The sequence below is a fragment of the Hermetia illucens genome, chromosome 3 (assembly GCF_905115235.1).
Source record: "Hermetia illucens chromosome 3, iHerIll2.2.curated.20191125, whole genome shotgun sequence".
NCBI classification, from domain to species: domain Eukaryota; kingdom Metazoa; phylum Arthropoda; class Insecta; order Diptera; family Stratiomyidae; genus Hermetia; species Hermetia illucens.
In genome coordinates, this window is record NC_051851.1 from 41,295,026 (window position 1) to 41,769,692 (window position 474,667).

Here is a 474,667-nt window from a genome sequence, read left to right on the forward strand (position 1 = left end):
TCACAATTTTGGATAATATGTCCATTCCGATTAAAAAGTCATACGACTTCCCTAGTAAATCCCTCTTATACCATTTGATTCTACCTTTTGGATCAAAGTTAAATTCTGTCGGAATATTTGTAATTACTCGTTCAACGCTTTCCGTGGTTGTATGATTTATAGTCTGCAAACGGATGTTAGTCTTATCGAAGATTTTAAACTTGCTACAATCTACTCTAGCAGAGTTCACAATGCTCATTGTTGAACCTGTATCTATCAAGCACTTGTACAATTTATTATCAATGGTAAGATTAGCAAAGATTTTGTTTCCGAGGCCTAATTCAGAAAAAACTCTGGTTCAATATTATGAACCTCCTCGTTTACTGAATTAGACCCGGGTGATGGGTCATTTCTATTTTGGTTTGATCTTCTATGGGTCACGGTACCTATCTCCATAGGTTCAGGTGGTCGTCGACTAACCTGGTCAGAACGATTCCAGGAATGTTGTCTATGTTGAGTAGAATTATTATTACTTCTAAACCCAGAATCTCGGAAGTTATTTAGTCGAGAATTTTGTCGATCTTGCCAAAAATGTCCCGAGCTACGTCTGTATTGATTTGATTCTACCCTATTTGGTCTACCAAAATTTGAATTGTATTGTCCATGATTACCGGATTGTTTCTGTCTATTGTCCTGTTTGTTATGGTGTTTTCTATAGTCCTGACTGTTATAATTCTTTCTTTCCTGATATAGTGTTTCTCGGTCTAAATTATCTTGATCGTAGCCCACGTACGAGTATAAAATTTCTTTTACTTCATGTAAATCAAACAAATTTTTTATATCACGTGACAAATTACCACTAACTATTTGCTTAATTCTATTCACTAATAACGCGTAGAAAGTTTGGCGAGTTTCCGCTGTATTCGATTCATAAGTGGCGAATGTATTGATTTCTTCTATAATATATTCAATTTTAGAGTTAAGATCGGAAATAGAACTTACTTTGAGTTGCGTTATTCTTCTCGAAAGGTCCTTGTAGTTCGTAGATGGTCGAAAATGTTGTTTGAGTAAATTTCTAGCCGACTCCCAGTTTTCCGGACGATTATTTAACAAAAGTTCCTTTGCCGCTCCTGTAATTTTTATGTTATAAATTGCCTGCCAGGCTTCTTCCCGTGATTCCTCATCGATAGCACTAAGATGACCACCAACGGTTGTTAAAAACTGCGTTAGCTGCTTCCTGTCTCCCGAAAACTCTTTTATGTAGGCAATTTGTTTTATTATTGTTTCTGTTCGATTTGGCCGTTGCAGATTAGCTAAATTCTCCAAAGCTGCTATCAATCGTTGCGCTAATACGTTATCCATTTCGGCTTGAAGGATGCGTCGATGGTAAATAGCTAGTCTGTCTCTACGTTGAGTTTTGAGGTGAGTCTATTTCACTGCACTTTTATATTAGATTTTTTTTTTATTATTGCTAGGATTCCAAACCAGCCTCAGAATGTGTTTTAAGACGGATTTATGCTTGTTACTCCGCCTCCTAGCTTTGTATTTATTTTAGTTAATATATATATATTTTTTTTTTTAATTGATTAAACGAATCGCGACGCTCGATTTTTTTAGTTAAAACAACTTCGTTTCTAAAAAATTGCGCCGGTTCTTGAACGAATTTAAAGCACGTAACTTCGTGTATCACTGGATCCTGCTCGATGCATGGATCCTACCGACTGCGCCACTAAAATTAATAACACTGGAGGTTAATATTTTATTGATCTCTATGATCCTAATACTAGTACAGTTCCAGCTAGACTAATTATTTCTAATACTTAATGCTATCTTAACACCTACGATGCTCGCTCCATTGTTTACTTTTCCCATGATCTATTGTTTTGTGCATCTGTTATGCAGATGCACCTGCAATATTGTTATGCTGTTAACTTCAATAATGTTTATGATTCTATTAAAATGATTCATGTTGTAGTGACCGCGGCTGCGCGACGGGAGCGGAATTTCATTCGGCTCTTTCTTAATCAATTTGCTTAAACAATGCATTTAATAGTGTGCAATTGCCTTAAAGTTCGCCGCAGATTGCACATTATTCAATGTATTCAAGCGAATTGATCTTGACAGGAGGGGAATGATTTGCCGCATCCGCAGGCGCATGCGCATGTTGCCGCAACATTGCCGAGTGAGAAAGGCTATGTAGCGGGAATAGAAGCGGTGCACGAACAAAGCACAGCGAAAATGTTGCTGGGTGGAACGGGTTTTGGCTAAAGAATCGAGGGGGAAACGGAATTGATTTTGGAAGAAAAGGGGGATTTGGTTTTGGAGGTTGAGTGGAAGAAGGAGGAAAAAGCAGCAGCGAGTTTTTCTTGGGCGAGAGAATCTAGGAGGAGAAAAGGAATTTTGATAAAAGAGAGTTTTGGTTGGAGAGCTGCAGGACAGCGGTTCGAAGAGCTTCTTGGTGGAGGTGGAAGTTTTTGGAGCTTGAGGAGGTCTGGTGGACTTAGCGAAGGAAGGTGCAGGAGTACTGAGGGGGAAAAGAAAAGGAGGAAGAGGAAAGATAAGAGTGAGGACGGAGGAAAAAGAAGAGGATGATTCATCCTAAAGTGTAAAGATTTTCGCGAGCAAAATAAAAGAATCCGACCGAGAAAACTAACACCGCATCGTGCTAACTGAAGTGTAGTTTAAACGAAGATTCCGAGATTAGATTCAAATCGTTTAATCGTTAATACCTGAATAATGTACAGAGTTTTAAGGCAGAAAGAAGAAAAACAGTTGAAATAGACGAAATCGCCACGGAAAGAAATTAATATCTAATTGCAGAAATCTAGTGTCGAAATTTGCGCGTTGTGTATAAACAATCCCTCATAAAAGCATGAGGAACGAAATCTTAGAGAAGAAGTGAACTAACGTTAGTTTTGTGTTGTAGGACTATATATATTTTTTAGTTTATAAATAATTTGAATTTAAAGACAAAAAAAAGAAATAGGTACCCGAAGGATCGGTCCGAGCTCGGAGTGACATTTGGGTAAGTGATTGTTTATTTTCTTTTCTTTTCTTTTTTTTTTGTATGATTTTTTAGTTTATTTCCCTTCTCTTTGGTAAATATTACACTTTGGTTATTTATTGTTTTTTCTCTTATTTTATTTTCATTTTCTTTTTCATAAATTTACATTTTAGTTAACTTTATTTTAATTTCTTTTTCTTTTTGGTTGTAATAATTTTTTTTTTCCTTTGTATTATGTTCATAAGCTTGAAAAAGTACATTAATGTGTGAATAATCAAAGGTAGTTTGAGGACTTCCTCCCCTTAGTTCCTCCTTACTCCCGCGGGATTCTTACATAAGGGACATCCTCTAATAGAATAACTGGCCGGAGGATGTCGAGGAAGGGTGGGAACCTCATCGGCCGCGCCTCGTTCAAGATCTGAGGCGGAAGGGACGGCAATCGGGAAGGTGATCCGTCGTGGATTTTCCACTACTTGATCGCGGCACTCGGGTCCGGAGACAAACGGCTCCACGCGCGCGGTCGAGCCGTTTTTTTTTTATTATTTTTATTTTCCAATTTAGCTCGCGTTCTGGTTTTATTCGATAGGCCATCGCGAATTCTTACGTAAAATTCGATTTTAAAATCCGGTGCGGACCCACGCACCGGTAAAGACACGTTGTTTTTTAGTAATGAAGCGTGAGGGATCAAAGCGCTCAAAGGACCCCCCCACATTCCCGAGCCTGGCTAGCACAGAGGCGTGCAAGAACGTGTCGACCGAGAGCTTTGATAGAGCTGCAATCTTCGTGGGCGGACCTTCACGGTCAAATTTTGCCAAATTGTTTAGTTTTTTTGGGATAGCTCTGCCCTCTAGGTCGTTATCGGCCACTCAAGGGATCGACTTGATCTCCTATCTCCACAAATATCATTACAAATGGCGCCCAACGTGGGGCACAACATTTCCTGGATTCAGGCATAATTTATTATTTACAGGTTTCCTGAATCAAGTGGAAGATAGCCTATTCCGGCTCACAACTTCGTTTGGTGGTGTCGGATAGAGAATCAATAGATTCTCAATATTGTTCCCGGCTAGGCTCCACGTACACTTGTCTTCAGATTTCTAGTTTTAGGTTTCACGCCTTTTTCCCCGGAAGCAAGTGTTCCTAAGCCTCAATTTCCTTTCCCACCTTGTAACGTAGAGTTTCCTGCCCTATCCTTGGTAGAATACCATAAGAGCTAGTCGTTTGTTGTGTTTGTCTTGAGACTTAACGTCTCGTAGGTGATTGCCTCCCAGAAGTCTCTGGATCTACGGGCCTTTGCGGCTATAAGCTGAAAGGTATTGCCGTCCGAGCTTCTGAGGAGTGTCCTTCCCTACCTTAATGTGAAACGACTATCTCTTCGTTTCGGAATTTTAAAGAAAATTAAATATTCTTTCTTCTTTGTAGGGATGAAGTGACGGGTGAGATGGATCCTTGATGGAATACGGAGGTAGTCGGCTATATGCTGTACCGTTCCGTCCTCAATGATTCATCTTCACTTTGTTCTCTGACTCCAGACGAAGAAGATTGAATTCTCGCGTTCCCTTTTTGCTTGTGTTCTTTTATTTAATGTTCTGCGACGGGGAGCAACTCGATTGTTGTCTCTTCATGGGAAACACTGTGTGTGGAAGTTCTGCACACAGTTGAGAAAATTTATGAGGTTGGGATGGCATGTTAGTCATCCGAGAATTCTGCGGGAGTTGAATATGGAGTGAACATTTGGAGAGGGAGGAGTCCTCGTAATATATTTCTTTTTTCTTTCTTCTTTTTCATTGTTTCCTTTCTTTTGCCTTGTTTTTTTTTCGCTTTTCTTTTTCTTTTCGATTAATTAGATTATTTTAACTTTTCCTTTTTTTTTTAACTTCTTTTATATACTTCGGTTTTTTTTCTTTTCGGTTTTGCAACTTATAATTTCGCTTCTTTTGTTTTTCTTTATTTTTTCTCTTGGGCTTCCTTTTGGTGGTTTCCAATTTTATTTTTTTTTAAATTTCTTTAACGATATGTCACATCAACGAGATCACGGGTCTCGCGACCTTTATCGTCTTCCTTCCACGTTACCTCCAGGTCAATGGAGCTCAGCTGAGCTTGACCTGCCAGCACGCCGTGACGACTGACGGTGGCATGAGGCGGCGAGGAGAGATCCTGTGGGTTGGGTTGATCCTTCCACGCGGGATGCTAGGGCGACGGACGCTTCACGAGTAGAAGGATTGGTTCGAGAGCAATTTGTTCCGCTTCGAGACTCGAACCCGAACACGCACTCAGTGCATCAGGCAGCTCAACATCAGCCTGCTTCAACTCGTGCAGTGCATTTTGAAGACAGACGTGACTATGGACATAATAAAGACAATTTTTACATACATGACCATAGACGTGACATTGATTTTTACGGACTTGACGAGAGGTCCGGATCCGAGAACTTTCACCGACATGAGGACAGATCCGGACCAGACTATATGTACGATTTTACTGACTCTGACGAGGACGGTTCGCCGTATGGATGTCAGGCACGACCGCTTAGTACCATGTCAGCGGATCGTGTGTATTCAATTTTGGCATCCTGGGACTTGGTTTTTGATGGCACATCGAAGACTTTACCCATCAACCAATTCTTGTTCCGCGTGGAGGCTTTGACTAACACAGCCTTACAGGGGGATTTTGGCCTGCTGTGTACTTATGTACACACCCTTTTCAGAGACAGAGCAGCAGATTGGTACTGGGACTACCACCAGTCTGTCGGACGAATCGAGTGGACCTCTTTTCGTGAGGCTCTTCGCCATGAGTTTAAGGATTCTCTAGATGACTGGGATATCCTTGAACTGATGCGAGACCGCATGCAAGGTCCATCCGAAGATTTCGATAGTTATTATAAAGCTGTGCGTTCGCTAGCCAATAGGCTAGAAAACTCCTTAACGGAAAAGAAGTTGGTAGAGTTGCTACGTCGTGGGCTGAGACCCGACGTTCAGAGGCAACTTCTCTATTGTCCGGCTAGCACGGTTCGCGAGCTGCGTAAGTTAGTGCAGCAGAGCGAAATTTTAGAGGAGCGTCTCTCAAGCAGGCTCTCTCACCAATTGCACAGCTACTCTGCTGAATCTGAAGGGGGTGTTGACATAAAGAACATCTCAGGAAATCCTCAGTCTGAGATACAAGATCGTGATTTGGACTTGGTCTGCTGGAATTGTCGGCAGATTGGACATTTGTTTGAGGACTGTTGGGAGGATCCCAAAGTCTTTTGTTTCGGTTGCGGGCGCCCGAACACTCGTAAGCCCGTATGTCCAAATTGTCGAGTTCCGGAGCCCAGCCCCAGTCATCAGGGCGTTCCTGCATTGGACGCACGTGACTGCGCAGGCGTTGCGACAACGTCTTCCACAGTAACTCCAAAAGTTACCGTGTTGAAGCGGTCCGACAAAATAGATATGACATTCCCGGATTTGACCCCACCACCAATTATTTCAAGGAAACCGATGCTTTCGGTTCTGAGGCCGTTGCACGTAAGACTGCAACAATATCAAGCGGCCAGAGAACGGATCTTTGGAGTAGCAGAGATGGCGACGAAAAAACCGAAGCGTTCAACTCTTCGCTTACGCCACTATTGGATGCGAATAATGCGCAACCGTCGTCTTTACTACTCTGCCATTCTCACAAGTCGGCCCATTAATGATATTCGCCCGTATGCGGATGTCACAGTCTTGGGTGAGCGTGTTTCAGGACTGATTGATACCGGAGCCACTGTAAGTTGCTTAGCTTCGGATTTCGCCCGGAAAATTATTAACGACGGTCGGTACAAGTGGGAGAGATTACGCATCGATCTCAGGACAGCTGACGGGACTAGCCACTCGACAGTAGGCAGAGTGTCAGCTGACATCACGTTTCGTGATCGGACGGAATCGATGTCGTTCCTCCTTATCCCGTCGTTAACGCAAAATCTTTACCTTGGAGCTGATTTTGTGCGCAAGTTCGATCTCGCACAGGACTTATTTGTACCTTCCATTTGTTCTATCGAAAATGTTGAGAACGTCAATCAACACCAGTTGACGACACACCAGCGAGCAAGGCTCGAGGCTGTCATTGGCAGTTTTCCATCTTTCGAGTCGGAGGGCTTAGGACGTACAAGTCTCACGACACACGTCATCGATGTCGGCGGTAACAAACCGATTAAACAGAGACACTTCTCAGTCTCTCCCGCCATCGAAAAGCTCCTCTACGAAGAGATTGATAGGATGCTGGCTTTGGGAGTCATCGAAGAATCGCAAAGCGCCTGGTCTTCGCCAGTTACCCTTGTGGTAAAACCTGGTAAAGTGCGACTTTGCCTTGATGCACGTAAAGTGAATAGTGTAACAGTGAAGGACGCTTATCCTTTACCTCTCATCGAGGGGATTTTCAGTCGTCTCCCGAAGGCTAGATTCATTACGAGTCTAGATCTGAAGGATGCGTTCTGGCAAATTCCTCTGGATGAGGCGTCCAAGGATAAGACTGCCTTCACCGTCCCAGGTCGGCCACTCTATCAGTTTGTGACCATGCCGTTTGGGCTCTGCAATGCACCTCAAACCATGCAGCGACTGATGGATAAGGTCATCCCTGCTCACTTACGTCATCAAGTCTTTGTATATTTAGATGACTTGCTACTTATTACAGAGACCTTCGATCAGCACCTGCTGCTCTTAAGCGAAGTGGCTCTCTGTATGAGACGCGCTGGCTTGACATTGAACATCCGGAAGAGCAAGTTTGTCATGAAGGAAGTTCGATACTTGGGGCACATCATCGGTAACGGGACGATTTGTAGCGATCCCGACAAGGTACACGCCATCAAAGATTTTCCGCGGCCGAAAACCGTCAGGCAACTGCGGCGGTTTCTTGGGATGTGTGGGTGGTATCAGCGATTTGTGCCAAATTACGCTTCGCTGACTGCACCGTTGACAGACATGCTTCAGAAGAAGCGTCAGTTTTGCTGGTCTGAGGAAGCTATCTCGGCCTTCGACGCTCTGAAAACGAGTCTCTCCTCGGCTCCAGTTCTGCACAGCCCCGACTTCTCCAAGCCTTTCGCCATACATTGTGACGCAAGTCAACATGGCATAGGAGCGGTGCTGATGCAGAAGACAGAGGAGGGACATGAAGTTCCTATAGCGTATATGTCGAAGAAGCTTACACAGCCTCAGCGAAACTACACTGTTACTGAGCAGGAATGTCTGGCAGCGGTGGAGGCAGTGCGCAAATTCCGAGCGTATGTCGAAGGCACAACATTCGAAGTGGTAACTGACCACGCTTCGCTCAAATGGCTGATGAACCAGTCCGACCTTCACGGCAGACTGGCCAGATGGGCACTGAAGCTTCAAGGATTCTCGTTCATCATTAAACACAGAAAGGGATCACAACATCTGGTCCCGGATTCTCTATCTCGCATGTATTCACCAGCGGAGGTGGATGCTTTGGAGAGAAATGGGAACAACGCAGACGTGGATTTTAATTCACCACATTTTCGGTCTGCGAACTATTTGCAGTTAATAGAGCGTATTAGGGAGAATTCCAACAAACTCCCTGATCTGCAGGTATGCGATGGGTTGGTATACAAACGAACCAATCATGCTTCAGGAGATGAGATGCAGGAACAACAGGCTTGGAAGCTTTGGATTCCGGAGGAGCTGACGATGGAGGTGATCACCCGTGCCCATGATCATCCTTTGAGTGCACATGGGGGGGTTGGTAAAACCTTGGGTAGACTGCGGTTGTGGTTTTATTGGCCTAAAATGGTTTCACAGGTCAAGGACTATATCCGTAATTGTGAAACGTGCAAGACGTCAAAAGCTCCCAACCAAACGCTCCAACCTCTAATGGGAAAAGCGCTCATCTCCGATCGGGTATTTCAACGTTTGTATATCGATTTGATCGGCCCATACCCCAGATCTCGCGCCGGAAATATCGGAGCAATAGTCGTTCTCGATTCTCTCTCAAAGTTTTCATTTGTGGAGCCGATTAAACGGTTTACTGCAAACGTGCTGACCGAATACTTGGAGAAGAGAATCTTTCATGTGTTTGGAATCCCTGAGTCGATCACATCTGATAATGGGGTACAGTTCAAATCCGTGGCTTTCAACGATCTTCTGAACCAGTATGGCATTCAACACATTTACACCGCTTTATACTCCCCGCAGGCAAACGCCTCGGAGCGAGTGAATCGCTCACTGTTGGCTGCTATACGCGCTTATATCGGTCCTGATCAAAGAGATTGGGATAACAAGTTGTCATCCATCAACTGTGCCTTGCGTTCAGCGAAACACGTCTCGATAGGGACATCACCCTATCACGTCGTTTTTGGGCAAAGCATGGTCACCCATGGGAGTACCTACGCCCTCTTACGACGCCTGAACGCCTTGCCTGATGCTACCTTGGAGATCTGTTCTCAGGATAAACTTGCTATTCTGAGAGCAGAGGTTCAAGGGCGAATCCTCCAGGCAAGAGAGACCCAGGAAAGGGGTTACAACTTGCGATCCCGAGCTCGTGAATTTCAGGTCGGAGATATCGTGTATAAGCGGCTCTTCAACTTAAGCAGTGCAGCAAAACGATATAATGCCAAATTGGATCAGAAGTTCGTGAAGGCGAAGGTCATCGGTCGAGTCGGAACGGTTCAATACGAGCTGGAGGACATGGAGGGTCGTAACCTGGGCATCGCTCACGCGAAGGACCTCAAGGCCTAATGTGGGATTGGATCTCGGTCTACCTTTCCTTGTAACCGCCAACACCCAGCCGCTATCAGCAGTGAGGCCCTCACTGGTCTTCAGCTTTCTTTCCTCGAGCGGGTCTCGAAAACCCAGCTGCCCTGTAGTGACCGCGGCTGCGCGACGGGAGCGGAATTTCATTCGGCTCTTTCTTAATCAATTTGCTTAAACAATGCATTTAATAGTGTGCAATTGCCTTAAAGTTCGCCGCAGATTGCACATTATTCAATGTATTCAAGCGAATTGATCTTGACAGGAGGGGAATGATTTGCCGCATCCGCAGGCGCATGCGCATGTTGCCGCAACATTGCCGAGTGAGAAAGGCTATGTAGCGGGAATAGAAGCGGTGCACGAACAAAGCACAGCGAAAATGTTGCTGGGTGGAACGGGTTTTGGCTAAAGAATCGAGGGGGAAACGGAATTGATTTTGGAAGAAAAGGGGGATTTGGTTTTGGAGGTTGAGTGGAAGAAGGAGGAAAAAGCAGCAGCGAGTTTTTCTTGGGCGAGAGAATCTAGGAGGAGAAAAGGAATTTTGATAAAAGAGGAGTTTTGGTTGGAGAGCTGCAGGACAGCGGTTCGAAGAGCTTCTTGGTGGAGGTGGAAGTTTTTGGAGCTTGAGGAGGTCTGGTGGACTTAGCGAAGGAAGGTGCAGGAGTACTGAGGGGGAAAAGAAAAGGAGGAAGAGGAAAGATAAGAGTGAGGACGGAGGAAAAAGAAGAGGATGATTCATCCTAAAGTGTAAAGATTTTCGCGAGCAAAATAAAAGAATCCGACCGAGAAAACTAACACCGCATCGTGCTAACTGAAGTGTAGTTTAAACGAAGATTCCGAGATTAGATTCAAATCGTTTAATCGTTAATACCTGAATAATGTACAGAGTTTTAAGGCAGAAAGAAGAAAAACAGTTGAAATAGACGAAATCGCCACGGAAAGAAATTAATATCTAATTGCAGAAATCTAGTGTCGAAATTTGCGCGTTGTGTATAAACAATCCCTCATAAAAGCATGAGGAACGAAATCTTAGAGAAGAAGTGAACTAACGTTAGTTTTGTGTTGTAGGACTATATATATTTTTTAGTTTATAAATAATTTGAATTTAAAGACAAAAAAAAGAAATAGGTACCCGAAGGATCGGTCCGAGCTCGGAGTGACATTTGGGTAAGTGATTGTTTATTTTCTTTTCTTTTCTTTTTTTTTGTATGATTTTTTAGTTTATTTCCCTTCTCTTTGGTAAATATTACACTTTGGTTATTTATTGTTTTTTCTCTTATTTTATTTTCATTTTCTTTTTCATAAATTTACATTTTAGTTAACTTTATTTTAATTTCTTTTTCTTTTTGGTTGTAATAATTTTTTTTTTCCTTTGTATTATGTTCATAAGCTTGAAAAAGTACATTAATGTGTGAATAATCAAAGGTAGTTTGAGGACTTCCTCCCCTTAGTTCCTCCTTACTCCCGCGGGATTCTTACATAAGGGACATCCTCTAATAGAATAACTGGCCGGAGGATGTCGAGGAAGGGTGGGAACCTCATCGGCCGCGCCTCGTTCAAGATCTGAGGCGGAAGGGACGGCAATCGGGAAGGTGATCCGTCGTGGATTTTCCACTACTTGATCGCGGCACTCGGGTCCGGAGACAAACGGCTCCACGCGCGCGGTCGAGCCGTTTTTTTTTTATTATTTTTATTTTCCAATTTAGCTCGCGTACTGGTTTTATTCGATAGGCCATCGCGAATTCTTACGTAAAATTCGATTTTAAAATCCGGTGCGGACCCACGCACCGGTAAAGACACGTTGTTTTTTAGTAATGAAGCGTGAGGGATCAAAGCGCTCAAAGGACCCCCCCACATTCCCGAGCCTGGCTAGCACAGAGGCGTGCAAGAACGTGTCGACCGAGAGCTTTGATAGAGCTGCAATCTTCGTGGGCGGACCTTCACGGTCAAATTTTGCCAAATTGTTTAGTTTTTTTGGGATAGCTCTGCCCTCTAGGTCGTTATCGGCCACTCAAGGGATCGACTTGATCTCCTATCTCCACAAATATCATTACAATGTTTACAATGTTTGGCTTAATAATTCTCATGGGAATTAACTGTGAATGGAAGATAAGCTTGGCGACCCAAGCGGATATTTAACCTGCTGCCAGCAAAAATTTGATGGAGACTCGGGGAAGTTGCCTAATTACGTAATTAGGAATTTCGTCAGGTCCGGCTGATTTTTTACCGTTTAGGTTTAGTTGTGATAAACTCAGGAATTGTTGCGAATCCGTTGGTTTTACCGAGGAGTTCGTTTGGGAGAATGTGACTAATCTATTTGAATGCCTAGAGACAAAGTCGGCGATAGTTGTTTCAACCATCGACACTATTGCCGGGTTACTTTGAGGCGGAGGGGTATTGAGCTGAGACTCAAATGATTCCGCAAGGACTTGCGCCTTTTTGGCGTCTCCGCAGATTGGTTCCTTGTTCCTGGTAAGAACGAAATTACGGGACTTATTTTTCCCCGCTAGCCTATTTATATGTTGAAACATATCTGGCCCGGGCTTAATATCTGCGAGATTACGGGTTAATTCTTTATTGCGGAATTGCGCCACCATTTCCCGGATAATTGTACTCAGGCAATTAATCCGGGAGAGCAATGCTTTGTATTCAGCATTAACTTTATTTCCATTTTTATGGAAGTTGCGCTTGAGGTTCCTGCGCCAAATCTGTCTGACCTTCATATGTAGCATGATATCATGCGGGAGTTTGTTGTATACAAACTCATAGACTTTGATAAGCCTGGTATTTCTGCGTGTAGCAGTATTGATGGCGTCCGTGGCCAAAATGATTGCTTCGTCGATTTCTTTGTCCGACAGATTGCGATCTGTAGTGAGTTTCTTCAAGTTCAGCCTTGGTGCTAAATCTGACTTGAATTTGTCCCAATCAGTGTGGGCGAATGATCTGATGGTTATCTTAACTCGCTTCTGCAGTTGTGAAGTTGAGGCCATTTTGAGTTCAACTGCAAAATGGTCGGACATGCCTGGCAAAGTTTTACAGGAAGTTACCTGAAAACTTTGCTTGGTTTCATCAGACAGCAGGAAAAAGTCAATGATGGATTGACTAGCGGGTCTTGTCGGCGAATCCGGCGAGACCACCTCAAGGTTGGCTGGCGTGAAAGGGTCGTGGATCCAGTTATACAGGGTTTTCCCATTTAAATTTTCTGCCTTATCACCCCAGGATTTGTGCCGTGAGTTGAAGTCGCCACCGAAGATAAGATATTTTGATTTTAACTGGAGATCGCCCAAGACTTTTAAGTCATGGCCCAATTGCTCACTTGAAATAAACGGAAACTACCAAAATCCGTTTATTATCGATAGTTTTAACTATTGCCGCTGCAGCGGAACAGACTAGTAAGCCCTCGATGACGACTTCCTCAAAATGGTAGTCTTTTTTGACTAAAAGGGCAGCGCCCGTGCTGCTGTTATGCCGAATAGTGGTATATCCGGTGAAATTGACATTATGTCTGTGGTTTAGGTAGGTCTCCGAAACGCAAAATATGTCTGCTTTTAGAGTATCAACCAACGCTTGGGCAGTGGCACGTTGGGCGTGTGAGACCAGGGACGCGGAGTTAAATGTGACTATATTTAACTCCATAAGTTCATCAGTGGTTGGATTGCGGCAATCTGCCGCTGCTCATTTGTTTGGGCGGAAGCGAGGCTTTCGACCAAGTTCTTGAAGGCCAGTTGGTTGCCTTGTGGAGCTTGAGGTGCAGCTCTAGGAAGAGTATTCCTAGCTGCTTGGGCGTACGATACACCTGGCCGGGACAAGCTTTGTGACATCTGTGTCACCGTTTGCTTGGTCCTCGCCGTTTCTGCATTTTTTCTCGCCCTGCCAGCTTCCCTTCTGGCAACCATATCTTTGTATGCCGGGCGTCCGCGGTAGTTGGCAGGATGTCCGGTCTGGCCGCAATTGCAGCAATGCGGCGCCTCCGCCGATGGTGTGGGGCATTCCCCGCGGACGTGTTTTTTTGCGCACTTCACGCACCTGTGCACAATTGAACAGTTAGGGGCAATGTGGCCGAAGTTCTGGCAGTTGTAGCACTGCACTTCTTCAATTGGCTTGACTTTCTCAAGCGAAATCTTCTGGTGAAGTATATACTTAATTTTTAGTAGAGCAGAAGGTCTAAATGTGGCCCCCCCTTTTGTTTTTCGAGCATGAAAAGAAAAATGAAGATCGGCATGTCAAGTTTCATGTGCTATGCATTTCAATATTCTCCTGGTCATTGATTCGTAAGGAAAAAACATGATAAAATTCCATATATTTTTAACAAAATCGTATATTTCGACGTATCCAAAATTTTGGTTTTGATGTAAAGTGTGGGTAATATGGCACCCAGGGGGCGATATTGGAAGTATGAAAAATTCTTTAAAAAATATTCTCCAAAACTTAACAATTAAGTAAAAAATAAACAATAAATTACCTTCTTTTCTTAAAATTAAGTAAATCCATTAATAAAAAAATAATAATGAACATAATAAAAACGAAATCAAGATAAAATACATATAAAATAAAGTTATCGGCAAAAATCGCAAATATAATAATCTCCTTCGTTTCCCGCACAAACGCAATGAGCCCAAAAATTGCATCCCTGGCATTGAATCCACTCCTCCCCTTGTTGGTCATTTGAATACCTTCCATCACAAAATAAGCATTCTGCATCTAAGCTCGTTGGTATTTTATCATTTGAAGGTCCTTCGTCGAAGCTGTCGGATTGTGTGTCTAAATGATTTTCATCTGAGACAGTGGTTTTCCCTCCACGGCTACGACTTTGGATATTGTCAGGATTCTGATTTCCATCTGAAGCACTTGATGTACCTGCCAGGTGTGTTCTACGAGTATATGCAGAAGAAGTGAGTACTTTTGGTGTGGTACGTTTTCGCCCTCGATTCGAAGTTTTATTTTTAGGTTTTGGTATTGGTTGAATAATTTGTGGTGAAACTATGATGTTTAACTGATGATGCAACAACTCATCTCTTTGCGATGCAGTCAAATTTTCCTGTGTGTTGCTCCCTGGGCGGTTTTCGGAAGTGTTTTCATCGTTATAAACTTGAGCTTCTGCTAAAAAATCTGCGTCAGAAAAAATCTGCGGATTAAAGGGGTAGATTCCGGTGACGCGAAATCCATTTGCAGCGATTTCTCCTGTTGAGCTTCGTAGATAGGCTCGACCAAACAATTCGGCGATATCGTAGGGTTTAAGCAACCGATCGGAATGCAAGAAGAAATTTCGGATTTCTTCACTATAATAGGTTTTTAGTGCCCCCATAAAGGTTTTATCCAGGGGCTGCAATTTATGCGTGGTGTGAGGTGGAAGAGTAATTATTGTTACATAGTTCTCATGAGCTAACTCCAGAAGTTCAATGTTACGAGTGTGGCTGTAATGCCCGTCGAGTATTAACAGTACAGGCGACTCCTTAGTTGGATTTGTTTTAGAAAGAAAATGACGAAACCAATCGGTGAATAAATTCGTTTGAATCCAGCCGGATGGGTGGACTTTGCCGATAGCACCATGCGGAGCTCCTTTCATAAGTATATCGGAATAATTTTTTCTGGGGAGAATCATCATGGGTGGTATAAAAAACCCGGAAACATTCATACAGCAAACCACGGTCATCAATGATCCTCGTTCCGCAGCAGTTAAAGCACCTATTTGTTTTTTGCCTTTCTTCCCAATTATTTGAGGAACTTTAGATTGAACGATTGTCAGCCCGGTCTCGTCAACGTTGAAAATGCGATCAGGAGGGTATCGAATTTTTTCCATTTCCGCCTTCAAAATCTCAAAAAATTCCTTTACTGCCTTACGGTTAAAGCCTTGAACACGGGCAAAAGATGTTCCTAATGGTTTCCTTAAAGAAAGTTCGTGTTTGTGTCTTCGTAGAAAAAGGTCTAACCACGAACGCCCTGCTATTTCCTTTGTAAAATTGTTGGGTATGTTATTTTTCAAAGCTAACTGATAGGCCATTCGCCGGACATCTATTCGTGTTAGACCATAGCATTTCGCTTCCATTAGAAGAATATGCTCCACGAGTTTCTTTTCTATATTAGGTGGAAGTACAGTTTTCCTGCCTAGCGGTTTTTCAACAATTTTTTCAGACTCTCCTAGATCGTGCACCAACCTTCTTAATGTAGTCCTCGGTACGCCAAACATTTTTACGGCTTTTTTGTAACCCATCGTCTTACTCCTGACTGCATCTATAGCTTTTTTCATTTGTTCCGGGTCCCATGTTTTCCTCTTTTTGGCTACGGTTAACATAATGCTGTTCCGGGGCATCTATAGGAAACAATACAGCAATCTTTAATACTTTTGTGTTTCAAACATCGATTATGGCCCCCGGAGGCCATAATCGAAACCGAACGGGGGGCCATATTAGACTTATGCAATCACAGAAAAAAAAAGCAAAAAATAAATCGAAAAGTAAGCCGTGCTTCAGCATTACCTTGATATGTAATACTGCTGAACCTGTAAAAACTTTTTAGCACAAAACACCATTTAAACATGCCACATTTACAGGAATACCGACAACAAATATCTTCTTGGAAGAAAGTTAGAAGAACACAAAGAACAGAAACTAGAATTTGTCTCTACCATTTGTCATTTAAATGACATATGGATACATGAAAAAACAGCTGTTAAGATTGTGGTTGTTGCACAGTGGCGTTTTTATCTGTGGCTGTTTTGTGTCGCGTAGAATCGTAGGGGGCCAAAATACCAGCAGGGGCCAAATTTAGACCTTCTCCTCTACTTCACTGAGCTCTTGGGAGGGCTCGAAGGTGGCTACGAATAGTCCCGATTGTGACCTCATCGGGAGTGCCGGGTTCTGGCTGTGCAGAAGCTTATCTGCACGCGTAATTAAGTTGGCCACGGTTTTCAATTTTAATTGCGGGTAATCTTCATTGAGTTCCTGCAATATGTCTGCTGGATCTGTCTCCCTGTGGAGACCGCGAATAACAAGCGACTTGGTTCTTAGGGTCGGTGGGGTGCTGGTGGTGGCGTGAACCCCTTTCTCTCTTATGAGAGCGAAAATTGCAGCAAGGTCTTCAACCGTCTCGGCGAAGATGAGGGTCTTGTCAGCCCTCGTGTTCTTCAGGGTTGCTTTCAACCCTTTTTCCTTCAGAAGTTTCAGGAACTGCGGTACATTTAGTCTGTACCCAGTTATCGGGGGAATTCTCAGTTTCTTAGGGGTGGCTGCTTGGGGAGAGGATTTTGGGGTGGTTGGTGGGGCACTTACAGTGATAGCACTAACCTTAGTCCTATTTGATGCCTTCTTTTTTCGGACGACGAAATTGAAGGGGTCTCCTTCCTCCTCCTCGATGATGACCTCCGGGCACATGCCGTCATCTTCTTCGCTTTGCTGCTCCTGTCGTTGCTGCTGCTGCTGTTGTCGCTGCTGCTTCCTCTGTTCCTGCTGTGGTTGTCGCTGTTGCTTAATTAGCTGCTGCTGTTGCTCTTCTTGCTGATGGACCGGCTGCCTCCCGGCCATGTTGGCTGCTTTCATCTCAGCCATCTCCTGCTGCAGCTCCTTGATGAGCGCCAACTGGCACTCCAACTGCTGGGTCATGTCGGCCTTCTCTTGTTCGAGCTCCGCAATCCTGATGAGCAGGCTCGAATCTGCGTCCATCTTGATTGTGGGGCCCGTTGCTCCCTCTTCCTCCGGCGAAATTTCGTCCGGCAGAATCAATTTCGTTCTCTTGGCGGACATCCTGTCCCCAAGCCCGTCCTGCGTGGCTGTTGCACTTCCTTTGATATTTTACTGAAACGATAAAATGACACTGGTAATTTTGTTTACTGAGAATACAGTACCTCAATAATATTGAGATGCACTGTATTAATGATAACTGAACGATACTTCCTTGAGTATCTGCTTCTCACTCCAATTTCAATGATTCGCTGTTCGTCTTTCTCTGTTTCCACTGTACTATTAATTTCACCACTTTGTTTTCTTCTCTTCAACACGTCTGCTCGCTTCGATAGCTCGGAGCGAACTCAACTCATTTTAAGTTTAAGTTTAAGTTTTTTATTGATCATAGTGTCTTACGCTAATACATGATGGATTAATTCTAGCTTAAATATTAAGCTTAACTAACTTAACTTTATTTCAATGGGTGGCTATTACAATTGTTTGGCCTACCCGACCTTCTGTGTAAATTTTTACTTTAATTGTATTAATTTTAATACATAAATCTTCACAATTATTTTGACTGATCTGCATTATTTCAAAGACTGCGCTTGCACTAAAAGCGCCAACTCATTTTAACATTTCTAAGTCCCTTTATACAGTTACATTTCATGTGTATTGTGTCTGTTATTCATGGATGCTGATGCATGTGTTTGGAGAAAAATGTAAAATAAGAACCCGGTGTATAATATTGTTTAAATATGTCTCGAGTAAGTTCCCGTAAAACAATAGATTAGGAAGTGTTGTATGAGGAAGCTCGATAAAAATAAAATGATTGCTTTTGAGAAACCAGTCTATGAATAAACATGGCGATAATTAGATTTATTTTTTGGTGTGTACAGTGTTCGTATTCTATGTTTAATGTAGTTTTGATACCTTTTATTTGTTGTATACTTTTGTGGCGTGGACGCTACAGTACCCCCTTGCCAGTGTTGTAGTGTGAAACTGTGTACATATTATGCAAAAATGGTCTACTATATTATGAATAACCAGCTTGATAACGATCTACAAAACGAACTCGTCGACCAGACCGACGTGGTTCATTCGGTAGGTCATCATTAACTGGGTTGCGCTGTTGATCTTGACCCTGTGGTGGTGTTTCGTCGATGGCTGGCGGAGGTGCTTGTGGTTGCTCCACGGCGGGTTGTACTGTTGCTGGCAGGTTTAGTGCGAAACCTTGATCGCCGCTACCCTCGGCAAAAATATAGGCCGGTTTCAATCTATCAATGGAGACTGTTACGTCTCGGCCTCGTATTTTTACGACGAAATTTTTATCCTTACGACGGACGACAGTATAAGGGCCATCGTACGGCATTTTTAAGGCGGACTTGACCGCGTCGTGGCGTACGAAAACGTGTGTTGCGGTTTCCAGGTCTTTGAAGATAAAAGGTGTCCTATAGCCATGACGTACCGTTTGTACCGGTCGTAACTTATCAAAATGCCGACGAAACTCCGTAATGAAAGCGGTCTGGTCAGTCGTTGCATCAGTCGTGTCAGACCAAAATTCTCCAGGTAGTCGGAGCGTTGTGCCGTAAACGAGCTCGGCCGATGTTGCCAGTAGATCTTCGCACCAGGCCGCGCGGATGCCCAAAAGTACCGTTGGTAGTACTCTGGTCCATGAGTCGTTTGCGTGGCAACGTATCGCTGCTTTCAGCTGCCGATGAAGTCTCTCGACCATTCCGTTCGCCTGTGGGTGGTAAGTCGTCGTGTGGGTGTGTTTCGTCCCGGTCACACGATTGAGCGCTTTGAACAGGTCCGATTCAAACTGGCGTCCTTGGTCCGTGGTCAGGCGTGCCGGACTGCCAAAACGGCAAATCCAACCCTTGTAGAAAAAACGGGCAACAGTCTCGGAAAAAGCCTCGGGCCAGTGTGAGAAACGGTCGACGCACGTCAGACAATATCGGTTACCCTCAGAATAAGGTAACACGACAATATCAATATGCACGTGCTCGTGATGATGGCATGGCAAACTCAGCTGGTGTCGTATGTACGTGTCGACTGACCTTTGACTGCTGACATGGTTGGCAGGCCTGCGTCCAAGCTTTGCAGTCGGCTTTGATGTTAGGCCATACGAAGCGTTGCGTGACGAGTTTAACGGTGTTACGCACTCCAGGGTGTGCGAGCCCGTGCACCGTTGAAAAGGCAGACCTGCGAAACTTGGGCGTGACGTAGGGCCTAGGTCGACCTGTTGAGGTATCGCAGTACACCTTGACGCCGGTGCCTGGTACTTCCAGTTGCCCCAACTTGAGGTTCGTATCTCCTTTTAACATTTTTAGCAACTCGGCGACCCGCTTCTGAGCATCGGTAAGCATCGCGTAATCTATGTGCGAGGTGACGGTCTCGATCCGCGATAATGCGTCTGCCACGACGTTGTCTTCGCCGCTCAAGTGTTGTATATCCGTGGTGAATTGACTGATGTAATCAAGGTGCCGCGCTTGCCGTGGTGTCGCGCTCTCCGATTCCCGTTGAAAAGCGTATACGAGCGGTTTATGGTCTGTAAATACCGTAAATACGCGCGCCTCCAACATATGTTTAAAATGCTTCACTGCCCGGTATATAGCTAAAAGTTCGCGATCGTATGCACTATAGATTCTCTCGGCTGGACTGAATTTTTTTGAGTAAAAACAGAGAGGTTCACACTTGCCATCGTACCTTTGTTGTAAGGTGGCCCCGACGGCTACATCAGATGCGTCGCAATGCAGCTCGAGTTTGGCGCCAGTACGTGGGTGTGCCAGAATCGCAGCATTTGCAAGGTCGTTCTTGGCCTTTTCAAATGCGCGACGAGTGTCAAGAGTCCAATTGATTGGTGCCTTTCCCTTGATGTTGCCTTGAAGCAGTTCGTTGAGCGGTGCTTGTGTCTCAGCTGTTTTAGGCAGGCACCTACGGTAGAAATTGAGCATGCCGATGAATCGACGCAACTCTTTTGTCGTTTTGGGCTCCGGAAAGTCTCGGATGGCGGTGACTTTCTCCGAAAGCGGTGTAATGCCTGCACTTGACACTTCGTAGCCGAGAAAGTTCACTTTGTCTCTGCCAAATTCGCACTTAACTGGATTCACGATGACACCATATTGCCTGAAGCGCTCGAACACCTGTTTAAGGTGTTCCCGGTGTTCGTCCGCGGATGTAGATGCAACGAGAACATCGTCTATGTAACCGTAGGCAAAATCCAGACCGCGCAGTACCTCGTCCATAAAACGTTGGAATGTGTGAGCTGCATTTCGTAAGCCAAAACTCATGAATGGGAATTCAAATAGACCAAAAGGTGCGGTTATGGCTGTTTTGGCTATGTCTTCTTCGGCGACGGGCAGCTGGTTGTATGCTTTGACCAGGTCAATTTTTGAATAGATCCTGGTCCCCTCAAGCTGTTGTGAAAAGTCGTGTATATGTTTTACCGGATAGCAGTCCGGTATGGTTCGTGCATTCAACCCTCTGTAGTCGCCACATGGTCGCCAGTCGCCGCTGCTTTTTGGGACCATATGTAGTGGGGCCGCCCAGCTGCTTGATGAAGGGCGCGCTGTTCCGACCTTAACCATTGCCTCGAAGTGCTTTTTGGCCAAAACTAAGCGTTCAGGCGCTAAGCGCCGAGGTTTACTTGCCACTGGTGGTCCCGGCGTGGTTAATATATGGTGCCGCGTGTGGTGACGTATCTTCGGAGGTCGTCCGTCGGGGCGAGTGATATCCGGATACTGGGACAGGAGCTGATGGTACAGAGACTCGCCGGAGATGACTTTGACGCTCGGCGTCGAGCACTGTATAATTCGACCGCGCGAGGTCAACATGGTCTCTTTGTCGATCAGCTGTTTGCCTTGTAGGTCTACAAGGAGCCCGTAGGGCGCCAAGAAGTCGGCTCCGAGGATCGGACGGTCTACATCAGCGATGACGAAACTCCAAGTAAAATCGCGCCGCAGCCGAAGGTTGAGCGTACGCGTTTCTATACCATAAGTATGTATGGTCGTGCCGTTTGCCGCTGAGAGTTCGTATCCAGAGCGCCGCAGGGAACGACGAACTTCCTTGCGTGGTAGCACGCACAGATCGGCACCAGAGTCGACCAAGTAAGCGCACCTTCCGTAGTCGTCGGAGATGAAAAGGCGGCAGGATGATGTGGACGGATCGCTCGTCGTCATTAGCGAGGTCCGTTTGCGTTTCCCGCGAAGTCACAGGGTTTTTGGCACTTTTTGGCCTTTTCTCCGAAGGTGTTGTGATACCAGCACTGACCTGGTATGATTGACCGTGAACGCGAACGAGGACGGGAGCTGGAGCGGAATCTTGACCGGCTCGACCGATGCGTTCCGTCGCTCGGCATGTACGCCCGGTCAACTTTAGTGTTGAGTGCGGCCATTTCAGCTGTGAGTTTGGCAATGGCAATCTCCCAACCTGCTGGTTTCGCGCGCACACTGTTTACCTGTGCACCTGATGTGGCGTCGCCGATAGCATCGGCAAGTTCGGCTTGTTTGACGAGTGACTCGTTCTTCTACGTCGTGAGAATGCCTTGCATCGACGCCGGCAGTCTGCTCATCCAGAGAGTACGCACAAAATCATCGCCGACGGCGCTGCCGGCGAGGTGTTGTAGGTGCCGTAAAAATTGACTAGGTTTACGGTCACCTATCTCTTCGCGCTCCAGGAGTTGTCGCAGCTGTTGCTCCTGCGAAGAACCGAGCCGTGCGATCAGCGCCTCCTTAAAAGCGGTGTAAGGCTTTTCGGCCGGCGGCTTAAGGATAATGTCATTTACCTCGAGCGAGTTATGTGTCTGATAAACACGTCGAGTAAAAAAAATTAATGAAACAGAATTTTGTTCAGAAAAAGAACCGTTTATTCCCGTGCTAAAAAGACTAGTGTCTTTCATTTCATTCTTTACAATATTTTATAGCATGATTATGCTGATTTTGATAATGCACATCCGGCATGTGCTACATAGAGTTTGTTAGCCGGAATGAATGTATTTTATTTCATTACTGTTAAAGTGCAATATTGCTTTTATTAGGTGCATTTGGTGTATTTGATTACATTTGAATTTAGGTGCATTTGGTGTATTTGATTACATTTGAATTTAGGTGCATTTGGTGTATTTGATTACATTTGATTGTGGGAAATTAGGTGTCTATGCGATTTGTTATGGGGACATAACTAGCGCGTACTTAGGATCGAGAGCAGCTACTGCAATACTGTAGCGTTCCGATTCGCAGATGATCTTGTGCGTTTGAAACACTTGCTCACTTACCGCGAACCAAACTTGCGGCTCTCTCGGTATGAATTTCGGCAAAACAATACGCGTTGAGTAACGCTCACTCTGGAGCGATTGCTGATCTCTTTCCGGCATTTTACACGGAGAACATCTGTTTATATATACCGTAAAATTTGTCGCACCACACTTCACCGTTGTTTTTTGTATCACGTCGGGCTCACCACTTTGGGAGGTATGGTACGATAAATAAGTAAAATTCTACACTTTTATGCTACAAGAACTACCCACTGGAACTTATATTAAGACTATAAGCACACGAGTTTAATTTTATTATAAAAATGATAACAGGATCGGGATTTTACAGAGTGTGAGGATAATCGCGAGATATCAAATTAGGAACTTGGCGCGCTCGACGAATTGATGTGCTCGATCTCGGTGTAGTAGTAAAACTGAACTCATTTTAACATTTCTAAGTCCCTTTATACAGTTATATTTCATGTGTATTGTAAGTGTCTGTTATTCATGGATGCTGATGCATGTGTTTGGAGAAAAATGTAAAATAAGAACCCGGTGTATAATATTGTTTAAATATGTCTCGAGCAAGTTCCCGTAAAACAATAGATTAGGAAGTGTATGCATACAGTATGTCAAGTAATTCTTTGCAAACGGAAAATAACTAGAAATATTTCTGTTTGACAGATGGTAAAAAGCAAAATAATACATTTTTTGGTAATTTCTTAAAGTGTAATGTTTTATTGGAATATTAGCTAATACTTTACAAATAAAAGAACATAAAACTTGTTTCGAGTAAAGATTGAAAGCGTTACAAATAAAAAACTACATTTCTTTCAGTGTCAAATAATTTTTTGCAAAATACATTATTGAATAAAAAAGTGAATAAAAAAAGCAATTAAATTAATATTTTTCATTCTTAATATTTAGTATGGAAACCCTTAGCGTCAAGCACAGCCTGCAGTCTCCTTTTCATAGAGGATATCAATTTTTTGACATCGTATTCGTTTGGTATATTTTCCCATTCCTCCTGAATAAAGGCTTTTAACTGCTCTTTTGACTTCGGACTTCTCCTTGCAACTCTTTTTTTAAGATGAGCCCATAAATTTTTGATTGGGTCCAAGTCCGCGCTGTATGCTGATGTATCGATAACTTTCGCACAATTATAAAGCGCCCAAGATCTACACAAATACGACTTATGTTTAGGGTCGTTGTCTTGGTATAGTTTGAAATTTAATTTATTACGATTACTAGGATCGATAAAACCAAATTTTGTGGCACTTTGAACCAATTCTGTTTTCAGAATATCTAAATAATACTCTTTATCCATTGTTTCGTCAATAAATCTTAATATGCCTACTCCTTTTGATGAAATGCATCCCCAAACCGTGACCGACAATTTCCCGAATTTTACTGTTGGTATAATATTTTTATAACATAAAGCTTCAAGAGGCTTCCTCCAGACTCTACTTGGGCCATCATTGTAATAGAGCATAATTTTAGTCTCATCGCAAAAAATAACGTCATCCCAGTATTCGATGGGGTATAAAACATGCTCTTTTGCAAATGAAAATCTTTTATTTATATTAAATGTTGATAACAGCGGTTTTTTCCTGGCTACTCTCGAAGAATATTTATGTTCTAAGAGTACTTTTCTCACTGTTTCATGTGAGATTTGAACTCCACAATCCTTTTCTAGTTCAACAGCCAACGATCTTGTGGAAGTGTAAGGATTTTCATCGATTTTTCTTACCTCTCTAGGAGTAAGCTTATTCGGCCTTCCTTGTGAGCAACGTAAATGTATCTTATCTTCTTTTTCAGCGCGATTTATTATATTGTAAACGGTTCTCAATTTAACTGAAAACGTTTCCGCAAGCTCCTTTGCAATTTTTCCTTTACAATAATGAAAATACACTAACTGAATAATATTGTCGTGTTCTGCTTCCAGGCATTTTGACTTTAAAAAATTTTCAACGAACAATCAAACAAAATCCAACCGATTGCAAACGGATTTCACTTTGAATGCAGCAACATAAACATATCAATGCGATACCGAATAGTACCATCTATAATAGAATTCTAGAGAATTCTGTCGCTATATGCATGCGTGTACGTATGACAGTGTGTTTTGCAAAGAATTTTTTGACAGTGGAAAATGTGATCACGATTACTTTTGGCGTATTTACATTGCCTTTTGAAATGAAGTATATGTGTTTATTGTGTAAGTAGGTGATTGCCAAACTAACCAACAATTTCCCTTTTTTAAACTTTAAGAATTTTACCATTTATTCATTTTATTTCATATCGAAGTGAAATCTATATAACTGTTTTTTCTTTGCAAAGATTTTCTTGACATACTGTATATTGTATGAGGAAGCTCGATAAAAATAAAATGATTGCTTTTGAGAAACCAGTCTATGAATAAATATGGCGATAATTCGATTTATTTTTTGGTGTGTACAGTGTTCGTATTCTATGTTTAATGTAGTTTTGATACCTTTTATTTGTTGTATACTTTTGTGGCGTGGACGCTACAGTTCCATGCCAGTGACTACTTTAAAAACGCTCACTTTAGTCCGCGTAGCAAGATTTGGTCGGAATTGTTTAACAGTTGCGACCATTGCTTGGAAGAACATATCAATTTCATTTTCATTTTACGGAGTTCCTGGGTATGTCACAAGATCTTCAAGCCATCTCTTTAAATGCTTCCTGTCTTCCTTTCTTTCCAGCAAATATTTTTGGAGAACAGAACTCTCTTTCCTTTGTTTGGGACTTGGACGCTGAAATTCAAGTTCGGATCTTTCTTCGTGTGGGGATGGGGGGGAATTTACACGTTGAGTAAACTGAGATGATGTATGGGGAGATAAGTGCTGGGACGTCTGCTCGATTGGAGCATCCTCCTCATATTCATTTCCAATGCCTTGTTGTGGAGTTTCAGATGAAGCTCCAGCGTTGGATGGAGCCAAAACGTTCGTAAAACCGGTTCTTTCATCCTCCACAGTATCTAAAAACTGCAACCGCTGTCAGTACTGAGCTCTTTTCTTGTTAGCAGCTTTCCTGGTTGTACCTTTTTCTTCTTTTTTCTCCCTTTTGCAGTGATCCCTCATACTTCTCCACCGTTTCTTGCACTCACTTCCTACAAAAGATAAAATACCATCATTATAACTCCGATAAAATACTTTACAACATTACTACAAAGTATAATAAATCTATTTCATGTTTCTGGCTACAGGAGAATCATACAGATCACTAGCATTTGGGTACCGCATCTCCCCCTCTGCTATATGTATCATCGTTCCTATATTGTTGGCAGCACTACAGAAGAAGCTGGTGCCACTTTTTTACCGCCTGCCGACCAAATAGACTGGGAACAGAAAGCCAAAGAATTTTGGAAACACTGGGGTTTCCTCAACTGTGTAGCTGCCATAGGGCAAGCACGTGAGAATTGTAGCACCTGGTTACTCAGGAAGTCTATACTTGAATTATAAGGGATATTTTTCTGTAGTCGTTCTTGCTATGGTCGATGCAAACTATATCTGTAATCTTGCTGCCTCATGTAGTAGTTGGCGATGATGCTTTCAGTTTAAGCAAGCATATGATGAAGCCATATTCGAGACCACAAGTGCTCCAAGATGCAAACAAAAGAGCCTACAATTACTGTCACAGCGAAGCCCGGAGGATTTCCGAAAATGCGTTTGGCATCATGAGCCAAATTTTCAGAATTTTTTTCACTCCGATTTGAAACCGGAAATTGTTTAATCACTCATCGTTGTGTTCGGTTGCTTACACAATATGTTGAGGGATGAGTATTTATCGAACAGTACTTTGCCCACCGAGGAACCTTGGAGGATTTCCCTTCCAGAAACCTAATTAATCTAAGAGGCACAGGTGGTTTCGTTCAAGCTGAAGGATTCCAAGTGAGAAGCCGTTTCACTGACTACTTGAGTACACACAGAAACATCCTATGAAAACAATTTTCGAATGTTGCGGATGCGGACGGGTAGATGGCGCGGAACTCTCCACTCATTTTAGAACTCGCCACGGGAGTGGAGAATTAGCGGCGAGAAAGTACCGTTGGTTGGGACAGAAAGGACCGCATGGAAATAAGCCGGTCTCTTCTGCCTCCAACCGCGGCGAGTAACACTCGTGAATTAAATCAAAGTTTGAAACGTTGTTTTATTTGACAATTTGACTTTTCAACGAAGTTAAGAGTTTTTCGTGCTAATTGATAAGTGAATAATTATTCATATAAAAGTTTCTATTTGTGCATAATTGCCTTAATCATTATTTTTGTTCTACGGTTCCCTTTGTTGTACAAAACTAAATTGGTGACCCCGACGTGATGCCGGACATTTGGAACTGCGCTTCCAAATGTACGAACCACAGCTCCGGGTTCCGTCGCCAAAACGCGTCCTTGCTGTCGAACGACATCTTGAGTAACAAAAAGTAGGAGTTTGCAATGAACACGCGGTGAGTTTGCTCCGACACGGCAGGCCGCACCCACAAATGACCGCACGAACAAAGTGGAGAACACAACCGAAGCAGACGCTCGCTAGCGCAGACCGAAAATAAATAACTCGCCAAGAAAATGGAGAATCCGCGATGAGATAACACCTTGACGCCGTCTCTTGCAGCGGATATTACTTTTATTATTGCAAATTATTCTAAAATTTAATAATTAGTAAACAATAAAATTTAACAAAATTTAAAATTTCCGTTGTTGAAATCAGCTGGTTGTCGTTGTGAATGCTGCTGCCGCTGTTGTTGCACTTGCTGCTGCTGCTGTTGTTGCACTTGCTGCTGCTGCTGCAATTGTTGTTGTTGTGCTCGCTGCTGCTGCTGCTTTTCGGACCCGACCCGCTTCAACTACGCGGTGGTCGGCTTGGACAAAGAGTCGATTCTTCTGGTGTTCGACGTAGTGAAGTCGGCATCATATATGGAGCTCAAGAGCGAGTTGACCAGGCCCCTGTCGGCAAGCGAGTCGGCAAAATTAGACCACTTGCTGGCGGGTTTAACGTTAGGTTTCGTCTGGGGGCGGAGTGATGTGGCGGGGCAGGATCCGCAGCATTCGAAATTTATTTCGAATGTTGCGGATGCGGACGGGTAGATGGCGCGGAACTCTCCACTCATTTTAGAACTCGCCACGGGAGTGGAGAATTAGCGGCGAGAAAGTGCCGTTGGTTGGGACAGAAAGGACCGCATGGAAATAAGCCGGTCTCTTCTGTCTCCAACCGCGGCGAGTAACACTCGTGAATTAAATCAAAGTTTGAAACGTTTTATTATTATCATATTTGTTTTATTTGACAATTTGACTTTTCAACGAAATTAAGAGTTTTTCGAGCTAATTGATAAGTGAATAATTATTCATATAAAAGTTTCTATTTGTGCATAATTGAAATAATAATTTATTATATGCCTTAATCATTATTTTTGTTCTACGGTTCCCTTTGTTGTACAAAACTAAAAGTTGATTATTTCTTTAAAAGATTCATAATCCAAATTCTTTTATTAGAAGAAAAGCTTTGTAATTTTAATTATTATTTCAAGTTATATTTTTGGACAATTCAACCACGCACCTGATGAAGATTATTTTAAAATCGAAAACGTTCGTGGTTATAAATTCTAAATTAAATTCAGAATTCAAATGACTCTATTGGTCTTATTATATTAACTAAAATTAAAAAGAGTCCCAAAAAATATTATTAATTATAATTATGTTTAATAAAATTAATGAAATAATTGTGTTTTTGAATGAAAACATATCTTCTTTCTTCAATGCTCTTCCTATTTCATTCCACAGCAGGTCTTTCTTTGTCATGTTTTTGAATTCAGGATGTTTAAGGTCATATAATATATCTTCCTTTTGGACGAACTCAACTAACAATTCGTCCTCGTCGGCCGAAAACCTCACTGATGGCACTTTCCCGCTTTGGGACATCTTAAAAACCTCGGAAATCAAAAATTGGAGCAACACAAACGGAAATCAAGGCAATCGCGGCGGGGTACTGCGCTGTACTGACTCCTCCTCGACCAGTCGGGCCAGTCGCGTCAACGCAACACGTTCTGCGCTGATGTGATGCACTGTCTAGGAAATCACCCTAACTAACTTCAAGGGAATGAGTGGTCGACGTTGAACGCCCTGCGTATCACAAAAAAAACTGTCGCTAGGAAAACAAGCCTTTAAGGTCTTTTATTGCATATTCTGGGACGTGTTCTATTATACGTTCAATGTATTTAACAATGTTTCCATTCTTTGTGGATTTTCAATTTATCGGTATTGTTGTATACAGAATAATCCAAAAGGTCTTCCCATTGACGGTTGATGTTTTTGATTTTTACTGTGCTTGAAGTGGTGTTTAGGATTTTAACTAGTGGGTTTTGAGGGTAAATAATTGATCCTGCTAAGAATATTCCGGGTTGTGTTTCTTGTCCGGGTAGAAACAATTTCTGCTATTGTTTGTATTGCAAATTTTTTGGTTAATTTCACTGCAGTTTCGCCCTCTGCGACTTTTTCTGATATAAAGGTTCTTGTCAATTGTTCTGACAAGTCCTCTATTTCATTTGGAAAATCAGTTAATTTGGTCCCTGTTTACAACTTTTAAGTTTTGAAAGAACGGCGTCAGACGATATTTTTATAGAGAACTTTACTCTAAGTTTGTCGGTTAGTTCGGTTATTGTGTTTAATATCTCGGATACTGCGATTTTGCCTTTGCCGGTTATCCGGGTTTTCACAAATTTAAGTAGAATATCTCTGTGTTTTACTGTTGACTTCGTTTAATAGTGAAATTGACTCAATGATGGATTCTGTTTCCTCCGGGCTTCCCTCAAAGTATTTGACTAAGGCTGTGGCTGTTTTAATGTCGAAAGTCATGTTCCTTAATTATTGTTTGTCTAATAGTGAAAGTATTACAGCAGATAGTTCCTGTATTTCCTTGTAAACTCCTTTTATTAGAGTTGTTGTTTTAACGTCGGTTCGTATATTCTGTACGGTTTGTTCAATTAATTCGCGTAAAGTTTTTTCACTATAAGGACGATTTATACTTTTCCGTAGATTTATTAGTGTAATTTTTAGTTTCTCTTTTAGAGATTCTAATTTATCAATTTAAAAAAAGCAAAGAATAACATTTTCAGACATTTCAGTTAGTTGCCATACTGAGATATTTCCTTTTTAGTCCTCCTTTAGTTTATAATTTTGTGATGTTGCCAGTCCATTGGTAGTTCCTCTGATCCCAGCCTCTTTACCTTACCTTCTCTCTAACGAGTTTTATGAAAAGCCGGAGCATATTCTTCGTCCTCCTTTAGCGCTGACAGGTATGTTAGTTGATTGTCGTTTCGTTCGTTTCCTATACTCCTCTATTGTAAGGCGTCGAGGTCCCGCAAGTTTGTCATCAACCGCAGTTGTCGGGGTTGATTCTGACGGCTTCCAGTGCGGTGGTTGCTCTCCAATTCTGTACAGCGTTATGCTTCCGGTGTTTCGCTCTGGTTTTTTGAGCAACCGCCAGGCTTTCTGGTAAAGCTGCTCGAACTTTTTTCCAATGTCGTTCATTTGCAGTCAGTTTTAGAGACACGACCTCGATCTTCAAACTCACACAATAGTGGAAACGACAGTAGGCAGCAGTGTAAGAAGTCTTTACACTGTCACGGTCGTCATGTGATGTTGCCAGTCCACTGATAGTTCCTCTGATCCCAGCCTCTTTACCTTACCTTCTCTCTAACGAGTTTTATGGAAAGCCGGAGCAGCTAAAGTGCCAAACTCCAGGCTAACCGACTTTGGGAGCAGCAATTGCTTAACCTCCACAAGAATTTAAACACGTAGTGTGATTTTGAGAGCAGCAATTGCTTGGACTCCACAAGAATTAAACACGTCGTGATTACCTTTGAACGTTTGTTGATTGTTTTATCCATATTGTGGTACCAACCGTTTCTCAAGATTAATGACATACTAAAATTATTTTGAAAGAATTCATTTATTTGTTATACTAGTACTAATTGGGGAAAATTTTTTTTTTGTTTTTTGTTTTTTGTTTTTTTTTACATGATTTGACTTATTTATGTTGTTATTTTTTTTCTGTGTACATTTCTTTTAAGTAATTGATCTGTTTTTTTACGATGGTCATCAGATGTTTGTACTTAGTCTTCTCCTCCGGTGTGGCTGCAATCTGCTGTAGACGTTTGGAGTTTGCAAACTGTCGCTGGAATTCTTTTCTCTGTCCTCCTTTAGGGCTGACAGGTAAGTTGATTGATTGTTGGCCTTCTTGTTGTTTGGTCCGTCTTCTATATTTCTCTAGTGTTAGACGTCGAGGTCACGCAAGTTTGTCGTAAACCGCGGTTGTCGGGGTTGACTCTGATGGATTTCCGTGCGGTGGTTGCGCTCCAATTGGATATAATGTTGCGCTCCTGGTTTTTTGAACAGACGCCAAGTTTTCTTTTGAAGCTGGTCGAGCTTTCTGCCAATATCGTTCATTAGCAGTTTGTAAATGTTTAGCAGCTATGGAGGCACGACCTCGAGCTTAAGATTCACACAATAGTGGAAACGGCAGTAGGCAGCAGTGTAAATGGTCTTTACACTGTCATGGTCGCCATATGATGTTACCAGTCCTTAGGCTGTGAATAATCCAATGGTAGTTCTTCTAGCCTTCCTGGCAGGGTCGCTATATTGAAGGAAATAGTCTCCCTTTTTAGCCGGGGCAGCAATAAGTCCAACTCCTGGCTAAAGTCCTATAGGAAGCAGCGAAATGCCTTAACTCCACTATGTGTATGCGGAAAGTCGGAGCAGCTAAGGTACCGAACTCCAGGCCAACCAATTGTCTATTCCATAGTCTTTTTGGTTTCTTCAAGTTTCCTTCAGTAGTCTGCATTCTAGACTCGCTTCTAAAGTTTCACATATGCCACGTACTTGCATATGCTAACAAACATGTGGATTATCTCTAGTTTTATGATGCATTAGTATGTTTGTTTATTTTACCTAAATGCAAATCTTATGATTAAGGTGTTGAAGTTTGAGGTCAGTTGATTTGTTATCTTTATTTGGATCACAAATGATGAATGTACTTTTAGATACATATGAATGAATGTGCAATTGGAAATGACAATAAATATGTAATAAGTAATGAGTAAGTTTTACAGTATTTTACACTTTCGTGTGAAATTTTATCAAGAAGTACACCTTTTTGTAATTTCTTTCATTTTGTTCGGATGTGTTTAAAACTCCTGAATAATAATTCATCTCCCTTGATTTTCAATTTCTCTATTTCCAGACTAAATTCGCTTACGATGTTTGCTCTCATTGTGTAGATCCTTCTTAATATTTCTGTTGGTTCCATTTCAGGTCGGATTCGAAGCTTTAGTTTCTCCTTGATGACGTCCCAATTGTCTGTTTCTCGAATATTAATGGTGGATTCCGTCGCTTCGTCAGTTATTTTCTCGAAGAAAATTGTCCCTATTGCTATTTTGCGGGTTCCAAAGTTAGTAATCCCGTTGAGGTAATGTTCCTTGGTATTGAGGAATGCGTTTATTTTTATTTCGCTGTTTCCTGAAAAAATTGCTATATATTCTTTTAAAACCTTTGCCCTTCCACTATGTATTTGTGCCTGATTTTGCGCATTGTGTTGTTGACGTAACTGTTCAAATGCTGCTGCTATCTGTTCCTCCTTCTGTTACAGTTGCTGCTGTAATCTTGCGATTTGTTGGTCCATATTCTCTGGTATTATCCGTCTCTCTTTATGGACACTCTTCCTTTGTATCTTTCTCCGTAGATTATCCATTTCTATGCAATTTTCAACAAACAATTCTATTTTTAGTCAGCTTACCTGGTTTCTGCTGCTTTTAGTTCAATTAAGTTGATCACTTTCAGTTACTGTTTCTAGTCACTTTCACTTAAAGGAGATTGTTTCTTGTTTGTGTTTCTTATTTTTGTCTGTTTTTTTATATATACTAGCTGACCCGGCAGACTTCGTACTGCCTCAATCGATAAATAAAAGACCTAAACTTTTGCATAAAATAATTTTAAAACAAACAAAACGAATCCGTATTTAATAAAAAAGCATATTGTGAATGAAGCATGAAGTTTTATTATTATTTTCGACACATCATGTTGCTTAATTACAAAATAGAGTTTTCCTGAGATACTGGCTATTTATAAGGTTTAAATTTGATATTGACAGACACACACTGCTATGAACTGCATCATGTTAATCAATTTAAAGCTTTCTCATAAACTATAATATATTTTTTGTTTTGTTTCGTGGTGCGTAAATAAACAAAGAAGACGGTTTTCCGACACGCGAATACGCGATGTATAATTGTCCATGCGCGAAACAGAGAAACTCCAAGTTGATTCCACAAACTTCTAACGACTGTCCTTGCGATTTATTTATGGTCATCGCAAAGGCCAGACGTAGTGAAAATTGTAAGCGTTTAAAATCGAATGGTAAATCCGTTGGAATCATCGGTATCCGCGGGATCCTCTCCTTTGTATTTTCCTTTTATGATTGTTGCCTCAATGACGTTATTCATCAGCTTTTTCACAACCAGTCTTGTTCCATTGCACAGTCGAGGTTGATTAATGTTACGCAGCATCATGACAACTGACCCTATTTTTAACTGCAAATTGTGAGGTGGTAATCCAGATAATTCCAGTGAATTTAAAAACTCCGTGGGATAGTTGACTACGTCATCCTGGTTCATAACGGTGTCGACTGATTTGAAGGAAACCAATTGTCCTGGAAGAAAATTCTGAATGGTCGCATTGAGATCCTCGACATCTTTATTTTTCGCCGCCAATATTGCTCGTTCACCCAGCCAATTATGGTTATTGAAGTTTTGCGCTATATCTGGGAAAACACGACCCATAAGCTCCTCTTTTGGGTTGTGTGATGTGACAGAAATCTGTGGGTAACGTGATGAATCCATTCGAGGTGTCCACTGCAACTTTATTATTTCCAATGCCTAACAACTGCTTCGCAAACACATTCGCAGTTTCATCTTGTTGCAAAAATACTCGCACGTTAGTTGTTAATTGGAGTGTCTTTACATACTGCCACAAATTCGATGATTGTAGGCATGCATTTAGTTCATCAGCAACAGTTGATCGGGGAATAACTGGAAGAGTCTGACGAAAATCACCTGACAACAGAATCATGGCCCCACCAAAAAGAGTTTGGTTGTCACGAAGATCTTTCAACGTCCTCTCCAGTGCCTCCAGTGACCTCTTATGGGCCATTGTGCATTCATCCCAAACAATCAATTTGCATACCTGTAGGATCTTGGTCATTGCACTACTTTTGGCGATGTTGCAAATTGGTGTTTCGGTGGTTCGCATGTTTAATGGTAATTTCAAGGCAGAATGTGCAGTTCGCCCGCCTTCTAGCAGAGTCAAAAGCCAAAAGCAATGAAGTTAAGAACGGTTTTCCGGTTTCTCCGGGAGCATCAAGGAAATAAATTCCACCAGATCCACTGTTCACAGCTTCTATCAAGGTGTTGTACGCAATTTTTTGTTGTTGATTTAATTGTGAAACATTTGTACGAACTGTTTCGGCCAATGCTTCAATATCGTTCTCTTTGCAACTCGTGGTTTAATGCATCGTGTATATGACGATTTGGTGCTGTCATTCCCAAACACAGCAATACTTTATTTGCCATCAATAAACACATATCTTCTATCATGATCAATGTCTCATTGTAAATTTCTGTAGTCATTTGTAGTGTAGGATTCAAAGTTTGTCATGTCATCTCTATACTTAACCCACAAATCTTTTGGATTCATAACATTCATCGTTATTTGGATGTACTGTGTAGATGCGACCCAGAGCTTCTGAAGAAAATACATTTGGACGTCCTTCAACTGGTGTTCCTTCTTTTCGACGTTGAAACGATTTCGATGATGCATTCCAGGTGTAATATCAGTTTGATCGACTGTGTAGAAACTTGTTAATGTTGTGCCGCTCTGTCTGCCGCGTTCGATTCATTAAAATAAACTCGTTTACCATTCCTTCTAAATGGACTACTGTAGGGTGTCTTTCATGGATTGCAAATGAAAAGATACGCCAAATTGCTTCGTTGCTACTTACACAGCGACCCATCTGGTACTGTGATATTTCATCATTGGTTACAGCGAAGACAGCCATATCGCTACCTTTTTTAACATATTTACATATGTACTTTATCGACTTCACAGAGTTACAATATTCTACATTGATGTGAGTCTCAAAAGCTTTGGACAATATTGGCGAGTATGGCACAATCCAACGATTGTCTACATCAACATTTTGGCCTCTTACCTTCGCAACTATCGATCGCCCATTATCCGCAACTGATCGCCGACGATACAATGGGTGTCCATCATTTCCCGTTATGGTTTTAGCAGGCAGGTCTCTTGGTTATTGCTTGGAACACGACCATACCTGGTGAATTGTAGTTGAAAAGTCCGCAAGGTCCATGTATCATGTGTTTGGTAACTACTGCATGCAATTTTGGGTCAACTGTTTCATCTGGAATTTCAGCTGAAATTATGGAATCAATCTCATCTGGCCTTATTTTATCCACTAACCAGACTAATATGTGTGCATGTGGCAAACCGCGCTTTTGTCATTCTACAGAATACATCCAACAACGGACTCGGCCATATACGCAATGCTTTATTAAGAAATTCATGAGAGATTTTAATTTTTGTTTAAAAACTCTTGCAGTTATGTCATGTCTATTAACCGGTGTTTGGCTATGTAGCAATTCCCTCTTGATTTCGAACCATTTAGGGTTACATGTGAATGTAACAAATAAGTCTGAGCGGCCATAATGCCTAACATATGACATAGCATCCTGAGCATATTCATGCATGTGGCGTGGGCTTCCTATATAAGTGGCTGGCAAAATTGTCATTCTTCCCACATTATTCACATTGCCATCCGCATTTATAGCATCACGGAGATGAATGTATTCCTCTGATCGTAGCTGTCGTTGGTTCAAACGGATGTATGTCAATCGTTCAGTCTCAATTTTGACATACAACTGCTAACTGATGGAAAAGTCTTTGACACATCAAAATATGATTTACTTCACCTTGACGGATCATGAGTCTGTATGAATAGAAATTCATAGCACCAACTTTCTTGTTGGTTTCAGCACCTGGAATCAAAAATGATAAATGTTTAATTTGTTACTTAGATGAATTGAATTAAAAAATATTATTTAATCTTGTTCAATTTATTTACCTGTTACTCCATTTACCATTTTGATATTAAAATGGTATCCATCTTCCCCTGCCAAAACATCAAAGGATATTATAATGCATCATAACTCCTGTGTGTTTCAGATACAGGTTTTAAATCACTATTCCGACGATGAAGCACAATATCTCTAGATTGTAAAGTTTCTCCCACAATAACAACAGCCACTTCGTCAATGGTAGGTGAATTAAACCTCCTTGTGTGTTCACCGGCAGGTGTTTTGTCAGCTCGAATGATAATATTATGGCTATCAGATGGCATCCGATCCAATGCTATTTTAAACATGTTTACTAAATTGTTATTCTGATGAAGAAACATTTGTAATTCATGGACAATGGTTCTCTTCATTGTTGGATTGTGAGCACAACGATTATCAACTTCCGCATCTGAATTGCGCATAAAATAAATTTGTAAAAATTGATAATCTGCATCAGGTACTGGTAACAGTGTCCCCAATAAGTGGTAAATTTGTCCTTGTATCTGTAATTTTTAAAAATTTGTCGATTAATTATTTCCGATACATACATTTTAGTACATATTGAATATTATAAAAAAATATTCTGGTATATAATACCTTGAAAGTGGGCATGAAATTGTCCTGTATAATATGTGTAGCGCCAAATGATGTCATCTGAAAACAACTTATATTTCTGAATGTTGGCCAGGAAGTGCTTAGAATTATTTCCAATCCCAGAGCTAAAGGTCGTAAAGGATCTGGTGGTGGGAGCAATTGTGGCAATTTTACTTTGCCTCCAACACAACATAATCCAGTAGATTCATGAGTGTATTTTAACGCCTTACAATATTTACAAATTATTTTCATTTCCCCAATTGTTACCGATTTGTCGGCACTATAATCAATTGTCGGATCATAGTGGAATGCAGCTCGTTCAAGAACCATAGGAGCATTCCGTCTGCGGATTCGATCAATTTCATTATGTCGTGATTGCTGTTGTTGTGTTTGATGTGCCCGAACTCGTTGCATTCTAAGCCTATCTACTGTCTCTCTCTGGTCATCAGTGCGGTTAGCACGTGAAGTAGCTCTTCACACATTTGATTGACTGCGATGACCTAAGTCAGGTCGTTTTCTCCTCGGCATCGTAAATTGTAAATAATCAAAGTGAGAAAGTTTTTCGCTCATTTAGCAGTAAAGTGTGACAATCGCAAAATATAAAAAAAATGAGCACATTTCCTGGAATGTCACTATCACAAAGGATCGCCAAAGTAAAGAAAGTTCTCGCGCACTCATAGATATCGTAACACAATATCGTAATACATCTTTCCGTGTTCTAAAGTGCAACAGGATGGATCGACATATTAGTTGGTTGTCAAATCTAATGTCAAATATTATCGTTGCGTTCAGAAATTTAATTTGTAACAAAACTTAATATCTAGTCTAGGTCTAGGTAGTCTAGTTTGGTCTTGAAATACAGGGTGCGGCAGCATAACTTCCTTTTTTAAAATGCGCGCCACTCAGTTAGTTGATGTCATAGCGGAGCGCTAGTGGTCTCGTTCAAGAGGGGATACTGTAAAGTTTTGTCCCGACACGGTTCAGTGGCCATCATGCGTTGGAATAGTGAGGAGCGTGCCTTTGCCGTTGAGGTTTACTTTTCAAGCGGATGTTCGGTTATTGCAACACAGCGTGCATTTCGGAATCGCTTTAATTTGGCCCCGTTGGCTCCCGTCCCAGATCGCAAATCAATTGTTACATGGGTCACTACATTCAGACAAACTACAAGTGCGACAAAAGGAAGAACTGGAGTCCCTCGGCCCATTAGATCACCTGAGAACATTGAAGCAGTGAGAGCGTCAATGTTGCGATCGCCACCGCGTTTTGCGCGCAAACACGCATCTGCCCTTGGACTATCCGATCGTTCTGTGAGAAGAATTCTTCGTGATGATCTTCATTTTCATCCCTATAAGATGGCGATAGTGGAGGAACTTTCAGAACGTGACTTCAATTCTCGGATGAACGCGTGTGAGCTTCTTCTTGATGTCGTTCCCGAGGGTGCTATTGTTTTTTTTTAGCGATGAAGCCCATTTTCATTTGTGTGGGTCGGTTAACGAACAAAACATGCGCTACTGGGCTGACACCAACCCTCGAGAATTGCATCAAAAGCCTTTGCATTCACCCAAAGTCACAGTGTGGTGTGGAATTTCCTCAGCTGGAATTATTGGTTCCTGGTTTTTTGAGGAAAATGAGGTTACAGTGACAGTGAATTCTGACCGCTATGTAAACATGCTACAGAATTTTTTTTTCCCACGGCTAGAAAATTTGGATTTGGGGGACATTTGGTTCCAACAAGACGGTGCAACAGCACACACTTCAAGAGCATCGATGGCTGTTTTGAGGGAACACTTTCCAGAGTGCCTTATCTCAATAGAGGCGATTTGGAATGGCCGGGACGCTCTCCCGATCTGTCCCCTTGTAATTTTTTTCTGTAGGGTTTTTTGAAATTTTTTGAAAACCGTCCAAGAACCCTACAAGATTTGAAGACCAACATCCAAGAAGAAATTGCCAACATAACACCTGCTATGCTAACAAGAGTCATGACAAACGCCAGAAATCGGTTTACGCAATATATGGAGAATGGGGGACGTCACCTAACAGATTTGATCTTCAAAACAATGTAAATAAAAACTTTACACATGTACCTACATTATAAAAAATAAATAAATATTTTCCGATGTATACAATAGTTTTTATTGAGTTTTGAAAAAAGGAAGTTATGCTGCCGCACCCTGTATTTATGGAAATTCAGAGAAGGTTTAAACGGTGAGAAACAAAAATACTAAAAACAGAAATTCTATTTTCCAATGCAACATGTTCTGAGCTGTGAAACATTTCATGTCTTTTGTCTTTTTAGAAATAAAAATATTGTCACTTGGTTGTAATATGAGGTCCGGTGAACACAGTGAGTGATTGAACTTTATTGTTATCAATAAAGTTCAAATTGACTCGAAATTTTATTTAGAAAAAAACGTTTATTTGGGAAGAAGAAAAGTGCTGTTTTTAGGGTTTTACCGACAATTATTCGTATTTTTCTCACCTTTTAAACCTTCCCTAGATCTCCACGGACATTTCAAAACCAAGATAAGATAAATCCGTTCAGCCGTTCTCGAGTTTTAGCGAGACTAACGAACAGCAATTGATTTTTATATATAAGAAAGATATATTTTTCTTTAAGAGTCTGGGTGCCTGGCAGCCTCACCACTCATTTAAAGAACTTAAGACCTTACTTATGTTCTTCGAAAAATTTAGGTTTTAAGTTAAAAAGGATTTGGGTTATCCTTCGCGGCGTCCCGAATCACGATTTATTAACTTTCGCGTGTCCATTTGTATTGTAGGTATATTTATTTTGTATTGTAGGTGTCTATTTGTATTGTAGGTATTGTAGGTATATGTATAGGGTGTCAACCCTCAATCATAAACTCTGTGACCCCCAAAACAATCGAAACATAATCTGTTTGTTTTTATAAATTCATTGCGTTGACCTCCATTTATTTTTGCGAATTTAGGGCACTTGGTTAAATAATGAAATTGTTTGCGCTTCAAGCATTTTGTTTTGCGTTCTTTTGTTTGAACAGAAGCGGCTACTTTCCTTCCTACATTGAAATTCATTCTTTTTTAAGTTTAAAAAATGTTATCCTTGGCATTTTCGTGTTCGCCAGTATTTGGTCTTAACATTCTTTTCTAGATTCGTGATCTAGTTTGCTATTTAAAACGAAACCAGTTAGTAGGTCGAACCTATCGACATCCAACGATCAACGAGACCAGAAGGTTGTATGTTCAAATAACGTCAGGATCACCACTTTGGTTGTTTACGATACTTCCAATTCAGTTGAAATATTTTCTATTACGACGGTGCCACAAAAATTGCCTTCCAGATACGGATAATGATAGCCGCAATAAGAACTGGTATAGTACTAAGAATTTGTATTGTCGAAGTAATTAAGAAACAGCCGAAGGCACATTTGCATGTAAGCAGGAAAATGCATTAAGTGCACTATTTTATAAGAGTATAGCCCAAGGCAAGATCTTGTTAGTATAAATAGGAAAAAGAGAGCAGCAAATTAAATCTTGATTTTGATTCAATGATGACATGGGAGCTCCCTGAACTTTATTTGGTAACATCTGTATGTTTTGAATGGTAATCGGGTTTACTTCATCCACTTCCTTTAATCTAGATAAGAAATCTGCATGAATATTTTCTTTCCCTTTTATATAACTCAGATTAATGGTGTATTCTCCTAGTTTGAGAATCTATCGTTGTAGACGTGGGATTATGTTTTTCCCTTTGAATTTTTGATAGAGCCATTTGAAGGGCTGATGATCCCTTCATATACATACGGTCTCAAATAATTCAAGGCCCACACAATAGCTGTGTTCATTTCTCTACTTCTTCTACTTCTACTGATGTAGCATATAGGATGCTTATTTTGGCTAACTACAGCCATAGTTACTTGCGTATGTAGTGATCACATACATACTTGCGTATGTAGTGATTACGAATTTCTTTTCAAAATCCGGGTGTCTGAGTACTGGAGAAGTAGTTAGAATAATGTTAGGTAGTTGTTTAGGATATGCGGGATCCTAAGTCCACATCCACTTGATGGTGGATCGGACTAAATGAGGAGCAACTTACTCCCACGTTTTCTAGTCCATGGATCCCTAGTTTGGAGCATAGCACCCCAAACATTAAAAATCAAAAAATGACTGACGGTTTCGTCCAGGGCAGAGGCAACTCATCAGACGCTGCCTCACCTCTGCCCTGGGAGCAGCGTGACCGAAAGTGCCAACAGGTGGAAAAACGCTTGGACGTTTGGAGCATAACACCCCAAGCAACTACCTAGCTTTAGCCTTAGTCAAGCTTAGACTAAAACAACTGGCGTTTTAGTCCAATATAATTCGCAATCTTGTCGTGTTTTTGCGATGATAAAAGGGAGCGTTTTTCCACCTGTTGGCACTTTCGGTCACGCACCGTTCGCGTTTGTTACCTTGTTGTATTTTGTGGTAGCTTAGTGGTAACCGGAACTGAAAACCGGACGACTGCGTCACTTATGTTGTCTCTTCCTCAATAGCGAGAAAAAAAAACAACTGAGTTAGTAGAATACTTTTTATTCCGTAATAGGGTTACAAATTATATTCGCTCTTTCTATTCGCAGAGTATTTCTACAACTAACTTATCTCTAGAACAATTGTTCTTAAATACTATTTCTAACACACTATAATGGTGGAAAGAAATGTGAAAAAATAATTGAATTTCCTCGGCTATTCCGTATCATACTAATGAAAAGCGTAAATACGTGACCCGTGCGATCGGCGGACACTAGAAAATCAGGATTAAAATAGATTCCTTGGATACGCTCTGCAGCTTTTTTTATCTGAGTTGTCAATTGAAATGAAAAAATATAGTCAATGTTCTGTAAAAATTGCTAAAATATAGATGTGTCCACAAATTTTATTTCATCCATCGAATTTTCAAAGACAGTGTTTAGGTTGATTGGTTAGCAATTTTTAGTTTTAGAAATAAAACACAAATATATTAATTAAATATACTTTAGTGACGAAAATTAATCTAAATTAATTAATTAATGATTAGTAAAGAAAAGAAAAATAAGTATGTCATTAAAATTGTCTTCTTTTGAATCTACAAAGATTTTGCATTATTACATAAAGTCCTTAGGTTATGACCAATAAGAAAATGTAGAAGTAAAAAGAAATAAGCCAAAAATAAATATAAATTTATGTATAGAAATATATATTCTGAAAGTATAATATATACTGATGTACAGTTTTAATTTTAAACTTAGCAATAAGTTCCATAAATTATATACATTTATTGTTATTGACAATTTTTCATTATAAACGAAATATATTATATTTTATATTTAATTATTGTTATTAAAAGAAATTTTGTTATAAATGGAAACAGATTTTATTATTATAAATTTTAATTTTTTTATTGACTCATAAAATTTTTCATTTCATTTTAACAAGATATTTTTTGATTTTAAGCTTTTATAACAAAAGCTTGAAGATATGAAGATATGAAGAATGAGAAAAACCATGGAAACCCCTAGAAAAAGGTCAAATCAATATATATTAGTTCTAAGTTAAAATTCCGTGGATTGAAAATTCTGGGAAATGGAGAAAAATTCGTGGCTGCCAGGACGCTAAATAAATTTAAACTACAAAAAATGATTAGATTCTAAAGTTAATATTGATAGTTAATTTAGCAAGAGGTAAGTGAGTATTTTTCATGGCAGTATGAGTATTAATTCATTAATTAGTTAATTTCATAAATTGTTTCGAAATCATATCCCTATTTTTTCATCATCAGATGATGAGTACCACTTTTGTCTTCAATTTTTTGAAAATTATATGCTTTAGTTGTCCTCTCTATGAAAAATATAAGTATTTGAATTTTTGCAAGTAAGTATTTACATTTTTACTTTAAATTACATATCCATTGGCAACTTTCAGTCTTTTTCTGAATTTCCAAGGAGTTTTTTTTTTTAATTTCGTCTGAAGAAAATGTATGTGCATAATTTGGATATTTAAAAAAAAAAGGTGAAACGATTTTACGCCCGCTTTGTTTCAGTTAGATTATTTGAAGAATGTGTGATTTTAACCACGGTATGAAAAATAAACACGTTGAGAGCAATTGTAAACGAAGCTATAGATAATACAGACATTCTTCGCTATTCAGACTCTTTATCTCACCTGCAAGGATAGTTAGTATTAAATATTTTTTACATACATTTTGCATATAAATTGGACGTGAATTTAAACAAGTGCTGGCCATTGAAAGTAAAAAATAATGGCCCAAACAAGTCGGAATACGAGAAGCTCGGCGGTTCGTCTTTATTGATTTATTTATTTAATTTAAGGGACAACAAACGGAGTAAACTCCAATTACTCATTGTCCTCAGGAGGAGGAGAAAGCAATGATTTTATCCTATGCTTAAAACTACTTAAAGTAGAGAAGTTGAAAGGACCAAGCTGTTGTGCGTTGTAATTTTGTGCAAATCCTAGGAATCGGGAATGAAAGTAGACTTCCAGCTCTGCGAAGGGGACGTTGAAAATGTCTGCGTTACGTGTGTCATAAGACGCAGGACGGCAAGTGATGTCGTTAGCGGTGGAGAAGTCCATCAGACCCGAGGAAAGTTTAAAAAATATGCATCCAGATAGGATCTACGCTTTTGCAATAAGGGAAGGTTCAGAAAGCGGTGGCGGGAGTGGTAGTTTACACGAGGGAAGCTTTTCTTAAAGAAGAGGGAATGGGTGAATTTACGTTGCACATTTGCAAGGGCAAGACAATCACAGTTACGGGAGGGTGACCAGATCACGGAGCAGTACTCGAGGGTATTTCTCACGAGGGAATTGAAAAGAGCTATGGAAGGTTGGGTGGAGTCAAAATCGGAGGAGGAGCGACAATTTTGCTGCTTGATTGGTGACTTCGAGGCAATGGGTGTCATAGTGGAGCTTACTGTCGAAAGTGATTCTGAGGATTTGAGTGGAATTTAAGCAGGATAAGGAATGTCCGTTAATAGAGTAGGAGAAAGAAGTGGGTGAGGATTTTAGGAAAAAGCACATAGAGTGACACTTTCTGACGTTTAGCGCTAAACCATTAGTTGAGCTCCATTGGACCAGAGTGTCTAGGTCATATTGAAGGGAAACACAGTCCATATATATATAGCGGAAAACAGCTTCAGGTCGTCGGCATAGAGCAAACAGGGACAAGTAAAGCGGAAGGAGAGTTTGGATAGAAGTATCTTGAAGTATCAGTGTCGAAGGCTTTGCCGAAATGTAAAGTATCTGGGTGTAATCCTGCATCCAACGCTAAATTGGAGATTGAACATAGAACTGAGGGTTAAGAAGGCCTGTATACCCGCCTATGCCTGCAAGAGAACCTTTGTAAAGAAATGGGGTCTCCGGCCGAGGATGGTTCTCTGGATGTACACCGCTGTAGTGCGTCCGATCCTAACGTACGGCTTTATTGTATGGTGGCAGGCTTTGAAGAAAAAATGCAATAGGATGAAGCTTAATAGGATTCAAAGAACTCCGTGTGCACGTGCTACTGGGGCTCTGCAGATGCTCTGAAGATCGGAGCCGGCTGGACTCTGCTTCCCGATCGTAGGAGTTTGTGGCATCAAAACGGCGCACCAAAGCACTAATTGGGCTTCTCGGAGCGGCCACTGATACCTACCTACCCACCTAACATGCATGCCTTTAGTAAAACACCATTAAATGTATTTTATAACGAAACATTTTTTTATTTAAAAAACGATCTGATATATATGTATACGTCATAAATTAATAACATCTAACATGATATTTGTTCCTAGATTGTGCTTATAAATTCATGAATATATTGAGGGCTTCAAATAAAAAGATAATTCTTTTGCTTTCAATATTTGTGTTCATATACATACACATGGTAAATTGATTCATATTATGCATTTCAGAACATCGTACAAAAACTATTGATTGTAAATATACTACATACATGAAAAACGGAAAGTATAAAAAATTAAATAACACAATTGAAATTTTCCTGTAAATAAGTTACTTGTCATTCCATTTATTTTACAAATCTAATACATACACGCTTCTCTACAATGAGAAATTCACTTTTCATTTTTCACTTATGAGTAATAGTAGTAATGATAATTATCATTGATTATATTTGATATTTATTATTTTGTTGTTTCGTCGAGGGGAGAAAACTAAATTAGCCAAAACTGAGCTGACGATGATTGAAAAATTTAGTCGCATGCAAAATAAAAGTTTAGTGAAATTCCATATTTTCGTATAACAGATAACCTATCTCATTATTACATTCTTGTATGGCTCATTGTATGATCATTTGTGTGTGTTTAACATCCTCATTGCATGTACATATATGCCTCAATGCTTCTTTCATACTTTCTAAATTGGTTGGTTGTATTTATAATTTAATTTAATTTTTTACAAGTTTTTCATTTCGCTTCGTAAAATATTTGACTAGATACTTAAGGGAAATATACATAGCTTTTATCGGTTTTTGCCGTTATTGTTACTTCAGTTTCTGAATCTTTGTGCATCTAAATGCAATATATAACGTTTGTATTTCTAACACTTTGTTTTCCTTTTTGCTAATTTTAACATATATTTTCCTAGTTAGGTTTATTATTAGATTCATTTCGTTTATACATATAAAAATAACGAGTAGAAAAAGGACCATAGTACTGAAAACTTGAAAAGAAAGTGTACATTTTTCAGTGATTTATAGTTGAAATTTGAGACGGTTGCATATGGTGTTCGTGCTTAGATGAATTTTTGTTTTGTTTTATTCGGTTTCTGAATATTCAGTCTATTTATGTAACAAAAATTAGTAATGTCAATGTATTCACTTCATTCATTATTTAGGTTTAATTTGAATTTAATCCGTTTTTATTCCGAAACCAGAATAAGGCCAAAAATCTCTTGACAGTGTAGCTTAGTACGATGGTAATAGTGATAATTTACGAACGATAAAGTGATTAATGATGGAGTCAACTTTTTTCAAATACAGTAGGAAGAAAAAAAACTCAGGTATCCAAAAATGAATTTGGCGAATGAAAACTAATAAATTTGCTGATTGAATTTGAATTATTTTTTTTTACTCTGTTTACTTCGGTGATGGGAGTATCATGCACAAATTAATAGTAATTCCAATTATAGTTTCTTCAGTCCCTTCAAGAAGTAGCTCCAGTTTTATTATTTTTTTCTTTGTAATAGTAAGCTCCGAAGATAAAGCTCCAAGAATGCAGTGAATCTATCACTGATAAACTGTTGAATGAGCTAAGGAAACCCAATATTTTCAATACAAAGCATCAGTCTCAAAACATACAATATCTTCCATTTTTATGAGAAGTGACCGCTTGATATTTGAAAAACATTATTCTGAAGTAGCCTTTCGGGTTACATGCGAGAGCACACTATTAGTTATGGATTTTGCGACCTTCTTTTAACAAAACGGTGCACTTCACCATTATTGGGAAATAATCGTTATCTAAGGTTGAATTCAGCGGGCAAGTATGAACTGGTAATTGTCTTCAATTTCAACTGAGCACGCACCTAAAAAGGCAATTTGTAATCAATCCAAAATTGCAGCTGCTAGGCGTCCTTGACATAATAGCACTAAACCTAGCCTACCTGAAAAACATTATTATTGACATGATGCAATGATACAAAGTCGGATGGTGATTCTACGTTAGTTTTGGAAAGAACGCACGCTGCTTACCGAGCAATGCAGGATTTCTAAAGAAAACAGGTATGCATAGAGGTTTATTACGAATTCCGTGCAGCTAAAAGCGGCTTTATAGAAAGAAACAAGTCGGGAAACCGGAAGCTCGGCGCTTCAGGTATGAAACGTTTTGTTTGCTTCTTATTTGTACGCAGCCCGTAATGTATATGCATCTGGCATGTCAGATTGCTCACTATAGTGTGATATTGATATTTAGTACTTTGGGTTGCAGTAACATCCTTTATACTATAATTTATATTACTGCAAATTTTTATAATTTTAGGATAAAGTTAAGGGGGGTTTCTAGTCAATTTCCCCCAAAACCAAAACGGCTGTCATCGAAAAGTACTAATCGAGACCTTTCATTTGATATCCAACATGACTATATTCGGTGATAAAAAAATTGTATACACCCCTTTTGTATCTCTTAATCACAATGTAAAAAGATGTAACTCGGTGCATGTCTGGAGGTTCACAGTTCCCACCTTTTTAACAAATTTCGTGTCAATCCGTAAAACCGTTTCTGAGAAAAGTGCGTGTGACAGACAGACAGATAGGCATATATTGAATCGCTTTTAATAAGGTTTTGTTCTACAAACAAAACTTTAAAAAGAGGCCTGGGAAAACCAACAGGTCTGTGATTTCAATAGGTACAAGAAGCAGCTACACTATTTGCGCAATTTTTACCAACAAGTCATCAAAATTAAAGCTCTACACCTCAGTGCTCATCTTATCCAGGCAAAGAGGATTAGTCCAGAACTGAGCGATTTTAATATCTCGGGTCAATGATATCAACTAATGGAAAACTCCTTCACGCATTAGCGCAACCTGGATGAAGTGGCATTCCGCAACTGGTGTTCTTTATAATCCACGTATCAACGAGCATCTTAAATCAAAAATTTACCACAATGTCGTCTGCCCTGTCACCATCTATGGTTGTGAATGTTGACCGACTATAGAAGACAATAAATGGCGTTCTGCAGTAATGGAGACGAATATGTCATGTTGGACTAGTGGCCTGACACGCCTTGATCAGATCCGAAATGAGGAAACATTTTGAGAAAGGCGGCTTCAATGGGATCGCACCAGCGACCAAAGATCAACAGCAAATGCAAATGGTTGAATTCAGCTAGCATACGCTAGTATCGGCGCCCTATACATAACAATGTTTTATTTTGGAATACCCGCGAAACTGACTAGTACTGAAAAACTTACGGATTCTGGTGGATCAGAAAGAATGTCGACGGTGTGCCAATACTCTATCCACTTTATCGTAGGTGAAAATTTAGTTAGCCGGCACAGTCAAACAGTTAGGAATGTACGCCAACTCCAAATTACAGTGCTCCAACACTATCAGCAGAGTTCCCGAAGATTCCTCTAGTGTTGTAGGGATATATTAGGAAATACTTAATATCTGTGCGACAACAGGTTCACACATACCCAGGATAAAGCCTATTTTGATGCATACATGAATCTGCTGGTAGGATTTGTTGCTTGTGTATGATTGAACAACGAGAACTCTACGGTTCGGGTGTAGAATTCACCCCTCGTTTTTTAGAATACATACTCTGTCAATATCATCGAGTGAGAAGTATAACCCCAGACACAGGCAATTGTGAACATGTTAATATTAACTCTTTGGAACGAGATGGCTGGTCAAGAAACTTAATGATAAGATTGACCGTGTTTCTTAGAAAAATGACTTGCTGCTGGCTATGGGATGGGATGGGCGGGGGGATGCTATCTTCCCGCAAGCGCCTTTATCACTTTTATGATGTCGATTAACTTTTTCACTGGGCCATGAAACTTGACCAAACGACTTTTCAAAGGAGAGAAGGAGGGTTCGACCACAAAATTAAGGTCCTTAGTTTAGCAGGTTCTCGTATTTTTCTAACCTGCCTTAAAGCATTGGAGCAGCGCGGGGGAAATTATCTCCACCGTTGCTGGAAGCCTTGAAGCTTCCATTAATTGACATTGTTTCGGTGGTTTAATAACTTTTGTTAGGCCATGCTAAAGTAGGGATCTCGTCAAAGTTAAACCACGTCACTATATCAAACTGCTGTGTTAGCTGCTGGGTTAGCCCTTCTGATTCGAAAACGATATTGGTATTTGATGAAATAACGGCCCTGATAATATAGAATCGTCGAATAATAAACAGTGAACTGTCAGATGAAGTAATCCACAATCAGAAACTATTTAAAAATCCGATTTCAATTGAAAGTTCGGCCTTTAGGAGGATCTCAGCGAAATTTGAGTCGGAGTTGCTGACAGACGAGCTCAGAAAGCTTTGTTTAGAGATCAAAAATATATTGGAGACTATGAACAGCGATCTTAACGATGCTTAGTCTGAAGTATATGAACGTAACTCAGGAATCAAATTTGAGCCAACACAATAGAAGCATGCAACAAACGCGAAACGCAAAAGAAGCAAGGTATGTCTACAGCAATATCTTTTTCTCGGTAAAGATTCGTGACACTATAAGACGCAACCGACCGAATATGTGAGAAAGTGGCAGTTAGCAAGCTGATTATGATAACATGCCAGCTCATTTTTCACGCATGAGTCTCCCAGCGACTTTTGGCTTCTCCTCAAGCTGACAAAGAAATGGGAAACGGAAGGACTCTAGTAGGATCCTCTTCAATAAAAAGTGTGACTACTCTCTCTATTTCACATGAGGCTATACAAGCGAGGCAAGCAAGATATAAATCTAAATAAGTACATCGGGGTTAGCATAATGGATTTATTGAGTCTTAGCGTATGAAAATACCCTCCGCCTCTATTTTTTTTAACTCTATCACTTTAAAGGTGAAAATAGTGTCCGATTGGCTTCGAAATTCGAGTAGATAGGCATTTAATTTATTGTGGTTGTTGAAGGGTAATACGAGTCTGGAATGCAATAGTGCGCCATAGTTTTTGTCGTGCACTACAATTTTGATGAAATATGACAGGCTTCAGACCAATTAATGCAACGAATAAAATCTAATTTTTTAACGTTTGAGTAATCAACGTATATACCCCAGTATGTATGATCTTGTATACACGAGCAACCAGGTTGCCAACCAAGTTACAAGTTGCACTCAAATAACTGCAACGGTTGCAAGAATATGAAAAAAAAAATTGATATTTGTGGGCGGAGCCTTTATTTACAACCTAAGGAATGGAGTCAATGAGGTGTGTAGGGTCCTTTGCAAGGACTACAGTCTGCAGAAAGAAGATATGGCTCATACTCCCGGTTCAGGGCGTTGGCAGGTCTTGAAAAAAGAATTACGAAAGCGAAACGTCAGGCACCGTGATCCACATCCTGCAAGCAAACATGCACAGGAGTCCAACTGCTTACGACCTAATGGATCAGATGGTGCAAGAAAGAAGAGCTGACTAGCTGCTTCTCAGTGAGCAGTGCTGAGATAGGAGCTCACCATCATAATATGCCGATATATCTGGCACTGATGCAATCTGGGCGAGAGATACGGTTAACTGGCGAGTACGGGCCTATGGTCGAGGAGACAGCTTCGTTTGGGTTAGTTGTGCGGAAGTGACATTTTTAAGCGTTTACCGCACAGCGAATGAATCTGTGCAAGCTTTTCCGAATGGGTTCGCCGTCTTGGAAGACGAGATGAGAAACAAGAAAGGGGAATTTTAGTCAGAGGAGAGTTTAACCCCAGAGCCCTGAAATTGAGAATGTTTCAACCCAGATTCCCGAGGTACATAGATTTTGGAGATACCTGTCAGGAAAGGACTTATTGTTCTAAATACCGGTGGCCCTCGGACATTCCGACGCCCTAGTTACGAGGGCACTATACTCGATTTAACTTTTGTTATGGAGTCCTTAGAGTCAGCTGTCAAACGATGGAAGGTACTGGAAGATTTCGCTTCCAGTGATCATCAGTACATTTCCTTTGAAGTGACAAACGACCCTTCTCAGTTTTCTACAGTCTCAAGAGGGCTAAATCAGCGACAAGACGCAAGTGCAGACACGGGAACTGCAACTAGTTCATTTAACGATGAGCTTATCAACACAGCTTGGACGTAAGGAACGAACTGCCTCACGCTTTGGCGGATTACTCAGCGTGCAAGAGACCAAGACGACTGGCTCTTGGATTTGCAGAGTACAAGCGTGAGGACAAGGAATTCCGCCACGAAATCAACAGGCAGAAAACACGCTGCTGGCAGGAACTAATCAATGACGTCAACGGAGAGCCATGGGGCTGGTATAAGCTGGTTACCAAAAACCTCGGTGCTATCGGTCTATGAAGCAGCGAAAGTGGGAGAAATCGTGCAGCCCAATTTCCTGGCCAACCTATCCAAACTGACGTTGTTCATGAAGTAGTGAGTACTGAGGAATGCCTACTTTTCACTGCAAACGAACTAGAGTCGTCACTGTCGGCGATTGGTGCCCCTTGTGACGCTAGACGTAAGAAACGCCTTCAATTCTGCAAAGTGGTGCCACATGTTTGAGGCATTGGAAAATCGTTTCCATACTCCAGGTTACTTATTGCGGATTTTGAGCGACCATTTAACCGACCAGGGTAGGACACCGCAAAATGAAGGTAACCTTGGGGTCGACTCAGGGAGATCCCTGATATATAATATTAATCATCTTTGGTCCGGACCTTTGAAACACTTCATATGATAGTCTTCTACAACTCGAGATTCCTGATGAATCGCATCCGGTCGGATATGCGGATGATATTGCGGCACTGGTTACCACATGCACAGTTGAGCAACACTGGGAATGTCGATGCGGTGAGTAAGGAAATGAATGGCTGAATATGAATTCTGTTTAGCTTTGGAAAAAACCGAAGTCGTTGTGCTGACCAACCAGAGGCTTGCAGCAGTCCTCCCTATTCAGGTTGTTGAAACCATAGTCTTGTCGAAGCCGCGGTGAAGTACCTCGACATCATGATAGACACGAAAATGAGTTTCTTCGAGCAGATTCGCAACATAGCAGGCAATGCTGCTGCTAGAATATTTGCAATTTGCTGATGTCCAATGTTGCAGGTTCATTATCCAGAAGACGTTACCTGCTGATGAACGCGGTTCAGTTCACCCTCCTTTACGGTTCCGAAGTATGAGCTGACTTCATCAGTAAGGAAGTGTACCGTAAGCGCCTAGTGCAAACATAAAGACGGAGGGTACGCCGAACCAGCAGTAATGATGTTAGCAGGATTTATTCCGATTGTTCTCAAAACTGCCGAGCTGAGGCTTACATACCTCAGAAAAGGTCAGGGAAATAAGGAAGCTGTCACTTGTAAAGAGGGAGCTCGTGCCCCCTGCGCATGGCAGCAATTTCGGAAAAGAGAATCGATAGGTACGCGCATTTCATAAAAGATTCGCGCCCATGGTTCAATCGAAAGCATAGTGATGTTGGCTATGACCTAACCTAGCTGCTCAACGGGTACCCACACAAAATCGGGAAATCTCTGTCGCTAGACTGTATCTATTGCAAAGATGTGATGGATTGATGCTTGCTTGCTGTTCTACAAAAGATGGGAGTGCCATCGCCTGTCGGTGGAAGGGAGTCTTGCGTCCCCGGACACCATAATTGAGGACATGACGAAGAACGAGGACATATAGAGTCGAGAGGCACCTTACACTCAAAACATTCTTACAATAGATAGGAGAAATGCCAGGGTAGCTAAGGTTCCCTGAATTCACGAGGCTTTTCTTCGATGTTGAATAGGCCTGACCTGAGGTAATGTGATAAACGGTTCCGGTTTATAGTCCTAGACGCTCCAGTGGGTGTTTTAGCCGGTAGTCTGTATGAGACAGGAGTCCGGTACTTTATGCGTAAGTGCATTTTATTTTCCGACGCAAAAAAAGAGTAGCAACATGGTAGCGATCAACGAAAGAAAAATGGCATGGTTCGGCAGAAGAATAAAGTCGATGCCATGACTCACACACTTTTGCTTATGGGTGACCTTACACGACCAGTATTTGACCAGTCTAGCGTCAGTCTGAATGACAAAATAATTGCAAACTGATCGTCTAAGATATATAAGGCATTGACTGATGAACATTTAAATTTTGGAATAAAATCTGTCAGTTTGGCTGGACTGATGATAAGTTGAGGGCAGGACAGTTGTCATTGCATTGTTAATCGAAACATGACTTCCGAATGATCCGGATCTTGAAGTGCATGCAACAAAAAATGGTTTTTTTTCTTCTTTTTCATTTTTGGTGGATTGAATTATGGTAGACTGATGAAATACTGATGGTGTACGGTCAGCCTATGACGTATCCTAGACAATCAGTACTTCATCAGACTCTTTTATTCAGAATAACTGACTGATGGACTCGTGAATATTAAAATTTTTAAATTAAATCTGTCAATCAGTTTAACCGTGTTGTTTCCACCAAGTCACTAAGACCTACCCTACACGATCAGTATTTCATTAGTCTGCCATAAGTCAATCCATCACAAATGAACAGGTGAACAACTGATGGACTGAGCTGTTTATTTGTTAATTTTTAATGGATTGATCTATGGCAGACTAATGAAACAGCCATCGTGTAGGGTAGGTCTAAGAAGCTTTTTGATTCTTTTTGGATATTGTCAAGTGATCACTTAAATATAAAACAAGGCTGCCATTATCAATATTGTTTTACCATAGATTTTATAAATTTTCAGATGGGAAGCAACTTTTGTGGAATTAAAGTGCAGGATATATCTTCAAGCACCATCCTGGATGTATGAAAATATGTATGCCGATGTTTTCTAAGATTGATATGGGGATTATGAAAGAAATTAAATGCCTTTGATGACCATAAAAGATTTGAAATTATGGCAAAAATTTACAAGAATCTGCAAAAAAAAAAACGATGTGAAGAGAAAGTTTGCACCTGCAAATGCAAATAGTGAAAATCTCGAGATTGACATTTAATTGAGAGATTGCCATCAAATAATTGGGTCGGGGTATGAAAATTAAGGCAGAGTTGAGAGCGAGAGAGGTGATGCTGGTGGATGCTGAGACTCCTTTGGAATGACTTTGGGTGTGAAGCCTTAACGAAAGTCATTTCATACGGTGCAGATTAAGATCGCCCCCTAGCCTTGGTTGTGATTCGGTTGGATGAAGTTTAAAGAAGGGTGGTATTGTATTTATTTGTGTGTGAATCATTTGAGATTCTATGACCATACAAGATTCTGTAACCATACAAGAAAGAGATACTTGACTACTATCGTCAGTAGGAAGAGCAACACCTCGTAGAAAACAATAGAAAATAGAAATGACATTTTTATAGTTCTAAAGGCAGTGAGCAAGATAGAAGTGGGTTGGTTAGATAGAACAATATGGTGCAAAGAAGAGTGAATTACAGAACACTTGAATTTATCATTTTTCTGGTGATCTGGTTAAAACAGTGAATTTTCAAAATTACAAACTGCAGCTTATGGAAAATTTACTCGGCTTTGATATATCACTATTTTTAATTATTTATTGTACCTTGAATATTAGCAAAATAGTTGAATTTGAAATTCAAAAGTAAATATTAGGAATTTTTAGTTTTCTCTGAATTAAACCGTAAAAATTGTAATTCGGTTGTCATTTTCGCGGCAAATCCTTTGCGTTTTTTTCAATATATGCAGTATCATCATATCCTCCCATCATCTCAAATTTCAACAATCTTTACAGTGTATTTCTCCTATTATTCATGAAACGAAGAAAGGGTACTAGTTTGTTTCTTAGTTTCTTGCAACAAAAACAAGTGCATTTAGACTTCTTGAATACCATAGTCTTACGCTCTAAATCTTTTTGTTACAATTGTGTTTTCTCTCAGCTTTCATTCCATCTAAACTCACTTACACCGAGACTTAAATCTACATAAGCCGATAGTTTCATTCATATTTTTTTGTTTGTTTTTAAATTTCAATAATTCATAAGAGCTATTCTTATGCCGAACAATTTCTTATCCTTTCTACAATGTTTGCTTCATTTTCTTTGTTTTTGTCTTTTTTTTTTGTTAAATTCAATTTTAAACGTATGATTTCAACTCTAATATTTGCTCTTGTTTAAAATAAAACCATAAACAACTGAACAGTCAATAATATAATGATTATAATAGTTAAGTAGCTAATACACGATTTTCCTTACATTTGCCTTTCATCTAAAAAGTATTTATTAATTATAATTATTAGTTTCATTTAACTAGCAACATTTTTTTTATTATTATTTTTCATTCTTTGTGTTTCTTCCTCATTTTATTCCTTTCTCTTCAATAGTTAATATTATTTATATTATCATTTACTTTGACTTAAAAAAATACTTTTAGGGACTAAATGTACAGCACCACTTATAAATGTTTCTTATACACATTTGGTTTACATTTTTATTTATTTTGGATGATTTACTTCAGTTGGTTTTTTGTTTTTTATTTTCTTTCGATTTCTAATATCATTTCTTAGGATACAGATCAATTGAGAATGTTATTATGTTTTTTAGAGTGTGATTTTTTTAGATTTCAAAAAGATTAAAGTTGAAGAGAGTACATATTTCCTTACATTTTTCCTTTAGAAATAAAAACGGGGGAAAAGATTGGTAGATATGAACAAGCACTTAAGGATTTCATTCTTTTATTTGCGATTGTTTTGCCCGAATCAAGTTCAGCCCACCTTGATTGGGCCGGAAAAGTTGATTTTGCTTTTAAGTTAAATATTAAAGATATACACTATAGATACTTAGCTTACGTTGCTAGGTGATGAGATCAGTACGGCTGAATAGAGAGAGCGAGAAAAGAGTAATGAAAGAACGGTTTTATAAAGTACACAACAATCTGCCGATCTTTGATTCTCTTCTATCTGCATTGTTTGCACTCGTAACTATTGAGCTTGAAATAGGTCTGGAAAGCCTACTGGAGCCTAGAAGCGTACCGCTATCGAATTGCGAAGAGGTGTTATTTCATTCCGTTTGTATCACAAGACAGCGATGATTATTTTCAGTTTGTCTTTAAAGCTTTTTAATTATAGTCGACAAATCTTTAGGCTACTTTGCTCATTCGAATGTAAGCTTAAAACAGTAAACACAGGAACTAACAAGTGAATTTTTATTAGCTCTCACTGAATCATATCCTACATCTACAGAGTCTCAGGGACCATTCGAAAGTACGAAAACTCGATCACATTCGACAACGTTTCACCTAAACCTAATGTAGGTTTACATGTGCGTCTAGAAAGCAAACAATAGTAGCAAATGTTCTCAATTCAAAAAGAAACTAGGCGAATTAAGCTCCGGAAAACCTACTCACAGGAGAACAACTTTTTAAGAAGAAAGAAAGAAGGAAAATAAGGTTAAAATCAGAGAGTTAAGGTTGCCCCTATTTCCTATCAAGACTTTCACGCTTTCGTAACTTTCGTAAGTATTCCAGACTATACTAAGTTCAACAGCTCACACATACCACTCCTTGATATCTTTAGAATCACGTTTCTTAGGCTTAGGTTGCACTAGACCAGCAGGTTGGCATTTATCGCTTCCGTTCATCATTGAACCGTTCATGTTCAGAGATGCTCCGTATCCAGCCATACCGCTCATACTACCCGAGTTCGCCCCGCTTCCGTTCGAAATTTGATGACGACTGTGATGATATGAACTATTTGTACCGGTATTACCAAGAAGCGCTGCATTTGGTCCCTGCCCATAACCTGCTCCTTTGTCTGGTTCAGCTTTGTAGGATCGCTCGCCAGTAGATTTGAGCCAAAGTACCAGAAGTATTACAAGGATAACCGCAATTAGAACTCCAGCCACAATACCTATAATCATTGCAGTTCGCTCCTCTTCTATTGAGCTGATTCGTCCACCTCGATTTTTAGGTCTGTGATTTGGATTGTACGGAGGTGAAGGAGGAGGTGTTCTGGAGTAAACGTTTGGGATTTCGTTTTCAGGCTCTGCTGGATTTGGTTGTTGATATTCGGTTGTTGATGTTCTCTCTACTTCAGGGATAGCTGCTGTTTCATAATCCGTTGGTTCATGTTCAACCGAGGTGGTTTGAACATGGGTTGTAGTTGTATAAGAAGTAGTTCCACTAGTAGTTGTCGTTGTTGACCCTGTTGTCGAACGGCTTCCAGACGTGGTGAGGGGTGTTGTATTGTGTGAAGTCCTTGTTGTTTCAGTTTCAGCTTTTGTTGTTCCTGTTGTCTGGTGTTGAGTTGTTGATGTCGAATCGGTCCGCTTTTCTCCTTCGGATGTTGTAGAGGACGTGATTTCTACAGCCGATTCTGTATGGAAGAAAGTATGATTTTGGATGAGCACTGAATATGAAATTTATTTATTTTTATTGTGGGCATTAATAGGCTGGATATTCACTTCTTGAGTTTGAAATGCCACCTTTTTACGCTGCGCTTTATAGTTCTGAATATGTGTGATGTGTAAAAGGTTATTTTTAGTAAACTCGAGTTTTTGGAGTACTTTTCGATAACATTCAACAACAATTCGACAATATCTCCCCTCCCTGCCTACGTTCCTACCCAACTTGGTTCACAACGGAAATTTTTATTAACATTCGCTTGAAACATACACTGCGGAAGAAGTTTCGAGCTTCTAAGAATGATGACGACCTTGCTCACTTTAATATACGCCCTACTGTGAAGTCAATGGCCAGAAAAGCGCGTAAATGGTACTTATTGAGCGTCGAAGTCGCCCTTGCCCGCGGTAACTTAAAACCCTTTTGGTCTCAAGCTCGCAATTCTCGTAATCCCACTCAATCTCTCCCTTTTTCAATCAGCTTCGCTGACTCCATTGCCAACTCTCCACAACAATCCTGCGACCTACTCTGCACCTACTTCTCTTCAGTAAAAATAAAACTAGGTAGCTTTCTTCTACTACAATATATTTTAATAGTTAGTAAATACGTATTTCGAGAGCTACTACTGAGTAGCTTAAGTACTGAGGAAGAAAGTAAGTAGCTCTCGAAATACGTATTTACTAACTATTAAAATATATTGTAGTAGGAGAAAGCTACCTAGTTTTATTTTTATTTAGAAGAACTACAAGCATCGGAACGATAACTATTCTCTTCAGTGTTTTCTCCCTCGAGCCCTCCGCCCTCTACATCTCTCATAACTGCAGACTGCTCCGAATCTCTGGCCATTTCTCTCCTTACGCCTTCCTTGGTTGAGTTACTCATTGGTAATCTTGATCCCAATTTCGGACCTGGCCCCGATGTGCTTCCTAACCTCTTCCTCCTTAATTGTAGAAAACACATTTCCCTTCCCGAGTATAATCTACAACAAAAGTCTAGACGAATGCTACTTTCCCCGTCTCTGGAAAAAGGCCCTTACCATCCCTATCCTCAAGAGCGGAGACCCTTCTCTTGCTGTGAACTACCGCCCCAGATAGGTCAACCACTGGTTGACTACGTACTTTGGTCACCTCGTTACCAAAGAGCAGCATGGTTTCGTGAGACATAGATCTACGGCTTCAAACCTTCTGGTCTTTACCAACTTTGTTGCTAAATGCTTGAATTCACGACAAGAGGTACATGCTATTTATACAGATTTCTCCAAAGCCTTTGATAACGTTGACCATAACGTTCTCACCTCTAAACTTTCATTACTAGACTTCCCTCCCTCAGTCATCTCCCGGCTTTCCTCCTATCTCTCATACCGTTCCTGCAAAGTTTCTTTTCATGGTTACTCATCTCGTTCCTTCTCTCCTTCGTCTGGTGTTCCCCAGGGCTCTATACTTGGCCCGCTACTCTTCCTGTTTTTATCAATGACCTCGCCTCCATCCTCACCTGCCCGTATTTGTTTTACACAGACGACCTTAAATTGTTTGCCTCTGTTTCGTCTCCGTTGGACTGTGCTCTCTAACAGTCCAACCTTGATAATTTAGTTGGTTGGTGTTCGGTCAACAAGCTAGCACTGAATGTCAACAAATGCCACTGGATGTGCTATTCGCTTAAACCCTCCCCAACATCTTTTTCCTATTCTCTCAGTGCACAGCCCCTTTCAATACTGACCTCCTACAAAGACCTGGGTGTAATATTCGACGACAAACTTCGTTTCAATTCCCACTTCGCTGACATCACCAATAGAGCTTTCAAAATGTTTGGTTTTATCCTACGTTCCTCCTCCGGCTTTACCTCAATCCAGCCCTCCTTAACACTTTTCAATTCCCTTGTCAGAAACATCCTTGAATATTGCTGTGTAGTCTGGTCCCCCCTCGGCGTTGGGGGCTGCCGCGCTCTTGAAGTTGTACCTCCTCCCCTCCCCCTCCCAACGCCGTATCTTCCTTGACATGTGTACTCTTTTCAAACTCTGCAATTGTCTGATGGACTGCTCCGCCAACTCGGATATTACCTTCCGTGTCGCCTCGTCTCATAGCACACGTAGTGCGGACATTTTTGATGTACCCTCCACAGAGCTTGAGATTTACTTCCACTCCCCGATCCCGAGGCTATGCCGGTCCTACAACACCCTACAGCTTGGGTCCTTTGACTTAACGAGAGGAATAGTCTAGTAGTCGATTGAAGAAGAAGCCATCCTTTATAACATTAGAGTGCAGGACTGGCAATGTATGCTGTTCTCGCAACAATTAAGTCAGAGTGTTTGGGTGGTTCGTCGGTGGCTTTGAAAAGAATCTGATCTGAACCTGCGTTAGAAGAAAATGTGTCTCGAAGAAAATATGAAATATTGCCTGCAAAAGTCTTGTCAACCGGGCACGTGGCCTGCCTGGGGCTCTGATAGGAACAACCATCGTTGGCGCAATATTTCAACTTGAATCTAGTCATCGAAATATTTTAAAGTACTTCACTTCAAGGCCGTTTTGGTGCATTAGCAGGTAATGTAGTTATAATTGCGTCCGTTCGGGATTATTACCCTGATTCGATTGAGGTAATGATTCACAGCTTAGTTAACTATTATTCGTTATGTGACTCCTACTAAAGAAAAAAAAACCCTTCTTCAGCAGTAAGGGAAGAATAAACCTCAGACTTAAGACTCAGATATTAAATGGAGCATCTTATCGGGGCCTCAAGCAGTCGAGGAGGAGCTATAAGAAAACTGTGGATGGATTGGCGACAACCAGCTCTAAGATTGTAAAAATTACGAACAAACATATCAAACTGGTGCATAATATTTTGCTTATTAGCCCTTTTAATTTTTGTACAATAGCCTGTGAAAAAGGAAGAGGTTAGTTTTACTACCGCCACCCTGAAAATGATCTAGTGTAAACTCTTTATATTGCCCTCTTTTCTTTCAGACACCATGGGTGGTAGAGAGTAATATACAATGCGCTTCTCTCGTTCATTGAGGAAGTCCTGCAGATTGGCAGTATGGGTTCTGATGAGCTCATCCTATGGCTAATGTTATGAATATCGGAAATTTTGCTTGACATGCGATAGCCTTCGGTAAACACGGCGAAATAGACATCAAAGTGGGTTTCATTTTGCCACCTTGGGTTGAATAGGACAAATTGGTAATTTAGTAAAATCGTGCAATTTCACACAACTGGTTTGCTTTTTTTTTGGTAGTAGAGTAGGTGAATGCGTTTGCGCATAGGATGTTGGACTTGAAGATTACGCCGTCGGACTAACAACCAAATACCTCTTTGTCATCAGAGAACTAGCCTGACACCGTTCGACACATTACTTCCCGCTCTCCCGCTTTGGGAGCCCTCAAGTCAAGGGGAGGAAGGGAGTTGTTAGTTTAGGGAACCCCTTGCCATCCGACCCTTCCGCGGCGCGCGTTCAATCTTCTTTGCAATAAGAAGGGCCCGAACATAATACGACTCCAGCTGCCAGCGCTCCTTAGCATCTCTTTGACAATGTTGCCTGAAGGGAACTAAGCTGTGTCTGCAGAAAGCTGCTGACGAAAACCGTCCCACCTTTCACAAGAGAAAAAGATGTGTTCAGTGTCGTCTGCCACTCCTTTGCAGAACACAATCAGAAGATCGCGCTTTCCCAATTTCGTGCAGGTAAGACTGAAACCCTCCATGCCCATTTAGAAGTTGGGTAAGGAAGTAAGCAATCTAACCGTGCGATCGGTTCAGTCACGGATCTAAATCTTGAACAAGGCGTTTACGATGCACTTCCTTGTCAAGGGCATTAGCCCATATTTCCGCGCCATAGAGCAGAATGGATTGCGTTGTTCCCATTAGAAGACGTCTCCTAGTAGATATAGGGCACATTCACCGACTGAAGGCCCAGACTCCAGCTGCAGCCCTGCCCGCTGCTGCTTTGATTTGCTCGAAGAAGTTCATTTTACTAAGGTGTTTAACCATTGGTTTTGACTCAAGCTTACCCGTCTGCTCGGCGCCTGTTCAACAGTGCGCCCGGCAACAAGTGCCGGAACGTCGTCTGCATAACCGACCAGGCGCGATTCTTCGGGCATATCGAGTCTCAGCAGACTATCGTAGGAAGCGTTCTAAAGGTGTGGCCATAGGATGAATCCCTGTGCTAGTCCCGATGTCATTTCCCTCCTCCTCTTGCCCTCTAGCGTCTCATAGAGCAGGGAGCGGTCGTTCAGATAATCCCTCAATATCCGCAAGAGAAAGCTTAGCACGTGGAATGAGTTTTCTAATGTGCCTAGCATATCTGTCCATCTTAAAATTGAAGGCATTTCTGACACTAAGTGTTATCAGGAGCGAAATTCGTCCGAGTTATCTGTCGAGATCGGCGGCTGTGTGGCTCGGCTCGATGAGCCGCATCCACGACCTTTCTAACAGCATCCATCGTGGATCTCAATGTTCTGAACCTGAACTGCCTTGGTGATAAGTCCCCGGTAGCGCGGATCGTTTCAACGAGTCTATTCCTGATCAGCACTTTCCCGTCATTCGCGGTTCGCTCTTCACAGAGAGGCTTTTTCAAGGCTACTACCGAGGACGCAGATATACTGTCAGGCACTTCGAGCACGCCACTCCCCGTATCGTAAGCGACCTTTTAAAGGTCACTGACGACCTCTGAGGTCTGAGCTCGACTGGTTGAGAATCACCTTTAGGAGGAACACATAGGGAACGCGATGAATGTCGGTATGAGTACCTTAAGGTTTCGCATTAGAACATGCTTCATGAAACGTAATATACAAAAAAGTGGTTAGTCTTTGTTGATCGGAGGAGATAACCGAGATTGACTTCGCTAATATGCTGACGATGTTTGTAGTGTGAAAAAGTTGAGGATGTGGAGCTATATGTAAGTGGATCATCATTGATACCATCAAATTCTATCTAGGAATAATTAAATTGGACCTCAAACGGTCTACTGGCTGAATGTCAGCCTATGGTTTCACGACATGCGATTTAAATTTGTTTCTTCATTGTCAATAAATTTCTGTCAACCTTAAAGTCGTACAATCGTAAATTCTTTTTAATAATTACATAATGATCTGCATTTTAAAACAGTAGCCTTCAAAGCATTTTTTTACAATGTGTATCCCAATGCTATATGCATCCCCACCTTAGCGTGCAATTGAATGTATTTTGGAAAATGGGTTTGATTCTTAGGCTCGAACAATCAGCTGGTCGGGGGAAGTTTTCGGACCGGTGTGAGAGTGGCATAAATCTATCTTTCAAAAATTTAATGATGTTTTTTTGCTTTTCAAAACTGTAATTGGTATTGAGTATCGTAATTAAGTCGATCTTTTATTCTAATTTCACAAAAATGATCGCGTTTAGAGGAGCTGTTAGACCTGGTCCAACTGAATTTTCGCCACATTCCGAGCGAAACTTGAAAATTTGAAAATCTGGATTGAATCATGGTGTCTGTGGTAGGATGACTTTGAATGTCGAGTGGTATGGGGAACATAGTGTGAAAGAGTGCAAATGCTTGCTCTTCCCATTCGCAGGAATTACTTCGGAACTTCTCATATGACGTTTTATTAGGAAATTCGTTTCAGCGTTTGAGCGAGCGAAGTTATCGTCGATGTAATTTTCCTGCGAAATGTTCATTGCAAGGAATTTGTATTTTTGAAGCTGGGGATGGGCTTAAGTATAATGCGAGTCGTATAGGTATTTCTTTTATTTGGGTCGTGTATGTAAGTACAATCATGCAGACTCGATTAGTGTCTTATGAACCGCTACCGTAGGCTTGATTAAAAAAGTATCGGAAACTGGCTCCATGTGCATTTTATCTTATCTATCTGGATATATTTTTGTATTCTGGTACTGCTAAGATGCGGCTGAAAGTAAGGATATTAGCTTAAAGGCACACGCGTGACCGCCGCAGTGTTAACAAGGGACGAAAAATATGCTGATTGACAAATGCTGTCACCAACAAGCATAGAAGAAACAGTCCGTGCAATCCACCGGTTAAGAAATCATAAGCCACCAGGAGCCGATGGAATTACAGCCGAATTGGTTAAGTATGGAGGCGACCAATTACACCAAGCGGTTCATCAACTTATGATCAAATTATGGGACACCGAATCAATGCCTGACGACTGGCAACGGAGCCAAGGGCCGAGGGAATTGGGCCGTTAGATGGACAGATATGCTAGGCACATTAGGAAAGTCATTCCACGTGCCAACCTATCTCTTGTGGATCTTGACGGATTATCTGAAAGACCGTTCCCTGCTCTATGAGACGTTAGAGGGCCAGAAGAGGATGGAAATCACGTCGGGAGTAGCATAGGGATTCATCCTAGGGCCAGACCTCTGGAACACTTCCTAATATAGTCTGCTGGAACTCAATATGCCCGAAGAGTCTCGCCTGGTCGATTATGCAGACGACGTGCGGCATTTGTTGCCGGAAGTACCGTTGAACAGGCGCAAGCAGGTTTGGCATATTGATGCGACATGTAAGTGGATGGATGACTGCTCACGGTTTCAGCCTTGCGCTGGCAAAAACCGAAGTAATCATCTTGACCAGAACGGGAATCCCGACCCTGCGTCCCATATCGATCGGCGAGTTGACTATGGAGTCAAAACGGTTAAATAATATAATAATAATGGTTGGCGCAACAATCCATATTTGATCAGGGCCTTGAAGTACGTTAAAGCAATTTATTCAAGACCGTAACGGTACACTACAGCACATTGTAGGAAGCAATGTGGTTAGCATTGCGCTCGCCTGAGATTATTACGAAAATTTAGACCCGTGTTTGAACCGAACGCACTGTGAGATTAATTACTTCCTTACCCAACTTCTAAGTGGGAATGGAGGTTTTCAGTCTTACCTTTACAGGATTGGGAAGCTCGAATCATGTTGCGCATTATGTTCAGGTTTTTCTTATTGCGAAGATGACTCAATTTGACCGGTGGAGGGATCGGATGGTAAGGGTTTTCCTGAACTAACAACTCCCTTCCTCCCCTCCCCTCCCGTTGGCGAAAGGGACTCCCCGACTTGAAGGCTCCCAAAGCCGGGAGAGAAGGAGGGGTAGCATGAAGTAATTGTCAAACGGTTCCAGGCTACTTCCCTGATGACAGAGAGTAGTTGGTAGTAGTAGTAGTTGGTAGTCCAATAGTGTACTGTTGCAGGAGTCCAACACTCTGTGCGTAAACGCATTCACCTACTCTACTCCCACAAAAAAAAAGAAAAATCGGGTTTGTCAAGAACATCGTCCCTTCTGCATTGCATTACTGAGTCTAGTGGAGGCGTCGGACCGCATGGAACAAAATTTCATACGGTATGCATTGCCACTCTATACTGGGTTAAATTGATCTACTGTAAGCCGAAGAGTGAAATTGTATATCAAAACCGCTTCGTGTCTCCGTCGGTTTTAATCAAGGAAGAACCCTCTTTCCAATTCTCTTTGTTCTGGTTATGCACACTGCCACAAAAAACATCCAACGTCTAGGCTTCATAGCAAAATTGATCTCGAATGACTTATCCAATGATGAATGGTCGCTGCATGCAACAAGGCATGAGACTGAATCTAAATAAGACAGAATTTCTGAGGACCAACCCCAATGAAAAAGACATTGTCAGTGACAGTGGCTTGTCGGCGTTGGCTGAGTCTTGATTAACAATCTCACCGCAGTGGATACGAAGATGCTGCGTCAGCTCACTGGCACAACATGGTATGATTGCATTCGAAATAAGGATGTCCGTAGTTGATAAGGAGTTGCACCCATCATGAAGAAATTGTAAGATGATACTCTCGCCTTCCAGCCTTTAAGACTACACTTTTCCTTTCCACATTCAGATACAAAGTCCTTGATATTCTAGAATTCCATTTGCTATTCAAGTTTTCATAAATCCGCTTCATTTCCAACAGTCTCCCTCAAACTCATCCGTCTCTCTGTAAACAACACATTTTCAACTTGCCCGAATAGTCAAGACACCAATTCAAAATCATTGGAAAAAAATCCTTTTGAGATGAAAAGTTCAATGGGAGTCCTTTAGAGTTTAGTAGTCAATTTCGGTGCATGATTGTTACTAAATAATAAATTAAAATCACTTCCTTGAGCGAAGGACGACACGCGCCGTTCGCACTGACATTTTGGCAACATCTAAGCGTACCGAAAGCTATTTCAAATTAGGAAAATGTCGAAAGGAAATCAAATTCAATCCAGGATGGGTTATGATCCATTGTATGCAAATGAACACGTTATTCAACTCATTTCTAATTTAGTAAGATGGAATATGTATATTGAGAAATAGACACTGACTTAAGTTGTAGATACGAGTACATGAGAAGTGCTTTATTTTTGCGTGTAAGAACCAAGAGATTGTGTAATACATAATGCATTTGTAGATTCCATCCGACATCATTATTAATATTACATCAATTTATACATATTTCGAGCAGTTGAAAATGTTCACATTTCTGTGTTTCCACAAATATATTGAATAAGGAACCGAGAATGGAGTACACGTGAACATGTTAAATTTGAAAAACATGTATGATGTGTGCAAATGTTGCTTGTTCGTCTACGAATAGATATTATACATATGAATATAATCTGATGAGGGTAATTGGGATTCGGTATAACGGCAGAATTGGTAATCTATGTATAACTACTACCCAGCGATCGCGCCTCGAAAGCAATGGAAGCGATTTGTTATCTCCAACTACTCTCTAGAAAAAGCATATTCACTGAAGTACTTAAAACGAGCAATCTTCGGAATTTCCTTTAAGGGTGACGAAAATGGATAGAAATCTGCAAATTCCGGATACGCTACGACCACAATGATCGCTTTCTCCAGCTTGAATGAGAATTCAGGGGATCCACTCTCTAGAAAGCATTCTTCTTCTGCTTGCGACACTATGCTTTTGTATCTCCCCTTCGGACACCACCATGTCGTGGTGGAGGAACCAGTCGTAATTTACTACTATATTAAGGGTGCCTAAAACAAAAAAGTCGCGACCGAGGCATGGATTTTTGAGGCCTCACGAGATTCATATACCCTCAGTAGAAAGCGTGCACCCAATGTTTCCTGCGCGGTCAGCTCGAAAGGAGAGTTCAGTAACTTCCTTGATGAGAGAAACTGGAAATCTGACTACGGTCGACCTGTCGACGACACAGTTGTCTAATCATTCCATAAAACGGGAGGGGAAGGCTCGGTAGAAGGCAACTTCTGTCGCAAGTGGGAAGGGGCTAAATGCCGAATCTTACCTGTCAGAGTCTTTTCTTCCGCCTCTACCCAGAAGAGCAGAAGAAAGGGAAGCAGGTGATGTGGACCCAACTGGGCTAATACCGGTATCTAGAAAGGGATCCATGCCGCTCGGACACCAGATGGTTGTGGTATCGGTTATAATATTCATCGTTATATAGGCTAAACTTCTTCATATAGAGGAACAAAAATTCTTTGGATCTTCAGAGCCAGCCCGTAGCATTCACGAAATAAATCAGCTCTCCCACCCTGTAGCTAGAAATCTCTCTGAGATCCCCAAAGAATGGTTTACCCAGCAGCCTGACTCTAGCCAGAGCTGAGCAATCGCAGAGAAAGTGTATGAGGGTTTTCCTTCCTTCTCCGCAGCTTCGGCAATGCGAATTGTAGGGTATGCCAAGCCTAGCGGCATGGTCCCCTATGGGCTCCGCGCCCCGTGCAGACCGCAGTAATCTGGAATGCATTTGCACGCGCTTATGTTATAAGCGGGCCAAATTCTTCTTGATTCGGCACAGCTTGTAAGCCTTCGCCATCTTAGGTTCGCGGCTGCTAGATAGTGCGAGTAGACTCGGCCCCCGACAGCCGCCAGCGGAACACCGACTGTATTCGTCGAAGGACTGCCAAGAGCAGAGCCTTGCCTGGCCAATCCGTCAGCCCACTCATTCCCCTTTTTGTTCCTATGCCCGGGTACCCAGAGGAGAGTGACCTTGAGTGTGCCGCTCAGGCGGTTTAGCGCATTTCTGCACTGCCCCACCAGCCTGGAAGATTTCGCCGCTGAGTACAAGGCCTTGATGGCCGCTTGGCTGTCGGTCAGAATGGCTATGTTACGCCTGGGGGTGGAATATCGCTCCAGCCATCGACAGAATTCCAATATCGCCAGTACTTCCGCCTGGAATACACTGACAAAGCCTGGGAACCATACGACTTGGATACACTGTGTGTAGTCGAGAAAACCCCCGCGACGACTCCACAGGCCATCTTTGATCCGTCTGTAAGGAATAATGTGTCATGATCTTGCACCACGCCGCCGGTCTTCCACTTTGCCCTAATTGGAAGGTCCACACCAAAGTTTCTCGGCATAGTCCGTGGGGGATGCCCAGATTTCCCGAGGTATTTCATCTAGGACGTTGCTATGGGCGTAGGACTTCACTGCCCAGCATCCGGACTCACGTAGTCTGACGGCACTGCACGCTGCAACGTATTTAATGTGGAGGTCTAGGGGGAGGAGATGCAGGAGTACATTGAGAGCATCTGCCGGACACGACTCAGAGCCCCAGTAGAACCTGCATACGTGGTTCTTTGAATCGTATTAAGCTTCACCCTATTGTATTTTTTCTCCAAAGCGTGCCACCATACAATAGAGCCGTATGTTAGGATCGGACGCACTACAGTGGTGTACATCCAGAGAACCATCCTCGGCCGGGCACCCCATTTATTTGCAAAGGTTCTCTTGCAGGCATAGGAGGTTATACAGGCCTTCTTAACCCTCAGTTCTATGTTCAATTTCCAATTTAGCTTTGGATCCAGGATTACAGCCAGATACTTTACATTAGAGGAAAGAACCAATCTTGGTTCATTCAGCGGTGGTAGATGGAATTCAGGTATCCTTGGCTTGGTGGTGAATAGCATCATTTGCGTTTTGGTTGGGTTTATGCTGAGTCCGCATCTTGCGGCCCACAGGCGTACCAGCATAGAAAGTCCTGTGAGTCTGTTCCTCAACCTTTGGTTTTACAGATGGAGGCCGCAACGCTGAAAGACGATTACGGGGGGGGGGGGCATTTGACTCAAGGCCTTTCCAAAAGCTTTGTGGTGCCATCAGAGAGCATAGTGTCGATGATGATTTAGTTAAGTAGATCTATGCTATGTTAACACAACTGTGCTGAAGTAGGGGTTGTTCGCTATCTAGGTGTACTTTCGTTGCTTCTGTGGAGGTGTTGATCGGCGTGGCTGCGCTGGTTGTCGGAACAGTGTGTGGAAATACACAACGCGTCGCTGATTTGATTGACAGTCGGTGTCTCAGGTATGGACTTTCAGTAAATGCTAATAAATCCGCAGTGGTTTTATTCACAAAAAGGGAGGAAAGTGAATGGTCCTTGTTTTCGAGAGATGACACAGACAGGAAGTTTCTTCGGAACAAACATGTAGAGGTAAAGATGAAAGGAGTTCTCATAGTCTATGAGCTGTGTGAAGCTTTGTTTTTACATGTGGAAATATGTTGCTATTATTAGACCGATGTTCGCTTATAGTGTGGGAGGTTATGGTGAGAAGCAAAGTTTTTACAGTAAACTAGCTGCATTGCAAAGAACTACCTATGTGTCTGGGTTTTATCAGTGCCATAGACACAACATCATTATTTACTCAATTTGCAACCCTTGGATATATATACATTCAAGCAGCTCATAGATTATATCTATGGGGAAACAACGGAAGTGAGTTTTTGGGAGAGCTTAATCTAGTTCTAACAATGCCTTCTGATTCTCGGGTTCCTATGCATTTACATATTGGAATAGTACGTTTCCCCTAGGTTGACACCCACACCGTGCATTTTCATACTAGCAAGGCAGCTATTCTCATAAGGTGGGGACCACTTTAACTTCATTGTGTACTATATAATGGGATTTGTCTATGATTAAAATACTATCCTGAGTGACTAAGATGAGTAGCTATCGCATGACCTAAAAAAGTTTGCGAAATTCACCGTGAAGGTCCGCCCACAAAATACTGAAGCGCCGAAGTGTTCCGTCGACACACCTTTATGCTGCTGAGGGAGGGGGTCTTTTGAAAACCTTTGCCTCTTACGTATCATTTTAAGAAAACTTCACGAATGAAATAAAATTTTGTTTGGGAATGGGTTGTCCTGAGCTAGCCATCCATTTAATAGCAGGCCGCACTAGTTTGGCAAGAGCAGGGTAGAGGCATTTCGACAGCGTCTGATGTGATCGACTTTGCCTTGCGATTGAAATCGATCAAGCGAAATATACAAATTTTTAAAAAACTTCTCGATGCGGATTAGGCACCGGAACTTGAAAAATTAACAAATTTGGGGCAGGGGAAGCATCGATTGAGAATGCGATCCACGTGGATTCTTCTTCTTGATTATGGTAGTTAGGTCCAGGTGCCAGATTTAGGTCGTTTTGATCTTTTGTTGGATTTGCACGATGTGCTACGTTTTCCTGGTTCCGCTGCAGTCCCTTGCATTAGTTATGGCCACGTGAAGTTTTTGTAAAATGATAGGTGGAGGACTAAGTGTTTAAAGGAACTCCCACATTTCCGAACGTCTCCGGCCACGCAGGATGGTTTCTTACTATCGTCAGTTCCACTAAGTCGTAACAAATCCTATAAAACATTGACTGATGAAAGTAGCTGTAGAGCTCGTCGACTGTCAGTATATTAGAGGTTCCTGTCCCGTGTCTGCCTAAGGAAAGTAATTCACTGTTTATTGTCCTAGTTATGATAATTCTGTGGACAGGAAGTCATCAGTTACCACTTTACTATTTTAGTACTTTACTATACTATCTTGTTTACATCAAGAATGGCAGACGTTAGCTTTAGTTAAAATTAAGTAAGTTAAGCGGTTTCCTGTTGAGCAAATTTGAGATATTAAAACTGCTGTTTCATCATAGGTCGAAGCGACTGCTTGGCGCATTCAATGGTTACCTGAATGGGGACATTTTTACTTGCCGCCAGAAGGTGGCATGGCTCGTGCAAATGGCACAAAATTTCCGAGAAGCTCACAAAACATTCAGCGCCCAGCGCATTATACATTGTTCTATAAAGATGGAGTTTTCATAACCAGCGTGGCACGCTTGATCACATCTGTAATGATGATACCCACGATCGATATGTGGTTACACCGATCATGGAAAAATTGTGAGGGAAGTGTCTTCGATAGTATGGACACGTTAACGAGAATTCACTTGCCAAGAGCATCGAAGTCGATAGTAAGCGACTAAAAGTCCGGCCGAAACAATAGTGGCTAGATGGGGATCTGCTGCATTCGGATCAGTCCAGTTTGATAGAACAACAAAATGGCGTAACCGATGACGCCGAGCTGACCCCGCTTGTGAATGGACAACGGCTGAAGAGGAAGAAAAAAGGAAGATCTGGGAGCGCTTACCATCCTAGGACTGGACCTCTGAAATGCCTCTTATGATAGTCCGCTAAGACTGGATATGCCGGCGCAGTCGCGCCTGGTTGGTTATATAAGTACTTTTTTCCGGACGCACTATTGAATAAGCGCAAAGCAGATTTGGCATATTGATGCGTTTCAACTTTGCGTCGAAAAAAAAAACGAAATACTTATCTTGACTAAAAGGAGAATTCCCACCCTGCGCCCTGTATCGATTACAGAATCATTGAGTAAATCAAAGCAGTAGCGGACAAGGCAACAAGTAGGGTTACGTTTCTTTATGAGGACAACGCCACCGAAAGTGCCAAACGCGGAAGCAGAGAAGAGGCGCCTTGCGAGGGTTGTATGACTATCACGTTATTTCCGCACCGGCTGCGATGGTGATTGCGGGCGCGATCCTCCCTTCCCCTTCTTGCTAAGGAGCGCAATATCATCCTTTGGGAAAAGGAGTCAAGAGACAAATGGACTGTTCGGCTCAGTGGGCATGGAGGTTTTCGGAATTATTGGCAATATTATCCTCTACACTGTTGTAAATTTTGTATTTCACGGATGAGCTTGAAAGAGGTTTACGGCTAAATTTCTGAAGACGGTATTATATTATTATTAATTTTAGTTTTGCAGATATCGCGATATATCCCTGTGCTTTTTTTTCAGATTTTGGGGTTGGATAAGTTCTGAGAACAAAACCTGTTTCTCTTTTTGGAGGGATACATTTTCAAGCTTCACTTCCCTACGTTTCACCCAGTATCAGAAATAAGATCAGTTTTAAAAAGTGCTAAGTCCTTTCATTTGATACGTTACATGATGATATTGTGATGTGATGATTCCTTCTTTAAACTCAACACAAAATGGCGCCAGTTGTTATATATAAAGGGATCCACAGACCACACCTTCTTACCACATTTCGTGACAACGAGTTCAGCCGTTTCCGAGTAAATAGGGGGGCAGACAGACATCCCTAGTGTGGACAGATGCACCGAAAAATACAGCCAGTTGGAGAACATGGTGAAGCCACTTGCGTAATAGGAGGAATGGTCCTGATTGATATTCTGGCGAGAGAAAGACAGTGTCTTTACGATCGAGCCGCAGTTCGCACCAACTATCGATGAATGATAGGAGAAGTATGATGACTGAAGCACCACTTCTTCAACCACTTTTTGCTAGAATGGTTCGGGAAATTGGTGAACTTCAGCGCAGAACCTGAATGTCGGTTGTAACGCCATTGATTGTGATGATAAATTGAAAGATATCATTTTTAGAAATGGGGTCCATGAGCTTGAAACTCTAGTCTCAATAGGAAGAAATAGTATTTACCATCCGACACCTGATCCGTAATGAAATTGTATAGATATTTGATTATCAGATGTTGCGTGTTTTATTTTATCTTTCTCAAGAAAAAATACTTATTTTGTAACTTTCAGTGATGTGATATATTTACTGGTAACTATTTGGTTTCATGACTATAGAAATTGAGATGTGACTACTTAATTTTAGGGCGCTAATTCGTGTAATCGATATTAGTGGAATTGATTTGCATATATATCTATAACTGATTCTGATGATAAAATGATGTTGCAATAGTTTATATTGGAAAAATCATAATATTGAGAGTATTTACCTGTTCCTTTCGCCGAAGTTGAAGTAAACTGTTCAGTTGTTTCTCCATAATCGCCAGACCCATGTAAGCAATCTTCATCATCACATGTCCTTTCTGTTCCACCCGTTGCTTTCTCGCCACCCTTATGCGGCGTTGTAGGTTGTTTAGTTGGTGGCACATAAACTGGCGTTATCAAGTCATCACCACTGCCCGATTCGAAGGGTGGTGTACATTCATCTTCATCATCGCCACGACATCCGGATCCCGCACCGGAAAATATCAAATCATCCATAACGCCAGGATAACCACTTGCCGGTGTCTGAAAATACTTGAAATGAGTATAGTATTCTTGTCTTCGGAACTCTAGCCGGAAGAAGAAAAACAAAACGAAAACAAACATTTATGTGCGAAATGTGAAAAATTGTGAGTGAATAAAAATTTTCCAACTGATACTCGATTTATCAACGAAAAAAACTTCTACACAAACATGTGAGTGAGTGTTGTATTTACAGAGAAATTGTGTGTGGTATATATTATGAATGTATGTGTCATAGAATTTTTTCAAGGAAGAGGGGACTATGTTTTGCGGAATGAGAAAGGAAAGTTTCTATTTTCGGAGTAGTGACATGAAGGTTATTCTTTGTGTAATTTGAGATTAGGCATTGTTGAAACTGACATATATACAAACTGCATTCTGCATATTACCAAATTTTTCCAAAGAAATGTTTGTTTAATGTTGTTTTCTTAGATAGAAATTGGCTTAGTATAGTTGAAAACAAAAGACTTAAGCCAGTAACTTTCTATTTGCTTATTGTATGTAAATTGAAAATCTGGCAAATCAAGCTTTTAATCCCTATTGAGCATTCGAAATTTGGAGAATAATGTAGTCTTGTGGTTTCATTTAACAAAGGAAGGAAGCTGTATTTCAAGATGGTAAGCTTTGTGGAATGTACAGGTAAACATCTTCTGCACCTCTATTTCGTTTTGTTAATAATGCGAGAGCTGTTGTCTTCAACGCAAATATTTACTATCATATAATACAAATAAACTATTTATTTGTCAGAGAGAGAAATAAAGAGGTGAGTACTGATAACATTCTAGAGGAATTTTCTGATGACTTTTTGAATTGGGCGATGGCCAAAAGTCTATCCTTATCGGCGGAAGTTGACATAGAGGTGAGAGCTATCACAAAAATTTAAAAAAAATCGTGAAATTTACCGAGAAAATCAACCTGCAAATGTTAAAGCTCCACTCAAATGTCACGTTGATACGCGCGATCTCGCCTCTGTGCTAGCCAGCCTCTAAAGTGGATGATCATGTTTCGACCAACTTTTTGCAATCAAACGAATTTTGGAAAAGTGTTCAAATATTCACAGATTTAAGAAAGCATATGACAGTCCGTAATTAAACGTATTGTATAAAATTATGATTGACTTCTTAATTATTAGAACGGTACATCAGATACAATCATGAGTTATACGAAATGTTCAATATAATCAAGCACCAACCATCGTTCTGAGATGAGTGCGCCCATTGGATCGGGTATAACCAAACGGAAGGAGAAAATTCAATTGAGGAAAATGAAAATGGCTGGACAAATTCAGTCGGCAAGTACACAATATTGTATATTCTCAAACAAATGGTCCAACCTGCTAGACTTTAGACGATCGACTTGAACTCTGACTGATTAGCTTTAATGCCACGTTATGAAAGAAGAAATAATGGACATGAAAGCTATTTGGTATAATAAGGTCTGTTCCCAACAAATATCGAATGGATTCTAACTGCCAGTGCCAACAACTAGCCACCAAATGACGTATTGCTTAATCAAGTGTGAATTGGCTCATGGTTCGGCCGAATACTTCAGAATACGGAAACAGTGGTATTACCTACTGTGATGATGATAACTTCACAGACTACCAAAATCTCCTCATTTCGTTGGTTTTATCTTTCCGTTTTAATGCCTTTAAAAAAAATCGAACTGTATTCTGTCCCATAAAAAATTTCGCATTGGCGCATTCCTGTTCTGCACAGACCGCGTGGGAAGTGACATCAAGATTTCCAATCTTGAATCTCTGGAATTCACCCGGAAATTACTTCAGGAAGAGTTATGGGAGGTATTTTGACATTCAGCAATAAATATTAAGGTTGCCGAGTTAAACATTACTTTCATCATACACTGAATTTGCAGATACGAGGAAGCGCGTCCAGAGAGTAAGGGTACTGGGGCACTCATGGTCATATGAAATAGTTTTTCGATATTTTGGCAGCACTGCCATGTAACCTGACCCCTCCTTTTAAAAACGAGAACAATTTGAGGTTAGTAGGCACTCTCCATGATATATCAAATGGAAATGGTACACTCCTCATTGACTTTGAAAGTAGCAGAAATGTAATCATAAAGTTGACATGCCTCACACACAAGCGCACTTACAAAAGGACATGGGTGTCCCCAGATACCTTCAACCAGATAAACCTCGTTCTCATCACCTTCGATGTACGATCATATCGAGGAACAAAGTTTGACTTCAACTACCACATGGTGAAAAGCATCTACAGGTGTCGAATTTCAAAGATCTGCGGAACGAAAATCAACCCACTTCGAATACTCTGAGGTGGAGGTAAAAATGATCAAATATAGCCAAGGAGTCCAAGGCAAACCTAGAAAAACGGCTCCTATTGTCGAGAATTTCATGGCAAAGCCTATAGATAGCACATGGTATGGAATCGAAGAAATCGTTGGTTTGACGATGAATGCCAGGAAGCGCTTCACAAGAAAAACGAGGGACGAACGAGGGACGAATGAGGGACGAACGAGGGACGAAGAGAGAAAATTACGAAAATCTGCTAATAAAATATTTAGGGAAAAGACATTTTGACGAAAAATTGAATAAAATTGATAACAATATTGCGAGCAACAAGACAAGACTGGTTTACAATGTAGTGAAGAGCATGAGGCGTGGATATCAATCCAAAACTACCGCAACCAGTGGGAACGAAAGTGAAACATATGAGAGATGGGCGTCTTATTTCAAAGAACCCCGCAACCTATCGCACACAGCACAGTTATCATAGCTTACAAAAGTTATAGTCGGGTATGATGGGAACATTGAACCGCCAATATTGGAAGAAATAGGGTCAGTTATCAAATATCAAAACATGAACAAATGGCCGCTGAACTCAGCAAATCATGCGGTCCATGGACCATAGAAGCTTTCCATAATTTGCTTCTCTACATCAAATTTCGCAAGAGTGAACAAAAACTGTGATATGACCTACACACAAAAAAAAACCACAATTACGGAAGTATCTCACTGTTATGTACGTCCTATAAAATCTTAAAAAACAAACTAGAGACCAGAATTAAACTATACGCCGAAGTTTTCTACGGATTAACGAAAACTATGACATAAACGAGAGGACGTCCAAAGGCAAATCAGATTCATCCATAAGATGTATTAAATATTTGACGACTTTGGAGTCTCCAAATTAATAAAATTCCGGAAGTTCACAGTGGGTTGACCACGTTTAACATATGGATGACATTCGGATAGGGAAATTGGAAGGTATTGGAAGGGAAAGCAGAAGGGCGAAGACCGGTATTAAAACCCGAACGCTCTGCGCGGATTCTGTTGACGTAGACAGCGTATTACTACTCAAACTTCGAAATTGAGGACGCGATCGATGGATAAATGTAACCATGTACTATTTTTGAAATAATTCTTCTTTTAAGTCTGGACAATCTGAGTTGTCTGGTACGCATGGTGTTCCCGTGGAAAATTAGGTTGAACTCTGAATATAGATCAAATTTTTTCAATTCTGATTTTTTCGGAACAGACCCATTCCAATTCTCAGTGCAGCTCGTTAATAGTTTTGAGTCAACTGTAGTTGGATACTGGGTCTTTATTGCTACTGCCTAATACCACCAACCATTCCCCTGATAGGCATGACCTTTCCCAAACCCATTAGCTTTCGACTTAACAAACAGGTCCATGATGTAAGACGTGGTACCTAACAATAGGTGAACACCTAAACAATCCATAAGAGCATTACTTTACCATGGACTTTTAACATAATCAGCGACTACCCTTCTTGGACTTACTCATCATCAGCAACAGAGGGAACATCAAATTTGACGTATACTGAAAACTAACCTCAACGCAGAAGACCATCCCAGGAACATGACATTATTGCTTTTCAAACAAAAAAATGGCACCGTATAACGTAATGGTCCGTCGTATGCGGATCACACCATTACCAGACGAAAGTTTGAACGATTGCAGGCACTACCTTAATAAAACGATATGGAAAAAATGGTTTCGTCAGCAAAACGATTGATGACATGGTCTGACGAGAGGGGTGGAAAGGAGGGGGCTACCCCTCGGACACAAGCAGGACCATCGAAAAACGACGGGTGCCTATCATCCACTCCCAGTCACTTCTGAAGAAGTAGGATATTGGAGATGGTAATACCAGCAGACCACACCAACTGAAGACACGAATAGGAAGCATCAAAAACCCCAAGGATGACAACGACAAAAGCGGAATCTAACAGATAGCTTGTACGGATTGCGAAAAATCATACATAGGACAAACAACTAATAATGACTACGAAGACAGTTCATGAGCGATTGGAGCAGAGGTGCAGCCACAGCACCTTCGAGGGCATGGAACACTTCTTGATCACCCCAAAAATCTGAACTCTACACTTTGTGTTGCAGAAGAAAGTCGAAAACTGCCTGGACTAATTTAATTACCTTTCTTTTACCGAAGTTCTCTAATTATTAGAGGGTTAAGTGGAGCAGCAGCTAGGTAGAAGACGCAGTATCTTCACAGCTCGCACTTTGTGAACACATAACGAGAAGCAGAGCCAATGTTGCATTCAAATGAACAGATTAAGTTTATCGAAAAAAGCTTTCAATTAATTTCTGTTACCATCTCTTCTTCAACCGATTAGGAAGACGATGGATGGTCAGCCACTACAAACTGCAGTTGAATTAGCTGAAAGGGTCTACCCTGCACTTCCGTCAAATATTGCGGAAGCGACATCAGATATAAAAGCATCTTCGCCTTCAGCAGCGGAAACCAGTTTAACGCAGGTAGTCCGTGAATTATCAAATCAATTTGCAAAGGTGCAAATGGAGCTAGACGTGGGAGGAGTCACACGCCATGGATTCTTCCGGAGGTAAATGTCAATCGCCACCCAGAGAATATACTGGTACCACTGGAGGCTCAATTCCAAATATATTTTACCAGATCTTCAGCATGGTTGCTTTCGAGATTCAACAACTCACTGTACCTACTAAGGAGAGAATGCACAATTCTGACCATCATGACATTTACTGGAGGAACTCTCAAAACAACGAATTTTAGATTAAAATTTTGAACCCCTTATCATGATATCCGATAGGAATTTCCGGAAGTGACTCACTCCCCTCTATTTAGTCACAACGCCAGGATCATCAGTTGCTTTAGAACTCAGACGATTAGCTCCGGACAAGCTGAACATCGCGAGGAAGACATTCAATATCATGATCCAGTTACAATTGGATGTGTCCATCAAACAGTCCGAGGGTTGCACCCTTGATTATGGTACCTAAAAAGAATAAAGAGTGGCGACCGTGCGGAGATTACGTTCTATAATAATAACCGTTGGCGAAACAACCCATATTGGATCAGGGCCTTGAATTATGTTAGAGCACTTCATTCAAAACCGTATCTGTGCACTATATCCAGTGCCGATAACGTTCGATGGTAAAATTATTTTTCCAACAATAAACCTGCTAAGAGCATTTAACCAGATCTCGGTAGCAGAAGAAGACATAGCAAAGACTGGGATCACAATATCGTTCGATCTTTTCGAATTTCCGTTTATGATGTTCGGCGTACGGAATGCAGCGCAAACGTCTCCACGATTCATCGAGGCTTTAAAAGGTTTGCTTACATTGACGACATTTTGTCAGCACGAGGTGAGCCTTTTAGTACATTTGGTCTGAAAGGAGGGGATGCGTCCCTAGTTAATGAAAGTCAAAGCAATTAGGTCATACCCGCAACCCACCATATTGCAGCTCAGAGCATATTTAGGAACGTTAAATTTTTACAGATGTTTCATACACTGCGAGCATATTCAATATCTGACGAACCTTTGGTGATGCATCTGACTTTGCAATTGGTGCAATTCTGCGGCAAGAAACCTCGGGCAAACGAGCTGATGTACGGAGCGTGTGACCGTGAAATACTGGAACAAACGCCACCATTAAATTGGTAACAGAAAGGTATGTTTGACCATTTGCCAAAACCCATTGCAGAAATTGGACGTGTGGTTGTTCTAATGCGTCTGCGGTCAAGAGTGATTCGTCATGACTGCTCCAGTGGGGACTTTTGCATCGGTATCATCTAGATTCGAGCACGTTCATCTGGATCTTATCGTTATGTTTTATTGTGAGGAAAATGTGCTACCTAACCATATTAAATCGTTCCTCATGATGGCCGGAAGTAGCGTCAATCCCCGATCAGGAAGCCATCACAGTTGATAGAGGAAGGAACGCCTTCACGTACGGATCTCCAGGTTCAACATTCCACGTCGGATCACCTCAGATTAAGAAAGAAAGTTTGAATCGAGGTTGCTTTAAGAACTCAGTAACCTGACCGGCGCAACCGACTTCAGAATTACAGTATACCATCCGGCAGCTAATGGTATAGTGTCTCCTGTTCCATCCTTGGTGTAGTAGATGGCATTCACACGGTGAGATTATGCTTCAGCTTCACTGTCATCACACTTAACGAGCAGTTATCCACTTCTAACTTCGGCAACGAGTTAAGTCAGCGTTTTCAAATGTTACGTGCAGTCAATAGAAGTCGACATGTTATTATTATTCTGTTAAGGGAAAGTCGCACCGCGTCCTTGAAGAACTATTGTACCCCTTTTACTGGTTATAGTGTACCTATTGATCATAGTATCTTAAGCAGGCCTGTAACCGTTAGGAACTTTAGTATGTTCCCTACTTCCAGATCTTTCAGCTTTGCATCTGGTATTAAGTGTTCTCCCAGATGTCTCGACCTACTTTGCACAAGTGCCGGACACGGTTCCAGGACGTGTATAGAGGTTTCGTCCTCCTCTTCACAAAACCTGCAGGCAGTGTCCGTAGATATCCCTAGCTTCTCTAAGTGATAGTTCAGCCGACAATGACCATTGAGAATTCCCACTATGATTCGGAGGTTCTTTTTGGTGAGGTTTAAGCAATCTTTTGTGCAATCTCTGGACTGCTGCATCCCTGGTAGGCCCGCCCTATATAGTTGCCTCAAAAGTCGACATGTTAGCAAAAGAGTTTTCATATTCAAAGACGTAGCGACAGCAAGCCATGTCTTCATCCGTAACGAGTTGAAGTTGCCGGAAGTGGAACACTTCCTATGTCAGTGCTCTGCCTATGCTTGCATTAAGCTGTATTCGCACTTACCAGGAGCAAACGTTACGTATCCAGCGCAGAGCGTGTCAGACACTCCACAGACGTAACGCTAACGGCTGGCAAGTAGGAATACTCGTATAGAAAATGCATGGAAGAATTCTTTTGTATCTGACACGCTCTGTACTGGACACGTAAGCTACTGTTAAGTGTGAATACAGCTTTGAATGTGAGTTTTTCGGTGATGATGTGTTATAGTTGCGGCGGATAGTCTACGAGGATTTACGTTGCCTTGTGATGCAATGAGATGCAGACGACTGGTGAAACTAATCAAGGTAATGTAGATGATCCATCGATTTTTGGACCAACTTAAGAAACATGTGGCTCACGCACTATCCTAAGCTCGGTACCTGTCACTTCTGGCTTTCTTCGAAGTTGAAAATCCCTATGAAAGGGAACAGATTTCAAAACATAAAAGTCAATATATAGGATGCGATAGATCAATTCTGTCCTATACCGAAGGAGTGTAGAAAGTCAACTATGAAGTCTCATGACTTAGTTTAAAGATATATTATATTAATGGTTTGTTATTTCTTCAGTTATATATGTCATTTTTCTGCTTATTTTGTAGTGTTGGTTTGAGTTTGTTGGGAAATATTGTGAATACGCCCCTGGCAGTGTCAATTAACCTACGACTAGAAAAGTTTTTGAATGTCCAATCTCACGGATAGTAAAGCGGGGAAGCCTTTAGATGTTTACTTGGAAAACGAACCGCATAATTGAATTGTGTTTCTTTACTTTGCTTTGTTTAACTTGAAGTGTATTTCATTTTGTCACTACCCCTCTAAAGGGGATGAATAAACTAAGTTTATATCATAGCTACTACGCTCTCTAATTTTTAGGGATTGAGCTATGGTAAATGTTTCTTCGAAACTCTAAATCTATGAACTGTTAAGGTTTCAAGTAAGGTGATATGTCTGTTGGTGTGTTCGTTGTTAGTTTACTGAAGTTTTTAAATTTCGAAAATATTATTTGTGTCACTGTGTATGTGTAAAATATATAGTAAATAGTACAAAATATTTTCTTTTCATTAAAGTAACACTGACTGACTGCAGCTGGTTCGCAAGACAAAAACTGTTTTCTTGGTTCTTTCATGCAAAACATGGATATTCATTTCACTTTTTTAAACTTTTTGTTTTTATATATGTGAGATAGTAGTTTTCAATCAGTACTTATAGAATCTTTCATTAGGTTAAACGAATCTTTAAATTCAACTTAATACTTGTGATAATTGGTCAGTTTCACAACTAAGTAGAAAGAAATAATTGCAATGAAGGATTATTGAAATCTGTGGAACTGATTTATCTTCCATGAAATTGTTATTTTGAAATGGAACTCAAAGGAAACCAACAGAAGTGATAAATTAAGTGGAAATCAAATTTTACACGGAAAGAAAAATCCAGAAAAAAACTTGTTGTTTTAAAGTTTGAAGTTAGTCTTTTTAGAGTATAGTAAATTTGAATACTGTTAAGAAAATGTAGAGAAGAGCACGATACACAGTTATTATTGTTAGTAGTAGTAAGTGACAGAAAGGCAAGACATCATCATTGCATTAAATATACCACAAATCGTTTCATAATTCATTAATTATTTAATTTATTTATAATTAAAAACAATACTTTTCGTTTAACTCTTAAATGATTTCTCCGGATGTTAGTTATATAGAGCTGATGATGGTGACATAGTAGTTCAAAAAAGAATTCAAAAGAAAGAAAATGCAATAAGGAAAACTTTTAATTATAATAATGAATATTAGGAACAGAAAATTTAAGATTTTTTTCTTTTCAAAACAGGTGCGGTGATAATGAGCAACATTTCAATTTGTGCATCTTTCATTATTAGAAGTTAAGAAAGAAATTGAAATTCTTTGATAAAGATTTAGTTTAATTTAATTTGGAGTTTAAACCTCTTGTGTTCGGAAATAGGAGAAGGTGCCTTCATAATTATTTAATTTGTTGTTGAACGCTAAGGTAAATCGGCACTTTTGAATAATATGATGTATCTATTCAAATTAGTTGGTTCTTGGATTACCACTTTTTTTTATCCACTATGTGAGGGATACACTGAATGGGCAGTTGAATAGAGAAAGTTTACAACCAGCTGTTGGGTGCAGGCAGTCTCAACTTTTACACCGGCATTTCACGCTGGTGCCAAATATGTTAAAAGCATTAAGCCCCATTATTTATTAACACGTTGAGTGCGGTGGATGACAACAGACGGATTTCATTATGACGACATTGACACAACGTCGACACTATACTTTTCATTTCTTTCGTACCTCACCACGTTTCGGCACACTAAAGTTATTCGAGCTCTGTCCGTCCTTATGTACGAGCCCTAACTTTTGTTCTAGAGCTTTCATCAGTCCGTGGAAAGTTGCTCTTTTTGGACTTTTCGATAATTTTTTGAAAAGATATGTATTTCATGATATATATTTCTTTTCTTTTCAAATGGGAAAAACGGGTAAAAGGCGTTCGGATTCTGAGGAAGATTTAAAACTAACCTTCTGTTGGCACATCATTTTCTTGGGTTGCTCCACCTACCTTTGAGGCCGGATTATCGTACATCAGTCTTTAATCACTTATTCCCGTACTGTCAGGCATTGCTTCAGGTTCATCAAAGAACCATCTTCTGCAAATCATAAAGGGTTGTTTTTTGCAAAGAACGAATTTTTAGAAATTCCTAAAAACTGAGGCGCTGAAGACGACTTTTATGAAAATGATTTTTCCAAGAATGATGGAGAGGATATCACTGAAGGCGTAGGTGGGTACCTTATAGTAATACCTTCTGAATCTACAGAACAACCCCCTCAGTTTGTAAGTCCCTGCTCTCTATCACCCCTTGCTACTCCGACATCACATATAGTAATCGTCCCGATTTAGTAGCAATAGAGCCCCTTGGTGATTCCTCCTATAGCACTTCTCTTTGGGGATGTTGCAAACCCGTAGATCACAAAAACCGATAATCTTATAACCAGAGAAGTAAATAACTAGTCTCCCGCAAGGATGCGCAAGTCTAATAAACCGAAAACTCAAATTCGGAGGCGGAAAATTGCAACAAGGAAAGAGATAAAAGTTTTTGAAGCTTATTTTTCTAACAGGCTATGTACAAGTTCCGACCTTAGATCACGACAAGCAAATAAATAAACAATTTTCCGGTATTCAAAAATGTCTTGAGTAGGGATAAGTTTTTCATTACACCAAGGTCCTTGCATTTACTTTATAAAATTTTTCCGTTACTTTATTCATCATCAACGGCGCAACAACCGGTATCCGGTCTAGGCCCGCCTTTATAAGGAACTCCAGACATCCCGGTTTTGCGCCGAGGTCTACCAATTCGATATCCCTAAAAGCTGTCTAGCGTCCTGGCCTACGTCATCGCTCCATCTTAGGCAGGGTCTGCCCCGTCTTCTTTTTCTACCATAGACATTGCCCTTATAGACTTTCCGGGTGGGATCACCCTCATCCATACGGATTAAGTGGCCCACCCACCGTAACCTATTGAGCCGGATTTTATCCACAACTTGACGGTCATGGTATCGCTCATAGATTTCGTCGTTATGTAGGCTACGGAATCGTCCATCCTCATTACTTTGTTACCAAACAAATAAACTAATTCTTTTTGAGTCGATGCTACTCTGGCGTGGTAAATTGTATTTTCTCCAATTTTCCCAAAATAAGAGGCACATATTTGTGGTGCAATTTTATACACTCACTCGACCGGATATCCTTGTTGTCAAGAGAGAACTATATTGGGATTCCAAGGTTCCGTTATTGAGTGGAAAGGATGCTTATTTTGGAGTGACCATTTTGTCTTCATCGACAACATGGAACACATAGTAGCATACAGTGCGAGAACGCAACGAGCAAAGTAATTCGTTCTTATGCAGGTTGTATTTCCACCATATTTTGCAATATAACATTCCGTGCTCAGGCATTATTAGGATAAACTTCAGGGGGACTTTGCAGCAGATTTATGAAATAGAGTGATATACTTTTATTAATTTTGTTTGAATATTTTCAGTTGTAGATTTTATATAGAGCCATCATCATGATCTTCGAATGGCCCCTTAAAATAAGTGGCAAACTTACAACCTCGGTACTCCCCCCGTTTACAGTTGATACAAAAACTGATACTTGTATCGGAAAGGACTATTGGAGACTCTTAATTTGATATCAAACAAGGCTATATTTGGCGAAAAAATATTTTATATTTCCCCTTTGCATGTGTGGGGGCTTCCCTCTTAAACATAACGCCATAAGATGTAATTTATTACATGTGTAGGAGTTCACAGTTCCAATTTTTTCCCAATAGGTATAACTCATCATCAACGGCTCAACAACCGGTATCCGGTGTAGGCCTACCTTTATAAGGAAAACCAGACATCCCGGTTTTGCGTCGAGGTCTTCCAATTCGATATCCCTAAAAGCTGTCTGGCGTCCTGACCTACGCCATAACGGTAGAACTGATTTCTGATATACGGTATTTATTTGAATAAAGAAAATTGTAGCCGGCCCCACTTGTGAACGAGACAAAGATTGAAGAAAAAGAAGAAGAAGAAGTAGTCAATTAGACAAACCCTTTCTTTTCTTTTCAGGTTTAACTGTTTCCGAGAAAAATGGGTTTGGTAGACATATAGGCAGGTTGACAGACGGACAGATGGAAATAGCGCCTTTATCGCTACTATTTACAAGAACAGAGGCTTTGATATGACATCGATGACGGTCCCCAGGAGTAGGTTTTCTCCGCGGATGTCCCCACAGCCCGGTACTGGGCCCACTGCAGCGGAACATCATGTACAACAATGTCCTTGATTTTCTGGTTCCACAGGAAGTAGTTGGTTACGCCGGCGATATGGTGCTGGTTGTTGTCATATTTATACTGATGCAAAGCAATTAGTACTTCTAAGGCTGGCCTTGAGGATTTTGTGGAAAGGCACAAAATAAATTACGTCCGTATTCAACTTGTGAATCATATCGCCACTTTCAAGTCGTCTTTCAAATACCTGGAAGTGAAGATCGGCGCGAAGCTCAGCTATAAACGGCACGTGCACTATATTTGCAACAAACCATCTACTACAAGTGTGGTTCTGGCAGGGATGATGCCGAACGTAGGAGGGCCGCGGTATATTTTTAGGTTTTTTATAGCCAGGGTGGTGAGCTCGATTTTGCCCATTGTAGTCCAGTTTGTGGAGAGCATTGCAGATCTCATTTAACGCTAATAAACTGGGTCTCCAGAACGATAGCCTCAAGATTATGCTTTACCTTCAGGACTATCTCAGTGATTTTGGGAATGATTCCGATTAGCATCCTAGCAGATGAGATGACGGGCACACACAAAGCAAAGTAATTTTCTCCTTTATTGCAGACGAAGAACGCCGAGAGGAAGAGACCTATAAATATTGAAGGAGACCAACTTAGAGTGATGTTACTCCGTCCCATGATGATACCTTATGGTGGTTTTGCAAGGAAGGGCGAACTGAGTCGGCGGTCATTTTAGTAAGTTGGTGTTTCCAGACTAGTGCATTCTGAAGATTTTTAATTTCTGAAAAATAAGATGGGCCGACAGACTGTGTGAAGTGGAGGTGGTGGTGCTCCCTTTGTGTGCACCTGCACTTGTATTCATTTGAAGAGGTGTGCACATGGGCATGTTTAAGCGCAGGTCGGGTATGAGGGAGAGAAACCCTCACTCGTGTGAAAAAATGGCTGTGGTAAGGACACCCAAAAAATAAATCAATATTGATGAAGAGAAAAGGTGCAAAGTTACGACTGCTGTTGGGAGTGGGTAAGCAGCCTCCCGATTGCCGATATTTTCTCGAATGCGGTACCTTAGTGACGGCTTGGTCATCTTGGCATCTAAACATCCCGAAATGTATGGAAACAGAATTCTGACTTAGAGGAGTCACCATTCATTCTGCCTTAAGCCTAAATTGATGAGCTATGGGAATTTATTAAAGATAAACAAAAGGTGCACCAAACAATCAAGTATATGGTGACATCCGTCAGGATTCTGAATAATAAATTGTGGGAAGATGCGAATGAATCGAAGGAAAGCCCTGAAACTATTCCTTCGATGGTAACGCAGTCAACTCAGTTGACATCCATCCGTATACAGATAGATGGGCGGAGAAGCAAGAGGGTTTGGGAAAAGGAAGAGAACACCAAGGAAGCCAGCACGTTCCCGAAAGGCAAAGGGGTGTGCCGCCCACTTTAAGGAAGGGAATAAGGCTCCAGTACTTCGCTTGGGTGGGAAAACAGTGTCCAAAATGCTAGCGCCACTAAAGGAGGTAATGTTCGATATTAAAGTGCATGACGGTTACACTAGGGTTGAGCCAAAAAAGGCTTCCATCCGTATTAGATGGCTCCATAGAGAGCAGATTTCTTTTTGAAGAGATGCTTCTTGTGGAAACAGCATATTCCGATCTCCTACTGAAAACTACTTTGTTTGGTTTTTAATTTGTTTGTTTCCTCTGGAGGGCAGGCGTATTAGCAGTCTTCAGAGGCTTTCAGATGTGACTGTAATACCTCCCATAACGAGTAAGGAGGAAGTACTGGAAATTTGCAGTTGGTTGAAAAATAATTCTCCTATGGACCTCCTATATGTCTACTGAAATCTATAGCCAAAGTACTGCTATAACAGATTTCCCTCGCTGTAGAGAGTTTAGTAGACTTATCAGACCGACAATTGGGCCTCGGCATGATCAGGCTAACCATCGACCAGATCAAACTAGTTGCTGGCTTAACTGAAAATGCGATGGAAAGGGTAGTAGCACTAGCAAGTATTGCGCTGTGTTTACCTCTAATGTGTAGAATGTATTCAACCTGGCCAATCTTTTAAGACGATTGGAATACCTAAACACTCACATCGACTTGTTGATAGCTATTTAACAGTAAGAAGGCTTTGGTACGATAACCTGTCATCGCAGGTTTTCCACAATTCTCTGTGATGGAACCACCGCATCATGGTTATCATGAATAACGGTTTACTCAAAGTTCCAATTCTTAGCGAGTACACGATAGCAGGTTACGACAATGACAAAGCGGTGATTGCAGTTGCAAAACATCTCGCTGATGTGGAGTTGTATTCACCCGGAACAATTATTGCTATAAATTCAACTGCTAGGAACAAAATGGGAACCACATCATCACCTTGGATTGATGATAGATGCTAGGTTGAATTTTATGTATTAACGTGCCCAATGTCAGAATGGGCCTCGCAACGATGACACTAAATGCAGGCATTTTGACATATGAGATTTCGGTTCTTCCTGAAAAATGACGAACGTGAGGAAGCATTGAGTAGGTGGCATCAACGGTGGTGACGGGTGGAAAAGGGTCGATGGGCTTAAAACTTGGTTCCCAGGATCAAAGATGTGGACGCAGTGAACGGATGATGAGATACCATAAACTACAATCTCACGAAGTTTCACAAAGGACACTGCGGATATCGTAAATACCTGCATAGGTTTAAATTAAACAGCTCACCTAAATGTCTTAGCTATAACGGGGAGGTCATGTTTTCTTCCATTGCCCGACATTCGGAGTGGAAATGAAATGTAAAGGAAAGTTTAATTGAAGGAATGTTTGTGCGACATAAGAACTGGAATGTTGTTAACCACATGAGGGGGCGGTTTCAGTTATGGTTGGGACAGGCAGAGGAGACGCAAAAGGTGCTTTAACCAATGCCATTGACGGGCAAAGGGAGAGATTATCTAGAACTATACCTACCTCGAGACTTTATACTTCGCAGTGATTCCGTAGGGCAGAGGGAAGGACTTAGGGGTTGTTTTGGTGGGTAAGAATCCAATACATTATAAGATATTTACCAGTGCCATTTGAAGATTTCTACTTCTACTTTTAACAAGTCCAGAAACCGGAAATTGGACGCTTCAGGTATGAAAGGTTTTGTGTATTTATTTTATAAAGGCATTTGAGTGTGCAATTGTCCCATTAGTATGTAGCACGTAATATATGCATATGTTATGTGAGGTGATATTGACATTCTTTCAAAGAAGTAGCAACTTTGACCTATTATAACTTTGTTAGTAATAGTGCGATTTCCACTAAACTTGCTAGGATTATGTTCCATGTTATACCCTATATTGTTGCATTTCGTGATGCTAGCATTAACTTAAGGGGGTTTTGCAGCCAATTATTAAAAATTGTGGAAATATACTATTATTAACTTCATTTGAGCAGATATCGGCATGGAGAGTATTTCGGAGCCTAGGCACCATATAGTGGAAGCCTTGGGCGCAGTGAAAAGGGCGCGCGATACCGGAGCCCCCGAAATTGATCGAATTTCCAACAAGGCGCTGAAACTGGCAATGAGAATGGCACCAAGCATGTTCGCACGGATATTTTCAGACTGCATAAAAGAAGGGTCCTTCCCGGCAGAGTGGAAAATACAAAAGCTTGTATTGATCCCGAAGACCGGTAAGCCGATAGGTGAACCAACATCCAATAGACCTATCTGTCTTCTGAATGCAATAGGCAAGGTCCTCGAGTAGGTAATCTATAACCGACTATATCCATTAATTGATAGTGGCGGTTATTTATCGAATAGGCGGTTTGGCTTCCGAAAGTCTCGGTTAACGGTTGACATTACCAAATTGGTTTTTGAACTAGTCAGAAAAGCCTACGATGAAGGGAAATACTGCGCACTGGTGACTCTTGACATCAAGAACGCATTCAATTCTGCCAAATGGAATCATATCATCGAAGCCCTCATCGCGGCACAAACACCAAAATATATATTAAATATTTTGTTCGATTACTGCCGACAGCGGAAGCTATTTTATGATTTCGACGAAAGGTCGAAGATGTATGTAATAACGGCAGGAGTTCCGCAGGGATCTGTTCTGGTGTAGTGGTCATAACATCTAATTACCCCGACGAAATACAGATATATGCGAATGAGACTATATGGACGATCAAGTCTTGGCTCAAAAGATCACGGGCTGGAGCTTGCCGAACACAACACGGATTTGGTGCTCTTTGCAAAGCGGCGGATACAGAAAACTGTTGAAATTTGCATCCGGCCACATGTTGCTAGCTCTCAACCATCGCTGAAATACCTGGGAGCCATATTCAACTCCAAGCTGAGCTTTAAACTCCAATTAAAGCTTACTGGCAGAAAGCGGCAACACTGGCAAGGATGCTTCGAAATGCAGGAGGGCCGAAGCACAGTCGACGATTATTCTTATCACGAGTCGTCAGCTCTGTACTTTCGCACGCGGCTCCAGGAGAGGGACCTCGGCGATAAAAATCGGAGAAAATCGCAGACAGCTTCAAGCGGGGATTGCGGGGATGACTCCGGTAGATATTGTAACCGATGAGGCGAGTCGTTTTTGTGCAAGAATCAGGAAGCGAGTCTAAACAAGCAAAGTGAGTTTGTGCGGTCACTGACTGGATGGCAAACAGCATGGGACCAGGCAGAGAAGGGCCGGTGGACATGGAGGCTAATTCCAGACATAAGTATGTAGACTATGCAGAACCATGGTGAGACGAGTTACGATCTGACTCAGTTTTTAACTGGATCGCCTGAGTTTTTTTGCCTGTCCAAGATTTAAAAGCTCAAGAAGAAAGGTTGAAACTGAGCTAAGTACCCGTTTAACGGTAGAGAATCTGATAAGGTACATGATGAAATCAAATACAGCATGGAACGCGGTAGTTGCAATGGTGAAACGCATCGGTGGGGGGGGGGGGGGGACGGTGGTATTTCCGTTGGCATGGTTATGTTATTTCGCGGGAACTTATTATGTAAGATTGGTTTGAATATCAAAGCCGATGGGGAAGGACTAAAAGACTGACTGAAGTAACAGTAGCTGTTAGGTTAGATGGTGATTTGAAAGCCTCTTGACTCTAAATTGACTAGGCCCATTACCGAGAGTGGTTGCGCAGCCCATATAGATAAGCTAACCCACCGAATGGGGTGACAGCCAAAGAAGAAGAAGGTTCGAAAGTTGAATTTTATGAGAAACAATAATATCATTATACCTACTACCCAGCGGCCAAATAGGTTGCGAAAAAAAGAGTGATCGTTCATGTTGTTAATATTTGAAATTATTCGATAATACTTTAAGTATTAACATACATAATCCCAAACTATTGTTGTGTTATTCCTTTAATTTTGAATGGTATATTAATTTTAATTTTTTTCGCCATTTTTTCCAGGGCTTTATAAACTTTAAGCTTTCTTAATAGAACCTTTCATTCTAATTTCATTATACATTTTGAAATGTTGCTCACCAAAATATAATAACATATTAACAAGGTGCCGACGTAACATTTAAATAGTATTACAAAAAAAGAACAAAACTTTCATTTTATTTTCAGAACCAAAATCAAATTATTCTTTATATTTTCTCTTGCATTATTTTTTTTTTTGCATTTAAAAAATCCGCATTAAAGTAAAACATAATACAAAGAAGAAGTAGAAGAATTATAAGATGCTGGATTAGTTTTATTGATTTGATTATAAATCCCCTAACCTGCTGCATTCTTTGCAGATCATTTCTATCTAAAACTCCAGTTACCAGTAGCGCATCTCCACGAATCGTTACATGAGGATCACGATCCGCTGCCAGGTCCAGAACACGTAAACGATTCACTGATACTCCTGCAATTACACCCATAAATGGACGTTCGATACGAAAACGTCCCGTTCGGCTGAATTTTCCACCAATTTGGATGTTTGCCATTGAATTGAAAACGGTCGATTGATGTCCTATTTTTTTGATTTGGTTTGTTTTTGGATGGTAAATATGAAGAGAATTGAAATGATGGTTTGTGATTATAAAATGTTTTACTTAGAATAGCCTAAGGATTACAGCTTGGGTAGAGAAGAGTGAACATATAAGGGATCTTATTTAAATGTCGTCCATTCTGACTCAATCCTCTCGTTTATATGTTTACACTTTGGTTGCACTAAATAAATTGGCAATTAATGAAATCGACTTAAATTCTTATATCTTAAGCAATACAGTTGAAGATTAAACTAAAACCAATGTCAACGTACCTTGTGGGTATATGGTCAGGACATTATAATCGTCCAACTGTAGAGTTGCGTTTCCTCCGGACCGAGTGAATCGAACGACGTGGTAGTTGTTGTCGTTGACCTTGACGCCAATTTCACCAAGTGGCAGATCGTGGGATCCCACGTTATATACCATGAAGATGTTTCCTTCCACGATTTCCAATTCCATGTAGTCCTGTGTTGTTGCGCTTTCTATTCGAAGGATTACTGCATCCGATTTTGTTGTTATAAAGCCAAGGGCGATATTGTCTTCTTCAGTGTCGGGTTGTCGTCCGGCAGGGAATGTATATTGGATGATACCCTTATTGGCTCCAAATTCGTATGCAATAGATTCTGGTATGAAGAAGTTTGTTTATTTAAATAAATGTCAATAAAAAGCCAAAAAGTTTATTATTAAAAGGGCATGACAACAGTAATTTCATCCGGCAAGGTTGTGCGCAGGACGCAAGATCAATTTTGGGCATGACGTACTGAAGCGTTAATTAAAGTTTGTAATTTAGGATGCAAAAAGAATGAAATTCCATGGAAAAGTATTTTTTTTTCGATATCAGTACCTGTATCATAGAGACATTTCTGCCCTATTTATTAAGTAGACTATGTAGGGTTTATTTTGATAGTGTGGTATCTCGCGAAGGAGGTTTGTTTTAATAAAAAAGATAATGTAAATTTATTTCTATGGTCTTTCTAGACTATAGGAATCCAGCTATTGACTACAAATATTTTTCGTTAAGTGCTTTCCCAGTAGATTCGTTCGCGTAATTCATGTAACATTTTCAGCTGGCAAGGAGGCTGATCTTTAGAATGGCCGGGAGTATCATTGATGTAGGGAGCTGCCTAATTCGAAGGAAAGTTGATATTCTTTCTAGGCAGCATCCCAATTACTAATATCAACGGATAACAGACAACGAGTTTTCATTTTGATAAGAAAGGCCAAACTGGTAGAGCGTGGCAGTAACTAGTGGCTTAAACGAACAACCGATTACCTGGTACTCTGACGGATCCCTCACAGCAGAAGGAGTGGGCGTCAGGGTCATTGGTCCAAGGAAAACGTACTTTGAACCAATGTACACTAGTTCATTCCAAGCGATAATATACGTCGTAGACCGATGTGCCTCCTTCAACCTTCAAAAGAACTATATGGGGCAGAACATTGCCAAACCGTCCAACCAGGTGAACTCTAAACTGGTATGAGACTGCCTTGAAAGACTGAACACGCTTGGCTCGAACAATAAGGTCTATATACTCTGCGTTGTAGGCCGTTGGATTAGAAGGTAATAAGGTAACGGTCGAACTGATCAGGAAGGGAGTAGGAGCGGAACCCTTTGGTGAAACTGGAAACGGGTTTATGGCTCCGACATTGAAAAATGAATAGGAACGGTTGAGGGACCTATCTACCAGGAATAAAGGTCCAAGCTGCTCAAGGGGGAGACGAACCCAAACGCTCATAGGATTATTCAAACCTCACCAAGAAAAGCCTCGCCATGATAGTGGGAATACTCACTGGCCAATGCCGACTAAACCATACGGACACTGTCTGCAGGTTCTGTGCGGAGGGCGACGAAACCTGCATGCATGTTCTGGGACAGTGTCCGGCACTTGTTCAATCTGAGTGGAGATACCTGGAAGAATATTTAACACCAGATGCTAAATTGAAATGCTTGTAAGTAGGGAATATATTAAAATTTCTATCAGTTATAGGCTTGCTTGACATGCTACAGCTAATAGGTACACAATAACCAGTAAAAGGGTCACAGTATGTAGTTCTTCTAGAATGACGTGCGCTTTCTCTTAACAGAGTTTACTTATATGTAATATTTTTCATAAATGCGACATAAATAAAACTAAAAAATTGGCAAATTTTGTCCGTTCAATTCCACCGTGCTATACCACACCAAAGGGGAATGGAACCCGTATAAATCCGCCAACACCTAAATACAGCTCCACTGAAGTATCTGTCTCATGATTGCTCAACGGACTGCTAGCCGGGTTCTCGTTATTGATTACTTTCATATAATGGTAAAAATAGCATCATTATCCGCCACAGCCTCGCAAAGGACGGCCATAAAACTTTCGTGTGGAGAACATTAACGTGCAAGAGGTACTTCAGTACGATTCTGAGTCCTATAACATCCGGTGAAGTTCTACCTCTTGTGGAGGATATGACAAACTACCGTACAATGCGGGACTGTTCCTTTGATGCTACTTCTACTCATTCGTAAATACTGGAAATGACAAATCTATCCCACTGAGTGGCACAAAGGGATGATCGTTAAGATTTCGTATAAACGTTATTTATCTATCTATTCTATTCTATCTTATTTATCTATTCTTTTTATCTATTACTATCGTATAAAGGTTACTTATCTACAACCTGCTATCGCAAAGATATTAGCTAAAATTATTTTGGAACCTGGATATTCCGGTATTGACCACATTAACATTCTTGAGGTCATTATGGAGTTTAAATCTCTGCTCCACTCCGTCATGAATATTAAAAAAGTTTACGACATCATACACAGGGAGTATGTCTGGATTGGGATATGCAGGAGGGGAAGTTGTTATCAGGGCGGCATATGGTGGTGTAAAATGTCATGTATTGCATGGAGGTAAAATATCAGAGAAGTTTAACATCCGAAGCTGTATCAATAAGGTAATCTGTAGTGTTGCGTTGCGCTACCATTGTTGGGTTAGGATTATGCCTGATTAGAGAAATACCGATGTTGGACCTAGTTTGATTTGAAGAGTCAATTGAGTTGACGCCATTATTCGAAGTTTTACCGGAGCAGTCTGAAGCGGGCAGAAATGGAGGATTTGGCCGGTAAAAGTTTCAACTTTCGCTGGAGCTTGGGCGGGTGCAGACACCTCAATGACTGACGAAACACTGTCGTCCAATGAAGCAGTAGAAAGGAATTGGGGGTCAGAAGAGGCTCTCAGTGGCTGCCGAATAGAAGAGACCATATTGTCTGCCTATTTGATGTTGGCGAAATAGCTGAATAGCATTTAAGTGTCATGCCACAATAAGCGGTCCAGCGGTTAATAATATTTTGTGAAAAAAGGAACGCAACCGATATTATTTCTCCTTGTTATCGGTGACGTCCTTCATGCTGTCTTGTTTGGAGGATGAGGAGGAATTGAATGGCCTATGGTATCTTTCCTTAAGCGTCTCGAATACGCTGATGACATGTGGCTCTGGATTTGAAACGAGGGGGAAGTAGAATTGGACTGAAGATAAACACCAACAAAACTATGAGAAGATAAACACCAACAAACTATGAGTGCATGATCAAAACGCGTGGCGTCCGTTGTGACGCCTGCGAGCGCAAGTTGCGCATCCAATTGGCAGAGCCACGCCGCTGGATTACGCCGCCAAAAGGGGGGCACCCTGGCTGCGACTACCGCCACAGGGAAATCGCGCCTCCCGCGGTTTTTTCTTCACGAGACATGTGGCGCTAGTGAGCGAAATGGAGACGAATCACGGGAGCGGAACCAGACGACCGAAGCGGAGAAAGAAGAAAGGAAAGGAGTGAAACTACGCCCCCCGTCGCAACAAAACCACCCCAGCTACACAGAGAACGACTCAGAGTGTCGTTTAGTGATGACGGATATCTTGAGTGATGTTGTGGAAAAGCCGTGGCGGGAATCCTCATCGGATTCTTCTCGTATCCGGTGCATTCAATGAAGGCAACGAATCTCAGCTTTTCGTCCTAATCGAGCTCAGAATTCAGAATGAGTTCACGGCCAAATTCATTCCACAGCGCGTTTTCGTCCAACTTCCCGGTAGCCTGGACACTTAATTTAGTTCGGAAAATGTGGCAGTTTTCGATGAGTGTAACGGTCTTGCGACTTTGGTCATACTCAAGGAGTTTCTCGGCGTGGAGGCACTGTACCAGTTTCAGCTCTAAACCAATATTTTTGTAAGCCTCCTTGGGATTGTTACTCTCGACTGGTTTCTTACTGAAATTCCGGTTGTGGTCTTGGCAAACAATGTAGAGTGGCTGAACGCGACATTAATTCGCAGTCTCGTGGCAAATTAACCTTGACAGCATTTTGAATACGTTCACTTTTCTGCTGGGTCACCATCTTAGCACTTTTGCACTTACTTTATATTTTCGGGGAGTGAAAAGCACTTTTTAGAAACAGTTTACGAGGTTTAGCTGCATAAGAACGACCAATTCGACGAACCAACACGCACGCTCTGCAAATGTCGTAGACTACATCCGCAATTGCTGGCGGTCAGAACAAGAAGGAAGCGGAAGTGCAACGCGTCGGCTTCGTGCCAAGCCACCAGCTGTATCGGTGGCAGTTCAGTGCATCGGCGGAAGTGTTCTCATCACCGACAATGCAGTTGGTGGTTCTTGCCTCCGATGTGCCGCAATACCCTGTTAATATATAGGAGTAGCACATGGAAAGTGAGTCCCATTGTTATTCAAAAGCCCGAAGCTTTTGTTTACGTTGTACCATCGGATCACACTGGGTTGACACTATCTGGAAAGGAACTTGGTCGGCACACAGGCTTAGCGCTCGTACGCTATGTGATCGGAAGATGGATGGCAGTGGAAAGGTTACACATTAAGCAACGGCGACAATTGCAACGTGGGTTTCGTCATGCAGTGGAATGGTCGACGATTGGGTCGCCCTAAGGGTACTTGACGCAGAAAAGTAGAGGATATTGTGCAAGCTTCTCGGGAAGCCGTGTGGGGTGCTGGAGGGCAACTCACGTAACCGCAAACAATGGCGCGTTGGTATGTGTATGCGGTAGTTCCACGGGTGAAGAGTCTTCACAATTATACCGACATATCAGTTCTGCCTGAACAGTCCACAATTAACCTGTAATCGGAACGTGGATGGAAGTTTAGATTTCATGCGATCGGTGATCGATTGAAGAAGGATTGCGGTTAGAAATATGGCGATATATGGCAAAGCGGTACGCACGACAGAGGCCGTGCAGGCCTGAAACGCTGGTATCGCTGGTAAATATAGCTGAGTGGTTAATCATGGTTCAACTCTCACTGGTGACAGTGGAATTTGTGTCGTGATTTGACGTCGGATACCAGCAGACTGGTAAATCTGAGTAATAATCTCGGGCGAGCGCAACGCTGACCACATTACCTCCTACAGTGTACTACTGTAGTGAAACATTAGGGTCCGGAATGAAGTGCTCACTTCAAGGCACTGATCCAATATGGATTGTTACGCCCACAATTATTACTAAATATTTTTTATGAATACCCAACACAAAAATATCTCAAATTTGCGTCTTAATGTTTTTCGCAACCGGAGTAGAATTAATGCGGATTGTTCAGGGTGGACTTATAGGTATGCCTGATCGTGCATGGCCGACTTAATATTTAGAACTTTAAGGACGATTTACAGCGTCATGACAATTTTCTCAATTTAATCTAGAGTTCTCCCTTAATTTGCATATAATCTACATTTATTTGATACCGCCAATTTGAGGTGGCTACTTTTCAGACTAATCCAAGGTTTGCATCCGTTATTAGTATAGATGCTGAAACGGAGGATTTACCTGCTCTAGTCTCATCAAGGAGAAGGAACTTCAGCATAATCAATTAGGAAGGAAAGGCTCGACTGGCGTATTATTCTTAAGTGCTTCAGAGTGTTCCTGTTGACCGAAGAAAAGTGAACAAAGGATCAGCAACCACTCCATTTTCCAGCTTTATGTTCTAATAAACGTTTTACTGAAGATCCTTATAGATTTTTTCTTTGATTCATTTTTTATAAGGTTTTGTAACTCAGGTTTTATTTGTCATTCTCCTAACCCAAGAAGTATGTACGCAGGAGATTCAACTCCCAGGGCATTGTTCGAAATTTTATGGTGGGGAAAAATCATTGCGCTCCTTCGACCGGGAGGTTGGAATGGGGAAACACGTACAAGAGAGACATCTACGCGCCATTGATACCATCGATGACCAATATAGTAACCACATTGATCACGGGCCAGTTAGCTACCTCGTCCTTAGAGATACACAATAACATTCTATGCCACTTTGCGGCTGGATTTGCTTCTCCTGAATACAGCCTTACCCTATGAATGATTAAAACCATCTTTCGAGTGGAAACTCATGGTTTAGCTCAGTGGCTAGCGCAAATCATCAGCAGAAAGTAGACTTTGTCATCTTACTCGTTCTATAGATACCTAGGAATAAATTATCAACCATAGGCTGCGACAATCAGCCGTATGAGTACTACATAATTACGCAGAATACAATATATCATGACACTAAAATCTAAATCCTTGCATTTCGAATGTAAGCAAGAAAGAAAAGAAACTCTTTGGATGAAATGTGTATTCTAGGATACTGTGATACTGATACTGATTTAAGCTTGAATAACCAGTCAAAAGATTCAGAGAATATTTCGATTATATTCGATTTTAACATCCAGTCCACAGAAATATATTGGGGGTTAGAAGCAGTGAGGAGCAGATGAAAGGTAGAATACTCACCGTCGTAACATGTTGGTCCTGTGTATGAAGTCATATCACATTCGCATGCGTATGTATTCCACTGTTGCACACAAATTCCTCTATTTGCACATGCATTTTGACTACATTTTGTCGGTCCTTCACATCCTGAAACCACCAGTGAACTAGGTACCACCGCATCACTTGTTAACGTGGGTGACGTATCACCCAAATCCAGTGACGCAAGACATCCCTCGAATCCTGATCTCGATGAAATTGCTGACGGTAATTTAGCATACATATCCTTAAATACTCCACCAATATACAATATTCCGTTCAACTCGATATTCAAATTCCCGCCGGGCGCACTGAATACTTCAAGCGAATCGTCTACTTGCAGGATATGTGTTTTTGGGCCAGGCCTTCGTATGCTCACCGAATGCCATCTGTTGTCGTTCATATGTATCCTTGATTTGTCTCTCATTGTAATAGCACCATCCCCTAAATCGAACGTGTAGTGAATGTGTCCGTTGACCAATTCAATTGAAATGAAGTCATTTCTACGGCCGCCATTGTATAGAAGCAGTCCGTTAGCTTCGAGTGTTTTAAATCTAAAATCTATTGATATGCTCGTGTAGGCCTTGAGCATTGGCAGGCCAACATAGGAGTGTTTTGAACGAAAGGTGGCTGCATGATATGGATTCGGTGGTGGCGAGTTTACCCATCTTGCTGTTAATTTGAATGTGGTGGTGGGAAGAGCAGAGAGTTCAGGTCCTAGGGATTTTGCTATGTCGATATACCTTGAAAATAGAAGACGTGAGTTGAATTTAAATATGGTTCCTCCTGAAATTTCAGGTGAATATGAATTATATATGGAAGCCGATGGATGAAGTTAAAAAGTTTGTAGTCATAAATCATACCTGTGCCCATTAAAAACGAATCCTTGCATTTGTCCTACGAAATTTGGCATTGTCGATGTCATTTGAATCTCTTCTTCGGCATGGAACAGGCCACCCAAATGAATGCTTCGTATCTCCATAAGACTGTGTCGCGTCAGCACCACTTCAGCTGAAGTAAAATATTTAGATATTGTGCACTAACCAAAGCGAATAAACTAAAAGACATTTCTTTCTTTTTCAGGCAAGCAGAAAACGACAAATAGTTGTTTTGTTCTGAAGAATGTGGACTACAATTGCTCAATATATAGTTGCACAAATATCAAAATTCTTCTATTTATTAATCTAGATGTAATTTATAATTCGTATTGAGAATGGTAACCACTTCTTCTAAACAGATTGACTAAGAAAAAAATATATCATAAAAAGTGCCGCTTTACTTTCACGAGGTGATTTTATCAATAAGTTTCAGAAAGGGGTAAATCGAAAGCTTCAATTGCATTGGTTAGTATTTGAATTGGTAGTTCAAAATTAGCTTTTTCAAACTTAGATATTTATCTTTATTTACCCCTTCTGTTGCACGATTAACAGCTAATTTTTGCATTTTCGATTTCAGTGAAGTTAGTCTTATATTCTTGTTGTAGTAGATGAGTAAATAAAAATAGTTCGATGGATGTATTTACAAAAAACTAAAATGAGCAAGCAGTTTACATGCAACCATGCTGTTTAAAGTACCATAATGTGACCATGGTCCTTTCTATAACATGCCCCTTTTTGTGTTTTATTTTAATTTAGAAATTATTTTAATTTCTCAAAGGAAAAATTACCGATGGGCATAAGGCAAAAAGTACTTATATTGAAGATCTGATAATTCAATCCTTATAAGAAACCCATAGAAGGATGCTTTTGATGTTTTTATGCTTCTTATTTATTGTTCAAAAAATTATACAGATTGGACATAGCCCGGTGAAAAAAGATTACTTCCGATAAAGATGAATTGCAGAAAGTTAAATCTTCATACAAAGTCGGGGGATCGTAAAAAAAATAATGGTGGAAAAACGCGAAAACTATCCCAATTCTATAGACCGCATTACAATCCTTTGCAGTAAGTTAACTGTTAGTTTAAAAGATACAAAACAGCTAATTTGTATGAATTTAAAATATGGAGGATAGTAATTGTTTGTATTTAAATTCTTCGAAGAAGTAAGGTCCATGTGGAATCGATTCTCTGCTTTACTTGCAATCCAAAGAAATAGATTTTATAATTCTGCCGAGAAGAGAGAGCACCTAGGCAGCATATTCCCGTTTTTTTGCTGCTTAGCATCTTTTACCACCTCTGTTAACCTTATTTTAATTTAACTTTAGTGATCATCAACCTTTTTTTGTTGTTGTTTCTACCATGCATTCTATGTCCACCAGCGCTTGTTTCGGGCAATTGCAAAGAGTTGATGTATGTAATTATTGCTGCGAAAACAGTTGATATTGGGGAGATTTTTATTGTGGTTCTGTTTGGAGACTGGGTGGCGGAAAGTAGGGCTGAATGCTGTTTCTTTGTTCTTGTCGAGAAGTACGGTATTGATTGAAATGCTGCAACAATTCCCAATTAATTTAATGATTTTGTAGTGATAGGGAAATTGTCGTGGATTATGCCTTTTCCTAATTTAGTGTTTTTAGTTTCACGCTGGCGACATTTGAAGAAAAATAAGCCAGTGGAGTTTTGTTATTATCGAGTGTAGAGGAGTCTCATTTTTACCAGTTTGTCTTTTGAGAAACACTTCGGTTTTAAAAGCGCACCAAATATTCTATTTCAGATTTTACAATACTCGTCGCTATTATAATAATAATCGTTGGCGCAACAACCCATAATGGATCAGGGCCCTGAAGTGTGTTAGAGCACTTCATTCAAGACCGTAACGGTACACTACAGGAATACAGTACCCCATAGGAGGCAATGTGGTCAGCATTACGCTCGCCCGAGATTATTACCCTGATTTGAGTCAGGTACTCATTCACAGCTGAGTCGACTGGTATCCGACGTCAAATCACGATACAAATCTCACTGCCACAAGTGAGATTCGAACCGCAACCTTCCATACGACAGCCTTGTTCTCTAACCAGCTATCCAGACACAACGTCGGTATTGTCAAACAAAAATTATTAAGTGCAAGAAACAATTGAAATCAAGTGCGGAATAAAGTGGGGTCGCAATGAACACAGGTGCTGTTTGCATATTCTATTTTTTAGGGGAAGTCCGTTTAGACAATTATTTGCGAAATAATTGATTATTATGTTAGTGAGGAAAGAACGTCAAAATACACTAAAAATTCATATCACACGGTTCAACTCATTCTCCCGATTAGGGCTTGGGTAGGGCTGAAAACCCTATACGGAAAAGTGAAGTTATATAGCCTCGGACTGGATTGACTACATAATAACCGAGCCGGCAACGAAAACGAACGAACGATTTGCGCATTTTCTAATGGGACGTACGCTCCTTGTACAGATCGCTGCCCAGCAACTAGCCGATATCTTATTTCAATATAAGGTTTATGTAACAGCGTTGCAAGGGATGCGCTGGACAGGGTCTTAGAGATGAGTAACTACACCAAGGCTATATATTCTGCGTTTGCTGGGCAAATTTCGAAATAATAGCCTCATTAGCGTTCACGTCCTTACAGAGGAGACTGCAGAGTCGAAGAAGGATACCTTCTACGAGGAAGTAGAGTAGAACCTTGAAGTCTGCCGGATGATATCAAAATCATAGTTGGAGATTTTAACAGCCAAGTAGGGAGAGGCTCCGTATTCAGGCGATACGCCGGCTTACATAGCGATACCAATGATAATGGACTGCGGATTATTCCGTTAGCAATATCGCACGAAATGGTTGTTAGAAGTACCTGATATGCGCGAATTGCGGTCGACTGGCAATGAGGCATTATCTGTCCCCATACCACGCAGTGCAGCATTTATAGAGGCATCACGTTGCTGAGTACCATTTATAAGCTAGTCTCCGCTCTTTTGCTAGGTCCGATAGTCTCGTACGTCGGACTGGACGGATTATACAACGACGAATCCGGCAACGACAACGGAATAACCATTTGCGCATTTTCTCATGGAATGTGCGCTCCCTGTACAGAGATGAAGCTGATAAGCAGCTAGCCGATACCCTGTCCTACTATAGGGCTAATGTAACAGCGTTACAGGAGGTGCGTTGAACAGGGACCGGTTTCCTGGAGAAGAGCCACTACACCAGATATTATAGTGGCCATCCAGTAAAGCATGTGCTCAGAGTAGGTTCCTTAGTGAGCCAAAAAACGAAACCTGCTGTTATTGGCTTTGAAAACATAAGCGAACGGCTATGCACTGTGCGCTTGCGATGCAAGTTTAGAAATATAAACCTCATTAACGTTCACGCCCCTACAGAGGAGACTGCAGATTCGGAGATGGATACCTTCTACGAGGCAGTAGAACGAACCTTCGAAGCCTGTCCCAGATATGATATTAAAATCATACTTGGGGATTTTAACAGCCAAGTAGGGAAGGAACCTGTATTCAGGCGATACGTAGCCTCCCATAGCTTACACGAAAATACAAATGATAACGGACTGCGGATTATTCAATTAGCAGCGTCACACGAAATGGTTGTTGGAAGTACCTGGTTTGGGTGGAGAGCGGTCCACAAACATACGTGGGCCTCTCCAGACGGGACCACTTTCAACCAAATTGACCATGTGTTGATCGAACGCCGCCACCAGCCTTGATGAATGTCAGAACATATAGGGGGGCAATATAGATTCGGATCACTACCTCGTTGGCATGGTGCTCTGAACTCGAATAACAAAACCGCTTAGAATCCTCTCTGACAATCAGGTGAAAGTTAACACTGAAGCCATCCACAACACAGCCCTCTGCAACACCTATAAGAGGGAAATGGATGCCGCAATGACTGCAGTCAACAGATATCCTGGAGATGAAGCATAAACAAATGATCTTCACAATCACCTGCAGAACGTTATCATAAATATGGTTACAAACATACTTGGCCCCAGCCGCCAAAAGAGTCGGAACGGGTGGTCTGACGATGAATGTAAGCTAGCAACGGAACGGAAGAATGCTGCATATTCTCAGAGGATGCGGGTACGCGCGAAGACTTATCACGAACTCTGGCGAGCGGAGAAGCGACTTCACAGACGGAAACAGGAAGCCTGGGAGAACGAACAAGCCTGTGAACTCGAAAAGAATAGGGAGCAACGGCACCAGGCGCGGAAGTTTTACCAACAAGTCAGCAGGATGAAGCCTTACACACCTCGATGTTCATCCTGCCGAGACAAACAAGGAAATTTGATTTCCGACAGAATGAGCATATTGGAGCGATGGGTTGAGTACTTTGATGAACTACTGAACAATCAGAACATCGGCGAGTTGGAGGTCCCTCCAACTGAAGACGACGGACAAATACTGCCACCACCAAGTGTAGAACGGATGGATGGAATTACAGTCGAATTGGTTAAATATGGAGGCGACCAATTACACCAAGTAGTTCATTAACTTGTGCTCAAGGTGTTGAACAGCGAATCAATGCTGACGACTGGCAACAAGGCATTATCCGTCTCATATATAAAATTGGGATATTCCGCAGTGCAGTATTTATAGAGATATCACGTTGCTGAGTACGATCTATAAGATATTCTCCGCTATCTTGCTAGGCCAGATAGCCCCATACGCCCAGAACATCATTGGCCCATACCAAAGAGGCTTCACTCCAGGCAAATCAGCAACAGATCAGATTTTCTCTCTGCGGCAAGCGATGGAAAAACTGTTGGAATATAGACATCAGTTGCACCATCTTTTCAGCGACTTCAAAGCCGCCTGTGACAGCATAGCCAGGATAAAACTGTACACGGCCATGAGAGAATTCGGTATCTCGACGAAATTGATAAAATTGACTAGACTGACCCTGACTAATGTGCGAGGCCAGATAAAAGCAGCAGGGTCACTCCCAAGACTATTCAACGTCAACAACGGTCTACGACAAGGGGATGCCCTATCATGCGTCCTCTTTAACCTGGCCCTCGAGAAAGTGATCCGTGATGCTGAGGTAAATGCAAGGGATACGATCCTCTTTAAGTCCACCCAACCACTGGCCTATGTTGACGATATCGACATCATTGGAGAGAGCCACCCGAGGCGTACAAACTGCCTTCAACCAGATCGAGCAGGCGGCAGTTGGCGCGAGATCTTGGGCTGCACATCAATGAAGGTAAGACGAAGTATATGGTGGCAATGTCAGCACCAAAAACCGACCAAAAAACAACGTCAAACCGCACTGCTCAAACGGGAAGAATAAAGATAGGAGACTTCAACTTTGAGACCGTTGATAATTTCTCCTATCTAGGATCGAAAATCACAACCGATAACAGCTACGATGATGAAATCCGCGTACGGTTGTTGTCCGCCTACAGAGCCTATTTCAGCTTACAGGAGCTGTTCCGCTCGAAACGTCTCACCATAGAGTCAAAGCTCTTACTATACAACACAATGATCTTGCCAGTCCTCATGTATTCCTCGGAGACTTGGGTTTTTGGCAAGAAAAATTGCATTACATAACGACGAAATCTATGAGCGATACCATGACCGTCCGGTTGTGGATAAAATCCGGCTCAATGTGTTAGGGTGGGCAGGTCACTTAATCTGTATGGATGAGGATGATGCAGCCCGAAAAGTCTTTAAGGGCAATATCAACGATGGCATAGGTCAATACGGCCAGGAGCTTTTAGGGATATCGAATTGGTGGACCTCGGCGCAAAACCGGGATGTCTGGAGTTCCTTACTAAGGCAGGCCTGGACCGGATACCGGTTGTTGCGCCGCTGATTATTGACACAACTCGGGTGTTGTGTTTTCCTCGAAGGCGGTTTACTCGGAGGCGGTTTGCCCGGAGGCGACTTGCCCGAATGCGATTTGCCCGAAGGCTTTTTACCCGGAGGCATTATTTTCCCGGAGTCCTGGAGTTCCTTACTAAGGCAGGCCTGGACCGGATACCGGTTGTTGCGCCGCTGATTATTGACACAACTCGGGTGTTGTGTTTTCCTCGAAGGCGGTTTACTCGGAGGCGGTTTGCCCGGAGGCGACTTGCCCGAATGCGATTTGCCCGAAGGCTTTTTACCCGGAGGCATTATTTTCCCGGAGTTTCAGGTTCTCCATCGAAGAGCTCAGGGTTGCTCCTTCGCTCAGGGTTGGATCGTCATGATCAAAGTGCTGTTCATTTCTTTTGAGTTTTAGGTTTTTAATTTCTTCATAGTTGGCTACCATGGCTTGCAGTAACTGCAGATACAGCGATAAATAACTCTGCGGGGAGACCGTCAAGCCCACTGCTCTTCAGTGCAGTGCTTAAAGAAATGATTTTTGTTTTACTTGGAGGAACAGTCCGTATCCGCACGCTACGGTGATTAGCCATTTCATCCACAAGAGAAAGAATCTCACCGTATGTGATGCGGTTAAGAAAATTGGTGAAGTGTTCTTTCCACCTCTTCCATTGTTCGTCATCGTTTATGAGAAGTCGACGGATAACATCTTTCACGTCTTTTCGTCGAACTGTTAGGAACCTTATGGAAAACTATGTACATAAAATGGTGCATGGTGATTGTTTGAATTATGTATATTATATTTATTATGTAACAGCAAAAGTTTTTTATTAATTTTTTGGGGCAGGTGTTGAAAAATATTATGAAATATTAATTTAAGTATTCATGATGCATGTTATAAAAAGGACCAAAAGGATTCAAATATTTGGAAGGGAGAGTTTGGGAGAAGGAGGAAACGATGATGATGATGATTATGATTCTAATCTATTCTACTCAAAAATTCAATCCGAAAAACGATTTAAAAATGAAGACAAGGAAAATCTTCCTTTAAGACAAGACGATAAATCTCATAGCACAGCATAGTCAATTTTTTGGAAAAAATATGTTTTGAGAACCAATCACAAATTACAAATTTACCACCAATCAATCACTATATATCCAATTAGTTAAAAAATTTCCCATTTTTGTTATAAATCGCTCTGTTACAGAATTTTCAATTGCAGACACGCATGTGATTTCGCGTGGAAACTGTGCCTCTTTTCGTATTTACAGTGCATGGAAATTCATTAATTGGATGTTCGCTCCCATTGGGCAACTTCACCAATTATTTATTTATATGAAGCAAAGAGGCAGATACACAATTTATTTCGAATAATTGAATGAAATGTGCATTTATATTTCAAATGAAATAACGGTCGTTCCTCTTGATACTTGGAGAATTTGATTTATAATTTATGCAGTTACTCGACAGCAGATTTAATTGAATTTAAATGGCGACAAAGCGAATTATTTCAAAAATAGGAAATAAATATTACAAATTAGAATAATTCAAATGAAAGACCAAGTATTCAGGCAATATTTAAAAATAAAGAAAAAATAACCAAAAAATCTGTGCAATAAAATAGCGCCCTGACGCTCGCGCGTTTCATCACAATTTCTTTTCGTTTTTCATAACAAAATGTTACTTTCGATTACTGAAATCTGATTATTGTGATGAATTCAAAGTTCATGTCGCGTTCACGACCGGATTCGATACTTTGTAAGTGATACGTGTTTGTAAATATCTAAATCGTTTGACCCGAGGAAATATTTACTTCTTCCCTTATTCTCGCAAACAATTTAATCTGTCAGTTGAGTATAAAAAGATTTATTCACTTCACTTATTCTGTTTGAGTTTAAAAAAATACAATGTCTTTGACTGCATGACAATTTAGAAGAAACTAAATATGTACGGATTGTAAAACTTGAAATAATTCCTGAATTTTTTCGTTTAATAGAATCTCGCTTCAAAATATCTCGAACGGTAAGGAAACAAAATGTCTGAGGGGTTTCTTGATAAAAATATTGGGAATCAATGAAAATTAATATAAAATAGGGATTTCGTTTCATTACTTTACTGTTTAATTAGGGAAAGTAGACAGACAGAAAGATAGAAGAAGAGCAGATGGAGAATTAAGAAAACACATAAAGCGTAAATTACTGCGAATATCTAGCGAATTTGATAATATTTTACTGCAAATTACAGTTGGAAGGTATTTCGTGAATGTTTTGTTGTATCTGTGGTGTGTTGAGTGGAATAGCGGGCTGCTTGGTGCTTGGAAGTAGAATAGATACTCTAGCCCACGTGAAGGGAATGAGGGAAAATTAAGTCATAGTTACATTCAAAGAGCTACACCTCACTACATGGATTAAGATAGTGTTAAGGTTATGGAGGGCTTCAAAAATATCAGGAAAGTGTTTGCTCCCTGAGTCCTGAAAGGTTTTTCAACATAAGTGGGGTGACTTAGGGAAAATTGTTTGGAATGCATATTCTACGGCAGAACCTCATATAACCGAGAATTCGGGCGAGTACTACTAATTCTATTTAAAAGAGGTAAATACATATGTTGGTAAATGTTATGATTTCTGAGTGGAGTGTCTCGTAGGTATTTTGTAAAATCAAAGGGAAGTTTGGGGGTGAAGGCCAAGCCATCGAACTATGGTTAAATTTGTGTGACGAACTGGGAAATTTGTGTGAACATTGATCCTAGATGTGAAATCTAGCCTTCATCAATATAATAAACCAACGTGACAATTGATTTGTCATAGGGATTACGCACCATAATGCAACGTGAAACTACAGGACATTTGAAATATAACTCATTGATAGTGTTTTTGGGTTATGAAAGTTGGACTTGGAACTATGTTGTTACGTTTACAGTTTCTGTGTATATCAGGAACGGGAGATCAGTATGAGATTATCTCCGTCCTCGTGTCTTGTACTGGATAGCAGTTGAAATATGTATAACTATGTAGCATCAATACCAAATAAATCAACTTTGAAAATCAATGAAAATCACGACACTAAAATTTCGGAAATTTTACAAAACCGAAATAAAACTCAGCTCTCAATTTGATACCGTACTAATGATAATGATCAGAAAAAGAATGAAAAATATAAAAGAACAGGTCGCTCAAACAATTAGATATAATTTTTTACACGGACATATACATAGAGAAATAGAGAAAAAATTACATAGCTATGTAATTTTACTATGCTTAATGTTCAATTATCAAAAGCAAAGATATTGAGAATCAGAAGTATCTCTAGAAGCTTTGTTAGGTCAACTTTCTGACTGTATTTTATTTATACTTTGCTTTCTTTTCTTGGGAATGTTAAATATTTGTTTTCTTTTTATTTTATTTCGGCAATCTTTTTGCAATAAGATTTTAATCCGATTCGATTCTTTTCTGTTTACTCATAAAATTTTTCTTTGATTAGTTAAACGACACGTCACGACACGTATTAGGGCAAGTAAGTGCTGGTGATACATACGTAACATACCCCTGACGGGGGCGACCCCGTCGACTTGAAGACGCAAATTCGATGCACGACGAGAAAAACGTATTGTATGCCAGTTATTGTCGTTGAAAACACGGTTATCGGCCAGACCAACTAGGAGATTCTGAAATGAGAATTTGGGTTAGAGTGCAATCTAATAATTTGTATTTAAAAATCCGAGAAGCTAAAAGTCAAAGTCAAATCAACTAGAAGAAAAACCTTCAGCCGTGTCCTTTTATATAAAACAAGAATAAAATAAACTTCGGATGATGTTATGAAATTCATCTTGTGGAAACTATTTATAGTATTTGAATAAATAAAATAGTGTCTCCCAATAGGGATAGATGATGGGATTTTGGCAGGTAATGTTATTATTAATGTTTGACATTTCCTATCCAAAACGAATCTGTCCTCGAATTCAGCCAACGTCAAGGGTGAGTGGAGGAGCATAGGAGCTGTAGACGTATATGCCGTCTATTTTTAGCCATACGAACCCACTTGTGGACTGCCTCATATATTTCTGTATACCTTGGTCGCCCTACCTCTTTGATTGGCTACCCATACATTATTGTTAGGGTTTCTATAGTCTTCGTTTATTGTAGCCACTTAGACCTGTGTTTCGTCGGTGGTCTGCGAGAACAGGACTTGCGCGACCCTACAGGGATTGAGGTTGAATTGAATCAACCTCAATTTCTCAGTGCATTTAGCGCGTTTTTGAACTCGGGACTCTTGTGGCTTTCGGCAATATGTCCGATGTCCAGGATCTCCTTTCCATCACACAATCCCGAGCAATGTGACTTGTTTCACCACAACGTGTGTATTCTCTCGCTAGATGTCCGTACAAGTGACACGTGAAGCCTCTCTTCAATGAGATTTGCTCTCTAAGCTGACAGACTACCCGTTCAATACGGAGCTTCCCGACATCCAGCAGTTTGTGCGTTGCTTCTGCTGCAAGCCAGATGTTCGCCGTCTGTGTACCTCCATACGCCTTTCTAAAGCTTACAATGGATGCCTCCGGCAAGTTGTGCGGCTTGAACTGCTTCGCTAAGGCAGTACAGATTTCTGCCTTAGAACTGACCTCATGTAGGTCCTTGCACTGAATAGCGATCTTATGCTTTTCACTTCTCTGCTTTCCCTTTCCTCATTCTCTCCTTCTTCTTTTTTGTCTGCTTGAGCCCAATCTTAGTCCAACCGAAGTGTACTTTTTGAGGTATCGGTTCCTTGGGTGTTTTAGGCAGAAAGCGGGTGTTATGCCTTTTTGTTTTTTGGTAACCTGCTGATTCCTTGGATGTTCGTCTTTCTTTTCCCGAACCCTCTTTTTCCTCTAACCATCCGCGAGTATATGGTTGGGTATCATCTTGGTTGACAACGTCACCGTCGAAGGGGTAATTTTAGAGTTCTTCTTGAAATTATTCTCATTTTCTCGCGATTTGTTATATCGAACCCTGATGGGTTTCACCATATGCTTGATTGTTTGGTGCACATTGTGTTTATCTTTAATGATTTCCGACAACTCAACAATTTTCGCTGTAAGCAAAATCAAGGATGACTGTTCCAAATCGGGCTTCTGTTCCAAAGCCTCCATTCTTTTTTCCGCACATTTTCTGGCGGTGTTCCTTTGGCTCAGGTCCTTTTCGCCTTGGATTTTGGGGGAGATCTCACAATCGTTAAGTTTCTTCTAAATGGATCCCGGCATGAAAAAAACGGAGTGAGTCCTCCGGGGCCGAAGTTTTCCGGAGAACAGGTTTCCGAATAATTCTTGCCCTGGCGATGGATTATCTCTTCCAAGTCTTGGTGTTGTGTCGTCTACCTTTTCAACTCCAGCAGATTTTTTTTTGCATTTTATGTAGAATTATCTATCAAATTCTTTGTAACTTTTGTGAAATGCCTTAGAATCTGACTTCGTCGTTGAGGTTTGAAAGTTTGCAAAATTTTTTCAGAATGATGTCAAGGGAGGGTGTTTTATAATTGAAAATATTTGGATGTTTATTAGAAAACTTAGATTAATCCGTCCATACGAATCTTTACAAAATTTCTAGCAAATGACATTTCCTTCCATGGCAATTGATCCAACACAAAAAGGAAGCACTAGATTCTTTGTGGCTCCTTTTGAGTCCTGAGTTGATAGGAGTTTTAATTTGCTTACTCCGATCTTGCAGTTTAAAAAAAAAATTTAATACAACGCGTGCACTCAGTAAGGGAAGCAGATTCAATGCCTTAAAGCTCTCCTGGAGCCAACCAATCCTTGTTTGGCTCTTCAGGAGCCAAACCTATCGTGTACCAAGACCGTTCGTGGGTGGTGATAGCCACATCCTATACGAGGTGTACTTGCAATTATCAACAAAAGGCTACGGATCTATACCATTCCAGATTGTTATGGGAACCGTGCCTAATGTATAGTTTGAAGTCAGGGGTAACTGATATTTGGTCGCTTCAGTGATTAAGCTTGACCTTACAATGCTACGGGGGAATAACAGGGCAGATTTCCTAACCTTCATACTCTTGGGAACCAAATGATTACACAAGCTAAAAACTTAAAAAAATATATACAACCGGGACGTCTTACTGCACAAAAACTGGTTCACTAGGCGGAGGCACAGCTTCGCAATATTGAGAACTAGGTTGCTACACCAAAAAATTGAGAAATTAGGAAGTCGATCATTCCAGCCAAGCTCAACATTGGCATATTGCGAACAACGTAACCAATCAAGGTCCTTGATCAGGAGGTGGGAACCGGCAAAAGCACTTATTGAGACACGCCTCGGTGATGCAGGCGCTAAATGCAGTTTACTCTGTCTAAAAGGTCTATAGAAAGGGCTGGAAAGTCTACAAGACGAAGGTAAGAGCCCGGACGCTTATCGTTAGCTATGTTAGTGAAGAGCATTCGAATAACTGTACTGCCAAAAATTAGTTTTGGAATAAATACTCACTCTGGAACAAATGGAGCCAATGGCCATTGCATTTGCAATAATTGCGAGTTCTACGAGAGAAGGACGTGGTTCCTTCTCCCTGGCTGTAATACCAACGCCCATCATAAGATTTGGGAAAACAGAGACACCAATGGGTATAAGGCTCCTGAACAACAATGGGTATGAGGCTCCTGAGCAACAATGGGTATAAGGCTCCTGAACAACAACATGACTCATCTACAGGTGGCAGTGATATCAACAGCGAACTGGAACTAGAAACGAATCACGGTCACCATGGTCCTCGGAACTGGTAAGCACACTAGTATTTTTCGTCCACCTACAAAGGAACTGTAGGAGGTAAAGCTAGCTAAGCGGATATTTAGAAAGTTAGGTCTAGCCAGGTAAACTCTAAACTGGTGTTGGAATACTTACCTTAACGTACTGAATAAGCTCGTTTCGCCCAGTTAGGCCTGGATACTATTGATTCAAGGCCGTATTGGGTCAGAAGGCACTGAGGTTGTGGATGAGCTCGCCGGAGAAGGAGCTGGTACTCCGCAATTGAGACCAAAACCGTTTTGTTGAATCGAAAAGGGGTTCATGGCTATGGTACTGAAGGATGGAGAAGAACTGCTGAGGGAACTACATTGGGCGAACTAACCTGGAGCTTGACAGTCGAACCTACTCCCTCGGAAGATTGTTCAAACCTTACCGAGAAGAGCTTTAAGATCATAGTAAGAACACTCATTAGTTATTGCAGGCTAAATTATCACCTGTGAAAGCTAGGGATATTTGAAGATACTGTCTGGAGATTCTGCGAGAAGAGAACCGAAACCTCCATAGATGTTCTGGGGCATTGTGTGGAAATTGTGCAAAATAAGTTAAGACACCTGGGAGAATACTTTAGAGCTACAATATCTGGAAGAAGGGTGGAAATTAAAATGACTGCTGATTATAGACTTGAACGACATGCTATAGTTAATAGTATACCTATAACGGTTGAAGGGGCTCTGCAGATCTTTCAGGCAGCATTGAAACTTCCCCTGACACTATTATTATTATAGTGTCTGATACTTCAAGGTCCACTGAACAGGGTGACCGGAACGCAATAATCGTTCCGATAACTTAGTCTCCATGGGGTATTATTTATATTAGCAATTAGCTTTCCACTACAGAGTTTCTCGCCATGATTGATTAAAAGGCCGAGATCTCTCTTCGCGACGTCATATTTTACTAACTTCACATTTATTCCACTTTAGGATTTTATGCTGGGTCATAGAGAGAAACTTCAGACCAGAATGAAAATTATGTGGGCTCCCCTCCGAATCCGAATCTTATGTAAAACTTGTACAATTCTGATGACCTTAACCATCCTAATGTTCCATATACATTGCATACGACGGAATGCAGGGAATAGTTTCCACGAAAGACAGTATAGCGATGGCCGTTGGATATCTTGACCCACTGACAGTTGTGATGCAAAATTCTAGGTCAGAAACAATTTTCTTGTAATCAGTTTTTGAAAATCTCGAAACATTACGAAGGTTCAGGTAGTGTTTGCCTGTTATGAGATTCGGTTGGAAAATCTTTCCATTGGGGTCTTTGAAATGTCTTCCAACAAGGACCCGTGCTGTTGTACTTTCAAAATGATTGACAGAGTCCAAAGCCAACCCCTCAAACAGATGAAACTATTTCGCCAAGTGTCCTTGTCCTCTTGCGGGATTAGAGAGAGAACGTTCGTTCCCGAGGTGAAAACTATGAAATTGAGCATTCAATTTAATTTTGTTGATCATTGTGTTCCCGATTCCTCCCGATGGGTCTACTTTCAAACAATCTTTTCGATTTTCAGCTCTCGTTTTTCGAGGGGTTAATCGAATTTTGTCCTGGGAACGTGACTGAGTACCGATTTATTTTTTCTATATATAGTGAATGATTTTATTTTTCCGCCTGCACATCTTTTTGTCTAGAATATAGCCTTGGTTTTTTATTTTAAGAATAAAATTGCATTAGGTTCTCCTTGTGGAAGTAAACCTGACGAAGAAGACAGGAAAGAGCTAACTCCCTCCGAGCCCGAAGTTTTCCTAGGAGCACGGAATGGGAACTTTCCTGAAATAAAGAAATGATAGGTGGGCCCGCGCAATTTTCCTTTCCGAGCCTGGAATTTCTTTCTGCGGCTCGGTTCACTAACTGATATTTCAGGAGTAGCCATGGGTATTTTCCGCTAGTACTAATGAAGAGAAGGATAAATTTGCTACTAGTGATTGCCAGTAGTAAATATATTTTTAAGTAAGTAAATATATTATTATCTATTTATCTGACTCTTGATTTATTGGCAGGAAACCTGCGATCTGTCTTCAAGAGCAAAGAATTTAATTTATCTTAAATTATAGCGAAAGGTTCAACCAGCCAAATCAGAAGCAATACTAAAATTAATGTTTTTTTTTCAATTTTAAATCCATCAATCATTCTTATTGGGAAACCCTATACTTGAATAAGGTGTAAGAAGTAAGTATAGATACAACCTACAAAAAGCATTTTAATACCTGTGACCTTTCTCCCAATCGTACACTAGCGCGAATTCTGCCAGCTACCAAAGCAATTTCTAACCGGTTTGGTGATGTAGATTCCGCGCTAGTCAGCAGAAGAAGTCCTACAGGTCGTCCTGTTTTGAATCGCAGGACGAGTTCTTCTGTTTGAGTTTTGGTGCCTTGTCCGTTTGCTAACCAAATCGTCATATGTTGACTTCCGTTGAAAGCTAGGGTCGCCGAATCCCGCCCACACGTTGGTCCAGTATAGAGTGTAGCTGAGCAATCACAGATCGGTCGGTTCCATCCTTCTGAACAAGTGCCTCCATTCATGCAAGGTGAACTTGCGCAGACGTTTGATTGTACGTGACATGATGGTTTCACGGCACCTGAAATTAAAGATAGAAAGATATGTATAATAGAAATCCTCAAGTCAAGTGGAACTTTTAAATTTAATTAACTGAAATTAAAATTATATCGTTATTTTGACTTTTTTATCTAATATGCTTACGTGGACGAATATAACAGTCAAATATCAGCAAAGGTATGCATTCGCAGCGGACATAATGAAAAATGCTGATACTGATCCCTAATAAAAAGATCTACGTGGGAATATCGGTAAAATTTGAAAATCCAGAAAGGTAATTTCAAGTTCGAGTTGAAAAGATCCAGTAAATGGAAGAAGGAAGGGGAAGGAAAAATTTGAATATGAATTCTAATAAATCCTAATCATTGTAGGTTCGTTTAGTGTTTAGTGACCACTACTAATCCAGAGTAAAACCTATAGAAACCTTGATAGCAATCAATGGGTCACAGTTTCGACTGATTGAGTACTGTTATGGAGGTGCAAATCATGGAAGATTGTATAAGCGAAAATTTGCGGAGTATATATGCCTAGTTGTTCCACTTCTCTCACTTCGTCACAATTTGAGGACATTTTTGACACCCTTGTCTTCAACGGAAGAGGGCTAATTCCAACCTAATGCCAGCGACATAAACCATGGGCTTTAAGTGCTTTTGGATTGGTAGTGAAAGAAATACTCAACAAAAAGGGCACTCTGGCTTGGTTGTGGATTTGACATTTTTCCGCCTTATGCTTGCTTCTATCATGTTGGATGATCCTTCTTCATTTTCTCTAGAGTTGGAGTTTAATATTGGTCGTGGGTCTCACCAACTCTACGAGCAGTGCGTAACTCGTATTTCCAAAAGAGTTCTTTTAACTATTCCGAAACTTTCCAAATATGGCTAGTTTGGATAGGAGGTTCGTCGACTGCAAACTCGAAGGTATTGATTGCTTTCTCTCTGGCCTGATTTATCATCCAGGTGTCGCTGGCGAAGCACAGAATTTTTTCCGCTGAAATGCTCCTTGATATTCGGACACTGTATTTCTTGAGAAAGGCCTCAACATTTATAGCACCTTCAAACCACTTCCATTCCCTCCTCATTGGTGGCACATTGTTCCAGCAAATAGCTTGCCTGGAGTTCTTAAACGTATCACATGCGGTGAGGTTCACCTCTTGTAGATAAAATGGCTAGTCAACGTAATATGCGGATACAAAATATTTCTCCATGCAGAAGAGAAATCATTTCAGCCATTAATGCACTCAAACGGAGTAAATCCGCTGGACTTAACGGTCCGCCCACAGATGTTTTTATCGCTGAACCGGCAGTTACTGCAGATCTGCTGCTCCCATTCGTATGGAAATATTGGAAGTTCGAGATCTTCCTCAGAGTAAAGATTTCAAAAAAGGTACCCATTCTGAGCGTGACAATTGAAGGGATATCTACGTGCTCTATGCCGACGCAAAGATGATAGATAAAATAATGCCGGAATGTATCAAAGGGCATCTCGAAAGTTTGATCGACAGAGAGGAGGCTGGTTTCCGCTCCGTATCCTCTTGCATTGAGCACATCAACACCCTACGGATCATTTTGGAACAGTGCGCGGGATTTTCGCTTCACCTGCTCTTTATTGATTTTGAGGAGGCTTTCGATGGTGCGAAAAAGGAGTACATCTAGAATGCCCTACGCAGGAGCGACACATAAGTGCGTAAAATCTTACATGCTGCACCGAGGTAAAATCTCAGAAGATTTTGGAAACCAAAGAAGAGTTCCCCAGGGTTGTATATTGTGACCAATGTTATTTCTTCTTGTCATCAGTGACGTGACTTCATGCTGTTTTGTCCCGAGGACGCGCAGGAGTTCCATGGACTATAACATCTTCCCTCAAACCCCTCGAGTACGACGATGACATCTATTTCCTCTCTCATCGGGTCATCGACTTGGGCTTAACGGCTCTGGATTTAGAAAGAGAAACAAGTAAAATTGGAAGGCGTGGATCAATTTGCATATCTAGGAAGCGTGGTTTCTGCTGACTTTCGCGCCAAACTGGATGTTGTCCGACGCATAAACAGCGTTCGATCCGCTTTCGCTTCTTCGTCTAAAATCTAGAAATGGAGTTATCTTAACATCAATGTTAAGTGGAGACTATTCTGTGCAATTGTTTTTGGTGTGTGGTTATATGTAGCACGTTGAAAGTGACTCCCATTGTTACTCGAAAGCTCCAAGCTTTCGTCAATACTTGTCTCTGCCGTATAATCAAAATACGCTGGCCTCATACTATTCCAAACGAAGAACTTGTCGGCGCACAGGTATGGCATCCGTATGCATTGTGATCGGAAGACAGTAGTGGCAGTGTATAGGTCACATATTAAGGAGGGGCGGCAATTGCATTAATTGATATGCCATGCAGCGGAATCCACTCTGCCAAGATGGCCGACGGATGGGACATTCCGGGGGCACTTGAATAGAAAAGAGTCCTAGCATCCCATCAAGTCGGGGAAACGGAAGCACTTTCAGGTAATCGCGAATGATGGTATATATGTGTAATTGACGCGGAATATCTTACCAAGGAGTAAATGGGGTTGATTTCTTAGATGTTCCTTCTCCTTTGAAGTGGGTCCTTGTGTTATGTTTTGTGTGTTATGGGTTCTTTGTGGTATTGTTTTTATGCAGCGTTTTTTTTCAACCCTTCTTGGTTCATGTCTTTAAACCAGGTTCTAGGGACGATGAATATTCCTAACTATCTCGGCATAAATGTCGACAATTATTTGGCAGAGTACGTTGTCTCTGTGTGCTGTCTCTGAGCACGTTGCCTCTATGTGTAGTACACTGGCTTACGTAGTGTGTTCGCATTATGAAACATTGTGTGCAAGGATTTCTTGGCGGAACAAATGGCGAGGGTACATTACGGGAAGTTTAACTTTACACCAGATCAAGATGAAGGATCTACGAGTTCATACAGAAACTTGACGTGAAATATTACACTACACTCTATATCGCTTTCATCCGTTTGGAGAAAATGTTTGATGATGCGCTCTTCTGTTATGTCCAGTGACAACGGCCACTGCTTGGATAATTCAAACATTAAAATTTGAAGTTTAGCTGGTACATTAGAACTGCTCTGCGTCTCTGACGATGCTCACAAAGCGAGGGGCTTTTCCGGCACTTTTCTTCGTTTTCACCAAGAGGGCTGAATATCTTACTCCTGATATCTAATGCTGCTTCGTATACTCGATGTCACCCTTACCTCTCACAGCCAAGCTGCTTTCGAGAAACTCATTCTAATTTGGGCTGATCGCTTAATAGCACGGAACCCCCTAAATCTGAAGTATGTAATGGCGACTAGCCTAGAATTGAGCGGCCACTGATGCTCCCAGTCGGTAAAATAAAGTGTCTGATAAGTATAATTCCGAAATACTGTCTAAAATTTGGAAGGAAATATACTTTCTTTCGAACCTTTTGTTTCACTCCGCGAAGTACTTCACAACTTTGCAAAAGGGGGAAGGCTGATATGCATTGATTACCAGTTCTAATTCTGATGGTTTTGTATTGTCACCAGACCAGTACTCAAAATCAAAGCAAGCAAGATGCAGTTAGAAAACTAGAAGGTTCTTTTGATTTTATTGAAGAACTTAAACTGACATGAACCAGGAAGAAATAATTGAAATATGGTATTTGCATATTAACGTAAATTTTTGCTAAAAAGAAAAGGGTTCTTCATAATTTCATTCAGCCTCGAAATTTGCGAAATGTGCGCGTTTCTGGTTATAATGCAATTTCTTACATGTCCTAGATCCACCACAATTACCTGACATTAATGTTGCCCAGAACTTTTGGAATTCTTTAGAAAATCAACCGAAAAGTTACATAATAAGTAGCCGAAATTAGTTGGAAGCAGTGCAAAAGAATAAATGGGCCAAAGCTGATCCTAGTTTTTGTAAGAAACTTCTGTCTAGGTCATATCTAGAGAATTATTTAAATAATATGCAAGTTTTAGAGCGAGGACTTATTTTGAAAAGAAGTAAGTCACCCTGAAGCTATTATCTACATAGAAGTGAAATTTTCCATTTACGAAGTCAATTTCATAAGTCAGTTTTGTTAAGAACTAACCAAAAATCGTAAATCGTATAAACCATATGGAGCTTTTTAAGATGCTTTGTAATGATTAATTCGAATTGGTGTATGCTCTTCATTTTGGTCAGTACTGTGATAGATAGCCTAGTGTTAGTATTGAAAATTAGTATTATCCAGCAAGCATATTGACATATAGATTCGAAAAATATCTATTCTTCATTAAAAGAAGCCGCTTTAACACCAAAAGAAAAACTTAAAGGCTTTTCAGTTGGTCCATCATCTCAGTCCTAAGAGTACTCGCCATTGTATCCGGTCTAGGCCTACCTTAATAAGGAACTCCAGACATCCCGGTTTTGCGCCGAGGTCCAACATTTCGATATCCCTAAAAGCTGTCTGGCGTCCTGACCTACGCCATCGCTCCATCTTAGGCAGGGTCTGCCTCGTCTTCTTTTCCTACCATAGATATTGCCCTTATAGACTTTCCCGGCTGGATCATCCTCATCCATACGGATTAAGTGACCCGCCCACCGTAACCTATTGAGCCGGATTTTATCCACAACCGGACGGTCATGGTATCGCTCATAGATTTCGTCATTGTGTAGGCTACGGAATCGTCCATCCTCATGTAGGGGGCCAAAAATTCTTCGGAGGATTCTTCTCTTGAACGCGGCCAAGAGTTCATCTCAGTCCTAAGAGTACTCGCCATTTCCAAATCGGTTTATTGTTTGTCTTACTGTCTGTCTATCTGCTTGGTTGCCACATATACTTTTCTGAGAAACGACTACACCTCATCATCATCAACGGCGCAACAACCGGTATCCGGTCTAGGCCTGCCTTAATAAGGAACTCCAGACATCCCGGTTTTGCGCCGAGGTCCAACATTTCGATATCCCTAAAAGCTGTCTGGCGTCCTGACCTACGCCATTGCTCCATCTTAGGCAGGGTCTGCCTCGTCTTCTTTTCCTACCATAGATATTGCCCTTATAGACTTTCCGGGCTGGATCATCCTCATCCATACGGATTAAGTGACCCGCCCACCGTAACCTATTGAGCCGGATTTTATCCACAACCGGACGATCATGGTATCGCTCATAGATTTCGTCATTGTGTAGGCTACGGAATCGTCCATCCTCATGTAGGGGGCCAAAAATTCTTCGGAGGATTCTTCTCTTGAACGCGGCCAAGAGTTCGCAATTTTTCTTGCTAAGAACCCAAGTTTCCGAGGAATACATGAGGACTGGCAAGATCATTGTCTTGTACAGTAAGAGCTTTGACCCTATGGTGAGACGTTTCGAGCGGAACAGTCTTTGTAAGCTGAAATAGGCTCTGTTGGCTGACAACAACCGTGCGCAGATTTCAACATTGTAGCTGTTATCGGTTGTGATTTTCGACGCTAGATAGGAGAAATTATCAACGGTCTCAAAGTTGTATTCTCCTATCCGTATTCTTCTTCGTGTTTGACCAGTACGGTTTGATGTTGTTGGTTGATTCGTCTGCGGTGCTGACGTTGCCACCATATATTTTGTCTTGTCTTCATTGATGTGCAGCCCAAGATCTCGCGCCAACTGTCGCCTGCTCGATCTGGATGAAGGCAGTTTGTACGTCTCGGGTGGTTCTTCGCATGATGTCGATATCGTCAGCATAGGCCAGTAGTGGGGTGGACTTGAAGAGGATCGTACCTCTTGCATTTACCTCAGCATCACGGATCACTTTCTCGAGGGCCAGGTTAAAGAGGACGTATGATAGCGCATCCCCTTGTCGTAGACCGTTGTTGATGTCGAATGGTCTTGAGAGTGATCCTGCTGCTTTTATCTGGCCTCGCACATTGGTCAGGGTCAGCCTAGTCAGTCTTATTAATTTCGTCGGGATACCGAATTCTCCCATGGCCGTGTACAGTTTTACCCTGGCTATGCTATCATAGGCGGCTTTAAAGTCGATGAACAGATGGTGCAAGTGTTGTCCATATTCCAAAAGTTTTTCTATCGTTTGTCGCAGAGAGAAAATCTGATCTGTTGCTGATTTGCCTGGAGTGAAGCCTCTTTGGTATTGGCCAATGATGTTCTGGGCGTATTGGGCTATCCGGCCCAGCAAGATAGTGGAGAATATCTTATAGATGGTACTCAGCAACGTGATATCTCTATAATTGCTGCACTGTGTGATATCTCCCTTTTTATGTATGAGACAGATAATACCTCGTTGCCAATCGCCTGGCATTGATTCGCTGTCCCATACCTTGAGCACAAGTTAATGAACCACTTGGTGTAACTGGTCGCCTCTATATTTAACCAATTCGGCGGTAATTCCATCAGCTCCTGGCGACTTATGATTTTTTAGCCGATGAATTGCAGGGACTGTGTCTCCTAAACTTGGTGGTGGCAGTATTTGTCCGTCGTCTTCAGTTGGCGGGACCTCCAACTCGCCGATGTTCTGGTTGTTCAGTAGCTCATCAAAGTACTCAACCCATCGCTCTAATATGCCCATTCTGTCGGAAATCAGATTTCCCTCTTTGTCTCGGCAGGATGAGCATCGAGGTGTACAAGGCTTCATCCTGCTGACTTGTTGGTAAAACTTCCGCGCCTGGTGCGGTTGCTGCCTGTACTTTTCTAATTCACAGACTTCTTGGTTCCCCCAGGCTTCCTTTTTCTGTCTGTGGAGTCGCTTCTCTGCTCGACGGAGTTCGTGATAAGTCTCTGCGCGTGCCCGCGTTCTTTGAGAATGCAACATTACTCGGTATGCGGCATTCTTCCGCTCCATTGCTAGCTTACATTCATCGTCAAACCAGCCACCTATTGGCACAAAATTTTCATTTCTTTCACGGACCCATTTTTAGAAGCTACCAAACTGAAAAAACTGAAAATAATAGCGTATGTATACCGTCTAAGCTTCAAAATAATCACCATACCGATATCTCAAATAAGGTTAACAGTGCTTGATTTTTTTCTAAACTAATCCGCTTGGGTTCATCATCAAATCATAAAATTGCTGTAATGTAGGTTTTAATAGAGAACATGATTTTGCAAAGTTTGATGTAAATCGCGCTATTACAAACAAAATTATAATGGGTCAAATTTGTCACCTTTGTGCAAATTTACTGTAATCTAAGAGTTTTAGTTTTACTTAACAACATTTGCACCAAGCTTTCTGGTATTGATCAGTAACTTATGTCTACGGTACTGTTCGTTCAGTGAACAAGTAAGCTGAAAACTAGAAGGGGGTCCATCAAAGATGATAATATTCGTCATTATTGGTACCGTGTTATTCCTTGGTACTCCATCATGTCAACGTATGTGTGGTCGTATATCTTTATATTTAGCAGCGAAGTAATTATTTATTGAGAATCTAATTTCACTCGTCTGTAATCTCGCAAACGATCATTTTGTACCAAACTTCTCAATCATTTACTATACTAGCGTATGAAAAAGATGTAAGAACCGAACTTAAAAAGGGTTTCTAAGTTGACGCTGAAAACATTGTTTTAATTTGTAGGGGCAATTATGAATATATTCTATGTGACAAGAACATTAGGTAGATTGGTGTAAATAGTCCCATTCACTAGAAAGCGTAAGCTCGCTCACCTAAGAGCTATCGGATCACATGGGACGAATAACAGGGGTCAAATATTCGGGAATTACCCTAGATCAAAAACTACTTTAGACGCTGAAAACATAGGTTGGAAAGCTGCTGTTGCTCTGAGGGTTCATAGCAGCAAACAAGTCGGGAAGCCAGATATGAAAGGTTTTGTGTATTTTTTATATAAAAACATTTGAGTGAACATTTGTCCCTAGCATGTAATGTAAACACAGATATTATATTTGGCATATAATATTCAAAATCTTAGAATTTCCCCGGAGGGGCCATTTTGACCTCTTATTTGTTAGTAATAGTGCGATTTTCACCAAACTTGGTAAGACCATATATTTTATAGCCTATATTGCTGCAATTAAGGGGTTCTATAGCCAATAACTAAAAGTTATGGCAATACACTATCCTTAACTTTATTTGTACAGATATCGGAACGGAGGGTATTTTGGAGCCTAGGCTCCATACAGCAACAAGTCACCAGCATGAAGCATTATACATCTCGATGCTCATTCTGCCGAGAGAAAAAGGGAAAACTGATTTCCGACATATTGGAGAGATGGGTTGAGTATTTTGATGAACTGCTCCACAACTAGAATTTCGGCGAGTTGGAGGTGACGTAAACTGCAGATGCCACCATCAAGCATGCAAGAAACAGCCCGTGCAAGTCATCGGGTTAAAAATCATAAGTCGCCAGGAGCCCATGGAATTACAGCCGAACTGGTTATATACGGAGGCCACCAACTACACCAAGGGGTTCATCAACTTATGCTCAAGATGTAGGATGGTGAATGAATGCTTGACGATTGGCAGCGAGGCATTATCTGTCGCATACAATGAGACGTAGAGTAGCATTTATAAAATATTCTCCGCCATCTTGTTTGGTCAGGTAGCCATCTCCAAGAGGTTTGACTCCAGGTAAATGAGCAACAGATCAGATTTTCTCTCTGGGTCAAGCGATGGAAAACTGTTGGAATATGGCCATTAGTTGTACCGTCTCTCATCGACTGTACACGGAGATGAGAGAATTGATAAGACTGGCTAGGTTAACCATAACTAATGTGCAAGGCTGGATAAAAGCAGCAGGATCGCTCTAGAGACCATTCGACATCAACAACATTGTAAGACAAGAATATGCCCTATCCTGCACCCTTTTTAACCTGGCCCTGCAAGAAGTGGTCCGTGATGCAGAGGTCAATGCGAGAGGAAGCATTCTCTTTAAGTACACCCAACTACTGGCCTATGCTGACGGTATTGAGATTATAGGAAGAGCCACCCGAGATGTGCAATCTACCTTGCAGATCGAGCAGACGATGATTTTGGGCTGCAGATCAACGGAGGTAAGAGGAAATATATGGTGGCAACTTCAGCACTGAAAACATAAAATAGCATTGGTTAAATAAAAACAATAAAGAGAGGAGACTACAATTTTAAGCCGGTTGATAATTTATCCTATCTGGGATGAAAATTATAACCGATAACAGCTATGATGATGAAATTCGCGCACGGTTATTGGCAGTCTACAAAGCCTATTTCAGCTTACAAAAGCTGTTTTGCTCGAAACATCTCATTATAGGGTCAAAGCTCTTAGTTAGGCCTCGTGTATTCCTCGAAGACTTGGGCTCTTATCAAGAAAATTGCGAACTCTTGGGTGCGTTCGAGAGAACAATCCGAACCGAAGAATTTTTGGCTCCCTACAAGAGGGTGGGAATTCCGTAGTATATAGTGACGAAATCTATGAGCGATACCATGAGAGTCTGGCTATGAACAAAATCCGGAATAGTCTGCGGTAGGCGAATCGTTTAATCCGTATTGATGAAGATGATCCAACTCGGAATTTCTATTAGGGCAATATCTACGACAGAAAAAGAAAATGACGCGGACCTTGCTCCACAGGTAGAGGGATGGCGCCAACTGCTGGGTGGACCTCAGCGCAAATCTGGGGTGTCTGAAGTTCCTTATTAAGATAGGCCTAGACCTGATACAGGTTGTTACGCTGTTGATGATGATGTGATGATGATGATGGGTACGCTGTAAAAGCCTGGACACGATTGGCTCGCTTAATAAGATCTAGATACTCGAGGTTCTAGACCGTAGTGGGTTAAAAGGCAATGAGGCAGTGGATGAGCTGGCAAGAAAAGAACAGGGATGTCGCTGACACTGATTTGAGTTCTTTTGTGGAGTCAGATATGTATTCATGGCTGAAGAAACAGGCGAATTTACCAGGTGTGGAGAGTGCAGATTCTGTGAGACGAGTGACAAAACCTCCGCACATATTTTGGAGCAGCGTCCGCCTATTATCCAAAGTAAGTTGAGGTTTTTGCGAGAGTACTTAATACCGGATGTGACGCTTAAACACTTGGAAGTAGGGAACATAATAAGGTTTCCGTCGGTTATTGGTTTGGATGACATATTATAGTTAATAGATTTACTATAGGGCGATCCATCTGTCTGTTAATTTTAGAATCAGGGCTAATCTCACGGTTGGCAATCGTGTTATACGGTGGGAAATGGAAAACACTGGGGGTCCCACGTCTAACAGGCGGCTGCGTTGAACACATCGCAGTCTGCTCTGCTCTACGGTGCAGAGGTGTGAGCTGACGTTCTTAGCAAGCGTCTCGAGCAAGTACAGAGACCGGGAGCTTTGCAGGTGACGACTGCGCACCGCACTGTCTCTGAACCGGCCGAGGTGATGATCACGGGAGTGATCCTCGTTTCTCATCTTGCTAAGGAGCGTCAAGCCATATACAAGCGCAAGGGGGAAGACCAAAGGGAGGTGGTAGCTTGTGAAGAACGACAATGTACCCCAGAAAAGTGGCAACTCCCTTTTGGCAAAATGAAATTAGAGGGAGATGGACTGGGTGGCTCATTGGCAACTTAGGTGCATGATTGAATCGGAAGCATGGTGAGACTGACTATTTCCTTACTCAATTTGTAAGTGGGCAAGGATGTTTTCAGTCTTACCTGCACAAGATTGGAAAGGCACCATCTCCGGATTGTGTGTTTTGCAACGGAGTTGTGAACGACGCCCATCACACTTTTTTCTTGCGGAAGGTGGTTTGGGATTCGTCAGTAGTTCTATTTAAACACAGGGGATCTCTCTCCAGACAACATTGTCGAGGAGATGGTGAGGAGCGTTGACAGGTGGAACCGTGTTGCCCATTATGATCGGGCCCTTCTCGATATGGAAATGTTACTACGGTTTCTTCTGAATTTTTCCTACTTGTGATTTCTCATTTTCTTGCCTCACATGACTAGTTTCGACGAGCTCTATTTGCGATCCTTCATCCGATGTCCAACATCACCTTCCTGCTTTAGGAAACCCCTTCTTAAAGCAAGCAAATTTATTATATTTACCCCGTTTGTGGTATTCCTTCATCCTGTTACTTTTATTTGAGGTGAAAATTTAATGAAACAAACTGTATAAAACAAGGAGGCAACACTTAAAATCGACGTATACCTCCTGTTCACTATTTGGAGGGCATAGGACTTCTATGGAGGCTCTTATTGTATTGTGCGACCATCGTACCTAACGCTATAGAATTGATAAGTCGACAGCAGTGTGGAGGACCACCAAGAAGTCCAAGATGCAAATGGAATTCGAACCCTGGTCACCAAATTGATCAGCCCAAATTTAAAAGCGTTTTGAATTTGAATCTCTTTCTATTTCTAATCTGAATAGAGAGAGGACGTAGTATTAAGTAGTATTACCATTTATTGTGCTATGTATACAGAATCAATTTTGAACTCCGCCATGATATTAATTTAGTATGCCGGTCCTCAACCCAGGTAAAGGAGGAGGTTTTGAGGTAACGTACTTTGTACTATCCGCAGTAAAACAAAACTGAAATAAATGTCAGACGATGACGGCTTTACGGTTTCTTACCAGGGCAGAGGAAAATCGTCAGACGCTGCCTCACCTCTGGCCTGAGAGCAGCGTGACCGAAGCGGCTCGCGGATGTTATGTGCTCCTTTATGTAATTCGCAGAACACAACATGACTACGAATTATATTGAGCACGAATCCGCCTTATTGACCAGAGCTTGGCCAGAGGTGAAAATATTTTTTTGGGAATTGTGGGGTCCTAAGTCCGCATCAACTTAATGCCGGACCGGATCCGGTCACGCTGCTCCCAGGGCAGAGGTGAGGCAGCGTCTGACGATTTGCATCTGCCCTGGTAAGAAACCGTAAAGCCGTCATCGTCTCACATTTTTTTAAAGTTTGGGTGCTAGGCCCTAAATGAGGGGTCCGTGGACTAAAAAAAGAGGGAATAAGTTGCTTTTCATTTGGTCCGACCCGGCATTAAGTTGATGCGGACTTAGGATCCCATAATTCCCAAAAAAAAAAATTATATGCTAAGATCAGAGAAAAAGATAAATAAAGTATAGTTGGAGTTATTCCCCTATGTTAAATCCTACCTGATCTCTCTAGGGTGATAGGTGCCGCGACAGGCGACCAAGAAAATACAATTTGGATACAAACAAGATGATCGGATCGAGTTACAAGCCTCGGAAAAATGCTAGGGCATCCACTTCAATCGACGCGGCAGGACAGGCCCCGGTTCTGTCGAGAAACGGGCAAGGGTTCTTGACGCATGGACGGCGTCAGGACGTAAGTAAGTTAGTCTGAACAGAACAAATATGTGTGTGCATGCTAAATGTTGGTACCCTAACTGGAAAGACCAAGGACATCGCAAGATCCCTTCAGAAAAGGCGCATTGATATTTGCGTTCTGCAAGAAACCCAATGGTCTGGTGCCAAAAGCTGCGAAATTGAACGCAAATGCGGTAAAAATGGCTACAAACGTCTCTCCTTTGGTAGCCGATCTCAGGGAGTTTTCGTGATGCCATTAAAGAATACGAATGATTTGATGATCGGCTGATGAAGCTCACGATTATATCAGCTGATCGGACTATTCACTTCTTCATCGCCTACGCACCACAGACACGTCGACCTTATGCCGAGGAAGATGCCAACTGGCAACTTCTCGATGAAAAGATTTGTCACGTAAGTGCTGACGACTATACCATCCTTGCCGGTGACGACTATTGAGTGAAAAAGCAGGCGGTAACAGGTGTCACGAGGGAAAGGGGGTGGAGCGCGCAATGAGGGTGGCGAGCGTATAATCGATTTTGTAAACACCCATGTCCTTGTACTTACATGGTTCATCAAACGATTGTTTCATCTTCCTACATTTTATAGTGGGAACAGTAAAACGCAAATTGACTATATTCTCATAAGACGCCGACATTTTACCACCGCTACTGATTACAAAGCCGTTCCCTATGAGAATATCGCACCTCAGCATCGGCCGTTGATTGCCGTCTTGCGAATTAAGCCACCGATACAACAGCGTTAGGTACGCACTGACTCACCGCGCATTAAATGGCGGCGATTTCGTGAGAAGAAAGAAGAAATGATCTCACGTATGGGATTACCAACCATTACGAATGTGGAAGAATTGTGGAACCAAATGAAAGACACGATCCACAAAGCGGCTTCTGCAACCCTTCGGGGTTACCAAGCCAGGTAAGCAGTACATCAACCGAGATACTTGGCTTTGGAATGACGATGTTCAAATGAAGGTCCGTGAAAAGAAACATCTCTACCACAAGGTCTGTATCGACTTGCCAAAGCCGACACGAACGCAACTGAACTGTTCATCCTCCACTTTCACAGTCATTACCGACATTTGGAGGAGTTCCACCAGCGCAACTGAATTCGAGGAGGCAATAAAACGAATGAAATCGGGGAAAGCCACAGGACCTGACGACATCGCATCTGAGCTGTGGAAAGCGAAGAGCTGGTACCCAGCACTGTAACTCAGTGAATTCTTTAATCGGGTTATTTAAGAAGGTAGAACACCACCTGACTTGCAAGAAAGTACCACTGTTCCAATATGGAAAAAGAAAGGTAGTCCAGCAGAATGTTCAAATTACCGTCCGATCCGGTTACTTTCCCATACCATGAAGGTTTTTGAACACATTCTTGACAACCGTATTCGCGAAATCGTTGAAATAACCGTGAATCCAACCGAATTTGTGAAGAATTGCGGAATTACTGATGCAATTCACGCTGCGCGGGGGGTCCAATTGCAAAAATGATTGCGAGCAACTTTTCCAAAAATGGAATGATCGCCTCATGCAACACGGTCTCAGATTAAATCTGAATAAAACTGAATTTTTGAGAATTGATCCCCATGAAATATGCACAATTACTATCAGCGGCAGTGACCTGCCCAGAACTGAGGCATTTAAATACCACGGGTTAACGCTATCAGCCAATGGAGAATAGCGTTATGAAATTGCTTCACGCATTAACGCAACCCGGATGAAGTGGCGTTCCACAACTGGTGTTCTTTGTGATCGATATATCAGCGAACGTCTCAAATCTAAAATTTTCCACAGTGTCGTCCATCCTGTCGCTCTCTATGGTTCTGAGTGTTGGCCGACTACAAAAGACAATGAACGGCGTCCTGTGGTAATGGAGACGATGATGTTGCGTTGGACTAGTGGTATGACACGTTTGGATCCCATCCGAAATGAGGACATCAGCGATTGATATGGAGTTGCACCGATCGTGGAAAAGCTGCGAGAGAGGTGTCTTCGATGGTACGGTCACGTATTTCGTGCTAATGAGAATTCAATTGTCAAGATTGGTCTGAACATCGAAGTCGATGGTAAACGAGCAAAGCCGAGACACCAGTGGCTTGATACGCTGGATGGGGATTTAAAAGGCTCGAGATTGAACCCAGATCAGGAATTTGATAAAATAAAAAGGTGAAACCGATCACCATGAGTAGACCCCGCTTGTGAACGGGACAAAGGCTGAAGAAAAAGATACGAAATCAATTTTGCTAAATTAAGTTGGTGGATTTCCTAAGGATTTTATTCACTGCAGACGAAATGGCAAACAGGTGGGAATCATATCTTTTCTCCTTGCATTAAAATGACCGATTGGTGACCAGAAGTAAAACATTCTCTCAAGCGTATTGTCTTTTCATTATGAATTCGAAAAAAAAAGAAAAAAAAACTACAAGTGAATATGAAGTGGTTTTAAAATAATCACTTGAGAGCACAATTTCTCTATTCTTCCCCTTTAATTGTAGAAACAAGAAAAGTTCAACGATACTCACCAGAATCCTGTTGCCGTGCATAAGCTGCAATATCTACTGGTTTTCCGCTTAGTGCCAAATCCCGGATACACCCGACGAATCCTTGTCGTAATGTTGCCGTCCAAATGGCCGGGGGCCAATTTACATTCGTATACGGTGGACCCGTACCACCGACATACATTTGACTGTCCAATTCCAAGATTGTCGCATTCCCTGGTGTTCTGAATTCATTCCATTGTGCATCCACAGCTACCTTTCCGTCGCGTCCATTCCTTCTTAAAGAGAGGTCATGCCATTCGCCATCATCAACTCGTCGCCTGGATGCACGTATTTTCACGGCACCCGAACCCAGATCCAAGTGTATGTAAATGTGACCGTTGAGCAATTCAATTGCAAACAGGACGGGCTAAAGGCAGGAAAAAGTAGAGAATGGATGAATATAGGATTTTTATGAAGTTGCCGAATTACACCTGGAGCGATTTAATTGGATTTTATTGCAGGAGATAGTGATGCCAGCTGTCCATGCATTTATGAGTGGGTGATGGGGGTGAATGTCGACTCACATATGCATATATTCTGAGTACATATTGTACATAGCAATTTCACCCTACATCATTGTAGGGAAAGTAACCACGCACAAATTCGCTTAGTTACTAAAGCTGCAAGGGCGGCTTCACTATCGAAGCTGAGTTACGAGTATTTGATGAAAAACTTTCATGAGTGTGGCTTTCTCAGTAAATTGATACTTGTCAAAGTGAAATCTGCATAGATAAATTTAGCTAAGCTGATTTGAGAAAGAAAAATAAAATTTTAGCGGAAGTGTTGATATATACAAAATTTAATGGAAATAGGTTCCTAAAGCATGGGGGGTTGGCCTCTTATTGAAGACAACCCCCTGTATCAGCATCAATCTGGTAACACTATCTCCGAAACGATTTCCATCCCTTGTGCTTAATAAACCTATTATTTTGCGGCTTTTTTATACTTACGTTTTTCGCCTTGGGCGGCCGTGTGCCTGTCGTAAGGATTATCAGTCCATTCGGCTCCTTTGTGCGAAACTTGAAAGAAATGGAGCTCTGCTTCCCAGTATCCCATGGCGGCAAGATCTAATTTTAAAAGTTAATTGGTTATTCAGTGGTGTCTTCTAGGTAGAATGGCATGTTGATATACGATTGTTTTGATTAATCAAATAATAGATTAAGATGGGCCAATTGCTGGGGACTCGATGCCACTCAATCTTGCTGTTTGTGATGGAAGCGATGGGTTCTGTGGTTTGGGTGAGTTATTTCGGAAATGAATTAATTAAGGCTTTGTAAGAGAGTTTGATTAGTCCTGATGAATTTATTTATTGGGTATTTGCCACGTGATGTGGTGTGGTTCGGCAGAGGAAATTATAGTTCATTAGGAAGAAAACGCATTGGTATCACATATCAGTGAAGACGTTTCAGAAATTGAATTCAGTGTGGGACTGACTAATGATTTTTATATGATGAGAATGAAATTAAGGTTCATTTCCCTAGATGCGGAGATCATTGGAAGAAGTGCTTCCAAAAATTGTTCAGATAGGCAGATATCATCAAAGAAGATAGTTGGTTGCTCTATTCGATGCTAAAATTTTAACAATAGATAAGACCGCAGTTGAAAATATTGCTTTGTCTTGAAAGTCCAAGCGGATTTTTCATGGCATTCAAAGCCAAATTTGAAAAGGTTATGTTAATGCAATGTGTTCGAGGTATACGTATTTTGATCATTGATTTTCTGACGTAAATTTGGCGTTTTAATTATTTAAATAAAGTGGTGAAATTCCTCTTAATATTAGTTTGAAGACAAAAAGCCAATAGAAACTCGAAAAAAATGTGCACTTTGCGAAGAGGATGCTATAGGTGAATGCAATTGCCAAAAGTGGTTTATTAAATTTTCGAGGTTTAACAACATGATCCAATTTATATTTTGAAAAGCTGGTTTGGCGATAATCTACTAAACTCGGAGCTCCCGAAGGTTATTACATTTTCTATTGCGACCGGGATCGGGTTGCGTCACATAAGTCCACTGGCAGTTTGGTTATAATTACAATAAAACGTCAACTTCGTGCCCGACCCGCCTTTTGTCTCTACCATACGTATTTCCCCGCCCAGCGCCTTCCGATTAATTTTCATCACCATCATCAACGGCGCAACAACCGGTATCCGATCTAGGCCTGCCTTAATAAGGGACTCCAGACATCCTGGTTTTGCGCCGAGGTCCACCAATTCGATATCCCTAAAAGCTGTCTGGCGTCCTGACCTATGCCATCGCTCCATCTTAGGTAAGGTCTGCATCGTTTTCTTTTTCTACCATAGCTATTGCCCTTATAGACTTTCCAGGCTGGATCATCCTCATCCATACGAATTAAGTGACCCGCCCCCCGTAACCTATTGAGCCGGATTTTATCCAGAACTTGACGGTCATGGTGTCGCTCATAGATTTCGCCGTTATGTAGGCTACGGAATCGTCCATCCCCATGTAGGGGCCAAAAATTCGTCTGAGGATTCTTCTCTCGAACTCGGCCAAGAGTTCGCAATTTTTCTTGCTAAGAACCCAAGTTTCCGAGAAATACATAAGGACTGACATGATCATAGTCTTGTACAGTAAGACCTTCGACCCTATGGTGAGAAGTTTCGAACGAAACAGTTTTTGTAAGCGCGGATTTCATCAGCGTAGTTGTTATCGGTTGTGATTTTCGACCCTAGATTGGAGAAATTATCAACGGTCTCAAAGTTGTATTCCCTTATCTTTATTCTTCCCGTTTGACCAGTGCGGTTTGATGTTGTTGGTTAGCTGGTTTTTGTTACTGACATTGCCACCATATATTTTGTCTTACCTTCATTGATATGCAGCCCAAGATCTCGCGCCGCCTACTCAATCTGGATGAAGGCAGTTTGTACGTATCGAGTCATTCTTCTCACGATATCGAAATCATCAGCATAGGCCAGTAGTTGGGTGGACTTAAAGAGTATCGTGCCTCTCGCATTTACGTCTGCATCGCGAATCACTTTTTCCAGGGCTAGGTTGAAGAGGACGCATGATAGGGCATCCCCTTTTCTTAGACTGTTGTTGCTGTTCAATGGTCTCAAGAGTGATCCTGCTACTTTTATCTGGCCTTCGCACATCGGTCGGGGTCAGCCTAGTCAGTCTTATTAATTTCCATTCTGTCGGAAATCAGATTTCCCTCTTTGTCTTGACAGGATGAACATCGACGTGTGTAAGACTTCATCCTGCTGACTGGTGGGAAAACTTGCACATCTGGTGCGGTTGCTTCTTGTACTTTTCGAGTTCATAGACCTGCTGGTTCTCCCAGGCTTCCTTTTTCCGTTTGTGAAATCATTTCCCCGCTCGCCGCAGTTCGTGATAAGTCTCCGCGCTTGCCCGCATTCTTTGAGAATGCAACATTACTCGATATCATTTTATCTCCCATATACGTCCTCTGTGTTAAGAAGATACCTGCACGAACATTCGTTTGACAATTTGTCGGAACTCCTTATTGTCAAATTCCCTTACGTTACCTATGTTCACCTGACCTAATCATCTTGGCCGTCCTACTCCATCCAGCAGCCTCTTCCACTCTTCCCTTCTTTCTCTTATTTTTTGAGCACAGTTGAATTTCAACACCTCCAAAAACTCCTTGAACCCCACTTTCGATGTTTTCCCTTCCAACCTCCAAGTGCGCAACCTCTCTCCACTTGCTTGCACATAAAGGGAGTATGTAAAAACTGACGCTCATCGTCCCCTTTACATTTAAAGCGGAGCTCCCCCGTTTAAATTCCAAAACTGTGCTTAAATCTGTTCAGTTCTTCCTCCGTAAAGTCTACTTTGACGGTCTCAACTTAACCTTAGAGTCAATCAACAGGGATCATATATTGCGGGTGATCAAGCTCTTGGCATTTTTTATAATATCCTGTCTGATCTTTCCTCCCTTTATGTCCCTTCTTCTCCTTCTTGTTTTCGTTCTTACCCAACTTAGTTCACAATGGAAAACCGCCTGAAACATCCATTGTGGAAGAAGTTTCGGGCTATTAAGAATGATACCGACGTGGCTATGCAATTCACTGTGATGCCAATGATTAAACAAGTCGGAAAACCTGAAGCTGGACTCTTTAGGTATGATTGGTTTTGTACGCTATTTTGCTGTTATTGTTTGACAATTTTCCAGAGAAATAGCGGGTATAATTTTGACCCTGGCGAAATAAATCGACATCAGCCCTTTTGTTGTTAACTTTGGTTGCCTGGCCTTGACTGGTATATTGGCTCCTTCTGGGTTCCACACCATGGACTGCCGTTTGGTTTCCGCACCGTACTTATAGAACCAAACTTCACCAGCTGTAGCGAGTTTGTTTGAGGTGCTAAACTGGCGTTTTTAAATTTAAATAAATATTTTGTGAAATGAACGCATGCCTGAGAGCGATTTAAAATGCATAGAACCTATCGGAAAGATTTTTTGGTGTAACCCAGATGATGATTCACATCAGCAACCATTGCTTGGATCAATTTGGGAGTCTCTTTTATTTTAGCTTCCACTAGGGCCCAATTCCTATCATCAGTCGAATTTTTTGTTGTATTGGTATTGAAATTTGTGCAAGTAAAGCACCAAAACTCTTGTGTACCCCCAAGCCGTGGAAATAATCTCTTTCAAAATGACTTATTAACGCGGATTTCTTATGGATATAGGGATTTTTTGTGTGAATCTTGGCAAGGGAATAACTTGGGGAAAAATTTACATTTCGACTACTTTCCTCGCCGGCCTACACAAAAAAATCTTTTACAAGCTTTTTTCATTAGAATGTCTAAAAGGTATAAAAACTAAGGTTAATCATTTATCTCCCCTAGCGTTTCAACGCCAGGTCTTTGAATTCTGAATTCTGAGTCGGAGCGGCTCTTTCGAAGATGGATGTAAGCTAACAATGGAACGGAAGAATGCTGCATACCAAGTAATGTGGTATTCTCAAAGAACGCGGGGACGCGCAGAGACTTATCACTAACTCCGGTGAACGGAGACGCGACTTCACAGACATAAAAAGGAAGCCTGGAGAACCAACTCAAACCTGTGAACTCGAAAAGTACAGGGAACAACCGCACCAGGTGCGGAAATTTTATCAACAAGTCGTGTTCTTCATATTTGCATTAACGGGCAGAATATCGAGGGTGTCGACAAACTTATCTTGGTGGGGGGGGTATAATCATGTAGGATATCGATTGAAAGGTACTTTTCGAATACGGTCTTAGGTTTAGCTTTTGTTTGACAAGGGAAAAGTTCGGGGGCCCGAAAAGATTCAGTTACTTCAAGGCCCCGGTCTCAGAAACGACCGAATCAAAATATCTGGAAAATAATATGGTGGTTCATGCAAATGGTATCTACTCTCTATATCGATACCTGCTCAAATAAAATCAATAATAGTATATTATTTGCCCAGAACTGAGTGATTTAAATATCTTGGGTCAATGCTATCCGCCAATGGAGAACTGCGTTATGAAATGGCTTCACACATTAATGCAACTACTGGTGTCCTTTGTGATCGACGTGTCAACTAACGTCTCAAATCTAAACTTTAATGCAATGGCGTCCTTCCTTCCGCTGTCTAGAGTTCTGAGTGTTGACCGACTATAAAAGACAATGAACGGCGTGTTGCGATAATGGCGGCGAAGATGTTGCGTTGGACTAGTGGCGTGACATGTTTTGATCATATCCGAAAAGAGGATATCCGCGATCGATATGGGGTTGCACCGATCGTAGGGAAATTGCGAGAGAGGATGTCTTCAATGGTATGGTCACGTCATTCGTGCTAACGATTGCATCCTGATCAGGCATTTGATAGAAACAAATGGCGAAACCGATCACGAAGGGCCGACCCCGCTTGTGAACGGGACAAAGGCTGAAGAAAAAGAAGATGTTCAATTCTTTTTGAAATTTTTATTGCAAAACGTTCTCATTTTCAAATTTCTCGAAATCGTGAAGTTTATTTAAACATTATTTAATCATAATGCATAGATTCCCAAATATCAAAATTGATCATTACCCTTTTTGTTGTTACTTTCTCTATAAATTGCATGACCTAAGCATATAGATGTGTGAAGATGTGTACAAGCAGATCCATTTTGCACAGCGAGATCTTCTCGAAGCTATATTAGCATTAGAGTGAGAATCGGTGATGTTTCCTTTTGAGGTTGGTTGGCGACCAGAGAAGATAAGAAGAAAACGTTTTTTTTGCAGAATTAGGAAAAGAAATAGGTTGCATAAAATCGAATACAAGCGCATGCAATCGAAAATACTTTCGAAAGTTCAAGCTACATAAACTTGTAGTGGGAACAGAACTGTAAATACTGAACTTGGTCAATGGAGTTGATTTCGTCGGTCCAGCCAGGCGAATGCTAATGTTATTCCCGGTGAGTTGGGTTTTATTTGGGTATGGGGGCTACCAAACGAAATCACAATCTTTAAATGCAGGCGAAATTACTTCAAGCTACCCCTTTTGGAAGTCCGAGGAGGGCCGACTAGGGCAATCTACAAACTGGTACTGAGTGCCCAATGCTCCATACAATTAACCCATTATCAGACTTGGGTGCGCAACCTAGGTACCGTTATTAGCTTGGACGAAACTTTCCAGAATAGCTCCGATGTCTTACGGTAAGTCACACCAGTTACTGCCGTTAATACCAAAAGCTAAAATATCACAATAATTATATTTTAACATTTTCTATCTACCATTTGTCAATGGTGTAATATATAATATATAATTTCAAATGCAGAACTGAGTGAGTATGTGACGCAGATACCAGTGAACGAAGTAATGGGTCACATATTAAGAAAGGGGTTTCTTTATTACAGGCTATACTTTGCAATGGCACCATTCCTTTGAAAGGCCATGACAAGGCCGGTGCTGAATAGGCGTAGCTAACCAGAAATTATAGCCGCAAAGCATATATATTTTCAATTTTTCAACCCATGGGTTGTGAGGACTTTCTACCACCGCTCATTATGGAGCTCTTTTTCCAATGCAAGTGAGAGGTTGCATTTAAAATTACACGACGATCGATCTCGAAGTATAATTTCGAATTCCATAATATATGTATACGTGTATACTTAATGTACTTTTTACCTTAATGTTTTGCCTTTTCAGAAAACAAATTATCTTCATTGAAATGTCCTTTAGAGTTTCCTAGCTAGTTAACTTTTTATCGTATACATTCATTAAAACTTCCTTTTTCACACCTTCCACCACTTCACTACCTGAATTCAGGCGGACTCAACTGCATGTAATTAATGGAGAAATGATTATCTATTGCATGAAATGCCAGATAGTTCAAGGTTAGGAGATACTTTTCATGAAAGCTTCCAAGGTTTCAATTACTTTTTTCCCCGACTGATATACAAATATCTATACACTGTATCCTTTGCACATTTCTCTGTCTCCAGTAATCCGATTAAGGATAAAATACTTAAAATTCTCTTCCCTAGTCGCAATGTAATGAACTTTGGAATAGTTATACCGTCAATTGGATTAAATAGTGTTAATTCAGCATATGAAATGAGGACTCAATTGGAAAGGCGTGTAGGTGTACACGCGTATATTGTGATGTAAATGCCAATTTAACATTTTCGTATCCAGAAGATAATTAAGTAGGATCAGAAGACAGATAATCTCTTAACGAAATAATCCACCATGAATATAAATCATGATGCCTTCTTGAATAGGTAGCTTTTTGTTGATAGGTATCTTGTATTGGAGACGTTAAATTGGTGCTATTTCAAGTTAACTGTAATATATCAGTTACCTGTGAAGGTCGTTCCTTGCTTTTGATATGAAAACCTTTGACAACGAATATTTTAGTGATAAACGTATTTAATTGTTCATAATATTCTCCTGGGGAGGGGAATTCGTTTGAGTTTAGAGTTTGGAAGGATTTTTTTTTTCAGGAAGAAAGGATGCAAAGTGTTCACTTAAGCGCTTGCCCGTTTTTAAGAATATGATATCAATATTTTATATAGTTACAAAAAAGCCGGGAAACCGGAAGCTGGAGGCTTAAGGTATCAAAGGTTTAGTGCATGTCTTTTATACAGAAATTTGAGTGTGGATTTGTCCCATTAGTATGTAGTACGTAATGTATGCATATATTATGTGAGAATTTCCATTTTCAAGTGATATTGACATTCAAAGTCTTGAATTTGCACAGAAGCGACAGCTTTGACCTACTATAATTTTGTTAGTTATAGTGCGATTTTCGCCAAATTTGGTAGGATCAGCTCCATGCTATAGCCTATATTGCTGCACAATTTAGTGATTCTAAGAAGAACGGAAGGGGGGTTTTCCTGTCAATTACTAAAAATTATAGTAATGTACTATTATTAGCTTTATTTAAACAGGTATCGATATGGAGGGTATTTTGGAGCCTAGGCACCATACAGTGGCAGCCTCTTGACTTTTTTCAGATTTTTCGGTTAAGTAGTTTCCGTTAAATAAATTATCATTTTCAACCCCCGCACTCCCCACCTTTCTAACAAATGTCAAAACTAAGACCGGCTTCGGAAAGTACTAACCGAGATTACCTTTTTACCAAATTTGGTGTCCATCGCTACAACCGTCTCCGATAGAAATGCGTGCGACAGACAGACAGACAGTAAATCGATGTTTACACAAAATCGGTGTTTCCACAAAATCGGTGTTTACACAAAACCTTAAAAATGCTTCCAGAAGAACGATTTTTACGAAAATGCTAATTTTAAGTGAACACCAATGTAAAAAAATGTCGACTGAAGAGCAAGGAGTAGCTTCTGACTTGTGTAGATTCAGGAACACACAATCTGGTCATAACAGAAATAAAATGGGATCCTTTTTACTAATGAGTGTAATTTCAACGGATTGGCAGGATTCATTTCGGAGGTCGCAGGCGGTCAAGTATCGACTCAATGGTACTTATAAATGACCATATGCATCTGTAAATGTATACCGATCTGTCGAATTCCAACATTTGCCAGTTCAAATGAATTTTTTGCCTTGAACATGTTTTGAAAATGTAAAAGTAAGAAGTTGTTATAATAAATCCTCCATTTTTCTTTTATCTTAGAGATTTTTTAGGATCAAAAATAACTATCATTAGGTCTTAAGGGGCTACGACCGCCCAAGTCAAAAGATCTCAAAATCAAGCCCCGTAAACATCCATTTTACATGGAAGAATCTAGCGACGAACATCAGAGATGTATTTAAGTTTGTGTTTCGATGTTGGCGTGATTTTTATGCACAACGTCTCTAGGCACTATTCATGCACCTACCCCTTGCATCTGTGTATTATCCATCAACTTTTCAACCTGATTTAAGGGAAACAATCATCTATATTTCATGCTACACATCGGTTACTAGTACGTTATTAGCACTAGTTAGGTCATGTCACTTTTTGAAAAAGGTGATATTACCAAACATTACTTATCATGCGCCGCGTTTATGACATTCATAGCGTCAAAGTACGTCAACGCCAAATGAGTATCAATGAAGAATGAATAAACCTTTCATGTAAGAAAGAAAAAACAGAAAAAAAATCCATATTAGAAATTAGATGTGTACCATCTAACTTCCACAATATTTTCACGCATGAAACAGCAGTCGATATTTATTATCAACCAATAATCTTTAAAATCAATTAAGCTAAGAAAATATATTATTTTCAGGCCAAAGCCAGCTTCAAGCCAGCTCAAGGATCCCCAAAAGAACAGGTTATCATAATTACAATCGGTACGCAAGCGATGTTCGGCATCGGCTAGAGACTTGACAACTGACGCCGCCAATTGTATCATAACTTTGGTAATGAGGTGATGTTAGGAAATGTGGTGATGTTAAGTTATGCGGTGATGGTAGGAAATGCTTTGATGTTGTAATGTTTGGTAATGTCTGTTTTTGCTTAATGTTTGGAGTGACATATTCGCTAATGTATGAAAGTTGGATGAGATTTTTGATAATGTGCCTTTGAGGCAACCGCTACTTCCGTTTTCTGTTGGTGACAAATATTGAACCATTTAAACAGTCTTGCACGTTCTTTGTTTACAGTGTTTCAACTAGAATTTCTCTGTTTCTTTGATTCGCCCTAGTTTTATCGTTTGATCGAGCAAAATTATGAATTCATTAGATAGCGTATCACAAAACCATTCTTAATTTCAGAAACCATATACGCTTGTCTTTGTTCCAGAAGACCTTACTCTGTCATTTTACAGGATAGGTATGGATGGTTTACCTTGAGACCTCAAAAGTACCTTGATGATTCCGCTATCTCACCCAATGGCCAATGGCGAAGAAAGTTGTAGGTTAGAGTGGTTCTCAAGGGATTTTTGCGCATGGAGAACTGAGAAAGAAAGGAACCCCAACAGAAAACGAAGCAGGGGAGCAGACTTTACATAAATTATCTTTCGCTATGCTTAAGGGAAAGATAATTACGATCTTCGGGTTCGTAAAAGATAGACACAGTGTATACCATGCATGTCCGGATAGCTCAGTGGTTAGAGCACTGGGTTGTTATACGGAAGGCCGCGGTTCAAATCTCGCTGGTGGCAGTAGGATTTGCATCGAGACTTGACGTCGGATACCAGTCGACTCAGCTGTGAATGAGTACCTGAGTCAAATCAGGGTAATAATCTCGGGCGAGCGCAATGCTGACCACATTGCCTCCTACAGTGCTCTGTAGTGTACCGTTACGGTCTTGAATGAAGTGCTCTAACACACTTCAAGGCCCTGATCCAATATGGATTGTTGCGCCAACGATTATTATTATACCATGCATTATCAGAATTATAAAGGATTCGTGTAACAGTGTCAAGGAAAGTATTTTAAAAAAAAGCGGAAAAACAACACATGAGGTACCCGACGCCTTCTAAAAATTTAAAGAGAACCGAAGTGTAAGGGGGAGTAGAGAGGAATCTTAAAAACTTTTTAGGATGCGAAAAGGTAATAACATCCCTCATTGCAGAAAGTAGCAACTCCGCCATGCTATAAACATGCTATGATTGTTCCAAACCCAGGTAAAGAAGGACGGTTTGAGACAACGTACTTTGTACTATCCTCAGTAAAACAAGAATAAAATACTGAGATCAGGGAAAGAGATAAATAAAGTGTAGTTGGAGTTATTTCACTATTCTAAATCCTACCTGATCTCTCTTGGTGACAGGTGCCGCGACAGGCCGACCAAGAAAATGCATACAATGTCATTAGAAGCAACATGATCGGATTGTGTAAGAAGCCTCGGAAAAATGCTATGGCGTTTACCTCAGTCGGCGCGGCAGGGCGGGCCCCGGTCCTGTCAAGAAATGGGGAATGGTTCTTGACGCATGGACGGCATCAGGACGTAAATAAGTTAGTCCGAGCAAAAGTAAAACAAATACGTGTCTGCATGCTAAATGTTGACACCCTAACTGGAAAGACCGACGAACTCGAAAGAGCCTGTCGGAAAAGGCGCTTTGATATTTGTGCTCTGCAAGAAACCCGATGGTCTGGTACCAATAGCTGCGACATTGAACGCGAACGTGGTAAAAATGGCTATGAACTTCTCTATTTTGGTAACCCACACACTCAATACGGTATTGGCATTGCCATCTCAGGAGGTTTCCGTGATCCATTAAAGAAGTCGAACGATTTGATAATCAGCTGATGAAGTTCACCATTATATCAGTTGATCGTACCATTTACTTTTTCACTATGTGCGCGCCATAGACAGGTCAACCTGATGCCGCGAAAGATGCCTTCCGGCAACTTCACGATGAAAAGACTTGCCACGTGCCTGCTGACGACTAAACAATCATTACCGGCAACCTTAATGGCCATGTGGGTGAAAAGGCTGACCGTAACAGATTCCATGGGGGAATGGGGTTTGGAGCGCGCAATGAGGGTGAGGAGCGTACAATCAATTTTGCGGACACCCATGACTTTGTACTTATGAATACTTGGTTCATCAAGCGATTGCTTCATCTTCTTACATTTTATAGTGGGAACAGGAAAACGCAAATCGACTTTATTCTCATAAGACGCCGACATTTTACCACTGTTACTGATTGCAAAGCCGTTCCCTATGATGCCATCGCACTTCAACATCGGTCATTGATTGCCGTCTTGCGAATTAAGCTACCGATGAAACAGCGTGAGGAACGCACTGGCCCGCAGCGCATTAACTGGTGGCGATTTCGTGAGAAGAAAGAAGAAATAATCTCACTTACGCGATTGCCAATCATTACGAATGTGGAAGAATCGTGGAACTAAATGACACGAGCCATAAAGCGGCCTCTGCTACCCTCGGGGATACCAAGCCAGGTAAGCGGTACATCAAGCGAGATACTTAGCTTCGGGCTGACGATGTTCAACTGAAGGTCTGCGAAAAGAAACGCCTCTACCATACACTTCCCGACGATAAAACGCACGCCAAATGGCAACCGGGAAGCAAAGAAAGCAGTCGCTGTCACCCGAGTGAACCATTACGAAAATCTTTACAATAAACTGGACATTCAGGATGGCGAGAAAGATCTGCATCGACTTGCCAAAGGCCGAAACGAACGCACACAGGATATCGAACACTTTTGTTGCGTTAATGACAAGAACGGTACTTTGCTTACCAACCGTCGAGCCGCGGCGGATAGATGGTGAGAATACTTCGAGTAGGTTTCAGCTGAAGAATTTGTTCATCTTCCACTTCCACAATCATTCCCGACATTTGGAGGAGTTCCACACGTCAGCGCAGCTGAAGTCGAGGAAGCAATAAAACGAATGAAATCGGGGAAAGCCAGAGGACCTGACGACATCGCATCTGAGCTCTGGAAAGCGAAGAGCTGTGACCCACACCGTGGCTCAGTGAATTCTTCAACCGGGTTATTCAGGAAGGTAGAACACCATCTGACTGGCAAGAAAGTACCACAGTTCCAATATGTAGAAAGACAGGTAGTCCAGCAGAATGTTCAAATTACCGTCCGATCCGATTACTATCCCACACCATGAAGATTTTTGAAATGGACAAATACCATGAGAAGCATCGCCCTCTTTACATTGCATTTCTGGATTTAGAGAAAGCGTTTGACCATGTGCCACACGAACTCATCTGGTAGGCCCTACGACAACACTTAGTCCCAGAAGAACTCGTCCGCTGGGTTCAATCGCTCTACCACGATCCGAAAAGTAAAGTTCGAAGTATGGTGGGTGTATCAAAACCGCCATAAACATTGCTTTATGCAGATGATGTTTTCCTAGCATCCAATAGAAAAAATGATCCCGAGCAACTTGTCCAAAGATGGAATGATCGCCTCATGCAACACGGTCTCAGATGGAATCTGAATAAAACTGAAGTTTTAACGACCGATCCCCATGAAACAGGCACAATCACTGTCAGCGGCAATGACCTGCCCAGAACTGAGCGATTTAAATACCTCGGGTCAATGCTATCAGCCAATGGAAAACTGGGCTATGAAATTGCTTCACGCACGATTTCGTCCGTCCTGAGTGTTGGCTGATAGCATAGCCAGGATAAAACTGTATACGGCCATGAGAGAATTCGGTATCCCGACGAAATTAATAAGACTGACTAGGCTGACCCTGACCAATGTGCGAGGCCAGATAAAAGCAGCAGGATCACTCTCAAGACCATTCGACATCAACAACGGTCTACGACAAGGGGATGCGCTATCATGCGTCCTCTTTAACCTGGCCCTCGAGAAAGTGATCCGTGATGCTGAGGTAAATGCAAGAGGTACGATCCTCTTCAAGTCCACCCAACTACTGACCTATGCTGACGATATCGACATGATGGGAAGAACCACCCGAGACGTACAAACTGCCTTCATCCAGATCGAGCAGGCGGCAATTGGCGCGAGATCTTGGGCTGCACATCAATGAAGGCAAGACAAAATATATGGTGGCAACGTCAGCACCGAAGACGAATCAACCAACATCAAATCGCACTGGTCAAACACGACGAAGAATAAGGATAGGAGAATACAACTTTGAGACCGTTGACAATTTCTCCTATCTAGCGTTGAAAATCACAACCGATAACAGCTACGAAGATGAAATCCGCCCACGGTTGTTGTCAGCCAACAGAGCCTATTTCAGCTTACAAAGACTGTTCCGCTCGAAACGTCTCACCATAGGGTCAAAGCTCTTACTGTACAAGACTATGATCTTGCCAGTCCTCATGTACTTCTCGGAGACTTGGGTTCTTAGCAAGAAAAATTGCGAACTCTTTGCCGCGTTCGAGAGAAGAATCCGCCGAAGAATTTTTGGCCCCCTACAGGAGGATGGACGATTCCGTAGCCTACACAATGACGAAATCTATGAGCGATACCATGACCGTCCGGTTGTGGATAAAATCCGGCTCAATAGGTTACGGTGGGCGGGTCACTTAATCCGTATGGATGAGGATGATCCCACCCGGAAAGTCTATAAGGGCAATATGTATGGTAGAAAAAGAAGACGAGCCAGACCCTGAATAAGATGGAGCGATGGCGTGGGTTGGGACGCCAGACAGCTTTTAGGGATATCGAATTGGTGGACCTCGGCGCAAGACCGGGATGTCTGGAGTTCCTTATTAAGGCAGGCCTAGACCGGATACCGGTTGTTGCGCCGTTGATGATGATGAGTGTTGGCCGACTATAAAAGACAATGAATGGCGTCTTGCGGTAATGGAGACGAAGATTTTGCGTTGGACTAGTGGTGTGGCACGTTTTGATCAGATCCGAAGTTATCCGCAAGAGAGGCGTCTTCTATGGTATGGTCACGTAATTCGCGCTAACGAGAACTCACTTGCCAAGAGTGATCTGAACATTCAGAAACTTGGAGACTTCATCCAGATCAAGCACGGGCCGATCCTGCTTGTGAACGGGACAAAGGCAGAAGAAAAAGAAGAAGATTAAAGAAAGTAGGAAAGCCAGAAAGAGCAGCCAACATCGGCTAGCGAGGCTGTTTTCCTCTTTAGGAAGTTTAGGACATTTTGACAGTGTCTTTGTTATTATTGGTTTTTTTTTTGAATGGCAGAAAATTGAAATGCTGACGCTTTCCAACTCAACCACTGTATTGACCAAAGCTAGACGAAACACAAAAAGACGAACTGAGACTGATGAGAACTCAGCTGCTAAATTGGTTTGAGTATCGAAGTCAATGGGAAACGATAAAAAATCAACTGAAGCGACGGTGGCTTGACAGGCTAGATGGTGATTTAAGCCTCTTGATTTCACTAAGATTAGGCCAAAAGACCAAAAAATGACCGCAATTAATTCAGACAGTCCGACCTCGCTACTGAACGCTGAATGATGAGTAAAGGCGAAAAAGGAATCAAATCAAATCCACCAAACTTCAGTCGAATAGGAAGTTTCCGCTAAGACAAGGAAAAACTTTCTGTGGAAGGTGAAGAAATACCAAGGACAATAAACTGAAGTAAGATCTAAAAGCAGAATGTCAATACAATATAAGAACCGGTCATTACGGAAACGTCAGAGCATTCGAACCGGTTGAGTTGTACTGTTGACTGCAAGCAAAATGAAATTAGAATGGGTCGTTTGCCGAGTTGTTATCTTACCTCAAAGAAGCGTTTCAAATATCCTAAATTTAAGTGCATACTGGCCTCTTTGCAGTAATCCACATATAAACAAGGGAGGCGGAGGGAATGACCTTGAATGTAGCCTTTGTAAATAGAAGAAGGGCAGAAAATACCCAGCGTTTAGGAGAGCGAGGCTCAGGAATATGGGGGTCAATCGAACACTTCGATCCTCAACGTGTTATTTCACGAAAATTCATCTGCACTTCCCGATGCGTGGTTCCCAACCGGAACTGAAAAGTCAAAATAAAAACAGAGAATAACGGCTCGGCACTATTACTAACAAAGAAAGAAAGAAGAATTTGAATGCTAAAGTGAGTATTCTGACATAATATATGCATATATATTACGCGCTAGGTTCAAATGGAACATGTCCACTTAAATATGTTTATCTTTTTTTGTTTTTTTTTTTTGTGCGTACACGGAGGTGGAAAATCTTAGAAAGACACGTCCGCCGCCCGAACGGCGGAACAACAGCGGGCGCGTGTGGGATTCACACCCACTAAAAACCACCCCCGGTCTCTCCAGCCCCAGCCCTGCGGGACCACCATTGAGGTATTACTTCGCGGGGTAGGTTTGCCCTTAGGCACTCATCCTTCTCCTATTTGCAGCTTTCCTCCTTCTTTGTTCTTTCAGCAACTCCTCCTGCATTTGGATGATTGCGGAGCTAACCGCAAGCCACTTCTCCTCGGACTCCAGCATCTCAGTAACCAAGCTCTCCGGGGTCACGCTCCTGCCCAACACCTGGCTTAAGCTCCTTCTCTCCATCGCAAATCGTGGGCAGTGAAACATCACATGCTCTGGATCCTCCGGTATGCCATCGCATCTGGGACAGTTCGGAAAATCATCCAACCCAAAGCGGTGCAGATACTACCTGTAGCAACCACCGTGTCTCGTGAGGAACTGGGTAATGTGGTAGTTGGTATCCCCATGTTTTCGCTCAAGCCACACCCTAATGTTGGGAATGAGCCTGTGCGTCCACCGACCTTTCGCAGACTCGTCCCATCTGCGTTGCCAGAGATCAAGCGACTCTGACCTTGCCGCATTTCTACGCTGTGCATGCCCCTCCATACGTCTTGCATTGTACAGGACACTCATTTCTTTGGCCAGAATGTCAACCGGGATCATGCCTGCCACCACCAATACTGCCTCATCTGATGTGGTTCTAAAAGCACTGCAAACCCTCAAAGCCATCCGCCGGTAAACCGAGTTCACCTGCTTCCGTCTCTGAGAGTCTGCAAGCGCCTCTGCCCACACAGGCGACGAGTAGAGCAGGATGGAGCGCACCACTCCGGCTAGCACCAACCTCCGGCAATGTTTCGGCCCACCAATATTTGGCAACATTTTTGCAAGTGCCGTGGTGGCACTGGCTGCCTTTTGGCATGCATACTCTAGGTGCTCCCTAAAACTCAATTTGGTGTCAATTATTACCCCCAGGTATTTGATAGCCGGCTTTGATACGACCGTATGTCCACCGACCTCCACTTTTACAGTATTATTTTTCCTGCGTTTCGTTATCAAGACCGCTTCCGTTTTCGCGTCCGCCAAGGTCAGCCCGGCCTTTTCTAGCCAGGACTTTACCGCTCTCACTGTTTCCGTTGCGTAAACCTCCACATCTTCTGGGTGTTTTGCTGCAACAACCACAGCTAGGTCATCAGCAAAGCCGACAATCGTAGTCCCCTCTGGAACGGGAAGAGCAAGCACCCCATTATACATGATATTCCACAACAGGGGACCAAGTAACGATCCCTGTGGTACCCCGGCTGTCACAATGTACTCTTTGGGGCCCTCATCCGTCCCGTACCAGAGAGTCCTCTCTGAGAGGTAGTTTTCCACCAAATTCGCTAAGTATCCGGGGACACCTATGTCAGCCAGCGCCCCTTTAATTCTATTCCAGTTGGCCGAGTTGAATGCGTTTTTGACATCCAACGCCACCACGGCACAGCAGCCGCCAGAAATCAGTGCACCTTTTGCCAGGTTTACCACCATGCCAATTGCGTCCACCGTAGAGTGGGCGCGTCGGAAACCAAACTGGCGTTCCGACAAACCATTGCTGGCTTCGACGATGGGCAGGAGTCTGTTGTAGATGACTCTCTCCATCATCTTCCCCATTGTATCCAACAGGCAGATAGGACGATACGACGCTGGGTTTCCAGGTTGCTTGCCAGGCTTCGGAAGCAACACCAACTTTTGCTTTTTCCACTGGGCAGGGAATATTCCTTCTTTTAGGCACGCCTCGAAGGTGTTGGCGAAAAGGTCGGGCCTAGTCTTCACTGCCAGTTTCAAAGCTCGGTTGGGGATGCCATCCAAACCTGGGGCCTTGTTGTCACCGACCCTACCACATATTTCCCGCAGCTCCTCCACAGTTACAGGCGGTATTATGCCGTCATTTGGCTGGACAAAAACTTGCCTTCCCCTATTTTCGTGGTGAGGGAACAGAGTGGTAACAATCTGTTTCAGGAGGCGCGGACAGGTCACCTGGGGTGATTTCCGCAGCCTTTTCATCACCACTCTGTAAGCCTCGCCCCAAGGGTTTATGTCGGCATGGTCGCACAGCTGTTTGAAGCAGTTCTTTTTGCTCCTCCGAATGGCTTCCTTTAGGCGGCCACGCAATTGCTTGTATGCCTCCTCTCGACCGTCGCCACCGGGTTTTCCCCTGAGCCTCTGGCAAAGCCTCCTTGTCCGAAAACATGCGGCTCGCAAACTTGCGATTTCATTGTTCCACCAGTAGTTGGGTTGCCTACTGGGGAGCAATCGCCTTCTGGGCATAGTAGCATCGCATGCTTCCGTCACCCATCGAGTGATCTGGGTGGCTTTCTCTCCAGCCGTACCATTCAGGGATATGTCGGATTTGAGCACCGCGGAAAACGTGTCCCCCTCGAACGCTTTCACTGTCCAGCCAAGCATACCACCCGGCATTTTGCGAAAACTCTTTTTCGAGCTCGACCCGCCCTTGATCTCTATGCAGATTGCCTGGTGGTTGCTGTGAGTATAGTCCTCACTGACATGCCAAGCGATTCTACTGGCTAAAGTGGCACTCACGTATGTCAGGTCCACTATAGACCCCAGGCCCCTTCCCCGGAAAGTGTACGAAGACCCAACATCGCCAGTACCACGTCCAGCTCCGCGAATGCTTCGAGGAGAACACGTCCCCTGACATTAGTTATCCGGCTGCCCCATTCAAGAGCCCACGCATTGAAATCGCCTCCTATTATGATCGGCCAACGTCCTCTTGCATCCAAAATAAGAGCAGCAAGCATCCGCTCATACTCGACGAGTGTAGCGCTGGGTGGAGCATAGCAGCTGTAGATGCGGATGCCCTTCACCTTCGCTCTGATGAAGCCCTCCTCCGGGTGCTCCATTATTTCCTGGAAGGCTTGTTCTCCACAAGTCCACAGCGCTGCTTGGCCCGTCTGGTCTTTGACCCAAACGCTACCACCGCGGTTTCGGTATGGTTCACTTAGTATGGCCACATCGATGTTTTTCTCGCGGATGGTTTGCGCGAGTAGATGCTGCGCCGCCTCGCAGTGGTTGAGGTTGATTTGTATCAACCTCATTTGCGATTTGTGCTAAGGGCTCTCCTGTATTCCGGGCACCTGCTGCTGCCTGCAATGTGCCGATGGTCCACACCCTCCTTTCCTTTGCACAGTAGACAATTTGGGTCAGCTCCGCAGTTCTTGCTGATGTGGCCTTCCACTCCGCATCTCCTGCATTGCTTTGACCTGTCATTTGGGTTAGTGCATGACTTCGCAATGTGACAGAAGCCAAGGCATCTAAAGCACCGTTTTAACGCCACTTGTTCCCTAAGGGGACACATAACCCAGCCAATTCTCACTCTCCGTGCTGCTAACAGTTTGAGTGCGTTCTCCACTGGTAGGCTGATGATGGCGGTTTGTGTTCCCCCATAGGCTTTCCTTAGCGTTTTCACCACTGACTCTTGTAGTCCGGCAAGATCGAACTGTTTCTCCAACGCTTCGCGAACCTCCTCCTTCGTCGTGATTTCATCTATATCTTTGCAGATTATAGTGATCTCCAGCCTGCTGGCTCTTATGTCGGCTTCCTGCCCTAAAGTCTTCCCGATTTGGCTTAAGAATTTTTCCGCGGTTACATCCTTGGATTTCTTAAGTTCCAACATAAGATCTCCCTTCTGCGACCGTCTAATACGGCTGACGTTGTCTCCCAAATTGGTGAGTTCGGGGTCTGCCTTCACTTTCCTGAGAATGTCGGCGTATGACCCTTCGCCTCGTTTGGAAATGAAAATCACCTCCGGTCTAATCTTCCTCCGATAATTTCTTTTCCGCGGTTCTACCTTCCTCCAAGCTTCCGCATCCGCCTTTGAAGGTTCGATCCCTTTTTTCGAGGTAGCCACTGCAGTATTTTCCCTGCTAGCTTCAGACGTACTTTCCATGAACTCCGCCTTTTTGGGAGTTGAGTCCTTTTTTCTTTTCGGGGTTTGCTGGCCTGTTGAGTCATTCAACTTCTCGCGCAGCCTCTTCCCCGGTTTCTCCCCTTTTGTGTTTTGAACCGGCGTTACTTGAGTTGCCTGGTTCACTTTTCCAATCGGCGACTTCCCTACTCGTTCATCCTGGGCCTCGCCGTACGTCAAACGGATGCCTCTTATCATGGCCCTTATATTTTGGTGAATGTTCCTGCGCTCCTTTATAAACTCACACAGCTCCATGATCTTTTTACCGAGGGCAGTAAAGGCAGCTCCAGACTGATCATTGCCCAAAACATCGCTCGGGTGAATCGGCGTCAGCGATTCTTCCTCATCGAAGACTCCCGCTATACGCTTCCCACTGGGGGTAGCGATCGTGGGGGCTTGTTCCCGTGTGGGAGGGGATCTGCGAAAAATCGAGCTCCTTCTGAACGGATCCATCACTGGAGTCAGTTCAAGTTCCTCCCGTACGCTTGTAACATTAGATGCCACAGTAGCCAAGGTTCCCACTACTGAGGCACTGCGGTCGTTGGATATCGACGGCCGGGAGCCCGCTTGCTCACTCCCAAAAACCGCCGGCACTGGGTTTCCGAAGCCCTGCACCGTAACTTCATTCTTCTTCTGCTCCTCCATGTTTGGTTTTATTTCTGGGTATCCTTCCCATAGCCAATTTTTATCCACGGGTGGGGGTTTACTTCCCACCTACCCGGCCTGCGCATAAACATGCCCATACACGCACATCTCCGGATGCGTGCACGTGCATGGTCATGACACATTCGCCGAGCATTTCCTTATCCGCACGAAGGGACGCGCCTGATGGGAGATTTGGCAACTCCACGCAATATGTTTATCTAAGAAACACACAAAGCCTTTTATACCTGGAAAGTCAAGCTTTCCATTTCCTGACTTGGTTGACACATCGAAAATTAGGGCAAATTACAGTGCATCACTTACGAAGTTGATGCCCAACATTGAAAGTTTGGAATGCAGCCGTAAATTAGTTTTGGTGAAAGTGATTCCCTATACCTTCTTACATGCACTGGTTCGGTACGGACAACGTCGACCCGGCCCACTGCTTAATGACGCTAGGGATTTGCAGCGCTCTCAGGCGAATAGTGTGTGTTACTACAAATATGGTCTGGATGGGTAAAGTTCAGTGGAATTCACTATTTCAGGGTGGTGGACAAGTGTTTCTAAGTAAGTGGCGTAGAACAATGGAAGATGTGTGTAAGTTTCTCGGAAAGCTATGTATATTTTGAAAGGTGACTAGCATACTCAATGCAGATATAAGGACGATTATTGAATTGTTATATTACTACCTTAACTGCCTTTTGGCTTTACTTTCCTACAGCCAATAAAATTCTTTTTATGACATGGAACAGGACAGAGAATTCGAAACGAAACCAGAATGTATCTATAACTTAGCCTGTAAATCCACAAAACATCTTTCGTAATTTTTTTGAAAGTTACAACTTACCAGGTTCGACTCTCGTGTTGTAAACGTGACAGGATCCTGAGGATCACCAGCTGGGCATTGATATTCAACCCTACCGGCAATTTGGATTAGTTTAGATCCAGTCCTTGCGAGGTCAATAAGATTCAATCGGAGTGTATCTGCTGAAAACTCCACCTAGAGGATGAAAAATAAAAATATTTTACTACATATTATTATTAAAGTTTGCATCATGGAAGGGAGAAAAAAGTTTATCGTTCGATCATACCTTCCACATTTTTTTAATGAAAAAGTCCTACGGATTTCAACTGAGCACCTATGAAAGTTTTCATAGGAGCTATATCAGCTTATTTCGCCCGGGAAGAAATCAACTAATATATTTCCTCATTTGGGGCCATATATCTAGGTAAACGTGAGTTTCCATGAATATGGTCTATATGGATATTTACCCATGGTATAGTTCACGCATATACATTGTTGTTAGGCCTACACTTTGTCACTCACCTTCCGTAAACAACCGATGAAATTGTTATGCACGCGAGCCCCTAAAAGTGCTCGCGGATTAACTGCTCCACCAACGTAAACCCGCGATGACGATAACATGGTGAATTTGCCCGCTATATGAGAATGGTCGGTGTAAACATCATCAACCACGGTTACCAACTGTAAATATACATACAGAGCATATATGAGCGTATGGAATGAAAAAAGGATTAGTAGCAGAGCACACAGTTGTTTGGGCATGCGAGCAAACTTAAACAATTATGTTGTCTGCGAGCTCTCGTTTTTTTGGAATGGCCAATTATTTTAATCACAGTCCTTTTTGGTGCAAGTACGTCTAAATGAGTTTTATCCTTCGAAATGGAATTTTCGACGCGAAATAACTGGGACAAGGACGTAAAATAAGGACAGATGACGGGAGCTTTGTTACTTGTATACAGTAATGCTTATTGTCTCTATGGTGGGCAATTTAAGTTGAAAAAATGCTATCAGAATTATGGCGGTTTTATGCGCCCCACTTAGTGTTTACTATTGATGGAAGTTTTTATTGACTATGTTGAGGGAGAAATATGAAGTAATGGTAGACACACCATTATTTAGATTGGATATAGTTCACGCGTTACTGCCTTTTGGCCTTCGTGGATGAATAGAGAAGATTCATTCAAATCGGGGTTTGCCTGGTTGGGTTGTCTATTCAATAGCAATCTAAAAATTGGCCATCTCTGAGTTATGCAAAATATTTAACCGGAAAACGTCTGCCTCTAGTTCCGCAAATTCTTATTTGTCTTCATCTTCCTTCTCCATTAGTAAACTCAGCGAAACACATTATCACGCTGCATCCACCCAATGGAGCGAGAAACTAACCGCCGGAATGAACTGAAAAGGATGTGACGTTGAGAAATGATGCCAATATATCGGGCATCATAACAAATGACATTCTGAAATATCATCCCATCATATTATCGTCAAATACTGTTTAATCAACACGATGCCATCGCGAGAAGCCGAGAACTAAAACAGACCAAGGAGTTGAGAGGAACACAATGCAATTTTTCATAACAAATTCCGGAGGCATAACTTACTCGACAGAAACTGGTGATTGATGATATCTTTATGCCGGAATGGAAGCATTTTTAAAAGAACAGGAGAGAGGGGAGAAAGGGAAGAAGAAATATTATTAGTAGTAATTAGCTGCTGGAAAAAGAACGCTAAGATAATTAGCTAATGTATTTCACTCCCGCTGTGGGACTGAGGCTACGACGTACTTCTTGTATCCTTCGGTGTACTGTTACTTTGTGCCATTGGTGATCGTCGAAGCGTACTCGAGATGGTTTGATATGCATTTCTTGCTTTCCATTTGCCAAGCCCATAGTCAGGGATACGCCTCCGTCGCGTAGCGCCAAGTTGAGGTAATCTGTGCCATGCCCTGGAATGGAATAAACAAATCGACGTTTAATTCATGTTCCTAAAATTCTCAGGTGTAAAAAAATTTTTCAGAAAGATTTCATTCCAGTTTTTGAAGTGGTTTTTTTCTGGTGGAGTACATCCTTTACCAATAAAAGGAGTTCCCGCTCTTCTAACGAAACCCGCTGATATTTTCCTTTGATACATAGTTATTTCTTTTTACACTTTAAAAGGATAGTTTTGAAAATCCGCTGGCCAATTAGTGTCAGATCTACCGATGTATTCATACTTTTGCGGTTCTAATAATTTGCTTAATTTGGTTTGGACAAGCTTGACGAAAAAAAAGGGGGGGGGGGGGAGTTAGTCTTTTGAGCTCGGAGTTCTCTTGGAGATCCCGAAATAGAGATTTTAATCAAATTAAAATGATTATGCCACGGCCTTGATTTTCCCTTTGCTGCCTCTTTGATTTGGTGTCAGCTATTTACTTACAGCAAATGAAGACACAAACGAGCGAAAGTCTAATGAGGTAATATCAAGCAAATACGAGGCTTTAGCAAAATAATTTGTTTGTTTCATATTGTATATATCAGAATAGAAAAGATAGAAACGTGCTCATATCAATAGTTAAGTAATTGGGAGGATGGCTGATAGTTGCTGACGTTATTAGACGGAGAAGGTTTTTGAGAGTTTTGAATTCAAAGCAAAAAGTCGCCAGGATATACATGCATACGTATAAAGAAAAAAATTCCCCGATTTATTTTCTTGCCCAACTGGACCAGAGAACAGCTTAAGCATGGGGCGAGGATAACATTACCCGTCCCGCAGCTAGGGTGAATTTTGTTACCAATTCTGTACGACCACGCCAAACTCTACTGTTACATCCTTGTTTTCCGCAAATACTTCAGGTAGCGACGTGGTTACTCGAAATTACAAATATATGTTTGCCTTTCACCCCTTGGTGGGGAATAGTATGTCAACCACATCTGCGGGCTATCTTTCACGTTTGATGAAATGTGTTTCAAATCCTTCCAGAATTTCCCGAGATGACCGCACTCTTGTTCTACTATTCTGCACCCAGTTCTCTCTTAGTGACTCACTCATTTAAAGTCTTGAGAGAGTGAGTTCCATTGCGTGGAATGAAATTATCGCCTCTCCTTAATGTACCAGGGGTCAGGGCGCTGAACAAGGTCTTTGTTCGAAATGGTACAGACCAACATACTCCTACGACACATCGCAGACAGGTGCTCATGAAGGCTTTTAATTTTTGAGTGACAGGTGGGGAGGGAACCTTGATTGTGATGGTGTTAATCTCAGGCCAACTACATTTGTCCTTCTTTCTAAATCCAAATCCATTTGGCTAAGGTCCACGATCTGGTATGAAAGCAAACAGATATAATCTGCGTGGTCGGGGTGGAAGAAGAATGTCATGGTCCTTCGAACTCGTCGACATCTCCGGACAAAGCTGCCCGAAGAACCTCACTGATATCAAGGAGAGATAATATCGGTGACAATATTCAACCCTGGTAGGTAATTTGCACCACGTAACAGGGTAGCATGAAATCCATATGATTTTTAGTTAACCCAAATCTTCAAACCGCACGTGTACAAATTTGACAACTGTTGGGCTATTAGTTTTTGGAATAGAGCATTTTGAATGAAGCAACTTTTGTTAGTTTGAAAAAATCGATAAAAAAGACTTTCGTTTGTTAATAAAGTATTGCCTTTTTGGGGAAAAAATACTGTTGAAGGCATGATAAACATTGTTCGGACCTTGTATCAGGGAAACCAGCCATTGAGAAGTTGGTTGCTAAATTCAAACGAGACGAAATGAGCATCCAGGACGATGCATACAGGAGACACCCCAAAGAGGCTGTTACGAACGAAAACATCAAAAAAGTCCACAAAATAATTTTGGATGATTATAAAGTGGAGTTGATCGTGATATGAGGCTCTAAAGATATCAGAGAAACGAATTGGACAAAACGTGTATGAGTGTTTGGGAATGCAAAAACTCTGCTCTGGGTGCCGCGCGTGTTCATAATCGACCAAAAACAACAATGAGCTGACGATTCTGAGCATTGTTTGGAGCTCTTCCTCCATAAAATAACTCGAATTTAAGCGTCGATATGTGACGATGAACAAAACATGGCCCTTTTTTTTCAGAATCAAAACGATTATCATCTGAGGGGCTGCACATGGTGAACCAAGTCGAAAGCGTGCAAAGACGCAACAGTCGGCTGGCAAGGCTATGAAATCAGTATTTTGAGATGCCCATGGTATAATATTCATCGACTATTTTGAGAAGGGAAAAACTATTAACAGCGACTATTACATAGCGTTCCTGGAGCGTTTGAAAAATGGTCCCATTTGAAGAAAAATATAGTGCAGTTTCATCATTACAATGCACAGTGTCACAAATCAATGAACACAATCGCAAAATGGCATGAATTGGGCTTCGAATTGTTTCCGCATCCACCGTATTCTCCAGATCGGACCCCCAGCGAATTCTTCCTGTTCTCAAACCTCAAGAGAATGCTCCCTGGAAAGAAATTTAGCGCCGATGAAGAGGTAATCGCCGAAACTGAGGCCTATTTGGAACTGGAGGCTAAAGATAAATCGTACTATAAAAATAATATCGGAAAAGTGTATGACCGCTATAATCATATCGCCCTCGAAGGCACCTGTATTGAATAGTAAAATCAAATTTTACTAAAAAAATTGTGACATCCCGAAAGGTGCCCGTTCCTGGGAAATCATTGTGATTTGCGGCATCTTACGCTTCCCTGACCAGCTCAGTAGCAAATTTCCTTTTGATTCGGCACACACTACGCTGAATTTCTCGGGATTTCACTCGGCATTGGAGTTCGAGCGCGTCACACTCGTCATCATTTGTGGTCAACAAGAGCCTCCAATCCCTTCCGCTTATCAATCCACTTCTGCGATTCGACTGTCACCCAAATCTTATGACGCCCCTGCGAGATGTGAAAAGAGCATTTTTGATGATCGACCAATACTCATTGATATTCGTAGGTGAGTTACTCAGGGTTTCTATCGTCCGATCAGCAAGGTAATTCTTTTACGAGCGATAGTTGGATCATGTAAGTCGTCAATGTTGAATTTGGTAGATCGCAGCTCTCCAACCCTGCGGGAAGTGGCAGACACAACACACAAGCGAACGTAAGCAACAATCAGATGATGGTCCCCTTAAAAGCCGATATCAGCGCCTCTCTTGTTATGCACATCTAGAAGACAACTTTGCCCATTTTGGCATTCAGGTCATCATCACGATCACAATGTCACCTTTTAAAAGCTTCCCTTGAACTGCGATTAATTACTCATAAAAACTACCATTCCCCACCACATTGGTTGGTGCATAGCATTGCATAGTTGTGATGCTCCTGCTGCTTCTTGCAGTCAGAACCCTGTCAGAAATCAGCCCCCACTTGGCTTTCCAGAATACAAAAGCCCTTTGCTGCGTGAGAAGTATCCTCCAGGACCCCACAATTTTAATTCGGTTACGGCCATGTCGAGCCCATGTCACTGTTATTCTCACTCGAGTTGTAGAAAGCGAACATGCTGGGAATCATCGGTACCGTTGTCGAGAAGCGTGCGCACATTGCTGAAACCAATCATAGCCCGTTTTCGATAGATAAAGGTTTTCGGCGTGAGGTCAGTCCCTACACTTAGAGGTTGGGTAACGAAATAGTCAATCTCAGCATGTCTCCGATTTAACTCAGATCTCCACGCTCTAATGCAGAATAGACGGCGTTGTACCCACTAGAAAACGTCTCTTGGCATGTTTTCTATTAACTGATTTAAGATTGAAACTCCTTTAATTTGCTCGAAAAACCACATCCAAGATACTTAATCATTGGTTTTGACACTATTATCAACTCGCCGATCGATATGATTTAGGATGACTACTTCGGTTTTCTTCCAGCACAAGGCTCAAACCATAAGTAACAATTCATCCCCTTAAAATCGAACTGTCTTGGAGATAAATCCCCGGCCGCACGTATCGCTTCAGCGAGTCTACTCCTGATGAGTTTTTCGGGCACATTCTTGACCGTGTCAAGCATACAAGGTGGTCGGAGTGCAGACTGCCGCTTAGAGTCTCTTTTCCCGTTGTTAATCAGTCCAACATTCGCCACCTTACAGCGGGAAGGAAAAATATTCCCTCTCAGGCAAACGCTGAATGCGCTGAACAGTATGATTGGCCAATAGTGGAACACAGGTTTATATACCTTCCGAGGATGTCACCGAGTCTTGGCTCCGTTTTGTTAATCACAGAGAGAACTGTTTTCTCCGACATTTTTATAGTTAAAACTAGGTAATGTGCAGAGAATATTGGAATCCGCCGGTTTGGCATTTAGTGACCAGTACTTCCGCAGAGTCCCCATTTTTCCGGTGTCCAGTGTATAACCAAGTTTCCGCTAACATCCATTGAGTTTGACTAGATCCTGCCAGCAATGAGTTGTATTTTTATTTAGGGGGCTGCAGAGTATTCACTTAGCTAATCTAACATATATTCTGTAATTGTGGTGCAAGCCTCCTGTCCGGCGTTTTAACATTGTGTCAAACGGCAGAGCTTATGACACTTCTTCCGCATCTGCAGCATGCTGTCCTCATGTCATCTTTCTTGTAGGTTGCAGAAGTGTGCCCATAATCTAAGCATCTATAACACTTGGTGTGGGTTAGCTAAATTCATATCCTTGGTATTATCAAACCAATTCGACTTCCTATTTCTTAAGAAGTTTTCGTAAGTATTGCTCGGTAAATTCCACCACAACTAACTTTTGCCCTTTGCAAATTCACAGAGATGATCTTATTAAGGCGTTGGTTGCCTCTGGACGTTTATGCTTGATACTCTCTTTTAGTTCGGTCCTTTCTAAAAACAGTCAAGCTTTCGAATATCCAGAGGTTAGACCAAAGCGTCTCTCAAAATGTATGCTTGTTTGTTGTCTTCGTCTCCCATCTTTTCCTTTGGTGCATCACATATCCGCCTTGACTTTACGCAGACGGTTTTCTAATGGCGCAGTGTGTTGTTTCTTCTTGTCCTTCTTCGCCTTCTTCTTTGGAGCTCTAGAGAGAGCCTGCTCCAGATGCGTCTTCGCATCTGTCGATTTTCCTCAGTTCGCTCTGTAGCGGACTATATGCGACCCGTTTGGCGATTACGGTTCTCTCAGCGGGAAGTGCGGTTGCTTCTGGTTTTCGCGCATTTTCTATTGCTGTGTTCATGTTCGCCTGTACCGAGGGTAGGCGAATGCGTTCCCACTTGATTTATGTTCACAACTAATCTTCCCAGTTTCAGCAATTCCCTCAGTGCCTCATTACGGAATAGCTGCAATGCAAGATACAGGAGTTGTCATCCCAGCACCGAATGCGTGCATAACTTTGCAAGACTTTCTCTGTACAAATGGATGCGCACATCGACGCTAGATAATTTATATAACTTTTGCTTCATATGTCACCCTCTACCCCCGCTCTAAATTTCATGTCTGACTGAAAGAATTCAAATGTTGCAAGCTGGGCTACTTCGAACCTTGCTCCGTCACTTTAGTGGCAAGATCATTGTCTTGTACAAGAAAAGCTTTGACTCTATGGTGAGACTTTTCGAGCGGAAAAATTTTAGTAAGCTGAAATAGGCTCTGTTGGCTGCCAACAACCGTGGGCGGATTTCATCGTTGTAGCTGTTATCGGTTGTGATTTTCAACCCCAGACAGGAAAAATTATCAACGGTCTCAAATTTGTTGCTGATTTGTCTGGTATGGCCAGATGATGTTCTGGGCGTATGGGGCTATCCGACCTAATAAGATAGCGAATATGGATGCTACTCAGCAACGGGATACCTCTATAAATGCTGTACTGTGTGATATTTTCCTTTCGCCAGTCGTTAGGCATAGATTTCCACACCTTGACAATCAGTTGATGAACCGCTTGGTGTAATTGGTCGCCTCCATATTTAATCAATTCGGCTGTAATTCCATCGACTCCTGGCGACTTATGATTTGTAAAGCAATGAATTGCACGGACAATCTCTCCTCCTCTTGTGGACCTTCAAGTCGCCGATATTCTGATTGCTGACCTGTTCATCAAAATTGTCAACCCATCGCTCCAATATGCCCATTCTATCGGAAATCAGATTTCCCTCTTTGTCTGGGCAGGATGAACATCGAGTTGAATTAGGTTTCTTCATGCTGACTTATTGGTAAAACTTCCGTTTCTGGTGCGTTTGTTCCATGTACTTCTCCAGTTCACAGCCCTCTTGGCTTTCACCTACTTCCTTTTTTCATCCGTAAATTCACTTTTTCGCTCGATGAAGTTTGTGATAGGTTTTCGCGCGTACCCGCGTCCTCTGAGAATGCAACAAGCTTATGTTCATCGTCGAAGCAGCCGTTCCAACTTTTTCTGCGAGTATGTTTGTTGCCATAACAATGATAGCGTTCTTCAGGTTGTGAAGATCATTTGTTGATGCTTCATCTCCAGGACCTCTGTTGACTGCGATTATTGCGGCATCCATTTCCTCCTTATAGGTGTTACGTAGGGCTGTGTTGTGAAAGGTTTTAGTATTCACTCTCACCTGATGGTCAGAGGGGATTGTAGGCGGTGTTGTTATTCGAGTCCGAAGCACCATGCCAACGAGATAGTTATCCGAGCTTATGTTGGCCCCTCTGTTCTAACATTCATCATTCGTCCCTACTGAACTGTTAAAATTCCTAAGCATGATTTTGATATGATACCTGGAACAGGCTCCGAGGGTTCGTTCTTCGACTCTGCAGTCTCTCTGTAGGGGCGTGAACATTAATGAGGCTTATATTTCTAAATTTGCTTAGCAATCGCGGAGAAAGGACCGTTTGATTATGTTTTCAAAGCCGATAACGGTAGGTTTAATTTTTTGGCTGACCAAGTAACCTACTCGGCGCATATGGTTTACTGGATGACCACACATATATATGGTGTAGTGCCTCTTCTCCATGAAATTGGTCCCTGCCCAACGCGTCTCTTGCACGCTGTTACGCTGGGCCGGGTATCAGCTGGTTGTTGAGCAACATTCCATCTGCACAGGCAGCGCACGTTCCTTGAGAAAATACGCAAATTGTTATTCTGTTTTCGTTTCCAGGTTCGTTGTTATAAAATCCATTCTGTCCAAGGCTCCTTTCGTAGCTCCGTAACGTCGGTTATTCTTGTAGGGTTGTCAGCCCTACCCAACCTTAAACCTGGAGGAACAGTTGGTGCAATTTGTTCCATTTTTAGGTGTGGGGAGACTTGCTTTGGCCTTCTCCGTCTACAGATTTTTGTTAAGAAAAGGCGAAGGAGCCCAATGCCTAATGGAATTGGATTTGGAAAAAAGCAGTTTTATAATTCCGGTTTTAGATGTGACTTAAAATGAACAAAATGATGCTATCCATCATGCTCACACATCCTACGAAATTTGGTACCAATAGGTCTGCACAAATTATGTATGACAGGTAAATAGACGGAGATGAAAAAGAAAATTTTCAAAAACACTAACACTTTGGGGTGCTCAAAATACACCAGAAATTTCTTACAATGATTATACATAAAGGAAGTCAGCTCAGATAGAAGTAATTACCCTAAATGTAATGAAACTAATTTTAGCATAGATATTTGGGGTTTGCTTGCTTTCTGCCGATTTATTTAGCAATTACTTAAATTGCGAACATCATCTTGAATCCTGAAATCTCTCCAATCTGTTTCCCCAGACCATCTCCAACAGAATTAATTTCATCAAAAGTAATTATTAGGAGCAAAGATTGTAACTTTCTAGATATTGACTTTTTTGCCAGAGAGAAGAAAGGACAACATTCTGCGTATACTATACATAAAACTACATGAAACGGTGCAAAAAATCAAGGAAGGAATGGTTCCAAGACTTCTGCCCCAACTAAGAGTGTGTCGAATTAATGGAAAAAACGCAAAAAAGACATTAAATGTACAACGCTTTCCACAAAGCAAAGCGTATCTAGCAGGAGGAGAAATAATTAAAAGAGGGTATCTTGTGGAACAGAATCATTTGGATAGGAATTCATTAAAAGCCTATTAGTCGCAAAATGGGAATAAATAGCCTTTAATTGTAATTGCCAGTTGAATAAACGAAATTTCAGGAAAAAAGGTATTTTTTCTAGAGGTATCTGGCAAGGGAGAATTCATGTCGGTAATTACATTGACAGGAGGAGCATTAATGTCAATAGTTAGATAATCAATAAATCCATCCATTAATTTATTCAACATAATAAAGTTGAGTAACTGGCCGAAAGCTACTCGTGAAAATTATTCTCGTTTCTTTGGTAATCTACGATATATTCAAAGTTGGTACTTTGTTCTTCTTATTTTTCTTAGTATATTCTTATTCAAAAAGTTGCGTGGGAGCCCAAGAAGTGAAAGGAAAATATGTAAGTCCATAGATATTCTGGTGTCTGTTCTGCAAAATAGTTAAGTGGCTTACCTGTGTAAAAAAGTAATCCATTCGGTTGTCTCGTTCGAAAGTATAACGAGATTGCATCTTGTGCGCTAACAATAGGTTCAGCCCCCGTCTGGCCGAGATCGTACGACAGAAATTCAGTACCGCGAAATGTTGCTTCTGATGGCGCTTTATCTGGAAAATAGAAGAAAAACTTTGCTTTAAACGAGTTTCCAGAAAAATAGCAACGACGTTTATATTATTACGATGCTGTTTAGCTTTCTCTACATTCATTAGTCGTACGGATTAGGTAGATAAAAAAATATCCTATGTTCCCATTTACTTATTTATCTAAAAGCAACAAACTATTTTTAAATTATATTAAGTTATATATCATCTCCAAATTCGTTTTTAAATTGTAACAGGAGAAAAAGTGAATGAAGAGGCTTTTTCTAGGTCATTCTTGCACTAAGGTCTTCGAACTTGAAGAGGCATAATTTGAGTCTGCAGGGGACCAATTAAAAAAATCTGAGTACTAGACCTGTCGAAGGCAGCTCCGCTTCCAGTTTGAATAGTGATATTTAACTGATGAACTGAGAGGTGAGGTTCCCCAATGAAGCTGCTTTCAACTGCTTATAAAATTCATCATTAAAGGTGGAGAAGTTATCTTCCATAAGATTCTAATCGGTTCTATGTATTGTTCCACCTTCCATTGTGGACAACTATAACACTAATTCTAACTAAAGCGGTAGTTTCTTTGATTAGGACAGTTGAAAAAGACCCGGGAAAGGACTAAAGAAAAACAGGCACATTTTAATAGAAACTCTCTGTTGTATGAAGTGTCGTCCCAAGGCAGTCGAGGACCCGACCGGAGTTGGAAAGGGATTCATTTGAAAAGGCTTGAGAAACGAAACCCCACCGGAGGGTATCTGGTATCGCGGGAAGAGAGGTAGAGGAAAATTCCTGGAGGATGTGATTGCAGACTGTTTATTTGCGGTTGGCCAAGTGTGGGAGCTTCATGGTGATTGTGCCTATATCGCGGCAGAGCTTCTCCTCGTCTCCCACGCTTAAGCCCGGAGTACCGTTATAAAACAGGAGCGAAGACATCCGCCAGTGCACTATCCCAGGAATGAATTGTAGATGCTACTGAGAAGGTTCCTTGCCTAGATCGGTTGTAGAATTTTTGGTATGAAATTTAAACAGTATACACCACCGGTTGGCAAATGGTACAAAAATTTGAACAATTGATCATTCAATTCGTTGAGCGAAGTTAAGTCACATCAATAGTAATCATTCGTTGATTTTCATTTGTTCAATGATTGGCTCTGTGGCGGGGACCTTTTTGCAGAGATAGACAGATTTATGTGTTGAATCTAGGTCAGCGTGGTCACCACCTATGTTACCTGAAAACCGATTATGGAAGAACGAGTAGAAAACGACCAATTCATCCTGTAAGATTCCACCTTTAAAACGTTAGGAAATCTCATTTCTAGCTGCAATGGTGTCCGTGATCACGGAAACATGCTGGGTTTACAGATATGAACTGCAAACAATAATTGATGGTCTACTTTGTGACCCATATTAGGATCACACAAGAGGATTGATGTTTGTTAAAAATATGTGATTAATGTTGTTTTTTCTCACAGTAACAACAAGCTGAAATACGCGGAAAGAAAAGTGAACTGTCAACTACTTCATACACTTATTGATATACATAAACTTTCCTAGATACCTAGTACTTTGAAAGAATGAACCGGCACTGCCACAGTGAATGACATAATGTTCCGTCAAATTTAAGGGGGTGTAAACTTTTTTTTTCAATGTAGCCGTGTTTTCGTTTGTCCTACAGGCGCCACATGGTACACTGAGTCAACGCTACTACATTTTCCGCTTTCTTTTACACTTTTTTTCCTTCTCCATTTGTGACGAACCATGGGTATCATACTGTGCACGGATGGCTCAAGTGGTTACAGCACTGGGCTGTTGTAGCAAAAGGTCGCGGTTCAAATCTCACTGGTGGCATAGGCATTTGTTATCATGACTGAATGTCGGATACCAGGCCCCAAATCAGGGTAATAATCTCGGACAAGTGCAATGCTGACCACATTGCCTCCTACAGTGCTTTAACGCACATCAGGGCCCTAATTTAATATGGATTATTGCGCCAATGATTTTTATTATGGGTATCATACTAAGCCATTTCAGGCTGCACCTCCTTTTACATATCCAATTACAAAGGTTTACGGGAAAGATTCACATAGTGTGTTGGCAGTGTTGCGCCTATTGCCTCAGTTGTTGTTTTATAGTACTTCTTTTATTTCTTGTCTTCACACTTTAGCAATGGCTTCCCTTCTATTCTTTACTAATGTTACTACTTCTAACCTCTGCACTCTCATTCTAAAATGGCCGAATTCACCTAGTTCTGCGGGGGTATTTCCTTTTCCTGAATCTAGACCCAATATTTTCCTTCCGCCTCTTCTCAGCTGTATGAGAAATTCTTAAAAAATTTTTCTGAAAACTCAGTTGTAGTTTTCCTCCCCGTTTCCTGCATAATTTTTCCTGACTTTAACTTTTTCAATTGTCATTTGACCTAATATTCCCGATCCTCCGCCCTTTCAAAATAGCTCTTTGTTAAATTCCTTTCCTTTATGCACTGCCATATATCCCTGTAGCGCTCATCGGCTTCACCTCATTGGAAACCACTTAAACATTCTAGACCTTGTCCTCTTCAAATTGCTTGCGCTTTGTTTTTCCCAATTCTTAGGTGCTTCTCCCTACGTTATTCTTGATGCTCAGCATGCGTAAATCATTCATTTTAATTTCTTAATTCCCATGTTACGAGGGAGCCTATCAACTAGGATTTGATCTCGTGTGGCTAAACTCTTAACTCCTTTATTTACCACTCTATCTAGTTCCCTTGCTTGATATGTCCCTTCCTCCTTGAGGCCACTGAGTTCTACACATTTTGGTTCACCATTGAAATTCAAACGAACATTTATCAGAAGTTTGTAGTAAAGAAAAAATCTGGGGAGAGCACAGTGATTTCACTTATTTTAAAGCTCTACGCAACATTCGTAATATCGCTTAGTTTTCCCTCGCTTTCATCAAATTTACAGGCTCCTACCTCAGTAATCGATTGGGTAGTGTTTCTCTCAAAGCTTGCAAATTTCGCCATTGGATGTGTTACTTTCTTAAATCCTCTCTCACTTCGTTTTCCTACTCTTCTCTATGATCTCAATCTAGCTTTCGATGTTAAGTCTCACTTCAAGGGAGAGTCTCTAGCATACTCGCTTTGTCCAAATCAAGCGGGAATTCCAACGAGGTAAGCGAAGCAGAGAGTACTCCTTTCCCTTTTGCGGTAATGTGCTTTTGTACTCGGGAAAGCTAAGTGGCAGCAGACGCGAATTCGGTGTCGTGTTGCTCTTGGCGACTTTTGATCTGGGAGCCAGTTTCTGACAGCATCACAATTGTATAATGCTATGTACCAACGGGAACTTATGATACAGCAAAGAAGATGCTTTCTACGACCAATTAAAAGCAGTTCAGGGGAGACTCCTTAAAGGTTACATAGCGATCATGATAGGTGATTTGTATGTTAAGCTGAGATCTACCAACACCTTGCTCGGACATGTGATGGGGAAGTAGATTCCTGTATTTCTGCAACTTCCATCGCCTCGCCATTCGTGGCATAGCGGCGAGCACAAAGATTGATAGACCAGTAGCAAGTAGCTTTGTACTGATGAACGGGGTAAGTTGCTCCCGAAATATATATCTACACTGAAAAATAAAAATTGTAGTTTGGAGGAAGCTACTGGTCTACCAATTTTAGGCTAGACTACAAATAGCAGACAATATCTAATCTCTTGGAAATGGTACCCTGTCATAAGGTCAGTCGGGTTTCAACTAACCGACACCCTACGAGCAATCAAATCGACCACTTTGCGATCACCACTAGATTTCGGAGTTGCCGCCTGGATGTGCGTAACAAGAGAGGCGTTGACATCGGCCTCGAAAGAGATCACCATCAGATGGTTTCATACGTTCGCTTGCGTGTTGCGTCTGCTGAGGGATCCATGAACGGAAGGAGTTAAAGGCTCTGCTAACCACTGCCAATGATTGCGAGTGCGACGTGTTCAAACTCCGATACCGGGTAAAATCTCGCGAAGTTCAGCGTAGTGTGCGTCCTGAACAAAGGGAATTAGCTAGTGCGCTGTTCGAGGAAGCGGAAGATGACTCAGAATGCAATGATTTCGGGAGTGTATACCGCTCACCGTCTGATGTTCAAGACGTGGGGTAGCGAATCAATGCCTGACGATTGGCAACGAGGCGTTATTTGTTCCATACATAAACAGCGAGATATCAGGCTTTGCAGCAATTGTAGAAGTATCACGTTGCTAATTACTTCCTATAAGATATTCGCCGCTATCTTCCTAGGTTGGATGGCAACGTCAGTAACGAAAACCAACCAACCAGCAACATCAAACCGCACTGGTCAAACAGGAAGTATAAAGATAGGAGACTACAACTTTGAGACTGTTGATGATTTCTCCTCTCTAAGGTCGGAAATCACAACCGATAACCAACAGAACCTATTTCAGCTTACAAAAACTGTTCCGCCCGAAACGTTTCACTATAGGGCTAAGCTTTTACTCTACAAGACTACGATTCTGCCAGTCCTCATGTATTCCTCGGAGGCATGGGTTCTTAGCAAAAAAAAAATGCGAGCTCTTGGCCGCGTTCGAGAGAAGAATCCTCAGAAGAATTTTTTGAGGATCGACGATTCGGCACCCTACATAACGACGAGACCACTACCGTCTGGTTGTTGATAAAATCCGGCTCAACAGGTTACGGTGCGCGGGTCACTTAATTCGTATGAATGCGGACGATCCAGCGCGGAAAGTCTATAAGACTTTGAGATGGAGCGATGGCGGACGCTACACAGGTTTTAGGGACTTGGAATTGGAGTGTCTGACATTCCTTATTAAGGCAGGCTTAGATCGGATACCGGTTGTTGCGCTATTGATGATGATACCGTCTCACGAAAGAACTGACAGGCTAGTTTCCACTCCACCTCCTACATTGAACACAATGCAACTCATTTATCATTTTGGAGCGGGGAGTGTTGATCTTCGCGTACTAGCTCTTCATTGATTTTGAGAAAGCTTTCGACAGTGTGAGCAGGGCGTGCATCTGGCGTGCTCTATACAGGAAAGGTATTTCAGATTAACAGCTATTATCAGAGCGACACATAATTGCGCAAAGTATCACGGACTGCATCTCGGTAAAATCTTAGAGGATTTTTCTTGTCAACGATATTAGTTCATCTTGTTATCGGTGACGTTCTTCGTGCCGCTTTGTCCCGATGATCTAAAGGAGTTCAATGGTCGACGACGTCTTTCCTCAAACACTTTAACTAAGGTGATGATATATATTTGCTCTCTCACCGGCTGACTTTGAATTTGGAAAGAGAAGCAAGTAGAGTTGGTGTGGACATAAACGCCAAGGTTCTCAGCCTGGTGGGTCATCGTACTCTGCCTATGAGCACTAATAAGCGTCGATTAATTTATATATCTAGGAAGAGTGACTTCTGTGGATGTTAGCACCGAATTGGACGTTGCACGATCCAGTAGCAATACTAGATCCGCTTTCGCTGCTCTGTCAAAAATCTAGAAAAGTAATTATTTCAACACCAGGATCTAGTTGAGACTGTTCTGTGCTATTGATCTTTCTGTATTGTCATATGTGAGTAATACATGGAAAGTGACCCCAACCCGTCACATGAATGCTCCAAGCCTTCGTCAACTTCTCTTTATAGCGTATTTTTGGAATACGGTGGCTTGATGCTATTACAAACGATGAACTTTGTCGGGACATAGGCCTGGCACTCGTACGGACTCTCATCAGAAGGTGGGAGTGGCAGTGGATACGTCACAATTACATTGTTACATACGCCATGCAGTGGAATCTACTTTACCAAAATGGTCGTAGAATGGATCGCCGCAAGAGCATTTGCCACCGAACAGTAGAGAAGGAGTGCGGGCGTGTCGGGAAGTTGTAGGGGACCTGAATCTTATTTCAGGCAACTGCAAGCGATGGTGTGTAGATGTGGTTGATGCGCTATACTTCACCAGGTGGTAAATGCCTAGCATGTATATCTCTTGTTTAAGAAGAACTTCCCTCCAGTGGACTATCCTCTCCATCCACTCTTTTAACTTCTCTTTCCAAAAAGTATGCAGAGCCTTTTTTGATGTGGGTACTACCTGTAAACTTTGCACTGATCTCGTGGCCCGTTTTACCTCCCCTTTTGGGGGTAATATTTAACTGGATTCTCTCCTTTTATTGTCGTCCTAAATAAGCATCTAAGAAGGTTTTTCAAATACTTATGTTGACAGATTAGATTGCAGCCATCTCTGGACTATCAAACTTCTTCGCCGTCCATCTAGTTTTCCAGAATGCCAACAATAGCATAGCAATTCAATTAGAGAGGAGAAATTGAGTCATGCCAACAAAAAGCAAATTATATATCGTTCTCACTTTAATTATTATCAGCATAATATTAATTCTACTTCAAGGTTGTTGCAGGAAAAGCTTTAGTTTTTTAATTCAACTTTACATTTCGAAATTACAAATTAAATATTTTTCGGTTACTTTCCATAAAGCAGAAAGAGAAATGTCAATGTCAAAGTGAGCCGATAATTTTCGGTTGGAAAACTTTTTTGAATGCCATCTCATTTTTACCTTTCACTTTAGTGTTTCTTCTTTAACTTTTGCCCAGGTTGACATAGAATCCGAGAATCCTTTTTCATTTTGATGGAATGAAAGTGAGTGACGTTGGTTTTATTTCAAGGTCTATTTGCCGTCCTATTCATTGGAGTATCTACTTCATCATAATATTTTCGGGGCTAGCACTCGCTTCTTTCAAAATGGGTAAAGATATGCAAGAGTGATAGACTTGCGTGTCTTATAGTGAATTTTAAGTCCCTGCAACCAATTCATCTGTGAGGGTAAAAAGCAAGCATATCTTCGAGATACATATATGATATAATTCGGCTTTAAATATGGCATGAAAGGAAAACTCAACTGTTTAAGCTTTTGAGTATGCATAAGAGTATGTGGAGCGTATTTTGGTAGCCAACATTTGCGTGTAGGCTGCTGGGTTCTCCCTCTGTTGAAAATGTCAGACAAGCTTCTTTTGGGAAGCATGAATATAGTACATGTATGCATGCGGCTCCAAAAGCAAATGAAAAAAGGATGCTTGATGTGTTACCATCATGGAAATGAGAACAGAAATGAAAACGTAATCTCATATGTATCAGCATTTTGTATGTGAAATATTCAATTGCTTCCTACTGGAACAAGGCAAAAAATTAATTGCTGACATTGCGAAATTTGAACTCTTTCATTTGAATGTTGCTTCCACATTGTAGGGCAAACGTTTCTTTGTGCCACAGAATTCATAACGAAGCGAATTGTATATGTGAAAATATAAATCTGGTCCTCGGAACTAAATGTTTCGGAACAGTTTATTTTGATGCTTTAATTCAATTTGAAATATCTGTCTAGAGCACGCCAGTTCCATCTCTCTTTCATCCACGAAATACGTATTATAGTTGAAATCGCCCATTATGGATAGCGGAACAACTTTGCCAGAATAGATGTTATTGAAGCAAAACTTTTCGAGTAATCCTCCGAAGGACAAGAAAGATTCAAATTTAATTAGAATTGCATTCGATTTCAATTCCTCGCTCAAATCATCTGTGTGTCATTGAGGGGCGTCTTCATCTCCAAGATCGCATCACACGTAATCATACGTAAGATTTCTTGAAATCGCGGTGTTAGCTTTGATGGCACCAGTTTGCAAGGCGAACTATTGGCAAATATATTAGTGTTAGTATATATATAGAGAAAAACTCCGTGATATAATGGCATGACGCCAAATCCAGAAAGGATACTGGCTTCTCCGCTTTGATTACATTCTCACGATATTCGATATGGGGATTTGGTTCCCAGATTCGACTTTTCTCGGGATACATAGTTCTAGTTTTCCATTTTCTGTCGTCATCGTTATTGTAATACTACTCTCATTCCCGTTGTCGTTGTGCTCCATAAAAGATCGACCGGGCGAAGGCGTCGTAGCGTAGGAGTTAATACCGCAATGGAATAGGAGGGTCGAAAAAGCCATTACGATGCCTAATGTTCCTTAATGCGCACCACTTTCTGGTATATGGTTTGGTCCTGATAAGACTTCATCTGCCACCTAGTGAAGTAATTTAAAGTTTGTCAAGATGAGATTTAGGGCAACTGATAAACGCATTCGAAGATATATGTATGGGGATGCGCTTTGAGTTGGACTGGGTTGCTATTCATTTCTCTATAAATAATTGGCCATTGCTCCCTTCAAACAGTGAATAAATATGGTTTTTTCAATTTTGTATACCATCTATGATAATTATCAAATGGCATTGAATTTGATGCTAAAACTGAAGATATTTAATTACTTTAGATCCTTTAAATGTTCCTACTCTTGAAAAGCCTGCCAGATATTACTATATGTAAGATAGTTATAGAGAATTTTCTCTGCAAAGCCAGATTCATCGTACAATGGACAGACAATTCTTGGGCATTTTATTTGTACATTGCCGTCGCAGTAAAAACTTACAAAGTACTCCCCCTCGTAAGTTTGTCCTATATCCGTTTTGCAATGATAAAGATTCTAATATTTAATATTATCATTAATAAAGTTATAGAGGATCAAAGTTTTCCAGTCTAAGTAGGCTAAACTATTTAGTTTCATCTCTTTCTCATATCTATATATATATACATATACGGTTGCCATACACCTCTGGGTGGGATGCAGCACGTCAACCACACTGCGCAGTTAACTGAAACGCCTTTCAGCTCCTCCCACGACATCTCGAGATACACGCACTCCTCCTTTACCGTTCTGCGCCAAGTCTTGGAGCGACTCACTCGTCCGCCATCTTGGGAGAGTGCATTCTACTCCATGGCGTAGCTAGTAATGCAACTGTCGCTGTCATATGAGACCCATCCATTGCCACTTCTATCTTCTGATCATAGTGCGTACGATGTTGTGCGTTGAGATGTTGTTAGGCCAGCACACTCCGATGATAGCACGCAAACAGATATTGACGAAAGCTTGGAGCACTTCACTTTCCATGTACTACTACCATATAGCAACACTAAAAAACACTAGCACAGAAAACTCTCAACTTGATCTTGGTGTTGAGATAACTACATTTTCAGATTTTAGACACGGCAGTGAAAGCGAGTCTAGCGCTGTTAATGCGTAGGCAACATCCAGTTCGCTGCCACTGTCCGCAAAAGCCACACTTCCCAGATATACAAATTGATCGACGCCTTGCATGTTCTGCCCATTAATGCCGAAAGGGGGAGCGCGATGACTTTGTTGCGGCGAGAACCACCGACTGCATTACTGGCAGTAAGAACGCCTCCGCTAATGCATAGAGCTGCTGTTGACGCATCTGGCGGCTTGGCACGAGACCGATGTCTTACACTTTTTTCTTCTTGTTCCAACCGCTCACCAGAACGAACGTGGTGCTCCCGAAAAATCAGTTCTTGTTGTTGTTGTTGTTTCGATCCTTCGTGTGTTTTACTTTCTCTACATCTTCTTCCTGGAACATTGCTTGCAGTGAATTGGGTTTTTCTTCACTTGTCATACGAGCCTTGCTTTCTGGCGAAGGCTTTCGACAAGCCATTTATCCCGCTTTTTCTTTAGTTCCTTGCGAATCTTTGTTCCTGGTGAAACTGCTGCTTTTTCAAATACGTGAGTAATTACAATACTGGAGTGCTATGTTGTGGAAGCGTTAACGGTTGACATCGTTACAGTCGAAGAAGAAGGAATTTTAACGCGCCGACCTCGTACTAGACCGCGAGACGCGGTGGCGGCAGGCTTTTTTACTGCCTTCAATGCAGTTGCTGGTTCTCTTCTCCGCTGTGCCGCCACAACTCGACAGACTGAGAACCTTGGCTTTGTTGGTGTTTATGTTCAGTCCTCTTCCACTAGCCTCTCTTTCCAAATCCAGAGCCACTTGGATAAGGTCCATGATCCGAGATAGCAAACAGATGTCAGCGCTGTCGAAGTTTTTGAAGAAAGATGTCATCGTCAATTGAATTTCTCCACGTCCTCCGGACAAGGCGGTATGAAGAACGTCACCAATAACAAGAAGAAATAATATCGGTGGTAGGATCCAAAACCGGTGGACTCCGTTTTGGAGCTCAAAGCCCTCCGAGACTTTACCCCGGTGCAGCACGTGACATTTTGCGCCATCATATTTCGGTCTGATAATAGCTACTAGTTTCTTCTCTCTCCTCCGGCGTTGAGCATTCCAGATACACTTCCTGTACACGCTAACCAAAGTTTCCTTGAAATCGATAAAAATAAGTGGAAGCGAAGATATAAACTCCGCGCATTGTTCCAAAATTAACCGTAGGGTATTGATGTGGTCAATGCAGGAGGATGGGGAGTGGAAACTAGTCTGTTCTCTGTCAATTAAGCCTTCGAGATGTTCTTTGATTCGTTCCAAGATTATTTTAGCTATTATCTTTACAATGGCAGGGAGCACGCGGCTACATCTCCAATTATCACACCCAAAATGGGTCCCGTTGTTTGGGATCTTGACCATCATGATCATCCCCTTCATTCACTCTCTGGCAAAGGTCCCGGATTTCCAAGATTTCCATACAAGTGGAAGCAGCAGATCAGTAGTGACTGCAGGTGCAATGATAAATAACTCTGCGGGGAAACCGTCAAAGCTTGTGGCCTTACTCCGTTTGAGTGCAATGATGGCCGAAATAATTTCTATTCTGCTTGGAGGAACAGTCCGTATCCGCATGTTGCCGGGACAAGCTATTTCATCCACAAGAGGAGGAACCTCACCAGATTTGATACGGTTAAAAGACACAGCGAAGTGTTCTTTCTATTTCTTCTGCTGTTCATTATCTTGGATGAGAAGTCGACTGCTGACATACTTTACAGGGCCATCGCAAGATTTACGCCACATGAAAGTTCCTTCTTGATACTGTATACATTTCTGAAATCATTGCATTCTGCGGCATTTTCCACTTCACTCACGAATACAACAGCATATTCTCTCTTGTCACCGCGCACAGTCTGATAAGCTTTCTGGAATACAGCTAGCCCGAAACAGTCACTCGCAACCGTCAGTGGAGCCTTCAGCCTCTTCCGTTCATCGATCTGTGATTGATGATTTCGCAGTCAGCCGGATCTTATGACGCCCATTCAGGACGTGGCCGATGACCGGTATAGCAACCGATAAAAGAGTATTGTTGATGGCAGCCGGCTCCCAGTTCCAGATAGCACGGTTTGCGGTAGGTCCGAGCTCATAAGGGACAAGCACAACGTGCACCAGGCTATTAAAAGCATGGTGAGACCCACTAGGGTAGGTTGCAGGAGTAGGAAAGAGCACCCTAAGAAAAGTTGAAACCGGACGTCCAAAAAATATCACAGGCGACCCAAATGACAGCAGACCGTAGTGTCATTAGCCTGCAACCAAATAAAAGAGTACGGGATAAAAATGGTGATCCTTTAAAGGAAGAAAGGCACACTGGTAATTCCGAAGAATGGAGCTAAAAGTACGGGAATATCATGTTTGAGCTGAAAAAATGAAGTTTGGACGAAACTGATGGCTGTTTAGCCAAGTTATGAACTCCTTTAAGGAGTACATACAGTACAAGGATCTCGACCAAATAACATCGTCAGGAGAGATTTACACTGCGTTTAAAGAGACAGACAGACCGTAAACCGATTTTGATATGCTTTTGTTTTACAACAATAAAAATATACATGGCAACACAAAGTTCACAATAATAATAATCGTTGACGCGACAAACCAATTGAATCTGGGTCTGAAGGTGTGCTAGAGAACTGCATTCAAGACCGTAACGGTACACTAAAAGATTACAGTACACTAAAGGAGGCGCAGCCCGTGATTATCACCCTGATTTGTCTCAAGTACTCATTCATAGCTGAGTCAACTGGTATCTGACGTTAAGTCATATCACAAATTCTATTGCCACCATTGAGATTTGAACGTACGAGAGTCTAATTCTATAATCATTGATTTAATTTTGATAATTTGATAATTTTCCGGACACTAACACATATATAGTATGGTCATAAGTTCTGTCAGTCAAACAAATTTTTATTTCTCGCGAAGTAATAAATCAAATCAATCGAAAAGTACACCATTATTCAAAATGGTCGCCGCTAACAGCTATACAGGTCCGAAGTCTGTGAGGCCATGCATCGATCGTTTCACGCACGGTATGAAGCGGCATTTCTCGAGCTGCACGCACGATGTTCGCCTTCAAATTCTTCAAATCGGTGTAAGTTCGATCGCAGGCAGTCTCCTCTACCTTAGCCTAAAGGCTGTAGTCCAGAGGATTCAAATCTGGGCTGCCTAAGGTCCATTCATTCGCGGTTATATACGACTCATACTTCGAGTTGAAACACTTATTCCCCCCCGACATTCGTTTCTGCTTGCGGAGAGGATTGCGACGAACACGCATAGCATGCATGACATTCGGGCGACGTCCGGAACGCGGGCGCTCCTCCCGCGGCCTATCAACCATATCAGCTGTTTCGCGGTATCGAGCTAATATCCTACAAAAGAACCGTTCGTTTACCGCCAGTTTTTTAATAAACTACGCAATAATCGCGGTTATTTTTTCGTAGTTACCGAACTTCATCCTGTTGTCGTTCAGGCGCTACTGACCTTCGAAACCTGAAAGTCTGATGGAAGGGGGGTATGGTTAGGTACTCTCCGTGCGCACTGCTACCAGTTTCGATACTTTCCAATCTCGACTTTTCAGGAGAATCCTGGGCCTAGGGAGAGTAGACGACGGATAGGGGATGAGAAACAACAGTGCTATACTTATTATACTATGAAGTAGAAGCCCATCATCCATATTCAGGTTCGAAGGTCTCAGTGGGCAGGCCTTGCAGAGCGTGGAGCCAATAGACAAATTCCCAATTGCCTGCACAAAGGCAAAGTGAAAGGAAGACAATCTGAAAAAACCAGAATCAGATTGGAAGACTCGGAGAAACGCATGTGACATGCCTTTTGGTTTCGTAAATTGGTTGACGAATAAAAGAATGAAGAAGAAACCTGACATCGGTGCATAGCGTTATAGAAGATTGAGTTGGTGTTGTGAAACATAGCTAGTTAGCGCTGCAATGAAATCCAAGGAGAGAAGGGGGAAGATATTTTCGTAACAAAACGTATAGTCACTTACAGTATGCTTGCACTGAAGGACCCTGCGTCAAGGATACTGTTGACCGCTCATACCTAATTCTAGTCGTAACTCCGGTTAGCGTGACGAGACTCAAAGGTTTCTATACATTTACGTATATTTTCAAATATGTATGCCATCTGCAATCAATAATTTCAATTTCTTCCTGCCCTTTATTCGAAAGTATTACAGAGTAAAAGAAATAAATAAAAATAATGGTCCGATGTCGGGTCAAAATGTAGTCATTACTGACAAAATGAAATGAATGAAAACAGAAACAAGTTCACGGTCATCGGTGTCCTTTGAAGATTCCGCCTGAGATTCCACTCCAATAAGAGTTTGACAAATAATGAAAACTTGGAGTGATATTGAAAATTCCTTGGGTTACGTGCAAATTCTGACCACGCAACGACACTTTAGGGTAAATTAAACAAAAAAAAAACAAAAAAATATCTAGGTTAAATTTTATCAAAGGATGGGGTTACGGACTTGAGGTTTACTCCGTTAATATTTTTTAATTTATTTCCAGAAAACGAAGTAGGCTATAGTGCTTATTACAATACGATATTGTCGGACCTTGCAGGTATTTTTAAATATTTATATTTACTGGACTTATCGTTTGTATGAATTTTTTTCAGAGTTTTTTTCTCGAAAGATATTTCTCAACACAACAAAAAGCCGAAATCATCTGGGTAACCCGCCCCACGCTGAGCCATCAATTCAGACAGGCGATGTGCTGCCAACCTAACTAACATGCATACTTCGCAGGATTCCTTCCAGATGGAAGAATTTATTCTGCCTGTTAATCTTTTATATGTTCTTTCAAAAATTTCCCTCTTATTTGGATTATCTGTAAACGAGATGAATAATATGAAAAAAGAGTCAAAACGAGAAAGGATAAAAATTTGTTTATCTGTTCTCGAAGGATTTCATCTTATCCACATTTTTCCCTTATATTTTCCATGAACAAAAATGGATTTTTCAGCACATAGACCTTGGAGTCATGCATATTGAATTGTTCTTCGAATTCTCCCTGAAATATGTACTCCCACTATGTATTTCGAATGTTAAACAGAGACCGAGAAGGAAAACTGAGTGCTGTTTTCAATGCCATTTTGAAATTCTCTACAGTTCGTTTATCTCTGCCCAGAATATGTGGGCGTGGGAGTGGGTAGCATTCAACTTTTCTTCAGGTAATTCAGTCTCATTTTCCTCTGATAGTATTTTTCATGAAAAAATGTTTTCCTACGACAACCTCGATACGATTTAGACTTTAATGAATGTCGATGTGACCTTGTGGTATTTTCAAATACGGTTCGGTATAAGGTTCATGGTTGTACCAACTGAGCCTACACATGCATACGACAATTGTATTTAATGTAGGGAATGTCAGGAGATGAATTTAGAAGGAGATTGGAATCAATTGGGATCTGTGGAAGCATTACGCTTGGGGGAATTCGGATGGATAAAAAATTAATCTATTATGATACGTGTTATTTCGCCTTTCAACCAGTAGTCAGTTAGGTGGTACATGTTTCGAAAACGAGCAAGGATTAGAGGTAGAGGTGAAGATAAATAGATTCTCTAAAAGTTTGTTGTTTAAAAATAAATGAAGTCTAGAGAAAGATGCTAGCAGCAGCTAGTTATTGAATAAATCATCACCTTTTTCTAGATATTTTATTGTACACCTGAATTGAATATAATGCGTACGTTGAGGTATGTAAACTGAGTGGAATGGGTATAAATTATGTTACCTTGAAGAAGTAACACTACAGACTTATGGCTATTCAATTTTGGACTAGTTAGTTATATAACATACAAAATACTTGAAATAGAAAGGGGCTGATCGATAGACCCTAGGTAGATTATTTTTATTTTCGAAGCAAGATAATTTTATAATCCGAATTGATAATAATCAATAGTGTAAAAAATATTATCTAAAATAAATCTCATTGCCCAGCCGTAGAAAATGAAGCAACTTCTAAAAGAAACTCACGAAAATGAAATCCAGTCAAAAATTACTTGTTGTACTTCAGTACAACAAACAGATCACAGACTTAAGGGGATAATCCCACTTGTAGCCCAAAAAAAGTAATTTCCATGGTTTTTTTTTTAAAGAAAATTACCAAACCTTTTTGATCGTCTTAGCGTAACCTCGCGGAGTTTTTAACAAATAAATTATTTGAAATAATTAAGACTTGCTTTTCTTTTCGCTGGTAATATTTATTAATCTTCCGAATACCGATATTTCGGGAACCACCTATTCACTTCATAAGTGCTACAAGTCCGTAAAAATGGTAGAAGTATAGGACCAATAAAGGCAACAAGTGGTTTCCGAAATATCGGTTTTCGCATGATAAATAAATATAATTCTTGCACTTTCAAAGAAACCATTTCGATGTTTTTTGTTTTCTTGTAGTTAAACATTTCAAGTTGATTCGAACAAAATCCTCGAAATTATCGGGCAGTCAGTCTTCACTCTTTCAAAGCTTCTAATCTTAAACGCGAATTTCTCAAAACAACTCTTTTAAATTCACTTGCATTTTCAGACTACTTGACCGATTCGTTTCAAATTTGGTACAAAGATTATGCCTATAAAATTACCTCCCCCAACGGTCAGTTTTATAATTTTTTTTTTATTTTGGGTGTCCTTTTACTAACAAAAATACTTTTTACATTAAATGGCGACCAACAATTTTAAAAAGGAAAAAAGATAATCTAATGCTTTTGAGGGGAGGATTTATTAATATGTTGACTGGCTTTTTATTTCAAATAATTTTCAGCGAGCACGACAAATCGTTCTTCTCCAAAAGCGCTCTGGGTAAAGCTCTGTCACCAGCTCCTTTCTGAATATTTTTGCATCGAAATTTTAGAGAATATTCTTAGAAGCATACTTAATAATTTGCAAATGGTTAAAATAAATTTACTCAAACCAATTTTCTAAGAAAAAATTGTAAAAGAATGCATTTCTTTCGCGGTGAAAACCCTAGCATCAAGTGGATGGCGGCCAGAAGTTGTCTGCAGTTTTTTAAGTTGAATATAATACTGTGTGGTCCTGGATGACTGTAGTCGTCTGATTTTTTAAACTTTGGGTTTTAGCCGAAAGAGCCGACAGCCCAGCAAAGTGGGATTAAAATCTCTTTCCAAATGGTCCGGCCCGCCATCAAGTTAATGGCGGAGTCAAGGCATCCTCCATTCTTAACAAAAGAAGCTTCTGCTTTTAAGAAATCTCATCCAACTTACACACTTCAAGATTATATACTCCTCAATCGATGATAAAAGTGATGCGTAATTATTACAAGATAGTGGTTCCACTTTCTTAATTTCCATAATATTATTCAATCCCTTATTATCCCTATTCTCAAAAGTTTTGACTCTATTTTAGTTGTAAACCATGTAAACCATGTACGTCTTTTGTACCGATTTCTCTAAAGCTTTTGCTTCAGTCAACCACAATCCACTTCGACATTCTGATTGTGAAATCACCATCCCTGATGAGACCTTTGTTACAGAGTTCTTAGTACCGGGGGAGCAACGATGGAGGGTAGTGGATGACTTTATCGACAGTGAACACCGGCAAAATTGGTTTTTGCAGATTTGCTGTAACTCTCTCAAGATGGGTTAAACTAACCGCAAGATCTGAATCCGGATACAAAAACTGCAACTGAATCATTAATGAGCTCGACAATAAGCGTTATTACCGTATCTTGTGATACGTCGTCGGTGCCTAAAAGGAGACTTCATCAAGTCACCTATGTACTGGTAGTAGGATGAAATTACAATCCTATGAAAGAGCTGCTTCAGACGCGGATTGCAAAGTGCACAAGAGGTCAACAAATCCACAGAATACAAGAGAGCGAAAAAGGATCTCCGATACCAAATTAACAAGCAAAAAGTCATGGTGTTGACAGTAGTTATTCAGGAACATTAACTGAGACCTATGGGACCTCGGGTAGAAGTTGGTTACGATAATCATCAATCAACATGTTCCATGGGAGTAGTGAAAGTGGGAGAAATCGTGCATGTACTTTTACTACTTTTACACCATCCGAGCTGGCGTTGTCGATGAGAGGCGGAGTACTGAGGAATGCTAACTCCTTTGACCATGAATTACAAAAAAACAGTAAGACCGGATGATGCTGCCAGCGAAGCCTTGAAACTTGTATTCAAGTATAGATCGGACTTGCTAGTTAGCACTTTTAATGCATGTTTGATAGCGGGTGTTTTTTCCTTCTGCTTAAAGTTTGCGAGGATCGTGGTAATAAGCAAAGGCAAAGGCGATTCGAGGCACCGTAAGCTTACCATCCTCCCAGTATGTTGGGCATAGCGCATCAAACCAAAATTGACTGACGCAATACGTACTGCGGAAGACTTGTCACCAAAACAACATGGCAAAACGTTAATGTGGAGCGGGGCGATATATAATTGATGCGATTGAGAAGGTGGTCTAAGCGGTGAGATAGGCTGAGGCACACAGTCGTCACTGCCGACGAGTGGTGCTCCTGGTGAGACTGGATGTAAGAAACGGCTTCCATTTTGCAAGGTAGTTTGATATGGTAAAGCACTGAAAAATTATTTCCATATTCCAGGCTACCTTTGGTGTATATTGAGGGAGTATTTAAAGGACTTGAATGATGATGATGAAATGATGAAATGATGATGATGAAATCCGCGCACGGTTGTTGTCAGCCAACAGAGCCTATTTCAGCTTACAAAGACTGTTCCGCTCCAAACGTCTCACCATAGGGTCAAAGCTCTTACTGTAGAAGACTATGATCTTGCCAGTCCTCATGTATTCCTCGGAAACTTGGGTTCTTAGCAAGAAAAATTGCGAACTCTTGGCCGCGTTCGAGAGAAGAATCCTCCGAAGAATTTTTGGCCCCCTATAGGAGGATGGATGATTCCGTAGCCTACACAATGACGAAATCTATGAGCGATACCATGACCGTCCGGTTGTGGATAAAATCTGGCTCAATAGGTTACGGTGGGCGGGTCACTTAATCTGTATGGATGAGGATGATCCCACCCGGAAAGTCTATAAAAGCAATATCTATGGTAGAAAAGGAAGACGAGGCAGACCCTGCCTAAGATGGAGCGATGGCGTGGGCCAGGACGCCAGAGAGCTTTTAGGGATATCGAATTGTTGGACCTCGGCGCAAAACCGGGATGTCTGGAGTTCCTTATTAAGGCAGGCCTAGACCGGATACCGGTTGTTGCGCCGTTGATGATGATGATGATTTAAAGGATCGTGCCCTGTTCTACGAGATCTGCTTGGATAGGCAGATGACGATACGGTACTAGACGTTGTACCCATGACCAAACAAGCTCAGCGCATGTTTGCATCTCTGGAAATGGTGCGGCGACGAAACAGCCGAGGAATAATTAAATGTGGACTATTTCTAGCCTCGAAGAAAGCCAGTTCTCCATATTCAGGTTGGTGAGAAGATACAATTTTTGTCAAAGTCGGCGGTGAAAAACCTCGGCGTCATAATATACAGGAAAATCAGCTTCTTTGTCTAGATTCAAAACACCGTGTACATGACTGCAGCTAGAATGTTTGCTGAATGATGGCCAATTTTGGATGTCTGTTATCCAGTAGGTATTGTTTGCTGATGAATCTGTTCTTCTTCACGATTCCGAAGTGTAGGCTAATGCCCTGTGTAAGGAGATGGACGATGGTGAGTTCCGTCCGCTTATCGTATCGTTGTGGAGCCGGCAATAATGGTGACCGCGGAGGTTTATTTATCTCAGAAGAGAAGAATGCCACTCTCAGTGCATGGCAGCAATCCTAGGAAAGCGAATCGGAAGGTATCACGGAAAAGTTAACTATTACCCAATGCAGGTATTCGGTGGACATGGATTTTTTTCAGTCTTACCTGCACCCAATCGGGAAATAAAGGTCGGTCGACTGTATTTACTGCAAGGATGTGACGAATGGTCCCTGTCACACTTTTTAATCTGCAGAAAGTGCGAGCGCCACCGCCTGTCGGCGGAAGTGTCTCCGGATATCATAATTGAGGTTATGCTGCATGCCGAAGCCACATGGTGGAGAGTAATTCGATACGCTCAAGGCATTGTTAAGTCGAAAAGGAGGTGGTGGGAAGAAGGGATCACATGGTAGCTGAGGCTTTGTAGTGACCGCGGCTTCGCGGCTGGAGCGGAATCTCATTCGGCTCTTTCTTAATTAATTTGCTTAAATCATGCATTTCATAATGTGCAATTACCCTAATGTTCGCTGCAGATTGCACATTATTGAGTGCAATCGGGCGAATTAATCTTGACAGAGGCTGCCGCATCCGTCGGCGCATGCGCATGTTGCCGCAACATGAACTGACAGAGTTCAAGGCAATGTAGCGGGAGGCGAAGCGGTGCTGAGTGGAGGAGGTCGAAGGCCGGGAGAGTGATAACAGGAATTGAAGCGATTGGTTAGTGATTTACTTTTCCCCAAAATAGATTATGTTGGAATATTTCAATTGGGTGATTGTTTTAAAAACTCGAATTCGTGACGAGGAGGTGGTTTAGTGAAAGAAATTGAAGTGGAAAGGCGAAGAGGCGGCTGCAATTTGAACAGCGCGAACCATTTGTCGTCTCCGTTCCAGACAAAACAAACCTCCGGGACTACCACGAAAACTAGCCGTGTTGTGGTTTAAATTAATATTGACTGTAGGAAACTGTGGAAATAAATTGTTATAACATAAAACAGCGGGAGAAAGGCGAAGAGGCGACTACAATTGATGTAAACTTTTCGGGGAGGCTTGCCCGCGACAAACCATTCATCTAGCCGGATTCGGTAGTGTGTTTTCGCAGCCCGATCGGGAAAATCCTCGCGTGCAGCATTTGAAGTCACCGAACTCAAAGAGGTTTTCTTTTTTATTATAAAACAAGTCGGAATACCGGAAGCTCGCGCTTCGGGTATAAAGGTTTTGTGTTCATCTTATGTAAGAAATTTCAACGCATATTTTTCTATCCGTATATAGCTACAAATCCAACATAATCCTTCATATTTTTCCAAACTACGAGACATACATACATATTACAGCCATAGATATTACGCTCACCCTAAACAAACAAACCGCCTATTTCCGAATACTGGACACATATATGCACGTATATAAATTGATCGTACCCATATTTCCGATTTACTTTGTGCAAAAAAGGGTTCATATTTACGTATATAGTACGTATATTAAATACCGCTGGTTTAATGTACAAATATCTGAGTTAGATATTCCCCGCAAACTTCATTAGCACGCATATACTATATAGCTACATACATACATCTTTGTTTGAAGTAATTGTGACTAAAAAACTAAAAGAAAATAATTCTTTGCGACCCCATTCATAAGATGAATTGATATGTAATGATGACGTCATGCAGGTTTTACTACTATTATTAACTTTATTTCTGCAGATATCGGAACCGGATATATTTTGAGGCCTAGATTTCATAGAGATGCAGCACTGTGATTTTTTTCAGATTTTTTGGTTGGATAGGTTCTGAGAACGAGACCTGTTTCACTTTCTGGGGGTCACATTTTGAACCCTCACTCCCCTATGTTTCACCTAATATCAAATATGGAACCAGTTTCGAAAAGTACTAATTGAGCCCTTTAATTTGGCACCCCAGATGCCCACATTTGATGAAAAAAAATGTTGCACCCTCCATTCACATGTATGGGGAGCCCCCCTTAAACTTAACACAAAATGGCGCCATATGCTGCATGTTAAGGGAACAACAGATTACACACACTTACTAATTTTCGTGACAATCGGTCCAGCCGTTTCCGAATAAATCGGCTGTGACAGACAGACAGACAGACGGACAAACAGACAGACAGACAGACAGACGGACAGACAGACATCGAATCGATTCTAATAAGGTTTTGTTTCACACAAAACCTTAAAAAGAGAAACATATAAACAATTGTAAATTTTGTTTAGGAATTCCTAATGTTAATTTCTACAGAAGCAGCTACCACGCCGAGCTCGGAGTGTTTGACAGCAAAAATAAGTCTAAAGTTTTTTTTTCAAATTGATTTAATTTTTGATTTAATTTTGTTTTATTTTCTTTTAAATTTTTGATTATCTTTTTTTTTATATATTTTAATTTTTTTTGAATAATTACATTATGAATTCTAAGTAAGTCTTGAGTAATTTGAGGACTTCCCCTCTCTCTTTTCCTCCTTACTCCCGCAGAACCTGTCAGGGGCATCCTCAAAAAGACAAAGTGGCCTGAGGATGTCAAGGAAGGGTGGGAACCTCAGGGGCCGCACCTCATTCAAGATCTGAGGCGGAAGAGGCAATAATCGGGACTGTGACCTGTCGTGGATCTTCCCCTCCTTGATCGCGGCACTGGGGTCCGGAGACTTATGGCTCCACGCGCGCGGTCGAGCCGTTTTTAAGGTTTTGTGTAAACACAAAACCTTATTAAAATCGGTTTACTGTCTGTCTGTCTGTCCGTCTGTCTGTCTGCCCGTCACACGCATTTTTCTCGGAGACGGTTATAGCGATTGACACCAAATTTGGTAGAAAGGTGGGAACTGTGAACGCTCACGCATACAGTGAATTACATCCTTTTACGTCGAATTTAAGGGGGTCCCCATGCATGCAAAAGGAAGGGTGTACAATTTTTTTTCATCAAATTTAGTCATGTGGGATATCAAATTAAAGGTCTCGATTAGTACTTTTCAAAGCAGATCTTAGTTTTGACATTCGTTGGAAGGGTGGGGAGTGCGGGGGGTTGAAAGTGATCACTTCTTTAAGGGGGCCATTCTCAGAAATTACCAAACCGAGAAATCTGAAAAAAATTAGGAGGTTGCCACTATATGGTGCCTGAGCTCCGAAATACCTTCCATGCCGATATCTGTTTAAATAAAGTTAATAATAGTATATTACTACAATTTTTTGTAATTGGTTAGAAACCCCCCTTAAGTTCATCCTAGTACCATGAAATTTTGCAGTGATATAGGCTATAATATAGAGCATGATCTTATCAAGTTTGGTGGAAATCGCACTATTACTAACAAAGTTATAATACCTCACATTTGTTGCTTCTTTGAAAATTGAAGACTATGAATGTCAATATCACCCGAAAGTGGATACTCTCACATAATGTATGGATATATTACGTGCTACGTACTAAGAAATACACAAAACCTTTCGTACCTGAAGCGTCCAGCTTCCGGTTTCCCGACTTGTGTAATTTTTCAATTTTAGCTCGCGTTCTGGTCGTTCGATAGGCCGTCACGAATTCCCTTGTATTGTCTATTTTGGAAGCCGGTGCGGACCCACGCATCGGAATAGTCACGTTGATTTTGTAGTAATGAAGTATTAGGGATCAAAGCGCTCAAAGAACCTCCCCCCCCCCCCATATTCCCGAGCCTGGCTAGCACAAAGGCGTGCAAGAACGTGTCGACCGAGCACTTTGATGGAGCTTCAATCTTTGCGGGCAGACCTTCACGGTCAACTTAGCCAATTTTTTTTAGGTTTGTGGGATAGCTCTGCCCTCTAGGTCATTGTCGGCCACTTAGGATGATCGTTCTGATCATTCTACCCAAATAATTTCATTACAGCTCCCTGACATCTGAACTATGTGCCCCTACACTGAATATACTGCTTGGGGTAATGTGTCAAATGATTTGGTGCTAGTGTCCTGGATAGGGCGCGTTTTAGCCGTCTGTCCGGCACAAAGATTAGGCACTTTGTGCATAAATGTATTCAACCTCTGGAAGACGTTGTCAGAAGCGAAACTGCAAGGTTTGACCAAATGGACTATACTATTGAGAAAAGCTGCCGCAACTTTCAACGAATTTGCAGTCTCCTCTTCTTCATGAGACCACCTCTAAATGGGTTGAATCTGTTCATGTGTTATCTATTCATTCTAATTTTGTTTTTTTTTAACAATTCAGAATTTGTTATGTAGGGATGTTACCTACATATTAATCCACATAGGTACATGTAATATAATATTACAATAAAGAATCCTTTCATCTTACTTCCTCAAGAGGCTAAAAGTTGTTTCTCATTTACTAAGATAATTTGCATAACTTTAAATTAAAAATGTATACAGCCCCTTTAAATATTGCACTCCTTGGAGGTGATTCCTACAATTTAGTACGGAGCTGCCTGAAAGCTGAAAAAACTCCTCAAGACAGCTTTTTAATACTTATTCATCCTTAACAACGGCAACATCTTTTACGCAGTTTACGTCGACACTAAGTGTTTACTATGCAACTTAATGGATATTGTCAATCAGGCTAATTTCAAATTCATATAACCCTCCGAGGAAATGTGCTTCATAATCATTAAACATTAACACCCGGGGAGGTGCTCATTAGGATGAGTGATTTACTGAGCACCACCAAGTACGAGCCGAGGCTATGATGCTGGTGTACCTGTGGTGTAAGCAGTGACCAACTGAATGGCGGAGAGAGCATTCACCGCAAGTGCCACTTAATATCTCACTTCAATCCGACAACAGGGCCTTGGTGCGATTTACTGTCTACCTGTTTCGTTTGTTCCCTGTCTACCAATGATCCAGCCTGCCGGCGAAAGTTTGTTCTTAATGTCGGGGGAAGGACGCTTGGTTTGTGAAAAAGGACTTTTGAAATGTGCCTCCGTCTGTGCTGTCAGGAGCGTATCAATGACACTTATTTTCAGGTTGAGCCTTTCCTTTATTATGTGTATGTTCTATTGTACAATATAAAGCATGCATTCTCATGGATACATGTTTATTGGAATGTAATAAAATGGTGATGGTTACTATTAACTATTCACTAAAAGTATTCGAGAGATGAAGCTGAAATGTTAAAATTTTTGCGAGGATTTAAATTGTAGCCTTTACCTTTCGTCTTGGAATGATACGGGCAGTACTATCCTTTGTAAATTATACTACTCCACTTACATGTAGACTTGTTTTTCAATCTTCCTAAATTGTCAAGTATATAAGCTACATCAAAGTTTTCTCGGTTTTGTTCCGCATCACAAGCTCATATTTTCTTTTTTAATTTTTCTAAAATTAAATGCTTTCTTTTTAGCTTCTGGCAAAGTTAATTGAATTTCCCACTCTTCGCCAATAGAAAAGGAACTGTAGGCATTGAAAGGTTTGCGTGTAGGTTATTTGTGAAATCAAACACGTGTACATCCGCCAAAAATCTTCTCCAAAAAAGTACTTAAGCACGTACTCGTAATGCCTTTTTCCTTTGAAAACGTATATTGATTCTTGAATGGTTCGTAGAATTCAATATTAGCAATCTTGCAAGTGTCTGACAAAACAACTTCTTGAGTTAATTAAAATTTGATGATAGATAGGTAGCTGACAAACAATAAGTAATTTGATTCTGGAAGAGTGCCTTGGATCATTGAACTTATTATTTGATTTTACCCACGCGTTTGTAATGCGACCACTTAAAAACATATTCTGAGAGGAAGGTTCGTGGTTTCATTTTGCGATGTGGTTTTTTGTTTTGCTGATGCCTGTTTATTCAGACTGTGATCGAAACTTTTAGTACTCCCACAGAATCAAAAAGCATCTACAATCTACATTCAATTGACCGTGATGTTCGTCAAAATGCCGGAGCAATTCACCCCCTTAACTTAAGTAATGTCACTACTCTCGCGGACGATAGCCTGCAAAACAACCACTCCAAAAAAAACCCTTCGGCGGAGACAGTTTAGAAATAGATGTTCTTTTCAGTATTCCCTTCTAAAGATCGAAACTCACGATTTTGATACCTCAGTCCGTGAAAGGATCTTGACGATCTCCATAACTGCTTCTCCGATATTGGCTAAACTCAAATATATACAGGGAGCTTAGGCAAATACCTCTATGTCTTGGTAAAACTACGAGCAGTAATGAGGTCCTTCCATAAAACATAGCCTCTCCTGGAACAGCAAGTGTTCTTGCGAACCAGTTCATGGGAGCCACATGCTAAGTCAGGGGTTTGAAGCTGAAGTCAATGCATCAATGTATTTTCACGATCTTACTCTCAAACAACCAACCACACCGGACCTTTCGAGTACTCTTTCCTCCTAAACAAACTCACTGGTTCAATCCCGCGAATAAGCTTTGCGAAAGTCAATATAGTTGAAATGTTCATTAAGCAGAGCAAAAACAAAAGCACTGACAGGTTTTACAAATACCTTTCATAACCCTTAAAAATGCGTTGCATCCATTAGTCCTTTTCTGTCTACATTTTTCAAAAATTCTTTCCTGAATGCCTATTTCCCTTTGCGTTGGAGCGAGTGTACTCATCCCAAAGAAAAACGGGAATGCCGTTCTTCGGGATAGCTGCAGACCAGTCTCCATCCTTTCGAATACCACCAACATTTCGAGCTGGCCATCAACTCAAAAATAGATCAGTGCTGCGATAGAAACAGCACTCCACATCAGAGCTTGGATTTCCAGTTCGCCAACCGAACGGGTCATTCGGTTGAACATGTCCTCCTAGCCTTGAAAACCAACATCTTGATCGGAATTAGTCGCAAGACACCGACAATAGCTCATTCGACAATCCGGACTTGTTTATAAGTCAAACAATTTTCTTTACTTCCATCCCCACCTCGGTAAGCACATCATAAATTTCCAGACGGCCGGCCATCTTTGGTTAAAAGTTCTACAATAACTGTCTGCTCTTTACGCCAATCTAGCTGGAGTTTCACAAGGCTTAGTCCCCTCCGCAACTCCAAACCCTTTTTCCCATTTTTGATCGCAAACATCCTAAAAGCCCTTCCCATACCCATTCCAATCAAGATCTTTCAATATGACAGATCCTCTCCTACTGTACCGGCAAATTAAAAAAGCACGATGATGCAAAGTACCCACCCAAACAGAACCCATATTAAACCTGTGAAATACCACCCATCGATGCCTCCAGCAAGGAAAACCTCCCTTGAACTACTTCACCCAAATCCTCCTATCCTTTAAGTATAATAACTGTCATTTCGGCAGAGAAGATAGAGGAACCTTCCACGCAAGTTGCCACATACAGGTCTAATAGGTTCCCTCGTCCCAACAAAACGGCTCACGGTGTTCATAAATCACTTTCCTTCCCCCATTCTTACAGTAAATATCAAAACAGGAAACAAAAAGCTCTTCTTATTCTTGTTTAACCTTTATCCACTTTAGTGCCGGGCCGGCTCCTTTAGATGGAATTCGCCATTTTTTCGGTTATTGTCTGGTCACGGTCAGAGTGAAGCCGAAAGACCCTCAAATCTTCATCAGGCTAACATTATGCCGCTCGGCCTTTTGGTCGTTTCCCATCCACTTCGATGCTCAGGTCAATTTTAGTTAATGCCGTCAGCACAAGCTTATGGTGGTTGGGACTTCGTGACGGGAGCGGGAGATCATTCCTTTTTTTCGGGATTAATTTGATCAGTGACAGTATGCAATTACCTTAAATTTTATCGCATATTGCACATTATTGAATGCATTCGTGCGAATTGATCGTGACATAGGGAAATGATCTGCCGAATCCGCCAACGCTACTGTATATTGCTGGCAACATAAACTCTAAAAGTCAAAGGCCAGGGTTAGCGGGACCGGCTGATTAAGGGACAGCTGATGGGCAGAGAAGATCATTTTTCGCTGTTGGTGAAGAAGATTCAGATTTTGGATTTTCTAGAAGTGAAAGTGATTTGACAGTTGTGCTGTTGTTTGTGTCGACAAAACGATAAAGAGGATTTTGTTATTTGAGAACTTCGCCTTTCTTCCTTCTTAGCATCCTAAAACTCCCATATTTTACGGACATCCTCCGGAATAATGGCCAGCGGGTATCAAAGTTAGGAGGGAATCTCAAAGAAGCGCGTCTCAATAAACATCTGAGGCAGAAGAAACAGGGATCGAGACTGTGAGCCGCAGTGGATCCCTCGGGTCCAGAGAGTTACGGCTCCACGCGCACGATCGAGTAGTCGTTTTTTTCATTTTTCAGGTTTTGGAACGTATTTTAGTTTAACTCGTTAGGCTTACGTGAATCTCTCTATTTGTGTGGTTATTTTCAAGATCCGGTATGGTGGATAATGACACTTGAGGGATCATAGGGCTCAAGACACTACCCCCTCCACATTCCCAAGCCTGGCTAGCACAGAGGCGTGCAAGCACGTGCTGACCGAGCGCACCGATGGAGCTTCAGTATTTGCGGGCGGCCCTTCACAGTCAATTTCGCCAAATTTTTAGGTTTTTGGGATAGCTCTTTCCTCTAGGTCGTCTTCGGCCGCTCAGGATGACCGTTTGACCATTCGAATCCCTCTTGTTTATTACAAACTAAATGATCGCGATATTTAAATTGCCTCGTTTGCAGTTTTCTAAAGATGGGTGCAACTTCAAATCAATTACGAAAGTTTTTACAACGGGGCTTCCCAATCTGGGAGAAATGCTAGCCCAATATGCGGTTTCAGCAAGTAGACCACTTTTGTATGACCACAAGAAACCCGGTGCGAGCAGTGGGTGCTTCGAGTACAAGAAAAAAAGAAGAAAGAAAGAAACTTATATTTGTAGCTGTTATGCTCCTCTCAGCACTGCGACTTCGGAGAGAGAAAATTTACATAGGAAGGTCTACAGTGCTCCTGATATACCCGCCACGTTGGACAGGAGATTGGCTCGACATTATACGATAGTGATCACCAGGACAATCTGGATGGAGAGCAAAGGGGAATTGAGGTCAAGAAAAACAATTCTTGAGGAATGCCAAAATTTCCTACACTCGGTACATTTTCAATGAAGAATGTTGAAGGCGCACGGCGGGACAGCCTATTGAATTCACGATATCTCCAGCTAGGGGGGAACAGTTGAAAGGAATATTTGATAGGATAAGGGATGATCATGTCTCTAGAATTGAATGATATTCCCACCAAAACTTCAAAGCTAGCAGTGAAACCTGAGCCCGGCCTATTGACTAACCTTTTCAAAGCATGTCTAAGAAATTTCTAAAATAGGGTATTATTGTTTATTAACTTTATTCCAGCAGATATTTAAAAGGGGTGTATTTTGAGGCCTAGCTTTTTTGTGTTTTTTTTCAGATTTTTCAGTTGGATAGGTACGAGATCTGTTACACTTTTCGGAGCATACATGCTGAGCCCTCACTTTCCTATGTTTCACTCAGTATCAGAAATAAGATCATTTTCGAAAGGTACTAATTGAGCCCTTCCAATTGATATCCCACATGGTCATATTCAGTGAAAAAATTGTCACCCCCTCACATGTATGGGAAGCCTCCCGCCTTGAATCTACGAAAAACCTTAAAAACGCATACAACTCCGCTAACTCAGTTTAAACGCACTGTAATTACCTCTCGAAGAGGGCTCTTTGCTATAGGTTATAAGAGGATCTCACAGAGCCTATCGTCACAGTGAGGTTTTACACTCAGCGAAGATTTCTCCTCTGTTACTGTTTCAGTATACGGAATCATACGGAATCTTTGAATGATGGGCGTGACAACCACGGACTGAGAGCAGAAACGCTCTCTTATACCCAGTAAAGGGCTCAACATTGTCGTATTGAAGAATATAGATACTGGATGTCCACTGCTGAGCTTCGATATATTATATGTTAGTGACAATATTATTGGAACCTAAAACAATCTCTTGTGATGCAAAACTTCTGTGATAACTCATGGTTCCCCTTTTCCTCCAGGTGATTCCGTCCAATGTTCCTATTATACAAGGTAGTCACTTAAATAATATACGCGGAGCGTTTTGTAAATTAACAGAGCATCGGTTAAAACTCACCGGTCCCAATGATTTGAGCAACACTATCGAGTGCTGCCTGCAGCTCACATCGGTCACACGAACAATTTATTTATTTATTTATTGCACTCACGCGGCCACCACAGTACAGCCAAAAAACATGGTTTGTCATCTCTAACGTCAAACTACACAGTCTGCATTGGTCGTTCTTTCATTATCAGCTTTGTATGAGCACCGGCAATGGCCGCAACGTTCTGGACGCCCCCACTTCCAAGTTCCCGAGCCTGGCTAGCACAGAGGAGTGCAAGCGCGCTTCGGCGGGATACTTCGTTGGAGTTGCATTATTTGCATGCGGACCTTCACGGTTGATTTTGAATTTCTTTAAGCTTCTGGCATACCTTAGTAGACTACGATCTAATCGAGCAGTCTATGCGTCCATCGTCCAATCCACTAAGTCATTACAAAACCGGTTTCACTTGCCAGGAGAGATAGCACTCAAACTCTTGGCAGTAGTAGTTTGTTGAGCTATTCGGAGCATACATGTTCAAGGGAATAATTCCTGCAGCATGAGTACGAACAAAGGTACGATAGCTACTGGCAAACCTTCAAGTGAGCCATCCTCTGTGTCCTCTTGAAAGTAGGGGAAAAATGCTAGACCTTTAAGGAGGTGGTGACATCAGGAGTGAACTGGAACTAGAAACAGTGGTGGAAACCCTCAGCACAGTCGTCATTGACGCTTATGAGGCCAGCTGTCCGACTACGACAGTTAAGTCATCTAGAGATGTACCATGGTGGAACAAGAACCTGGCCAGAATGAGAACAGAGGCACGAAAACTCTTCAACCGGGCAAAACAAGCCGGGGACTGGTAGAGGTACAAAAATGCACTGACTGTGTATAGCAACACGATCAGGGAACCAAAACGGAACAGCTTCAGGGCATTCTGTGAAGGGATCGAACAGATCACAGAAGCAACCAGGCTTTACAAGGCTGTAGCCAAAGACCGGGCAATATCCTCTGTTTGTTTGAAGAAGGAACTTTGTCCAATCCGTATTCGTAGGATTCTGTCATTGTATTACAGGATGTTCGCCTGAAATAGTCAGACTAAATTCTAAGCAACGGTTATCTGCGAGTGAGATTTCATCTAGCACTCGCCAGTTTCTAATCAACTCTAACAACTTTGAAGAGTAGATTGTTAGGTCAATTACTTCACTTCTTCTTGGCACCACGAACGTAGAGGCACACAACAAATATGCTCAGCGTTCCCATTACAACCTATTATAATAAAAGTTCAAGGCCACTTGATTCTGCATACACTACTAGACCCTTTAGTTCTTGCGTCGTCGGAGGGCACGAATTTAATCCTTATGTTAGTTATTTAGTATCATCATCAATGGCCGGTCTAGGTCTCCCTTAATAAGGAACTCCAGACATCCCGGTTTTGCGCCGAGGTCCAACAATTCGATATCCCTAAAAGCTGTCTAGCGTCCTGGCCTACGCCATCGCTCCATCTTAGGCAGGGTCTGTCTCGTCTTGTTTTTCTACCATAGAGATTGCCCTTATAAACTTTCCGGGCTAGATCATCCTCATCCATACGGATTAAGTGATCCGCCCACCGTAACCTATTGAGCCGGATTTTATCCACAACCTGACGGTCACGGTATCGTTAATAGATTTCTTCGTAATGTAGGCTACGGAATCGTCCATCCTCATGTAGGGGGCTACAAATTCTTCAGAGGATTCTTCTCTCGAACGCGGCCTAGAGTTCGCAATTCATCTTGCTGAGAACACAAGTCTCCGAGGAATACATGAGGACTGGCAAGATCATAGTCCTGTACAGTAAGAGCTTTGACCCTATGGTGAGACGTTTGGAGCGGAACAGTTTTTGTAAGCTGAAATAGGCTCTGTTGGCTGACAACAACCGTGCGCGGATTTCATCATCGTAACTGCTATCGGTTGCGATTTTCGACCCTAGATAGGAGAAATTATCAACGGTCCCAAAGTTGTATTCTCCTATCTTTATTCTTCCCGTTTGACCTGTGCGTTTCCATGTTGTTGATTGATTGGTTTTTGGTGCTGACGTTGCCACCATACATTTTGACTTGCTTTCATTGATGTGCAGCCCAAGATCTCGCGCCGCTTGCTCCATCTGGATGAAGGCAGTTTGTACGTCTCGGGTGGTTCTTCCCATGATGTCGATATCGTCAGCATAGGCCAGTAGTTGGGTGGACTTAAAGAGGATCATACCTCTTGCATTTACCTCAGCATCACGGATCACTTCCTCGAGGGTCAGGTTAAAGAGGACGCATGATAGGGCATCCCCTTGTCGTAGTCCGTTGTTGACGTTGAATGGTCTCGAGAGTGATCCTGCTGCTTTTATCCGGCCTCGCATATGGGTCAGCGTCAGCCTAGTGAGTCTTATTAATTTCGTCGGGATACCGAATTCTCTCATGGCCGTGAACAGTTTTACCCTGACTATGCTATCATAGGCGGCTTTAAAGTCGATGAATAGATGGTGCAACTGTTGTCCATATTCCGACAGTCTTTCTGATCTGATCTGATTTGTTGCTGATTTGCCTGGAGTGGAGCCTCTTCGGTATGGGTCAATGATGTTCTGAGCGTATGGGGCTATCCGTCCTAGCAAGATAGTGGAGAATATCTTATAGATGGTACTCAGCAACGTGATACCTCTATAATTGCTGCACTGTGTGATATCTCTCTTTTTATGTATGAGACAAATAATGCCTCGTTGCCAATTGTCAGGTATTGATTCGCTGTCCCGTACCTTGAGCATAAGTTAATGAACCACTTGATGTAATTGGTCGCCTCCGTATTTAGCCAATTCGTAATTCCATCGGCTGCGGGCGACTTATGGTTTTTTAACCGATGAATTACACGGACTCTTTCTCCTAAACTTGGTGGTGGCGGTATTTGTCGATCGTCTTCAGTTGGCGGTTGATGCTCCATCTCCAGGTCCTCGATTGACTGCAGTTAATGCGGCATCCATTTCCCTCTTATAGGTGTCGCGGAGGGTTGTGTTGTGGATGGCTTCAGTGTTAACTCTCACCTGATTGTCAGAGGGGATTCTGGGTGGTGGTATTATTGGAGCTCAGAACACCATGCGAACGAGATAGTGATCCGAGTCTATATTGGCCCCCCTATATGTTCTGACATTCATCAAGGCTGAGAGGTGGCGGCGTTCGATCAACAAGTGGTCAATTTGGTCGAAAGTGGTCCCGTCCGGAGAGGCCCACGTACGCTTGTGGACCGCTTTCCGCGCAAACTAGGTACTTCCTACAACTATGATATTTCGTGTGACCCTGCTAATTGAATAATCCGCAGTTCGTTATCATTTGTTTTTTCGCGTAAGCTATGGGAGCCAACGTATCACCTGAATACGGGTTCCTTCCCTACTTGGCTGTTAAAATCCCCAAGTATGATTTTAATATCATATCTGGGACAGGCTTAGACGGTTCGTTCTACTGCATCGTAGAAGGTATCCTTCTTCGACTCTGCAGTCTCCTCTGTAGGGGCGTGAACGTTAAGGAGGCTTATATTTATAAACTTGGCTCGCAAGCGCAGAGTGCATAGCATTTCGCTTATGTTTTCAAGGCCGATATCACCAGGCTTCATTTTTGGCTGACTAAAAAACCTACTCCGAGCACATGGTTTACTGGAGGGCCACTATAATAAGCGGCTCTTCTCCAGGAAACCGGTCCCTGTCCATCGCATCTCCTGTAACGCTCTTATATCAGCCCTATATTGGGACAGGGTTTCCGCTAGCTGCTCATCAGCTTCGTCTCTGTACAGGGAGCGCACATTCCATGAGAAAATGTGGAAATCGTTATTCCGTTGTCGTTGCCGGGTTCGTCGTTGTGTAATCCGTCCAGTCCGGGGCTCCTGTCGTGGCTTCGTAACATGTTGTTTTTCGTGTAGGGTTATCAGCCCTACCCAACCCCCAACCTGGAGGACCAGTTGGTACAATTTGTCCCATTTTTAGGTGCGGGAGACTCGCCTTCATCTTTCTCCGTCTGCCGCTTTTCGTTAAGAAAGAGCTTCCAGCGGTCACCACGTGGAGGTGGAGATAGGGTTTGGTAGTAGAGTTGTTAGGGTTGGTTCAGCAGGTATTTTCCAGGTTTTATGCTCCATCGTGGGTACCAATCCACGTTTCGCCCACCTATACTACCTTTTGACCATTATTATTTATTTATACTTTTATTTATTCTTTCTGATAATGTGATAAACATTAACACTAGCATACGCGCCAAGGAGTTTGGCTGGAGAATGATCTTACCTACCCAAAAACATATCGAGGGGCTTTGGTGGTGGTGGCCGGTGGTACATTACTGATGAGATTTGTCGAGAACCCCCGACGACCATGCTTTTTAAATGGGGTTGTTTCTGAATGGTTTGGACTAGACTATGCGAGAGTCCCAAGGCATCCAGAGAATAATCTAGTATAGATGTTTTTTACTACTGATATTATCATTCTCTGGCAATGTTTGCATGACCTTAAATTTCTTTGGTTTGTGCACGCTCCATTTCCATTTTTCCAGTACCCGGCAAGATTCATATTTATAAAAGAAGGGAATCTCCATAAAATATGGTTTAGCGAAGCCGAATTAGGGCGAGCAAAAGACTAGAGAAATATTGGATGAGGATGTGGCCTCTCGTGGACATTATATCCTTGACCGCGCGACTGAACAGCATATACATATACAATGGAAGCACATTTTTTCAACGATTTATTGTAACGTTACCGCCTAAACTGGTTTGAAAACTACCCTACAATCAGTACAAATTGTTTATTTGTAAGTATGTAAGAATGAGTTGCCCCAAATCTTCATAAAAGTTAGTTCCTTCTACGTATACCACTTACTCGGCACAATGGGGACTAACACTCGTTTTAAAGTTCCTTATACACTTCCCACAAACAAAGACTTTGAAACAGAGTTTGGTTAAGTTTTCCCACTGTTTACTAATTGACTTTCTGTCGCCTTGCACCCAAAACTTTGGCCAACTTTCAAATTCAACCTTATGTTACCTACTTTCGTTGTATAACTTGACTTTTGTGCGACACAACTCAATTTCAGTTGAAAACTGTTTGACTTGAGCAGGCTCTCGATTAGAGGACGCAATCTTCTTTCAGCCATTCATCTAAACCAGGCGAACTAGCTGCCTTTCATGTCGAGTTTTAAAGGTTAACGCCAACGACTATTATAAATATCGAATTATTCATCTCCTATCAAAATCATATCTTCCTTTATCGTTTTGCATACGAATAAAGGATGGAAGGATCTATTTCAAACCTATAGATTCTTTGATAGTATATAAAATCCAATTAGAAATTCACAAAGCAAAGTTATCCGAAAGGGTGGGTTATGAGACAAATTCTGCGTCTTTCCCTTCTGTTGCTAACAGGCATAGCTCGCTTATGCCTTTACTACATAACTCCACGCCGTTCAAGCTTTTCTTTCCCTCCATTTTGAATCGAGTTGAACGACCAGAATTGTAGAGTTGAGAAACTTTAACTAAAATGAGTTCATCGATAACATCACAGTACAAGCACTTCGTCAGGATGGTTGATGCCACTTGAGTATGTCGTCATGAAGAGTACTCGTGTCACATGTGCCACTTGCAAAGCACACATTTACCTCGAAAAAAGGGATTTTCAGACTTCGCTTCACTTCTATTCCTGCCACATGCTTCAGTATATTCAGTAAGAAGGAATAAATGGTCCGGATGGATTGGCAGAAACACAAGATGGTTCTGAAAGTTTAAAGTCAGTCGAGCACCGGAAAAATCGTCTAATGTCAGAGAGATATCATGGAAAGTCTCAGTTTGAAATTTCAAAATGTTATTAGATTGGAATATTTCCACAAATAAAAGTATCATTCCTCTGAGAACTATCTTTTAAAGAGCTGAATTGACATTTTCGATAAAGGGAAAAGGTTAAGTCGTGGAGTTTGTTCAAGATCATCGTTAAATTAGTGGAGTTGAAAATTGATTCTTCCTCACTTCCCAATCAACGAGGTCTGCAGTTCCAAGGTAACTATAATTTGAATTTTAAATTATTCAGCGTTCAGTCGTTGATTTTATTTTACCCAATTCCAAAATAAATCATTCTGACTGCCAAAAAATCGCCGGTTGTTGCCTATAATATCTGAACACGTTCTGATATCTGATGAAGCCAACATTCAGGCGAATAAAAACGTAAAAGATGAATTCTATTGAATTGCTAATGGCTGATCTGCTGACGTATTCAGATCCATAACGAACTACTTCAAGTGACAGAGTTTGAAACGTTTTCCTGCTTGAATTTTGTATTTGTGCATTTCTGTTATGCTTTCTCGTGGTACCAGATTCATAATGGATTCAGTAATAACAGTCTAAAGTTTTGGAAAACTACGAACTATACTGGTAGCTACGGTTAAAGTGCTTCACTTTGATTTACTCAGCTATTCAATGATCAAATGGGATAGTAGTCAGATGGCTGGAAAAATTATGTAGGATACCCTCAGCAGGATTATAAAACGATAATCAACAAAGATTTCTGCAAACCTTGTTATATCTGTTTTACTATTTATTATTTATTATTTGATTGACAATAAACGGGGAATATTCCAATACTTATTGCATATAAGTGCATATAAGCAACAGGAATAATAATTGCAAAGTGTCAGTAACCTTACTTTTGTGATTTGTTAAGGATGAAACCACAGGACCAACCTGTAAACGGTTATAATCAGGTAACATTCTGGGCAAGTGGAATTGAAGTAGAACAAGTGATCCGCGAATGGAATCTCAAAAGCCTTTAGGTTGCTAATATTATGTGATGTGCCACAGTATTAAATTTCGGAGGCAACGTAGCTGTCAATTAAGTCATTGAAATCTTTGAAAAAAACACATGTGTCTGTGAAGAATCTTCAGGATTGCAACTCAGATGCCAAGTTAAGGAAAAGCGGACGCTCAGGATTTGCCGAATAGGGAACTTTTTTTAAAGGTTAGGAGCCTAGTAAGTCTCCTTTGCACAGATTCAATTGCATGACAATCACAATTATAGTATGGGGACGACATTACCTATCTATCTCGGGGTTGATGTGTGGCTCTCCAGAAGCCAAACTTTTCGTCTACTAAGAGCGTTAGTGGGTGGTGATAGCTACACCTTGTATGATGTGACCCCACTATTATAAAAATGTTACAGATCTAGACGACGGATTCGAAGAAAACCTCCCCCAATCCGGGGTGTTATGCGTACTGTGCCCTTTGGACACTTTGCAGTCGGGGGTAACTGACTCTATTCGAATGGGGTTTCACTGGGACCTGGTCTCCTCAGTAAGTAAGCCTGACCTTACCGTGCTAGGGTGTATGGTGGCCCTTCTAACCCTTCTGACCCACATACCACCCATTGTGCGAGCATTGGTCCCCAGACACCCTGTACGGGTTGATGTAAATAGTGCGGAAAGCATCGAGGATTGCCCCCTTCTCACAATGAGAGAGCTGAAAGAAGCGGTTTTCACTATGAAAAACAGGAAGGCGGCAGGCCCTGATGGCATCCCTGCGGAAGTTTACAAACTGGTGTTCCGCCAACGGCCAAAATTGCTGCTTGAATTGTTCAACGCTTGCTTGAAGGAGGGCATATTTCCTTGTCGCTGGAAAGTGGCCAGACTCGCGTTGATCAGTAAGGGTAAAGGAGACCCGGAGTTCCCGTCTGCATACCGACCGATGTGTATGCTTGATATGGCCGGAAAAGTGCTCCAGAAGCTCATCAGGGATAAACTCGCTGAAGCGATCCGCGCTCCTGGGGACATATCCCCACGGCAGTTCGGGTTCAGAACAGGGAGATCTACAGTGGATGTTGTTATGGAGGTCGTTGATGCCGTTCATCGAGCCGAGGCACGCAGCCGTCGATCTCGACGGATAGTTTTCCTCATCACGCTTGATGTCAGAAATGCCTTCAATTCCGTAAGATGGACAGATATGCTAGGCACACTAGAAAACTCAATTCACGTGCCAAGCTATCTCTTGCGGATATTGAGGGATTATCAGAAAGACCGCTCCCTGCTCTATGAGATGCTAGAGGGCCAAAGGAGGATGGAAATCACGTCGGGAGTAGTACAGGGATCCATCCTAGTGCCGAACCTCTGGAACGCTTCCTACGACAGTCTGCTGAGACTCGATATGCCCGAAGAGTCGCGCCTGGTGGGTTATGCGGACGATGTTGCGGCACTTGTGGCCGGACGCATTGTTGAACAGGCGCAAAGCAGACTTGGCATATTGATGCGATGGATAAGCGAATGGATGACTGCTCACGATTTCAACCTTGTGCTGGAAAAAACCGAAGTAATCATCTTGACCAGAAGGAGTATCCCTACCCTGCGTCCCATATCGATCGGCGAGTTGACTATAGAGTCAAAACCAGCGGTTAAATACCTTGGTTTAATACTCGATTCGAAGATGAGCTTCTTCGAGCAAATCAAAGCTGTGGCGGACAGGGGGCCCTATATCAACTAGGGGACATCTCCTTATGAGAGCAACGCAGTCCGTTCTGCTCTATGGCGCGAAGGTACGGGCTGAGGCCCTTGACAAGAAGGTGCATCGTAAGTGCCTTGCTCAAGTGTAGAGGCGGGGAGCTTTGCGAATGGCGTCTGCTTATCGCACCGTCTCCGAACCGGCCGTGATGGTGAACGCGGCAGCGATCTCCGTTGCCATCGTTGCCAAGGGCGCAAAGCTATCTACGCCGTAAGGGCGAAAACTTAGGAGAGGTGGTTGCCCGTGAAGAACGTCAATGTACCCTTACCACTCTACTTTCTTGGCAAAATGATGCAAGGAGTAGATGGACTGCGCCGCTCATCGACAAATTAGACTCATGGTTGAACAGAACCCGCAGTGAGATTGATAACTTCCTTACTCAACTGCACAGGATTGGGAAGGCGCGATCTCCTGATTGTGTGTTCTGGAAAGGAGTGGCGTACGACGCTGAACACACCTTTTTCTCTCGTGAGAGATGGCACGGCTTTTGTCAGCAGCTTTATGCAGACACAGGGGAGCTCTCTCCAGACAACATTGTCAGAGAGATGCTGAAGAGTGCTGGCAGCTGCGCATTATGTTCGGGCTCTTCTTATTACGAAGAAGATTGAACTCGACCGGCGGAGGGATCGGACGGTAAGGGGTTCGCTGAACTAACAACAGCACCCCTTCCCTGACTTGAAGGCTCCCAAAGCCGGGAGAGCGGGAGGGCTAACCCGAAGTAATGCGTCAAACGGTTCCAGGCTAGTTCTCTGATGACAGGGAGGCGTTTAGTTGGTAGTCCGACAGCGTGCTGTTGCGGGAGTCCAACCCTCTGTGCGTAAACACAATCACCTACGCTACTCCCAAACAAACCCATACTTGTGGGAATTATAGAAGAGCCAGGTGACCACACCCAAGAAAAGAGAAGTTGAGAGGTCAAGCAGTGGTCCCAACATTGGCCCAGAGCGAAGACCACAACCAACAATGGTCCCCACCCAAAAAGCAGGGACGACCAAAAGTATGTCTGAGGTCACCGTATCAGTCGTCAGGAAGGAAACAGGACTCAGTGGCGTAGGTGCCAAATGGTATCTGCGCTATCTGAAACACGACCTGAAACCAGAGGAGGCCCTTAAGAAGGTTTATGGCAGACCTAAGCCTTCAGTTTCAGAGCCAAGAAAGCGAGGAGCAACGGAAATCGGTCCGCAAGAGGGAAATGCTCCAAAGAGACCTAAATCCAAGCCCAAGAGATGGGAAATTTCAAAGCGAGCAGGTGAGAAGGCAGGAGCCAGCACACCCGCCATTAGCTATACTAATGCGGTAAAGAATATTATACTGGCCATATTGCCGAAAGCATTTTCGAAGCAAATACCTACTCGCAGGAAATAGTTGAAGGCCTCATCGTCACGAAGATGTATGACGAATGAAATAAGGAGTTCCTGTTTATCGGCATGCCCTTTCGACCAGGTCTTATGCTGGTAGACTTCGCGACGGAGGACACGGCGGGCTTGCTTAGGACTATAGTTTCCATTTTGCCATAATCGAAGGGGACAGAACTGTCGACACGTGCTAGAGATGCTACACCAGGGACACACATGAAGACGGGAAGCTTTTACCTCTCCTCATCACTTAAAACATGGATATCCAGGAGTTTTTGGAGCAAGGATGAGGGCAAACGCAAGCTTCTCACTATCGCAGTAGGCGACCGATCCCTGGAGGCAATTAGACATTGTGGTAGCATACCTGTGCATATGTATGGGGAGAAACCAAGGAAGGATATCTCGGAGGACAAGTCTACCGAGGTTCCCGGAAGAATCGTAGAAGCCATAGAGGTTGAAAGGGCAGGTCTAACATTAGAATAGTGCTGCCTCAAGAGAAGGAAGTATGCAGGAAATCCTCTTTCAGAAAAGCAAGAGCTTGGATCATTCTTTAACGAAACTTAACGTACATATGTCTTTCAGAGTTTTTAAGTGGATACCTCGTGGCTGTCCAAGTTTCATTGAAACCGGGGGAAGAACTCGAGAGTGGCATAAAGATACTTCCCAGGAGACGACACCCGAATCGCACTGAAATTAGTCGATAAACTGGCGACTTTTGTGAGAAGAAGGCGCTATCAGTCCTTCTCGGCTGCGGTACCAAGGCGCACCATTAGGTCTGGGGAAGCAACGACATTATTCGAAGAGGTGAATACCTTCTGGGATTCATCCTTAGTAAAAAGTTTGAAATACATAATATAGGGAATACACCAATATTCGCGGCCAGTGCCAGACAAGAGGTACTAGACATAACCCTAGGGGACACTCCAAGACAGAAGGCTGCTTGACACTCCAACAACCGACAGAAGGAGGAAAAAGGTGAAATGGAAACTAACGGAGGAGGGTATACTAAGAAGCTAGGGTAAGATGGGCTTTGATAACCTTTAAACCATTGAAGTCACCCAGCACTAAGATCGCTTCTAAGTGTGGTAAGAGGCAGAATAGCTTTGGGATATATACTAAGTGCATGGAGACGGGCAAAATTGGCCTTTATTCCGAAAGCGGGCAAAAAGGATCATTTTCACCCGAAATCTTTTAGGCCAAACTGCCTGACATGCTTCGCAATGAAGATGCTGGAGACAGTTATCAGAAGTAACGTTCTAATATGCAATCTCCCATATCCATGTCAGTACGGTTACCAGGCAGGACAGTCAACCAAAACTACTCTGTATCAGCTGATGGAAGTATTACCGGTTGACATAGAAACGAAGGTAATAGCAATGTGTGCGTTTTTTGGGTGCGATAATACATCGCACGCAGATATACGAGATGCACAATTTGGAAAGGAGTGGGAAGCACAGTTGGAAATTCTACGGCATGATAGGCTGGACACGTTTAAGCAAGGTAGATACATGATATTATAAACAGGGCACCTTTTGTGGGAAAAATAAGGGACTCATAAGGAAGGGCACTTAAGGATAAAATGGGACAAATAGGAAGATGCTGCCTAATGGCAATTTAAACACCCCCCTCGTGAGTGTACCTGAGATTTGCATATCACGATCGCAACGAAGGACAAAGTAACCATCGAGGAACTTTCCGTTGTGTACTCTAGAATGGAGCGAAGATTCAGATCTGCAGATGATGCTATGCATTGCATGAAATCTAAAATCCGGGATCCTGGTTCTGCAGCCATTTTGGTAGTATAAAGAAAAGGCATTAAATGCAACGCTGATTACGGAGATCCTTTCGGAAATTTCGCTTTGCGGCAAGGGATGGAAAAACTGTTAGAATATGGACATCAGTTGTACCATCTCTTCATCAAGGTCGCCTATCATAGCATAGTCAGGGTAAAACTGTACACGGCCATGATTGAATTCGGTATATCGACGAAATTGATAAGACTGACCAGGCTGACCTTGATCAATGAGCGAGGCCAGATAAAAGCAGCAGGATCACTCTCAAGACCATTCAATATAAACAACGGTCCAAGATAAGGGGATGCCCTATCATGTGTCCTCTTTAACCTGGCCCTCGAGAAAGTGATCCGTGATGCTGCGGTAAGTGCAAGAGGTACGATCCTCCACCTCCATCCAACTACTGGCCTATGTTGATGATATCCACATCATGGGAAGAACGATCCAGAACGTACAAACTGTCTTCATCCAGATCGAACAGGCAGAATCACATCAATGAAAGCAAGACGAAATATATGGTGGCAAATTCAGCACCAAAAACCATTAACCAACAACATCATTGCATTGGTCAAACGAGAAGAATAAAGATAGGAGACTAGAACTTTGAGACCGTTGATAATTTCTCTTATGCAGGTCGAAAATCACAACCGAAAACAGCTACGACGATGAAATCCGCGTACGGTTGTTGGCAGCCAACAGAGTCTATTTCAGCTTACAAAGACTGTTCCGCTCGAAATGTCTGACCGTAGGGTCAAAGCTGAGTACCAACATAGGCTTAGGGTGCGAAAGTCTTCAGTTTTGCCTACGATGGATCATTTTAGCTCTAACATGAGATTCCTTTCTGGGTTCTTCGGATTCTGTTCACATTTCTGCTCAGATATTTTAGGGCGGGATCAGCTTCGACCTTTCTGAGTATCTGCGCGTAGGATAGATTGCTCTTACCAGAAGTAGCAATCGCCTCTGGACGAATTCGCAGTGTTGGTTTTCCTTTTGTTTTTTTGTTGGTGAGAAGTTAAGGACTAAAGAATCCATCAACTGTTTTCGTTCGTTTTGAGCTTCGCAACGCTGGCCCAGGTTCCTACATTCGCTACATGATTTCCCCCTTCTGAACTATTAGTGCTGGTTTTCAGAATTGCCTGTGCGCCTTTTTTTTCTCTTAAGCGCCTCCTGGTTATGTAGAGGATCCACCTCTTTTTCGCGTATTCATTTATTTCGCCGTAATTCGATGGCAGTATGTCTGTCTGTTTGTCGGTCACACGCATTTTGCTCGGAAATAGTTATAGCGATTGACACCAAACTTGGTGGAAAGGTGAGAGCTGTGAACGCTCACGTGTACAGTAAGTTACATCATTCTACGTCGAATCTACGGGCGGTCCCCATACATACAAAAGGCGGATGTAATTTTTTTTCACCAAATATAGTCATGTCGGGTATCAAATGAAAGGTCTCGGTTCCGAAGCTGGTCTTAGTATTCACATTTGTTGGAAAGGTGGGGAGTGTGGGGGGTCAAAACTGAAGATTTCTTTCATGGAACCATTTTCAGAAACTACCAGCTGCCACTATAGACGAAAGACTCCGGATCGGCGAGAGGACAACGGGGAGAATGACTGGACACTTGATGAGGATCGATCAGTTTAAGAAATACCGTGAAGTAGAGGTTTAGGAAACACAAGATTTTATCATGAACTTTCAGTGGATTTAATACATTAATTAGTGAACAATTCTGGAGGCCAACGGCGCGGAGTTGAATATGAAATCTGTGATTTGTGTTTTAGGGATCTTCCTTTTGAACTGAGGAGGATACGGTCTCAAGATATTGTGCGTTGTGTGACCTTTATAAGCGTTTTTTTTTCAGGCTGTTTCTCTTCAATTTTAGTGGATTTAACTACGAACAATTTGCGAAATTGACAGCTAAATATAATGGAGATGACCTACTTTACCTTTATTGAGTGAAAAGGGGAGCCTAGAAAACGCCATTTGGAACAACTGATAGTGAACTACTTGCCAATAGCGACGGCTCCTCTTGGAACCATCTAAAAAGTTTGGTAACGAACCAGCGACCGGTCATCGTGTGACATTTTTGAGTAACTAATGTTTTCCTTTGCTACATTCTAGAAAGTTTGTGGGTTCATCTGATCGAGAGGATCAAAAAGACAACATGAGGGACCAAAGTTAGGTACGCAGGGAGATATTCGCGTGACAACGGCATGTCTTGAATCCGAGTGGCACTTTATGTATTTCTTTTGCTTTCTTTCATTCTAACTGGTATGCTATTCGGGTATTATGAATTCATACTGCCATCGTCGGTGTGACTCACATCTCGAATCGTCCCCCCACCCGCCATTTAATAAAAAGCGATTAGAAGGGCACCCGTCTATTTATTCCTGATTTTCTGTTCCTGGCCGGTAAAAAAGGGAAGAAATGTTTTATCAGAGTGTAGAGTAAAGTAGAGATTTTCTCAGAAATCCGACCAGGAGAGGTACTATACTTTCGACTTTATGATGACTCATAATTTATGCTTATTTCGTTACTTCACTTGTCAGTATCATAGAGAGAAAGACGAATTGCAAGCAATACAGTTGCTCTCCCGACTGGAACTTTAAGTGGTTGACATTTAAATTTATTGAACGGGCCAGGCTGCCACCCTTAGGATCGTATCCAATTCAGCTTGAACGACTGTTGTGTATTGTCCCAAGGGAAAAGCCCACTTCTCGTTTTTATTCCAGAGGTAGAGTCCTGCTCCAGAATCCTGTTCTGTTTTTGGGTCATCGGTGTAGAAAAGTCAGTATATCCTGACACATATTCTTTTAGTTCATCCCAGTTTTCTCTTCGTTTCAAGATGACATCATATCTTCTATCAAACAGATGTATGGGGATCCGAGAATCTGGAGACATTGTGAAAACTGGATTCAGTTCCCCCAATGACGTTCCCAATGCTCTGTGCACCCACGTCCATTTTTCCCCATAGATCTAATCGAATTAGTCTATGAGCTACTCTCACTGCAGTGCTTTGAATAAACAAATCCATGTGCTACTAATTGAGTAATGCATTCAGGGCTGCACCGGATGTCCCGCTCATGGCAGCGGTGATACCCGGACACACACTTCTTTACAATGTGGCTAGTTTACAGCGAAAAGTCTATTGTTTCACCTTATCCCACCACACTATCATCTACACCACTAAATGTTTGTTCCTAAGAAGCTTCTTGCATATAATAACTCTCAGATATTTCACTTCTTCGGATATTTGAAGGGTTGCACTCCTCACCTTTGGAAGGCAAAGACCATTCAGTTTCCTCCTTTTTGTAAATAATGCCATTGTGCATTTCCATTTATTGAAAGTCCATGTCTGGGACACCAACTGTCAACCAAATAAACGGCGCGTTGTGTATTTCTACAAACCATTCCGAGATCTCGACCAACAGTCAGAATAAGTTTGCTGTTCACATAGTAGTGAGTTGATCAAATCCACAGAAGTGGCGACAACACACCTCTTTGGGGGCAGCGTTTCGTCACTTCTGTTGTTAGGTAGCGATCAACATCCAGAATGAATGAAGAATGAAAAGAATGAAGAGCAGACTCACAGGACTTTCCACGCTGGAAAGCATGTTAGTTTTCATTTAGAGGGTGCGACCTTAGCGCCTTCTCACAAATGTGACGCTCAACTAGTCTCTCCAGACATTTCAGCCAAAATAATGTTAGATTGATTTGCCTAAGTTCATTAGATTTGAAAAGTCATCTTTCTCTGGCTTTGATAGGAAGATTACCTTCACTTTCTGCTAAGAGGAAGGCATGTAGCCCAGAGCAAGACATCAGCAAGAAATCAGGTTTATGAGTGGAGAGAAAATTGGATAATTCCTGACGTTTCTGACTGCTGATTGCTGAGTTCACATTCAGCAAAACGACCTTAGCAGACATTGTCCGGGGAGACCTGGCAAAGGGAGGAGAGCAACGGTAGGAGTTTCTCCATAGGGGAAGGGAGGATATGGTAGGTGGGGAGGAGAGGGTTTGGTAAATGGGGAGGAAAGAGCTGAGTTGGGTGGCAAGTTGAGAGGTGGACGTGTTGAAGAGGGCCTGGATCTCTGAGTTTAGGTTGAAAGCTGATGGGGAGTAAGTATCATTCCTAGCTGTAGATGCATAGGGCAGAGGTTGGATAATTTTTCAATCTCATGGAATTGGACCGCTTCGAATTTCATCGAAAAGGTAACGAGGAAGACGTACAAAGGCTTTGCGTTTCGACGAAAGGTACTCGTCTCGTATGAGCGGACATTAGTTGTCCCGCTAATTACTAGAGGCTGAACTTTGTCTAGGATCTACGGAGGGGCGCATGTAGAGGTCTAAGGTGTGTCGGCGAGTATGTAGAGAAGGGATGGTTGCCTTCTTTAAGTAGCGCTTTTGCTTATTTATATTTAGCCTGGGACGAGGTGAGCATATGAGTTGAGTGGAAGGAGGTTTTTTAGGGTCAAATTGTTTGAGATAGCTGAGATTAGTTTGTTTCCGCGAACAATGAGGGGAGGGAATTTTTCCTGGTTTATCGCTTTTGAATTAGTGTTCATTGATGTCGATTGAGGTTGAATAATGGAGATGTTTGTTGGGTCTTGATTGGAGCTGATGGAAAACGGTTTTTGAGTCTTCAGAGCGGGTAAACTGGATTGATGAGGGGAGTAGACAGTGCACTGTTGAACCTCAGTGGGGTCGTTTTTTGGTGTGGACTGAACGACAGTTCGTTTTTCTTGGTTCTCATGGGAACCCGGGATCTCCTTAGGAGTCAGTTCTAGTAATTCGCAATTTCGTGAGTTGATGGTTCGTCGTCAGAGATGCCGGTTCGCCATCTTCTTGAGGGCTTTAATGACGTCGTCGGCTTGTTATCTCAACGCAACGACCGCCGTACAACAGCTCTTGATAACCGGGTTCGGTGTTCGATATAGGTTTACCTTCACGAGCAACTCAAAATATTTCGGATGGGCGCCGAGGTCCACAAATCAATTCCCTTGGTAGCTTTCTGCGGCCCTAAGCCATCTCAGGCAATATCTTCCACGTTTTCTTTGTTTATGGTACAATATAATCAATTCTCGTTTGTACAGATTTTCCAAGCTGATCTATCCACTCTAGCTTATTGAGTCCTTAGACCGTTGTTGATGATGAAATGTTCCGAGAGTGACGTTCCTGCTTCTATCTGGCCTCACACTTTGGTCAGAATCAGTCCAGTCGATTTCATTTCTTCTGTCGGTGTAGTCATGTCTACGTATAGCATACCCAATTTAAAAGATATGTTATCGTAGAGAACCATGAAATGGCAGCAGGTTTCATATTTCGGCTGACTAAGACTACTTTGAGGACAAACGGGCTTTTGAATGGAAGCTGTAATGTATGGTATCGTCGGAGGAAAATGGCCCTTGCTTCTCGGTTGTTAAACAATCTTCCAAGCAGTCTAAGATATTTCTACTTTCGACTTAATTTATTTTTTATTGAATTAAGGTGTATAGGAATTCCGGAGGCCACTAGGGGGAGTTCTTCTGATCTACTGAAGGGTTTTCGCAATCCGCATGATTTGCTTATCAGAATACATTATTGTAATTGGCGAGACGGGCAAGAAATATTATGCCACCTTGTTCCTAACTTCTAATTTTATGTCACGGAAATTTGTCCCCCCATTCAAAATCTTACTCAAAAGTTCTCAATGCAAATTTCAAACTTCCTAGTTTTTAAATGTTTGTATGTACAAGAGAAATCTACTTACCTTTTTCACAGTAGGGTCCCTCGTATTCCAAATTACGGCATTCGCATAAAGGACCTGAATCTGTTGATATGCAAATTCCGCCATGCTGACAAGGGTCATGTCTTTCACATGCATCGGTCATATTACCGCCACGAAGACCCTGCAAAGAAAATATATGTTATCACCGAAGTCCTAAGAAGTCAAAGGAAAATTCAGGACAATTACAATAAAAGTAACTTCTCGGAAACTTAGTCTAGAACTTTTCTATAAAACCCCGGCCATTCTAGTGACGTGAACTCTTGTGCGAGCGTTGACTTCATGCGGTCGCTGGCAACCACATGAGGAAATTAAGCAAAGAATGGCAAGTGTGGCAAAGTAGGACACATACTCAAAACACAATAGACGGCACGAAATATAACAAATGACAAAAGTGTCTGCTAATTAAGTCCTTATTTACTAGAAATACAAATGAAAACACTGAAAAATACTAAGCAACACCAGCACGGAAGCATAATAGTTGCAAGCGTGAGTTTCCTACTCTCCTCCGTGGCAAAGAAAACATCGAACATTAAAATTTCCACTGTTCCTCTCATGTTCTTCGACACAACACGGAAATGTATGTCAGAAGTTGTTCCTTTATGGTCGAGCAAGAAAATTTTTCCGGTTTTTCCGAGAACAAGTATGATAATGTGATACGACACGGTTTATATAGTTTAAGTGTCGCGTTTCCTCCTTTTGTTCGTGGTGCATTCCTGGTGCCTTACTATAACTTTTAACCCTTGGCTAAAGAGGAATTATATTATTATCTTCTAGGATTTTTGCATAAGTACGGGAAGTTATGTCTTTGAAACTGTTTCGTTCATTAAACTTTTCGCCGTGTTATTCCAAGAGGAGGGGGTATATTTCGGGTGTAGATTTTCGGTATAAATTGAGCGTTGATAAGGGATTTCTTGAGAACTTCACATACAGTTGAGTACTTCACTTGCAATTGATTTTCTGGCAATGGACAAATACCTGTGCAAACCAATAAATCGACGATTACTATGTATTAATTAGGGCCGTAGATGGGAAGCTTGGCTCTGATTGGCTTTACCCATTTCGTGGTGTATCCTTATTTCAGGCCGGCGATGAAATTCCGGACTTGACGGAAATCATTCCTTTCTCCAATCACACCTGTAATTAATCCATTCGCTGAAGTGACATGGTGCGATCAGTAGTTCGGAGTAGGCTTGGACATGTGCAACGAAACCGACGATTTAACGGGCTTCAAGAACAATGTAACTTATGATTTGAGCGCCCATGTTAACGGGGGTGTTGTTCGAGGTTTAGTTAACGTGGCAACGGAAGTGGTTTCGCATTAAGGGTGAACCACAGTGGTGGTCATTCCAAAAAAATAATTTTCAGCCCCAAATAAGTAGGAGGATGTGGAATTCATTTTCACTTGGGAAAGTCGTTATTTAGTCGATGACCCTGAATGGTTGACCCCATTAAATAAATGAGTTAACTCAACAGGTTGACTTTTAGTGAAATTTGATTCCTATAATTTGGACAATGATTATTTTATGTGAACTATCTGAAATATGAAGTGCGTATTCCACATTTAAATCAAACTAGATGATTGAAATCTGGGGTGCACCGCCATTTCCTGGCTGATAATATCATTTGATGACTTTAATGCTTACCTTCGAAAATCGGGTGAATGACAAAGAGTAGAGGAACATTGCTTGGGGTAGGAAATGACAAGGATAATTTCTTAGTTCAATTCTCATTTTGAAACAAACTAATTCCATCGAATGTCCATATGTATATTTAACAAGGTAAAATCCAGAAGCTCGACGCTTTTGGTATAAAACGTTGTATTTCTTATGTAAGAATATTTTAGTGGATATTAGTCTTATTTGTGCCTAATTGTAACATATATACATATATTGTGTAGAATTATTCACTTTAATGTAATACAGACATATAAAATCTTAGATTACAGTGAATTACACAAAAGGGGAAACTTTGACTTTTTTGGGGTCATAAATCTTAGAAAGATACGTCCTTTGCAGCTCCGTCGAGTGAACCTCGGAATTGGAGTAGGCAAGTGTGGGATTTCAATACACTGAAAACAAGCCCTGGCGTTTCTCAGCTCCAATCGCGTGAGACCCCCATTTAAGTATTACTTTCTGGGGTGGGTTCGTCTTTACGCACTGTTGCAACTACTGCAATATCGATTGCGGAGAAAACCGTAAGCCAGTTCTTCTTCGAGCACAACATCTCCCAACTATATTCTGTGGGCTCGCGCTCCTGACCAGCGCTTGGTTCAGATTCCTCCTTTCCACTCCGAACTTTGGGAATACTACATATTCTCCATTCATGGATATACCATCGAGGTCAATTCGGTGAACTATCCAACCCGAAACGATGTAGATACTGCCTGTAGCTCCCACCGTGTTATCAAGTAGTAGTTGTTCCCCTCATGTGTCCGCTCAAGTCACACCCTAATGTTGGGAATGGACCTTGTGTTCTCCTCCGTTGTTACAGAACATGTGACTCTCTGTGGGCCCTCCATATATCTTGCATGGCACAGACCATTCATTTCTTATGCCAGAACGTCTACTGGGATCACTTCCGACACCACCAGGACTGCCCCATCTAATCTCGTTCTAACAACTCCGTGAACCTTCAGAGCCGTCAGCTCTTTTTTGATACACATACTCTAAGTATACCCTAAAGCTCAGTTTGGGATCAATCATCACTCTAAACTACCTCTAAACTAACTCCGACGACCGTATATCTATCGACTTCCACTCACACAGTGTTTCCCTTTCTATGGTTCGTTCTTAAGATCGCTTCATTATTCTCATTCGTCAAGGTCATCTCGACTTTTTACAGCTGTTACCGTCGCGTAGTTCTCCACATCCTCTGGGTGCTTTGCTGCAGCAACCTTAGCGAGGTCATCCGGATAGCCGACAATCGAAGCTCTTCTAGGGTGGAAAGGTTAAATACCCCATTCTACATGACATTCTACAGCAAGGAATCAAATACTAAGTTCTGTGAATCCCCCGTTGTGACAATGTACTATTTGGGTCCTTATAAGTCTCTCACAAAAAAGAATCCTCTCTGAGGGGCAATTTTCGACCAGGCTTGCTAAATATCCGAGAACACTTACGAGAGATAACGCCTCTTTAATTCGATTTTAGTTTTCAAAGTTGAATGCGTTTTTAACATCCAATGCCAACAAGGCATCCAACATGCTTATTACATCCATAGTACAGTGGACGTGTTGAAAACCATACATTTTCCCCATTCTATCCAACAGAAAGATCGGGCGAGATGATCCAGGATCTTTAGGTGTTTTACTGGTTTTAGGAAGCAACACTAATTTTTGTTTTTTTCTCCGAGAGGAGAATATTCATTCTTTAAGCCACGCCTAGAAGCAAAGAGGTCGGGCCTAGTCTTCACTTCCAGCTTCAAAACTCTATTGAAGGTGCCATCCAAACCTGGGAGCTTGCTGTTACCGATCTTATCATATATTACCCGCAACTCTTTTGCAGTTATTGAAGGTATTACCCACTCGGTAAACTGGACCCATATGTGCCTTTTACCGTTTTCGTGGGAGGAGGAATCGGTAGGTGACTTGGAGAACAATATTCATAGCCTTTTTATTACCATCCTGCAGACCAACCCCTCCTCCCCCCCCCCTCCCCTCCATTGGGTTTAAATCGGCACGTTCGCACAATTGTTTGAAGCAGTTCTTTTTACTCCTCTGAATGGTTTCTTTTAAGCAGCTACGCAATTGTCTGTGTGTCTCCTCCCGTTCATCGCTGTTCTCTTATTAACCTTATTTGGGAAGTCTAGACATCATAAAGAGGCACTTTATATGCTGAAATATCATTTATAGCACTGGCGCCGAATTTTTTCTTAATCTCCTTGAAGCGGCAGCCGATTGCACTCATTCCAGTAAGAGGCGAATAATGGCTTTGGACGACGGGTTGAAGGGCCTCTTCCGAACGAGGCCGACGACTTGCATATCACCTGAAAAAGAGCTTTTTATGGCGGCCCAATGCTTATCGATATTTTCAGGTAGCTTACTCAGTATATTTGCCGTCCGATCAGCAAGATAGCTCACCCACTGTCGCGCAACAGCTGGATCATATAAGCGGCCGATGTTGAACTTAGGGGTTCGAAAATTCCCAACCCCGCGAGAAGTGGCGAACGCAACACGCAAGCAAACATCAAATGGTGACCCCTTTCGGGGCCGATATCTCCTGCATATATTGCTGATCCCGAAGTGGTCGACCTGATTGCTGATACTATGTCGGTCATTTGAAACCCATTATGGCAGGTTCTGTGCTCTAACAATGTGCCACCAATGACGAATCGGTGCTAACTGCAGAAATCCAAAAACCTCCCACCATTAGCCCTACGGTAGTTAAAGCCGTGTTCTCCATCACATGTTCGAGCCAATTGCTTGGAGAAAGCATCCTTCTCTGCCGCATCGGAAGTCGCCAGTGCAAAGCACTGCACGATTATCGCGCTCCTTAACCTGAAACAGAATCTGGCAGTCAGAAGCAATTCGACACCGGAATCGCCTTCCATAGTACAGAAGCATATATGCCGCATATGGAAGAGGAGTGATCTTCAGAGTTTTACCATCTTACCTCGCTTAAGCCCAAAATGTCCAGCTTGGAATTCCTGCTCAAGTTTGAAAAAGCAAGTATTCTGAGGACCCTCGATACAGTTGTCGACGAGTGTTCGCATATTGCAGAAACCAACCAAAGTCCGTTTTCGATAGCCAAAGGTCGTTGCCGTGGGGTCAGTCCCTATTAGAGATGTTGTTGGCGTTTCGATAGCAATAAAGTTATGAAATTTCCAGGTTTCTTGCCCGCAAATTTGTATTCCTTTTCAGTTGTCTTGTTCGTTAAGCAGGGAAGACCTTGAGTGTATTCTTAAGCCCCAACTCGCAGGTTACCGTGGCATCTAATGATTCAATTTATTTAGATTTGGAGGAGGTGTTCAAATGAAATACGACCTTACCGACAACGCCAGCAACAAAATCGCAGAGAGATGAGTTGAAAGCAAATCCGTGGACGACAAAGTTGTAATAATATCAGCTGCATTTGTCCAAGAAGGGCAGCAGCAGAAGGTACTTCAAAACCAAGAAAAAGAACCCATTCAGGAAAAACTCCTGCTAACGTAAAGGCCGTAAAAGATAAAGCGCAGTAAAAGGGAGTAATTGCCGGGGCTTGTAAAGATCAGACCATTGTTCCGCAGCTGTTACCCTTCACCTAGCGTACGACGGAAATGGTTGAGCTGTCTGAGTTGATGAAGGACAAGCTGAATGTATATAAAGCCATAAAAAATATGGCGAGGGTGATTAGCGTCCTCTAGTCCAGATCGCAGGAGGTAGGAATAAATGTCAATCAGAAGACGACATTCGAAGAGAATACCGCAATGCGCACCCAAAAGCATGGGACCAATATACAGGGTAAAGATCTTGATGAAGTGGCATCGAAGGGAGAAATCTGTATTGCCTTCAGGAAATAATTCAAGTTGGAAGAACTTGCCGAGATTTTATAGTGAGTTCGCAAAGCCTGGCCACAAGTAAGACAAAGCAAAGAGGTCGAAAAGTTCCAACCTTATGGGGACCGCCGTTTGAAAGAGCAGCTCACATCAACGAGGTGTTTCAAATGCCTTTTATTTGAACACTTCAGAAAGCATGCACTAGCGGCATTGGTCGATCTCACCAATTTTAAGAAGACCTGGAAAAAAAGGACATATTTCCAAAGACTGCATTAGGGATTCCATATGCCTACTGTGCAAAGGAAAGAAAGGAAAGGGTACAGGATAACAGACGTATTGCACCAAGTTTCAAATGCTCGAGATTTAGAAAGGCAATCATTGCAATGAGCAAATGAAGTTAATTCAAATACCCAGACCTTAATAATTGCAGGGTCGCAAAGCATTTGCTAGGTTTGAGTCAAAGGTGGAAGTTGCCAGTAATCGATACTGAAATCCTGACGGTAATGTATGGATCAGAGATTAGACTGATGGAACAGCGATACGGGCGCATGGTCACTAAGCCACACAATGTAGCATGAGGAAATCCAGTGAGTTTGTGGGGTTGGAGATAGGTGGTGTGCGTGTATGCAGTTACTATTACCCACCAAGCCTGACACAGTCTGAATTCGAAGAAATGCTTGACAATTTTCGTTTTTGGCGCGAGAAAGATGATTGCCCGAGTGCTTTCTTTTTTGGGAGTAGGGTAGGTACGTCGTCGAATTATCACCGAAACATCTCCGTCATGAGAGAACTAGGCTTTAACCGTTTGACATATTACTTCAGCCTAACCCTAACGCTCCCCTTTGGAAGCCTTCAAATCAGTAAATTCAGACTTCTTAGTTCAGAAGCCCCTTGCCATCCGGTCCCTCTGCCAATCGAGATTTTTAGAGAGCACATATTATCTGGACTAGAAACGAAACCCTTCTCCTCCAGTAACTCCTTGACCGTTTCCCAGAACGTACTCTTGCTTCGGGCCTAGTTCGACAACGACTGCGCCACCCTTCGTTTTTCGTATGGAAGACACTTCTGCTCCGTTGCCTTCGGGTTTGATTCTGTGGACAGTTTTACTAAGGGCTTCCACAAACATCTTGCTTTCCGTTGGCTTAATGAACAAAACCGACGGTCTTGTGCTTCTTCCTTTCCTCGTGTTTTCTGTTACAGGATTTTGGTTTGTAGCCTTCTTATTTGGACAGACGAGGCTTGGCAGCCTTGTCAGTTGTTTCCTTTTATCTTTCTCCGCCTTCTTTTTTGGACCCTGGAAACTACTTGGATAAAATCTCCTTCATGCACGTCTTCCTTATTCCGATTTTTCCCCAGTTCACTCTGCAATGGGCGTGCTTAGATTTGGGAGGTGGTGAACAGGGTTAGCACGGTGGTGAGTTACATTGACTACATAGTACTGGGTGTGGTAGTAATTCATTTCGAAGATGCTGAGTTGTGCTTATGTGAAACAATCGGTATCGTTAAGGATTGGTTGGGTAGCGCGGAGCTGGCAGTTGAAGAGGATAAATTTTCCAAATTGCGAAGGTGTTCCTCAGTGCATGTATTCTTCTATTGCCCGAGGTTTGTAGAAGAAAAGAGAAACTTGGGAAGACCTCTAAATGAAATGCTATCTCTTGAAAATCCGCCTGGAGGATGGTAGTATAATTGATTGTGCCATTAACTCCACGATCCCCATGATCCAGGGTAATTTGCGGACTGTGGAAAAGGTCAGGAAGGCGAATAGAAGAAAGGTGTCCTAGCCAAAGTAAGCTATCTCCGTTCCGTGATATAACAGTATTACGGTTAAAGGGAGCAGGGGGAATCGAGGTGGCCTTAGTGGCTAGAAGCCCCACACATTTGCGTGTCCAGATCGGTATTCATTGAGTATTTGTTTTACATAAAAATTTAAAAATGGAGAGATGTCTGATGGCAAATCACTCCGCAAGATTAATCGATCAATCAATTAAATTTTATTGGAATGTTCAGAATGTAATTTAAATTTCGAAACTATTCTAAAGTTTGTATTTATCGATTCCCAAAATATGTGCAATATTATCAGACGTTCAGTGAAATTATGGAATTATTCATTTACAATATACACAGCAATGCACAAGAAACTTCAAAGGAAGAGAACATTCCAAAAATTAGAAATTCCCTAACTAATTTCCAAGATTTCAGAATCTATTCTGCATACTCACATCTATCCGAGGACGTATTGAGAAAAGTAATCTTAGGTACCCAGAATTTGCCTATAAATTCCGCAAAACTTTTCTCAACTTCTAAGGACCATTTTACAAGAACTATTTCTCCAACGGAGCTTTTCAAGAACAAGTACGTGATGTAATTTTAAAATATACGACGCAGTGCAGGAATCGCCATCAATTTCTCAGCAATATACATAACATATTACTACTCGCTGGGTACTTGTAAAAATAGGACAACACTTAAAAAGTAGAGATGTGACGTATCTCAAGAGCTTATGTGCACGAGGATGTTAGTGTACGTATACAAAATCGATCCTTGCGTTAAATTTAGCCCATCCGAAATGCGTTCTTCACACTCACATTCCATTTTATGTACAGGAAACATACATATAAGGACACAATATGTGTAATCGAATCCCGCCACCCCAATTCTAAACCTACATTGTAAATAGGAAATCTTGTAGCCATAGGAAAATATCTGAATATTTTCCTTGAAGCTGTGCCCCAATACTAGGATGTCTGGCATCAGCTGTGAGAGATCGATGAATGAATTGGACGTGGGCTTGAAAGAAAGTGAATGTCTCCTACGATTAAATATGTCGAACAGTCTGTTTTGTTGTTAAATCCTTTCGAAAATATTCAAGTGCTATCAAGATGACATGTTCCTAAGAATCCCGTCTCCGTTCCTCGCTTTTCCCTACTTTGCAAGGCTCCATTTTCCTACATTACGGATACGAGCAGCAAATTGTATTTCGACGGAAAGGAATGTCTAAATGAGACCCAATAAACATTGTTAAATTGTAAACTTCCGGGAGATGGAAATAAAATGGCATTCAGCCCATAAGACAAGGCAATAAGGCAGTTCAGCTGCTTTTATTTGAGGCATCAGTGGTTTTGATTTTATGACAAGCATGCACGGATCTTCAAATCGATAACAATGGGGAGTTGTTTGAAAGTCCTTATTCAGTAGGAAGTGCTTATATTCTCGTGTACTCGTATGTAGATGATAAGGAAAATGGTTTAGATTGTAACGTACTCGTACATATTTTTCAATTTCATACCCACCCCCCTCTCTTCTCAAGGACTACTCCAACATGAATCGCCTACATTCAGTTGAATACATGTGTCTTAAAAAAATGTAGAGGACATAATTAAAAGCAAAATTCCACGATGATATTACCCTGAAGAATCAAAACCGTTTAAAAATTAATTCCTCTTTTTCTTCGCTTTATCTTTTGCCTACGCATCCTTACAAGTTCCCAGAAACTCAACCTTTCCCTTTATGAATGAACTTTTCAACTGAACGCTTCACCTTCAATTTCTGCAGAGTCGAATGGTTTAGGGTAGAGGGAGTGGAGAAATTTTACAAATTAATTTTGAAATTTCAGTTTTTTTCCTTTTAATGGAGATAACGCGACCCCCACGCATGATTGACGGCCGTATATCTGTGGGTAGATCACCGCGTTATTGATATTTAACGTAGCTTGTCTACGAAATGCCAAAGTTGTTCACCTTTTCATAAACGAGCGAGCTTCCTATGTGTATGCATGTGAAAAACGTAGAAATAATTGATGGTGATTTTGCATAGAAAATTTGACTAAAAGGTTATTTGTTATTTCAAGGATGGCGGCTGAATATTTTATGCTTGAATTGGGTCTAATGGGCACTGAAGAGAAATTGCAATCAAGGCAAAACTGGTTCATCAAATATTGTGCGCTGTGATTTTATAAGCTCAAAGTAATAGTGTGAAGAGAAACATAAAGGATATTGGTTTTTTTCCGGACTTATGTCAATTCCAACTGAACATCGTTATTTAATTTATTTCAAAAGTTAGTATCCATCGACCGTAATGCCTCAGTAGTGGAGAAGTTATTTTATTTTCGAGTTATCACAATCTCGGCAGATGCCGGATTTTACCTAATACTAGCACTAAGTGCCAAGCATTTAGGCTCGGACGATCCTACCTATTTAAAAACTAAAGGGGCGCTGGTGGTGGTGGCCGGTGGTAGGTCAGTGGGAGAATCCGTCGAGTACTCCCCGCAACATCGAGCACGTATGCAGAATGGTGTACTTCTGCATGGTTTGAACCAGACTGTGCGAAAGTCCCAGGACATCAAGGGAAGCCGTCAGGGATTTAGGTACAATACCTGTAGCTGACAATATTATGGGAACTACAACCACCCGCTCGAGACGCCAAATTTCTTTGATTTCCCGAGCCAATGGCTCATAGTTCACCTTCTTCTCCACGTATTTCCGTTCAATGTTGCTATTATGGGGGATGGCAACATCAACAATATACGTGGAGCGACCCGTCTTGTCAACTAACAGTACGTCAGGCTTGTTGTGTGGAGTATGGCAATCAGTCAGAACTTGTCGATCTCAATACATGCTGTAAGCAGAACTATCAAGAATTGGTTGCGGCTCATATCGGTAAACCGAACATGTTCTAGTGCTTGTATGCAAGGTTTTGATGGATAATCTTACATACAGCATTATGCCTGGTGATGTATTGCATCGGTGTCATAACAGTACAGCCAGAATTGAGATGGTCCTACGTTTCTAACGCCGAACCACACATTCTGCATTGGTCGTTCTCCACCTGTTCTTTCATGATGAGCTTTTTATAAGCTCGTTTGGCTATCACGCCGTCTAAAATGCATACATGAACTCATCCGTCTCAGCAAAGAGCTCCCCAGCACACAGCCATCTGTTCGATAAATGGCTGCCAAATACAATTCACGTGTTTACCGTGCATTGCCTTCGATTTCCGTTCATCGATCCGTTTTTGGTCCGACTTCAAGCCACTCAGAGAATTGAAAGATCGATCCTTCAAGTTAACTGGAGTCACTCCATAGTCTGCCTTACAGACAGCCGCATGCAAGGTATTCGTCTGCTCTTTACTGTAAAAATAAGCGCGCAGCGAGTCGACTTGGCGATGATGTTGTGCTACCACGTCAGCCACGCCCCCACCTCCGATGTCATGAGGCAGGTTCATTCGCATTCGCTTATTATTATTATTCTATTAAGGGAAAGTCGCACCAGGTCCTTAAAGATAGAATCATAGTATCTCAAGCAAGCCTATAACCAAGAACTTTAGTATACACCCTTCTTCTAGATCTTTCCACTGTGCATCTGGTATTAAGTGTTCTCCCGGATGCCTCGACCTACTTTGCATAAGTGTCAGACACTGACCCAGAACATGTACAGGAGATTTCATCACAGTCCCCACAGAAGCCGCAGGCAGTGTCCGTAGATTCCCTAGCTTCCCTATCTGATAGTTTAACCGACAGTGACCAGTGAGAATTCCCACTATGATTCAGAGGTTCTTTTTGGTGAGGTTGAAGCAATCCTTTCTGTGCATGGGTTCGTATCCCCCAATAAGCACCCTGGACTGCTTCATTCCTGGTAAGCCCGCCCAGTATATTTCCCTCAACCGTTTCTCGTCATTTTTTTAATATCATAGCCATGAACCCCTTTTCACTAGAAGGGTTTTGGCCCGTGTAAAAGTTCCCTTCTTGGTTATTTCGTCCGCTGCCTCATTGCCTTCCAACCCAACATGGCCTGGAACCCAGGGTATCCAGACCTTGTTGGACGAGCACAGCGTATTTAGTCTCTCAAGGCATTCCCATACTAGTTTAGAGTTTACCTGGTTGGACCAGAGTGCCTTGATAGCTGCTTGGCTTTCGGTGAGAGTAGCAATGTTCTGTCCCCTGTAGGTTCTTTGGAGATTAAAGGAGGCACATCTGTCTATTTGAAATATGCTAGTGTACCTACCCATTGGCTCTTAGTACATTTTCCTTGGACCAATAACACCGGCACCCGCTCCCTCTGCTCTGAGGGATTCGTCAGTGTACCAAGTAATCAGTTGCTGTATGTCCCAACCATGCTCTCCTAGTTTGCCTTGTTGCTCCAACGTTTGAAACTTCTTTTTGAAGTGAATTTTCGTTGACATTTTATCCCTTGGTATCAGTAATTCGGGATACCGCCTAGAAAGAAGATCAATCTTCCTTCGGTTTAGGCAGCTCCTCGCATCACGGCCATTCTGAATATTGTCCTCCTTGCCGGTATCTGTATGTGGAGATGGAGAAGGGTTAATCCTAGAAGAACCTCCAGGGATACCGTTGGACATGTCCTCATTGCCTCACTGATACACACACAAGCCAGTCTTTGGAGTTTGTGTAACTCCCTGGCTAGTGTGCTGAGTTCAGTTCTTTCGCCCAGATTACCGCCTCATAGGTAATCATTGGCCTTAATGTTGCAGTGTATATCCAAAGTAGTATCTTCGGGCTGCAATTCCGTTTTTTCCTGCAATGGACTTGAAAGTCATTAGAACCCTTTTTGCTTTCCAACAAGTGTTTCCGACATGTGTCTTCCAGAGTAATTTTTGGTCTAGTGTAATTCTCAAATATTTGACCTCTGTTTCTAGTTTCACCTCCTTTTCATATAACCTTATTGCTCTTAAGTGATCAAGTCTTCTAGTGAATGGTACTATGGTGGTTTTGGCCGGATTAATCCGCGGTCTCTCGTTCCTACAAAAAGAACTAATAACCCTTCAGTCCAGTTTGGATTCTATGAGATAGGGTATTCTCATATTTACCCCTGCAGATTAAAACAATGTCGTCCGCGTAATCTTGGACCTGTATTCCAGCATGTGTTAGCACGTCCAGGAGTTTGTCCTCTACTATACTCCACATAAGCGGCGATAGTACTCCGCCCTGTGGACAGCCTTGAGTTGTGTTCATGACAATAGAATTTGTACCTATCGGTACTTCTACTCTCTAGCATTCTGCCCATCCAGAAAGCCAGGGTGTTTCTCACTCCCTGCCCTTCAGGGCATGTTTTATCTCTATGTGCAATATGTTGTCGAATGCTCCTTCGATATCCAAAAACGCGCACAGTGCTATTTCGTTTGTTTCTATGGCATCCCGTAGTACATCCGTCAGCTGATACAGAGCAGTTTCAGTTGACCGTCCTGCCCGGTAAGCGTGTTGACGCTGATGTAGGAGGTTACATTTTAGAATGTTAGTTCTAGCATAGTTATAGTTATAGTCTATGCTTTTCTCCACCGTTTTGAGTACGAACGATGTTAGGCAAATTGGTCTGAAAGATTTAGGGTGAAAAGGATCCTTTTTACCCGCTTTCGGAATAAGGACCACTTTTAGTAGAGAAGTTAGTAACTATGGCATCTAATAAAGATAATAGTGGATTAGCAATGAGATCCACAGCGAATCTTTTCTGAAAGAATTTGAAACTTGCCAGCTTACCACAAAAACACGACGCTGGACTCGTAGAAATATACGGATTGTCCCCGAATCGACACGAATACTTTTAGCTGAAAGTGCAAAAGTAGAGTGTAGCAAACCGGAGCAGTGTTTTTCTTTCTTCTACGTCTCGCGGAGATGTGCTTCAACTCTCTCCAGGTAATTTCTGGAAAGGCTATACTCTTTTACTCCTCACCATAGTCGAGGTGCTTGAAGAAAGATGCCATGGTCCATGGTCTATTGGACGAGGCAGCATGGAGCACGCCATTAACAGTAATAAATAGTATCGGCGACAAATAATATCGGCGAACTCCTTTCCGTACTTCCAATTCAGAAGAAACGGTGCGAAACGAAATATATGGCGCCTCTATCTTTGTTCACGTTTTCGAAAACTTCCTCCTCGATCTAAGAGGAGGTGAAGCGGAGGTCTGAATGCTGAGCAATCTTCTAAACCGATCGGCAGGGTGTTGATATGGGCAATATGGGATATGGGTTCTTTGACCATCAAATTTTGAAATTTTCTTTAATGCATTCCAGGATAATTTCAGCTATAATATTTACGACGGTAGAGAGGACGCAAATAGCTCTTTAACTATCGCATCAAGGGGGTGCCCTTGCTATACCTTAGCGACAATTTCCTTCTTCTACTCACTGGGAAAGGAGACGCCGGACGCTACAAAATGCCGCAGTACAAATCTCTCACCATTGTCATTTCGATCCTCAAGATCGCGTTTTTCCATCACATGTCGGAACAAGGTGTTATCAGAGCTCATCTTGATATTCAAATCTCCGATTACAATTGGAATTTCACCTTTGGGAGGTTCCTGCTGGATAGAAAGTCTCCTTCTCCTCTGTATCGTTTCCGTTTTGGGCAGGCCGGCTAGAATACAACAACAGTGTCTGGCAAGGGAGAGACGAGTACTCTCCAGAGTTCCATTATCTTGTCTTGCTTAACGCCAAAATATCCAGCCTGCATCGCTAACATTCTCGTTGTAGTTGATGGAAGCGGACATTCTTTAGCAGCCTCGACATCATCGTCGAGCATTTACATATTTCAAAATCCAATGATGAACCGTTAACGAAACAGAAAGCTCCTAGCCGAAATCAGCGCTCCTTCGAGGCATGGAAGCATAAGATAATTCGAGAATTGTAGGTTCCTAGCTGAAAAATATCTATCCCTTTTAGTCGCCCCTTTTACGGCAAGCTGGGAAGTGGCGGGGGTGAATTCTAACCCACCGGTGACAAAAGTAACAGGTTAACTGGTGGAGTATAGCGCATTAACCACACCTATACGCCAATATAACCGGTACACTAACATGCGTTGTAGTCCTGGAGGATTCAAACACCCGCACTCCTCTTTTACTCTTCTGCGCCAAGTGCTCTTGGCCGATTGACTGGTCAGCCATCTGTGAGTTCCACTACATGGGGTAGCCAGCAATGTAAGTCTGGTCCCTCCTTAATGCGTGACCTTTTCACTGCCACTTTCATGTACTACTCCCATATAGAAACAAAGAAACGACACTAGCATATTAAAGTTTCGATTTGATCTTCATGTTAAAATAATTACAGTTCCAAATTTAAGGCAGCGAAAGCGGATCTAGCGTTGTTAGTTCGTCGGATATACAAATTTGTTAATAAATCGATGATCTACCCAATAACACAGATAGGGAAAGTGCGATAACTAAGTGCTGCTACCATTCCCAGGTAAAGGAGGAGGGTTTGAGGTAACGTACTTTGTACTATCCTCAGTAAAGCAAAAATAAAATGCTGAGATCAGGGAAAGAGATAAACAAAGCGTAGTCGGAGTTATTCCATTTTCCTAAATCCTACCTGATCAGTCTTGGTAACAGGTCCCGCCACATGCCGACCTAGAAAATGCAACCAATGTCGTTAAAAACAACATGATCGGATCGAGTAATACGCCTCGGAAAAAACTAGGGCGTCACCTCAGTCGACACAGCAGGGCGGGCCCCGGTCCTGTCGAGAAATGGGCAACTGTTCGTGACGCATAGACGGCTAATAATTGCAAGCCGTTCCCTATGAAACCATCGCACCTCAACATCGGCCGTTGATTGCGGTCTTGTGAATAAGGCTACCGATAAAACAGCCGCGCATTAAATGGCGGCGATGTCGCGAGAAGAAAGAAGAAATCATATCAATACGCGATTATCAATCATTGTGGAAGAATCGTGGAATCAAGTTAAAGACACAATTCACAAAGCGGCCTCTGCAACCCTCGGGGTCACTAAGCCGAGTAAGCGGTACATAACCTGAGATACTTGGCATTGGAATGACGATGTTGAAATGAAGCCTGAACGGCTCTACCATAAGTTTCTCGATGATAAAACGCTGGCCAATTGGCAACAGCGATCGCTGCTACCCGAGCGGACCATTACAAATCTTTACGATAAATTGGGCACTCGGGATGACGAGAGAGATCTGTATCGACTTGCCAAAATCCGAAACGTACCCACACAGGATATCGAACATGTCTGTTGCGTTAACGATAAAAACAGTATTTTGCTTACTAACCGTGGCATGATACGTTTTGATCACATCCGAAATGAGGATATCCGCGGTCGATATGGGGTAGTTGGGCACGCAAAATCTATGGTAAATTGCCAAAAGGCCGGCCAAAACAACAGTGGTTCCTTCATAGGCCGAAGGTCTTCGGGGTGAGTTCAGTCATTATCCGACGCGTTGTTGACGTTTCAATAGCATTAACGTTTCAAAATTTACAGGTTGCTATCCCTTTAGTAACCTCCAACTCAGGGTAGCGATACCGGAACTGAAACGCATTATGTTCACAATCACTCGGAGCGAGAATAATAGCCTTCGGCCCCCTAAGATCGCTTCCAAGTCTCTAATGTCAGTCAGATTTTATTACACCCCTCGGCGCGTGGGGGTGCCGAAAGTGAACCGTGTTGAGCTCCGTGCGCCGAGGCTCTCCACCCTACTAGAAAATACGGACGTAATACGTAAGCCAAGCTGAGCTGCCATTAAGTGATGATCACTTGAGAGACCTGTCTTGGTTCCCACGTCCAGAAGTGGGGATCGCGATATCGTCGATTGGTAGAAGGACCCCTTCCGATGCGCAGAACTTGCCAAAATTCAAGTGTACAGTGTCGAAAGAGAGAGAAGATTGATATTTAAAGTTCAAGCTTATTTGCTGAAATTCTAGTTCAAATTCTTCTGAGTCGAAGAAATGGAGCTTTGTGGGCATCCTCGATATCGTCGTTCAGGAGAGTTTCAGTATTTACACAATGATAGATCAGTGACGAAAGGAAAAGCTCGTATTTGAAATCAATCTACCAACAAGGCATGTTAGTGGTTTCCGAAGCATAAAAATATTCGAGAATTGTAGGTTTTTAGTCGCCATTATACGACAGAAAACAAGCCGAGAAGGTGAATCCTAGTCCCCCCCGCTTTCCCTCACGGAGGAGCAACTACCTTGGCAGGCCACCGCGTTTCTGTCTAAATAGTGAAAATAATTAGTCCATGTGAAGTTTACCCCAACTACTTCTTGAGATGCCACGGTGTCACATGGCCATTATGACTGCTTCTTCCCTTCTCTCCTTTCGAACGGGCTTGAGAGCGTCGATGGCGGAGTTCCTCCAGCCGAAGTAGAATATCTATCAAAATATCGGGGCCCTCATAAGGAGCATTAAGTTTTTCTATATTAGAGCACTGAAAGGCAAAAATGTCGCAGTGTTTAGCAACAAAGTCAGGCAGGTGACACCTTTTTAAGATGAAGTAGGGTAGAAAGCAAGGAAATGCTTCTGATGCCTATTTAAGATGAAGTAGGTTAGAAAGCAAGGAAATGGAGTGGGAACGGTATCAGCCTTTAGAGTCCCAGCAAGCGACAAAAGTAAAAAGCTCAATTATGGAGCTAGTACCGGCAAAAGGACAAGAATCGAAAACCCGAAAATTTTGAAAATAACAAAGGGAGATATATCCTTCGAAGAGTGTAAGTGGATCCCAAATTGAGGAACTTGGGTAGTAGTGAAGTCGAGGAAGCAATAAAATGAACAAAATCAAAGAAAGCAACAGGACTTGATGATATCGCCATCTAAGCTCTGAAAACCGAAGAGTTGGGTCCCAGCACCATGACCAGAAAAAAAGTACCACAATTCCAATATGAAACAAGTCGGGAAACCGGAAGCTAGACGCTTCAGGTATGAAAGGTTTTGTGTGTTTCTTTTATAAAGAGATTTGGGTGTGCATTTGTCCCATTAGCATGTAGCACGTGAAATATGCATATATTATGTGAAAATAGCCACTTTCAAGTGAAATTGACATTCATTGTCTTGAATTTGCAGAGGAGCGCAGATTTGACCTAGTATAACTTTGTTAGTAATAGTGCGATTTTCACCAGGCAGGAATATGATCTATAATGTAGGCTATATTGCTGCAAAATTTTATGATTCTAGGGTGAACTTAAGGGGGGTTTTCCTGTCAATTACTAAAAATTATAGTAATATACTATTATTAACTTTATTTGAACAGATATCGGTATGGAGGGTATTTCGGAGCCTAGGCACCATATAGTGGCAGCTCTCTGATTTTTTCCAGATTTTTCGGTTGGGTAGTTCCTGAGAATGGGTTCGCTAAAAAAATGACCACTTTCAACCCCCCGCACTCCCCACCTTTTCAACAAAAGTCAAAACTAATACCGGCTTTGAAAAGTACTAACCGAGAACTTTAATTTGATACCCCACATGACTATATTTGATGAAAAAAAAATTTACACCCCCCTTTTGCATGTATGGGGACCCCCCCTTAAATGCGTCGTAAGAGGATGTAACTCGCTATATGCATGAGCGTTCACAGTTCCCACCTTTCTACCAAATTTAGTGTCAATCGCTATAACCGTCTTCGAAAAAAATGCGTGTGGCGGACAGACAGACAGACAGACAGACAGACAGACGGACAGACAGACAGACAGTAAACCGATTTTAATAAGGTTTTGTTTGTAAAACAAAACCTTAAAAAGAAGGGTAGTACAGCAGAATATTTAAATTAGTGGTCGACCCGATTGCTCCACCATACAATGATGATTTTTGAGCGCATTCTTGACAATCGTATTCGTGACATCGTTTGAATAACCGTGAATCAAGCCGGGTTTGCCAAGAAATGGGAATCTACTGACAAAATACCGCCGTCTTTACATTGCATTTCTGGATCTAGATAAAGCGTTTGACCGTTACCACACGGTCTCATCTGGTATTCTCTACGACAACACTTGTCACAGTGTCAGAAAAACTCGTGCGCTGGGTTTAATTGCTCTTCTATGACTCGAAAAGTAAAGTTCGAACTGCGGTGGGTGCATCAAAACTGCTTCGTCTTGCTATTGGTGTTCATCAAGGAAGCGCTCTTTCATCATTCTTCTTTGTTCTTTTTATGGGCACTGTCACACGGGAGATCCAAAGTCCAGCACCCTGTATATTGTTTTATGCAGATGATGTTTTCCTAGTATCTATTTACAAAAATGATCTCGAGCAACTTGTCGAAAAATGGAATGATCGCCTCATGCAACACGGTCTCAGATTGAATCTGAATAAAATAGAACTTCTGTCGACCAATCCCCATTTAACAGACACTATCACTGCCAGGGGCAGTGACCTGCCCAGAGCTGAGTGATTTCAATATCTTGGATCAATGCTATCATCCAATGGAGCCGTTGATCCATGCATTAACGCAACCTTGATCAAGTGGCATTCCACAACTGGTGTCCTTTCGGGTGGACGTATCAACTAACATCTCAAGTCTATAATTAACGGCAGTGTCATTCGCCCAGTCGCCCTGTATGGTTGTGAATATTGGTCGGTTATAAGAGACAATGTACGGCGCCTCGCGATAATGGAGACAAAGATGTTGCATAATACGCCATGGTCATGTCCAAAATGAATCTATTCGCGACGTAATTCGTGATCACCGGAATTCACTTGCCAAGGTTGGTCTGAACATCGAACGTCGATGGAAAACGACCAATGGTGATTTGATAGCGTCGCGACTGCATCCAGAACAGGTCCTTCGCAGAACAAAATTCGGCTTAAACCCTTTAAACCTGAAATCGGTGGTGAATTCTTTGCCAGCGCATTTTTATGAAGTCCTTACTGTAGGTGGCGCGATTTAACTTGGAGGAGGAGGAGGAAAGCTTAGCAACCCAACAGTAATTGAGGTGCCTTTCGAGTAAGGAGCGAGAAGTGGGGTTCGTTCCAAAATATGATTGTGTCACCAGTCTACTATTGTATAAATTTCGAATTTGTTAATGCATAAATTTGACCTTCCTTCCTCTTTTCTATTTAACGATAAATACACACTTATTCTTCTTTGTCTCCGATCAGGACTCGGAACAAAGTGACAGCTTTTCAGCTAATTTTGATTGATTAAGGACTTACTACAAAGTTTTTGAAATAGGAGCATTACCAGGGAACGCATTGAAGAGTTTGACAAAGAACAGAGGTTTTTCAGAGGTCGCCCATACAAACTTATTTTCGCAAAATGCCTCAGCTGTCAAAGCAAATCAACAGCGCAGAAGATGTCATTCCTAAATTTTCCTGAAGTGAAATAACAGCCTGGAGATACAATTCGAGAAAAAAGTAGCTGAAAATCTAAAACAACGAATACTAAAAAGTTAAGGAACGTGGGATGAAGTAAGGACAATCCTTTCAGAGTAACCATCATGGGAAAGCGAGTTGGTCAAACAATTCATAAGGAGACAAAATACCTAAATAAGTAAGTCGCCCACTTAACGTTGAAGTCTCCCTTTGTGAAGTAAAACCCAGAGGGCGTCCTGCAAAAGAAGATGATGGCAGTCGGTCTGCTAGTAGCTCAGAGATATCCCCAACATCCAATGCCAAAAGAAGATATCAGCAAGACTAGAAAAGTTATGTTTTATTTTGCACTTATATAAATTTTACTTTAGCGACTTGTTGACGCTTCTTGTAGCATGAAAATTCGAAAAGAAAGATTCGCAAAATATGGGCTTTGCAAGTGTCTGTCAGGATATGAATAAAGGTGAGAATATATTTACATACATCTCTTAAAATTGCTCCTCTATTGTCTGAGACAGCCAGCGATATTACAGCTGATATTGAAACTCGCAATTACTGTTGATAGAGCGAACATCCTCCTACATTCATCTAGCTTCGAGGGAGTCAGGCCCCATATCGGAATACAATTCAATTCCCTGTTTGACTCTATAACAACATCATATTTCCATAACATTGTCTCCGAAAATGAAATTATCCATTCTCTTGACCCCATTTCCCAACCGAGAGTGAAACGAGACCAGAATAATCCGCACAGCTTGCGGACCATTGTCAACATGAAAGGGCTACTGGATCTAAAATTATATACAAATAACAACGACAAGCATAGAAAGATTTTTCGAAGGATCTTGTAAGTAGCACTCCTGCCAACGCATAAATGCATTTTAATTAAAAAGCAGTAATGGCATTGACACAAAACTCAAACCCAATCTCGTAATGTCGGAAAATAGGGAATAAGGGTAACGTCGCCGACAGCATACTGATGGGCAAAAAGGAAATGCTAAGTGACGTCAAAGCAGGCAGGTAATGGCAATTCCCTTTTAGAACGGAATCTCGTCCACGGTCGTCCTGTGTTTAATAAATGAAAACCCATTTTAGCTTCTCCGTAGCATTTTCAATATGTTGCAAATTCACGCTTTTGGCACTGCCACGTTGGCATGTTGATATTGCAACAATGAAATGTAATTCGAAAGGAGACAATAGATAAGAAAGTGTAACAAAGTGAAGCTGCTGGATGGGTTTAGCTTTGTTGTACCCGTTTCGCGTTGTTCTAAAGTTTTTTCAATCTCTTTTGAAGATTAAAAGCTTTGCGCTATTGTTGGATAAATGAAATGCCCAATACATAGTATAACCGCATTTGATATATCTGGAGCACTAAGTTTTGGTGTCCTTGAAAGACAATCAAAATAGAAGCTGAACTAAGGAAAATTATGGCGGCTGATATTCTGAGAAAAATATCGATTGTCTCTGGACTCTCTTAAAATCGATTTAAAATAAGTAAAGTGGCAGTAGACGTAACAGAAGATAGTGAAAGGAATGACTCCTTTTGGGAACTAGAAATAGAGGTACATAACGAAAATTTCTAAAGGATAATAGAGAGTCGTCGATAGCTCTCTGTCGACCTCGATGGTGTGATGGGGGCCTAGCACTGCCAAGGTGATAGCTGTAATGTCTATGAGGAGAAAGCCTTTTCAGGATCCTGGTCGAGCAGTGTACATTGAACCTATACGTGAGTTTCGGGATCAGCTAAGTTAGGTCAGGCCTCAGGGAACTGGAGTAGGGGCTTTGTCCTTGCACACAATGCGCTGATGGATTTTACATGGAGAACAAACATAACAAAGCTAATAAATTTGACAGATATCAGGGAAGGAGGAAAGCTGACTGCATTGCTGACCGCAACGACCAGTGAAAGAGGCAGTGAGGGTTAAAACACCCAATGGGACACGAAAAAAGGGGAACCGTTACAAAGTGACTCGATTGACGGTGCAAGGACGGCCACTCCGAAACTCTGCAGTGTCCCTGTTTCGGAAAAAATTCCAGCTGAAATCGCTAGTACTGAGCAGGTGAATTCGGGCATGAACCGAGTGGAAGTGCGGTCGAAAAAAGATTCATCAGGAAATGCGCGATGGCGGCGAAGAGTATGCGGTCGGCAACGTTATTCTAGAAGGAGGTTAGCAAAGGCGTCAAAAAACAGGCTGAAGGAACTAGAGGAACTACTGGACTGCATTTCTTTCTTTAGGCAAATATGGACATCAATGGAAGACGAATGGAAAACAGAAACACTACCCGCTGGGAGCATTGGTAGCGATAAACATATCGCAGATTGTCTAGTGCAAAGCGAACTGGGAAAAAAAGCAAAATCCCAGATCTTGACTGCCTCATAGAAAGGGCTGGAGAGGGAGAGGCCATAAAGGATGAATGCCTGAAAGTAACCAATGCCCTGATAAGTATCACTTTTGTGAATGCTCGAGGCCAAAAACTCGCTGTGGTGGAAGTTCCCGAGCAATATGTGAGGAAACTACTTAACAGCGGGAAAATCAAAATTGAATGGGTAGTATACAGGGTACGAATGCGGATAATCTCCACCAAGTGTTACAGGTGTTTTTACTATGGACACCTGTTAGCAACTTGCCCGACCGGACAGGAGCACAGTATATGGTCGATGCGTTCAGGTAGGTCACCAATCAAAGACCAGCAATGAAAGTGAAAATTGCGTTCTCTGCAGGAATCGTGGTGCGTCTGGTGAGAACGTTGCATACACTGCGGGTTCGAGGCGGTGTCCAATTTTTATAAAAGGCTAGGATGCAACTAGCATGATCTGTCTCCTACAAATTAACACGCAGCGGATTGCAACAGCTCATTAGTTAATAGCACAGTTCGCTGCGAGGTAAAGGCTGATCTAGTCCCGGCTTCATGGCATTTTGACTTATTGGATACCGGTTCCGTCTGGTTCGGGACTGAGTTCGACTTCGTGATCTTGCCCAAGGTCGAGAAAATCCGGTGTAAAGTTATAACGCTTTTTAGCGTTTACCTGACATCTAATGAGACGATACCGGACTTTCGGCGCCAGTTTGATATCCTGAAGGACATCGTTTCAGGCACGGAGCGGCGAATCATGGTAGGAGTTGTCTTTAATATTAGGGCCCTTAAATGGGCCATGCCTCACCCAGACTCCAGAGGAGAACCGGGCCCGTAGTTTAAAACACCGGATCCACGATAACGTCCGGACACCCAGGCTGTGAAGGCGGCATCCCTTACATCACTTTTGCGTCGGAATCTCTGGTACCATCAATGGATAGATGGCGAGTTCTGGAAGACTTCTTGGCAAGTGATCACCAGTGCATCGCGTTCGAAGTGGTTGACGCGACATGCTGGCGTGCACCAACCCGACGCTTCCTATACGTGTGGAATGTCGCGAGAGTGAACATCGGGAAGTTCGTCACTAGTGGACAACAAAAACTGCCGACCTAGGCCAGTGAGGAGAAATGCGTTGTAAAGGCAGAGTATGCATAAGCAAAAAGAGACTCCAGAGTGCGATAAAGAAATCCAAAACTCGCGATGAATAAATCCAAAAGCGGCAGGAAGAATTTATTTAATGCGGAAAATGAGGGTTCGTGGGAACTTGGCTATAAACTTATCACCCGGAAAATCGAGGCTATGTGGAAAGCCTGCATATTAAGTACCGATCAAATAGGCCACAGTTTACAGGCATTATTCCCCAGATATCCCGTACGTGTTGATGTCAATAGCGCGGAAAGCATCGAGGACAGCCCCCTTTTTGCAATAAGAGAACTCAAGAAAGCAGTTCTCATCGCAACAAGTCTTGATGGTATCTCGGCGGAAGTTTACTGCTTGCTGCTCAAGGCGTTCAATGCTCGCCTGAAGGTGGGGATTTTTCCTTGTTGCTGGAGGGTGGCGAGACTCGCGATAATGAGCAAAAGAATAGGAGACTCTGAGCTACCGTCAGCATTTCAACCGCAGTCTATGTTTGACACGGCTGGGATAGTGTTCGAAAAGCTCATTAGGAATAGACTCGTTGAATCGATCGCGCCCCTGGGGACTTATTCCCAAGGCAGTTCGGGTTCAGAGCCGGGAGATCAACGATGGATGCTATTGTGGAGGCCGTGGACGAATACTGCTCATAACGCCTTCAATTTTGCTTAAGTAGTCATCTTGACTAGGAAGAGAATCTTGACCCTGCGTCCCATATTGATTGGCGAGTTGACCATAGAGTCAAATACCTTTTTTTAATGTGCGACTCGAAGATGAGCATCTTCGAGCAAATCGAGCTGGAGCTGGAGTGTTGGCCGTGAGTCGCCTAATGGCGAATTTTGGGGGCCTGTATCTACCAAAAGACGTCCTCTTATGGGGGCAATGCAGTCCGTTGTGTTCTATGGTGTGGAGGTATGGGTGGACGCCATTGACAAGGAGGTGCGTCGCAAGCGTCTTGCCCAATCCCAGAGACGGGTAGCTTTGCGGGTGGTGTCTGCTTATCGCACTGTCTCAGAAACGGTCGTGATGGTGACCATGGGGGTGATCACCATTGTCCTGTTTGCTAAGGTAGGTAAAGCTATCTACAGCTGCAAGGGCGAAGATTAAAGAGGGGTGGTAGCCCGCGGTGAACGTCAATACACACTTGCCGAGTGGCAACTCTCTTGGTAACATAACATTAAAGGCCGATGGGCTGCGCTACTCATAGACAATTTAGATCCGTGGCTGAACTGGGCGCACGGATCCTTACCCAACCTCTAAGTGGGCATGAAGGTTTTCAATCTTACCTGAACAAAATTGAGAAGGTACGATCTTTCGATTATGTGTTCTGCAATGGAAATGAACGCCAAACACACTATTTTTTTTGTGAAAGGTGGGACGGCTTTCATCAGAAGCTTTATGTGGACACAGGGGAGCTCCCTCCGACCAACATTATCTGAGAGGTGCGATAGTAGATGGGGTCGTGTTGCACATTATGTTCAGATTCTTCATGCCGCGCAGAAGATTGAGCTCGAACGGCAAAGAGACCCAATGGCAAAGGGTTCCCTGAACTAAAAACTCTCTTCCTCCTCTCCCTTCCTGTTGATGCTGTTCTTAAGGTTCCCTCAGCCGGGAGAGTGGGATGGCTGGCCCGAAGTAATGTGTTAAACGGTTCCAGACTAGATATCTTGTGACAGGGAGGTTTTTAGTTAGTAATTCGACGGTGTACTGTTGCGGAAATCCAATACTCTTTGCGTAAAGGCCTTCACTTATCCTAGTTTAACAAAAAGGATAATAGATGGCTCGACATAACTATAAAAATATTCTGTACCATTAAACAAAAATCGGCCTGTTTATTACAATTCATTTGCACCGTCGCTGAAAAAAAAACTTACAAATTAGCTTACAAACTGATGGAAGAACAAGAAATGCATAAATTATCTAAACATTTACTTGAATGCAAGCGTCAATGCTTATATTAAGTAAGGAGTGTAAAGACCAAACGTACTACACCTTTGCGTATCATTCATTTTAGGAATGTAGGCAATCAATAGAAAGTGAACAACAATGAACAAACAATAAAAATATAATTGCTAGAGGAATCTGGCAAAGTCACTGAAGAGACCTGTCATGGAAAAACATCCCCATCCTTACCCTCATCATGTAGAGGGACTACTCACTTTGAAGAAACGTTTGAAAGTTTAAACCCTCTTCAGTAAGAATGTGTATAAAAATAAGATTTAGGTCACAAGCTCAGCACTTAAAAATTACGTGTCTATTGATGTTTGTCCGAATTGAGAATGAATCCATAATAAATAAAAATTAAGAAATGAAAAAAAAACCTCACACAATTTAATTTAGAAGTCAGGAAAGGAGCTGCAACTCCATTTCGGAGCTCAGAGCAATTTTCGATCAAGAAACTCGTCGAGTTTCTCCAAGCTCTAGCAGTAGTTTGCATTGAACAAGCACTGGACTCGCTCCTAAAAGGCTTTGTAATGCAACTACGACACCTGAGAATTGTATGCACGTGTGTCGACGTATTTCTATTATTATAGAAGTTATTGTCTATGTACAAGTTAATAGTTTTATTCATGACTTCTTTCCTTGGCAACTAATTAGAATGAAGGGCTAGAAACGCGGCTCCATACCGTATAGGATAAGTAACGAGACCAGTGAGCGCGAAAATCCCTTTAGAATGGAATGGCACCAATGGTTGACAGAATACTGAGGACCTTCAAACACCTCAGCGTTATATCCACTCTTGTAGTATTCTTCTTTTCTTAAACAATCAGAAACGAGTAACGACGACATCACAGGTAATTGCCTAACCAACTGCAGCCTGACTAGCATTAGTGGAAGCAACATCAGTGGATTTTTGGAGGAAGCTGATAAGGTAGAAACGCCAATAAATACTTCGACGTACAGCCTAATCTTCTCAGGGTTTGATGTTCTTCTTCAGGAAGCCAACATATTGGTACACTGACCTATGCTAAATTCCTAATCTAATCGATTTTGGGGAAAAAACCTCCATCGAGGCCAGTTTCGCGCCACACCCAACTTTGAACTATTTTCGCATCACTCCCCTATCTCCAGCCAGTAATAAATTTAAACAGGCCCGAAAAACTAACACACAAGAGGACAAACTGGTTGAAGTACAAGAAATGTATTAGTGCTCGTTTTGACGTCAGAGTTCCATTAAAGCTTTCCAACTGCATCGACAATGCTGTCGAGCAATTCAATCAATGCGTCGTCCACCAAGAAGCTAAGAAATACTCTGAAAGCAGAAACAGGAAGTGGCATCCAGGACTTCACGAGCAGTATCAGTCCCTATTACAAGAACGACTCTCTCTACGGAGGACAAGCAAAAGGCTGAAACGACCTGTACAGACTGAGCCACTATTCCAAGTGGATCTGCAGGATGATTTTCACTCAAATTCCTTGGGCAATTTTCCCCCTGCTATAAGCGGGTTTTGTATGAGAACGAAAGACGTTCTCAATTGTGCACTGCAGAAAGTCAATTCGAAGAGGGCGGTTCGCCATGACACCATTATCGGCATAATGGTCAATTACCACCTATCGCTATCAAGCTGAATGATCCTATTGTATTACTGGTAGAGATATCTGAGTGTAATTACGTGATATTTCCAGAGATTAAATTATTTGAAATAATAAAAACTTCCTTTTTTCAATTCGCCAGTGTTAATTTATTGGTCCTAAAAATCCAAGCTCAAGGGCTGGAGGGAGCAAGTGGTTCCCGAAATATCGATATTTGCAAGACCAATAAATTAACACTGGCGAATTGAAAAAAGCAAGTGTTTATTATTTGAAATGAAAGAGATAATTATTCAATAGGATCATTTAGCTCGGTTACTTCCCATGGAGCTGGAAAACATCACTGGTTATAATGATCCCCAAGGCTGGCAAGGATTTAACGCTAGCAAGCTTATATCAGCCAATCAGTTTGCTATCCACAGTGTCGAAGCTTTCCAAGAGTCTTCCCCTTCGAAAACTCTCCCTTTTCCTTGCCGACGAAAAGGTAATTTGCCAAAATCAACGTGGCTTCCGCAAAAGGAATAGTACGACGGAGCAAGTTCATGGAATTGTGGTAGAAATTAGCCGAGCATTGTATTGTATTGTTCGTGGACGTAGAACAGGCATTTGATAGATTATGGTACGAAATTAAGAAACTGCTTCCCGCTAATGTGTATTAGATTCTCGAATCCCATCTAATTGGACGGATTCTGCTCCTTATCTACACATCAGACACTCCAGCTAGTAGGAATATAGTCACATCTACATTTGCGGATGATATTTCGTTTCTGGTCATTTTTGTCGAACATCGATTAGCATCTTGTGTCCTGCGGCATTTAAATCGAATCGAGGAATGGCTGACCACCTGAATGATCATAGTCAAGAGTCTAAATGCACTCATAACTTTTACGTTCCGTCTTAAAACCTGCCCTCCAATCAACTTAAATGGAAACAAAATCTAGTTGTCCAAATACCAGGGATTGCACTTGGACAAACGGCTTACGTGAAAAAGGCATATTGAACGGCAGAAACAACAGACGACCAGACGAGTCTTCACTGGCTTTAAAGTAAGCGTTCTATGCCATCACTCTCCTATGCTTCACTCGATATCAAATATATGATGAGTTTCGAAAAGTACTAATTGCACCCTTTTATTTGATACCCGACATGGTCAGATTCTGTGAAACACAATTTTGCACCCTCCATTCATATGTATGGGAAGCCCCCCTTAAACTTAGCAAAAATGGCGCCACTTGATGTATGTAAACGAAACAGCAGACTACTACTACTGCTCTCACCAAGTTTCGTGATAATCAGTCTAGCCGTTCCGAATAAATCGGGTGTGACAGACACGGAGGCAGACAGGTGGAGAGACTAGCAATGAATTCAAACGACCATTGCCCGAAGATAGTGGCTGGCGATTTTAACGCATGGCTGGGCAGCCGGGAAACGAGGGGAAGAGGACGTATATTACTTGAAGCTTTTTCTCGTCTGAATCTTGAGGTTGCTAACACTGGATGCGTGAACACTTTCCGAAAGGGAGAAATGGGGTCCGTGATAAACGTCACTTTTGTTAGCGATATTTTAGCTAAGGATCTTCATTGGTATGTCAGTGAATAATATACATATAGCGACCACCAGGCCATCATTTTTGAAATCATGCATGGTACTCGAACGAAGTGGTCCCGGATGAGAGCTGAAAGGTGCGCAACTTATAAGTTTGACGAGGAAATTTTCGAAGACGTTCAGCAGCAAAATACAGCGCTTGAAGGAAGTGCAGAAAATAAATGTTTACAGTTCGGCGAAAAGTTGTTACGAGTATGTGACGCCTCCATACCAAGGGGTGTTGTATCCCAGAAGCGAGTTTCGAACTTTTGGACGCACTCTGAAATCTGAGAATGCCGCAAGGCCTACCTCAAGGCCAGAAGGTGCAGTCAACGACATCGAAACCGATCTGGATACGAGCAATTACAAGAAGAATACAAAAATGCTGGGAAGAAAGTACATGTCGTCATGATAAAAAATTAAAGCAAACACTTTAGGCGACACCTGGGGTGGCACCTATAAGACAATAATATCGAAAGTCAAAGGCAAACACTCCCCACCAATTTCTTACCATACTTGGAATAGTAACGGATCTTTTCCCACATGTGAGCATCGTTAACCTTTCCACTATCGAGATAGACACCGCCGAAGTTCCCATGGTAAGTGAAAAGCAGGTGCTCGAAGCTGCGGAAAAAATAATTGGAAATAAAGCATCTGGCTTGGATAACATCCCCAATAAAGCTCTCACGACAGCAGTGAAAATATCTCCAAATATGTTTGCCGAGGCGTTCACCACATGCCTTAAAGAAGGAGTATTTCCTACACAATGGAAGAAGCAGAAATTAATACTAGTCTCCAAGTCAAACAAACCTTTGGATGAAGCTTCTTTGTACAAGCCGATACGGCTTCCAAATAATACTGGCAAACTATTCGAACGAGTGATCTACCACAGATTACTTCCAATTTCCGAAAAAGACGACGGCCTCTCTGATAATCAGTTCGGTTTTCGGAAGGGGCGATCTACAATGGATGCAGTTGTCTTGGTGGCTAACACAGCTAAGACTGCACTTGACGAGAACAAATGTTGTGTAGTGATCACACTTGATATGAAGAACGCCTTCAATCCCGCTAGATGGAGCGAGATACTTGAGTCCCTAATCAGCTTAGGCGTGCTGAAGTACCTAGTGAGTGCTGTTGCCGACTTCCTAATCGATAGGTTTCTGTACTGCGAATCAGATGAAGGAATGAAATTATACCAAACCATATGCGCAGTTCCACAAAGGTCCGCCCTAGGGCTGCTCTTGTGGATTATTATGTATAACGGAGTGCTGATGCTAGACCTTCCTACTGGTGTGGCCTCCATTGGTTTCATGGACGATATTGATGTGACGGTTGTTGCACGCCTCCTCGAAGAAGTCGAGGCAAATGAAGCAGTCTATGAGATTAAATCCTAGTTAGAGAATGCTGGTATACAGCTTGCAGAACATAAGACGGAAGTAGTACTTATTACCAAGCGGACAAAGTGCACTTCCATGAAGACCAAAGTTGGAACACAAATAATTCATTCCAAGCCTGCGTTTAAGAACTTAGGCGTAATGATTGACCAAGTGCTAAACTTCAAATTGCATTTGGAGGATGCAATAACCAAGGCATATAATATCGGAGCGCTGATTGCGAGGATGCTGCCAAATATAAGTGGCCCAAGGCCGAGCCGTCGGCTCCTTATTTCGAAGGTGGTCAGTTCGATCCCACTGTGTGCAGTCCCAGTATGGGCAAATCCACTGAAAGATACAGCGAATAAGAGAAAGATTGGAGCTGCGTTTCACATAAGTGTACTTCGAACATGTTGCAATATCCAATGAAGCAGCCTGCGTGATAGCAGGCATGGTCCCGATTGCAATTCTGGCGAAGGAAAGACAACAACTCCATAATCGAGCGTATCTCACTCGAGAATCTCCTGCCCGTCGGCAACAGTTCGTACGAACTGAAACTGTCGCGTAATGGCAGGAGAAGTGGGACGAGTTCGAAAAAGGCCGCTGGACTCGCAAAATCATATGGGATATCCGGGATCGAGCGACCCCACGGTGAACTAGGTTTCGACCTAACTAAATTGTTGAGCGAACACGGAGGCTATCGAGCATATCTGCAGCGATTTGGTCATGACAATTTGCCACATTGCCCAAAGTGCTTAAATATTGCAGGGAACGCAGAACAGGTTTTTTTTCATTGCCCGAGATTCGCAAAGGGCTGCCATTGGAAGCTTAAACCGGGGAGCACTTTATACCCGAAAATATAATGGAATATATGGTGAAAGCAGAGGGGATATGGACCGACGTCGAAAAGATGATTGCAGCCATCGGTAAGAACCTTAGGCAGGAAGAAGTCAGCCGGAAGAATAAACGCGAGAGAAATACGAACGTTAACAGGAGCGCAGAATAAATTCTGATTCACCCTCGAGACGAATTAAAATAAAATTCACTTTGAGTCCGTTTGGGAAGGATCGTATGACCATTCTATTTAAATTCCAAATTTAGACTAAAGACTACTTACACTATTTCTTACAAAGTAACCTATCTTGTAAACATTATCTTATCTTTATCATGTGTCGCGCACATGTCCATATTGCATTTTACAATGCGCAGGTCAAAGTGTCTTCATTAATGAAGACACATTTCTTACGAAATAGGGTACAAGCAATATAAATAACATTATGCTTGTACCATTTTTATTATCAGGCCCGTTCACACATGTTACAAAACAAGATGCGTTCTTCGAACAAGGTCCTGTTATTATCTTAAGATAAGAATATGTCTACAACTATGGTACAGGCAATATAAAATACATTATGCCTGCACCCAATAATATTTATTCTATATGTATACCCTAAATATTTATATTGTGCTATTACTACCCCTCCCCTTAAGCTGATTCGTCCCGAATCTGTTTGTGATCGGCGATGTAGCGTACGATACGTTCGATTTCATTTTCGACGTCGAAATTCACAGGTCGGTTAGGTCGTCTGATCGTCGGCTTACCACGGCATTTTCTACGCATTACTATGATACCAGCCGGAATCACTGTTGCCACGACGAGGACAAATGCATACCATGCATACTCATTGTTGTTGACTTTGTCGGCATCAAATTGTCGGATCTTCTCCAAATTGCGGAGATGTATCTTATGCAGGTACGGCAATGTCAGCTGTGTCGAATGTGCTGACACATTAAGCTGGAACTGCTTTGAAATTTGCGGAACCACTGATGACACCTTACCTGTAACTTTGTACAGTGTGTCGTTGACGAGAATATCCTCTTCAAACTGTACGAGGAATGTACCCGTAACAGTCACCGAGTGATTTTTCTCTACTATTGTGGCTGTTGCATCATTAATGATCAATGTATCATCATCAACCCTTTCGATTGGTGAGATGTGATATGAAGTGACCGTTTTACACGTTGCGACGTTTCCATTGAAGATCATTGCAAGGCATTTATCAAAACGATCGTGCTTGCAGACTGCTTTGCCCTTACCGTCCTTACAATTAACCAGTGGCAGTGTGTTTTTTTTTGCACTCGGCAACATACCTATTACTTAAATCTAATATGGTATTGTTATGAATTACAGGGTACATAACTATGAGAGAACAAATAGTAATTATATTTGGTACTTTAACTAAATATTTAAACACATTATTACTAATATATATTTTAACAGTAGAAGATGAAGTCAATTCACTTATAGTAATGGGGATTTCTTCCTGTTTTACGATTGAGAGGACCCCTTGGTCTGTTAAAATGACAGGATTAACAATGTTTAATTGAGCAAGGGTAACCGAGTAGACAGCGTTCGTTAATAAGGATATTACTCTTTGATTTCTAATGGTAATAATTTGAAATAACTCAGGAAATCTTGGTTCGCTGATATCATAATACTCTTTTTTTATTAAATTTATGCGCTCTGTCAATTCATTAATTTTCTCAGTTAGCTCAGAATTAACTTCTACCTGCTGATTTTGTGCGCCTACTAGCCTAGACTCTCGTTCTCCTAACAAAACAAAGTCATCGTGATCAGGTGTACCAGCAATAAATTTGATAGCAGAACCAAGGAAGTCGATTGATCGTCTATGCCTGCGTTCACGAAGCTTTAGAGACGACAATAATCTAGACATTTCATTCGCATCTGCGTCCAATGATTCCTTCTGTTCCGATATTGAAAACATTTTTCTTAAATCACTAATATCTCCTATTATACTTTCAAATTCAGTTAAATTTATATTATGGATAAGGTATATATAATCTTCGTACAGTCCCACGTCCCCTTTTCGTAATGATATATTATTAGATGAACTATAGTCAAAGATTTTACCGGCGACGGTGGTGACCAATGTTAATCTGGATAGAGAAACATTAACGAATATTATCTTTGTGCACCTCTTTACCATCTACTAGTACCGCAGTACCTAAATCTTTCTGCACATTTTTCCTATCATACTTATTCGAAAGCTTATTCCCACAACGTTTATTCCTTTTGACAAATATTTCTTGCCCCTTTTTAAATTTTCTAGTGACCCTTTTTTTGTTGTGATAATTATTTTGAGCTTTTTGGGCATTTAACAAAAGTTTTTCCGTATTAAGTTTATTTGAATCAGAGATGTTCCAAAGTAAGTCAATAGGTCTTGCTTTTGTTACAGAGTGTATAGAATTGTTATACTTTATTAACGCTAATTGGATAATTTCACTAAGATCTGTTAGTTGCATATCCTTTTTTATCGCTCTCGATATTTCTGCTAGAGTTGAATGAAATCTCTCGACTTGTCCATTGCTTGTACTGTGCATAGCTGGAACTTTATGGTGAGACATACCAAAGTGGTCCCTAATAAGGGATTGTATAACATTTGAACAGAGTGATGGCTCATTATCCGTAACTAATGTTTTCGGATTTTTGAAGAAACCAATTATTTTTGTAAGAGGAATTTTAATATCTACAATTGAACGTGAATCAATTTGTTCCACTAGAGCATATTTTGAAAATTTGTCTATGCACGTAAGGAAGTAGTTATTCTGAGTACTGTAAATATCCATATGCAGGATTTCACCAGGATATTTGGGTAATGGCGTACACTTCATAATTTGCCTTTTCGGATGTCTTTGGTATTTAGACTCTACGCAAATTTTACAATTACTAACGAATTTTTTTATTTCCTTACGAAGTCCAGGAAAAAAGTATGTATCCAGAATTTGGTCATAGTTCTCCTTCGCTGAACGATGCGCTCTATTGTGTTCCATTGCAATAGTTTCCAGCTGATCATTTTCATTTATTAAATCCATCACAATCTTTTCGGTATGCTTAAAACGAACCGAGGGAAACAGATTGATAATATCATTCTGTATTTTTCCAAGAATTTCCAAAGAACAGTGGACTCCATTAACTACCTTCGGGTCAACTATCTCCTTTAACTTTGAATATAGACTTTCGGTGTTCGAAAAATCAATTTCGTGACGTAGGTACCCATTAAACAATCTAATTGTTGTTACTTTTAGATCCTTGCCCACCGAAAGAATAATCTGACTTTTAAAGCAATTTATAGGCATTGACACTGTCCTTATGACCTGAGATAGGGATACCTCACTGTTATAGCAATTTCCGCTAGATTCACCATTTCCAGTAAGATTCTGAATATACTGGCGAGATAGCGCGTCTGCGACAACATTTTGAGACCCAGGCTTATAATGAAAAGTCGGTGTGAATTCTTCGATAAAGCTTTTCCAACGCTTTAGCTTGGTGTTAGGATTTCGATCAGATATCGCGAATGTTAGTGGTTGATGATCGGTATAAATATGAAGATTGTTTACTCCATAGAGATAATTTCTAAGAGACTGCAATGCCCATACTATGGCAAGCATTTCTCTCTCATTGGTCGCATAGTTTTGCTCAGTCGCACTAAGCGTTCGTGATACGAAAGTAATCGGATGTTTGTCCTGAGATAACACAGCACCAATTGCTACCGATGAGGCATCAGTTGTGAGCTCGAATGGTCTGCTGAAATCCGGAAAACGTAAAGTAACGTCCTCTGATACTAAAATCTGCTTTAACTTGTTGAAGGCATTTTGAGCATCCTTCAACAATGTAATTTTCTTTTTTTCTGACTTTTTTGCACTAACATTACCATTTTCTCCTCGCAATAATTGAGTCAAAGGTTTTGCAATTTTTGCATAATCACGTATAAACCGTCGATAGTAACCCGATAATCCTAAGAAGGATCTAAGGCCCTTAATAGTAGTTGGCTCTTTGAAATTAAGAATAGCACTTACTTTGCTATCTACAGTTTTTAAACCATTTTCAGATACAACGAAACCCAAGAACTCGAGTTGCGTTTTGAAAAAATTACATTTTCCCAATGAAATGCGCATATTCGCATCTCGAAGCTTTTTTATTACTATTTCAATATCTTTTAAATGACTCTGAATATCGGAAGAAAAAATTATAACGTCATCAATGTAGACGTGGCAACGGACTCCTATGTCGTCCCTTAATACATCATCGATCGCTCTCTGAAAGATACTCGGAGCATTTTTCAGACCAAATGGCATTCGACAATATTCGTATTTGCCATTATTAACGGAAAACGCCGTTTTCTTACGATCTTTTTCTGACAACAAGATTTGATGAAAACCTGACTTTAAATCTAAAGTAGAATAATACTTGGATTTTCCTAAATTCGACAATATAACTGAAGTATCTGGAATAGGATATTTATCCGAAACAGTTTTCGCATTTAGTTTTCGAAAGTCAATTACCAGACGTAGTTTAGGATTTCCCATTTCATCTACACCCTTTTTATTAACTACCCAAATTGGGTTATTATAAGGAGAAGAACTCTTTCTGATTATACCATCACGTAGCATAGTTTCAACCTCAGAATTTACAAATTTAGTTGCCGTCATCTGGTATGGGTAACTCCTTGAATATATTGCTTCGTCAGTGGTAGTTTTAATCGTAGCCACAATGTTAGTATTATAAGGCAATGCTTCATTTGGATCAGCAAATGCTTTTTGATTTTCCGTAACGATTTTCTTAAACCCGTCTACACCTTCCTCAGGAATAGAATTGTAATCTAAATCCTGTAGGAGATTTATTTGTGTGCTATTAGAAGGAAAAACCTCTTGAATTCCACCTATATAATAAAGTTTACTACCAGTGACATCAATCATTGCATTGATTTCCTTTAGAAATCTGTAACCTATAATTCCATCCATATCATTTATTTCAGACAATACATAAAAATCAGAAGTACGTCCCATAATGCTTATCTGACATTTCGCGGTGATACGTGTTTCCCCATTAATGGAATGTACATCAAATTCATCGTTTTTTAATTTAGATACACCAACTAGAAATGGAAGATTTTTCACATAGTTTCTTTCGGCACCTGTGTCCAAAAGAAGTTTAATTTTCTCACCGTTTAACAAAGTGTGTTGAACGTATGGAAGACATGCTTTTGATTGTAAAATGTCTACAACAGAACTATCCTTTAATTTCTCTACCCGGAATGTGTTCAATTGATGTCTTTTTGAAAAATTATTGTTTGATGATTTCGAACGAAAATTATTATTTTTTCCCGAATTTTGTCTAAATCGAGACGTTGATGGATCTACATCCATTGGTTCAGGTGGAGATTGAGCTTCATCTCGGGTAGTTTTGTTAACCACTTTATAATGTGGACTTTTACCCAAATTACTCGTATGTTCCCTATCAGAGTTCGAATTAGCAAAAGCAGCGGCGAAATTATAGCGTTGTCTGTTAGACTCTAGTTCCTGTGCGAGAGCCAAGGCAGATGGTAAATCCTTTGGTTGACTCGCAAAGAGAGTATCGCCGATAGGTCTTTTAATACCAGAAATGAAAATACGCAATGCGTCGTCTCTATACTTTTCATTCAAGGATTTCAAAACTACGCTTTCATCACCATATTGCATAATAGCTTTATTGGTTATTAAAGTCAATTGTTTTTCTACCATATCATAAAATTGTGGAATAGAAAAACGACCTTGTCTAAGAGTAGACAATTCCTGCTCGAGTAAATACAGTGGTCTCTTATCGGAATACGTATGGTCCAATCTAGCCAATATAGCGTCAAAATTCAGTGGTGTACTGAACGACGATAAAACCATATCAGCAGAACCAGTTATTTTGTTGCGGATAATAGCAACAGCTTGATAATATATGTCAGAACCAACATATGGTTGATACGGCTTTATTGCAGCTTTGGCTGACTGTCGCCATGATGGATACTTATCCATAACACCGCTAAACTCGTGCATTGATTTTGGTAAGTCAAGCCTCATATTACCACCAACAACCCTACTTGTGATGGCAATTTCCTCATACCTCTGTACAGAAGGACCTGGTGTCTTCAGTTGCTGCAAAGAAGACTGAAATTCTTCCCTTAATTGCGAAACAACCACATTAATATCACTCTGTTTTTCAACAGGTGGTGCTGACGCTCGCAGTTCCTGTATGGTAGAATGAAATTCCTGCCTTAACTGAGAAACAACACTGTGAATGTCACTCCCTTGAGTTGACGGACCTGGCTGAGATTTCAATTCCGCAATTGCGTCTTGAAATTCCTTCCTAAGCTGAACAGCTAATGAAAGGTTAACCCTTTCAATCATATTCGAAATAGCTTCGGCAGATAAAGACATTTCTATTACTTTTTTTCTAAGAGATTTAAAAAATTTAAACTGTCGATTCGGTTAACCCTGTAATCGGCCCTTTTTAAGCTTAAATTTCTCAATTTAATATATTAGGATGTTTTTAAATTAATTGTACATACATAATACTCGTACAGATATTCATATCTGTTTGCAAGTTAGACACACGTCACCAGTTGATTCGATACGCTTTGATTAGATATCTCGTTCACCCAGTCACAGTCACTTGTTGCAATATGTAGGTACGTCTGAAAACTCCGCTGCCAGCCGCTTCACTCGATTATTGTTTCGTTTTAAATTCGCACGATCGTGAACATTTATATAACTAAATTTTCACACACTTTTTTACGAAATTAATACCGACTCCTTATACAAGGATTAAAGATTGTGGTTCAAACCACGTTGGGCGCCAATTAAAATAAAATTCACTTTGAGTCCGTTTGGGAAGGATCGTATGACCATTCTATTTAAATTCCAAATTTAGACTAAAGACTACTTACACTATTTCTTACAAAGTAACCTATCTTGTAAACATTATCTTATCTTTATCATGTGTCGCGCACATGTCCATATTGCATTTTACAATGCGCAGGTCAAAGTGTCTTCATTAATGAAGACACATTTCTTACGAAATAGGGTACAAGCAATATAAATAACATTATGCTTGTACCATTTTTATTATCAGGCCCGTTCACACATGTTACAAAACAAGATGCGTTCTTCGAACAAGGTCCTGTTATTATCTTAAGATAAGAATATGTCTACAACTATGGTACAGGCAATATAAAATACATTATGCCTGCACCCAATAATATTTATTCTATATGTATACCCTAAATATTTATATTGTGCTATTACTACGTAATACCAAATGGGAGTCCCGCGGCGAGAGTGGAAGGAGAAGACGGTGGTCTTAGTGGGTAAGAGTCCCACATAACCGTGTGGCAAGAGCCTCCGATAGTTTTTGAAGCCTTCCACTTTCCATCGGCAAAAAAAGATAGACGGACAGACAGACATTGAATCGATTCTAAGAAGGTTTTGTTTCAGACAAAACCTTAAAATGATCCTATGTATCCTGTATATAGACGCAACGGATATCAGACTTATGATGCAGATGTACTCCAGTAATGTTAGGTAGCATCATATGCATAAGCCGTATGCTGTAAGCTTCCAAGGCAAGAGAAAGGATATGTCGATTACTTTTCATAAAACCGAAGAATTCAAACTATTTAATAAGATACTTTTTCTCCTAAAACGTGCCGTAGTGCGATCAATCTGTAGTTTCCTTTGTTTCAGTTTTTGTGCATAGTCAACAAAAAGTTTGTCTTCGTTCAACGACACAATCTATTTTCTCTTTCGCAATATACACTTTTTTCAAAAGTTAAAATAATAGGATCAATTCTGGAGTCCTGAATTCCTGAAGAATTTCATACTCTTTACATGTAGTACATCTTTAATAGTTTGAAGAAAACTAACATTTCGTGAACATGTCCTGCAATTGTGTTGCATTCATCCTCGATACAATGAAAAACGAGAAGTTAAACATTTGAAATACCAAAGCTAAGTTATTCATGTTGAAAAATGAAAAGCTGCTGTAAAACTAGCTAATTAGAAGGAACGATGAAGAAAAGAGCATTGCAGCACCCCCGAAACATCCTCAACATCAAGGCCGACTGTCGTCTTATGCACGATATGCTTTCAATTCAACACGAACTCATTATTCGTCCTTAACTCTTCATTCCATTCGTCCTTAATTTCTCATTTTCGAAGCACCAAGACCCTGTATGCACAATTGTTGTTAACCTTGCTCATTCCTTCCCGCTTTCCTCTTTCGAATGCGCATAATGTAAATGAGGCAAAAGTATGATTCCGCCATGAAATTTCAAAAAGAATACGACCGTACACGGCTACATACAATATTTCAAAACGAAATCTGTGTCTGCATTGCTTGCATGCTTCTCTATTTACCTGCACACTCACCTGTCTATCTATCTTAGTATTTAAAATTTTCGGATGTTTTAAGTGACGTTGGAGGGCAGGAAAACGCTTTCAATCTAAGTAGACATTATTATTAGGAGCGTTTCAAAATAGTGAAATGTACATCCTTTGCTAATGAAGAAATTCCCATCGTTTGGAAAAAAGTGCAGAGCGAATATTTTCAGGTGAAATAAACTATTTGAATATTTCTCATTTGAACCTTTTGCCGGAAGGATATTAAAATTTAGGAGTCGTTACTACAGCGAACGATTATTTGGTATTTGAAAGAATTTCATTTTTTGCCCCATATTTCTGTGAACTGTTGAGGAAGTAAATCCTCTATGTAGTTGCTCTGTCTACTGGTTCCTAGGTAATTTACCTACCCGTTTCTTCGTCTATACATTCGCGATAATCTTTGGAAGTTTTCGTACAAGTTGAATTTTTAACCCTATCACCGGGGGTGGTGAGGATTTTCTGAAGGAGGCGGGGGGACTTAAAAGGGGCTGGCTCCTCTATGTGGTTTTTGTATATCATCATGATAAAATTTGAATTTTCAGCCCTTGTTCGCTAAGAAAGAGGATATTGAGGGTATGCTGGTGGTGTTAAACAAGTTATGGCGTCTCAAAGTGCAGTTATTTTCATGTCAAAACCGTCAGGTTTAGCTTTGAATCCCATCCCCATAGGTAGGAGGGAGGGTATGAAGGCATAAGCTGCTGCGGTGCCTCCTCTCCCCTAAAGATCCTAGGCGCTTCAAATGGGAAGTATTTTAATATCATCACGGTGAAGTTTGATTCGTCAGCGACACCTTCGAGGAGGGAGAGGGTATGCAGGAAGAAGAAGAAAATCCCTCCTTTCGAGTACTGTTGAAGAATTTTGGCGTTAATTTATTATTATCATTAACATATGACCGCTGAAATGGTATAATCAATCTTCATTCAAGACCATAACAGTACGCTGCGGGATTACAGCACGCTGTAGGAGGCAATGCGATCAGCATTGCCCTCGCCATGATTATTCCCCAGATTTGACTCAGGTACTCATTCTCAGCTGAGTCGGCTGGTATCCAACGTCAAGTCACGATACATATCCCACCGCCACCAGTTAGATTTCAACCGTGACCTTTCGTACGAGCGCCGATGGAGAGGAGATATGGGGATGAGAGGGTGGCCTCCTCTGTAACTCGAAAGCACTTTTCGACGATAAGTTTATTAATGGCATGAAAATAGCTTCTTTTTGGGCACTGCAACTTTGTCACAAGTAACAGCTGTTATGAGTTAGTTTGCGGGGATGAAAAGGGACGTTTTCCTCCATCTTACGCACCAGCGTTATCCCACTTCCCCCGCCCTGTCTAGCAGGGGGGCGCGCATGATATCAAAATACTCGGCCTCAGTTTCTCAACAGGATTTGAGAGAGAAGACCCTCCGCTTTTCCTTCATGCCCTGTCTCCCATCCGGGAATAAGGTTTGCAGTTAAACCCAGACGTCTTGACGAGAAAATAATCCCACTTTGGGGTGGTGGCCGCTGGAATTTTTTAACGGCATTAAAGAGACGGATCCTCCCTTCGTATTGCATACCCTCTCAAACCACTCACTCACCTCTATCAGGGGAGGGTTAAAAATTCACACTTCACCATCATGATTAAAAATAATAACTTTGAGAACATAACTTTTGAATGGGAGCGGCCGCCACGAGCTTTCCACGGGTTTAAAGAGGGGAACTCCTCATACCCCACCATCAATTTGTCACCACTTCCGATGATAGTGTAGCGAAGCGAGCAACGAAAATCCACACATCCGGAAATAATTTAGTAATAAATTTAAATATTACATTTTAAATATAAGTAATTTTAATTACTACTCCACGTCAAACGCACGTACGCATTTAAGTGTTGTTCAGAAGGTATTGCGCAACAAAGCAAGAATCATCCAATTGGAAATAAGCCGGCAAAAAAAGGAAGTTTCCGATCAGTCGCTCGTGCCGTGAAGTGGGGAAAAATACAAGTGTATTTCCGGGACTGCTGCATTTCCCGAATATTTGCCAGGTTTCCAAAATTCGCCACCCAAAAGGCCAAATACCAGAAAGAAAAGTGGAAGAAGATCAATTTTCTTCGAGTTTAAGTATGCCGATTAATTTTATGATAGAAGTTTTCCGAGGAAAATTCGCCCGTAAATAATTGAAGTGTGCCCATTACCACCGCAGAAGCTCGCAGTTGCGCGGAAAGAATTCGAAGAACTTCTAAAGCAGGTAATTGTAGACCTTCAGACAGATGTTCGTCTTCGACATTTCACATGGTCCCAAAATTCAATGGCGGAGTCCTTGTGCCGACTATAGACGAAGTGCTCAAACAATTCTAGATCGATGCCCTATTCTACTCGATTTTACGCACTCTATCGCAAGCTGCCGACTCGACTATGGATTTAGTCAGGGCTTATCATCGAAGCGCTGTAGCTCTCGAAGATATTCCGAAAACGGCAACTGCACATCGCGGCGCAAATCTTTCAAAGACTCATCCACTCTGTGCTGCGAAACCTCAGCTTCTGCTTCGTATATTTGGTTGATGTTCTGGCCGCGTCTTCTTCTGAGTCCCAGTATTTAGAACACCTCGAGTGCATTTTTCAATTTCTCCTTGAGGCGGGTCTAGTACTTAACGTTGAAAAATGCAAATTCTTACAATCCCAGGAGATATTCTTCGGCCACCTGATTATCCCTGAAGGCATCTGAATGGACCGAGTCAAGGTATAAGCGATTTCGAGCTTGGCACTTGCGAAAATTGTTAAGTATCTGAGAAGGTTGTTGGGCATGTTAAACTTCAATCGTCGTTTCTTGCCCAAGACTGCACACCATCTGTGGATCCTTAATGCCTTCTTGTCTGAATCAAAAGCGAAAGACTCTCGTCTGATTGTGACCCGGCATTTGAAACCGTGAAACAACTACTGGTGGATGCTGCACTTCTGGCATCCCCTCTGTAAGATGCATCCCTGACCATATTCGTGCTGCGGAACTACACCACCTATGGTTCTCAGTTACCCGCTGCGTACTTTGCAACTAACTACTTCTGATAACCCCTTGAAGGCAGGCAATTATTCAGAAACCATAAGCCTTTGCTTTGAATTAAAAGCCCGATAAAGCGTCTTCTTGCCAACTTCGGCACTCGAGTTTTATGAGCCAGGTCACTTCCGACATTCGTAAATTTAATTACTATAATAATGTTGAAAATTCAATCATGTCCAGATTTAATGTGTTTCGCTCTCGTTAGCCTTAGATGTCTAGAGGCTCTTGCGCATTTAACTTTTTGTGTCTACTGCTTTTCCAAGCTACGCACTAGTTGCCTCATATGCTATTATGTCCCTCCTCTATAATATGTCACAATACTATCGATTTTACTGATGTGTTATTCCATTTATTTTTCCTGGCCATTTTCGCTCCTCTCGCATGTTGACCCAGCATATCGAATACAGTATTTTGGTCTGTCCTATATAACTCTGTGAGTACTGATATTGACTGATCTCACACTTACCACTTTTGGCTATCGAAAACGTATTATAATTGTTTTTGTCTACAGAATGCCACTTTTTCCTACTCGAGTGCCATCTATGACAATGTTCTTGACACACTTACGATAATGTGCTTTTGTACTCTGGAAAGTCGAGTGGTAGCAGACGCGAGTCCGGTGTCGGTTGGTTTCTGATGGATACCAAATGTGGCGCTCTCTTGACCTGGAAACCAGTTCCAGGTAGGATCTAGACTAGGGGTCGTTCCGGTCCAGGTTAAGGAGCATCACAACTGTACAATGCTATGCACCAACGGAAGTTTGCGATACAGTGGGGAAGAATGCTTTTTACGAGTAATTACACGCAATTCAATGGAGGCTTCCTAGAGGAGACCAAGTTGGGTTCTGACACTTTGCTCGGGCATGTGATGGGGAAGCACGGTTTCGACGACCGTAACGATAATGGTGGGAGGTTCGTGGAGTTTTGCAGATTCTACCATTGATGGCACAGAGCCTGCCATAAGGTCATTTGGGTTTCAACTAACCGACACCATACAGGCAATTAGATTGAACGCTTTGCGATCTGCAGTACATTTAGGTGTCTCCTGGATGTGCGTAACAAGAGAGGTGTCGGCATCAACCTCGAAAGGCATCATCATCTAATGATCGCTACGTTCGCTTGCGTTTTGCGTCCACGGGGCTGAAAAGCTGCGACCTCAGTGCGTCGGAATGCTCGGATGGCAAATACACTGAATAGACCACCTTAGAATATCGAAGAGTATTGGGCTGCCATGAAGGATGCTCTTTTATCAGGTGCTACACAGGACCTTTTAGTCAGAAGTTCTTTCCAGCTTTGATGTTAAGTAAGCCTAATAACGCAATAAAGATGAGGGGAATGCAGTGTATGAGCTTAATATTTCCATATACTTTTGTAGATGTTTTTCGCTTTTAATTGTTAAGTTTGGCTGGAATATGACAGTTAGACTATTTTCGGTATTGTAACCAGCTGGTTAAAAAAACCAGATTTGAGAATACCGGAGAATTATTCAATGATCATTGTAATGAGGGTAATGACAGCAATTTAAACTTTCAGTAATCCTGAAATATGTAAGGACTGGGATCCTGCTATCGTCTGAGTGTTAATAAATTGACTACATTATGGGTGCAAAGTCCAAACTGTTGCCCTTTGTTAGAGCCGCGTACAATTGCTTGCCTTTTGGAATCGATTGCCTCGATCCCAAATATACATGACAAGTTTGTCTAAGTAATGAGGGATCCTGATTCGTCGTCTATTGGATGAGGGACCGAACTAACTGGCAAGAAACTTCTCTCCATTGTAATTTGGTCGACGGAATCTCTATTTACGGGCGAAGTCTGACGATTTGGCTCTGCTCTGCACGAAACCCCATGCCGTTTTTCTGTTGTTAATTGCTGTGAAAAATTTTTTCCCAAGTTTCTAAGTAGACCAGTGTGATAGTCTAGGCGACGAAATGCGAACCCAGGTCTTCTCGGGAAGCCTTGTGTCAGACAAATGGGCAGACATACGTCGAATCTATTTTAATATGATCTGAGTTTTGCATAAAACCCTAAAAACGAAAGTATAAGGTGAGGACGCAATCCATTAGAAATGTTCCTTCATGACAGTGCGGTATCCAAGTTTATGAGATGTTTGCCTCTACGCTGCTGGCAAAGGTTTTTCTTCTTTCAATCTTTTGGAGACAACTCTTACATCGCGGCTGATTATAGTCCCTGTCATTAAGATTATATTATCTTCTTTCGCAATTTTGTGGCTATCTTAGTGTAACTGATTGCTTTTCCTAACGCTTCACTTCAATTATTGGACTTAATCGTAACAATTTTATCGGATTGAAGATATGCTCATACCAATAACACGTTTATAGCTTGTTACCTGCTCTGTTTCCTTCAAGTGGGTATATTCATTTTCCCCATTGTAATTGAGGAGACCGAAAATATGTTTGTCCACTAGATATGTGAGGGAAATACTGTGTGAATCTTTATTGAAATTGAGATAATCCCCTACTAATATAGGTTGTTTTTAATCTGCAAAGGAACTACAGGGGGCAGAATATAGCTATTCTCACCGATAGTCAAGCAGCGATCAAGGCACTTAGGTCCAACCAGGTGAACTCTAAACTGGTATGGGAATGCCTTGAGAGACTGAATACACTCGGCTCGTCCAACAAGGTCTGGATACTTTGGGTTCCAGGCCATGCTGGGTTGGAAGGCAATGAGGCAGCGGATGAACTAGCCAAGAAGGGAGCAGGGATGCCTTTACACGGGCCAGAACCCTTCTGTGGAATCGGAAACGGTTTCATGGCTATGAATCTAAGAAACGAAGAGAAACGGTTGAGAGAACTATATTGGGTGGGCCTACCAGGGATGGAGCAGTCCAGGGTGCTTATTGGGGGATACGAACCCATGCGTACAAAGGATTGCTTAAACCTCACCAAAAAGAACCTCCAAATCATAGTGGGAATTCTCACTGGTCATTGTCGGCTGAACTATCACCTAGGGAAGCTAGGGATATCTACGGACACTGCCTACAGGTTCTGTGAGGAGGAGGACGGAACCTCTATTCACGTCCTGAGACAGTGTCCGGCACTTGTGCAAAGTAGGTCGATACATCTGGGAGAACACTTAATACCAGATGCAAAGCTGAAACTTCTGGAAGTGGGGAACATACTAAAGTTCCTAACGGTTACAGGCCTGCTTGAGATACTATGATCAACAGGTACACTATAACAAGTAAAAGAGGCACAATAGTTCTTCGAGGGCGCGGTGGGACTTTTCTTTAACAGAATAATAATAATAAGGTTGTTGATAAAATAACTTTCTGCCTTTGAATCTAAAATTTTTTTATTTCCATATGTAATTGGTTCCTGAAACAACTACGTTTTTTCAAGTGAAATTATTTTCGTTTAATTTTCAGCTGTCTGTAAAGTGTAAATGTCTCATCAGAAATAAGTATAAGCTTAATACAGAAGCGAGTGCTATATATAATCTGGCCAGTATAGGTAACTTTATATGGAGCCTCTGCTGCATATTGGAGATTGAGTTCTCCACTTCAGATCACTCTAATGTGCGACAACAATTCAAGTGGGTGCTTGGTATTTTCTTCATCAGAATACACTGACTTTGTATACATCCTCAACGACATATCAGATCCTAAATCTCGTGTCGAATAGGAGGATAATACGCATTCCACTACTGGCATTGGGGTATTTGTGATATTTCAAGTGTGAATTTACAGATTGTTGACCTAAAAAATTTTAGTCCTTTTTGTCGCCTATACGACAAACATGGGAAATTTATTCGGATATTTTTCCAATGGAGACTATCTGTCTCGATTATCTTTTTGCCATTTTGGGTATTTGCTTCGAAACCTATGGAATCTCTATATCATCTTCATGTTACACTCGCTAACTTGCTGTATCAGTCCTACGTATTTTGAATAAATACTATATATCAACCACATAGTCTTTTCAATTCGATTTTACATTTTGTGACGCCTGGGCCAAAGGTGTCCTCATTAACTCTTCAATACTACGTACATACTTCCACGGTTCGATATTCGAATGCCTTTCGCATGATTTCGCTGATATACGTCTCCAATACTTTTTTGTGGAGCAAAGGCAGCCTCTCTTCTACTATTATTTATTTTTTATTTTTTCTCCCTTCCTTTAATTTGCTTATCATTTCACTTAATAATGTTTAAGTGATAAGCCTAAGTGGGTAGAGTATAAACAATGAGTATCTATGAAGTAACTGGGATCCGAGTCCAGGGTGCAAAATCGAAAAGCTGATACTTAATCATATCTGCTACCGCTTCTGATCCTGACCTCTAATTAAATCTTCGGTAAAATTAGCCATTATTGGCATGCTTGCAATTCCAAATTAATGCCGAAATCAATTTTTTTAGATTTATTGTCATTTAGCGCAAGCAAGCTAGCTCTTCATTATAATAGTTGCTTTACCTGTTTACTCTCGGATCAAGATGGTGAAAAAATTATATTTCTATTCAGGCTTTCTCCTTCTTGCTTAGTGTTTCCTCTAATATTTTGCAAGTCGTTTGGTTTATAAATAATGGAAGTGGGTTTGAAATCAAATGTTACCGAAGGGGAAGCGTCGAAAGACGAAAATAAATACCCCAGCCGAACAACTCGAATTTGAGTTTGAGGACGCAGCAAGGTTTGAGTTTAAAACTAACGACTCCGAAGAAACCCTAGACCCTGCGCAGGTCCTGAAGATGAACGGAAAGCCTGTAGAAGTAAATTTTACGCCTCATGAAGAAACTCGAGGAAGCGTTGATGAAAAAGTTGAAATTAAAAGCAACTATTAGGCCATTTTAGGCAACCATATGCTCCTTGGAAGTTATCATTACCAAGGCCTTCGAGCGATCTAAACTTCTTACTTCGTCATCATTCCAACAACAGCCAGAAATGGAGCACTATTTGAGGAGGGTTCGCTTAAACCAATCGTTGCCCAATATTCAACTCCAACGCGGACTACAAGTTATCCAGCGGCAGCCGCGAAGAAACCGACGATTGAAGCCAAAATAGGTTCACAAACAAGTGTTGTATGGTATCATGCGGAAAACACCTGTCAATTCCATGGTCCAGACGAATGCTCCACATCACCAGAGCATGAGTAATGCGTCCATTGCGGGGGAAAATTACCGAAACTGCCGAATTTTCATTAGGGTGTTCAAAAGTGAGCACGATCTTTCCATACCACTCCTATCCAAAGCACTCGAGCATCGAGTCATCTCACTACCAATCCCATTATTGCGTATTCGATCATTTCTTTCGTAGACGCTGTGCGAGACAGAACCACACCATCTGTTCAACCTCACCCAGTAGATCCCATCAATGTATCCAACCCCGTTTTCCTCAATTTTGCCAAGTAATCGCAGGAATTCTTGAAGATATTAGTGGTGCTGGTTAGCATCCTGACTTCATCAAAGGAGATTAGAATTATTGAAATGAGCATCAAGCGAGCTGGTTGACATGAGCTTCAGTGATTTCTAGATGAACCCAAGCCCTGCTTCTTTGCGAAAACAGATTATACAATAGGTATTATACAAGCCCAAATTTTCAATTTTTTAATTTTTCTCGTATTGACGGCATTTAATCCGATCTTTGCTTCTTAGGAGGTGGTATAGCTATCGTATCGACAAGAAGTTCCTGCTTCACCATTTTTTCCGCCTGGCAGTAGCATTATCAAAATCATCGATCAAAATCGAAGTCAGCCTTATCTCCTTTGGAACCCATTTGTTCTCGGTATTCGTTGTCGCCGTCTGCTGCCTTAACTAGTCCTTCGATAACCACCATTTCCAACGGACCTTCTCCTTCTATTCCTCCTAACCAAGAGTGCAACACAAAGACTAATAGATATCAGGCACCAATTTTAGATCTGTGTCGAACCAGAATGGAGAGAGGTTCCACTGGCTTTTAAAAAACGCTCGTCTAGGCATCATCATGTCCCGGTTCAGCTCAGTCCTTTCTATTTTCAATAAACAATATCATTATTTCTATCGGATCCACTCTCCTCCTGCCATCCAACAACATGATATCCAACTAGACTATCAGCCAGAACTAGACACAACTAGTACATTGAAGTAATTCAGCAAGTATGCAGTGAACTGATTCCAGCACGTTTCCTGAACTACTGTAATCTTATTTAAATATCCTTACTCATATCAAAGAGCAAAATATCTGGCGGACACTATTTAGAAGTAGATGTCTTATTGAAGAAATCTAAAACATTGAGAGGTCAATCCATCAATCATTTTTAATCGTGCATATCGGCTACCTCCAGCGAGTTGAACCCGACCCATTAAGAAAAATAAGAAAAACTTGTCATCGCCTGGGAAAAGCCACCCAAATATTCGCAATCTTACCTTAAAGTATCTCCCCGCCGAAGGCAAACATTCTAGCAAATCATTTCCTCCAAGGGCACCACTGCAGCCTACACATTCGCCACCAAAGTTGCGAAACCGAGGACAGCGAACCAATTTCCCGAATCCAATCGATCCCATCCCTCTACCACATCCAAGCCAGAGAAAAGCTGTTCACCCATAATTTGAACCACCCGAATAACCAGGGGAATATCCCACCTATCCATTTTGCCACGTTGAAAATCAGTACGGTATCAATCGTGACGACTGAAAACAAGAAGTCAATAGGTTTCGGCAAAATCTTACCCATTGTTCTAAAAAATGTGCCCAAGCAAGTATACTTTTCTTTTCTCAACTACTAACCAATGCCTCCCCAACGCTCAGTTTCCTCCCGATTGGAAGGGTGCTCATATAACTCCCATTTCGGCCTATTTTCATCCTATCTTCCTCCGCCAAGAACTTCGAGCTGGCAATTTAGTCTATTATTGAGGAACACTGGGAGTCCAATAACGCACTGCCGGATTTCTAGTTCGCCAATTGGCCTAAACACTCGGTTGAACGCCCGCTTCTTGTCCATAGAATGGTCGTTTTTTCGGTATAAACTAGAAGATTGCAACCATTGCCTGCCTTTTGAAGATTAGAAAGGCTTTCGATACGGCAATTAAAATTTTTTTCATTCGATATTTTTTTAAGCTTTCTAAAATCCACAGCTTCTATCCGAACCTTTGTAATCGAATCTCTAGCTTCCCAAAATGGCCGGAAATGCCAAGTCAACATTCAACAATACTTGTACACAATTGTACCTTTCACCCCATACATACGTATGTTCAGCAGCTATCACTCAAGGGTCACTTTCTCTGTTCACTGTTGATCTTCGCCTATTCAAATCTTATAATACATAACTTGATCCGTTACTCTTCCACTAAAAACACGTTCCTCGATCAAGGTCGTCTGAATTCTTATTTGGGCGATACTTCACTCATTGCAGATAATCTTTTAATCTCCCGAATTGTGGAAAAATTGTATTGTATGCCAAAATGAAAATGACTTCGAAAATGAAGCGTAACATCGTTGGTCTTTCCCTCCAAATCCATGACAACTCATGTCCCCGTGGATGAAGTCACCTATCCCGGGGTGAAAATGAACTCCAGTGTCTCCAACATATCCTATATTTCGAAAGCATGGAACAATGCAAACGGTACCTGCAAATCCCTGCACCCTTCCAGAAGTGCATAATCCAAAGTTCCCCCTCCCTTGCACTATTATAGACAGCTGAGCAGGGAGCTGATCACATCGTTTCTCGTTTTTGGTCTTAACTTCTAGTTCAATAGTCCCAGGTAGAAAGGCTTTGTCGGAAAGAAAGGAAGATCTTTTGCCAGGCCTCTTATATTCACAAGAACGAAGGTCATTTTAAACACATTTCCAACGAAATCCTATTTGATTTCCGACAAATTTCCCGGATTAACGCTGTCTTCAGCCATCACACAGGAAACTTCCTAACCAAATGCCAGGCACACACCAATTTCCTTATTACCTAAATCATGTAGAGTGCAAACGTAGAAGAGAATCCTTTGTAACCACAAATTCACTTCTCCATACAATCCCAGAACCGCTTTTTCGATCCCCAAGTTAGAGTAGCCTGGTACACCTGTAACTACCCCCAGTCGCAAATCTAAAAACCTACCCATGCTCTGCACCAGTCCCTAGGCTCCAGTACTGTCCTGCTCTTCTTCCTGCTTGTCCTCATCCTGTGCACTATCTTCAATCCAATCTATTCTCCTACCCAAGAATTTTTTTTTATTTACAAATATCAGCAAATGGTAATCATTTTCGACTTTAACTCCAGAATTACCTATAAACGCTCCTTTTTTTTATTAAGTTTATTTCATTCAACTTCAGTAGTAAGTTAGCACTGCGTAAAAAGATCATGGAACTTTGTGAGTTCATCAAAGAGCGGCGGAATATCGGCCAGAATAGTAGGGCCATAATAAAAGGCATTCGGTTGGCGTACGCAAGGTCCAAGAAAAAAGAGAAGTGAACGCGTCGACCCAAAAAGTGAGCTAGGAGGCTCAAGTAGCACCAGCTCAAAACGGGAGGGAAGAGAAACCTGGAAAGATGATGTGCGAACAGTTGAACAAGTCAGCTCGTCAACAAAAGCCTCAACTGCCAAAAAACTGAAGCATGTGACGAGGACGGCTGAAACTGTCGCGACTCCGGATAAAGCGAATGAATTTCTCAAAGGGGGAAGCCTGGAGAAAGATAGTACCTCGAAAAAGGAGAAATCGGTCAAATATAAGACCGAAGGTTATCATAATCTCCAAAGGAAATGAAGGCTAGGTCGAGGTCTTGGAAAAGCAATTCAATTTTGTGGGACTAAAAAAGTCAGCGGTGAAAACTCCACCATGATGGGGCTACCAGTGGAGGCAACATTTAATTTGTTAGTAGCATGGAGAATAAGAATAGGTTGGGTGTGTTGGTTTAGGAAGCAGGTGGCACGGAAGTGATATCTAAGATAACTTTCTTTCGGTGACATTTCGAACTTATACTCCAGTCCAAATAACAGGTCGAAGGTCAGTAAGGACTGTGGAGGTGACCCAAATTGCTTACATAGCAAAAGGGAGGCGGGTGTGGACTATCATCTCCACTTAGTTCTACACTTACCGAGCACAAGCAGATGCTACGCGTTTTGGCTCCGAATATAGAAGGGCGTTGGCAGACAATCATAGTAGGAAATTTTAACACGTGGGCAGCTGAACAACCAATATGAACGAACGTGTTCTCCTCGGAGCATTTGCGGACCTCATACACTATAGGCCCAGGAGACGACCGCTCCCCGATAGACAAGAGAATTACTGGTGGAACAACAAAATCACAAGCTTGCGAACCACATGTTTCCGGGCAACGAGGCTTCACCAGAGAGTTAAGAGGAAACCCGGTAGTGATCGCTGAGAGGAGATATAATACATAGGCGCGGTCGATTAGGAGAAGCCATTCGAAGGAATAAAAAGAACTGCCTCAAATAATTGTGCGACCAAGCCGATATAAACCCTTAGAATGAGGCCTAGAGGGTGGTAATGAAAATACTGCGAAAATCGCCTCGGGTGACTTACAAACGCTTCCTGAAAGAGATTGTTTCCGCTCTGTTTTGGAACTATGAAATCGGCACAAACCAAACGGTGATCTAGCTTAACTAATGCAAAATAACAGCGGGGGAGAAGATTGAAATATGTGGCAGTATCGGTAACAACAAGCCCCCAGGTTTGGTTGGCATTCCTAACAGAGGTTTGAAGCTGTCAGGGAAGACTTGGCCCGAAAGAAAAGGCAAAAGTTGTTGCTACCCAAACCTAGCAAGCCACCTGCAAAATCCAACACCACATTGTCCGAACTGCCTGTGGGCTACAACGTGGAAGATAATGGAGAGAGTCATCTACAATAGACTACTACCCACTGTCGCAAAAAGGAATGATTTGTCGGGGCGGTAGTATGGTGTTCATCGCCTTCCGATGGATGCTATAAGTAGGATGACGAATCTGGCAAACGCTGCGCTAGTTTTCGCTGGTTGCTGTGCCTCGTTGATATTGGATGTTAATAACGCATTAAATTCTACCAACTTGAATCAGCCGGCGTTGGCTCTGATAGATGTTTCCGGATATTCAGCGAGTCTGATCGTAAATTACCTATCAGAGGGAATTCTCTCGTGCAGAACGGATAAGGGCCCTGAAGAGTGCATCTACACAGCTGGAGTACCACAGAGCTGAATAGTGAGTCCCATGCTGTGGAATATCATGTATAAGGGAATGCTTTCTCTTTCTGTCCCAGAAGAGATATTGATTGTCGGCTTTGCAGGTGGCCTGTCTGTAATTGCTAAAGCAAAGCACACAGAGATCGTAGAGGTCTAGACGACGGAAACAGTGACACGGTTAAAGTCTTGGCTGGAAAGAGCCGACTGATCTTGGCGAATAGGAAAACAGAAGCGGTCTTAATAACGAACTCTATAAAGAGAAACGTTGTGAAAGTGGAAGTCCTTGGAAATACGGTCGTCTCAAAGTCGGCAATCAAATACCTAGGGGTGATGATTGGTGCTAAACTGAGCTTTAGGGAACACCAAGAGAATAAATGCAGAAGGCAGTCAGTGCCACCGCGGCATCGTCGAAGGTTGTTTCTAGCCGGAGTGGTGTTATCCAGTCTGCTTTACGCATCACCTGTGTCGGCGGAGACGTTTGCAAACTCTTAGAGCCGGAAGCACTGGCTGAATGCTCTAAGGGTTTGCACCGCTTTGTACCTCATCAGATGAAGCAGTGTCGCTGGTGGTAGGCGTGATCCTGGTCGGCATTCTCAAGTCGGACCCGTCTCTTCAAAAAGCCCTTTCTTGTGTGAACTTCCCGGCTTCGCGCCCTTCATCTCTCTTAACTGCAGCAACGCTGTATCTCCATTGATATGTGTACTCTTTTAAAATTCTGTAGTTGCCTGATGGACTGCTCTGCCAACTTCGATATTACATTCCGCATCGCGTCCCGTAGTACACACAGTGCGGATATTTTTCAAGTCCCGTTCGGGGTGCTCGAAATCTTCTTTCACTGCCCGATCTCTTGATTATGCCAGTCCTACAACGCCCTACAGCTTGGGTCCTTTAGATCTGTCTCCTTCCTTAGTTTCAAGTGTTTCAAACAGTTTACTTGCTCCTCATTCTGAGGACAATATGTAATTAGAAACTAAGTTTTCTGCGTATTTTTCATTAAGTAAATAAATAAATTGCTGGAAACGCAGATGGGACGATGGAAAATGGGAAGACCAACCACCACATTAGTCAGTTCTTCACTGGGCACGGTGGTTGTTACAGGCAGTATCTGTATCTGTTGACTGATTCACCGAATTGTCTTAATTGGGTGGTATCCCATACACTGAGGTCCATGGAGAACTGTTTCAAAGTTTTCTCCTCAATCGCAAAAAATACGTTCTGCGGGGCGGCACTGGAGCAGACGATACCTTAGATCAAGTTTAACTGTTAAGCTAGTCGCTAAGTTAGGTATATATAGTTCATATGTTAGCCATGTATAATTAATTATTAAAAGTAAACAATATATAAATTCAGATTCAGCAAAAAGTATGGTATCACCATTGTTGCTTTTCAGACAATACAATACTAACCCATTTGTTGAAGTTATCTTGTATTCTTCCCTCTTATTAAATCTAAGATTATAATTACATACAATAAAAGCAAACAATTTATCACTGAAAATAATATTTGCCACTTATAAGTATTCAGATAAGCTTGCTTTCGTGAATAGCAACTGAATTTTACGAGATTACCGTCTTTAGGGTATTTTAATAACAAGGGAAGGAAAGAATGTTTTTTTTTCAAATTCCTTCTTCTATAAAAAAGGATAATACCATCCCATATAATAAATACAGACAAAGGTATGTGTATATATTCACAATAAAATCAAGGTGCGTATGCATGCATGTTTATATTTTATATATTTGTGCGTGTATGTACTTGAACTCAACTTTTGTGCTCGGTTTATTTAACACGCAAACTTACCCTAGCAACTTTATCCCTTGGAAATTCGTTCTGATCACAAGGTCCATCACCACACTGGAATAAGACAATTATTTTAAAGATGGTGAATTATTTTGATTCCGCGGAAAGGGTATGTATTGTTTCAAATAAACATATTAAGAACCATGTACGGTATGATATTTTTTTGAATAACTGCTTTGTTATCCACGTACTGGTACTTACGAGTATATATAAGACATCGAAGAAACGAAGACCTGGATTATGTAAAAGCGGTCATTTTAAAGTATTTTTAAAGGTTATTTCTTGTTTCTTTCTTGAAATAGAAAGATTAAAAACCGCCTTCAATTATAATTTTGAAACATCTCACTCAAGTTAGTATCCTATATCTGGATGTAATATCTTTCAAGTTTGAAGTCCCTAGCCTTAGCATAGTTTCGTAAAGTGGGTTATTTTAATTGTTGACACGCACAACGTACACTGTGTCTACTTTGATATTTTTTTGTGGTATCTTAAACTAGTGTTAAATATCATGGAATAGGTACCGGGAAGCTAGTTCCTGAAAAAACTCCACCCTCTACCGCCCAGGGTTTCTATTTAGTTTCTTGTAGGAAATCATGATGTGCGATCTTGATTTATCATAAGTTCTTGATTTATTCGGAACATTTCATGGAGTTAGTTTAAACAAACAAATCCTTTTACCGCTCAAGTTTTATATGTTACCTTACCTTATAATAATATGATAATAACCCATGCTCGAGTTTGTGATCTGAAGGCTGCTCTGCTGTTCGAATCCCTTCACTGGCTAATGCATATGGAATATTGCCGTGGACGAAGACCGATCTGGAAAACGTCCAGCGGTGGATAGGGACAACTATGTCCAAATTCCGAATGCATCATCCAAAGTCTGCCGTGGAACGGATGAACCTGCCTCGTGACATAGGAGGTAAGGACGTGGGTAACGTGGCGGTACAACATCGTCGCCAAATCAACTTGCTGTGCGCTTATTTTTACAGCAAAGAGCAGGCGAGTCCCTTGCATGCTGCTGTCTGTAAGGCAGACTGTGGACTGACTCCACTTAACTTGAAGGATCGATCTGTCAATCGTCTGAGTGGGGTGAAGTCGGACTAAGAGCAGATCGATGAATGGAAGTCGTTGTTGTCTTTGGCAGCCATTTGTCGATTTGCATTTGTCGAACAGATGGCTATGTGCTTGGGAGCTCTTTGCTACGACGGAGGGGTTCATGTGGGCCATTCAGGACGGCGTGGTCGATACCCGAGCTTATAAAAAGCTCATCATGGAAGAACGGGTGAAGAATGATCAGCACAGAATGTGTGGTTGGGCCATTTCAGTTCTGGCTGCACTGTTATGGCACCGGTGCAATACATCACCAGGCATAATGCTGCATGTAAGGTTATCCATCTAAACCTTGCATACAAGCATGGGCTGATTACGGGAACATGTCCGGTTTACCGATATGAGCCGCAAGCAGTACTTGATAGTTCTGGGACCGGCAAGTTCTGACTGATCACATGCTCTACCTAACAAGCCTGACGTACTGTTAGTTGACAAGACGGGTCGCTTTGTGTATATAATTGATGTGGAAATGCGTGGAGAAGAAGGTGGGCTAGAAAGAAATTTGCCATCTCGAGGAATTAGTTCCCATAATATTGTCAGCTACAGGTACTGTACCTAAATCCCTCACGGCTTCCCTTGATGTCCTGCGACTTTCGCACAGTCTTGTTCAAACCATGCAGAAGTACACCATTCTGTATACGTGCTCGATGTTGCGGGGAGTTCTCGACGCACACTACCACCAGCGCCCCATTAGTTTTCAAGTAGGATCGTCCGAGCCTAAATGCTTGGCACTTAGTGCTAGTATTAGGTAAAATCCAGCATCTGTCGAGATTGTGATAATTCGGAAATAATCGTTCGCGCAACAATCCATATTGGATCAAGGCCTTGAAGTGTGTTAGAGCACTTCATTCAAGACCGTAACGGTACACTACAAGTCTGGCGTGCTGTTAGTTGATAAGACGGGTGGGTCTGCAACTTTGCTTATCCCCCATATTAGCAATATTGAAAGGAAATACGTGAAGAAGAAGGTGAACTATGAGCCATTGGCTCGAGAAATCAAAGAAATTTGGCGTTTCGAGAATTACTTAGTGCTAGTATTAGGTCAAATTCGGCATCCATGAGATTGTGACAACTCGGAAAAAATACCAAAAAAAAAACTATAAGTATATTAAGCATACTAGAACGAAAACAAGTCGCAAACCGTAAACTCGACCCATCGGACCCGGATGTTTTTTGTGTATTTTTCATTCAAAAATATACACCAAATAGATAGAAATTCATGCAAATATCAAAACTTTATTGCAACCGAAATATTAATAACGCCTCGAGTAGGGCCTGACCTCGTCCTGGAGACCTTTGGCAATCGAAAATACTTCGATTTGTGTCTGGGATGCCCAACAACTTTGTCGAGGGTCCCCAGAATGTTCGCTTTCACCATCTCGAATGGGAATTCCAACGATATAAGCTGGACATTCTGGGCCTATGCGAAATAAGGTAGTGGGACCCTGGATAGTACTTATCTCTCTATAATGGCAATATACTTTTGTACATTCGAAATCCAAATAGTAGCAAATGCGAATCCACGGTTCTTATTCTTACGGGTCATCGTACTCTTGGTAACTGCGTTGATGGGCAGAGCATCGAAAGCGTTGATAAATTAATATTTTTATGAAAGGCGGTTTCTGCTAACTAGATGCTGAACTAGATGCTGCTTGATGCATTAACAACGCATTTGGAAAGGCAGTTATCTCAACCCCGAGATCAGAGAGATTATGTGCTAGTAGTGTTTCTATATTACTATATGCGCGAAGCACATGAGAAGTGACCCTCAAGACTCCTTCATGAACACATGTCTGCGCCATATCATCGGAGTACGCTAGACGGAGACTATTTCAAACGGCGCACAGGGTCTGGCACCAGTACGCATTGTGTTCCGCAAATGAAAGTGGCAGCGGGTAGGTCACACTTTAAAGAGAATTGACAATTGCATTGCTGGCTACATCATGCAGTGGTCCGGTCTTCTGAGGTGACCGAAACTTGGGACGCCCCAAGGCAACTTGGCACAGAACAGTACAAATGGAGTGTGAGCTGCTCGGGAAGTCGTCGGAAAAACAGAGGTGCATTCTGTGTAAGAGTGAGCGATGACCCGTAGATGTGATTGACACACTATACCCCACCAAGGGTTAATGGCTTATACACTTTTTTAAGGTTTCGATTAAAGTGAAGCATGTCTTTAACAAACAGTTTTCTTGGATGAGACATAAAATGAAACGACATGATTGGGTGAATCATTTGGGAGGACTATATGCAAGGGAGGGTGTAACAAATTTTTCGCCAAAAGTAACCATGCATCCAAACCCGCTCCCCTCCCCTATAGAACGAAAACCGGAAGTTCGATTTTGTGGAGGGTTTTTTTTAGTTCTAGATGTAATATAGGGGCAGCTTGAAGGTGTTTTTCAAATATTTGCACTGGGTGTTTCTAGAGAATAAGTCTATGAAATAGACGATCACTTTCTAACCCCGATTCTATCCTCCCATTAATAACTAATATCCATTAAAGCCTAAAACTAAAAACCGTCACAAAGTATTTTACTAATTGACTTCCTTAATTTGACAACAATATTCTTATATCTTGTGAAACAAAATGTTATACCCACCTTTTGTATTTATGGAAACCCCCTTACCCTAGAACATGACATTTACTACATACGTGGCGGCTCACAGCTGCAAATGTGCCAATAATTTCGTATAAATAGGTGAAACCGTTCCCACTTCTCAGCTTTCTTTCTTACTAGGTGTCATGCACACTTGACTTCACTTTCCAACCTTCCAAGTTTTAGAATAAACGCCCTGGTCGCCCTATTCAGAAAGAACTCAACCAATTGTTACGAAATTCGGTGACAAGGTGTGGTCTGTGAATCCCTTTACATGCGCTCTACACATATGAAAGGCGATGTAATTTTTTTTTTCACAGAATATGATCGTGTGAGATATCAAATGAAAGGACTCAATTAGTATGAATGATGAAAGACAGGGGAGTGGAGGCTCAAAATGTGTGCCTCGAAAAGTGTAACAGGTCTCGTTCTCAGAACCTGTCAACCGAAAAATCTGAAAAAATTCGTGCATCCTTACGAAATCTTGGCCTCAAAATACATTCCATTCCGATATCTGCTTAAATAAAGTTAATATACTATACAAAAGTATGGTAATAACATAGTGCATAATTTTGGAAAGTTTGACAAAAATCGAATTATTATTAACAAAGTTATAGGAAGTTGAAATTGTGTATTTCACGTGAATTTATCGCATTCTAAGACGTGAATGCCATCATCATCATATAAAGGCCCTCATATGAACGGCGGAGTTGGAGTTGGGGAAATATATATGTAAATCAAGGAACTTTTCGAATTGAAGGTATATGGGAATGGGAAAACGTGAATACGGAATTTCTCGCATAAGATGAACACAAAACCTTCATAGCCGAGGCGGTAACTTTCGGTATTCCGACTTGTTTTATTCTCTAGTTCTGTGACGAGAGCAACTCAATTAATGTTTTTTTAATAATGTGCGCTGGGTGTGAATCTGTTTTGCACGTTTTGTAAATGTTGAGGGTTGAGATCATGCATTCTCAAAAAATAAAAAAAATATGAGAAAACTCATGGTGGCACCTCAGTACGACATATCGATATCTGTTGAAATACTTTACAGCAAATCGTTCTTAAGTTCACCCTACAATGAGACATCATACTAGAAAGTTTAGTGCAAATCTGACCACTGCAAACAAAGTAAAATGCCAGTACCCCACTAAAGGATGTAACTCCGCCATGCTATTAACATAGTATGCTGGTCCCAAGCCCAGGTAAAGGAGGAGGGTTTGAGGCAACGTACTCTGTACTATCCTCAGTAAAACAAGAATAAAATGCTGAGATCAGGGAAAGAGATAAATAGAGTATAGTTGGAGTTATTCTATTATGCTAAATCCTACCTGATCTCTCTTGGTGACAGGCCCCGCGACAGGTCGACCTGCAATGCATAGAATGTCGTTACAAACATGATGATCGGATTGAGTCACAGGCCTCGGAGAAATGCTAGGGCGTCCACCTCAGTCGACGCGGCAGGACGGGCCCTGGTCCTGTCGAGAAATGGGCAAGGGTTCTTGACGCATGGACGGCGTCAGGACCTAAGCAAGTTAGTCCGCACACAACGAACAAAACAAATACGTGTCTGCACGCTAAATGTTGGTACCCTAACTGGAAAGACGGAGGAACTCGCAAGAGCCCTTCGGAAAAGGCGCATTGACATCTGCGCTCTGCAAGAAACCCGATGGTCTGGTGCCAAAAGCTGCGACATTGAACGCGAACGCGGTAAAAATGGCGAATTAAGCCACCGATAAAACAGCGTGAGGAACGCACTGGCCCGCCGCGCATTAAATGGTGGCGATTGGGTGAGAGGAAAGAAGAAACGGTCTCACTCATACGATTGCCAACCATTACGAATGTGGAAGAATCATGGAACCAAATGAAAGACACGATCCACAAAGCGGCCTCTGCAACCCTCGGGGTCACCAAGCCGGGTAAGCGTTACATCAACCGAGATACTTGGCTTTGGAATGATGATGTTGAAATGAAGGTCCGTCTACCACAAATTTCTCGACGATAAAACACCTGCTAATTGGCAAATTTATAAGAATGCCAACCGGGAAGCTAAGAAAGCGGTCGCTGTCACCCGAGCAAACCATTTCAAAAATCTTTACGATAAACTGGACACTCGGGATGGCGAGAGAGATCTTTATCGACTTGCTAAAAGCCGTGATGAACGCACACAGGATATCGAACATTTCTGTTGTGTTAATGACAAGAACGGTACGTTGCTTACCAACCGTCGATCCGCAACGGATAGATGGCGAGAATACTTCGAGCAGATTTCAACTGAAGAATTTACTCATCCTCCACTTCCACAATCATTGCCGATATTTGGAGCAGTTCCACCAGTCAGCGCAACTGAAGTCGAGGAGGCAATAAAACAAATGAAATCGGGGAAAGCAACAAGATCTGACGACATCGCATCTGAGCTCAGGAAAGCGAAGAGCTGGGAGCCAACACCGTGGCTGAGTGAATTCTTTAACCGGGTTATTTAGGAAGGAAGAACACCATCTGACTGGCAAGAAAGTACTACTGTTCCAATATGGAAAAAGAAAGGTAGTCCAGCAGAATGTTCAAATTACCGTCCGATCCGGTTACTTTCCCATACCATGAAGATTTTTGAACGCATTCTTGACAACCGTATTCGCGAAATCGTTGAAATAACCGTGAATCAAGCCGGATTTGTCAAGAACTGCGGAACTACTGACGCAATACACGCTGCGCGATTACTCATGGAGAAACACCGTGAGAAGCATCGCCCTCTTTACATTGCCTTTCTGGATCTAGAGAAAGTGTTTGACCGTGTACCACAAGAACTCATCTGGTATGCTTTACGACAACACTTCGTGCCAGAAGAACTCGTGCGCTGGGTTCAATTGCTCTACCACGATCCGAAAAGTAAAGTTCGAAGTATGGCGGGTGTATCAAAACCGCTTCGTGTCTCTGTTGGTGTTCATCAAGAAAGTGCCCTCTCACCACTCCTCTTTGTCTTTGTTATGGACACCGTCACACGGGATATCCAACGTCCAGCGCCCTACACACTGCTTTATGCAGATGATGTTTTCCTAGCATCTGATAGCAAAAATGATCTCGAGCAACTTGTTCAAAAATGGAATGATCGCCTCATGCAACACGGTCTCAGATTGAATTTAAACAAAACTGAATTTTTGACGACAGATCCCCATGAAACAGGCACAATCACTGTCTTATGAAATTGCTTCACGCAGTAACGCAACCTGGATGAAGTGGCGTTCCACAACTGTTGTCCTTTGTGATCGACGTATCAACGAACGTCTCAAATCTAAAATTTACCGCAATGTCGTCCGTCCAGTCGCTCTCTATGGTTCTGAGTGTTGGCCGACCATAAAAGACAATGAACAGCATCTTGCGGTAATGAAGACGAAGATGCTACGTTGGACTAGGGGCGTCACACGTTTAGATCACATCCGAAATAAGGATATCCGCGATCGTTATGGGGTTGCACCGATCGTGGAAAAGTTGCGCGAGAGGCGTCTTCGATGGTATGGTCACGCAGCTCGTGCAAACGAGAATTCACTTGCAAAGATTGGTCTGAACATCGAAGTCGATGGTAAACGACCAAAAGGCAGACCTAAGCAACGGTGGCTTGATACGCTGGATGGGGATTTGAAAGTCTCGAGATTGCACCCAGATCAGGCATTCGATAGAGCCGAATGGCGAAGCCGATCACGACGAGCCGACCCCGCTTGTGAACGGGACAAAGGCTGGAGAAAAAGAAGAAGACCCCACTGAAGGATGTACTCGAATACACTCAATGCATACTTTAGAAGCTATGTGAAAAATATTTTAGGGAAGTGATCAAGTACTTATATTTTTCGGAAGAGTTCGTTAACCATCCATCCAAATTGCAAGTCCCCGTACCAACGGCATTCCATAGCTGTCTGGTAGCAGTGGTTCAAGGAATTTCCCACTCCATATTTTCCTGGTCATGTTTTGCACAAACGTGGGAGTTGAGGGTCGTCAATCTCTATCCCGTTGATACTTTTGAAGGATTATAGGAGAGTCCCAGTGGAAGGATACCCCGTCTCTTCCTTCCTTTCTTCCTCTTTGCTTTCATCCAATACAACAGGTACAAAGTCCCTTGAATGACTTGAGCATAACCGGAGGCAATGACACTTCTTCTCGGAACTCCTTGCCTCCTTATCAAAGGAACCAGTACTGGCAAGGATCGACACCTTAGTGTATGATCGTATGTGATGGATACTCAAATTTTCGTTCCTTTCCGGGGGATGCCCAATAGACCGATGACAGTGACATCTACCTAGGCAATCATTTAGGTCATCTTCAATATACATATACCATACGTTCATTACATGTTTGCAGATATTTCAGAACTATTTCAAAAACGTAAGTGTAACTTACATTAAGGGCAATATTATGTGAATATAATTTGCATTTCTAAGTTAATACCAATCCCCCATGATGCCAATCCCAAAAATACTATGAAACTTGTATGGGAAAGTTATGCTAGCATACATAGATACACAGAAAATTTATGTTCAACTGTTCCGAATATGTTGCCTCATTATTCAAAATATAAGACAAGTGGAGTAAGTGCCAGTGTATTTGGCGCGTCAAATATGATTTGCCATTTTTTGTCAGATTTCACGGCAAAATTAAGAATATGTCGAGCTATACCAGAATACTTTGATCCTCCTAAACTTTAAAGACTATTCATTTTGTTTATTCGAATGGACACAATAATTTGAATTTCATAGTTTTTTGTAACCACAAGGGAGCACTTGCTGTGTAACTTCAGATGCCAATTCTGATTGAAGTTACCAATTGAGAAACAAAACCTCCCACAAAATCGAGGCAACCTTCATTTGCCAACTCCTCATTTATTACCCATTGACAACTGTTCAAATTGATTCCAGATTTATATAGAAGGGGTCACACAAGAACATGCAATTTACATTGAATAAAAAACGTTTCAACCCTTAGTTATTTTTTCCGTGAAATAAAAATGTGATTGCGTGATAAAAACGAATTTCATTTCCTTTGTAGATATGTAGACTGTTTCTTGTATCCTTCATAAGTATATATGCATGTCCTTATCCTTTCCATGTACGTTTCTGAGCTGAATGAGGTGCCGCCGTCACCGTGTTTTGCGTACCTTTATTTCATGTTCGAGGTGAGCTGGACAAGAGCTGGGGGGTTGGTTTTATCGATTACGTTTCAACTCGCTATATAAATGTATGAGGAGTCACATGAAAAGTTTCGTTCCGGTAGCTCTTGGTGTTGTAGATGATGATAGTACTTCTGTGGTTTGTGTTCAAGGTGAGAGGTACCGAAACTGACGAAGACGTATATAGCTAAATAAGCGTTGAGGTTACACACTGTTATACAACCATAATCCATAACCTACAACAAGGTCTCCTGCAACTTGAAATTCAGACAATTTCGCTACAAGGGGAATTATTATTAGGAAGGCTTCCCCTTCTGAAAATGTTATGGCAAGATTGAGACCAGGCTTTATGAGACTTAGGATTATCAGGTAGGGATTATTGTTACATGGATTCCAGAGGAAGTTTTGAGATTATTAAAGGCTTGGAAGAGAAAATGTCATTCTGTTCCTAAGGATTCATTTCAAATTACTCTCAAATTGTTATAGGAGATTACGTATTTTAGCTCATACATTGTGACATTATATGTCCTTTTTTATTATTAGTAAATATTTTAGCTAAAATCAAACGCAATTGCAACATTTTAACTCAGGAAAAGATTGCCCTGAACTGATCACAGAATTATACTTTTGCATTTAAACAATAGAAAAGCACTAGGCCAAAACAAGCTAAAATGTTCTGTACTTGCTAAATTTGGAAGATGACAAGGATCCTTCCTATCAATGTAATTAATGACGTTCTTAGCGATGAGTAAAATCAAAAGATAGAATAACCCATGAAGCAAGATAAAATCGAATAAATGATTGAATAGCCACTCAACTCTATTTTGGGCGAATATTTGACATCTTGAACTAGCAAACGCGATAAAGGATTAACCCTATGTCATCTCTTCAAGGTCTAACCCTTCCACTGAAACGAGTGTATAAATAGATGATATAGGTCGATTACAATGTAATATTTCATTGTATTATAGTACTATGGAAAATTGTATTTCATTTTATGTTCCTTGCTTCTGTGGTGAAGGTGTGAGACCTCCAAAAAGGGCCTTTACAAATTCGTTATAATATATCATCACTTATAGACAAATGGCACGAATATCTGGTAATATTTATTTGTAGAAAGTGTGTATGAGTGAAACCGTTACCATTTATAGAAATAGAATATAGCACAAAAAAGTCGTTTTCAAATGCTTACATAGTTACTACATTTTAGCCTTCAATATAACCGTGTGACCATATCAGCCAAGCAAATTAGAAATCAGAAGCACCGTGCATCAGGTATAAAAGATTATGCATATTTTTTGTGTCGAGATATCTCGTTGCACACCCTTTACCATTCGTTCCATTTTTAATAGTGTATATGTATGCACTGAAGCCCACAAGAAAGTTCGTCACAAAATCTCTGCTATAAAGAAGGAGTTCCTGTCCTATGAAACCGATGCTAACTTCCCTTTTTTTTCAAAACTTTGCGTTCCTAAGTCCAATCTTATATACTTAATTTTAGCCAAGAATATCTCGCCCATGTTGAAAACTCACTGGAACGCGGCAACTACAAAACTGTCTGGTCATATATTAGCCACTGCTTCAGTTCCACCCAACTGTCTCCTCTGCCTCCTCTGCCAGCTACCGCCAACTATCTGGTAATTTACTTTGCTGTTACTTTTCCTCAGTGTATGTTCCCTCGGTCCTCTTTCCCTCCGCTAGTGTGTGCAGCCTGCTCCGTATTTCCTATCATTCCCCTCCTTACCCCTCTCCTTGTCGAGTACCTCATCGCAAACTTGATGACAATGTCGGCCATGATTATGATGGTTTTCCAAAAATCTTTTGGTTTAAAACTGTCCAGGACGTACCTATTATCTTCCACAAGGGCGTCCAAGAGAATCATTTTAGTGCCTTGTGGAAGGGCGCTATTGTCATCTTGACAAAAGTAGCGATCGGACTCTTACTGAGAATTACCATCTCATTTGGCTTCTCTCGTCCTGTCTCAACATAGATATACCAGCTACTGATTGTCCAGTAGCTTTGGCCACCTCATAGCGAAAGAGTAAACCGAATTTATTAAGGATTGGTTCACTGTGTCTAACCTTCTCAACTTCACCAACTTTGTCACCGAATGTCTAAATTCATGTCAGAAGGTGTATTCTATCTATACTTTGCTAAAGGGTTTGATACTGTGAATCATAAGATACTTCTGTCCAAACTCATGTCTCTAAACGTTCCCCTCACATGAAGGTTTGCCTCTTACCTTTCCAACCGATCTTGCCGTGTCTCTTTTGATGGCTGCACATTCCGCTCCTTTGCACCCCCCCCCCCTCATTTGTCCTTGTTTGGTATATAACGACGACCGAAAGCTATATCGAAGCCTATGGACTCTGTTTTCCTTTAATCAAGCCTAAATACTCTAGTTCGCTGGTGTTCTGCTAATTGTCATTCTATGTACTATTCGCTCAAATTGCCCTTAATGGACACTCCCTATCATACAGAACTCCACTCAAGACCCTTGGAGCCACTTTCGACAATAAGCTCCGCTTCGACAACCACTGCCTAGAAGTTTACAGTCCCTCCACTGATTTTTAATCCGTCAAACTTTTCTTAACTCTATTCAACTTCCTCGAGAGAAATACGCTGGAGTACTGCTCCGTGATCCCTGCTATAACTGTGATTGTCTTGGCATTAAAAAGGTCCAACATAAATACACCCGCTCCCCCTTCTTTAAGAGAAAATTTCCTTGTGTGGACTACCTCTTCTGCCTCCGCTTTCTAAACTTCAACAGCGTAGAACCTTTCTGGATTTATGCACATTTTTCAAACTTTCCTGGGGTCTGATGGACTGCTCCGTCTCTAATGACATCACTTGCCGTCCCATGTTTTATAACGGACATTTTCAAAATTCCCTTCGCGCAGTTCGAACTATATTTCCGTTCCCCGATTCAGGTGGATTTGGTTTCAACTGATCGATAAACTCTGTGCTGGAAAAATGGGTTACCAATGATGAGACTATGGAAGCAGCGAAATCCACAAACCGCCACCTATAATTATTAAGGTTGGCACGACTATACTTCTCCATCTTATGTCAGAGCAAGGTGCTGTCAGGGCCGCCTTGGCATTCAAATCATCCATGATGATTCCAATGTCACCTTTAAAAAGCTTCTCCTGAACTGCGAGTAATTGCGCATAGAAAGCATTCTTCTCCACTATATCAGAAGACTCCATTGGTGGATAGCACTATACAATTCCGATGCTTCTTAATCTTGACAGATCCTGCAATCAGAATCTTGTCAGATATCGACTTTCAAGGGAAGGAAGTAAGTTTTGTGGTAACCATCAGCAACAGGCGGACACCGGAGTTGCGTTTGCTATCATTTGGCTTTCCGGAATACAAAGCACATTGCCAACAGAGGGAGTTTACTGCCCTTAGGCTCAGGACGTCACCTTATAGTTGGTATTCTCGCTCGAGTTAAAAAAAGCGAATCCCTCATGGGTATCTTCGGCAAAAATGTGAATCTTTCTGATAAAATATATGTATATGGGGAGTTTAATGCATGTCGAATCTATCATTGAATGTTAACAGAGATGGTCGATTAACAAACTGGTCGTTGTGCATACGGGATCATTACGGATATTCAATGATGAATGGGATGCAGTCCCACCAAACGGAATTAGGAGATGACGAAATTCTTGAGTGGTTATCGAGCATTTCTATATCTATTTATTCACAACGATTGATTGGCCGAAGGTTAAAATTACGCTTAAAAAATGAAAATATTGTGGATTTCATTTTAGGGCCAATACAGGTTACCAAATCCAAAGGATGTTGCAAGCTGTTCATGAACCGCAAAGAATCCAGATAGGGAGATAACAACGAGCCGCAGTTAAGAACTGAACTTTTGAGGTGTTCAGCGGGGAGAATGGAAGGAGGAGGAGGTTGAGCTGATAAAGAGTTTCACATGGCAGGAGCCGTCGATATCGCAGTGCCTCAGTAATGCGAAACTTGCCTACTCTGTCATCTAATGCTACAAGTTACCTTAGTGCAGTGGAAACGAGATCCACCCCGGATACTTTTCGCAAAAGCTTAAAACTTGAAAGGTCACCATCGGGGCAACGTTAGCCCTAGGCCGTCGATGGTTGAGTGAAAACTACACACATTGACCACCAGGCCATCTTTCTCGACATCAGAAACGGAGGAGGCAACAGTTGAATGAGGAACAGAAGTGGAAAAACCAGGATAACTGGATGGTCCAGTGGATTATTCGAAGAGGAGGCATTTCTGCCGGCTTTAGAAAGAGGTCACGACCCGAAGGGGACGTTGGCAAAAGTGCGTCAGCTATGTCAGGGGGTAACTGAGACATACCACTATACAATGCTGCAACGGACGTTTTACCACAGTAGGAAACCAGGAGGCAAATACGAACCCGTGAGGCGCTGCCTACAAGGTTGTAATGAACAGGACTCATAGACAAAAATCACCCCAAGTGATGTGCCTTCGATTCTTGTTCAAAATAATCGCAATGCTTTTCCTGCACCAGGCAGAAAGCGGACCTCTTGGATTCAACAGGACGTCTTATCAATCCCTGGGCTGAACGAGGAGCAACTACCATAGATTTGTAAACGAATTGGAAATAATAAGGCTCCAGGATTGAAGAGGATTCCGAACAAAGTCCTCAAGTTGAATTGTGCAAGGTGGAAGGAGTGTTTGCCGCCCAGCGGCAAAGGCAGAGGTTGTTTTTGCTAGCAAAACCTCAATAATCACCTAGTACACCTTTTTTATATCGCCCTATCTAGCTTTTTGACACGGTGAGGAAGATGCAGGTCAGGGTGATATACAACTCCTGCTCTTATCGGAGTGGCAGTGTGGGTTTCGCAGAGCGTGGTCCATGGTTGATGCAATAACGATAGTCTTGGAGCTGGCTTGGGAGGCATCGACCGTTGGTAAGTGCTGTGGTGAAGCTGGATGTTAGGAATGCTTCTAACTTGGGTAACTGGGGTTGGCCAAGGGCATCGTGGCCAACCAGTGTGTCTCTAATTACTTAGCTCGGATACTCGAGAGTTACCTATCGGGGACTCTTCTTTGGTGCGAGACGGATGACGGGCAGATGGAATATATTGTGACAGCAAGTGTTCCCCAAAGCTCCGTATTGGAGCCCCTGCTGTGGAACATAGTTTATGACGATGTGGTCGGCGCTCGGTTTTGCGAAACACCTCCAAGACGTAGAACGGTATGAAAGTGAAATCATTTATGCCATCAAAGCATGGCTACAAATGATGAAACTGGATCTAGCGGAGGAAAAGATGGAGGGGGTCCTTATTATTATTCGTAGGAAAAACAGTGCTTTCAAAATCCGGGTTAGTAATCAGTAGGTCGGTTTAAAATCAATCATTAGGTACCTGAGGGTGAGGCAGTGTGGGTCATCACGGGGATGATTCCCTTGAAAGTTCTAGCGAATGAGGTGCACTGTCTGTACCAGAGAAGGAGGGTGAATGTGGCCGGAAAGAGCTGCACAGGAGATTGGAAATAACGGCGGAATAACTTCGAAAAAGGCCGCTGGGCCTATACACTGACTCCGTGTATTGAGAAATGGGGCGAGCGAGAAGCCGGAGATTTGATTTTACCACCTAACATATAGCGAAAGCAGGAGATTTGAATTAGCACCTGACATAGTTCCTTCTGGGATACAATGGATACAGAAAGTATTGTACTTGCATCGCTTTGGAATGGAAAGGTCCGTAGGCTGTCCTGAATGCGCCGCTACACCCAAGGACCCGGAAAATGTTATGTTCTATTATCCGAGATTCGCGATTGAAAGAGGGAGGTTAAACAACGCGCTTAACTCAGTTATTGGACTCCATGAGGGCGTGGTATAGATGCTGAGGTCTTACGCAAATTGGAATGCGATCAACGCAGCAGCAACTGCGATACAGGAAAAGCCGGAGGAACTGGAAAGCGCGACAGTAGCGTGACTTTATCCTGCTAGTCTAAATGAGAGCCCTACTCACGAAGTTATACTTCACTGCGGTCCCACGGCGATATGGGCAGAGAAGTGGAGGCAGCTTTAGTGGGTGAGAATCACAATAAGGAAAATATTTTTATACATCTATTCCATGAAAAAACTATTTGGTAAGTTTCTTACAGGTTACTCGAGAGCGGAAGCGAACAGTTCATACGGTTTTCAGTAAGTGAATAAAAAATGTCATTTACTTACTCTTTATTATCACATGCAGTCCCCACCAGAATGAGACCATTTTTCTAAACTTCAGGACGGACTTTTCATTTCGCGGGTTGTACAAATATCGGGGTCCTCGTGGGTACTGATGTCCTCCTATTCTAAACATACTTTTGACCAATCGCATCTAGTACTCAGTTGGCAGTTTTATTTGATATCAATGTGTAAGCGAGTTTATTATATGTTCACCCAGAATTTACAAAATAAAATCAACACTTTGGCGGCTGAAACTGAAGGTGCTACTCCTATTCATCATCATCATCATCATCAATGGCGCAACAACCGGTATCCAGTCTAGGCCTGCCTTAATAAGGACCTCCAAACATCCCAGTTTTGCACCGAGGTCCACCAATTCGATATCCCTAAAAGCAACCCAACATCCTAGCCCACGCAATCGCTCCAGCTTAGGCAGGGTCTGCCTCGTCTTCTTTTCTACCATAGATATTGCCCTTATAGACTTTCCGGGCTAGATTATCCTCATCCATACGGATTAAGTAACCCGCATACCATATGCAACCTATTGAGCCGGATTTTATCCACAATTGGACGGTCATGGTATCGCTCATAGATTTCGTCATTATATAGGCTACGGAATCGTCCATCCTCATGTAGGGACCAAAAATTCTTCGGAGGATTCTTCTCTCGAACGCGGCCAAGATTTCGCAATTCTTCTTGCTAGGAACCCAAGTCTCCGAGAAGTACATGAGGACTGGCAAGATCATTGTCTCGTACAGTAAGAGCTTTGACCCTATGGTGAGACGTTTCGAGCGGAACAGTTTTTGTAAGCTAAAATAGTCTCTGTTGACTGACAACAACCGTGCGCGGATTTCATCATCGTAGCTGCTATCGATTGTGATTTTCGACCCTAGATAGGAGAAATTATCAAGGGTCTCAAAGTTGCGTTCTCCTATCGTTATTCTTCCCGTTTGATCAGTGCGATTTGATGTTGTTCGTTGGTTGGCTTCTGGTGCTGACGTTACCACCATATACTTTGTCTTGCCTTCATTGATGTGTAGCCCAAGATCTCGCCTCAATTGCCGCCTGCTCGATCTGGGTGAACCAGTTTGTACGTCTCGGGTGGTTCTTCCCATGATGTCGATATCGTCAGCATAGGCCAGTAGTTGGATGGACTTAAAGAGGATTGTACCTCTTGCATTTACCTCAGCATCACGGACCAGTGTCCGGATGGCTCAAGTGGTTAGAGCGCTGGGCTATCGTAGCGGAAGGTCGCGGTTCAAATCTCACTGGGGGCAGAGGAATTTGTTATCGTGATTGGATGTCGGACACCAGTCGACTCAGCTGTGCATGAGTACCTGAGTCAAATCAGGGTAATAATCTCGGGCGAGCGCAATGCTGACCACATTGCCTCCCACAGTGTACTGTGGTGTACCGTTACGGTCTTGAATGAAGTGCTCTAACACACTTCAAGGCCTTGATCCAATATGGATTGTTGCGCCAACGATTATTATTATTATTATCACGGACCATTTTCTCCAGGGCAAGGTTAAACAGGACCCATAATAGGGCATTCCCTTGTCGTAGACCATTGTCGATGTCGAATGGTCTTGAGAGTGATCCTGCTGCTTTTATCTGGCCTCACACATTGTCAGTCTTATTACTTTCAACGGGATACCGAATTCTCTCATGGCCGTGTACAGTTTTACCCTGGCTATGCTATCATAGGCGGCTTTAAAGTCGATGAAGGGATGGTGCAACTGTTGTCCATATTCCAACAGTTTTTCCATCGCCTGCCGCAGAGAGAAAATCTGATCTGTTGCTGATTTGCCCGGAGTGAAGCCTCTTTGGTATGGGTCAATGATGTTCTGGGGATATGGGGCTATCCGGCCGGGTAAGATAGTGGAGAATATTTTATAGATGGTACTCAGCAGCGTGATACCTCTATAATTGCTGCACTGTGTGATATCTCCATTTTCATGTATGAGACAGATAATGCCTCGTAGCCAATCATCAGGCATTGATTCGCTGTCCCATACCTTGAGCACAAGTTGATGAATCGCTTGGTGTAACTGGTCGCCCCCATATTTGACCAATTCGGCTGTAATTCCATCGGCTCCTGGCGACTTATGATATTTAATCCGATGAATTTCACGGACTGTTTCTCCTATACTTGGTGGTGGCAGTATTTGTCCGTCGTATTCAGTTGGCGGGACCTCCAACTCGCCGATGTTTTGGTTGTTCAGTAGCTCATCAAAGTACTCAACCCATCGCTCTAATATGCCCATTCTGTCGGAAATCAGATTTCCCTCTTTGTCTCGGCAGGATGAACATCGAGGTGTATAAGGCTACATCTTGCTGACTTGTTGGTAAAACTTGCGTGCCTGGTGCGGTAGCTAGCTGTAATTTTCTAGTTCACAGATTTGTTGGTTTTCGCAGGCTTCCATTTTCCGCCTGTGAAGTCGCTTCTCCGCTGGACGGAGTTCGTGATAAGTCTCTGCGCGTGTCCGCGTTCTTTGAGAATGCAACATTACTCGGTATGCGGCATTCTTCCATTCCATTACTAGCTTACAATCATCGTTAAAACGTTCCGACTCCTTTTGCGGCTGGGGCGAAATATCTTTGTGACCGTATCAATGGTAACGTTCTTCAGGTGGTTGGGAAGATCATTCACTCCTATTCAAGACAATTATATAACATAGAAGTCCAGTAACCACTCTCACAGCCGGTTTGTTTTTTGTTATTTTATTTCACATTATCGTTATTTCTTATTCATTTTGTGATTAGTTGGACTTTTGGATTTATTGACGAAAATGAAAACGGAATAGTTTATCTTGAATTTAATGACATCCACCATCCCTGCTTCTAATATCCTGTACAATTCAAACTTCAAAAAAGTAACATCTTCAATAATATCTCCAAATTTAGCTCCGCATGTCATCTCTAGGGCAGTTCCGATTTATCTAAGGATGTGTGCAATTTTGTAAATGTTGCTTGAGAGACTGCAGTAAGGTGTCTAAAACGAAATCCTAACTATATTTTTTAAAGTTTATACATTTTCGTTTCATGCGCCACAATTATCTCATCTCCCAACTTTGCAACGGCAAGGAAAATATCTCTAAGTTATTTCTTCATAAGCTCGGGATACTAACGATTGACCTCTTCTCCCATATCTTAGAAAATTTCCCAGGATTTACAAATAGAAGCCAGGACCAAAATATTTGTAGTCGATGAGCTTTGAAATCTAAAGTTAACAGTGCATATAATGAGCTGAATAAATGGAATTGAAAATCAAAGAAAACCAAACTGTCACGAAGTCCTTTGGCTCGAATATTTCGGTATATGGATACCAACCCCCAAACCTCTATTTAAAGTCAAATTTAATAATAATAATGGGAAATATTCGCAAAACTTTCATATTTCCCGAGTAATTTTCAATGCGGTCCAACTTTCCCAGCGGCAATAACCATTACTGGATGTCCCATGAGAACTTTTTTGTTATCCAGATAAGTCTGAAACTTAGGTAGCTCGCTTCATGTTCAATTACAGATCAAGTTTACATTTCGACCGTTACGACAATCATTATACGTAAAACTTCCAAACTTGCCCATTTGTATTTTGAGGCTTATGTTTGGCACGTGTATTTATATACTTTGTATCTGTTATCTTTCAAACTCAAGATTAAAGCTATTTGTATACATTTCGCTAGTCTCCAATTTTCATCCACAACTTTTTCTGGAGGGAACAGAAGGTGAGCTTGCGTGCCTGAAGTCATAAGGAAGTGGTCTATAAACGTATATAATGTAATCTAAACTAACATACATACACACAAGAAGGTGATATTGGCAGTGACCGCAGGTTTTACGAGTGCACGTGCTCTTTTTAAATGGAAATACATACTTCATGCACATTGTCGTCATCAGAAATTGGTGTCCTTTTCTGCCAGCAAGGATAATTTTCTCGTGCCATCATTTTGAGCTTTCGCGTAATGCGACTCGAAATGCAATATCTTTTTTAGGAAATATTAATCATTCTTCGACGAATGAATTCCGCCATTAGGAAACAGGTTTGAAGGTCCTCTTTTAATTAGGCAGGAAAGGATTTGTTATTATAAAAGGAATAAATGTTTGCCCTAGCAGTAAATTTTGGAATTGAGGTGAGGGAGCCATATCTACTTGCGAAACATACCCATACCATCAGCCAACCTGGATATCTTTTACCAGAAGAAAGATATATTTTCGTCTATTAGGATACCTTAAGCATGTTATGCGGAAATTGATCCTCGCCCCAGATACGTCTCAATCCAGAATAATTCCCAGCACTTTTTCAGTCCATTCACATTCAGTTTGGCATTTTTCTTCCCGCTCTTATCGCTCAACAAGACAAAAAATTCACCCACAATTGCTTATCTATCTCCCAGCGAAATCCCTTTAAGGTATATCAAATTTCCCCTTTGCATTTTAATCGTACCTATTTTAATATGAGCAACATGTCTACACCTCGGGGAAAAGCGTTACGGCACGAAGAAAGTTCACTTTCACCCACCTTCCTCCTTCCGCGCATCCAAAACACAACGAATAAAATGGAAAGGAGCATTTGAATTTTCACGCGCTACGTAAATAATGTGAATTTAATGCCTCAATATTTAAAGATTAGGAGATGAGATGCGAGGTTGCATTCATGTGAAACGGGACGAAAGAATGGGAGTAGAGTTCATTACATTCTTTGTGTCCTTGTGGGGGAGGAGCGTTGTGGTGTAGGTGCGCAGAGTGCTTCGACATTTTACGTATTGGATTCATTTGAAAATCGTAAAGTGAAGAGTAAATGGCTTTTTCGTTTCATTGCTGTTGAGGTCAGTGAGCGAGGACACAATTTATACGGAGAATGTTTTTTATGTGGGAGTTTCAATGAGATTATTCCATTGAAACGGAATAAACGTAAAACGAGCAAACAGTGTTGCCATTTAGATTTAGATCTAAGGTCATCATTGCGTCTAGGAATTGTTTTCATTCACTTACTGTATATCTTCGCCTGCTAGTAGCCCGCGAGTGTTTCTTTGTGATACCTTTGCCTCGAAAGTTAAGATACTCCGAAAAGCAAGAAATGAAATTTGGCTGTTTGAGGATCTGAAACCGGTAAACGTTGTGTTTTCTACCCCATCGCGGGAGAGAACGAACCTTTGTGGATGGCAAGGAGGAGGTCACCCATCTTCAAACCCGACGAAAACTCGTAGCATCACACTCTCCCCCCGTAGAAAGTTACGGACCCCGAAAATGGGGGCGGGGGGGGACCCTATCAAGGAGAGAGAATCAAGAGGGTATGCAATAGGAAGAATAGAGTCCTCTTTCAAATGCCGTTAAGAAATCGTCGCAGCCATTCCCCTTGATAAAGTTATGGCGCCCCTAAATGAAGCGATTTTCATGTCAAACCGATAGAGTTTAACTTTGATTCCCATCCCCGTAGGCGGAACGAAGGGTATGTAGCGAGAAGCGGAAAACAGAACTCTTCATGGTCTGAATGTAATTTTATGAGTAAGTTCAAGACGCTGCTGGGATGAAACTTAATGGCTAATTTCATCCAATAGTCTTTTACATATTGGTATTGAATGCACTGTTTAATACTTATAGTCCTATGCCAACTCGGTACTCCAGCGAAATTAACTCAATAAAACCGAAACCTATTTGGTACCATAGAATACAGATCATCGCTCTTTCATCATCATCAACGGCGCAACAACCGCTATCCGGTCTAGGCCTGCCTTAATAAGGAACTCCAGACAACCCGGTTTTGCACCGAGGTCCACCAATTCGATATCCCTAAGCTGTCTGGGGCCCTGATCTACATCATCCCTCCATCCCAGGCAGAATTTGCCTCGTCTTCTTTTTCTATCGTCGATATTGCCATAATAGACTTTCCGTTCGTATCGCTTATAGATTTCGTCGTTATGTAGCCTACGGAATCGTCCATCCTCATATATTCGTCCTTCGGACGATTCTTCTCTCGAACGCGGTCAAGAGTTCGAAGTTTTTTTTTTTGCGAAGAACCCAGATCTCCGAGGAATACATAAGAGCTGGCAAAATCATAGTTTTGTACAGTAAGAGCTTTGACCCTATGGTCAGATTTTTCGAGCGCATCAGTTTTTGTAAGTTGAAATAGGCTCTGTTGACTGCCAACAACAGTGCGTGGATTTCATCGCCGTAGCTGTTATCGGTTGTGATTTTCAACCCTTGATAGTCTTGGCGTCATTAATGTGCAGTCCGAGATCTCACGCCGCCTGCTCAATCTGGATGAAGGTAGACTGTATATCTCGGGTTGTTCTTCCCATAATGTCAATAGCTTCAGCGTAGGCCAGTAGTTGAGTGGACTTGAAGAAGATGGTGCCTCGGCAAGCCACCTTCAATGCATTGACTTCGAGGTGGTTGACACAATCTCTTCCTGCGCGTGGAACGTCGCGAAGGTGAACACTAGGAGTTTTGTCATGGAAGGGTTGTAACCTATTTATCTAAAAAAGAGTTGAAAGAGGCAGTCCTCTCTATCAGAAGCAAGAAGGTGCCAGTTATTCCGCCAGAGGTGTACAAATTGTTGCTCCAACATTGGCCAGACCTACTGCTTGCGCATACAATGCTTACCTAAAAGAGTACTTTTCACTTCTCGTTGGAAGCTGCCGAGGTTTACGCTGATTAGCAAAGGGAAAGACGACCTTGAGTTGCTGTCTTCCTACCGACCAATTTGCATACGTGACACTACCAGGAAAGTGCTCGAAAAACTCATCAGAAGTAGACTCGCTGAGGCGATACGGGCTGCCGAAGACTTATCCTCATGGCAGTTCGGCTTTGGAGATCTACAGTTGATCATGCAAGTCGTGGAAAAACATTCTAGGCACACTAGACAATACTTTCCATGAGCCGAGTTATCTTTTACGGATACTGAGGGATTATCTGAGGAACTACCCCCTGCTCTATGAGACGATAGAAGGTCAGAGGATGATTTAGGTCATCTCAGGTAGGGTCATCGCAGGGATCCATACTAGGGTAGCACTACTGGAACACTTCCTATGATAGTCCACTTAGACTCGACGTGCAAGAAGCTTCACGCCTGGTCGGTTATGCAGATGATGGCGCGGCGCTTGTTGCTGGATGCAATGCCGACCAGGAGCAGACTTAGCATGTTGATGCCACGGATAAGTGGATGAATAGCTGCTTATGGCTTCAATCTTGCACTCGAAAAATATCAAAGTAGTCATACTGATTAAAAACAGAATTCTTAGCCTTCCTCCCTTATCGCTAGAGGAGTTGATAATCTAGTCACAACCAACGGTAAAATACCTTCAACTGACTCTTGACTGAAAATGAGCTTTTTCGAGCAAACTAAAGCTGCAGCTGTAGTGTCGGTCTTTCAAGCTTTTGAGGAGAATTTCGGGGTCCTACGTCCAGCAGGCGACATCTCCTGATTAGTTCTATGCAGTCTGTTCTGTTTGTATAACATAGTTCTCCATTGGCTGATAGCGTTATGCTAAGATATTTAAACCGCTCAGTTCTGGGAAGGTCACTGCCGCTGAGAGTGATTATTCCTGCTTCATGGGGGAGAGAACGTGTTGCATGAGGCGTTTATTGCATCAGTATTTTCGCAGTTTTTGACAAATCCAGCTTGATTCACGGTTATTTCAACGATTTCGCGAATACGGCTGTGAAGAATGCGTTCAAAAATCTTCATGGTATGGGAAAGTAACCGCATCGGACAGTAATTTGAAGATTCTGCTGGACTACTTTTCTTTCTCCATATTGGAACTGTGGTACTTTCCTGCCAGTCAGATGGTATTCTACTTTCCTGAATAACCCGATTGAAGAATTCAATAAGCCACAGTGTTGGGTGCCAGCTCTTCACTTTCCAGAGCTCAGATGCGATTTCATTCGTTTATTGCTTCCGCGACTTCAGTTGCATTCACAGTTTCGTCTCTATGGTTTTACATGGGTACCTATCTTGGGGACTTAATCCCACGGTCTTCTTAAGACACGGATTGATTTTGTGACCACAATTAGAGCCCCATTGCAACAAGCTACAACGTTGCCAGTCTATACCGAGTGAATGACTCAGCATACTGGTAGATTCAAGACCTACCTAAATCTCTACCGAATTAAGGAGTACCGCTCCCGTGTTGAAACGCAACACCACGTCGAGGCCCTAAGGTCTCTGTTCACTAGAACGTCACCACAACCTGCATGAATATCCCACTAGGGGGCCAACCGCAACAGCCGAACTGAACGCACATATAACAGGAATTTTCCTGAAGTATGTGAATATTCTTGTTCCCATGGCACCAGTATACCCCTGGTAAGGTTTCGTGAATATTGATACTTCAGTTGAGTCCCCGTGCAAACTTGGATCTGATCGCCCTAATTAGGCCTTTGGAGCATTCGCCTACTGCATCACTGCCGGCAAGCCAATGCGATACAGCGTCTCCATGTGCATGGCTTAGCATTCATACTGGTGGATGCAAGACCTACCTAAATCTCTACCGAACTAAGGAGGACGGCACTCGTGTTGAAACGCAACACCACGCCGAGGTCCGAAGGTCTCTTCTCGCTTGAGCATCACCAAAAACCCCCATGAAGCTCCCACTAGGGGGCCAACCGCAAACGACCGAGCTGTACTCATATACGACAGGAATTGTCCCGAAGTATATGAGTCCAGGGGCTACCCCGGTTTCCATGGTACCAGTATACAGTATGGTAAGGTTTCGTGGCCGAAGCTACTTCAGATGAGTCCCCGTGCAGACTCAGGGCGATCAGACCGAATTAAGCCTTGGAGCATTCTCCTACTGCATCAAGGCCGGCAAGCCAATGCGATACAGCGTTTCCCGGTGCCACCCCGTGGAGGTACTCCTCAGTCACTTGGTTTTCGTTTAGCCAACATTCATAATGCATTCCAAAGAAACTAATAGCTTTTATCAGAGTGATATAGGTGGCAACCATGCTGCTTAGGCATCCTGGACGCACTATCCTTCATCTAGGGGATCTTATCAAACACAAAGTGTATATGTTAGCAGTTTTCCTCCCAAAACATAAAAAGTACATTGGGAACATGCGGAATTTAATTGCTTAGAAATATGGAATCTAACTACTTTATAGATATAGTACGTGAGTATCTTCAAGAAAGATGTGTGTGATGTTAAGGATATCTGCCATCTCTATGTAGTTACTTATCCAAAATATTCGTATTTAATTCCGGACTTGACAATAACTGATGAGCACAAACGTGTATCTACCTTCACGTACATATATTCCAGTTGCTCCAGTTCCAGCTTGAGGACAGTTTTGCTTAAGACAAGGATTTTCAAGTAACTTTCACGGATTTCATCAGGCAGAATGAGATGAAAGAAGATGTATCACAAGGGCGAGTTTTACGTAAGAAAATTGATTGAACCTGAAACCAATGTAAATCTTGTTGAAAATAAAAGAAATATGTAATGTCGTCCTTACGACCAAGTAGGCGCATAATGAATTCAAGGCACATACGATGTAGAGGAATCCCCTTGAATACGAAATTAGCCTGGGATCGGAAGCTAGATACTTTACAATTGAGCGTTTTTCCGCTTTCTCTCACATTTATCATATGGAAAATAGTTAATCTTCAAAATATGGTAAATGTTAATATTGAATCCATTCGAGAAGATACTGGAATGATTTGAATTTCGACCATCAATAATTGATTAGTTTCTTGAGTTGAGAACAGTTTCCTTTCATCCTTCACTCAGTGATTAATTAATCCCTAAATAATCTAGTTTTACTACATATCTAAATTGAAAATATTCTATGTATTGGATGCACAACCAATATGTCATTTTTGGGATAAAATAAATCTGTAACTGAAATTCGATGGCTTGAACTTTAAATATCAAGACATTATGCTTCACCATTTTCAAAGAAATCAAATATCACGTGTAGGCAGACAGACCGACATTCATACTTCAATGCAGTTTCGTTTCTTACAGAATCCTCAATAGTAATCGAGAATCCTTAAATTGAAAGTTCATTAGATACGTTTTCCCCAGAGCATGCACGAAGGTCTTATAAAATTAAAATTGAAGACAACACTAGCAACATGTCTCATATATCACTCCATTACAAAGGAAAATATGTAAAATTTTCCACACCATATGCGATACACTCAGATACTGCAATAAGACGTGCTCCTCCTCAGCTGATGGTTTTTCCTTCTCCCCAAGTAGATATTTTGTTACTGGATAATGAAGTTTATGTCATGCACACGACTGTCCTAACAACTACGTACTCCATAAAGCAACGAAGAAAACCAGCAGGGAAAGCAGCAAACATCCGAAGAACTGAAGGAGTTTCGATGATTATATCTTCATCTGCTCCGCTGTCGAGGACAAGGTTACGACGAGACGCCAATGCTGACATCCTTTGCATACAAAAGATGGATCTGTCCTTGTTCAGGATTATTGGAAACAATTTGCATAGATATCATGTCGGAGATACCTCATTCCATACCATCGTCATTTTTAAGCATGGCAACATCTTAACGTTTTCTTGCACACCGAAAAGGAAAAAATATTTCGCATTCGGCTAAAATGGAAGGTATGAGTGCCCTCAGTGCTGTCGATCCTTAAACTGAATTTAGGAGGTAGGCAAAGTTGTGACTTGTGTTAGTAGCATTCGCGTTGAATTTCAGCGGCTCGGATTATTGCAGACATTCCTCTAAGAAGAGCGAATAAGAAAATCGAATTCAAGTGGAACAAGATTAGGAATGCTTCCAACAAAGTACCAGGTCATGAAAATTTGATATAATCGATTTTATCTGGCTTCTCCGACATTTTCGGTAACCCTAGTCGAACATTATCGCGCATCACAACATCAACTATACACAACCCTCATCACCATTTCCGCTTCTCAGTGGAAGGCTAATTTGCGTTTATTTTGCAAGCGGATAAAGTCAACTTGTCTATAATGTTTTCACGATAACACGAGACTAAGCTGAAAATCATTCTATGCAGATTTTCAGATAATCTCATTGGCTTGCAAAGGGAAAAAGAAGGATAAGATTTTAATGGGCAAGATAAACTGTTTGCGAATAATCTCATCGTTACACTCAGAACCTAATTACATCTACTTTATCAGCTGTTTTTTGAAATGGATTTTCGCAGTAACATGTTTAGGATAATAGTTGACGGGCATGTTAGGTGGAAAACATACTATGTATGTATCTAATTAGCAGAAGATAGGAGTTTCGATCGAAAATCTACATCAAACTCATTTCACATACTATTATATATTCAAGCGAATGATTCACTGACGAGCCTAAACATGCATTATAAATAGGATATCACTTTAGTTTTGGATTGTAGCTGAAGCCTTTGAAGTCTCAATTGGTCCTTAAGGACAATTTCAAGCTTTTCATCATCTATTTTTATCTTTGCCTACACATACGCATCATATGTACAATTATTAATGGAGAGGTTTTGGTCTAGACATCTCATGAAGCCGGTTCTGGTCTAGACACTTTGAAATAGCTATTTTTCCACTTCACAAAAGTCTTTAAAATATATTTTCCAAATTTATTAAATTGTCAATAACATCAAGTTATAAGTACCTTCAGGCGGACTTCGTTCTAACCTGGTCCCACCGTAGCCAATAATATTAGAAATACTCGTATGTAAACGTACGAAAAAGGAACACATTTGTACTAAGACTCACAACAGCTACCTACTGAGAAGTTACCAACTAACTATTTAGTCCCCTCGAGCTCTGACCGGAGACCCACAGACTGGGCAAAGTATTTGAAAGTTTCTTCATGATTCGTACTTTTAGATGGATATTTATGGGGAAGGGTCCCTTTTGTAATATTCAAATTTTGACTACATGGACCAAGTGGCTTTTGAATCCTTCAAACTCTCTTACAGTTCAATTATTTCAGTACAATTATAATAGTCAAAACGCACATCTTGCGAAGTTGCATGAACTTTTTAAGGAGGAGTTGGGGGTCAAGTTCCAGCGGGGCTTTTTGGATACGACCTTCGACTTAAGTATGTAGTACAATCCACAGAATATCACACCGGTCCATAACTGTTGAAAATCCACCAAATAAAGACAATAAATTCCCTTTAGTGTAGCGGTTATTTTTGAAAATGAAATCGGGTTCGTAGGCAGTTATAACTGCTGCTTTGCCCTGAATATTATCTATAAACTCAGTGGCTTTAATTGAAAGTACATTTTTGTTTCAACTTTCATTTATTCATTTACTTACATTTTACTTCGTTTGATTGATTTTGCTATGCTGACATTATGGTCAACTATATGCACGGTTCAGATATTGGTAGAGTAAATCTGTGGTTGCGATGTCTGTGTATTTGAGGTGGGGGAGAGGCAAAATCTCTGCACTCAGACCCTAATGGTCCATTTTACTCAATTTCCCCGTCTAATGAAATATCCCGGCTTCGTTTATGTATCACAGGATTTCCGTTAGTGGATGTGATGTTATTCGCTGCAGCTGCACACATCAGCACCAAAAATCTGTGTGATACGTCCATAGGCGGGGCACTTATATAGAAAATATTACATTCGTTACAGGATGGACACGTATCATCTTGGAGAATCCCTATTTTGAACGTATGTCCTGGTAGCGAATTATGGATTTTCAGAGTGCCCACAATACTTTTACTATTCGATAGGATAAGCGTTCCCGTATGTGCGCCTGATTTTGACAGGAAAAGTTTGATGAGTTGAGCAGTATTAAGGTTCTGTCAGCTATCATTATGGGCAGCGTGTTCCCAGTTTTTGATAGAAGCATTAGCCAATGCTGCTGACACCCCAATTGCTGGTTTCGGTCTGAATAAGGAGAAATTTGAACCTTCTTTTGCTAAGGTAGGTAGGTAGGTATCAGAAGCCCCATTAGCGCTGTGGTTTGCTGTTTTGATAACACAAACTCTTAACACCATGACTGCTGCTGTGAGAGCAGGGAGGCATAGTTCAGCCGGCTCAGATCTTCAGATGCAGCCCGTGACATTCACGATGGAAAGCGGCTCTCCACCCTGCAGCTGGAGATTTCTCTGCAGTTTCGGCAATGCGAAGGGTAGGGTATGCCGAGCCTGATGGCATGGTTCTTGTAATCTTGTATGCATTTACGTCTGGCACAGAAGATCTCGTGATCGGATTTTGTTATAAGCGGACCAAATCCTACTTGACTAGCTGAGCCTTCGCCAACTGAGGTCCGCGGCTACTAAGTAGTGCGAGTAAATTCCGCAATTGATAGTCACCAGCGAGATACCAACTGTACACGCCAAAGGACTGCCAAGAGCATAACCCCTCTATACTCCTATGACCGAGAACTCAAAGGAAGTTCATCCTTCTGCACTGTTCCATCAGCCTGGAGGATGTCGTCGGTGAGTACAACGCCTTAATGGCCGCTTGGCTGTCAGTCAGAATGGCTATGTTACGCTTAGGGCTCGGATCATCTGCCATCGACGGGCTTCTAGTATCGCCACTACCTTTGCTTTGAATACACTGATCGAACCTGAGAGACCATACGACTCGGATACACTGTGTGGCATCGGGAAAACCCCAACACCGACTCCAAGACCGTCTTTGATCCGTCGGTGAAGAATACTGTGTCATAGCCTTGCAACACTACGCCGGTCTTCCACTCTGCCTTGGTTGCAAAGTCCGCAGCAAAGTTTCTCGTGAAGTTCAGTTTGTAAGTGGCATAGTCAATTGGGAATGCTAAGATTTCCCGAATTACTGTGCCTACGATGTTGCTATGGCCATAGACTTTCGGTGTGTAGCATCCGGGCTCATGTAGTCTGGCAGCACTGCACGCTACAACGTATTTGAGGTAGAAGTCTAGGGGGAGGAGATGTAGGAGTGCATTGAGAGAATCTACCTGGCAGGACTGTAGCGCTCCGGCAGCACCAGCACAAGAGGTTTTTGAATCCAATTTAGTTTCGTTTTATTGCGCTTTTTGTTCAAAGCCTGCTATCATACAATAGAGCCGTACATTAGGATTGGATGCATCACAGTCTGTACATCCAGATAACCATCCTCGGCCGGAGACCGCATTTCTTTGCAAAAGTTCTCTTACAGGCATAGAAGGCTATATAGGCCTTCTTAACCCTCAGTTCTATCCTCAATTATCAATTTTGCTTACGATTGAGGATTACAAAGAACCAATCTGTTGTTCATTCAGCTGCGGTAGGTGGAATTCAGGTACCCTTGTCGTGGTGGTGAATAGCATCATTTCTGTTTTGGTTGGGTTCATACGGGTCTGCATCTTGCAGCCCATAGGTACACCTTTCGTAATGCTCGTTCCATGTTATCGCTCATAATGGATGGAACTGAAACTAATATCACCAAGTCGTCGGTATACACCACTACCTTCACACCGATGCTGTCCAAAATTCGCAGAATTACATTCATCACCATTAACCGGAGCACCTTGGGGCGTGCCTCTGTCCACAGCTCTGGCCAAGTGGTTGCCTCCCAGATTCGACTAGATTATCTTGGTATTTAACATGGATATAATCTAATGCGTAAGATACCCCTTCAATCCAACACTGGTCATGGCTTTCTTGATGGTGTTGGTACTAACGGTGTTGAATGCTCCGTCAACATCCAAAAAGGCACCTAAGGTATACTGCTTGTCCTGCGGTGACCACTCAATCATGCCAATTATCTCGTGGAGAGCAGTTTCTGTCATTTTGCCTATGAAGTAGGCATGCTGGGACTAAGAGAAAGGCGTTCTGCCCATAACGGCCTTTAAGTGGATGTCCAGGACGCGTTCTAGGGTCTTCAAGACGAAAATGGTGAGGCTGATTGGTCGAAACTCCTTCGCGGGCTCATGGCCGTGTTTGCCCGCTTTCGGTATGAAAACCACTCGTACGCGTCTTGAAGACTATGGCACGTATCGCGAAGAGATACAGCTCCGATAAATTTCGACAAGCCATCGTACAACCTTTTCCTGCTGCATCTGTAGCATGACCCGGAGATTAATATGCGGAGAAACTATTTATAGCCCAGCCTAACTTATCCTCGGTAACTACCATTTTGATGGTCTCGTGTGACTGGGGTGGCTACAAACCCTCCAGGCAAGGCTCTGACTCACAATCCATCTCGCTGTAGGGAAAGTGCATTTGGACCAGCAGCTCCAAGGTTTCACTAGAAGATTTCGTCCAGGAGCCCTCGCACTTTTTAAGGAAGGATGGGCTCCTATATTCCTTGGACAGAATCTTACTGACCTTTTAAAATTCGCCTTTTCCAGAGCCCCAACCTTTGACTCCAGTTCGTCTGTCGTGCCGATCTAGTCAATATGCGTACCGGAGAGTTTGCTCTTTATGCCGCGAGCGTCCGGCAATTTGGCTTTGACCGGGTAAGAGACCGTAAAGCCGTCTTCGCCTAATGCTTTTCAAATATTATAATTTATTCCACAGCACAAGAAACACTGATCGAGGTTGACCTAAAGCAAGTATTCCCGCCAGGAAAAGAATGCACTGCTATTACCCTACAAACACGATGGGATTCTTAGGGTGAAAAAGGCATTCTAAACAGCCTTTAATAACTCTTGGCCTGCTAAATATGGCAAGAAGGTCTCTATTGCCGTCTATGCCTCCAAGAGCACCTTTCTGAAGAAATGGGCTTTCCAACTGGGGCAAAGTGGAAGACCGCCGTCGTAATTGCAAGGCCATGATAAAGTATTCTCCACGGATCAAAGATTCAAGATTTACCAATGTATTCCAAGCAAAAGTACAGACAATACTTTCGATGGCTGGAGCATGATCTAAGACCCAGGCGTAACATAGCAACTCTGACCGACAGCCAAGCGGCCGTTAAGGCGATATCATTCAGGCTGGTGAGGAAGTGCCGGAACACGCTGAGCAGTCTGGGCAGTACGTTCAAGGTCTCCCTCATCTGGTTTCCCGGCTTTAGAAACATAGAGGGAAATGGACGGGCTGACCGATTGGCCAGACGGGGCTTTGTTCTTGACAGTCCTTTGATGGAAACAGTTTGTGTCCCGCCGGCGACTGTTAATCTGCTTGCACTACGTAAAAGCCCTGCAACTCAGATGGTGAATGTCCACCACCTCTGCTAAATTAAGGAGGGTTTGGCCTGCCTATAACAAAACCCGGTCGCGATAGCTCTTGTTCCAGACTCGTGCAAATGAATGCAACATTACGGACGCGGTACTGACCCTGCCATTTGCATTACCGAAACAGTGGAGAAGAGATACTTCCATTGCGATTGCCCAGCACTAACTGGAGCCAACCTACGCACACTAGGTAAACCATTCTTTGAAGACTTCAGATATATCTTTAGCTGCAGAGTGGGAGAACTGCTTTCCTTCGTGAATGCCACGGCCTGGCTCTGAAGATCTGAACCAGCTACACTATACCCCCCTTCTCCTACCACATCAGTCATGGTCTTAGGAGTTTTTGGCACCAAAACGGCGCACAACAGCGCTGAATACGCTCCCCTGGTAGCTTTTCATTTTTTTTTTCAATTCAAGGTGTGATTCTTGGAAAATGAAATACAAACGACCTTTCAGATAGTAAGTAAATGCTACTCTTTTCTCACCATAGCATATTGCCTGGAACGACTCTCTAGTTTGATCACATATTAATGGTATATTTTTAACCGTTTAGCGAGTGACCAGGCGTTTTCAATGGGCATGAATTATTCAAGTACCTTTTGAAGTTCCGTTTCCCCGATTTACTTGGCAGCCGTCTATATATCTCTAGGTAAGGGATATTTCAATGAGTGGGGGCTGTATCTTCCAATCTTCCGCACCCTCTGTTTGGTTGGTGTGCAAGATCGGTCAAATTGTTCTGAGACGAGTAGCATTTTTGGAAAATTTAGTATCAGAAAGAAGGAGGTTTGGTGAGCACAATATCGTGACATGAAGTAAACGATAGGATTTATACGAAATAAGGGTTAGGAAGTAAGTACGAAGCATGAAGGAAAAATTTAAAAAGAAAGTTAGGTCATAACACCACTGTGCGGGTAAGTGATCATAATCTGCAAAATGCACTTTAGATTGTTCCTATGAAAAGGGAAAGTTCCACTACTTTTCTGGAGGTAAAAACCCGGAAGAATTTATGGGAAGGGTCTTTCGAAAAGTAAACTTATATCCTAGGGAGAAAATAGAGTCATTAACTGTTGGTTGCTAAGTACTTTTGACAACTGGGACCCATGGATTCCAAGCCCTTTTTTCTCAGAATACCATACCTAACAAAATTAATTCAACGGAATCCTCTATACAAATCTGTTTTCAAAATGGTACGGATAATTAGTGTATTACTCTAAGTCGAGTCTGTTTATTTAAATAAAAAATTTTACCTAAAATTCACGCGTAAAATAAACAGCCATTGAAAATAGCTTGTCAACAAGAAGCAACAGATTGTTTTCTGAAAATTGTTTTGATTGAAAGATAATATACAGACAGAAAGTTTGCCTTGCAGCTGTCAAAGATTTTAATTCAATCAAAATTTTGAACTGACTTGCTTGAATTGCTAAACAGTTCTCAGAAATATGTTTCTGAGCACAAAATGTTAAATCTCATAATTTAGCCTGACCGTTTCGCTTCAACTTCATGCTAGTCTCTAAGATGTAACCGCTTCCCCTTGAGGACAACAATATCACCATCCATGCTATTCATTTACTTCAAAATAATTGTGGGAACTCGAATGAATTATCACAAAAATCCCAGGTAACTCATGATTGCCAGGTAGGCGAATTTTTAATCAAAGAATGAATTCTGTATTAGACCTTGATCACAGATCGAAATTCATCGCACGTGGAACAAAATGTCTGATGTAATCAATTGCTTAGTGATGTTTTTCGGAGAACCAATTGAATTTGCAACAATATAACAAACAGGCGTACGTATAAAAGCGTTTCAGTTTCTTCCTTTGAGTTCCCGACAAGTCGACAGTTCTCTTACACGGTCCAGCGCCACATGCTTCTAAACTGATCTATTGGAAAAAGTAGAGAGAAAGACGACTAACGGTCTCGTCGAGGACAAAAACAACTCATCAGGCGCTGCCTCACCTCTGCCCTGGGAGCCGCGTGACTCAATATAGGCATAATTAAAAAGGAGCAATTTCATCTGATGCCGCTTTCGGTCACGTTGCTACCAGGGCGGAGGTGAAGCAGCGTCTGATGGGTTGCCTGTGCCCTGGACGAAATTGTTAGTCGTCTTTCTTTCTAATTTTTGAATATTTGAGTTATATACCCAAAAAAATGAGAGTAAGTTGCTCTCTATCTGTTCCGGTCCTATATATCAAGCAGATGTGGACTTAGGATCCCTCATATGCCAATGAAAAAATGACCAACCGTTCGCTTTTTCATAATATGTGGCCTATCCTTTGCCATTTTTTCAGATTTTTCCAAACTTTTCCGAGTTAATTTCAGAATTTTCCATTTCAAATTCAGACATTTCTATTCCAAAATCAGAATTTTCCATTTCAAATTCAGAATTTTTCCAATGTCCTATTATAAGGTTTTATACCAATATGTTATCACAGGGTAAGGATGGAGCTTACGCAGTGGGATAAATCTAAGCTGCCCATCAATTTTCTCTCATTATTTGTTTTCATGGTATGAAGGTCCTGGGGGTTTAACGTGAGTATCTGCCATATAGGTATAATCATACGGTCCTCTTCTTGACTTGGAGACTACAAGCCGAGCCCCGCCATGCCATGCATAGCGGTACTGGCTTATACTGAGTACAGGATCGTCATTGATACCAGAAGATACGGGTCCGATCTAGCAGCTCTGGCGCAACTAAGGGGTACGGCGCCCTCATTGTACAGCGCAACTCCATGTTTGCTCAGAAGAAGGCCCGCAATGTAGGCATAACCATAAGCACCATGAAACTCCTACAAGGGGCCAACCGCAAATAATCGGACCGAAAGCACATCCCTCTTAGAGGGCCACCTCAGTTCCTAAGATACCAAATAATCTCCGGTGAGGCTTCGTGGCAAGAGCCACTTCAAATGAGTTCCTTGCAGACACGGGGCTGATTGCCCTCCTCGAGTACGTGGAGACGGCACTCTCCAATGGGTGATTGGATGTTTTCATAGTTTGGGAAAAAATGTAATGTCCGCAATCTTTACTGTTTTTCATGACTTCTAGGTATTGAATCATGCACTTGTGACTGCAATTAATTTCGCCGCTTCGTCGGTAGTCACCTTAACTACTAAAGGATGAAGATGAGATTCTATGAGACAGGTGTGTACATAATTCATAATTTTTATTTTTTTGTAAGTCAATGAAGAAGAAATAATTTTAGTTATTTAAGAAAAAATCTTATTTCAAAAATATATTATAAACTGTAAACTTGAATATAAATTTAAATCCAACTGTGCAGAGCCGTTGGGTTTTCCATTTTTTCTTGCAGTTCCGTCGAAGATTCTTTAAAAGGGATCGCATTACAGTTTCCGGCAGTGATGATGGTAAAATAGACTGGTTTTGGTTTTTCATGACTATTATGAGGGTCGTATTGCTTCCTCGAACTATTGGTAGGGTTGGAATAGTAAGATTGCCACGTTGGGAACGAGCTTGTTTTTTAGGAAGATGAAGATTGAAACCCGGTGCATCCTGTTCTGTCGGGACCCAGTCGATGAAATTCATGAGATAGTTCTTGGTTTTACAAAGATTTTCAGTAAAATTCATTCGATGAACCTCGATAATTGCTTTTTGAAGGGTTATTCCCGGTTTCCTCAGGTCATTTAGAATGATCGATTCACTTAAATGTACACCTTACTTTGGCAAAGATTGAGGATTATATTTGTTCTCAGACCATGAAAGCAAACGATGATAGACAATTGATATGCAGCTCAGGTTTTTCTCACTGCATAAGCTCCATCCATTATCCAATGATAAAATATTGATTTAAAACCTTATAGTAGAACATTGAAAAAATTCTGAATTTACAAAGGAAAATTCTAATTTTGGAATGGAAAAGTCTGAATTTGAAATGGAAATTTCTGAAGTCGACTAGGAAAATTCTGAAGTCAGTTTGGAAAAATCTGAAATTGTTTGGAAAATTTGGAAATTGTCTTTGAAAGTTCTGAATCAGACTACCTACGGTCGATATTGTATCAGGCCAAAGGGCCACGACGAAATGATGTAAATATAAGTTAAGGAACGTTTGGAACTTTCTACTAGTAGTGACGGTCACTTTCACTACTCCCATATAGAAACCCAGAACCCAGAATATTGAAAAGAAACAACTAAAACTTGATGTTGGTACTGAGATACCTGAACTTTAGATTGTGGGCCAAATAAGAATTGTGAGATTAGCGCTGTTAAAGCGTTAAAAGACTTTGACTTCGTTGCTGGTCTCAGTCAAAACAAAGCCACCCAGATGTATAAATTGTTTAACGTTTTCACTGATCTATTCATTGAAATGTCGGAATAATAATTACTAGAGATGGCTAACATTCGGGTTTTCGAAAACTAAGTAATAGCGTGGCTATCTGCGAGCCCACACGTCCTTCGAGGGGGAGCAGACAAAGCCCTTCATGTGAGTGACTGATAACAGCTGCTTGATGTAGGTATAACCGGATTAAGTAGCATCTAATGTGAAACACCATTACGCTTAAAATAGAAAGTGAAGATAGTCTTCTTTTCCCTCTTCTTCTGCCATTGCCCTGTTCAGAAGCGAGGTTGGCTCATCTTCATTGCTTGCGCCATTTTCTTCGGTTATAAGCTTGGCTTAGATGGAGCCTAGAGGTTCTCAAAACACCGTTTAGTATATCAAGCCATCGTTATTCCAGTAGGTAGTTCCCCATGGACTTCAATGCTCAGACCGAACTTGGCAAGTGAGTTCTCATCAGCGCGAATTACATGTCCATACAAGCGAAGACGCTTTTCTCGATCCGTGAAATTCCCTATCGATCGCGGGTGTCCTAATTTTGCATGTGATTATGGCGTGCTATGTTACATGTCCCATGAAGTTTCTGCATTCGAAAATGCGATTCGAAACTTCCAGAAGAATTTTAGAGAATAACTCCAAAAATTAACAGAACATAATGAACGGTTTTTAATGACAGAGTCTAGGAAGGAAATAGAAGCGGGAATCAATTGAGGGTAGCGAAGCTGGGATCACCTCTTCCTCTTTTTACAATTTTGTGTCAAAATATGGTGTGTTAAGTTAGTGCCCGAATTTTAAAAACAACATTCATTCACATTGACATTATGAATTGCATGGAAATCTAACCCGATGAGGCTCTATTCCTACTATTTGGAGGAAAAGAAATTCGCTCCCTTTAGTAGGAGGACTAAGCCGGTAGTAATATATTTCCCATTTTATCGCTTACCCTTTTCCTCCCCGCATCTGAGGATGCGTAAAATGGTCACAGTCGTTAATTATTGACCCAGCACATGCCCTCACTAGTACTTAAGGGATAATATACTGATGAAATATACGAATACACTCTTTATTCAAGGTTTCCGTGCTTGGTGATGGTTATGGATTTTTTTGCAATAATGAATCGATAGAGGGCTAGTGCATCTAATTACCTAAGATAAGTAAAATTCCTGGGTAGGTACTGATCACTTTTTGGGGTTTTTGTAGAGCGGACGGCCAGATTCACAACCTGATTGTTCATAATAGTAAAAGTAAATGAAAGTGAAAATAGTGTCCGGATAGCTGAGTGGTTAGAGCACAAGGCTGTCGTACGGAAGGTCGCGGTTCAAATCTCGCTGGCGGCAGTGGGATTTGTATCGTGATTTGATGTCGGATACCAGTCGACTCAGCTGTGAATGAGTACCTGAGTCGAATCAGGGTAATAATCTCGGGCGAGCGCAATGCTGACCACATTGCCTCTTACAGTCTACTGTAGTGTACCGTTACGGCCTTGAATGAAGTGCTCTAACACACTTCAAGGCCCTGATCCAATATGGATTGTTGTGCCAACGATTATTATTATTAAATGAAAGTAGTTACAAAAAATGCAGTTTGTAGGCCGATTTTGAATTGAGTTGAAGAGGGGTTGGGGCTACTTTTGTACTAGTTTTGAAAATTGATTTGTTAGGTCGCTTTTTGTACACCAGTTAAATTTCCGGATGATCTAATTTGTTATATTTAAGGATAGCCCCCGCTCAGAATATTACCTGAGGTATATGTAGTACATGCATATTAAAATTCCTATTATATAGTTATATCTGGCATGGGCAAATGTCTCTGCCTGCCTCACACGACATACAGACTGCGAATCATCATCATCATCGACGGCACAACAACCAGTATCTGGTCAAGGCTTGTTTTAATAAGGAACTCTAGACGCCCCGGTTTTGCGCCGAGGTCGGCCAATTCGATATATCTAACAGCTGTCTGGCGTCCTGGCCTGCGCGATCATTGCATATCAGGCAATCAATACGGATTGAGCCGGATTCTATCCACAACCTAACGGTCATGGCATCGCTTATAAACTTCGTCGTTACGTAGGCGTCCATCGTCCATCCTCATTCTTCGGAGGATTCTTTTCTCAAACGCGGCCAAGAATTCGCAATTTTTCAAAGTTTCCGAGGAATACATGAGGACTGGCAAGATCATTGTCTTGTACTGTAAGAGCTTTGACCCTATGGTGAGACGTTTCGAGCGAAACAGTTTTTGTAAGCTGAAATAGGCCCTGTTGGCTGCCAATAACCGTGCGCGGATTTCATCTTCGTAGCTGTTATCGGTTGTGATTTTCGACCCTAGATAAACTTGGCAAGTGTAGGAGAAATTATCAACGGTTTCAAAGTTGTAGTCTCCTATCTTTATTCTTTCCATTTGACCAGTTCGGTTTGATGATGTTGGTTGGTTGGTTTTTGGTGCTGACGTTGCTACCATGCATTTTGTCTTGCCCGAGATGGGTGAAGGCAGGTTGTACGTCACGGGTTGTCCTCTCCATGATGGCGATGTCTGTTTCGGATAAAGCAAAGATTTTTGCCCGATTGCCTGACACAAAGGTTTATTTGGAACAAACATTAACCCCAAACAGACATTTTTCTGACACCCGACTGAATAATAAACAAACTAGTTGTTGGTTCCCCTGTTCATTGCCACCAATCCACAAATTTGGTTTCAGTTAAAAGGTTAACTAGCCAATAAATAAGCAGCTGCATGAAACACAAACGGCGCTCGTCATGATTGCATGATGATTTTATATGATTGCATGATTATGATTACAGTGATTACGATTACACTATTATATGATTACATGATTACAGTCATAATCATAGTCTGTAATCATGATTATAATCATGTAATCATGAAATTATGCCCACTTCCTGATTATAATCTTAATCGTAATCTTAGTCATGAATACGATTTTTCCCAATTATGGTTTTATGTTAATCGGTTTAAGTGAATTTTTCGTAATGCCGTACGAGGGACCAAAGTTCAAAAGATCTAAACGCAGTTTTACACAATACATAGTCTACTTCGATATTTGGTTGATCATTCCCAGACTTCTTGGTAATCACAAATTTATGTAACAACATCTCTTGTGAGGGCCAAGAAAAGTAAGGTTAATGGTCCTCGGTTCTGTTATCCCTTTTCTTCCTAAGAATATTATTGGGTCGATCTTTGAGCCTCGTCGATAATTTTTATAAATGATTTTCATTTCGTGGATTGAAATTTTTAATTTTTGAATCATTGATTTATACCTTGATACAGTGCACACTTTTCAATGAATTTATGGAAGTTTCCCTTAGTGTGAGACTCTCTACAGCTAGCTTTCAGAATAGGACTTAAATATACCCAGTGACATATTGGGCAAAGTATAGAAAGAGTACAGATAAAAATGAACTACATTGATACATTTAAATTGTCGAAAAAAAATAATTCGAATTACAAAATAGAGCAACAGTCACGAGCATAAAGCTGCAGTTACCTTAATATCCCTAGGTTGCTTCATTTCCTGCCTCCGTGGTGACACCCCTGGTTGATCGACGTACACTATATTCCTGATGGAACCTCGAAATCGTGGCTCAAAGATAACACTGGGAAGCGCCAATAGTGCCAACTTTGTGTTGTACCTGAAAAAATAAAATAAAACATAATGGTGAATAGTTGCAAACTAAATGGATATTTGATAATAATAAACAATGAAGTTCTCATCGGACGAAAACTCTGTTTAATAAAGTGAATTTCGCCGCCTCATATGTTTGATTTTTTGAAAAGGTTCGTGGATATATACTTAAAATTACTAAATATCACCGACAAATTGTATTTTCCCTGAGTTTAAAATATACAGAAACAACAGAGAAGGCGTTAGTGTAGGAAGTATTGCAATCTGCGTTAAAAACTTTATTCAGCATTCAGAACTATTACTCCCCAACGCTGAAATCATTGAGGCCCTTCGAATTAAACTATCGGGTTTAAATATTCATTTATTAACAGGAATGAAACTCACTCGAGAAAAAATTAGGGTTTCTTTGAAAGGGATATTGAGCTTCTCACATCCTTTGACAAATTTTTATTATGTGCAGACTTAAGTACTAGGCATAGGCTATGATATTGAACAAGATCAAACAAGTTAGACAAGATCCTTTTTGATTTAGTTCCACAGCGAAGCATGCTAATTCATGCGGCGACGCAATTTCAATCAGAAGGAAACCAAACTACTGATGGAACCAACAAATCGCGCTGTTTAGAGCATTGCGTGTGCTAGCAAGGACCAGAGGGAAGGCAGAACGTCGGCAGTTGGAGAGGGAATACCATGATCTTCGAAGGTGTCTTAAGAAAGCTGTATGGAAAAGTGAGAGAAATTGCTATAATCAGTTGTGCCTTGAAGTAAATACGAACCCGTCGGAAGCTGCTTACAAGGTTGTAATAAACAGGATTCGTGGAGAAGTGACGTGCCTGTGACTCTTGTTCAAAATAATCGTAACTCTTTTCCCACAACAAGAAGAAAGCGGACCTCAGCCAATGGTTCAACAGGACGTCTTCACAATTTGTGGTCTGACCGAAGAGGAACTGCGGGGATTTGTGGACGATTTGAAGACAAGGCTCCTGGATTAGACAGGATTCCGAACAGCCTTGAAGTTGGCTGCTAAAATCAGGCCTGCATGGTTCATAAGTACATTTGAATCACATGTGGTTGAACAAATGTTTCCCGCTCAGTGGAAGGGGCAGAGGTTGATTCTGCTTCCGAAGCCCCAGGAAGATGTTGGAGAGGGTGATATATAACAAGGCTGCTTCCGTTCGTCGAGCTAACGGGTGGTCTATCGGAACGGCAGTATGGGTTTCGTAAGCGGGATCCACGGTTGATACCATTGCAACGGTCGAGCACCTGGCCCGGAAGGCATCGGCCGCTGGTAAGTGCTGCGCGGTGGTAATGCTGGATGTCAGGAATGCCTTTAATTCCGCCAGCTGGGGTTGTATTAAGGGCGCCCTGGCTAAACTGGGTGTCCCTGGTTACTTAGCTCGAATAATCGAGAGTTACTCATCGGAGAGACTTCTTTGGTACGAGACGGACGACGGACCGAAGGAATATTGTGACAGCCGGTGTTCTCCAAGGCTCGGTACTGGGGCCCCTGCTGTGAAACATAATGTATGACGGAGTGTTCGGCGTTCGTGTGCCAAGGCAGGCTACATTGATTGGTTATGCAGACGACCTGGCGGTAGTAGTAGTTGCGGAACACCATCAGGACGTGGAGCTGTATGTAAGTCAAACCGTTCATGCTATCAAAGCATGGCTCCAAATGGTGAAATTGGACCTGGCGGAAGATAACACGGAGGTGGTCCTTATTACCAATCGCATGAAAAACAACACTGTCAAAATGCGCGTTGGTAATCCCGAGATCGTTTCAAAATCGATCATTAGATACCTGAGGGTAATGATGGATGTCAAGTTGAGTTTCAAGGGGCACTTGGATTATGAGCGCGAAAAGGCAGCAAAGGCTAGTTCATCTCTAGCAAGGATGATGCCTAATGTTTGAGGGCCAAACTTTAGTCGCCGGCTGCTTATCGCAGGGGTGGTGAAATCTACCCTGCTATACGCGGCTTCTGTTTAGGTGTATGCATTGGATAACAGAGCGAACCAGAGAAAGGTAAGTTCGGTATACCTTTTGATCTTCTGGCGAATGACGCACACTATCTCTACGGGAGATGAAAGGGGAATCCAGCCGAAGTGATCGCGGGCTTCCAAAAAGCCACTAGGAAAGAGCTGTACAAGAGATGGCAGCAACGGTGGGATAATTCTGAAAAGGACCGCTGGACCTATACACTGATCCCATGTATTGAGAGATGGGTCGAGCGCAACCATGGAGAATAAAATTATCACCTAACGCAGTTCCAGAAGGGACAAGGTGGATGCAGGAAGTATTTGCATCGCTTCGGATTGGATTGGGCCCGGAGCATATTATGTTCCACTGTCCGATATTCGCGAATGAAAGAAGGAGGTTAAACGATGCCCACAACGCAATTATCGAACCCCATAATTTCCTGGAGGAGATGCTAATGTCTGCAGCAAACGGGAATGTAATAAACGGAACAGTAACTGCGATACAGGAGAAGGTGAAGGAATTGGAACGAGCTCGGAAAGCGCGACGGACGCGTGACTTATTCACGCTGGTGTAAACCAGAGCCCGCGAGGATATGGGCGGAGAAGTGGGGGTGGTTTTAGTGGGTGAGAATCCTACACACTGCTGCAACCTGGCGCAGCAGCGTCTTTTTAAGATTTCTTTAGAACGTAGTAGAATTTCTCTTTATACTATAATTACTGTCAAACCCCTAAACCTCGAAGCTTCCAATCCTACGAATATGCGGTTGGTGTGATCCTAGGGATGCCGCATTTTTGCCCTGCCAGGAAGTGACTTTCTCTCGATTATGTCATAATTCATAGCAACTGTGCGACGAAACGTCGAATTAGTGCAATCTCCACTCAACATGGTCTCCAGGAATTGACACACATCTGCATTTCAATGTGAAGTACCAAATTAGACGTTTCGTTTATAGTTTATAACGTTCAGTTTAATTGAAAACCATAATCCACTTTTTCCTCGATGTGTCCTGATTGTTTAGATAAAAACCCAAATTAACCTGACTCTTGGATTTCTCTTCTTTACAAATATTTATTATGAATCTGATAAATAGAGTAACTCTACTGGTAAAAGAATTTGTGGCTCTGGAATACTTTCAGATCCCAACAGATGAACTGGAAATATCAGCACTTTCCTTTATCAGTGAAAATAATCTTTCTAGTTGGCTTAGAATCATTCTTAAAAAGGGACTCCATTGGGCTATTAAGAAAATGAGAAATTTCCTTTAAGGAAATCATCTATAAATCATCAATAAATCCTTCATACTACAAACGATTGAAGCCGATTTACCTCATACTAATACTTGGCAGTCCTTTCGAATGAGATAACCGAAAAGAAGTATCTTAAAAGCTCCAATTGTAAACTGACCACGTATTTGGTAAAGTCGAATGATTTTTTTGGTTAGGGGTTTGCCGTTGGGTATGTTAAATGTGAAGGGGGGGTTATGCGTTTCCACACAGAAGAGGTATAGATACAGTTGGATGAGCCTACTCTACCAAACATTTTTGCTGAGTTGCACTGTTTAAGACAGCTTCTGGAGGTTGTGAAAAAGTATGATAAATGAGATTATTTTCAACAGAGTACATTCATATATTCACGCGAAGTATTCATGAAAAACAAATAATAAAATTTTCAGTACGAAACATTAGCATGATTTTGTAAATCTTACTCTTTCCAGCTCTAGAAAATTCTCAGTATCCAAATATTTTGACCTTTTTGGAGTGCAATTAATCTGATATTTAATGATGGTATATCTTTTGGTTGGGAAAATACTACGAATTTGTGGAATATTCTAAAATAGAAATATTTTTGCATAATGGGGTACTTGCAAGAATAACAAATAAAAGTAACCTTGAAATTTGAAAGGTAAACTCTGTTTATTTGAATGATTGATTCAGTGATGCAAAAAACGTTGAAATAATCTAAAATTGGCAGATGTTGCTTTACTTTATGTAGGTGTAAGTATATTTCAAGGTACCGTTGGAAATAACAAGTAATTCTAAGAACATATTTACCATATTGCTTTCTATTTTTGGAATACCATATTTACCCAAGGAAATTGTTTTTTTAAGGACAGAGATCACTGAGTTTTACATTCGTTACAATTTGCTTTTCAAAACGTCAAACGCTTTAATTTGTCCTGACATTAGTTGCTCCTTTTTGCACAAATATATCAGGCATACATATATCATTCTATATAGTATTATCGCTAATCGTTTGAATACAATAAAAAGAAGATATTCATGTCAGTTGAATTTTATACTTACTAAGCCCGTAGAGAGAAAATCTGGCCTGGAGAGAAAATTTTGCGCGAAAAACAAGGTTTGGGGTAAAAATTCTGGGGGTAAACTTACTAGCTCTTTTTTCCTTCAAATTTCTATTCCACCCAAAAACTCTAGACCCTTGGGGCCCTTTCATCCTTCTTGTCAGAACTAATGTTTATTAACCAGGTTCGGAAAATTAAATAGAAACTAATGTGAAATCACTGAGCAATAAACTGTTCAGGTCAAAAGTAGCTTTATTTTTCGCGACAATTTACTGCGTTCGAACAGAAACGGTATTTCGGGAATCAATTCTTCCCTTCTTCCGTGTATATATACTGTAGAGGGGAAGTGTTTAAACACTGAAAAAGTAAACAAATAATTGCTTGAATGCGATATTTATATGAATAAAATACATTGTAGCCAAAAAAGCAAGTTCCGTTCTTCTTTTCATTTGAAATAGTACCAATTAAATCACTTCAAAAATGGAAAACTCGATATTCCAGGTAACTAGGATATGAGTACATGAATCCAATGCGACCCTTTCAAAATTTATTTGTTTATGCTATTCACCGAGGTGTGTTAGATTTTCTTTACAGCAACTGCTAGGATTACGGTTAAAAAAGTATTAGACTATAACTGGTTCCATGGTGAAGTAGCTAACCTTGATGCGAGTATGTACTTGCTCTTTTCATGAGGATGCGTATCATTACTGAAGATCGATGTGGGATTACCGACGCTGAGTTGTCCCAGAGCTCCATTTATTACACTTTGAAAGATAATCTCGGAATACGAAGGATAATGTTCCTACCCAAACGAATCTACGCATTTGTCAGTTTTTTGAATCAATGACATATTCATATTTAGCGCTTCTAGTGGCCACGGCTTGATGACGGAAGCGGGACTTAGTTCGCCTTTTTCGGGATTAATTTTATTAAATAATGCATTCTATAATTTGCAATTACCTTAAATTTCGTAGCATATCGCACATTATTAAATGTATTCGGGCAAATTGATCTTGACAGAGGGGAATGATCTGCTTCATCCGTCAACGTTATTGCGTATATTGCTGGCAACACGAATTCTAGAATTTCATGGCCAGGTTTAGCGGGACCGGCTGATCGGAGGACATCTAGTGGGCAGAAGAGATCATTTTTAGCTGTTGGGAAAGAAGATTTAGATTTTGAACTTGTTAGAAGTGAGTGTGATTTGACAGTTGTGTTGTTCTTTGTGCCGACCATACGGGGAGGAGGATTTTGACCGTGAGAAATCACACTTGGAAATGAAGGAAGTCGAACGAATTCGTGAGATTTTATTGAACGGTTGTCATTTCGGAGCGCATTTTCTTTTTATTTCCATTTTGTAAACACCTCGCATGTTTTTAGATAACTTCACGAAGAGGTGAAGTATTGGTGGGATTTGGTGAACATTTTCCGGGCGGATAGAAACCTCTAAATTTCTGTAAAGAAGATATTTATTTCTGGTCGCTAAGGAGCAGTTTGTTCGTCATCCTTTGTGAAGTCGAGCTCTCTGATTTCTAGGGGTGTCACAATCAAAGCGGGGAACGAACTCCAAATTTAGAAACGATCGTCTAGGCGAATCGTAGTCTCTTGCGGTCACTTTCTGACAAGATATTGTTCGTCACGCGAAAGTATTCACTGTAATTCTAATAAAAATTTCAAAATGATGAAATTCAAAGACGATGCCCAGCAATATATCAGAAGGTGGGAAAAACAAGAAAATGAACACAGAGGCTAGTGAAAGGAAAGAAGAGTTGATTTGCGTATCAACCGATAAGTTTGTTTTGCTAAAAATTTTCAAATAAATTTTCGGGTTTATTCCGTGAATTTGATTATAAACACCAATGGAACACCGGGTATATCTATGTTTCAATTTGTATAATATTTTTCCATTTTCTGGATCAATGTGATTCATGCATTATATTTCAACCTATGGGATTATTGCTTATCCTCGAATGTTGGGGATGAGAGAAGAGAGAAGACCTAAGCTTAGGATATTGAGCCTCGCCTCCTTTGGTCACTATTTATTGAGTTAATCTTTTAGTCCCAGCGTGTGACATTTAAGATAACAAAAATGAATTTTAAACACTCATTTGTACGAACACAAGAACGGCAACATGCAGAGCCCTGGGTGAATCCGTAATTTTCAAAAAATGTTTCTTATCTATTTTTATTTATTTATTCATTTCATTTATTATTTGTTCATTCTTTGTTACCATTTTTGTTTTAATATTTTTATTTATGAAGTCTCCTTGGATACTTTACTGACTTATTTTATTTTGCTATTTACCCATTTATTGTTTTTGCATGCAAACCTACTTCTGCGTCATGTTATTTGAGGACCCCCTTCGTCTCTCCTCCTTCGTAGCCCCGTGAAACTCCGACATTCTAAGGACATTTTCCAGAATAATGGCCTGAGAATATCAAATAAGGAAAGGAACCCCAAGGGCCGCGCCTGATACAGAAGAAATAGGGATCGAGAGCGTGGCCCGTTGTGGATCCCCCTCTCTCGATCGCAACACTCGGGTGCGGAAATTTATGGCTCCACGCACGCGGTCGAACCGTCTTTTTTTAAGGTTTTGTGCAAAATACAGCTTTATTAAAATCGATTTACTGTCTGTCTGTCTGTCCATCACACGCATTTTTCTCGGAGACTGTACCAGCAATTGATACCAAATTTGGTGGAAAGGTGGGAATTGTGAACTTTCACGCATACAGTGAGTTACATCTTTTTACATTGAATTTAAGGTGAGGTCCCCATGCATGCAAAAGGTGGATGTAAATTGTTTTTTCTCCAAATATAGCCATGTGAGGTATGAAATGAAAGGTCTCGGGTAGTACTTTCCAAAGCTGGTTTTTTGGCTAGTTTTGACATTTGTTGGAAAGGCGAGGAGTTCGGGGGGTCCAATCGAAGCCCAATCGAAAAATCTGAAAAAAATCACCGGTTGCCACTATATGGTGGCTAGGCTCCGAATCCGAATACCGATATCCCTTCAAATAAAGTCAATAATAGTACCTTACTATAACTTTCAGTTATTGGCTTCAGAACCACCCTAAAATTCATCCTAGCATCACAAAATTTAGCAGGAATGTAGGCTATAATAATAATAGAGCTTGATCCTACCAAGTTTGGTCGAAATCGTGCTATTGCTAACAAAGTTATAATAGGTCAAATTTGTCACTTCTTTGGAAATTGAAAATTTTAAATGTCAATATCACTCGAAACCGAATTTTTTCACATAATATGTTCGTATGTTACGTGTTACGTACTAATGGGATAAATTCACACTCAAATGTCTTTATAAAAGAAATACACAAATCCTTCCATACCTTCCTTCCAGGTCTAGCTTCCGGTTTCCCGACTTGTTTAATTTTAATTTTTCAGGTTTTAGCTCGCGTTTTGGCTTAACTCGTTTGGTTAGTCGTTAGGCTTACGCGAATCCCTTTATTTGTGCGATTATTTTGAAGGTCGGGTGTCGACCCAAACATCGGTATAGATACGTGAATTTTGTGTAATGACGCGATCGTAGCTCTCATCTGAATGAACATTTAACCTCCATCATCTGAATGAACATTTAACCAAGTGTCTTGGTACCAGCCACGAGTATTTCGCAGGAGAATAAAGTTAGGTTTGAAAAGGAATAAAATGCCTGCCTTTTATAGAATCCGCGAGTTCCTGGTTCAAAGCTGTCTTTTCATGAGCGAGTAAACTTGGGTGTTTAACCCAAAAAAGAAGAGTCTGTGGACCATAAGAGAGGAAGCAAATTGCTTCCCAAGTGATCCGGTCAGTCATCAAGTGGATGCGGACCCAGGACTCGCAGCATCCTCAACAAAGAAAGTACAGAGTTTACAGGAAGTGGGCACTCCACAAAAAGAATATTTTTCTCAGATGAGACGCACTTTCACCTCAACGGGTACATCAATAGGTAGAACTGCGGAATTTAGGGTACCGAAAAGTTGGCAGTGACTGTGATAGATCTGATGTTCGCAGTTCCTCATGGATACTTGTGTTCATATTTGTACTACTCCACTGTTGTAGCGATACATATCAAATTTAGAAAAATTTAGGTAGAAAGGTGGAAGCTTGGAGAGTCCCCATATATGCAAAAGGGGGGTGTATATTTATTTCACCAAATATAGTTATGTGAGGCATCAAATCAAAGGTATCCATTAGTACTTTCCGAAACCGGTCTTAGTTTTGACATTTATTGGAAAGGTGGGGAGTGAGGGCGATCGAAAGTGATCATTTTTTAATGGACCCATTCCTAGAAAATATCTAATCGAAACTTCTGAAAAAAAAATCAAGATGCTGCCACTATAGGGTGCCTAGACTACCAAATACCCTGCATACCGATATCTGTCGATATAAAATTAATAATAGTATATTACTATAATTTTTAGTAATTTGCTGGTTAAGGGGAGTTGCTTTAAGTTCATTCTAGCACCACGAAATTGCAACAATATAGGGTATAATAGAGCATGATCCTACCAAGTTGAGTGGAAATCGCACTATTAGGTCAAATTTGTCGCTTCTTTGCAAATTCAAGACTAAATGTGGATATTCTCACATAATATATGCATAGATTACGTGCTATCTACTAATGGGCCAAATGCTGTCAAATGTCTTTATATGAGAAATACACAAAACCTTTCATATCTGAAGCGTCCAGTCTCCGGTTTCCTGACTTGTTTTCGGTTAAACCGTTTGAAGCTCTAGGCAGTTGCGTCGTTTCTATAATAATTACGACACATAAGATTTTGAATGGAGGTCTCAGTCGATGCTAGCGTGGCATATAAACACGCGCCGGCTGGGTCTGCATTTCCACTTTCGCCAAATTCAAGATGTGATGTGTAGCTACGCCTTCTTGTTTAATATCAGCCAATCCGAGATTATCATTTCTTCATCTTCTAAGCGTGCGTGTTCATTAAGCAGGGACTTCATATGCAGAAGAGAAAGGACCCTTCCAAAATTAGCACACTGTAGTCCAGAAAAGTCACATTATACTCATCGAGGGAATCTTCATGCCCAACAACAAAACACTTCATTGAATATGTGATGATGAAATGTAGACGGGTTAATCTAAGATATCAAGCAAATGGTTCGCCGCAAACTTGCACTGATGAATATAATTGAGAAGAAGATGCCGCAATTGTTTCTATTGAGTGTAGGCCCCGAATTCACTCAAACCAACAGGCATCCTTCCCTGTCTTTAATATAACTCGGAAACTCTTCTGGGGAATCTCCATCGAGAAGGATGCCCATTAACATAAGATAAATGGGGAAAGTATGATACTGAAGAAGGAGTATTGATGCAGTTACGTAAGACTTGATAACCCCGAAGGGACTTTTAACTATTTATAAAAGGTGACTCTGAAAGCTGATTACTACAATTCCTTTGCAAAAAAGAAATTCAAACTGACCTTGATAAAAAGTCATGTAGATAATGCTTCCATTTCCATGAAAAATATTTTCCGTCCTTCAACTAGACCCATTTTGACCTTGATGCCCAAAAAAGCTTTTCAGCTCACAGTGAAAATAAAAAGGGTCACAAATTCTTCGGCTATCAAAGTCATGAATATTAAAATCCTCGTTGCATATACATGTGTATATTTGAATAGACCATTAAAATATCTTGTTATATAACACAATGGGAGTGATTCAAATTGCTATTTGCACGACACAGCGAACTCTTTCATTGCCACCCCTTATAAGAGCTGAAACCGAGAGGGTTCCATTACGAATATGGTTGGCTGATTAGCTGAATAAATGTTTTTAATTTTCACCTTTTGAAAGGAGAACCCCATCCAAATTCTCGTATAATGTTCAGTATTTGCATAATGTACTTTTGCACTGTAAGTACATTTCAAATGTATCTAATCGCGAAAATATTATTCAGTTCTTTAGGAGCAGACCACAACCGACAGTGGGGAAGAAACGTCCCACACAGGTCCTTATTTCCCTACGCACCTTCACCCAACTCCGTTCATCCGATTTACTTTGCATTGTTTTCAATTTTAATTATGCTAAGGAACAGAAGATTGAATCCACAATCAGTTTTCGTTCTGAAGGCCTTATTTCACCAATTTCTTCATTTTTCACAAATAAATATCTCGTCAGCAGCATTAGGTATGTTGAGAGTTTCATGGTTAGTGACGTGCGGTTAGGTGTACTCCTTGAAGGACAAGGAGCACTCAATCCCACATTTGGAGTCTAATGAGAATCGACGGATAACAACCAGGTTCAAGTGTTTCCAAGACGACGAAAATTATGCTCCAAATTACAATCTTATTCAAAAGCATTTTCTTCCATTCACATGAGTTCCAGACATTCTGTCGATTTTTGGATAACATTATATTCATGTTATTATATATATAAATATATCCAAGCAAAACTCGGGTCGTGCCTGGATACCTCCATTCGAAAATATGAAGTTATGTCAGCGGGATGAGTTCTGGAGTGGTTCTAAATTTGGGCAAACTTGTGCCATGTCCTTAATTGAATTAATTCACAATTAAACAGCACGTTTCGTGCATTTTTATATTATAGACTCGTGGATCGGAAGTCATTTTGGCTGCCTATTGTTTTATGGGCATTTCATTTGAATGTTAAGGGTCAATCTACGTCTACCGCTAGTGGTTCCATGACCTTTAATTTAGAGCTTTTCACTTTACATTAACCTCTCGGCTAATGTGTTATCACGTAGCAAAGAACTGAGCTGGCGGAAGACCAAGTTCTATGTGGAAAGTTGTGAAGGTGATTTGATTACAATTTGTTCAAGGTCGGAAAATTAATTGTTTGTAAACTGCGTGCTTGCTTGATTGCCGTTATGTAATGGTTTGATAATGGTTTATATAAACCTGAATTACTAAATCCTGTAATGGATCGTTGTTGTTAATCGTTTGGAATTTCTTGAAGAAATTTAATGTTACTTAAGCGTGTTCTACCGGAAGAAGTTAGTGTCAGAGTATTCGGAATCCGAATCTTATAACTACGGAGAAAGGCAATTCTTAAAGAGGATAATTCTTAAATAAATGTTGGTTTTGTTTTACTAGAAATTTGACACACGATTCGTATAATATTTTTCAAAACTCGCTTAATGTAGTATGACTTTAGTATGTCAAAAAAATTTACTTAAAAGTGGTACTGATATTCTGTGGTGGATAAGATCCGAAGTGACTTTGACTTAATTTTTTTTTTTTAATAATAATACGACTTACACCAAATTTTCCAGTATCCTGCCTATATAATGTCTTGTACTGCTTGTATATCGTGGGAAGCTTATTAATTGTTCTTAGTCCTAGTATTTCTAAGGTGCACGGTTATGATTTATCTAGACTTAGTTTCCTCCTTCAAAACCAGTGACAAAAAAGGTGTTTTACAAAACACTACCTTTAATTTGAGAACCTTATGGTAATCTTTGTTTCATGGTTTGCAGGGGATATTACTTGGTCCGTCTTTGGAGTAAAAAAAAATGCATTTAGTTAACGTTTTGCGGATTTCTATTACCCAGAATTTCCAATTCCTGCTTTTTCAACCTTAATTCGCAAGTATAATCAGTTGAACGACAATTCGTTATTCTACTTTTGGCTGTGGCTGGATGGCTTAGTGCAGTGGAAGGTCGAGATTCAAATTTCAGTGGTAGCAGAGGTGTCATGACTGGTTGTAAGTTTTATTTTAAAAATTTGTTTTTTATATTAAAAAATATGCAAAATAATAGGATTGCTTTTCTTGCTATTCTTATTGGTGTATCTAGAATGAAGTTAGTTGGGTCAGGACCCGATCGCGTACCAAATCTTCTACCCCTGCGTATACCCTTTTAGAATCGCTATCTTCCTATAGCTTCTTTAAGTCACCGAAACAGGTAAATTCGTAGAGTAGCGTTCAGGCTGTAGGAAGGATAATAAAGTCTAGCCTTGTGCATTTCATTAAATTTACAGGCTACTACTGCTATAGTATGGAGCCTGGCGCTGGGGTGATGATAACATCTTCTCCAGCTTGGAATTGTAACAAGCGAGAAACATGACTCGACTTTTGAAAAAAACTACTGGCGGGACCTTCCCAGCTAAGAGTCGGACTTTAACGACCACGGGGCGGCTTTTTCCTACGCTTCATATTGGCTCTTTTTCAATGGTGAATGCACAGCTGGCTTTTACTTTATGTAGTGTTGGGTCATTTGCAATCCTTTGGCAGCTCATAACTCATTGCCACATCTCCACAATTTCGCAAACTCGTTTTCGTCCCTCCCTTTCCTTGTCCTTGTTTTTCATTGGAGCTGGTTTTTGAACAATTTAATTTTATGTATAGCCCACCAAAATATCTGTGTTTGCGATATTGGGGGCGAAATTCTTGTGGCTGATAATGCAAGAGAGTTAAATCCTCGCTGCCTAATAATTTAGTTTCCTTATTCTTTCCGATCATGTTAATGAGTTCTCTGATTTCATTCTAAACTTGTAGCCCTTTTCCGGTTCCGTTTTCGCCGTTTAATTTTTGATCAGATTCTAGGCTCAGTTATGGGATCCAAGATAGTATTATATTCTAGACGGGTTGTCAGCCTGTTGCACAGCGCGGAGAAATCACTTTATGTCGTCAGCTTCCTTGTACAGCTTTCTCCTTATTTTAAAAACGAAGTTAATTTCGGTCAGTCTGATGCATCCCAGTGTCGAGTTTATTCTCGCGATGGAAAGGGAGGTCAATTACCATTCTGGGATCTGTTATTGAGGAGAAAGCAAAATAAATTAGCCCTAGAGAAACCATCCAATAAGATGATAACCACTTCCGCTTCCTCGAAAGGCATGGTGAAAGGGACGGAGTACATTTTTGAGGTCACCAGACTGAATGGATACAGCGACCTGACCACCACCAGCTTGATCAACTAACGAAGCTGATTCCGGATCGATAACCCAAACGCATAATTGGTTTGGAATTTAACGAAATCTCCCTTTGGTTGAAACTAAAACCGGAAAAACACAGTTTGGATGACGTTTTCAGCAGCTGGAACAGCCTTTCCGGGATCGACCAAGGACACAATCGATCAAATGGCCAAGTCCAGACTATACAAAATTTCCTCAGAAAAATATTTATTGAATAGACGAGAAGGAATATGGAAACATGTGTTGGAGAGCACCTGGAGGAAGCAGAATTTGGGGAACATAAGAAAGAGATAGTCTTCCGATCGAAGGTAGCGGAAAATATTCTCTTAAATAAGCACATGCTCTCCATGGAGGAGAAGAGTTGTTCTTTTTTGTACCAGAGCAATGCGTGTATTGACCAGGTTGAGCCTGCCGAATATCGAGGTCCGATGAAATCAGTAACGATATAATAAAAGGAGATGTTTTATCAATAATTCTTTTCAAGTTGGCCCTTGAAAAAATGACGCAATATTGACATAAGTGCAAATTCACCTAATTGCTGGCCTAAGTTGGTCATATCGACATAATGTGAAGAACATTAAGGCCAGATAAATTTCATGATATGTAATGGCTTTTTGGACTGCGGGATTGGCAAAAGTTCATGGAAAATCTAAAGAAATTGTGAAATGTTGCTTGCACACCTCTACGCCGGCCAGTCACAGGAATGTGGGGGAGGGGAGGAAAGTGGTTCTTCTAAGACTGCGGCCCCACATGGGTTATTCACAATGTTTTCGCGTATCTTAGTTGCGGTGCAGGGGACAGTAGCAAAACGTCAAATATCATACAATAACGGAAGTACGACGTACCATATCCCCGGTCCAGGTCTCTTACACCTCAGAATTTTAGGAAAAGGGGTCCCTACCATTCTTTGGCATTATCAGGCCATGATAAAGTGGTATGTTCTTTTTAATTATGATGTGTTTATAGGAGAGAATGTAAGGGAAGGTATCGTCAAAAATAAAGAAAAGACCATCCGAATTCGCCATCCTACAATCCATTAAGACATTATAGATGCCAACGTCAGCACAAAAATAAATGCAACAACATCTAATAACACTGGCGAAAAACAAACAAAATTTCTTCTACCAGTGCAAATGATAACAGTTACGATGACCAATCCGCTCAGGATTACTAGCCGCTAACAAAGCCTATTCCAGGTTGCAAGTCTTGTCAGTCCTGACGTATGTCGTTATCGGAGACTGAAGTTCTTAGCAAACAAAATTGCAAATTGAGGCTTCTTTATCACTTTCCCTAGAAAAATCTCCCGAAGAATTTTCAGATCCTTCTAGCAGGATTGACCATTCCGTAGAAGTCTGCTTCTTTATAGATCAAATCCGGCTCAATAGACTGCGGTAGATGCGTTATCTATTCCACACGGATGAAGAACATTTAACCTCTAAAGTCAACAACGGTCGAAAAGGAAAATATTGCCCACCCTGCGTTAGATGGAGCGATGGCATAAATCGGGACGTTAGGAAGCTAGTGGGGATTTCGATTTGGTGACCAGGGCGGAAGACCGGGATATTTTTAATTTTTAATCAAAGCCAGCCAAAACCCAACGGCGTTGGTGATAATTGTTACATATATGAATATATAGCGAAGGAATCAGGAAGTTTTGAATCTAGAGTCTTCTAGATTTTGTGCTACATTTGCAGTTCATTACCGAGTAACAACTCGATCGAGTGGAAAACCATTTTTTGACAAGTCGTCAGATTTGCTTCTTCTGGACATCTTCTGTTCTTTTTAGTTGGACTCGCACATTTATTACTGGCGTTGTGTATATCTCCCCGTGCCCACGCTATAAATTGTTTCCAATTTTAAAAATGGAACTAAATTTGCAACAGCGAGTTTGTATTAACTTTTACGTTAAAGTTGGATAGTATGGAACGCTAAAAACGGTTTCGAGCATGTAACACGATTTGATTGAATTCCAGACGAATAATTTAAGAGTGCGACATGAAATTATATATTAGGAAAGTGAAAGACTTGCAACGGATGAGCCGAGGGCGCAGTTTCCATTGATTAGAACGTAGTTGGACATCATACATTGATGCAAGAAGATCAGTTAATAAAAAATGCGTCTGACGGACAGACAGGCAGATAGATAGACAGACGGATTTTATTTATTTATCTAGATAAACCTTATCCATTGTGAAACCGCGCACGATCTTTTGAGCCAGTCAGCCCATGAACTCGATTTGGACGTGGCAAGACGCAGGTATATGGTCCCGAATTGTCATCCCGAGAGACTTCGACGCATGGCCTACCGAATGGCAAAACAGGGTTTCTAACAACAGAGGGCTCATTTTGCTGGAAGCTTTTTCTTCGCTGGGCATTGTTCTTGCTAATATTGGAAATACCTATACCTTCCGGAAAGGGAGTGGTAGATATTACCTACGTAAGCACTTCGTTGATGAGGGACATTACCTGGTGAGCTAGTCAACACTCCACGCGTAGCGACCATCAAGCCATACCGGTCGAAAGAGAGCACCCCACAACTGATATTCCAAGTATAACAGAGGATGAGCTTACCATTGCCTGTGAAAAGGTAGGGGCTAAAAATGGACCCGGGCTGGACGGAATACCGAACGTGGCTTTGAAGGCGGCGATAAGAGCAACACCGAAGCGGTTCGTTTTCACTTTTAATATTTGCTTAGAAGAGGGCACCTTCCCGACTCAATGGAAAAGGCAAATGCTGGTGCTGCTACCAAAGAGTGGTAAACCATCTGAGGAATCATCGTTGTATCGTCCTTTTTAGTTGCTGGACAGTCTAGGAAAGTTGCTGCAGCATATTACATGCAAAAGGTTGCTTCCAACTGCAAAAGAAGCAGGAAACAGTCCAAACCTTTCATCAAATATCTCGGCTTTATTCTGGATCATAGATTGACTTTCACAGACCATTTGAGCTACGTGAGAGAGAGAGAGAGCAACGAAAGTTGTAGCTACGTTAACTATCATGATGTCCAATATTGGAGGACCCGAACCACCGAGGAGGTTGCTGCTAGCCAGAGTGTGTTCATCCATTTTACTCTATGCAGCACCCGTTTGGACAAAAGCCCTTTATGTTCAGGAACATAGGAGAAAATTATCTTCAGTATATCGTCTGAGTGTGTTACGAGTCGCTAACGTATTTCGAGCAACGTCAGACGAAACAACTTTCGTAATCGCGGGAATAGTGTCCTTTGATAATTTGGCTGAGGAGATCTGAACATTATACAATTGGAAAGCATGTAGTGACTATATCGCTAAAGATCGACGGACGAGAAGAAAGAGCGCGCACAATCAGGATGTGGCAAGAACGTTGAGATAATTCTCATAAGGGGAGGTGAACATACAGGCTAATTCCAAATATCCAGCGTTGAATTACGCGCAGCCATGGAGATGTCCATTATCACTTGACCCAATTTGTAACTGAACATGGTGGATACCGCAGGTATTTACATCGTTTTTGACATGACGTTTCTCCCTTCTGTCCTCAGTGCATAAACGAATACGAACACTCGGAGCACGAACTCTTTGTATGTCCGAGATTTGCAAATGAGAGGGAGCTGCTTCAACTTCTCTTGAAAAGACGCTCACAAGTGGAAACGATCATTCCGCGAATGCTCGAATCCCCAGAAGTGTGGAATACAGTTAGTGGAGACATAAGCTGTATTCAGGAGGAGCTTCGAAGGCTAAGACGAAAAAGTAGCAGGAAGCAAACAATTCTCACCGTAGAAGTAAGCCGATAGGGCTTTAACTCGCTGCACAATGTAATGTCTCTAGAAAATCCCGTGGGGCATAAGGTAAGGAGAGGTGGTTTTAGTGGGATAAAGTCCCACACTGTGGCTTTTGATGCTTTCCACCTTTATAAACAAACAAAAAAGAAAAACACGGACTGACGAACAGACAATAAACCGATTTTTTGTGTAAAACAAAACCATAAAAAGAAGGATTCTTTAGGCTTTATGAGATGTTGAAGATAGAGAGTGTCGCATAATGGCATCATAATCTGCGAATCATTTGCGAAACACTGCATGCACAAAATGTTCCAATTATAAGTTAAACGCTGGTGTACATAAGTATGCTACCGTTGATGAGGTTTATTGAAGAGAACGATGATGATCTTTTATTTAAAATCTCGTATTTAGATTTATTTCTAACCCTCGATTATCACCATCGTAAACTCAATTCTCATTTTATTTAATAAAAACTTAGAGACAGGATATCAGGAAAGCCTTTGTCAATATTTGTTTCTGATGGTTTTTTATGGAAAGTAGAACGTGTGGAAAAAAAACCCAACTTTTTTCCTGAAAAAGCATTTGCTTACTATCGTCACTTATAAGAAATTAACCTAATTCCTTTAGCAGTTTTTGCAGTAAAGCAACATGAACGCTTCAAAATTATCGTTTCAGGACAAGTGAGCTTTTATCATAGTTCGGAGAAATAATCGAACCATTTCCAAATCATTCAAAGGACGATAGAGTTCAAAACGGTTGTTTTTAAGGTTTTGTGTAAAACAAAACCTTATTAAAATCGATTCAATGTCTGTCTGTCTGTCACATGCATTTTGCTCCAAAACGGCTGAACCGATCCGAATGAAATTTGGTGGAAAGATGGGAACTATAAAATCCCACGCATACAGCGACTGGCATAAATTTAGGTGGAGTTTAAAGGGGGGCTCCCCATACATGCAAAGGGGGATTCAAAAATTTTTTTCACCGGATATAGTTGTGTAGGGTATCAAATGAAAGGTCTCAATTTGTACTTTCTGAAACTGACATTAGTTTTGGCATAAATTGCAAAGTCCGTGAGTAAGGAGTCAAAATGTACGCACTTGAAGTGAGACAGAACTCATTTTCGGAAACTACCCAACCTAAAAGTCCGAAAAAAATCAGGGTGGTGCACCTAGACGAAATTTAGGCCTCAAAATATGTCCCATTCCGATATCTGCTCAAATAAACTTACTAATAGTATATTACTACTTTTTAGAAATTTACTGAAAACCCCCTGCTAAATTTCGTGGAAATCTGGTCATTAACGCCAAAGTTATAGCAGTTCAAACTTAGCAATTTCTCGCGAATTTACTGCTTCTAAAGCCGTGCAAATCCGATGCTGGCGTCATAATTACCCAGAATAATTGACATTCACGTGAAATATTAAAATCGCATTTATGAAGAATCTATTTATCTGCAGCCCTTCTTAAGGTTTTGTGTAAAACACTTATGTGAAATCTAATCTTCGAGAGATGTGCCATTCTGGTATCTGCTCAAATAAATTTACTAATAGTAGCCATAGACCCTTGAAAATCCAACTATTAGTGTCAAAGTTATAGAAGTTCAAACTTATCAATTTCGTGCTAATTAACAGCATCCTAAGCCATACAAATAACATGCTGACGTCATAATTAACCAGAATAATTGAAATTCCAGTGAAATATTAAAATTCAATTCAAGAGAATCTAATTCTCCCTAGCCCTTTTTAAGGTTTTGTGTAAAACAAAACCTTATTAAAATCGATTCAATGTCTGTCTGTCTGTCTGTCTGTCTGTCACATGCATTTTGCTCCAAAACGGCTAAACCGATCCGAATGAAATTTGGTGAAAAGATGGGAACTATAAAATCCCACGCATACAGGAGATTGGCATAAATTTAGGTGGAGTTTAAAGGGGGGCTCCCCATACATGCAAAGGGGGATTCAAAAATTTTTTTCACCGGATATAGTTGTGTAGGGTATCAAATGAAAGGTCTCAATTTGTACTTTCCGAAACTGACATTAGTTTTGGCATAAATTGCAAAGTCCGTGAGTAAGGAGTCAAAATGTATGCACTTGAAGTGAGACAGAACTCATTTTCGGAAACTACCCAACCTAAAAGTCCGAAAAAAATCAGGGTGGTGCACCTAGACGAAATTTAGGCCTCAAAATATGTCCCATTCCGATATCTGCTCAAATAAACTTACTAATAGTATATTACTACTTTTTAGAAATTTACTGAAAACCCCCTGCTAAATTTCGTGGAAATCTGGTCATTAACGCCAGTTATAGCAGTTCAAACTTAGCAATTTCTCGCGAATTTACTGCTTCTAAAGCCGTGCAAATCCGATGCTGGCGTCATAATTACCCAGAATAATTGACATTCACGTGAAATATTAAAATCGCATTTATGAAGAATCTATTTATCTGCACCCCTTCTTAAGGTTTTGTGTAAAACACTTATGTGAAATCTAATCTTCGAGAGATGTGCCATTCTGGTATCTGCTCAAATAAATTTACTAATAGTAGCCATAGACCCTTGAAAATCCAACTATTAGTGTCAAAGTTATAGAAGTTCAAACTTATCAATTTCGTGCTAATTAACAGCATCCTAAGCCATACAAATAAGATGCTGACGTCATAATTAACGAGAATAATTGAAATTCCAGTGAAATATTAAAATTCAATTCAAGAGAATCTAATTCTCCCTAGCCCTTTTTTATATTTGATGTTGGTTAAATTGTTGGCATTTGCTAATAATATTAAACTCAGAGTGTGAAGCGTATGAGGTTGACCTTTATCAACACAGGGCTTTCCATCAAATGATTTATTTAAATCGCTTTTTAGAAAATAGAAGGCAATGGAATTTTTATCTATTTTACACGATAGCTCCGTGCACTCGTCGATGCTCACATTTTTTCTTCAGCCTTCAATTCACAAGCGGGGTCGGCTCGTGGTGATCGGTTTCGTCATTTTATTTTATCAAATGCCTGATCTGGATGTAATCTCGAGACCTTCAAATCAAGCCACCATTGTTTTGGCCGGCTTTTTGGTTGCTTACCATTGCTTGCGATGTTCTGACCAATACTGGTTGTTGAATTCTCGTTAACGTGAATTACGTGACCACACCATCGAAAATGCCTCTCTTGCAGTTTTTCCACGATCGGTGCAAACCCATATCGATCGCGGATATTCTCATTTCAGACGTGATCAAAACGTGTCACGCCACCAGTGCAATGCAACATCTTCGTCCCCATTACCGCAAGACGTCGTTCATTGTCCTTTATAGTTGGCCAACACTCAGAACCATAGAGAACGGCAGACGGACGACATTGCAGTAAATTTTAGATTTGGGAGGTGCGCTGATACGTCGATCACAAATAACACCAGTTGGGGAATGTCACTTCATCCAGGTTGCATTAATGCGTGAAACAATTTCATTACGCAGTTCTCCATTGGCTGATAGCATTGATTCGAGATATTTAAATTGCTCAGTTCTGGCAACGGCAGTAACTTGCCCAGAACTAAGCGATTTCAATATCTCGGGTCAATGCTATAAGTCAATGGAGAACTACGTTATGCTCCTCACATAGGGAAACACAAAACCTTTTATACCTGAAGCGTCAAGCTTCCGGTTTCCCGACTTGTTTCAATTTACTGGCGTTTATTGCTAACTGTGAATAAATTCAAACATTGAAAGATTGCTTGCTTCAAAAATAAAGCTCGGTCATTTCTTGGTATTTAAAAAATAAGGGAGTCGTGTTCATTCAATTCAATTTCACTTAGATAGATGGTATCCCAATAATACATGTTGACCTTTAGGGGAACCATTCAAATTTTCTTACCTGCGTTCTACCAGCCCAATGTCAAAACTTTTAATTCATCTTGGAATTCTCCTAACTTTAACGTTATGAAAAATATTTTTCATTATTTGTTTGTTATATTATGTCAATAGCAGGCATATTTATAAAAAAAAATAATATTTCGTGGGTTTGAGAGTTACATCAGTATCATGAAAACTCATCAGATGGAGGAACAGGCTTCCCACTCAGGACCTGTTCTTAAAATAATTTTGGTGGTGGTATGCACGTAATTCTCATGACATGGTAAGAAATATATATTTTTTTACCAAATTCTCCTGAAAGCATTTTCTTTCAATGGAGTCCAGATGTTGAGAAATTTTGCTTCCATGTTCTTCTAATCAACGTGTTCTTTGTAGGAGTTGGTTGCGGGGCCAAGATGCCAGTTCAGCTTCTAATATACGTAAGAAGGAAATAAAAAAACTCACAAAGAAATTTCAACTGAAGCTACTAACGTTAATGTGAACATTCTGTATGCTAATTAATTATCCAAACAAAAGTTGAATATCCTATTTGCGAAATTATCCGAAATTTCAACAGTGTTCTCCTTTTTCATAAATGGTTTGGCTCGTGTGGGCTGTGCTTGATGCCGAATCGAATAAATGAATCTTGTTCGGCTTCCATTAGAGTGGGCGTATTACCACAATATGGTGTAAGGTTTAGATAGGCTTCGATTCTAATAGTAAGAATACGGGTCCTATATCCTTTACAGACTGCGACCTCGGCAGCTCTTTATTGGGTTGGGCCTGACGTTCCTTCCAAGAATTGATGGCAACCCGGTGGGCGCTTTTTCTAATAGATTCACGAAAGTCTTTTGATGTAAAGCTTCCTAGAGCTATCCAAGGTCCTTTAAGTGATCCTTATGGAAGAAAAGATGTGATAGCAGTAGATCCACTATTGAAATGGCAGGTGTTCATAAGTTAATAGGGGGTTGTTTCGATCCCGCTTCAGAATAATAGTATCTCCTTCTTATGACGCCACTTATTCGACTGAGGGTGAGAAGAAATATCTCAAACATACTGCGTTTCAGAGCTGCAAAAATTTCTATTTCACCGTATTTGAATTGTCTGTTCTACCGCCCTCAATCGATTCTTTAAAAACTTGTCACAATCCAAATTTTCTTGTATATATGTAATATAGATTACGGAACCGAAGACAATTCCATTTGTGGCATTGACAAGCACAGCTACACATTTCCTATTGCGATACCAACTACAATATGTTGTCATCGTAGCTTTCAGCTCCCTACGTCCTTCAAAGTTTTATGCTTTCTTTTGGGACATACGCGAAGACTTGCTTTTCACTGGAGATAAATGCCAAGGCAGAGAAAAGTGATTTTCCTACGTGACAGATGATATTTGAGATGTGAAAGCATTTGGTATTACACATGGTAAAAGCGCAGACCTTCCTCCGAGTACGTGGGTTACGTCGAACATTTCGTCACTACAAATCCAATTTGCTGAACCAGTTTTAATGTTGTCATCATGAACGAATTTAAGGATTAAAATTCGTCCATAGAACAAGACTAATACCTTTCAAAGTCCAAGCTCAAAGCCTGAGTTACTTACATTTCTCTGGAAACAAGTATGGTGAACATATTATGGCAATCGAAGAACATATAACATTCGATGGTGAATCAATTCAAAGACAAATTATGTAGCTCAAAGAAGTTGATATCTCCATCGTATGGTACCATGTTTCAAACAATGCGAGACAGGGCCTTAGGTACATTTATGCGTAAGTTTTGATTTTGGGCCATTTGAATTGAACGTGCTTGGTATCTTTCGACGCAATGTAGGAGGAGCAATATCGATTCGCAATTTCCTCTGTATTCTTGGGAAGAATAACGGGCAATGAAATGAAATTAAAGTTGAATAGTACCTATTGTGGTCCTCCTGTATCTATGGTAGCTGCATCTCTGTTACTTAGCGGAAATGAGAAAAGGATTACCATTGTTTGAATAGATTCGAAGCTACTCCAATTTGAATACGAAGCATATACGATGATTCGATTAAATTTCAAAATAGTCACATTCCCCTTAACTCGACTTTGGTCTATTTTCTATTTCTAGATACTCAAGACCACTGGTAAATGCGGTACTAATTAAAATATTACCTATATTAGTACTGGTTCCCACCTTAGGTAAAGAAGTCAGGAAACCCGAAGCTTGATGCTGCAGGTATAAAAGGTTTTGTGTTTCCCAATATAAGGAGCATAACGCAGCTCTCCATTGGCTGATAACATTGACTGGAGATATTTAAATCAACGGTAGTAATAAGACCAGAACTGGGCGATTTAAATATGTCGGGTCAGTGCTATCAACCAATGGAGCACTGTGTAATGAAATTACTTCACGCATTAACGCAACCTGGATGAAGTGGCATTCGACAACTGGTGTTCTTTGGGATCGACGTATCACCGAGCGTCTCAAATCTTAAATTTACCGCAATGTCGTCCGTCATGTCGCTCTCTATGGTTCTGAGTGTTGACCGACTATAAAAGACAATGAATGGCGTCTTGCGGTAATGGAGACGAAGATGTTACGTTGGGCTAGTGACGTGACACGTTTTGATCTAATCCGAAATAAGGATATCTGTGATCGATGTGGGGTTAAACCGATCGTGGAAAAACTGCGAGAGAGGCATCTTCGATGGTATGGTCACGTAAACCGCGCTAACTAGAAGTCACTAGCCAAGATTGGTCGGAACATTGAAGTTGATGGTAACTGACCAAAAAGCCGACCGAAACAACGGTGGCTTGATACGCTAGATAGGGACTGACAAGCCTCGCGATTGCATCCAGATCAGGCTTTTGATAAAATAAAGTAGCGAAACCAACCACAACGAACCGACCCCGCTTGTCAACGGGACAAAGGTTGAAAAAAAGAAGAAGATAAGAAGAGCGATAAGTGCCTGACAGTTCGTGTCGTATAGTTAAAAATTTTACTGCCTCTGTATTGATAACAGTCAACCTCATACACTTCACACTCGGAATTTAATATTATAAGCAAAGAACTTAAACTAGAATAGATGCAAGAAAGGGTTGGGGTGAACTAGATTCTTCATGAATAAAATTTTAATATTTCACTCGAATGTCAATTAAACTCGTTAATTGTGACGGCTGTATCTTATTTGTATGGCTTAGGATGCTGTTAATTCGCACGAAAATGATCTTTGTGAAGTTTGAACTGCTATAACTTTAACCCTAATAGTTTGATTTTCAGAAAGATTGGCATGTGTATGCACGATACTGTCCCCTTTGTGGGTGGAAAATTTATTACTCCTAGGATGAACTTAAGGGGAGTTTTTCAGTCAATTTCTAAAAGTTGGTAATATATAAACCTTAAAAGGAGCTGGTGAGCAGTGGATTCTTCATAAATACGACTTTAATATTTCTCGCGAATGTCAATTATTCTAGTTAATAATGACGTCAGTATCTGATTTGCATGGCTTTGGAAGCAGTAAATTCGCGCGAAATTGCTAAGTTTGAACTGCTATAACTTTGGCGTTAGTGGCCAGATTTTCATGAAATTCGGCAAGTGTGTGCGAAATATTGTCCTCTATGCTGGTGCGAAGTTATGCAAGCCCTAGGATCCCTAATTTAAGAGGGATTTTTCAGTAAATTTCCAAAAGTTGGTTACGTACTATTAATAAGTTTATTTGAGCAGATATCGGAATGGGACATATTTTGAGGCCTTGATTTCATCTAAGCGCACCACCCTGATTTTTCTCGAATTTTTGGGCTGGGTAGTTTCCGAAAATGTTTCACTTTAAGTCTGTACACTTTGACTCCTTACTCGTAAACTTGACAATTCACATCAAAATTAATATTAGATTCGTACTAAGTACTAATTGAGACCTCATTCAATGGAAAAAAATTTTACATCCCGCCTTTATATGTCTGGGGAGCCAACCTTTAAACTGCGCATAAATTTATGTCACTCACTATATGCGCTTGATTTCATAGTTCCCAATTGTCCACCAAATTTCCTTCGGATCGGTTTAGCTGTTTTGGAGAAAATTGTGTGTGACAGGCAGACAGACAGTGATTCGATTTTAATTAGGTTTTGTTTTACACAAAACCTTAAAAAGTATAGGTAAATACTCACTCATTGACATCTCATTATCTGATCCCACCCTTTAGTGAAAGTGAGTTAGAACATCATTTCAGTGGTTATGAGAGGTTAATCACTTGCCATCATTGCCCAGGATCCCGATACAAGGCCTTGAAATGGACTTATTCAAAAGGAACGGATTTATAATCGAAACGCTAAACACTGAACAATATGCCTATATAGACCAAGGACTATTGAACACCATCACCAAATTGTGGAAAGTACTTTTCACCAACCACCATGCTTTTACTAAAAGTAAAGACGAGGCCAAAAAGGCAGAAATTTGGCTTCTTATTCTCTATCAAGTGGAAATAACATTCAGTAGTCTTTGTGCTAACATCAGGAACGAGGTGATTCGGTGAGGAACGACAAGAGGAAACCGATTTCGCTGTGAAATTAACCATAGTCAATCGCTATTATCTTTCTTTTTTGTAACAGAAACATGGCCTTATATCAATGAGCTCCTTAAACCTTAACACACATCTCACTGAAAATCGTCAAGTATTGACGAAAACGTATTCTACAAAACATTGGTTAACTTGGAAATACCAGTTTGTTTTGCTATTTAAGTCCAGTTGTTGCGTAAGCGGATGAAATTTTTAAAATTCAACGGAATCGAGCCCTGGTCAGTACTATTAACTTGCCCGCGTATAAATCAGGCAACTCAATAAATAATATATAACTGCCGATAGCGACGACAGTTTTTTTTATCCATGAAATCCAGTGAAGAACCTAGCAGCAACTAGAAAGGAGCATTGATAAAGGAGAAGATGTAAAGTGTTTGCTTGAAAATGTGACGCCTTTTCTGACTACGAACTATAGTCTCTAGAGAGGGGCGAAAAACATCAATTCGCAATCCTGCGCGAGTCACCAATCCGATCATCCCACGGTAACTAGGCGAGAAGTAACACCAGCAAAGGTCCAATCTTTGCTCAACACTTGAGAATGGAGGAAGAATTACCGTTTCCTATTCCCTAAAATCCTAACCGATTAGTTTCAAAGTTGCCGAAGAGGTAAGATTCTTTCAGGACCACTCATGGGCATATTAGTGGTCAGAAAAAAGGACAGTGAATAGTTTTGAAAACTGCAGTTGATAAGTGTTTCGCTCGCCATGATTACCGATGACTTGTGGAGTTTGATGGCGTTCCTATTTTCTAATTCTCAAGGAGTCTATAATAATAACAATAATCGTTAGCGCAACAATCCATATTGGATCAGGGCCTTGAAGTGTGTTAGAGCACTTCATTCAAGACCGTAACGGTACACTAGGAGGCAATTGTGGTCAGCATTGCGCTCGCCCGAGATTATTACCCTGATTTGACTCAGGTACTCATTCACAGCTGAGTCGACTGGTATCCGACGTCAAATCACGATGCAAATTCCACTGCCGCCAGTGAGATTTGAACCGCGACCTTCCGTATGACAGCCTAGTGCTCTAACCACTGAGCTATCCGGACACAAGGAGTCTATAATAATCGCTTTGCAGATGATTTGGTTATGTTGGGTTTAGTGCGCATCCACGGCATAATAACGTGGCTACCGATGGTCGAGCTAGATCTAGCGGAAAAAAAGATACAGGCAGCCTTAATCATCACCACCGTCGAAGTCAAGGTTTAAGAATATGCTCAAAATATTCATTCCCAATCGGAAAAGCCCACTAAAAGGAATGGAAATCTCTGGATTGGCAACTTGCAAATTTTGAAACATTCTGGCTTCTATGAGTATTTTCAGGCGGTTAAAAGCACTTAAGTATAAGGGAGATTGTGATGGTGATGGGTAAACTGAATTCCAAGATGAGCTCTGATAAAACGTTGTTCATTAAGAGAGAGCCTGGGTAAGCAAAGCGTGGCTTTGATGACCATAACGGCAATAGTGGAAGGTTTGTAGACTACTCCAACTTTCATCCGCTGATCATCGGCGACACAGCTTTCGAGCACAAGCCTGCCACATTGTTAGTTGGGCTTAGATTCTGCGTAGAGTTCTAACCGCCACTGAATCAGAAATCTTCTTAGTGAGTTGAATAAAAAGATGATTATTAAAACCCCGAAGCAGGACACTCTTCTTGAATGCGACAATTGGAGGGGTATTTCAATTTTTCCTGCTGTCAATCGAAAACTTGACGGGACTGATTTCTACTCTGAATGCTCTACGCAGGAGGGAGAAACTAATAATTGTTATCAGACCGACATATGGTGGCCCAAGCTGTCACATGTTGCATCAAGGTGAAATTCCTGAGTAATTGGAGCTCCAGAGTCCGTCACAGTTGCATTTCGTCACTGATAATGTTTCTTTTCATTATTGGTTCTTCATGCCGCCTTGGCTGGAGGACATGGACGACTCCAATGAACTATGCCATCTTTTCTCAAACATATCGACTACGCTGAAGACGTCCGCTTGCTCTCCACAACACCATAACCAAGGTTTCAATGCGGCTGACCATCGCTTTGTTCCTATCTGCATTAGAGCATCGAAGACGTTGATCAATTTCTACATCTGGAAGGCTTTGCTTAAATGACAGCGGCGCTGAACTAGATGCTCTCCGATATAGTAAAGGTACGTGACGGGTCCAATACAATACAATTGTCTCTACTACTGATTTTGGTAGTGAATACCTATGAAAATATGTTTTTCATAATACAGAATTGAAATTCGGTTTTAAAAACGTGTAGCCAGTATATACAGCGCGACTCATCAAAGCTGAATTTTGAGTGTATTTCTTTTACTTCTTGTATTTGCCTCTTTCTCTTATACTTTATATGTTTATGTTATACCCAGAGAAGCCATATGAAAACTCCACCAAGTTATTTATACAGCATGCGGGTCCCAAGCCCGGATAAAGGAGGAGAGTTTGAGGCAACGCACTTTGTACTACCCTTAGTAAAACAAAAATAAAATGCGAAGAATGGGGAAAGAGATAACCAGAGTACAGTTGGGGTTAGTCAAATATACTAAATACTACCTGATCCCTCCGGCGACAGGTCGAACAAGAAAATGCATGTATGCAGCATGGACCACTGACTGCTGTTTTGTGAATGAAGCTACTGATAAAACAGCGTGTGGAACATACTGGTCCACCGCATATTAAAACGTGGCGATTTCATGAGAAAAAGGAAAAAATTATCTCACTTGCGGGATTACCGACTATTGCGAATGAGGGAGAATCATGTAGCCAAGTTAAAAACTCGATTTACAAAGCGAGATACTTGTCTTTGGACGATGTGCTAGCGCAACTGAAGTTGAGGAAGCAATAAAACGAATGAAATCGGGGAAAGCTACAGGACTTGACGACATCCCATCTAAGCTCAGGAGTAGTATACCATCTGACTGTCAAGAAAGTACCGCTGTTCCGATATGGAGAATGTAGGTAGTCCAGCAAAGCGTTAAAGTTACCTTCCAATACGATTGCTGTCCAGACTATGAAAATTTTTGAATGCGTTCTTGACGCGACATTTTTCAAATAACCGTGAATCAAGCCGGGTTTCTCAAGAACTGCGGAACTATCGACGCAACACTCGCTGCGCGGTTATGCAGATGATAGTTTCCTGGCATCTAATAGCAAAAATGATCTCCAGCAACTTGTCCCAAAATCGAAAGATCCCCTGATGCAACACGGTTTCAGATTAAATCTGAATAAAACTGAAATTTTCACTATCGATCCGCATGAAACAGGCATACTCATTCTCAGCGGCAGTGACCTGCCCGAACTAAGCTATTTAAATATCAGGGGTCAATGCTATCAGCCAATGGAGAACTGCGTTATGAAATTGCTTCACACATTAGCATAACCTGAGTAAAATTGATCACAGAGAACAGTAGTTTTTAAAGGCCACTTCAGCAAGGTTGCGCTAATACGTGACGACGTTTCAACCGACGTTTCATGTTGAACATTTACAGCAGTGCTGTCCGCCCTATTGCCATCTATGGTTTCGAGTGTTGGCTGACTATAAAAGACAGTGAGCGGTGTCTCGCGGTAATGGAGACAAAGATATTACGTTGGACCAGCGGCGTATCATGCCATGACGAAATGAAGATATCTGCGATCAATATGAGGTAGCATCGATCGTGATAAAATTGCGAAAGAGGCGTCTTCGATGGTATGGTCATTTAACTCGCACTAAGAGGAATTCACTTGCTAAGATAGGTCGGAAGATCGAAGTCAATGGGAAAAAAAAATGAATATTGGCCAAAGCAATGGTCTGTTGATACGCTGAATGGTGATTTAAAAGCCTCACGTCTGTATCCAGATCAGGCTTTTGACAGAAAAAAATAGCACAACTGATCCAGATGCCCCTATCCCGTTTCTAAACGGAACAGAAGCTGAAAAAGGAGAAGACTATCTCAGCACTAACATCTAGCTGAGCTTGTATTGCTCCAGTCTCGGTCTCTCTCAATGCCTCTGCGCTACTATATGGGAATAGTACCTTAGAAATGCTCTGCTCTGTTACCCAAAAGCTTTAACGTTTCATTAACTGACTTTGCGTCGTATTATTGGAACATTCCGGCCTAAGACAATAATTAATGAAAAACTCCGTCGTCGCCCCGGGGACAGACCCTGTTTGTGCGAGAAGAGGGAAGTAGCAGTGGTTAGGTCACACTTTAAGGAAGGGCGATAACTCTGTTGTTAGTTGGGTCATATAAGGGAATTAGTTATCCCAAGAGGGCCGATGACATGATGAAGTACAGTAAAGGAAGAATGGAAGTTTCGCGAAAAGTCGTGCAGGCAGTTGAAGTACATTGACAGCTGGTGTTAACGCGCTAGAAGTTACGATAGATATAGTGGTATTTGGATTGACACCCAGATCATAACTTCAAGGCAAGCTTAATTTCAAGGGACGTCTGAACTATTCCCGAAACGGATTGGTCCGTCTAAAAAAAAACAGGGGAACATGAAAGGGGAATGCAAAAGGCTCAAATTGTGTTTGGTTGTAGCCCAGTATTCCACGGAAGGTAATGTTTTTCGCCGTTCCGTGAGGTATAGGAATGATAGAACGAATGTTTTTTTTGATTCCCGAGCACCGCTGTAGAAAACAAGTCGGAATACCGGAAGCTCGTGCTTCGGGTATAAAGGTTTTGTGTTCATCTTATCTAAGAAATTTCAACGCACATTTTTCTACCCCTATACAGCTACAAAACTACGAGACTTACGTATATATTACAGCCGTAAATGTTACGCTCACCCTAAACACACAAACTGCCTATTTCCGAATACTGTACACATATAGGCACATACTCGTATATAAATTGATCCTACTCATATTTCCGATTTAGTTCTTATATCTATTTAAATTAGGCTCTACCCGCAAAGTTCATTAGCACGCATATACGTATATACCTACATACACACATGTCTCGTTGGAATAATTGATATTTATATACAAATGATTAAAGAACTAAAACAAAATAATTCTTTTCCACCCAATTTATACGAACTTACTTCGTTGTGGTATGGATGAATTGATATGTGATGATAACGTCGTGCAGGTTGTAGAGTGCACGAAATTCACAAAAAATTGTAAAGTTTTACCCTCTATAACTTTGTTAATAATGGTAGGATTTTCTTCAAACTTAACCAAATTGTGCATTATGTTCTTTATGACACGCATGCCAAATTTTGTACTTCTGGGATGAACATAAGGGTGGTGCCGGGTAAATCTCTAAAATATGGAAATATACTATTATTAACTTTATTTGTGCAGATATCGGAACCGGATATATTTTGAGGCCTAGATTTCGTAGAGATGCACTATTGAGATTTTTTTCAAATTTTTCGGTTGGATAGGTTCTGAGAATGAGAACTGTTACACTTTTTGGGGGTCATATTTTGAGCCCTCACTCCCCTATATTTCACCCAATATCAAATATTAAACCAGTTTCGAAAAGTACTAATTGAGACCTTTCATTTGATACCCCACATGGTCACATTTTATGAAAAAAAATTTTGCACCCTCCTTTTACATGTATGGGGAGCCCCCCTTAAACTTAACGCAAAATGGCGTCAGTTACTGCATGTAAAGGGAACGGCAGATCACATACTCCTACTAATTTTCGTGACAATCGCTTCAGCCGTTTCCGAATAAATCGGCTGTGACAGACAGACAGACAGACAGACAGACAGACGGACAGACAGACATTTCCGGCGGCTTGGAAGCGACAGAAGTTGGTACTTCTGCCTAAGCCTGGTAAACCTCCAGGTGAACCATCGTCGTACCGACCCATATGTCTTTTAGACACGGTGGGGAAAATGTTAGAGCGGGTAATCTATAATAGATTACTCCCGATTGTTGAGGGCCAAGGCGGTCTTTCAGATCGGCAGTATGGGTTCCGAAAAGCCAGATCAACCATTGATGCCATCAAATTGGTTACTGGCTTAGCCGAAGATGCAATTCACGGAAAGGGTAGTACCAGCAAATATTGCATGGTAGTAACCCTGGACGTGAAAAATGCATTCAATTCGGCCAATTGGAATCTAATACGCAAATCCCTAGCGAAGATTGGTATTCCCGCCTATCTCGCTGCTATCGTCGATAGTTACTTCACTGAAAGGAGGCTACGGTATGACACTGATGACGGGCCGCAGGAGTACGTTGTTTCCGCCGGTGTCCCACAGGGCTCCGTATTGGGCCCACTATTGTGGAACATCATGTACAACGATGTACTTAATCTTCCCCTTCCGGAGGAAGCCACAGTGGTGGGTTACGCTGACGACATAGTGCTGGTTGTTGTCGCAAAGCATCTTGAAGATGCTGAGTTATACTCAAGCGAGGCAATCAGTGCTGTCAAATGCTGGTTGGAGAGCTCTGGTTTGAAGCTTGCGGAAGAAAAAACAGAAGCGGTCCTCATCACAAAGCGCCGGAAGAGAAATTACGCCTGTGTTAGAATCGGGAATCATATCTTCACTTCCAAGCCGACCATTAAATAATTGGGGGTGGTGATAGACAGGAAGCTCAGCTATAAGCAACACTTACAGTATGTTTGTGATAAATCATCCACTGCTAGTATGGCCCTGGCGAGGATGATGCCGAACGTGGGAGGGCCACGGCATACCTCTAGGTTGCTTATAGCCAGGGTGGTGACCTCGATCATGCTCTATGCGACCCCAGTTTGGAGGGAGGCGTTGCGGATGTCAGTTAACACTAGCAAACTGAATGCAGTCTACAGGAGGACAGCTCTGAGGGTATGCTCTGCCTTCAGAACTGTCTCAGATGATGCAGCATTCGTCATCTCTGGAATGATGCCCATTGACATCTTGGCAGATGAGATGGCGAATATATACCATGCGAAGCCAACCTCTTCCTCATCGCGGACGAAGAACGCTGAGAGGGAGAGATCCATAAATAGATGGCAAGAGCGGTGGGAACGCTCGGGAAAGGGCCGGTGGACGCACAGGCTCATTCCTGCCATCAGGGAGTGGTTGGAGAGACGACACGGTGAGATGAATTATAATCTCACCCAGTTTCTCACGGGACACGGAGGATATCTCCAATACCTTCACAGGTTTAAATTGGAGAGCTCACCCGATTGTCCAAATTGCGATGGAGTCCCAGAGGACCCAGAGCATGTATTCTTCCACTGTCTGAGATTTGTGGAAGAAAGGAGGAATCTAGAGGAGACTCTAGGAGAGGTGCTGGTACCAGAAAATCTGGTACCGAAAATGCTAGCACATCAAGAGAATTGGGATGCGGTCAACTCCATGATCGCATCTATTCAAGATAAATTGCGAAAGGCAGAGGAAAGGAGAAAAGCGCGGTCACGTGCGCCGCGTATAGAAGAAAGGTGACAAAGCTAGAGTGAGCTGACTCCGCCCCGTGATGTAATACCTTATGGTGGTTCCGCGGGGCAGGGAGGGAGTCGGGGGTGGTTTTAGTGGGTAAAAATCCCACACGCTGGTGTGTCCAGACCAGTGTCTTTTTGAAGATTTCCACCTCCTCAACAAAAAAAAAAAAAAAAAAAAAAAGACAGACAGACAGACAGACAACGAATGAAAACGACAGAAAACGAATGAAACGGTCTCGGACGAGAGCTGAAAGGTGGGCAGCTAATAGGTTTGACGAGGAGATTTTCGGAGAGGTTTTGTAGCAAAATACAGCGCTTGAAGGAAGCGCAGAAAATTAAGCTCTGCAGATTGGCGAGAAGTTGCGACGAGCATGTGACGCATCCATGCCAAGGTATGTTGTATCACAGAAGCGAGTTGCGAACTTTTGGTGGAATTCTGAAATCGGAGAATGCCGCAACGCCTGCCTCAAGGCCAGAAGGCGTAGTCAGCGAAATAGAAACCGATCTGGATACGAGCAGTTACATGAAGAATATAAAAACGCTCGGAAGAAACTACATGTGGCCATCATGAAAAGTAAATGCGAACACTTTAAGCGACTATGTAATGAAGCTGACACGAACCCCTGGGGTGGCGCTTATAAAACCGTAATATCGAAAGTTAAAGGCAAACGCTCCCCACCGATCTCCTCCCCTACTCTGCTTGATGAAATAGTCACGGATCTTTTCCCACAAAATGTGAGTACCGCTAACATTCCCACTGTCGAGATAGACACCGCAGAAGTTCCCACGGTAAGCGAAAAGGAGGTCCTCGAAGCTGCGGATAAAATTGTTGGAAATAAATCACCTGGCTTGGATAGCATTCCCAATAAAGCTCTGAAGGCAGCAGTAAAAATAGCTCCAAATATGTTTGCCGAGGCGTTCACCACATGCCTTAAAGAAGGAGTATTTCCTACACAATGGAAGAAGCAGAAATTAATTCTAGTCCCCAAGCCAAACAAACCTTTGGGTGAAGCTTCGTCCTACAGGACGATATGCCTTCTAAATAATACTGGCAAACTATTCGAACGAGTAATCTATAACAGATTAATTCGAATTGCCGAAAAGGATGGCGGTCTCTCCGAAAATCAGTTCGGTTTTCGAAAGGGGAGGTCTACAACGGATGCACTTGTCCTAGTAGCAAACACAGCTAAGACCGCACTTGACGAGGGCAAATGTTGTGCAGTGATTACACTTGATGTGAAGAATGCCTTCAATTCCGCTAGATGGAGCAAGATACTTGAGTCCCTAATTAACTTAGGCGTGGCGAAGTACCTGGTGCGTATTGTTGCCGACTTCCTAATCGATAGGACTCTGTGCTGCGAATCAGATGAAGGAATGAAATCCTACCAAACGACATGCGGAGTTCCGCAAGGGTCTGTCCTAGGGCCACTCTTGTGGATTATTATGTATAACGGGGTACTGACCCTAGACCTTCCTACTGGTGTGGCCTCCATTGGTTTCGCGGACGATATTGGTGTGACGGTTGTTGCACGCCTTCTCGAGGAAGCCGAACTCTATGCAAATGAAGCAGTCTATGAGATTAAATCCTGGTTAGAGAATGCTGGTCTACAGCTCGCAGAGCATAAGACGGAAGTAGTACTTATTACCAACCGGAGAAAGTGCAGTTCCATGAAGATCAAAGGAATGCAAACAATTTATTCCAAGCCTGCACTTAAGTACTTAGGTGTAATGATTGACCAGAGGTTGAATTTCAGATTGCATGTGGAGGGTGCAGCAACCAAGGCATATAACATCGGAGCGCTGGTTACGAGAATGCTACCAAATATAGGTGGCCCAAGGCCGAGCCGTCGACTCCTTATTTCAAGGGTGGTCAGTTCGATCCTACTGTATGCAGCCCCAGTATGGGCAGATGCACTGGAAAATATAATAAATAAAAAAAAGATTGGAGCTGCGTATCGCATAAGTGTACTCCGAACATGTTGCGCTTACAGAACAATTTCTAATGAAGCAGCTTGCGTGATAGCAGGAATGATCCCGATTGAGATTCTGGCGAAAGAAATACAACGACTTTACGATCGAACGTACCTCACCGGAGAATCTCCTGCCCGTCGGCGACAGTTCGCACGAGCTGAAACTGTCGCGGAATGGCAAGAGAAGTGGGACGAGTCAGAAAAAGGCCGTTGGACTCACAAAATCATATGGGATATCCGGAAATGGATCGAGCGACCTCACGGCGAAGTAGGTTTCGACTTAACTCAATTCTTGAGCGGACACGGAGGCTATCGAGCATATCTGTACCGATTTGGGCGCGATGATTCGCCATATTGCCCACAGTGTGTAAACATTCCAGAGGACGCAGAACACGTCTTTTTTCATTGCGCCAGATTCGAAACCCAAAGGGCTACATTAGAAGCTACAACCGGGGAGCACTTTACACCCGAAAATATCATGGAGCTTATGGTGAAAGACAAGGGGATATGGACCGAAGTTGAAAAAGCGATTACAGCCATCGGAAAGAAGCTTAGGCAGGAGGAAGTCATCCGAAAGAATGAACGCGAGAGGAACACGAATGTTGACATGAGCGCAGAATAAATTCTGATCCAGCCCCGCGACGTAATACCAAATGGGAGTCCCGCGGGGAGAGTGGAAGGAGAAGGAGGTGGTTTTAGTGGGTAAGAGTCCCACATAACCGTGTGGCAGGAGCCTGCGGTAGCTTTTGAAGCTTTCCACCTTCCATCGGGAAAAAAAAAAAAAAAAAAGACAGACAGACAGACAGACAGACAGACGGACAGACAGACATCGAATCGATTCTAATAAGGTTTTGTTCCACACAAAACCTTAAAAAGCAGCAAAAAAGGGGTTTCGTTCTATACACAATCATAAAAAAGTGGCTGCAAAGCCGAGAAAGTGCCGATAAGGTTGTCAACGATATATTTTTTATGTTATTCTTATGGTAAAGTTTGGGGATATTTAGTGGACATCCGTTATCATTACATACACAGTCTCTCACTTTTTAATAATCTTGCATACGTCTCATAGTAACTTTGCTATGTAACCTACTACCTACATATAACTGCACAATATTTGACGCCATGATACATCAGGGTCGTTGAGAATATTAGTAATTATTCTCCTTTTCATCTATTCATATCGAGCGCCCACACTACGTCATATTTACTTCTTTAATCCCAGATATATTTTTCGATGCTCGGATTCCCCAAATTACTTTCTGTTGAATCATATCCTTGGGCGTTAGTTGCTCGTCAAGACTTCGTACAACGCAAAACTCTCGGCCCATTCAATTTCATATCCTTATGGGATTTTTGCAGGCAAATCATCACCACTCACTATCCAAATACGTATAATACGAAATTGCCGGAAGCTCCTTAGAGATTAACTTCTCGTGGTGAGATGCGAAAATAGCAAAGATATCATATTTTTCATTTGAGATGAATACACCCACTTGTACATATACACTGCCCTCCTGCCTCCCCATCTCTTCGTTGTTTATATCCAACTAAATTCGCTATTCTATTTAGTCGTCCAAATTGGACCTCGGCTTTCATATTTTATTGATTGCTTGATAGGAGGAATGATTTCATAAATATTTTGAGAGCGGTTTCCGTGAATTTAGAATATGTAAGTACGTGTGTACGTACATGCTGGATTTTTCCATTCAGCACTTTACCGGGAGAATTATCAATTACTAAGTGCCGTCGTACGGGACGAGCTGGGTAGTTGTGACTATATCATAGCCAGTACATATGTCTGAAGGGGGTCGCCCACACTCATAGTAGAAGCAAAACTAGTAGCGAAATCCACTGGTTCTACTTCCATAACATACGAAATGTATATATGTATATTTGCACGCTTTGATATAAAATTACAATTTTATATCTCTCCTTATTATTCTCTGGCACACAGACATTTCTGATATTGGAACGTGAAAGTGTATCCTCATAACAATGTAGCTTGAATCTCGAATAGGAAAGTTACTAACAAAATTATTTGCTTGAGGCATTTTCCATCAAACTTAACGGATATTTTCCAGTTCGAATAATTATAAACCAGCACAAAGTACCATTCCAGCATAACAATATGCACGAGGACAATGGCGCTTTTAACAACGCAAGCCCATATTCCACGTCAAGGTCGCTCGTTCGAACAATGCGAACGTTACAGAGGACATTACATTCCATACAGTCAGTCTAATTTACACATCCTGCGGGGACACATAAATTCTTATTATGACAATAAATTTGCATAGAGTACCATTTTATGCAAATAAATTAGTTTATTCCGGTGGTAAAGGTACTACGGAGGCGACAACAGGGTAGCGCTGTATCTGGGTCTGGAATACAAGAATGAACGGATTTTCGCGGCTATCAGATGCACTTTTGTTTATAGTCAAGCTTTGGACATTTCCAGTAATAGGATAATGCAATCATCTAATGTTCAATCTCGGAATAACGAAAGCACTTAGCACGGATGGGACATGGAGCCAATAACAATTCAAACGATAGCAAGCTATACATAATATTGGCATTAAGGGCACACCATTTTATCATACAAAATCCTTTTAATACGCTTTTCGAGAAACTTACAAGATTACTCTGTCTATCCGCGACCCATTATTGTCCTCCCTTTCATTGATTCTCAAACACCTACCAAGGTCGTACGCATGGGACTTTTCCGATTTTCAAGAAAAGAAAGGAAGAAATCATTCTTTCTATTCCATAACAGGCTCGAAGATATTGCCCGTAAATGGTTGTTATCATCGATGTTTATGGTCTCGAACGAATAGCTTACTTAACTCCATGGCAGTAATGGTAACAATGGGGGTATTATGTTAACGCGGCTGGAGACAATACTGCTTCGGAATGTTTATCTGCTCAGAAATCGTTCTCTATCGTGGAATTTGATCGTGACTTGGCCTGGCTTTCATTCCACAATTACAGGAGAAACTGGAAACTTTGGGCAATGGTTCATTGAATTGCTTGTAGTTTCTTTGTCATGGGAGCCTGCTATTATTTTAAGTTCTCCGAAAAGTTTTCAACCCATTTACCCTTAGGTGAAGAAAGTTTTAATCGAAAACAGCAGCACCAACTAGCCTGGTTCATGAAAATTAGAGAGAGCGCAATGTTGGACTTTCTACAACCCCACGGTAGCTTTCCTTCCATCTGAACAATTTCAACACCCACTTTAACGCCTCCACCTGCCCCTGTGTTCCGATTGAACTTTATAGCATTCACGAAGAAGCGATTCATTTGTATCTGTCGTAGACATAGTATCTAAGCAGTCAAAAAATATTTATTTAACTGATCCCCTTTTCGAGATATAAAATCCATCGTAACGCTTTAGTCGCAAGGCTATTATCCTTCCTTCATATCGGAGCGAATAATAAAGTCGATATTGGGAGATTTTTCAAATACATAGCAGGAGATACGCCAGAGTCAAGGTGTGAGATAAGGCGGAAGCATCGTGAGGTGTTCTTAGATCAGCAAACTTAAACTTTCATTTCCTTTGACGAGGTCGAGATCGATAAAATGTTTTCTCTTTGAAGCCTTTTTCTCTCTTCCTGCCTACTTACGTAAACTTATGTATGGACATATATAAAAGCTTCCTCCACGGTTTTCCTGTATGATGTCATCGATTTTTTATTCATTCTTTATTATCCGCTCATAGGAAATTTTGTTATCCGCTCCTCCTCCCTTGTCCTTGCAACTATGCCGTCGACGTCGCATGCTTTTATTTAGATTTTAGAGCTTGTGCAGGATGTTTTTTGAACACAAGATGAATGGGCATAAACCGATAGATTTGCAACAGCTATTTGATACGAACCATCAATCTAGCTATCAGTAAATAGATATATATAGTCGAGTGTTTGTACGGTATTTACCTTGGACTGTGGGGAGATATATTTAGAAGCAAAATAAGTGAGGGTTCTAGCTTTTATGCAGACTGTTTATGAGTTTTCACGGAATACTAAGGGAGTCCGGAAGTATTTCTATATATTTTAGGGTGTTTTGCGTATTTTTTCTGGTGGGTAAAATAGTCCAGAGAGAAGAAGTACAAGATAGAGAGAGATAAATGTACTGTACTGTTAGGATGGTGTGAGTTGCTAAGGCATAAATTAAATTGAGGAATTTCTAGGTTTTGAAGGAGCATGTAGTCAGCTCATCCCCGTTTCGTATAAAAAAATCATCATGTACATGAAATTATCATAGAAAAGTAATGATCCCGTTTTGAAGCATAAACCATGTTACACAGACAGGAAAGAGATCTATTTATGGAGGAGTAGTTTCCTGTAATTGCGAATGGTATAGAGAGGCATATTATATTACCACCAAGGAAAGTGGCTAAGTTTCGCATGGTCTCATGCTGGGTGGCATAAAACCTGGGATGGAGCATAAAACCGGGGAAACGCTTGTTGAACTAACACCAACAGCTCCACTCCCAAACGCCCTTCTTTCTGAATGGAAAACTGCAGACAGTAAAAGATAGAGGAGAATCTCCTGTGCCTAGAAACTAGACAAAGTTTGCCTACAGATTCAGGATTGGGCAGGTTCGACAACCCTCCATAGAAGTTATGCAGTCACAAAAGGGTCCTTGAAACGACGGACCCGGTACAAATCTTGTAGTATCCGCGGCTTAGCGATAAGATCGGTATTCCATCTATTGTCTTTACTCTCACATTTGCTACCCCTTTAGTTTTCCCAATTATTCCACTTTTGTCACAATTCTTGTCCTGTACTTCATCCATTTAAATTCTATTTTGAACTTGAAACTTGCTCCTGTTGTACATTATTAGGTGCAGGCTGGTAATTTTTCGTGGCTTAGGAGAATCACCTGCGCACACTTCAACAACAGTATATGTTGCTGTTGACGCTGAGTCGGCATGGACTTTTAAGTTCAATGTCAAGAACTGGGAACGAGATTAGCGGGGCCTGGGACCAGCTGATTAGAGGGGCAGCTGATGACCTAGACCGGCAGTCTTGGACTTTTAACCGAGCCCCGCACAGTGCAGTTGTGTTTTTAGAGCGATAAAAGAAAATCGTAAACTTCCGTATCGCGAGTTTGTGCTGTAGACATGGAAAATAGTTCTCAGTTCGTTGAGTTACATTTTGGCTTTATTGTTCATCGCTTGTGATTCGTGGACATCAGATGTCATCCGAGGGAGGCCCATTTGTGGTTGCGCGCTGCGACTTGGCGCGTCCATTTCGACTTCTTCTGTTATTTTTCTCGCAACGGAAAGAGGTCCGTCCGGAATTTAGCTCAAAGCAAAAGTGCAGATTCGCGTAGTTTTCCACACTCGAGGGTGTGCAGTTGGAAATGTTGCGCCTCAGCCTACTTATACCTGAATTGTGTTTGATGTGCTGTTCCACGCCCAGGAAAATTCCCCCTCGGCTCCGTCCAGGACAGCCAAAAGAAGTTGGAACTATATAGATTCCTACGCATTGATCTCAGCGGAAATCACAGCAAAGAAAGGACCCGTGAGGAACAGTTTAGTTGCTCTCTCCTCTCTCTCTCTCAGCTAAACTGCATCGCGTCCGCCAAGATCTGACAATAACTGAAAATTGGTTTTTTCAAACGTGTTTCATGAATTTTGAAGGAATTCCATAAAGAAGCTCTCAACAAAAACAAAAATGTTGAAATATCTTCCGAGAGTGTAACCACAACGATTCAGATTGAAATATCCAAGTTGGAGAACAGAAAAGGCCAAAAATAACTTTAGGAACTTTTGGGATAATATTTGCGTTATAAAAGTAAACTTTTGCTATTCGTTTTCCTTATCGTATTTAGAATTTGAGGGGAATTCTTGATTTATTTCTTTTTTGAAGCAAAGCTTTGATTGCATTTTATTATCATAGTTTATTCGATTATTGAACATGTTTCGATCCATTCTTTTAGGATCGTATGTGGTTAATTATTGGAAAAAAAGTGAGATCACACAGAGCTCTGGGTGAGGTATTTTATGTTTTGCTTATTCATTTACCTTTTCAGTATTTCCTGTTATTTTATTTATATTATTTTATTTTTTATTTTCTTTCCATACCAGTTTATTTTTCATTTATAATTTTTTTTTATTTTATAGACCGTATCCTTATTTGATTCGGTTCTTTCATTTTATTTTTTCTTTATATCCAATTGCGTGACCCCTTATTTAATTATTTGATGAATATGAATTTTAATTAATTCTTCCTTCAAATTGAGGATTCTTTTCTTCTCCCCTCCCCCTTTACCTCGTTGACATTTTTTTATAAGGGACATCCTCCACTACCATTGCCTGAGGATGTGAAGGCTCCCGCCCTGCCTCAGAAGCCGTGCCTCATTGGTCAAGGATGTGATCCATACAGCTCGTGTGTTGTTCATTTCAGTAGGTGCACGCAAATCTCCATGTTTGAATATTTGTCAGGATACGGTGTGGACCCATCCACTGGAAAGGACGCGTGGATTTTTGTGAAATAACACGTGTGAGATCGAAATGCTCAAAAAGCACCCCCCCGCCCTCCATTCCCCAGCCTGGCTAGCACCGAAGCGTGCAACCACATGTCAACGAAACATTTCGATGGAGTTTAAAAATTTGCAAGCGGACCTTCACGGTCAACTCTGCCATCTTGCAACAACTTTCAGCAACAGACAAGAGAAAGCTAACGGCAAGTTCTCCATGTTATAGAATATAGATTAGTCGACTGGTTCTTCAGATTGACGATGCGCAACAACCCGGCAACTTGTTCATAGAATAATATTGTCTTGGACCCCAAAACTAAGCCTCTAATCGGATTGAACGTATAGCGTCTATTACGGTATCTGCAAAATAACTACGAGGTTGGTGCCTGCAATGTGCTTTCCCGGTTCAGAAGTGGCACGCTGAGTGCTTCATCATTGAAAAAGTCGAAAAATATAAGGTAGATGTCTTGGAGGTTGTGACAACGATATTAATCGGTAGTGAGATATTTCATTCTCAAATAGATCCTGTTTTCAAAACCGACAAAATCTGGAGCGCGTGAGACGAATTTCACCCGGAACATTACAGGCTTCAAACCAATAAATGAAAAAATTGAACAAAAGAAAATGTATTGCGTGGAAGACAAATTCTAAAGTTGTCCCATTACGCTCGAACGACCTAAAGATAGAGCTCGAAGAGTTTGACGCAAGCTAGATCGGAAGCTAGATCATCGGATCTACTTACAGAAGAAACATGACAATAAGTCGATGAATTATTTCCCTTACTACAGGGTCTGCAGGAGAATCAACACCTCACCAAACGGAATGATGTTCAACCAGTTGATCACGTGCTTACTAAGAAACAAATCGCATCCAGCTTTTTTAAGAGAGTGATCAGAGCAAGATACCGATGCCGAATAATAATTGATGAAAGTATAAGACTTACCACAGCTATCATAATATGTCAAAGTTGCTCCTTTCGCATCAAATAACTATTGGTTAAAAGATGAAATATCAGTACCACGACGAATTGAATATTGAGTACATTCAACGTGTATAAACTACGAAGTAGATATAAGTGGAACCACCGTGTAGCCAAATATTCATACATAAGAAATCAACAAAACCTTTTAATCTGAAGTGCCGAACTTTCGCTTTCCGACTTGTTTTTTTTTTAGGAAGTGAGGGACTCCTGATTCAGGCATCCATGGTGGCGGACCAGATTGATTGGGAAAACATTTTCTAGCACTGTTTTCTGTCCTTGGGCTCTTCTTCGACTTGCAGTTGCAGTTTCCATACCGTCTTCTCTATCAAGTCTAAAAAGTAGTATGGTGCTGGCAATGCTGGTTGCTTATTGGACTTCGGCAGCAAAACTCATCTCTGGCTTCTTCAACTACCAACACGTATGCCTCAAATATGCGGAAAAATAGGCAAACAAGATTTTGAGGGAAAAATCACAATTCCTATATAGAAAAGAAGAGATGTAGTTGTTGACAGATTTTTTTAAATATAGCATATGCCGGGGGAAAAAAAATTCAAAACAACGACGCTCGCTGAAGGATAAGGTACAAAGCTGGCATTCAAAGTCAGTTTAGCTCTCCAGGAAAATGTTGCTTTATCGTGTGAGGTATCAAGTGAAAAAATTCAGTTGGTGTCTTCCAGAATTGATCTAATTTTTGTATCCTTTTGAAAATGGGAAAGTTTGAACACAAAATCTTTGAACAATGGAATATGGGAGCTAGACAACTGTATTGCTGTACATGAAATGTAGGACTTAAATTATAGCCAATCTAGTTGCATCGAGAAGTACCAAATTTTGCAAAAATGGACGCAAAACGGAGAAAGGCACGTGATTCGTCCTGTCTTTATAATCTATATATATCTGTTGGCGCATTTTAGCTAAACTTGCATCATATAGTCTGGATGTTAACAAATCAATTCCTACTGCACCTAATGCAGACTTACCTAACCTTTGAAGTAAACAGGAGGAAAGACCAATAAAAAGACCAAAAAGTCAGAAGAGCTACTACAGAGACCAGAATTGCTTTCATACGCAAAGTTACCTAGAGCACAGCTGAGATAATAACTATATCTTCTGTCACAGAAAATACTATCCGGGATTATTACTTGCTCTCGCATTCCCACGGTTTTATCTTAAGCGAACGCTTGAAAGCCAGCATTAGATTATCCGAATGAATCCGATGAACATTAACATTCCACATTCATTCACAACAATGCACAAATTTCCACGATTTGGCTATTTTTCAGAATTTAGATGAACTAATCATGTTAACTATTCTCTTGATTTACAATCAAAAATTTAATTTATATCGCCACTTGGTATCGTTCATTTTGATCAGATTTACACCAAACTTTCCAATTTTGTTTTCTATATTACAATTTGAGCCTAATTTGTTCTAGATTTGATAATTGAATAGTTTTTTGGGAGCAGATTTTCATATCAAATGTAGAGCCTCCATACTCTCTTTTAATTTCCACTGTAATCACGCCATATTTTAAGTGAAAAAAAAACAAATTAATTTTTATTCATTGTTATACATGATTAGATTAAAAAAACCATTTAGCAACCACTTTCATTCGTTTGAAGGCTCCTTTCTTAAGACATGAGCTAAATTAATTTATACACAGCAACCATTTTGTTTAATAGCTCGTGTATCCCCATCCAGTTTTCTGGTGGTAGATTCATCCATTACTGAGTATGTGGCGCGTGACACATAAATAAATGAATTGATCTTAATGAGATTTTGCTTTCCAAGAAACCTTTTCTCTGTTGACATTATTTGCAAAAGAATAATTAACCTTTCGAATAGGTTAATTTCAATTGTAAATGTAACAGTCACACTTAGATTCGATTAATTAATAATTCAAAATATTGTTCGTTCATTTCCTAAATTGTTCGCCTTGTTTATATATGGTAACTTGTATTTGATGTTGTTTCGATTGAACCTGAGAAATTGCTTTCCTTACCCGGAAAGGTTTCATCTAATTTGGAGAAAGTTGGCTTCACCTGAACTAGCGTTAACTGAACTTCAATAACTGAATAATTGCTACACCAAACAGAAAGGTTGTGATTCTAGGCGCTTAGTAATTGGTGCAATTATTTCCGACCTTTTAGGATAATTCCGAACATTTTCCTAGATTCCAACTTTGTGTGCACACTTTGTCAACGACCTGCATTCATAATGAATTGTGCAAACTTTATTGATTCACGCATAGTATGCACTCAAAAAGGATTATTTAAATATGAATCTGGAGCGTCTACATCATGGCGTTAGCTAATCGCTATGTAGCTTTGATCCACGTCCGTGAGAAAATCGGCAAATGTAGACAATATCAACTCTGACTGTTGAATAATAGATTAGCCAAGTGCTTTGTGCTGCGAATGTGGATATGGGAGGGACACGTATTGATTTCTTTTGTATGACAGAAAAACGATTTGGTGATTTATGTTTCTATATGTATGTCGGTCGAAGGTATGCAGTTTTGGAAAAGGTGTTCTCCGGTTTTATTGAAAACTATTTGCTGTCTATCCGTCTATTTGTCAGTCACGTCCAGTTCACTTGAAAGTCTGTAGGTGCCATAATGAAATTTGGCAGTGTTAGAGGAGTTACTAATGTTACACCAGGAAAAACTATTAAAGGAAAGCGCATGATTACTAACATTTTCTGATTTCGGCACTAGCTTGAAGTGGGATGAGAAGCTACTATTTAGGGTTTTTGCGAAAGGATGAGTGAACCAAAAATATATATGATAAGTTTACTATGTTGCTACTACGTTCGGGGAAGGAGGATTATGGAAAATAATAAAAATAATCGTTGGCGCAAGGATGCAATTGGATCAGGGCCTTGAAGTGTGTTGGAGCACTTCATTCAAGACCGTAACAGTACACTACAGTACCCTTTAGAAGGCAATGTAGTTAGCATTGAGCACGCTCGTGATTCTTACGCAGATTTGACTCAGGCATTCATTCACAGCTGAGTCGACTGGTATCTGAGATTCACACAACAAATCCCACTGCCGCCAATGAGATTTGAACTGCGACCTTCAGTACGATAGCCTAGCGGTCTAACTACACAGTCATCCGGATACTATTATGCTAAACACTATGGTAAAATTTATCCTCAAGTAGCCATTAAACTCATTTTTAAAAAATTGAATACAAGAAAGCTACAAACATCCTAGGATCTCATAAACAACGAAATCATAAAGGACGATCAGGATGCGGAGGTTATTGGAATGATAGGAGCAGTACACGGTTAAACCCATTCTTCCTTTTCTTTAGCCTTGTTCAATTTACAACCGGGTTCGGCTTCGTTGCGCCATTTTGTTCTGTTAAAGGCCTGGTTTGGATGTAGTCGGAAGGTTTCTAAATCCCAATCCAACGTATCAAACCAGATTAGACCCATTCTTTCCCTGGCGTAATTTTAACCCATTATATAATTGGATTTGAACGGAGAAAACAACAAGCGATAGAAATACTGCGACTGCAAATTTATTAAATGTTGCCTGCAGTATTGTGAGGCGGCCATCATCGGATCAATTTCTGCATCACATTTACCTATCTCAAAGGAGAAGAATTGGTTGTTCTTGGGAAAATTAGGGTCTTAACCTTCCGAAATGCTGAAGTATTGTAGACTAAGGGAAGTACGGGGCCCAGCTCTTCGATGGTGGCTTTTAAAAGGCCTCTAGGCTATAGTGGTCAACGACTTATGTGATGTCGGTCACAGCAGTAAAAGTGAAGTACGTAGAAAACCATGGAGAAATGCCAAAAGTAATCTTCAAGCAGATAGAAGATTACTTCCAAGGTATCATACAAAACCAGAGGGGACAACCATACACAGATGACGCAGACGCTGGAATTTTGTAAGCAAAAGAATGTCACTTGAGCAAATAAAATGGATATTTAACTCATTCTACGACATACACATCAACAAATCGGTACACCCAGATGACATCATTTTCGGAATTGGGAATACCGTTTGTTACACATTTATTTTATAATTATCTCGCGTGACGTGAAGGTGATGTTTGTCCCCAAACCCAGGAATCTCGCCTACATGGACGTAAATAACTGCCCGCCTGTTAGACTGGAAAGACCGGTGGATCGGTTCCCGAGCGGTTCGGTGCTGTTTCACTAGACACAATGTGTCTACCAGAAAGGTAAATCCACGAAAACAGCACTCCACGATTTTATAGCACAAAGTGGGAAGACGCTATTTGACATGGGACATACCTTGGGCGCATTCATGAACGTCCAGTGCTTTGAACTACGGCTCGTCCCTAGATATTTGTAATGCAGCACGACAGTATCAAAACGATATTAATCAGTTGGATTCTCAACATGTTAGAATGGAGAAAGATTCATGTTGTGGGTGAATGAAGGTCGAGGGGTTGCTCACAGGATGTTGATAATGGTTTTTTCAGTCTCTTGCTGTAGCTCTTAGGAATAGACATCTTGTTATTCCTCTTACACCATTGCGCATTTTTTCAGATTCTTTGGTCGGATAAGTTCTGATAACGAGACTTTTCACTTTATGGGGTGCAAATTATAAACCCTAATGTTTCACCCAATATCAGAAATAAGACCAGTTTTGAAAAATATCAATCGAGCTCTTTCATTTGATACCTCGCATGACCATATTCTGAGACAACAAATTTTACACCCCTCTTTTGCTTGTATGGGGAGCCCCCCCTCCCCTACCAAACTCAACACAAAATGACGCCACTTTCTATATGGAAAGGGATTGACAGGCTACACTTTTTCACCTAAACTAATGTCCTAAACTAAAACTCACAAAGGAAAAGGGCAACTGGTTCTCGAAATATCGGTATATGGGAAATAAAAATTCTTATTCGACCTTTCACGAAAAATAGATTTTTATTTTCGTTTTCTTTTACTAAAAACAAGCCGGACAAAACGTTAAGCTCGTGGTTACCTGAAACGCCTTTCATCATCTCCACGACTTCCCGGTACGGTCGCACTCATCCTCCACTCTTCTTTGTCAATTGCCCTTGAGGCGACCCATTCTTTGACCATCTTGAGAGAGTGGGTTCCACTATATGGCGTAGCCAGCAATGCAATTGTCGCCCCTCCTTAATGGGTGACCTATCCATTGCTACTTTCGAATTCTTACCACATCGTGCACAGATGGTAGACCTTGCGCCGACCGAGTTCTTTGTTCCAAATAGTATCAGGTCAGCGTACTCTGATGACATGTCACAAATAAGTGTTTTTTAACGCTTGGAGCTTTTGAGTAACAGTGATGGTCACTTTCCATGCGCTACAGATAGAATATTGGAAGAGAACAGTGTCAACTTGGACCTGGCGGGTTCCCAATTTTTAGATAAGACGATGGGAGCGGATTTAGCTTCGAAAAACATTTAGTTTGGCTTCACCGTGATATACAAATTGAACAACGTTTGCAATACTCTGCCTATTAATACAAATAGGGAGAGTGTGATGATCTGTCAAACTGAGAAATTTAGTTTCGTTGGTCTTTACCTTCATTGCTCTATCCAAATCCAGAACTATTTGGCCAAAATCCATGACCAGGCATGAGGGCAAACAAATGTCATTAGCGTAGCCGAGGTATTTGAAGGAACATATCATAATTCGTTAGATTCCCCTACATCCTCCGGATAAGACAGTGTGAGGATCCGAAGCGGAAACTAGCTTACTTTCTGCCGATCAAGTTTTCTACATGTTGATATGTGCTAGGATTATTTCAGGTATTGTCTTTGTAACGGCATGGAACATGCAGGTAGCTCCATAATTGTCACACTCAAAACGGGTGCCCTTCTTTGGAAGTTTAATGACAATCCCCTTCTTCCACACTCTGGGAAAGTTCTTGAATTTCCAGGATTTTCGTACCAGTGGTAGTAGGAGATCTGTAAAATCTGTACGAGCGACGATGGATAACTCTGCAGGAAGACAGTCAAGCTCATCGGCTTTACTCTGTTTGAATGCATTCATGGCCGGAATGATTTCTTGTCTGTTTGGAGGTCCGTGTTCGCATGTTACGGTAGCTAGCCATTTCTTCCGCAGGTGATGGAACTTCACCGGGTGTCGAACCGTGGTGAAGTGTTCTTTCCACCTCTTCAGTTGCGCGCCATTGGAGATGAGGATTCGACTGCTGACGTCTTCGCAGAACCATCGAAAGATTTGCAACAAGAAAATTCTTCCATTATGAGGTATGCGGTTCTCACATCATAGCATTTGGTCGACAACCTGTGTAGCACCCGAGAAAAGAGCTTTTTGACGGACTCTCAATGCTCAACTCCCATTCTCAGATTGGTTAGTCAGTATACTTGTTATCCAATCAGCAAGAGAGCTCCCTCACTGTCATGCGACAGCTGGAACATAAAGCTAGTCAAGGTTGAACCCCGCAAAAAGGTGGCGGATGCGAAAGGTATGCGAAGAGATGTAATTTACTTCGAAGCAGACGTCAGTAGCTCCTTGCATTTGGAATATCGCCGTGGACGAAGACCGATCTGGAAAACGTCCAGCGGCCAATACCGACACCTATGTCCAAATTCCGAATGCATCATCCAAACTCTGCCGTGCCTCGTGACATCGGAGGTAGGGGCGTGGTTAACGTGGCGGCAGAACATCATCGCCAAGTCAACTCGCTGCGCGCTTACTTTTACAGCAAGGAGTAGGCGAGTCCCTTGCATGTGGCTGTTTGTAAGGTAGACTGTGGGCTGACTCCACTTGACTTGAAGGATAGATCTTTCAATCCTCTGAGTGGGGTGAAGTCGGACCAAGAGCGGATCGATGAATGGAAGTCGAAGGCAATGCATGGTAAACACGTGAATTGTCTTTGGCAGCCATTTGACGATTTGCATTTGTCGAACAGATGGCTGTGTGCTAGGGAGCTCTTTGCTGAGACGGATGGGTTCATGTGTGCCATTCCGGACGGCATGACCGCCATCCGAGCTTATAAAAAGCTCATCATGAAAGAACGGGTAGAGAACGACCAGTGCCGAATGTGTGGTTCCGCGTTAGAGACGTTGGACCATATCATTTCTAGCTACACTGTTATGGCACCGAAGCAATACATCACCAGGCATAATTCTGTATGTAAGGTTATCCATCAAAACCTTGCATACTAGCATGCGGTGGAACATGTCCAGTTTACCAGTATGAGCCGCAAACAGTACTTGATAGTTCTGCTTACAGCACGTATTGGTACCAGCAAGTTCTGACTGATCGCCATATTTCAAATAATAAGCCTGACGTACTGTTAGCTGACAAGACAGGTCGCTCTGCATATATTATTGCTATCCACAATAGCAACATTGAACGGAAATACGTCGAGAAGAAGCCATTGACTCGGGAAATCAAAGAAATTTGGCGTCTCGAGCGGATATCTGTGGCAATATTGTCTGCTACAGGTATTGTACCTAAATCCTTCACGGCTTCCCTTAATGTCCTGGGACTCTCACAAAGTCTGGTTCAAACCATGCAGAAGTACACCATTCTGCATACGTGCTCGATGTTGCGGGGAGTTCTCGACATATTCTCCCATTGACCTACCATCGGCCACCACCATCAGCGCCCCTTTAGTTTTTAAGTAGGTAGGATCATCCGAGCCTAAGTCTTTGGCACTTAGTGCTAGTATTAAGTAAAATCCAGCATCTGCCGAAATTGTGACAACTCGGATAATAATAATCGTTGGGGCAACAATTCGATTGGCTCAAGGGCTTGAAGTGTGTTAGAGCACTTCATTCAAGACAGTAAGGAGGATTACAGTACCCTGTAGGAGGAAATGTGGTCAGTATTGCGTTGGCCCGGGATCATTACCCTGATTTGACTCAGATACTCATTCACAGCCGAGTCGACTGGTATCCGACATCAAATCACGATGCAAACTCCACTGCCACCAGTGAGATTTGAACCGCGACCTTCCCTACGATAGCTTTGTGCTCTAACCTTCCAGCTAACCGGACACTCCTTATTTTAGATTAACAGGATCAATGAGTGGAAGTAGCGACTGTTCGAAGAATACAGGGGCTACAGAGAAAAGTTTTATGCGGCTCAAGCGCGTTAATAGCAAACATAACTTCACTTTTGTTTGGAAGACAAAAGGTGGAAGTTCGATGGATTTGGTGTGGTGCACCTTTCACCTCTTCAGCTGCTCAGCATTGTAGATGAGAAGCCTGCGGATAATGTTCGTAACAGTGGATTGTGGCTACTTACAAGCTTTTCAGTATTGCCGTATACGTCGATAAAATCGTTGCTATTAACGGCAGCTTCGCTCCAACGCAATAGTGAAATTCCGTTTGTAGCTAAACCTCTCGCACTTTTGACGATAATGAGCATTCACACCCGTTCGCAACTATTATAGGAACATAGCCCATAGATCCTTCTCGCAGGTCTTGATAGTTCATCGGTACCTGAGACAGAGGCAATTATGCACAGGCAGATTATTTAAAAACGATCGAGAAGATTTTGGGGGAGGTATGAGGCGCCTTTTCGCCACCTGGTATTCTTAATGTGATTAGATCCGTATCTGAGAAGGAAACCTTCTTGCAGGACCTAAGAAGTTAGGGGTGGGGTTGGATGGAAAGGGAGGCATGGAGTTTTCCTCGGCGCCCGGAATAGAAATTTCAATTGAAAATGGGATAATCGGGATTGAGGCATAATTTTCACCCCATACCCATATCATTTGGATATCAGGCCGCCTTTTTCCACACAATTTTCATCCGGAATCACTCTCTGCGGCCCTGCTTCCTGTGGTTTTCAAGCATTTTTGACCTTTTCCTTGTATTTACCAGGAAAACAACAACGCTATTCACTGCAGCTAACGAACTAAAACTCTATTCATATTTACCAGCGCGTAGCGTGCCCAGGATGTAGCGTAGCCGACGTAAAATAGACATAAGTCTTCATACATACCAGCATGTTGTATGCCCGGCACGTAGCGTAAAAGAATTCTTTCATAATTCACTATGCGACGGACGGACAGAAGAGCAGACAGGCAGATAAACAGGAAATAAACTGATCCGGATAAGGCGATATCATTTTACGAAAAACCCATATGCAAATTCAAGAATCCCGTTTTTTCATTGGTTAGGAGTATCTATCTCTATATCTTCATGCAAAATAGTACGTATTCATTAACTCCAAGTTTCCATTGCTTCTCCAGCGCGCAGTGAATAGCTATCAAAATTAATTAATATACTCGTACCATACTTACTTTAGTAGTTGCATACATCATAGCTTCACATACATGTTAGATTATTTAAGAAAGCTTGGTTCACTTCCGTAAAAAAACATAATACACATCCCTTACACAAGTTGGATATACTCGCTAAATGCGCAACATTCAATTTGTACGGAAAAGTTGCTATGAACTCTGTAGAAGCGACTGACAGTAAACAGCGCAAAGTTGAAAATTGATTAAGAAAGACACAACGACTATCATCAATCAAATTCAGAAACAATTAAATTCATCTATTCAGTGTATGTGTGTACACATGAACTTTCGTCCTTTGAAGTCAAACTATCCTTGACAATGATAGGTTGCCGTTTGAAGAGCTTTTGAGCTATATAAAGTGCGGTGAACCTCGTCTCTGGGAAATAGGATGTCAACTTTTCACATTAGAGAAAATTATCTTCCGCCTCAAAGGAAGGACGATTCACAGCAGACAACCATCTCAGATGCGAAGATTCATTTATATTTGAACAATTTATCTTTAACCCTAGGTTATCGATTAAACCATGGTTTCAAGCGTGTGTGATTTAGATGAATCCTAAATGCCAGTAACAAGTACATGAAAGATGATAAGATGTGTAAATGTAATCAATTTATTTTCAACAAATTGCTGTATATTTGATAGTGTTCAGTATCATCAGAGAATTGATTGTACTAGGCAATAGTGAACACTGGAAACTTCCTCTGTACATATATACGGATGCAGATATGTAGATATTTTATTTGGGAAAGTATTTTATTTGGTAGCGAAAATTTATTCTCTGAGTAAACTTCAGTTTCGCATCCCGAATACGAAGGCTGTGTTATGGAACACAAACAGGAAACACATAACAACATAAAGATGAAAGGGTTAAAATGGCTGATGCCAAAGCGATCAACATCATTATTACGGCACACGAGGATAAAGCTACCTCCACGTAGGGATCCCGACATTCTAATAATTGGATAATATACGCATAAATTAACAGAAAGGATTTTTCACTCCCTCTCTGATTACAATAAATTATCCTTGACTCATGGTTCCGCCGTACCGTTCAAAGTCTCATTTCCTCATTAGTGGTACAAGCATGATTCCTCCCAAAGCCTGAATTGTGAAAACGTCCTTCACCTCATATTTCATTCTTGAAACATATATACAGGTACATTATATCTAAACTCCATACGTGTATGTCCTCTTGTGTTCATTTCTGTATTTTCGAAACCATTTCAATGTAATTGTGTGTTTGCAGAACAAAAAGTAAATATGTATGTAACGAGCAAGAGACGCGGGAGTGAACGTCTTTCCAGTCGAATGTTTGGATACGAAAACCCAAACAAAATTCCATCAAAAGAAAATGATTTTCCAGTCCCTCGAGGTAACGATGCGCCACAAGGAACATCTACGTAGCAATTTAACATGGCTTGGGGCTTGCGAAGGTTTTCGGCGTCGATGAAAGGAAACGGTGGAGATGTGGAGGCACGAGTAATATAGTCTTTTCACCTTGTACATAAGTTGAGTGTATGGGACGGGAGTAGGTTGTAATTGGGAATAGCTGCGATTTTGTGCTTCTTTATTCCGCGAATTGAGTTCGCAGGATCATTCGCAGGGTCAAACGAAGCGAGTGGTATATATGAACATTTGTGGAAATATTCAAGTTTTACTCATCTTCTTACATTTAGAAATGTTCAGCTGATGTAGCTTTGGGTTATCTTTGCGAGTCTAATATGGAAACCTAATCAAGAGTAATAAAGGAATATAAGACCCCAGAAAGTTCCAATTCCAGAGATAGTTTCTTAACTACTAAGTACCATCCTAACGAAAAATTTCACCCCACGGGCTTGAAACCTAAACATTTCTTCTAGCGACATCTTGCTTTGATTATATTCTTAGCGCAGCCTGGACTGGTGCATGCAGTAATCATTTACCCTAGAGCGTAGGTTACCTTTTCTTTTAAAGAAGCTAGTTGAGCAAAAAATGTGAAACAAATGGTAAACCGACCACCATAAGATATAACTCTTTACGCTGATATCTGCTCAAATAAATTTGCGTCAAGGGCTCCAATTCCACGCCTCTAAAAAACGTTTGGCATCCTGCTCGATGTCGCCGCTCTATTTGAGACAGGGTCTGAAATGTTTCTTTTTCTATCATAGATATTGCCTCTACAGACTTTTCAAACCGGATAATCTTCATCCATATGGATTAGATTCATTCCAAACAAATAGTCGTTTTATCAATCAGAAAATTGCTTTCTTATATACTTCACGGAATCGTCCATCCACCTGTTGGGGACCAAACATTTTTTGGAGGATTCTTATCCCAAAGTAGGTTGGTAGATATCAGTGGCCGCTCCGAGGAGCGCTGTGGTGCGCCGTTCTGATATCACAAACTCCTAAGACCGTGACTGCTATTATGGCAGGAAGGAGGCAGAGTCTAGCCAGCTCGGACCTTCAGAGCCAGCCCGTAGCATTCACGAAGGAAAGCAGCTCTCCCACCCTGCAGCTAGAAATCTCTCTAAGGTCCCCAAAGAATAGTTTACCCAGTGCCCATAGCCTGACTCTAGCTAGAGCTGGACAATCGTAGAGAGGGTTTCCCTTCCTTCTCCGCAGCTTCGGCTGGCGGCATGGTTCCCCCCGTGTAGACCGCCATAATCTTGAATGCATTTCCACGCGTCTGGCACAGGAGCTCTCGTGATCGGGCTATATTATAAACGAGCTAAATTCCCCTTGAGTTGGCACAGCTCGTAAGCCTTAGCCACCTTAAGCCCGCTGCTAGGTAATGCGAGTAGACTCGGCCGCCAGCGGAACACCGACTGTATTCACCGAAGGGCTGCCAAGAGCAGAGCCTCACCTGGCCCATCCGTCAGCCTACTCATTCCCCTCTATGTTCCTATGCCCAGGAACCCAGAGGAGGGTTACCTTGAGCGTTCCGCCCAGTCGGTCCAGCTCGTCTGTATACTGCCCCACCAGCCTGGAAGATGTCATTGTTTGGTACAAGGCCTTGAATGCCGCTTGGTTGTCGGTCAGAATGGCTACCCTACGCTTGAGGCTCAAATCTCGTTCCAGCCATCGACAGACTTCCGATATCGCCAGTACTTCCGTCTGGAATGCACTGGCGAAACCTGGCAGACCATACGACTTGGATACACTGTGTGTATTCGAGAAAACCTCCGCGCCGCCTCCACAGGCCATCTTTGATTCATCGGTAAGGAACATTGAGTCATAACCCTGCAACATACCGCCGGACTTCCACTTTGCGCTGGTTGGAAAGTCTACAGCAAAGTTTCTGGTGAAGTTCAGCTTGCGTGTGGCATAGTCTGTGGCAAATGTCCAGATTTCCCGAAGTACTTCGTCTAGGATGTTGCTGTGGCCGTTGGAATTCGCTGCCGAGCAGCCGGACTCACGTAGTCTGGCGGCACTGCATACTGCAACATATTTAATGTGGACGTCTAGGGGGAGGACATGCAGCAGTACATTGAGAGCATCTGTCGGGAAAGACTGCAGAGCCCCAGTAGCTCCTGCACATGCGTTTCTTTGAATCCTATTAAGCTTCATCCTATTGTATTTTTTCCTCAAAACCTGCCACCATACAATAGAGCCGTACGTTAGGATCGGACGCAACACCGCGGTGTACATTCAGAGGACCATCCTCGGGCGGAGACCTCATTTCTTTGCAAAGGTTCTCTTGCAGGCATAGAAGCTTATACAGGCCTTCTTAACCCTCAGTTCTATGTTAAATCTCCAATTTGGCTTTGGATCCAGGATTTCATCCAGATACTTTACATTAGGGGAAAGAACCAATCTTTGTTCATTCAGCCGTGGTAAATGGAATTCAGGTATCCTTTTTTGGTGGTGAATAGCATTAGTTGCGTTTTTGTTGGGTTTGTCCTGAGTCCGCATCTTGTGGCCCACAGGCACACATTTCGCAACGCTCCTCCCATGCTGTGGTTCATAATGGACAGAAACATCCCTGATACAAATATCACCAAGTCGTCGGCATACACCACCACCTGCACTCCGCTGCTGTCTAATGTACGTAAAATTTCGTCCATTACTGTTAACCAGAGCACTGGTGAGATGCCGCCACCCCGGGGCGTGCCTCTTTTCACAGCTCTAGTCAAGTGGTTGCCTCCCAGATCCGATTGAATTATACTGGTACTTAGCATGGATGTAATCCGATGCGTGAGATACCCCTCCAATCCAATACCGGTCAAGGTTTACTTGATGGCGTTGGTACTAACGTTGTTGAAAGCTCCCTCTATATCCTAGGCAGCTAGGCTATACTGCTTGCACTGGAACGACCGCTCAACCGTACCAATTACCTCGTGGAGGACGGTTTCTGTGGATTTTCCTTTGAGGTAGGCATGCTGGGACTTAGAGAATGGCGTTCTCTCCATAATCGTCCTTAAGTGAATGTCCAGGACGCGCTTTAAGGTCTTTAATACGAAAGAGGTTAGGTTAATTGGTCAAAAATCCCGTACATGATGAATATCGAAAAGAGTCAAAATTTTCAAAATAGTTACGACCCTACTTTTTACAATCTCATTCCCATCTGACTCCAAACCCAAGCGAGAGCCACTTCTGATTCAGTATAGGCTGTGTATTTTAGGAGAATTGGCCGCGAATTTTATCTGTCATCCTAAACTAATCGGTTTTCTAATTTCAATTTGGTATGGTACAAAGGCCTGCCACTTAGCTATCTCGCGCCTTCAAGGGGATAATTCGCCACCTAACTGTGATAAGCCATACCAAACACGTTTCGATCCTGCTGTAAATATGTCCTTCCACATCATCGTCCCTAGTCCACCTAACACCTTGCACTAAATTAAAATCTTCTACTGAAACGAAAATTTCAGCTGTATCCTCTTGTTTGTACTGAAAATTATTGAAAAAAAGTGTCTCGCGTGTTGTGGTGCAACCTCAGTATCACTCGCTTTTCCAGTACTTTGCTCCTTTTGTGGGTCACTTTGTTCGGAATATTTTCTAATGCCTTAGAACACTTTAGAGTGGGTTCCTTGGCAGCCCTCATACTTGTAATTCCATACAATAAGTCGTCTAGGTAAAAGGTGTTTTTGATGGCCTATTTCGTTTCCTCATCGGGAGCGTAGTTCTCGGCAAGTTGACTAAGTGAACTGATCACCAGGCAAGGCGCATAATCAATCATGGAAATCACTCCTTATGGTTGGATTTCCATAAAATCGGTAATTTTAACTGGTCCCCAGTTCTTAGCAAAATCCTGCGATATATCTTGATGATATCACTAGAAAGCAGGAAGTCGAAATTTCGAGTTCAAGTAATGATTTTCAAGATTTAAGTCTGCAACTTCTGATTAAGTTTGACCCCATAAGAGGTGGAATTTGAAACACTAAACATATTCCTTAGCTTTGTAGTACAAGTATAATTCAGAATGAACTCCTCACTACTTTTTACTTTTGAATGGAAATAGGAACTTCTTGCATATGACCTCACTGCCGATATTTCGGCATAAACTCTTCAAATGTCTTTTTGAGCTCAATGTTCCTTAGTCACCGTTTCTTCTGTCCGAGAAAATACTGAAAAACCTAGCTAAAGGAGTTTCCCAAATGAATATTTTCCTGCCGTCATAGAGTGGGTACAACGTGTCAAATCAATTTTTAATTTTTATTGGAATAGGCGTTCACACTGCCCTTCATCCACTCCTCACTTTTGTCAAATGGTATATACCAAAAGGATCTTCACCTTTGACTGAACTCCACCAATGAGCTATATGCGGCCATGGCTTTAGAAACAGGTGCTGCCACTGAAGCGCAGAGAATTATCCAATCCGTGTGTTCTACAGAAGAATTCCTTTTGTGACTCCTATCAGAATATCCAAAATCCTGCCTTGATATCCCAATATTTACCTATCTATTTTTATTTTGATAATAATATAACATTTTCCCTTCAGATTTCGAATTTCTTGGCAAACGCAAAGGCACAAAAAATGCAGCGCAGCTATTCAACAAACTTTCCAATTTTACAGGACTAGGGCGAAATCTGTTTTCACAAGCCTGGCGACTGCATCCAGGTCAGGCGAGAGGGCACCTCTGATCGAAACAAGCGGACCCAGTTTTTGAATAGAACAAAGGCTGAAAATGAAGAAGAAATGTGAAATTTGATTTCACGTACTTGGCTTTTCACAACACACCAGTGGTAAAATTTATGTTTTTCGCCCAGTCAAGGAAAATTAGTCTCTTTTTAACTTTTAATCTTAAAATTGCATATAACAGGACAAAACAGTATTGAAATCATACCAGGACTTACAAGGACCAGTGCCGCGGTTCATGCTCCTGTCCATCGGGAAATGAAACAAAATAGTTCGGGTGCTGTCCAATTCGGCGCCTGACAGCATACCACTGCAAAACCGCTTTCATATTTTCGATGACTTCACCGGCTTAAACTTTTCAATTGATGCTAGCACGATCATCCCTAGAAAATGTCAGCAACGCAAGTGTCAACAAGCCTCATTCCGACAGTATGCCGCCAGTAGCCTTAAGATCAGTATGTTCGAACTAGAAACGTTAACACTAAATTTAGGACTTTGCTGCATGCTCTGGAAATTATGCGCCATCAACATGTCTCCTCCATTGGAGCCGATCTACTTGAACATTACGGTTTGCTAATAGATATGTAGATCCGCTGCACCCTGGATCCAGTGCGAACCTTGAAGGCTGTTAGCTATTCCGAGATTTACTATGATTGTCTGCGAAAATTCCTGAACCCGGTCGTTCAAATAAGAGCAAGGAGCCCGCCTGCTGCCGGGAAACTCCGAGGTGTCAGGAATAGCTGTTGGAGAAAGGTTTTTGTCGACCCTTCATCTTACCAAGACCTTTGAATTTAGTTCACAAGAATCTAGACTCGGTCATCTTGCTCAAATTACAGACGACTGAACACAGCCACAAAGATTGATCGATGCCCAATGCACACCATACAAGACATCGCTACCGGCCTGCTGAAGATTTACTTGCCAAGGGCTTACCATCAGGTCAAGTCAAAAAATCGAATATTCCTATGACGGCTACGATCATTCGGTTTATTTGAGTTCACAGTGAAGGCCTTCATGAAAGACGTACTATGTTGTCTAAATTTTTGCGATGACATTTTGTTAGCAATGGACAACACGAAGCAGCAATTGTTAAACTACCGGTTGCTGTTCGAGCGACTCGAAAAGTTCGATGTATCAAAGTAGCACAGTATAAATTTGGGATCAGCGAAGTGGACCCGTGTATCTCATCAATGAACACAGTATAGCGCCACTTCCTTGTCAAAAATGACAGGAGCCGAGAAACTGGGTAGGGCCCACGTAGATTTTTGGGAACGATGGACTGTTACTTTACAAGGCAACTAAACTGCAGGCATCGTTAAATGAATCACTATGCAAACCGGAAAATAAAAGCATAAGGTTGTCTAAAAGCATTCAAAAAAGTGACTGACGGTTTCGTCCAGGGCAAGGGGAACTGTTTAGACGCTGCCTCGTTTCTGTCCTGGGAGTAGCATGACCGAAAACGGCTGCAGATGGGAATCGCTCCCTTATGTATAATCGCAAACACGACATGAGTGCGAATTGTATTCAAGTGAAATCCACCTTATATATTTAGGGCCAAACTACACCCAAGTGAAAATTATTTTTGTTTGAGGATTGAGGGAGTCCTGAGTTTCTTCTTCTTTCTTTCTTTGAGGGAAGACCGAACGCCTGAAGAGTTGCCTTCCCGTGGACGAAGCCGTCAGTCACTTTTTGATTTTTTTAATTTTTTGGGTATTTGGTTTGAAAAAGAGGGGTCCGTGGATCATAAATGTGGAAGAAAGTTTCTTCGCAATTGGTCTGGTTCAAGGTCAACCGGATGCGAACTTAGGGCTCCCTCAATCCTGGAACAAAAATAATAAGGTTGTCGCCCGAAAGTCTGGGAAACATTTGAACGCTGCGGACACTATATTGGGAGAAGCATTACTTGTTCATTTTCAACTAGCGTTAGGCACGGATGCATTTTACATAGCATTCGTTGCGTTGTTAGAGCAAAGGCGCAAAGATAGGCTGACTCTAGGTTTTTACCAGCCGAACCAGCCGAAGGTTATATAGCACATATAATCGTGAGCTCATCGCCAGTGTTCGTCATTTTCACAGCATGCTCAAAGCATAATTTCGTCATGAAAATGGGCAGTGCTTTTCAAGCTCAGAGCAAATAATTGCTATTTATCGTGTAGAGAGGTCTTCAATAATGCGGAGTAATCAATCGGTTTACGGCGACACGTCCACAGCAGCGATTAGACCGTTCGTCCCGCAACCCCTTATTAAATGGTTTTCAGCACATATCGTCGTTGCACACACAGAATTTAATAGAGAAAAAGTTTGTCTGGTCGAATAAGCATTGCAACGTGCGATTGAGATTCTGAACATGTTTTTGCTGTAGGCGTCCAAAAAATTATCTTTAGACGTTCGGGATGCCTAGTCGACGTTTTCCGTATATTGGCTTGGACATCGTTGGACCACTTACACCGCCCGTTCCGAACTTTTAATTGCTACTTGATCATTCTGGATAAATTTTCAAATTGACCTAAAGCTAATTAATTCTATTACGGATCAAAGAGCCGAAACAGTCGTTCTCGCTTTTCATGCGGATTGAATATCGCATTAAAAAAACACCATTTGTCATCACCGCTGACCGTGTTCGCAGTCGACCTTATTTTAGTCGTTGAGTAAGCTACTTGGATCCAAACGAATCCGCACGACGGCGTACCATTTGGCCTCTTAGGAGTGATTAAACAATGGCACTGCACTTTGAAGTTTGTGATCATGTGTCACGAGAGCAATAGCCATTGTGTTGACATTTTATCCACCGATTTGTCAGGATTCCAAAATAGCGTCATTAAAGATCTCGACGCCTCACCAATTGAGCTAGTTTATGAAGCGGATCTGTGATTAACCGTAGAGTGGTTCGTCGACGGCAACGAAATGCAGCATGATGTCCACCTTTTCCTGCAAATAATCAGACAACGCATGAGAAAGTTTCGACTGTGAACGATATCATACTGTTCGAACAAGACAACATACGCTCGCCGCAAGGACTTTTGTTCGTTTTCACTCATTTGTGAAAACTCCATCAAGGAGTCTGACGCAGCCATACGCAGGTCTCCATTGCATTATTGAGTGATTATCGTCGTTAATTTACACCATGGGCGAGAATTAGAAAGTCCTAAACATCTCATCGAAAAGCTGAAACTGGGGTATCTTTTGGTATTAACACCATTGTTGGACAAAGCGAAACCGTATCCCAAACCAAGTCGAACCTCAACATCAGTCTTCTACGGCAAGAAAGTTTAGGAGGGGGTGATGGAAATTTCCACTTCCATGTTTGTTATTGGCGCTGCTGTCAAGTGCTAAATACAAATACGTAAATTTGGACTGGATGAATGTCAGTATCACTCGTGTCTATTTAAGGCATCTACGATACAGAACAAGACTAATTAGCTTTGAATAGATTGTTGTATCCCTTTAAAACTGTCGTTGTTCTGAATTGGATTCCAAACAGACAGGACATTTTACGTCCAGCATCCTGGGTGCAGCTCTGTACAGATAACGTCTTCTTAACACCTGAATCTGATGTTAGTTAACTTGTCCAAAAGTAGAATGATCGCCTCAGGGTACATCATCTGTGACTGAATCTAGATAAAACAGAACTTGAAACAACTTGTCCTAACCAAACACATACTATTACACTCTCAACGGCCTGCCCACAAAAAATCATTTTAAGTTCTCGGGATCGATGCTATCAGTTGTTCCTTAAAATGCAGCGTTATCGTGGTTTCGATGAAGGACTGATGCCCTTTTCAATTAGTCCAAAAGTAATGAACTATGTGGTAACGGAAGTGAACATGTTGGATTAGATTATTGCCGTGACATGGTATGATCATGCCGAAAATAAGGACGCGATCAATGAGTGGTTACACTAATTATGGAGAGCTAAGATTGGCCTAATATCCAACCAAAAAGACCAACCAAAACTATAATCACTTGATACACAAGATGGTAGTTTACGGATCGCTTGACTCCACTTGAACCAAGTCTATGGCTGAGAACTCGATCCTGCCGACCCTATTAGCGAAAGACTAAAGAAGAAAAAGAAGTGACAGTGACTCTGAATTTGAGATACATCCATATACAGATGCACAGAGCGTGTGTCTATATAAATTTGAACGAACTTAGTCAATGTCCAAAACAGATGCCATACACCAATGTACCCTTCCGGGAAATGTGTTACTTTCTGAAAAACTTTGGCTGAAACATTCATAATACTTTTCCGATAGTTTATATTGATTATCCTAAAATTCCTTCACATCAAACGTTCGTGGTGCTCAGAGGTGGCGGCGAGGAAGATGGGGCGGCAACCCTATCGGCCAAACCAAAACCAAGTGGCCGAGGAGAACCTCCATAGTAGTGGCACCGGGAGACGCTGTAATCACTTTGGTTTGCCAGCCGTGATTCAGTAGGCGAATGCTCCAAAGGTCTAATCAGGGCGATCAGACCCGAGTCTGCACGGGGACTCATCTGAAGTGACAAATTGGTCACGAAACCTTACCAGGGGTATACTGGTACAATGGGAACCGGGAAAGCCCCTGGACTTCGGGCCTCGACGTGGTGTTGTGTATCAACACGGGTGCCGTATTCCATAGTTCGGTAGAGATTTAGGTAATTCCTGCATCCACCAGTATGAATGCTAAGCCATGCACTTGGTATAGACTGGTACCGTTGTTGCTTGTCTCAGCGGGGCTCTGATTGTGGTCACAAAATCAATCCGTGTCTTAAGAGGACCGTAGGATTTACGTCTCACGGCAGGTGCCTACGTAAAACACCATGGGTTTCACATCAAACGTTCGTATTTTTAAGTGGCGGCGAGGAAGACAGTGACGCCACCCTATCGGTCAAACGAAACCCGGTGGCACCGGGAAGCGCTGGAAGGTGAATTTAGGTAGGACCATGTACCCAGTATGGACTGGTACCGTTGTTGCCTGTCACAATGGGGATCTATTTGTGGTCATAAAATCTTGTTTTAAGAAGACCGCGGGGGTAAGTTAACTCGACAGTTACTCATGTGAAACCACCAAGGGACCAAGGAAAGGACAACAAACGTGCTCAGTTAATACGTGCCGTCCCTAGGTACATACTTGAGGAGTGCGGTCAGACTCGAGTATGCAATGGGGCTCATCTGAAATGGGTCTTGTCACTGGAGGCTATCTGATACCATGGGAACCGGTTATTTGCGCTGGGCCTCATTGTGGGACTTTCGTCATTGTGTGGCCATATTGTGGGCAGAGGTTATTGTCAGTTCTAGCGAGTGCTGTACCCCTTAGTTTCGACAGAGGAGTTGGATAGGCCTCGCATCCGCTGGTATGAATGCTGAAACTGCTCTCAGTTTAAGTCAGTACCACGGTGCTAGTCACGACGGAGTTCTGATTGTGGTCTCCAAATTAATCTCTGTCCGAAGTGCACCGTGAGATTAGGCTTACCCGGCAGAGTCTCAGTTTGAACTCGCGCGACGTTCACATCAAATTGTTTGATCCTTATTTTCCGACGAAAAGTCACCTGTACTAATATCCTAGTAAATAATTCCAAACGAGAAGTAATTAAGTTCATTTCTTCACAATCATATCACTAATTGCTTTTGATTTATTATTAGTTTGTCATGGGCCGAAAAAATCTCTAATCCCTAATAATTACGCAGAATCATTTACGTAGTTATATGAGATTTCCTGTGTTGAAAATTCACCAACAGTTTTCATTTCCAAGGTAAATCCTTCACCATCATCTGTCCTCCACAATACGTAAAAATCCTGCTTTTTCTTGGTAAAAAATCTATCGATCCGTTGCGTGTGAAATACTGCTTGAATACGTTTCCCTGAAAAGCTCTGACAAGGCCAACGCAGTGCTTTGTTGTTGTACTCGTACAACTTTTACCCAAAAAGAACTTCCTTCAGATTATATTCAAAAACGTTTCCTTTCTGAACGTTCCTTGAAAAGGACCTTGTACGTTGATATAGGAAAAGTTAAAAGAAAGCAGAAGGAGCAGGCAAGGAGGAGTTGAACTTAAAGCCATAGCAGAGCCTGTAATATCTTTCGAAATCTTTTGTTTCTAGGTGAACTATCTTGAAAGAATGAAAATGGAAAAAAGTTTACATTAAGATCCCAAGCGGAAAGATAGAAATTCGAAAGAATTTCACAGAAGGGACGACAGTGAAGTACGAAATCAACTTTTCCGTTGTGTTTTCTTTCTGTTTGTGGACAGGCGAGCAATGAGGGAATTGAATTCTCCTGGTTGCTAAGATAACATAATACTATGCAAAGAATTACTTTGACGTGCTATGTATGTAGAACGATACGAAAGTGATGAATTATGTGATTTTGAAATGAGAGAATAATGGCTTGAAGAGGTTCAAAGTTAGATATTTAAAATGATAATTACGCAACAAAGATTTTCACCGGAACCAGGGAAAACAGTGAGTACTCAAATCTGACAGCCGTAATATACATAAGTACCATTTAAATCACAAGAGCAGTCTGCCTGCAGGTGGTAGATACATATTTCCAAGTCGTAAGGAGGATGGCTACTGTTTGCGGCAGAAAATTTAGGCGCCCCTAGACAAACATATCCAAGTAAGAGAACATGGTTCATGGCTCATTTTTGAAAAATGTTTGTCTTATTTGCAATCGTCCATGAAAAAAGGAATTATGGGTTTTCGTGCAGCAACAATGAGAAAGTTGCTCATTCAGTTGGATTCAGTCACACCCACGCGACCTAGGAGTACAATGTAAACGCTATAGCGAACTAAAAAGGAATAGAATCGTATTCAATTTATCTGAACCCGAAAAGAGGTCCTTTTGTTCGGATATGAATATTCAGTTCACGATTTCTAATATAATTAATAACGGATTTGCTGGTCGCCTCTATTATGCAATTACACCTACGCAGGGTTGCGAGAAAGAAATTACTACCGAGACTTCAAAGGCAGTTATGTTTTCGCAAGGAGGAAGTTCACAACAACCTACGCATTCCGTTAGGGGTATTATTACCTTTTGGGCCAAAATTCAATAGTTATGAAAAAGTTTTCCAGGGAAAATCGTGTTTCCTACTACTTATATGTATATACGGGCGCACAAAATCAGATACTTCCAAAAAAGGAACACATATTGGACTTGTAGCCATATTTCATGTTGTTTATCAATTTTGTACAGCCACCTATAATTCGCAGGAAACAAATGGCGAGAGGGAAAACTTGGCATAATATTATACAGAGTTCTTGGTTGGAAGTATCAATTACACTTGAAAGTTACTTTTTGCAATTTATCATCCTTACGACTGTTAATTGGCGAAAGTTTTAAAGGGACAGGCAATGTATTTCATAATAGGCTCAGTGGGGTGGAAACCACATTTTCCACTTTTAACTTTCTGCTTTGAGTATTTAATTTTTTTTTACTCCAATTAAATATTTTTTTGCGTTTCTATTTCTGTACGATATGGTTTTTGGTTCAAAAAGTAAGATTTGTGAGTTTTGTTTGTGATGATATGAAAGGCGACGTTGTTTTCAACATAAGCGCGGTTAGTTGGATGAGTAGGTTGGTTTGCACTGTCAACGCCAAATGTCTAAGTGGCTTTAATGCTTTTTTCAAAAAAGGATAAAAAGGATAAAAGCTTGCTGATTCAAGTTATTATTATAAAATATATAAAGTTCAGGACTTGTTTGGAAAGTTTTGTGTAAAACAAAACCTTATTAAAATCGATTCACTGTCTGTCTGTCACATGCAAGTTTCTCCAAAACGGCAATACCCATTAAAATGAAATTGCTGGACATTAGGAAACTGGGAAATAGCACGCATACATAAACATGAGATAAATTTACTTGGAGTTAAAAGGGGGCTCCCCATACTTGCAAGGGGGATGTAACATTTTTTCACCAAATATAGTCTTGTGGGGTATCAAACGAATGGTCTCAGTTAGCAATTTCCAATATTGGTATTAGTTGTAGCATAGATTGTAAAGTGCGCGAGTAAGAAGTCAAAAGATGCGCACTTGAAGTGAGAGAGGACTAATTTTCGGAAACTACCCAACTGAAAAATCTGAAAACATCGGGCTGATGCACTTAGGCCTGAGTTTTTAAGCTCAGCTTCGTGCGTTTGTAAAGTTAGCATTCTTCTGCTTCTCATCAGCTTACTACAAAAATTTATTTCTGCATATGACACTAATTCATTTTCATGAGTATTTCATTTTAATCGGGAAACCGGAAGCTTGACGCTTCAAGTATAAGAGGTTTTGCTTTCCGTGTGTGAGGAAATATGAGCGCAGTTCCGTGCGTACATAGCTAAAAATTCAGCTCCGCCTTATTTTTTAAACCTAACCTGGAAAACAAGTTGACAGTCAACCTCATAGGCTTCACAATAGCAGTTTAACATTATTAGCAAATTATTTAGTATGACATTGATATTTAGCATTTTAAATTGCGGTAAATTTACATGGAAAAGACAACTATAGTCTAATTTGCTGCAAATTCTGAAAACTCCAGAATAAACATAAGGCGGTTTCTAGTTAATTTCCCAAAAACATAGTAATTTACTGCTATCAACTTAATTTGTGTAGATACCGATATGCAGAGTATTTTAGGCCTGGACACCGTATAGAGACAGCTTCATAATTTTTTTCAGATTATTCGATTGGGTAGGTTTTCAGAATGGGCCCGTTAAAGAAATCATCACTTTCCGCCTCCACTTCCCCCCCTTTCAAATAAATGACGAAACTAAGATTGGGCTTGAAAACTACTGATGGAGATTTTTCATTTGATACCAAACGTGAACATATTTAGTGGAAAATTTTTCTGAAATTTTCTTTTGCATGTATGAGGACCCCCCTTTAAACACGACGTAAAAGGACTTAATTTACTACGTGCTTGGGCATTGACAGTTTCCACCTTAACACAAAATTTTGTGTCAATTGGTATAGCCGTTTCTAAGAAAAGGGCGTGTGATAGACAGTCCGACTTCACACCGGGAGTTTAACAAAGAAAGGAACAAGAAATCGAGATAGAAGAAGAAAGGAGGGTAAACGTTACGATGCAGGAGCTCAGAACCCCAATATCGGCGGGTTTGGCAGTGCTTCAGCGTGGATTACTTAGCAGCCGTTGCATCTAATACTACAAGGTGTCTCACCGGAAAAGGGGGAAGGTCAACAAAGTAACCAAAATCGTGGAAACAGCGGTGTAGACTTCAATGACCCTAAGGGGGTAAGGCGCCAAGGAGGAATCGGCCAAGCAGGGACCAAGGTTGGCGGAAAGAAGAACGCGACACGCAAAAGACTTGACCATCGTCTCAAAAGAATTCGCCACCATCTATAAAATAGACGTTCCCAAAAAAGAGATTTGACGCTAGAGCTGAAGAAGCCTTCGAGCAAAACGGCTGAAAATTTCCTTTTTAGAGGAAGAGCCACAAGTAGGAGCTAGAAATCAAGTCATCCAAGAAGTAATGGAGTTTCCAGAAGTTGCGTGATGATACCATAGTCCTAGTCCCGAATGCAAGAAGTCCAAACCCCCAAATCAAAGCGGATGATTTCAATTCCTGGCAGTGAATTAAGGCAGTGGAACTACGAACATCGGGGCCGCATTTTGCTCGAGGCGTTTGCGGAACTAGACTTCGTGCTTGCAAACAACGGAAACATCTTCAATTTTCAAGGGATAGGCTGGGATTCAATTTGACACATGTGAGTACCACATTGGCGAGGATAATGGCCTCTTTCGTCAGTGAGCACAATATTCAAAGCGACCACCAGGCAATTTTTCTCCAGATCGAAAATCGGCCACGCAATGAGGTGCGGTCCTGCAAAAATGGAAATAAGTATCGGTCTGTGAAAACCTTTGAAAGGGATACACTCAAAGAGATGCTACTAAGAGGTCATGATCCCGATGGAATGGCTTCGGAAAATATAACACAGATGATGAGATCCGTAACGAGAGTATGCAGTACTGCCATGCCGAGGCTGCGAACCCTCACTAATAGGCAGTCAAATTATTGGTATAGCAAAGAAATCGCGTAGCTGCGGCCTGCATGCTTCCGATCAAGAAGGAGCTGCCAACGATCTAGAAGAAGACCAGACTTCGACGAGAATTGAAGCCATAGACGAGGTTTTGAAGTTGATTCGCAGCGTGATGTCGTCTAATGAATGCTGTGAAACGGTGCCGTTGTACGTTAAAAATGCGTTCCATTCAGGTAGCTGGGAGTGGACAGAAAAATGATTGTCTGAAAAGGATGTTCCAAGTCACATGGATAAGCCCTTCGAAAGCTACCTCGCGGAATAAACACTTTCGTACGATAGGATGAGGGACCCAAGCAGTACCCCGGCGGATCATGAGCACCACAGGGTTTAGTGTTGGATCCTCTGCTGTTGAACGTGGAGTCAATGGGGTCCTTATCCTTCCCGTACCAAAGGACGCCATGATAATCAGTTTCGCAGATGATCTAGCGTGGTTGTCGTTGTAATACCAGAAGACGTTGAAGTGTACGCTAACCCGACCATAAGCAAAACTTCCGCATTCATCTGCAGTAATTACAAGGGTATCTTTGCCGGTCAAAGGGCTGTATAAGTCTTAGGGCGAAAACGTGGATTGGTACCCACTTTAGAACATGAAACTTAGGAAACATCTGCTGAACCAACACCAATAGCTCTATTGCCAAGACCTGTCTCCACCTCCACGTGATTATCTCTGGACTGGGACAAACTGTACCAACCGGTCCGCCAGATTAAGGGTTGGGTATCGCAGACAACCCTACATAGAAAATAATTCGTCACGAAGCACAAAAGGAGGCAGCAGTCTGAGGGATATTACAACCACGAACCTGGCAGTGGAAACTGACTAATGATTTGCGCATTACTAGCCGGTACCCTGTCCCATATGTGCAAGTTTACATAAAAACACCAATGATAACGGACTACGAATTATTCAATTTGGAGCGTTACAGGGGTTAGTGGTTCGCGCGGGAAGCGGTCCACAGTATAAAGTTCTGTCTGAGATCAATAACAGAAAGAGGGGAACAAAAGGAACCATTGAAATTGAAATAGGTTGAGCGAATTATTACTTCGAGAAAACATGTAAGAACACATATTACCAAGAAGTGAGACGCGATTTGAAATATATGTTTCACCAAGAAATAGAAGGTTTATATAATGTCTCATAGTGGATAAAACGTTGGCAGCGAGACTCCCTTAGACCATTCTTTGAGGAACTGGAAGGAGAAAGAGAGACTTCCAAGTTCTGCCAAGCAGAAGGCAAGGAGGCGGCTAAGATGGCCTCACCTAGAAAACCGGATGGAACTTCCAAGATCTGCAGATTTGAGTCTATATAGACTCGCTTGGAAGTACTCCTACAGAACAGGTCATAGAAGTGGGAGGGAAAGAATTGGCGGTTTCTGCAAACATTTCAACAGGAAAGTGTGGCATGGGGAATTGGGATACTGCGAGAGCAGTTATTACCAATGAAAAGCAAGAGCTGCTATACTATCAGGATGTCTTGCCCTGGGCTACCTCTTGAGAACGCCTTTACACCTCACTCTGGGAAAGATGAATATTCAAATCCAAAGAACTTCAGACAAACCAATTTAACATTATTTTTACTGAAATGTCTGAAGTAACTGGTTCAACCAACACGCTTCCCACCGTGGAAGTTCCCATTAGTCTGCTCATCACTTCTTGGTTTCAAAGTTAGGGGACACAAATTGAGTACGCCAGAGGGTGTCCGTGGACATTGAAGGGGCGTTTGACTGTGCACGTTTCCGAAAGCTCGGTGACGTCGCCAGAGAGGATGCTGTCGATGATACTTTAATTAACTGGATCTATGCTATGCTAGTATAGAGATTGCTATATTCGCAACTGGATGATGACCGCTACCTAACAATGGAAGCAACGAAAGGCTGCCCCAAAAGAGGTGCATTAATACCACTTCTGTGTAATATATTGGTAGACTCACTGCCATGCAAACTGTAAAATTTGACAATACACGTTCAAACCTATGCGGATAGTGCTGTGATTATTACGCACTTTCAGTCAATCCAAATAAAACCACAACGGTATTATTTACAAAGTGGAGGAAACTGAGGGTCTGAATTCTAGAGATGAGGGGTACAATCCTTCTACTTTCCGAAGATGTGTTATTTTAGGCAAAAAACCGAACCAACCATGTACAGTCTATGAGTTCTGCAGATGAACTTTTGCCCCGGTATGGAGACTTAGACCACAGGTAGTAATGTGGATATATGTTGCTATCATTATGCGGATGTTCACTTATGCATGCGTAGTGTGGTCGATTAAGGTGAAACAAAAGTGTTTTCGCTGTAAACTAGTCACATTGCAAAGAACTGTGTGTCTGGCTATTATCGGTGCCATGAATAACACATCCGGCGCAGTTCTAAATACATTACTCAATTTGCAGGCCTTGTATACTTATATTAAAAGTGCTTCAATGGGAACAGCCCGTAGGCTAATTCAATAAGAGCTATGGGGAAAACACTGGACGTGGGGGCACAGAACGTTGGTAGAGTTATTGGGAGAACTGAATCCTCTTTTCGCAATGCCTTCTGATTTTCGGATCCCCATACATCTGTTTGCCGCAAGGTATGAAGTTTTCTTGAAACGAAGAGAAAATCGGGACGAATCAGAAGAATGCGTGGCAGAATATACTATGATTTTCTACATCGTTAGTCAAAAAACAGAATAAGGTTCTGGAATAATGGTCTACCTCTCGAATAAATACGAGAAGTGGGCTGGGGACAATATGCAACGCGCTTTCAAGCTGAAGTGTATGCGATCTTAAGGGCGGCAACCTGGGTGATGGACGAGCAGTGGAAGGGCAGGTGCATCGCAATCTGTAGCGGTAGTCAAGCTGCATGGAGGGTGTCTAGCAGTCCTTTTATCACCTCGGAAATTATTCAGGAAAGTAAAAGCCGATTGAACTTTGTTTCTAGATTCAATACGGTTAAACTACTTTGGATAGCGGCCATTGTAAGAGGGTTATATGTCCCCCATTCCGGGATAGGAATCAGCAGTTGGGTCGTCAGTAGCTAATCATCAAGTTAATACAGCTGTCAAAAGCTGGCAGGTGATAGAGCCTTAATGCAGCTAAACGCATCGAGCTTGCCTCCTAACTTAACGAACATGCAGAGTTTATCCTGTCGAAAAGCAGGAGTATTGTAGGCATTCTGACTCGCCAGAATTGACTAGTTGGTCATATGTTCTGAATAGGGATTATTTAAGATGGTACGTGCCCGTCCTATAATGAAGACGTAGGATTCAGGGAACATTTTCTATGTGTCAGAACGTAATTTTATAAATTATTGAATCAAGTACACTTTACAAGAACTATGAATTTAGGTTAACAGTGATAAAAAAAATGCTATGCTGTAGAAACTGGGTGTATAGATAAATGTTTTAGACGCACAGAAGTAAGCAAAACGAATTGCACAGGCCGTAAGCAGTGGAACTGGTGGACGCTACAACGGACTTCCCAAAGAATAGGGGGTTTTGTTAGAAAAATGCATACATTCTGCCTGACTAAGTTCAGCCACCCCGTCTCATTCAGTACCCTGCTTTGTGCTAAATTTAGCTTAATTTATTTTTCAACTCGTGAAATTGGATACGCAAGGTAATCATGTGCACTCGAAAAATTTTCCTAACCTGGAGGGGTTGATAATTTGTGTAGGTGGTATGCACATAATAGGGTAGTATGTTCATTGAAAACGTAAATAGAAACAAACGAAATGAAAACGAAAAAAAAGGAATATAAATAATCAAATGGGTGAAAATACCCCAGAAAGGGTCACTCGAATCCTAAAAGGGTTCAATTCCTAGAAAATCTGATTACAGACAAAAGCACAAAAGCCTAACAGGTATAAAAAATTTAAAAACATTGATCGAAGAGTACTTTATAATTATAATGAATGGGCCGCGCTATGTTGTTTCTAAACACGAGAAAACGTTCAGCTGGCACTGCTGTATCCTTCTACCACTTGGTCGTTTTTCCTTTTTTCAAAGGACGCATCGTTGAAAGAAAAATTATAGAAATGGGATTTTGTATGGAATTATTCCATTTTGTGCTTCTATTTGAAACGTTTAAATGAAAAACATAATTATAGATAATTCCAGACTCAACAAAATGTCCTCTTATTCTCGCAGGAAGCACGTCTTTCGCACTTGAAGGAACATCTTCCGACCGCTAGAGAGCTATCTTTTATTTTCCCAAGCTATTGTTCGAATCTATTCATAAAGGCCTGCAATAACTCCTACTTGTCTCTGCTAATTTGCTTCCTCATCAAGTGGAATATTGATTTTTGCTAATGTACCAGTTGGCTGTTCAGTTCACTGTCCTTTTGATTGCATTCAACCCTCTTCCTTGCTAAGCGGTCGTTTGCTTCCCAACACGAGTCGCGAATTTATTTCTATTTATTAGACACGACTGCACGAGGGATGCTATTGAATACATACCAGTTTGGCATTCCTCCAATGTACACATCTGAGTTTGTTGCAAATTTTCCAAATTGGAATTCTTTCCCCCGCGATGTCCGACTTTGCGGGACGCCATCAACAACAAGCGTGGTCTGGTCATCGTTTCGCAGGACCTAGAAAGGAAGAAAATTGGGTGTTAACGGGCATATTTATTGCAATTCGTAATAAACTAAATTGTTAATTTGGATGTTTTTATTGAAATTATATTGGAACATATTTTTTTAATGCGTTTGCCTTTTGTGCTATTCAAAGTCCTACCCAAGAGCCTCCTTGAACTCTTGCCCAAACTTTGTTATTTGATGGATATCGTTCCTCTTCTCAGCCGTTTTATTTGCATATGTTCCTAAAAAGCAATAAAGACAGTAAAATATTTTTATTATTCAAGGCAACGATCTAACGATGTCTCGACATAGTCAAAGCGCAATAACTACGGTTTCTATCAAGCAACTTATTGGAAGCATATTTAGTCCTCGAACCGTGAGAATTTCGGAAAAGGCAACATATTGACGTCATTTGATTGCTTGAGTAATTGAAATAAATGTTGCCCCACTTTTGCTTCGTACTTTTTTCCCTTAAGATAAATGAATAGCAGACGGAGCACAGTTCCGATGGATTTCGTCATAAAATATGTACAGGCAATTCAAGTTATGAGAATCCTAAAAATAGGGACACGAATTATTATCAGTGGAAGAAATGGCTACGGCAAATTTTTCGAGTTGAGGTCGTTTTCCAGCGTGCCCTTTCTGTAATGTCCCGGAGCCTCGTAGCAAGCCAAAAAACTAATAAAATATTCAAATGAAGGAACGAAGTAGAAAAAATATGCTTCAGGTGCAGTGAGAAGTCATGCAAGTAATCGATCAAGGTTAATTATGCATTATGATTGCGGACGTATACCGTACGTTCCAGGATTCTGCACGGCATTTCATTATGTGCACGGTCGTACAAACATACTCCCATATCGGCCTGGAACCTACATTCTTGCTTGATATGGGAATTAATATGTAGGAATTCTATGGTATTGTATGCAGACCGGCACTTGAAGACAAAAAATTCTTTCATTGGATTCGTAGAGTCTACTTCATATGAAAATAGCTCCAGGTAGATATCCTCTTGTTGTTTTCTAGAGCAGTCGGGAAGGGAGTTGCCTGTTCATTTTTGGATTTCGGATTTGGGGTAGCATACTTCAAACATAATTCAGAACTTCCACTCTGATATTACTCACGGCACAATTTCATAACCGAAAAAAAACTAAATGAAACAGGGATGCTGTGCGTACAAGAGACTTTTCCATTGTGTAACTTTTCTCGTATACAGAAGCCAGAACTCTCTACCCAGAATGTCCACTGTTTAGTAGCAATTGACGAGGACAATAGTTGTGGCAATGCGGAGGTTCGCATGCTGCATTCACTATTAAACTTAGCATGTGTTATTCTGTCGAATGAAATAAGAGTCAACTTAGGTAGTCGTCTTTTTTAAGGTTCCGGTTGTTTTCATGAATTGGAGAGTTTTTCATCCTGAATGAAAGTTATCATTGATGTATGGTCTTAAGTCAAACATATGTGCCTACATGTTAACGCTGCTGGCTTCTGGCAATCTACTTCAGTCTTCTTCGGGAATACCAGAAAAGTTCGCTTTCTCAACTTGTCCTTCTTCGATTGTGTAACTGACCAATTCTGGTATCTTCAGATATTACTTCTAATATGATCATTTCTCCGACACCGTTTTGCAGTTCTTCATTTTTGGCAGCATTTCTTCGTATCCTTGTAGGTAGGTAAGTATATTGGTATAAATAGCGGTTAGTGTTGTGATCCGCGGCTCCAAGGCAAGCAGAATCATCTCAATGATCAAAAGGGTTGTGGCATTCCACTGCTTCCACGTCCTCGTTATTCGCGTCATCTATTTCCTCGTGGTTGTAACGGACATACATATATAGGGGAACGATATTGCTATTATAATTAATCCTTGATGCTTGCTTGCCTCCGTTTCTGATTTGCATCAAAAATTGCTGGCAAATGAAGGAAACCTCAACTCACCAAGCTCAACGCCATTCATTTATATGATCTGGATATCGTGCTGATCAGCCGAAACACATCTTGAACTATTATACTCACCTGAGAATATTCATGAGCTTTGTGGGTCATAATAAAGTGTTTTTTTGTCGAAGGAACTTTTTCCCACTGCTTCCCTTCATTCTAATTGATCGATTTTAAGGAAGCAAGTAACAATTTCAGATTAATACATCGTATTACGAAACCTCTTGCAGGTGATGACAAATATTTCAATGGTCCAGACAACGACTTTAACCGTACCCTTCGCATCCATAATGGCGACCAGTTTGATAGGCGAAAGGAGCAATTCACCACGGATTTCAACTGCGCAATGTTTGGTGAAGGTCCACCTATCCTTCTGCAGAGTAGAAGTGAAATCCTTTTGGTCTTCAATGCGTTCAAGTGGAGTAAAGCTACTGGACTTGACGATCTCCATGCAGAAGTGTTCATCGAAATCCCTGTACTTCCATAAAATTTCTACTCCCACCCTTTAAGAAAGCTCGAAGATTTTGAGGTCTTTCCCGGGAAGTTTTGAGTATTATAACTGAACAGGAGTCTCAGTGCTTTCTGTCCCAGCAAAAATACCTGCTAGAGTACTCCTGGGACGCTTCAAATATCTACAAGCAAGTGAGTTTCCGCTCTGGATCCTCCTGCGACAAACACAGTAACATTTTTTGGATCAGTATAGACCAGTGTACGGGATTTTATTTACAACACGACCTTGCTATGCTAGGGAGCCCGTAGTAGTTTGCTACTCCCCTGAGGGTGTCCAAAAACATGACTATGCAAGCTAAGAATTTTAACTCTCCAGGCTTCGAATTTGGAGGCTTCATCAAATGTATGCCCCCCTACGGAGAAATCTGCCTATGGTGAAACAAGCTAGAGAAGTACGGCAACTCCCACCTTAGGAAAAACTAGAAATCTGACTACGGCGGGTCAATTCGCGGTACTAAAGTCCAAATCTACCTGTAAGCGGAAGAGGAAGACTCGACAGAAGAAAACGTCAGCCACTAAGGAGGGGGCAATACAGAACATTCTTCTTTACCCTTACCTGGAAGAGCAGAAGTAGGGGAAGTTGGTGACGTATATGCTATTGGTTTAACGCCGGTATGTGGAAATGGAGCTAAGCGGCCCGCACACCACGAACCTGGGACCGCTTCATGCCGGCGGCAGAGGAAGGTACTGCAGAAGCAAGTGAAGCACCTTGGGAATGAGGATACAGATGTGGCTGCACCACCGCAGTAATGTCTAGTGAAATCGAACGTAAGGAAGCGAAACCTTTGACGAAAGGACAAACTGGTAATTCTGGTGTGCTTCACACTGGACGCAGCAGACTCTTCTATTAGCGGTAATTGGGGTAAGAGGCGTAAGACTAACACATCTGTTGGGAGCTACGCTTTATTGCGCTTCGGGCCAGTGCGTCTGCGGAAATTACGATAAAGATCTCAACGAAGCCAATCCCTCCCATAGAAATACGGTCACGAAGGCGGGAAGGAAGAGGACGTGTGGCAAAATATAATAGACAATTTACCATCCTCCGAGAACACGTGTGGAAAAAAATGCAGGAGACTGAAACAAAGCCAAGATTTAACAATCAAGGTTTTCGCGATTGATTCCTGCATTTAGAGTGCACTGACGAGGCTGTCTTAAAGTGGCTGCTGCAGGTAATCGCGGTTCTGAGATCTGACGGTTGCTCCAACTTCACTATTGTGAACAATGAGATGCGCAGGACAGGACATGTCAGATGCTGGTTACCTGGCCTTCGAAGGAATGCAGGGGATATCATCCCACCATGTTGGGTGAGCTGAACCTGGGGATGGACTTCAGACAGGGGAAGGTATAGTTCATGAATACCAAAAAGAGTAAATCTAAAACGCGGAGGGTTTTAGAGTTTGAAGGCGCTCACGGATAGTCATCATATTGTTCTCAACTTTTTCTTCGATAGATAAAAATTCAATCATGTCAGTCTCCATTTTGAGAGTGAAGGACAATGATGGTCTGTGAGTCACAAAATATAGAGCAAATTGGAGCATTTTCGGTGCGCTTTCCCACTATGGAGCTGTGCGCGGAGGATAGTACCTACAATGGGGGACTATAGGGTAAATTCTACCTGCTAGTAACTTCGGCTATAACATTCACGGAACAAACGGAAGAAAGGAAGTCAGTGACGTGAACAAAATTAACTTGATGTGAATTTGTGTCATCGGCTCTGTGCAAACTGGATACCAATAACCAGTGAAGGTGAAGTGGAAAAAGACGGATACTCTGCGTGATGATATGGGACTTTTCATGGATGACATGGGAACTGCTGCACTTCCAATTGCAGCTTTTCTCAGAGATCTCAAACACGAGAGGATCGAGTCTCTGGCGATATTCTGTAAGAGAGCCCCGGTCACACACCGACTGTGACATATGCTTCTAACTATTTTCCATTACGCATTAGACTAAGTTCATGTTGAAAAATGTAAAGATTGGTTAAATTAACCTACTTCATGCCAAAATCTTCCCCTATCTGTTGGCACCGAGTCTGACAAATCTGCAGGACCTTCCCTTCCCCTTTTCCATTTTTCAGGTGCAAGAGCCATGGGTTCAATTTAATAGAATCTGTGGCATTGAATCACTAAAGGTGGCTGGGCTCTTTTACGATGAAAGATCTATAAGACCGAAACGTTGTGTCCTGATGTCAAGACAGTTAGATTCAACCATGCTGAGACAGTCTTGTTCCTAGAACTCAGTTACGGTCATTGTACAATATCAGATTAATAATTATTTATTTACTCTATGATTCTCTGTGTCCTCCACCGACGCAAGAACTAATAGTTAATAGGTTGCGATATAAACGCTCAACATATTTGTTAGGGCAGTAGTAAATGCAATCCCAGAGGAGAGAAGTTGTTTGATTTCATCATTTCACCTGGTCTTATCTTCGTGGTACCGAGAAGAAGTGAAGTAATTGACCTAACAATTTGTACTCCAAAGGTGAGAGAGAGAGCACTTAGAGCGATTGCTAAGAAATATTTTTCTGGCGTGTCTGTCTTTAGGCTACGTGCCTACCGCTGGGCAGAAATTTAAAGTAGTCTTCATACTTAAGCCTGGGAAAGATGATTATTCAAATCCAATGAATATATCATCCTTGCTGAAAGGTTTGAAGTGACCGGTTGATCGTCGCATTGGTGGGAAGTCGCTTAGGGCGCAGCCACCAAATAAAAACCAACATGGTTACCAATGTGGAAAGTCCTGTCCTATGCTCTTCATTCTTTGGTTTCAAAGATAGAGGAGGCGTTTGGACGTGCTCATAGTCATTGAAGGGGCGTTTGAATGTGCGCCTTTCCAAAAACTTTGTGACGTCGCCAGAACGCACGATGTCGATTATACTTTGATTAAGTGGATCTATGCTATACTACCATAGAGATTACTGTATACTGAAGTGGGTGTCGATAGCTACCTAATAGCAGAAAGGCTGCCCCAAGGAGGTGGTCTCTCGCCACTTCTGTGCTGTATGTTGGCCAACTCAATACTATGCAAACGCAAAATTTAGCCTACGCCGATGCCGTGGTTGTGCGTACTCTCGTTGATTTGATCGACTTAGTTGATCCAAAGAAAACCACAATGGCATTGTTTACACAAAGAAGAAAACTTTTTGGACTTTGCCTCCTAGAGATGAGGGGTTCAGCCCTTCAACCCCCCTAAGAAGTGAAATATCTGGGAGTCACGCTGGATAAAAAGCTTCCTTGAAACAAACATGTAGAGGTAAAGTTGAAACGAGCTCTCAAAGCTTATGGGTTATGCAGACGGACATTTGCTTCGGTATGGGAACTTAGGCCTCATGTGGTAATCTGGATATACGTTAGTATCATTAGGCAGATGTTCACTTATGCATCTGCAGTGTAGCGAGCTAAGGTGAGATTAAGAGAATTCACCGTAAACTATCTGCACTACAAAGAACTCTGGGACTGGGTATTACCCATACCATGAGCGCAGCATCTGGCGCAGCTCTCAATATATTGTGTAATGCAGTCTTTGGATATATTTATTCAAAGCACTGTAATGAGGACAGCTCATAGACTATTTCGCGTAGATTGGAAGAGTTAACGGCAGAACTGAATCCAGTTCTTATAATAAAATGTCTTCTGATTCTCGGGTCCTCATTCACCTGTTTGGTAGAAGATATGAAGTTACAATCAAAGTAGAGAGAATTGGGAGAGAGTGACAGTAGGTAGAACTGGGGGGGGGGGGGGCACAATGTGCAACGGTTTTTCAAGTCGAAGTATATGCCATCCGAAAGTCATTAAACTGGATGATTGACGAGCGGTTGAAGGGGACGCGCATTGCAACCTGCAGTGATAACCAGGCTGGACTGAGGATGTTGGGTAGTGCTCTGATCATCTCGAAAATTATTTAAGAATCCAGAAACCGTTTGTACTCTATCTCTAGATTCAATACGGTGGACTACTCTGGGTACCTGGTCACTTTGGTGTAGAAGGAAATGAAATCCCGGATGCGTTGGCAAAAGAGGGTTCAATCTCCCACATGCCGGAACCGGAACCAGCAATTGGAATATTAGTAGCATTGGCTAAGGCTGCCTTCATAACATGGGAACAAGCTTTCCATAATGAAAGGTGTGAAATTCAGGACCACCAACGCCTGAGGCTATGTTTTCCCCCACCACAAACACACAACCCACACACATACACTCGTTCAATGGGCCGACATTTTCATGCCATAGCAAAGATTCTTTCCTCAACATAGATTTTTTACAGACGCTTCTCTTCGAATTAATGGATTAAATAGATTCCGCGACCTGTGAGTTGGGGCTTAAGAATACAATCAAAGTCTTCCATGTTTGTCGTAAAAGGCGACTAAAAAGGATAAAAATTTCTGAGCTAGCAGCATTCAAATTTCGAAACTTTGCTGCTGCCAAAATCTCAACCATGCCGAGATGGGATTAATCTCATGCCGGAGACCTTTGGTTATACTGGACTATAATTTATTTCAGAGATATGCGCACGTTCCTTGAAAACGTAACGAATGTCCTTGGAATTCTCGCTTTATCCAACTGAATCACGAATTACAATAAAAAAATTAAATGAAGTAAGATGTTGAAACTCTGGAGAGCACCCCTCCTCCCTTGCTACACTTATGGCAGTGTGGTTTTGTACTCTTGAAAGCGAAGGGGTAGCAAACACCGTTTCAGGTTGTTTCTAATGGCAACCGCAAGGCGAGCGGTTTCTAACAGGCTTCTGACCACACGATTCTGGGTCTGGGTCTTCTGGGTCCCTCGACAGTGGGAGAGGTATTTTATGGTCAGGACGGAAGTTGCACTAAGTAATCCGGCTGAGAATATCGGTGAACATTACCTCGCTACCAAAAATGTAGTTCGTCGGCCAAGTTCTGTCTTAAAATCGGTGAAGAAAAGAGAGCGTGACGCGTCCGAACTCCTCCACCGAGTGAAATCGCGAGAAGTTCAGTGTAGTGTGCGTCCTTGCAAAAGGGAATTTGCTGTTCCGCTGAAAGCGGAAGATACCGCACATCACGATGATTTCCGAAGTGTGTACCATGATAGATCTTGAATGAGCCCTAAATTTTTCGATAGTCCCGTACAGCTCGTTGAAGGTTGACTTCTTATTCGCGATAACGAACAGCTGAAGAGGCGGAAGGGAAACTTCACCACGATTCTTAACCATATCACATCCGCTAAAATTTTATCTCTTGTCAAAGAAATGGCTAGTCATTGTAACATGCGAATACGAGCTGCTCCTTCAAGCAGAAGAGGAATCATTTTGGCCATCAATACACTCAAGCAGAGTCATTCTTGAGGAACAAATAATGCAAAATATCATGTGCTGCATCGAGGTAAAGTCTCACAGGATTTTGAAGTGGGGAAACGAAGTCGGTCAGGGTTTACCGATATTAATTTTTCTTGTTATCGGTGACATTCTTCATGCTGCCTTATCCAGAGGACGAGAAGAGTTCAATGGACTATGAAGTTAATTCTCAAAGTTGACGGATGATTGTGCTCTTCAGAGGTCATCGTCGTTAATCAATTTGTATATGTATAAAACGGAATTTCTGCCGACGGTGGCGTGGATGGCGCCTAACGCACTAACAGCATTATATCCGCTTTCGCTGCCTTGTCTAAAATCTGTGTGCAGGAACTCATCTGGCGTGTTATACGACAATACTGGGTTAAATAGAATGATCACCTCATGCAACAAGGTTTCAGATTGAATCTGAATCAAACATAATTTTTGTTGACCGATCCCCACGAAACAGGCCTAGAACTGAGCGATTTAAACACCTTGGGTCAAATCTGTCAGCCAATGGAGAACTGCGTTATGAAATTGCTTCACGTATTAATGCAACCTGGATGAAGTGGCGTTCCACAACGGGTGTTCTTTGTGATCGACGTATCAACGGAAACCTCAAGTAGAAAATTTGCCGGAATGTCGTCCGCCCTTTCATCTTCTATGGTTCTGAGTGTTAGCCAGCTATAAAAGACAATGGATAGCGTTTGGCGGCAATGGAGACGAAGATGCTGCGTTAGATTAGTAGCGTAACACGTTTTAATCACATCCGAAATGAGGATATCCGCAATCGATATGTGGTTGCACCGATCGTGGAAAAGTTACGATAGGGCATTTTCGATGGTATGGTCGTTCATGCTAACGAGATTTGTTCTCCAAACCAATGAACTATCCGCCTAATAACTTCATACATGGAACTGTAGAATATTACGGCTTTGAACAATGTCATCAGAAAAAATGTGGAAAGTGGAAGTTCGAATTGACGTAATTACATTTCCTTTAATATGGTTCTCACGTAGTATAGGTAATTGTTGTCATAAAGTAATCAAAAAACAATATTAATTTGGAATACAAAAGCTTTTGGCGGTTTTATATGAAATTAATATGTTTAACGTGTGTCGCTTCAATAGACACCAAAGCTTTTATCAATTTATCAATTGAATTTCGACGAACATTTTAAAATTAGGACGAAATTCCCATTAAATTACGCCTGCTGCAATAAATTTCTCATGAAAGTTGCGTATTGTACATCAATTATAATTGATAACAGGAATGCATTACAAATTTGTCAAAGCCTTTGTAATGAAATTAACTGACTCCCTTGAAGCTTCTGCTGGTAGAGAAACACTGAATCCATCAGACCAGCGTGGAACTTACTTTGTTCCTCACACCGTGGCTTGCCATTATACCATAAAATGAGCTCCCTCGCCTGACTGATTGCTCCACTCAGCCCCAGAAAATTGCCTTGCACCAGCTGCGGAATTACCTGCTTGCACTGTGTATTCAACTGCACAACGTTGCATAGCTACGGCCTCCCTGCGCCAACCGAAAAGCGATAATTGACTGAAATGAGCTCAAATTGCTCCTACTTTGGTCACTGCAAATGGGGGTTGGATTATTATGCTGGATTCCGACCAAATTAACTACTCCTCGTCTTACGTTCGAGTTCTTTAAATTCCCGGCCACCGCATAAATTTTACAAATAGCCCCAGGGATACATATGAGAGCGGATTGTTTTATGATTGCAATTAACTTTAATTGTTACAATTAGTTACGAAGGACTTTTGGACGCACGTAGTTCAAGTAGTTTGCATAACCCACGACACTTGATACGTGACGTGTTGGCGAACGTGAGCCACTTTGGTGAATGCAAATATGTTTATCCTGAATGCGAAACGGAACCGAACTTTAAAAATTCATCCATCGACTGGTCGGAAAATGAAAAGTTCAAGAGCAGTGTTGTGAAACGGTGCGGCAACTTTAATGAGAATAATTTTTCCATTTTATCCAGAAAAATGAGGAAAAATTTCCTTCATCTGTAATTGTTTAGTAAAGTAGCAGTTGCTCTGGGAAAAAAGTTTCCAAACAAATAAGTGTAGGTGGAAACTGAGCGCACTTCAAGTGCTTGGTGGAATTGAATGTGGGTTGACTGAGGTGAATGGAAAGATTTCCGGGCTTATGTTAATGTCTAAAATATTTGACAGGTTACGCCCTGAGTGAAGGAAAGTTCTGAGATACCGAAAATGTTTTATTACTTTCTTTTCGGAAATGCCTTTTACAATGTGCTCAACGATGTTCTTTACTTCATTTTTGCCTTGAAACAACCTAAAATATAATAATAATAATTTATCGATTGTGTCAGGTAGTGGCATATTTTTAGTTAATGAAAAAGGAGTGAAAAATAATGAAACGTTTTTCTTTACTTTGAATAAATGGGCACTAAACCTATTCATAATGAAACCTTAGTATCTCATCTGAAACTTTGGTGATTTGTTTACACTGTAAATCCGCTTAGCTGTTGGGTTAATTGAGACTTCGTTCAGTTAAGGAAAGTTCCATCACCAGTATTCAGCGATCTTTTTTTGGCAAGTATTGTCTATATTTTCTCTCCTCTATTTCTATTTCTCTCCCTGCTTATTCTAATATTATTTCTTCTCTGATAACCACGAGAGCAAAGCTCTCCCAAAATATACTTGTATAAAGGCGACAAAAAATGGCCTTACAGGTCCGACGCGAACTAAGTGCAGTTCCACCGGGATGCCCCGGCCACCCCCGCTTGCACGTCTCTACCTTAGCTAGGCTCTGAAACGTGGATCAGGTTTTCTGTATGAATTCAATCCGCCGTTGTTTGATGCTATTGGTTCCTAGTATGGCATCTTCGATGTCTTAGCCTCAAGATTTCTTTTCATATATTTATAAGACCATCGTGAAAAACTTTGTGGAAACTTAGCCTTAGAATCTTAATATTTTTAAATCCTACCTGAACCACAAAGACGCATCAAGGCTTGGCGTGTTTTCGGGACCAGTTGAAGGCGGCGATGTTGATCCTGCGTCGATATTATTGTTGGTGGTAGTTGGAAGGTAAGAGGATGAGGGTGCGCCCTTGACCTTACAGGATGTGATCGCTTCTTCAGTGCAAAACATCTGTATTGTGGTTTAAGCTCCTTTGGCCCTCCATAGCTATAACAAAGCAAGAATCCAGTTAACCAGCCCGAAGAAGAATTCCAGTTAAAGTGAACTTGAAATTGGCCAGAATAGCTTTGAAAATTTGGCCTGCTGCACAAACTATCACAACTTGTGCATGGTTACAATACGGAAGTGCTGGTTAGCATTCTCAGTGGAAAAAATAACCCACGTGAAAGCGTCTCAACCATCGCTATCGTGGATTCTGGCCTTTTTTCATTCCTGCAAACATCCACAAACCCTTGTAAGCCCCCCTAGCCCCTAAGTTTGCTTACTTATGAGATCCCTCGAATTTAGGTTGGGTTGTTATTCCCTGAGCTTACTGTCATATGGCGTTGAAGGTGCACAGCGCTAATGAAATCAAAACATCCGTAAATATAAGCAACTCCACCCTTCATAAGGGGCCAATTTTTACAATCAGGACATCATACACCTCTTAGCTTGCGATAAATTCACGTGGAATGCAAAAAGATTGACCTTCTATAACGTTGTTAATTATAGTTGCATTTGTTTCAAACTTTCCGAAATTTTGTACTATATTATTACTAACGATAGTATTTTATACTTCTAGGGTGAACTTAAGGGGTGTTTTCGGGTAAGTTTCAAAAATATAGTAATATGCTATTATTAACTTTATTTGAGAAAGTATCGGAATGGGATGTACTTTGAGACCTAGATTTTATATAGGGGCATCAATGCGATTCTTTTCAGATTTTTCAGTTATATAAGTTCTGAGAAACGAGACTTTTCGGAGTACACATTATGAGCCTTCACTCTCTTATATTTCACCCAATATCTGAAATATAGTTTCGGTAAGTACTAATCAAGTCCTTTCATTTGATACCCACGATGGCTATATTCTGTGGAAAAAAATTGTACAGTGCCCTTTCACATGTATGGGGAGCCCACAAAGTGGCATTACTGGCTGTGTGCAAAGGGATTCGCAGGCCACACACCCTCACCAGATTTTGTGACAATAGCCTTAGCCGTTTCCGCATTAATCCGCTGTGACAGACAGACAAATGAGGAGACAGACGGACAGATAGACATTGAATCGTTTCTATCATAATAAGGTTTTGTTCTACACCGAACCTTGAAAGGTCTGGGGAGAGGTCGATTCTTCATACATGTTACTTTAAAATTTCTCTCGAATGTCAATTATTCTCGTTAATTGCGACGTCACCAAGTTATTTGTTAAGCCATGTATGATGCAGTAAATTCAGGCGAAATTGATCAGTTTGAACTCTTATAACATTGACAATAATGGCCGGAGGGCCACGAAACTTCGCAGTATTTGCGCATAGCATTTTATTACTCCTAGGATCAACTCAAGGGGGTTTTTCAGTTGATTTCAAAAAGTTGGTGATCTATTATTAGTAAATTTATTTGAGCAAATATTGGAATTCTTAGGCTTAGAGTTCATATTTGCACATCATTTCGATGATGATTCTGGAGGTGTGTAGTTTTCGAAAATGAGTTCTGTGTCACTAAAGTGCACTCATGTTAACAACTTAACTTGCGCATTTAGTATTTTAGAACTAATTTTGGTTATAAAAAGTACTAATTGAGACCTTTGTTTTGAGATCCAACGTGACCATTTTGGGGGGGATGTTTTCTACATCTCCCTTTGCATGTATAAGGGGCTCCCTACACTCCATGTAAATTTACGCTACTCACCATTTGCGTGGGAGTTCATAGTTCCCACATGTTCACCAAATTTTGTTTAAATCAGAATAGCCGTTTTGGAGAAAAGTGCGTGTGATAGGCAAACAGACAGTCAGTGAATCGATTTAAGGAAGGTTTGTTTACAGAAAATATTAAAAAAGAACGTTGCATGCGACAGCCCAGGACCGTTTTCCTCTTCCTCGACTCTTTTTTTCTGCTGCTATCAGACTTCGTTCCTGTAGGGTGTGGTCTTAAAGGGTTGTTTCGCTTCTGCTCAGCATGCCTACCGACGGAATAGAGGCAAGACCGTCGGTAACTGCTATAGTCGTACAGAAACTAGACTTGCCGGATGCTTCGGTGATGGCCACCCGTAATGGAGTACCACTTCGCCTCACAATTTACAACCACTTGAGCCGGCGCAATTACTTATTTTATAAAGACGCTAAAATGTCGGTTCTTCCCGTATCCGGTAATCACAATTTAACACTGCTGCTGACCCAGCGTTCTTTCAATAGCGTTTGAAATGTTGCCGACTCACGTTTTCGGACATTTGTTTGAAAATATAGCAAAACATTACTCCTGGGTGTAATCTTCCTGAACCCATAAAGCATAATGCTTAGCACCACATCAGCACTACCGGCTATCCTATCTTTTCTAAGGCGCGGCAGTTACCACCGCAGAAGTTCACAGTTGCACCGAAATAGTTCGAAAAACTTGTTAAACAGAGTATTGGCAGACCATCAAACAGTTTTAGGTCCTCGCCATTTCACATGGTCCCGACTACCTTGTGGCGGTTACATATAACTCCAAACCATTACCTCCTTCACTCATCCACGATTTTACGCACTCTATTGCAGACACACGTATTTTCTCGACCTTTTCAATACATATCGTCAAATTACCACATCCACAATCAATCGATCATTATCGCCAAGTTGTCGGGCCGAAGACCAAAGATACTCGTTTGATTGTGTGGTCCCCAGAGACTGTTTAGTCGTGGTGGATTTTATACTTGTGGCATTCCCTCAATAGTTCTGGTATTCTCTTCTAGGGAGCCTCTTTACGGACCATAAGACACTCACTTTTGCTTTGAAATAAAAGCCCGACAAAGAGTCCCCTGGCCAACTTCGACGCTTGAGCTTCATCAGCAAGTTCACTTCCGACATTCAATACGTGTCTGGAAAAGATAATGTAGTTGCTGACCCTTTGTCAAGTGTTGTAGAAGTCAAAATCCACGCCACGTTCCATTTTCTGACAACCATCGAGACGACACAGTTGTTTAGAGCCAGAGTTGTTTAGACCAGCTCCAAATACCTCCGTTGAACGCTACGATCCCTAACGTGTCATTATACAAAATTGATGTATCTATACTAGTGCGTAGGTCCACAACGGATCTTGAAAATAGTCGCACAAATGTAGGGATTCGTGTAAGCGTAATAAGTCAAATCAAAACGCGGGCTAGAACCTGAAAAATGCAAATAAAAAAAAGCTGCTCGACAGCGCGCGTGGAGCCGTGAGATCCACGACGGATCACAGTCTCGATTCATGCTTCTTCTTCCGCACATATTTGTTGAGGCGCGGGCTCTGAGGTTCCCTCTCCTCCTTGACACCCTCCGGCCATTATTCTGTAGGATGTCCCTAATTGTGCAGGAACGAAGGAGGAGGACAGAGGAAAGGATTCCTCAAATCAAAAATTCATTAAACGAGATTTATTCAAAGGAAACGTGAAATGACATAGTCATAACGAAATTAGCCATGATAAGAATCAATTCAAAAAGAAAACAAAAGGGCCAGAAACTAAAATCATTCTTAAAGAAATATTATAACTAAAATAAAAAAATACTAAAATAACTAAAAAATAATAAAATACTAAAATCAATACATTCCGGCAAATGAAAATTTAATTAACATAAGAAATATTTTGATCTTAGGAGTGAAATTGAGAATTTGAAAGAAATTCTTGTCAACTTATTATACACTTTGCACATTCCCAAAAGTACGAAGGATGGATCAGGTGTTCCTCCCGTAAGTAAAGAGCTGATAGGTAAGTCCAGTTTGTAGTAGGGGTGATAGAATAAGGCTATGTGGTTAATTTTTGACCTAACTCATTTACATATAACTCACTATTTAAACGGGCAGCCTTTCCGCTGACCGCACTCGAAGAAACGATAAAGTAGTGCCAATTGTCAAGCGAAAGAATTTGGAATCAACTAGTTTGTTGCAAATTCGCGACAGTTGCTCTAACGTGCACCATCCAATTCACCCGGGGATGGACGGAGACAAGTTAGGTAAATTGATTTGCCTTCAAAAAGGAGTGAAACACCTTCTAAATCCAAAAAGGGATCTGCTGCTGCTTCAGCATGCTCAACCGACAATCTTAATTTTCACACTGTGAAACAATCTTCACTGATATTTTTGCGTTTGATCGTAAACGATTTTTGCTAGAGGCTCTTTCGAAGTACAGAAGCAGTCTTTAAAATCCAGTTATCGGTACCCCTCAATTCAAATTTACCGTATATTAAACTCCCTGAAAGACGCTTGATGACACTTGTTTTTTTTGCGCGCACTTTTTATCCAATTTGTCGCTAAGTTTTCCGTTTACTGAAATTGCAGTGCTTTCAGCATAATGGGCCTTTCTACAATCAAATTTCGTCGCAGTCGCCGGAGCACACATAGACTGCAGGAAAACACGACGGCTGTCCTCATGAACGGCGAGAACTCACGATCCACCGAACAGTGCAGCCACAATGTCAAAGGAAAATTCGTTAATTGCCTTGAAATTCGGTTTATGGACGCGCTACTCGCGGCCAACTCGATCACCGGACAGAGCGATAAGAATCCCATGATATTCAGTGAGCGTGGAGTTGCTTAAATATTCAATACAATAAATACAACCGGCTAATGATACAGTCTAGTCGACCTCCTCATGTCCACCGCCGCTTCTAGTTCACTCCTCAACCATCCATCGGTGAATTCCTCTGCGAAAAACTGCGTTCTACCCGCCCATTAACTGTCTCTTAATCAGCCGGTCCCGCTAAACCTGGCCTTGAACTTCTGCCAGCAACATACGCAGTAGTGTTGACGAATGCGGCAGAACATTCCCCTTTGTTACGACCAATTCGCTCGAATGCATTCAATAATGTGCAATGTGCGGCGGAATTTAAGGTAATTACACACTATAGAATGCATTATTTGATCAAATTAATCAGAGAAGAGACGAATAAAATCCACCCCCCCCCCCCCCCCCCGAAGCCGGGGCCATTACTTTGGTTAGTCCGGGGACTTTAGCGTAAGTAGACTCTTCTCCCCGCTTTTTCTAATAGATAAGACCTGGCTATGGCAGTCAGATCTATTAACTGTAGTTGACGCTGGCGCTAATATCCGATGTTATGCTTTTCAGTTACATGCACCTACATCTATAGATACTGTGACCTTATCGGATTTTTATTGGGGAGGGGGTGCTCAACTTTGCGATTTTGGAATGCCTTCTTTTTCAAAATTACGTAAACGTCATGAAGAATTTCTAGAAACTTAATTTCTTTTATGACCTGACATCCCTTAATGTCAGATTCTTCACACTGGCAGCGTTGAAGCTTACTTTTGTAAATTAGGCCAAGTATAACAGCAACTTCTCTTATCGCAGCTACGGCGAAAGCGACTTTTCAAAATAAATGCGACGTTGAGTTTATATGAAAACATCACTAATAAAAACTTAAAGCAGTGACAGATTTATCCATTATTCCACTGATATCATATCAGTCCTGTTTCTTCAAAACCGTTATCTGCTTTCATAAAATAGATATATTATAATATATGATTTCCCACAAAACGAGACCGTATCTCGTCTGAAATATAATTTTAATTGCCAAGAGATAAACGAGTGTGTTTCAGCGACGTTTATTACAGCAGTTCCACGTATAAGCGCATCTACAGGGATATCCTTTCAAAGTAAGAGGTCATTCCATTACCCTTTGTATGTGCCGAGGTTGACGAACTTTGACTTGATGGTTCATTCCACTCGCTTTTTCCGAAAAAAGCTCTTTTCAACTTAAACAGCAATTAGAATTTACAGCGGCGAGCATTTGTTTAACGTGTGCATTTGTCAGCACTTCCAGATGCAGTTGTTTTTCGTCGCGTATTTTCCCTCAACAAATAGAGTTATGCAAGGGATGCAAGGCTTCGGAGACAGGGAAAAATATGGTGCATCTTGTGTAAAGCATATGCGTGTAGTGTGTGCTGGAATAATACTGATGCGCTTAGTAGAAGTTTTAGAAGTGTTAAGTATTATATCTTTTATATTTCGGATTTCACTCTTAAGTTAGCTTGTCAATTAACAACGAATTCTATGGGTTGATACTAGCAAACCTCTCTAAACTTTAAAAGGTGACCTTTTTTTAATAAGGATAATCAATGAGGTTTTGAATGAATCGGTAGAATATATAGTATATCAAATTTTCTATATATATATCATGGCACTACTAGCGAACCTTGCAGACTTTAGAAATGGTTTAGAGAATTAGCTGTTCCCGAAAAATTCCCGCTTGCGGAAATAAACATTTTTACTAGCGAAGTAAACGACCAACTCTTCTTTTTTACTGTATATAATTTTGAAAATAATTACTGAAACTTAGCTTCTGAACTAACCAACAGAATTGTTACAATAGTTGCTTAATTTTTGCCTTTATTTTCCGATGAAACTTAAGTTTATCTTTCTCGTGGGAGGGTACATATTCAATAAAGATAGCTATTAAAGGGAATGAGAGAGAGGGTGGGGGATGGCTTGGTAACAACCCGTTTGTCTTGAATCATATATTCCCTAAAGCATCAAATATGTATGCATTTTGAGGTTCTTGAGAGCAAATCTTCGATTTTCAATTTCCAAAGACAAAAAGCTCATATTTATTTCTTCCCACGTACTGTATATGATGTAGCAAAACTACTGGCTTGCACAGTTTGTAATGTTTTTTCTCCGGTGTATCCAACCTATTGGTATTTCCCTGGGCATTTGCAACTATAAAGTGCATACATTGCAGAGCTTTGACACTTCCGCGAACCTAAGTGACGTTACATATTGATGTATATACTTGTTGAAAATGAAATGAAAAAATATGCAGTATATAAAAGTTTAGATTGTATTGTGCTTCCTAACCGGCTTGGATAGTTGTTCTATCGAATATATTAATTTTGATGTATATGTCACTATGGTGTCCCCACATCAGTAATCTTTCGCTTACTATATAACTCATTGACATTTTGGACAAGTACAACTCGATTCTGCCTCATATATTAAAATTGGGGAAATTCATAGGTTTGGGAGCGTAGAACACTTTTCGATGTAACTTCATGTGAAGGACGACAAGTTGAGCACATTATTTTGCTACATTTTCAAAATTCGCTTCATCATCATCATCATCAACGGCGCAACAACCAGTATCCGGTCAAGGCCTGCCTTAATAAGGAACCCCAGACATCCCGGTTTTGCGCCGAGGTCCACCAATTCGATATCCCTAAAAGCTGTCCGGCGTCTTGGCCTACGCCATCGCTCCATCTTAGGCAGGGTCTGCCTTGTCTCCTTTTTCTACCATAGATATTGCTCTTATAGACTTTCCGGGTGGGATCTTCCTCACCCATACGGATTAAGTGACTCGCCCACTGTAACTTATTGAGCCGAATTTCATCTATAACCGGACGGTCATGGTATCGCTCATAGATTTCGTCATTGTGTAGGCTACGGAATCGTCCATCCTCATGTAGGGGCCCAAAAATTCTTCGGAGGATTCTTCTCTCGAACGCGATCAAGAGTTCGCAATTTTTCTTGCTAAGAACCCAAGTTTCCGAGGAATACGTGAGGACTGGCAAGATCATTGTCTTGTACAGTAAGAGCTTTGACCCTATGGTGAGACGTTTCGAGCGGAACAGTTTTTATAAGCTGAAATAGGCTCTGTTGGCTGATAACAACCGTGCGGGGATTTCATCATCGTAGCTGTTATCGGTTGTGATTTTCGACCCTAGATAGGAGAAATTGTGAACGGTCTCAAAATTGTATTCTCCTATCCTTATTCTTCCTGTCTGACCAGTGCGGTTCGATGTTGTTGGTTGATTCGTCTTCGGTGCTGACGTTGCCACCATATATTTTGTCTTGCCTTCATTGATGTGCAGATCTCGTCCCGATTGCCGCCTGCTCGATGGATGGATGGATGAAGGCAGTTTGTATGTCTCGACCGGTTCTTCCCATGATATCGATATCGTCAGAATAGGCCAGTAGTTGGGTGGACTTAAAGAGGATCGTACCTCTTGTATTTACCTTAGCATCACGAATCACTTTCTCGAGGGCCAGGTTAAAGAAGACGCATGATAGGGCATCCTCTTGTCGAAGACCGTTGTTGATGTCAAATAGTCTCGAGAGTGATCCTACTGCTTTTACCTGGCCTCGCACATTGGTCAGGGTCAACCTAGGCAATCTACTCAATTTCGTCGGGATACCCAATTCTCTCATGGGCGTGTACAGTTTTACCCTGGCTATGCTATCATGAGGCGGCTTTAAAGTCGATGAATAGATGGTGCAACTGTTGTCCATATTCCAACAGTTTTTCCATCGCTTTCCGCAGAGAGAAAATCTCATCTGTTGCTAATTTGCCTGGAGTGAAGCCTCTTCGGTATGGGCCAATGATGTTCTGGGCGTATAGGGCTATCCGGCCTAGCAAAATAGTGGAGAATATCTTATAGATGGTACTCTGCAACGTGATACCTCTATAATTGCTGCACTGTGTGATATCTCCCTTTTTATGTATGAGACAGATAATGCCTCGTTGCCAATCGTCAGGCATTGATTCGCTGTTCCATACCTTGAGCACAAGTTGATGAACCACTTGGTGTAACTGGTCGCCCCCATATTTAAACCAATTCGGCTGTAATTCCATCGGCTCCTGGCGACTTATGATTTTTTAGCCGATGAATTGCACGGACGTCATCTTCAGTTGGCGGGACCTCCAACTCGTCGATGTTCTTGTTGTTCAGTAGCTCATCAAAGTACTCAACCCATCGCTCTAATATGCCCATTCTGTCGGAAATCAGATTTCCCTCTTTGTCTCGGCGGGATGAGCATCGAGATGTATAAGGCTTCATCCTGCTGACTTGTTGGTAAAACTTCCGCGCCTGGTGCGGTTGCTCTCTGTACTTTTCTAGTTCACAGACTTGTTGGTTCTCCCAGGCTTCCTTTTTCCGTCTGTGAAGTCGCTTCTCCGCTCGACGGAGTTCGTGATAAGTCTCTGCGCGTGCCCGCGTTCTTTGAGAATGCAACATTACTCGGTCTGCGGCATTCTTCCGTTCCGTTGCTAGCTTGCACCCATCGTCAAACTAGCCGTTCCGACTTTTCTTCTAGCTAAGGCCAAGTATGTTTGTGGCCGTATCCATGATAACGTTCTTCAGGTGGTTGCGAAGATCATTTGTTGATGCTTCATTTCCAGGACCTCGGTTGACTGCGGTTATTGCGGCATCCATTTCCCTATTATAGGTGTCGCGGAGGGCTGTGTAATGGATGGCTTCAGTGTTAACTCTCACCTGGTTGTCAGAGGGGATTCTAGGTGGTGTTGTTTTTCGAGCTCGGAGCACCATGCCAACGAGACAGTGATCCGAGTCTATATTGGCGCCCCTATATGTTCTGACATTCATCAAGGCTGAGAGGTGGCGGCGTTCGAGTCACTACACCATATATTATAGTGAAATGGTTGTTGGAAATACTTGTTTGAGGGGAAAGCGGTCCACAAACAAAAGTGGGACTCTCGATATGGGACCACTTTCAACAAAATTGACCCCGTGTTGATCGAACGCCGTCACCTCTCAACCTTGATACTGGAGCCGAAGAAGTCTCCGAGCAAAACGGTAGAAAATTTTGTCGGCAAGGTGGAGAAGTCCTTAGGAGAAGAAGCACGAGTACAGGCCAGCAAGCAGGAGATCGTTATACAATATAAGAACATTGATGAAATCACGACCAAGGAGGATATCCGCGACGCCTTAGAAAATAAGTTCGCACAACTTAGGCTTGTAAGATTCCGCAATCAGGGGACTGAGGAAGGCAGCGTTCAAACTGCTGGTGGCTGGAGAAGTAAAAATAGGTTTGATCGTTTGTCGACTCAGGGACTAAGTGTCGTTCAAGTGCTGCTTTAGATGCCTGGAATTTGGCCACATAGCGGCGAAATACACCGGTGACTGTGACAGATCAAAAAGTTGCAGAAAATGTGGGGGAGGAGGTCATATGTTGAGGGAGTGCAAGGCTGAGGCTGAATATATGCTTTGCAAGGAATAAAAAGGCGTCGACTGTCGGTATGTTGCAGGCAACAGTAGATGCCCAGAGTTTAGGAGAGCCCTGAATGCAGTAAACAAATCAAGTTGATACAAATCAACCTCAACCACTGCGAGGCACCACAAGACTTTCTCTCGCAGACCATCTGTGAGAAGGGACCATAATCAGCGAACCTTATCGCAATAATAAGAGCGGTGCCTGGACTGCAGATGTAACTGGCAAGGCGGCAATATGGGCATGTGCAAATCAAGCCATTCAAGAAGTGATGAAGTTTCCAAAAGTTAAATCCGTCAGGGCAAAAATAGCTGGTATCTATATATATAGGAATGCTAGGTACACTAGTCTCGGATGCAAGAAGTCGAAACCCCAAGATCATAGCGGGTGAATTCAACGCGTGGGCCGTGGATTGGGGCAGTCGCACTACGGACACCAGGGGCCGTATCCTGCTTGAAGCTTTCGCGGAGCTAGATTTGTTGCTTTCCAATATGGGAAATGTTTGCGCATTTCGTGGGACAGGATCGGGCTCAATAGTCGATCTGGAATATGTGAATACCACATTTGTGAGAAGCATGGCATGGTTTGTCAGTGATCATTATACTCACACCGACCACCAGGCAATTTTACTCCAGATCGAATATGGGCCATGCGGCGATGTGCGGCTGGTCCGTGAAAAAGTCTGAAGAGGATGCATTCATAGAGATGCTATTGGGAGGCCAACATCCCGGTGCTGCGGCTACAGTAATCAACTTTGCGGGAAACCAGGGCTGGTCCGTGAAAAAGTTTGCAGAGGATACATTCATAAAGATGCCATTGGGAGGCCAAAATCTCAGTACTGCGGCTACAGGAAAGGTAGAGCAAATTATGAGACGCATAATGAGAGTATGCGACGCTGCTATGCCGAGGTGGCGAGTCCTCGCAAAAAGGCGCTCAAACTGAAGAGATCGCGGAGTTACGGGATGCATGTTTTCGAACTAGAAGGATTTTCCAATGATCTAGAGGAAGAGCGGAATTCGACGAGAAACGGCAAGTATATGTGAACCATCGAGGTAGGCTTAAGCAGGCTATACGGACCAACAAACAAAAATGCTTGATGGAACTTTGCGCAGAGGTAGACCAAAGACCCTGGGGAACAGCGTACAGGATGGTTATGAAGAAGATGAGAGGGCGAACACCACAATCGACCTGCCCGCATCTTGTGCTCGATATTGTCATGGCGCTCTTTCCCCCGCATAAAGGGGAGCGCAAACAAGACAAGCAAGCATTGGACGTTCACACCATACTTGCGGAACTTGTGCAAATTTGCCGGATTTGGTGATAACAAGCACTCGGTCTGGATGCTTTTCTCAATAGAGATCTTAAGCTTGCTGTTAAAACCAGAGCCGACAGGTTTATCAGCGAAACATGCATGGTAGAAGGAGTTTTCCTCGACCGGTGAAGAGGCAAAAACTAGTTTTGCTCCCCAAGCTGAAAAATTACCTAGGAGACCCACCATCATACGGACCGATTTGCCTCATCGACACGGCAGGATGCTTGAAAGGGTCATCTACAATAGACTGCTCCCTATCAGTGAATATAAGGATGCACTATCGGAGCGACAAATGGATTTCGACAAGTCCACTCAACGATCGACGCCGTAGACGTTGTTTTGAAGCTGGCTCGCCATTTCGCCTAAAAAAATGCTGTGCCGTGGTGACGTTGGACATCAAACATGCATTCAATTCCACTAGTTAGGAGTGGATAAAAAGCTCACTGGGTAAAACCTAGTACCTAGTTATTTGACTAAGTTTCTCGACAGTTACCTTTCGGAGAGGACACTTTGGTATGACACGGATGAGGAACCCAAACAGTACACCGTCCAGCTGGAGTACTACAGGGCTCAGTGTTGGGTCCTCTCCTGTGGAATGTGATGCATAATAGGGTCCTTATCCTTCCCGTACCAAAGGAGGCCTCGATAATCGGTTTCGCAGATGATCCAGCTGTAGTTGTCGTCACGAAACAACCTGAAGACGTTGAAGTGTACGCTAACGAAACCATTAGCGCGATGTTTTAGCTTGATCTTGCGGAACAAAAGACGGAGACGGTCTTGATTACCAACCGTACGAACAGGAATACGGTTAATACTCGTGTTGGTGGTCATATCATCACTTCGAAACCGGTTATCAAATACCTAGGGGTGATGATTGACGCTGAAATCAATTTCAAGGGACACCGTCGTTGGCGCAACAATCCATATTGGATCAAGGCCTTGAAGTGTGTTAGAGCACTTCATTCAAGACCGTAACGGTACACTACAGAGAACTGTAGGAGGCAATGTGGTGAGCATTGCGCTCGCCCGAGATTATTACCCTGATTTGACTCAGGTACTCATTCACAGCTGAGTCGACTGGTATCCGACGTCAAGTCACGATACAAATCCCACTGCCACCAGCGAGATTTGAACCGCGGCCTTCCGTATGACAACCCAGTGCTCTAACCACTGAGCTATTCGGACACCTGGACTATGCCTGTGAGAAAGTGGCAAATTCCAGCGTGTCATTAGCACGGATGATGCCTAACATGTCTTCAGAACAATATCAGGTTATACAGTGTGTGTTATTGCGAGAATGATGCCGATAGACATTCTGGTAAGTGAGACATGCTGCCTGTACGAGAAAAGGAAAATGAATCCACCTTAAAATGATGCAGCATACCGAAAGGCGGCAAATCGGCAAGGCGAGGGTCGCTGGAAAAGTGGCAGCAACGGTGGGATGACTCGTAGAGGGGTCGCTGGACCCACACTTTGATTCCCCGTATTGAGGAGTGGATCCAGCGACGACATGGCGAAATTAACTACCATCTGACGCAATTCCTGTCAGGACATGGCGGTTACAGGAAGTATCTGCACCAATTCAGGCTGGATTATTCTCCCTTTTGTCTTGAATGTGGTTGCACAGCTGAGGACCCGGAGTATGTTAACATATGTTCCACTGTCCACGATTTTTCTCAGAGAAGAGGAGTCTAGAAGACTCCCTGAAAACGAATCTAAGCCCGCAGAACGTCGTCGTGGAAATGTTAAAGTTGGAGGGAAACTGGTGTACGGTGAACTCCGCAATCAAAATAATACAGGAGGAACTTGGAAAAGCAGAGCGCGCAAGGAGGACGCGAAGAACGGAAGGTTTGGTCGCTTAAAGCGCGGTCCACCTAGCGAAGTAATGCTTTGCGGCGGTTCCGCGGGGAAGGAAGAAGGAGAAAGTGGAAAGTGGTTTTAAGTGGGTGAGAATCCCACACGCTGCTGCAAGGTGGTGCGGCAGTGTTTTTGTAGCATTTCCACCTCCATCTATAAAAGAAAGACAGACAGACAGCAAACCGATTTTAATAAGGTTTTGTTATACACAAAACCCTTAAAAGAGCTCCTAGGTACATCTCACACTCACCTTTCTCATGTATCTCACCCCGAAGGCTGATTTATTTGCAAATTACAGTTGCAACTAAATTTAAATTGAGTCAAAAGAGTTTGCACCCTTCCTATGTGCAATAAATGCCAATTTGCTCAGTCGTTCGAACACGAGAGACAATTTTAAAAACTACTTGATAAACAGGTGTATTTCCACTTCCGAATTTCCCGATTCCATTTAACCACTGTTGTATGCGTTGCCCCTGTGTACACACCATAAACAATTTCATTATCTCTTTTCCGAAAAAAGCAGAAACACAATCAGTTCTGGCTTTAGGCCTGGGTAATTTGCAGTGTTTTTCATTATTTTATATCGTGAAAGTGCTCACAGCAGAAATCGACTTTTGTCTGATATTAATAACACGGGAAGGGGCTGCAAAGGACACAATTGTTTAAAAGCGCTGTCATCCAACCATAACAGATACGAATTTAGCTTAATGTTGTTATCAAGTTGCTTCAACTTGTTTTTTAAATATTGCATCCGTTATGTATGAAATGTGCCAAAAAAGCGAATGTTAAGCAAACAATAAAATGGGGTAAGAGCGGCGGATGATAGTTTTGTGGGCGGATAAGTGATTTGGGTGGAAAAGAGGAAAACCAACAAATATTATTAATTCCAATAAGGGTTTTCTGCGCTTCTGATTCTGGTATGAGGACAAGGTTAAATGAATAAATGATTTTACTTGTTCCATGGAAAATAAAGCGAGTTGCATGCTATTATTTGGGATGTCACCATGTCCTCTTCAAAAAGGTTACGCTTTTGTATGTTGTTTCCTGCTTTTCTGTTGCGTACAATTTTTTCACTTAATTTTTGAATAATATCGGCAATAACAAAAGCATTTTCAATAAATTGTTCGGTTTCTCTGCGTGAGGAGAAACATATTACTGAATTTAGGCTAAGAACAGTTTACTCCCGAAATATAAGGATTACAACGAAGGACATCCATCAAGATCGTAACCATGTTGGATAGATTCTGAATACAAGGCCAGCAATACTTGGCAGATGCTACTTTGTTTCTCCGCTTTCCTTTTATCCTTTCTGAAATGGATCTCGAAAACCCAGTTGCCCTGTAGTACCCACCAATATCAGACCAGGGTCTGTCTTGTAAAGACCAGGCGTAAAATTTCACTTGATTATTTTTCCTTTTTCCTATCACCCAGCATTTTTATCCCTCCTATCATATCATTTCTAATTTCCTCCACGAGTGTACAATATTAAATGTTCTAATATGAACTGTGAAACTACGACAAAGTGTTTACCTAAAAACTTTTAGTAATGAAACTATTGTATACATTAAAAATAGAAATGATCATTGACTCTTTTATGTATGATAATAAAATTGCAATGCTATGTAAATTTCAATACAAGGGTACAATTAGATGGGTTTTGCCTAAGCGAACGAGGGCCTTTGATGTTTCTCTCTGAGGGTATAGTTGTTCGAAAGAAAGAATTGATTTTTTGTTACCGATAGGATATCAGGAAGTGTTTGAAAGGTTGCTTACAGAGCAAGGGAAGGCTGTTCGAAATTTCCGAGAAAACACCGAGGAGAATTGTTGATATTAATTCCCCATGTTGCTTGCGAGTTTCGTGCTGAAATATAATATCTGATTTAACAGATTTCTAATATTCTTTATTTTTTCTAATACATTCATTTAATGCCTTGTTTTTTTCGAGATTTTTTTATAAGAAACAATGTCTTTACATGTTGTGGGCAGCAAGTTCTGAAAATGTATACCAAGGTGTGAGAATCGGATAAAAATTCCCTTCGGAAGGAATTTCGTATCGGCAATTAAAGCATTGCATAGCAATCGGTAGTTAACACGTGAAAGACTATTTTGTTTAAGGATTGAAGGATACCAAATCCCTTCCACTTGATGTCTGACCGGACCATGTGGAGAAAAACTGTTTTGAGTGGGAGAAGTGAATGGAATTTCACCACAGGGATTTTTAATTATTTAGACAATCCCTGAAAAGAACTATAGCTTAGGAATATTCTCCGATTGAAAAATAGAGATGTCCTAGGTAACCAAATTTAGGATAATTTCTTTTTCCAAAATCTCCGCTGATTTCTGATACAATATTATATTGCGTTGTTTTCGAAATCCGAATTTAAGATCTGATATGGCAATAGGTGATAGATTATGAAGTAAAAGATGTTGGCATACTTTTCATATGGCGGGAAGAAGGTCAGTGAAATTATTTGATTTCATTAGAGTGCATCCTTTCTAGGTTCAAGAATCATTGTAAGAAATGCATTTTCCAACTATTTGGAAAATATCTGATACTCAGGATTGCATTGAAAATATCATCATCATCAACGGTGCAACAACCGGTATTACGTCTAGGCCTGCCTTAATAAGGAACTCCATAAATCCTGGTTTTACGCCGAGGTCCACCAATTCTATATCCCTAAAAACTGTCTGCCGTCCTGACCTACGCCATCGTTCCATCTTAGGCACGTTTTGCCTCATCTTCTTTTTGTACCATAAATATTGCCCTTATATACTTTCCGGGCGGGATCATCCTCGTCCATACGGCTTAAGTGACTCGCCCACCGTAACCTATTGATCCGGATTTTATCCATGCCCTGACGGTCATGGTATCGCTCATAGATTTCATCATTATGTAGGCTGCGGAACCATCCATCCTCATGTAGGGGGCCAAACATTCTTAGGAGGATTCTTCTCTCGAACGGGGCCAAGATTTCGCAATTTTTTTTGCTATGAACCCAAGTCTCCGAAGTATACAAGAGGACTGGCAAGATCATTGGCTTGTACAGTAAGAGCTTTCACCCCATGGTGGAGCAGAACAGTTTTGGTAAGCTGAAATAGGCTCTGTTGGCTACCACCAACCGTGCGCGGATTTCATCATCGTAGCTGTTATCGGTAGTGATTTTCGACCCTAGATAGGAGAAATTATCAACGGTCTCAAAGTTGTAGTCTCCTATCTTTATTCTTCCCGTTTGATTAGTACGGTTTGATGTTGTTGGTTGGTTAGTTTTCGGGGCTGACGTTTTCACTATATATTTGGTCTTGCCATCATTGATGTGTAGCTCAAGATCTGGCGCTTATTGCTGCCTGCTCGATCTGGATGAAGGTAGTTTGTACGTATCGAGTCGTTCCTTCTATGATGTCAGTATCGTCAGCATAGGCCACTAGTTGGGTGAAGTTAAAGAGGATCGTACCCCTCGCTTTTACGTCCGCATCATGGATCACTTTTCCCATAGCCAGGTTAAAGAGGACGCATGATAGGACACCCTCCTGTCTTAGACCGTTGTTGATGACGAATGATGCCGAGAGTGATCCTGCTGCTTTTATCCGGCCTCGCCCATTGGTCAGGGTCAGCCTAGTCAGTCTTATTATTAATTTCGTCGGGATACCGAATTCTCTCATGGCCGCGTATAGTTTTACCCTGGCTATGCTATCATATGCGACCTTAAAGTTGATGAAAAGATGTTGTTGATTTGCTGCTGGTTTTCCTGGAGTGAAGCCTCTTTGGTATGGACCAATAATGTTCTGGGCGTATGGGGCTATCCGGCCTAGCAAGATAGAGGAGAAGATCTTATAGATGGTACTCACCAACGTGATACCTCTATAATTGATGCACTGCCTGATATGTTCCTTTTTATGTATGGGCAGGTACTGCCCCGTTGTCAGTTGTTAGGTATTCATTCGCTGTCCTACACCTTACACATAAGTTGATGAACCACTTGGTGTAATTGGTTGCCTCCATATTTAACCAATTCGACTGTAATTCCATCGGTTCCTGGCGACTTATGATTTTTAAGTCGATGAATTGCACGGCCTGTTTCTTCTATACTTGGTGGTGGCAGTATTTGTCCGTCGTCTTCAGTTGGTGGGATCTCCAACTCGCCGATGTTCAGCTTTTTTAACAGTTCATCAAAAAACTCAACCCATTGCTCCAGTATTTCCATTCTGTTGGAAATCAGATTTCGTTCTTTATCTCGGCAGGATAAGAATCGAGGTGTGTAAAACTTCATACTACTGACTTGTTGGTAAAACTTCCGCGCCTGGTGTGGTTGCTCTATGTGCTTTTGGAGTTCACAGACCTGTTGGTTCTCCAATCGCTTCTCCGCTTGCCGGAGTTCGTGACAAGTCTCCGCACGTGCTCGCGTTCTTTGAGAATGCAGCATTACTCGGTATGCACCATTCTTCCGTTCCGTTGCTAGCTTACCTTCATCGTCGAAGTAGCCCTTTCGACTTTCTTTGCGAGTGGCCTCAATTATGTTTATATTCGTATCAATAATAACGCTCTTCAGATGGTTGTGAAGATCATTTGTTGATGCCTCATCTGCAGGACATTTGTTAGCTGCGGTTATTGAATTTTCCCCTTATAGATGTTACCGAGTGCCGTGTTGTGGCTGGTTTCACTAATCACCCTCACCTGACTGCCAGAGAGGATTGTAGGCGGTCCCGTCTGGAGAGGTCCACGTTTGTTTATGGACCGCTTTCCGCGTAAACCGGGAACTTAAAACAATCATTTCATGCGATACTGGTAATTGAATAATCCGCAGTCCGTTACCATTTGTATTTTTATGTGAGCTTTACGTGCAACGTATGGCCTGAATGTGGGCTCCGTCCTTTCTTGGTTGTTAAAATCTCAAAGTATGATTTCTTCTGCCTCCTAGAAAGTATCCTTCTTCGACTCTGCAGTCACCTCTGTAGGTCCCTTAATAAGGTTCATATTTCTAAATTTGCTTCGCAAATGTTTTCAAAGCCGATAACAGCAGGTTTCATTTTTTGGCTGACTAAGAAACCTACGTCAAGCACATGGTTTGCTGGATGGCCATTATAATATATGGTATAGTAGCTCTTCTCTAGGAAACCAGTCCCTGTCCAACGCATTCCCTGCAACGCTGTTACATCACCCCTGTATTTAAACAGGGTATCGGATAACTGCTTAGCAGCTCGATCTTTGTTCAGGGAACCCACGTTCCATGAGAAAATGCGCAAATCGTTATTCCGTTGTCGTTGCCGGGTTTGTCGTTGTAAAGTCCATCCTGTCCGAGGTTCCTTCTGTGAGTTCGTAACGAGTTGTTTTCCATGTAGGGTTGTCAGCCCTACCCGACCTCCAACCTGGAGGACCAGTTCCTACAATTTATCCCGTTTTTAGGCGTAGGAGACTCGCCTTCATCCTTCTCTGTCTCCAGCTTTTCGTTAGAAAGAGCTCCCAGCGGTCACCACGCGGAGGTGGAGATAAGGTTTAGTAGTAGAGCTGTTGGTGTTGGTTCAGCAAGCCAGACCAGATTTTATGCTCCATCGTGTGTACCAATCCACGTTTCTTCAACATTTGTTCAAATTATGCCGCACAGAATTAAAAGTATAATTTGAAAAAAAGGATGCTCAAAGTATTAATAACTTCTAGATAAGAATACATATATTTTATTTAAAATCGGCCATTTTAATAAAGTAATTTCCTTTTTATCCTTTTAAAAGCATAATTTATTTTATTTCACGGCTCGAAAGGCAATATATCAAAACGCTCTTGCTGCTCATAATTCGATGGTCTTACCACAAGTTCTACGTGTGGAATTTTTGTTAAATTTGCGGAGCAGTCGGAGTTCGTCATACCGCTTAAACTGTAATGAATGTAGCGTTCTTCCCAGGCTTACTGCTTAGAATTTTCATGGGCGACAATACAATAATAAATACCTTCCCATGGGTGACTACCTGTGGAACTGTCGTCAGTAGTGGGGGAAATCCGACATGGTGAAACTATTCCACGGTTCGTTACATCAGCAATTTTATTCTGTTTTACTAGGGATTGTAAGGAAGATTCCCTTCCTAGATTTAAAAGCACAATAAACAATACAGTCTATATATTCAGGTCAGGCCACTGGGAAGGAAGAGATACCTCCCGAACCTGGAGTTCTTTCGATGATTCAGAATAGAGAAACGTTATTAAAATACGATTAATTATACAATTTAGGGGAGGGCCTTCATGCTTTTCACTCCGCGCCATGGGTCACGTTTGTTTTCATCCTTAACAAGGAAACGCTAATAATAACTAATATTTACGCCCAAAGCGCTTGTCCCCACTGTCTCGGTCTAGTGAACATTTCCAATCATAGAATAGAAAATGAGACTCATCGTCATTATTTATTAAATTTTTTTAAGAACTGAAGGCCTTTTGAAGTGCTCCCCGATTGGATCGATAATGTATAAAATCACGAAATTTTAAAGTAACCGGAACGAATATAGACTTTAAACAAAAAGAGGAAACGTCAGTATTTCATAGCGTACCACCCTTCATGCACCATTGCTGTTTATATAGCCTTCCAATAGCAACACTGGATTTAATGGAAAATTATTCATTTTTATTCATTATTTAACTTATTTAACTTTTCTTCTTGGTCTGTTTATACATCGATGCCCAGCATTTTTTGGAAATAATTTACAGAAAAAATTAAAATGGATTATATGCTCGCGTAAGCATGGTTATGCAAGCAAGCGGGAAGTTGTCCTGAGCAAGTTACTTTGAGTATATAAATTGAAAGAGAGAAAAGTACGCAGGTACAAATACTTATTTTAACATAATTGCGACGTATTTCTGAATGAAAAAGGCATCAACAAACGGTGACTTTATACAAGTGAAGGAGGTGCACTAAGATGTGATAAAGGCCGTTAGTATAGTATGTAATAACAATTGTTCCCTTCGAACAATTATTGTGTGAATTATTCCTTAATTCATATTCAAACTACTATGCGAACTGTAGTGGTTTGGCTACCTAACGACCGCGGAGAACTTCGCATGTTACTTTGCTAAACTGTGTCCTGCGCAATACCGCAACTTACAATTTGAAAGAATTTATTTAAATCTACACCTATATGCATAGATAGGTATTCCTCCTAGCTATTTCATCATCATCAACGGCGCAACAACCGGTATCCAGTCTAGGCCTGCCTTAATAAGGAACTCCAGACATCCTGGTTTTGCGCCAAGGTCCACCAATTCGATATTCCTAAAAGCTGTCTAGCGTCCTGACCTACGCCATCGCTCCATCTTAGGCAGGATCAGCGTCGTCTTCCGGGTGGGATCATCCTCATCCATACCGATTAAGTGACCCGCCCACCCTAACCTATTGAGCCGGATTTTATCCACAACCGGACGGTCATGGTATCGCTAATAGATTTCGTCGTTATGTAGGCTACGGAATCGTCCATCCTCATGTAGGGGGCCAAAAATTCTTCGGAGGATTCTTCTCTCGAACTCGGCCAAGAGTTCGTAATTCTTCTTGCTAAGAACCCAAATCTCCAAGGACTACATGAGGACTGGCCAGATCATTGTCTTGTACAGTAAGGGCTTTGATCTTATGGTGAGACGTTTCGAGCGGAACAGTTTTTGTAAGCTGAAATAGACTCTGTTGGCTGCGAACAAGCGTGCGCGGATTTCAACGTAGCTGTTATCGGTTGTGATTTTCGTCCCTAGATAGAAGAAATTATCAACGGTCTCAAAGTTGTATTCTCCTATCCTTATTCTTCCTGCTTGACCAGTGCTGTCTGATGTTGTTGGTTGGTTGGTTTTCGATGCTGACGTTGCTACCATATACTTTGTTCTGCCTTCATTGATATGCAGCGCCTGCTCCATCCGGATGAAGGCAGTTTGTGCATCTCGGGTAGTTCTTTCCGTGATGTCGATATCGTCAGCATAGGCTAGTAGTTGGGTGGACTTAAAGAGGATCGCACCTCTTGCATTTACCACAGCATCACGAATCATTTTCTAGAGGGCCAGGTTAAAGAAGACGCATGATAGGGCATCCCCTTGTCGTAGACCGTTGTTGATGTCGAATGTTGTTGAGAGTGATCCTGCTGCTTTTATCTGGCCTCGCACATTGATAAGGGTCAGCCTAGTCAGTCTTCTCAATTTCGTCGGGATACCGAATTCTCTCATGGCCGTGTACAGTTTTACCCTGGCTATGCTATCATAGGCGGCTTTAAGGTCGATGAATAAATGTTCCATATTCCAACGGTTTTTCCATCACTTGCCGCAGAGGGAAAATATGATTTGCCTGGAGTGAAGCCTCTTTGGTATGGGCCAATGATTTTCTAAGCGTATGGAGCTATCCGGCCTAGCAAGATAGTGAAGAATATCTTATAAATAGTACTCAGCAACGTGATACCTCTATAATTGCTGCACTGTGTGATATCTCCCTTTTTAGGTATGGGACAGATAATGCCTCGTTGTCGGTCATCAGGCATTGATTCGCTGTCCCACACCTTGAGCACAAGTTGATGAACCACTTGGTGTAACTAATTCGGCTGTAATTCCATCGGCTCCTGGCGACTTATGATTTTGAAGCCGATGAATTACACGGACTGTTTCTCCTATACTTGGTGGTGGCAGTATTTGTCCGTCGTCTTCAGTTGGCGGGACCCCCAACTCGCCTATGACCTGGTTGTTTAGGACTGTGTCCTAAATCATCATTGTGAGGTTTCTACCAACTGATGCTAGTGATTCAGCTTATTATAAGCCAGTTCACTCCCTTTGGTCGCACAAAGGATAGTTCATTCCATTGGATGTTATAACCAGCAATGGAATTGCCTCCTCTTCCATATATGCGGTATATCGACTGCCATTTCCATCTTCTAATTAAGATTATCTGCATGCTAAGGCGGCTTTTCGTCCAAGACTATGTCAGCCTAGGATATCCCAATGACGTAACGGAAGCTAAGTATTCAAGAAGGCTTGACATTTTCCCGTAACAGTGGGGGTCACTTTCCTTGGTTTCGTCGCATATAGCAACTACGTTGGTACAGAAGAACCTTATGGTGATTTTGATGTTAAAGTTTCTGCTAGACTGAGAGCAAATCTAGCGCTGTGCTATTAGTGCTTCGGGTGTTGTTAGTTTCGGTACCCCCATCTAAAAAAATAACAACATCCAGACATACACTTCTTCCATCATCTTCAATGCTTTGTTCACTGATCCCAATAAGAAGTCAAAGTGTTTGAGGAAAGATACCATAGTTCATGGAAGGTTATCAAAGTGCATGGGTAACGATTTCATTGTTAAAACCATTTATATGTCACCAAAAAAACATAATAGAGCAAGTTCCTTGAATTCTACCTGGATGCATCACATGGCATATCCCAATGACCTTGTCTCCATATAGTTCGTCGAGTACCCAATTTTTCTGAAAAGTAGCCTCTGATGAAGCACTTTGTAGAAAATATTGAAAAGCATACCCAGTCAGAAAACAAATTTTCCGTACTTTCCGCTACGGTTTATGCAGCAGAGTCTGTTGCAGAAATGGGATAAGCCTTGTTGGATCAGTAATTGAGTCATAAACAGCTGAAATAATTTGTTGCATCAAATTAGGGATGGTGAAAATAGACCCTGGCGAAGATAAACACCAGGCAATCATTAGCGTATACCGTAGGAGAATAAATATTATTGATATTTACGTTAGTCGCTATAAGATGATCTCAAAGTAGATTATTCAATACCTGAAGAGAGGCAGACTGAGTATGCAGGGAGCCTGATTCTAACAAGAATCTTCACATCACTCTGTCAATATCATACATTTAGTATCAACTTAAATTTTATTCTACAGTCAAGGTTAACACTCAACATGGAATATCGGGTAAGGACGTAACTGCAGGATGCCAGATTATATAATGCACTCTCTTCAATGTGTTTCATTGATAAGGTTCTTCGGGGTGCATATTGGTATATGCACTCTTGGCGCATATATAAGGCACCATTTATTCTTGGGACACGTTCATATTCGACTAGCATTATAAGATTATAAAATTTATAATATTTATTCCCAACCCTGAAAAACGCATCATCTTAACTTCATTCTTCCTTAAAAGATTGGAAAGGTTAGTAGGGTGGTTGCTTCACTGCAGGTCGGATAGTTTGGTTGATTCCGATAAAAGCAGTTTGGTGCGTCTAGCAACATATAGGATCTGCCATTTGTCCTTATGGAAAGCCTGTTATAAGTTATTGATAGTGGTGGTTCTGGTTTTGTGTGATGGACCTAGAAAATCTAGAAAACCTCGGTGTCTCTCTTACATTCTTGCAGTCTGTTCCAGTTTCCCTCCTCCCTCTTGAGGATTATTTTATATTTCCTACCAAACAGTGGGGAATGAATTCGATTCTCTTTTTCTAATATTTCCGCCAATGCTTCCGGCTCCCTTTTTTCGTTTATACACTGAGGTGTAAAAATCTTAGAAACACACGCTCGTTTAAGCTCAGCCGCACGATCGCCAGGGCTAGAACGGAATTCAAATGCGTGTGGGATTCACACCCCCTAAAATTTACCCCTGGTCACTCCAACCTCAGTTCCGCGGGAGTATCATTTGGCTATTACTTCGCTGGATGGGCTCGTGCTTCTGCTCCTTGTTGCTTTCCTTCTTCTTTCTTCATTCAGCTACCCATTCTGTATTTTTACGATTCCGGGGGAAATCGTAAGTCAGTTCTCTTCGGTGAAGTCATACCATAATGTTGGGAATGAGTCTGGGCATCCAGCGACTCGTAGACCTTCGACTCTGACCTTGCTTAATTTCTGCGTTCAGTGTGCCTCTCCATAAGTCTTGTGTGATACAGCATACTCATTTCTTCTGCTTGAATATCGACTGTAATGAGTTATCAGCCTGTAAACTGAATTTGCCTGCATCTTTCCCTCCAAGTTCTCAAGGGCCTCCGCCCATATAAATGATGCGTAAAGGAGGGAGAATGGATCACCGTATGCAGTTAGATCGGCCCATCAACATTTAGCAATATTTTTGCAAGTGCTCTCCCAGTTGATGGAATCAAATGAATGGCATCTAATGCTCTATGGCCTTAGCATAGCTATAGATTTAAACTATGGGGGGGCTGCTCTTATGGTAAGGCTTTGAATATATGTATATATCCAAGGATTGCGAATTGAGTAATGCATCTAGAGCTACTCGAGAGCATACAGTGCAGAAAGGTTAGCTCACAGTGACCATGCTTTGGTTTCATTGTGTTTCACCACACTACAACACATAGCAACATTGTCATACAAGGCAAGGTCCTCTGAGGTCCACATTTCAAGGCAAAAGCTCGACTGCTTAGCCTATACGCTCAGAGAGCTCATTTCAGCTTTGCCTGCACATGTTTATTCTGAGCATGCATTTGAAGGATAATTTCGCTCATTTCGAGAAGGCGAAAATCTTTTAGTTTCCTCCTTTTTGTAAGCAATATGATCGAAGTTTTATTTAGATTTACTGAAAGCCCTTCCTTGAGGCCTCAAATGCTAATCAAATCAAGGGCGCATTTTATATGCGCCCTTGATTTGATTGATTATATTTTTTTATACTGTTTCAGGATCTCGACCAACATTAATGATGCATAAGTGGCTTGAAGTTTTTGAAAAGGCGTATAGCTTAACAGCCTTTCAGACTAGTATTCTGGATTCCCCACTTTTCAGGCAGATGAGTATGTTGGTTTCCATTGAGCCGGTGCGGCATTAACGCCTTCTTGCGAATGAAAATACTGTTGAGCTAATTTGCTTGAAATTCTCGGGATGACTATTCCCTTTCCAGCTTTTAATAAGAAATCTGCTACAACCTTTTAACAAGAGGTAGGCACATAGATGAGAGCGTGTCACGCCACAAAACTATTTTCTATAAGTCGCAGTACGCCGCACGCTTCTTCAGTCTATCCGGATATATGCCGTCCATGCTAAGTGCTTTAATATGCTCAAAGAAAAGTACTGTTTTCGCTTGAAATCACTGCTTCCTCTAGGTCGAAAAGTTTACAGAAACCACCAGCTGTACCTGGTTTAAATCGACTACCTTATCTAAACTGAGGTACATCTTTGTGAGTCTTACAGTGATTCAACTGTCTAGTTTGTGAAAGTACCATCCAAATTTCTAAGTGGCCGGTTCATGCCATTCCCTTAGATAGCGTTAAAGTTTCTCTTTTGCCGTCTGGTGCCACACAGTAAACATTAAGCTCGTTTGTTTGAATCCAATTACGATCCTTTCTCTTCACTCTTTTGTCCTGAGGGATAGGATTTCTGGTATGGAATTCAGAATTTCCAATTATTCTTCTATCGTCAAATAAGTCCTTAGTCGCCTAGGAAACTACCCTTTACTGTCAAGAAATCTATTTTATTCCGCCTCATCCGTTATCATTAGATTTCGTCGTCGTTTAAGGTCTGTTCACTAACAATAATCACAGCGCATTTTTCTAACATATTTTAATTGAAAACTCCTTGAAGAAAAAGGATAAGATCTTTGAGGTGAAAATTACCAGCCTATTTACTTTACTATTCCTGAGCGTCTGAATCAAAACCTATTTAACACTTGTTACCAATTGGTAGTTGCTTCGGAGGAAGCCAAAGGGAATCCTAGGGTAGGCGCAAGAGGTAGCTATGACATTTCTCTTCTTGTCATTAACTCGATGTTCTGATATTTCAAGAGAACCACCGCTGGGCCCTGGGCAAAGGATTGTCTGCCCCAGCGTGGTTCATCATGAACGGCGCAATGACCAATTTCCGGTCAAGGACTGCCTTAGTAAGGAAATCTAGACATCACGGCTTTATGCCAATGTCCACCAAATCAATGTCCCTAGAAGAGGCCCGGCGTACGCCATCACCCCGTCTCAGACAGGGTCTCCCACGTCTTTTCCTCCCATAGATATTGCCCTTATAGACTTTCTGGGTTTGATCATCCGTTGCCAGTCGTTAAGCAGTGATTCGTTGTCCTACACACAGAGGCAGCAATGGCATTTCTATTCTTGTCATTGACCTGATGTTCTGATGTTTCAAGACACACACCTCGGTCCTCGACAAAGTATTGTCCGTATTAGCATGGCTGCTTCTAACTAATTTCACATCAAGATTTAGTTTTAATTTAGCTTAGTGGGGGAGAGGGACGTAGCTCCATGGACTCAAGCATTTGTTAGGCCCATTGTAGTATCCCCGGATATCGCCTATTCGACTGCCTCTTGCCTACGGTGTTCATCTGAGAGTATTCTATATACACAAAAGGTTGGCACACTCTTCGTTAAGAAAGGCCGGTCAGCTGCATTTGAAGTGGAGGACCTTCCTCCTCCCCATATTGGCTGCTTATAGCCGAGGCCACAACTCTGATTTTTCCCGTGCTGTAGTTTAAGGAACAGCGTCCCATTAGAAGCCCTACTAGAGTTTTCATGTCCACTTCTTAAGGGACAACAGCCAGGGTTCTTTTAGTTTTTTTGCCAAGCCGGCAGAAGTTCAAATTTCTCCATTCGATGGCGTGAATCAATGCAAATTCCTTCTTCAGAGTGGAATTGACAGAGGTTCGCCGGATGCCAAAGGTTTTATCTGGCCCCACTATTATGGATCCGTAACATTGGCAAACCAGTCTGATCCATGGCACCCACATTAGGAATGTTTCATTCAATCGGCCCAGTTTCAGCAACATCTGATGATAACTCCACTGGCTTGATATGTCGTTGCTGTTTAGGGCTGATAATGTTCCCCGACTGTTGGAACAGATTTGAATGGTTCGACCCCTCCATTTTTGTCGCATACGTTCATATGCTACCAATCCGAATCCGAAAAGAATCGTGGCCAGGTATCGATCATTTTTCTGTTTTGGTGATCACGAGGGAGTATGTCTTTTCAAAGTCGAATCTGCAAACCATATAATCGGTCAACATCGGACCGCCTGATGTTTACCAGGAAATTCCCATAGTATACGTAGTATCAGGCCTATTCGTGCCGTTAGCTGCTTTCCGCTTCACCTCTAAATGAATAGGGGTAGATTTAGGATGACTTCGAGTGCCGCAGTTGGCGTACTATTCATTTCTCCTGTAATATTTAGCCAACCGAGCCTCGAAATTTGCGTCAATAGATTCCGGCTGTTAGTAAAGTTCAGTCTCGGCCATGCATTCTTCAAAGCGAGTTTTATTATGTACGTATACATCCAGTGAATCAATTTTTGTGAAAGTCCTTAGGTCTTACCCATCGCAGTCCTTCAGTACCAAAGTAATTTTCAGGAATTTTAGTAGCGTTAGCCTGGAATCCAAATGTACTTGTAAATATTTAACTGTTTGTATTGTGCTAAGGTGGGTATCGTGTAGCTGCCCAAATTGACGTTCTTAGTGAAGATACTTAGTCCAGTCCAGTCATCGTGAATCCATTACGGAGGTACCAACTGTGTATTACATGCAGTATTGCATTGCATTCGATAATTATTACGACTAGATCGTCCGCAAACCTTTGTGTCGTCCAAGAGCCATAACAAAGGAGGGAAAACCGATCCCTGTGGGTAACCCCCATAACATTCTGTCTCAATAGGCTTCTGTCTGGCCAATATGTGGATCTTTCCCCACAATAGCATATGAAGAATCCAACTGATTACAAGCAGATCGATTCCATACTGTTTCGCCTTCGAATGCGTTTAAGGCGTATTCTGTCTCCTTGGATTTGCCTTTCTAATGATCTAATTGTGTTGCCTACAGTCAAGTGGCCCCCTAGGGATACATGTATCTTATGTGTACCGATCTACTATTACTTCCAGTCCTTTTAGCAGAAAGGAAGTTAGACTGATCAGTGGGGAGCTTAATATTAGCGGGTGCTGTATTTCGAATATGTAGACCCAGAGTATTCATTCTCTACACTACTAGAGTGGGAATAATGCCACCCGGACCCGCAGACCTGTATCTATTGGAATGAGTTAAACGCCCATTTCACTCATTCCAGTGACAATGCTTTGCATGCTAGAGTTTCATGTTTTGGCTGAGGGCTGTTGGCCCCTATATAAGGTTTTGGATGGTGCCTGGGAAATGTCATTCAAGCAAATGGTTTACCGTTTATCGTTTTTCATCGCTTTCTGCGTACCTCCTGTTTTTTAAACGTAGATAACTCAGCTTCTGGCTGCGTTCTTTGGCGAGAATCCGCTTCAGCTTTGATGTTGCCTCAAGAAAGTCGATCTTCTCGCAAAAGCATCTCCATGATGATTGTTTAGACTTTATTATTTTCTTTAGAGACTTTTGAGCCTCTTGGTACTGATTCCAGCCAGAACTCCTTTCCTTTAGAACTCGGTTGAGGAGGACCGTTGTCGTTCTCCTATGTTTTATCAAGTCCGAGTTCCACCATTCTGTTTTATCCTATTTTGGGATCTTGAGTGGGAAGCACTCTTCAGAAGCTTCTCTTTTACTAGTTGTGGTCATCTGGATTGTTTTCTCAATTCCAGCATTGGATATGACGCGTTCCACAGGGATTGTAACTCGGGTGTTCAGTTCTGTTTTGCACGTCGCCCAATCTATCTCACGTGGACTCCGAAACGGAGTGGGTGTAGGTAGATCCCTGCTCATTACGAAATCAATGCGCCTATGATCTCCAAACCAGTGAAGCACAATGTGCAGCACCACATTATCACTACTGGTTCCCCGATCTTCTCGAAGGTGCGTCCTCTACCATCTCAGAAACTGGCAATTGCACGGAAAGAGTTTGAACAACTCGTTCAACAGGGTATCTGCAGGCCCTCAAACAGCTGTTGGTCTTCCCCACTGCATATGGTCCCTAAGCCAAACGGCGAATGGCGCCCATGTGGGGATTACAGAAGACTAAATGCACAGACTGTTCCTGACCGATATCCAATTCCACTCATCCATGACTTTGCGCATCACCTCGCGAATTGCCGCATCTTTTCGACCTTGGACTTAACCAAGGCTTATCACCAAATTCCAGTAGCTCCTGAAGACATTCCAAAGACGGCAATATGCACACCCTTTGGACTCTTCGAGTTCACCCGAATGACTTTCGGATTGTGCAATGCGGCGCAAACCTTTCAAAGGTTCATTCACTCAGTCCTGCGAAACCTCGAATTCTGTTTCGTATATTTGGATGATGTTTTGGTCGCTTCTTCCACTGAGTCTGAGCACTTAGCCCATCTCGAGTGCATTTTTCAACGTCTCCTTGAGGCCGGTTTAGTCCTAAACGTTGAGAAATGCAAATTCCTTCAACAACAGGTGAGATTCCTCGGCCATTTCATTTCCCCTGAAGGAATACAGCCCGACCCAGACAAGGTGCAAGCAATCACAAGCTTCCCGCGTCCAAAGACAGTGAGGGAGTTGAGGAGATTCTTGGGCATGCTGAACTTCTACCGTCGTTTCCTGCCCAAGGCCGCCCATCTCCAGTCCATTTTGAACGCGTACTTGTCTGGCCCCAAAACTAAGGACACACGAAAGATCGTGTGGTCTGAAGAGGCTATCTGCGCGTTTGACAAATCTCGTCAACAACTGGCTGACGCTACGCTCTTGGCATTCCCTCTGCAAGATGCACCCCTAGCCGTTTTTGTTGATGCCTCTGACATCGCAGTAGGTGCTGCCCTTCACCAAAAGGTGGACCAAGTTTGGCAGCCGTTGAGCTTCTTCTCGAAGCAGTTGAATCCCGCTCAACGGAACTACAGCACCTACGATCGCGAACTGCTCGCCGCATACCTGTCCATCAAATACTTCCGTTTCTCCCTAGAAGGCAGGCCGTTCACAGTGTTCACGGACCATAAGCCTCTCACGTTCGCTTTGAAACAGAAGCCCGACAAAGCGTCCCCTCGTCAGCTTCGACACCTGAGCTTCATAAGCCAGTTTACGTCGGACATCCAGCACGTGTCCGGGAAGGACAACATTGTTGCTGACGCTTTGTCTCGTGTCTCCGAAGTTAACATCCCCGCCTCACTCGATTTCTCGGCTATTGCCAAGGCGCAAGTGGATGACGCAGCACTTCAGAGCCTCAAGTCCAACCCCAAATACAAATTTCGGGAGTTGCCCATCTTCGGCTCAAGCCTCTCGCTCTGCTGCGAAGACTCGGAAAAGGGACCTCGGCCATACATTCCGGCCACATTTCGCAAGGAAGTGTTCCACGCAGTTCACGACTTGGCGCACCCCGGCATCAGGACAACAAACCGGTTAGTCACCGGAAAATACTTCTGGCCCTCCATGAACAAGGATATTAATTCCTGGGCCAGAGAGTGCATCGCATGCCAAAAATGTAAGGTCTCCAGGCATGTTAGGAAAGAAGTGGGCTCATTCCCCCGCACTACCAAGCGTTTCCACACCATACACCTCGACATTATAGGGCCTTTGCGAGACTCGCATGGTTATAAGTATTGCCTCACAATCATCGACAGGTTCACGCGGTGGCCTGAGGCAATACCTCTGAAAGACATCACGGCGCAATCATGTGCTGAAGCCCTCTGTCGAGAGTGGATACCTCGCTTTGGCGTCCCTGCAGTGGTCATCACTGACCAGGGAATGCAATTTGAGTCCACCCTTTTCTCCGAGTTAGGCAAACTCCTTGGTTTTAAACGCCAGCGGACTACGGCATACCACCCACAATCCAATGGGATGTTGGAACGTTGGCACCGGACGCTGAAAGCCGCCATTATGGCACGCGACGACCCGTCCTGGACGCAAGTCTTGCCTCTCGTCCTACTCGGCCTTCGAACAACCCGCCGAGAGGAGTTTGCTGCCAGCCCCGCGGAGCTGGTTTACGGGGAGAACCCGAGACTCCCAAGCGATCCGGTCTTCGACAAGAGATCGGGTCTCACGGAGTCGGGGTTGGTGCGTCTGCTGAGAGACAATCTCCGACGCATCAAAGCGCCACCACCCACTCGACACTCGTCCATACCTGCCTGTTCGCCCAAGGAGCTGGACACTTGCACGCACGTGCTGATCAGGACGGATGCCGTCCGGAAGCCGCTGCAGCCTCCATATGAGGGCCCGTACCGCGTTCTCGAGCGGGGAGAACATTTCTTCCAGCTCGAGATCAGTGGTCACAAAAAGGCGGTCTCTTTGTCCAGACTGAAACCCGCGTGCGCCCCGAAGCAACGTCGTGTCCGCTTTGTGGATTAACGGCGAACGAAGTTCGGGGATCAGTCGCTGAAACCCCTAGGTTTCATCTGGGGGCGGAGTGATGTGGCGCGGCAGGATTCGCAGCATTCGAAATTTATTTCGAATGTTGCGAGTGCGAGCAAATAGATGGCGCGGATCTATCCACTTTGCGTGGCACGCCAAGGGAGTGGAAGATCTCAAAAAAGTGTGCGATGAATGATTTTGTTTTAGGAGACCTGTCACAAATTATAGATATCAAGTTGGGAATTGAACAGAGAAGTCTTTTTGAGTTCGTTGAATTAAAAAGTAATGTTAAGTGTACATTAATGAAAATAACATATGAATTGTTAATTTAAAAATATCTAAAATATTTATAAGGATTGTTGAAATGAGAAGTGGTGTTAATTACTTAACGGTAAAGAAATTATTAAAATAAAAAGTAATTGGATTACTTAAGCCTTACGGATCTTGCATCTTAACCCCATCATCCTTTGCCAAAAGCTTCGTTTTTTCATAAGGGACGTTCTTCTGTTTTCGGCTAAAATCCTTATCTATAATAGCTTGTGGTGTTGGATCAGCAGAGATTTGATTTCTTAAACTGATCTGCTGGGTTTCTGTTGTTCCAACAACAAATGGACAATTTGATAATCAGCTAGTACCCACAACCGAATATTAAGGAATATACTCGTCACTCCAGGAAGATTTTCTGTGGGATTACGATAACGCCGTTGATGATGATCAGAACATTAAGCAAGGACCGGTCCATAACAAAAATTTGATATACGCGCTGATCATCTGGTTGCCGAGTTTGGCTTCTGCTAGCAACAGCAAATTGCTATAATAAATTTGAAATTTCGCTCCTTCGAGGATTACCAAATCATAAAAACCTAAATTCCATTTACCAGGCCCTTGCCTGCTGAGTATCACTTTTGAGTTGGTTCGCTATGTATCAATTCGAAAATTCTTTAGCAAGCGCCTAGTGGATCAAATCATTTACAAATTTGTCCTTGAGAAGGCATACTCCGTTTTAACTACGAAAGAAAAAGATTGGTTGCCTAGTGAAGCCATGGTTATTTTTGGATGACTTGATTATAAAATCGAATGAGCTGGTGGTAAAAGTGGCGGAGACGCATCTGTTCCCGCGATTTCCAACGCCTAAAATTGCGATCGAATGAACAAACATTCCCCATGTGGATGTCAAGGTTCTCGAATATCATTGTTGATGAGGAGGTTAATAGATTGGAGGCTCCACTTCACAAAAGTGGGCCAAGAACCGGTTCTGATAATTTTTGCTTCACGGAGTCAAGTAAAAAAGAATTTGATGCCATTTTGACAAATGAAGATCTTCATGAAAGTGACGTCGTTGACAATTAAGGAAGCGAATATTGGAACCCTAGTTCGGCTTCTACTGGGAGACTACCTGCTGGAGAAAGTCAGGAGAATAGGCCCGACTATTTGCAGCTAATGTAAGAGATAAGGCGAGGTAGTCCTGCATCTTATATACAGACACCCAGATTCCATATACTTATGATGAGAATACTTTTGAAATGGGTCCTGCATTGAGGAACCTGCGCGCTCTCGTCTCATAGAGACGTCGTTAGATTCGCGACAGCTCGGAGGTGTTGGCTATACTATAATAGATCTGATATCTGGGTGCTTAGAGTTAGCTTAATCTGAGAATGCAAGTGGTGGAAACATTATATTATATATAGAGCTCTCTTTGGGAGGAATTATTGCAATGTTTTCTTTTCTGCAAAAGGCTAAAATAAAACAAATCGCGCTAGGCACAATCAATTGGACTCGTTCCATTGTTTTCACTGTGTCAACATTTAGTTTTCTTCTCATCATTCAGTCATGTGAATATCTCTTTACATTGATAGTGTTTCAAGTGATTTCCATCTGACAACACCTCATATTGTTTCCAAACGAGTTTGATTCTCATCTCACGTACTTTCGCACTTTGTCAAAATCCGAAAGTCAAATATTCTTATAGAACTCCATGAGTGTTAGCACTTTGAACTTATATGACAAAAAAAATATAACAAAAAGGCACTACTTCACAGGAAAATGGGGTAGCTTTTCTCTATGTTTCAGCGCGCATTCAAACCTGCACAAATACGTATTCAAATACTACACATACGTTCCTGTTTCTCCCAAATAGAGTTAATCTTAGGAGCAGGAAAAGAAGTAGATCGCACGTGCCTAATGGTGTGAGGAAAACGTCCTGTTTATGAACGAAGAGAAGCATTGCAGTCCCATGCACTCAACGAAATTTTCAACTCCTTGACCTCAAAGCGCGTGAGACCACTCTTGCTTACTTCCTCAGGCAAGCCATTGCAGCTTTTTTTAGCGCCTCCATGCATTTGATGTTGTTTTCTAAGGCTGTCTACGTATTTTTCACACTTACCTGGACTTTATGCCAATGACCGTCGTGTAGATCCCGACCGACTGTTATAATTTGCGCGCCGCCTCCTAAGTTGTATCGAAGACGTAGTGCACCCTCGACCAATTTAAGTTCGAAAAAGTCATAAGTTCCACCGTCGTCAGTATAGAGGACGAGGCCGTTCGGTTGCTCTGTTTTGAATTCTAGTTCCAAAGAACCATTGAGCCCCGTGTACCATTTACGAAATTGCGCAAACGAGTTTTTCGAGCCATCTAACACGAATCCGTGGCAAATATCCAAAATTGAGATAAAGCTAGTGAGTATTAGTAGGACGAAAATTGATTGGTGTAATGTCCTAGTAGCACACGGTTTGGCTTTTTGTGGATGCAGTTTGAGTCTACGGACCACTGTCTGCATATTGTCATAGTTCCTAGAGGTCTTGTCATTCTCTCTTTGCCGGAAGTCATCCGACCCTATATTGTCCTTGCAGCTAATCCTTGTAATCGCCATTTTGTTCAACTTGCAGTGACTCCCCGCGATATTATGTGTAAACACTTTTTTGAATATCTCTACACACTAAAACTACACTCGATCGTAAAAGTAATTAGCATGAATGGCAAATTACTTTTCAATTGATTTCTCAACAAAAATCACTTCACGGCCGATGCAGGAGCGGGCAAAGGTATAAGGGCACGCTTTCATTCACCTTTTAACTTAGCGGTTTTGCAGTCGACTGTAAAAGCTTCTTTTTTTCTTTGAAGTAATTTTCTTCGAGAATGCATTTTCCTTCTGTATATTCATGTAAAAACTTTGCAATTCACTCTCAATAACACAATAGAACTAAAACTTATATTTCATGAATTTGGAGATGTAAAATTCGTATCTTTTCACATCTTCGAGAGGACGAAAGCTCTCCGCATCGAGTTAGGATTTTTTTCACGTTTACACGAAATTTACTATCACTGCCAGGTTTACCAAACTATGACCCGAAGGATTTTTTGCACTTGGATCCGCACAGGATGTCACAATACGCCAATCTCAACCATTTTCGCGAAGGCAGAATGTACAGTCATCTGGGAGCCGACATTTCCAAGTCTAAAACACACTTTGAACCACTCAAAAACTGCAGAGGAGTTGATCTTTGCCTATTGAAGTTGTTGGCCTTGATATCTATCCTAGCCCGTCCGCACTACAGTGTCGTATCCCTTCTGCATCCGTAACAAAACTCGACTGCACTCGGTCCTCAATGCGGGATCCTCGTAATGTGCTACTCTCTGTCGCCCTAAAGTATTTTACACATCCACAGTACTATTCAGCATAACACCTACACAAACTCAATACTTAGACTGGAATTGGCCGGACACATATTCACATAGTACACATTTCCCCCTTTTCTAAATAATTGTTTGTTGGTGCAACCATAGCGAAGTAACGGAGCTTTCGCGCAAGCCACATTTTCCCTCGTGAAGAAAACTTCTTCTGAAAATCCGTAGTGGGTTGTCATCCTGGTATTTGCAAAATTTGCATCTTCCGGCAATCATCCCACATTCAAACTATGAAATATCTCCAAGTAACCGTTATGGATTAAGGATCTTAAAACCTCATTCATTTCCCTTTGCCCTGGACGAAACTGTCAGAAGCAAGCAAGAAACATAAATTTTGCAAATTTCAATGCGTAGATAAGGACCAGAAACTTCCTTTCGGATTTCCACCCTTTTCAGGTATGTTCCTTGAATTAACCCAAAATTAAGCAAATAAATGCAAAAAGCAAATCCTATTAAATTTAGAATGTGAAGATATATAGATGGAACAAAGGACCTTATTGGCTACAAATCAAATCTTAAATTTGTCAACACTAACCTTATCTGAAAAGCTAGTGTGCCAGTATTCCCCACCAAAATTTCCCTACCTAGAACAGTATCTTTCCTATCACCCGGTTCCACTAGCCGCGTCACAACGAAATGACCCGATACCCCCCACAAAGGTACCGCGCATGACCCAATCGATCCACAATTTTTGGCATTTTCTCTTCAGGCGTAGAAGAGATTACGCGAGGTGATAAAGCTTCCCGTGATTCGAACGCATACTGGAGGACTCGCGGGGAACCTTCGTAGTAACAATAAGTAAGTGCTCGGCTTCGTCCCTATTACAAATGATATGAATGACAGCAAGCTTTTATATTCAAATTAGAACTCCATAAAGTTCGCTCGCTCCGAAACGCGATAACAATCTTTCGGCTAATTCCTTTCCTTCAATTATTTAACCTTCATCCTGGGTTCCCTGCTCGTGGAAGATTGGAGTGTGGAGTGTCTGCCGTTAACTAAGTTATCTTTGATTATGGTCTATAAAAGTTTCTTTTGTGACTTTTATGGAAATTAAGAAGGAAACGCACATAGTGTGCTGGCGCTTACAATGGACATTTGCCAGTGCCTGCGTCTTGTCTCCTGGGTCAGGACGAATACATAAGATTCAGATACCTTAGCCGATCCGAAACGTGCCATGCTTTTCAAAGCCTACAAAGTCGATGAGATTATATGGTCTGAAAAAGTGGACGCTGCCACCTGCAACTCAATGCGATCCAGAAACTTTTCCCTAAAAATTGGTGACAATTCAGGAAGTTTCTGCCGATTATTCGTGAAATGATTGATTTATTGAAGCCGTTAAGGGAAAACGATATTCTTAAGGAACATTAGAGTTTCTTCTGGAATTAGGAAGATAGAGGAAAGTTGTACAAGCCTACATGCAGAGAATTTGAAAAATAACTAAACTAGGTGAATCGGAACATAGTAGTGTCAGGAAAAAGCAATACTGACGAAGAGACCTTGAAAACCCGATAAACAGGCAAAGCAATGCCACGGCGGTAGTTGCTTCGTGTGACTACTTAAGTCTTCCGGAAATTGTGGAAAAAGTTCACTTGGCATACGGCTACAAACCTTCAAAAGAGTCACATCATTGACAAGTTGTGACCAGGTTTCGTATAATAGACTTTAGTGCCCGCAATATAGGAATCATTTCGTTCACTTTGGTCTGTGGCGAACTGAAGATAGATTCATTTGTTCATATGCAGAATTTTTCTTTAATAGAGTTGTATATCACTTTATTAACTTGCAGCATTATTAGGTAGGTAGGTATCAGGTTCGCTCCAAGGAGCCCAATTAGCGCTATGCTGCGCCGTTTTGATGCCGCAAACTCCCAGAACCGTGATTGCTGCTATGGGAGGAAGAAGGGAGAGTTCAGTCGGGTCGGATCATCAGAGCTTGTCCGTAGCATTCACGAAGGAAAGCAGCTTTCTCACCCTGCTGCTAGAGATCACTCTGAGGTCCTCAAAGAATTCTTTACGTAGCGTCCGTGGCCTGATTCTAGCTAGAGTTGGGCAATCGCAAAGGAACGCTTCTCCTTCTTATCCGCGGCTTCGGCAATACGAATTATAGGGTACGCAAGTATGCCGGCATGGTCCCCTATAAGTCCGTGCAGTACGCTGTTAATTTGGAAGTATTTGCATGCGCCTGGCACAACAACTCTCGCGACCTAATATTGGTTAAAACAAATCCTTCTTGACGGCTGCTAAGTAGAGCTAGTAGATTCCAGCCTTATTAGTCCCCAGCGGCACATAGACTGTACCCACCGAAAGATTGCCAAGAGCGGAGCCCTGTCCGGCCAATCCGTCAGCCCACTCATCCTCCTATATGTTCCTTTGGCAACCAACCAAGATGGGGGTGTCCTTTAGCGTGCCACCCAGGCTGTTCAGCCTGGAAGATGTCGTGGCTGAGTACAAGACCTTAATGACCGCTTGGCTGTCAGTCAAAATGTTACGCCTACCCGAGCCATCGACAGGCTTCCAGTATCCCCAGTACTTCAGCTTGGAATGCATCGGCGAAGCTTGGGAGACGGTACGACTTTGATGCACCGCGTGCATTCGAGAAAACCCCCGCACCAACTCTACACACCAACTTTGCAACACGCCCCAGTTCTTCCCCTAGCTGGAAAGTCTACAGCAATAGTTTCTCGCGAAGTTCAGCTTGTGTATAGAATAGTGCATCAAGAATGCCTAGATTCCCCGAGGTACTTCGTCTAGGATGTTACTATTCCCGTAGAGTTTCGCTGTTCAGCATCCGGACTCATGTAATCTGACGGCACTACACGTCTAGGTCTAGGCGGAGGAAGTGTAGGAGTGCATTGAAAACATCAACGGGGAGGACTACAGAGCCCTGGTAGTACCTGCATACGCGATTCTTAGAAAACTATTAAGCTTCGTTCTGTTGTTCTTTCTGCTCAAAGCCGCCACCATACAATAGAGCTGTACGTTAGGATCGGATGCACCATGGTTGTGTACATCCATGGAAGCATCCTCGGCTGAAGACGTCCACTTCTTTGCAAAGGTTTTCGTGCAGACATGGAACGCTATACAGGCTTTCTTATCCCGGATTCTAGGTTCAATCTCCAATTTAGCTTTACATTGGAGGAAAGAACCAATCTTTCTTCATTCAGCCACTGTAGGTACCTTGCCTTGATGGTGATTTGCATCTGTCCCGTTTTTGTTGGGTTTATGCCCAGTTCGCATCATGAGACCCACAAGCGCACCTTTTTCAACGCTCCTTCCATGATAACACTCATAATGCAGGGAAACATTCCTGACACTAATATTACCAAGCCGTCGGCGTACGCCACCACCTTCACCCCGTTCCTGTTCAATATCCGCAAAATGTTGTCTATCACCGTCTAGCACCGGAGCGATGGCTCCCACATGGTGCGTGTCACTGCTGGTAGCTCTGGTCAAGTAGCTGCCTCCCAGATCCGACTGGTTTCGTCTGGTTCTTAGCATGGGTATTATCCATTTTAGAAAAACAATTCATCTTTTTACTTTTAGAATAATATAATTTATTTTATTTTAATTATTTACGTTTCTTTGACGCTGCGATTTTTCTCATTGACTTTTCTCACCTTTCTTGACTCCATCCTGCCGGACACCGAAAAACAATTTCCGCAGATAAATTGTTTTTCGATGTCATGGCCACAGCGATTCGCACTTCCGTGCATTCGACATTCAAATTGCTTGCTCCACCACAACACTCCGTCCCCAGCTGAACCCAAAGGTGGTTTCAGAGAGGAACCAGACACGTAGCTCCCTCAAGTCGAATGCCGTAAGTCAAAATTGGCGTCTCGCGCACCTCTCCTCCTGGTTGCCCATTCTTCCTGGAAGAAGGGCTTTAGTGAGCCAAGGAGGCCCTCTTGACCATGCCCCGACGTTGAGGTTAAAATGGTGTGGGGCTCGCCGGAGAACTTCGAAGGCGCCTTCGTAAGATGGTTACAGCGGCTTCAGAGCGGCGTCCGTCCTAACTAACGACAGAGATGTCACAGATAATCGTGCGAGATTCGAGATCCCTAGGAAAGCCAGCTACAGTTTTCGCTTGGTTGGCAGGTAGTGGGGACTTCAGCTTCAGCATTGCGTCCTTGAGTAGACACAACAAACCGGTAGTGTTGAGTTCCGACCTCATATCCAGACCAGGACCGCTGGTGAGCCTCAGGTTCACCATGTATACCAGCTCTGCGGGACTTGCGGCAAATTCTTCTCGATTGGCACTCCGAAGGCCAAGTAGAGCAAGTGGCAGGAGCTACAACCAAGCAGGGTTGTCTTGCGAAATTATATCGGCTTTCAACGTCCTGTGCTACCGTTCAAGCATCCCATTGTATTGCGGGTGGTACGCGGTTGTCCGGTGACGTTTGAAGACGAGGAGTTTGCACAGCTCTGAGAAAAGGAAGGACTTAAACTGCATTTCCTAGTCGGTGATTATAATTACCGGCACAGACAGAAGACCTTTTCACAAGATTGTGTAGTAATATCTTTCAAAAATATCGCCACAGCGTGAACCTCTTAATGGTTGTGAGGCAATACCCGAACCCGTGCGGTACTCGCAAGTGCGAATTATATCGAGATGGAATGAGTGGAAACGTTTGGTGGATGAGGGATCACTCCTACTTCAATCCCCACATGCTTTGTAGTCTTATGGCATGCGATGCACAATCTAGCCCAATAAATAATGTCCTTGTTCATGGGCGGCCAAAAATACTTTGCGGTGACTAACCGATTCGTTGCCCCATTTCCTGGAGCGCCAGATCGTGAACGGCGTGAAATACAACCTTTCGGCCGGAATATATGGCCTTGGTCCCTTGTCTGAGGTCTTGCAGTATGCATTGGCTGTTGAGCTGAAGACTCAGTAAATGTATATTTGGGTTTGGTTCTCAAACTCTGAAGAACTGCACAGTCTTTCTGCACCTTGGCGACTGTCGTAAAACCGACGGTGGCGGGAATCTTGACCTCTGTAACACGTAGAAAAGCACCAGCAACCGCATTATCTTTTCCAGACACGTGTTGAAAGTCGGAAGTGAACTGGTTGATAAAGCTCTAGTGCCGAAGTTGGCTAGGGAACGCTTTATCGGGCTTTTGTTTCAAAGCAAAAGTGAGTGGCTTATGGTCCGTGAAGAATATGAACGGCCTGCCTTCAAGGGAATATTAGACGTATCTAATTGCGAGATACAAGGCGAACAATTCACGATCATAGGTGCTGTAGTTCTGTTGAGCTGCCAGATTTGGTTCACATTTCGATAAAGAGCAGCACCTACGGCAATGTCTGAGGCACCAACCAATACAGCTAGGGGTACATGTTGCTGTCGCAATGCCGGAAGTGTATCATCCAAACGCCTAGACAGCTTCTGATAATCACACAATCAGGTGCGACTGAGCAGACTGAGATTTCTCCTGATGCCCTAAGAGGGGGTCAATGAGGGACCTGTTACGTAGATCCAAGAGCAATCCATAGTGGCACAGCAAATCCGCGCCTAAGATGGGAATGCTGATGTCCGCGATAATGAAGCGTCAATAAAATGCTCGTCAAAGCCCCAAATTGAAGTCTACCTGCCTGTAGCTATACCTGCGGATCGTCGAAAAATTTGCTTCCGCAAGTTTTAACGATTACGGTATTAAATTATTATGCCGGGATACGGAAAGAACCGAAACTTCCGCCCCTGTATCAACCAGGTAATTGCGCTGGCACAAGGGGTCGTAGATTGTGAGCGCTGTGCCGCTTCATTTGGGGTAACAGTTGCCAAAACTCCCGGCAAGTCTGGTTTTTTTGGAGAAAAATTGTAGGGGCTGGTACATTTCTTAGTTTTTCAACGAACCTACTATGGTGCCAGATGCCCCGGTACTTGATCTTCGGCCGTATGAGCTTATTGGAGGGATGGGTTAAGTATCTTAATGAACTCCTCAAAGACCAAAATACCGGCTATTTGGAGATCCCGCGAATTGAAGACGAAGGACAAATGCTGCCACCATAAAGCATAGAAAAAGCAATCCGTGCAATTCATCAGCTTAACAACCATAAGTTACCTGGACCCGATAGAATTACAGCTGAACTAATTAGATATCATCATCAACGGCGCAACAACCGGTATTCGGTCTAGGCCTACCTTAATAAGGAACTCCAGACATCCCGGTTTTGCACCGAAGTCCACCAATTCGATATCCCTGAAAGCTATCTAGCGTCCTGATCTACGCCATCGCTCCATCTCAGGCGGATTTTATCCACAACCGGACGGTCATGGTATCCTCGTTTTGTAGGCTACGGAATCGTCCATCCATCTTGTTGCTAAGAACCCAAGTTTCCGAGGAATACATAAGGACATAAGATCATTGTCTTGTACAGTAAAAGCTTTGACCCTATGGTGAGACGCTTGTAGCGGAACAGTTTTTGTAAGCTGAAATAGGCTCTGTTGGCTGACAACAACCGTGCACGGATTTCATCATCGCAGCTATTATCAGTTGTGATTTCCAACCGTAGATAGGAGGAATTATCAACGGTCACAAAGTTGCACTCTCCTATCTTTATTCTTCCCGTTTGACCAGTACGGTTTGGTTTTGTTGGTTGGCTGGTTTTTGGTGCTGACGTTGCCACCATACATTTATATGCAGCCCAAGATCTCGCGCCGCCTTCTCGATCTGGATGAAGGCAGTTTGTACGTCCCGTGTTGTTCTTCCCATGATGTCAATATTGTCAGCATAGACCAGTAGTTGGGTGGACTTAAAGTTGATTGTAGCTCTCGCATCTACCTCAGCATAACGGATCACTTTCTCGAGGGCAAGGTTAAAGAGGACGCATGATAGGGCATCCCCTTGTCGTAGACCGTTGTTGATGTCGAAAGGTCTTGAGAGTGATCCCGCTGCTTTTATCTGGCCTCGCACATTGGTCAGGGTCAGCCTAGTCAGTCTTATTAATTTCATCTGGATACCGAATTCCCTCATGGCCGTGTACAGTTTTACCCTGGCAATGCTATGCGGCTTTAAAGTCGATGAAAAGATGGTGCAACTAATGTCCATATTCCAACAGTTTTTAAATCGTTTGTTCTGTTGTTGATTTGCTTGGAGTGAAGCTTCTTTGGTATGCGCCAATGATGTTCTGGGCGTACGGGGCTATCCGACCTAGCAAGATAGCCGAGATTATCTTATAGATGGTACTCAGCAACGTGATACCTCTATAATTGCTGCACTGTGTGATATCTCCTTTTTATGTATGAGACAGATAGTGCCACGCTGTTAATCGTTAGGCATTGATTCGCTGCCCCATACCTTGACCATCAGTTGATGAACCACTTGGTGCAATTGGTCGACTCCATATTTGACCAATTTGGCTGTAATTCCATCGGGTCCTGGCGGCTTATGATTTTGTAACCAACTTAGTGGTGGCAGTATTTGTCCATCACCTTCAGTTGGCGGGACCTCCAACTCGCCGATGTTCTGGTTGTTCAATAGTTGATCAAAGTACTCAACCCATCGCTCCCATATGCCCATTCTGTCGGAAATCAGATTTCCCTCTTTGTCTCGGCAGGCTGAGCACCGAGGTGTGTAAGGTCTCATCCTGCTGACTTGTTGGTAAAAATTCTTCGCCTGGTGCGGTGCACCCTATACTTTTCGAGTTCACAGACCTGTTGGTTCTAACAGGCTTCCTTTTTCCGTCTGTGGAGTCGCCTCTCCGCCCGACGGAGTTCATGATAAGTCCCACCCGTGCCCGCGTCCTTTGAATATGCAGCATTCTTCCCTTCCGTAGCTAGCTTATATTCATCGTCAAAACAGCCTTTCCGACTCCTTTTGCGGCTGGGAGCAAGTATGTTTGTGGCCGTATTTATGATAACGTTCTTCAGTTGACTGTGAAGATCATTTGTTGATGCATTATCTCCAGGATCTCGGTTGACTACGGTTATTGCGGCATCCATTTCCCTCTTATAGGCGTTGCGGAGGGTTGTGTTGTGGAAAGTTTCACTACTCACCCTCATCTGATTGTCAGAGAGAATTGTAGGCGGTGTTGTAATTCGAGCCCGGAACACTATGCCAACGAGATAGTGATCCGAGTCTATATTGGACCCACTATATGTTCTGACGTTTATGAAGGCAGAGGGGTGGTGGCGTTCGATCAGCACGTGGGCAATTTGGTTGAAAGTGGTCCCGTCTGGAGAGGCCCACGTTTGTTTGTGGACCGCTTTCCTCGCAAACCAGGTACTTCCAACAACCATTTCGTGTGACACTGCTAATTGAATAATCCGCAGTATTTTGATGTAAGTTATGGGAGGCAACGTATCACCTACTTGGCTGTTAAAATCCCCAAGTGCGGTTTTGATATCATATCTGCGATAGGCTTCGAGGGTTCGTTCTACTGCCTCGTAGAAGGTATCCTTCTCCGATTCTGCAGTCTCCTCTGTAGGGGCGTGAACGTTAATGAGGCTTATATGTATTTCTAAATTTGCCTCGCAACCGCAGAGTGCATAGCCGTTCGCTTATGTTTTCAAAGCCGATAATGGCAGGTTTTATTTTTTGGCTGACTAAGAAACCTACTCGGAGCACATGGTTTACTAGATGACCCCTATAATATATGGTGTTGTGACTTTTTTGCAGTAAACCGGTCCCTGTCCAACGCATCTCTAGCAGCGCTGTTACATCAGCCCTATATTGGGATAGAGTATCGGCTAGCTGCTTGGCAGCTCCATCTCTTTACGTGGAGCGCACGTACCATGAGAAAACGCTCCTTTTGCGGTTTCGTAACAAATTGTTTTCCATGTAGGGTTGTCGACCTCCCAACCTGGAGGACCAGTTGGTGCAATTTGTCCGGTTTTTAGTCGTCAGAGGTTTTCATTTCCACGTGGAGGTGGTGATAGGGTTTGGTAGTAGGGCTGTTGGTGTTGGTTCAGCAGGCGTTTCCCAGGTTTTATGTTCCACCGTGTGTGCCAATCCACGTTTCGCCCTGGGACCTATGCTAATCGTTGACCGCTCACATTATACTTTCTCTTAAATAGTTAACAGTCATAATTTTCAAAAAAGCGGTATCCACGTCGACTTGAGAGTTTATCCTTGAGAGTTGTTAACTCGATTGAAGCAAATAGGAAAAAATACAGTTCGGTACTGATTGAGTTTATTGCGAACGTCGTGCGTTTACAGTACATGAGGAGGTGGGAATTGTCACCTAGGGAATATTTTGGATCGTATGTTAGTCTCTGAAATAACTTGGAGGGGGTGGAAAAATTAATGAAGGAGATACTTTGAGGGAAAATAGTAGGCAGCAACACGAGGCGCGGTTCATCAGTAACCCTTTCCCGATGTAATACCAAAATGGCAGTCCCTAGGTGTAAGTGAAGGAGATGGAAGTGGTTTTAGTGAGTGAAAGTATCACAAGCCCCTATGGGAGGAGCCAGCGGTAGGTTGTGAACCTTTCCACCTTCCGACGACTAAAACTAAAACACAGACAGATGGACAGATAGACATTGAATCAATTTTAATGAGGTTTTGATTCAGACAAAAAGTTCAAATTGAATCTTAATTAAGATCAATTCTTAGGAATGCAGCCTTCTAATGGAAACCAGACAGGCTTCAATTACATTGTTGATGTTAATTACGAAAAATTGTCTTTTAATTGTTATTGTCACTTTCGAAAACGATTTTCAATGCATTCATACATATACATAGCTCTATCCTCACGATTGACAGAAGTTTACCCCCTACTCATTTAAACTATCTGAACAACCCAGGTTCGTGACAGCATTTGCGTATTATAGCTGTCCGCATATTTTCTGAGAAGACGTGAAACAAAATGCTTCAGACAAGCTAATTACTATCACGAATGCTTGGTGCGATGTCGTTCCGTATTATTCAAGCTGTAAACAGAAAGAGTGGCGAAAAGTTTGAGCAGGGTTTTTCCAGAAATAAAATGCATACCCATATGCATATTTTAATTAATACGTTACCAAACTTCATGAATCTGTCATACGGTTTTTAGTAAGAGAATAAGGTATACCTAACACTATACAAATTGTCCTTTATAACTAAAGTTTCCTGACAGTCTCCTCTACGGCACATACAAGCCTTAAAACTGTTTGATATTTGTCAATGTCAATCAAAGGAATCTATCTGACAGGCATTAAAAAGTTCACCTGTAATACATGTGTCCCTGTTTTATAAGCCCAGTTTACAGCTAAAAGCATCGCTCCATTAAATGATATTTGATGTTGCTCGTGGTAATATCATTATAATTATATATTGAGTGAACTCGATAATGGCGCTCCGAAAACCATATGCGGTTTGCTACCCTTATATACTATCAAGTAGGTGAAAAGAACAAACATTAAGCGTCGATTACTATCTGTAATTGCCCTGAGTGAAGCGCTGATTTATTAGGGTGAAGCACAACCACCTGACAGCCATTTCACTGTGTTACCAGGCATATGATGTAATGAAACTCACCATTCACACGTGTCTGTCTATGTGGAGTACGAGGATAACCTCATGAATAAGTGCATGTTATTATTGATTTGCTTTTAGTTTTCCAGGTCCTGAACAACAATCTGGAGCAGCCATTTATCCCTCTCAGAAAATAAGAGCTTGGATATTTAGGTTACACATCTCCCGTATAAGAGTAGCCCGGTATAAGGATAAGGATGTATACGATGTGCGGCGTTAATGATGAGTTCCCAACGAACGCCTTGTGCCTTCAAATTAAAAAAGTAATTGATGAGGAAAGCACTTATTTTGCTATTATTTTTCGGAAGTCAACGCCACCATCGATTTTGTCTATGAGGTTCTTTGGAAAATTGAGCATTAGGTGGATATAAACTCTTCTGTGAATTTCAAGAGAGAAGTACGAAGGTAATCATTTCCAAAATTCTGTAGTACTTAATCTTGTTGGACAGAAGTAGTATAGTATTTTTGTAAGTTCTTATGAACACTAATAACTGATAGTACGAGCGTATGATCGCAATTGCTGCGATATTCCTCAATCATAAATTTACGTTGTTATGTGAGAGACTAGACGCCTTGAGCTTCCTGTCGACATCTGCTTTCATATCAGTTAATGAAACACAAGGGAATTGAATTCAAGGTAAAATCGAAACTCTTCGTCTTCCTTTCAAAAATACTTGTAATGACCTTCAAACCAAACTATTTCACTAACTTGACGCGAGTCGACGCCAACTATAGTAAGTTCAACATTCGAAAAGATGATAATTGCACCTTAGCTTTGGTGTAATTAATTGACATCCCAGATAACTTCAAGTGGGACGCAATTGTCAATACCTTCATATCTGACTTCTACACCTAAAAGTCTCATTCTTTATAAAACTAGGTTCATTCCAGATATCTCGATCCAGCTGACTTTTCTCAGTTCTAATACTCCACTCCACCCCAGAAAATCTTAAACCTTTATTGTCGAGGATGCTGGACGTCCTGAGTCCGCACCCACTTGATGATGGACCGGACCACTTGGGAAGCAACTTAATTCCTCTCTTGTGGTCCACGGACTCTTTTTTTGGGTTAAACACCTAAGTTTTTCAAAGACTTTGACTGACGGTTTCGTCCATGACAGAGGCAACTCATTAGACGCTACGTCACCTCTGCCCTGGGAGCAGTGTGACCGAAAGTAGCCACACGGTTTTCGGTTTTAAAATCATTTATTGAAAAAACCAGCACCTTTCATACATAGCGTTCGTTTCTTATTTCTAGCCTAAATGTGGCTTATATATCATAATTAAATATTAAACAAGTCGGAATACCGGAAGCTCACGCTTCGGATATAAAGGTTTTGTGTTCATCTTATGTAAGAAATTTCAACGCACATTTCTCTATCCGTATATAGCTACAAATCCAACATAATCCTTTATATTTTTCCAAACTACGAGACATGCATACGTATTACGCTCCCCCTAAACAAACAAACTGCTTATTTCCGAATACTGTACACATATATGCACGTATATCAATTGATCGTACCCATATTTCCGATTTACTTCTTATGCCTATCTGAATTAAGCACTACCCGCAAAGTTCATTAGCACGCCTATACTATATACCTACATACACACATGTCTGGTTGGAGTAATTGATATTCGCATACAAATGATTAAAAAACTAAAACAAAATAATTCTTTGCGACCCCATCCATAACAACTCATTTCGTTGTGGCATTGACGAAATTATATGTGATGATGACGTCATGCGGGTTGTAGAGTGCACAAAATTCACAAAAAATGGTAAAGTTTTACCCCCTATAGCTTTCTTAGTAATAATTGGATTTTCTTCAAACTTGACCAAACTGTACACTATGTTCTTCATTACATGCATGCCAAATTTTGTACTTCTGGGATGAACATAAATTTCTAAAATGTGGAAATATACTATTATTAACTTTATTTGTGCAGATATCGGAACCGGATATATTTTGAGGCCTAGATTTCGTAGAGATGCACCACTGTGATTTTTTTCAGATTTTTCGGTTGGATAGGTTCTGAGAACGAGACCTGTTACACTTTTTGGGGGTCATATTTTGAGCCCTCACTCCCCTATGTTTCACCTAATATCAAATATTGAACCAGTTTCGAAAAGTACTAATTGAGAACTTTCATTTGATACTCCACATGGCTACATTCTGTGAAAAAAAAAAATTGCACCCTCCATTCACAAGTATGGGGAGCCCCCCTTAGACTTGATACAAGATGGCGCCACTTACTGCATGTAAAGGGAACAAATTACATACTCCCACCAATTTTCGTGATAATCGGTCTAGCCGTTTCCGAATAAATAGGGTGTGACAGACAGACAGCCCTGTGAGGAGTTGCCAGATCTCCCATCAGGCGCGACCCCAGGTGGCGGATAGGGGCGTTGATGTGTAAATATGTGTTCATGCACTTTTCTTTTCTGACTGTGTATGGGCTTGTGTTTGCTCATCTCTGGTGCGTGGACCAAAATGGCTATGGGAAGGATACCCAGAACATAAAACCACCATGGAAAACGAGAGAAGGAGTAAACTTACGGTGCAGGGGCTCGGAACCCCAGTACCGGCGGCTTTTGGGAGTGAGCAAGCGGGCTCCCGGTCGTCGATATCCCTCGACCGCAGTGCCTCGGTGGTGGACAACTTGGCCACCTTGGCATATAATATTACAAGTGATTTGGATCTGGAGAAGGAAGTGTTCAAGCGAAGTACGACCTTACCGAGAACACCAGTAGCAAGAACAACCAAGGATGAACTGAAAATGGATCGTTGGACGACAAAAACTGTAACAACACCCACAGCATATGTTCAAGATGCGCGACAGCAAGAGGTGCTCCAGGAACAAGATAAGGATCCATTCAAAAGAAGCTCATCAACTTTGAGATCTCCACCAATGCTAAAGGCGATGAAGGATAAAGTACAGGCAAGATCAATAACTGGCAAAAGTGAAACAACGTATAAAAGGAGTAAACCTGTCGGGGCTTATAAGGAGCGGAGTCCCGATCCGAAGGAATTACCATTTATCCAGCTTGGGGCAAAAATAGTTGAGCTGTCCGAGTTCATCAAGGACAAGCACAACGTGCACCAAACCATAAAGAATATGGTAAGGGCCATTAGAGTCCTCTATAATAGATCGGAGATGAAGGAAAAGAATACTAAGGATACGCCGAACCCCGCTGCATCAACAGTGTCACATCCATCATACCATCGAAACACGGCGAAATAAACGAGTACGAGAAAAAGAGGGGGATCCGTCAAATAATCAGCAGGCACCTAAGAGAAAAAAAGGCAGACAGGAAACTCTGAAAACCAGCACTAATAGCTCTGAAGGAGGAAAGCGTACAGCGAATGTAGAAAAGTCGACCAGCGTTGCGAAGCCCAAGACGAACGGAAACGATGGATGGACTAAGGTTACGAGCAAAAAAGCGAAAGGAAAAGCAAAATTGCAAACCCGTCCAGATGCGATTGTTATCTCCAGTAAGGGAAATCTGTCCTACGCGGAGATACTCAGAAAGGTCAAAGCGGATCCCGATCTAAAAGATCTGAACGGAAATGTGAATCGAATCCGAAGAACCCAGAAAGGGGATCTCATGTTCGAGCTGAAAAGATCCAGCGTGGGCAAGGCTGATGACTTTCGCACGCGGGTGAAGGACTCACCTGGGGAGAATGCCGCAGTGCGTGCCCAAAAACATGAGATCTACATACAATGTAAGGATCTCGATGAAATAACATCAAAAGCAGAAATTTGTACAGCTCTGAAGGAGCAATTTAAGTTGGAAGAACTGACAGAGGAGTCTGTTGTAAGTTTACGAAAATCCTATGGCGGTACTCAAACGGCCACAATACGAGTACCAGCGGAGGCAGCGCAGATGTTGTTGGCTGCCGGAAAAGTTCGGATTGGATGGGTTGTTTGCCGTTTAAGGGAGCAAACTTCACTAAAGAGGTGCTTTAAATGCCTCATGCACCAGCAGCATTGATCGGTCCGATCGATGCAGAAGGTGTGGGGAGAAAGGCCATAATGCCAGAGAGTGCAATAGGAACCCCAAATGCCTATTGTGCGTAGCCAAAGAGGGACAGGATAACCGGCACATTGCCGGAGGTGCCAAATGTCCGGAATTTAGGAAGGCGCCCACTGCAATGAGAAAATGAGGTTTATTCAAATAAACCTCAATCATTGCAGGGTCGCTCAGGACTTACTTGAGCAGACCACGTTCGAATCTAAGATGGAGGTTGCCATCATAAGTGAACCGTACAGAAACCGTCACAGTGGCGTATGGGTCACAGATTCGACTGGTGGAGCGGCGATATGGGCTTGTGGTCGACAAGCCATACAATGTACTGCAAATCAGGCAGCCAGTGGCTTTGTGTGGGCGAAAATAAGTGGTGTATATGTATATAGCTGCTACGCCCCACCAAGTTTGACAGTGCCTGAATTCGAGCAAATGCTTGATAATCTTGTTCTCGACGCAAGGGGACGAAGTCCAAAGGTGATTGCTGGTGATTTCAATGCTTGGGCCCTAGAGTGGGGTAGCAGAGAATCAAATGCTAAGGGGCGCAGTCTATTAGAGGCTTTTGCGCAGCTGGACATGGTTTTGGCTAACGAAGGGGCCGTAAACACCTTTCAGAAAGGGGGGTCAGGCTCGGTTGTAGACCTGACCTTTATCAGCCCTGCGCTGGCGCATGGTATGTCCTGGTGCGTCAGCGAACGATACACCCACAGCGATCACCAGGCAATCTTCTTTGAGACATGTGTCGAGCCACAGGGCAAGCTATCATGCCCAAAACCGAAAAAGATTTCAGGCTGGCCTGCAAAATCTTTGGATGAGCAGACCTTCATGGAGGTGTGGTTAGGTCAACCTGATAAAGCAGGCGCCTCTACGGAAAGAGCCGTCCATCTGGCTCAATGCATTGCCAAAGCATGTGACGCGTCTATGCCTAGGAGGTGCTCATTCCCCAGTAGAAGACCAAACTACTGGTGGAATGATGAACTGACCGGTCTTCGATCAGCCTGCCACCGAGCCAGAAGAGCGGCTCAGAGGGCGGTAGGTAGAGTCGATCAGGGGCAGAAAGAGTGCGCCTATAAGGCAGCCCGCAAAACCCTCAAGCTCGCCATCCAGCGAAGCAAGACAAAATGCTTTAAGGAGCTCTGCTCAGAAGCGGACATCAACCCGTGGGGGAGTGCTTATAGAATAGTGATGGGACGATTCAGAGGCCGCTCCTCTCCGCAGATCACATGTCCCACCCTCTTGCTGAAAATCATCCAGGGGTTATTCCCCCAGCAAGAGGAGAGCACCGACATATTCCAACCACCTCTGAATGTGACGGCAATTCCTCCAGTCACCAGAGACGAGCTGCTGGAGATCTGCGGCAGAATAGGAGACAATAAAGCGCCGGGCCTGGAAGGAGTGCGGAATAAGGCCCTTAAGCTTGCCGTGAATCCAGGCCGGACATGTTCGCTGAGCTGTTCGAAGCGTGCATGTCCGAAGGAATATTTCCGGCGGCTTGGAAGCGACAGAAGTTGGTACTTCTGCCTAAGCCTGGTAAACCTCCAGGTGAACCATCGTCATACCGACCCATATGTCTTTTGGACACGGTGGGGAAAATGTTAGAGCGGGTAATCTGTAATAGATTACTCCCGGTTGTTGAGGGCCAAGGCGGGCTTTCAGATCGGCAGTATGGGTTCCGAAAAGCCAGATCAACCATTGATGCCATCAAATTGGTTACTGGCTTGGCCGAAGATGCAATTCACGGAAAGGGTAGTACCAGCAAATATTGCGTGGTAGTAACCCTGGACGTGAAAAATGCATTCAATTCGGCCAATTGGAATCTAATACGGAAATCCCTAGCGAAGATTGGTATTCCCGCCTATCTCGCTGCTATCGTCGATAGTTACTTAACTGAAAGGAGGCTTTGGTATGACACTGATGACGGACCGCAGGAGTACGTTGTTTTCGCCGGTGTCCCACAGGGCTCCGTATTGGGCCCACTACTGTGGAACATCATGTACAACGATGTACTTAATCTTCCCCTTCCGGAGGAAGCCACAGTGGTGGGTTACGCTGACGACATAGCACTGGTTGTTGTCGCACAGCATCTTGAAGATGCTGAGTTATATTCAAGCGAGGCAATCAGTGCTGTCAAATGCTGGTTGGAGATCTCTGGTTTGACGCTTCCGGAGGAAAAAACAGAAGCGGTCCTCATCACGAAGCGCCGGAAGAGAAATTACGCCTGTGTTAGAATCGGGAGTCATATCATCACTTCCAAGCCGACCATCAAATAATTGGGGGTGGTGATAGACGGGAAGCTCAGCTATAAGCAACACTTACAGTATGTTTGTGATAAATCATCCAAAGCTAGTATGCCCCGGCGAGGATGAGGCCGAACGTGGGAGGGCCACGGCATACCTCTAGGTTGCTTATAGCCAGGGTGGTGACCTCGATCATGCTCTATGCGACCCCAGTTTGGAGGGAGGCGTTGTGGATGTCAGGGAATGCTACCAAACTGAGTTCAGTCTACAGGAGGACAGCCCTGAGGGTATGCTCTGCCTTCAGGACTGTCTCAGATGATGCAGCATTCGTCATCTCTGGAATGATGCCGATTGACATCTTGGCAGATGAGATCGCGAATATATACAATGCAAAGCCAACCTCTTCCTCATCGCGGACGAAGAACGCTGAGAGGGAGAGATCCATAAATAGATGGCAAGAGCGGTGGGAACGCTCGGGAAAGGGTCGGTGGACGCACAGGCTCATTCCTGCCATCAAGGAGTGGTTGGAAAGACGACACGGTGAGATTAATTATAATCTCACCCAGTTTCTCACGGGACACGGAGGATATCTCCAATACCTTCACAGGTTTAAATTGGAGACCTCACCCGATTGTCCAAATTGCAATGGAGTCCCAGAGGACCCAGAGCATGTATTCTTCCACTGTCTGAGATTTGTGGAAGAAAGGAGGAATCTAGAGGAGACTCTAGGAGAGGTGCTGGTACCAGAAAATCTGGTACCGAAAATGCTAGCACATCAAGAGAATTGGGATGCGGTGAACTCCATGATCGCATCTATTCAAGATAAATTGCGAAAGGCAGAGGAAAGGAGAAAAGCGCGGTCACGTGCGCCGCGTATAGAAGAAAGGTGACAAAGCTAGAGTAAGCTGACTCCGCTCCGTGATGTAATACCTTAGGGTGGTTCCGCGGGGCAGGGAGGGAATCAGGGGTGGTTTTAGTGGGTAAAAATCCCACACGCTGGTGTGTCCAGACCAGTGTCTTTTTGAAGATTTCCACCTCCTCAACAAAAAAAAAAAAAGACAGACAGACGGACAGACAGACATCGAATCGATTCTAATAAGGTTTTGTTTCACACAAAACCTTAATCTAATAAATAATACTTAAATCTAATTCTTATATCTAATGTTTTAGCAGCGCTCACAATTTTGCGCTTAACCTCTGTGCACCCCTACCAGGCAAGGAGTGCCGAAGAGAGAGACAATGGTGGGTTTTAAAGCAGAGCTCACAATTTGACAAGGCCTTAAGAATGTGGTCAATGGGGTGGAGTTACCCTCCAGATAAAGTTGCCTCATGAGTGGATTGGGGTGATTCTCCGTTCTTTCCAAGAATCTTTCTAACAGGTTGAAAGTGAACTCTCGAAGAGGTTTAACTTTTGTTCACCAGTACACTTCCGCGTTGCAGTCGCAGTTCTTGGTTTTCCAATTGTACGACAAGCCGACGTAGTGTCTCAAAATTCTGCGCTCGAAGGACTCGCACTTCTCCATAGCTTTCGTCGAGCAAGAGATCCATGTAGGGGCTCCGTAGCAAAGAATCGGTCTTGTGAGGACTTTTTATAGATTGATATAGCTTAGATTTAGTGCGAACTCCTACTCTTTTACAAAAAATGGAGTACATATTACTTAGTGCCCCGCGTGCTCTGCTGAGAGCAAGATTAAGGTGGGGGTCGAATTGTAGGTGTTCATGAAATAGCATTCCTAAGTATTTCACTTTCTGTTTTTTTTTTTTGTGTACGGTATTCCCGATGCGTAATTTTAAGCGTTTAGCTTTTCTATGGATAGATCTAGATCCCAAGTATCTGGACTTTCTCCGAAGAGTAATAACCTGTGTTTTGGCCTCGTTGATTTTTATCCCCCAGGTCTGGTAGTGACTGCTGACGTAAAAATGCCTATCTTCGAAGAAACTTATTATAAGTCTGACCACCGGGATAGGGAAATCAACGCTGATTAGTTTGAAGGTGAGTCCGTTGACCCACACGGAATCAAATGCCAAGGTCTAGTGTACACATTACTGTGGGCTTGTTATTGGCGTTAAGTCTGCTGCTCACTGAGTCGCGAAGGTAACTTAGTGGGTGTTGGGTCCCGTGCTTTGCCCGGAACCCAAATTGATGGTTCAGAATAATGTTTTTCCGATCGCAATGTTGGATTAATCCCACTGTCCATGCTTTTTCAAAGAGCTTGTCCAAGTTGGAGAGGAGGGAGACGGGCCTGACTGCAAGACGGAACTTCATTGATGGATTAGAAGTGGAGGAGGTAGTTAATTTGAGTGATTGCTCATGAAGACAGTCTGTGATTGTCGTGCCTACAATCGAACTGACGGCCTGGTTGTTAGAAGGTGAAGGAGACTTTTACTTGATTTAGGAATGACTCCACGAGTATTTGAGCTTTCCTAGCGTCACTGCCGATAATTTCATTATTCTTAGTAAGAACGAAGTTTTTGGATCTGTTGCGGCTTCTCAGCCTATTTATGTGTTCAAACATATTAGATCCGGGTTTCACGTCTGCTAGGTTTCGGGTGAGTTCCTTGCTACGGAATTCCACCATTTGACGGATTAATGTACTAAGGCAGTTAATCCGAGAAATTAACACTTTATATTCGGTGTTAGTTCTGTTACCATTTTTGTGGAATTTCGCTTGAGATTTCTGCGCCGGATTTGCCTGACTTTCAAGTGTTTTATTATCTCGTGCGGCAGTTTATTGAACTGAATCTCATCGATTTTGAGGAACTTTGTGTTTCTGCGTGTAGCAGAGTTGATGGCATCAGTAGCCAAGATGATGGCTTCATCGATTTTTTTGTCCGTTACATTTACATTTTTTCAGGTATAGCTGTGGTGCTAATTCTTCCCTGAACTTATCCCAGTTAGTATGGGCGAATGATCTTATTGTGCTGGGTACTCGCTTTTGCAGTTGAGAGTTTAAGTTCAACTGCGACGTGATTGGACTTTCCTGTTAAGGTTTTGCACGTTAACACCTGCAGTGTGAGAGTGGCGTCTGCGGACATTAAAAAATAGGCACTCACTTTCAGGCCTTGTGGGTGTGTCTCGCAAGATCATCTCAAGCTGGTTTAATGAACTTTGATTATGGATCCATTTTTCAAGGGCAACCCCATTTCGGTTTTTTGTACAATCGCAGGTATTGAGATTTTGACTGAAGATCGTTCAAGATTTGTAAGTCTTGGCTCAGTTGTTCAGAGCGAGAGAGTGTTACATTTTATGTGGACTGCAGCTATTAAGATGGGTCTACTGTGGTTAGTTTTAAATAAGACTGCTGCCGCGGAACATGTATAGCAGGTTTTTGATGGAGACCGCCTCAAATGGATAGTCTTTTCTGACTAAAAGGGCGGTAGCGCAGTTGGTGTCGTCCCGGATAATGTTATATCCGGTAAAATTAACGATATGCCTGCTCTTTAAATATGTCGCTGAAACACAGAAGAAATCTGCTTTCAGGGAATCGACCAACTCTTGTGCGGTGGCACGTTGGGCGTATGAGACCAAGGACGCGGAGTTAAATGTGACGATTTTTAACTCCATAAACTCTTCAAAAGTTAGCCACACGTGGTAATCCCTCCATTTATATGCAATCGCAAACACGACATGAGTGCGAGTTATATTGAAGTGAAATCGTAAGTTCAGACGTAAACCAGGCCAAAGAGAATTTTTGGTTGAGGATGGTTTTATTGGTTCATGTTCGCAGCTTTACTCAGTTCTTTTCCACAAATGTCAAATACGCCACCTCCACTGTAATCTACCTATAACTTTTTTTTTGTAAAACAAAACCTTATTAAAATTTTTTTTAGGGTTTGTGTGAAACAAAATTGATTCGATGTTTGTTTGTCCGTCTAGACCGATCGTCACCAAATTTGGTAAGAACGTGTAGTCTGTGAATCCCTTTACATATAGCAAGTGGTGCCATTCTGTGTTGAGCTTAAGGGGGGAGGGGGCTCCTTATACATGCGAAAGGGGCTGGGGGATAGCTATAATGGATACCCATCTAGGATCGAGGACGCGCATGCAGGACTTTTACAGACTAAAACCTCCCATATTATTTTCACACTGTCCTCACGGGACCACCGTTCTGGTATTAGTTCTTGGAACTGTTCAGTTTATTACCCTGGATTGTTTCTACCTTATATGATGTTGGTTGGATTAGTTTCGCTTCTATGCCTCCGTTCTGCTTCTGTTTCTTTTAGTCGTTAATGCATCCGTTTCATCACTCCAACAACTGCATTCCATGCGGTATCCGACTTCTCCAAATATCATAGCTAACGAGATTTTCCACCGTTACTTCATTTTCGAGGTTTCACCTTGGACGTTCGAATCTTGGGCAAACGAAGAAAATGTGCTCCGCATCGACTGGTGAACCTTCACATATAGGACAATCTGTGGCGCAGCGGGGCTAATTTAAATAAAAAATAAATTTCGAATGTTGTTATTATTCGAAATTTATTTCGAATGTTGTTAACTCGATTGACAGTGGCCACCATCGGTGTTCTCCATGGCGGAGCAGGCCGTGATTTAAAAAAATAATGAAATTTATAAATTGAATTTAGTTGATGTGAGCTTTTAAGAAATTGAAAATTTATATGTGAATTAAATCGACTTTTGGTTAAATGGTGAACATTTGATTTCATGCAGTGAAAATGACAAATTATTATTTAGAAGGATCTTTGCTATTGTCGAGCTGATGGTCGCTGTTCTTTGCCCAGTAGGTTTTAAATGTGTCCGAATAGCTGAGTGGTTAAAGCACGAGGCTGTTTTACGGAAGCTCGCGGTTCGAGCCTCATTAGTGGTAGTGGAATTCGTATCACAAAGGTGAAACTAATTGATATGAAGTCATCCACAGCTAGGTTTTCCTTTGAAAGTGCTAAAAAGTTTGATGAAGGGAACAAGTGGTTCCCGAAATATCGGTGTTTGCAAAATAAATATATTAACATCAGCGAAAAAGGAAAAACAAGTTTTTTATTATTTTAAATGAATTATCGCTGGAAATACCGCATTATTACATTCAGATAGGTTTTCCACTCCTACTCGAAACCATTTCTCTCTCGGACACCACCTTGTCGGGGTGGAGGCGCTTGTGGTAGTTTACTACTACACTAAGTGTGTCCAAAAACACATGATGATGGAAACAAAGGATTGTAACACTCCAAGTGGTAAGAAGCCAGAGACTTTGAATTAACTCGCGAATCAGGTCGTGGTGATCTTGAAGGCATCACCAAATTCATGTTACCCCACGGAGAAATTTGTAGAAGACAGGGTCTTCACTTCAGTGGAAAGCCTACGCCCGGTGTCTACGGCGCGATGAGTCAGAAAAGATAGTAAAGCAACTCCCTTAATAAGAGGAACGGGAAACCCGACTACGGTCAGCCTCTCAGTGACACTGTTGCCTAACCTTTCTAAAATATGGGGGAGGAAAGCTCGGCAGAAGGAAAGTTTACTCGCAAAGGAGAAGGGACTACAGGCTTGCTTGTTAGAAACTTCTCCTCCACCCGGAAGGAACGGAAGAAAGGGAAGATGGTAATGTGGAAGCAACTCGTCTAACGCCGGTATGTGGAAACAGATCCCTGCAGTCCGGACATCATGAACCTGGGATGGCTTCTAGCCAACGACAACGGAACCACTGCAAAAGAAGGTGACGTATTTCGGGGATGATGAGATGGACGTTGCCACACCACCAAATGTGGCGATATCCGGAGAAATCGGACACAAGAAAGCGAAACTTTTTGCGGAAATGGAGGACAAGCTGGTAACCCCGGTGAGATCCACACTGAACGCAGAAGACTTTTCAGTTACCGGCGGTAAGGCTGGCACAGTTGCAAGACTGTCTTTATATATTTCTGGCTCAAGAGCCATGGGTTCGTTTTAACTGAGTATGTGGTAGGTTGTGGTCAAGGGGACTAGGATCTTCTTCGATGAGAGTTTCTCGAGGACCTGCGTTCTGATGTTGAAATTGTTAGAGGCAACCATGCTGAGAGAATTCTCTACCCAAGATCTTGTTGCGGTCAGCTTTCAATACCGGGGTGCGCCCTTCCGTTTGTGGGGCCAAGAAAAAGTTAATTAATTCACCTAACAATCTGCACTTCAAAGCTGTCAGAGTTGATTAAAAATTCGTGAGTACTAGATGAAGACTCAGGCTCAGATCACTGTTACTTAGAGTTTAGTCTGGCTATTGTAGGCAGTCCGTAATAAAAAGCGGATTGGTCAAAGTTCAATGATGTTCTCGGCGACAAACTGGAGCACGCTAGGCGACTAAGTACTCTTTTAGAATGCTTTGAAGAGGCTTGTCCTATTTCCCGAGGGCAACGTGGTAAAACGGTTGCATGGTAGAACCGAGATCTGCAAAGACTTAGGAAGTCAACCAAACGACTTGTAAATGGTGCTTGTAAAAGCAATAAAAATTAAGACTGGTCAAACCTTCGGAATTCATACTGTGAATATAAGAAGCTCGCAAAGCGCTCGAAACGAGACTTCCTTAGAGCATATTGTGAGAAATTGAAACGTGAAAGGGAGACTTTTAGGCTGTGCAGAGTCCTTAATAATGATGTGTCATCCAAGTTGGTTTCTATTAGAAAACCGGATGGTACTTTCACGAACTCCAGAGTTGAGTCTCTATAGACTCTCTTGAAAGTGCACCAACCGGGAGAAAAGGTCTCAGTAATGGGAGAAAGAGAATTGACGATATCTGCAAACTTTTCAACACGAAGGTGTTGCAGGGGGAATCGGGACACTACGAGAGCGGTTGTTATCAATGAAAAAGCGAGAACTGCTATACTATCCTTTGAGAACTTGGGGCATGGATGGCATCTATCCACCGATGCTAAAGGAGGGTAAAGAGCACCTATAAGAAATGTTTTTTGTGGATGTCTTAATTTCTTTTTTCTTCTATTATAAAAAGAGTTATTGCTGAAAGCTAGCCACAGTGCAAAGAACAAACAAAGAACGGGTAGCATCACATTCACTCTTGGAAATCCTGCGACATATAAACTAATCCAGGATATTCCGTTAGACGGGGGAATCGGGTACAATGGATCACTAAAGTCTGAGTGCTCAGAGGATTTGCCTCTCCCTCACTTTACACACGCACACACGAATGTTTTGACCCTATCGTGAGCTATGGACGACTTTGCTGTGCTTCAGCATTCACTCTCACCTGATTGTCAAATGGTATTCTAGGGGATGCTGTAATTCGGTGTCCCTTCATGTTCTCACATTCACCAAGGCTGTTGGCGTTCCGTCAACACAAGGCCAATTTATTTGAAAGTGGTCTCGCCTTCGGTAGACCCACGTTTGTTCGTGGACCGCTTTCCACGCAAAACAGGTACTTCCATTTCGTGCGATACTGCTCACTGAATAATCCGGAGTCCAATATAATTGGCGTTCGATTTCATCTTTCTTCGTCTGCACTTTTTCATTAATGAAGAATTGTCTGTGGTCTTAGTTTGGTTTGAGCAACTTTAATGACCGGATCGATCATTTTACATGATTATCTTTCGAAAGGACTTTTCCTTCCTAATTCATAGAAGATCATATGTGGACGCACTTGAAGCAATAAGGAAATATGAAAGGAAATTGTCCTCCCTATTTCGATTGCGTATCGTAAGTTCCTAGATATTCAGCTTAACGCCTCCTTTGAGAAAACAGATATGAAGCGAGAGAGAGCTTGAGTGGCTTTTCAGTGTTCCAACCTGGAATGATGGAATATTTGATTTTTGTCAATAATATTGAAATGCAAGTATATTTTAAACTAATACTAATAATACATTTTTGACATCTTTAGGGATAAATGTACAAAAGGACTAAAGGATTCACAACTGGCATTCCACGACTATTGAACTTCTTCAGAACTTGATGTGATTCTATCCTTTGTTGCTAGTCCGTCGGGAAAGTTGAGTTTACATGAGAAGTTTGGAAATTTTTTATCTAAAGCCGAGGAACTGAATACAACGTGAAACTTAAATGGTTGTCTTCTAGTTGTAGCTATTTCCTAGGAAACTATTTGGGAACAATCAAAGCGAATGTGTTATTCTGGGAAACACAATAGAATTTCGATACGCATGTAAAGTGAAATGGTTCTGAAGTGGATGTTGCATGGTGAAAACTTTTAGCGTAATGCTTCGATTGAATTCGCAGATTCAATTCAACTGGAAAACAAGCAAGCTATTTCAATCTTGAGTAAGTCTATGGAAGTGGTTGGATACATTAATTGGTGTGTACCAAGTGTTTCAAGTATGACTTGTTAGGGCTTTGAAATATAATCAATTCGACTTTATTTAAACCCTGAGTAATTCGGGGTAAAAATCTTGGGCGAGCGTAATGCTCACCACATTGCCTCCTACAGTGTGTGTGTGTGTTTGAGGTGGGGGAGAGGCAAAGCCTCTGAGCACTCAGACCTTAGTGGTCCATTGTACTCGATTCCCCCGTCTAACGGAATATCCCGGATTCGTTTATGTATCGCAGGATTTCCGTTAGTGGATGTGATGCTATCCGTTGCAGTTGGAGCACATCAGCACCAAAAATCTGATGTCTGATGCGTCCGTAAGCGGAGCACTCACATAGAAAATGTTCCGTGCATTCCGCTTCTTCATTACGGGATGGACACGTATCATCTTGGATAATTCCTATTCTGAACATATGCCCAGCTAGTGAATTATGAGTCAAATGCCCACAATACTTCTGCAAGTCCTCCTACTTTTCGACAGGATAAACTTTGCAGTATGTTTGTTTGGTTCTGACAGGAAGAGTTTGGTCTGTCTAGCAGCATTAAGGCTTCGCCACCTGTCATTATGGGAAGCTAGTTCTCAGTTTTTGATAGTATCATCAGCCAATGCTACCGACACCCCAATTGCAGCTTCCGGTCCGGCCATGGGGAAAGCTGAAGCCTCTTCTGCTAACGCATCCGAGATTTCATTTCTCTCTACATCACAATGACCAGGTACTCAGAGTAAATCCACCATATTGAATCTGGAAACAGAATTCAATCGGTTTCTACATTTCTGAACGATTTTTGAAGTGATCAAAGTAATACTCAACGCCCTCAATGCAGCTTGACTATCGCTACAGATTGCGATGCCCCTACCCTTCAACCGCTCGTCAAATCATCCAGGTATTGTCCCACTTCTCCCCCACTTCTCGTTTTTATTCGTGAGGTAGACTCCTGCTCCAAAACCATTTTCTGTCTTTGAGTCATCGGTGCAGAAGACGTCAGTATATCCTGACACGCATTCTTCTGGTTCATCCCAGTTTTCTCTCCGTTTCAATGTAACATCATATCTTCTACCAAACAGATGTATGGGGATCTGACAATCGGAAGGCATCGCGAAAACTAGATTCAATTCTTCCAATGACTCTTCCAATGCTTTGTGCCCCACACGTCCATTGTTTTCCCATAGATCTAATCAAATTAGATAGATCTAATCGAATTAATTGTAGTGCTCTGAATAAATAAATTCAAGGGCTGCAAATTGAGTAATACATTCAGAGTTGCGCCGGATCTGGTGCTCATGGCACCGGTGATATCCAGACACGCAGTTCTTTCCAGTGTGGCTAGTTTACAGCGAAAACTCCTTTGTTTCATCTTAACCCACCATACTACGGATGCATAAGCAAACATCGGCCTAATGATAGTAACAGATATCCACATTACTATCTGAGGCCTAATTCCCCATGTCGAGGTAAAAGTCCGCCTACACAGCCTATAAGCTGTGAGAGCTCGTTTCACCTATAAACATGTAGGTCAAAAGAAGCTTCTGGTCTAGAAGATATTTCACTTCTTAGGAGAGTTGAAGAGTTGTACCCTTCATCTGTGGAAGGCAAAGCCCATTCAGTTTCCTCCTTTTTGAAAATGATACCATTGTGTTTTTATTTGGATTTACTGAAAGTCCATGCCAGAGACACTAACTGTTAATGAAATCAACGGCGCGTTGTGTATTTCTACACACCATTCCGAGATCTCGACCACCAGCCAGCACAGCCACGTTATCCACATAAGCTTGAACGTATTGGCAGATTTATCAGTACGCATACTGGTGAGTTGATCAGCATACTCCTTAGAAGCGGCGATAGCACACCACCTTGAGGGCAACCATTCGTCACTTCCGTTGTTAAGTAGCGATCAACACCCACTTCAGCACAAAACAATCTCTGGGTTAGCATAGCGTAGATCCACTTTATTAGAGCTTCGTCAACACCATGCCCTCTGGCGACATAACAGAGCTTTTGGAAGGGCGCACAATCAAAAGCCCCTTCAATGTCCACGAACACCCCCATCGCGTACTCACCCTTCAGAGTTGCATCCTTTATTTTTGAAACCAAAGAATGAAGAGCAGACTCACAGGGCTTTCCACGCTGGTAAGAATGTTGGTTTTCATATAGGGAATGTGACTTTGGCGCCTTTTAGGGAATGTAACGCTCAACCAGTCTCTCCAGACATTTCAGCGAAAATAATACTAGGCTGTCTGAAGTTCTTTGGATTCGAATAGTTATCTTTCCCAGGCTTTGGTATGAAGACTACCTTCACTTTCTACCAGGACGAAGGCACGTAGCCCAGAGTAAGACATCCTCGAAAAATATTTCTTAGAAATTTCTCTAAGTGCTCTATACCCTCCTTCAGCATCGCTGGGTAGATACCATCCATACCAGGTGCTTTGAAGTGTTCAAATGATGGTATAGCTTTTTCATTGGTAAAAACCGCTCTGGCAGTGTCCCAATTCCCCTTGCACCACCTTCGTGTTGAAGGGTTTGCAGAGACCGCCAATTCTCTTCTTCCCGCTTCTGAGACCTGTTCTCCTGGTTGGTGTACTCCCAGGTATAGACTTAACTCTGGAGTTCGTGAAAGTACGATCCGGTTTTCTAAGAGAGTCCAACTTGGCCGACTCATCCTTATTAAGGACTCTGCACAACCTGAAAGTCTCCCTTTCACCTTCCAGTTCCTCACAGTAAGCTCGAAAAGAGTCTCGTTTCGAACGTTTTACGAGCCTCTTATATTTACGTTGTGAGTTCCGGAAGTTTACCCAGTCATCATCTTTATTGCTTTTGCAAGCACGATTTAGAAGTCATCTTGTTGATTTCCTGAGTCTCTGCAGTTCTCGGTTCCACCATGGATCCGTTTTACCAGTTTATCCTCGGAAAATTAGACAAGCCTCTTCAAAGCCCTTTAAAAGTGTGCGATTCAGAGTTTTCAATTGATCTTCTATCGCCAAAGGAGTCCTTAGTTGCCTAAGGAGCTCAACTTTGTTGCCAAGAAGTTCATTGAACTTTGTTCGATCCGTTTTCCTACGATTCTGTCTTTGTATTACAGGCTGTTCGTCTATAATAGTTAGACTAAATTCTAAGAAACGGTGATCTGAGAGGGAGATTCATCTAGCACTCGCCAGTTAGAGTTGATTAGAACTCTAACAGCTTTGAAGTGCGGATAGCTAGGTCAATTACTTTACTTCTTCTTGGCCCCACGAACGTAGGGGCGCACCCTACGTTCAGGGTCATCAGACCAGCTGAAGTGATAAAATCAAACAGCTTCTCTCCTCTAGGATTGCATTTGTTACTGTCCCAACGAATATGCTGAGCGTTCGCATGACAACCTATTAAAAGTTCAAGGTCTCTTGATTCTGCATACACTGCCAGATCCCTTAGTTCTTGCGTCGGCGGTGGGCACAAAGAATCATAGGTTATGTAGGCAGAGGCAACTATAACGTTTCTCATCTTACCATTAACCTGGTATTGTAAGTTGACCGCAACAAGGTCCTATGAACAGAATTGTCTCAGCATGGCAGGACAGTCCTGCAACTTTGCCAGCTTTGCCGCCATTAGATGGGAAGAAACTTTGGCATGCTGCAGGTTTATGTGACTAACTCCTTTATTTCTAGCCATAAGTGCAGTCTAATATGAAGACCGCCGCTAACTGAAAAGTCTGCTGCGTTCAGTGTGGATCTCACCGGAGTTAACAGCTTGTCCTCACCTTCTACCGAAAGTTCCGCTTTCTTGCGTCCGATTTCTCTGGATATCGCCACACTTGGTAGTGTAGCAACGTCCATGTCCTCATTCGCAAGAAACTTGCTTTCTCTCGCAGTGCCTTAGTTGTCGTCCGCTAGAAGCCCTCCCAGGTTCACGGAGGTCGGGCTGCATGGATTTAGACCAGTTGCGTCTTCCGTTTTTCCGGGTAAAGGCGGAGGAAAAGGTTCTGGCAAACAAGGCTGTAGTCCTTTCTCTTTTGCGGCTGAAGTTTCCTTCTGCCGAGCCTTCTGCCCCCTTATTTTCGAAGAGTTAAACAACCGTGTCACCGACCGACCGGCCGTAGTCAGATTTCCAGTTCCTCTCATTAAGGGAGTTTCAGTACTATCCTTTTTGGCTGACTGCGTCGTAGACTCCGGGTGTAATTTTTCCACTAAAGTGGAGAGCCGGTATTCCACAGATTTCTCCGTGGGGGAACATGAATTAGGTGAGGCCTCCAAAATCTGTGCCTCGGTCACGACCTGATTTCTCAGAGTTGCGGGTGGATTTGAAGCCTGTGACTTCTTACCACTTGGAAAGTTACAATCCTTTGTTTCCATCTTCATATGTTTTTGGGCTTTCTTAGTGTAGTAGTAAATTACCACAAGCTCCCCCACCACGACAAGGTGGTATCCGAGGGGGAGCTCCTACAGTGTACTGTAGTGTACTGTTACGGTCTTGAATGAAGTGCTCTAATACACTTGAAATCCCTGATCCAATATGGATTGTTGCACCAATGATTATTATTATTATCATTTTGCCTTATTTTTGAGAATTCCTGCCAGACACCGCTGAGGAATGTTATTCTAAAGAAACTCCTAATCAATTTGCCGTTCTTTGCGTCATTGCCTTTTGATTTCGGTTCTGACTTTTCTGACGATTCTTTTAGAGGAACTGCAATTATAATTATGTTGCCTTTTGTTTACTCCTTTTGGAGGCACAGAAAATGTACATGTCATTCCCCTCCCCTCATTGCAATATCAGTAATCTTTAATGAAACTTATTTTATTTACGAAAATCTCCGGTGAAATTTTCCCTGAGTTTGGTGAAATTCTTGATAAAGGGTAGCAAAGTCTTAGAATGCAAAAAAGTGACAACTTTGCATTTTCCACCAAAACTAGGCAGTATTGTGGTTTATAGTATGGTTTTATTACTGCACAAGTTCATGATTCTAGAATAAACTTAAGGGTGTACCCAGTCAATTTCTAGAAAATATATTTTTGAAAGACATATGATGAACTTTATTTAAACAAGTATCGGTGTGGAGAATATTTGAGGGGTAGATGCCGTGTGCATGGGCCACCATACTTCATTTCAGATATTTGAGTTGGATAGTTTCTGAAAACAGGTCGTTGAAACAGCCAACACCTTCCGGCTACCCTCCTTCCCTTTGTAGCCCATGTGGAAATTAATATAGTTTCGGAAAGTAATAAACGAAGGCTTTCTTTTGATACCTCACACGACTATTCTCAGTGAAAAAAAATCATACCACCACTTTTGCATGTACGGGGAACCCCCATCCTTAAACTCAATGTAGGCCTACACTACTCACTGCATGGGATTCACACGTGCCATTTTTCTACCAAATGTCTAATCAACTGGAGCAAAGGTTTCTGAGAAAATATGTGATAGATAGACAGACGGGAGTTGTTGCAAAACGCCTAGACGAGACCGAGATTTACGCAAACGAAGCGAGGAGGAGATCAATTCCTGTCTGAAAAAGCTCGACCTAAGTAGGGCTAATCAGCAGAGAAAGAAATGGTACAACCGAGAAAATCAAAGTTGGCGAACAAACAATCCAACCCCAACTATCGTTTAAATCATCATCATCAACGGCGCAACAACCGGTATCCGGTCTAGGTCTGCCTTAATAAGGAACTCCAGACATCCCGGTTTTGCGCCGAGGTCCACCAATTCGATATCCCTAAAAGCTGTCTGGCGCCCTGGCCAACGCCATCGCTCCATCTTAAGCAGGGTCTACCTCGTCTTCTTTTTTTACCATAGATATTATCCTTATAGACTTTCCGGGTGGGATCATCCTCATCCATACGGATTAAGTGACCCGCCCACCGAACCCTATTGAGCCGGATTTTATCCACAACCGGACGGTCATGGTATCGCTCATAGATTTCGCCATTGTGTAGGCTACGGAATCGTCTATCCTCACGTAAGGGGCCAAAAATTCTTCGGAGGAATCTTCTCTAGAACGTATGGGTATGGGCCAATGATGTTCTGGGCGTATGGGGCTATCCGGCCCAGCAAGATAGTGGAGAATATCTTATAGATGGTACTCAGCAACGTGATACCTCTATAATTGCTGCACTGTGTGATATCTCCCTTTTTATGTATGAGACAGATAATGCCTCGTTGCCAATCGTCAGGCTTTGATTCGCTGTCCCATACCTTGAGCACAAGTTGATGAACCACTTGGTCTGATTGGTCGCCTCCATATTTAACCAATTCGGCTGTAAATCCATCGGATCCTGGCGACTTATGATTTTTTAGCGGATGAATTACACGAACTGTTTCTCCTAAACTTGGTGGTGGCAGTATTTGTCCGTCGTCTTCAGTTGGCGGGACCTCGAACTCGCCGATGTTCTGGTTGTTCAGTAGCTCATCAAAGTACTCAACCCATCGCTCCAATATGCACATTCTGTCGGAAATCAGATTTCCCTCTTTGTCTCGGCTGGATGAACATCGATATGTATAAGGCTTCATCCTGCTTGTTGGTAAGGCTTTCGCGTCTGGTGCAGTTGCTTCCTGTACTTTTCTAGTTCACAGACTTGTTCCTTCTCCCAGGCTTCCTTTTTCCTTCTGTGAAGTCGTTTTTCCGCTCGACGGAGTTCGTGGTAAGTCTCTGCGCGTGCCCGCGTTCTTTGAGAATGCAGCTTACATTCATCGTTAAACGAACCGTTCCGACTCCTTTTACAGCTGGGCCAAGTATGTTTGTTGCTGTATCCATGATAACGTTCTTCAGGTGATTGTGAAGATTATTTGTTGATGCTTCATCTTCATATCCTCTGTTGACTGCGGTCATTGCGGCATCCATTTCCCTCTTATAGGTGTCGCGGAGGACTGTGTTGTGGATGGCTTGAGTATTCACTCTCATCTGATTGTCAGAGGGGATTCTAGGTGGTATTGTTATTAGAGGTTGGGGTACCATGCCAATGAGATAGTGATCCAAGTCTATATTGACATTCATAAAGGCTGAGAGGTGGCGGCGTTCGATCAACGCGTGGTCAATTTGGTTGAAAGTGGTCCCGTCTGGAGAGGCTACGACAATGGTACTTCCAACAACCATTTCGTGTGACCCTGCTAATTGAATAATCCGCCGTCCGTTATCATTTGTATTTTCGTGTAAGCTATGGGAACCAACGTATCGCCTGAATACGGGCTCCTTCCCTACTTGGCTGTTAAAATCCCCAAGTATGATTTTGATATCATATCTGGGACAGACTTCGAGGGTTTGTTCTACTGCCTCTTAAAAGGTATCCTTCTCCGACTCTGCAGTCTCCTCTGTAGGGGCGGGAAAGTTAATGACGCTTATATTTCAAAACTTGCCTGGCAAGCGGAAACCGGTCCCTGTCCAACGCATCTTCTGTAACGCTGTTATATCAGCCCTATATTGGGACAGGGTATCGGCTAGCTGTTTATCAGCTTCATCTCTGCACAGGGAGCGCACGTTCCATGAGAAAATGCGCAAATCGTTATTCCGTTTTCGTTGCCGGGTTCGTCGTTGTATAATCCGTCCAATCCGAGGCTCCTCTTGTGGCTTCGTAACAAATTGTTTTCCGTTCCCCAACCTGGAGAACCAGCTGGTACAAGTGTTCCGTTTTTAGGCGCGGAGACTCGCCTTCATCCTTCTCCGTCTGCAGCTTTTCGTTAAGAAAGAGCTCCCAGCGGTCACCACGTCGAAGAGGAGATGGGGTTTGGTAGTAGAGCTGTTGGTATTGGTTCAGCAGGCATTTCCCAGGTTTTATGCTCCATCGTGGGTACCAATCCACGTTTCGCCCTGGGACCTATACTACCCTTTGGCCACCAGGTTTTGAGAATGGCTCCCTCAAATAATTCGCCCTTTCGGGCCCCCGCACTCCCTGCGTTTGTAGGCAATCAACACGTGCTGTGAAAAATACTAATTGGAGCTTTTCATTTAATATCCCACATCGCCATATTTGGTAAAAAAAGTATGGGGACCCCCTTAAGTTCAAGGTTCAACAATACAGGTATGAGGATGCGTAGTTCCCATCTTTTCATTTAAAAAAAAAATTAAAAATTAAAAAGACAAGCAGACGGACAAACCGACAGACAGTAAACCGATTTTAATAAGGTTTTCTTTGACACAAAAACAAGAGTATCGATATTTGGCATGCAGGCTGGGTTAGTTTGCTTAGCTCCTCACAGAGTCTCCAGGAGAAATCAGGTAGAGCTCAGCGTAGTATTCATTTCTAAAGGTGATGCTGAGGCCATTAACTCAAATCCTACTCCTTTATCTGGCTTAGCTGTCTATATAGTTTCTATTTTATAAAAGCTCTGGAAGGCCCTTTTCACAGCAGGTTGGTGTGAAAATTTAAGTACATATTTCCATCATGGAAAGTCCTTTCAAGTTGGTTTCGATGCTATACTACTTCTGTGTACCCCTTTGAAATCCTTAAAGCTTCTGTCTCTACCCAGGACTAGAACCCTCTGTTCCACCAGATATGTTCAAAGCTTTTAACACTTATTTTCAGGATATTATTAAGAATGTGTTCAAAAAGAAACGGAGATGTGCTTCAGGAGGAGTCGTCGAGGACATTTAGGTTTGCTTAGTGACAGAATTGAAAGCTCGTTGTGAGTTAGCTTGGACGTGTCACATGAGATCGAGACTTTAAATCATGCTGGCTGATGTATGCAATTTCATTTATTACAATGTTTCATTTCACAATGACTATTCAGGCTCACGAAGCTACAAGGAATACTTTTAACTCTGGTAGATTACTTGTATTTCTCATATTTCCATGTAGATATGTATTTCGTATTTCGCTCGTGCATACCATTTTTATTGCGGTGACTTCAGACGTTTGATGAGTTACATTTACTTGCATTAAAGAAAGTATAAATAAGATATGACAATGGATTATTTTGGATGATTCGCTGAATAGTCAAGTGAAATCTGTTTAGGAGTTTGCCTCCAGATTTGATGGAAATTAGATACAACGTTTGTTCTATCTAATTTGAATCGTGGACACGTCACTCAGAGTTTCGTGTGTAACAAAGCCGTACTAAAATCAGATTAGCCGCCTACTTTTCTGGCTGTGCATCTATGTGAATTTCCATCTACGTGGTCACCCACATGTTCATCGCTTTATTGATCTGTCGGTCTGCAAATTTATTCGACTACATTTGCTTTTGGACAATTGAAATAAGAGATAACACAGTTTTTAAACAGAGTGGACCCCATTTTTTACGTGGTAGTTTCTGAGCAGCTCTTCAAGATCCTTCATTTTAGTTTCGTCACCCAATACATGAGAGTTGTTTGAAATAAACCCCCCTTCCTTTCTAAATCTCATTTGCGCATCTTTAACTAATTTTTAAAAAAGTCTTAGCCAATACGTACCTGCCCAATTCAGTTTCCGTTTTACGTTTAAGCATTTCAATCGACTTTTCTTCGCACTTGGGGGCAGTATATTCGACGTATTTAGTTTCGAACTTTGCCCTTCGTGAGCCCGTTTTCTCTTTCAAAGCAATTCTTTTGACTTTTTGTATCATATAACATGATTTGATTATATTGACTCTCGCGCTCGGACATGTTATTTACCTAGCATTCTGGTTAGTAAAGTTGGAGTTATTCCTTTATACTAAATCCTACCTGATTTACCTTGGTGACAGATCCCGCGACAGGCCGACCAAGAAAATGTATCCAATGTCGTTAAAAACAAAATGATCGTGTTGAGCTATAAGCCTCGGAAAATATTCGACTGTTCATTTCAGCCGAAGTGACAGTTCGGGACCCGGTCCTGTCGAGAAATGGGCAAGGATTCTTGGTGCATGGGCGGCGTCAGGACGTAAGTAAATTACTCCGAGCAAATCAAATACATGTTTGCACGCTGAATACTGGCACCCTAACTGAAAAGACCGAGGAACTCTCAAGAGCTCTCCGGAAAAGGTGCATTGATATCCGCGCTCCATAAGAAACCCGATGATCTGGCGTCAAGAACTGCGACATAGAGCGCGAGCCATTATATCAGCTTATCGCACTATTCAATTCTTCATCACGTACACACCACAGACAGGTCGACCTGATGTCGAGAAAGATGCCTTCTGGCAACTTCTGGTCGTGATTTCGAAAAAAGGAAGAAGTAATGACTCACATAATTACCAACCATCACGAAAGTGTAAGAATCGCGGAACCAAGTTAAGGACATGATCGACAAAGCGGCCTATGTAACCATCGGGGTCACCAAGCTAGGCAAGCGGTTCATTAACCGAGTTATTTGGTTTGGAATGATGTTAAAATGAATGTCCGTGAAAAGAGACGTCTCTTCCATGAATTTCTCTCCGATAAAATGATCCCTAATTGGCAAATTTTTAAGAATGCCAACCGGGAAGCATCATTCGTGCGGTAAATTAGAAAAATCGGTACGATAAACTGGACACTCGGGGTGGCGAGAAACTTGTCAAAAGCCAATACGAATGCACGCGTTAATGACAAGAACGGTCCCTTGCTTACCGACCGACGAGCGTGATGCACAAATGGCGACAATATTTCGAGCAGATTTCAACGGAAGGATTTGTTCATTCTCCCTTTTCACAATCATTGCTGGCAGTTGGAGCAATTCCACCTGCCAGCGCAACTGGGTTATGCCTACATTGTGGGCAGAGCTCCTCGGAGCTCAAGCGTGGAGTTGCGCTGTACAACTCGGATGCCGTACTGTTTAGTTGCGGCAGAGGTGTTAGATAGACCTCGCATCCACTGGTATGAATGCTGAGCCTGCACTCAGAATAAACCAGGACCGCTGTGCTTCCATGGCGAGGTTCTGATTGTGGTCCCAAAATAAATCCGTGTCCGAAAAGGACCGTGGGATTATGCCTTCACGGCAGGTACTCATGTTAAACCCCCCCAGGACTTTCATGTCAGCTCAACTGAATTTGATGAAGCAATACAACGAATCAAATTGAGGATGGCAACAGGACCTAACGACATCACATCTGAGCTTTCGAAAACGAAGAGCTGGGACCCAACCCTGTGGATCAGTGAATTCTCTAATCGGATTATTCAGGAATGTAGAACACTCACTGGCAAGAAAGTACCACAGTTTCAATATGGAAAACGAAAGGAAGTTCACAGAATGTTCAAATTACCGTCCGATCCGGTTGCTGTCTCATACCATCAAGATTTTTAAGCGCATTTTTGACAACCGTATTCGCGAAATCGTTGAAATAATCGTGAATCAAGCTAAGTTTTTCAAGAACCGCGAAAGTACTGACGCAACACATGCTGCGCGATTACTCATGGAGAAACACCGTAGGAAGAATCGCTCTCTTTACATTGCATTTCAGGATCTAGAAAAAGCATGTGACCATATCTAGTCGATCTTCAGCAACACCTAGAACCGGAAGAAATCGTGCACAGGGTTCAGTTGCTCTACCACGATCTGAAAAGTAAAGTTGGGAGTGTGCCAAGTGTATCAAAACCGCTTCGTGTTTCAGTCGTTGTTCATCAAAGAAGCGTCCTCTCATCACTCCTCTTTGTGGTATAGACACAGTTACACGGGGCATCCAAAGCTTTGTGCCCTATCCGCTGATTTATGCAGGTGATGTTTTCCTATTATGTCATAACAAAAATGATTTCGAGCAACTTGTTCAAAAATGGAATGTTCACCTCATGCAACACAGTCTCACATTGAATTTGAATAAAACTAAATTTTTGAACTGATGATTTAAATATATCGTGTCAGTTCGGTTTTTGCTGTCCTTCAAGCCATCAAGGTGGCTCTCAGAATGGGTGAGGAGAAGGTTGCTATCATTACAGACTTTCTCCAGTCCTGGAAATTACTCAATCAAACATTCAGATCACACTACCTAGTGGGCCAAATGCATGCCCCTGCTCTGTTTCACTGAAAACTGGCCCATGCGGGGCACTCATTAAATTAACTTGCCCATGTAGAGGGTCGTAAGTGTCTGAGTTCGTATCGCATGAGATTGATCAATCCCTCCCCTGCTGATGTCCTGAGGGCCATTCAGGAACACTCATACACGGAGTGGGAGGTCTACTTTTTGGGAATGCTGCAGGTAAAAGGACATTTTTTCGCCAACATTCATCCTACTTTACCTATAATTAAGTCGGAGGCTACGCGTATGCTTACAGCTTCCGAGGAGAAATTCCTGATTCGCCTTCACACCAATCACACATAGAATAAAGTGTTTCTCAAGAGGCTTGGGAACGTAACAACGTAACAACAAATATAACACTTGTAAACTTAGGGAAACTAATGAACACATAATCTTCTGGTGTAAGGAGTATACCAGGGTGCAGGTAAAGTGTTGATGATATAACAAATTGTTTAACTTCCAACAAATCCTGTTGAGTAGGGATCCTTGCATGATGGATGAACTTTTATATTTTTTTAAGGAGGTTATAGTCAGGTTTCTTTTGCCTTGCGGCGCGGCATTTTCTGCCATCACCGTCGTTGCTTCTTGGCATTGATTTATCTGCTCCAATGGTTCGCGGTTGTGAGTAGAGTTCTGTTCCACACTATGTTGGATACAGTTACATTATCGACCAGCTTCCTTGCGTTCGTGCGTCAAGTTTTACTGGACTTCTGATCCATTCTGGGAGTTTTCGGATGAAGATTTAATATCATCGTTTTCACCTCATCAACGCAACAAAGACTAAACACTCATAATCTTCAAGCATTATTGACTAAAATTTGAATACATCCTGTGTTCCTGATCTCACCGACTATACACTTAACCCTAAAATGAATCTTGGTCACTGTCTCAGCATCACGGATCACTTTTTTCAAGGTCTCGTTAAAGAGGACACATGATTGGGCATTCACTTTTCTTAGATCGTTGTTGATGTCGAATGGTCTCGAGAGTCATCCTGCTGTTTTTATCTGGCCTCGCACATTGGTTAGGATCAGCCTAGTCAGTCTTATCAATTTCGCCGGGATACCGAATTCTCTCATGGCCGTGTATAGTTTTACTCTGGCTAAGCTATCATCGGTGGCCTGAAAGTCAATGAAAAGATGGTGGAACTAATGTCCATATTCTAACAGTTTCTCCATCGCTTGCCGCAGGGAGAAAATCTGATCTGTTGCTGGTTTGCCTGGAATAAAACCTCTTTGTTATGGGCCAATGATGTTCTATGCGTATGGGACTATCCTACTTATCAATACAGTTTTTTTATATGGGTGGTGGTGGAAATCTTAAAAAGACGTTGTTGCGCCAGGTTGCAGCAGTGTGTGGGATTCTCAACCTCTAAAACCACCCCCACTTGTCCGCCCATATTCTCGCGGGACCACCGTGAAAGTCACGCCGCGCTTTTCTGGCTCGTTCCAGTTTCTGCTAGTTTTTCTGTATCGCAGTTACGGTTACGGTTATCGCACTCTAATTTGCTGCGGACCTCAGCATCTCCCCCACGAAATCATGGGGTCCGATAACTATTGAAGATGTAGTTTAACCTCCTTCTGTCATTCGCGGATCTCGGACAATGGAATATAACATGCTGCATGTCCTCGGGTGTAGCGGCGCATTCGGGACAGTCTGGGGATTGATCCAATCCGGACCGATACAAGTACTTCCTATATCCACCGTGTCCCGTAAGGTACTGCGTTAGGTGATTGTTCAACTCTCCATGCTTGCGCTCGACCTATTCCTCAATACACGGGATCAGTGTGTAGGTTCAGTGCCCCTCTTGGAATTATCCCACCGTTGCTGCCAACTCCTGTCGCTAAAAGATACAAGGGAATCATCACACACACTGCCTCACCAGATACCGTCCTATATGCACTGCACACCCTCAGCATGATTGGCCGGTATGCCGAAATTACCCTTCTCTGATTCACTGTGTTATCCAGTGCGAACGCCAATACAGCAGCCGCATATAGCAAGATGGGTTTAAGCACCTCGGCGACTAGATTTTGGCTTTCCAATATTAGGCATCATCCTTGCTAGAGATGAGCTAGCCTTTGCTGCCTTTTCGCGCGCCTAGACCACGAGCCCCTGGAGGCTCTATTTGGAATTTTGATAGTGTTGTCTCCTGCGACTGGGGAGGGCCGCCTCCGTTTTATCTTCTGCCAGGTCCAATTTCACCATTTTGAGCTACGCTTTGATGGCATAAGTGGTTTCGCTTGCAAATAGTTCCACGTCCTGGTTGTGTTTCGCAACTACTACCACTGCTAGGTCGTCTGCAAAACTAATTAATGTTGCTCCCTTTAGCACGCGAAGTGTCTAAAAGACAGATTTGAAAAGATTGCGCCAAGTGCTTTTTGGGACTTCGGTAGCAGAACCAACTTCTGCCTTTTCCTCTGCGTGAGGAACACTCCTTTCATCATGCATGATTCAAACGTATTTATTAACCATGCGGGCCTAATTTTAGCAGCCAATTTCAGGGCCTTGTTCGGAATTCCATCTAATCCCGGAGCCTTATTATCCCCAATTCGTCCACAGATTTCCCGTAATTTCTCCTCGGTAACCACTGCGATTGTGAAGACATCCTGTTGCACCGTTGTTGTGTTCCTGTTGTGGGAAAAGAATTGCGATTATTTTGAACAAGAGTCGCGGGTACGTCACTTGGGGCGAATTTTGTCCATGAATCTTGTTCATTACAACCTTGTAAGCAGCGCCCAATGGGTTCGTGTTTGCTTGAAGGCTTGTAAGAATTCCTCTTACTTTCCCGTATAGCCTTCTTAAGGCTACTTCGAAGATCACGGCATTCTTTCTCCGACTGCTCATGTTCTGGCTTCCCTCTGATCCTTTGGCAAAGCCTCTTCGCTAGCAGACACAATGCTCTCGACAACGTAGTTTGGTTTCTTACTGTGATGGAACTTGCGTCGCGGCATTGTAGCGTCGCAGGCCTCAATTATCCAGACGAATTGTACGGACTGTTTCTTCTATGCTTGGTGGTAACAGTATTTGTCCGTCGTCTTCAGTTCGCGGGACCTTTAATTCGTCGATATTCTGGTTGTTGAGCAGTTTATCAAAATGCTCAACCCATCGCTCCCCCTCCCCTCTTTATCTCGGCAGGATGAGCATCGAGGTGTTTAAGGCTTCATCCTGCTGACTTGTTGGTAAAACTTCTGCGTCTGGTGCGATGTCTATATACAGATTGTATACAAATATTTGCACATAGTAAATACGTTACTGTTACAGTTCTCCTCTGCGTAAATGTGCTTTAGGAGCTGCTTTATATGTTCATCTTAATGCTACACATCAACTTCATTGTCTACAGAATTGAGAGAGCTGGAGCAATAGGCGAGATATCCATGACCTAGATTGGAAGCAAGAACCTAGTACCATTCTCCCCACTGGATAGCAGCGTTATACAAAATCTGAAATAGCTTTATTTTTAAATGTTCCGGATTCCAAGAAAGCGTAAAGGGTGCTTCCATTTCAAGAGGTTTAGTCAAGTTGCTACTCCACTTCATAGGCTACGAATCGCTGATAAAATTTGCTGATTGAGCAGGTATATCAATAGCCAGAATCTGTATTGGAAGTTCCACAAATTACTTTTTCAAAACCTCTCTGACCGATGCTGATTAATCATAATATTCTGTTCCCACATCAAACACATCCTAACAAACTCCCCTTGTTCCGCCTGCAGGAACACTCCTATACCAATCAAATTTTCGAAAGACTCTCAATCTACTTTGTATTGCTTTTTGAATTGATTGAGAGAAAGTAAATTGTATTGGCAGTTGTCTGTGTTCATATGTTACGCTCACCCCCGCCCTTCATAGAAGAAAAGTTTATTTCGAAGGCGAAGGGATACAATAAAAACTTACGGGGCTTCATCAATTACTGGCAAATCCGCTTTAGAATACACACATAATACACCATAGACGTACGTTCCTCTCGGAAAATGGCTTTCGGGGATTATTATTATTACGAACGGTTCGGAGAAATTCCGATAAGCATTTCACTTTTGTTACGATTGCGTCACACTTATGTAATATTTAGCATACAAAGGACTATGCAGGATATGTTCTACGTACAAAAGAGTAATCATGTGAATGCCTTTTGTACTATTGTCCGATATATGTGGAAAATCATCTCTGCAACCTTCGATGAAGCTGGAGCGGATTACATGAAAAATCCTTCAGCTTTCCAGGTAGATGGTTTCATCTAGTCCACAAAATGATATTGAATGCATAGAATTACAATTCAATTTCACAATAAGGTATACTTGTATAAGTTGATGTATATTTGAATGAGAAGTTCTTGGTTACCAGCCAGAGGAATCGGAAGGAAGTCCGTAGTATGTGCAGGAAGAAGAAAACCGAACCGATGTGGGACCTAGGTGGTTTTAAACAACCAACTAAGCAGCGTCTTCATCATGGTACAATAGATAGAAACGCGTAGTTTCCCAAATGGCGTCAAATCAGGATTCAAGTTTGGATCCTTTTAAGTTGGGTTTGAACCTTTTGAGCAGAAGTTTGAAAGTACACACAAATTATTCGAAAATAAATTTCGAACCTTTGCCATTTGTCGTCCAGCAACGGTGAAGCTTCCCTACTGCGCAAATGGCACAAACTCTAGACATCATCATCATCATCATCATCAACGGCGCAACAACCGGTATCCGGTCTAGGCCTGCCTTAATAAGGAACTCCAGACATCCCGGTTTTGCGCCGAGGTCCACCAATTCGATATCCCTAAAAGCTGTCAGGCGTCCTGGCCCACGCCATCGCTCCATCTTAGGCAGGGTCTGCCTCGTCTTCTTTTCCTACCATAGATATTGCCCTTATAGACTTTCCGGGTGGGATCATCTTCATCCATACGGATTAAGTGACCCGCCCACCGTAACCTATTGAGCCGGATTTTATCCACAACCGGACGGTCATGGTATCGCTCATAGATTTCGTCATTGCGTAGGCTACGGAATCGTCCATCCTCATGTAGGGGGCCAAAAATTCTTCGGAGGATTCTTCCCTCGAACGCGGCCAAGAGTTCGCAATTTTTCTTGCTAAGAACCCAAGTTTCCGAGGAATACATGAGGACTGGCAAGATCATAGTCTTGTACAGTAAGAGCTTTGACCCTATGGTGAGACGTTTCGAGCGGAACAGTCTTTGTAAGCTGAAATAGGCTCTGTTGGCTGACAACAACCGTGCGCGGATTTCATCATCGTAGTTGTTATCGGTTGTGATTTTCGACCCTAGATAGGAGAAATTGTCAACGGTCTCAAAGTTGTATTCCCCTATCCTAATTCTTGTTCGTGCTTGTGTTTGACCAGTGCGGTTTGATGTTGTTGGTTGATTCGTCTTCGGTGCTGACGTTGCCACCATGCATTTTCTCTTGCCTTCATTGATGTGCAGCCCAAGATCTCGCGCCGCCTGCTCGATCTGGATAAAGGCAGTTTGAACGTCTCGGGTGGTTCTTCCCATGATGTTGATATCGTCAGCATAGGCCAGTAGTTGGGTGGACTTGAAGAGGATCGTACCTCTTGCATTCACCTCAGCATCACGGATCACCTTCTCGAGGGCCAGGTTAAAGAGGACGCATGATAGCGCATCCCCTTGTCGTAGACCGTTGTTGATGTCGAATGGTCTTGAGAGTGATCCTGCTGCTTTTATCTGGCCTCGCACATTGGTCAGGGTCAGCCTAGTCAGTCTTATTAAGTTCGTCGGGATACCGAATTCTCTCATGGCCGTGTACAGTTTTACCCTGGCTATGCTATCACAGGCGGCTTTAAAGTCGATGAACAGATGGTGCAACTGTTGTCCATATTCCTACAGTTTTTCCATCGCCTGCCGCAGAGAGAAAATCTGATCTGTTGCTCCCTTTTCATCTCCCTTTTTATGTATGAGACAGATTATGCCTCGCTGCCAATCGTCAGGCATTGATTCGCTGTCCCATACCTTGAGCACAAGTTGATGAACCACTTGGTGTAACTGGTCGCCCCCATATTTAACCAATTCGGCTGTAATTCCATCGGCTCCTGGCGACTTATGATTTTTTAGCCGATGAATTGCACGGACTGTTTCTCCTAAACTTGGTGGTGGCAGTATTTGTCCGTCGTCTTCAGTTGGCGGGACCTCCAACTCGCCGATGTTCTGATTGTTCAGTAGCTCATCAAAGTACTCAACCCATCGCTCTAATATGCCCATTCTGTCGGAAATCAGATTTCCCTCTTTGTCTCGGCAGGATGAGCATCGAGGTGTATAAGGCTTCATCCTGCTGACTTGTTGGTAAAACTTCCGCGCCTGGTGCGGTTGCTCCCTGTACTTTTCTAGTTCACAGACTTGTTGGTTCTCCCAGGCTTCCTTTTTCCGTCTGTGAAGTCGCTTCTCCGCTCGACGGAGTTCTTGATAAGTCTCTGCGCGTGCCCGCGTTCTTTGAGAATGCAACATTACTCGGTATGCGGCATTCTTCCGTTCCGTTCCTAGCTTACATTCATCGTCAAACCAGCCGTTCCGACTCCTTTTGCGGCTGGGGCCAAGTATATTTGTGGCCGTATCCATGATAACGTTCTTCAGGTGGTTGTGAAGATCATTAGTTGATGCTTCATCTCCAGGTCCTCTATTGACTGCGGTTATTGCGGCATCCATTTCCCTCTTATAGGTGTCGCGGAGGGTTGTGTTGTGGATGGCTTCAGTGTTCACTCTCACCTGATTGTCAGAGGGGATTCTAGGTGGTAATGTTATTCGAGCTCGGAGCACCATGCCAACGAGATAGTGATCCGAGTCTATATTGGCCCCCCTATATGTTCTGACATTCATCAAGGCTGAGAGGTGGCGGCGTTCGATCAACACGTGGTCAATTTGGTTGAAAGTGGTCCCGTCTGGAGAGGCCCACGTATGTTTGTGGACCGCTTTCCGCGCAAACCAGGTACTTCCAACAACCATTTCGTGTGACCCTGCTAATTGAATAGTCCGCAGTCCGTTATCATTTGTTTTTTCGTGTAAGCTATGGGAGCCAACGTATCGCCTGAATACTGGCTCCTTCCCTACTTGGCTGTTAAAATCCCCAAGTATGATTTTGATATCATATCTGGGACAGGCTTCGAGGGTTCTTTCTACTGCCTCGTAGAAGGTATCCTTCTCCGACTCTGCAGTCTCCTCTGTAGGGGCGTGAACGTTTATGAGGCTTATATTTCTAAACTTGCCTCGCAAGCGCAGAGTGCATAGCCGTTCGCTTATACTTTCAAAGCCGATAACAGCAGGTTTCATTTTTTGGCTGACTAAGAAACCTACTCCGAGCACATGGTTTACTGGATGGCCGCTATAATATATGGTGTAGTGGCTCTTCTCCAGGAAACCGGTCCCTGTCCATCGCATCTCTTGCAACGCTGTTACATCAGCCCTATATTGGGACAGGGTATCGGCTAGCTGCTTATCAGCTTCATCTCTGTACAGGGAGCGCACGTTCCATGAGAAAATGCGCAAATCGTTGTTCCTTTGTCGTTGCCGGGTCCGTCGTTTTGAAATCCGTCCTATCCGAGGCTCCTGTTGTGGCTTCGTAACATGTTGTTTTCCGTGTAGGGTTGTCAGCCCTACCCAAACCCTAACCTGGAGGACCAGTTGGTACAATTTGTCCCGGTTTTAGGCGCGGGAGACTCGCCTTCATCCTTCTCCGTCTGCAGCTTTTCGTCAAGAAAGAGCTCCCAGCGGTCACCACGTGGAGGTGGAGATAGGGTTTGGTAGTAGAGCTGTTGGTGTTGGTTCAGCAGGCATTTCCCAGGTTTTATGCTCCATCGTGGGTACCAATCCACGTTTCGCCCCGGGACCTATACTACCCTTTGACCACCCAAACTCTAGACACTCGCCTAAAATAATAATAAGTATTGAACCACCATCAAAATTCCATTGAAATTGTCTTTATCTATGGTCCAGGTGAAGTTGTCGTCCCCGCCCCAAAAGGACGTCGCAAGACCTGTGGATACAAAATGATGAACATAAGGAGCTGAGAGTTCTGTTTACGGCTGCGTGTTAGGGTTTGGAGAAACCGTTTTCCCCACATGAAATTTCATCTACTATATTTCCTCTCTGGTAGAGGTATGGGAATATATTCTTTGTCAACTTGTTATGAAAAATACAAAATTCTCTTATGCACGGTAAATTATTAATAAAATAAAATTTGAAAATTCCGAGATTACTATTCACCGAATTGTCACAATCTCGGCAGATGCCGGATTTTACCTAATACTAGCACTAAGTGCCAAGCATTTGGGCTCGGACGATCCAATCTACATAAAAACTAAAGGGCCGCTGGTGGTGTTGAATCCGTCGAGAACTTCCCGCAACATCGAGCACGTATGCAGAATGGTGCACTTCTGCATGGTTTGAGCCAGACTGTACGAAAGTTCCAGGACATCAGGGGAAGCCGTGAGGGTTTTAGGTACAATACCTGCAGCTGACAATATTATAGGAACTCCAACCATCCGCTCGAGACGCCGCTCCGGCATGCTCCTTGTAATGACCTTTGCAGATGGCCTGGATTCCACACTTGTCCTTCCACTACTAATGAGTTGCTCTTTGCAACCCCTTGACTCAACTCGGTAGCCCTCCTGCTCCTCCAACAGAATGTCTTTGTTCTCGAGGTGCGCATTGACCCTTGCACTAATAATGGACGTTATGAATTCGTAGAAGGTTGGTAAGAAAGTAATCATTCTTGTGTCTGCGGAGTCACGCATGATTTGAGATAGAATTCCTGGGAATACGGTAATACTGGTCTGCGACTCACGGCACAGTGACGAGCGTGAGTTACGAGAAACGCTCAACGAATCTCTGGTGCAACAGGGGGCGGTAGGATGTTGTACCCGCCCCCGCCGTTATTTCGTAATAGAAGCGGACGATGAAGAGTCTACTTCATCCACTGCTTACACAAACCTGCTGAAGTAGTCGCCAGAGATTGGGGCGAAACAGCAGCAGCAGGCGGAGCGGTTTCGACGCCGTGCTGTCCATAACGGGAGCCCGACCCAGTCACCAAGTCAGACGACTCCTTCTTCTCATTAAATGGATTTGCATTTTATACCTAACTGCCAGGTGTGGTGATAGCTTCCTTAGTGAGTAATCTGCAAGTTCTGGAAGTTCCTGCACTTTCCTCACCTACCCCCTGAGACGCTGCGGTGGCGTACATGATTCAAACTGGAACTATCCATCCCTCCTCCTTTCACCGGCTACCGCGGAGTTATAATTAGTATTATTTACACATCTATTTTCTATTCTATTTATTTGAAAAATATACTTAAAACTGCAAAACGCACATTTTCTCACTTGTGGATGAGATAAGCGATGAAGAGAGTCGAAGGCTACTCGTCTAAAAGTTGATCGAGCAGCTTGTATGGAAATATTGCAGTAGATTCCAGCGTCCATGCCTGGAATGTCTACCTCCTTCAGCTAGAGTGAAGATGGAGATGCGAGTAGTTGGTTTAGCTCGTCATCTTGTTGTGCTTTTTAAATCGCTGTATATTCGATTGATGTCGACATTACTTCCATGAAAACTGGGTGATGAAGTCCGGGTGTCGAGCTTGGCATGGTGAATCTTTGTCGAGTTTCTGATAGAAGGCATTTGTAAGAGGTTTATGATCTATGGAAATCACCACATCACGTGTCTCTATGATGTATCTAAACTGCTTAACAGCCAGGTAGGCAGCAATCAGGACTTGGTTGAAGGCGCTGCAGCAAGTCTGTGCAGCGTTAAATTTCTTTGAAAAGACGGCGAGTGGCTGTCCCACTCCGTTAATTTCGCGTCGAAATGTTGCGTTAGCGCTGAATTCAAAGACGTCCATTAACAGCGCAAGGGGCGGTTCAGTCTGAGGATAGGCGAGCAAAGTGGCTTGCGCGAAGTCGTCTTTTGCCTTCTAAAAAGCCACTTCAGGAGTCCATCGGATTTCGGGCTTGAATCCTTGCAATTTCACCCTTCAGAGTAGACTTGACAGTAGATGGTCGGATTCCAAGAGCTGGTTCTGGCCCCACCATTGTGGATCCAGACCCTCGGCGAGCCAGTCTGTCAGCCTCCTCATTACCGGCGATGTTAGAGTGCCCCGGCACCCACACCAAGAATGTTTCGTTCAGTCGGCCAAGTTTCAGCAGCACCTGATGGCAACTCCACACCAACTGGCTTGATATGTTGTTGCCATTTAGTGCTGATAATGCCGTCCGACTGTCGGCACAGATTCGAATGGTGCGACCCCTCTGTTTTTGCCGCAGGCATTCTTTCGCTGCTAATTTTTCCGAGGGGTCGGGGCAGTTCTATAATCGGATTCTCCGAGAACACACCTGCGCCCGATTCATCCTCCATGACTGACCCGTCGGTGAAGATTATTAGGTCTGTAATCTGAAAAGACTCATGGCCACTTGTCAATCATTCTTCTTTTTCCGTGATTACGACAGTGTATGTCTTTTGAAAGACGGATCTGGAAACCATATGATCGGTCGGCATCAGGGCTACCGGATGTTTTTCAAGGAATTTCCAGATAGACGCATGACCGTTTGATTGGCCGTCTTTCCACGCCCCAATGGTATCGAGCCTATATGCGTCGTTGGCCGCTTTCCGTTTCACCTCCAAGTGAATGGGGGCTAAATTTCGGAGAGCTTCAAGTGCCGCAGTCGGCGTAGTACTCATTGCTCCAGTGATCCTTAGGCAACCAAGTCTCTGAATCTGCAGGATTTCTGATATTGTTTCTGGATATGGTGCTTCCACGTTAACTTGGAGTCGAAATGTACTCCTAAGTACTTGACTGTTTGTGCCAGCTGGATTTCCGCCCCTGATAAGGTGGGTAGCGTATAGCTGCCCCACCTGACGTTCCTAGTGAACATAACTAGTCCAGTCTTCCTAGCGTTCACCGTGAGTCCATTGGGGAGGCACCAGCTGTGGATTACATGCAGAGTTGCATTCAAGCGGTCACATACTGTGTCCGCAAACTTGCCGGTAATTATTACGGCTAGGTCGTCCGCAAATGCTTGCGCGAAGACTTTTTGTCCTCCAGGAGCTACAGCAGGGTATCCATTACCAAGAACCATAACAGTGAAGAGAGAACCCCTTCCTATGGGCAGCCCCGAGACATCCTGCTTCAATAGACTTCTGGCCGACCGATATGTGGATTTTTCTCCATTCTAGCATGTGAAGGATCCAACTGATTAGCAGCGGTTTGATTCCATGCTGTCTTGCCGCACCACAAATTGCGGCGAATGAGACAGAATTGAAGGCACCTTCGATGTCCATGAATGCGCCTAAGGCCTATTCTTTTTCGAACATCGCCTTTTCAATTTTTGCCGTAAGTTCATGAGTGCTGTCTTCGTGGATTTGTCCTTCTGGTAGGCGTGTTGCCTATGGTGAAGTGGCCACTTAGGAATGTGTGTACCCCTTATGAACCGATCTACTAGTCTTTTAGAAGAAACGACGTTAGGCTGATCGGTCGAAAGCTTTTTGCGTCTGTGTAGGTGGGTTTTCCTAGTTTGGGAATGAATAACACCTTCACATCCCGCCATTTAATTGTAATATAAGCGTGCGCTAGGCATGCACGATATATATTCCGAATGTGTAGGCCCAGGATATCCATTCCTTCTATTACTAGCGCAGGGATTATGCCATCCGGACCTGCAGAGTTAAATGCCCATTTTCGCTCCAGTGATACTACTTTGCATGCCAGATTCCAGTCTCTCGGTTGAGGGCTGTATGCACCTGTTGGCCCTGAGATTAGATTTTGGAATTTGATGGTTAGAAAATTATCCAGAGTTTGAGAGATGACACCCAGCCCGCAGGCAAGGCTAGAGTGTCCGAAAGTGACAAAATCTCATTTTTGACATTCGTGACTCCAGTCTCCAAGCCAAGCCGTCAGTTGTTTCCATGGCCATTCATTGCAGCGGCAGAGGTGAATTCACGATAGCTTTCAGATTCACGCCTCCGATGTGCCGCCACACTTGGAATGATACAAATCTTGGCGCATGTATCGACAAGGAAGTCTCCCTTTGTCTCCTTATCGGTAACTAACAAGCGGCAGGGCAGATTGGTAGAGTCGGATGCCGTGCTTATTTCTCACTCTTGCTGGTGGCTCATTGCAAGATCGTGAGTAAGATAAAGGTCTGGAACGGCTTCGTTGGTGATCGCTGCTATGTTGACGGCCAAGCAGAGAGTTAATTTTCTGATGAATGATCGAAACTTGTTATGCAAGCTTGTCAGTGAACTGCGCGGATTCCACAGCCATTGCTGCCTCTTGATTCGCACTAATTTGTTTTTCGTTTATGAAGGTTATATCATTTATATCATATCATTTAACATAGTATCAGCGAGTTCTACCATTTTCTCGACTGGTCACGTTCTTTTGTGTCGTGAGGATACTTACACTGACTGTGGTAGCCCTTCGATTCTCAGCTTGCGCAGAACTGCATCATTCACCTTCTCAGTTGCGAGATCATGTAGTCGATGCAAATACTAAGATGGTTTCCAGTCGCGGATCTCTTCTCTTTCGAGAAACTGCCGAATGTTGGTTTCCCGCGAAGAGACGAGACGCTTAGTCAACTCTTCCTTGAACTTCGGGAACAGGAGGTTAGCTGGTAGTGACATTATAATATCCATGATTTCACAGGCGTACTTTGGATCGGATCGGTATCACGGTGGAGTCACTACTTTGCCATGTAATGTTGTTTCACCGCTAACACGGGGGCAATTAAGGTTACGCATTCCAATTTTAAAGAAATATATATTTACTATGTTTTATAAAGGACACTTGCAAATATGTTACGGGGCGGGTCTCAGTGGCCGTCACCATTTGCTGCGCCTAGAAGGCTACGTTTTACTCAAATAACGCGTCGAGGGTTATCCGATGACGGTGATAAAACTACTAGAGAAGGAGCCGTTCCGAAACTCCGAAGTGAAGTACGGAATCTTATTGTGCCAACAGATAACGATAGTTAACACATCTGTCTGACTGATACCACCTGGCAAAGTCCAGGTAACAACTTTTTGCTACTAATCAACACTCCCATCAAACGCGCCGCTGCGCGAGGCCAAATTACCTTGTACGATTAGGATCCAAAGATACGAGGCGTGAAGATAAATCAGCCAATCTATATATGTATACCCTACATCATTGTGCAAATGAGTATCTAATGCGCCACTTAAGTGTTTTAATTATTTACTCGCAAGCAAAAGGTCTAAAGTTCTTTAAAAAACCGGCTTTAATTGTATATAGTAAATATTACAACCACAAATATCAATGTGGCCCCCAATGTGGGTTATTCGACGATAACATGTTCTCCTCGGCTCATCTATCATATGTGAATCAATTTGGACGCATAGTCAAACTCAGTCCACATTGATGGAAATTACAACTAGCTTTATTGGTTGTAGATTTAGAACAGGAAGTTATTTTAAGAGGCATAATTCCAAACATTGCTCATTATTCCCAAGAGATTACATCCGTTTCATTTATCTTCAGGCGTCCTGGGTGCGTATACCAATGAATGTTTTATACGCAGACAATTACTTTTATAGATTGCAGAGAAAAGCAATTTGGAAAGTTTCAACTTCCTTCCGCTGACTTTCCTGCACAAGTTGTTACCAATATTCCGCCATACCCCGCCAATAACGCAAGCTGACTCCCCCATCCACCCCTGGCAGGGACTTCACACATATCAACTTCCCCCAGTTTGCTTGCTGGAAGAACAAAACCACACAATTCCTCGCCGTAACGATGTGGAAACATCAACTGGATTCCGCAAAATTTCGTCAAGATTACTGCCCTTCCCAATCAATTTTCATTTCAGTCATCCTCTCATTTTCATTTCCATTTGGAATTTGCCGAAAAATGTGAATATTTCACGGGGACGATGACGAAACATCCAGGATCTGAGACTCATGCCCCATCACCGCTACAATTGCCACACAGCCATCATCCTCAGCGTTACCGCACAATAACCGACAACAAAAACAGCAACAACACAAGAAACCACGACAAGACGTTCTTAGCAACAACAATTTTGATTGCATAAAGAACATTTGGAAATCTTCCTAATCTCACCCTCAAGAGATAATAAAAAAGTATTTCCACTGACGGCTGGGTGCACCTTTAAATAATGGTCCCTAGAAGATACGAGTTCATTCATAAACCTGAACAAGAAAGCTTTGAAAAAGAAAGTGGTTTGTAAGTGGTTGAGTGCGAGGATTGGCAATTGGCTCGAGCTGGGCGATTGGGATATGTGCCGTGAGGGGTTAGGGCGGATCGCACGTACGCCCGCTGTTCACTGCTGGGTCACATGCACTCAGGAAACGCTTAAATATATCCTGGAAAGCTCCGAGGACGCATGCTCCAAATTGAATAAAAAATGTGTCCTTTTTGTCGAAGGAACTTCTAATGAAGTCCTGACGCCGGTAGGATTGTACTGCTTTTGTATAAATTCATCATATCATGATAAATACATCTATTTTCTACAAGAATCTCGGTTATATTTTCACGGATAACGAGCCACCTATTTTTTTAATCCATACGAAACTCAACACAGTGCTTGTGTTATCTAACAGCCGCCCTTTTTGCACTGTCTATAGACTCGGACTCTACTGGAGTAGATTTTTATTTTTTTCGGTAGAGTGGTAAAATTATTTACGCACAAAGTCTCGGACAGGTTACCGGTTGGGTTAGATAATAATCAATCTCACCATGCTTTCGATTGAATCACGGTCACACGTCTTTGATGAGATGCGCGGTCCATTTATATTCGCTTTTCCAAGATTGTGCTCCCTCCTCACAAATGATGGCTACCATATTTCCCTAGCCTTTTCTGAAGTATATAAGCCTCCGCTCAGCAGCATTGAAAGCGATCGGCATAACTCCTACGTGATAGTAGGAGTTATTCTATTACAGCTGGCTGTGAGACGGTACGATATTCAGATACAACTCGCAGAGTCCCTCGTCTTTGTACTTGCGCTAGCCGCTTGCGGCACATCTCATTATTTAGGGAGTCAGCCCATATTTCGTAACTGTTAGGAAGGATGGACTGAACCCACTCATAAGCAAGCGACGACTGGTAGACAAAGGACCTTTGACATTGGACATCAGTCGGCAGAGCATAAGCATTCTAGCCGTAGTCTTGCCTGCGGTGTTGAGAATCTGCTGGAAGAAGCCCCTCTTGATGTCTATCAGGATCACCACCGGCTCCGAAATAACCTGTATAGGGAAGACTGTGGAAACCCTCTGCTTTATCAGTATAATCCTCGCAACCTCTCAGCGGGCGGGAAAACACCCCCTGTCAAACATGCGTTGAATGCTCTGAGCAACAAAATCGGTTTGTATGTAATGTACATACGAGTTTTAACACTTCGCTGAGAATACCATCCGGTCCTAGTGCTTTTTGTCCTCCATGGGCAGGATCACTCGCTTTAGTTCCTTTGCATTCCTCACTACTCATTTCTTCATCGATAGCCTCAGTTCGGATAGAGTGGACAGGAAAAAAGGGGTGCTCTTCGCTGCTTTCATGGAATAGGGTGACCGATGAGTATCGAATTTTTTTGTAACCAACTTATACAGAGGTCCCAAGGCCCTTTGTGAACGTTGTTGATTAGCTACTGCTAGTGCTGTGCCTTCCGCCTGTTGATTTCGTAATGGAGTTCCTTTTTCCCTCTCTTATATTCTGCGAATCTAAACGTCACTTAATCTTAGCCTCTTGCACGCTGAGCAATCTGCAAAATTCTGAGGCGGTTGCTCCATGGGCTTGCAATTTCAGCCGTCCACAAATAACAGGTAATTTCTAGGCACGTAGTTTACTTTTGGGAGCCGATAAATTATAAGATAAGACTCAAAGTTGAATGACCTAGCCAATCAGTCGCAGTTCTTCTGTCTGCGAGAGTTTCAACAATTTTTCCAAAGTGGATTTTCCTAATGTTCCAACCGGTAGATGTTTGCTGGAGGTCAGAACATTGGGGGGAGCGGTTTGTCACTTCGACACCAACGAAAACGAAACCATCTTCGCAACCATAGGCCCACACAAGCAAGTTAAACGTATCTCTCACCCAAATGGTAACAGTGCCAGATATATCAAGATTACACGATGGTGAGCTCCAATTTCGGTACCGCTCCCTGAGAAACAGTAAGTCTTCTTTCTTGTGCCATATGTCCATATGTCTAGCTCTTAAAACAGCGGGTTTGGACTGCACCTCGCCTTATTCTGCAACTGATCCACCCAATCTTTATTTTCTCGCAATGAGGAAGTTGGTCCGTTGTCTTCTTCGGGATACTGGAAATGGTCAATTTTTGTTCTCTGGGGTTGACAAACGTAATTTCTACTGTAAGGTTACTCTTATCTTGGTAATGCCTTTTTATCGCTTCCTCCACTTTTTCCGTATCAGTGAGACAAACCAGACCCCTTATTTAAGGGGGCACGTGTTTTCTAGGCTGGAAACCATTGCTTTCATGCCTCGAATGCTCTGGAGTGTCTCACAGAACGAGCTCTTCTAATAGTTTACCGGATAGATTTAACATCTACTTCAGCGTCTTCTGCTTAGTTCTAGTTCTCGACTTTCTGAAGAACTTTCGCGAAAGATCTCCATTCGTTCGACTTGATGAGAATGGTCCCTGGCACTAGTTTGCTCCTTCTTTTTTGGCGCTGATGTTGCTGTCGTAGTCGATTCCGACTTTGCTAGACTGGAGCCACTGACGCCGCTATTCAACTTAGGTGGTTATTGTTGAATTTCCTCATTTTGTCGACAACGCCTGGACCATTTAGTTATCACCTAGCGGAATTCCTCTTGCTGTGTCCGTGTCGGCTGATCCGCGCGGTTGATTGCTTGTGCCCCCCCCCCCCCCTGGCGGGCTCCTTTTCGGCTGTCTTCCAGAAGTGTCGCTGATGTGCAATAAGTTCCAGCAGTTTTTATATCTCCATTATGCCATTTTTGACATCCATGGAGATATTTCGCTGGACGGTGCTCGCAGCCTTCATTTTCTTTAAGCACCCCGCACTTCTTCAGTAGCCTTTCTTTGTCTACTTTTGTTCCTCCTCTCCGGTGAGATGACTTGCCTTTTCGCCTGGTGAGGAAGTTGGTCACGCAGCTCGGAGTTTGCCATCTTTTCACGTGGCCGCTTTTCCGAACTCGAATTCGACGGGGTCTATCTATTTTAATCACCAGGACCCTTAGCCTTATGGTGTCATTTCTTTTTCCACCAGACGCCTTCACCGTTGGGACAATGAACCTTCCTACTTTTTCAGTAGGTGACCGTCGTAACTTCACGCTTCTTTCAAAGGGATTTGTAGTAGGCTCCGCTGGCTAGTGCTTTCAAAAGATCTCCTTTGTAAATAGCAGAGTGTAGGTCGTTAAAATTTTTATAAAACAAGTCGAGAAGCCGGAAGCTCCAAGTTTCAGGTTTAAACGGTTTTATTGATCTTTCATGTAATAATATTCGAATACACGATGGTTTCAATTATGCATAGCTAGTAGTGTATATACGCTGAACATTCACCATAATTGTTGATAATAGTACGATTACCACCAAATTTTCCAGTAGGCTGTTTTATATTAAAGCCTATATTAATGGTATCGGACTGGGAGGCATTTAAGGCGGTTCGGAGCAAATTTTAAGAATATTATAATATACTTTTATTAACTTTTCATTTAGCACATATCGGTGTGGAGGGTATTTTGCAGCAGGTACAGAGATATCGTCAATATTTTTCCAATTTTTCTGGTGGGTAGTTTATGAGAATGGCCCCTTAATTTAAGTGATCCCTTGATGACCCCCTTACTCCCCAGCTGCAAAACTAGGACATGGTTTGGAAAGTACTAACCAAGGCTTTCCACATGACCATATTTGATGAAAAAAAAGTTCCACATAGAACGAGCCTCTCACTGCGTACGTGAGAAAAGTGCGTATGACAGACAGACAGTCGGTCAGACAAACAGTAAACCATCAGGTTTTCTTTTGAACAAAACCTTAAAAAGAGGCAGGGGATGAGAGGATCGTAGACGCTGATAAGACGGGGGCATGTGGGATTGGTTTTGAGACTATAAGTTAGGAAGAGCGTTAATGATAAGAAAGTTTCAAAAATTGGGAGCGGTGAAGCCTACTCAACCTTGCTTGAGAGAATGGATGAGTTCAAAGTTCTTGAAGTTAAGCACGTGATGCTGGACGAATGGTCTGAAATAGTTAGAAATGGCTTACCCCAGGGAAGTGTTCTGAGCCCAACACTGTTCAACAAACATCATCATATCTAAACAATACTGTAGATTCTGTAGTTACCACCCAGCGCAAAAGGTGCCTGGGGCTTACCAAATCAGCACCTTTCCACGTTGTCTATGCCCTTGTTAATAACCCCCACACAAAATTTCCTAGCAGCCAAAGAGTTGATTAGGCTTAAAAGAACTTCACCATCCTCTTATAAATTAGTGAAAGAAAACCCGTCTGCCAACAATGGCCTCTCGAAAGTCTATAAATGTTTCAGGGAAGTTTTTGCCCTCATGATATCTCACGAGGGACATTGCTCAACTAGAATGCTGAAAGTCTGGACTGGGCCAACAGGACAGCTGGAGAAACCAAACAAGAATGGATAGTAAAAATCCAAAACAAACTAAACTGGTCCGGGCGAAATGGTTTCGCGGTCTATGCCACCGATGCAGCAACGACAAAAGAAGCGACGGGTTGTGCTGTGGTCTCAGCATTTCCTTGTATAAGGGTAGACTTTAGAATGAGAGGGATGACGGTCATCTCTGCGGAAGTCATGTGTATCAAGCAGGCTATACTGCTGGGCAAAGATAGAGCTCAGTAGAAAAGTCTTTGCACTGCTCAAAAACCAAAAGTCCAACCATCCAATCATATGGGAGATCGTCAGCGAAATTGAGAGTTCGAATATCCAAGAGATAAAAGTCATATGGGTTCCGGCAAAAAGAGGATTCTTTCTAAACAGAATATCGTATAATGTGGCTAAAGGAGCCATCCATAGTGGGTCCCAACTAAGAAGGACACTTGCTGAGAATGATGTAACGTGGCATATTCAAAACAGGATCAACGTGGATTGGCGGTTAGAGTATCAAGAACTCCCCAGACGAAAAGGCAAAGTTTTTGCGAGCTTCTTCCTCACTCTGCCTGTAAAACTACCAGAATTCATTCATTCTTTCATTCACAGGTCCGACAATCAAAACCCTCAACAGACTCTTTTCGGGTCATGTATACTCCAAGTATTTTCTCTTTACAATTGGTAAACTAAGCAATGACTAATGTCCCACCTGCGGGGGTTCAGAGACAGTTGATCACATATTCTTCGCATGTCAGATCTTTGCCGCTTTTAGGAAGAATTATAGTTGGAGCAAAACTGTCAACCTGTAAAGATGTTGCTTAGAAATGGAAGCAAGAACCACTTTGAAGATTCAATTTAAGGCTTTATTAAGAAATCAGGAGTCAAACTGTAAAAACAGTTATTTTCTCACTGCTTTAACGTTTACATTACTATACACTATTCTTTATTACATATGCAAATTAAACATCTCACTAGTGTCAAGCAACATTAACCACACTGGACATTCATCCCCTCAAAAACCCTCTGACCATACAAATACAAATCTAATTGTGTTGTTTCTCACTCTACCAACATCTCACTACTTACGACCAAACGAAGCATAATGAATTCTCTTGCACAACAAAACCCTCGAAACAAATAAGTTTAAATTGCACACAGTATAACGATAATACCACTTTTGACAAACACACAACTATTACATATACTCGGAGTCTCAGCTATAAAGGGCAAATTGCCTCTATGACCGAGTGACAGCTGGGATACATAGGCCCAGAGCCTAGCCTTCACGTATCATCATCATCATCAACGGCCTGCTTTAATAAGGAACTCCAGACACCCCGGTTTTGTGCCGAGGTCCACCAATTCGATATCCTTCAAAGTTGTCTGGCGTCCTGACCTACGCCATTGCTCCATCTCAGGCAGGGTGTGCCTCGTCTTTCTTTTCTACCATAGATATTTCCCTCATAAACTTTCCGTGCTGGATCATCCTCATCAATGCAGATTAAGTAACCCGCCTATCGCAACCTATTGAGTATTTTACCCACAACCAGACGGACGTGGTATCGCTCATAGATTTCGTCGTTATGTAGGCTACAGAATCGTCCAACCAACGAGAATGATCCTGCTGCTTTTATTTGGCCTAGTCAGCCTAGTCAGTCCTAATAATTTCGTCGGGATACCGAATTCTCTCATGGCCGTGTACAGTTTTACCCTGGCTATGTTATCATGAAAACAGTTTTTCCATCGCTTGCCGCAGAGGCAAAATTTGATCTGTTGATGATTTGTCTGAAGTGAAGACTCTTTCGTATGGGCCAATGACGTTCTGAACGTATGGCACTATCCGGCCTAGCAAGATAGAGGAGAATATCTTACAGATGGTACTCAGCAAAGTGATACCTCTATAATTCCTTTACTGCATGATATCCCCCTTTTTATGTATGAGACAGATAATGCCTGTCTGCCCGTCGACAGGCATTAATTCCCTGTACCATACCTTGAGCATTAGTTGATGAACCACTTGATAAAGTTGGTCACCTCCATATTTAACTAGTTCGGCTGTAATTCCATCGTCTCCTGGTGACTTGCGGTTTTTATGCCGGTTTATTGCACGGACTGTTTCTTCTATACTTAGTGGTGGCAGCATTTGTCCGTCATCTTCAGTTGGCGTGACCTCCAACTCACCGATGTTTTGGTTGTTCGGCGGTTCATCAAAATACTTAATCCATTGTTCCAATATGCGCATTCTGTCAGAAATTAGATTTCTCTCTTTGTCTTGGCAAGATGAGCGTCAAGGTGTATAAGGCTTCATCCTGCTGACTTGTTGGTAAAACTTCCGCGCCTGGTGCCATTGCTCCCTGTGCTTTTCGAGTTCAGAAACTTGTTGCTTCTCGCAGGCTTCCTTTTTTCCGTCTGTGAAGTCGCTTCTCCGCTCCACGGAGTTCGTGGTAGGTCTCTGCGCGTGGTCGCCTTCTTTGAGAATGCAACATTACCCCCGTATCAATGATAACGCTCTTCAGGTGATTGTGATGATCATTTGTTAATGCTTCATCTCCAGGGCATCCGTTAGCTGAGGTTATTGTGGCATCCATTTCCCTCTTATAGGTGTTACGGAGGGCTGTATTGTGAATGGTTTCAGTATTCACTCTCACCTGGGTGTCAGAGAAGATTGAAGATGGTGATGTAATTCGAGCCCGGAGCACTATGCCAACGAGATAGTGATCCAAGTCTATATTGGCCCCTTTATATATTTTGTGATTCATCAAGGCTGAGAGGTGGTGGCGTTCGATCAGTACGTGGTCAATTTGGTTGAAAGTGGTCCCATCTGGAGAGCCTCATGTATGTTTGTGGACCGCTTTCCGCACAAATCAGGTACTTCCAATATCCATTTCGAGCGATAATGCTAACTGAATAATCCGCAGTCCGTTATCATTGATATCCTTATGTAAGCTATGGGAGCCGAAGTATCGCCTGAATACGGGCTGCGTCCCTACTTGACTGTTGAAATCTCCAAGTATGATTTTCATATCATACTTGGCTCAACCGCCTCGTAGAAGGTAATACAACAATAACAATAACAATAACTTTGTGTAGTAGGATTTCAATCAAACTTTTCATTATCCTACCCTATTAAAAGCTATATTATTGATTTTTCGGATCAAGGGTGAACTTAAAGGAAGTCAACAGCAAATTTTCAAAACATTATAATGCACTATTATTAACTTTATTTAAAAAGATATCGGTATAGAGACTCTTTTGAGACCTACATCCCATGTGCATGGACCATCATAGTTTTTCTCAGATTTTCGGGTTGAGTAGTTTCTGAAAATGAATCCTTGAAATAATTGATCATTTTCGGAGCCCAGTACTACCACAGATTTCAATGAAACCTTAATAATTAAGTCC

General features: G+C 42.0%; 4 protein-coding genes across 7 annotated transcripts; all 4 read right to left on the bottom strand.

Annotated features, from left to right (window-relative positions):
• Positions 1 to 18,393: 18,393 nt before the first annotated feature.
• LOC119650991 lies at positions 18,394 to 19,092 on the bottom strand. Its single transcript, XM_038054259.1, has one exon. It carries the CDS (start codon positions 19,090 to 19,092, stop codon positions 18,394 to 18,396), a length of 699 nt encoding a protein of 232 aa, XP_037910187.1.
• A 6,539-nt stretch (positions 19,093 to 25,631) lies between these two features.
• Positions 25,632 to 28,672, bottom strand: LOC119650992. The gene is made up of 3 exons (XM_038054260.1): positions 28,368 to 28,672; positions 25,954 to 26,084; positions 25,632 to 25,744 (listed from the first exon to the last, which is right to left on the bottom strand). The coding sequence occupies exons 1-3, from the start codon at positions 28,544 to 28,546 to the stop codon at positions 25,632 to 25,634; spliced, it is 423 nt and encodes a 140-aa protein (XP_037910188.1). The 5' UTR covers positions 28,547 to 28,672.
• A 4,352-nt stretch (positions 28,673 to 33,024) lies between these two features.
• On the bottom strand, positions 33,025 to 33,928 carry LOC119650993 (ATP-dependent DNA helicase PIF1-like). Its single transcript, XM_038054262.1, has 2 exons — positions 33,539 to 33,928; positions 33,025 to 33,495 (listed from the first exon to the last, which is right to left on the bottom strand). Exons 1-2 carry the CDS (start codon positions 33,926 to 33,928, stop codon positions 33,025 to 33,027), a joined length of 861 nt encoding a protein of 286 aa, XP_037910190.1.
• Positions 33,929 to 44,086: 10,158 nt separating this feature from the next.
• Positions 44,087 to 415,840, bottom strand: LOC119650608 (neurexin-1). Of its 4 annotated transcripts, none has more exons than XM_038053478.1 (20): positions 414,580 to 415,840; positions 369,904 to 370,037; positions 297,895 to 298,039; positions 258,971 to 259,024; positions 205,260 to 205,398; positions 158,913 to 159,062; positions 150,307 to 150,467; positions 150,124 to 150,150; positions 149,045 to 149,203; positions 148,565 to 148,717; positions 128,057 to 128,173; positions 127,089 to 127,473; positions 111,978 to 112,348; positions 106,523 to 106,652; positions 97,150 to 97,297; positions 96,272 to 97,029; positions 89,788 to 90,138; positions 89,261 to 89,496; positions 71,327 to 71,624; positions 44,087 to 45,072 (listed from the first exon to the last, which is right to left on the bottom strand). In XM_038053478.1, exons 1-20 carry the CDS (start codon positions 415,063 to 415,065, stop codon positions 44,894 to 44,896), a joined length of 4,581 nt encoding a protein of 1,526 aa, XP_037909406.1. In that variant the 5' UTR covers positions 415,066 to 415,840; the 3' UTR covers positions 44,087 to 44,893. The 4 variants fall into 4 exon arrangements, with proteins under 4 accessions (XP_037909406.1, XP_037909404.1, XP_037909403.1 ...); XM_038053476.1 differs by lacking the exon at positions 44,087 to 45,072 and adding an exon at positions 46,428 to 56,310 and having other exon boundaries at positions 106,532 to 106,652; positions 414,580 to 415,839; XM_038053475.1 differs by lacking the exon at positions 44,087 to 45,072 and adding an exon at positions 46,428 to 56,310 and having other exon boundaries at positions 414,580 to 415,839.
• Between the last annotated feature and the right edge of the window lie 58,827 nt (positions 415,841 to 474,667).

Bases quoted from the DNA above. Each gene is read 5' to 3' on its own strand.
- LOC119650991 (XM_038054259.1), bottom strand. From the start codon at position 19,092: ATGGTCGAGAGACTTCATCGGCAGCTGAAAGCAGCGATACGTTGCCAC.
- LOC119650992 (XM_038054260.1), bottom strand. From the start codon at position 28,546: ATGTCCCAAAGCGGGAAAGTGCCATCAGTGAGGTTTTCGGCCGACGAG. The intron at 26,085-28,367 runs GTTTTCATTCAA...TTATAATTCAAG, and splicing joins GCATTGAAGAAAGAAGATAT to TATAGACTTCCTGAGTAACC. The intron at 25,745-25,953 runs GTAAAAAAGTGG...TATCTTTTGTAG, and splicing joins GTCTATTTGGTCGGCAGGCG to GAAGTGAGTGCAAGAAACGG.
- LOC119650993 (XM_038054262.1), bottom strand. From the start codon at position 33,928: ATGCGAACCACCGAAACACCAATTTGCAACATCGCCAAAAGTAGTGCA. The intron at 33,496-33,538 runs GTTGCAGTGGAC...CGTTACCCACAG, and splicing joins TAGGCATTGGAAATAATAAA to ATTTCTGTCACATCACACAA.
- LOC119650608 (XM_038053475.1), bottom strand. From the start codon at position 415,065: ATGGCGATTACAAGGATTAGCTGCAAGGACAATATAGGGTCGGATGAC. The intron at 150,468-158,912 runs GTAAGCCACTTA...ATTCCATTCCAG, and splicing joins TGGATTACTTTTTTACACAG to GGCATGGCACAGATTACCTC. The intron at 71,625-89,260 runs GTTAGGGGATTT...AAGTATTTTCAG, and splicing joins ATCTGCAAAGAATGCAGCAG to ACACCGGCAAGTGGTTATCC.